Source organism: Anabrus simplex, chromosome 7, assembly GCF_040414725.1.
Source record: "Anabrus simplex isolate iqAnaSimp1 chromosome 7, ASM4041472v1, whole genome shotgun sequence".
Lineage (NCBI taxonomy): Eukaryota > Metazoa > Arthropoda > Insecta > Orthoptera > Tettigoniidae > Anabrus > Anabrus simplex.
In genome coordinates, this window is record NC_090271.1 from 197,571,698 (window position 1) to 198,148,413 (window position 576,716).

Sequence of the window (576,716 nt, forward strand, 5' to 3'; positions counted from 1 at the left end):
CACTCATTGTAGATATTAGTTTGAAATTACTAAAACCCACCTCTTACTTAAGCAAGTGACAAAGAACTTGTAAGCGTCCCAAGAGAAAGGTCTCATGCCGATTGCTGATAGGTAAGGAAGGTAGGTATCCTTCGAAGGGCCTTAAAGGGTTCAATATGTACCATAAATAAACCGAAATTCTCAATTAAAAAATTGGAGATAGTTTAACTACATCTTCATTATCGTATGAAAATTTCCGTAGAATATACAACCTTGTCTTGCCTGCCAAGACAACAACTGTCCAGCCAGGTTGTCTGCAGACATTGGAGTGCCATGTCGTGACCACGATGATGTCATCAGTCGTATTGCTTAGGTTCACTTCTTTCCTGTCAGACAGTTTGTCAGTTGGTCTCATGACGGTGAGTGTATCACGTTCCAGCCTTAATCCAGAATTAAATTTACAAGTTGCTTTACGTCGCACCGACACAGATAGGTCTTATGGCGACGATGGATCAGGAAAGAGCTAGGAATGGGAAGGAAGCGGCCGTGGCCTTAATTAAGGTACATTTGCCTGGTGTGAAAATGGGAAACCACGGAAAACCATCTTCAGGACTGCCGACAGTGGGGTTCGAACCCACTATCTCCCGAATACTGGATACTGGCCGCACTTAAGCGACTGCAGCTATCCAGCTCGGTAGTCCAGAATTAAAATATTGGGACCGGAAAGGAATGGAACTGAGGGTCTCCAGGTAAAAGACAGGATCTGTATCTTTTTTAATGGAGTTACAAACACTCTACTGTTGACACACAACAAACAATCAAACACTAACATCATTCCGATGTACCGCAATGAGTACCGTCACGAAATGTTCGTTAACATTATCGCAGTACACGTGCCGGTACTGCCAGTTGAGCTACATTCCCTCTGAATAGTTAAAACAGCAGGTAAGATGTAATTGATTGTTTTGGGTGTTTTGGGATTGATAGATTACGACACACTAGCATGTTCTCGATATGGATTAACTTACAGCATATTTCTTATTACGGAGGAATGTAAGAGCTAAGATATGGTCTACAGTTTGAGTTCTGTAGTGTCTAATAGGATGTGTGCCTGTGGAATGATTTGTATGTACACATGACACGCAGTACATTAGTGTCCCGTCCTTCGGTCACCGTTTTGAATTCCTCTATATGCAACATACCTTTATTGTACGCTTGGGTCGTTATTATGTAATATTTAAGTAACTAATTATTTCTGACAGCACCATTAACTACTCCAACTGTCATTATTGGCAAAAACGAAGAAGAAGCTTTAAGGTTAACGCACACAATCATTGCTGTGCCATTGATACTAGACCTTGAACTAATCCATCAACAGGAACTTTATTATTTTTAATCTTTTTTCAACCAGTCTTGCTTAAGAGCTCTTCTTGTAAGATGTCTAAGTGCTTATCTATGCACAGTATAAAGTCTTCGATTGTGTCGGTCTGTGTTTGTGTGGGCTTATGTCGGGAATCAGTGAACGTATTTTGATGCGGTTTTAACCGTTGTTAGAGATTTTCTCGGAAAAGATCGAGGTGGAAAAAACATGAATCTATTACAAAAGGGAGCCGGGCAGTGGCGATTTTAGTGAAGGAAGTCAGAGAAAAATTAGCCATCAAGGCGCTTTCTTACCTTACGTTGCATAAACCGTCAAGATAGACGTCAAGTATGTGTGGACGAATTGTTCAGCATTAAAAGATGTAAAAAAAAAAATGGTCCGGGATGGTATATTGTATACCTGTCTGTAAAAGGTAGCCTTCAATAAGCGTTTTATTTCCTACTTTGCAGTTAAAAGAACTTCAAAATTGAAACCATATTTTGTGATTAATCACGCAATCCTTATCAAAATAAATTATTAATTCACCTCAATCATTTTGTTGAGAAAAATATGTACACTATGTAATTTCCACGGCTATTTTAGGAGTAGTGATCGTTTCAGCGAAAGGGCAGGAATGGTTTAAATATCGCATGGGGAGAAAGGAGCGAGTCAACAGGCAGGCAGCCGAAAGGGGCTTGAAAAATCTCCGCAATGAGTACGTACAGGGTGGTCGGAAACAACGTGAACCGGGTACATAAGCGTTAGAGGGTTGGCCATACTGGTGAATAATTGGAAAAGAATAATTTGATATCTTGCACTGTTGTCATTTTATCAGCTGCTCGAGTAAGCCAATCACATCGCTTCGCGGGCGAATTCAATTGGGTTTTAGGAGGCGGTGTTGCTAAATCTGCATGCGGCTTATGACCGGCTTGAGAGCGCCAATAAAAAATAAACTACTTCAGGGGAGGGACTTGAACAAGGATCTCCCTAATGATAGGCTCGTCCCATAACGAGCACTCTACGGTGGCATTGGCTGAAACCCACGGTGTGTTAGTGTTTGATGCTCATTTCTCGGCTCAAGCCATGAGCAGATTTAGAAACACCGCCTCGTAAAGCCCATTTGAATTCGCCCGCGAAGTGATCTGATTGGCTAACTTCAACATCTGATAAAATAACAACGACGCGAGATATGGAAGTAATTTTTTTCAAATTACCTATCAGTGTGGCCAACGCTCAAACGCTCATATACCTGGTTCACGTTGTTTCCCACCACCCTGTATATACACCGGAAGGAAAAACATCTAACGTCGTCGACAAGTACCAGGCTATTAGCAGAAATACAAATCTACTCCTATGCGAATCCGGAACGGATCATTAGCGAAAATGTACACACATGTTCATACAAACCAGAAATCCTTCATTCAAGACTAGAGATAGGAAGTTCATATCCACAGGACATGTTCATTAGTATGTTTTGAAAAAATGGTTAGCATTTGAACCATGTCAGCCCTCACGTTCAAGGTCCACATCGATATCTTGGCGCACCACCACTGACTGGTAAAATGTGCCTGAGGCTCTCGTTGTCGCTATAAACCGAAGGTAATAGATCAGCGTGACTTGAGTAGACGTGCAGGATGCCTCGCAGATGTATGCGAGAACCGTACCGTCAAATGAGTGAGTTTGAAAGAGGGCGCATTATTGGCACGAGAGAACGTGATGCATCCATCGGGGAAATTGTTGCTCGTGTGGGATGAAGTGTGTCGGCAGTGCAACGGGTGTGTACAGAATGGTTCACAGATGGGCGTAGAACTGGATCTGGTCGTACCATCCAGAGAACACCTCCCGAGAAGATCGACAGCTCATCCGAATGGCATTGCAGGACAGATCTGCGTCCTCTTCGGCTCTGGCGCAGCAGTGGAACAGTGTACCACATCGTACACTATCGGGAGTGACAGTTCGTCGCCATTTATCGGTCTGGGTTACCGGCGCGTAGTCCACTTCTCCTCCTAGCTTTGACTAATGTGCATAAACATGCTAGTTGCAATGGTGTATGGAACGACGTCACTGGGGACAGGAATGGCAGCAGATAGTGTTTTCGGACGAATCCATGTTCTGCTCATTTGAAGATGATGGCCGCATTTTGGTTCGCCGCAGACAGGGGAAGTGGCATCACATTGACTACATTCGCACAAGACATACAGCGCCAACTCAAGGCCTTATGGTGAGGGGTGCTATTGGGTACAACCATAAATCGCAGTTGGTGCGTGTCTAGGGCACTGTGACCAGTTTGACCTACGTGAATGACATCCTGTGACCCATAGCCATACCCTTTCTGCACGACACCCCAGACGCCATATTTCAGCAGTACAATGCGCGACAACATGTTGCTGCACGACCACGTGTCTTCTTGTTGTCACAGGATGTCCGACTGTTGCCCTGACCTGTCCGATCACCGGACTTGTCTCCAATAGAAAATGTGTGGGATATGGTGAAACGACGGGTGCGGCGCTGTGACCCTGTGCCAACCACCAAAGATGAACTGTGCAACCAGGTGAATACAGAATGGACACCATTCGCGCCTTGTACGCGTGGATGCCATCACGCATGGAACAAGATATCAGTGCCCACGGAGGACCCAGCGTCTACAAGGCAACCTAGGGGACTGAAATGCTAATCGTTTCTGCAGAACATACTAATGAACATGCCCTGTGAATATGAACTTTCTATCTCTAGTCTCTCAAGGTGTTCTATTTTTTTAAAAAAAATTAGTGTAACTTACATTTACGTTCTGTGTCTATAGACTTTTTTTTAAATTAGCTCCAATAATTGTTGGAAATCAGGTATCCTCAGTGTGTACAAAAACCTTTTGGAAAGATGATTAAATACGTTAGTTTTTTACGTATTTTGTATGTTAAACCTGCTGTCAACAATATTGGTTTGTGTGGAGCCGTACTGGTCCAAGCAATCAAAAAAATATTGTTTTGTAAGTTATTTTCCCGTTTGAAATCAGATGAATCTTTTGACATTGTTAAGCTGAAATATTGTTTCGTACCAAGTTCTCTATCAAACTGACAAGTCCATCAATTTTTTATTGTTTACGTGAAGAATGGTTCATGGTGTGGGTTACTGTAGTCACGTCCTAGTTCGTGTACCTTGGGCAACGGCTGAGTGGCCTAATAAGTGGTCCTGAGATTTGGGATACCAGATGCTATGAAATGGGAGTGGGTATCTCGGGCATATTCTGAGTCATGGCCCTCCTTTTGCTCAGGCGGCTAGGACTATACAATCCACCGGTGGTCCATAACCCGTTAGAGGAGAGATCCTCACTTGGACTATGTGTAAGTAGGGTAGCATCCTGCTTCAAGAATTTACCGAGCTCAGAACATTTTAAGCAAGCTTAGGACCTGTGGGAGTAACGGAGTCCCACTCCTATTTGACAGGCGAGGGGCTCCTTGGAAACAACTTGGCGAACGAAATGGAATTCGATGGGGAGCTATCAATATTAATGGGGCTTATGGAAGGAAGAAAGTAGAACTGGCTGAGTCAGCAAAGAGGATGCATCTGGATGTGCTAGGAGTAAGAGATATTCGGGTAAGGCGAGATAACAAGGAAGAGATAGGACTTTATAAGTGTACTTGATGGATGTTAAAAAGGGAAGGGCAGAGCATGGGGTAAGACTGTTCATCAGGAAAACTATTGCACGCAATATAGTTTCTGTTAGGCACGTAAACGAGCGAATGATGTGAATAGGTTTTGGAAATTGGAAGAATTAGGACAAGAATCGTCTCAGTGCATTCACCATGTAAAGGTGCAGTTGAGGATGAAGTTGATAAGTTTTATGAAACATTGAGTGACATCGTGGTCAGGGTCAACAGCAAGGACAGAATAGTGCTAATGGGCGATTTCAGTGCGAGAGTTGGAAATAGAAATGAAAGATACGAAAGAGTGATTGGTAAATATGGGGAAGATATGGAAGCTAATGGAAATGGGAAGCGTTTGCTGGACTTCTGTGCTAGTATGGGTTTAGCAGTTACGAATACATTCTTCAAACATAAGGCTATTCACCGCTACACATGGGAGGCTAGGGGTACCAGATCCATAATAGACTATATTTTAACCGACTTCGAATTCAGGAAATCTGTTAGGAATGTACGAGTTTTCCGGGAATTTTTCGATGATACAGATCACTATCTGATCTGTAGTGAACTAAGTATCTCTAGGTCTAGGGTAGATAAAGTGAAATCTGTCTGCAAACGAATAAGGTTAGAAAAACTCCAGGACGAGGAAATTTGACGGAAGTACATGGATATGATTAGTGAAGTCGAAGAAGTCGAAGATCAGTCACTTATATATGGCAAGGCGCAAGTCCCTGAAGGGTAGCACAGCACACGCAATGCCCGGCACTGTGCATTAACATTTTTACGAGAAGAGGTGAACAGTTTATTGAACAAGCATGCAAACACTGCCGGGCGCGATGTCACAACACGATTTAATAAATTTGAAGTCCCAAAATTGTATGGAAGTCGAAGACAAGTCGCTTAAATAAAGTAAGGTGCTAGCTCCTGCAGATCAGCGCAACATACGCTATGTAAGGCACTGTGCTTTTAAATGCCGACGAAACTCGGTGAATAGCTTAAAGAACAAGCCTGCAAATGCTTCAGTCGCGAAAATATATAATACAAGTTAACATAATTGAAGTATATATCAATGTTAATAGGATCTTGTAGTTTCTTTAGAGATGCAGAACTGTTGACGTCATGCGACCAAGGGATGATCCAATTAGAACCATGAGACTACTTGTAATTAGTATCATCACGCAGGGAACACCATGGGTCGAATTTACTTGGGCGTAGTACCACTATGTTAGGTATGCAATAGGTTTCGTGTATAATTAGTAAACCAAACTCTTCATTTAATGTAACCTGCATCCACTAAGTTTTGTGGCCACCATTAGAAGTAGCTTTCCTTCTAAAGATGTATACTTTTTTTTTTGCTAGGGGCTTTACGTCGCACCGACACAGATAGGTCTTATGGCGACGATGGGATAGGAAAGGCCTAGGAGTTGGAAGGAAGCGGCCGTGGCCTTAATTAAGGTACAGCCCCAGCATTTGCCTGGTGTGAAAATGGGGAAACCACGGAAAACCATCTTCAGGGCTGCCGATAGTGGGATTCGAACCTACTATCTCCCGGATGCAAGCTCACAGCCGCGCGCCTCTACGCGCACGGCCAACTCGCCCGGTGTGTATATTATTTAACAAACCTCATACTGACATTAATACAAATGTACAATGAAACATCATCATTAGTCGACATGAAAGCCTATCACCAGAAACGGGTTTCGCAGTCAAGGTTTTCTTTTTTTCTCTTTTTTTTTGGTACGATGATAAAGACTTCTTTATAATTGGCCTTGTGTAAATTAAAATACATCTGACATGCAGTGCTATTCATTAAGAGTGGACACTAATGGATGCTGTTTCATAACATGGGTTTTCCTACATCATATTGGCGTCATATTCACACCTCACATATGTAATGTTTCTTTCGGAGGTAAAGGACTTCTACAAGTAACATGTATTGGGCGCGTTCACGATTTGCAGCGCAAAAAGCCTCAGCTCTATCTAACGTAAACAACGGAAACCCATGAAGAAGTACTCTGCGAATTCTTTAAGGGATATTTTAGACGACCTGACATTGCCGCAGTAAACCGGCGCAACGAAAAAAGCTGTTGTATTACACACAAGAATTTGCTTTGAAACGAATCAACATCATGCATCTGAAGTCGACCAGGAGAAGAGGTCCATCTACGAACCCTGTCTACCGTTCTTCTCTGATCGCTACCATGTTAGATTGACGAACTGTTGTGTTACAGGACTACTGTGTGGCAGTAGGTGTGCTGTGCCGCTGTTGACCTGGAAACATATGGAAAGCCCCGGATTTTCTGTAACTTGTCTACACGACATGCCTGAAACATTATTATTAAAGATTCACCACCGAGCTGAAGATCTGCAGTCGCTTAAGTGCGGCCAGTATCCAGTATTCGGGAGATAGTGGGTTTCGAACCCACTGTCGGCAGCCCTGAAGATGATTTTCCGTGGTTTCCTATTTTCACACCAGAAAAATGCAGGGGCTGTGTCCGGCTCCATGGCTAAATGGTTAGCGTGCTGGCCTTTGGTCACAGGGGTCCCGGGTTCGATTCCCGGTAGGAACGGAAATTGTAACGATCATTGGTTATTTTCGCTGGCACGAGGGCTGGGTGTAGGGTATGTCGTCTTCATCATCATTTCATCCTCATCATGACGCGGAGGTCGCCTACTTGTCCTCGGACACTCCCGGCACTAAAAGCCATACGCCATTTCATTTTGCTGGGGCTGTACCTTAATTAAGACCAAGGCTGTTTACTTCCCACTTCTAGCCCATTCCTGTCCCATCTTCGCCATAAGACCTATCTGTGTCGGTGCGACGTAAAGCCACTTGTAAAAGAAAAAATCACCATTTGTACCTCATGTGATAGGGAGTCAATTCTATTAGTAAACTCTCCATACTGATACTCAGCAATGTTTTTGTTTCAGGACCCTCGTGGTTACTTACTACTTGTAAGCTGATATCTGTCTTGGAGAATAAATAAAAATTTAGAAATTAGAGGAAATTCACATTTTAAGATGAGGCACTTTGTGAGAAGATCGTTTGAAAAATCTCTTGACACTTGTCGACTCAGTGGCTCAGTTGGTTAATCATTCTTCTCATTCTGTTCCCAAGGTAATGGATTCAATTCTGGCTGAGGTCGGTAGGAGTTACAGGTGTTGGAATGTGTCAACTTCATGATGTTGGCTTCTGATCGATTAAAGAGTTGCTGCGGGGGTAAACGACAACTGGTTACTGATGAGTAGTTTCAGCCCAGATAAGATCTGGTTTACTCTGTCATCTGGCAGAGTAAAATGGAACGTCGGAATTGACCTGCAGGCAGCCAGGATGGCGTCAAATCAAAATTCTTACACACATTGGCTGAGGCCTTACGATTATAATTATTATTTGTTGAATAGTGTAAGGGCAGTAGTCCGATTTTTTCCAAATGGTATTCCCTTTGTTAGCTCTGCAAATCCAATGCAATCCTCCCCTCTCCCGCCACATTTGCCATAGTATTATAATATAAAATCTCTGAAACAACTATATTTGATCGCCCTGTGTTGGGGCGAGGGTGCAGCGGAATACATTCACGGTATTCTCTACCTGTCGTAAGGAAAGAGGTGACTGTAAGGGGGACTGGGGCTCTCAACTTGGGAGCCTTGGGTGATAACCACGGTTCCCCTCGCTGAGTCCGGCATTACTTCCACTTATTTGTGTCCGGTTCCTCGGTTTTATATTTTCTGTCCGACTGCCCGTGGTCGACTCGTGTTTTCTTCCGACCCCGATGGAATTAGGTTGCGAGGCTTAGGGAGTCTTTCATTTCCACGCCGTTCTTGGTCCTTCACTTCCTTTATACTTTCAAAGTGTAAGAACTCTTCCGTATTTCTCTGATTAATAGGGCAAGGCATTTTTTTTTTGCTATTTGCTTTACGTCGTACCGACACTGGTAGGTCTTTTTCTTTGCTAGTCGCTTTACGTCGCACCGACACAGATAGGTCTTATGGCGACGATGGGACAAGAAAGGCCTAGGAATGGGAAGGAATCGGCCGTGGCCTTAATTAAGGTACAGCCCCAGCATTTGCCTGGTGTGGAAATGGGAAACCACGGAAAACCATTTTCAGGACTACCGACAGTGGGGTTTGAACCCATTATCTCCCGGATGCGAGCTCACAGCTGCGCGCTCCTAACCGTACGGCCAACTCGCCCGGTAAGGCAAGGCATTTAATGACCGAGAAATAGCAAGAAAATGCAAAATAAAAATGCATTTATGACCTAAAATGGTTTTAAAATGACACAAAATTTGAAACATATGACCAATAAATCATTCGTAAATCACTTATTTATTAATCCTTTAAGAAACAATTAGCTGATTTGAGAGAGAATTTTAATGGATGACAATGCATTAAGTTTAAATTATTTATGTTACTAACAAAGTAAATACCACTTTGCCACTTCTGGTGAAAAAATGAAATATTTTAGAACTGACATATTCTTCAAATACTGTCCTAGCAAATAGGTGTCATTTAATTAACAAAGAATCAGTGATTAATCTTAGAAGTGAAGCTTCCACGGTGTGAAGAGTTATTTAATTTAATTTCCGGGTTGAACCGTGTTGTACTTGTACGCATATCACGTACAGTTTGCCGACGTTTCGAATACATTGCAGTATTCTTTGTCAAGGCGACTGAAATACCCCTACTCGATCCGAGGTAATCAGTCTCCCAGGCAGAAATTTCAACCCGGAAATTAAATTAAATAATCAGTGATTAATGTTCATTCAGGATGGTTTTCCAGTTGTAGTTACAATAATCACCACCACTTATAATTGAGAATAATACCCGACCCCGCGAAGAAATGGGACAACGGTTTAACACAGAATAAATGAGAGGACCGAGCGAAGTGGCCGCGCTACGGCTACGGAACTAAGCTCTGAATTCGGGAGACGAATGGGTTCGAACCCCACTGTTTGCTGTCCTGAGAATTGTTTTCTTTGCTTTCCCATTTTCACTTCCAGAACAGATCATATTCACAGAGCGCAAACGATTCATTCCATTTTTATATTTAATTCCATGCAATATCATTCATTTCATTTTCATTTAGCTCCACAAATGACGGTGTCAGGATGGGCATCCGACCATGAAAACATGGCATGTAATTTGATCTCACCTCATCCCTCAGCCGTATCAGGAAACAGGACTAGGGGTAGATATACATATACATAGTTGTTTTACGTCGCACCGACACAGATAGGTCTTATGGCGACGATATGATAGGAAAGGGCTAGGAGTGGGAAGGAATCGGCCGTGGCCTTAATAAGGTACAGCCCTAGCATTTGTCTGGCGTAAAAGTGGGAAACCACGGAAAACCATCTTCAGGGCTGCCGACAGTGGGGTTCGAACCCATTATCTCCCGAATACTAGATACTGGCCGCACTTAAGCTACTGCAGCTATCGAGCTCGGTATACATAGTTTAAGTGAGAGGGTTTCAAAATTCACAATACTGTGGCAATTCTTCGTCGTTTAATCGTTTATCCTCCGCTTGACAAATCAAGGAATGCCATTTCCTACAATCGAAAACAGCATTGAGCTTAGGTCCAAAGCTCTCGTGCCGGCGTTGACGGCATCCTGCCATCGTTGTTTTGGTTTTCCAATTGGTCGAGTTCCAGTGACTTAAAGGTGGTGGGCAGTATTGGCGACGGTGTTAGGTTCTGCGCGTATGATATGGTGATACCAATGGAGATGTCTTTCACGCATTTTCTCATTTATTGGGGCGATGCCTGTCTTCCACCGAATAACGTCGCTTGTAATGTGGTCAAGACGAGAGATTTCCATCGACCAACGCAACATATATAACTCCATTACCGGAAGTTGGTGCTCTACTCATCTCGTAACTGGCCAACACTCAGCTTTATAGACAGCGACTGGGCGAACAATAGTATGGTATATTTTCGGCTTCAGGCATACCAGCATTCTCTTACCATAGAGCACTCCCGTTGCTTCCCTCAATCGCATTAATCTAGCATTCATCCTTACTCGTAATTATGCGTTAATATTGGCGTTACAACATAAATGAGATCTAAGCAACTGAAGTTATCGATCTTCGGTAGATATTCACCATTGACTTTAGTATCATCGTCACTCTGGCTTTGTTAGATATTCCGTCTCCTTGATATTAAGCAAAATCTGCTGAGGACATCATTCCAGGCTCGGACGTGTTGTTGCAGATCACCTCTGGAGGCGCTGGCAAGCATGACATCTTCCGTATAAGTTCCATGGAACTATTCGCTGAAGGTCTCTAGTGATGACATTCATTACACAAATGAAGAGTAGAGGTGACAAGGTTAAACCTTGATGAACATCAACTTTGATTGGAAAGCTGTGTGATATACCAGCGGCGCATCGTATTCTACTATTCGTATTAACATACAACATTTGAATCCAATTAATTATTTGATCGGGAACTCCATGATCTTGCAATACATGCGAGATTAAACGGTGTGGGGTGCGATCGAAAGTTTTATCAATCAAGAAAGGAAATGTGAAAGTGCTCTCCTTTTTTACACTGCTTCTCAATGAGTTGACGAGCTATAAAATCGCATCAGTGGTTCCAGATTCTTTCATGAAGTCACACTCATTTTGGCTGAGTTGAATAACATCACGCAATCATTTATCGAGAATCCATTCGAAAATGTTCAAGTTTGACCTGACAACTGGCGGATTCCACGATAATTAGAACACACAGATGCACAGCCGTCTCGATCCTCCTATACTGCCTGCTCTATGCGAGCCTTTTTGCGACTACGCTGCGACAAAATTTCTCCGCTAGATGGCAGACATAGACGCACAATGTTCTAAACTTATTCTAATGACGATAGCCTACACAACACTATGCAGTATGGTCATATGTTCACTTAAGCTCGTAAATTACATCAGTAATATTAAATATTGGCAATATTACCTGTATGAAGTCGCAGTTGGCCTCTTCATGCACAATTTAAGGATTTCCCGGACGAAGGCTTGGAGTGGTACCGTACTTTTTGTGTTCTTGCCAACGCAATATCAAATAATACAGGTCTTACGAACTTGATTAGTATAATATCACTAACAGTTTGCTGATGTTCTTTGACCTCACACTGTAACAAAACACATTCTGAAAGGATTTTTTCTTGCTATTTGTTTTATATCGCACCAACACAGATAGGTCTTATGGCGACGATGGGATAGGAAAGGCCTAGGAATGGGAAGGAGACGGCGTGTAAAAAAGGGAAACCACGGAAAACCATCTTGAGGGCTGCCGAAAGTGGGGGTTCGAACCCATCATCTCCCGTAGGCAAGCTCACAGCTGCGGACTCCTAACCGCACGGCCAACTCGCCCGGTATTCTGAAAGGGAAGACGTCGCAATTCTTCGTATTACGCTCGTACGTTTGAAGAACTTCGACAATAGGGCACAGCAGCTTAAACGAACTCCTGCAGATGTTTCACCAGAGCAACAAAACAAGGTTTTGGTATCGAACTCCTCTGTCCTGATGCATAATCAGCCATTTAGCGGTGTCGAAGCTCTCGGCAGTGAGATGTTGCTGACACAAATGTCACACTCCATCCTCTCTTCAACAGCACGAACCTAGTACCCGCAAATTAGGATTTGATTTCCTGTTTCTAGTTTGATTGGAATATCGTCTGGATATCTGAAGTTGTCCAAAATGTCTAAACATAAAGACGTTCGTTTTGTGATTGTCCGTCACAATTCTTATCACAAGGAATCCACTATCCTCCACGGCTTTAATCACCTTCTGAAAAAAATCCGCAGCCTGTTTCCAGTCATTCGACCGGGTCAGGAATGGAATGAATCAAGCCCCCATCTAGCAGCGAGGATAGGATTTGTGCCGGCTGCCGAAGCCTGTCGCACTACTCCGGGGCAATGATTAATGAATGCCAGATGAAATGAAATGATATTGGAGAGTGTTGCTGGAATGAAATATGACAGGAAAAACCGAAGTATCCGGAGAAAAACCTATCCCGCCTGCGCTTTGTCCAGCACAAATCTCACATGGAGTGACCCGGATTTGAACCACAGAACCCAGCGGTGAGAGGCGTGCTGCCGCCTGAGCCGCGGAGGCTCCGTCACATTCTATAATAAAGTGTAAAGCCACAGATGCGAGAGTAATCTGAGGATATCCAATTACTTCCTTTATTAGGTCCTTGCCTAGATAAAGCCGACAGACGCTTTTCTCTTAATTCCCTTCTAGACGGTATTTCATGGAGTCGTATCTTTTCTGGCTGCGAACCACCTTGCCGAGATTGGCAAAATAGTACACAGCAGTTGAATATTTCGGGGAAAGAATCCAAAGTTTAATTTCTACAAAAACTAAACCTTGCACAAACGGAAAGAAACAAGTACCAATTCCTTAAAATCACTTTTTAAATATCTATAAGCATAGCATGATTAATTCATTTCACAGTTCTATACAAAATATATCTTGTACGAACGGAAGTGACCACATACGTTTACTCATTGTACGAAATAACTCAGGTTTTCACACACATTCATGCACCAATAACACAGTGCTACACCCACACTGACAGCGAATATTGTGCGTCTACTGCTGCACTCTTACGGCGTCTTGGAGAAAGATTGGTAGTCGCGCCTTCCTGTGTTAAACTAGTGGCATAGAGCAGGCAGTATAAGAGGATCGAGACGGCGGTGCACAGATGGATCACTTTTGTTCTTAAAATTGGGATTATGAGACTAGTTGCCCAGTCTGCAGCTGACCAGACCTTCTGCAGTCTGGTGTGTACTGACAGCTAGAATTGATTGAGCAATTGAGTGACCTTCAGGAATTGGAGAATGTGAGGATTCAACATTCGAGATCAAATGCTCACGCCAGCTTTTCATGTTTATGCAATAGTCACCCTCCTTCATTTTCACACACATGTAATGGTCTGAGTCTTGGACTGCTCTCTTGCGTTCTCTAGCAAGTTTAAAAATCCATCCCTTGAGCTCAATTGCTCACATAAATTCTGATGTGAGCAGCTTTTGCAGTGTCTACAGCTTTCTTCGATTTTCGTCGTGCATTGATATGCTCCTCTCGGATTTCTCTCTGCCAGCCATTTTGTGTACCTCTTTCTTCTGCTGTAAATAATATTGCAGATCATCTCTGCTTATCTATAAACGAAAATCCATACTTTGTAACGCCAAGAGTTGACTTGACAGCACTGGTGATGGACCTGCATACATAAGCACAAATACTGTTAATTGAGGAAGTACTTGATTTTGAAGGAAACGAGATTTCCTTGGAGGGCAGATTTCTGGTCCCTTAATTTTTACTACTAGATTTTGTTTTCAGAACAACGAGTAGGAATGTATCTTCTCTCTTCCAATTTTTTTTCTGGTAAAAATTGGAAACTACGTTCAACAAAGAAAATTATGCTCTCCTCTTGACTCAAATCCTTAGAGGGATTTTGTTCGTTCTGCTGTGTTCTTTGCAATTTTTGGTTATTTTGGGGCGTTCCTCGTTGTGCTATCTATTGCTGACATTTTCCAATCCTAGGATTGCATTATTGTCAGTATTCAAGATAAAATTAATAGTTTGTATGAATGGGACAACCTACTGCGAAAGAGGCCATTAAATGACAGATACTGTAATTGCTATATATGGGTGAAATAAGCAAGCAAAGCAAAGCAAAGTCACCTCCGTACATGCCATGAAGGCCTTTGGAGGAGTAGAAGATAAAGGCTTCCACCATTGTTAACCTCGGCACGTGATGGGGTAGCGTGGTTAGCTTTACCGCCTCGGCCAGTGTTTTGAATTCATGTAACTTAAGATTAGTTAGGGAATACGATTATTGGCACGAGGAGACCAGTGCGGTGAAAGAGAGGCTTTTCATTGGCCGCGCACGCCAAACTATCTACCGCCCGAAACATATGCTGTGCACTAGACGCCTATAATATATATTTTATTAGTATATAGTAACGTAGCAGGCCAAAGCAGGAAATGGTAAATTTCTCCGGTAATATTACTTGCAACAAGAAACTGCAAATAATTAAAGGTTTCTTGTTTCGTGTGTTTTACCGTGCAAGAAATCTCCCTCAGAGGATCAGTGGTATTGAGGAAAAAAGTCCATTCCCCACTCCATATCGTTATCACTTCGGCATGTAAAAGATCTCTGGTCACACAATTGCTGTTTACCTCACAAAACCAATTAAAACTGTGCTAAAGATCACTCAACGAAGAACCAATTCTCTGCCATCTGGTAGAGTAAACTAAAACATCGAAATTGACGCATAGGCAAACTAAATAGAGTCATATCCAAATTCCTGCACACGGTAGTTGAGGCCATCCGATTATTTATTTACTGCACGAGGAATAATCACGGAGATGTTCGCGATTATTATACAGTCTCTTCTGCTGCCATTCATATCCACTAGATAATATTACTCATGAAAGGGTTGTGAATATATTTTTCCTGCAAATGTCGACGACTGGTACGATAGCTAGTCTATATAAATAAAATTGTAGGGGGTCCGCTGTCTGTAATTTCTTTTGTTTTGCCAATTTTTCAGATATTTATCCGTTTTAGGTCAACTCAAGACCGAATCGGTGGTTTTTACGTTTCGTGTCTGTTTGTTTGTCTGTTTGTCTGTTTGTCTGTTTGTCTGTCTGTTTGTTTGTCTGTTCAAACATCACGTCGAAACGGCTGGATAGATCTCAACCAAACTTCATATTTAGAGTATACTCATCCCGGGGAAGGTTTCGATATATATATCATTTTAAAATCTTTGAATAGACGGGCGGTTTATAGGAAAACCAGAATGGTTTTTCCACCATCACGTCGAAACGGCTGGATAGATCTCAACCAAACTTCATATTTAGGGTATACTCATCCCGGGGAAGGTTTTGATATGCATATCATTTCAAAATCTTTGAATATACGGGGGTTTTATGGGAAAACCAGAATGGTTTTTCCGCCATCACGTCGAAACGGCTGGATAGATCTCAACCAAACGTCATATCTGGAGTATACTCATACCGGGGAAGGTTTCAATATGCATATCATTTTAAAATCTTTGAATAGACGGGGGGTTTATAGGAAAACTAGAATGGTTTTCCTCCATTTTCTCTTATACTATTGATTTTCTGTAAACTTCATTTACCGTACGTGAAACGCCTCTTCATTATAAACAACTTTCGTTATGTTCATAATTTACCTTACTTTTCACATGACGGAGAAATTTACAATTTTCCGCTGGTATCATGCTCTGCATTGAGTGACCGACAGACCGACAACGAACCTACAGGTTACCATGGCAACGTCTCTGACTGCATGCCAGCAGCGAAGTAACGTATTGCCATTTTCCTCATCATGCTTTTAAATTCGTGGTTGTTCCTTGGGTAGAAGGAAACGGAGGCGACAATCGGCCTATCTGCGGGATATTGGCGGAATATCGTTGGATGTTATAACCGCCCTCGAATAGATTAAATAATAACACCATCAGTCATATTCTTATTATTTGTTTACCTAGGAATCACTGGACCTAAATTTCTCCTCTGTTACCACTTTATTATATCCATAACTCACACTAGCATAATTTATTGAGGGGCATTTGATTTTCCAATAAATTAACTTGGCATTTACATATTTGTCGTTATCCGGCTGTCCTCAGTTATAATCCATTTTCTATTACTTTCAACTTTCTTAACTGTATTATTTTCTTCCTTAATTACGCCGATGTACGCGAGTGCTACAAACTACTGGATGTATTTCCACCAGGACTCATATTTAGAATACACCTGTCCTTGATAGGTTTTAGGGCAAATATTGTTTCTAAATCCCTGAACTGACTGGGGGTTTATACGAAACCAAAAACAGTGATTTTGCACTTCCACAAAATATCCACAACCAAAGTTAATTTAAATCTACCTGCCTTGGTAGAAATTAATTTCTAAACCTTTTTTTCTCATGTGCATCATTTCGATACGAGGATTAATACGGGAGATATCAATAACGGACCGTTTTTCTGTACAAGTCCCATCGGACTTAACTCACGAGCGGGTGCGTGTAAAGCGTATTCCTTACAACTTGAAAACTACTGAAGACATTCGAACCAAAATTTATATTTAGCATCCACCTGTCCAAAGGTAGGTTTTAAACGTAAATAACATTTCATGTTCCGGAATGGACTGGCGGTTTATAGGGAACCGAAATGGTGATTTTACTCTTCCACAATATATACAGAACAAGATCAACCTGACTGGAAATCGAGCAAACGTGATGGAATTCCACCTCTAAAGCTTTTTTTCATGTGCATTTTTTCGTCAGGAGAATTAATAAGGGAGTATCATGAATGGTCACTTTTGCAGGTTAAGTCCAGCGGACATAGCCCAAAAGGTGTTTTACATGGAGCAGATTCCTTATCTATATAAATCAAATCGTAACGACTGTGTGCCTCTACACTGACTATTTTGGCGAAATTTTCGTCCAGCTTTCCGTTTAAGGGGTAATAATGACCATCTGCATAATTTTTGGCTTAGTTTCCTGAATGTCCTAATTATTACCCACCTCGCCCAAAATCCAGATTGCAGCATAATCTGCCAGAAGAAAAAGAAGATAATTGAAATTTGACAAAATTATACGTTTTAGCCTGTAACGAACGGAAAACATCCAAAATCATTAAATTTTTCATTTTTATCCCCGAAGAATATCGAAATGTGCAGGCAATTTTCATGATGGTGCAGACCTTCGGAAATTCCTATCACATAACGGATTGCACAATCTCCGTTCAATTTGGAATGATCTACAACCTTGGTCTTATGACTTTTAGCTGTATCTGTATCCCTTTTACGTTTGATTCTTCTCTATTAATCGATGTTAAGTCAATTTGGAATTTTCACATGCATAATTCATAATTTCGATTACTTATATGAAATACAGAGTCATCAAACTCTTCACGAAAATTGGCCCTCCCAGTAGCCATATGTGAGCCAAATGCTATGTATGTAGCTGTCACATAATTATCCGAAAAGTAATGTAATGTGAGATAATCTTACAAAAACGTTACCCTGTTCCACGTTTCTAACTCAATCTGACCCAAGAATAGATGACATATCATAGGACCAGCCATTTAGGCTACTAAATCCGGCGTGTCTTATGGTATAATCCTTTGTCGATATGACGTACGTTTAATAGCAGTTAATCTGTAAATGAAGGTCTTCAATATTGTAAACACGCATATACTTTCGTATGTCGATCTATATATATTCACTGATGTCGATTTGTAGCGATCGAGAAAGGGTGGGTCTGCTATTGTAATCATTACTCCCCACACCGACTTTGACTGGCAGTACGAAAGGGTTCCTTCTCCAACTCCTGTGTAACTGTCATTAGTAAGGAAGGCCTACAATTGTAATGAATAGTTCCCTTCTCGATTTGACTTGCAGAAGGCAAGTGAGCATGCAGTTTTGTTTAAAACTCCCCTACCCGATTGTGTTTGGCATTAGGCAAGGGTGCCCGCCATTATAAAGAAATGTCCTCATCTAAAATGTGACTGGCATTAGGCATAGTGGCCTGCTATTTTGATGGAAACTCACCAAATTGGTGTGACTGGCAGTAAGCTGGCTGGAAGTAGGAAAATGGGCCTGGCATTATAATGATAACTGCACAACTCAATTTCGAGTGATAGTAGGGTAATTGCCTGCTATTATAATAAAAACTCCTCAACTGTAATCTGTCTGGAAGTAGGAAAGGGGGCTGCCATTTTAACGAAAACTCCCCAAATCGATTCTGTCCGCGTAGTAGGCAATGGGGCCTGCAATTATAATGTAAACTTCCCAACTCGATTGTGAATGGCAGTAGGCAAGTGAGCCTGCCGTTATATCACAAATCCATAACAAACACATTACATTGGAAACAACGTACGGGGACCTCCCCATGCTCTTTCTCGGATAACGCTAAGAGACATGCAATTTTAAAACAATCTTATTTACTGCATGTACATTATTTACTTCGATATTCGAATACAATGTAGAATACCGTAGCGAAGCACGGGTACATTCGCTAGTATGAAATAATTCCTTAGCGACACTCCAGTAGGAGAGTACCTTGGCCTTGGTCAACATCTTTTATGAAAGGCAGCCTTGCGATTTTAAATAGTGTTATCTATATAAATAAAATTGTAGGGGGTCCGCTGTCTGTAATTTCTTTTGTTTTGCCAATTTTTCAGATATTTATCCGTTTTAGGTCAACTCAAGACCGAATCGATGGTTTTTACGTTTCGTGTCTGTTTGTTTGTCTGTTTGTCTGTTTGTCTGTTTGTCTGTTTGTCTGTCTGTTTGTTTGTCTGTTCCACCATCACGTCGAAACGGCTGGATAGATCTCAACCAAACTTCATATTTAGAGTAAACTCATCCCGGGGATGGTTTCGATATGCATATCATTTTAAAATCTTTCAATACTCGGGGGGTTTATAGGAAAACCAGAATGGTTTTTCCACCATCACGTTGAAACGGCTGGATAGATCTCAACTAAACTTCATATCTAGAGTATACTCATCTCGGGGAAGGTTTCGATATGCATATTATTTTAAAATCTTTGAATAGACCGGGGGTTTATAGGAAAACCAGAATGGTTTTTCCACCATCACTTCGAAACGGCTGGATAGATCTCAACCAAACTTCATATTTAGAGTATACTCATCCCGGGGAAGGTTTCGATATGCATATCATTTTAAAATCTTTCAATAGACGGGGGTTTATAGGAAAACCTGAATGGTTTTTCCACCATCACTTCGAAACGGCTGGATAGATCTCAACCAAACTTCATATTTAGAGAATACTCATCTCGGGGAAGGTTTCTATATGCATATTATTTTACAATCGTCGAATAGACGGGTGGTTTATAGGAAAACCAGAATGGGTTTCCTCCATTTTCTCTTATACTATTGATTTTCTGTAAACTTCGTTTACCGTACGTGAAACGTCTCTTCATTATAAACAACTTTCGTTATGTTCATAATTTACCTTACTCTTCACATGACGGAGAAATTTACAATTTTCCGCTGGTATCATGCTCTGCATTGAGTGACCGACAGACCGACAACGAAACTACAGGTTACCATGGCAACGTCTCTGACTGCATGCCAGCAGGGAAGTAACGTATTGCCATTTTCCTCATCATGCTTTTAAATTCGTGGTTGTTCCTTGGGTAGAAGGCAAGAGAGGCGTCAATCGGCCTATCTGCGGGATATTGGCGGAATATCGTTGGATATTATAACCGCCCTCGAATAGATTAAGTAATAACACCATTAGTCATCTTCTTATTATTTGTTTACCTAAGAATCACTGACCTAAATTTCTCCTCTGTTACCGCTTTATTATATCCATTACTCACACTAGCATAATTTATTGAGGGGCATTTGATTTTCCAATACATTCACTTGGCATTTACATATTTGTCGTTATCCGGCTGTCCGCAGTTATAATCCATTTTCTATTACTTTCAACTTTCTTAACTGTATTATTTCTTCCTTAATTACGCCGTATGTACGCGAGTGCTACAAACTACTGGATGTATTTCCACCAAGACTCATATTTAGAATACACCTGTCCTTGATAGGTTTTGGGCAAATATTGTTTCTAAATCCCTGAACTGACTGGGGGTTTATACGAAACCGAAACAGTGATTTTGCACTTCCACAAAATATACACAACCAACGTTAATTTAAATCTACCTACCTTGGTAGATAATAATTTCTAAACCTTTTTTTCTCAAGTGCATCATTTCGATACGAGGATTAATAAGGGAGATATCATTAACGGACCGTTTTTCTGTACAAGTCCCATCGGACTTAACTCCCGAGCGGGTGCGTGTAAAGCGTACTCCTTACAATTTGAAAACTACTGAAGACATTCGAACCAAAATTTATATTTAGCATCCACCTGTCCAAAGGTAGGTTTTAAACGTAAATAACATTTCATGTTCCGGAATGGACTGGCGGTTTATAGGGAACCGAAATGGTGATTTTACTCTTCCACAACATATACAGAACAAGACCAACCTGACTGGAAATCGACCAAACGTGATGGAATTCCACCTCTAAACCTTTTTTTCATGTGCATTCTTTCGTCAGGAGGATTACTAAGGGAGATATCATGAATGGTCACTTTTGCAGGTTAAGTCCAGCGGACATAGCCCAAAAGGTGTTTTACATGGAGCAGATTCCTTATCTATATAAATCAAATCGTAACGACTGTGTGCCTCTACACTGACTATTTTGGCGAAATTTTCGTACAGCTTTCCGTTTAAGGGGTAATAATGACCATCTCCATAATTTTTGGTTTAGTTTCCTGAAAGTACTAATTTTTACCCGCCTCGCCCAAAATCCAAATTGCGCCATAATCTGCCAGAAGAAAAAGAAGATAATTGAAATTTGACAAAATTATACGTTTAAGCCTGTAACGAACGGAAAACTTCCTAGATCATTAAATTTTTCACTTTGAATCCCCGAAGAATATCGAAATACGCAGGCAATTTTAATGATGGTGCAGACCTTCGGAAATTCCTATCCTATAACGGATTGCACAATCTCCGTTCAATTTGGAATGATCTACAACCGTGGTCTTATGACTTTTTGCCGTATCTGTATCCCTTTTACGTTTGATTTTTCTCTTTAATCGATGTTAAGTCAATTTGGAATTTTCACATGCATAATTCATACTTTCAATTACTTATATGAAATACAGAATCATTAAACTCTTCACGAAAATTGGCCCACCCAGTAGCCATATGTGAGCCAAATGCTATGTATGTATCCGAAAAGTAATGTAATGTGAGATAATCTTACAAAACCTTTACCCTGTTCCACGTTTCTAATTCAATCTGACCCAAGAATAGATGACATATCATAGGACCAGCCATTTAGGCCACTAAATCCGGCGTGTCTTATGGTATAATCCTTTGTCGATATGACGTACGTTTAGTAGCAGTTAATCTGTAAATGAAGGTCTTCAATATTGTAAACACGCATATACTTTCGTATGTCGATCTATATATATTCACTGATGTCGATTTTTAGCTATCGAGAAAGGGTTGGTCTGCTATTGTAATCAGTACTCCCCACACCAACTTTGACTGGCAGTAGGGAAGGGTTCCTTCTCCAACTCCTGTGTAAGGAAGGCCTACAATTGTAATGAATAGTTCCCTTCTCGATTTGACTTGCAGAAGGCAAGTGAGCATGCAGTTTTGTTTATAACTCCCCTACCCGATTGTGTTTGGCAGTAGGCAAGGGTGCCCGCCATTATAAAGAAATGTCCTCATCTAAAATGTGACTTTCATTAGGCATAGTGGCCCGCTATTTTGATGGAAACTCACCAACTTGGTGTGACTGGCAGTAAGGTAGCTGGAAGTAGGAAAATGGACCTGGCAATATAATGATAACTGCACAACTCAACTTCGAGTGATAGTAGGGTAATTGCCTGCCATTATAATAAAAACTTCTCAACTGAAATCTGTCTGGAAGTAGGAAGGGGGCTGCCATATTAACGAAAACTCCCCAAATCGATTTTGTCCGCGTAGTAGGCAATGGGGCCTGCAATTATTACGTAATCATCCCAACTCGATTGTGAATGGCAGTAGACAGTGAGTCTGCCGCTATATCACAAATCCGTAACAAACACTTTACATTGGAAACAACGTACGGGGAACTCCCCATGCTCTTTCTCGGATAACGCTAAGAGACATGCAATTTTAAAACAATCGTATTTACTGCATGTACACTATTTACTTCGATAACCGAATACAATGTAGAATACCGTAGCGAAGCACGGGTACATTCGCTAGTGAGGAATAGAGTTTCTTCATCAGAGTCTACAACAAACGCACGTGAGTTTCTTGGTGTTTTTACAGTCTTCTGGGAAAACTTAAGTGGGTTATAATAACCCCAATCTATATAAATAAAATTGTAGGGGGTCCGCTGTCTGTAATTTCTTTTGTTTTGCCAATTTTTCAGATATTTATCCGTTTTAGGTCAACTCAAGACCGAAACGGTGGTTTTTACGTTTCGTGTCTGTTTGTTTGTCTGTTTGTCTGTTTGTCTGTTTGTCTGTTTGTCTGTCTGTTTGTTTGTCTGTTCCACCATCACGTCGAAACGGCTGGATAGATCTCAACCAAACTTCATATTTAGAGTAAACTCATCCCGGGGATGGTTTCGATATGCATATCATTTTAAAATCCTTCAATACTCGGGGGGTTTATAGGAAAACCAGAATGGTTTTTCCACCATCACGTTGAAACGACTGGATAGATCTCAACTAAACTTCATATCTAGAGTATACTCATCTCGGGGAAGGTTTCGATATGCATATTATTTTAAAATCTTTGAACAGACCGGGGGTTTATAGGAAAACCAGAATGGTTTTTCCACCATCACTTCGAAACGGCTGGATAGATCTCAACCAAACTTCATACTTAGAGTATACTCATCCCGGGGAAGGCTTCCATATGCATAATATTTTAAAATCTTTGAATAGACGGGGGGTTTATAGAAAAACCTGAGTGGTTTTTCCACCATCACTTCGAAACGGCTGGATAGATCTCAACCAAACTTCATATTTGGAGTATACTCATCTTGGGGAAGGTTTCTATATGCATATTATTTTAAATTATTTGAATAGACGGGTGGTTTATAGGAAAACCAGAATGGTTTTCCTCCATTTTCTCTTATACTATTGATTTTCTGTAAACTTCGTTTACCGTACGTGAAACGTCTCTTCATTATAAACAACTTTTGTTATGTTCATAATTTACCTTACTCTTCACATGACGGAGAAATTTACAATTTTCCGCTGGTATCATGCTCTGCATTGAGTGACCGACAGACCGACAACGAACCTACAGGTTACCATGGCAACGTCTCTGACTGCATGCCAGCAGGGAAGTAACGTATTGCCATTTTCCTCATCATGCTTTTAAATTCGTGGTTGTTCCTTGGGTAGAAGGCAAGAGAGGCGTCAATCGGCCTATCTGCGGGATATTGGCGGAATATCGTTGGATGTTATAACCGCCTTCGAATAGATTGAGTAATAACACCATTAGTCATCTTCTTATTATTTGTTTACCTAAGAATCACTGACCTAAATTTCTCCTCTGTTACGCTTTATTATATCCATTACTCACACTAGCATAATTTATTGAGGGGCATTTGATTTTCCAATACATTCACTTGGCATTTACATATTTGTCGTTATCCGGCTGTCCTCAGTTATAATCCATTTTCTATTACTTTCAACTTTCTTAACTGTATTATTTCTTCCTTAATTACGCCGTATGTACGCGAGTGCTACAAACCACTGGATGTATTTCCACCAAGACTCATATTTAGAATACACCTGTCCTTGATAGGTTTTAGGGCAAATATTGTTTCTAAATCCCTGAATTGACTGGGGGTTTATACGAAACCGAAACAGTGATTTTGCACTTTCACAAAATATACACAACCAACGTTAATTAAAATCTACCTGCCTTGGTAGATAATAATTTCTAAACCTTTTTTCTCATGTGCATCATTTCGATACGAGGATTAATAAGGGAGATATCATTAACGGACCGTTTTTCTGTACAAGTCCCATCGGACTTAACTCCCGAGCGGGTGCGTGTAAAGCGTACTCCTTACAATTTGAAAACTACTGAAGACATTCGAACCAAAATTTATATTTAGCATCCACCTGTCCAAAGGTAGGTTTTAAACGTAAATAACATTTCATGTTCCGGAATGGACTGGCGGTTTATAGGGAACCGAAATGGTGATTTTACTCTTCCTCAATATATACAGAACAAGACCAACCTAACTGGAAATCGACCAAACGTGATGGAATTCCACCTCTAAACCTTTTTCTTCATGTGCATTTTTCATAAATGGTCACTTTTGCAGGTTACGTCCAGCGGACATAGCCCAAAAGGTGTTTTACATGGAGCAGATTCCTTATCTATATAAATCAAATCGTAACGACTGTGTGCCTCTACACTGACTATTTTGGCGAAATTTTCGTACAGCATTCCGTTATAAGGGGTAATAATGATCATCTCCATAATTTTTGGTTTAGTTTCCTGAAAGTCCTAATTTTTATCCGCCTCGCCCAAAATCCAGATTGCGGCATAATCTGCCAGAAGAAAAAGAAGATAATTGAAATTTGACAAAATTATACCTTTTCGCCTGTAACGAACGGAATACATCCCAGATCATTACATTTTTCACTTTTTATCCCCGAAGAATATCGAAATATGCAGGCAATTTTAATGATGGTGCAGACCTTCGGAAATTCCTATCACATAACGGATTGCACAATCTCCGTTCAATTTGGAATGATCTACAACCTTGGTCTTTTGACTTTTGCCGTATCTGTATCCCATTTACGTTTGATTTTTCTCTATTAATCGATGTTAAGTCAATTTGGAATTTTCACATGCATAATTCATACTTTCAGTTACAAATATGAAATACAGAATCATCATACTCTTCACGAAAATCGGCCCACCCAGTAGGCATATGTGAGCCAAATGCTATGTATGTAGCTGTCACATAATTATCCGAAAAGTAATGTAATGTGAGATAATCTTACCAAACCTTTACCCTGTTCCACGTTTCTAACTCAATCTGACCCAAGAATAGATGACATATCATAGGACCAGCCATTTAGGCCACTAAATCCGGCGTGTCTTATGGTATAATCCTTTGTCGATATGACGTACGTTTAGTAGCAGTTAATCTGTAAATGAAGGTCTTCAATATTGTAAACACGCATATACTTTCGTATGTCGATCTATATATATTCACTGATGTCGATTTTTAGCTATCGAGAAAGGGTGGGTCTGATATTGTAATCAGTACTCCCCACACCGACTTTGACTGGCAGTAGGAAAGGGTTCCTTCTCCAACTCCTGTGTAAGGAAGGCCTACAATTGTAATGAATAGTTCCCTTCTCGATTTGACTTGCAGAAGGCAAGTGAGCATGCAGTTTTGTTTAAAACTCCCCTACCCGATTGTGTTTGGCAGTAGGCAAGGGTGCCCGCCATTATAAAGAAATGTCCTCATCTAAAATGTGACTTTCATTAGGCATAGTGGCCCGCTATTTTGATGGAAACTCACCAACTTGGTGTGACTGGCAGTAAGGTAGCTGGAAGTAGGAAAATGGACCTGGCATTATAATGATAACTGCACAACTCAACTTCGAGTGATAGTAGGGTAATTGCCTGCCATTATAATAAAAACTCCTCTACTGTAATCTGTCTGGAAGTAGGAAAGGGGGCTGCCATTTTAACGATACTCCCCAAATCGATTCTGTCCGCGTAGTAGGCAATGGGGCCTGCAATTATAATGTAAACTTCCCAACTCGATTGTGAATGGCAGTAGACAAGTGAGCCTGCCGTTATATCACAAATACATAACAAACTTTTTACATTGGAAACAACGTACGGGGACCTCCCCATGCTCTTTCTCGGATAACGCTAAGAGACATGCAATTTTAAAACAATCTTATTTACTGCATGTACACTATTTACGTCGATATTCAAATACAATGTAGAATACCGTAGCGAAGCACGGGTACATTCGCTAGTATTATTCTATTTGTTAACGACTGCTGTTCATTAGTCATTTGTATGTCAGTACAGAATCTGTCTGTCTCAATGTGAATTCCCTACTGTTCCAGTTCCATGCTTTACAGCTGTTTATAACTTGGCCAATACATTTCTTACAGCCGAAAGTGTTAAATATAAGAAGCGGTAAATGTGACGTACACGATCCGATCAAAAGTTTCTGTACACCTACTTCACACTAAAGATAGAGGCTGCTGGTAACATGCTCTCTAATAGTCGATATTATATGATATTGGTCCACCTTTTGCGCTTATCACAGCCCCAAGGATATTTTCCACGAGGTGTCGGAAGGTTTTCATAGGAACTACATTCCAGTCTTCCCGAAAAGCCGTAACCTGAGAGCCTGTTGATGTCGGACGGTGGAGTCTGGACCGAAGTTGCCGTTCTAACTCATACCACAGGCGGTGTCCAATGGGGTTTGGGTTGGGACACTGGGCGGGCCAGTTCACTTGTAGAATAATATATAATGTTCCTATTGATGCTTTCACGGCCCGTACTTATAGAAAATAACCTTATTCCCTTGACACAGCATAAGCCCAAAAGCCTATACAGTATTATGTCTAGAATAATATCTATATATGAAATGAAATGGCGTATGGCTTTTAGTGCCGGGAGTGTCCGAGGACATGTTCGGCTCGCCAGGTGCAGGTCTTTTGATTTGACTCCCGTAGGTGACCTGCGCGTTGTGATGAGGATGAAATGATGATGAAGACGACACATACACCCAGCCCCCATGCCAGCAGTTAAGGTTAAAATTCCCGACCCTGCTGGGAATCGATCCCGAGACCCCTGTGACCAAAGACCAGCACGCTAACCATTTAGCCATGGAGCCGGATATATCTATATATTAAAAACGATTACTAAAAATAGCTTTGTCCAGTCCGTCCGTCCGTCCGTCCGTCCGTTCTACTGGACCGATTTACTTCATTTTGGTTTTATTCTCTCGGGAATTGTTTGCCGGTGAATCATGAGGCATTGATAGGTCTGTAAGTTCAGTCAACTTTGAGGCATCCTAAAAATAAATCACTAAATGACCACAATTATCACTTATTTGTATTATTTATTTGAAAGGATCGACTTCTTTCTAGACAATATGGATGCTGCAAGGACGAAATTCCGCATGAAACAAAATAATCCTAAACTAAAACTTTAAATTAAACACACAACAATAACGTTCAAGCTACAGTATATTTCGTAAAATACCAATCAACGTCACAATAAATAAAGCAAAGCAAAGCAAAGACATCTCCTTGCAGGCCATGAAGGCCCTTGGAGGGGTGGAAGGTAAAGGCTTCCACTATCCGTAACCTCGGCGCTTGATGGGGTTGAGTGGTTAGCTCTACGCCCGGCCGCCTTTGCTCCCAGGAATTAACCTGGTACTCATTTTGGTGTAGGCTGAGTGAATCTCAGGGCCATATGCATCTCCGGAAGTGGAAATCTCGTCTCTTAAATTTTACGACTTTCTGACGGAGATTCGAACCCACGTCCTTCCGGGCGAAACGAGTACGCATTTACCGCATCGCCCCCTTCACAATAAACAAATCTACAACAATTCGCTTGACATATAATTAACAGGTAATACAAATACTAAAAGTAAACATTGAAAAAAAAAAGGAAGAACCCGGCCAGCGCATGGAGCAACTACACATTAAGACGCGTATTTAACCTATTTATAAGAAATGCTGCGGATCAGCGTGGATTTTCTCGTTATCCTTAAAGGGGCAGATAGGCGTGCAATATTCTTCTTCTTCTTAATCTGTTTACCCTCCAGGGTCGGTTTTTCCCTCAGACTCAGCGAGGGATGCCACCTCTACCGCTTCAAGGGCAGTGTCCTGGAGCTTCAGACTCTGAATTGAGTGATACAACTGGGGAGGATGACCAGTACCTCACCTAGGCGGCCGCACCTGCTATGCTGAACAGGGCCTTTGTGGGGGATGGGAAGACTTGAAGGGATAGGCAAGGAAGAGGGAACGAAGCGGCCGTGGCCTTATTTTAGGTACCATCCCGGCATTTGCCTGGAGGAGAAGTGGGAAACCACGGAAAACCACTTTGAGGATAGCTAAGGCGGGAATCGAACCCACCTCTACTCAGTTGAGCTCCCGAGGCTGAGTGGACTCCGTTCCGGCCCTGGTACCACTTTTCAAATTTCGTGGCAGAGCCGGGAATCGAATCCGGGCCTCCGGGGATGGCAGCTAATCACACTAACTACTACACCACAGAGGGGGACGGCGTGCAATATTATTGGGCAATATTGGGATTTGTGCAATATATTGTACGAAATCAAAGAAGTTTGAAACACATTGCGCAAATCGCAAAATACTGCGCCGTGTGTTGGCAATGTTGTTGCAATATCCCGTCCTCCCGCAAGTTGGTATCAACAAGTCGGGGAGAACGTATCGTGATATCAGACAAACAGGAAGAGAAAAAGGTTATTTTGGAGTTTAACGATGTGTACCATAGCATTGCGGCTCTATTGGACGTTAAGAGCAAAGATTACAGTAATCGCGCTAAAGAAACGGTGAACAGTACGAGGTGCTTATTGAGAAATATCGCGAAAAATACCCGGGGGAGTAACCAAAGCGAGGAGTTCATCAAACAATTCACTCTTCATGCGCAGAAAGTTTAGAAAATCATTTGGCTCACATTTTCTCAGTTTATTGAGTACATTTTCATGAGAGTACTTTTCTCTGTCTAGAAACAACTGTTTGGCCCATGACCTTTTCCGTTTCTGCTTCTTTTCTGGCACTTACGCCCACGGCGATCAAAAGGCAGCAAAGATCAGTGTCACTAAACATGTTCACCAAACAAAATGCCGGCATGGTATTGCCACGCATTTTGTGCGTCTATGACCGCTTTGCACAATATACTATATTGCACAACCATCAATATTATCTCCACACGACTCTATTTATTGCACAAACCCGATTGTTGTGCAATAATATTCTACGTCTATGGCCAGCTTCGAGAATCATCATGTTGGTATAAACAATCGTCATTACTGAACCAATTTTCCACGATGGTCAGTACGAAAGCATTCAAAATGTCTTAATATCCTTTTGGGTTTTCAGTGTCATGCAGTCCTACAAGACGACCGAGTCCACGCCATGAGAAACATTCTCACACCATGGTGCCACCCCCTTCTAACTTCATTGTAGGTACTAAACATTCAGTCAGATAGCTTTCCCTGGGCATTCCCCATACTCAAATCCTTCCATCAGACTGCTACAAGTTATGAAGTGATTCATCACTCCAAATTACCTGTTTCCATTGTTCCAGTGACCATCAGTGTCGCTTTTAACAGCACGCCAGGCGGCACTTTTTGTTAAGAGGAGAAATACAGTATTTAGTTCATGGGCAGCTGCTCCACCATGAAACCGTATTCATTTTAATTCCCGACGGACAGGCATGAGACTGACTGTATTTTGCGTAGCACTTTGAAATTCCCCGGTGATTATTTCTGTAGACATCCGATGATTTTCTCGCACCACCAACTTTTAATTAATTAATTAATTAATTAATTAATTAATTTATAATCTTTCTGTACATGGCGGGGCTCAGGCTATGAATCCTGCTATTATGCCAAACCATATAGTTATGCACATGCATAAACACAATATACTGAACATTATAGCTACTTAAAATTAAAAATAAGTTTATTACAATTTAAAGTTAACGTGAAGTGTAATTGAACTGAAAATTAAAGCATCATAAAAATAATTTTGACATTATAAAATGAATTTATAGTATTTACTATTATTAAGACTATATCTCGAAAAATATATAAACTGTAATATTTCTAACCTTACATTTACATTTTATTCATTTAAATAATCTTACATTTAAGGGTGCTTCTAAGAGTAAATTAATCTGAATGTAGGTAAAATTTCCAGCACATTCTTCTGAATAGCTTTAGGTTTAATGTTCATTGGTCTCTGAACGTTAGTATATGTGGCCGACCGTATCGTGGTTGTGCTCTCGGTGTACTTTCACGTTTTCACTTTACATTTACATCATTTACAGTCGATTTGAGTATATTCTTCCCTTACAGATTTCTAGCTTATGTGGCAAACATTGATTACCGCACGTTGAAAGTCACTAAGCTCACTTGACCTACCGATATTGCCGTTCTGTAGTCGTACGCCTCCTTTTATACCAGTTCGATGCGTTATTCGTTTTTCTCTATTGGACTTCAGGGGTGTCGGGATACTTTTGATCAGATACTGTGTAATGCTGACAGATGACACTGTCGTTTACACTACATGCATGTGTATGTTTAGTCCTCAACAAATCCACTATTAGCTGTCATAGATGGCTTAGGCATCACTGAAGAGGCGTACTAGGGAAATGAGTGAGGTAGTTTCCCATTGCTTTCCTCACTGAGCCAGAACTTGCCATTGCATATCAGTCTGCCAAGCCCATTGAAATGAATTCACCAACCGACCCTACATGCAACATTTTCACACCATTCATAGCAGGGACGGGTGGCATAAGGAAAGGTATTACTAGCATCGCTCATACCTCAGTCACTTTCATATTGACAAAGCCAATAATAAGACTGAGACAAATCAATGAAAGTAACAAAATTGCTTTAGTCCATACCAAAAGATACAGTGCACTGTAAACACTAGGTCTCACCAGCAAAGGCATTTACACTGCGTACCACCCGCAAATTTCTCTTAAATGATGTCCTCACCGTCTTTCCCAGCAAGTGGATATTTCATACACTTTCTTATGAGTGGTTAAGAGTTTCTTGAGTCATTCCAGTGTTGTGAGTTAAGTCGTAAACTAAATTATTGCTGGCAGGCCGGGAATACCGTCTCTGCGGCCCATGACCTGCCCGTCACCCGTTCTTCTTGTAGCTCAGTACTTCTCAACCGCCGAGTCACGGCCCGCTACCGAGTAGCGAGATATTTTCCTGGAATTTGTCGTTTTACTTTTCTAAGCATTTTTTCACGAATACATATTTTACATATATCGAGCTTGATAGCTGCAGTCGATTGAGTGCAGCCAGTATCCAGTATTCGGGAGATAGTTGGTTCTGAAGATTGTTTTCCGTGTTTCCCATTTTCACACCAGGCAAATGCTGGGCCTGTACCTTAATTAAGGCCACGGCAACTTCCTTCCCACTCGTAGCCCTTTCCTATCCCATCGTCGCCATCAGACCTATCTGTGTCGGTGCGACGTAAAGCAACTAGCAAAAAAATAATATTTTCTTTAGTGGATATATTCTTAGGGGAATAATGTTCTGTTCGTGACTGTCTAGACAAGTGCGGTCCAATGTCGTCTCTAAACTCGTAACATCTGTGTAGCAAATATCGGTGACCTTGCCGCTTATTTTTTAATGATCGCGACTTTTCAGTCATAGACATTTTTCAACATTCCGGAAAGACCATATTGCTGTTTTTGACCGGTTATAAAAATTGCTTAGAAGCCGATAACAACAATAGGCGTTGAATTCTCTGTTCCCGAAACTGAAGGAAATAACATATTTGTTGGAAACGTATTTAGGAGTAAATACGTTGGGACCGGGCCGTCACCCCATAGATAAAGTATTCATCGGGCTGCAGACTCTCACATTTTGAGAACCGCTGTTCTATCTCATCAGCCTTCAGGTAGCGCCCTGATGTTTGTGCTCAATTGAAGGAAATGCAGAAACAGAGAGGAGTAGCATGCTGCAAACAGTGGCAAGCATAGTTTGGGGTCATTTTTGCGACAGTTTAAACTCGTTCTAATAGCACAGAATTTTATTGAAATATTATAAATAACCTACGTATCTTAACTAGCCAAGAAATCTCTATGATAATGTATTCCTTCCTTTCGGTGCCCTCACTCCAAGACTTAGAAAAGCGAGCAAGGGACAGTGCGGTTCGGGTCACGTAGCTATCAGTTTGCGTTCGGAAGATAGTGGGCTCGAACCGCACTGTCGGCAGCCCTCAAAATGGTTTTCTGTGGTTTCCCATTTTCAAAACAGGCTATACATTAATTAAGGCCACAGGTGCTTCCTTTCCACTCGTAGGCCTTTCCTAGCCCATCGTCGCCATAAGACGTAAAGTAGACTGTAAAAAAACCTTAGAAATTTTCTGTAGTAATATAACGAGAGTATATCTGGTCTGAAGCTCGAATTATATTTATTTTGACTATTCAGCGAATAACTAATGATAATGAAACTGAGAAAATATTTAAAACAAATCAAATACACATGTATTCATAATCTATACAGAGAACAAAACTTTCAGGTCCGAAGTATACTGTTTAATTTTAGCATTTAAACTCTCTGCGCCACAGTCTGCAAATATGTCGGCCGTCTGCTACAACAGTGTATCATTGGAGACAGGTAAAGCATGAAATCGGTGCAAAGAAACTGCAGAGTTACTTGAGTGCGCTATTATAATAAATTCATATAAAGACGAGGGCAAGTCCGACCTCTTGACTGAATGGTCAGCGAAGGTTCAGACGATCCTGAGTTCGATTCCCGACTGCGTCGGTGATTGATTCGCTTCTGATCAATTCTCCTGGCACTGGGTGTTTGTGTTTATCCAAACACTCAACTCTTCATATTCAGACAACATACCACACTACCAACCGCCACAGAATGCAATAGTGATTACATCCCTCCACATAGGGTTGACGTCAGGAAGGGCATCCGGTCGTAAAACAGGCCCCAATCCACATGTGCGACACAGTGTGCACTCACGACCTCATGGGTGGGGGAAAAGCTGTTGTAGAAGAAGAAGAAGAAGAAAAAGAAGGTGTAAAGATAAGTGCACGTAGATGCGACGATAGGCCTATGTAAGTGACAATACGAAAATGATGATACTGTCGAGATAGACAGCTATCGATTTGTTGAAGTACCTGATACTCTTATACCGGATTGATCATTGTATGCATGAGATAGTCAGCTAAATACTTCTTTGTGTCAGAAAATGTACTGTTGATCTTATTTCCCCTTAACTCTGCAATACTCTGCGTGACAAATATTTAATACGTATTATTAGAAGTTACTGGAACCCTGAGTCATGACTGATAACCTTTCCTCTTTCCATCAACTGAGTCTGGATCCGTGACTTCCGACCTCAGAGTTACGAGTTCGATTTCAAGCCGAGTCTTCGGATTTTAATCGTAAATGATTAATTCCCCTAGCTCGGAAAATGCGTGTTTGTGCTGCTCCCAACATTCATACAACTTACCACATTCAACACCACCCTGTGGGTGGGGGAGGTAGAATAGCACCCACGGTATCTCTTGCCTGTCGTAAGAGGTGATTAAAAGAGTCTACAGGGGCTCTCAAAACTTGCGAGCGTGGGTTGACGACCACGGGCCCCTTAGCTGAATCGCAGAATTGCTTCCACTTTTCTGTGCCAGGCTCCTCACTTCCATGTATCCTATCCGACCTCCCTTGGTCAAATCTTGTTCTTTACCTACCCCGGCAATATTAGAGCATTCGAGGCCTAGTGTGTCTTTCATTTTAACGCCTTGCATGGTCCTTATCTTTCTTTGGCGGATACCTTCATTTTTTGAAATGTGGGACCCCTTCCATTTTTCCCTCTGATTAATGTTAATAAAGGATTGTTGTCAAGTTGTACTTCCTCTTGAAACAATAACCAACACCACCACCCACTACCCTTGACCACATTAACATGCAATTTCGTATACACGGGCGACGCCCTCTACTCTCATTAGAGGTTGTACCTTACAAAGCTAATAATAGCCAAGCAAAGCAAAGTCATCTTCATACAGGCCATGAAGCCCCTTGGAGGGTGGAAAGTAAAGGTTGATGGGGTTGAGTGGTTATCTCTAAGCCCGGCCACCTTTGCCCGCAGGAATCACCCTGGTACTCATTTTTGGAGTAGGCTGAGTGAACCTCAGGGCCATGTGCACCTCAGGAAGTGGAAATCTCGTTTCTTAAATTTTACGACTTCCTGACGGGGATTCGAAGCCACGTCCTTCCGGCCGAACCGAACACGCCTTTACCGATCGAGCAGGCAGCCTCTACAAGGCTAATGATAGAAACACGAAATTTAATCTTTAAAAAGTATGAAGTTTGTCACATAATGTTAAGCAACCTTTTCAGTCTTAGAAAATTCTCGCCGACGTTTTTTATTAAACATTTGATGTATTTCTATGCTACAAGGAAAACTAACATTTTTTCTTAGGTTGTGCGTCTCCGTAGCGTAACGGGTAGCACTATTAGCTGCTGTCCTCGATGGTCCGGGTTCAATTCCCAGTACTGCCAGAGATTTAAGAATGGCAGGAAGGAGTGCTGGTATGTGGTGAAAATGGTACATGCAGGTCACCTCTTTTGCGCAAGGGGCGGGGGGTGGCGGGGGCGGGATGTGCCTGAAAAAGAGCTGCACCGCCTCGGGATGAGGGCACGAATTTACTTTACTCTTAGGTTTACATAGATAATTATGAAGTTTTAACACAGAGAAAGGAACTTTACAACTGTATTAGTGATATTCATGATAAAGTACAGTATTTATAAGCTTCACGTTAACCTCAATAACGTGGGGAATAAAGTTTAAATAATTACTCTTAGTCTCTGTGATGTATTTACTCTTATCACAAATTACCTGTTTCCTGTAACATCTGAAATTAAAGATTGAGTATGTTATAGAATATAAATTTGTTTCACATTGCACTTACCCACGAACGATAGACATGAGTTGGGGGTTACTACTTGAGTCACCAGTTTACAACCAAGGTTGTGAGCCCCGAAGGTTTCTTCCAGCCGCCCCTGACCTGGGGTACAAACGCTGACCTAAGGCCGCAAATCTGGGAACAGACGCCTGGGGAATTTTATGTTCTTTAACCAAGATTCGATACTTGGAGGTAGCTCATCCACCCTCTCTGCCGTTGGGATATTCTTCTATTCACCCGCCATTGAGACCGTTGATCAGTTTTCACCTAGTAACCCTAGGCAAGGTTTGCTCCTTCCGCCATCTCCACCGTACCGAAGGTCATCTTCTCTGCCGTAGTTGCCGTTAGAATTTTACCCATAACCCAGTCTGAACCCCTGGAGAGAGGGTATCCCAGGATTTCAAATCCCCCAGGAATTGCGTTACCCGTTGGTCCGTGGGTTGTATTGGGTATTCCAACAAGCCTTGCATACTGTAGGGGCACCCTATCCGCCACCTGGGGACGCGCTCTGTAGGGGTCGGATTACCCTGGTTACTTTCGGATGTTAACCTCACCCACAAAGGTTTCAGGACAGGGTGAAGCGCAAACGACTATACAAAATTTCTGAAGAAGAGAGGAAGGGAAGGCCTGAAAGGCTGAAAAAGTACTGCGAGGACAGGAAAACACGGCTCACTAACCATTGATTGATCTATCGTACACAGAAGTGGGTGAAGCGGACAAGAAGTAGAATATAAATTAATCATAAGAGAGTAATCAGTTGTTGTGGCGATTAGATTTACTGTAGATGATATACAGTAAATACATGACAATGGAAACCACATACTGAAATCGCACCTTTTATTTATATAGTACCGAGCTCGATAGCTGCAGTCCCTTAAGTGCGGCCAGTAGCCAGTATTCGGGAGATAATGGGTTCGAACCCCACTGTCGGCAGTCCTGAAGATGGTTTTCCGTGGTTTCCCATTTTCACACCAGGCAAATGCTAGGGCTGTACCTTAATTACGGCCACGGCTACTAGATCTGAAGCTGTCGAAAGATCCCAAGAAAATGGTAGTCTCAATGGGCGTATGAGTGAACTGAATATCCCAGATATGGAAGTTAAGGAAGGGGAGGAGATCTTCCCTATACCATCTGGAGAACCCTCTCATTGGCTGGAGGGATAAACTAAAAATCTCTGACACGGAAGTGAGAAAGAGAAGGAGATCTCCCTTACACATTCTGGAGAACCCTAACACACTTGGGACCGGCGTTTCGAGGTGCTGGACGAACCTCTAGATGTGGAGTGCTCCTTCCAGTAGCAAACGGTACTGACGACGAGTGCAAATCAGGAGACATCCAGAGCATCCAGACATCTTCTGGCCTGCAGGAGACTCAGCGAATTAAGGATCTCTTGGAGTCAAATGAAAAGACAGATTCAAGTGCCGAATTTTGGAATTAAGTAAATAAATGGCGTATGGTCTCCGGAGAGGCCTGGTGCGGGTCTTTTCCTCGTAGACGGTCTATCAGGCGACCTGCAGGTCTGTGAAGATGAGGGCCTACCTAAATGCTGAGTACCCCACACAAACCCAGCCTCCGAGCCAATGGAATTAACCAATTAAGTTTAAAATCCCCGTCCCGGCCGGGAATCGAACCCGGAACCCTCTGAACTGAAGGCCAGTAGGCTGACCATTCAGCCAACGAGTCGGAATTTTTTTTCAAATATTACATTTGAACCGCTCACGGAAAGTATGGCAAGAAATGCAGTCAGGCTGCGTATTGTAGGGTTACGTAGTATTACTATGAGATTCATCTAATATATGTCTTTTTCGTGAGACAATTCTGTGTTTTGGCTTCAAGTACGTTAAAGGCTTCGTATAGGAAAAAATCTGGTATCCCAATGTCTCTTTACAACCTATGGCAATTGAAGGGACATTAAAAAATGCATTAACATGCAAATGGCAACGTCCGACTTGTAGGTTGTTCACATCAGATTGGCGGAGCTGCTGGGCAAGGGAGGCGTGACGTCATCCTCTGTCCACTTCGATTATGGAGGTGAATGAACCGAACTTGTTCTTTCAAGTTCTGATTCTTCCTAGTCGAAGGAATGGAATGAAGAATGCAACGCTTACACCCCTGTAAGTAAACCTTCGTAACTGTCACACATACCGATTTTAATGAAACTATGCATATCGGTAGAGCTGTTGAAGATAATCGAAAAGGAAATTTTGTTCCTTCTTTTCTGTTTCTCTCTTTTCAAACAACAACAACAACAATAACAATCATCAACAACGGGAATAAATAATAAAATAACAAACGTTTACTAAATCAAGCTTCAGAGCTTCGTAAATAACTGGGGAGAAAGAACTCCCAATTCACTAGTCTTATTAGGCGAAGCGTTGGTATACAACACAACCATTTGACATAGTATAATTTAAATTACACTGTTTGAGAAGATCGAACTCCCAACCTTCCAGGTCATAAGGGCCTACCACCCACACCAATGTACCTCCTTTCACATATGCCCAGGGGGAAATGTTGAATCTCAAAGGCTTACCAGCTTTTACATCTTAACGCTCGCTGCCCTTATTTAATAGCGAAGCAACAGAACATCATTTGGATCAGAAGGATCTAAAAAAAATTAAACAGGAGCAGAAGCTCATCCTAAACAGCCACGAAGAAACAAATTTTTCAAAAGAAAGGCCAAAGCCAAATAGAATGGGATGCTGAACCCACTCAAGCAATTCCTTGACATGACTACAATGAAACTTAATGAGGCAGAAGGCCCGGTGACATGGAAGATGTCAAAATACATAGTAAGACCGGAAAGTTGAAGTTAAAGTTCAAAGCGAGAGGGAAAAAATTAAATGTTGAAAATCTTCGGCAAAGTAACACAAAATGAATAAGGAAAACGAGGGTCCACACTCGTACTCCCTGAAAACATTGCAACCCACTCGGGTTGTTATTATTATTGTAGCCAATCCTAGCACTTCCCTATCCTTTCGTCGCCAAAAAACCTTCGATGTGTTAGGGCGACGTTAAACACGTACTACTACTACTACTACTACTAATAATAATAATAATAATAATAATAATAATAATAATAACAGGATTTTAGGGATTGAGTGATCCTATCGAGTAAATCTAATGGAGCTACTTACAGTATTCTGTCTGAAGTTTACCAGTGGTGTAGGCGTGTAAGTGGACTTGTTCTAACTGCATTAGTACAGAATGAAGTATAATATTCTCTTCTCATAGTTTCAGATAACTAAAAACTGGGGGAAGATTGTTACCTCAAACATACATTTAGTACCAGGTCAAGGATCTACTGTTTGCTCTCTATTTCTTAATGTTTTCCCCTACATAGGACTATTTATCTTATGAAAAAATGCTACTAAGTCCTTTAGAACGTTCAGTTTGTTAAATTTTATCATTTGTGAGAAATGCATGCTCCTTTACGACCTTAATCTTGTATTCATCTTCCTGATACCTTATTATAAGTGATTCTCTCTCTCTTCTCACTCTTTCATTTTATTACTGTACGATCACCGTAACACGTTACGCCAGTCATTGCCCTCCGTTCCCAAGAGAACGGTTTCGATGTTTAAATGCGACATGTTCTTCCCATTTATTTTCGGTACGTTTTAGAAATCCTGTGGAACAAAATTCCAACATTGCCGCGTTTCTTAAAATCTGTAACAGCTGGACGTTAAAGCAATGATATTATTATTATTGTTATTATTATTATTATTATTATTATTATTATTATTATTATTATTATTATTATCTGGACTCTTGACTGAATGGTCAGCGTACTGGTTTTCGAGTCAGAGGCCCCCAGTTCGATTCCCGGCGTGGCCGTGTATATATATATATTGCTATTTGCTTTAAGTCGCACCGACACAGATATGTCTTACGGCGACGATGGGATAGGAAAGGGCTTGGAAGTGGAAGGAAGCGGCCGTGGCCTTAATTAAGGTACAGCCTCTGCATTTGCCTGGTGTGAAAATGGGAAACCACGGAAAACCATCTTCAGGGCTGCCGACAGTGGGGCTCGAACCCAATATCTCCCGATTACTGGATACTGGCCGCACTTAAGCGACTGCAGTTATCGAGCTCGGTGCCATGGATTATAACTTCATTTGGTTATTTTTTCTGTTTCGTGGACTAAGTGTTTATGTTCGTCTTAATACACTTCTCTTCATCTACACACAACACATCATACTACCAGCCACCACAGTAACACATGATAAATCCCTCCATATAGGGTTGGTGTAAGGAAGGACATCTGTTCGCAAAACCTGGCCAAATCCTCTTCAAGTGCCGACTCCAATAAATTGGAAAAAGCCCAATAATAATAATAATAATAATAATAATAATAATAATAATAATAATAATAATAATAATAATAATAATAATAATAATAATAATAATAATATGCAAATAAATGAAAATGATAATAATAATAATAATCATCATCATCATCATCATAATCATAATAATAATGAGAATACCAAGGGACCGTGATCATATTGGTCACCTTTACTTACTTACTTACTTACTTACTTACTTACTTACTTACTTACTTACTTACTTACTTACTTACTTACTTACTTACTTACTTACTTACTTACTTACTTACTTACTTAATCTGTTTACCCTCCAGGGTTGGCTTTTCCCTCGGACTCAGCGAGGGATCCCACCTCTACCGCCTCAGGGGCAGTGTCCTGGGTCGGGGGATAAAACTGGGGAGGATGACCAGTATCTCGCCAAGGCGGCCTCACCTGCTCTGCTGAACAGGGGCCTTGATGGGAGATGGGATGATTGGAAGGGATAGACAAGGAAGAGGGAAGGAAGTGGCCGTGGCCTTAAGTTAGGTACCATCCCGGCATTTGCCTGGCGGAGAAGTGGGAAACCACGGAAAACCACTTCCAGGATGGTTGAGGTGGGAATCGAATCCACTTCTACTCAGTTGACCTTCCGAGGCTGAGTGGACCCCGTTCCAGCCCTCGTTCCACTTTTCAAATTTCGTGGCAGAGCCGCGAATCGAACTCGGGCCTCCAGGGGTGGCAGGTAATCACGCTAACCACTACACCACAGAGGCGGACAGGTCACCTTTAATCTTTCATATTTTCTTCCTAGGTTCAGATTTTTATGTTACTATGGTATTAACAGTACTATAACCCGTCTTGAGGCCATGATCATTAAGGCGTTAAATCGATATTGTAGGAGACCAAGGTTATCCGATTCGAGTGCCGTTGGTTGAAACAAACTTCACCTTTAGAATGTTGGCCGGTAAGGTAGGAAAGGTGGTGATATACAATTTTTAATCACTAGATTGCGTGCCAAAAGCTTGTGTTTATAAGGAGTGAGGTCATATAATGCTATTTATGGGGATTCATCCGTCGGATGCGGAGGTAAATCCTTGAGCGGACCCTTTGCGCTTTTCGACTGGAGCAGGCTGTGTGCCGGCACCGACTTTCACCCTCTACCTGCCTGCTGTCACATATTACCTGATTCATTTCATCTCGTTATCTCAACTGATGAGGTTGACATCAGGAAGGGCATCCGGCCGTAAAATCTCGTTACGAAGATTCATGTCACTTCATCCCCGATCCTGTAGAGTATTCGGGAGATAGTGGGTTCGAACCCCACTGCTGGCAGCCTTGAAGATGGTTTTCCGTGGTTTCCCATTTTCACACCAGGCAAATGCTGGGCCTGTACCTTAATTAAGGCCACGGCTGCTTCCTTCCCACCCCTAACCTTCCCGTCCTATCGTCGCCATAAGACCTATCTGTGTCGGTGCGACGTAAAGCAACTTGTAAAAAAAAAAGAGAGATCCTGTAGAGAAACAGGACAAGAGTTGGATACCCACAGTGTATTAACACTACTGGTTAAGTGTAAGATAGGAATAAGTGCTCCTAACTTTGACAGATAATAGGTCTATAAACGATTGGAATGGTTAGGGTACGTTAGAATAAATCTAGATAAGTACAGTGGAGCCTCGATATCTCGAATCACCTCGGGAGCTAAATTTTATTTCGAGTTATCGAAATTTCGAGACATAGAGAATACCGTTTTTGAGCATTTTTAGCACATAATTGAATCGTATATATCTACGGGTTTATACATACATACATACATACATACATACATACATACATACATACATACATACATACATACATACATACATACATACATACATTATCATGATAGACTGTTATGCCTTTCAGCGTTCAGTCTGCAAGCCTCTGAGAATTTACTAAACGCCGCCACAATCCTCGATTTACAACTAGTGTTGTGGCCTCATTTAGTTCTATACCTCTTATCTTTAAATCGTTAGAAACTGAGTCTAACCATCGTCGTCTTGGTCTCCCTCTACTTCTCTTACCCTCCGTAGCAGAGTCCATTATTCTCCTAGGTAACCTACCCTCCTCCATTCGCCTCACATGACCCCACCACCGAAGCCGGTTTATGCGTACAGCTTCATCCATCGAGTTCATTCCTAAATTAGCCTTTATATCCTCATTCCGAGTAACCTCCTGCCATTGTTCCCACCTGTTTGTACCAGCAATCATTATTGCTACTTTCATGTCTGTTACTTCTAACTTGTGAATAAGATATCCTGAGTCCACCCAGCTTTCGCTCCCGTAAAGCAAAGTTGGTTTGAAAACAGACCGATGTAAAGATAGTTTCGTCTGGGAGCTGACTTCCTTCTTACAGAATACTGTTGATCGCAACTGCGAGCTCACTGCATTAGCTTTACTACACCTTGATTCAATCTCACGTACTATATTACCATCCTGGGAGAACACACAACCTAAATACTTCAAATTATCGACCTGTTCTAGCTGTCTATCACCAATCTGACATTCAGTTCTGTTGAATTTCTTACCTACTGACATCAATTTAGTCTTCGAGAGGCTAATTTTCATACCATACTCATTGCACCTACTTTCAAGTTCCACCGGGCGAGTTGGCCGTGCGCGTACAGGCGCGCGGCTGTGAGCTTGCATCCGGGAGATAGTAGGTTCGAATCCCACTATCGGCAGCCCTGAAAATGGTGTTCCGTGGTTTCCCATTTTCACACCAGGCAAATGCTGGGGCTGTACCTTAATTAAGGCCACGGCCGCTTCCTTCCAACTCTTAGGCCTTTCCTATCCCATCGTCGCCATAAGACCTATCTGTGTCGGCGCGACGTAAAGCCCCTAGCAAAAAAAAAAAAAAAATAATAATTTCAAGTTCCAAGATATTAGACTGCATGCTTTCAGCACAATCTGCCATTAAAACCAAGTTTATACTAAATACATTATTTTTAACAGTACGGTACTTAAAAATATACAAACTCTATTTTACGACATCACTTTAATCATAACACTTATTATAGTAACTTTTTAGAAGACAGTATACAGTACATACAGTAGGCTAGTGAAACAAGAAACATACCTCCGTTAGTCTCTTCTCTTTGTTACGTATAACCTTTCCTCCCTTCACGTTGGAACTTCTCGTCATTAGAACGCAGCCGAGATTCGTAAATGGAGCTTTGTCATCCGCGACTTGGGGGGTTGCATTTGTACGTGACCGCTTATTAATTCATGCCCGATAAACTGCAAGGCTTCGCCGAGTTTCCGATCACTAGAAGTTTTAGTTTTGCGGTTTCCGTATATTATTTATTTATTTATTTATTTATTTATTTATTTATTTATTTATTTATTTATTTATTTATTTATTTATTTATTTATTTATTTATTTATTTATTTATTTAGCGTATGGCGTCACTGTAACCATTTCTTTACTTGATTACTCCTCCTCACAAACCATAAATGCCGTATTGCAAAGTTTAATGTTGCACATAATTCGAGGTACAGAGTATTTTTTGTTTCAAGAGAGGAAATGTTTGCTTCGAGAAATCGAGAATTTCGTGTACCCCAATTTCGAGTAATAGAAAAATAAATAAGAGCCTCCGTGGCTCAGGCGGCACCGCGCCGGCCTCTCACCGCAGGGGTCCGTGGTTCAAATCTCGGTCAGTCCATGTGAGATTTGTGCCGGACAAAGTGGAGGCGGGACAGATTTTTCTCCGGGTACTCTGGTTTTCCCTGTCATCTTTCATTCCAGCAATACTTCTCACTATCATTTCATTTCATCTGTCTGTCATTAATCATTGCCCCAGAGGAGTGCGACAGTCTTCGGCAGGCGGCACAATTCCTATCCTCGCCGCCAGATGGGGGTTCTTTCATTCCATCCCTGACCCGGTTATTGACTGGTTTTTCATCTTTGTTAAGTATTTACAACATCGTTTTGAAAATAACAAGAACGTATTTTTTAATCATTTTTAGGCACTAAACTAAGACGTCGGTTGATTTTACTCTATATTCTATATATTGACAGAACCTTCACTAAAAGAAACATGTATGTTAATTATGAAATTCCAATACTGTATAATAAACAGGTGGGAGCTTTTATGTAAACCAATTTATTTTCAGTTGGCATGTAACTAAGGAAAACAAGTAGGTAAGGATGTTTCGAAATTTGAACAACATTATAACATACACTAAAGGCTAAGCATTGTCGCTGCAACCATTCTCCTGTCAATCCTGCTGTTCCTCTTCACTTCATTGCAGTCTCCCATCAAGTTTCTCACATCCTCGAAGTATGTCTTCCTTGGCCTTCCTGTCCCTTTCTTTCCCAGTATTTTTCCTTTAAAGACGTTTACTATGAAATCATTATGTCTCAGGATGTGACCTACAAGTTTTATCTTACTTCTTTTCATATTCTTTATCAGTCTTCGTTGTTCATTAACGTCCTTTAGAACATCTCGATTCGTCTTTTATTTTTCAGTCCAGCATGTCCTCGTCCTCCAAATCCCCATTTTAGTTGCTTCCAACGAATCTCTTTCCTTTTGCTTTTTTTTTTTTGCAGTAGCCCACCCCTCACAACCGTAAAGTAGAACACTCCAATACAATTTGTTTTACGTCGCACCGACACAGATAGGTCCTATAGCGACGATGGGATAGGAGAGGTCTAGGAGTGGGAAGGAAGCGGCCGTGGCCTTAATTAAGGTACAACCCCAGCATTTGCCTGGTGTAAAATGGGAAACCATGGGAAACAATCTTCAGGGTTGCCGACAGTGAAGTTCGAACCCACGATCTCCCGGATGCAAGCTCACAGCTGCGCGTCTCTAACCGCACTGCCAACTCGCCCGGTGTAGTACACTCCAGACGAAGGATTTTACAAAAGCCTTCCTTGTTTCTAAACCTATAGGTATTTGTTAAAAGACTTCTTTTATTTTGAAAAGCCTGCTTACCAACAGCTATTCTTCTCTTGATTTCCTTTGTGCATCTATTGTCTTCAGTGATAATGTTGCACTTGTTATATTTTGCAATTTCGTATTCTTATGTTTGTACACAAGAACCTCGTTTATCCGGATTAAGTTGGACCGGAACTGGTCCAGATTATCGAAAATCCGGATAATCCGGAAAAACTAAAAAAACAAGTACAGTACTTGCTATACAATCTATTATCATAAGTTGTACAATAATACCTTTTATCAATTGTACAAAAAATATAAGAACACTTTTCGTACATTTACGACTCTGTTTTATGCACTAAAATAATGTGTGAGTTTTTCTTTTTTGTTTTACATTTGTATAGCTTTATCGCGCAGCACGATCACTAGCAACAGTTCTGTCGGTGTGGTTTCAGTCAATGATTCTAAATAGGCCAACAGTTTGTCCAGCTGCATTGTTGCATCTCCATGAGTCATTTCTTCTGATGGAGCGCGGGTTTCATTTTCGAATTCACCATCGTGAATTAATAATGCGTTGCATTCAGAAGAGCGTGGGTTCAAATCCCACCTCAGCCATCCTGAGAATGGTTTACCACGGTTCCCCATTCTCAATTCCAGGCGAACGCCGAGACGGTACCTTTGATAGACCGTGGCGGAAAAAAAAAAACATTCAAGAAGAGTCGACGCAGGAAAAGAAATGCTGTTCAAGTAAAAATAAAATGTGCCCGTTCGCATCTCGTAGACCAATAACAAAATGGCGGCGTAGGAAGGTATGGCCCATGTGATCTACTAAGTCAACGAACTTCAAATCAATGCAGCATACAGAAGGCTATGTACGTCACGGAAAGGATAAATTTCGAAGACACTGCAGAACAGTAGAGGTTCATTTGAATTGTTTTAAAAAAATATAGCAGCGGGAGGATTGTTTAATGGGATTCTCTAAAAATTACTTACGGAAGTAAGACGCAAAATACGAGCGGAGCTACGAGTTGAAGGATATTCGGAGTAACTAAGAAGAATATTATCTATATATAACGGAGACATAGTGTGAATAAGTTATTCACAGGCGTATGCTACTGTAGAGCCGAGAGAAATAGATATAAAAATTAATTTTAGGTGAAATACGACGGACTTGGTTTACCCAACAGCAACTCAGCGATCGGAAGAAACGGAATTCACCATTTAATAATAATAAACATCTTCATTCGTGAAAATAGGAACTACCGTAGCAGTAAATCAAATAATTATTACGGAGAAATATTTTCACAGAAAGGAAAACTTCGACGATTGCCGTAGATAAAAAGAAATATGAATAATATCATGATTAATTACTGCGCATATGGAATTCTTTTCGTTGTCTTCAGATACAAGATGATGACTGTCTGCTAATTTGACAAGATGGACTAAACTGGGGAAATGTACTGTCGAGCCAGATGACCAGCTGTGGAGGATTGGATCGGCCAACCAGTGGACGTGATGACGTGGATGAACACCCACCAGCCAATAGACCGGACGAGAAGGAGAGATCCGACAAGCGATGTGACCAGCTGATGACCATGAACGTCCAACCAAACCAGAGATCCAGATCCGATCTGAGGGTCTAGCCACAGCCGAAGGATGGAACAACAACCAGATCAGATGTAGCAACTGACGAGCTAAGTCCATACATTTCTTTAGTAGAGTAGTTTCTCATAATCTGCACCCTCAATCTATTTGGCATGTGCTGAACATATGCTGATTTATGAAGTAATTAAGAACGCGTGTGTAATATAAGTAAAGTGTGAAATACTTAAGGAGTAAGATTAGATGGAAGTATGGAATTAGAATATTTATATGACATATACAGGTTACCGCACTAGCATATCAACTGTGAAATTATTATCGGATAAGAGAAATGTGTGATACTTGTGTAGACTTAGAAGTAATGAGTCTAATTTACAGTAAGATTTCGATTAATCTCGTTTACCTGAGTATAGATTACGTCACGAAATACCTGCGCGATACGATAATGATTGTCAAAATTAAGTATTCCTTTCATCCGTGAAAGAGGGTATTGAACTCGTAATACAGTTGTTAAGAGAGAGGTTATTGAATATGTAATTTTTGGAAGGCAATTCGTGTATATTTAGCACATAGTTTTGGTGTTATGGCTACGTGCATACGGCAATATGAAAGCCGATATTATGTTGAAGTGTCTATGGAATAGTGTTGAGAAGTGAGTATTTAATAAGCGTATTGATGAATGATTATAGTGAAGTGATTAGTTTATATTCGACGGGAAGTGTAAGAATTGCTATACGACGTATTAATGTTATATTGGTAATACGAGGTGAGTTTCTGTGCCAAGTTTGAGAATATATGACAAGGAGAAATTGTCGCGCAGATGACCATGTCAAGGTAAGATGAATATGTATTACGTAGAATTGAGTGTCGTGACAGTGATATTTATGTCTGTCTTTGATGAATAACAGGTACTGCGTATGAGAGAGTGATCTAATATACGATTCGTTAGACTCATGATTGAATATACATTTAATATTTCACGGTGCGGTGACGTAACATGATAATAAGAAATAATGTAATTCTATGCTAACCATACGAGTTCAGTAGCACATATAAATACGAAATATTGAGACAGTGCGGATTATGAGAGTACATTGAGCCAATTATAGAGGAGTGTGCCGATTAGAAACTACTTGAAGTAGCAGTTAGATGTTTATTTTTTTTTATTCATGCATATAAGATTTTGACTGAAATAATTTAAATAGGAAATATTTTACAAACGTTAGTTAGGAACCAAATGTCCTAGGTATGAGGGTGGTATTGCTTTAGCTCGTAAGTGGTTACCACTGCGTATTCGAAATACGTGACCAATGATTCAGAGTTCAAACTTATGAGAAACCATAACTTATAAATGGAAACTTGGAGGACACTTTCACAATTTAATACTCACAGAGAGTATATTTGGAACTTAATTATGCAAAGATATGAGATGATTTGCGTTCATAATTTAACCTTTTTTCCCATGTAATTTTATTTCGTTTTTCAAGTTAACGAATCATTCATTTTTGCTCAGTGATCTCGAATATTAAGAGAAAAATGTAATATTCTCGGAACATGGCTACGAATATTTAATTATGTATTATTTACAATTTAAACATTGGTTATGAGAATATGTTAACAGTTAATATCTTTAATTATTTTATTTTTATTTGAGGAAGCGCTGACTCAAGTCTTTTAAATGATTAAATATCAGAAAATCAAAACTACCCAGATTTCACTATATCCGACATCGTCATCATTTTAATCAATAAATATTCTTATATTTATTTTCTTTTATAAGTGACTGTGTTTTAATTTCTACTCAAGTAAGGTTTAGTTGTAAGTTAGTCTATAAGTTTTCTTGATGCAAGCGATTGATATGTCTTCAAACGTAATGCGAGATTTCTTTCAAGTTATCGGTCGTAGGTCTCTACTTTGGCGTATAGCTATTTCAATGAAGCGTATCCCAGCGTCTAATTTCTCTTCGAATCCACGTAAAACAATTACATATAAAATCTCAGATTTTATGGGCGGAAAAAGGACACCCTGAGAAGAAACCAAGAGCTACCGGGAAATCTTGTCACTGATCGCTACAAGAGCGGGTGCAAGTAATTAAATGGCGCTCCAACGTGTAGCATGAAGAGAAAGACACCGCGGGAACGTCAAATAAAGAACCGCCAAAGACAAGTAATTTAATGGCTGCACAACAGTGAGCAATTGAAGAGAAACACACCGCGGGAAAGTAATTAAATGACGCCACAACAGTGGAACGATTGAAGAGAAAGACACCGCGGGAACATCGAACTAGGGACCGCCAAATGTATAAAAATTTTCAACATGATAACTGAAGAGAAAGACATCGCGGGAGAATAAGAGATTGTCCGACACATCACACTATTCAATCGGCAGTCTTGTGTTGAAGCTCGAAATGTAGGTATCGGGCAGAGAAAACGAGTCACCGATGCATTGAGTAATTTATTTAATTATTACCACATTGCTGAACCTCTGAAGATATATTGATTAGGAATCATTGTTATTTATTTGATGATTGCTTTTCTTTAATAATAATAAGCTAGGATAAGGTGATTTTAAGTTAATATAAAATGAAACTTGCTTGATTTCAATTATGGTATAGGCTGATGGCCATGCATATAAATATTGGATGCCGCATAGCGGAATTTTAATTTCTTCATTTCGTAACATGTTCCGAAATGTGAACGAAATCATAGGTTTGAACTCTTGATCTGGTTGTTGATGGTCTATCTGGTGAGATGGTACCGATCTCCAGGAAGGTCCATCTGCATTATTATTCATTGAATAGAAAACTTGAAACTAGTGCATATAGTGCAAACTTTGAACTATTTCAAACCTTATAGACTAAGTTATTGTGGTGTGTGAGATCTTTTATGTGATATTCTGTGAACTTAGTGGATTGATAGGCAATCTAGAGTAATATTTTTAAAAAATAGAGAGTTTACTAGTAATTTTTAAAGAGTATAACGAATATATATATTGAATTCGACATAAAATGGCAACACAGGGCAGAGTACAGACAAGAAGGGAACAAGAAGAGGAAATGAGAAGAGCACAGGAGAAACAAGAAGGAGCTCCATTATGGTTTCTCGAATATTTGAAACAACAAGAAGAAAGAGAGAAGAAGCTTGATAAAGAAAGACAGAAAGAAAAGCAGGAACGTGAAGAGAAAGAGAAGAAGCAAGAAGAAAAAGAGAGGAAGCAGGAAGAAGAAAGACAGAAAGAAAAGCAGGAACGTGAAGAAAAAGAGAGGAAGCTGGAAGAAGAAAGACAGAGAGAAAAGCAGGAGCGTGAAGAAAAAGAGAGGAAGCTGGAAGAAGAAAGACAGAAAGAAAAACACGAGCGTGAAGAAAAAGAGAGGAAGCTGGAAGAAGAAAGACAGAAAGAAAAACACGAGCGTGAAGAAAAAGAGAGGAAGCTGGAAGAAGAGAAGGAAAGAAGACGGACGGAAAAAGAGCGAAAACAACAAGAATGGTTTAGAGAATTTCAAAAAGAACAAGAAAAGAAACAAGAAGAATGGCAACAAGAACAACGCGAAGAAAGAAAGAAAGAGCATTATGAATTGATGCAAGAATTGCATAAGAAACAAGAAGAATGGCAACAGGGACAGAAAGAATCTTTAGAAGAATTCATTAGGAAAATAGAAGACGAACATAAAGGGATGATTGATGAGCTACGCAAGAAACAAGAAGAAGCGACTGAAGAAACAGCGAAAACACGGTCGGAAGTATATGAGGTCAAGAACGAAATCCAAATCATGCAGACGAGGTTGACTGAAACCATGGAAAATAGAAACAGAGAAATGCATGAGGAAATAAATAAAATAAGTGAAATGGTAACAGAGAGCCAGGAAACAATCCGAAAATTGGAGGAAGAGAAAATAAACGAAATAACAGTTGGTATGCAAGGATTAAATCTAAGGCAACAAGACTTAGATGAAAAATATGATCAGGCTGCAAGCACAGTATCACAGAAAATTGATGAATTAAAACAGAAGATAGAAGATAATAAGGAAGAATCGGAACGAAAGATAGAAAAGACAGAAGAAGAAATGAAACAAATTAGAAGAGAAATCCAAGAGATGAAGCTGGAATCACATACGGCGAAATCGATGGCTTCAAGCTCTAATGATAGGCAAAGAGCAATAGAAGTACAGATTAACGATAGAGAGAATACACTTTCAGGGATGAGCGACCCAACTAGAAGAGATATAGAAATATTGAACGGTAGTAACCATAGTGAGGGAAGCACGATAATCAATATAATTAAAAATTATGACGACCGACCAAAACATTTTGACGGATCAGCTAAGACTTCACCCAAACAATTCCTTAGAGACATGGAGGAATATTTTAGGGAAGGAAAAATTCAGGAAGAAAAGAAATTGAGAATCATCGAAAAACATCTGGACGGGAACCCAAATATTTGGTTCCAGGCTTTTAAGTACACCTTCCATAATTATGACGAATTTAAGGTTGCTTTCTTGAGGAAGTTCTGGGATCCTGAGATCCAACAACAACTAAGATTAGAGCTGTACTCGAGAAAATTTTCGACCGCAGGCCAAACACGCTACAGTGATTTCTTCTCCCTACAATTTCATCGTTTTCAGGACTTAGATTCTCCACCTAGCGAACTGGAGGCGATCAAAACTATTCAGAGGCAATTACCTCTTGAAATACAAAGATTACTAGCGGCCTCTGACATACAAACTGCTATTGACATGGAGAGACGATTAAGACAGATCGACCTAACATCATCATGCTTAATAGAGAGGAATCCCAGGAATATAAGACAAATAGAAGCGGTTAATACGCTTAGTCCTGAAATCACTAACCACGGACTAAATAAGGGTGATGAAATTAGGACAGAAGATTGTATTAGGGCCCAAAGCAAAGAACCGAGAAAATGCTATTGCCAGTATAGTGGTCAACAGCACGGAAGATGTGGACAAGTTGGAAATAGAAATAGTTTCCAGTATAGGAATAATGCACGATATGGGAATAATAGAAGTCGACCATATCAGAGGAACAGGAGGCGATACGATGAGAGGAGAAGACCTGCACAATACAGTCAAAATGAAGAGAACAGGCGATATCTTCAGGAGCTGAGAGAAGAGAGACAGAATAAGAGCCGATGGGAGGAAGCTATTAAGAATAAAGACATAAATGGCGACCTCGAAGGCGCAGAGAGTCTCGAACTTCAGAATTATAAACGAAGAAGACAGGAAGAAGGCTGGAAAGAAAATGAAAACCAAGGGAACACGGACAATTCCCAAACATCGGAGCGAAAAAAAAAAACGCCGATGACGAATTAATGAGACATGAAATTGAAAATAGTAAACCGAATGTAAATATTGTCAAAATTCGCAGTTGGGTAGTTGCACAAATAGATCACTGGGACATTCAACCCGAAGATTTAGTTGAAGAAGATACCTGTCACGAAACCCAATCAAAATTTAAACTACCTGTAATAGTTGTGAGAGTGTTCGATACCCGGTTATACTGTTTAGTGGACTCTGGAGCTAGCATAAGCGTAATGTCACATACCTTGTTTCAAGAGCTAAACCAGAAAATAGAGATACCAACCATACCTGTATCTGGTGTAAAAATCCGTGGTATAATTCCTGACAAGGCAGTTGAATGTAAGATACAAGCCTACTTAAGTGTTAAGATTGGAAAATATGAATTTGAGCATCCATTCATGGTCATGAAGAAAATTAAATACAACATAATTTTTGGAATAGACTTCATGATAAGTTCTAGGATGACAATTGATATGGAAAAGGGTGAAATTCGATTCCCGGTAGTGGAAAATGATGGAAATAGAACTGTAGAAAGAGTACAAATTAGTAGCACACTTGAAGAGAACGAATGGTTAAAGATCGAGGGAAAAGAAGTGGATCTATTAGACGAAGAGAGCCATGAACTAGAAGAAAAAGATCTAAGTACAGAATTAGAGCCAGAATTAATTATGAGAATTGAAGAAATCGTTGCAATCGAAGAGGAAAGCTGCGAAAGAACTGAAATTTGGGAAGCAATTACTCAAGCCGCAGTATCTGCAGAAGAAAAACGAATATTGTACAACATCATCAATAAATATATTGAAGTTTTTAGTGATAAACCTGGGCAGATTCCTAATTACAAGTACAAACTGATAGTTACTGACTGGACGCCATACAAGGGAAAAATATACGACGTGCCGGAGAAGTATTTCACCGAAGTTAAACAAATTATCGAGGAAATGCTAGTTGATGGATTGATCGTAAAAACTACCACTCCATTCCTCAATCCTATAGTAATTGTAAAGAAAAATAACGGAAAACTGCGCCTGTGCCTCGACGCGCGAGTCCTAAATTCCAGACTAATTCCAGAGTATAGTCAGGCCCCTAAAATTAAAGATATTGTGAAGAGATTTCGAGGTCAGAGATATTTTACAAGCATGGACTGCACAGCTTCATTTCATCATATTGTCCTTGAAGAGAAGTCACGGTTATTAACAGGTTTTATGTTTAATAACCAGACATATGCCTATTGTCGGTTACCATTCGGGCTAAAAGTCAGTTCGGCCGTATTGATAAGGGCACTAGACAGAAGCCTAACAACCGAAGTAAAGGACTTTGTAAATTGTTATGTTGATGATCTGGTCTTCGCGAGCTCTACTTTCGAAGAACACTGTGAAAAATTGGAAAAGCTATTAAGTAATTTACAGAGAACTGGCTTCAAAATAAATCTATCAAAATCTAAATTTTGCCAAAGCCAAGTACTTTTTGTAGGCCACGTGATCGATGGAGAAGGGATAAGACCAAATCCCGTAAAAATAAAGGCAATATGTGATTTCCCGAGACCGAGTAAGGTAAAGCATATAAGGCAATTTCTTGGGATGACCGGATTCTTCTCAGACCATTGTGAAGGTTACACAGAGACGGCTGCACCATTACAGAACCTGTTAAAGGTCAACAATAAATGGAAGTGGAATGATGAGGCAGAACAAGCTTTCATCAACATGAAGGAGCTTATGAAGAAGAGTATTAAACTGGGATATCCTGATTATCAACAAAGATTTATAATTCAAGCTGATGCATCGCACGTTGGTGTAGGAGCTTGCTTATATCAAGAAGATGACGAAACCAAAAGACGAACTTATTTGGCATTTACCAGTAGAAAACTTAGAAAACATGAGCAACACTATACCACTACTGAGCTTGAACTACTAGCAATAGTGCATGCATTACAACAGTGGAGACGTATAATTTATGGCTATCCAGTAACAATACGGACAGACCACAAGGCGTTGACTTTTGGGTTAAAAGCTGTCATGATCAGTGAAAGGATAACGCGGTGGATGTTATTCACGCAACAGTTTGACCTAAAAATCGAACATTGCAGTGGAAAGGAAAACATCTTAGCTGATGCGTTAAGTAGAAACCCACATGAAGGTGAAGAACATGTGCTAGCAATCGAACTGGATACTCAAGATGAACAACTCCTAAGAAAGTTAGAAAATCTGAGGGAATATCAGGAATCTGATCAGAAATTGAAAATCATTATCGATAAATTGGTTAACAGGGAATCATCTCCAGAAGTCACAAAGAACTATGAAATCGTAGATGGAATACTTCTGAAAGTAATGGACAAGGTCAGTAACATCAAAAGAATTGTAATACCAGAAGAGCTACAAAAAGAATTAATCTGGCATACACATAAGATGACTGGTCATGCTGGTATAGACAAAGTCATTGGAACAATAATGGAAAAATTCACATGGAAAGGGTTACGAAGATCAGTAAGAAACATAACGAAAACATGCGATGTGTGTCAGAGAGTGAAGCATAACAATTACACGTGTGGACACAAACCGATTCCAATTATACCATCTAGAGCTCAGGAAATCTATGCAATAGATATTTTTGGAAAATTGCCAACTGCTAGGAAGGGAAAGAAATACATACTAGTGGTCATTGACATATTCTCAAAATATATATCATTGCAAGCAATTCAAAGAGCCAATACTAAACAGGTTTTACACGGCCTCATCAATAAAACATTTCCAGAAATGGGAAAACCCGAAAGGATCCTTACTGATAGAGGAACACAATTCACTTCAGTTATGTTCCGCGAACGGATAAGAAATGAGGGAATCAAACATACGTTATGTTCAGTTCGACACCCTGCAGCTAATCCCGTAGAAAGATATATGAAGGAGATCGCTAAATTCGGGAGAATATATTGTAGTCAACAACATTGGAAATGGATAGACATGCTAGATATCATTGCTGAAAGTTTAAACAACACCATAAATCAATCAATTGCCCAGATTCCTAGTGTAGCACATAAGAATGTCCACCCACAGAGGACATGGGACAGCATTTTTACTATGCAGCTAGAGAAAAAGCTAGATCCTTTAGAAATAAATTTAAAGATCCAGCAGAGACTCAAGGATCAGTCTCAAAAACGATTAAGAAGGGTACGGAATAAAAAGTTCCATCCGCATTTCAAACAAGGAGATCTAGTACTAGTTAAAACCGCACCCATATCAAATGCACCAGCAAAAATATGTGCTAAATTTCTGCCGTTATACAATGGTCCCTACAAAATAGAGCGCGTAATTGGGAACAATGCCTACGAAATAGCAAGTTTAAATGGCAAATATCATAACATACACAATGCATGCAATATCAAATTGTACTATCAAGAGAATCAGGATATGCAATAAGAACTTATGGACAAGAATGTCTAAAGCCAATAAACGACCTACCATCGTAAAATACGCCTGGAGGAAGGAATAAATATCTTTATTAGAACCATTAGAATGAAGAAAAATCAGCAGCCAAATACATGGTTACGGGACTTGTAAACAAACTAATGCGATGAGGACAGTATCGATACCAATCTGCTGATATTCGATAATCGAATAGAAACATCGCAATGGCAGAGAATATACGAGATGCTAAGTCACATTTGAGATTCAAGTCAACAATGAGAAAATATATCGTGACCAATATATTTTCTTTGTGCCGGGGGATAAAATGTGCCCGTTCGCATCTCGTAGACCAATAACAAAATGGCGGCGTAGGAAGGTATGGCCCATGTGATCTACTAAGTCAACGAACTTCAAATCAATGCAGCATACAGAAGGCTATGTACGTCACGGAAAGGATAAATTTCGAAGACACTGCAGAACAGTAGAGGTTCATTTGAATTGTTTTAAAAAAATATAGCAGCGGGAGGATTGTTTAATGGGATTCTCTAAAAATTACTTACGGAAGTAAGACGCAAAATACGAGCGGAGCTACGAGTTGAAGGATATTCGGAGTAACTAAGAAGAATATTATCTATATATAACGGAGACATAGTGTGAATAAGTTATTCACAGGCGTATGCTACTGTAGAGCCGAGAGAAATAGATATAAAAATTAATTTTAGGTGAAATACGACGGACTTGGTTTACCCAACAGCAACTCAGCGATCGGAAGAAACGGAATTCACCATTTAATAATAATAAACATCTTCATTCGTGAAAATAGGAACTACCGTAGCAGTAAATCAAATAATTATTACGGAGAAATATTTTCACAGAAAGGAAAACTTCGACGATTGCCGTAGATAAAAAGAAATATGAATAATATCATGATTAATTACTGCGCATATGGAATTCTTTTCGTTGTCTTCAGATACAAGATGATGACTGTCTGCTAATTTGACAAGATGGACTAAACTGGGGAAATGTACTGTCGAGCCAGATGACCAGCTGTGGAGGATTGGATCGGCCAACCAGTGGACGTGATGACGTGGATGAACACCCACCAGCCAATAGACCGGACGAGAAGGAGAGATCCGACAAGCGATGTGACCAGCTGATGACCATGAACGTCCAACCAAACCAGAGATCCAGATCCGATCTGAGGGTCTAGCCACAGCCGAAGGATGGAACAACAACCAGATCAGATGTAGCAACTGACGAGCTAAGTCCATACATTTCTTTAGTAGAGTAGTTTCTCATAATCTGCACCCTCAATCTATTTGGCATGTGCTGAACATATGCTGATTTATGAAGTAATTAAGAACGCGTGTGTAATATAAGTAAAGTGTGAAATACTTAAGGAGTAAGATTAGATGGAAGTATGGAATTAGAATATTTATATGACATATACAGGTTACCGCACTAGCATATCAACTGTGAAATTATTATCGGATAAGAGAAATGTGTGATACTTGTGTAGACTTAGAAGTAATGAGTCTAATTTACAGTAAGATTTCGATTAATCTCGTTTACCTGAGTATAGATTACGTCACGAAATACCTGCGCGATACGATAATGATTGTCAAAATTAAGTATTCCTTTCATCCGTGAAAGAGGGTATTGAACTCGTAATACAGTTGTTAAGAGAGAGGTTATTGAATATGTAATTTTTGGAAGGCAATTCGTGTATATTTAGCACATAGTTTTGGTGTTATGGCTACGTGCATACGGCAATATGAAAGCCGATATTATGTTGAAGTGTCTATGGAATAGTGTTGAGAAGTGAGTATTTAATAAGCGTATTGATGAATGATTATAGTGAAGTGATTAGTTTATATTCGACGGGAAGTGTAAGAATTGCTATACGACGTATTAATGTTATATTGGTAATACGAGGTGAGTTTCTGTGCCAAGTTTGAGAATATATGACAAGGAGAAATTGTCGCGCAGATGACCATGTCAAGGTAAGATGAATATGTATTACGTAGAATTGAGTGTCGTGACAGTGATATTTATGTCTGTCTTTGATGAATAACAGGTACTGCGTATGAGAGAGTGATCTAATATACGATTCGTTAGACTCATGATTGAATATACATTTAATATTTCACGGTGCGGTGACGTAACATGATAATAAGAAATAATGTAATTCTATGCTAACCATACGAGTTCAGTAGCACATATAAATACGAAATATTGAGACAGTGCGGATTATGAGAGTACATTGAGCCAATTATAGAGGAGTGTGCCGATTAGAAACTACTTGAAGTAGCAGTTAGATGTTTATTTTTTTTTATTCATGCATATAAGATTTTGACTGAAATAATTTAAATAGGAAATATTTTACAAACGTTAGTTAGGAACCAAATGTCCTAGGTATGAGGGTGGTATTGCTTTAGCTCGTAAGTGGTTACCACTGCGTATTCGAAATACGTGACCAATGATTCAGAGTTCAAACTTATGAGAAACCATAACTTATAAATGGAAACTTGGAGGACACTTTCACAATTTAATACTCACAGAGAGTATATTTGGAACTTAATTATGCAAAGATATGAGATGATTTGCGTTCATAATTTAACCTTTTTTCCCATGTAATTTTATTTCGTTTTTCAAGTTAACGAATCATTCATTTTTGCTCAGTGATCTCGAATATTAAGAGAAAAATGTAATATTCTCGGAACATGGCTACGAATATTTAATTATGTATTATTTACAATTTAAACATTGGTTATGAGAATATGTTAACAGTTAATATCTTTAATTATTTTATTTTTATTTGAGGAAGCGCTGACTCAAGTCTTTTAAATGATTAAATATCAGAAAATCAAAACTACCCAGATTTCACTATATCCGACATCGTCATCATTTTAATCAATAAATATTCTTATATTTATTTTCTTTTATAAGTGACTGTGTTTTAATTTCTACTCAAGTAAGGTTTAGTTGTAAGTTAGTCTATAAGTTTTCTTGATGCAAGCGATTGATATGTCTTCAAACGTAATGCGAGATTTCTTTCAAGTTATCGGTCGTAGGTCTCTACTTTGGCGTATAGCTATTTCAATGAAGCGTATCCCAGCGTCTAATTTCTCTTCGAATCCACGTAAAACAATTACATATAAAATCTCAGATTTTATGGGCGGAAAAAGGACACCCTGAGAAGAAACCAAGAGCTACCGGGAAATCTTGTCACTGATCGCTACATGAGCGGGTGCAAACTTTATTTTGTTTTTGATCCGGATAAACCGGAGATACGGATTAATGAGGACCGGATAAACGAGGTTCTTGTGTATTAACTTCCCTTTGCTCACAACTGAAATTTTGGTTTCCTTACTATTGATTTTAAGTTTTTAATGTTTCAATGTATCACACAGAACAGTCAACATTCTATTTAATTCCTTCTCAGAGTCTGCTACTATCGAAATGTCATCAGGAAATTTGAACACAACAGATTTATTCAACGTCATGGTTTCCCTCTCAATGCAATGATATTTACTCCAATACAAGCAAGTATATATAGTCCACCTCTGTGGTCTAGTGGTTAGTGTGATTATCTGCCATTCCCAGAGGCCCGGGCTCGATTCCCGGCTCTGCCACGAAATTTGAAAAGTGGTACGAGGGCTGGAACGGGGTCCATTCAGCCTTGGGAGGTCAACTGAGTCGAGAGGGGTTGGGTTCCCTCCTCAGCGATCCTGGAAGTGGTTTTCCACGGCTTCCCACTTCTACTTGAAGCAATTGCCGGGATGGTACCTAAGTTAGGGCCACGGCCGCTTTGTTCCCTCTTCCCTGTCTATCCCTTCCGATCTTCACATCCCCCACAAGGCTCTTGGTCCGTATAGCAGGTGAGGCCACCTGGCCCTCCAAACTCCAGGACACTGCCCTTGAGGTGGTAGAAGTGGGACCCCTCGCAGAATCCGAGGAAAAACCAACCCTCGAGGATAAATGAAAAAAGAAATAAAGACAAGCAAGTATAGTAATATTAAGAACAATAATTTTAATATTTCAAAAGAACGGAATAGTGGTTAGTAAAGGTAAAAAAAAATGGAAGCCGGGACTCACAAAGACTTGGAGCAACTCAAGGCCAATTCTGAGGAGGTCGAGTGTAGACAATGCTGGAGGGGAGCATCCCGGAAGACCGACCTTACTTCAGTAGGATTAAGGTCTGAAAAAAAGAAGAAGTTAGAGTTCGAAGTGCTACGGAGGGGTATAGCCTTGACGTTTGAAGCATTAATCACTGACTCGCTTTTCATTTCGAGTGACGAGTCAACAGCCTGTTCGCACCAAGCCGCTGCTTCACACCAGCACCAGCGACATTGTCACGTTGTATTAAGAAAGAAAGAAAGAAAGGCAAGCAAGTATAGTAACATTAAGGACAGCAACTTTAATATTTTAAAAATGGAACAGTGGTTAGTAAAGGTGAATAAATAGAAGCCGGGACTCACACAGACTTGGAGCAACTCAAGGCCAAACATACCCGTGTGTTGCTTATCATTTCGAATATTTCCTCAAGCTCATGTTACAGCGTTCGAGAACATCATTCTACACTTCACTTGTAGAATGTTCCCAATTCCTCCACATCTGATTCTCAAATGCACATCTAACAGTCACAACACGTACAAAAGACGCGTAACTGAGAGAGAGAGATGATTCCCTCCACTCTGCATGTGAAAGATACCAGCTTGGTCGAGTACCTGCTTGTGGACATACAATGTCGTTCTCAATAGAGCAGTGTTTATGTCGGTTTGATTTCGTGATAGAGGTTAACGCTATAAAACATGCGACTTCAACAGGAAGGGAGGAATGTAGGAAGACAGAAGCTTGAATTCAAAGTTGTCCTGAAGCGCAATTTGAACTGTAAAATGAGCTTGAGCACTTGTGAGGCGATTGGTCACATGGTGCAAAGCGAAAATTGGTTGAAAAGCTGCAGACGCTGGATGACGAGCGGAACACAATGCAGAATAGGTCGAAATGACAGATTACATACATCCAAAATTCTGACGATATGCTAAAATGCACGTTCTATCAGCGTCGGATACATCAAGAGTCTGAGATCAGGAAAGGATCAGGGTTAATAAAGCAGTACTCTCTATGGTCTGAAGCAACCAACACCATACATACTAAAACTCTGTTTGGATTTTCACAGTTATTTCTGAGGTATCCATGTCATTGAGTTTTCGCTACGTGGAAAGACCAGATGCCCTGCCTGACATCAATTCATTTTTCAGATCGAATTATGGGTGTATGTAATCTGTCCCTTGGGCATGTTTTGCCTAGTGTTCAGGATCCATCAGGACTCTACAACTACTAAAATGTTTCCATTTCTCTCCTGAAGGGGGACGCGGGTCTCTTAGATGACGACGCCGTCTCTCAGGCCAGGAGATTTGTGATGGTAATGGAGATGTGTGGTGAAGACGAGGGGGCTGGGGGCCGTGCTCTATACTAGGAACTGTCCTGGCATTCGCCTAAGTGCAGGAGAATGGACAATCACGGAAAACCATTCTTAGGACAGCGGACGGCGGGGACCAGCCCTACTCCGTCTAACGAATACAGAGACTTAGAGCCACGGCAGAGCCGTGGCACCCTTCCTCTGCTCGGTTGGCCGGTCGGAATGCAGAGCTGTCGGACCACGGACCAGCCATGGCCACTTGTAGGCCGAGACCCACCCTGCAACCGCCGACGCACCAGGATTCGAATCCTGCCTATTTTGGAGGAGGGTAAACATCTAATCTACTGAGCTAATCACACCTACAAATAATAATAATAATAATAATAATAATAATAATAATAATAAACATCATTTAGACTCTCAACAGGAAGGTGGGCACATCCTGAAGTGGTGCTATTTGTAGCCTCTGTTCCAACTTGACATTTCGATTGTGCTGCCATCTAATACTTACGCGGAGCTCTGCTGGACAGTTTTTTATGGTGGATCCAAGTTTGTCGCGGACAGGCCAAGATCGTTAGCAAGCCAACAATTATAACATGCAGTGTCACGATTTTTCACCACTCTGAAAAAAATTCATCTGCTGTACCTTGGTTGAGACCCTCTACTTCCAATCCAACGAGGGTCTTATAACGATAACAACAACAATGTTTATAGACTAAACATGATTACAATATGAGATAGGTTTCTTCCAATGAGCCTTTGACCATGACCGATATTTTATTGCTAACCTATCAAGATAATATGATTGAAACAAACAGGTCTTGATGGACAAGAACATAAAATTAGAAAATAAATAAGCCGTACCTTATCAGTTTCACTGCTGATATCGTAGAGAATAAATCAAAAGCTGAGAATCAAGCAGGTGGTCATGAGGCTGTGCTAAGATCGGTGATTGCGAAAACAAGTTCTTTTTTACAACAATCGCCCGTCACTCACCTTTCGACCTTGTACTGTGGGCGCGTTAGATTGATCGGTGTGCGTCATTTACATGACCGGGGGCCAAATCTAACTCAGCAGCAATAATGGAAATTGCCCCCAAGGACATGGGCTATAATTAGTGGTGAATTTCATTAATCGTATTCATAACTAGGGTACTATCTGTTTAGGTGACTTGTCTTGTAACTTTCAGCCAAGTCATTGTAAATAGTTGCAGGTCGTGGCCTATAAAAACTACGAAATAGGATTTGTCAGTAGAAACGTGCACGTTTACGTCATCATAATCATGATCATCAGGGATCAGTCCTGAGACTGGTCTGTTGCAATGATGTTCCGCCATGTTTAGTAGTTTTACGCAGTCGTCTTCATTGCTGGATAGCTGTTCGCTCGTATGTCATCCACATTTGTTTCATGACGCTGTATCTCGGCTGTCCATGGTGTCTTTCCTTCAATGAAACCTGCTACTGTTTTTTATAAATTCTGAGTGGTGTATCACATGTCTCCACGACAGAGACGTAACGAATATAATACGAGTCCGCACGCAGAAAGCAAAATCGGGCCCCTGAAGCAAACTGTATAAAATCCATCAATAAAAAACCCAAAGCAAAGTCATCTCCATACAGGCCATGAAGGCTTCCACTATCCGCAACCTCGGCACTTGATGGAGTAGAGTGGTTAGGTCTACGCCCGCCCGCCTTTGGCCCCAGGAATGAACCTGGTACTCATTTTTGGTGTAGGCTGAGTGAACCTCAGGGCCATGTGCACCTCCGGAAGTGGAAATCTCGTGTCTTAAATTTTACGACTTCCTGACGGGGATTCGAACTCACGTCCTTCCAGGTGAACCAAGCACGCCTTTACCGCCTCGGCCAGGCAGCCCGTATAAAATCTGTCAATAACACATATAAATTTAACTACAGCAGATACAAACAAATATAATTTTAACCCAGTCTATATGCATTTTCAATTACAAAATATTTACAGTAAGATTACAAAATATCTTAATGTACCAATAGACTTTTAAAAAGTAAATATTTCGCAGAGAATAAAATACAACATAAATACTGTTTCTGTCTCAGGCGTGATGATTTTGGGTAATTATTGGGGGGGGGGGGTAGGGGGCATGATTAACATGAAAAAGGGCGTATGGAATAACGAGCAACCATTAATGCCAATGTTCCTATATATATATATAAACACTATTCACAATCAAGCAGTAAAACAGAACAATAACATAGCTTGTTTCATTTTCTGAATGAATCTTACGTACAAAGTTTTCAAAGTTTTCAATAATATTCACAAATAAACAAAAATAGAACTTGATTAATAAATACATATTTTGATGGAATGTCTTATGTGTCCGCCTCTGTAGTGTGGTGGTTAGTGTGATTAGCTGCCACCCCCGGAGGCCGGGGTTCGATTCCCGGCTCTGCCACGAAATTTGAAAAGTGGTATGAAGGTTGGAACGGAGTCCACTCAGCCTCTGGAGGTCAAATGAGTAGAGGTGGGTTCGATTCCCATCTCAGCCATTTTGGAAGTGGCTTTCCGTGGTTTCCCACTTCTCCTCCAGGCAAATGCCGGAATGGTACCTAAGTTAAGACCACGGCCGCTTCCTTCCCTCGTCTTTGTCTATCCCTTCCAATCTTCCCATCTCCCACCAAGGCCCCTGTTCAGCATAGCAGGTGAGGCCGCCTGGGCGAGGTACTGGTCATCCTCCCCAGTTGTATCCCCCGACCAAGAGTCTGAAGCTCCAGGACACTGCCCTTGAGGCGGTAGAGGTGGGATACCTCGCTGAGTCCGAGGGAAAACCAACCCTGGAGGGAAAACAGATTAAGAAAGTGTCTTATGTACGGAGTTATAAAAAATAACTACAAGTAAACAGAAAAAGTAGAACTTTCTTCACAAATACATTTTCTGAATACATGCCCTATTACTGTATATTGTTCATATCATGATACGAAATGTGAAAAGCTCTACCCAGTCTCCATTTCAAAAGTAGTTCTCTGAAGGAATGTCCACTTTATAATCTCACTTCTTGGTATAAAATCATCTGCTACCGTCTCCAGATGTAACGCCTTAGCAGTCACCGTATGTATATCGGCACGTTTAAGTGTAAAGAAACTTAACATCCAGAAAGAGAATTTTTGGGGAGCAAAATTACACTCTAACCTCTAACATCAGGTTTTTTTTTTTTTTTTTTTTTTTTGGGCGGGGGGTTGTTAGAAAACAACTTGCTCCATAAAGTCGGCACTACTGTTCAGGCTTCTTTTTTTTAATTACAATTTTTAACCTTGACATTGGAGTCTGCGGTCTGCTTTCTAGGATGCAAAGGCACAGATGGTTTCAATTACATCAGTGAATGTCATATTTGATGCTGAGGTGACTGACTTCACTGACTCTGTCCTTGCCATACCATTTCATCATCATCATCATCATCATCATCATCTGTTTACCCTCCAGGTTCGGTTTTTCCCTCGGACTTTGCGAGGGATCCCACCTCTACCGCCTCAAGGGCAGTGTCCTGGAGCTTCAGACTCTTGGTCGGGGGATACAACTGGGGAGTATGATCGGTACCCTCACCCAGGCGGCCTCACCTGCTATGCTGAACAGGGCCCTTGTGGAGGGATGGGAAGATTGGAAGGGATAGGCAAGGAAGAGGGAAGGAAGCGGCCGTGGCCTTAAGTTAGGTACCATCCCGGCATTCGCCTGGAGGAGAAGTGGGAAACCACGGAACACTACTTCCAGGATGGCTGAGGTGGGAATCGAACCCACCTCTACTCAGTTGACCTCCCGAGGCTGAGTGGACCCCGTTCCAGCCCTCGTACCACTTTTCAAATTTCGTGGCAGAGCCGGGAATCGAACCCGGGCCTCCGGGGGTGGCAGCTAATCACGCTAACCACTACACCACAGAGGCGGACTATACCATTTCATAGGTGGTTATAAGTTTGAGTTTCGAAAATGATCGTTTTGCGGAAGAAACAGTAACAGTTATAATTAGGTCTACAATATGATATTTTGGTACCAATTTTCATTGTTGAAAAATGTCAGTATTCTTCCCACACAGTATTTTCCTGATGACAATCTCCCTTCCTTAAACTTGTCCCGTGCTGCATTAACCAGGTTCACCGGGCGAGTTGGCCGTGCGGTTAGAGGTGTGCGGCTGTGAGCTTGCATCCGGGAGATAGTGGGTTCGAATCCCACTGTCGGCAGCCCTGAAAATGGTTTTCCTTGGTTTCCCATTTTCACAGCCGGCAAATGCTGGGGCTGTACCTTAATTAAGGCCACGGCAGCTTCCTTCCAACTCCTAGGCCTTTCCTATCCCATCGTCGCCATAAGACCTATCTGTGTCGGTGCGACGTAAAACCACTAGCAAAAAAAGAAATTAACCAGGTTCCACACATACCCAACTGTGTTGGTACCAACGTGAAAAAAACTACCGCCTTCTCCTTACACTCATGCTTCTGTTCTACTTTCGTCAACATCTGCCTTAACCCAGTTCCTAGGTAACACTCTACCCCGGTTTCCATTCTTCCACACATTTCCCCTATATGCCTAGCAATGGAGGCCCCGATGACCAGAGCCTCAGCACCACCCTCATTATTTGTTCCCCTCCCCTTCTGGTCTCCGCTGTTTTCTTCTGACGGCTGCAAATCCTAATTCATATTTATCATCTCAAGCACAGTTGAATTATCAGTCTCATTCTTGCATGAAACGTGCATCATCCCACGGAACCACCACATTTCATTTTCTTCGAGGTGGTCTATTTCTGCTTTGTGTAGTGTCCAGTTCACAGAGGGATACAGTGCAAGTCCGTCCAAATCTGTGTAATAATCCCATTCGTGTGTGGAGATTGAATTCACTGGTGATTAATAATATGCATTTTTGTATATACTGTAGCTACAACTTTGGCTAGTACAATGCGGCACACAATTTCTCTAGCGCATTTTGCAATTCGTTTTACGTCACACCGACACGGACAGGTCTTATGGCGATGATGTAATAGGACAGGACAGAGCACAGCACAAGCAACTGCCCGATGTGAAAGTGGGAAACCGCGGAATACCATCTAACCCACTATCCCCCGAATATAAGGTCACAACTACGTGACCCAAACCGCATAGCCGTCTCACCCGGGGTGGAAAGTGGGGGTAGGGGAGGAAGCCACCGTAGTCTTAACTAAGACAGCCTCAGTAGTTGCCTGACATGAAAATGGGAAACTACGGAAAACCATCTTCAGAGCTACCGGCAGTGAGGTTTGAACCTACTATTTCCCAAATGCAAGCTCAGAGCTACATGAGGCAAGCCACGTAGCCAACTCGCTCCATGTAGCGCATTTACCATAATAAGTGAAATTTCATTCAAAAAGAAGTGAATGTTTTTAATTGTTCCATATTCTGACTGAAGCTCCAGATGTGAATGTGCAATCACCATGCACTGAGTTTTTCAAGCATTGATCTCCATCCTACATATCCTATATGCAGTAATTCTCCACAATCGCAAGAATCCAAAGCATGATTACTTTGAGCGAGGATGGGTTTCCAACAAGAACTGCTTGCTCATCAAGGAATTATATTACTGTGATCATTTTTTAATTTACTCGTACGTTTACAACGATCTCCTTTATAAATCTGCCAATGCTTCTGTCATCATGATGTTTTGCCAAGGCCTTAAAGAGGTTTGCTGAGAGAGGACATCCTTATGTCACAACTTTTCTTGTAGGTATCAGACTTGTTTTATTCTCATCGAGCGACACAATTACAGATTGCCCTCTGTGAAGGTCCCAGACGAGCGAGATGATGTGTTGTTTACTTAGAAGGAAATATTTTCATTGTCTCCTCCCGGAAGCTGGGAAATTTATGAACGAGTTGTCCACATCTGGAGAGATACATGACACTGAAGTTCATTCAGCCTACAACAGAAATGAGTACTAGATTATTTCCTTGTAGCAAAAGCAGGGGTGTAGCCAAGGAGGGGGGTTACTGGGAGTTAGGGCTCCTCCCCCATGACATTTTTACAAAAGAAAATAAACAGAATCTGACAAGTGAAAGTGGACTCAAGGTGTTGGCTCTTTTAATATTCACAGAGACAAAATTGTAAAACCAACAGATCTCTTGAATCTGTTTTCTAAGAAGCCTCGAAAGTTGGATTCTAGACTGTAATCTGAACATACCATTCGCCGTAAAACTATTTAGTTTGATCATATTTGTTTTGTTCCGTATTTTAATGTAAGGTTTTGTTGTGTACCAGTCCTGCAATTTGAATATCAACGTAATTTACTTGTAACAGTGTATTTTTTTCTTTTTTTTGCTAGTTGCTTTACGTCGCACCGACACAGATAGGTCTTATGGCGACGATAGAACAGGGAAGGGCTAGGAGTGGGAAGGAAGCGGCCGTGTCCTTAATTAAGGTACAGCCCCAGTATTTGCCTGGTGTCAAAATGGGAAGCCACAGAAAATCATTTTCAGGGCTGCCGACAGTGGGGTTCGAACCTACTATCTCCCGAATACTGGATACTGGCCGCACTTAAGTGACTGCAGCTATCGAGCTCGGTGTAACAGTGTCCTTATAATGACACTCATCCATACGTGCACAACACATGCACAAGCACCTTCATTATGTTCTATCATAATTTTGTAACTATATCCCCCCACCCCCAATCGGTTGATATTGGCTACGCTACTGAGCAAAAGTGTAGTGGAATTGAGCTAACCAAAGGAGTCTATCAACTTCGAGGTCAGGAAAGCACAATGTTGTTGATATCGTTCAAAGCGCCACACGATACTAAGTTCTCGTACGCAGTATTAAATGCTAACAGAAAACAGTTCAAGTTCCGGTCACTCCATGTGAGATTTGTGCTGGACAAAGCAGAGGCGGGACATGATTTTTTCTCCGGGTATTCTGGTTTAACCCTGTCACATTTCATTCCGTCCGCCACCGTACCGTAACAGTTAGCACCCTTAGATGCCGTTTTCGAAGGCCCGGGTTCGATACCCGTTACTGCCAGAAATTTAAGAATTGCAGTAGGACTGGTTTGTGGTTGAAATGGCACATGCATCTCACCTCCATTGGGGGTGTGTCTGAAAATAGCTGCACTACTTCGGAGGGAGGACACGAGTTTACTTCACATTACCTTTCAATCCAGGGACCATGTCCAATATTATCTCATTTCATGTGTCAGTCATTAATCATTAGGGCTAGGATGTTTAGGAAAAGTCATATTTTTTTCTTTGTCACTACTTTCTTGTCTGATTGGATTTTGGTCATATAAATATATTGTCATATAACGTCATATAAATTGTCATATAAATGCATATTTTGGCTATTTTTTGTAATAATGTCAAATTTGTGCTATTTTCGTAGAAACGTCATATTTTGTCATATTTCGGCGCTTTGACGACAGCTGTAGCTGTGCAAAATCACCTTCAACATACCGAATGCGAACAAGTGTTCACAAAACATGAATCTTGTCATACAATTCCATCCCAGCTGCGGAGAAGAATGAAAAACGTATGAGAGTTTACGCTGTAGGCCCTGCTGCCCTACCGTAATGTACTGAAAGACATCTACTTAATTCGTTTCGTGGTACTCTATTTAAACTTTAACGCATTTGAATAATATTAATGAAATCTGGGCTTAAAAGTTCCAATTTTTTTTTTTTTTTAAATAGATTACTTTCTAGTTTTCTCGTATTGTAAACCATCAATGCAAGGTGCAAACATGTTCTGACTTTCAAAATGTCGTTTGATCTGATAATCTTAGCAAAATTAGTACTTTATAGGTATGTATTCACAAATGCTTGATAAGTGAATCGAGGACATCGGCTGCGAATAACTGCTAAACATGTATTCTATATTCAGAAAATCAATGTGAAAGTAAGAATAAATAATAATGTGTATCAAAGGAATTGCCGTTTCGGTTGAGAATTTATTTTAAAATGACCATATTTAGATTAACCATTTTCGGGCCATATTCTGTCATTTTTGCGTCATATTTCGTCACATTTGAGGTCATATTTGCTTGCTTATTTGGGCTACTTTTAGGTCTTAAACATCCGAGCCCTATTAATCATTGCCCCAAAGGAGTGCGACAGGTTTCGGCAGCCGGCACAATTCCTATCCTCGCTGCTAGATGGAGCTTCATTCATTCCCTTCCTGACCCGGTCGAATGACTGGAAACAGGCCGAGGATAAAATAAAAATAAAGAAAACACTACCAAGCCCTACAGAAATACGTGACAGTGAATACATCTCTCCACATAGGAAGGGCATTCGACCGAAAAACTGCGCTTAATCGATATTAGTGTTGACCGTACATTGGTAATTGGGGAAAAGGTTAGGAAACCAAAATAAGAAAAATTACTTTTTGCAATCACAGCCGTGCCTCGTTTTTCAGTCATTGAACATGGTGAAAGTTGAAGAAAGCATGCTTTGTAGTTTTACATGACTTTACATAACTACGGAAGTTCGTGTTTTACGTAGAATCAGAACCACAGCGTCGTGACTTTGAATTTTAAAAAGTGTACACGCATTGGCCGTAGTACGAACTGCCTTGCTATGAAGCCGATGACAATGACACATGACTATAACGTTCCTGGCGGAAATTAGAAGTCTACCTTCTTCACTTTGTACCGAGCTCGATAGCTGCAGTCGCTTAAGTGTGGCCAGTATCCAGTAATCGGGAGATAGTGGGTTCGAGCCCCACTGTCGGCAGCCCTGCAGGTGGTTTTCCGTCGTTTCCCATTTTCACACCAGGCAAATGCCGGGGCTGTACCTTAATTTTTTTTTTGCTAGGGGCTTTACATCGCACCGACACAGATAGGTCTTATGGCGACGATGGGATGGGAAAGGCCTAGGAGTTGGAAGGAAGCGGTTGTGGCCTTAATTAAGGTACAGCCCCAGCATTTGCCTGGTGTGACAATGGGAAACCACGGAAAACCATCTTTAGGGCTGCTGATAGTGGGATTCGAACCTACTATCTCCCGGATGCAAGCTCACAGCCGCGCGCCTCTACGCGCACGGCCAACTCGCCCGGTGTGTACCTTAATTAAGGCCACGGCCGCTTCCTTCCAATTCCTAGGCCTTTCCTATCCCATCGTCACCATAAGACATATCTGCGTCGGTGCGACGTAAAGCAAATAGCAAAAAAAAAAAGTTCACTTTGTGAACTCCGACGATAACCTCCATGTTAACAGGTCCGCACCTCGGCGTCGGCAAGTGTAAAGGTAGATTTTACGTGGTCTCCGATCCTCACACCAGGAAGATGCCGTGGCATATCTAATTTAATGCTACTGGGGCTACCTGTCCACTGTCTTTGAAAACCTTTAGACGTTAGTGTGGCGTTAACAAAATCCGATAAATAATAATAATAATAATAATAATAATAATAATAATAATAATAATAATAATAATAATAATAATAATTCTTGTCCTCGTCCTGAGGTGGTGCAGCTCTTTTCAGACACACCCCCAATGGGGGAGGGGGATGAGCTGTGTGTACCATTTTAACCACATACCAGCCCTCCTGCCATTCTTAAATCTCTGGCAGGACGGGGAATCGAACACTGGCCTTTGAGGGTGGCAGTTAATTGTGCTAACCATTACGCTATGGACGCAGAAATAATAATAATAATAATAATAATAATAATAATAATAATAATAATAATAATAATAATAATAATAATACAGAATGGCTGTGCCTACTGGAGGATTGGTTAACCACTCACACTTAAGATTGCAGGATCGAATTGTGGCATTGTAAGTTGACATTTAAAAGTCTCCCGTGTCAGTAGATTTGTTCTTCTTTGACTTTTTTCCTATTATCTGTGACATTCTTCTCTATTCGAGGTAATCAGTCTCTCCGGAGGTAGGTAAAATCGATCTCGATGACCCGCCTTTAGTTGTCAGAGTGCTGATTACCTCATCTCGAGCAGAGCTTAATCAATCACCTTGATAAAGAATATACTTTTGAAAGTTTGACAACCTGTACACAAGGTACATGGAAAACCAACACGTTTCAACCCGAACGAAGAACGTTTAACAGACAACTCTGAGTAGCTGTTAAAGCCAGTACTGTACGTCCAGATTATTGTTTCATCACCCTTATAGCCTAACAGTGTCACTATTCGAATTCAGGTTGTACATGGCAATTTCAGTGCATCAGACATTTTGTGCTCTGCAGCTTACTATGTGTAATTCAGAAGCAGCAGCTCAGTAACAGTCTGGACATGATTCTGCATTTCACATCAACATTCGGTGATGGTATTTGCAGTTCTAGAGGGCGAAATGTCTGAGTACCAAACGAAATGGCTAAGTTGTTTGGACACACGTAGCTGTGAGCTTGCGATCGGGAGATAGTGGGCTGGAATCCCATCGCCAGCAGCTGGAAATTTTTCCGTGGTTTCCTATTTTCAGAGCGGGCAAATGCTCTGGAAGTACTTCAATTATGGCTGTCCCATTGTGGCCAAAAGAGCTGACTGAGTCGGTGCGACGTTAAAACACTTGTAAAAAGATGCCTGTATAAAAGAAACTGTCCGGCACATTATTGCGAAAATCACACGATACAGTCGAACATGTCAGGGTGACTTCTTGCACATCCCTAATAATCTGCACGATGGGTTCTCTGAAAAGTGCTAAGAACGGGACTTAAACCATTACAGGTCTAAAATTTCTGACGGCTGTCAAGTGTGCACCAAGTTCTCCACGGAGGAAATGCAGCAACTAATACAAGCCTGTTAAGGATGCTGGCTACTACGAGAGAGATGCAGCAAGCATGGCAAACGTACTGCGCCTTGAGGCAGTGTCTCTACAGCACAAAAACAACACCAACACCTTCGAATATATATGAATGAAAGTTCTGACGTTTAATTTGTATCGTAAGAAAATTGAAAATAATTATGTTCATTCGCGTTTAGTAGATTTGACAAAACAGAACTACGGTTAGTCTGTGATAATAAAATTCTTATTGTACACTTTTTAAAATAGATAATGTTCGTAGTATTGGGGAAGGGAGAACTTGTGTATAAGCGTACATATTTATTAACTGAAATGATATTGATTATGTGGTACCACAAATATTTTATCAAACGAATATTCACAAGTTAATATTTGACATTTCTCTAAAAAAGAAATATACATAAATATAAATTACAATTTTGTCTGTACAGCTCGCCTAGTGGTCATGATCTTTAAAGGCGTCAAGTCTATATGGTCTACCGACCGAGCTGGCTGTGCGTTAGGGGCGCGCTTGCGCAGCTGTGAGCTTGCCTTCGGGAGATAGTGGGTTTGAATTCCTTTGTCGGCAGCCCTGAAAATGGGTTTCCGTGGTTTTCCATTTTCACATCATGCATATGCTGGGGCTGTACCATAATTGAAGCTTGCGGCCGAATAATAATAGCGTATGGCTTTTAGTGCCGGGAGTGTCCGAGGACATTTTCTCCTCGCCAGGTGCAGGCCTTTTGATTTGACACCCGTAGGCGACCTGCGCGGCGTGATGAGGATGAAATGACGATGAAGACAACACTTACACCCAGCCCCCGTGCCAGCGAAATTAACCACTGATGGTTAAAATTCCCGACCCTGCCGGGAATCGAACCCGGGCCCCCTGTGACCACAGGCCAGCACGCTAACCACTTAGCCGTGGAGCCAGACTGCGGCCGAATAAGGGTCTATGTTACACCCGGCATGTTTCGAGTTAGGAGCTTGAAGAGGTCGGAGAGCTTCAGTTTACCTGGCTGTAGGCAAGTGTGCACGCAGACCCTTATTCCGCACAAGCTAATTCTCTAACATAACTTGTGGAATTTCCTTTGCTGGCAGGACCTAGTATTTACAGTGCACTATGTCTTCTGGTATGGGCTAGAGCAATTTTGTTACTTTCATTGATCTGTCTCAGCTTTACCCTTGGCTTTGACAAAATGAAAGTGACTGAGGTATGAGTGATGCTAGTAATGCCATTCCTTATGCAGCCAGTCCCTGCAATGAATGGTGTGAAAATGTTGCTCATAGGGTCAGTTGGTGCATCCATTTCAGTGGGCTTGGCAGACTGATATGTAATAGCAACTTCTGGCTCGGTGAGGAAAGCAACGGGAAACTACCTCACTCCTCATTTCCCTAGTACGCCTCTTCAGTGATGCCTAGGCCATCTATGACAGCTGATGGTGGAACTGTTGAGGATCCAACCAGCCTCCGGGCTGAGGACTAAACATACATACACAACTTGTGGAAATCCTATCCACAGACCTTACTCCGCCAAATAATCAATTTTTTTTTTTTTTTTTTTGCTAGTTGTTTTACGTCGCACCGACACAGATAGGTCTTAAGGCGACGATGGGACAGGAAAGGGCTAGGAGTGGGAAGGAAGCAGCCGTAGCCTTAATTAAGGTACAGCCCCAGCATTCGCCTGGTGTGAAAATGGGAAACCACGGAAAACCATTTTCAGGGCTGCCGACAGTGGGGTTCGAACCTACTATCTCCCGAATACTGGATACTGGCCGCACTTAAACGACTGCAGCTATCGAGCTCGGTCCAAATAATCAACATGGGTAAATATGTAACATAGACCCTTATTCGGGCGCACGCTTCAATAATAATAATAATAATAATAATAATAATAATAATAATAATAATAATAATAATAATAATAATAATAATAATAATAATAATAATAATAATAATAATAATAATAATAATACATACATACATACATACATACATACATACATACATACATACATACATTATCATTATAGACTGTTATGCCTTTCAGCGTTCAGTCTGCAAGCCTCTGAGAATTTATTAAACGTCGCCACAATCCTCGATTTGCAACTAGTGTTGTGGCCTCATTTAGTTCTATACCTCTTATCTGCAAATCGTTAGAAACAGAGTCGAACCATCGTCGTCTTGGTCTCCCTCTACTTCTCTTACCCTCCATAACAGAGTCCATTATTCTCCTAGGTAACCTATCCTCCTCCATTCGCCTCACATGACCCCACCACCGAAGCCGGTTTATGCGTACAGCTTCATCCATCGAGTTCATTCCTTAATTAGCCTTTATCTCCTAATTCCGACTACCCTCCTGCCATTGTTCCCACCTGTTTGTACCAGCAATCATTCTTGCTACTTTCATGTCTGTTACTTCTAACTTATGAATAAGATATCCTGAGTCCACCCAGCTTTCGCTCCCATAAAGCAAAGTTGGTCTGAAAACAGACCGATGTAAAGATAGTTTTGTCTGGGAGCTGACTTCCTTCTTACAGAATACTGCTGATCGCAACTGCGAGCTCACTGCATTAGCTTTACTACACCTTGATTCAATCTCACTTACTATATTACCATCCTGGGAAAACACACAACCTAAATACTTGAAATTATCGACCTGTTCTAGCTTTGTATCACCAATCTGACATTCAATTCTGTTGGATTTCTTACCTACTGACATCAATTTAGTCTTCGAGAGGCTAATTTTCATACCATACTCATTGCACCTATTTTCAAGTTCGGCACAGTCTGCCATTAAGACCAAGTCGTCAGCATAGGCCAGGCTGCTTACTACATTTCCACCTAACTGAATCCCTCCCTGCCATTTTATACCTTTCAGCAGATGATCCATGTAAACTACAAACAGCAGCCTTGTCTAACTCCTGTAAGTACCCTGAACCAAGAACTCATTCTACCATCAATTCTCACTGAAGCCCAATTGTCAACATAAATGCCTTTGATTGATTTTAATAATCTACCTTTAAATCCATAGTCCCCCAGTATAGCGAACATCTTTTCCCTCTGTACCCTGTCATATGCTTTCTCTAGATCTACGAAACATAAACACAACTGCCTATTCCTCTCGTAGCATTTTTCAATTACCTGGCGCATACTGAAAATCTGATCCTGACAGCCTCTCTGTGGTCTGAAACCACACTGGTTTTCATCCAACTTCCTCTCAACGACTGATCGCACCCTCCCTTCCAAGATGCCTGTGAATACTTTGCCTGGTATACTAATCAATGAGATACCTCGATAGTTGTTGCAATCCTTCCTGTTCCCTTGCTTATAGATAGGTGCAATTACTGCTTTTGTCCAGTTTGAAGGTACCTTACCAACACTCCACGCTAATTTGACTACTCTATGAAGCCATTTCATCCCTGCCTTCCCACTATACTTCACCATTTCAGGTCTAATTTCATCTATTCCTGCTGCCTTATGACAATGGAGTTTATTTACTATCCTTTCCACTTCCTCAAGCATAATTTCACCAACATCATTTTCCTCCTCCCCATGAGCTTGACTGTTTGCAACACCACCATGATGATTTCCTTTTACATTGAGAATTTGTTCAAAATATTCCCTCCACCTCGCCAGTGATTCCCTGGGATCTGTTACCGTGAGCTGGCGGCTTTCTACTACAGATCTGTTCGTCTGCGAATTCAAGCCTTTTTATCTTCGCATGTTGATTGTTAGTGTTGTGACTTTGTGCAGGACAGAATGTGGTGTCGTGTCTTTGTGCCTAACAGAGCGTGAAACTGACCTCCAACATTCATAAACATTTTACATGTTTTTTATGGCTGATGATGACCTAGACTAAGGTCGAAACCGGTCCCATTTAAATAGAAATGTGATTGCTACGTTTCTTTCTTTTTAGTATTGAATAGGTTGAACCTCCTTTCCAGTTATTTAATTTTTAACTTCACCTGAATTACTCAAAACACTGTTCATTTCCTTTTACTCTCCCTTCCTAAGATTCTTTATTACTGTCCAGAAAGGTTTCCCTGCTGCTTGACCTAGCCTTTCCAGGTTATTACCAAAATCTTCCCATGACTTCTTTTTGGATTCAACAACTATTTGTTTCGCTCTGTTTCTTTCATCTACGTACAAACCCCTGTCTGCCTCGGCCCTTGTTTGGAGCCATTTCTGATCAGCCTTCTTTTTTACGTTTACAGGCTGCTCTCACTTCATCATTCCACCAAGATGTTCGCCTTTTCCCATCTTTACACACAGTTGTTCCTAGGCATTCCCTTGCTGTTTCTACTACAGCATCCCTGGATGCCACCCATTCACTTTCTATATCCTGAACCTGCTTACTGTCTACTGTTCGAAACTTCTCACTAATCATATCCATGTACTTCTGTCTAATTTCCTCATCCTGGAGATTTTCTACCCTTATTCGTTTGCAGACAGATTTCACTTTCTCTACCCTAGGCCTAGAGATACTTAGTTCACTACAGATCAGATAATGGTCTGTATCATCAAAAAATCCCCGAAAAACTCGTACATTCCTAACAGATTTCCTGAATTCAAAGTCTGTTAAGATATAGTCTATAATGGATCTGGTACCCCTAGCCTCCCATGTGTAGCGGTGAATAGCCTTATGCTTGAAGAATGTATTCGTAACAGCTAAACCCATACTAGCACAGAAGTCCAGCAAACGCTTCCCATTCCCATTAGCTTCCATATCTTCCCCACATTTACCAATCACCCTTTCGTATCCTTCAGTTCTATTCCCAACTCTCGCATTGAAATCGCCCATTAGCACTATTCTATCCTTGCTGTTGACCCTGACCACAATGTCACTCAATGCTTCATAAAACTTGTCAACTTCATCCTCATCTGCACCCTTACATGGTGAATACACGGACACAATTCTTGTCCTAATTCCTCCCAATGACAAATCTACCCACATCATTTGCTCACTTACGTGCCTAACAGAAACTATGTTGCGTGCAATGGTATTCCTGATAAAGAGCCCCACCCCAGTCTCTGCCCTTCCCTTTCTAACACCCGTCAAGTACACTTTATAATCTCCTATCTCTTCCTCCTTATCTCCCCTTACCCGAATATCACTTACTCCTAGCACATCCAGATGCATCCTCTTTGCTGACTCAGCAAGTTCTACCTTCTTTCTTCCATAAGCCCCATTAATATTGATAGCTCCCCATCGAATTCCATTTCGTTCGCCAAGTTGTTTCCAAGGAGTCCCTCGCCTGTCAAATGGGAGTGGGACTCCATTACTCCCATAGGTCCGAGGCTTGCTTAAAGTGTTCTGAGCTCGGTAAATTCATGAAGCAGGATGCTGCCCTACTTGCACATAGTCCAAGTGAGGATCTCTCCTCTAACGGGTTATGGACCACCGGTGAATTGTGTAGTCCTGGCCGCCTGAGCACAAGGAGGGCCACGACTCAGAATATGTCCGAGATGCCCACTCCCATTCCATAGCAACTGGTATCCCGACTCTCAGGACCACTTACTAGGCCACTCAGCCGTTGCCCATGATTCACGAACTAGGACGTGACTACAGTAACCCACAAACATGAAGCATATAATAATAATAATAATAATAATAATAATAATAATAATAATAATAATAATAATAATAATAATAATAATAATAATAATAATAATAATAATGATAATAATAGTAATAATAATGCTATTTGTTTTACGTCCCACTAACTACTCTTTTACGGTTTTCGGAGACGCCGAGGTGCCGGAATTTAGTCCCGCAGGAGTTCTTTTACATGCCAGTAAATCTACCGACACGAGGCTGACGTATTTGAGCACCTTCAAATACCACCGGACTGAGCCAGGACCGAACCTGCCATGTTGGGGTCAGAAGGCCAGCGCCTCAACCGTCTGAACCACTCAGCCCGCCTGCGCACGCTTCAGTTAAGGTACTCTGACGATGATCACCTTCCTCTTGCCTTACGAACTAGAAGCTGTGTGCTGTTTTCGTCGTTATGAACAACAATGTGATATTTTCCAACTTCGATGTGGGATGGGTTCCCTGTTAGTGATCATTTCACCAGTCTCTGCATTTACGCTATAAAGTTCCTTCTTTTGACCTTTGTATGACTACTGCGCGATTTGGCATTGATTCAACAAGTTGTCAGTAATGTCTCAGGGTATTGCCAGCCAGGCTGTATTTCATGCGACCTTCAGTGTAGATACTGAAGTTAATCACGCTGATGCTGCTGACATGCATGCTAAGGATTTTAAATCTCTTAATGAGTGGAAAGGTAGATGGGAAGAAGCAACAGATGTGCGCCTGCATACCTTCTTCTCAGGTCCCAGATTTCCAAGCAGATCCCACTACCACGCAAGACCTGGACTGCCCTGAATAGAGTCAGAACAGGACATGGTCGGTGCAGAGTGGAAAAATATACTTAATCCAGACTGTAACTGCGAGCTCCACACCAGACTGTTCATCATATCGTCAGGGAATGTAAGATTCGAGTCTATCGCGCTGATGAAGATGACTTCCTGCTGGTAACTCCAGATGCTGTACGCTGGATTGAAAAACTTGATATTCAATTGTGAAGCACAAATTTCTTTGTATCTCATCTGTTAATATATATTATTGATTTTGTCTGTATAAGCCATACGATAAACAAATAAATAAAACTGAAGTGAATTGTGTATAAAGACGTCCGATGTACATTTCCACAAGGAATTATGTTGGGTAAATTCGGAGAATGGTCCGCCTCTGTGGTGTAGTGGTTAGCGTGATTAGCTGGCACCCCCGGAGGCCCGGGTTCGATTCCCGGCTCTGCCACGAAAATTTGAAAAGTGGTACGAGGGCTGGAACGGGGTCCACTCAGCCTCGGGAGGTCAACTGAGTAGAGGTGGGTTCGATTCCCACCTCAGCCATCCTGTAAGTAGTTTTCCGTGGTTTCCCACTTCTCCTCCAGGCGAATGCCGGGATGGTTCCTAACTTAAGGCCACGTCGCTTCCTTCCCTCTTCCTTGCCAATCCCTTCCAATCTTCCAATCCCTCCACAAGGCCCCTGTTCAGCTTAGCAGGTGAGGCCGCCTGGGCGAGGTACTGGTCATACTCCCCAGTTGTATCCCCCGACCAAGCGTCTGAAGCTCCAGGACACTGCCCTTGAAGCGGTAGAGGTGGGATCCCTCGCTAAGTCCGAGGGAAAAACCGAACCTGGAGGGTAAACAGATGATGATGAAATTCGGATAATGATCTATACACTGCAATTCCGAAGATATTACCTATTTTTCACCAATTTGTCGTCTTAGAGGACACATTCACAATTCACGAAATTATTATTATTATTATTATTATTATTATTATTATTATTATTATTATTATTATTATTATTATTATTATTATTATTATTATTATTATTATTGTCCGTCTCCATGGCTAAATTGTTAGCGTGCTGGCCTTTGGTCAGAGGGGTCCCAGGTTCGATTTCCGGCTGGGTCGGGAATTTTCACCATCGTTGGTTTATTCCGCTAGCACAGGGACTCGGTGTATGTGTCGTCTTCATCATCATTTCATCCTCATCACGACGTGAAAATCACCTACGGGCGTCAAATCAAAAGACCTGCACCTGGCTAGCTGAAGTCCTCAGACACCTCCCGGCACTAAAAGCCATACGCCATTTCATTTTTCATTATTATCGTTACCGAAATATTGTGGACCAGAGAGGTGTACGAGTGTGCTGGGGTGAATGGGTGGACAGTGAAAAGATCAGAGCATAAGTTAAAGCACTAAATTTTAAAATTGTATTTCTTTCCTTTAAAAAAAAAATTATTTGGTAGTTAGAAAATCAGGATAAACAACAATAATATAAAGATGAGCACGTCAGCTCCCACAATAACCATGACTTAAAGTCAAAAATCAGGTGCAGTACAGAAGATTATCTACACAATAATTTACGAGGAATGAGCATTGTAGCTCTAAAGGTACACTATTTTACTAGAGCATATTTTCTCCATTCGCTTACATTCTAGGAGACTGGGCTCCAAAGTTTACTACAATCCAGCCTCTCAGAGGCACAAGCTTCTTACAACAAAAACTGTGTTTACTGTCATTTCTGCTTACCGGGCGAGTTGGCCGTGCAGTTAGGAGCGCGCAGCTGTGAGCTAACATCCGGGAGATAGTGGGTTCGAACCCCACTGTCGGCAGCCCTGAAGATGGTTTTCCGTGGCTTCCCATTTTCACACAAGGCAAATGCTGGGGCTGTACCTGAATTAAGGCCACGGTCGTTTCCTTCCCATTCCTAGGGCTTTCCTCTCCCACTGTCGCCATAAGACCTGTCTGTGTCGGTGTGACGTAAAGCAAATAACAAAAAAAAAAAAAAATTAGCAAAAAATAGCATTTCTGCTCGACGGTCTGCTACACACTCGTCTATAAATAATGGCGATTTAGACAGGGGAATGACTGCCCATGGACAAGAGTCTAGGAGGCGAAACACTTGCACTCCCTTTTGGAAAAACACTTAAAATCCCTTTTAAGTGGGCTTATGGCCCGAAGTTGCAGAGGCTAAGCCTATACTACAGAGGGCTGACTACCATTCAGCATTCATTCTTAGTAAGGGAAGAAATGTATTTGTCCGCCTCTGTGGTGTAGTGTTTAGTGTGATTAGATGCCACCTCCGGAGGCCCGGGTTCGATTCCTGGCTCTGCCACGAAAATTTGAGAAGTGGTACGAGGGCTGGAACGGGGTCCACTCAGCCTTGGGAGGTCAACTGAGTAGAAGTGGGTTCGATTCCCACCTCAGCCATCCTGGAAGTGGCTTTCCGTGGTTTCCCACTTCTCCTCCAGGCAAATGCCGCGATGGTACCTAACTTAAGGCCATGGCCGCTTTCTTCCCCCTTCCTTGTCTATCCCTGCCAACCGTCCCATCCCGCCTGCAAGGCTCCTGTTCAGCATAGCAGGTGAGGCCGCCTGGGCGAGGTAGTGGTCATTCTCCCCAGTTGTACCCCCGACCAAGAGTCTGAAGCTCCAGGACACTGCCCTTGAGGCGGTAGAGGTGGGATCCCTCGCTGATTCCGAGGCAAAAACTAACCCAGGAGGGTAAACAGATTAAGAAGAAGAAGAAGAAGAAATGTATTTGCCAATTGTGAATATGATATAGATATGTGGTACTGGGTTCAAGGGGCAGTCGCATACATGTGAACACAAATGCAAGTCGAGGTATTCGAAGTACTGTTTATCTGACTTCTAAATAAGTACGATAATGGTGGCTCGAGATGGACTACCACAAATAGCGATTAATATTCCTGAAGATCACTACTCGCGCCCCGTTCATTACAGACAACGATACTTGATAATCTATCTATTCCACAACCTGAGCGTCATTATTCAACTCACTCGTCCCTGGCTAATATGAATAAGTTATCCGATAGTGTTTATAGCCTCTAATACCTTCACACGAGCTCACTATAGAACCATGATATTTTGTTCTCATAAATCACAGTATCAACGACACGCTGACGAGCACACCTAGCGTGATCCGGTCTGTAAATTAAGATAATTTGCTTAAACTGTCTAGAATATCACTTGTGATGAATTCTTGCACTCATTCCATCACAAGAAGAGTACTGATCACGCATAATACTGTCGATACCACACACACCTATCACACAATGACTGTAGATATGTGCACAAAGAAGCACTTAATCTGCACTGTGACGTGAGTCGCACGAACAATGACAAAGAATAAGCTGAAATGTGCAAGGTAAAACGCTTTATATAGCCGTCTAGTGGAGTTCGCTATGGAAAGGGTGCGCCCCTCCCACTTTTACGTATTCGCTCCGTTAATAGTCACCTTCGAAAGTCGAATGAATACTCAATTTGTAGCTATTTACACACTCTATCTACTGAACTATTTTCATTCTAATCGGATTATATGTTTCAGAGTAATTACAAATGCATCTTTTGGGATTTTAGGCGCGCGTGGTGGGGGTGATGAGGACTCCCAGCTTTGAGTTAAGAAACCCCCAACGGCCATCTGGTATTTATCACTGCAGTACTGCCCTAAGTGGCGTCATTAAAACTGCGTCGAGAAATAAACTACATTTTTACCTCATTGGGTACTGCAAAAAAAGCGAAGTTTATTGATCCTTCTTATGTAGTATTCGTGGGCTTGTGGCAAATTATCATTATTATTTTTACTATTATTATTATTATTATTATTATTATTATTATTATTATTATTATTATTATTATTATTATTATTATTGTACCGGGAGGTTCACCCGTACGCCGCACTAAATATTGCGCCAATAAAACCTCCTCTACAGGAGAAACTCGGAACTTGAAACTGGACCAAATTATAAATTTTCTCAGAAGATGTCACTACCTTAATTTTGTGATTATGAAGTTGCCAGTACTGTGCGAATTTCAACCTTTTTTTCTGTTCCTCAAGAAGTGTGGACATTCTCTCATAGATGTCTCTACTAAAAAACTACGATCATGCACCCTGGTGCGAAGTGAAGGAACTTTATTTGAAGAAATTTTGTATTCATAAGTTTGTTCTTTACTAAATTTCGTTCATTCAGTTGTGGGTTGGCAATATTTATCCTTCTTTCTGCCTGTTTTGATTTTAACCAATCAAGAATTTCTGTAATTAATTTCCTACCAATCACAGGTTTCTTCTTCGATTTGATGTGTAACCCTAAGCGACCCAATAAAAGAGAGAAGGTGTGGCTTAATTATTCATGAAAGGTCTCGAACTTTCCCCGAGGGTTAATAAACTGTTGATTTTCTCGTCTCTCGGCCACTTGATCAACATCTAACCTAGTGTGTGGACGTGTAGCAGGAGGCGGGAGGTGCCTCTTTCATCAGGCAGCTGGTCTTCAGTAAGGTAATGGCCGTTTAACATCTTTATTTCTTGCTAGCTCAGCAGTTTAACACGCGGGAAAGGTCCGAAACCTTTACAATGTAACCTTTCTTTCCAACATGTAATTTTCTGCCGTATGATGTAAAAACTTCATAAATTCTGTAAGTGTAATTCGGGGATAGAGAGTGATTTATCCTCTCGAGCTCCCCTTCATTTTGGTTTGAGGTGACTACGTTTTGGTAACTGGTTCTCTTCCTTAATGTTTTAAATTTCTTTCTTATACGGGTCACCTCCATAGTTTGGGAATAACCCCTGTTTCATCGGCCTAGTGCCTTTTAGGTTTTAAAATGAGTATTTAGGAGTGCAAGTACACGCCTCTATTCATTTTTTGTATTTCGGGCCATTTACTTAACCTGTTCTTTTTCTGCTAAGGCCCAGTAGATTGGGTACAAGATACCCCCGTGTCATTGTTGTAAGTGGTGTCTTAATGGCAAGTAATTGTAAAGTCTACTATTTACTTGAAGAGGCTTGAAAAACTGAGAGCGTGTGTGCTCTTCCAAGTATTGTAAAAGTGGCTTTAGGAGGCTTGACACGGTAAATTAAGGAGCAAGCGCTCCAGGTATTTGGGGATTTCTGCTCTTTGTAAAATTACGCTCCTCTGTAATGTTTGATCTGGAAGCTCAAAAATTGTAAAACTAAGGGCTTGTAGCCGAAGTGTGTTAAAGATTCGAAAATTTGGATTTCTTTTTCTACATCAAGTTTTTAAATTACTTTGTTATTGTTATCTCACTAAGTGAGAAATTGTTGCTTTTTTAAAAATATAACCTTCTATTTCAGTTTAAATTCTTTCTTGACAAAGTAGTTAGACCCGTTCACCCCGGCACCTTCTTTCACCTCTGCTGATCCACCAAATCACGATAACAATTATTATTATTATTATTATTATTATTATTATTATTATTATTATTATTATTATTATTATTATTATTATTATAGGTGAGCCCGCGAAATCTGTGGCTTGGTATCCAGGAAATCATCAGGGAAGTGATGGTAATATACAGTTCTTAGGTTGAAACCCTGTAAATTAGCCACGCCTTCTGACACAAGCGGCATCCTAATCCTCGCATCATATCGTCAACTCTCTTGCACGACAGAGAGGGTATTACCAAGGTCACGCTGTATCCAAAGCTTCTCTCTCTCTCTCTCCTTAAGCGTAATTAGGGCTCCATCCTCCGAACTCATTCAGCGTCCTTCGTATCCCGGACAGGGTATAAAATTCTATTCACAACCAAATATTTCACAAATTGATGCAGGAAACGGCACATTTAACCTACTAGGATTTCCGATATGTCTAGTAACATGACATACAACGGTCTCAATACATACCTTGAGGTGGAAACCGTGTATGGCGAATTGTGCCACTACGTGCCTTAGTTCTTGATTTTCCTTCCGCCATTTTCTTTCAGTTATAACACTTGTAGCGTAGAAATTTATTTCTGTCTCTCTACTCTTAGCCTCTCTTCTGTTCAGATGCGTGTTATACTACTCTGAAGATGGCAAGAACAATCGTATTCTGAGGTCTTCAGTGTAGAATGGCTCCTCAGCGAGTTCGTAAATCATCCTTGATGGCGCTCTTTTCCCAAATTTCAGAGCATATTATTTTGTGAGAGCCTCCGTGGCTCAGACGGCAGCGCGTCGGCCTCTCACCGCTGGTTACCGTGGTTCAAATCCCGGTCACTCCATGTGAGATTTGTGCTGGACAAAGCGGAGGCGGGACAGGTTTGTCTCCGGGTACTCCAGTTTTCCCTGTCATCTTTCATTCCAGCAACACTCTCCATTATCATTCCATAGCATCTATCAGTCATTAATAAATCACTTTGGGAGTGGCGACCCCATCGTACTACTAGCCTATATCTGCTTCATTCATTCCATCCCTGACCCGGTCAATGACTGGAAAACAGGTTGCAGGTTTTCATTTTCATTATTTTCTGAAAGCGAGCTTTTATATAAGGGGCGATCAAAAAGTTTCCGTCCAACGTTTGTACAGTCCTGAATCAGGATGCCAATCACGCAAAATCCTCGTGAGCATTGAGGTACTCATCCCACCGACGCACCAGGTTGAAGTTCCCCGTGTGGTAAAACACCGTGACCTGCTGCGTGAAGAAGTCCGTAACCGCCTGCTGCACATCCTCGTCTGACAGGAAGCGTCAACCCTGACCCTGATGTCGAGATCCATTGCTAGCGCACAAATGGTTATGCGCTGGTCTGCTCTAATCGCTTCATCCACCGTTGTCTGTAATGGATGAAGCTGGCCTCTCAGATCGACCGGCGTCTCGTGTCGAAACGCGTCCCGTGTGGAACTTGGTGCACTATTCCACAACGGTGGATTTCGGCAGTCATGCTGCCCCATACACAGTCCTCGTTCTCCGAAGGAGTGAGATGAATTTATCTGGCAAGTTTCTTTTATGGCCGGGTGCCCTTCCAGATACCAACCTCAGATGGGGTGCTAATGAAGATGGATGATGGTGAATAAAAATGGGAAAGGAGGGGTCGGCTGTGGTCTATGAATAGAACATGTCTCCATTGGTGTTAGTTTTTCGGCAGCCATGAAACGAATAACAGCACGTTGGTCCTGTTTGGACACATTAGGTAATAACGTCGCCATAGTTCACACGACCACATTTAACGCACACACCACGACACGACTGCCACATGAATCCCTTTGTCTACATATCCATGCTTGTATACCCACATCGGAGTCGCGCTACGTTGCATGTCCGCTGCAGCAGCGCCCTCAAACGAAAACGTTTTGATCACGCCTTAGAGGGCCTACTTTTGATTTTCTCAAAATCCTTGAGTTGTAGCTTCCTAAACCAGCTCCAGTCCGTAAGTTACTATGATAGGGATAGTGAAGACAAAAAGCATCATTGCTGTTGGAGATAGGACAGACAGATTCTTTATGGAGAAAATTGCTCTCATAGCTGCAGCTGTTTTTTTCTTGAATATGGCATCTAAACTACATTATGAGGGTGTTATGGGCTGTAATAAGGATGTAAAGAAGAGGGCATATAGGTCTCTGGTAAGATCCCAACTAGAGTATGGTTCCAGTGTATGGGACCCTCACCAGGAATACTTGATTCAAGAACTGGAAAAACCCCAAGAAAAGCAGCTCGATTTGTTCTGGGTGATTTCCGACAAGAGATTCTTCTTCTTCTTCTTCTTCTTCTTTACCTCAGCCTTTTCCCACATCACGTAGGACGGCATTGCTTTGGTGGATTCTTCTCTTCTATAAATGTCAGTCCAATGCTTCTTCCCTCTTCCAATCTTTTTCTCTTAGATCCCCTTCTATCTTGTCTCTCCATCTCATTTTTGGGCCATTTTCTTGAACCTTCTTTCCTATGGGTTCCACTTTCCCAAAGCAGCTCCAGTCCGTTACTATGATAGAGATAGTGAATACAAAAAGCATTATTGCTGTTGGAGATAGGGCTGACAGATTCTTTATGGAGAAAATTGCAAATTGAAAAATTACAAAATTTCCGACAAAAGAGTAGCGTTACAAAAATGTTGCAATGTTTGGGCTGGGAAGAACTGGGAGAAAGAAGACGAGCTGTTCAACTAAGTGGTATGTTCCGAGCTGTCAATGGAGAGATGGCGTGTAATGGCATTAGTAGACGAATAAGTTTGAGTTGCGTCTGTAAAAGTAGGAGAGATCACAATATGAAGATAAAGTTGGAATTCTGATGACAAATTGGGCCAAATATTCATTTATAGGAAGAGGAGTTAGGGATTGGAATAACTTACCAAGGGGGATGTTCAATATATTTCCAATTTCTTTGAAATCATTTAAGGAAAGGCTAGGAAAACAACAGATAGGGAATCTGCCACCTGGGCGAAGCCCTATATGCAGATCAGTATTGATTGATTGATGATTGACTTTGTCGTAGTTTGGAAGGTGATCCCTCGATATTTGAAATTGTTGACAGTTGTTAAGGGCTCGTCATTCAGATTGAGAATATCCCTCGGCAACATTTTTCTTGCTTCTCTAATGTTCAGTTGGACGGTGTTCTCTAAATTGATAGTGAGACTATATTTTTCACGCATTAGTCTAGTCCTAGTAAAGATGCTTGTAGATATTCTGTATTGTATGAATCCAGCTCCATCTCGTCTGCATAAAGGAGGAAATTAAATAATACAACAGTGTGAATTGATTTCAGTCCACAAGTAGGTTACAATAATATTGGTAGGTACAAAGCGAATATTCGTCTACATGCACTAATGGTCTGTGTATTAAACAAACAACAGTCATAAGAGCCTGTAGTGTTGAAAAGCCATATGTTGGATACAGAGCGTAATATTGATGTTTCCTAATTTGTGGAGTGTCTATTCAAAAGGTGCTATTTCTACTTTAAAAGAGCCAGTATTTCGTCCACATGTATTACTGTAGTTGAATATTATCGATTGTCACGACGGCCCGGATGTTTATGCAGTAATAGGTTAGAATGCAAACTTCCTGAAGCGAGTAACAAGTATAGTCTACCTTCACAACGACTATGCTACGGGGTTTGCATAAACAATAGGGGTACGGCCCATCAAAACCCCTACAATTTATGTTACTCTTGCTACACTACGGAAGAGCGGGTGGCCGACACTTCCTACTAACCAAATTAGTTTGCAATCTAAGCGGTTACTGCATAAAAATCCGGGCCCTAGATGAGCAATCCAGACCAGGAAGGTGTAATTCCGTAAATGTTGTGCGAAATCCGATCATGTGTATGTTCCATGTCCCCTTTATTTTATGTTTCTTGCGCATTAACCACAATTTTCTTAAGTTGGAAATAACACCTTCTGAACAGACACTCCTCATGTGTAGGCCTACACGACTCTTCAGGAATGAAGCAAAACAAGATGACTCAACAAAGAAATAAACTTTCCAGACTTGCAAAGCTCAATTTGCATGCTCGTAGCACCAAATGAAAAACGCTTGGTATCGTCAACATGAAAGTGACTGGGCTTTATGCAATCCTAGTAACGCCATTCCTATCGGAGACAGTTCTCGATATGAATGGTGTGAAAGCGTCGCTCACAAATTCGGTTGGTGCTTACATTTCAGTGGTCTTAGCAGACTGATATGTAATAGCAACTTCTGGCTCATTTCCCTAGCACGCCTCTTTAGTGACACCTGATTGTTGAGCTGTTGTTGATAACCTATTCAGAGAATAGAATATTCACTACGGACATATATTGTTATATTTTTTAATTTTAAATTCTTTGGGACGCAGTCTGCCAATATGTCGGCTATCCGCTTCGTCAGAGTAACAGAGTTACGTCCTGTTGATTGTGCGCTCTGTGGTCAAATGTACGCTACAAAGATGTTTCATTGCGCTGTTCTGATGAATACTACTACTACTACTACTACTACTACTACTACTACTACTACTATAACTACTAAATATTTTCATCCCTTCCCTAACGTGGGAGGCGGGCCTCCTGGACGGTGACGCCGTTTCTCAGGCCAGGAGATTTGTGTCGGAGTAGTAGATGTGTGGTGAAGGTGAGAGGGTCGGAGGCCGTGGCCTATACTAGGAACTGTCCCGACATTCACCTTAGTGGGGGAGAATGGAAAACCGCGAGAAACCATTCTCAGAACAGCCGACGGTGGGGAACAGACTCTTTCCGTCTCCCGAATGCAGAGCCACGGTAGAGCCGTGGTCACCTCTCCTCTGCTCCGTTGGCCGGTCAGCGTGCAGACCCGTCGGACCACGGATCAGCCGTGGCTGAGACTCACTCTGCATCCGCCGACGTATTCTGATGAATTTACATGAACATAGGAGCACTCAGGTGCGATAGAATGGAAGTGATAAAACGATAAAATTGTTGTGATAGGCAGTTGTGATCGGTTGAAATTCCTGATATTCTTACAGCAGATTGGTCACTTATTCACGAGCTAAATAGTCAGGTTTATATGAACTTTGCCAGTAAGAGGCTTCATTTATATGCCGCCCTACCGTCCCATCACCACCCACCTAGTCCACTCTTGCACAAGTCAAACCCCCAACCCCTCAAGTCGACTCAAGTCCAGAAACCGACTAACCTATTCCTAACACCTCAAACTGTGCCTCTCAGACCAAGACCAAATCTAAGAGCAGGAGTAAAAAAAACCTGCATCCAAACCTCCCCCCCCCCCACCTCCAAGACACTCACTCAGCCTCGATCCCGCACCCACCCACACCCCTCACTTGTAATCCAATGCTACAATTGCCTAAAGTTGAACCACACTGCTGCCACCTGCAAGGATGTCACCCGCTGCAACAGGTGTGGTGGTCCCCCTCGCCACTCCAACTGTACGGTACCTAGGGACCAGCGAAGTGCGCCAACTGCGACGGTAGCCACGCCGCTTCGTTTCCCGGCTGCCCATCCATCAAACATGCAATTATTATTATTATTATTATTATTAGCGTATGGTAACGTACACAAAACAATATAAAGATTAAATATACATAAACAGTAAGCACAAACTATTAAATACAAAATTACAAGATATATACAATATAACATTGAAAACAATCATGCAAGCAAAAGGGTTCAAGGAGTTAGATCTAAATTCTCAAGCCAATGTATGGCCTCAGCAGCAGCCACCACAAAGTCCTGGCTGGATACAGCAAATGCCCTTTCATTGCATTCGGTGACAATATGGTCGATAGTCTGCTTAACGGCACCACAGTCACAGGCTGGAGAAGATCTCATACCTCATGTAAACATCATCGATACACATCTCCCGTGGTTAGTACGGACTATGTTGAGGGCTACCCATGTCTTACGGGGCAAATCAAAGTCAGCTGGAAGATTCTTATAATTGAACAGGCAATTAGAGCCCATTACAAGAATGCCAAGCACCTCAACTCACGCAGTCAACCTCCCCTACTCCTAAATCTCAACATCCCACCTCCTACCAGTAAATTTCCCCTCAGTATAGACTCGTCCTCTCTTCTCGGACTAATAGCGAACCTGTTATCCCCCCAAGTCACCCTTTACCTCCTGCCATGCCAGATAAACGACTCATTATCCACTAATCCCCCCAAGAAATAAACCGTCAAGAAATCCACTCTCCCGGCATTTGCCCTGCCAGCTCATCCTCTTCACTATCCTCCCTTCTTTTTCTGAATGTCCATTACTCCACTGGTCTACGATAGTTAAGCAACATTGGACTTGGTCATCACCTGGATTGGTGACCCAATGTCCTATCCTTACTTCACCCACCACTGCCTCGAGCTATCATGAAATCAACATCACATATCCCTTAACGGAAAATTACGACACCCTTGGGCCCATCATAGTGACCCAAGGCCATTTTTCACACCTCGGGGTGCAGGTCATATTCTGACCAGCTCGATATCTCACAAGGTACCTCCACCCCCTACAACCATTCTGCCCATATCCTATTTGTCGAAAGCAGCACTCAAGACCGTAAGGTCGATGGGCTAAATTCGCTCAAAGGATCTGGGCTCCGCCCACATATCCTTTGAGACGCGTGGTCTGTCTGTCTGCTAGCAGGACCTAGTGTTTACAGTGCACTATGTCTTCTGGTATGGGGTACAACAACTTTGACGAAAAGAAAGTGACAGGTATGAGCGATGCTAGTAATGTCAGCCAGTCCCTGCAATGAATGGTGTGAATATTTGCTCATAGGGTCTGTTGGTGCATGTATTTCAATGAGCTTGGCAGACTGATATGTAATAGAAACTTGTGGCTCGGTGAGGAAAGCAACGGTAAACTACCACACTCCTCCTTTCCCTAGTACACCTCTTCAGTCATACCTAGGCTAATGATGGAGCTGTTGAGGGTCCAACCAGCCTTCGGGCAGAGAACTTCACATACATACAATGAATTTAAATGATAAAATTCCCTACAAATTAATCCAGACCCCGCTTGCCACTCTCGTAACCTTATAAAGTGCACAGATTCACTGAAAAGTGTGTGTTGGAAGAACTTAGGCCATAGGAGTCTGAAAGGTTTTATTAACATGGGACAAGATACACAACGTTTGATGCGGATTCAACCTCAAGTTTCGTATCAGGAAGTGCAAAAGGAGTGGTGTCCTCACTAAACATATGTACGGAAATTTACCGGCAGCATTCCAGTATGTTATGCCAGGATGTGTTCTGTTATTTGACTTTGACTGGGAATAACATCCATGATTGGGAAATTTTGTACTTGAAATCTCTGTTGAAACTACTGTCGTATTTGCTTATATATGTTGTCTTTCGACTATTCTGGGACTATCTGTAGTGTTTGCCAGTGTAGCGGTCACGATAAGCAATGTGGTGCTGTTACTTGGTGGTGTATGACACTGCGATTAAAGTGGCCTGGTTAGTTAGCATTGCACAAACAAGAAATCCTTTTGAATTCTTGAAGACACAGCAGAGTTCCAATAGAATAGCTGCTTGTCTTCAGGTTGTCTGTCGATGTTTAACCTGACAATTTCGATTACTTGAAGATAATGGATGGCAGGTTTAAACAAACGTAATTATCGAAAGCATTATTGTAAATGACGTCTCACTCACCAGCATGCACGGAAAGGTAACGTTACGACTACCAGGCAAAATTTAGCGCGATGGTAAAACCTCTCCCTGCGGGGGCCTCATGCCTTGAGCGCTAGATTACACGCACTCAATAGGCCTACACCTTGGAGCGTCGCAGCGTCTGAACGCGTCGGTCGATGAAAAGTATTCGCAGACAGGCTTAAAAAATATACGTGACATTAGAGCGAATAAAAATGTTCGGGGACTGGGTGTTTATGTTTGTCCCAACACTATCCTCTTCATATTCAGAAGCACACCACACTACCAACCACCATAGAAACACGCAATAGTGGTTATATTCCTCTGCATACGGTTAGCGTCAGAAAGGGCACCCGGCCATAAAACAGAGCCAAATCCACATATACCACACAGTTCGCACCCGCGACGCTACAGGTGCGAGAAAAGCGGTAGGAGAAAAAATAAGAAGAAGATAAAATAGTGAAACCAAGTAGGCCCTATGCTTTGTGAATCAGCAACTATGAACATGGAACATTTGCAAAAAAATATATATTGAAGAAAATTAAAAACACCCCTGGTAATTAGCTATCCGTGTCACAAGGTGACCAGCCAGAAAAATTAGCTCCTAATAAATAACGTCATTAACATAAAGTACGCAAAGGTAAAGTTAGTTAAGCGGTTTTTTTTTAAATGTATTCCAGTTATTATTGACGTAACAGTTGCTCATTACGATGTCATACGTCTCCCTATGTAGTTATCATCGGCTACTTGTAAATGATCTAGCGTGTCTTTTATTTCAGCCGAGGTCAGATTTGCGTAGAACGACGTTGTCACGAAAATCCAGAGGGACCGTCTCTTTGTTTATCACCAGCAAACTAAATATTGTAAATATCACCTGCAAATCATATATAGAGAACAACATAGCAGTTCCGTACTTTATCTTGGGTCCAGGTGATTTTGATTTGCAACTTGTAACTCCATTCTTAACGAAGAGTTTTAATAGATACGAAAACAAGGAGCATCCTTCCTTACTCAGTTTCATTTTAACATTTAAAATGTTTCTTAGATCACACAGTATAAGGCCCCACTATAGCAAAAACGCAAAGTTATGTTATTTCACTCAGTTGTGATGAAAGTATTGAAGGTAGTGAAATGGTGAAGGTGTCAAAACGCGTGTTTTGGAGTGCTCTATCAAATGGAGAAAGAACATTTTGGAAATTATATCCGATCCAAATATTCACGAAAAACCTGTAAAAAGGGCAATTTTTAAAAATAAACTTGTTCCACGATTATTATCCTATTTTTATTTTTAATATTTCAATAAATAGAGTGATCCTGTGCTTAAAAATGTTTGTGTGCCAGATTTTTTAATTTCGCAAAACTAAGGTCTCCAGGTCGATTTGAAGTGGGTCATATATGATATGACAATAGCGTCACTAGTGATACAGTTAGTCAACCAATGAGTCTCCGGTTTGAGGTTATGTTATCTAACAATGAATCACGTGATTATGTCGTGCACTATTATGCCGCCAATACGTAAACATTGTTTAGTTGCAAATAATAACTTTTTTTTTACAATTTGCTTTACGTTGCACCGACTCATATAGGTCTTATGGTGACGACGGGATAGGAAAGGCCTAGGAGAGGGAAGGGAGCGACCGTGGCCTTAATTAAGGTACAGCCCCAGCATTTTCCTGGTGTGAAAATGGGAAGCCATGGAAAACCATCTTCAGGGCTGCTGACAGTGGGGTTCGGACCCACTATCTCCCGGATGCAAATTACAGCCGCGCCCCACTATCCGCACGGCCAACTCGCCCGGTCAAATAATAACTTAGAAAGGTGTAAAAACTTTAATGTGGTGTTCTTTACGATCGATGTGATGTGTTCATCGAACGGGCGAAGCAAGAAGAAGTGTTGACGATCGCCTCCTTTAACGTTCAAAGTCTTCATGCTAATCGGGGAGATGTCAACGTTGATTCGCTCCTTCCATGATGTCTCTCTTGGTGTTGTCGGAAACTTGGATGAAGGGAGAAGGAGGTCTGACATGTCAAGATGATCCTCGTAATAATCCATGTAGAACGTATGCATAACAAGAGATCTGAAGAGAGGATATTCTGGTGATAATGGTGAAACTATATCTTTAGAAGGATATCGATCGTGAGGACTTCGAGAAGCAAGCTAAATCGTGTGAGAAGAAATAAACTCAAATACATCTGACAAAAGATTGATTTCTACTTCATATCCTAAAATTTCCCATTTTCACATTTTTTGAAGGAACATTTCCGACTCGTTGGCTGAATGGTCAGGGTACTGACCTTCGGTTCAGAGGGTCCCGGGTTCGATTCCCGGCCGGGTCGGGGATTTTATCCTTCATTGGTTAATTCCAATGGCCCGGGGGCTGGGTGTTTGTGCTGTCCCCAACATCCCTGCTACTCACACACTGCGCATAACACTATCCTCCACCACAATAACACGCAGTTACCTACACATGGCAGATGCCGCCTACCCTCATCGGAGGGTCTGCCTTACAAGGGTTGCACTCGGCTAGAAATAGTCACACGAAATTATTATTATTATTATTATTATTATTATTATTATTATTATCATTATTATTATTATTATTATTATTATTATTATTATTATTATTATTATTATTATTATTATTATTATTATTATTATTATTATTGAAGGAACATTTTCAATGTTCAGTTGCTTGTCAAATGGACTGTATCGCGATTGACCTGTCTAAAGCATTTGATAGGGTGGATCATGGGAGACTACTAGCAAAAATGAGTGCAATTGGACTAGACAAAAGAGTGACTGAATGGGTTGCTATATTTCTAGACAATAGATCTCAGAGAATTAGAGTAGGTGAAGCTTTATCTGACGCTGTAATTAATAAGAGGGGAATTCCTCAAGGCAGTATTATCGGACCTTTATATATAAATGATATGAGTAAAGGAGTGGAATCGGAGGTAAGGCTTTTTGCGGATTATGTTATTCTCTATAGAGTGATAAATAAGTTACAAGATTGTGAGCAACTGCAGCGTGACCTCGAAAATGTTGTGAGATGGACAGCAGGCAATGGTATGTTGATAAACGGGATCAAAAGTCGGGTTGTGAGTTTCACAAATAGGAAAAGTCCTCTCAGTTTTAATTACTGCGTTGATGGGGTGAAAGTTCCTTTTGGGGATCATTGTAAGTATCAAAGTGTTAATATAAGGAAAGATCTTCATTGGGGTAATCACATAAATGGGATTGTAAATAAAGGGTACAGATCTCTGCACATGGTTATGAGGGTGTTTAGGGGTTGTAGTAAGGATGTAAAGGAGAGGGCATATAAGTCTCTGGTAAGACCCCAACTAGAGTATGGTTCCAGTGTATGGGACCCTCACCAGGAATACCTGATTCAAGAACTGAAAAAATCCAAAGAAAAGCAGCTCGATTTGTTCTGGGTGATTTCCGACAAAAGGGTAGCGTTACAAAAATGTTGCAAAGTTTGGGTTGGGAAGAACTGGGAGAAAGGAGACAAGCTGCTCGACTAAGTGGTATGTTCCGAGCTGTCAGCGGTGAGAACGCGTGTAATGACATTAGTAGACGATTAAGTTTGAGTGGCGTTTATAAAAGTAGGAAAGATCACAATATGAAGATAAAGTTGGAATTCAAGAGGTCAAACTGGGGCAAATATTCATTTATAGGAAGGGGAGTTAGGGATTGGAATAACTTACCAAGGAAGACGTTCAATAAATTTCCAATTTCTTTGAAATCATTTAGGAAAAGGCTAGGAAAACAACAGATAGGGAATCTGCCACCTGGGCGACTGCCCTAAATGCGGATTAGTATTGATTGATTGATTGATTGATTGATTGAATATTGAAAAAAAAAGATTAGAACTGTGGATTTTTTATATTTTCCATTGGTCCCAGCATTTGCCTGGAATTGAAAATGGGAAACAACAGAAAACTGTTCTCAGAACGGCTGACGGTGGCGTTCGAACCCATGTGCCTCTCGAAAGCGTTAACACGCGCGGTCACTCGGCTTGGTCACCGAATACAAGATATATGAGTAGAAAAGGGAGATAGCTAAGGTTTTGTTAATGTTAGGGGCTGCTTGTCTGAGGCAGCGAAGACATGATAGGTTAAGCCTGAAGGGCATGGGTTTGATTCTCCATCAGGAAGCCGTAAACTTTTGAAAAAAAAGATTGCCACTTCTGGAGAGGCATACGGCCCTGGGTTACAATCAGCCTGCACCACAACTGAATATCGGGTTCATTCCTAGAGACAAAAGTGATACCGAGTAAGTGGCCGTGCGGGTAGGTTCGCCCAACTGTAATCTTGCATTTGGAAGGTAGTGGGTTTGAGCCCCACTGTCCGCAACCCTGAAGATGCGTTTCTGTGGTTTCCCATATTCACACCAGGCAAATTAAGGCCATGGCAGTTTCCTACTCACTCCTAGACTTTTCCTATCCCATCGTCGCCATAAGACCTATCTGTGTCGGTGGAACTTAAAGAAAATTGAAAAACAAAAAATATAAACACAAAGATTATCCAGGAAAGAGCTGACCACTTTCTCCCACTTATTGCCGAGGTTACAGATGGTAGAAGCTTTTAAATTCCACTCCACTAAAGGCCTTCTTGGCCCGAATACAGATGCTATTTTGTTAATTTTATTACAATTGGTCTGGTCTAATTCAAACATTTCCCTTGTAAATGTTGAGGTTACGAATATTGGAAGCCTTTACCTTCCACTCTTCCAGTGGCCTTCATGGCCTGTACGGAGTAGGATAACTTGTTAATATAGATTTGTCTAATACACACGTTTTCAAACTTCCGTAAGCATCTCCAAAAACCGTAAAATTAGTAAGTGGAACGTGAAACAAACAACATTATTATTTATTAAACTTCCGAAGTAGGCCTACTATTATATTAGGAAAATGCCACACAGAATTTAGGACAGTTTGTAGAGAATATTACCATTTCAAGTCGTTCAGAAACATATAAATGCACTCTTCCATTGATAAAGTGTATAAACCAGCTAAGAAATCTCGATGAATATTGAGCTCATGGCTCCAACGACCAATCCGGCATGAGAATATCCGTAACTTCAACCAAATACAGTAGAGACAATACGCGACGCTCAGCGAGATATCGAGGGACAGCTATTAGAGCTCTCTCTAGCGGGTAGACCTGAGAACTACTGATTCTGTCATAAGAGCACGTGTTTTTGTGTGTGAAGTTTTTGGTGTTATGCGTTTTCAGTGAGTTGACATAATTAAATAGTAGCGTGTGTCATTCCTTAATATCTCCTCTCAACATGAGGGGAAAGTATGTGCTGTGTTTGGCTGCAGTAACTATGAAGTAGAGAAGAATGCGCGGTCTTTCTTTCGCTACCCTCGTGACAAGAAAATGTAACTAATATTGTGTTTGCATGTATATTATTCCAGTGACAAAGAGATTTTTATAGTACTTCATAATCTTCTGACATGCTCGACCCATATTTTAACTGGCTTAAAATATAATACTCACATTTTATTGTATAGTGCAGAAGTTAACCTTCAATACCGATGTGTTGTTGTAGGTGTGATCTGTGGGTTTTGAAATGTCACACAATTGATTTGGATAAGGTGTACAAGAAAGAAGGGACATTACATTTATATAAGAATTATAAGATCTGTTCAAATCATTTCCAGGCCAGCAACTTTAAAAATCCTCGACTATACAGCCAAGGGTATGTTACATTTTTACTCTAATTGTACGTAAATATTCCTCAAAGCATCATTATCGACAACATTTTCATACTTTTCTTTCTTTTATCCCTCTTCTCAGATTAAAGCCGGGATTTTATAGATTTTCTTTCTGTTAGTAGGCTTCATGTTAAGAGGAAAATTGTCCAGGTTTTAAATGTTAATTCATTGCATCATGTGTGTAAGGAATGTGCCGATATTTTTATTGACAAGTGTCTTAATGTGATGATACAATGTTTCTAAATGAGAAAAAAGACCAATCTAACCGTAAAAGTTCAGGCAGGAATGCTAAAGCAAAAAAGTAATGCATAAATGAAAGATCAAGCCATTTCACAGCAGTCCATTTCACATCTTGTTTATATGTCTAATTTCAGTCTTTAAATAATAACCTTTTAAATAATTCTTTATTCATTTATCCAGAATTGCTTTAGCAACTTCGAAGTTAATATCTCAACAATACTTTCTTTCTAGACGTAATTTATTTATCCAATTTCGTATATGCATTTCCATTGATATTTGAATTTAGCGCGACTTTTCAGGTCAAGTCACTAGGAGCGCCACCGTCGAATTGTCTCCCATTTTAACAAGGCTAACAAGTGTCGCGTATTATTTCTACTGTATTTGCTTCACCCAATCAACAGCTGCCTAACGCTACTATTTTATCCTTTCCGTTTCATCACTTTCATTTCATCAGACCTTCGTGCACTTTTTTGTATAACACATCACAATAGCACAGTCAAACATCTCCAACAATAGATGTTATCACTTACTGCACAATCACCGGGTCATATCTGTATTATTTTGATGAAGCCGACGATCGACGTATTGGGAGACTGCGCTCCAAATGGTTTAAAGAAAAAAATAAAACAGTATACTTCCGTCCTTTAAGTTTTGTTCTCTGTATAGGTTATGAATAGCTGTGTATTTGACTTGTTTTTCGTTTACGCGTTTGCATTTACTTAGGCCTATTTAATGTACTAGTTATTCGCTGAAATGAAGACCTCCCCCCGATAAGGATGTCACCAACATATCAGTAATTTTTCAGGAGAGAGGAAAATTATTTTTGTGGTTTATTTCATGATATACACTAGTGGAACCAATTGAATATGCAAGTGTGCAAATGAGTTAAACTGTTAGAAACAATATTTCATTGTTATAACTGGACGTTTTAAAAGTAATGTATGAACTGAAAGTGATATAATGGAAAATAATCTGCAAGTATGTATTACATTTGTATATGACAGTAGAGAAATCTTGGACATACACTTGAACCAAAAATGATAACAAATAATATTAGTTAATAATAAAAGTAACAACAATAGTAAAAATGTCGAGAAAACATTTCAAAATATAGATATGAATTTGTCTATGATCTTTATTTAAATTATCTGTTACACCTGGTGATGTCCCAACACCTTAACTGATGTTCCATCCTTACACCACGGAGGACAAAGTTCTGCGGGCTTTAAGCCAGCTTGAAGTTCAAATGTAAGACATGAGATGATACGACGGCATAGAGGCATGATAATACACCCTATTTCCACTGATTTCTCGCTTTTAAAAATTTAGTTGGTTACATCCTTATTCCGGGGAGTCTTCATTTGTCAAAATATATACAACTCGAGATCCACATTCGTGCTAGATTAATGTTATAGAGCTCTTGTTATATCACAATAGTTGATATTGAGGATGTATTCTTTACCTGAAAACTACAATCACCACTACTGGCATTGTGTGACTTAAGTTAGTTGCTCTTAAGTTGATTGGACAGTCAATAACGGAAGTATTGTTATTGCAGTGCAGCCATGGAACAGTGATATTTTCACTAAGTGTCAAAATAATTAGTAAGTTATTAAGTGGGGCGCGCTGATAAAGTACATTAGCTACTCTACTCCCAGCCCGAATATCCTGGGTTCTAATCGCGGCTTATGATTCGCCGACTCTATATTTTTATTTTATTTTAAATTCTTCCTCCATCAACTGCAGGCTGTGATGGAGACAAAGACTACAGTAACAAAATATGATAATCATTAGTTAAATTCAGAATGCATGGGTTATTACTGAAACTCTGGCAGTTTTTTAGTACAACACTTTTACATTTTCGAAACCGTACCTTGAGCCGGTATCATCATCATGTGTTCTGCCCACAGGCAGGTTTTCATACGGCAGCTCTCCATGTTCTAATATCCTCTGCCATCCCCTTCAGGTCCTTGTAGGTTCCTCCATCTTTGATGCCATCCATGATCTTGTACCATCCCTTCCTGTTAGTTGCCTTCTGCGAACTAATCCTTCCAGTTCTTCCGGTAACAAACACTCCTGTCTTAGTAAGTGTCCCATCCACTTCTTCTTCCTTTTTCTTATAACTTGCAGCCATTTTCTCTTCTCGCCAACTCTTTCCAGTACTTGTTCATTTCTCACTCTTTCCATCCAGCTTATTATCTCAATTGCCCTCTACATCCACACCTCAAACGCTTCTAACCTTCTTTCATTTTCTCTTCTCAATGTGCACGTCACTGTCCCATATAATGCCACGCACCAAACAAAGCACTTACGGCTTCACTACCTGAAATTATTTTCAGCTCGTTTTGTAGGGTATTATAGTGGAAATGTCCGCCTCTGTGGTGTAGTAGTTAGTGTGATTAGCTGCCACCCCCAGAGGCCCGGGTTCGATTCCCGGCTCTGCCACGAAATTTGAAAAGTGGTATGAGAGCTGGAACGGGGTCCACTCAGCCTCGGGAGGTCAACTGAGTAGAGGTGGGTTCGGTTCCCACCTCAGCCATCCGGGAAGTGGTTTTCCGCGGTTTCCCACTTCTCCTTCAGGCAAATGCCGGGATGGTACCTAACTTAAGGCTACGGCCGCTTCCTTCACTCTTCTTTGTCTATCCCTTCCAATCATCCCATCCCCCACCAAGGCCCCTGTTCAGCATAGCAGGTGAGGCCGCCTGGGCGAGGTACTGGTCATCCTCCCCAGTTGTATCCTCCGACCCAATGTCGCACGCTCCAGGACACTGCCCTTGAGGCGGTAGAGGTGGGATCCCCCGCTGAGTCCGAGGGAAAAACCAACCCTGGAGGGTAAACAGATTAAGAAAGAAAGAAAGAATTATATTAGAATCCAAAACAAAATTTGTGTTTTGAAATCGTACTGACAGTTCCGAAGTTATAACAGTTGCCCTTGAGAGCGGTACCGACAAAATGGTGCCTTATTTGGTGATCATCTTGTTCTGACAAGTAACACCACAAAGATTGTATTTTAAGAGTTCTTCTTTGCAACGATATGATATAATTACAATTTCATTAATAGATACGGAGTTATGAGCGTTACAAAATAGCGTCACCGAGCAAGTGGCAGCGTGGTTTGGGGCACGTAGGTGTCAGCTTGTATTACGGAGATAGTGGGTTCGAATCCCACTGTCGGCAGCCCTGATGATGGCTTTCTCTTTTTCACATTTTTACACCAGGCAAATGCTGGGGCTGTACTTTAATGAAGGCCACGGCCGCTTCCTTTCCCCTCCTAGCCTTTTCCTATCAAATCGTCGCCATGAGACCTATGTGTGCCAGTGAGAAGTAAAGAAAATTTTAAAAGAAATAGTGTCTCATTTTGGGACGGGCGTTTCAGCGCTAGAACACGCTCACCGCAGGACCTAAAAGAAATATGTTTTCACGTTAAAACATGAAAGTTTTAAAAGTAAAATTATTTCTAGAAAATAAGTATAATGGCATTGTCTGATCTCTTTGTACCCACAAACTATGAGTGTTGCAATTGTGGCGCCATCTTGAGGTACTAAATTTGCCGTGCCACGCGGTTAACAGTTAGTGTAGCTCTGTAATCCGGCGAGGTAGCGCGTGAGGTGTCAATTATTAAGTAGCGGAACATTTGAGAAAACTGCGTTACGAATAATCGCGAAAATTTTCTTTCTCTTGCAAAATTCACACCATAGGGACAAAAATGGCTTTAAAATGATCGAAGACGCATTCGTGATAGAGCAGTTTGTCATAATTTCTAAAAGTCCAAAATCACCTTCAGAAGGCTTATCAAGAGCATCTCAAAGTTAAACAGATATGTCGTGAAGAGAGTTTCGCGCTACTTGATCCCCAGTGCTAGGAAATGGTTTGGAACTCATGACTGTGCATACTGATCAGCCATATCACATTGGTGATGATGAAGAGGGTAAGAAATAAAATTTCAAGCCCAAACTTACTAGGTACTCTTTTTTTGACAATACCTATCACGTGGGTCGTGTTCTACGCTAAAACTTGCTGACGTGATCCCGACACATAAGTTAATACCATTAGTGAGCCATAGGGGCTATGAATTCCAATAGAATATTTTATTTGTCTCATATTGTTTTGTGATACTGCTTTGACCCATTGTCGTTTTCTAGAATCGCTGATCTTCGCCAGGGTGCGTAGATGAGGAGAAAGGTGGCTGGAGCGTGCTGCATAGACCCTTCACTAGGTAAGAAGTAATCCATTTTACATTATATCAATATGCACTGTTCTTCATGAATATACGAACCCCATCAGGCATGATGATGATGATGATGATGATGATTATTATTATTATTATTATTATTATTATTATTATTATTATTATTATTGTCCGACTCCTTGGCTAAATTGTCAGCGTACTGTCTTTCTGTTCAGAGGGTCCCCGGTTTGATTCCCGGGCGGATCGGGGATTTGAATCATTTTTGATTAATTCTTTTGGCTCGGGCACTGGGTGTATGTGTCTGTATCAACATTCCCCTCTTCATATTCAGACAACACACTTCCAACCACCACAGAAACACGCAATAGTTATTACATCCCTCCATATAGTGTTAGCGTCAGACAGGTCATCCAGCCGTAAAACAGGACCAGATCCGCATGTGCGACACAGTTCATACCCGCGAACCCCCAGGTATAAGGAAAGAGGTGGAAGATTATTATTATTATTGTTACGGGGGTACCCGTGAATCAGCAGAGGTGAAAGAAGGTGACGGGATGAATGGGTCTAACTACAAAGTCAAAGTTAATTTAAAATTTTAACAAAGGTTATATTTTCGAAAAACAACAAAACTTTAACAACTTTTCACTTAGTGCGATAACAATGACATAGCAATTCAGAAACAAGACTTAGAAAGATCCAAGATTCCAGAACTTTAACATTTTTGGGCTACAAGCCCCTAGTGTTACAATTTTTGAGTTCCCAGCTCAATTTTTACCAAGAGTACAAATTTACAAAAGGGCAGAAATCACCTAATACCTGGAGCACTTGCTCCCGAAAATTACAATATCAGGCCTCCCAGAGGCACTTTTACAACACTTGAAAAGAGCTGACATGCTCTCAGTTTTTCGAGCCTATTCAAGGCAATATCAGAAAACTTACAATTACTTGCCACCAAGGCACAACTTATAAAAAATGAAACAGGGGCATCTTGTACCCAACCTAGTGGGCCTTCATGGAACACGAATAATGTTTAGGTAAATGGCCCTACACACAAATAGAATGGAGGCGAGTACTTGCACTCCTAGAGCAGATTTCTTAAAACCTAAGGGGCACTAGGCCGATGAAACAGGAGCTATTCCCAAACTATGGAGGTGACTCGTATAAGAAAGAAATTTAAGACACTACGGAAAGGAAGAAAACCAGTTGCCAGAACGTAGTCACCTCAAACCAACATGAAGGGGAGCTCGAGGTGCATCACTCTCTATCCCCGATTTACAGTTAAAGATTTATGAAACTTTTACATGAGCCGAAAAGAGATTTACATTTTAAAGAAGTTGGTTACATAGTTAGTTTCGAATCTTTCCCTCGGGTTAAACTGCGGAGCTAGCAAAAAGTGAAGATGTTACGTGGCCATACCTTGTCGGAGTACTGCTGCCTGATGAAAGAGGCACCTCCCGCCTCCTGCTTGACACACACACTTAGTTAGATGTTGATAAAATGGCCAAGAGGTGTGAAAATCCGCAGTTTATAAACCCTCGGGGAAAGTCGAGACCTTTCATGAATAATCAAGACACACCCACAGAATTTTATTGGTCAAATTTAAAAGTGGCCCTCAGAATCGAAGAAGAAATACAGGATCGGTTGAAAATTAATTACAAAATTAGGTGTAGGCTGGATTTTAAACTGGCGGAAAGAAAATATAAATATTGCTAACCCAAAAATAAATGAGCATCAATTAGTAAAAAAACTTACGACTACAAAACTTCTTCAAAAAAATTCCTTCACTTCGCACCAGGGTGCATGATCATAGTTTTCTAGCAGTGACATCTATGAGAAAATGTCCAAACTTCTTGATGAACGGAAAACAAAACAAGTTGAAATTCACACAGTACTGGAAACTTCACAATAACAAAATTACGTTGAATTACAGTAGTGACATCTTCTGAGAAAAGTTTAAGTAGGTATAGCTTTCAAGTTCACTGTTTCTCCTGTAGAGGAGTTCTTTTAGCCGCAAGATTTATATGTGCGGCGTAGAGGTGTACATCCCGGTATTATTATTATTATTATTATTATTATTATTATTATTATTATTATTATTATTATTATATTAATTTTGTAAAGGCATAAGAATTATTCGCCGGCTCCGCGGTGTAGGGGTGGAGTGCTTGCCTCTTACTCTGAGGCCTCGGGTTCGATTTCCGGCCAGGTTAGGGATTTTTACCTACATCTGAGGGCTGGTTCGAGGTCCACTCAGCCTACGTGATTACAATTGAGGAGCTATCTGACGGTGAGATAGCGACCCCGGTCTAGAAAGCCAAGAATAACGACCGAGAGGATCCGTCGTGCTGACCACAAGACACTTCGTAATCTGCAGGCCTTCGGGCTGTGCAACGGTCGCTTGGTAGGCCATGGCCTTTTGGGGTTGTTGCCCCGTGGTTTTTTACAGGAGTTATTCTCATGTAGAGGAAGAATAGAATATTTCTTCACTATAAAACTTGTTCTATCGTTCATTTTTATTTGTTACAACGCATTAATTTTACTAAAGATTCCCGAGAATGCGAAACTCATAGGGCATTATTCCGAACAAAGTGGTGTTCTTTGGAATGCCAGTTGATCGTCCGTAGGTGGCTGCGGAATCTAATAATTTCTTGTAGTCTACGTTAAAGAAGATGATCTCAAGCACGAAAGAGAATAGAGGCGTATTACGGAAACCTTAGTCCGCCTCTGTGGTGTAGTGGTTAGTGTGATTAGCTGCCACCCCCAGAGGTACGGGTTCGATTCCCGGCTCTGCCACGAAATTTGAAAAGTGGTACGTGGGCTGGAACGGGGTCCACTCAGCCTCGGGAGATCAACTGAGTAGAGGTGGGTTCGATTCCCATCTCAGCCATCCTAGAAGTGGTTTTCCGTGGTTTTCCACTTCTCCTCCAGGCAAATGCCAGGATGGTACCTAACTTAAGGCCACGGCCGCTTCCTTCCCTCTTCCTTGCCTGTCCCATCCAAACTACCCATCCCTCCGCCAGGTCCCTGTTCAGCATAGCAGGTGAGGCCGCCTAGGCGAGGTACTGGTCATTCTCCCCAGTTGTATCCTCCGACCCAAAGTCGGAATCTCCAGGACACTGCCCTTGAGGCGGTAGGGGTGGGATCCCTGGCTGTGTCCGAGGGAAAAACCGACCCTGGAGGGTAAACAGATTAAGAAGAAGATTACGGAAACCTTTCTGTGTCCTTCATACTCATGAAACTCAAATTCTCTTCGCCCCTGGCACATACTGAGATAAGAGACTAATTGAAGTTCTTACGAATACGTCAAGGACTTGGAGCAGTGGTCTGCGACCAGTTCTAGTGGAAAATAAAAGCTAAACGCTGTGTATTGTAATTATTGACTAGTTCCATTTATAGCGTAGTCTCAGTAACCCGAGATCGCAGTTTCAAACCACCAGAGGCTGCCAGCTTTTTGAAGATTTTTTGAAATCCATTTGGGAGGCTAAGGTCCGTAATGGACTGTATGTGACACAGAGGTCAGGGTTGTATAAATTTTCTCCCTAGCGTCTCACACCTTCTAAATGGGAAGGGATGCACGAAGGTAACTGAGATATGTTCCTTCATCTGCAGGTGAAACGTACAGTGATTACTTTCTATCACGTGTTTCAAACAGCTCATCCGATAAGTCATGGAAGTCTACAAAGGAAACTTCTGACCAAGAAGGTGCTTGTTTTCCAACGAAAATTTTTCAGAAGATATGAGCAGCGAAACTTGGAACAACTGTGTGATGAGCAGTATGACGGCCTATCATGATTGCATACTTTAATATCTACATTTGAGTCTTTTACAAATAGGTTGTGGAACACTGTCGAGTGCTTTATTGCGCTTCAAAGAGTATCTCTGTATACTGTTGTTTTAAAAACACGTGGAAGTAAATAACGTTTCATCATTATAACAGGGGTCCCAATTTAGAGCCTATTTACAATTTGAATCAAAATGCAAACTCCTAAACAAATGTTATACCAGGTGGCTCACGGACGCCGTACTTTCTACTTATAAATGTCCCGCATGCATAAGTGATGTGTGCGGTGTCTACCAACTGATTTTAACAGGGGAACTACTGCCAGCGGGCAGGTTACGTCAGAATATGAAGAGATAAGAAACAGAGTCACACTCGCAGCATGTTACTCAGCGTTGCCGGTCGAATGCACCCCTTGCATTAGTAAACATCGTTTTCGACCGCATAGCTCTAGGCTGGTGTATGCTACAGCCGCACTGCATTTGCTGTCTATATATCGGCAGTAGCTAGTGTGATCAGCAGCGGTGAGTACACAGACATTATTTTAATCTGGACAATCTGGTTGGAATGCAACAGAAGCTCCAAACAGACGTATGCCTTCTACATACGTACTTCACCGAACAGTATTAGTTTTTGTTTCATACATGCAACTCTTCCATCGAGTGGAATGTCCTCACTTGTATAAATAAATAAGTTATTAGATTTCCTTTTCTACACCTTTGGCGTGTCTACAAACAATAGCGGCGATTAGGAGGTGCGGCGAGGAGGGACAGTTGCTCCCCCCTCCACCACTTTGTGGAGTACACATTACATTTTCATTCTACTTTAGCCAGCTGGAACTAGGAATTATTTTTAAAAGCTGTTTGTACAAACCCTGTTATATTTTCTGCTAATTCCTTCGTTTATTTCTTTAATTATTAACATAATTATTGACGGCAATACGCACAAAATGCTGTTCGTCGCCGCTAACCAATCTGTATAGCACTACGGCAAGTATGATTAGCTGCCACCCCCGGAGGTCCGGGTTCGATTCCCGGCTTTGCCACGAAATTTGAAAAGTGGTACGAGGGCTGGAACGTGGTCCACTCAGCCTCGGGAGGTCAACTGAGTAGAGGTGGGTTCGATTCCCACCTCAGCCATCCTGGAAGTGGTTTTCCGTGGTTTCCCACTTCTCCTCCAGGTAAATGCCGGGATGGTACCTAACTTAAGGCCACGGCCAGTTCCTTCCCTCTTCCTTGCCTGTCCCATCCAAACTTCCCATCCCTCCACAAGGCCCCTGTTCAGCATAGCAGGCGAGGCCACCTGGGCGAGGTACTGGTCATTCTCCCCAGTTGTATCCCTGACCCAAAGTCTGCATCCCCAGGACACTGCCCTTGAGGCGGTAGACGTGGGATCCCTCGCTGAGTCCGAGGAAAAAGCCGAACCTGGAGGGTAAACAGATGATGATGATGATGATGATGATGATGATGTTGATGACTACGGCAAGTAATGGAGACTTTGCCTGTGTTGTGAGGAAGGGTGGAAGGGGTATATATTGTTTGCCGAGGTCGTGGCCACTGAGTTATAATTCACCCACCTGTCGCGCACATTCATCAGTCTGGCAGTTTCTTTAGTGTCTGTTAGTTTCTTAGTGAGTATTCAAATACTAAATTATTTTGAATTGCATAATCATGCCGTACTTCTATGTAATTATACCGGGCGAGGTGGCGGTGGGGTTGCGGGCATGCAGCTCTGAGTTTGCACTCAGGAGATAAGAATTTCGAATCCCACTGTCAGCAGCCCTGAAGTTGGTTGTCCGTGGTTTCCCATTTTCACACCAGGCAAGTGCTGGGGCTATACCTTATTTAAGGCCACTGTCGCTTCCTTTCCACGCGTAGCCCTTTTCTGTCTCATCGTCGCCATAAATCCTATCTATGTCGGTGCGACGTAAAGCCAATTGTAAAAAAAATAAATATATATATATTCAGTTGTAATCGTATTTCAACAGGAGCTAATACCAACGTTCCTAAGTTATTTCTTTGTGTTATGTTATTTATGAAGTAAATGCCCCGTAGTATGTTTGTGAGACCTGGTGAAAATTTTATTATACAGCATTGAATCAAAATATTTAAAAATCTATTATTACGAATAGGCCTAATCCAAGGGGCTGATTAATTACATATAAAAAAGCATAATACAAATGAAATAATTTAGTCCGGTGAATGTTCGTTCGTTCGTAATCTGTTTACCCTCCAGGGTCGGTTTTTCCCTCGGACTCAGCGAGGGATCCCACCTCTACCGCCTCAAGGGCAGTGTCCTGGAGATGCAGACTTTGGGTCAGGGATACAACTGGGGAGAATGACCAGTACCTCGCCCAGGCTGCCTCGCCTGCTATGCTGAACAGGGGCCTTGTGGAGGGATGGGAAGTTTGGATGGGACAGGCAAAGAAGAGGGAAGGAAGCGGCCGTGAACCTTAAGTTAGGTACCATTCCGGCATTTACCTGAAGGAGAAGTGGGAAACCACGGAAAACAACTTCCAGGATGACTGAGGTGGGAATCGAACCCACCTCTACTCAGTTGACCTCCCGAGGCTGAGTGGACCCCGTTCCAGCCCTCGTACCACTTTTCAAATTTCGTGGCAGAGCCGGGAATCGAACCCGGACCTCCGGGGGTGGCAGCTAATCATACTTGCCGTAGTGCTATACAAATTGGTTAGCGGCGACGAACAGCATTTTGTGCCTATTTCCGTCAATAATTATGTTAATAATTAAAGAAAATAAACGAAGGAATTAGCAGAAAAGATAACAGGGTTTGTACAAACAGCTTTTTAAAATAATTCCTAGTTCCAGCTGGCTAAAGTGGAATGAAAATGCAATGTGTACTCCACAAAGTAGCGGGGGGGGGGGGGGCGACTGTCCCTCCTCGCCGCACCTCCTAATCGCCGCTATTGTTTGTAGACACGCCAAAGGTGTAGAAAAGGAAATCTAATAACTTATTTATTTATACAAGTGAGGACATTCCACTCGATGGAAGAGTTGCATGTATGAAACAAAAACTAATACTGTTCGGTGAAGTACGTATGTAGAAGGCATACGTCTGTTTGGAGCTTCTGTTGCATTCCAACCAGATTGTCCAGATTAAAATAATGTCTGTTTACTCACCGCTGCTGATCACACTAGCTACGGCCGATATGCAGACAGCAAATGCAGTGCGGCTGTAGCATACACCAGCCTAGAGCTATGCGGTCGAAAACGATTTTTACTAATGCAAGGGGTCCATTCGACCGGCAACGCTGAGTAACATGCTGCGAGTGTGACTCTGTTTCTTATCTCTTCATATTCTGACGTAACCTGCCCGCTGGCAGTAGTTTCCCTGTTAAAATCAGTTGGTAGACACCCCACACATCAGTTATGCATGCGGGACATTTATATGTAGAAAGTACGGCGTCCGTGAGCCACCTGGTATATCACCCCTTTCAATGTAGTTTTACGCTTTTTTTCACAAGTTGCTTTACGACACACCGACACAAAAAGGTCTTATGGCGACGATGGCACAGGAAAGTGATAGGATCGGGAATGAAGCGACCATGGCCTTAATTAAAGTACAGCCGCAGCATTTGCCTGGTGTGGAAATAGGAAACCACGGAAAACCATCTCCAGGGCTGCCGACATTGGGGTTCGAACCCACTATCTCCCGAATACTGGATACTTGTCGCACTTAAGCTATCGAGCTCGGTAAAGTTTTATGCAACCCAACTAACGTGCGACATGATTATAAGGTGGCTATTCCCCTGCAAGCGTACTGAATAATACTAATGTCCAGTGAGCACATTTTGCATACGATTCTGAACCCTTCCGACAGGTTCTATCGTCCGCTTGCAAAAACATGACGCCTTTTGACGCCTTTAAATCATGTAGCGACTCTCTTTGACCATGTAACTGTGTTAATGTGTCACCCCTCGTGACCGGGTGTAACGTAGAGGGGAATCATTGCATAAACCTAGGTAAGAGTGCAGTAATTAATGTCGTAAACACCGAACCGGATGGTATATGTACTCTACTCTTGTCGTACTATGGCATATTCCCAGCATGTTCAAAGCGGTGTAGCGTAGCGGATATGGTTAGGCGTTAGCCCAGCAATCGACGGAATGTGGCATGGGCGGTTCGAGTCCTACATCGTCCAAATATTTTTGTATCAATATGATATTTAGTACGTAAATAAAGGCCCACGTTTGCCACATTCAAACAGTAGAACAACGCTGTTATTCATCTTGTGCATACTCCGCTGATTAAGACCTGAATGTAATCTCTGCTATCATTCGGCAAGTTTTCCATAGAGTAATAAGTTGAAATGCTCCTTAATTATGGGGAAGCAAGGAAAAACGCGTGCGAGGCACTAAGTCTGTACAGGAGCGTATCGCGACAGGAGACACTCGGCTGCTATGACATTCCACCGTGTTGAAAGACGGCTAAAGACAACAGGCGTGGTTTCCAACCAGCACCAATTCGTGACAGGCCCGTTACATCGGTTGAAACAGAAGAGGCCGTTCTGGAGGCAGCTCGTAATAATCCACTCATCAATACAAGGGCGATTGCGCGACAGGTGAACACCAGACAGCCGTCCGTCTGGCGAATACCGTATGAACATAAATTTCACCCATACCATCTTGAGCTACACCAAGAGTTCCATGGGCGAAATTTCGAAGCTCAAATGGAGTTCTGCCGGTAGCAGGCTGGACAATGGTGCAGCATTCTTATGGCACATATTGATCTCGGAGGAATCGCGCTTCCACAATAATGGGAACGTCAATCGCCACAACATGCACTATTGGAGTCCGGATAATCCCCACTGGGTGCGACAGGCGACCCATCAAGTACGATGGGAGTGAAATGTGCGGTGTGGAATCTTGGGGGATCACCTGATTGGACCTTATTTATTTGAGGGTCATTGGATGGGTCCGCACTACCTGCACTTTCTGCGTCAGGAACTCCCACTGCTGCTGGAGGATGTGCTCTTGCACGATCGTTCGACAGTGTGGTTGTAACAGGATGGAGCTCCGTCAGTAAAACACTTTGACATTATAGCAATCTGTTCAGAAATGATAAAACTAACTTTCACATGTAATTCGTCTTTAAGACTGTTGCCGTGTTTTCATGGAGCAGAAAGAGGTGAAAGAAGGTGCTGAGTGGAATGGGTCTATCTACTATATCTAAAACTTAAAAAAATGGAGGTTATATTTCTTTTCAAATCGCAAACTTAACAACAAGTTTCTTCACTAGGTGAAGGAAAAAATTCCAGGTACAATAACAATCTTGATACAAGAATTGGAAAACCCAAAGAATAGGGAATTTAACAGTTTCGGGCGTTAAGCCCCCAAATTTCCAACTCTACAATATCGCCAATTAGGATTTACATAGATAAGGAGAGAAATCTCCCAAAACAGAGCACCTTGCTCCAACCGATACAAATTTTACAGACTCCCAGAGGCACCTCTCAATGTTACAGAAAATTTAGCAATCTCAGGAAAGAGCTTACATACTCTCCAACTTTAACCAAGGAGACTGCGCTCCCAATTTCTTACAGCCTACTCAAGGCAACATTACACAAAACCTAACACCTTCTGGCTTCTCTAGGCCCAACCTAACATTTACAATTTGTACGCAGTGGTATCTAATACCCAAACTACTGGGCCTTCGTGGATAGAAAAACAGATTAAATTACTGGCCCAAACACAAAGTGTATGGAGGCGTACACTTGCGCTCCTAGAAAATTAAGTGTAAAACCCTAACTGGGCTCGCGGCCCGATGATACAGAGGCTAATCCCAAACTACTTAGGTGACTAGAATGAACAAGTTACTTGGAAATTTACAGGAGAAAAACGGTTACAAAATCGTAGTCACCTCAAGATAAATTGAAGGGGAACTCGAGAGGGCAAAGCACTCTCTATCCCCGATTTACAATTAAGATCTTTATGAAATTTTTACATTAGCCGAAAGAAGGTTTACATTTTAGAAAACCGGAGGTTACATAGTTCGAAATTAGAACCTTCCCCTCGTGTAAGTCTGCGGGAGTAGCTACAGAGAGATATGACTGGTGGCCATTACCTGGGCTGTTGAACTGCCTGGCGAAGAATGAGGCGCCTCTCCTCCTGTATTAACACGCACTCTCTCAGAAATACGCGAAGGTAGCCTGAGAGGCCGCAGCTTATATACCCGAGGGGACGGTTCTAGAGGGTTCTGGACTAAATCCGGACACACCCTCTCATTTTTAATGGGTAAACCGAAAACCTACAAGAAGCCAGTGATTGGCTGAAAAATATTTACAGAAAATTAGTGATTGGCCAGATTCGTAAACTGGAATGAGAAAGAAGTGTTGCAAATCTTGAAATAACAGAATGAATGAAAGTTAATTTAGTTGAGAAAACATAATGACACAAAATTTATTTAAATCATTACCTCAGTTTTTGTAACGAAATCTATGGAAAAAAGTTCAAACTTCTTGACGTAAACCACAACAAAACCAATAAATACAGACAGTTTAGGCAACTTCACAATAACACAATGGTCAATGTCCCAACTTCGTGTCGTAGCCCGTTTCAAGATTTGTATGAGAGATAGCGTTCTTTAAGGCGTTTCTTTTAAATGTGCGGCGTTGAGGTGTAAAATAAAATTGTCGTCGTTTTTGCACTTTTCTTGAAATTGGCCACTTAATTTAATCACAGTTGTCCTTCGATTGCGTCCATCTTCTAGGCGTGCTTAGTTTCATAATGTCTTTGGTGATTACATTTTTTTCTTTGTTGTAAATTAAACGGAATATAAACAGAAACACTACGAGTCTATCCATTTTACTTGGAACACTCGACATTCGTCGGCAATTCACTGTTTCATACTGGTACTCGCAGCCAGTATCATGTTGTAAGAGATAACTTAAGGAACACACTGTTCACATCGGTGACCCCGAAAACTATGGATTCGACACTACTAACGGTCGTTTTCGGTATTTCTTTAGATTTCACCCCGTCCTCCTAGGGTGCTAGGGGTATCTTGCCCCACAGTCGTTTTTGCAGGTAGTAAGTCATATGTGTACCATGTTTGGCTGAGACTATACTGGAAAATATACACATGAATCCGTAAACTCTGTCATTTGGGACATTTTCTTTTCACATCTTCTCACCCCCGTGCCGATGGGGCTGAACTTAGAATTAAACGACATGCGAGTGTCACTGTTCATCTCAGCGACCCCGAGAACTATGGACTCGACATTATTTTCGATTATTTTATATGCAACCCCCTCCCCACCTCTACCCCTAGGTGTGGCTAACCTCCACAGTGTTTTTTTTTATACAGTAACGTATATGTGTAGCAGAATCTCTTCTTGGCTTAGCCTATATTCATGCACGAGCCTACTTCGAAAACCAGGCCTGTATTCCACTCTAGAATCCTTGAGCTGACGCTGCCATGGTTACGGCCTGTAATTTCTTCATCCGATACTTAGAACAGGGGTACTGTGGTGCTAATATCTCAATAACGATTGGTTTTAGGGTATTTAAATATGTTTTCGGGGCCTAACGGAGTTTTATTCTTCACGTCATGAGGCTTAAAATGAGCTTTGTCTCGTCCTCGTACGACAAATTCGATATTTCGCCTATATTAGCCTATTTTAATGTGCCAAAGGGTCTAAATCTAAGGAATGGAGATGGCTATTAAAACAAACTATTGTAGACGGGGTTACCCACAAGATCTTATAAGGTATGTATACACAGTCTGGCTGAGATTGGTGGAACGGTATGGTTTCGTATAAGGAACAGACAGACGGACAGACATTCTGCTTTTTATAGATTCCTTGATGAGAGAACTGATATGGGAGAAAGAGCTAACTTAGCTATTCTTGTCAGAGGAACCGACAGTAAGTCTAATATTACCAATATTACCAAATAAATCATCCTCAGAGCACAGTGATATCATTAACGTTTTGACTTCAACTAAAGGATTTGAACTAAAACTGAACAATCTCGCTGTTGTTTTTAATGATGGTGCCCCTGCAATGCCAGGGCAAAACAATACAGTGTCGTTGCGCTAATTAAAAAGGAAAAAATGCTATCAATTTTGACAATAAACAATTGATACAGATCATTACATTCTCCACCAATAGGACATACGTACAGAAATTGTACCTTCCAAGGGCGTAATGAAACACTTAATACAAATTGTAATTTTTACCAGATTTGAACCAGAGGGAATTCCGAACGTTCCTTAACGATATGGAAGTATAATATGGAGATATTTTGTATTACACATGTGTGCGCTGGCTCAGTAGGGGAAGAGTTCTGAAAATATTTCTTGATCTGAAAGAAGTGTTCGGAATATTCATAGCAAATAAAGGAAAGGCTGCTTGTCAGTTCGAAAATTGTAATTAGGTGGCAGATTTTGGATACCTCACTGATATTTCATTGCACCTCAACGATTTGAACATTCGACTGCGGGGCAAGAAAGCTATGTCTCATAACCTTTTTGACCAAGAGAAGACATTTCAAACTGAACTTGCATGTGGGAGGTTCAGTTCACTAGAGGAGAATTTACACATTTCTCTACATTGTCCCGATGTGAAGTACATGACAATGATACAGTAAATACAGTGAAGCACTGTCGATTCTAAAATCTGATTTCAGCAACAGGTTCCAGGATTTTAGATTTAATGAAACCTACTGAAGCTGTCCTCTACACCACTTAGTATCAACGTAGAGGACTCTCCCAGCAACATGCAAACCCAAGTTATTGAACTGCTGTGCAATAGTGATTTAAGGGGAAATGTAATGATGTGGAACTTCTCTAAGTACGTTGAGGAAAACTTATTTCCAGAAAACCGATCACATATTTCTTCCATAGTCAGCAGTACTTATATCTGTGAGCAGCTCTTCTTCAGATCGTGAGGTCGAAACTCAGGAATATGGTTTCTGGCGCTCACATAAATAACTCTCTTCGAACTGCTTCATCGAACATTAAAGCCAATACCGACTTTTAGTGAAAAGGCAACAGTGTCAGGTTTCTTATTGAATTCAAGAACGCCCGACACCGTAGAGCAACATTCCAAGAAGATATTGGTAAATGAAAGGGGGCCACGACAGACGTGAAAGTGACAAACTCTCTTGACATCGGAAAGGAACAATATTTGACCATGGGAAGACAGACTGGAAAGATGAAACGAAGGAGACTGGCACAAGTAGTGGAATCATTGATGGACCTAGCTAGAGGCCATGTGGCTACCAACCAGTGGCGTCGCGTGCATCTTTGCGTGTGCACACAAAGCAGACAGCCCATCCTACTGAAGGGCTGTCAACATAGTGTATAATTAATATTTTCATCTACACAAGCTGAAAGTACGAATCTAGTTTGTAAGCTAGTAATTAGCTAAAGGCCTATTTGGTTCAAAAAATATGTATGTATATATTTCTCCTGCGACGGTGTAATAAAGGGAAGATTCCAGCGTTCCCCTTTAGCATGTAACGGCTAGGTCGACCTGCGCTCACTTAGACATTAATTTAATGTAGGGTTATCTTTTTATTTAAATCTAAAATATAGGTTTTTCGTCAGTCTTCGGAATCAATTTAATCACCCCTAATGGGGATTTTGTAAAATGTAAGGACGGACGAGTGTGTATTCTCGTTCCCTTTCTTCACTTGGTTTTCTGATGACTGTTTCGATTTTTCTAAATTTATCTACCCCCCTTTTGCACTTTAATTTCGTTTTTTAGTCACCAAATAGCATAGCTTATCCACTGCGTCTTTGGTCCTTATGCCCTGTTGTGTGCTTTCTTTTCTTTTACCTAGGAGTGCTTGAGAGTTTTCAGCCTCAACTGTTCAAATTTTGCTCTCGGCCTTTCTAGTGTACCTTCATCTCTTTTCATGGCCTTTTAATATGGGCTTTTGCTCCTGTAAAACTTTCTGGATTTGTCGATCCTTCCTTCGAATGTGGCTCGCCTTTTATATAAGGATAGCGAGTGTAACAGCTGCTTAAGCTTTTAAAGCAGGAATAATATTCTGCTTCAAGTATTAGAGGTTTGACGCTAAACATTAATGTAATTTTCTGGCCCATAAAGAGCGTTCGTAATATGTAAGTTGTGGTTCTGGGTTCAAGACCTATCCAAGGTTACCTTATTCTAAAAGCTTCGGCTCCCTTTTGAACTGTGTAAATTTCTATTTTCCCTCTGCTGGGGGACTTGGATTGTAAAGGCTCGCCTATATCCTAAATTTTGTAAATTTATAAGACCTATGGGTCCGAGTTTCATCCCCCTGTCGGTGGGGTGGTAGAATAGCAACCAAGCCTGTCATAAGAGGCGACTAAAAGGGGCCCAGGGGATCTTAACTTTGGAACGTGGGTTGGCGATCACGGGGCTCTTAGCTGAGTCCTTATATTGCTTCAACTTACTTGTGCCAGGCTCCTCACTTTGATCTCGAGGCCTAGGGAGTCTTTCATTTTATGCCCTTCTTAGTCCTTGTCTTTCTTGTGGCCGATACCTTCATTTATCAAATCGTCGGATCCCTTCCATTTTTCTCTCTGAGTAGTTTTATATACAGGATGGTTGCCTAGTTGTACTTCCTTTTGAAACAATAAACACACTACTCTGAGTTTCACGAACAGACGTGGTACGAAATAGGAGTCCTCCCCTGATTATAAATTAACCAAGCTTTTAAGCTTCCCTGTATTTCTTGTTAATTGTGGTTTCAAAAATATCTTCCAATAAGAAAAGAAATGTGTCAGTAGATACTGTTATCAAAACTTAAACTTTGGTTCATGCTTTGTACAGCCATTTACCCCTCATACTTCTTTTCCTCTGTACTCCGCGGAAATCTCCGTAACAATTATTATTATTATTATTATTATTATTATTATTATTATTATTATTATTATTATTATTATTATTATTATTATTATTATTATTATTATTATTATTATTATCGCCATAAGACCTATCTGTGTCATACGACGTAAAGAAAATTGTAAAAAAACAATATTGTTGTGTAGATGTAACGTTATGCTAAAATTTCCACTATAGAATTCTATAACGGAATTATTCGATAGTTTCCCTAAGACATGATTAGTCCTGAGCTTAAAGGCTGGTTGAATCCCCAGCCACTCCACCATCAGATTTCATAGATGGCCTAAGATTCACTGAAGAAGCGTGCTAAGGAAATGAGGAGTGGGGTAGTTTCCCGTTGCTTTCTTCAGTGGGTCAGATGTTGCTATTACATATCAGTCTGTCAAGTCCACTGAAACACACACCAACAGAACCTATGAAAGAAATTTACACACCATTCATAACAGAGATTCACTGCATAGAGTTTGGTATTACTAATACTTCACTTACTTCAACATCGTCAAAGCCAAGGATGAGACTGATATAGAACAACGAAAGTAACAAAGTAGTTCTTGCCCATACCAGAATACAATAAATTCCACGCCACTCTACTTTATTAGTTCATTAAATTGTTTGTGAATACTGTGTCTTTCCAGGAATAGACATTTTCTTCTTTGTCTAGCGTACATGTTATCTCGTGTAACAGGATCGGCTCTTCTGAACATTTGTCTTCATTCTACACGGTCTGCTGCGTCTTTATTGCCTACGTTGGCCGCTCGTATGTGAATCTAGCTTGATATATCTTAACGTACCATAGCGAGAATATTTTGAATACTGATTTGTATTTATTCTGACAAGATTAGGTATATGTAATTCAATTCTGGTTCATATTCATTTGTCGTAGCTATCATGTGATTGCGAGCGCTTTCTGTTCGGCACATAGAGTGAGAAACTGAACTCTGGTTGTGTTCCTTTCAAAAATATAAACACCATCTTACCAGAACCAGCTAGGATCATGGGTCAGCTTTTATGCAACATCAGCGGACTCGGAGGTTACAGATCATTATATCGCAAAATAATTCATAATTCTGCAAATCATTGTTGATCCTTGTGTATGTAGACACCTGTAAATTCAACGCTATTCCATTTTATTAGTTACCGAGCTCGATAGCTGCAGTCGCTTAAGTGCCTGTGGATGGGGGCATTAGAATAACATCCACGGTATCCTGTTGTAGGAGGCGACTAAAAGGGGACCCGGGGTAAGCAATGCCAGGACTCAGTTAGGGGTACCTTGATCGCACGTACTTGTGTCAGGCTTCTCACATTAACCTGTCCTATCCGACATCACTTGATCAAGTCTTGTTCTTTTCCGACCCCAACGGTATTAGGTTTCCGATGCGTAGGGAGTTTTTTTTTTATTTTCACGCCCTTCGTGGCCAATGGTTTTCTTTGGCCGATATCTTCTTTTTTCTAAGTGTCGGACCCCTTTCATTCTTTTCCCTCTGCATTCGTATTAATAGAGGATGGTTGCCCAGTTGTACTTCGTCTTAAAGCAACATTCACCACCACCACTCCTGACGGTAAAGCGAATCCATGTACTTTCGGACGAACCAAGTGTGATTTTACCATCTCGGTTTAGAAGCTGCCCCACAACAAAATGATGTAAAATAAATTCAAGTAAAGCATAGATCATGTGCGAATTGTCACTCCTTACTGTGATACTGTGATGAACATTGCAAACCATGGATTTAAATTGTAATATTACACTGTCAATGATGCCACTTTGTAGCCTCCGTGGCTCAGACGGCAGTGCGTCGGCCTCTCGCCGCTGGGTCCCGTGGTTCAAATTCCGGTCACTCCATGAGAGATTTGTGCCGGACAAAGCTGAAGCGGGACAGGTTTTTCTACGGGTACTCCAGTTTTCCCTGTCATCTTTCATTCCAGCAACACTCTTCACTATCATTTTATTTCATTTCATTTTTCAGCCATTAATCATTGCCCCAGAGGAGTGCGACAGACTTCGGCAGTCGGCACAATCCTATCCTCACCGCTAGATGGGAACTTCATTCATTCCATCCCTGACCCGGTCATTGACTGGAAAAAGGTTGTAGGTTTTCATTTTCAATCATGCCACTTTATTGAAAGATGCACATTTCTAATTTCTGTAATATCATGACTGTATGGAAATTTAGTAAGATGTTTGGTTTGGTCTGTACTGATGACGATGATTATATCTAAATGGCTGGCTGTGCTGAAAATCTGTAAGCTGATATCATTGTGCTTAGAAAGAAATATGGCGAGTATGAGATTTACGATTTCCCAGACTAACCTTTGATGTCAACTGGGAAGAATCCTAAAGTGCCGGGCTGAGTGGTTTACACGGTTGAGGCGCTGGCCTTCTGATCCCAACTTGGCAGGTTCGATCCTGGCTCCGTCCGGTGGTATTTGAAGGTGCTCAACTACGTCAGCCTCGTGTCGGTATTATTGGCACATAAAAGAACGTTTGCGGGACAAAATTCCGGCACCCCTGCATCTCCGGAAACCGTTAAAATTAGTTAGAGGGACGCAAAAATACGCTGGCCGAAAAAATATCCAAACACTATGCAATAAGGAAAGAATACGGAAATTTTGGCGATGTATCTGTCGAGGTAACATGTTTAATTGATCAAAGGTACACGACTACAGGTAATTTCCGCGCGATGAAAACCATCCCAGATGTGCCATGCTGGTCCATTAATAACCAGTGTAATCCCCTGACTGTTGAATGCAGGGATGCAAACGTTCATGCATGCAAAGAGTCGTACAGGTAAGATGGAGTTCGATGCCTGTTGCACTTGGTCGGTCAATACAAAGACGGTGAAAGCCGGTTGTGGATGACGCTAGAGTTGTCGTCCAATGATGTCTCACACATGCTCGATTGGGGACAGATCGGCGATCGTGAGCCAGGATCGGTAACATGTCGACACTCTGTGGAGCACGTTTCATGTTGGAAAACACCCCCGGGAATGCTGTTCATGAATGACAGCAAAACGGGTCGAATCACCAGGCGGACGTACACATTATAACCACGAGAGTGTTCCTGCTGTCATAGGAAATTGCTCCCCAGACCAGAACTCCGATGTAGGTCCAGTGTGTCGACGCCGAAGACAGTTGGAATGCAGGCGCTCACATTGCTTCCTTCTAACCAACACACGGCCATCACTGGCACCAAGCCAGAACCAGTTTCCATCGGAAAACACAATGGACCTCCACTGCATCCTCCAGTGAGCTCTCGCTTGACACTACTGAAGTCACAGACAGCGGTGGTTTGGGGTAAGTGGAATGTAAGCCGCAGGGCGTCTGGCTCGGAGCTGTCCTTCAAGTACCCGATTTCGAACAGTTCGTTTGCGTCACTGTGGTGCCAACTGCCGCTGGAATTGCTGCTGCAGACGCAGTCCACTGCGCCACAGCCATACGCCGAATACGGCAGTCTTCCCTCTCGGTGGTGCCACGGTCTTCTTGCGAACGTACCTTCTCGTGACCACTGCTGCCAGCACGCATTCACAGTGGAGACATTCCTGCCAAGTCGTTCTGCAATAGCGCGGAAGAAAATCCACCTTCACGTAGCCCTATTATACGGCCTCGTTCAACCGCAGCGAGCTGCTGATACTGGCCTCTTCGTCGTCGTCTTAAAGGCATTCTTGACCCACTCACAGTCACTCCGTCCAATCTCACAGGTAATTAACGTTTTCCACTAGCCACCGAGTTCTTTCGTCGACTTTGAGACGCGAGTTGCAAAGTCGCAATGTTTGTGGCCTGTCAACCGATACCGGTTTTGAGTGAATTCCCCTGCTTGCTTTAATTATTTGTGAAAATATGGGTTCGGTTCTTACGTGAGGTCATGGCTGGCCAGTGTATGGTCTAATGCGCTCTCGCACAGTACAGCCCGTATTTAAAGCAAACCTGGTGCGCAACGTCATGGGGCCGCTACTAGCGCCACGCTAATGCGATTTGCGGGAAATTTGAATCAACGCCATCTTTCAAATTTATAAACACGCCTACCAATGTTCATAATTCTAGCACAACCCCTTCTTGGTGTTTGGATATTTTTCCGGCCGTGTAATAACATTATTATTAATCCTAAAGTACTGTATTCAATGTCAGGCTGGAGATACAAAACTGAAACAGGTGAATTATTTCAAGTACTGAGGATGTGTATCCTTCCAGGATAGTAGTATTTTAAGAGAAATCTAATCTAGATACAGCAAAGCTATCGAAGAGAGCTCACAGTTGCGATCAACGGTATTCTGTAAAAAAGAGGAGAGCTCTTGGACAAAATCTTTACATCGATCTGTTTTCATACCCAACGTGGCTACACACGTGTGGAAGTTGGGTGGACTCAGGATACCTTATGCATAAGTTGGAAGTAATAGGTATGCAATTAACAAAATTAGTTGTTGGTACAAACAGATGGGAACTGTGGCAGGAGAGTACCTGGAATGAACTAGATGGCGAACTACCTCACTCCCCATCCTGCCTAATACGCCTCATTTTGGCGTCGCCATTGGCTTTTGCGGTTTTCATATAATCGCATAACCTTTGGTGGTGCCATCTAAGGATCCAACCAGCCGACGCGTCGGGATGATGACCTAACAAACGACAACAAAACACTATTATTATTATTATTATTATTATTATTATTATTATTATTATTATTATTATTATTATTATTATTATTATTATTATTATTATTATTATTATTATTATTATTTTTGCTAGGGGCTTTACGTCGCACCGACACAGATAGGTCTTATGGCGACGATGGGATAGGAAAGGCCTAGGAATTGGAAGGAAGCGGCCGTGGCCTTAATTAAGGTACAGCCCCAGCATTTGCCTGGTGTGAAAATGGGAAACCACGGAAAACCATCTTCAGGGCTGCCGATAGTGGGATTCGAACCTACTATCTCCCGGATGCAAGCTCACAGCCGCGCGCCTCAACGCGCACGGCCAACTCGCCCGGTATTATTATTATTATTATTATTATTATTATTATTATTATTATTATTATTATTATTATTATTATGAGCTCTTTGGCTCTTAGTCGCAGAATGCAACGATGGCAAACAAGATGGGAAGATGACTCTAGAGGGAAATGGACGAAAAGTCTGATACCTTCTCTGGGCGTATGGGTTGGCCGAAATCATGGTGAAGTGAACTACTATCTCACACAGTTCTTGACAGGTCATGGATACTTCCGAAAATTTCTTCATAGGCTAGGGCTAGCAACCAGTCCGGTATGCATAAATTGCGGTGATATCGATGACGTATTACATACTTTCTTTGTGTGTGTTCATTGGCTGCCACAAAGAAGATGCTTAGAAGTTATGCAGGGAGAATTAACGCCAGGAGGGATCGTGTCAGTAATGCTACGAAGTCAAGAACCTTGGGACCAGGTGGCAGTCTACGTAGAAAATATTCTGCGTCAGAAGAAGAAGGACCTGGACGTTTACGACAGACAGTAAAGTAGAAGAAGGAAGATGAAGCAGAAGATGCATTAAGCACGACATCCGTCCTGAAGTAATGCGAGAGCGGTTTCCGGGGCCGAGGTAAACGTCGTGGGAAAAGGGAGTGTGGTTTTTAATGGGTAAGAATCTCCACACACTTGGTGAGTGCGGACCGTCACAAGCGTATTATGAAAGATTTTCCACACTCCCTCGCAAAAATATATTATTATTATTACTTTTATTATTATTATTATTTTTATTATTATTATTATACATCTCACTAACTACATTTTTACAGATTTCGGAGAACCGATGTGCCACATTTTCATCGTGTGTGAGTTCTTTGATGTGCTGGTAAATCTACCGACACGAAGCTGTCGTATTTGATCATCTTCAAATATCACCGGACTCGGGATCAAATGCACCAACTTGGACCTCAGAACAACAATGCCAATTAGTCAATGAGCGTTATTACTGTTATTATATAATGTTGAAGTTTTTCGGTCTTGTACCGGGAGGTACACCTCTACGCCGCACATTTAAATCTTGCGCCTTAAAGAACTCCTCTACAGGAGAAACAGTGAACTTGAAACTGGACCAACTTATAAATTTTCTCTCAAGATGGCACCACTAAAATTTGGCGTAATTTTGTTATTGTGAAGTTTACAGTACTGTGTGAATTTCAACTTGTTTTTGTTTTCCGTTCATCAAGAAGTTTGGACATTCTCTCATAGATGTCACTGCTAGAAAACTATGATCATGCACCCTGGTGCGAAGTGAAAGAAGGTTTTTGAAGAAGTTTTGTATTCATAAGTTTTTTTACTAATTGGTTTTCATTTATTTTTGAGTTGGCAATATTTATCTTTTCTTTCCGCCGGTTTTGAATCCAACCAATCAAGAATTTCTGTAATTAATTTTCAACCAATCCCGTATTTCTTCTTCGACGTTGAGTGTAACTTTTGAATGTAACCAATAAAATTCTGTGGGTGTCTCTTGATTATTCATGAAAGGTCTCGAACCTTCCCCGAGGGTTTATAAACTGCGGATTTTCACGTCTCTTGGCCATTTTGATCGTCATCTAACTTAGTGTGTGTGTCAAGCAGGGGGCGGGGGGCGCCTCTTTCATCTGGCAGCAGTTCTTCAGCAAGGTAATGGCCAATTATCTTTATTTCTTTGCTAGCTCCGCAGTTTAACCTGAGGGAAAGGTCCGAAACCTTAACTATGTAACCAACTTCTCTAAAATGTAAGTTCTGCCGGCTAATGTAATATTTCATCTACCTTTAACTGTAAATCGGGGATAGAGAGTGAGGTACCCTTTCGAGCTCCCCCTTCATATTGCTTTGAGGTGACTACGTTTCTAACTGGTTTTCTTCCTTTCCGTAATGTCTTAAATTTTTTTCTTATACGAGTCACCTCCATAGTTTGGGAATAGCCCCTGTTTCATCGGCCTAGTGTCCTTAGAATTCTCATCTAGGAGAGCAAGTATTCGCCTCCTTTCATTTTGTATTCGAGCCATTTATTTAGCTGTTATTTCTTTTACACAATGGCCCTATAGGTTGGGTACGAGATACCCCTGTTTCAGTTTATAAGCTGGGCCATGGAAGGCCAAAAAGGTGTAAGATATTTTTGGTGTTGACTTGAATTGGTTTTTAAAACTGAGAGCCTATTAGCTCTTTTCAAAGTAAGATTACTGAATGCCTTTTGAAGGCTTGATATTGTGAGTTGGGAGCCAGCGCTCCACATATTAGGGGATTTCTGTCCTTGTGTAAAATTGTAATATTTTGTAAAGTTGAGCTGAGACCTCAGGAAATGTAAAGCGAGGGGCTGGAAGCCCTGGTTACTAAACAGTCACTAAAGTTTGGGTTTTCTTGCTTTGTCTAAACTTTGTCATGGTACCTGATATGTCATTGTTATCTCACTAAGTGAAAAGTTGTTAAAGTTTTGTTGTTTTTCGAAAATACAACCTTTGTTAAAATTTTAAATTAACTGTGACTTTGTAGTTAGAACCATTCATCCCGGCACCTTATTTCACCTCTGCTGGTCCACGGGTAACCCCGTAACAGGTCTGTCCAAACTAATACAAGATTAATAAATACTAGAAAATACCTGAAGAGTAAAACAAGTAATTATTAACAGAATATACTTGAAATATACCTCGACAGTGTTCTCGCTCCTCTGCCATCTAGTAGAGGAAAAAGAATCGTCAAATTTGGCACGCAGGCAAGCTAAATGTCGTCAAATGGCATGTGTGCTACTCTGTAACTGGTCATAAAATGATTATTATTATTATTGTCTATACATGGTGTACCAAAACTCGACGGCAAATATTTAGGAATGGATTTCTCACATAGAGAGAAGAAAAAAGTTTATGACAACATGGGTCCGGAGACGTATACTTACAGATTTATTCAAACATTTGTACATTTACACCGTACGTCTGTAACGGCAGCTGAAACACTTTGAGCATGTATCGGAGGAAATGCTCAAAGTGACGACCTTCAGCTTGAATACAAGCCTCCGCTCGTCGTCGCATGAAGTTAAGCACGCGATCAAAAATGACTGGTGTAGTGCGTACTGCCTGAAAGGTTGTCACAATGCACTCACATAAAGTTGCTGCTTCATTAGGAATTAGGAGTCGCATACACGAGAGACTTCACGTGTTCCCACAGATAAAAGTCCAGGGGGTTCAAGTCAGGAGAGCGTGGTGGTGGCCAAGCAATCGGTCCTCCTCTACCTATCCAGCGCTCAGGAAAATAGGTATTGAGGTACCTGCGGGCAGCAGACCGAAATGTGCGGGAGAACCATCATGCATGAAAAACATTTGTCGACGGGATGCAAGTGGCATGTCTTCCAAGTAATCAGGCAATGCACTACGCAAGAAATTCGTGTAGTTCTGTCCAGTAAGCCTATTGGGAAGAACGTAGAGTCCCAACAAGGAATCACCAATAATGCCTGCCCAGATGTTAATGGCGAGCCTCTGTCGATGAGACGATTGAATGATTGCATGAGGACATGTAAATATTACTAAAATTAATTTGTGTCACAAAGTTTGAATAAATCTGTAAGTATATGTTTCGGACCCATGTTGTCGTAAGCGTTTTTCTTCTTTCTATGTGATCAATCCATTCCTAAATTTTTGCTGTCGAGTTTTGGTACATTCTGTATATTAAGAGAGTTTACTAAAAAGCAGCTTTGGAAAATCCGTCCGTACGTTCTACTGGACCGATTTGCTTCATTTCTGTTTTATTCTCTCCGAAATGACCTGGCGGAAATCATGAGACGCTGATAGGTCTCTAAGTTCAGCCAACGTTTAGTAATCATAAAGCAAAATCATTAAATGGTCACTCCAATAATTGCAGGCGAAAGATTACCCTGCCCGCAATACATTCTGTACTTAGCATGTTACTAGGCGACTAGCACTTTAATTAATAATCTGATATGTATGATTTCCATCCTTAGTAATGTAATTTCATGCAGCCAAGCTTGATTAGTACCTGTGAAGGCAGAAAATATACACTCTCTCTAATGTTGGAGGAATACAATTCTCTGCTAGAATCTCTTTTATTTATCTGATATTCCCCAGCTTCTGACTATACCGAACAGATGGCAGAACGTTCCTAATAACTTGCATGCTGCTAAGAGAAAAAGTCGACGCACGCACATACGGGAAGGTATCAAGTCGACTAGCCTTCTGTATGCCGATTAATAAAGCGCAGGGACAAACTCTTGGAAAAGTGGGTATTCTAGTTACCCGAACCAGTATTCAACCACGACCAATTGTATATTGTACTATCTCGGGCAAGATCGTTTGAAAATGTTAAGATCCAGATACGGTCGAATGGTCGAAACACAGAGAATATTGTATGGAAAGAAGTGTTTTAAACTGCATTACCGGTATTAATTGTTCATGAAACTATTGAAAAGGGCGGGCAAAACAATAGGAGTGCGACAGGCGTCGTATTAATATCTGACCTATTTATAAGGAATACTGTCGAGCAGCACGGATCCTCCAGTTATTATTATTATTATTATTATTATTATTATTATTATTATTATTATTATTATTATTATTATTATTAGTAGTAGTAGTAGTAGTAGTAGTAGTATTTACAATTTGCTTTACGTCGCACCGACACAGATAGATCTTATGGCCTTTACTGAGGTACAGCCCCAGCATTTTCCTAGTATGAAAATGGGAAACCACGGAGAACCATCTTCAGGGCTGCCGACAGGGGAATTCTAAGCACTATCTCCCGAATACAAGCTCACAGCTGCGCGCCCCTAACCGCACGGCCAACTCGCTTGGCATTATTATTATTATTATTATTATTATTACTTTAGTGAGTGGAGTGGCAGCGCGTGTTAACGCGCTACGGCTATGGAGCCAAGCTCTGCATTCGGGAGGTGCGTGAGCCCGAACTCCACCGGCCGGCTGTCCTGAGAATGGTTTTCTGTATTTTCCCATTTTCACTCCCAGGCAAATGCCGGGACAGTTCCTATTCATAGGCCACGGGCAATTCCTTCCACCTCTGTATACAATTTCATTCACCATCATACTTTTCATCTTCATTGGTTGCTGAGCTGATGTTGGCGTCAGGAAGGGCATCCGGCCGTAAAAATAGGTCATAAATGTTTGATCACACCTCATCCTCTACCCCGTATCAACAAACGGGACTAAGGGGTAGACATATATGATGATTAATAATAATTAATAATAATAATAATAATAATAATAATAATAATAATAATAATAATTTCGTGTGGCTATTCCTAGCCGAGTGAAGCCCTTGTAAGGCAGACCCTCCGATGAGGGTGGGTGGCATCTGCCATATGTAGGTAACTGCGTGTAATTGTGGTGGAGGATAGTGTTATGTGTGGTGTGTGAGTTGCAGAGATGTTGGGGACAACACAAACACCCAGCCCGCGGGCCATTGGAATTAACCAATGATGGTTAAAATCCCCGACCCGGTCGGGAATCGAACCCGGGACCCTCTGAACCGAAGGCCAGTACTCTGGCCATTCAGCCAACGAGTCGGACATACTAATAATAATAATAATAATATTGATGAAAGTGTAACGTCAGTGATCTCCCACTAATACACTATGAATGCTCTAATTCATAGAATGAACTATTTTTCCCTACCTTTCAAACGTGGTATTTCAGATCCTTTCACTCCCGTTTCTTTCGTACTAAACATAACGTAAACATGTTTTTGGCTGGTGTTTTATCATAGGCTATTACACGTCGTTTTTATGACATTGTGTATTAATATATCGCACAAAGCCAGGGTATCCACTTGTAATTGGTTACATTGTCCATGTTGAGTAACACCACGACATTAAGACAGTTGACGCCTTTGCAAAGCCGAAAATAAAACCGACAAAACATCTCAGGACAGGTTCTCATTCAATATCTAGCAATTAATTTATTTTGAAGTGCTTCCTATTAGTATACACGTCGGCCTTGAGCCGCTTGTGACTGTGCGCAAAATGCCCAATGAAGCAAACTAACATTGGGAATGTGCCCCATGTAATATAGATGGCACATACACCCAGTCTTTATTGGTGTATTTTAGAACCAGACAACAAATAACACGCTACAGAACACGCGTAGCGATGCAAAATCTATATGGTATATTAAAAGAGTTTACCAAAAACCCATCCGTCCGTTCTACTGGACTGATTTGTTTCATTTTTCATTTATTCTCTCCGAAGTTGCTTGCCGGTGAATCATGAGACTTTGATAGGTCTTTAAGTTCAGCCAACATTGAGTAATCATTAAAATCAATTAATTGCAGGCGAAGGCTTACCCTAACCCGCAGTACATTAACAGGTTGCTAAGCGACTAACACTTTCATAATCTGCTAGATATGATTTTCTTCTTTAGTAACGTGATTGCATGCAGTCATGTTTGATTAAGGGAGGCTGGGACTGAGTTTTTGGTGGAAAAAGTAAAAATTATTGGTTTTTCAATTTATGCATATTATTGTACGCCGGACTCCTCCGGATCATTTGGCGGTGGTATTTTTCGGGTTCCGCCGTTTCTAAAATACTTTTTTTTTTTTTTTTTTGCTAGGGGCTTTACGTCGCACCGACACAGATAGGTCTTATGGCGACGATGGGATAGGAAAGGACAAGGAGTTGGAAGGAAGCGGCCGTGGCCTTAATTAAGGTACAGCCCCAGCATTTGCCTGGTGTGAAAATGGGAAACCACGGAAAACCATTTTCAGGGCTGCCGATAGTGGGATTCGAACCTACTATCTCCCGGATGCAAGCTCACAGCCGCGCGCCTCTACGCGCACGGCCAACTCGCCCGGTCTAAAATACTAGCATGACATTTAAATGTCCGGTTGAGTTCCCATCCACTAGCTTTTATTTACGAAAATGTGTTTTTTTCATATATACATTTTCAGGTATTTAAAATGTTCCAGCTGAACCAATTTGATTTCAAATTCCATGAGAATTTCATGGGTTGTTAACACCTGTATTGTCCTGATATTAACAGAAGGAATTTTTTATGAAGTTGATACTTTAAAAGATAGTAGCCTTCAAAGGGGTATTTTTTAGCGTAATTTGAGGAAAACAAAAAGCACATTTTTTCCTCACATTCATGGACTACATATGCAGACTTTCTCTCTGTTAAAATTATTTCCATTCCTTGAAGTGCCTGTACACCAGTTTTCAATGTGATATTTGAAGTAACTAATCAGCTGGAGCATTTTTTATGCTTTTCGATTTTTAAAAATTTTAAAGTGTAAGTGTTGATTTCTCAGAAAGTTCTGTTGCTATTTTTCTGAAACTTGGTATATGGCCTTTTTTCACCATTAGGAGACCATAAACCAAATTTCATTCAATTCTATCAATATTTACTATTTTTATAAATTCAGTTCTAACTTCCCTTAATACCTGTCAAACCAGAGAGTATACACTTCCTCTTTGATTCTCTAAACTTTCGCAGCTTCCAAATATATTCAACAGATTGCACAGCGTTTCTAATAATTTATAAGCTGCTAAGTTAGGTGCAAACAGACCTCATTATGACATACGCCTTAGACATTACCTGGGAACACTTATCGAAGGATAACATAGCCACTCTGCCTGGCAAAAAACGCTCCTTCAAAACTAACCTATGAGCTCTCAAGATAATCACCACCACCTCACAGCCATGACCCTACCAAGATGTAATTAAAGTGATCGAGAAGACGATGTTATTCATGTTCGTTACTGTATTGTCCAAAATATATTTCCCTTCAAAAAATAGCGATTGCGATTTTGAAATCTCGTCTGTTTGGCGTAACTGGATAATAATAATAATAATAATAATAATAATAATAATAATAATAATAATAATAATAATAATGCCGGCCCCGTGGTGTACGAGGCAGCGTGTCTGCTCTTACCCAGAGGCCCCGGGTTCGATTCTCGGTCAGGTCAGGGATTTTTACCTGGATCTGAGGGCTGGTTCGTGGTCCAATCAGCCTACGTGATTAGAATTGAGGAGTTAGCTGACGGTGAGATAGCACCCCCGGTCTAGAAAGAAAAGAATAACGGACGAGAGGACTCGTCGCGCTGACCACACGACACCTCGTAATCTGCAGGCCTTCGAGCTGAGCAGCGGTCGCTTGGAAGGCCAAGGCCCTGTAGTACCATTGGGTTAGGTTAATAATAATAATAATAATAATAATAATAATAATAATAATAATAATAATAATAATAATAATAATAATAATAATAATCGAATTCCACCGTCGACAGGCCTGAAGATGGTATTTCGCAGTTTCCCATTTTCACACCAGGCAAATACTGGGGCTGTTCCTTAATTAAGGCCATGGTATCTTCCTTCCCACTCCTAGCCCTTTCCTATCTCATCCACGCCATAAAACCTATCTGAACCGTTGCGACGTAAAGCAAAATTGTAACTTAAAAAAAAGAAGAATGGCGTCCACCTCTGTGGTGTAGTGGTTAGTGTGATTAGCTGCAACCCCCGGAGGTCCGGGTTCGATTCCCGGCTCTGCCACGAAATTTGAAAAGTGGTACGAGAGCTGGAACCGGGTGCACCCAGTCTCGGGAGGTCAACTGAGTAGAGGTGGCTTCGATTCCCACCTCAGCCATCCTAGAAGTGGTTTTCCGTGGTTTCTCACTTCTCCTCCAGGCAAATGCCGGGATGGTACCTAACTTAAAGCTACGGCCGCTTCCTTCCCCCTTCCTTGTCTATCCCTTCCAATCACCCCATCCCCTACCAAGGCCCCTGTTCAGCATTGCAGGTGAGGCCACCTGGGTGAGGTACTAGTCATCCTCCCGAGTTGTATCCCCCAAACCAGAGTCTGAAGCTCCAGGACACTGCCTATGAGGCGGTAGAGGTGTGATCCCTCGCTGAGTCCGAGGGAAAAGCCAACTCTGTAGGGAAAACCGATTAAGAAAGAAAGATAAAAAGAATGCGGTTTGGTTGATCGAGGTGAAGAAGGATTTACAAGAAGCGTGTATTACAAATACAGTAAGACATCCAGAAAGGCCGTCCTCTAGGGAAGAAACATTGAGAACCCTAAGCATCAAACAGGCCAGACGTGGGCTGAAGAAAGAAAAGAAGCCCCCCGAAGACGCATGCGGGAATACAGGGCAAACGTTAAAGCCCAAACAAGGAAGCAGATGAAATAACGTGGTCCATAGCTGACTGAAACGAATTTATATGTAACGTATTATGGTACCACTATTTCAATTGTAGCTTGTCTCACTACCGAGCTCGATAGCTGCAGTCGCTTAATGCGGCGAGTATCCAGTATGCGGGATATAGTGGGTTGGAACTCCTCTGTCGGCAGCCCTGAAGATGGTTTTCCGTGGTTTCCCCATATTTACACCAGGCAAATGCTGGGGCTGGACCTTAATTAAGCCCAAGGCCGCTTCTTTCCCATTCCTAGCCCTTTCCTCTCCCATCATTGCCATAAGACCTATCTGTGTCGGTGCGACGTAAAGCAACTTGCAAAAAAACTATTTACGTACTCAAACATCATACCGATACAAAAATACTTGGACGACGCAGGACTTGAACCGCCGATGGCACATTCCGTCGATTGCTAGGCTAATGCTTAACCATATCCGCTACGCTACACCGCTAGGAACGCGCTGGGAATATGCTGGTAGTAGGACAAGAGTATAGTACATATGCCATCCGGTTTGGTGTATACGACATTAATTATTGCACTGTTACCTAGTTTTATGCATTGATTCCCCTCTACGTTACACCCGGTCACGAGGGGTGACACATTAACATAGTTACATGGTCAAAGAGAGTCGCTACATGATTTAAAGGCGTAATGTTTTGCGATCGGATAATAGAACCTGTCGGTAGGGTTCAGAATCGTGTGCAAAATGTGCTCGCTGGACATTAGTATCATACAGCACGCCTGCAGGGGAATAGTCACCTTATAACTATGTCGCACATGAGTTGGGTTGCATAAATCTACTTACCGACATCGATACCTGCAGTCTTTTAAATGCGGCCAGTATTCAGGATTCGGGAGTTAGTGGGTTCGAACCCCACTGTCGGCAACCTGAAGATTGTTTTACATGGTTTCCCATTTTCACACCAGGCAAATGCTGGGGCGTTACCTTAATTAAGTCCACGTCCACTTTCTTCCCACTCCTAGCCTTTTCCTGTCCCATCGTCGCCATAAAACGTATCTGTGTCAGTGCGATTTAAGCAACTTGTAAAAAAACAGGTGGGGACTGCACATAGATTCTTCGGTAACGTCTCCACACTAACTTAAAAATAAATTCTATTCTGACATAACCATAATCCGTGCATGAGCATTTCATCGACTTAAATAAAAAATACAAACACACTCAATAAACAATAACAAATGTTGGAAGATTCTTCCTATCTACAACGAAACGGTCCTGTAATCAAAACAAGAAATGAATTACCATCTGTAGTGAGACCGATGATAGTTTATCATACGCATATAAGATGCCCTTACCGAGCAAAGTGGCCGCACGTGTTAACGCGCTACGAATATGGGCTCTGTGCGTTACAGGGATAAATGAACCGCCGCGCTGTGACTGACCAAAATTGTAAGTTAATGCGTTTTGCCGCGGGCCGCACAAATATCAGCTGTCATTTCACCACATGTTGCCATGGCAGACTTGATAATAACAGAGGGATCTCGGAGCATTTTGTCTGACAGTAGTAGCAGGGCAAAGCAGATTCTAAATCGCTGAGTCCTCACTTTTTTGTTGCGTCAGCACACGGGGTCTAGTAGTGTAGCAGTGCAGGTTCCAATGCAAGGTCATTGATCCCTAGTATAGTAGGTATGCAATGTCGATTTGTGGATTTTGCACAAGAGAGCGAGCCTAACCTCACAGTCGCAATTTTGAGGGGCCTAACCTTACTTTAACGACTAGTTCCCCTTCCCGACGCATAAGAGAGCAAGCCTAACCTCACAGCCGCTGTCTTGGAGACCCTAACTTTACAGGACGTAGTCTTACGGCTAGATGCCCTTCCCGACGCTATTTTAAATAGTAGGTCAATACTTAAGGGGACTCCCATGGGCGATTGCGCAAGATGGCGGCTATACACGGCTTCTTATGGAGAAAGATTCGGCCCATGGGCGATTGTACAAGATGGCGGCTGTACATGGGCTCTTATGGAGAAAGATGACGGCTATGGGCGGTTACGCAAGATGGCGGCTATACATAGGCTCGGCTATACATGGGCTCTTATCAGAACGCCTAGTACCATAAGAAATGCATTGGTTACATTTAAGCCCCTAGCAGTCGAACAAATTATCAGATAAAAATGTAACTTGAAAATTCGGTTCAGAAATATGCTATTTGAATCTGTTGACATGGGGTATAAGCATGTAGCTCATACGGAAGGTGAAATTAAACGGAAAGCCTAGTGCCATAAGAAATACATTGGTCTCATTTAAGCCCCTAGCAGTCGAACAAATTATCATATAAAAATGTAACTTGAAAATTCGATTCAGAAAGATACTATTTGAATCTGTTGGCATGGGTTATAAGCATGTAGCTCATGCGGAACGTGAAATTAAACAGGACGCCTAGTGCCATAAGAAATACATTGGTTACATTTAAGCCCCTAGCAGTCGAACAAATTATCGGATGAACATGTAATTTGAAATTTTGGTTCGGAAATATACCATTTGAATCTGTTGGCATGGGTTATAAGCATGTCGCTCATGCGGAAGGTGAAATAAGAAGTTCGCATAGCGCATAGAAATGCATTGGTTACATTTAAGCCCCTAGCAGTCGAACAAATTATCGGATGAACATGTAACTTGAAAATTTGGTTCGTAAATATACCAGTTAAATCTGCTGGCATGGGTTATAAGCATGTCGCTCATGCGGAAAGTGAAATAAACACTTCGCGTAGCGCTATAGAAATACATTGCTACATTTAAGCCCCTAGCAGTCGAACAAATTATCGCATGAACATTTAACATGAAATATCGGTTCGGAAACATATCATTTCAATCTCTTGGCATAGGTTATAAGCTTGTAGCTCATGCAGGAGCGTAATTAAACAGAACGCTTGTGCCTTGAGCCGACAAAAATTCGTGCTACCCACATGATAGGGAATGGAACTCAGGGGTCACATCTTATTAGAAGGGCAAATGAGAAAAATGACTCCTCCTCCTCCTCCTGTCCTCCTCCTTTTCCTACGGATAATGGGCTAAAGGGCTAATGGGTTAAAGGGCTAAAGCCATTAGAAAGGCAAAAGTGTAAAATGACTCCTCTTCCTTGGGATAAACGGCTAAAGAGATAATGCGCTAAAGGGCTAATGGGCTAAAAGGATAAAGGGATAATGGCCTAAGGGGCTAATAGGCTAATGTGATAAAGCACAAAGGGCAAAATGTCTAAAGAGCAACAGAGCTTACATGTTTTTGTAGTATTTAGGGTGCCTCTTTTCTCTTTATCCGGGCTTGAGACCGGCTGTACAGCTAGAGGCGGAGTTAACACACTAAGGAAGGGAGAATGTTGGAAAGGAGTCTGTACCAATATAGACAATCGATCTACTATTTGCTACAGAAGGATGACTTAGGTGAGAGTGAAGGTGAGGGCTGGGAATGTAGGAAGGTGTTTAAGCTGTTGTCCTAAGGTCTTTACTTTGAAGAGCTATTACTCAATAAAACCTGCGCAACGCAATTCTTGCTCTATTTCTAAAATATCCTTTTTATACTCTGTGAAACCAGCATTTTGGTAGTCTCTTACAAATTGCAAACGTTTTACGAGTAGGTTGGGGTCTTTACAGTATCTTACTACACGAGAGGGGGGAATCATCAGGAAGATGGATACTGAAATTCTACGAGTCGGAGTGGAATGTTAGAAGTTTGAATTGTTGTGGTAGGTTAGAGAATCTGAAAAGGGAGATGGATAGATTAAAGTTAGATGTAGTTGGTATAAGTGAAGTACTTTGGCTGGAAGAACAGGATTTTTGGTCAGGCAACTTCCGAATTATCACCACAAAATCAAACAGGGAAAATGCAGGAGTTGGTTTAATAATGAATAAGAAAATAGGATAGCGGGTAAACTACTATGACCAACATAGTGAAAGAATTATTGTCGTCAAGGTAGACACCAAATCAATTCCCACCACAATAGTGCAGGTCTATATGCCTACTAGTTCAGCGGATGATGAGAAAATCGAAAGAATATATGAATAGATAGGAGATTTAATACAATATGAAAAGGTGACGAGAACCTAATTGTGATGGGACTCTGGAATGCAGTGGTAGGCCAAGGAAGATAAGGTAATACAGTAGGAGACTTCAGATTGGGACAAAGGAATGAAAGAGGAAATCGGCTTGTTGAATTCTGCCCTGATAATAATTTAGTCCTTGCCAATACTTGGTTCGAACACCACAAACGACGGCTGTATACAAGGACGAGACCTGGATACACTGGAAGATATCAAATAGACTTCATTATGATTAGGCAGAGATTCATAAACAGGTGTTGGATTGCAAAACTTTCCCAGGAGCAGACGTGGACTCTGACCACAACTTATTGGTCATGAAATGCCATCTGAAGTTGAAGAAATTGAAGAAAGGAATGCAAGAAAATGGGATCTAGACAAGTTGAAGGAAAAGAGTGTGAGGGATTGTTTCAAGGAACATGCTACACAAGGACTGAATGAAAAGGCTGAAGGAAACATAATAGAGGAAGCGTGGGTAGTCATGAAAAATGAAGTCAGTAGGTCTGCTGAAGTAATGTTAGGAAGGAAGGAAAGATCAACTAAGAATCAGTGGATAACTCAGAAGATACTAGACCTGATTGATGAACGACGAAAATACAAGAATGCTAAAAATGAACAGGGCAGAAAAAACACAGGCAATTAAAGAATGAAGTGGACAGAAAGTGCAAGGTAGGTAAGGAAGAATGGCTGAAGGAGAAGTGCAGGGATGCCGAAGGTTGTATGGTCCTAGGAAAGATAGATGCTGCATACAGGAAAATCAAGGAAACCTTTGGAGAAAGGAAATCTAGGTACATGAATATTAAGAGCTCAGACGGAAAGCCACTTCTAGGGAAAGAAGATAAAGCAGAAAGTTGGCAGGAACATATCCAACAGTTGTATCAAGGTAACGATGTAGATGATTTGGTTCTGGAACAAGAAGAGGCTGTTGATGCTAATGAAATGGTTGACCCAATTTTGAGGTCAGAGTTCGACAGAGCTGTGAGAGACCTAAATAGGAACAAGGCATCTGGAATTGATGACATTACCTCTGAATTATTGGCTGTCTTAGGAAAAACCAGCATGGCAAAGTTATTCTACTAAGTGTGTAAGATGTATGACACGGGAAAAGTGCCATCCGATTTTCGGCAGAATGTTGTTATACCTATTCCCAAGAAAGCCGGTGCTGACAAGTGTGAAACCTACCGCACCATTAGTTTAGTATCTCATGCGTGCAAAATTTTAACACGTATTATTTACAGAAGAATGGAAAGACAAGCTGAAGTTGAGTTGGGAGAAGATCAATTTGTCTTCAGAAGAAATGTAGAAACACGTGAAGCCATCCTGACTTTACGTCTGATCTTAGAGGATGGAATTAAGAAGGGCAAGACCACGTACATGGCGTTCGTAGATCTAGAAAAGGCATTCGATGATGTTCAGTTATTTAAGATTCTGAAGGTGATTGGGATCAGATACCGAGAACGAAGAATTATCTACAATCTGTATAAAAATTAGTCCGAAGTCATAAGGGCTTTGAAAAAGAAGCAGTATTCCAGAAAGGAGTGAGGCAAGGCTGCAGTTTGTCCCCCTCCTTTTCAGTGTTTACATAGAACAGGCTGCAAAGGAAATCAAAGAGGAATTTGGAAAGGGAATCATAATCCAAGGAGAGGAATTCTCGACCTTGAGATTGGCCGTTGATATTGTTATTTTATCTGAGACTGCAGAAGATCTCGAGAAGCTGATGAATTGTATGGACGAAGTCTTGGGGTAAGGAGTACAAGGTGAAAATAAATAAGTCCAAAACAAAGGTAATGGAGCGCAGTCGAACGAATGCAGGTGATGCAGGAAAGATTAGATTAGGAAGTGACGTCTTAAAGGAAGTAGATAAATAGTGTTACTTTGTTAGTGAAATAACTAACGATGGAGAAGTAAGGAGGACATAAAATGCAGACTAGCTCATGCAAGGAAGAGCTTTCTTAAGAAAAGAAATTTGCTCACTTCAAACATTGATATCGGAATTAGAAAGATGTTTTTGAAGACTTTCGTGTGGAGCGTGGCATTGTATGGAAGTGAAACATGGACGATAACTAGCTCAGAAAGAAAGAGTATAGAAGCTTTTTAAATGTGGTGTTACAGAAGAATGCTGAATGAAGAGATACTGAATCGAATTGGTGAGAGGAGTTCGATTTGGCAAAATTTGACGAGAAGAAGAGATAGAATGGTAGGACACATCTTAAGACACCCAGGACTTGTTCGGTTGGTTTTTGAAGGAAGTGTAGGTGGTAAGAACGGTAGGGGTAGACCAAGGTATGAATATGAGAAGCGGATTACAGCAGATGTAGGATGCAATAATTACGTAGAACTGAAAAGGGTAGCACAGGACAGGGTGGCACGGAGTGCTGCATCAAACCAGTCTCTGGACTGATGACTCAAACAACATTTTCATGGGGTAACAGTGGCTTGTTGTGAACTTTGAACCTATATGCAGACTGTTGATGTGTAGGGACTTGTTTTAATGTAATACGTGCTTCAGCAGTAGTGTTTCCAGGTACAAACTTGTTTCGATTGAAACATTGAAATTTTCTTCTACTTAATATTGCATCTCTTCTTGAGATGTTTGCACGGTGACAGAACGTGTAGTAGATTTAGAAAATGAAGTAAATCGTAAACCTCCAATGGGAATGAAACATTGAGATCTTCTTTTCCTTCTCCTTCTCCTTTTCCTTTATTATCACTATTATTATCAGCATTGTTATCCTTAATATCATAATCATGATCTTGCCTCTCTTTATCTTGAAATATGTGCTTAGTAACAGAACTTGTAGCAGATCTAGGCAAAAAGGGTGAATTAAAAATCTCTCGCAGAGGTGTACCTTTAAAATATAGATCAGTGTTTGCTTGACTACGGTTGAGCTCTTTGTATTTTCTTCTCGATGAAGCTACATTACACGCGGCTTCGTGACGTTGAGCGTTGTATGCGTTCTTGAATTCTCTTCTACAATGTTTGCATTGAAAAACTGTCGTACATGATATCGCATGACGTTTCTTGTGACAGCCTCGGGAAAATGTTTTTCCTCACTCTTTGCAAATATAGCTAGAAATGGGTTTTTCCATGACGGACTACATCTTCTGCTAACAGATACTTCTTTAAAAGATACAAGTTTAATCTACTAGACACTTGTTACTTTCTACTTCGATGATGCGAACAGCTTAACGATTAACAGTAAACTAACACAAAATTGTATAACCAAGGTGGTAACATCGAGGTTTAGCCCCGTCAAGATGACAGCAGTGAGGTTAGCGATGTTCTGTTGTTTAAAATTCCGCGCCCACGTGGTTAAAGATGGCAGCTGTTTTCTTGAAGGGTGTCAAAAAAGCACGTGGATTTTAAATTCCGCGCCACGACGTGCACAAGGTGGCAGCAATGAGGTTTTGCGCAGTAAAGATGGCAGCAGTGAGGTTAGCGGTGCTCTATTGTCCTTAAAAGTGAGGTTAGGGTCCGTCAAGATGACAGCTGTCACCGTGACAGCTGTTACAAAAGCACGTGGCCAAGCACGTGACTTTGTTTGTATCATCGCCATTAGAGCTTTATGATTTACTTCATTTTATAAGTCTACTACACGTTCTGTCGCCATGCAAACATCTCAAGAAGAGATGAAAGATAAAGTAGAAGAAAATTTCAACGCTTCATTGCTATCGAAACAAGTTAAGTTTGTACCTGGAAACACTACTGCTGAAGCACGAATTACATTAAAATAAGTTCCTACACATCAACTGTCCGCATATAGGCTCACAACAAGCCCCTGTTAACCCATGTAGACGTAAGATACTCTAAAGACCCCAACTTACTCGTAAAACGTTTGCATCTTCTACGAGCCTATCATAATGCTGGTTACGGAGAGTATAAAAAAGATATTCTCGAAATGGAGCAAGAATTACGTTAGGCAGGTATTATTGAGTAATAGTTCTTCAAAGTAAAGACCTTAGGACAACAGCCTAAACACCTTCCTACATTCCCAGCCCTCACCTTCACTCTCACCTATCCTTCTGTAGCATATAGTAGATCGATTACTATAGTGGTGGAGACTCGTTTCCAACATTCTCCCTTCCTTAGGGTGTTAACTCCGCCTCTGGCTGTCAAGCCGGTCTCAAGCCCGCATAAGGAGAAGACAGGCACCCTAAATACTACAAAAATGTAAGCCTTTTTGCTCTTTAGACCTTTCGCCCGTTTGCCCTTTATCCCATTAGGCCATTAGCCCTTTAGGTCATTAGCCCTATACCTCATTAGCCCTTTAGCACCTTATCCCTAGGAGAAAGAGGAGGAGGAGGAGGAGGAGGAGGAGGAGAAGGAGGAGGAGGAGGAGGAAGAGTCATTTTACCCTTTTGCCATTCTAATAACATGTCTTTAGACCTTTAGCCCATTAGCCCTTAGCCCTTTATCCCTAGGAGAAGGGAGAGGAGGAGGAGGATGTGGAGGAAGAGTCATTTTAAACTTTTGCCCTTCTAATAAGATGTGAACCCTGAGTTCCATTCCCTATCATGTGTGTAGCACGATTTTTTTCGGCTCAAGACACTAGGCGTTGTGTTTAATTTCGCTCCTGCATGAGCTACAAGCTTATAACCTATGCCAACAGATTGAAATGATTTTTTTCCGAACCGATATTTCATGTTACATGTTTCTACGGTAATTTGTTCTGCTGCTAGGGTCTTAAATGTAACCAATGTATTTCTTATAGCGCTACGCGAACTGTTTATTTCACCTCCTGCATGAGCTACATGCTTATAACCCATGCCAACAGATTCAGATGTTATATTTCCGAACCGAAATTTCAAGTTACATGTTTATTCGATAATTTTTCGACCGCTGGAGCGTAAGACTTTGGGTCGGTGATAAAAGTGGGGCTGAGGACCAGTACCTCCCATGGCGGCCTCACATGCTATGTTGAACAGGGGCCCTGTTGTAGGATGTGGTAAGATTGGAACGGATAGACAAGGAAGAGTAAAGGAAGCGACCGTGGCCTTAAGTTAGGTACCATTCCGGCATTTGCCTGGAGGAGAAGTGGGAAACCACGAAAACTACCTCGAGGATTGCTGAGGTGAGAATCGAAACGACCTCTACTCATTTGACCTCCTGTGGCTATTGAACCCCGTTCCAGCCCTTGTACCACTTTTTAAATTTCGTAGCAGAGTCAGGAATCGAACTCGGGCATTATTATTATTATTATTATTATTATTATTATTATTATTATTATTATTATTATTATTATTATTATTATTATTATTATTATTACTATTTACAATCTGTACAAAAATCAGTCTGCAGTGATGAGAATTGAAGGCTATGAAAAGGAAGCGGCAATCAAGAAATGAGTTAGGCAAGGCTGCAGTTTGTCCCTCTCTCCTTTTCACTGTTTATACAGATCAAGCGGTAAAGGATATCAAAGAGGAATTTGGAAAAGGGATCACAATCTAAGGAGTGGAAACCATAACTTTGTGATACGCTGATGATATTGTTATTTTTCTGAGTCCGCAGAAGATTTGGAGAAATTGCTGAATGGTAAATACACAGTCTTGGAGGAGTACAAGATTAAAATAAGTACATCCAAAGCAAGAGTATTGGAGTGCAGTTGCATTAAGTCAGGTGATGCAGGAAATACGAGGGTGAGTCAATAAATAAGTCGCAAACATGTGTGTGCCTTATACCATTTGAAATTACGCGCGCAAGCTTTGCCAACAGATTGCAGCATATGTATGCTTGTCGTACGACATCTCGCAGGCAGTCAGCCAGTCAGAGGCTGTTAGTGCACGATGGCACATGTGTTGCATGACTGTACATGAGAAGAACAGCGTGCAGTTGTGCGTTTTTTCTGGGCCAAAGGACTGTCCACAGAAGAAGCGCATCGCGAAATGCATCCCGTCTATGGTGAAAACTGTTTTTCACGGAAAGCTGTATTCAATTGGATCCAGAAGTTTAACCATTTAAGGAAAAGCATCAGAGATAGGGAGCGCTTGGGACATCAGTCACACAGTCTTGACCTAGCCCCCAGAGATTTTCATCTGTTTGCGCCCCTAAAAATCATTTGGGTGGCCGTCATTTTGAAACAGATGATGCTGTAATCTATGAGGTTACACGTTGGCTGCGACAGCAACCAAAGGACTTCTTTGCTGCTGACTTTCAAGGACTTGTAAAGAGATGGGATAAGTGCCTAAATGTACAGGGTGAATATGTGGAAAAGTGAAATAAATGTCAGAAAGTGACTTAGATTATTTTTGCCTCAATTCAGTTTTGCGACCTATTTATTGATTCACCCTCGTATTAGATTAGTAAATGAAGTCCTAAAAGAAGTCGATGAAAATTGTTACTTGGGTGATAGAATAACTAAAGATGGCAGGAATGAGGAGGACATAAAAAGCAGACTAGCACAAGCAAGGAAGAGTTTTCTTAAAGAAAAGTTATGTCCTCGCATCGAACACTGATATAGGAATTAGAAAGAGTTTCTGAAGATTTTCGTCCGGAGTGTTGCATCGTATGGAAGTGAAACATGGACGACAATTAACTCAGAAAGAAAGAGAATAGTCCGCCTCTGTGGTGTAGTGGTTAGTGTGATTAGCCGCCACCCCTGGAGGCCCGGGTTCGATTCCCGTCTCTGCCAAGAAATTTGAAGAGTGGTACGAGGGCTCGAACGGGCTCAACTCAGCCTCGGGAGGTCAACTGAATAGAGGGAGGTTCGATTCCCTCCTCAGCCATCCTGGAAGTGGTTTTCCGTGGTTTCCCACTTCTCCTCCAGGCAAATGCCAGGATGGTACCTAACTTAAGGCCACAGCCGCTTCCTTCCCTCTTCCTGGTCTATCCCTTCCAATCTTCTCATCCCCCGCAAGGTCCCTGTTCAGCATAGCAGATGAGGCGGCCTGGGTGAGGTACTGGTTATCCTTCCCAGTTGTATCCCCCGACCGAGAGTCTGACGCTCCAGAACACTGCCCTTGATGCGGTAGAGGTGGGATCCCTCACTGAGTCCGAGGGAAAAACCAACCCTGGAAGGTAAACAGATTAAGAAAGAAAGAAAGAAAGAAAGAAAGAGAATAAAAGCTTTTGAAATGTGGTGTTACAGGAGTGAGAAGGGTAGATCGAACCATGAATGATGAGATATTTAATCGAATTGGTGAGGGGAGAACGATTTGACGAAATTTATCCAGTTAGTTTTCGAGGGAAGTGCAGGTGGTAAAAACGACAGGGGTAGACCAAGGCATGAATATTACAAACAGATTAGAGTAGCTGTAAGATGTAGTAGTTATGTAGACATGAAAAGGGTAGCACGGGATAGGGTGGCTTGGTAGCTGCATCAAACCAGTCTATGGACTATTGACCCAAACAACACCATTATTATTATTATTATTATTATTATTATTATTATTATTATTATTATTATTATTATTATTATTATTATTACTATTATTATATATTTTTGCTAGTTGCTTTACGTCGCACCGACACAGCTAGGTCTTATGGAGACGATGGGACAGGGAAGGGCTAGGAGTGGGAAGGAAGCGGCCGTGGCCTTAATTAAGGTACAGCCCCAGCATATGCCTGGTGTGAAAATGGGAAACCACGGAAAACCATTTTCAGGGCTGCCGGCAGTGGGGTTCGAACCTACTATCTCCCGAATACTGGATACTGGCCTCACTTAAGCGACTGCAGCTATCGAGCTCGGTATTATTATTATTATTATTATTATTATTATTATTATTATTATTATTATTATTATTATTGTTGTTGTTGTTGTTGTTGTTGTTGTTGTTGTTGTTGTTGTTGTTGTTGTTGTTGTTGTTTTGTGTGGGAAGTAACCTAAGCTGACAAAGGGTGAAGTTCGTACATACGATCACATGATGCCACCTGCCTTCAGTTTACAATCTGACGTACTGGTTCAAACTTCACTTGCCGTTTAGTCACTGAGGAATGTTGTTTGTCACGTCTAACTGCCTGTTTGCTCTTACTAATTTGTTTGGGAGTGCTGGGCATGATAGAAAATGACTTTCAGGCGAGGGGAAAGCTTAAAAAGTTAATTTGAGACATGTGATTTACTTTCTGATTGAGAACTCCGAAATAAAAAGACATACGGGAAGTTCGTGTAATTCGGACCAATTAACTTTAAACGTCCATAACTCTATTGACAGTGATGAAAATATTTTAAATTCAATCCGCGAAATTACTGTACTACAGTGTATCAAATGATTTGATGAAAATAAATATTAGTATTATCTTTATGGTTTGTTGTAAAGTGACATTTATTCTAAAATTTGCTATCGTGTAATTTGGACCGATAGCGTGTAACTTGGTCCAGGTGATCGTGTAATTTAAACTGCTAAATATGAACACCTGTCAGTTATTTAATGTATTTATTGTGAAATACCAAGCAATAAAATACGACACTATGAATTCTGGTCATCACTTTTGCCATGTAGGACAATGATAAAACAATTCATCCTGAATTTTGGTGCAGGTTTCATGAGCCCAATCTTTGCAACTATTGCACTGAATCCAATCGTCATCATAATACTTGTCGCATACAATGACGTCAGATAGCTCCTCAACTGTAATCACGTAGGCTGAGTGGACCTGAAACCAGCCATCAGGTCCGGATAAAAAACCCTGACCTGGCCGGGAATCGAACCCGGGCCTCCGGGTAAGAGGCAGGCATGCTACCCTACACCGCGAGGCCGGCACTACTACTACTACTACTACTACTACTACTACTACTCCTACTACAAAATTATTGTGTTCATTCCATAGCCTGAAGGAGACGGTGAGGGAATGGTGGCCGTGGCCTGTAAAAGGATCTGTCCCGCCATTTGCTTTAGTACAGGAGAATGAAAAACCTTTCTCAAGACCGCCGACGGTACGGACTACCCCCTCCGCGTCCCGAATGCAGAGCTGTAATACCACGGATTGCTAAGCGGTGGCCATTATGAAGACCTGGCAAGTTGGCCGTGCGGTTAGGAGCGCGCAGCTGTTTGCTCGCGTCCGGGAGATAGTGGGTTCGAATCCCACTGGCGGCAGCCCTGAATATGTTCTTCCGTGGTTTCCCATTTTCACACCAGGCAAATGCTGGGGCTGTACCTTAATTAAGGCCACGGCTGTTTCCTTCCCATTCCTAGGCTTTTCCTGTCCCATCGTCGCCGGACGAACGCATGACTTGGTCTCCACAAGTCTTATATGTCTGTCAAAAACTTACTCGGCTTTACATTCTTTATATAAATATAAACATATGTTTCCAATAAAGCTTAAAAAGAAATTAATTGAACCTCTTGTAATGCCACATTTTGACTATTGTGATGTTGTTTTCAATTACGTGAGGCCACAATTCTCCGTAAGGCTACAGCGCGCTCAAAATGCATGTGTGAGATATATTTTCAATTTAAGGAAATATGACCACGTGTCACCATCTTTCCTAAAATTAAGAGTGGTCGCGACTCCATGTTCGTCGTAACGATCATACTTTGTCTCTCCTCCATCGAGTTCTTACTACATCTTCCCTATCTTACCTTTCTTCGCGTTTCCATTACTTCTCAAATGTTTATGACAGACATACAAGGGCTCAAACATCCAACCTGCTCATCATCCCTCACCATTGAACTGCCGCATATAACAGCTCATTCTCGGTGTTTGCCGCACGAGAATGGAATCGTTTACCGGACGATAGAGGAATACCAACTACAGCGTCATTTAAAAGAGCGTTAAGAAGTACAGCAGGATGCGAGTGACCTGTGCACTTCTGGCCTTTCAGTGATCGTGCTACTACATCATTATTATTATTATTATTATTATTATTATTATTATTATTATTATTATTATTATCTGTTTACCCTCCAGGTTCGGTTTTTCCCTCGGACTCAGCGAGGGATCCCACCTCCACCGCCTCAAGGGCAGTGTCCTGGAGCTTCAGACTCTTGGTCGGGCGATACAAATGGGGAGAATGACCAGTACCTCGCCCAGGCGGCCTCACCTGCTATGCTGAACAGGGGCCTTGTGGAGGGATGGGAAGATTGGAAGGGATAGGCAAGGAAGAGGAAAGGAAGCGGCCGTGGCCTTAAGTCAGGTACCATCCCGGCATTCGCCTGGAGGAGAAGTGGGAAACCACGGAAAACCACTTCCAGGATGGCTGAGGTGAGAATCGAACCCACCTCTACTCAGTTGACCTCCCGAGGCTAAGTAGACCCCGTTCCAGCCCTCGTACCACTTTTCAAATTTCGTGGCAGAGCCGGGAATCGAACCCGGGCCTCCGGGGGTGGCAGCTAATCACGATAACCACTACACCACAGTGGCGGATATTATTATTATTATTATTATTATTATTATTATTATTATTATTATTATTATTATTATTATTATTATTATTATTATTATTATTATTATTGTTGTTGTTGTTGTTGTTGTATGTCTCACTGTGGTGGAATTTTATTTCAGTTATATTTTGATTGTGTTTAAATTGTGTCTTCTAGTATTAATTACGGTAGTTTTACTTATGACTTTAATGTATACTAATTGGTTTAGTAAGAGAAGGCCCAATGGCCTTAACTACGCCAATAAAGACATTTTTATGTCTGTCTATCTGTGTCGGTGCGACGCAAAAAAAAGTAGCCACCGAGCTCGATAGCTGCAGTCGCTTAAGTGCGGTCAGTATCCAGTATTCGAGAGATAGTAGGTTCGAACCCCACTGTCGGCAGCCCTGAAAATGGTTTTCCGTGGTTTCCCATTTTCACACCAGGCAAATGCTGGAGCTGTACCTTAATTAAGGCCACGGCCGCTTCCTTCCCACTCCTAGCCCTTTCCTGTCCCACCGTCACCATAAAACCTATCTGTGTCGGTGTGACGTAAAGCAACTAGGAAAAAAAAAGCCACTATTAATCTGAGACCTACTGTACACGGTCGCAGGGTGTAAGGTACCGTAGATGTATTGCATTACACCGCTCCTACCCATGAGTGGAATTCACACTATGCAGCCATATATGTTTGTTAAAAGTTCTAAAGAGTTATATGTAGGCCTATATGAGGAAACGTAATCACTGTATGGCTATTAGTTTATGTCACCTTGAAGTTGTTTTATTCCCTCATAGCGGAGGACGCATAGTGTGGAAGCCTAGAAAATGCTGGTTAAAAATATTATTGTAAAAAGAGACAGAATCATCACAACGAAGACGCAACATGCGATGGCGAAACTGGTTCATGCTGTGTACACTATGTTGCAATATTATACATTCCTCTCACATGAGAATAACAGAACTTCAAAATAACAACAAACCATGAGCCGTGGAATATACAAGGTGCTTCGAAATTCCCATCACAGAAAATACGAATGGGGACAGGTCAGGAATTGCCCCGCTGGGTTTTCGTGACAAGGAAGCGCGGCGCAAGTCCTACTTCGGGTGAAATGAAAGACACAGTTTTATTTTTAAGTAGCTAACGAAAACAACAGTACCGAGCAATTTGGCTACGCGGTTCGGACTACGTAGTTTTAAGCTTGCATTCGGGAGATAGTGAGTTGAAACTCCCACCGCCGAAAGAGCGGAAGGTGCTTTTCCGTGGTTTCCAATTTTCACACCAGGCAAATGCTGCGGTAGAACCTTAATCGAAGGCACAACCGCTTCCTACCCAGTCGTAGCCCTTTCTTATTCCACCGTTACCAAAACACCTAACTTGAGTAGGTGCGACGTTAAAACACTAGCAGATGTACACAGTATATATAAAACGGTAAGTAGGCCTATAGTACGCGCACCTTTTAGCGATACATGGACACCCTAGAGCTGAATCGCTCGACCTCAGGTATTTTCGAGATTCATTTTGGCAACCTTTGAAACACAAACTATGAATCGCTTATGCATCTCTGTGTGACATCTGGCGTACACTTTACGTACTAGTACTGTTGTTGTTTACACAGCAAATCCAACTATAAAATTCATCCTAGGAACAAGATTCGCATCGAGAAATGTTATATAATGTGTGTATGACACAGTTGTTGGCTTAAGATAATAAATGTTTAGAAAATTCATATCGATCGATCATATTATCAATTCATTTCAGATTTCATTTCCATACAGTTGGCAGTATTACCGGAACCGGGAGAGCTCCCTCCTTACACCTCAACACCGTAAAAAAATATCGCTAAATGGTGCGCGGACTATAGATAAAACTGATTATTAAGTTTTCTGGTTGGTCATTTAGCGACACAGATGGCTAACTATATAGCCCGATCATATGCGAATCGCATCACTCCGAATCATTTCGAAGAAGACGCGTGCGCTTGTGTAAGTCGTATGATTCTGTGCGGTTGTAATTTGCGAAGTTGAAGCCCAAGAAAAGTGATGATGGTTCGTTTAATTATTGTCGTATTCTTCTTTCCAATGATAATAATAATTTCGTGTGGCTATTTCTAGCCGAGTGCAGCCCTTGTAAGGCAGACCCTCCGATGAGGGTGGGCGGCATCTGCCATATGTAGGTAACTGCGTGTTATTGTGGTGGAGGATAGTGTTATGTGTGGTGTGTGAGTTGCAAGGATGTTGGGGACAGCACAAACACCCAGCCCCCGGGCAATTGGAATTAACCAACTAAGGTTAAAATCCCCGATCCGGCCGGGAATCGAACCCGGGACCCTCTGAACCGAAGGCCAGTACGCTGACCATTCAGCTAACGAGTCGAACTTTCCAATAATAAGAAACACACACACAGATCTTTCTTTCTTAATCTGCTTACCCTCCAGGGTTGGTTTTTCCCTCGGACTCAGCAAGGGATCCCACCTCTACCGCCTCAAGGGCAGTGTCCTGGAGCGTGAGATATTGGGTCGGGGGATACAACTGGGGGAATGACCAGTACCTCGCCCAGGCGTTCTCACCTGCTATGCTGAACGGGGGCCTTGGTGTGGGATGGGAAAATTGGAAGGGATAGACAAGGAAGAGGAAAGGAAGCAGCCGTGGCCTTAAGTTAGGTACCTTCCCGACATTTGCCTGGAGGAGAAGTGGGAAACCACGGAGAACCACTTCTAGGATGGCTGAGGTGGCAATCGAACCCCCCTCTACTCAGTTGACCTCCCGAGGTTGAGTGGACTCCGTTCCAGCCCTCGTACCACTTTTCAAATTTCGTGGCAGAGCAGGGAATCGAGCCCGGGCTTGCGGGGGTGGCAGCTAATCACACTAACCACTACACCACAGAGGCGGACACACACACAGATGATGTTCCAAAACATTTTTAACTTTGAAATTTTGTACACCATGTAACTTTTGCCCTGATTGTCCGTCTACCGCAATTGTACCTCAACGTCGGACGAAAGATTCTCTATTCAACGATACACATATTAGGGGTCGGAATTTGCATTCATAGTCGATATGAAGCAAATTAAGAAATTTTTGCCGAGCTGAGTGGCTCAGACGGTTGAGGCGTTGGCCTTATGACCCCAACTTGGCAGGTTCTATCCTGGCTCAGTCCGGTGGTATTTGAAGGTGTTCTAATAGGTCAGCCTCGTGTCTGTACATTTACTGGGCACGTAAAAGAACTCCAGCGGGACAAAACTCCGGCACATCGGCAACACCGAAAACCTTCAAAGTAGTTAGTGGGACGTAAAAACAATAACATTATCAAGAAATCCTCACATTTTTGACCTCAGCATCATTTTTCCTAATGATGATACCAATATTTCGGGCTCAGAGGGAACTTTGTGATGGTACTCACGTGAGCGGTCGGAATGTACATTTGGATGGTCAAATTACCAAATTTTCAACAGATTTTTCAACTTCAAATTTTGGCCTCTCCCTTATCGTGTTACTCTTTCGGATTCGGACCATTTTGTTATGCGAACGTAAGGCATCAAATTTTTAAACATCTTCGTAGGGGAAGTGCGTGTCATTTGGACCGATAATATTTTTGGTATGTACAAGTTCGGGCACCTCGTGTCTGAGGCAAGGTTAGCAAGACAGCCGAGGGTATCTTCCTTCCTGAGAGTTGTTTTGCTAATGGACTTAAGGTTGAAGGAGGAAGAGGAAAATTGATACATTCCTTGTAAGCTTATTCGGTGACAAGTGTACTGTGAAGTACCAGGTGAATGCATACTTTCTTCAGGTTTTATGCTAAAGAGAACACGCATTTTTCAAGGAAAATCCATTTTTAAATTCAAAATATTGGCCATCGGCTTCTACACACGTCGCCCATCTTTCGGGTAAGTTAGGAATACCATGCCAGAAAAACTGCTTGGCTTTTGCGGTAAACTATTCGTCGAGCCATTTTCCAACTTCCTCGAAATTGCTGAAGTGCTGCTCTGCGAGCGCGTGCCCCATTGATGCGAAGAAGTGATAGATGATGCCAGGTCGGGGCAGTACGGCGGGTGCGAAAGGATGTCCCGTCCAAGCGATTTCAAGGTGTCTTTCACTGGTTTTGCTATGTGTGATGGCGCATTGTCGTGTAACAAAATCACTTTGCCATGTCTTCTGGCCCATTCCGGTCGTCTTTCGATCAATGCGTGATTTAATTAATCATTTGTTGGCGATAGCGTTGTGCATTAACGGTTTCGCCGGGCTTCAAGAGTTCATAATACACAATACCGCTCTGGTCCCACAAGACACAAAGCGATTACGCCTCGGTGTTGAAGGACCGGCTTCGCCAGGTGACAGCTACGATTTTCTCCGCTTAGAGTTTTCAAAATATATCCATATCCATTTTTCATCCGTCACAATTCGGTGCTGAAATCATTTTCTTTCGTGGCGTTGAAGCAGCATTTCACAAGTGACTTTGCGATTTTCCATTTGCTGCGTATTCAAATCGTGTGCGACCCATTTAGCTAGTTTATTGATCTTCCCCGTTGCTCGTAAACGTCTGCTGATTGTTTCTTGTGACACATTTAATGCTTGTGCCAATTGCTGTTGAGTTTGAGTCCAGAGCGCACACTGCCTTTCACATTGAAATCACCACGTTTAAATAGTCGAAACCATGTCTCACATGTTCTAATCGATGGAGCGTGTTCAGCATACGTTTTTACCAGCAAACGATGACTTTCCACAGCGTTTTCCTTTTGATTAAATAAGAAAAGCAATGCGTGCAGCAAATGTTCTTTATCAGGCACAAACGTCGACATGATCACTGAACGATACAACACAGACGTTAGTGTTTGGCGGACTCTACTTGTGTGTGCTGATAGGTTAATGTGAAACGAACAAACTGACGTACCGGTATGTGTCAAATTCATACGGTGCGTACTGTTCGCTGGCGCCATCTCTTAGTGAAACAGGAAAAGACTTATGCATATACCTGGTAGTTATTTCAGCCAACAGAGTGCTGATGAAATATGTAGGTAAGTTTTAACATAGTTTCATTCATACATGTTAAACACTTTGCATATTATTTAGGTTATGATAAAATCTTTGCATGTCGTGTAATTTGGACTGCCCGAGTGTGTGTAAATTGGACCGTTGAAACAATTGTACGAGTAATAAATACGTTTCTTCGCAGTTTTACTGGCGATTCTGAAAGAACTTGTTTTATTATCTGAGGTGTAGGGGTAGAGTGCCTTCCTCTTACCCAGAAGCCCCAGGTTCGATTCCCAGCCAGCTCAAGGATTTTTATCCGCATCTGAGGGCTGGTTCGATGGCTAAATGGTTAGCGTGCTGGCCTTTGGTCACAGGGGTCCCGGGTTTGATTCCCGGCAGGCTCGGGAATTTTTACCATAATTGGTTGTTTCCTCTGGCACGGGGACTGAGTGTATGTGCCGTCTTCATCATCATTTCATCCTCATCACGACGCGAAGGTCGCCTACGGGTGTCAGATCAGGCCTCTCCGGAGGCCACACGCCATTATTAACTCCCTATTATTACAATATGTTTGCCAATAATATTAAACACCCTCAGGATGGTGTAACCATGTTGAAACACCATATCCGAAGAAAGCACTTTGGATGGAAGGCCCCGCTGGTGTATGCGGGCTAGATATGGAGCGGAAAGGAACTGGCCATTGCAAGATAACTCTGGCTCAGCTTACGTTATCTATGGCTCCAGGCCTAGCTGGGAGCACCGACTAAAATAGTTCGCCAACGTCCGAGTTTGGATGGAACCTTTAAAAGGTGAGAGTGGTGGTGGTGGTGGTGATGATGATTATTGTTGTAAGAACTACAGCTAGGCAACCATCCTCTATATAACAGCAATCAGAGAGAAGAAATGGAAGGGATCTGACACTTCGAAATATGAAGGCATCGGCCAAAGGGAGACAAGGGGCACGAAGGGCGTGAAAATGAAAGACTCCCTATGCCTCGAGTGCTCTCATACCATCGGGGTCGGAAAGGAACAAGAGTTGACCAAGGGATGTCGGATAGGGTAGATGAAAGTGAGGAGCCTTGCACTAGTAAGTGGAAGCAATGCCAGGACTTAGCTATGGGCCCCGTGGTCACCAACTCACGCTCGCAAGTTGAGAGCTCCTGGGGCCCTTTTAGTTGTCTTTTACGACAGGCAGGGGATACTGTGGATGTTATTCTACCACCCCCACCCACAGGGGGATTAAAAGACGAGACACGCAATGATACACAACACGCACACATTCATACTCTAGACGAGATTCGAGCTAGCTACCAGGTGCAAAGTCAGTTCCAAGGCCACCTTAGTATAGCTCGGGTACACCGAACGGTCGACACTTTTCGGCAGCCAAATCCAAGCAGGTTTTTTTTTTTTTACAATCTACTTTTCGTCGCACCGACACAGATAGGTCTTGCGGCGACGATGGGATAGGAAACGGCTAGGAGTGGGAAGAAAGCAGCCGTGGCCTTAACTAAGGTTTAACCTGGTTTGAAAATGGGGAACCACGGGAAACCTCTTCAGGACTGCCGACAGTGAGGTTCGAACCCTCCTCTGTCTTCCGAATGCAATCTCACAGCTGCGCGCCCCTAAACACACGGCCAACTCACCCGGTCCAAGCTGTTAATACCAGTATAACATTCCTACCAGAACCGGAAATCAATCCCTTACCACAAGTGCAACAGTATTGATATCGCGTGGCAATCGTTAGTTTGGTGCAGCCAGACAGATGGTGGATGTATAGGAAATGTCTGCCGTGTGTAGGGAAGTACGTGTTAATGTGGTGGATGATGTGTTCGGAATAGCTCAAAAACCCAGTCCCCGAGCCAAGAGAATTAACCATTTACGACTGAAGTTCCTCAATCCAGTCACGAATCTAACCGGGACCCCCGAGGACCTAAGGCCACGTAGCCGACCACTCAGCCATGGAGCTGGATACGTGGCCAGCATTCAGCTATCACGGCCACAGTAGGAGACAATCAGGAGAAAATAAACAAGAAACCTCCGAACTGCATAGCGGGAAATTTACAACCAGCTTTAGTCTCAAGAAGAAAGAGTGGGTAAACCTGCTTTGACCTTCATGTTACCTGTGATCATCGTAATGGAAATATACTCACCCTTTGTACACAGAACTCGGTTATAATGTTGCAGGGCTTAATATTTCCCGTCTTGCAACCATGAACCAATATTTAGGAACTCATCATACCTTTGTGCTGGGAGAGTGGGAGGAGCATGCGCGTATTGGAGCGGTCGCTGGTACTTCGCTGGCCGTGACTCGATTGTTAGTTCTCTGCTGGCCTCTCGTGTGTACGGTCGGGCGTAGCTTAGTGTGCTTCAGTGACAGCGGGACACGCTCGTTCTCAGCAAGATAAGAGACAGACGTCGAATTCATCTGCTCTACTTGGTGAGTACTAAGGTCCATTTAAAGAATTGCGTCTGTGTTTCTTAGTTATTTAGATAGGAATTTAATTTTTACTGCGTATGTTGTCCAATTCCTTGGCTCAATGGTCAGAATATTGACCTTCAATTCAGTGAGTCCCTAACCGGGGATTTTAGTCGCGTCTGGTTAATTCTTCTGTTTCGGGTACATAAGTATACGCGTTCAGTTGAACACATTTCTTCATTTATACACTAACAACCACCATAGGAACACGTAATAGACGACGGCTTGCGCTAGGAAGGGTATCCGACCAAGTCCACATGTGTTATACAGATCATATCCGCGACCCCATCAGGGCGTGGGAAAGACGGCGGACAACGAATTAGAACAAGATTATCGTAAGGGCGTTGTTGGGATTCTATGTAATCCTGTGGATCCCCATAGTTTATCACGAATGTCAGTCCCATAAAATTGCAAGTTGCCGGGCTGAGTGGCTCAGACGGTTAAGGCGCTGGCCTTCTGACCCCAACTTGGCAGGTTCGATCCTGGCTCAGTCCGGTGGTATTTGAAGGTGCTCAAATACGTCAGCCTCGTGTCGGTAGATTTACTGGCACGTAAAAAAACTCCTGCGGGACTAAATTCCGGCACCTCGGCGTCTCCGAAAACCGTAAAAGAGTAGTGGGACGTAAAACAAATAACATTATTATTATTAAAATTGCAAGTTTGCTCGCCTTTGATTTTAAGGACTGAAGGATTATGTTTGGTGGTTCAAATCCCAGGTAATACATGAAGGGTTTTGTTTTTCTTAAATTGAAAAGTCTTACGCTTGTAGTTCAGATTGCACGTAAAATTGTGATCCCGGAACTATGATGACTATATCAAAAACCAAGTACGAATAAAAAGGGTTTGTTCGATTGTTTTTGTGATTTTTTTTGTTTAAATTAGAAACAAATTCATTCTATTAACTCTTCTTTTTATTCATCATCATCATCATCATCATCTGTTTACCCTCCAGGTTCGGCTTTTCCCTCGGACTCAGCGAGGGATCCCACCTCTACCACCTCAAGGGCAGTGTCCTGGAGCTTCAGACTCTTGGTCGGGGATACAACTGGGGAGAATGATCAGTACCTCGCCCAGGCGGCCTCACCTGCTATGCTGAACAGGGGCCTTGTGGAGGGATGGAAAGATTGGAAGGGATAGACAAGGAAGAGGGAAGGAAGCGGCCGTAGCCTTAAGTTAGGTACCATCCCGGCATTTGCCTGGAGGAGAAGTGGGAAACCACGGAAAACCACTTCGAGGATGGCTGAGGTGGGAATCGAACCCACCTCTACTCAGTTGACCTCCCGAGGCTGAGTGGACCCCGTTCCAGCCCTCGTACCACTTTTCAAATTTTCGTGGCAGAGCCGGGAATCGAACCCGGACCTCCAGGGGTGGCAGCTAATCACGCTAACCACTACACCACAGAGGCGGACTTCTTTTTATTCACGTAAGGAAATCAAGTCCCTGTCATGGACGGTGTGAAAATATTGCTTATAGGGTCAGCTGGTGCCTTCATTTTAGTGGGCTTGACAGACTGATATGTAATAGCAACTTCTGGCTCAGTGAAGAAAGCAACGGGAAACTACATCACTTCTCATTTCCCTAGTACACTTCTTCAGTGATACCTAGGCCGTCTATGACAGCTGATGTTGGAACTGTTGAGGATCAAACCAGCCTCCGGGCTGAGCACTTAAGATACACACGAAAATAAAGACTTGCGAAAGGAGAAGGGGGATTTTCTTCTTCCTATTTTTATAATTCTGAGATGTAAATTAATGAATTTTCAATACTATTTCACTTGCACTTCTGTTTTCCTTTCCTCCATCTCTGACTGAGAGGCTCTATACCTCTTCGTAACAATTTTCTTCATTTCTAAACTTGTATTCTGCGCTTATTTCGACAAAAAGATAGTCTAGATATGACTTGAAAGCTCATAGTAGCACAACTTCGTTAATGATACTCACACAATAGTAGTCTGCATAATAGGGTTTGAAGTAAATAATATGAAATATTATTTAGGGTCTATAATGTCATATCAATCAATCAATCAATCAATAAAGCCCGTTGCATGGAAGAATACAACGGGTTCTAGAAAAAAAATGTATCTGGCGATCTTTTAAACTCAAAAGCGAAAATGTGTAAGTGGTTGTGTTTTTTTTTTTTTTAATGTATAGTATTTACACATGCTTCATGGGTTTTGGCATTTTGTTATAATAATTTCGTGTGATCCGCCATTGTAGTGTAGTGGTTAGCGTGATTAGCTGCCACCCCCGGAGGCCCGGGTTCGATTCCCGGCTCTGCCACGAAATTTGAAAAGTGGTACGAGGGCTGGAACGGGGTCCACTCAGCCTCGGGAGGTCAACTGAGTAGAGGTGGGTTCGATTCCCACCTCAGCCATCCTGGAAGTGGTTTTCCGTGGTTTCCCACTTCTCCTCCAGGCGAATACCGGGATGGTACCTAACTTAAGGCCACGGCCGCTTCCTTCCCTCTTCCTTGCCTATCCCTTCCAATCGTCCCATCCCTCCACAAGGCCCCTGTTCAGCATAGCAGGTGAGGCCGCCTGGGCGAGGTACTGGTCATACTCCCCAGTTGTATCCCCCGACCAAGAGTCTGAAGCTCCAGGACACTGCCCTTAAGGCGGTAGAGGTGGGATCCCTCGCTAAGTCCGAGGGAAAAACCGAACCTGGAGGGTAAACAGCTGATGATGATGAATTTCGTGTGACTACTGCTAGCCTGGTGCAGCCCTTGTAAGGCAGACCCTCCGACGAAGGTGGGCGGCATCTGCTGTATATGGCAGCCTGCGTGTTATTGTGGTGGAGGGTAATGTTATGTGTAGTGTAGTGTAGTGTAGTTAATGAGTTGCAGAGACGTTGGGGACAGCACAGACACCCAGTCCTCGAGCCAAGGAAATTAACCCTCGAACTGGCGTTCATTTAAATTATCCTGTAGTGACAGGGATATTCTACCGGCATTGCAGACTCGAAGTATAAATTCTGCCAAAAATCATTCACAAGTCATTTATCCACAAAACAGTACATCATTTGTCCGGCTCCATGGCTAAATGGTTAGCGTGCTGGCCTTTGGTCAGAGGGGTCCCGGGTTCGATTCCCGGCAGGGTCGGAAATTTTAACCATCGTTGGTTAATTCCCCTGGTACGGGGGCTGGGTGTATGTGTCGTCTTAATCATCATTTCATTCTCATCACGACGCGCAGGTCGCCTACGGGACTCAAATCAAAAGACCCGCACCTGGCGAGTTGAACATGTCCTCGGACACTCCCGGCACCAAAAGCCATACATCATTTCATTCAAAAAATTCCAAGGAATAAGTTGACGATGCTACTAAAACTGTTTTTTTTATCTTCCAAAAAACTATTGACTTTTTCTGAAGTATTTATGTTTGAAAAACTTTCACTGTATGTAACATGTTTAATTTTAGGCGAAATTTAAAAAATGAGATACCGGTATACGAAAGGAGCACCATTTGATAGCAAATACAAATATTCGTATGGTTTATTGAACTGTTCTCAATTAAAAGCTGTGTATACATAAAACAATTGTACACCCACGCAGGGGCGTAGCCAGGAGGTTACTGGAGCGTTAGAATCCCCCTCCCCCATGGACATTTTACAATAAAGAAAATAAACAAACTAACAATAAATTAAATAAACATTCAGAGACATAATTGTAGAACCAACAGATGTGTTGAATCTATTTTCTAAGAAGCCCCGAAAGTTGGATTTGAGATCGTAAACTGAACGTACCATCCGCAGTAAAACTGTAGACCTTGATCGTACTGTTCTTGTTCTGTATTTTAATGTAAGATTTTGTAGTGTACTGCCATCTGAATATCAACATAATTCACTTGTCAGTGTCCTTATAGGCGCAGTGATAAGCCATGCATGCGCGCACCACTCACGCACCTTCATTGTGTTCTATCATAATTTTGTAACTATAACCCCACCCCTCTGCCTGCTGTCATTTCTTGATGGATACAGTACTTTTGCATCCATCTCTTGGCACAGGCCAGAGTAAAGTGTAGCTTCCACCGAAGTCCCAGTCAACATCCATGCCTGTGACAACATGGAAGTTGCTGGGGTATGGGTAGTGCTGAGTAATGACATTCAGAGCATGACTAGTGCATCTGAGTGTTACGAAAGGTGCTACTCATAGGGTCAGTCGTGCTGCAATAGTACTTTCTGACCCAGTGAGGAAAGCAATGGCAAACTACATCACTCCTCATCTTGTCTAGTACGCCTCATTTTGGTGCTGCCATTGGTTTTTGGGGTTTCCTTATAGCCGCATAACCTTTGGTGGTGCTATTTGAGGATCCAACCAGCCTCTGGGCTGATGACCTAACAGACAGACAACCCCACCCCATCGGCAGATCCTGGCTACGCTACCGGCACCACAACTTGTGCGCTTCGATTGTCGGGCCTTAAGAAGTGTACTAGTTTATGATAACAGCCCTGGTGAATCCCACCATTACACCCTGGGTGCCAGTTTGTAGTCTTCCCCTTCGTCTTCTTTCCTTCCAAGCAGACAAGACACAGGCAATTGTTATTCTGTGGCAAGTTTTGGAGGACATGAGATGGGCATCCTCCATGATCTTCTGGTCCGACAAATGGTGTAGGAATTGGGATGGGTTCATTTACGAACCCTCTAACAATACTGGCCATGAAGTCTCGTCTTGGTAAAGGCTTATCGGAGTTCTTCAGATACAGCATGACGAGTATAAGTGAGGACTCAGCCATTATAGCATAGTAGTTTGTGGTCCCGCCACTGCAAGCACTGCAAGCGACTATATCCAACACGTGCTCCGGTAGTTCCGGTAAGACGGGTGTAGAAAAGTGCGGGAGACGTTACTGTGCGAGATATTTAAGTGAATAATTTGAATTTTCTTTGCATTCAGTTCCTAAACTCTGGTCACTTCGTGTTGTGAACTTCAAGCATGTATCTTATGTGGCTTGATTAATTTAATAGTTCAGCATGCCGTACTCTTTTGCGCCTGGCTGTAAGTCAGGCTATGGTAGAATAGTTAATGATATGCGATATTTTTCACCACGAAAGTATAGAAATCAATTTGAAAAATGGGCCAGAGCTATTCCATGAAAGAATACTGAATTAACGCGTAATAGCAGCATTTGTCATGTTCATATCCCTGATGATTTGATAGTAAACTCAGATAATTTTATAGTGAATGGTGAAAAAGGGAATATCTCTGGTGTGAGACAGAAGATACGTCCAGGAGCAGTGCCTCACATTTTCCTTAATTTGCCGCCAAATCTTTACGCAAGCTTTCGAAAGTCCAGTAACCGACAAATTGAGTTGGTACGTAGAGTATTACCTTTAAACAGTTCACGGGCGTGGGAGTTCTGTGCTATTTATCTGTAACCTGTGCTTTCCGTAACATGTAATGGAGGCCGTAGCTCTTATTCCCATGTATGGTTTTTTCCACTGTACACCGCCGTGGTATTTTAATTGTAATCTCTCATTGTTTTTTGAAAGACAGTGTATATGCTTATCAGTTACGGAGTAATACGCTTCCTCTGGTATGATTCCTAAGACCAGCTGATCGGTACTGTGGAGCTTGCCCACTCGAGCGCTGCCTGGCGAGGCGCGCTTGAACTCGAGGAGCCCTCACACTTGTTCTTATATTCGTCATGGTTACAGCATGTATCCATTAAATATTGCTATGTCTAGAAGATTGGAAAATATTTGCTTTCAGTACATTGTAGTCAGTCTGGAACAGGTGGCATGGTAAAGGCACTTCCCTAGAAATATTTTGATATTACCGGATATTACTTATATGAGTACCGGGCTAGTTGGCCATGCGATTAGGGGGGCGCAGCCGTGAGCTTGCATCCGGGTGATAGTGGGTTCGAACCCAACTGTCAGCAGGCCTGCGGGTGGTTTTCCGTGGTTTCCCATTTTCACACCAGGCAAATGCTGGGGCTGTACCTTAGTGAAGCCCACGGCCGCTTCCTTCCCATTCTTAGACCTTCCATATCCCTCGTCACCATAAGACCTATCTGTCGGTGCGACATAAAGCAAATAGCAATAAATAACTCATAAGAGTGCATATAAACACTTCGATCTATTAGAAGGAAAACTAGCGACTAAATGTGCCAGCGTGGGATTTCCCAGCTGATAGCACAAGACAGCAGATTGAGCTTATTTGATATCGTTTTACATATCATCAGTACAATATACGAATGTATGAACTATTTATCGATAAACGCTAATCGATTGACACGCAAGTAACAACCTTTCTGCTGGGCTGAATGGCTCAGTCGGTTGAGGCGCTGGTTTTCTGGCCCCAACCTGGCAGGTTCGATCCTGGCTCGGTTCGGTTATATTTGAAGGAGACCAATTACGTGAGCCTCGTGTCGGTAGATTTACTGACACTTAAAAGGACTCCTGTACGGCAAAAGTACGGCACCTCGGCGTCTCCGAAAACCGCCAAAGTAGTTAGCGGGACAAAATATTATTATTATTATTATTATTATTATTATTATTATTATTATTATTATTATTATTATTATTATTATTATTATTCGTTCGTAACCTGTTTACCCTCCAGGTCGGTTTTTCCCTCGGACTCAGTGAGGGAATCCCCACCTCTACCGCCTCAAGCGCAGTGTCCTGGAGCTTCAGACTCTGGGTCGGCGGATACAACTGGGGAGGATGACCAGTACCTCGCCCAGGTGGCCTCACCTGTTATGCTGAACAGGGGCCTTGTGGGGGATGGGAAGTTTGGAAGGGATAGACAAGGAAGAGGGAAGGAAGCGGCCGTGGCCTTAAGTTAGATACCATCCCGGCATTTGCCTGGAGGAGAGGTGGGAAACCACGGAAACCATTTCCAGGATGGCTGAGGAGGGAATCGAACCCCCCTCTACTCACTTGACCTCCCGAGGCTGAGTGGACCCCGTTCCAGCCCTCGTAGCACTTTTCAAATTTCGTGGCAGAGCCGGGAATCGAACCTGGGCCTCTGAGGATGGCAGCTAATCACACTAACAACTACACAACAGAGGCGGACTATTATTATTATTATTATTATTATTATTATTATTATTATTAGCATATTTCAATCACTAACAGTTAGATTAATGCGATAAAATAAAAAGCCTGTCCAAACGTCTGATATTAGGCGCTGCCACTGAAGGAACGGATGAATCGCCTGTTCAGGCGTTTGCCAGTTCGAGGGTTAAACAATTTAAATTACTCGACCCGCCCAGGAATCGAACACAGGGCCCTGTGAACCAAAGGTCACTACGCTGACCATTAGCTCTTTAAACTGAAACGCATGCAAATGATGTCCTCCTCTAAGCACAGCTAAAACCACACTTACTGCTTGATGTTCTAACACCTCATGTTGCGTCACTATCACGCAACACAAGCATTGATATTATGTTACTCGGCAAGGCCTTCTTTGGTAATGGCTCGGTTCTGCAGCCAACTGACAACAGAGGGAGTAGTTTTAGTAGCTTCCTTCAAATCAACCATTATTTATTCAAGATACATTTTAGAAAAGTTCGCTGTAAATTTCACGGGATTTGCGTATTAACAATATTTCTAGTGGGCCGAAGAACGAATTTAAAAAAATCTTCATATTTTCAGCGGTTAAGATGTTTTCCACTTTTCCGTTGGGGTTTCCGAGATAACTACTATTTTGATGCTTTAGAAAATCCTCTCTGCCAGACCTTTCGAATGACGAACATTGTTAACTATTGCCTGATAGAACTCTGTAAATGGACGTTAACGTGCAAAGCCTTGGTCTTTTACATACAGTATATCGATAAAATTTGGACCTTCTTCGGTATTCAGTCTTCCAAATTATTACTGTTGTGATATATTCTAGAACCGCAATCCAACTTCGTTTTCAGATGAAAGACATTTAAATAATGGATCTCTAAACTTCATCAAACAGACCATCAGAATCTAAATTTCGAAAAGAAACTAGACATTATCGTTGGACCCAGGCCACTATTTTACAGTTTTGAATTTGGAGGTACATTTCCTTTCTGCAAGAATTTCAAACGATGACGCTGTGTTATGTAAGCCACACTATCCGTCAATAAATCAGGCGGGAACGCCCATCTGTCCCTAGCATGTAAAATGCATATCATTCGTAAATATCAAAGTGCATCTCTGTATGTAGGTTATTGCTATTGAATTAGTATACAATACAGTAGTTTGACGCTGGTTTCCATGCCACTTCGTTCTCTTCATAACAACTTCAGCACCTTAAAATAGTAAAATTTACCATTAATTTATCGTGTTGCTTCCATGTTCTCTCATTACTCTTCTTACTTCTTCTAGATTTCCCCCAAAACAAAGTGAGTACCAGTACATTTTTGACATCTGGGGCTGTGCCCTGTCATCCAGTCTCTTTTTGTCAAGTTTTACTAACATTATTTATATTTATATTTTTCCTTACGGTTCCATATACATATCGGTCTTTCCCTACTCTAACCATTCTTCTGTCACGTTTCCTTCCCTAGACGCACAGTCATGTTCTTATTTGTATTTCATGAGTATGTTCAGATGGTATGTAAGTAACAGCAGCATTTAGAGTTTCATCATGCTGCCGCAATTAAGCACTATTATGTCATCAGACGAACCTAGGCCTTGAATTTTGAGGGGCAGTTCATTTCCTATATCAGCCGTTCCCAAACCGTCGTCTGCAGACGATAATCGAAGGTGTCCACGATAATGATGTGAGTTGTAAGTACTTAAAGAGCAAAATTATTTGTGAAAACGGGTTATATGGACGATCCCTGGAATTTTATGATTGTAACTTTTAACTTGGCCAATAGGTGGTACAAGTTATCAGAGGACTGAATTATTAGTAACTCTTAAAGTTGCCGATAGTCATTGATAGGAAATCTAGCAAAGGCGTCATTATCGATCCAACAGTCAGATCTGAGCGAGATGAAAAGCAGACCAAAGAGGTTGATACAGAAAAGAAAAGGCACCGTGAGCCTTGCTTTCGTGACTGGAGACACAGGTATAAAAAATAAGAACTGGGAAGTTATTGGTATGCTGCATGGGCGCGCGGTACAATCACAAATTTCTCTGTGAATATTCTCAAAAGATTTCGAATACCTACTACTGTTCTTCAAGAAATGTCAACTGCGATTTTCAGAGACTCACTCCAAATGATACAAAATTATCTGTAGCCTCTTACTTAAAAGTTATTTGAATTTATAGAACCCCATCAGGGGGGTAGCTGCTCGAAAATTAATAAATATTGCAACATTTAAAAAATTCCAATGAAAATTTATTAAATGCTTTTCTCTATTATCCTTACGGAATAATCAGAATGCTGACCCTTTGTGGTTTCTCTAGTATTAGGGCAGCTATCCTAAGTGGGTTCTCTCTCTCTCTCTCTTATTCTTATATCCTCAGTAGGAAAATGTATCTTACGCTTTTTAATGTATTATTTTATTAGATTTGGTATGTTAGGTGATACATTTAAGTTAAAGTGGCAGTTAGTTACAGCCAAAGGGACCTCTGGTCCTACTTCTTTAAGTAAATATATTTCTATTTCTCTCTCTCTCTTAGGTCTACGTTATACGAATAAAATGTACTATGATAAAATTACAAAATTCTGTCTTCTATGTACTGAATTAAATATTATGTTCGGAGGCAAGGGGATTTTTGGACATGCTGAGGGGGGGCTCACGCACATAAATTTTGTTGAAGCCTGTCCTATACCATGTAACTAATAGACAAATTCGAGTGGTGAAAGCAGCGAGAATCTACTCCATTTCTTCTAGCTAATCCCGAAAGAAAAACGGATGATTTCGCTTTTCTATTCTGGTACAGATATTCGTAGAAGTTGGTTGTTTTAAAGATTTTTCCCAAAATCTAAACAACTTTGCAGGTGGCTATGATTCGTTGGGGTGATCTTTTAACGGTGTTATAAATAAAGGTTACAGGTTATGAGAGTATGTAGGGGTTGTAGTAATGATGTAACGTGAGGGCGTATTCTATATGTCGCTGGTAAGAACCGAACTGGTTGGAACCCCACTGCCCAACGTCGTTTCTCCGTAGATTGCTGGTTTGTCAACGCACGTGGGCTCAACATGATGTGTGCATTCGGGAGATAGTGATTTCGAACTTCACTGCCGGCAGCCCTGAAGATGGATTTTCGTGGTTACTCACTTTCACACCAGGCTAATGCTGAGACTGTACCTTAATTAAAGCCACTGACGTTTCCTTCGCGCTCCTAGCCATTTCCTATTCCATCATCGCCATAAGACCAATCTGTCGGTGCGACTTAGGCCTAGAGCATTTTTTTAAAAACAGATTATAGTATGATTCCAATGTATGGGACCCACACCATGATTACTCGATTATAACTGGGAGAGATCCTAAGGAAAGCAACGTGATTTGTTCTTTCCGACGAAAAAGTAGTGTTACGAAAATGTTGCGAAGTTTGAGATGGGAAGTCTTGGGAGTAAGGAGACGAGCTGCTCGACTAAGCAGTATGTTTCGAGCTTTCAGTGGAGAGATGGGGTGCAATGACATTAGTAGACGAATAAGCTTCAGTGGAATTTTTTAAAGTAGGAAAGATCACAACATGCAGATAAAGTTGGAATTCAAGAGAAAACAATGGGATAAACATTTGTTTTGAAGGAAGGGGATTTAGGGACTAGAAATATTTACCAAGAGGGATGTTCGATAAATTTCCATCTTCTTTGAAACAATTCAGGATTTTTTTTTTTTTTTTTTTTTTTTTTTTTTTTGCTACTTGCTTTACGTCGCACCGACACAGATAGGTCTTATGGCGACGATGGGACAGAAAGGCCTAGGAATGGGTAGGAAGCGGCCGTGGCCTTAAGTAAGGTACAGTCCCGGCATTTGCCTGGTGTGAAAATGGGAAACAGGACTGCCGACAGTGGGATTCGAACCTACTATCTCCCGGATGCGAGCTCACAGCTGCGCGCCCTTAACCGCACGGCCAACTCGCCCGGTCCATTCAGGAAAAGACTAGCTAAAGAACTCATAGGGAATCTACCACCTGGGCGATAGCCCTAATTGCAGGTCAGTGGTGAATATAAACAAAATCGATCAATGTAGAATTTCAAATGTTAACGTTCTTCACAATAATGAGAATTGGAACTTTGACACTGTAATTGCTTACCGCACTCAGCTTCTACCAGCATAAAAACGTACCAACAGATACATTTTTCAATGCGCGTAAAAACAGTTACTTAGGTACTTACCAAATGGCTACACTGCGTTATGTAGTTGAGTCAATACACCTATCGACTGATTGTTGAATCATATAGATTCTTTCATTGATGGCGTCTGTTTGACTGGTGAGCTCTGAACTGAACATAATGTGTTAATCTTGATATTATTTAAAAAAAAAAAAACATTTCAAAGTGAACATAGTGTGAAATAAAATACTGTACGTTACGGGGGCGAAAATGTTTCAGGTATTCGTTTCGAAATCCACACAGGGTATTTCGTGATGATGACAGACTTTGAGGAAGGGTGGACAAGGGTACATGTATCACTTTGAGATAGAGACTCCGGCTGGGAAACGTCTCAGTCGCTGAGTATAAACCAAGTTTGTTTTGGGATACTTTTGAACGTGGGATATAAAAAAATAATTTTTATGTGGAGATGTAATACATTTCATTAGCTCTGCTGCATGCACAATCTACGAAGACACGTACACACATGCACAGAAATGGTGTCCCGACATAAACAATCAACACTGCCCCACTCCAGTACTGGAAAGGAGGGGTGGGAGTGAAGGGTTAGTGTTGAAGCCACTCTAGCACCGACAAGCAGGGGAAGGTAGTGAAGGGGTAGTGCTGAAGGCACAGTGTGTGTATTGCTATACATCCGCCACTGTGGCCATTTCAGTCACAACCGCCTTGTAGCAAGCTGTCTACCTGCAGCAATGCGTTAAGCGAGGAGGTGGGGGACGCCTTGCTTAGTTTATAACGCGACACCATTTCTGTGTATGCGTGTACAGCAACTGTTCAAAATAGCGTCCCATCATCGGGACAACATCGCAGTAAGTTTTGACGTATCAGGTCGCAACATCTCTGGCGTTGTTCTAACATGTCACCAAGGCCGGCCATACACGTTACGGCGTACCGGAGAGATTTACCTGTACAGTTGACCTGCGTAGGTAAACCGGAGCGTGGATGGCACCTACGTTCGATGAACCTGCACAGGTGGCCAGACCTATACAGGCGATCCAGGAAGAATCGAAAAACAATTCCGCTACCTGCGCAATTGAACATAACTGCACGTCTGTGTGATTCACCCAAGACCTGCACAGGTTTCAGCTCAGTTGAAGCAGGGCAAGAGTAGGAAGAGGGTCATGCGTTCTGTTTTTTTTTTTTTTTTTTTTTTTTACAAAACCACTCGGTTTGTTTTGTTTTGTAATTTCTTTTTGGTTACCGGTGATTTTTTGTTTTGTTTTGATAGAATACTATACGAAACATGTCAAACCGTAAGCGAACTCAAGTTTTAGAGCAGTTTATCGAGTTGTACAAATTTGAACCTTGTCTATGGCGTGTGAAGAGCAAGGAATATCATAATCGTGTACTGAGAGACGCCGCTTATATAAAATTATTGACAAAGTTGAAGAAATCTGGGGAATCGTCGTGTCGATGCCATAAGTTCAACTGATGGGCAAACCGTACCGTGTATGAGGTCGTCGCCTGTACAGGTTTACTGTGCAGGTCAACTGTACAGGTAAACCTCTCCGGTACGCCGCAACGTGTATGGCCGGCCTAACAGCGAGGCTTCTTGCCAGGAGCTCGCTCTCTGTCCCTACAAGCATCTTGCAGACAAGATTCCCTGAACTCAACAACAAATCAAGTGAGATCAAGCGGACGAGGTTTCGACGCACCAGGATCTGTTGTTTCTATCCACGTTTCCGGGAACATATGATTAAAATGTTATCGATTAGCATGTACAAAGTGGGTTGGAGCCTTATGATGTTTACAACCTGCTTTACGTCGCACCGACGATGAAGTGGGAGTGGGAAGTTAGGGGCCATATTCTTAATGAAGGCACAGCCCCAGCATCTGCCTGGTGTTAAAATGAGAATCCACGGAAAACGATCTTCAGGGCTGCCGGCAGTGGAGTTCGAAATCACTACCTCCCGAATGAACACTTCGTGTCGAGCCCACGTGCGAAGACAAACCAGCAGTCTACGGAGAAACGACGTTGGATTGTAAGATGCGACTCAGGCATTTCCGGACCGGTGTTCTCTACCTCGCATTGATACATGTACTCTTCTCTAGCATCCCTGAAAATCTCTATCGTCACGGAAACACTCCGTATACGGTCCGACTCGTTGGCTGATTGGTCAGCGTACCGGCTTTCGGCTCATTGAGTCCCGGGTTCGATTCCTGGCCGGGTCGGGGATTTTAACCTTAATTGGTTAATTCCAATGGCTCGGGGGCTGGGTGTGTGTGGCGTAGTCAGCATTAGAAATCATCCTAGGGAGGGCCCACATCTTCACAGACATGCAGGTCGCCTAATAGGCTGTCTACGAAAACAAGACCCGCACCAGGCCTCTCCGGAGGCCATACGCCAATAATAATAATAATAATAATAATAATAATAATAATAATAATAATAATAATAATAGTAATAATAATGTCCGCCTCTGTGGTGCAGTGGTTAGTGTTATAATTTACCACCTCCGGAGGCTCGGGTTCGATTCCCAGCTCTGTCTCGACATTTGGAAAGTGGTACGAGGGCTGGAACGAGATCCAATCAGCCTCGGGAGGTCAACTGAATAGAGGGGGTTCGATTGCCTCTTCAACTATTCTCGAAGTTGTATTCCATGGTTTCCCACTTCTCCTCCAGGCAAATGCCGGGATGATATCTAAATTAAGGCCACGGCTGCTTGTTTCCCGCTACCTTGTCCATCCGTTCCACTCTTCCCATCACCCCCCCCCCCCCACCACACACACACAAGGCCCCTGTTCAGCATAGCAGGTGAGACAGCCTGGGTGAGATACTGGTCCTCCTACCCACTTGTGCCCCCTGACCCAAAGTCTAGTGGGAAACCACGGAAAACCATCCTCAGGGCTGCCGACAGTTGGATTCGAATCCACTATCTCCCGAATACAAGCTGACAGCTACGTGCCCCAAACTGTCTTCTAGGTCAGAGGTACTTTCCACTCACACATATCGGTAAAAACAATCTACTACGTAAATATACTATCGTCAGCGATAATATCTTATCACGTAAGATATACTACTCCACTTCGTATCCCATTTTAGATTTGAGGTGGGAAGAATATACCAAGCTACTTGTCGCGGTAAGCACGTGTCCACTCTTGTGAGCGCAGAATGTTAAGCCACGTGAAATTTCGATTGTATTGTACGCATACTTTTCCCACGATCAACATATCATTAGGGCACTTGTTCCTTTCGTATGTATGGGCCTGCTCTTTTGACTTGCTTGCTCAAATAGCCTCATAATAACGATTTTGCAATGTGCAATGTGCTAATTCCAGATGCAGTTCTGGAAAGTTAACCGCAGCAATGAAAGCCTCATAAAATGGCCAAGCCCGTAAGGTTGACCAGACTTGTTCTCTTGAGTCATATTTTAGTTCTAGCCTCCTCGTCTTCTTTCTTTAAATGGTGTCTTTTTTTTTTACATATTTTAATACTTACATACATACATACATACATACATACATACGCACATACATAATAGGCCTATTCTGCCGTCCTAATTCAAAAGATTTTTAAATGTTTGGCAACTGACCAATTTTGTAAATTACAGATTGCATCTCCTTTTTTTAAAAAAACATACTGTTTTCGTGTTATGTATTGAAACTAATTGCACTTGCTTAGTTATATCTGAGAGTTAATATTACAATATTAAGGAAAAGATGACACTGTTAATTCGCACAATATTTCAGTAACGTTTGAGATACAGCATAATTTATTAGTGTTTTTCATCTTTCTGAATAAGACACGGCTACTTTGCTGAGGAAGTAGGTAGAGTGACCCATAAACATTACTATAGTCGAAAGAAACGGACCATTGAAATACACTTAAATACTCCCTTTAGGCTTAATGTGACGGCATATATCTTTATTATAGACTCTTATACCCTTCAGTGTTTAACTTGCAAGCCTCTGAGTTAACTGACCGCCTCTATTTGAAAATGACTCGGTATTGCATCCCTCTCATCATTAAATACTGGGTGCAATCATCGTCACCTTGGTCTCTCCCCTCTTCTCATACCCTCCATGGCTGAGTCGGTTAATCTCCCAATTTCATCTATACTCCTCCATTCCCCTCACACGACTTCTGCGTACAGTTTAGTCCATTGAGTTCGTTCCTAACTTAGCCTTTACCACCTCATTTCGAGTAACCTCTGACATACTTCCATATATTCGTACCAGCAATAGTTCTCGCAACTTTTATGACTGTTATTTCCAACTTAGAGATATCCTGAGTTCACACAGTGTTCATTCCCGAACTGCAAAGTCTGTCTGAAAACAGACCAATATAAAGACAGGCCTTATTTCCTCCGACAGTTGACTTTTCCTACAGGATACCGTTGATCGCATCTGCGAGCGCAACTTCATTAGCTTTGCTGTACTTTGATTAATTTTCACTTAGTATGCTACCATCCTGGGATAATACACATCCTAAGTATTTGAAATGATCCGCCTGTTGAAACTTTGTATTCCCTATCTATTATTCAGTCATCTTAGGTTTCTTCTCTACCGACATCTCTATAGCCTTGGAAATGTTAATTTTCGTATCATAGTCTCTGCATACCTTTGTCAAGCTCTCACATACTGGAGTGAAGCTTTTCAGTACGGTCTGCCGTTAAGACAAAGTCTGTGGCAAAGGCCAAACTGCTTACTACATTTCAAACCAATTGAACTCATCCCTTCCACGTCATTCCTTTCAGTAAATGATCCGTGTATACAATGAGCATTAAGAGAGACAGATTTCAGTCTTGTCCAACCCCTTTAACTACTATGAACCAAAAGCTCATTCTGCCATCATTATTTTCCTTTAATTTGCTTTACCGGGTGACTTGGCTGTGCGCGTAGATGCGCGCGGCTGTGAGCTTGCATCCGGGAGATAGTAGGTTCGAATGCCACTATCGGCAGCCCTGAAGATGGTTTTCCGTGGTTTCCCATTTTCACACCAGGCAAATGCTGGGGCTGTACCTTAATTAAGGCCACGGCCGATTCCTTCCAACTCCTAGGCCTTTCCTATCCCATCGTCGCCATAAGACCTATCTGTGTCGGTGCGACGTAAAGCCCCTAGCAAAAAAAAAAAATGCTTTACGTTGCACCGACACAGATGGGTCATATGGCAACGATGGGATAGGAAAGGCCTAGGAGTTGGAAGGAATCGGCCGTGGCCGTAGCCCTTTCCTATCTTCTCGTCGCCATAAGAATTATCTGTATCACTGCGACGAAAGGCAAATTGTAAAAAATAAAAATGAACTGGACAGGTGGCGAAATATTGAAAATTCTGTGCATCTTGGGACATGTCTATTTGAGGTCCTTATTTTTACTTAATACAAAAGAAAAGCATGAAAGTTAATTTACCACTTGGTAGGGAAAATCGTACCTCAACAGAAAACTTCACAATGTGCTGAGTGGCTCAGACCGTTGAGCACTGTCCTTGCCATCCTAAACTAGCGTGTTGGGTCCCGACTTAGTCGAGTGGTATTTCATGTTGCTCAAATACGCCAGCCTCTTGTCGTCGGTAGTCTATATATACGACCGCGTAAAATAAATCCGGCAGGACAAATCTTCCTACGTCGACTTTTCCGAAAGCCATAAAAGTAGTCAAAAAGCAAAGGTAAAACAAAGTAATCTCAGTACAGGCCATGAAGATCCTGGATGGCTGGTGGGACGGAGGGGGGGGGCGGGGGAGTGGAAGGTAAAGGCTTCCACAATCCGTAACATCGGCGCCTGGTGGGGCAGAGTGGTTAGATCTACGCCCGACCGCCTTTATTCCCAGGAATTAACCTGGTACTCATTTTTGGTGTAGGCTGAGTGATCCTCAGGACCATCTGCACCTCCGGAAGTGGAAGTCTCGTTTCTTAACATTTTAAACTCCTGACTAGGAATAGAACCAACGTCCTTCAGAGTGAACAGAGCTCGCCTTTACAGCCTCGGCCAGGCAGTCCCTATAAAAGTAGGCCTAGTAGAGGTACGTAAAAGTGAAAACATTATTATTAAGCCACTTTCTTTAATAATCGAAAAACTTTATAATATATTGTGTTATGATCTATGTTCAAAACCATAAATATAATATAATTTATGTACAACATAATTAAAGCAGATAGTAAGTCTTATTTTATACAGCGAAATCGGAAATATGTCTTCACCCTTCTCTCATGTCGTGTGAGCTAAAGGAGAACTCTTTAGCCGCACACACTGGGCCATGTTTGCACCAAAAACCTTCAGCTGTTGCAGATTGAACAATTGTAACGATAGACAAAAGATGAAATAAAATCTTAAGAGGAGGACTGAGTTTTCTGCCCGAACAACACACTTATACTTAAAATAAGAATTTTATGATCCTTTTTGATAATCGTCATGTCCTCAGTTACTGTCTTGCAGACATTTTGAGTTGACACATTTAGGTTGCCTTTTTGCCAATTTCGATGTTCCGTTTTGTTTCATTGGACAGTAGATAAACTGAAATTCGATGACCGAGTTTGAATTCATTCTGTCTTCGAAATTCAGACTACCTCTGCCCATGGTCTTGTGATACAGAGGCAGCCACTATGCTTCTGATCTTATTAACGTACATTTATAAATATGTGTTGAATGAAATGTCGTATGGCTTTTAGTGCCGGGATATCCCAGGACGGGTTCTGATCGCCAGGTGCAGGTCTTTCTATTTGACACCTGTAGGTGACCTGCGCGTCGTGGTGAGGATGAAATGATGATGAAGACAACACATACACCCAGCCCCCGTGACATTGGAATTAACCAATTAAGGTTAAAATCCCCGACCCGGCCGGGAATCGAACCCGGGACCATCTGAACCGAAGGCCAGTACGCTGACCGTTCAGCCAACGAGTCGGACATAAATATGCGTTATTAAAGGCGAAAGGGTTGACGGAGTTATTTTTTAGGGGGTATTGTCAGGGCGTGTTTAACACTTGAAACGACCGAGCTCGATAGCTGCAGTTGCTTAAGTGCGGCCAGTGTCCGGTATTCGGGAGATAGTGGGTTCGAACCCCACTGTCGGCAGCCCTGAAGATGGTTTTCCGTGATTTCCCATTTTCACACCAGGCTGTACCTTAATTAAGGCCACGGCCGCTTCCTTCCCACTCCTAGCCCCTTCCTGTCCCATCGTCGCCTTAAGACCTATCTGTGTCAATGCGACGTTAAAGCTACTTGCAAAAAAAAAAAAAAAACACTTGTAACGTAACGCATGAACATGGTGCTACACGTGCTGTGCTGAGGAAATCATTATTCATGCCTGCCACAGGCGACTTCCGTTCTTCTCTATACTTGTCCGTGAACTTGGAAAATCTCTACAAGTACATGAGCTTTCTATTAATAATTCTTTCAAGTGCAAAGACTCATTAAATGAATCAAATGATGGATATTAAGCCTGGAAACTTCCTGAAACGAATCTTTCTTGCTTTCACTCGTCAGACATTGGTATAATAGTAGACGATTTTCTTCTGTTCTTACTTATAAATCTATCCGTAACATAATATATCCTAATATCTGCGCAGCTTAAGTCCACTTATCTATAATAATAATAATAATAATAATAATAATAATAATAATAATAATAATAATAATAATAATGGAATCATGATTTCATTGAAATTCTAAACATTTACGATTTCACTCATTTCCTGCAATCTAACTTATTATACTTCACGCATAAGAACTTTTCAAGGCCTACGGCTCCTGATGAAATTATTATACAGATTATAATGTAGCAGGTGTTATTGTCTAGAAATATTACACCTGAACTCGGGTCAGTAATCATTATCTTTTACACGTTTCTAGCATTCAGCCTTCAGCAAATGACTCCAACAGCGTGTCGCCATTAAGCATGTTCGTAATTGACTTTGAATTTGTATTTGTATGAATACTTCTGCCATATTTCGAACTGTTGTCGTTTGTGGAAGCTTAAGTTCAGCTCGAGAAACCGAATAATGAACATATTTACAAAACATACTCTATGCTCTTTGCGTCCGTCTTTTCGGCTGAATAGTCCACTCATTTGTCGAGGTCCTGCCTGCTGTCATTTCTTGATGGATGCAGTACTTTTGCATCCATCTCTTGGCACAGGCCAGAGTAAAGTGTAGCTTCCACCAAAGTCCCAGTCAACATCCATGGCTGTGACAATATGGAAGTTGCTGGGGTATGGGTAGTGCTGAGTAATGACATTCAGAGCACGACTAGTGCATCTAAGTGTTATGAAAGGTGCTGCTCATGGGGTCAGTTGTGCTGCAATAGTACTTTCTGACCCAGTGAGGAAAGCAATGGCAAACTACCTCACTCCTCATCTTGCCTAGTAAGCCTCGTTTTGGTGCTGCCATTGGTTTTGGGGGTTTCCTTATAACCGCATAACCTTTAGTGGTGCTATTTGAGGATCCAACCAGCCTCTGGTCTGATGACCTAATAGACAGATGTCTTGCTCTCTACTTCGAAATCGGATGTCGGGTTTTCGAAAACTCGAACGTCGAGCCATTTCGACATATGCCTATGCAGAAAGGTACTGCACGGAAGATCTACGAGTAATCTTTCTCCCAATGTTTGTTTATCCAACTCTTGTCTCGTTTCTCTACGGGTTCTGGTATGCGAGGATATGGCGTTGAGGGTTTTTATGACCGGATGCTCTTTCTGGCGTCAAACTCATCAGAGAAGTTAATGAGATTAAATGAATGACGTGATATTTGGTAGTAGGAAGGAAGAGGGCGAAACCCGGCGCTCAAGGCTTAACGTCCCCATCCGATGGACGAATCTACATCAACAGCGTCGTATGCTCTTACTCCATATGAGCACTGCGGAGAGGTTTGAAATATAATCGAGGCTTTTTGCATGCAATTTAGTGATTAGAAATGGTATACCACCACTTCTCCTGCCCTGCCGGCCAACATTCTGATGGTGAAATTTTGTACACCAACGGGACTCGAACCGGCTAACCATGGTCTCAGACCGTGTACACTTCAACGCCTTAACGATCACGGCCATCAACTCCAGCTACATATTCCATGGAGTGCGGCCTAGCTGTCATGGTAACAAGTAGATTGTGTCAGTTGTTGAAGTATAAAAGTGCTCATATTATTCCCGATAGCAGTATTGAGAATACGGTACTAAATAGCGACAGTGATTTATCAGAGTTTAGTGCTGGTGAATCAAGCGTTGAACAATCCTCAGAGAATGAAAGCGATGCCGATAAAAGCGTTGCAACATGTGCTATGTTATAGAAGAATCTTTCAGTGACGATGGTAGGCCAATTGAATATCCTTTCGCTAAACGAACTAGGGTATGAGACATTAGTTTTTGGTGTTATTCTCAACATGGGACTTGTCAGTTTGCTTCATTTATGAGACTACTTCTCACAACAATGGGTAGCACAGCCCACGTGCCATTTTTTCGCGATCTTTTTACGCAAGATAGATTTGTACAGATTTTCTTGATGTTGCATATGAGTTCAAATCTAGGAGATATTCAAAGTGACTATACCGTCAGTAGGACACATAAAATCAGATACCTCTTGAAATATGTAGAATCACGATTCCACAAAATTTTCGTACCTGACTAAATCTCCGACATGGCTGGGAATCGAATCCGGGGCCCTTTGATCCGAAGGCGTCTATGCTGACCATTTATCCAAGAAGCCGGAATATACAGTATTAATTATAACAACAACAATAATAATAATAATAATAATAATAATAATAATAATAATAATAATAATAATAATAATAATAATAATAATAATAGTCCGACTCGTTAGCTGAATAGTCAGCGTACTGGCCTTCGGTTCAGAGGGTCCCGAGTTCTATTCCCGGCCGGGTAGTGGATTTTAATCGCTTCTGATTAATTCTGCTGGCTCGGGGACTGGGTGTATGTGTCCGTCCCAACAGTCTTCTCATCATATTCAGACAACATACCACACTAACAACCACCACAGAAACACGCAAAATGATTACATCCCTCCATATAGAGTTGGCGTTGGAAGGGCATCCGGCCGTTAAACAGGGCTAAATACACATGTGCGACGCAGTTCGCACCCGCGACCCCACAGGTGGGGGAAAAGCGGTAGGATAATAATAATAATAATAATAATAATAATAATAATAATAATAATAATAATAATTCGCACCGACACAGATGGGTCTCATGGCGACGATGGGACGGGAAAAAGCTAGGAGTACGAAGGAAATAGCCGTGGCCTTAATTAAGGTACAGCTCCAGCTCATAAGTAATTGAACCTATGGGTATAATTGTTGTAGGGTATCCATAGAGTTTGTATCTATATAGGAGTCGAATTATATTTTGAAAATAATAAAAATAAAATCTAATGAAATAATGAATGCGAGGAACATACCGTCGTTGCGCCTGCAAAAACCGCTATGTGATAATATTTTGGAGAAATACTGACCCGCAGCACAGTCTTCAAGTATGTCGGCTTCATTAGAATAACGGTTACATGCTGTTGATTGTGCGGTCTCTGGTCAAATGTGTTACTGAAGATGTTCCACTGCGCTCTTCTGACAAATTTTAATAAAAACAAATGCACGTAGGTGGGATAAAATGAAAACTATAAAATTGTGGTGATATAGATAGCTGTTGATTGGTAAAGTTCCTGATATTCTTATACCGAATTGGTCATTGGAGTCATGAGCATGTCATTAAAAGACTGCCCCTGCAATAGTAGCCTATTAATGATTTTCTAGCAACGACATTTCCGCATCAAATTTTAATTTTAGTGTTGAATTTCTTTTTTACGAAAAATCACTTATCTGTATATTATCTTATATACTTACAAATGGTTACCTCTACCCACCAGGGTTCATTTTCCCCTCGGACTCAGCGAGGGATCACACCTCCACCGCCTCAAGGGCAGTGTCCTGGTGCGGGAGACTTTGGGTCTGGGGATACAGCTGGAGAGGAGGACCAGTACCTCGCCCAGGTGGCCTCACCTGCTGTGCTGAACAGGGGTCCTGTGGGGATGGAAAGACTGGAAGGGATAGACAAAAAAGAGGGAAGGAATTGGCCGTGGTCTTAAGTTAGGTATCATACCGGTATTTGCCTGGAGAAGTGGGAAACCACGGAAAACCACTTAGAGGTTGACTGAGGAGGGAATCGAACCCCCATCTACTCAATTGACCTCCCGAGGCTGAGTGGACCCCGTCCCGGCCCTCGTATCACTTTTCAAATTTATTGACAGAGCCAGGAATCGAACCCGGGCTTCCGGGGTGGCAGCTAATCACACTAACCATTACACCACAGAGGCGGACAAGGATAATTTCACTGATAATAATTGCTTGTGGGTAGACCGAAGCGGCCTTTCTAAAGCAGACTTCCGAAGAGACTGGGCAACCTCTGCCATAGCACGCAGTTACCTACACATGGCAGATGCCGCCCACCCTCATTGGAGGGTCTGCCTTACAAGGGCTGCACCCGGCTAGAAATAGCCACACGAAATATTTATAATTATTACTTTATTCTAAACTTGTAGAAGCTTTGTTCGATTGTATGGTTTTAGGAGACGGGCCAAAATTTTGTCCGTCAGGGTTAGTCTTAAAGTCTCGTTACTGAATAAACCTTAATCCGGGACTTTATTATGGATTTACGTGCAAATAACGGATACAATTGCTTTTGTACATAGTGTTCGTGTTAATTTCCATGCTGATGATGTTGATGTATTCGTGTTTGGTGTCTATTAAATGGTCGACAAATGCAGACTATATTTTATATGTTAATGCTATAATATGTACCCTAATTAGAAATTTTGATCAGCTTATCCAGTTTGTGTAAACCAGCTAAGTTATGTAGCCTATACTGTGAGTTCGATGTTGTTTTTAGAAAAATGTCATTGGACCGGTATAAGGTACATAACAAATTCTTAGTGATAGAATCTCAAGGAAAAGAATATGGGATCAAGAGATAAAGAATGTGCTCTTACACGAGAAAACTAGACTATTGAGATTCATCGATAGAAGATTGTCTCTATAGGTAACATTATAGGATTCCCCGTCCGGTGAAGATAAATTACAGCCAATTTGTTTGCTGAACCGTACCCTCTTCCCAAATCGCACTTTCACCACTTATTGCTCTTTCTTGCAGGGGCTGATAATCACCAGCACTACAATTATCGTAGCAGTAACGTTGTACTGTATTTGTGTGATAAGTTTCCTTTTTTTTTTACATTTGCTTTACGTCGCACAGACACAGATAGGTCTTATGGCGACGATGGGGTAGGAAAGTGATAGGAGTTGGAAGAAATCGTCCGTTGCCTCAAGTAAAGTTCAGCCCCAGCATTTGCTTGGTGTGAAAATAGGAAACCACGGAAAAATCTTCAGGGCTGCCGACAGTGGGGCTCGAACCCACCATCTCCCGAATGCACGCTCACAGCTAGTTTAATTTTCTACAAGTTATTGTTTCCCAATTCTTGTGGCCCTTCTTCTACACCTCAGTGGGATCGCGAGTGCGAACTGTCGCACATGTGGAATTGGCCTTGTTTTACGGCTTGCTCTTCATAATGTGAACTCTGTAGAGAGATAGTCCGACTCGTTGGCTGAACGGTCAGCGTACTGGCCTTCGGTTCAGAGGATGCCGGCTTTGATTCCCGGCCGGGTTGGGGATTTTAACCTTAATTGGTTAATTCCAATGGCACGGGGGCTGGGTGTATGTGTTGTCTTCATCATCATTTCATCCTCATCACGACACGCAGGTCACATACAGGTGTCAAATAGAAAGATCTGCACAGTGTTGCCAACTTATATTTTCAAGATCCGCTAAATACTACTAAAAATCCGCTAAAATTCCGCCAAGAAATCCGATCTCAAATAATGATCAATAAAAATGAATAACAACAACAACAACAACAATAAAAGTAAATATCAGCACACACCTGATCTGTGAGTTTCACTGGGATTAATCTCCTGCCGGCGATCTAAAACTTGTAGGCGTTTTAGTGTCGGGTGCAAAGTAGGTGAATCCCCTACCTCAAGGGCCACACACAGAAGAGGCCAGTTCATTAGACGGTCTTCCTTCGTAGCATAAATATAAATGCTACTCTGCCAGTTCATTAGGCGGTCTTCCTTCGTAGCATAAATTCTCTCACAGTTTCATTATCTGTTGTCATTCGTAAACTAAGATATAAGTGCCCTTTCCCCACGCATTACAAATTTATGATACCATGATCTCATAACATCAAATCCAAATAACATTTTTTGCTCATGCGACTGCTAGCTCCTGACAAGAAATACGGAATAGCTCGGAGACAGACTGGAGTACAAATTTTTAAAAATACGTAAAATGGATAAACCATAAATTTTGCTATAATAAATCTAGAATTCCGCCAAAAATCCGCTATCCGCTAAATTATAAATTTCTCCGCCGACAGTCTTCTAATTCCGCCAAATTTAGCAGAAAATCCACTAAGTTGGCAACACTGGACCTACACCTGGCGAGCCGAACCCGTCCTGGGATATCCCGGCACTAAAAGCCATACGACATTTCATTTTGTGGAGAGATGTTTTCACTATTGCGTGTTTCTGTGCTGGTCGGTAGCGTAGTATGTTTATATGGGAAGGTACGTACTGAGACAAACATAAACACTTAGCTCCCGAGCTAGAGACATTTCAGACGTGGATAAAATCGACGATCGGGGCGAAAATCGATCCGAAAATCGCGACACTGACTGTTTAGCCAAGGAGACGAATATTGGCGCAATGCCCATTTTATGTGAATCAGAGGCAAGATTAATTAACCACGTGTAATAGTGACGCACACATCACAAGGTCTGCGAACATGAACTCTGTTCTTTTCGGCGTTCTGCACACATGTAGACTTCGCACGAACTTTATGTGACTTCATCGTCATGTGATTGCAGATAATGGTTTCCGCACGCACACATTAGTCACTGGCGTATCTGTGTGTGTCGGTCTGTTTTCTTTATCACTGGCGTCTGTGGCACTGAGTAGGAGGTTATTCGATATCGCTGAATTGAATACGTCGATTAGAAGTTTCATAGGGGACGTGGGGATATTTCCGAACTACCACAGAAGTGCTAATAATCGGCAACTTCTGAACTTCATTGGGCTATGTGGTACTTGATCTATACCAGGAGACATGATAGCTCAGAGACATCGTCACTACCCCGTGCAGTTCCCATCGTTTACGAATACAAAATTCGACGTTCACGTAAAACCCCAAGATTGCGTTTTATTTGATTTGCGAGTAAAAGTACCGTCAAGAACGTTTGCGAAGTGTGTGGTCGTCATAAAAGGACAAAGATGAAGAAAATGTTCAAAGATTATTTATAGGCCTATGTTATCTGAGCTACTGAAATATTACCGGAGAATGAATAGAAGATGATATGGAATGGAACATTAATCGTAAGGAGAGTCTCAGTTGGATATCTTTGAGAACTGAAAAGTGAAGATATCTCAGAGTAGACTATAGAAGGCTCATAAGAATGAATATGGAATATTGTGGTTTATTTCAAAATATAGATGGTGAGCTTGCATTGGGAGATAGTGTGTTCGAACCCCACTGTCGTCAGCCCTGAAGGTGATTTTCCATGGTTTCCCATTTTCACTCCAGGCAAAAGCTGGGGCTGTACCTCAATTAAGGCCACGGCCGCTTCCTTCTCACTCCCAGGCTTTTCATGTCGCATTGTCACTATAAGACCTATTTGTGTCGGTGCGACGTAAGGCCAATAAAAAATAAACAAAAAATGAAAAGAAAAAAAAAACCCAAAACATAGATGATAAAATTCAACGGGCAGACTCTGTTATGAGAGAAGTGAGAGGAGTGTACTAAACACATGCAACATTTTGCATACGTACCAGTCACTCAACAGTTCAGACAGGCCGAATACACAAACGAGGTTACTGCTACAAGTGCTTAGCTAATCACTACAATCGATTTGGTTCAGTGTCTCGACCGATTACTTTTCGGATGTAAACTAGATTTTAGCTGCAGGTTTGCCATTCGGACGTTCGACGTGAATCCCGCGTTAGAAATTTTAGGTATCTTTTGGCATCAAGAATGGCATTCAGCCATAATCCCCTGCCAAAACGCAAATTTTGAGTTCCGGTCATTACATGAAGGATTATTTATTAGAGAATTCACGTCCCCGTGGTTTAAATTCTACGTAACAGCTATTTATAACAGAATAAACGTGAATTTGGTTTCAGAACCAAATATGAACCAAAAGGCACCAGAAATACCTGACATAAGCTATGGAAAGTGTTAATGCCATAATAAGTTCAAGAGTCTCTTGATTTGCTGTCGCTGAATTTAACATATGAGGAGGGTATCTTCATAGGAGGCGGAAGACAGTACAGTAGGCCTACACGAGACTTTTCGCGTACCATAACTCTGTGCCTAGTACAGTCTACCACGTTTTCTGAACGGGAAGTCTGTCATGATAATAGTAATAATGGATGTAGCACCTGTGCCTCTTAGTGGTGGATGAACATGATTAAAGGAAACGCTTGCAATACCTAGCTCTGTACAAGCATCAGAACTCTAATTCCTTTTCATGGGTAGGTCTTTTAACTTTCCACCCGGTATGTATGAAATGGCTACATCCATGTGGTTCGGATTAGCTATACGTAAAACTTTGGTCCTGTTCTTATGGTCGCGATATTACCACCACCCAAACGACCTCATGTTTATTCCTTCCTCTACCACGAATTTAAGGCTGCTTTCAGGTTTTGGAGCCCTGCAGCAATAATAATAATAATAATAATAATAATAATAATAATAATAATAATAATAATAATAATAATAATAATAATAATAATAATAATAATAATAATATGGCAGATGTATCCACATCAAAAACGGTTTACAATTAAGTAAATAAAACACATGGTGCTTTATCTCTGATAGGCCTTGGCCTACCAGTTGATCGCTGCTTAGTCCGAAGGCCTGCAGAATACGAGGTGACGTGCAGTCAGCGCGACGAATGCTCTCTGCCATTATTCTTAGCTTTCTAGACCGGTGCCGCAATCTCACCGTCAGATGTCTTCTTAATTGTTCTCACGTAGGCTGAGTGGACCTCGAATCAGCTCTCAGATCCAGGTTAATGTCCCTGACCTTGGCCGGAAATTAAACACTGTGCCTCCGGGTCTTCAAGAGACAGGCGCGCTAACTCTAAACCGCAGGCCCGGCAATAAAGAATACAAATATAGCATATATAACAGTTCATAAATTAACATGTAAGTTCCCTATACGGTCCATAGTAACAGAGTCAGGAAGATGAAATCGGCAGACACTCATTCACCACATAAGTTATTTGACAGTCTGTATTTGACGCCACCCCTATTTAAAAGATGAAAACGTGTTCATCTGTAGATCACTTCCACTAGGGTAGAGCGAATCCAGGAACCTTGGTGAAAATGAATGGCATGTTACGAAATTTCTAGGACAGTAAAAGAGTTCCACTCAAGTTACCACCGTGTGGTATCCGCCTCCGTAGCGTAACGGTTAGCGCTATTAGCTGCCGTCCTCGGGAGCCTGGGTTTGATTCCCAGTACTGCCAGAAATTTAAGAATGGCATGTATGGTATGTGGTCAAAATGGTACAAACAGTTCACCTCCATTCCATTGGCGGTGTGCTAAAAAGAGCTGCACTACATCGAGTTTACTTTCCCACCGTGTGGTAAAATATAAAGTACTGGGTTGTGCGCAGTAGTGATGCGCGATTCCGTGATTTGTGAGTCGCAGTATGATTTGATACCGTGATTTTTAACCGTGACGTAATCACAATCACTGGACCGCCCCTGCTACTTATTTGTAGCTTGCGATCACGAGATGGCCTTGTTATTGTGACTACCTCTATAAGGAAATATTTATAAGAAAATCAGTTATCTAAGGTCGTATATACAAACAGCCTGCATTTTGGTTGCAGTACAGAACACGGCCGTTGCCGATTTACGTGTAGGTGTACAAACATAATTTTTCCATCTAAGTTTGTTTTTGGGGTTGCTGTAATCCAGCGAGTGTCAACAACAACAAGTCAGGACCAAAATTGGCAGCGGTCGTGTTCTGCAGCGTAATCGATTATTTGGTATGTGCTATACAACGAAAATAAACACGTTTTTCTGTCACAAGTGAAAATATAATGATGTATAACTCTGTTCTCGGCCACCTATAGGTAAGGTTGGGGTTGTCACTGTACCTTTCCTTAGATACAAAATTATTAATGGTCCGCCTCCGTGGTGTAGTGGTTAGCCTGATTAGCAGCCACCCCCGGAGGTCCGGGTTCGATTCCCGGCTCTGCCACGAAATTTGAAAAGTGGTACGAGGGCTGGAACGGGGTCCACTCAGCCTCGGGAGGTCAACTGAGTAGAGGTGGGTTCGATTCCAACCTCAGCCATCCTGGAAGTGGTTTTCCGTGGTTTCCCACTTCTCCTCCAGGCAAATGCCGGGATGGTACCTAACTTAAGGACACGGCCGCTTCCTTCCCTCTTCCTTGCCTGTCGCATCCAATCGCCCCATCCCTCCACAAGGCCCCTGTTCAGCATAGCAGGTGAGGCCGCCTGGGCGAGGTACTGGTCATTCTCCCCAGTTGTATCCCCGACCCAAAGTCTAAAACTCCAGGACACTGCCCTTGAGTCGGTAGAGGTGGGATCCCTCGCTTAGTCCGAGGGAAAAACAGACCCTGGAGGATAAACAGATTAAGAAGAAGAAGAAGAAGTATCGAAGAATCATATGATCCAAACGTAAAAAGATTTTTTAATGCTATTTGTTCGGGGCGTCTACCTAGAAAGATCTTTTGCCCCTACTTGCACCATATGTTAGGAACCTGCGTGTATTTGGAAATTGCGGAAGTGTAAAGTGTTGAATGTGAGGAAAGGAACGTTAAGGACGAGACAAACACCCAGTCCCCAGGCCAGGGATATTAAAAATTTACAATTAAAAACCCCCTGACCCGGCCCGTCAATCGAACCCGGTGTCGCCGGGTGACAGGCGGACGCGTTGCCCCATACACCTTGGGGCCGGACAACGTAAAGAGTTATTTGTTAAAAGAAACTTAATTAATCCGAAACAGAACAAATAAAACACACAAATGACCACTAAATATACAAATGAAACATTATTATTTACACATATTTGTTAGTATTCTAGCCGCCTCTGTGGTGTAGTGGTTAGCGTGAGTAGCTGCCACCCCCGGAGGCCCGGGTTCGATTCCCGGCTCTGCCACGAAATTTGAAAAGTGGTACGAGGGCTGGAACGGGGTCCACTCAGCCTCGGGAGGTCAACTGAGTAGAGGTGGGTTCGATTCCCACCTCAGCCATCCTGGAAGTGGTTTTCCGTGGTTTCCCACTTCTCCTCCAGGCGAATGCCGGGATGGTACCTAACTTAAGGCCACGGCCGCTTCCTTCCCTCTTCCTTGCCTATCCCTTCCAATCTTCCCATCCCTCCACAAGGCCCCTGTTCAGCATAGCAGGTGAGGCCGCCTGGGCGAGGTACTGGTCATACTCCCCAGTTGTATCCCCCGACCAAGAGTCTGAAGCTCCAGGACACTGCCCTTGAGGCGGTAGAGGTGGGATCCCTCGCTACGTCCGAGGGAAAAACCGAACCTGGAGGGTAAACAGATGATGATGATGATGATGATGTTAGTATTCTAGGCGAGTCCCGTGAACCACGATGCAATTTGAACGCGCGCTTTAAAATAATACCACACTAACGAGTCAACGTGGCAATTTCCTAAAATTGATATTACTAGCGATGACGAGTACTACCAAAGTTTTACGTTATTTTTATATTCGGAAGAAATGTGCTCACCGAGCTCGATAGCTGCAGTCGCTTAAGTGCGGCCAGTATCCAGTATTCGGGAGATAGTGGGTTCGAACCCCACTGTCGGCAGCCCTGAAGATGGTTTTCCGTGGTTTCCCATTTTCACACCAGGCAAATGCTGGGGCTGTACCTTAATTAAGGCCACGGCCGCTTCCTTCCCACTCTTAAACCTTTCCTGTCCCATCGTCGCGATAAGACCTATCTGTGTCGGTGCGACGTAAAACAACCAGCAAAAAAAAAAAAAAAGTGCTCATTTTTATTTATAAATACTTTATACTTACAATAAGTTTACTTTATTTGAAAACAAATTACAAATATCCATAGGTAGGCAATTATGGTGATGTTCCTCCCTTGATCACATCGCTTCGCGAGGATACCGTTCCGGCAGCACATCCTGTGATATCAGGACTGATCACAATCGCAGTTTATACAGTAACATTCACTAGTTCAGAACATGAGGACGGTTGATCACGGTGACGGCGTAGGAAGTAACAGTAGTTACTTATGATTTTTAGATATCAGTGAAAAAAATCACAGTTCTTGAAATATCGCCCATCAGTAGTTCACAGTGGCGTCCTCAACTGTATGTATCCCCTGGGAACGGGCAACTACCCTGCGCTGGTAGCCAGGCTATCCTTCTGATTTCGTGGGTAAATCACATCAATAATGTAACTCAGTTATATTGAATGAGTACGCACAGTTCCGGTCACTCAAACGTCTAAATATTTTGCCAGCGCCGAGACTCGAAACCACTCTGCAGCGGATGGAATAAAACCATTTATCACAGAATACAGATTTCTTAGTGACATCCTGACCCGAACTATTGGGAAGACGTTACAGTTATCTGTTTATCACCATACAACTGTTTACTACAGATAATATTTAGTGCAGAGATGCAGAGATCGGTATGTGAAGGTCGCGTAAGCACGTTTCCACGAGTTATGGATAATTGTCTATCAGTATGGAGTAAGACTAGTTTCCTATATCCAGGCCAAGGTCCAGCCTCAAGGCGAAGTTCATGACACATTAACAGACTGTTGTTTATGCGGCCGCACAACTTACAGTATCTTACTGTACTAATATGTTGAACGAAATTCGACCCTTGAAAAAATAACACACTAGAAATAACCTTCAAATAATGCACTTTACTTAGGATATGTACAAAACTAGATATTACTTAATTTCTGAAATGAAATGACCGAACTCGATTAAGTGCGGCCAGTATCCAGTATTCGGATGATAGTGGGTTCGAGCCCCACTGTCGGCAGCCCTGAAGATGGTTTTCCGTGGTTTCCCATTTTCACACCAGGTAAATGGTGCGACTGTACCGCATCTCAATAGTATTGCTTGGCATTCTTGACCGGGTCCGCTGCCTTTCCTATCAATGGCTCCTCAGTTGGCCTCGCGAAGCTCAGTGAAGTCCTTTCCAGCCATCAATCCTGTATTTAAATCTCTGAACTGGTTGGAACCGAAACCAGCTCCTCCAAGTGAGAGGCAGGGATGTTACCCCTACATTACGGAACTCTCAAGACAAAAATAAAGCTGCACCGAAAATACACGTTTTATTATTTTTTTACATTATTTACTTTTCATAAGTAATGCATTTCATTGGGGTCCGTATTGACGAATGATCACTAACAAAGAGGAGGAAAGGAAGGTCCACCTATTCAATACCGGTTAAATAAAGTCTAATTATCTTTATTAAATGTTGGGACTAGTTTCGACCCTGTGTATTTGAGTCATATTCAGCCTTAATCACAAGTTGGAAAAAAATGTTACATGCAATACAATCACAAACAGGGGGAGGGGGGGGCGCGTCTGTGAGCTTGCATCTGAGAGACAGTGGGTTCGAGCCTTCGAGCCTCACTGTCAGCAGCTCTGAAGATGATTTTCTGTGGTTTCCCATTTTCACACCAGGCAAATGCTGGGGCTGTACTTTAATTAATGCCACGGCCGATTCCTTCCCACTCCTAGACTTTTCCTATCCCATCGTCGCCATAAGACCTTCCTGTGTCGGTGCGACGTAAAGCAAATTATAAAAAATATAATAATAATACACTGAAATTGGCCTGTCTTAGACTTGTTTATATAATATGCTTATGAGCAGATGTGAGTCGTAGTTGAGTTGTAGTTGTTTACGTGTACATCTGGAATTAAACGGGGGTAACCCTTCGTCGTAGGGAAGAAAGTCTTGAAGTAAAACAGTACTTTAGAATTTAAACACAATCACAATTAAAAAATCAAATTAAAATGACACATTGAAAGCTTTTTCCAGCACTACGTACTGTACGAATCCACCATTTATATGTCAAACGCCTAATATCAACACTAATGCATGGCTTATAAACACATCAAAAGACATTATAACCATTTTCTTTCTTTCAGAAACTAGTACGTTTTTGACAAGGTTTTCGTACTTTGATCCTTCCCTTTGGCAACGCTGCTACGCTGAGTTTTGAAAAGTGTAAAATAGATTATAGAGACTCTGTCCCCTTCTATGGGTTCTGTGTGACAAGTCTCTGGCGACATTTTCGGCGTTTACCCAACAAAATTAAAGCAATAGTTCACCTCATAGAATAACACAGAACGTCTAAATTGACATGCAAGTAACCTAAATCCCGTCAAATCAAAATGCCCTCACACCTTCGCTGAGACCAATAATAATAATAATAATAATAATAATAATAATAATAATAATAATAATAATAATAATAATCTTTCTTCATCTTTTCGGGGAAAGACAACCAACGTGAAGAAATTCCTCGCAGAATAGGTATGAGTTGGACTGCATTCCGAAAACTAAAATTCATCCTCACTAATAAGGATGTCCCAATTAACCTGAAGACCAAGGTTTATGATACGTGCGTGCTGCCAGTTACTACTTACGGTCTGGAAACGATGACTCTGACGAAGGAAAGTGCTCGCAAGCTTCAGCGAACACAACGAGCCATGGAGCGACAGATGCTAGGGATCAGCCTTAGGGATAAGATCCGTTCAGAGGACATCTGGAGAAGAACTAATGTAAGAGACATCCTAGAGAGAGTAGCAAGACTGAAATGGCAATGGGTAGGATACGTAGCTCGACAAGACTACAACAGGTGGACCTCTAGGATTGTTCACTGGAGACTATGGGAACACAAGAGAGGCATTGGAAGACCCCAGAAAAGATGGCTCGACGACATAAAGCTGTTGGCTGGAACACGCTGGTTCTAAGTGGCTCAAGTCTGAAGACGATGGAAGCACATGGAAGAGGCCTATATCCAGCAGTGGATTGAAATAGACTAGAAAAGAAGAGAAGAAGATGATTTGATGTAGATTTGGTCCAATTTCACGATCAGATGTCCTTCCTGATGCTAACTCCATGTGGAGGGATGTTTTCACCATTTAACGTTTCTATGGTAGTGTGCTGTGGTGTGTGTAGGGCAGTAGGCCTAGATGAAGAGAAAATTATTTAAGCAAATACAAACACTCAGTCCCCGAGCCAGAGACATTAACAGTACACATTTAAAACAAACTCCTTTGCTAAATGGCCAGTGTTGAGGCATATGGTTCACAGGATCCCGGGTTCGAATCCCGGTTGGGTCGGGGATATTAACCACATCTGATTAATTTTTCTGGCTCGGGGACTGGGTATTTTTATTTGGCCCAACCCTCATCTCTTCAATTCCAGACACCAACTACCATAGAAACACGCAATAGTAATTACATCCTCTCCACATAGGGTTGGCGTCAGGAAGGTCATCCAGACGTAAAACAGGGCCACATCCTCAGGTGCGAAACAGTTCGCACCCGTGATCCTACAGATGTAAGAAAAAATGTTTCTTTGAAGGCTGAGAGTTGCTGCTGATGCTGCTACTAATACTACTACTATGTCTTGGCCAGGAATCGAACCCGGGGCTCTATAAACCGAAGACCAGTACGGTGACCATTCAGCCATTGAGTTGGACCAGTAGTAGTACATTCTGTCTTCAAAGAAATATTTAATTTTTCTAGTTTTTAAACCATGTTTTATTTATGGTTTTGATGCATTTTCTATAAACGGAAGGCGGTATTTCAGCCAACTCCAGGAATATACCTAACTGCCTTACAGTTAGATAAAAATCATGTTTCTAATCAATTATCTGCGTCACGGAGTTGAAGGGGTCCTTACAATTCTGTGTTTTATGTACAAACCTCCTACATTAGTACTGTACTGGACCATCTGTTAGTTAAACATTCCATCACGTGTATCAAGTTCAGGAGGCGGGATGTTCAGATATAGACAAGCTATCAAACTACTGCAAGCCTTTGCAGCTAGTACGTGCTCGAAGTACTGAGGAAACTTTTGAACCCGTTATTGATTCGCGGTGAGCAGCTACAAAATGAGCTTCTGTTCAGAATTACAGTACATACGCTGATGTGCAGTGTGCCTATCTTAACGGTCCGAAGAGGCCTTCGAGCTAGATTATTGTTGGTTTCAGTTTTGGATAAAAGTATTTTCTGTCTAAGTTAGCAGAGTGACACGGAATTCCCATTAAGGCGGCTTGTAAATGAGAGGTTCTTTAAATGAAAAGCTATGCACCTGTGGTTCGGTTTCACGTTAAACTAGAAGACCTGCTCCTATGTTCACAATGTATGTATGTATGTATGTATGTATGTATGTATGTATGTATGTATGTATGTATGTATGTATGTATGTATGTATGTATGTATGTATGTATGTATGTAATGTATGTATGTATGTATGTATGTATGTATGTTCAGTCCGTCAGTGCTAACTCTGGTTGGATCCGCTGTCATCAGCTGTCATAGATGGCCTAGGCATCACTGAAGAGGCGTACTAGGGAAATGAGGGGTGAGGTAGTTTCCCGTTGCTTTCCTCACCGAGCCAGAAGTTGCTATTACATATCAGTCCGCCAAGCCCACTGAAATTCATGCACCAACTGACCCTATGAGCAACATTTTCACACCATTCATAGCAGGGACTGGCTGCAGAAGGAATGGCATTACTAGCATCGCTCACTTTCATATTGTCAAATCCAAGAATAAGACAGAGACGGATCAATGAAAGTAACAAAATTGCTTTAGCCCATACCAGAAGACATAGTGCACTGTAAACACTAGGTCCTGCCAGCAAAGGCATATGTTCACAATATCAGTCAGATACAATTGTTACCCTTTTCATAAAATTAATTTTCGATGCTTTCATTAGTTAAAGTTATATTGAAAGCCTGGAATGATGATGATGATGATGATGATGATGATGATGATGATGATGATGCAACTAAGGATTATCCAACATCAATTTATCCGGTTTGTGGACTTGTGAACAGTAAGTTATTTTATAAAAGGAAAGAAAGAAATACCAAAGTGGATGGAAAGGAGAAAAACCGAGCAAGAAAACGTTACTTTTAGCCTTTTGTTGAAGATGTTGATTGTAACTGTTGAAAGTTTTAGACCTAGAGTAAAACGGAACGTCGAAATTGACGAGCAAGCAGCCAGATGACGTCAAATTAAATTACCTGCACACGGTAGCTGAGGCAGAGCGATTATCATTGGAACGGGGTTCACTCAGCCTCGGGAGGTCAACTGAGTAGAGGAAGTTCGATTCCCAATTCAGTCATTCTCGGAAGTGGTTTTCCGTGGTTTCCACTACTTCTCCAGGAAAATGCCGAGATGTTGCTTCCTAGCTTAGCCTTGCATTGCCTAGCTTCCATCCCTCTCCCTTGCATATCCCTTCCAATCTTCCCATCCCCTACAAGGCCCCTGTTCAGCATAGTGGGTAAGGCCGCCTGGACGTCCACCCCAGTTGTATCACCAGCTACTGTAAATGTCTCACATTCAAGGGCACTGCCCGTGAGGTGATTGAGGTGGGATCTCTCGCTGAGTCCAGGGCAAAAACCAACCCTGGAGGATAAACGGATTAAAATAAAGAATATTTTCTTGAGAGAGCTCTCGAAACCAGCTGCGCAATCTTAGCTCCTCTTAATTTGATGACCACCACAGAAACATATAGTGAATAAGTCCACCGCATGGGATTGGCGTCAGGAATGGCATCTGGTCGTAAAACTGGTGTAGGCCTTAAAATAACAACATATAGTTTAGATTTAGATGTGTGAGTGGATGATCTGTTTACGCAATTATACAGCACTGAGACAGAAACAACTAGCTAAATAAATTGCCGAGGAAGTCTTTGCCAGATGAGCATAATTCAAACGCACGAGTTTCAGGGATTGTCTTCCTAAAACTTGCCTTTGTCTTCTTTGGTCGGTTTGAGCGAAAGTACGTCTGATCTACTCAGGTAGTCACTTGAGAATCGAAAGAGCAGCTATGATTATTTTGTCTCTAAAGGATGAGTAACGACTTTGAGTCATGGAAGCTGCTGAAATTAAAAGAGAAAGGAAACTGCATGTCTTGACGGAAACTGGACGTCTGATAACTGTATCATAATAGTCATGTTCATGCACATACGTGAAACATCTCGTATCGTGAATTAATCATCAGGCAGCGCCAAGCTGTGTAAATCAGTCCACACTGAAGAATTACAGGTAATTCACTGGAATGTCCTAGCATCCAGATTTTATCTTCACTTAATATTACTGTCCAATCATATGCCCTGGTGGAGTATAATGATAATAATAATAATAATAATAATAATAATAATAATAATAATAATGTGTTTAACGTCATCTTAATAAAATGAAATGAAATGGCGTATGGCCTTTAGTGCCGGGAGTGTCGGAGGACAAGTTCGGCTCGCGAGATGCAGGTCTTTTGATTTGATGCCCGTAGGCGACCTGCGCTGCGTGATGAGGATGAAATGATGATGAAGATGACACATACATCCAGTCCCCGTGCCAGTGGAATTAACCAATTATGGTTAAAATTCCCAACCATGCCGGGAATCGAACCCGGGACCCCTGTTGTCCAAAGGCCAGTACTCTGACCATTTAGCCATGGAGCCGGACGTCCTTTTAATTATCGGTGTTAACAGACGTCGGAATGCCTAAATTATGCACTGAGAATGAGTTCCTTAATGTGTTCGTAAATTTACTGACATCGGTGCACTGCTACACATATGCGTAGAGTGTGTGCGTAGCAATGATTTGCTTTTAATGTTTTAGCAGCACTTTCAAACCTTTCCACAAACCCACCCTCCTCCATTGCCGACGGTGGAAAATGATAGACTACCATTTGGAGATACATTATTCGAATTCCAATCATGACAGCAGTTACTCAATGAGATTCGATTAGTTTATCATCCTCCTTCCAATAGAGGCTTACGCTTTGAGAAAGTTGTACCGCACTTAGTGGCACAGATGGTAGAACACAGGGGTTTTCATCATAATGTGGTGGGTTTGATGTCGGCTCAATGTGGTGATATTTAAAGGTGCTGGAAGTCGCCATTCATTGTTGCAGTGGTGGCATTTTGGTGAAGAGAACGAGCTAAGGGTTGGTCTTCCTTAGATAACAACGTTCTGTGAATTACGCTCAGTGGCGAGAATGTCGCGGAGAGACACGCTACTGAATAAAAGATTTCTCTACATTGGTTACCATGGCAGCAGTGATGTATTTATGGCACCACTAAATGAGAAAACATGCGAAGTGAAGAGTCTTTCACTTTCTTTGCGCTATTCCTTGAAGAGAAATTAACTCACCTCGGAAGTGTGAACCTTCCTATGCATGTACCTACGCCCAAGAGAGAGACCACTTAGCGGCCACTAGTTAGCCAGATAATAGCTGGAAACTAAGGCGAAGTCCAAGGTGACTGTTTTTTCTTAATTATACTTCTACTTGAAAATTTGCATTTCCAAGCCCGAAGTGATGTCATTTGGGAAGAAACATAAGAATAATAACTAATGTTATTGGTTTTACGTCCCAGTAACTACTTTTACGATCTTCGGAGACGCTGAGGTACCGGAATTTAGTCCCGCACCAGTTCTTTTACGTGCCAGTAGTGCTACCAACACGAGGCTGACGTATTTGAACACCTTCAAATACCACCAAAGTGAGCCAGGATCGAAACTGCCGAGTGGGAGTCAGAAGGTATGCGCCTCAACCGTCTGAGCTGCTCAGAACGTAAGAGAATTGAGTTTTAGGTAGTCAATACAAAACTCGAACAGGTGTATTATTTCAAGTATTTAAGATGTATGTATATTCTCCCAAGATTATACAATAGTAAGTGAAATCGGAGACCGCCTCTGTGGTGTAGTGGTTAGCGTGATTAGCTGGCACCCTCGGAGGCCCGGGTTCGATTCCCGGCTCTGCCACGAAATTTGAAAAGTGGTACGAGGGCTGGAACGGGGTCCACTCAGCCTCGGGAGGTCAACTGAGTAGAGGTGGGTTCGATTCCCACCTCAGCCATCCTGAAAGTGGTTTTCCGTGGTTTCCCACTTCTCCTCCAGGCGAATGCCGGGATGGTACCTAACTTAAGGCCACGGCCGCTTCCTTCCCTCTTCCTTGCCTATCCCTTCCAATCTTCCCATCCCTCCACAAGGCCCCTGTTCAGCATGGCAGGTGAGGCCAACTGGGCGAGGTACTTGTCATACTCCCCAGTTGTATCCCCCGACCAAGAGTCTGAAGCTCCAGGACACTGCCCTTGAGGCGGTAGAGGTGGGATCCCTCGCTCTGTCAGAGGGAAAAACCGAACCTGGAGGGTAAACAGATGATGATGATGATGAAGTGAAATCGGATCAAGGTGTAACGAAGCTAAAGCAATGAGTTCATTGACTATCAACGGTATTCTGCAGGAAAGAAGTGAGTTTTGAGACTGTACTACTTTTAGATCGATCCGTTTTCAGACAGACTTCGCTGTACGGGGATTCAGGATACCTTATTCGGAGGTTGGAAGTAAGACATGAAGTAAAAAAAAATAATGAAATGGCGTATGGCTTTAGTGTCGGGAGTGTCCGAGGATGCAGGTCTTTTGAATTGACTGCTGTAGGCGACCTGCGCGTTGTGATGGGGATGAAATGATAATGAAGACGACACATACATACAGCTCCTGTGTCAGCGAAATTAACCAATTATGGTTAAAATTTACGACCCTACCGGGAATCGAACCCGGGACCCCTGTGACCAAAGGCCACCACGCTAACCATTTAGCTATAGAGCCTGACATGAAATGATGATGAAGACGACACATACACCCAGACCCCGTGCGAGCGAAATTAACTAATTAAGGTCTAAATTCCCGACCCTGCCGGGAATCGAACCCGGGCCCCCTGTGGCCAAAGGCCAGCACGCTAACCATTTAGCCATGGAGCCGGACAAGACATGAAGTTAGCGAGAATGATAACTGGTACAAACAGGCGACCATAATGACAAGTGGGTACTTGAATGAAGAATAAAGGCTATGAAGCTGTGTGTATAAGCAGGTGGGCAGTAGGGTAAATACGACTTTTCCTCGGAGGGGACATGGATAATAATAGTACAAATATAATAATAATTAACACATTTCAAATGCACAGGTAAGTAAGGTAAGGGTGTATTCTGCCCGAAGGCAGGTCCGAACCTCCGCAGAGGTGTGCCTGAGCCGGAGTTTTTACGTACGGTAGAGTGGCCAGTTCCTTTCCGCTCCTCCATTCCCTTACCCCCCCCCCCCACCAACAGCGCGTGGTGGCAACCCATCCAAATCTTGACCACGCCCACTGTTGCTTAACTTCGGAGATCTCACGGGATCTGGTGTTTTAACACGACTACGGCGGTTGAGATGCACAGGGGTCCATTTAAGTACAATTTACGGGCTTGGGGGGTGGGGGTGGATTAACAATTAAAATCCACTGCCTGATTCCAAATTCAACCAGGTTAGGAATGGAATGAATCAAACCCCCATCTAAGAGTTGTGCTGGCTTCCGAAGCCTGTCGCACTCTTCTAGGGCAACGATTAATAACTGATAGATGAAATGATATGATATTGGAGTGTGTTACTGGAATGAAAGATGACTGGGAAAACCGAAGTATGCGGAGAACAGTCTGGCTCGTTTCCGGTTTGTCCAGTAAAATTTCACTTGGAGTGACCGGGATTTGAACCACGGAACCCGGTGGTAAGAGGCCGACGCACTATCGCCTGAGTCCGACAGGCTTTTACCGGGGAGGGGGGATATGAATAGTAATAAAAATACAATACAATACAAATAATAAAACACATTTAAAACGGATGTTTTCATTATCTTATTTTGTTTTAGTATCTGTTGATAATAAGGAACACAGGCGCCTCATGGGGGGAATATATCCCCTTATCCCCGCACATACCAATGGGAGTTAGATTCCCTAGGGGTATAATGGACGGTAAAGAGTAGCAGACCAAGACGACGATGGTTGGACTCACTTGTTAATGATAATTGATAAGATATAGAGAGCGAAGTGATACCACGAGGCTAGTTGCAAACAGAAGATTGCGAAAGTGCATAGTTAATGCTTGTAGACTGAACAATCAAGGACATAACAGTCTATAGCGAAGATGTGTACTTGTACGGTATTATTTTCAGTCTGAGTGGAATTCGCCGAAGGTTGCATAACCAGCATTTCAGTGACGAATGTGCAATTTTAAACCATCATTTAAATAACCTGGCGGAGGTTAGGTTTTGTTGCGAAAGATGTGAACAAAAGGAAATGCAGTTTAGCTGCATAAATTTCTTTTCTCTTTTCCGTCCCTTGTTCCCTTTGTCTTATTATTATCTGGGTATTTGCAAAGCCATTTTCGTTTTATTGCTGATGAGCATTAACCACGAGTAAGCACAATTCGACGGGATGAAAGTTTTCTCTAGCACTCTCTTTACTTTTAACAGAAGCAGGCTTCAACATACTATTATGGCAGTAAATAAAATTATATCTCCTGATCATATAACATTTTAAATAATCGTTCCAGATAACGTATAACTGCATACTTCATCATCATCATCATCCGTTTACCCTCCAGGTTCGGGTTTTCCCTCGGACTTAGCGAGGGATCCCACCTCTACCGTCTCAAGGGCAGTGTCCTGGAGCTTCAGACTCTTGGTCGGGGGATACAACTGGGGAGTATGACCAGTACCTCGCCCAGGCGGCCTCACCTGCTATGCTGAACAGGGGCCTTGTGGAGGGATGGGAAGATTGGATGGGACAGGCAAGGAAGAGGGAAGGAAGCGGCCGTGGCCTTAAGTTAGGTACCATCCCGGCATTCGCCTGGAGGAGAAGTGGGAAACCACGGAAAACCACTTCCAGGATGGCTGAGGTGGGAATCGAACCCACCTCTACTCAGTTGACCTCCCGAGGCTGAGTGGATCCCGTTCCAGCCCTCGTACCACTTTTCAAATTTCGTGGCAGAGCCGGGAATCGAACCCGGACCTCCGGGGGTGGCAGCTAATCACGCTAACCACTACACCACAGAGGCGGTCATAACTGCATACTTCCTCATTTTAATTCATGTTATTTTTCAGAATTATTATTATTATTATTATTATTATTATTATTATTATTATTATTATTATTATTATTATTATTATTATTATTTGCTAGTGGCTTTACGTCGCACCGATACAGATAGGTCTTATGGCGATGATGGGATAGGAAAGGCCTAGGATTTGGAAGGAAGTGGCCGTGGCCTTAATTAAGGTACAGCCCCAGCATTTGCCTGGTGTGAAAATCGGAAACCACGAACAACCATCTTCAGGCCTGCCGACAGTGGGATTCGAACCCACTATCTCCCGGATGCAAGCTCACAGCCACGCGCCCCTAACTGCACGGCCAACTCGCCCGGATTATTATTATTATTATTATTATTATTATTATTATTATTATTATTATTATTATTATAAATACAAAAAGTCATTCCAGATAACTTAATATCTCGTAACTCAACAACCATTTGGTGGTCCCTTCCATGTAGAGTGAGTCAAGAAGTCATTTGCGTTGTTTTATTGTTCAGAACAAAAGGAACAGAGCTTGCTCCAATAGTTTGTAGGCACACCGATAGATTGTGCACAGATACACAAATCTTGAACGAGTGGTTGCGAGAGGTGATGTGTATAGTGATCAATTTTGTGCAGGCAAATACACTGAACCTGTCAACATTCACTCGAGAATTGTCTGTATACAGAGAGAAAGTGGCGTGTGGCCAACAAGTGCGGAAGTCGTGCTGTGAATTTAGAGGCTCGAGTGACTGTAAAAGACAGAAAAGCCTTGTGGCCGTCCATCAGTATCAGAAGCATTTGTTTAATACCATTGATGAACTGGTACGAGAGAACAGATGTGGAATATTGAATCAGTTAGGTGTTCAACAAACACAATGCCACATTCGCACATTGTATCGTCAAAGGAAGTAGACACTCGTTTTACGTTAAGACTAACGGTGGAATAACATATGTTGCAAAGTAAAGGAGTGATGTCGAAATTAACCAGTATTATTTTGGTCCGTATTTACCTCGTCGCCTACAAAACATTAGAAAAACTCACTTTTTGATTTTCCTTTGAACATGCATTCATACGTGGAATGTTAGAAACTGCTTTCGGAGTTAGCTTCGTTGTACGTTATGTGGTGAAAAAGTTGAACGTATAGTCATACTCAAATCCGAGTTCAGAAAAGAACAACAATTGATCAAGGGAATTCGGATAAGAAAGAAACCTATCGCATATCCCTTTTTTTCATTTTCCTTGTGACTATATTGAAGGTACTAAATCGTAAAAGTATACAGCAGATGATGAAATCCGAAGCCTCTATCATAGAAATAGCTTTAGGGAATATCTTAAAATGTTGGTTGTTTACGGTGAGTTGAAAATGTAACCCTAGACGAACTCGAACATAATTAGTTCGCTTAGAAATGACATACGGAGGTATTCATCAAAGAAGTCTACCCGAAATAACTCATGAACCCTTAAAGATACTGTATAAGCATTCTGTTTTCACTTTCAGGTTTGTTACCCAAGGGCTCATAATTTAACTTGCAGTAATTTTCCAGGGTGATAATTACTGCTGAGATAACAGTACTGACTTCGTATTCTACGCTTAGCCGTAAACTTACGGTCACTTACGCATTCAAAGCTGGTGATTATTTTCAAAATCGGACTAGTACTTCTCGAGAAAATTAAATGTATTCATTTGCCAACCGTGAGCCGCTCTGTTGGATTGCCACCAACAAAGCAGCCAAAAGACGCACCAAGTATAAAACATCTGTTAACATGCAGAGTTCCATCACCTTCTTCTGGCCGCTACGTAATCGCTCGGTGTCCATAAGTACTTAGATCAATTTTATGATTTAGTACCTTCAATATAGTCATAGGGAAAACTGGATATGCGATAGGTTTCTTTCTTATCCGAATTTACTTGGTCAACACTTCTTCTTTTCTGGCCCTCCGTTGTTGGGTTTTCACTCCCTTTGAAGCCTTTCTTCCTCTTGTTCATTCCTCAAAGGATCGAATCTCTCCCTTTTTCTCTTCTGATAAGCGTTAAGAAAGGGTGTGGTTGGAGAGCTGTACTTTCTATTAAAACAATAATTTCCACTTTCACTCTGTCAGTAAAGTTAGCTACGGCCCCCCTTACAAAGCCTTATTAATGTTTCTTCTGTCCGACTCGTTGGCTGAATGGTCAGCGTACTGGCCTTCGGTTCAGAGGGTCCCTGGTTCGATTCCCGGCCGGGTCGGCGATTTTAACCTTCATTGGTTAATTCCAATGGCCCGGGGGCTGGGTGTTTGTGCTGTCTCCAACATCCCTGCAACTCATTCACCACACATAACACGCAGTTACCTACACATGGCAGATGCCGCCCACTCTCATCGGAGGGTCTGCGTTACAAGAGCCGCACTCGGCTAGAAACAGCCACACGAAAGTTTTAAAAATGTTTCTTCTCCATTCTCTGTCACTTTTCTCAAACTCTGAAGGGGACGGTTGGTGCGGACTGAGGCATACGTGTGAACTTGGCCCAGTTTTACGACCAAATGTCCTTCCTGATGCCAACCCTGTGTATGTGGCTGTGTTTAAAATTTATTTTGCTAGTGTTCTATCACCGCACTAAGTTAGGTAGGTTTCCGGTACCGGGCAAGTTAGCCGGGCGTGCAGCTGTGAGCTTGTTCCGGGAGATAGTAGGTTCGAGCACCACTGCCGGCAGTCCTGAAGATGGTTTTCAGTGGTTTCCCATTTTCGCACTAGACAAATGCTGGGGCTGTACCTTAATTAAGGCCATGGCTGCTTTCTTCCTACTCCTAGCCTTTCCTGTCCCATTGTCGCCATAAGACCTATCTGTGTCGGTGCGAAGTAAAGTAAAAAAAAAAAAAAGGTCCGGTGACAGTAGGAGGGGGAAGGGCTATGACCTATGACTGGGAAGAAAGCGACCATGGCCTTGATTCCCTACAGCCCCAGAATTTGCCTGGTGTGAAAATGAGAAATCACGAGAGAACATCTTCAGAGCTGCCGACAGTGGAGGTTCGAACCCACTATCTCCTGAATGCAAGCTCACAGCGACGTGCCTCAAACCGCACAGCCACTCGCTCGGTATTACTATTATTTTTATTAAAATACTCCACTCCTCATTTCCCTAGTACCCCTCTTCAGTGATGCCTCGGCCATCTATGACAGCTAATGGTAGAGTTGTTGAGAACCGGGTGAATTAACCGTGCGGTTAATTAAGGCCACGACTGCTTCCTTCCAACTCCTATCGCATCGTCGTCATAAGACCTATCTGTGTCTTTGTAACGTTAAGCTAACTGAAAAAAAGGAGCTGTTGAGGATAAAACCAGTCTTTGGGCTGAAGACTTTTTTTTTTTTTTTTTTTGCTAGTTGTTTTACGTCGCACCGACACAGATAGGTCTTACGGCGACGATGGGACAGGAAAGGGCTAGGAGTGGGAAGGAAGCGGCCGTGGCCTTAATTAAGGTACAGCCCCAGCATTTGCCTGGTGTGAAAATGGGAAACCACGGAAAACCATTTTCAGGGCTGCCGACAGTGGGGTTCGAACCTACTATCTCCCGAATACTGGATACTGGCCGCACTTAAGCGACTGCAGCTATCGAGCTCGGTGGCTGAAGACTTAACATGCACACATTATTATTATTATTATTATTATTATTATTATTATTATTATTATTATTATTATTATTATTATTATTATTATTATTATTAAATATAAGTTCTCAGGTATAGAATTCTGTATTTCGAACAGTAAGAAACTCTAAAGTAATTATATATTGGCTGTGTAAAATATAGCCGTTCCTTAGGTCTATGAGTAGAGCAGTGTTTTGCTGTTTGGTACCTTCATTTGCAAGGCACTCTTATAAAAGTGCAGCTCTATTTGGAGATCTAGCAGCATTCCGCTGAAAAAATAAAATACGTTTGTTCGTATCAACCAGATATTTGAATATCAGAAAGAGATGTGGACTGAGGCACTGTATGGAAGACAAGCTGGGACAATAACTAGTGCCGTGAGATAAGACAATAATGTTAATTTACTACTTCTACGGTTTTCGGAGACGCCGAGATGCCGAAATTTAGGACGAATAAGTTTGAGTGGCGTTTATAAAAGTAGGAAAGATCACAATATGAAGATAAAGTTGGAATTCAAGAGGACAAACTGGGGCAAATATCCATTTATAGGAAGGGGAGTTAGGGATTGGAATAACTTACCAAGGGAGGTGTTCAATAAATTTCCAATTTCTTTGAAATCATTTAGGTAAAGGCTAGGAAAACAACAGATAGGGAATCTGCCACCTGGGCGACTGCCCTAAATGCAGATCAGTATTGATTGATTGATAGTCACGTAGGAATTCTTTTACGTGCCAGTAAATCTACCGACACGAGGCCGACGTATTTGAGCAACTTCAAATACCACCGGGCTGAGCCAGGATCGAACCTGCCAAGTTGGAATCAGAAGGGCAGTGCCTCAACCGTCTGAGCCACTCAGCCCGGCGCAAGGTAAGACAAGTTACGGTTTGAGATCACAGCAGGTTTGTAGTATTAGTACGATGATTTCATGACTAGATCGTCGGTACTGCGAAAATTGTCCTACAGTATTTGGCAGTATTTATTTTTAAATTATTGTTGGTACAATGAGGACGTGACATTTCAAAAATCCCAGATATCTTGGTCAGGAATCGAACCACGATTGCCTTGATGGGAAATCAGTGACTTATGTCAACTCAACTTAAACGTATTTCGACAGCGATTAATGGCGTATCATAAAATAACACCTGCGAGCTATCATGGAAATATCCTTGGCTTCATCTTTCAAAGCAGACTAGCGTTGCGAAATCTTGCACTAAAAAAAGCATCTCAATAAATTATGCTGGTTTAAGATGACCACTAAAACCGGTTGACTTGACCTAGGCGAGCGAAAGCTGTTCGTGTAGTTCAGGAAGGGGTAATGACTTTGCTAGACATCTGTTATGTACTTTCATAAAGTAGTGCGCAATACACGGTATAATCTTCTTCATGCATATACTGTATTCAGCTATTAAGTCTATACTGCGTGGAGCCTCCGTGGCTCAGACGGCAGCGTGTCGGCCTCTCACCGCTGGATACCGTGGTTCAAATCCCGGTCGCTCCATGTGAGATTTGTGCTGGACAAAGCGGAGGCGGGACAGGTTTTTCTCCGGGTACTCCGGTTTTCCCTGTCATCTTTCATTCCAGCAACACTCTCCATTCTCATTTCATAGCATCTATCACTCATTAATAAATCACCTTGGGAGTGGCGATCCCATCGTACTAACAGCCTATATCTGCTTCATTCATTCCATCCCTGACCCGGTCAATGACTGGAAAACAGGTTGTAGGTTTTCATTTTCATTTTTCAAGTCTATACTGCATGTTATAGTATTCCACCGCCCCCTCTACCACGAATGAGGATCCAGTCAGCTCAACATAAAATCCCACTCTTGGACATCTAGATGCAAATTGTAGTCTTTCACCTAGCTGCATTATGCACTTTGAAGAGTGATTTACTACAGTGGCGAAAAAACAAAAAACCAACACCATGAAATAAGGAATGAAGAATACGGAAATTTCGGCAGTGTATTTGTCGACGTAACATATGTAATTGATTAAAGGTACAAGACCCGCCTCTATGGTGTAGTGGTTAGCGTGATTAGCTGCCACCCCCGGCTCTGCCACAAAATTTGAAAAAGTGGTATGAGGGCTGGAACGGGGTCCACTCAGCCTCGGGAGGTCAACTGAGTAGAGGTGGGTTCGATTCCCACCTCAGCCATCCTCGAAGTGGTTTTCCGCGGTTTCCCACGTCTCCTCCAGGCAAATGCCGGGATGACACCTAACTTAAGGTCACGGCCGCTTCCTTCCCTCTTCCTTGTTTATCCCTTCCAATCTTCCCATTCCCCCACAACGCCCCTGTTGCGCATAGCAGATGAGGCCGCCTGGGCGAGGTACTGGTCCTCCTCCCCAAAGTTTCACGCTCCAGGACATTGCCCTTGAGGCGGTAGAGGTGAGATCCCTCGCTGAGTCCGAGGGGAAACTAACCCTGGAGGGTAAACAGATTAAGAAAGAAAGAAAAGGTACAAGACTACAGGCGAGAAAAGTCTTCGCAAATGTGCCATGCTGGTCCATTAACAACCGGTGCAATCGCCTGACTGTTGAATGAAGGCATGCAAAACATGCATGCATTGTGTCGTACAGGTGACGGATGTCAGCTTGTGTGATGGATTTTCATGCCTGTTGCACTTGGTCGGTTAATGCCGGTTTTGTATGACGCTGGAGTTGTCGTCCAATGGTGTCCCATACGTGGTCGATTATCCTGTTGGAAAACACTCTAGGGAATGTTGTTCATGCACGACAGGTTGAATCACCAAATGGAGGTACACATCTGAAGTCAGGGCGTGTGGGATAACCACGAGAGTGCCCCTGCTGTCGTAGGAAATTTTTTCCCAGAGCAGAACTCCCGGTGTAGGTCCAGTGTGTCGACACCGCAGACAGGTAGAATGCAGACGCTCGCCCGGCCTCTTTCTAACCATCATATGACCATCACTGGCACCAAGGCAGAACCGGCTATTATGGGAAAACTCAACATACCTCCACTCCATCCTCCAATGACTATCGCTTGACACCACTCAAATCGCAGACAGCGGTGGTTTGGGGTAAGTGAAATGCACGCCGCAGGGCGTCTGGCTCGGAGCTGTCCTTCAAGTACCCGACTGCCACTCGAATTGCTGCTGCAGACGCAGTCCGCTGCGCCACTGACATACACCGAATACAGCGGTCCTCCCTCTCGGTGGTGCCTCGGGGACGTCCGGAGCCTTGTCGTCTTGCGAGCGTACCATCTCGTGACCAGCGCTGCAAGCACGCATGCACAGTGGTGACATTCCTGCCAAGTCGTTCTGCAGTAGCGCGGAAGAAAAATCCACTTTCACGTAGTCCTATTATACGGCCTCGTTCAACCGAAGTGAGCTGTTGATACTGGCCTCTTCGTCGTCGTAAAGGCATTCTTGACCCACTCTGTCACTCCGTCCAATCTCACAGGTAACTAACGCTCTCGCACAGTACACTACTACTACTACTACTACTACTACTAAACGTTTTCATTCCTCCCCTGAAGGGGGAGGCGGGCCTCTTAGACGGTGACGCCGTCTCTCAGGCCGGGAGATTTGTTACGGTGAAGGAGATGTGCGGAGAAGGTGAGGGGGTAGGCAGCCGTGGCCTATATTACGAACTGTCCCGGCATTCGCCTTAGTGCAGGAGAATGGAAAACCACGGAAAACCATTCTCAGGACAGCCGATGGGTGGGACCAGGCGTGAAGTACAGCACTGTGCCCCAGACCCGTCTCCCGAATGAAGAGGCGTAGAGCCACGGTAGAGCCGTGGCCAACTTTCCTCTGCTCGGTTGGCCGGTCAGAGTACAGAGCATATGGGACAACAACCCACTCCGCATCTACCGACCTCGCACAGTACAGCTCGCATTTAATGCAAACCTGATGTGCAACCTCATGCGTTCGCTACTAGCGCCACACTAATGCGATTTGCGGGAAATTTGAATCATCGTCATCTTTCAGATGTATAAACACGCCTGCCAACGTTCGTTAATCTAGCACAACCTTCTTGGTGTTTGGATGTATTTTTTTTTTTTTTTTTTTTGCTATTTGCTTTACGTCGCACCGACACATATAGGTCTTATGGCGACGATGGGATAGGAAAGGCCTAGGAATGTGAAGGAAGCGGCCGTGGCCTTAAGTAAGGTACAGCCCCAGCATTTGCCTGGTGTGAAAATGGGAAAACACGGGAAACCATCTTCAGGGCTGCCGACAGTGGGGTTCGAACCCACTATCTCCCGGATGCGAGCTCACAGCTGCGCGGCTCCAAACCGCACGGCCAACTCGCTCGGTTGGATATTTTTTCCGCCAGTGTAGATGATTGTTGTTTTAAGGAGCCCAACATATAGGCCATTGACCACTTGATGAAATTTTGGAGATATTTGCTTATTGTCGTAGAATACGTCTATAGTTTCGGAACCGTAACTTACTTGGGCGCGTGAGCGTTGCAAAACCATGGCAATTTTAAAATTAAAACAATTTATGGACTAAATGTGTAACGACAGAGTCAATTTCTCAATGTATGTATGTAAGTGTATGTATGTATGTATGTATGTATGTATGTATGTATGTATGTATGTATGTATGTATGTATGTATGTATGTATGTATGTATGTACAACCTGTGACAATAAAGTTCGGTGAATGAAGTCAGAACGGTCGATCCGGCAACACTGGCGACACACAACGCTGCACCTGCGTAGCAACAGGTTTTGACCATCTGCTCCCAATGTTGTTCAGGTGAGCATCGTGTGTGTGCCGTGTAAGACCTGTTTGGCACAGTGCGTGTTTAGTGCGTTGGTTCTGAACTGCGAACAGGAACATGAACGACCAAAAGATCAATTTACAGTTTTTTTGTAAGCTTGGCAAGACACCGAAAGAAACGCATGCGATGCTGGTACGTGTTTATAAAGATGAAGCACTGTCCTTGAAGTGTGTGTACGAGTGGTTTGTCTGTTTTCGAGAAGGCCGGGAAAGTGTTTCTGACAACCCCCGTAGCGGAAGATCGGTGACCGCCGTCACCGACGAAAATATTGAGAAGGTGAGGACATTAATCACGAACGATCGGCGATAACTGTGCGCATGATAGCGGATGAACTGAAAATTAACAGTGAATCCGTGCGACAAATCGTTACCCAGAAGTTAGGGAAGAGGAAAACGTGTTCTCGTCTTGTGCCACATCACTTGACTGACGATCAGAAGTAGGCACGTTTAGAGGCTTCACAGGAATTTGTCGAATCGGCGGATGCGACACCAAATTTCTTGAACTGTATCGTCACTGAGGATGACACCTAGTGTCTCAGGTACGACCCTGAAACGAAACGGCAAAGCCTGGAATGGTGTTCTCCGGGATCCCCTCGTCCGAAAAAGGTCAGAGCCAAAAAGTCACGCATCGAAACGAATGCTCATCACCTTTCTCGGTAGTCAAGGCATTATCCACAACGAATTTCTACCTGAGGGAACGACGTTGAATGCTGCACGGTACATTGAAATTTTGACCCTTTTCATGAAACGTCTACGGGCAATCACCTTCATAATCAATCAGAAAGAGACGTTTTGTTCTTTGAACACACCTGATTCAGTGTTACATTTAGATGAACAGACACTCCTGCTCCAGCTCTCTGCAAATGCATGGCACTGATTCTGCATCCATTCGACAGGCATCGCTTTCCTTCCATGTAAAGAGACAGTTATCCCATAAATACCGACAAATTCCGTATTTTCACCTCTGATAACGGATTGGTATGCGGACCTCCTCTCGACATCATTCGCTCGATACCTTCACCATTTTGCAACTGTTGCAGTGCTAATGTTGTGGTTTACCGGCTTGTGCACCTGTGCGCATTCTGCCGGTGTGACTACAAACTGTTGAATACCTAAGGCGAATGGAACTCAATTCCTTTGTTTCTGAGCAATAAAACGGGAAACTTAATTTCTGAATGCGCCCAGTGAAATGTAAAATCATGGGTTTTCCATTCCGATATTCGGCTGGAGTGGAGGTAGCTGTTGAAAACTTAACACCCGTTAACCTTTGTGACTCAGGACACGAATACAGCCATACGTCCTCGAAGGCTCCCTGGTCGGTAGAATGCAGAGTGGGTCTCGGCCCAGGCTGGTCCAACAGCTCTGCACTCGGACCGGCCAACCAAGCAGAGGAGGGGTGGCCACACGGCTCTATCGTGGCTCTACGCCTCTGCATTCGGGAGACGGGACAGGGTTAGGCCTCACGGCTGGCCCCAACCGTCGGCTGTCCTGAGAATGGTTTTCCGTGGTTTTCCATTCTCCTGTACTAAGGCGAATGCCGGGACAGTTCCTAGTATAGGCCACGGCAGCCAACCCCTTTACCTTCTCCGTGAATCTCCTTCACTAACAAATATCCCGGCCTGAGAGACGGCGTCACCGTCTAAGAGGTCCGCCTCCCCCATCAGGGGACGAATGAAAACATTTTGTAGTAGTAGTAGTAGTAGTAGTAGTAGTAGTAGTAGTAGAAAGCCCCTTTCAGATTTTTATTAATGGGTTCATTGTAATCAAGCTTTTACTCTCCAAACACTGGAATACTGAACAGTTAATGCCAATTACATACGTTAGCATTCTTCAATTAGTACGTGTGAGTGGAGCTTATGCTGTTGTTCTCATTAACTTGTAAACATGTTCGATTGATCTGTACACTCGGAAGTACATCCCACTGAAGAGAACAAAGCCCTTTAGAGGTTGGCTAATGAGATAGCCTCTTGAAAGGTCTAGTCATGACATCAATACAAGCGGAAGAGAGGAAACCGATAAGTGTCTTGGGAGCATCCTACAAAAAGGTGTGTTTCTTAGTGGTCGGTGGATGATGGTTACTCGATGCAACAGCAAGCAACAGTCTTCCCATATCGCGGATAAACCCCTCGTGTGTTTAATATGTGATAAGTCTTATCTGTGTAACTACGATCAATGTTTGTAATTAATTGATGATAGGGGTTGAAAGGAAGCAGCTCTGGTTTACCAATGAGGTGCCAATCTGACAATCCTGAAATAGAAAGGAAACCACAGAAATTCGTTTTATGGGATGTGAAAGCTGAGTGATGTAGTCGCTGGCTTCTCACCAAGGTGGCCGTGGATTGGATCCTTGCCTCAGGATGTAGGATTTAAAAAATAAAAAGTCATGTTCCAGGTGTTCAGCTTCCAAAAAAAATTGGAAATCCTGTGCTTTGATCACGATATCAGCAGTCGCGTAGAATACAAGCTAGATTCCTTTGTAATGAAAGTCAGTTTCAGGTGACTGCGTCTGGTCCTTTTGTTCTCAGATCCGAGGCTGGCAGCATGTCCTTCCTAGCTCTCAAACCAGCTTGCATTTTGTACCAGAAACGGGAATCAAACCTGGCTCAAACGGTCGGGGAGCCACTGTGTTATTTTCTAACGTAACTACCACTTAGCATGTGCATGATAAAATTTTATCTGCCATTTATTGATTATTGTGCACCGATCGCAGTTAAATCAAATTACAACAAAAACAGTCTTAGGCTATACATATGTACTTATCTAACGGTACTTACGCGCTGTAGGCCTAATATTTATGACTGTAGTAGTTAGCTTGTGATGACTTCTGTGTGTCCTTATTCCCTTCTGATGACCACAAAACAGACTTTACATCTACTGTAATGTTAAACGTATTTCAGAAATGTGGATTTGTCCAATTTTTTTGAGATTCGGCACCAAATAGGCCTAAATTGTAATAATAATAATAATAATAATAATAATAATAATAATAATAATAATAATGGCTTTTTACCGAGCTCGATAGCTGCAGACGCTTAAGTGCGGCCAGTATCCAGTATTCGGGAGATAGTGGGTTCGAGCCCCACTGTCGGCAGCCTGAAGACGGTTTTCCGTGGTTTCCCATTTCCACACCAGGCAAATGCTGGGGCTGTACCTTAATTAAGGCCACGGACTCTTCCTTCCCACTCCTAGCCCTTTCCTGTACCATCGTCGCCATAAGACTTATCTGTGCCGCTGCGACATAAAGCAAATAGCAAAAAAAATAATGGCTTTACGTTCCACTAACTATTTGTACGGTTCCCGGAGACGCCGATATGCTGGATTTTAGTCCCGCAGGAGGTATTTTTACGTGCCAGTAAATCTACCGACACGTGGCTGTCGTATTTGAGCATCTTCAAATACCGCCGGACTGAGCCAGGATCGAACCTGCCAAGTTAGGGTCAGAAGGCCAGCGCCTTAACCGTCTGAACCACTCAGCCCGGGTGTAATGATATTATAAACGGAGATATTAGCGCTTTTGGCTTTCTTTTTGTTCAGGCTTTCATCTCTGCCCTCCTTCCCTTTCAGATGGATCACAATATTCCACTATAAAAACCAAGTATCTGTGGTGTAGTGGTTAGCGTGATTAGCTGCCACCCCCGGAGGTCCGGGTTCGATTCCCGGCTCTGCCACGAAAATTTGAAAAGTGGTACGAGGGCTGGAACGGGGTCCACTCAGCCTCGGGAGGTCAACTGAGTAGAGGTGGGTTCGATTCCCACCTCAGCCATCCTGGAAGTGGTTTTCCGTGGTTTCCCACTTCTCCTCCAGGCGAATGCCGGGATGGTACCTAACTTAAGGCCACGGCCGCCTCCTTCCCTCTTGTCTATCCCTTCCAATCTTCCCATCCCCCCACAAGGCCCCTGTTCAGCATAGCAGGTGAGGCCGCCTGGGCGAGGTACTGGTCATTCTCCCCAGTTGTATCCCCCGACCAAAAGTCTGAAGCTCCAGGACACTGCCCTTGAGGCGGTAGAGGTGGGATCCTTCGCTGAGTCCGAGGGACAAGCCGAACCTGGAGGGTAAACAGATGATGATGATGATGATGATGATAGAATTGCAAAGCCTTCAAAATGTCGGCGGGATGAACTCCACATAGCTAATTACCAGGTCTTGGATTGAAAGGTTCACAAGACCGCCACTGATATTTCCCTCATTTTTTACTGTATCAAAAATGTGTAAAACATAAACGTTGTACATTATTCTTATCTTTAGCAGTTTTCCTGTAACACCAACCGTAAGACAGGTGCAAACAGTTTTATATTTCAGGCCCGCTCGGGAGCCTTCTCGTCGACCCTAATAGTTCCCATATTTTTCCCTGTATTTGAAAAACGTATAGAAAAAAATCGATTCTAAATGCATCATGGACCACCATGGGCGTGCGTTACCTGTGATAGTGCCTTTATGTGAAGAAGAACACAATGGGTGTCTGTTACCTGTGAGTGGTACCATAATGTGTGATACACCGTGGTTCTACTTTGCCTATGATTAATACCCATATGTGAGCAAGACCATAAGTATACATGGCCTGTGATTAGTCCCACTAACAAGGGGGCATTCTCTACTCAACACCACCACCACCACCACCACCACCGATTTCGCTCAAATTTATAGAATATGCAGGGCTTGGCTAGAAATGAAAGTACCCAAAGTGGGAACTCCAGATGGGCAAGAGTATAGGGAATAAAAATATAAATATAAATTTTGACGCGGCTCTCGCACCGTATAAGCCACTTACGTTAGTACCCACGCTGAGCGGTTGTTGGAGTAGCGGTAAGAGCGCGGGACTGGTAATTCGATGGTCGTGGATTCGACTCCCCGTGTGGAGACTGTTTTTCCTGTCATCTTTTGTATTATTCATTTTCCAGTTAAGCAAATAGGTGAATAATTCATTTTATTTAATTTATTTATACGCAAAAGGCATAGAAAATGTAAAAAATTGGGATTTAATTGTCAGACTTTTTTTTCTACCTGCACCAAGAATCTATTGTTTGTGAACAGCCAGCAGGAGCGACCTTCACTTGTTAGGTGAAAACTAATCTTACAGCGAAACGACTATTCACGTTTATGGCACATTCCCCAAGGAGGGGAGATAACCAATAATGGAGAAAAACAACAACAACAACAACAACAACAACAAGAATTTCTGTTTGAACACGTCGGGAAAGTTCGCAACTGCAAATTTTCTACAATTGTGCGCTCATTAAAAAAATGACGTCCTATATGCATTTTGCATACAAATAAATAAAATAAATGAAAATACATGAATAATATAAAAAATGAAAAAAATATTCTCCACACGGGGAGTCGAACCCACGACCATGGAATTACTAGTCCGAGCTCTTACCGCTACGCCAACTACTGGTCGGCGTGCGCACTCACGTAAGTAACATTATTATTTTTATTTTTGTTTTTATTTTTATTTTTAATTTTATTTTTATTTTTTTATTTTTATTTTTATTTTTATTTTTATTTTTATTTTTATTTTTATTTTCCACACGCTTAACCATCTGGAGTTCTCACCTTGGGTACTTTCATTTCCAGCCAAGCCCTGCATGTTCTATAAATTTGAGCGAAATCGGTTGTGACGGGTAGGGAATGCCCCCTTGTAAGTGAGGAAGACCATGAATCTGCATTGCTTGTGTGTACTTATGCGAGGAAAACTATGGGTCTACATTATGTGATTAGTACCACTGAAGAAGGAACACAAGGGTTCCGTTTTACGAGTAATTAGTACAAATATGAGGAGCTGGTGACCTGGATTCGGTCCGTTAGGACAACAAGCATCACCTCAGAATGAGACATTGTGAATTGGATCCACTGATTGTTTTGGATTCATTTTAGTCAGTGGATACATTTTGAAGTTTAAATTATCGTTTCATTTCTTTGCATCTCCGACCATTAGGGGCTTCGCATCCGATCCTTGTGTTCTTATTGGAATAACAGTAGGACCGGATGCGAAGCGTACTTGGTTAGGCCGTTTATACTTGAGAGCATGAGTTCTTATTCGGGATTTGGTTGGTTGGTTGGTTGGTTGGTTGGTTGGTTGGTTGGTTGGTTGGTTGGTTGGTTGGTATTTAGTAGTACTCAAAGACCTTACGTCAGTAGATTTACGGATACCGTACGCAAAGCAGGCCATGGCACCAGTGTCCCTTTCTTAGATACCCATAACATTTGAAGATACAGAGGCATAGAGCCATAGTAGAGCCATGGCCACTTGTGGGCGACACGCACTCTGCGTCCGTCGACGACAGTTTTACTCCGGATACCAGTACAGTATGTTTCACCCGCCGAAACTGATGCGAGTGTTGTATGTGGACTCAGTACTGAATTTTGGAAACATTTCATGAAAGATATTGTAGGAATCTTGTTCTTAAGCGCCTTCCTTTCTTCGGAAAAACGAAGTGCTCAAATTTGTCTGGACAAATTGACAGTCACTACTCCATTAAACTTTCCTCACTGATATTCAAAACCAGTTTCGCCCTGGCGATTAGGAAATTGGCGCGGCATTCATTACATAAACACACCATTCAAATTGACTGGTTCGGCATTTTTTGATGACCTAGTCCCTGCATATGTAGTAGGTCAAGTCTGAGAGGAATGTCAAGAGTATGTTGACTGGTGTAGAAATCTCGTGTTATATCTCTCCCTCGTCCATCAGGAACACTTTCTCCAGTCAGAGTCAAATGCCGGTGTATTGGAAACTGATTTATGATGTCTTGCCGCTTATTCTGAAATTTGTGGACGGCAAGCCTTTACAGATCCAGGTGTGCAATCACCCTTTAAATAATAATAATAATAATAATAATAATAATAATAATAATAATAATAATAATAATAATACATATTTTATCACAGATTTGGTTATCTTTTCATCAGTGTGGCTACGGTTCGAAGCCTGGCCAATACTTCTGAGATTTTGAAATGTATTCACATCCCTGTGGCATGGATTCCTTATTTTATTATTATTATTATTATTATTATTATTATTATTATTATTATTATTATTATTATTATTATTATTGTTATTGTTTTATTGGTTTTACGTCCTAACCACTTATTTTAAGTCTTGGTGTTGCCGAGTGCCGGAATTTTGTCACACAGAAGATTTTACGTGCCGAAAAATCTACCGGCACGAGCGTAGCTTATTTTAGCACTTTCAGATACCACCGGACTGAATCGTGTTCAAACCCATCAAGTTGAGCTTATCAGAGACGTGGGTGTGTTGAAACTTCCATTTTAACCACTCCTTATTGGCAAGCGACTGTGCGGAGATTCGACCCCACAAACCTACAGTTCGGGAAGCAAGCGGCTAACCAAATGTACTGCGTTCTCACAGACTGTTAAATATTAAATATAATCGGAGGGTCCATGTAGACGACTGTTATAAATATTGTTGATTAGTACCAATGTCTGTCGATACATTCAAGAGGTGAAGACGTCTATTCTTTAATTGATAAAATTATATCGATTCGATTGCTGGGTTATTGAAAACAATTCTGTTTTCCATCCCCACTTCGTCAACCGTTTTGAACGTAGATAATGGACCGCGATATCGAAATAGAATTTCAATCAGTTTCATTCTTTACCACAGTTCTATTACGGTCGCCTCCTAGAAACCAATTCAGTTCTCTTTTAATGGATTTCCTTTATCTTGACTCCTACTGTGTGAGAGCGATAACGGAGTTCCTCTCCTTTCTCTTTCTTTCTTTCTTTCTTTCTTTCTTTACCCTCCACGGTTGGTTTTCCCTCGGACTCAGCGAGGGATCCCACCTCTACCGCCACAAGGGCAGTGTCCTGGAGCGTGAGACATTGGGTCGGGGATACAACTGGGAGGATGACCAGTACGTCGCCCAGGCGACCTCAGCTGCTATGCTGAACAGGGGCTTTGGTGGGGGATGGGACGATTGGATGGGATAGATAAGGAAGAGGGAAAGAAGGAAGCGGCCGTAGCCTTAGGTTAGGTACCATCTCGTCATTTGCCTGGAGGAGAAGTGGGGAAATCACGGAAAACCACTTCCAGGATGGCAGAGGTGGGAATCAAACCCACCTCTATTCAGTTGACTTCCCGAGGCTGAGTGGACCCCGTTCCAGCCCTCGTACCACTTTTCAAATGTCGTGGTAGAGCCGAGAATCGAACCCGGGCCTCCGGGGGTGGCAGCTAATCACACTAACTACTACACCACAGAGGCGGACTCCTCTCCTTTCTCACAGAGGGAAATTGTGCGTGCCGTCAGTTCCGCAATGTTGTGCAAAAACATTAATCTGTTCCTCAGATAGCAGGGAAACCACACAAAGCAATGATGGCGCCTAAGATATGAGGAGGAGCAATGTAGTGTTCTTTTCCTCTCCTCACTGGGCCAGAAAGTGCTACTGCATCGCTAACATTCAGATGAGTTAGTCGTTCTCAAAGTGTCGTTACTCTGTCACTCATCCCTCACCAATTTCCACAAGTTCACAGCTGCACTTGAGACTGGGACTTCGGTGGAAACTACATTTGATCTGGGCTATACAAAGATATGGATGCAGAAATACTGCGCCCGTGATGATGATGATGATGAGGATGATGATGATGATGATGATTTAATTATATATTTAATTATTCGTTTATTCAGTTGGTTATTTGGGAAAAGGCTTAGAAGAATACGAAGCAACTTTCGACTGACGCTATTATCCAAGACATGAAGCCCGCAAGCCGGACGAAATGGGACAGTTAATGAAGAAGAGCACATCCTCCATTGTGATGGTGGTTACCGATTAGGAAGAAAATACCTTCCTCGAATGAAGAGACCACTCGATATCCTGTTACATGTAACACCACTTATTTATGAGAGAATTATATTGAACGGATTAAAAATAACAGGAATTTCCCCCAATAGATTAATTCATTTGCGTTTCTATAGGTTTTTCTTTTTCTGTTTGCTGTCAGGTCAGTAGCTCCAACCATTTCTGCAATACAGGAGTAGCCAACCTAAAACACACGTGCCACTAGGGGCACGCAAGAACGTTTTTAGTGGCACGCGCAAAGTAAAAACGTGGGTATGTCTATTTTAAAACTCTGCACTCGAAACATAAAGCACTGTGTTTCGTGCTGCCGCCACTATTATAGCTTTCTACTAAAAGTTATGTGAAGCTAAAAATGTTCAAATATCACTGCAAAGTGAATCAGGAAACCCTGTGGCCAAGAAGGTGAAACTGTCTTCTGTAGTAGATAGAGCGTCTTCTTCCCTGTCAGTTTCCAACCCCGCAGGATACGTGATATGATCCTTCGATACTGCTGTGGGTCTGGATCGACATACATATGTAAAACATCTTATTGACATAAATATGTCTTATGGCTGAGGTCATCTGAAATTATCGATCCAACCGTGCAGACTGTGATATGAAGTATTGATGCACCGTCCACTATCATATCGCCGACCGCGCCCCTGCCAAGTGAACTATTGCGAGGCTAGACATGCAGCTGACAGTTCCCAGCCTATACAGTGCCTGCTCCTAGTCTGTGTGTCCACCTCCTGTTGTAAGGTACGTGTTCTTTTGTACCTATGTTCGTTTTATGGGTTCATGCAGGGTATCCATAATGAATTATTAGTAGCTCTCAAGATTCCTACTGTAGAATAGCCCGTAACTGCACATCTGGTTGCATTACCCCGGTTTAGAGAGATGGACCAATGTATTTCAGAATTGTAGTAAACTCGATGTGTAGCATAAAATTAGATCAGAAGGGGCGGGTCGATTACGCGGTATCAAGTGGCACTCTGTGTACTTCAGGTTGGCCATCCCTGGTGTAATACAACGTAACCGGAAAGTTTCTGACACACCAGTGATTTCCCATAGCCTTCCAGCAGTTCACGTGTAGTTATAAAAATTCCCGCAGTACTTTATTTACAGAAGTATATTATAATTTTCTCTGGAGGTATGTTACGGAAGAGGTTGACTGCGTAATACCTTCCTACGCAAGATCATTCCACTAAGAGTTGTTAAAGTTCAGATAAACACGTTACTGTAATAATTTAATGAAATATAGATTTTACGTGATAGGCGCTGAAGTAAACTTTACTATAATTCCTATAATGTAATAAGGTTTATTTCCCTCAGCAAAGGAATTTAAGGTAGACTGTGTTATTAATTCCCGCCAGTACCCATTTATAGAGTGATGCTGTAGTTTTTACATCTGTTCTCTGACAGTCTAACTGCTAACTGCTTCGAGCGGTCCAGCTATTTTTCAGCAATTAATTATAACACTATTGTTCACTTCACGGCAAAATGGTCATCACCATTAAATTTAGGATATGTTAATTGATTATACTTCCAAGTTTAATTGAAATCTGTCTTGTCCTTATGAGTGTAACAACACACGAAGAAGGACGTTGTACTGTACTTCTACGAAACCATTTCAATGAAACAAGGCTTTCATCGTGGCGTTTGTTTGCAGGCGTGTTGTACAGAAAGTTTTCAATAAGAGAATCATATCTATAAATTCTGGATTAAAGATGTAAATAATTTCAGTATTAAATCAGGATAAAAACGTTTTAGCCTTAAAAATAAATCTCAATTCACCCATGTTTTTCCAGAAAATTAAATATGAAGTTACGTAAACAGATTCGACTGCTAAAGATTAAAAATCCCACATGCATTGATCATTATTTGATTAATTGGCGTCGTGGTGAGAAGCTAGTGACAATGTCGCTCGGCCATAACATCCCAAGACTTATCAACATCTTAAGAAATAAATACATATCATGATACCCTGACCTAGAATCGAGCCAATCATCTACTCACCCAGTCCTCCCATGGAACGAGTGTTACAGCAGAGGGTTGTGAAAGAAGGTTTATGTCAGAATCCGAGGACGAATCACACAACGTTCACTTTCAATTACGATATTGTTTTAGGCCAGCGGCTTTCAGTTAAGACGTCCATCACATCTCGAAAACAGCACGTAATTATATACCACAGTAATGGATGTAACTTCAAAAATAATCTGGAACCTATTACGCTGCCGGAGCTATAAAAACACCACTCGAACAGTCCCAGTCAAGATAAACAGATGGTGAAGTAATTTAGTCACTCGAGGTTATTATTAGAGTTGTCGCACTGTACACTATTATCTTGTTCCTGTAAATGGCAAACAAATTATTCGTTTCGAAAGATTGCAACGAGTAGTAGAGATTTCACGTAACGACATCATACGTTCAGAAATTTCTATACGAATCCAAACCAAGGGATGTTAACTCACTTTATCCAAAAGTCTGAGAACCTGAATTCTAACGGAGAGAACTATACCCGTGAATAATTCATCTCACGAAGGCGTGTCTGTCGATCACCTCGCTTCTCTCCCTCCGGTTGATATAACATGTCTTCCTTTTCCTCCACGCTGTCTAGTTCTCCAATCGTCCTACTCCTCCTATTTACTGCATCAGGCTCCCCTTGAACTACTTCTGTACATCCTTCTCTCCAACCAATCGCACTTTAATCAGCTAACAATACTGTTCTATGCTGAGCTCGGTACCTCTGAGAGGAAAGCAGGAAATGCCGCGAGGAAGAATTAACAGCCCGGAGTGACAGACAGGTGACAGTTCAGTGGCTATTAATACTATACAGTTAAGAAACATTCTGCTTACTTAAGCTCTTCAGTACAAACCTAAGTAAACCATTCAATCAATCAATCAATCAATCAATCAATCAATCAATCAATCAATCAATCAATCAATCAATCAATCAATCAATCAATCAATCAATCAATCAATCAATCAATCGATCAATCAATCAATCAATCAATCAATCAATCAATCAATCAATCAATCAATCAATCAATCAATCAATCAATCAATCAATCAATCAATCAATCAATCAATCAATCAATCAATCAATCGCCACTGCCCTGCATTTAGTCGCCCAGGTGCCAGATTCCCTATCTGTTCTTTACCCAGTCTTTTCTTAACTAGCAAATGTACCCGTGCTTCCCTACGGTATTCTACATTGTATTCGAATATCGAAGTAAATACTGTACATGCAGTACATAAGATTGTTTTAAAATTGCATGTCTCTTAGCGTTAATCGAGAAACAGCATGGGGAGGTCTCCATACGCTCTTTCCAATGTAAAGTGTTTGTTACGGATTTGTGATATAATGGCAGGCTCACTTGCCTACTGCCATTCACAATCGAGTTGGGAAGTTTAAATTATAATTGCAGGCCCCATTGCTTACTGCGCGGTCACAATCGATTTGGGGAGTTTTCGTTACAATGGCAGCCCCCCTCTCCTACTTCCAGACAGATACCAGTTAAGGAGTTTCTATTATAATGGCAGGCAACTACCGTACTATCAGTCGAAATTGAGTTATGCAGTTATCATTATAATGTCAGGCCCATTTTCCTACTGCCAGTCACACCAAGTTGGCGAGTTTCCATCAAAATAGCAGGCCACAATGCCTAATGCCAGTCATATTTTAGATGATGACATTTGTTTATAATTGCGGGCACTCTTGCCTACTGCCAAACACAATCGGTTAGGGGAGTTTAAAAAAAACTACATGCTCCCTTGCCTTCTGCAAGTCAAATCGAGAAGTGATTTATTCATTACAATGGTATGCCTTCCTTACTAATGCCAGTTACACAGGAGTTGGAGAAGGACCCCATTCCTACTTCCAGTCAAAGTCGGTGTGGGGAGTACTGATTACAATAGCAGACACACCCTTTCTCGATCGCTACAAATCGACATCCGTGAATATATATAGATCGACATACGCAAGTATATGCGTGTTTACAATACTGCAGACCTTCATTTACAGATTAACTGCTGCTAAACGTACGTCATATCGACAGGGGATTGTACCATAAGACACCCGATTTAGGGGCCTAAATGGCTGGTCCTATGATATCTATTCTTGGGTCAGATTGAAAAACGTTGAACGGGGCCAATTTTCGTGTAGACTTTGATGATTCTATCTTTCCTATAAGTGATGGAAGGTATGAATTATGTATGTGAAAAGTCCAAATTTACTTAACATCGAGAAATAGAGAAAAATCAAACGTAAAAGGGATAGAAATACGACAAAATGTCGTAAGACCAAGGTTGTAGATCACTCCAAATTGAACGGGGATTGTGCCATCCGTTATGTGATAATACTCCCCGAAGGTCTGCACCATCATTAAAATTGCCTCCATATTTCCATATTCTTCGGGATAAAAAGGGAAAAATTTAAAGATCTTGGAAGTTTTCCGTCCGTTACAGGCTAAAACGTATAATTTTGCCAAATTTAAATATCCTTCTTCGACTGGCAGATTATGCCGCAATCTGGGTTTTCGGTGAGGAGTGTAAAAATTAGGACTTTCAAGAAACTAAACCAAAAAATATGCAGATGGTCATTATTACCCCTCAAACGTGTAGCTGTACGAAAATTTCGCCAAAATAGTCAATGCACAGGCACACAGTCGTTACGATTTTATTTACATAGATAGATAAGGAACCTGTTCCACGTACAACACCTTTTGGGCTATATCCGCTGGACTTAACCTGAAAAACGGACCGTTTATGATATCTCCCTTATTAATCCTCGTATCGAAACGATGCACATGAAAAAAAAGGTTTAGAAATTAGATTTCCATTAAGGCAGGTAGATTTCCATTAAGTTTGGTTGTGTACATTTTATGGGAGTGCAAAATCACAGTTTCGGTTTCGTATAAACCCCCAGTCAGTTCAGGGATTTAGAAACAATATTTGCCCTAAAACCTACCCAAGGACAGGTGGATTCTTAATATGAAGTTTGGTGGAAATATATCCAGTAAATTCTAGCACTCGCGTATATACGGAGTAATTAAGAAAGAAAGTAATACAGTTAATAAAGTTGAAATTAATAGAAAATGGATTGTAACCTAGGACAGCCGGATAACGACAAATATGTAAATGCCAAGTGAATGTATTGGAAAATCAAATGCCCCTCAATAAATTATGCTGGTGTGAGTTATGGATATAATAAAGTGATAACAGAGGAGAAATTTAGGCTCAGTGATTCTTAGGTAAACAGATAAGAAGATGACTAATGGTGTTATTACTTAATCTATTCGAGGGCAGTTATAACCTCCAACGATATTCCGCCAATATCCCGCAGATAGCCCGGTTGACGCCCGTTTTGCCTTCTACCCAAGGAACAACCACGAATTTAAAAGCATGATGAGGAAAATTGCTATACGTTACCTCCCTGCTGGCAAGCAGTCAAAGACGTTGCCATGGTAACCTGTAGGTTCGTTGTCGGTCTGTTGGTCACTCAATGCAGAACATGATACCCACAGAAAATAGTAAATTTCTCCGTCATGTGAAGAGTAAGGTAAATTATGAACATAACGAAAGTTGTTTATAATGAAGAGACGTTTCATGTACGGTCCACGGAGTTTACAAAAAATCAATAGTATAAGAGAAAATGGAGGAAAACCGTTCTGGTTTTCCTATAAACCCCTCGTCTCTTCAAAGATTTTAAAATGATATGCATATCAAAACCTTCCCCGGGATGAGTATACTCTAAATATGAAGTTTGGTTGAGGTCTGTCCAGCCGTTTCGACGTGATGGTGGAACCGACAAACTGACAAACTGACAAACAAACAGACACGAAAAGTAAAAACCACCGATTCGGTCTTGAGTTGACCTAAAACGGAAAAATATCTGAAAAATTGGTAAAACAAAAGAAATTACAGACAGCGGACCCCCTACAACTTTATTTATATAGATTGCAATGAATTTGGAAAAGTATTGAACATCTCCCTTGGTAAATTTTTCCAATCCCTAATTCCTCTTCCCATAACCGAATACGTGCCCCAGTTGTTCCTCTTGAATTCCATCTTTATCTTCATATTGTGATCTTTCCCACTTTTAAAAACATCACTCAAACGTATTTGTCTACTAATGTCATTCGACGCCCTCTCTCCACTGCCAGCTCAGAACATACCACTTAGTCGAGTGGCTCATCTCCTTTCTCCCAAGCCTTCCCAGACCAAACTTTGCAACATTTTCGTAATGCTAGTCTTTTGTCGGAAATCGCCCAGAACAAATCGAGCTGTATCAACTTGTAATCCTGAATTGCCACTTAAAATATACTTACCTCGCGAGTTCCACTCTATTCCCATCTATCCACGCTTTCTCGTCTCGCAACGGTCAAGAGCTGGAAGTCTGATAGTAGTGTGTCCATTTTTGTACACTTCAAGTGTTCCATTCCCTGCTCTTCCTGATATCATTCGTCACAATTATATACTGTAATGGGAATCATATATTTAGTAACTTCAGATCTATACAATAATTTGTAGACTATACAGTAGCGGCACTAGGAAGCTCGGCCCCCTCTCCCAGCCGCAATAATTGAAAATGGGCCCCTTGTTTCCTGATAAGGAAAGTTACCAGTTTATTTCTTAGTACAAGGTTGTATATTACTACAATGACCAGCAACGACAATAATAATAATAATAATAATAATAATAATAATAATAATAACTACACTATTTAGTTTTCAAATCCGAAGGAATAAAAATACGTATACGATGGTACGAACACACACACATGCACATTCCAATTATAGTAACCAAAACACGCTGACCTTCACAATATTAAGGAATAATCTCGTTCCTAGGACCAAATAATTTACTACTGTTTACAACTCGATCGTCCATCGTAGGCCTACTTAGCTACACTGACTGCCGAGAGTTATAAACAGGCTCGAAACTTCAGTATTTAGAGTTTAGATAAGGAGGATGTCTGTTATCGCATCTTCGCTGACTACTGGGTTCTCAGTACCGGCTGATTATTTCAAAAGCCGTGTTGATTGTCGTGAGTGGCAGCAAGGGATCGTTATTATTGGAACAGGTTGGGAAACCCACATTCTTTCAGAAATAACTACCGTATTCCTATTGACGATAGAAGCTCTGCACTACGACGGCGTAAGTTTGGAATAACCCACTGTAATACAAATAATACTGTGTTGTGTGCTGTAGCTTTATCAACATGTAAAATCACTCTTCAGCTACTGAATTAAGAAACAGTCATGGGTCGCCCGCCCCGCGGGGTCTGGTAATATGCTGTGGCCGGGCTGAGTGGCTCAGTCGGTTGAGGCGCTGGCCTTTTGACCCCAACTTGGCAGATTCGATCCTGGCTCAGTCCGGTGGTATTTGAAGGTGCTCAAATACGTCAGCCTCGTGTCAGTAGATTTACTGGCACGTAAAAGAATTCCTGCGGGAAAAAATTCCGGCACCTCGGCGTCTCCGAAAACCGTAAAAGAGTAGTTAGTTGGACGTAAAGCAAATAGCACTATATTATTATTATTATTAATATGCTGTGGTATATTTTGAATTAGTTAACCTTTATCGATTAGCGAAGCGAAGAAGATTGTTTTGTCAAATAGCAAAGATGATGATAGTTGTGGATGTTTTAAAAAGACCAAATATCGAGGACATTGGTCACTGTTTTTTCAAATGAATGTTGTGGAGTATTGAATTTATGTTACATTAGGGAAGGTAGAAAAGGCTGTGTGTTGGATACCATACCGGGTTGCACAGAGTTCATGGAGGACACCACAGAAAATCATTTCTAGGGCAGTTAAAGGTGCAATTTTAACAAGCCTGACAGGGTATCTCTCCTTTATTGCCTCTGTTAGGTAGCTCCTGGATAAAGTTAGTGAATTATATTTCTCATAACTCGATTAAGATTTTATCAAAACAATTGGTTGACAAAAATATAAATGACGAAGAGACCTACAAGTACAGAATGTGAAAGCTCGTGTAGGATGTGAATATTAAAAAATATCAAACTTCTAAATTTATTATCTTCGTGATGTATAATCGAATCTCCTAAGAGAAAAATGCACGCCTTTACCACATTGGCTTGGCAGCCCATCTCTGCCGAAGATATGGGGAGTAATATGAAAGGGGTGTGAGAAGGCAGAATTTTTAGACGTGCAGTAACTTCCTAACTATTAAGTAGTAGAGCCTCTGGATACAGCAAGATAGAGCTACAGCCCGCACCGTAAGAAATAGCTCTTTTGCAACGGCATTTTGGAGATCGCCTATTTCTCGTGGAACTCTATTCCTGTATCCTTCGTATCTCACGGCTCACGGTCCCAGATGTCTGCATATGGGTTATGTTGAATCAGCTTACAGGATAGTTGACCCACATGCACATATTCCCGAATTACGGGATAAGGTAGTCATTTTTTGTGTACTGAAAACTACTTCTGTTCTCCAACATGTTCACTAATCTTCATAAATATTGTGTGGGGGGTACACATTTTCAACACTTACTGTACCAACGCACTTAATAAACATTTAAGTGTCGTATGTTTTGCCGCATACGGTATATTAACTATTGCAGGGGTTTTCAAACTTCATGTAACTTATCATGGCTTTCCCCAGCTGACAAAATACAAAATTGAATATATTAACACATAAATGAAAGTGACCCTGAGAGAAAATCAACCATAAAGTATCTTTCATGTTTATATTTACTATTGATACATATAAAATACAAATATGTGCGATTAACAGCAGCAATATACAATGTTGAATGTTAGCTGGAGTAAATTCAGTCAATGATACGTGATACGATATTCATGTGAAAATGTATTTTGGATCTATATTTAGTGCATCTGATACCGATATACTTACATAAGCAGCTCGCCGCAGCACGAGTACGTAATGTGATGAAAGATATATCATGTTTCTCTTCTTCCTGTGTGTCCAGTAGTGTTGGCTACTGAGTGTATGATTCGAAGCAGTGTATCGTTTCATTCATGTGTCCGAGTGAATCGATTCACCGGAACGGCGAGCTCACGGCACACGATTCAGCTAACTCGCAGCAGACAGTGCGAACTCACGGATCAGTGAGACACAATACATACATGGTTCAATAGCGGGACAGTGGACATTGGCGGGCAGCCGAACTTCCACTGCAGCGAGATATACAGAGCCATGGCACACTGAAACAATCGTACGCAGTCACAGATCAACGAGACACAACACACACACGGTTCATTATCAGTACTCTGGACATTGGCGGGGAGCCTAACTTCCGCTGCAGAGATACATACGGAGCCATAGCACACTCAAGGAATCGCTCGCTATAACGGATCCTCCCGCTCAGCTCATTTGAAAATACCCACTAAATAATAGACGGATTTATTTGCAGTGTTAAAAAGGTAGTCAAAACATAACTCCAAAGTATCTAGCTTGTAAGTAGGTAGGCTATGAGGTTATTCTATTTACCGTGTTAGTTTAATCAATCAGTATTTTTATAACCAGTTGACATTCGACAATTAATTAAACTCGGCTCTCTACTGTCCAGTTTTTGTAAAGTTTATGCGAAAAAGAAATACTTATTGCTAACTACTAATTTTTACATAACTACTTCGAGATACAAATGGGTGTGAGACAGAGATATGTCCCCTCTCCAATCCTTTTTTTAACTTATCCTCTTGAATATGTTTTTTTATTCATTTTCATAAATGAACCAAAAATGAACAGATGGCACCGTAATACTTCTGATTTTGTATCCTTTTTAACTTATCCTCATGAATCTATCTTTCGATTCGTTTTATAAAGGAACCAAAGATGAACTGGAAGCGAATAAACACCATTTGCTATGGAGATGCCACCGTAATACTCCTGATTCACGATTCGCACCAGATAACAAATAACGGCGAACGAAATAAGTTCAAGAATCCATACTCTTGTATTAATATAGAATAATTTATTATATAATCATTAGAAACAACTTTCTTTGCTTAGAAATTGCTGCAAGGATACTGTAGATAACTTTCTAATATACACCATTCATAAAATATGGTAACGTCCTTAGATGTTCCTAACTACATTATACGAATGCATAGTGGGATGAGGATGCGACTGTTACAGAAATAACATATCCTATTTAAATAACCGGCGGCTTTGTCATCCGGAAGCTTTGAGAGATGTCAGTGTGGTATGAAAGGTACGAATGTCTAAATTAATGTGTGTGCGAATGTTGGTCTGTGTGGAGTGTATTTATTCAAAACCGATTCACTTAGCAATACGTATATAAGAATATTTACAAGTCGCGACAGGTCGTGCGGCCTGCGGTACGTATTTTCTCCTTGCGTTAAGAATATTTACAAGTCGTGACTGGTCGTGCGGACTGAGGTAAGGAGAAAATACGTATTGCTAAGTGAATCATTTTTGAATAACTACATCGAGGTACAAGGGGGGTGTGAGACAGATGGGTCTCCACTCCAATCCTTTTTAACTTATCCTCTTGAATATGTTTTTCGATTCATTTTCATAAAGGAACCAAAAATGAACGGGAAGGGAATAAACACCATGCGCTATGGAGATGGCACCGTAATACTTCTGATTTTTTTTTTCAGTTGCTAATTTTAACAAAGGAGAGGTTTTTGTTTTCATTGCGTATCTGCTTTTCATTTCAGTACGTATGTGTATTATGGATGAATGAGTAGATATGAAAGTGCGAAGTTTCTTTTCACAGCAGCTTAGGACGCACCGAGATTTAGTGTCTAGTGGTTTGTAACGATCGATGATGCACAGTTATGGCTTTACGAGGAGCCGTTAGTATTTTTGATACCCATCCTTCCAGTGATCCCGATCTTTTTCCGTCTCTTCGCTCGTCAGTCATCACAATATATCACAAAGTTTCACTGCTTTGAATTTAGGGTCATCTGATTGCCCAGTCGAACTCACAAATTAAAAGAGGTGTAACAGTGTCAACGCATTCTCTTATGCAGTGTTATTAATCGAAATACATTCAAAAAGTAGACTTAAATGTTCATATACTAATATTATAAAGGACCGAGCGAGTTGGGCGTGCGGTTAAGAGCGCGCAGCTGTGACCTCGCATCCGGGAGATAGTGGGTTCGAACTCCACTGTCGGCAGCCCTGAAGATGGTTTTCCGTGGTTTCCCATTTTCACACCAGGCAAATGCTGGGGCTGTACCTTAATTAAGGAGAGAAGGAAGGTTTACTCCCTTCTACTTGCGCGGTATTCCAGGTACGCTCACAATGACAAGCCTCACATACTGTTCTCGTGGAGCGCTGAAGCACTGCGGATATTTCCCGGGAAACCTGAGAAATCCCATACGTGCGAACCCGGCGGTAAATGATAGTCTAAATACTCATAATGCCGTAGTCGGTCGTCGTTGTCCTGCTCCCGAGGAAACTTCATCTCAGCGGAATTTGAGGATTCTTGAAGGCAGTATAATACATGTCGTTGGCTTCCACTGCCTTGAGGAACTCTCACGGGACAAAATTCAAACACCCCGACGCCTCTTTAAATCCGTATCAGTTGAAGGGATGATCACGTACTCCATTTCAACAATAATTATTTAATCTGATGTGAAATTTTTAAATGCTTTTCGGCCTCTGGGAATAATCAGTGGCACTTTGTCAATTTTTAAAAAATAGCTTACTATAAATCGCGTCTTACAGGTTTCTTTTCTAGTTGCTTTACGTCGCACCGACACAGATAGGTCTTATTGCGACGATTGGACAGGAAAGGACTATGAGTGGGAAGGAAGCGGCCGTGGCCTTAATTAAGGTACAGCCCCAGCATTTGCCTGGTGTGAAAATGGGAAACCACGGAAAAACATTTTCAGGGCTGCCGACAATGGGGTTCGAACCTACTATCTCCCGAATACTGGATACTGGCCGCACTTAAGCGGCTGCAGCTATCGAGCTCGGTCTCTTACAGGTTTACCCCGAAGGTTACCAAAAATAGATTGTATAGATTGTGAGGGTTTAACTTGATATTATCTCCACTTCGGTGACAAATGCATGTAGGTAATTATAGTTAATTGAGAATAAATTACACCAAACTATCTAAATTACACTTACATTGCAGATGTTAATGTTCTTAATTTTATGGCTAACCTTGAGAAACCAATGTTTACTAGACTATGTTTCCGTCTGCTGACCATAATAAGCGTTATTATATTTAGTTTAGTTTAGATTGATTGATTTATATCATATACGTTTCTCTCTATAATTATTATAATATCTGTATAAATTTCATTCACTCGAAGGACATGAAACTGTGTGAACTCAGCGCACGTAATCAACGGGTCTCAAACACCTAATACGAAGGTTTTTTTTTTACCACTTTACGTCGTACCGACACAGATAGGTCTTATCGCGACGACGGCACAGGGAAGGGCTAGGAGTGGGTAGGAAGCGGCGGTGGCCTTAATTAAGGTACAGCTCCAGCATTTGCCTGGAAACCACGGAAACAATCTTCAGGGCTGCCGACAGTGGAGTTCGAACCCACTATCTCCCGGATGGAAGCTCACAGCTGCGCGCCTAACCGCAAGGTCAACTCTCCCGGTAATGTGAAGGTTGCGAGTGTGTTCACTATCAAGAACAATTATTGAAAACAATATTAGTTGGGTAATCGTAATTAAGGAATACAGGCTATGATTGAAATAAACAAACCGAAGGAACCAGCTACGATCACGAGGCCATCCGAAATGAACTGTGGCGTAATATCGTCTTTCGTTAATATATTAACTAGCTGACGTGCCCGTGCTTCGCTACGGAATTCTACTTTGTATACGGAATTATATATTAAGAAGCATATGCGTCGTAAAATTTAATCAAATTCCAAGGCTGTTTGCCTTACCCGAGAAACATCACGGGGAGAATTTTAATTATATTGGCAACCTCCCTTGCCTACTGCCGGTCACGATTACAAAGCCTCCAAATTTTCTGAAGGCCTTCGCCTTATAAAATAGCACATTTCTTGTCAAATTATATTGCATGTACTTCAAAATGATATTTCATATGGTGGACTGATTTAAGAAAGAGAAAATCGAAACAGTCTGAGGCAATGGACTGCGACAACACAGAAGATAACTCCTTTTCAAAAATTAATTTGTATGACGAATGAATGTTTAGTTAAAAGAGCAGTATGAAGCTGTGATAGAACACAGAAACACCTTTGATCGTATTGCTGTAAATGAGACACCTCTACAATACGTAGAAACATGTCTAATCGTATTACTGTGAGTGAGTCAACTGCCTGCTTCTTCTATAAAGGCAATGAATTACGACAACATACAATAAAGCTCTTATACGTACATTAATGTGAATTTCTTCTACAGAAGGAATTTATAAATTTTACGCAATTTCTTTGTATGTGTTGTTTGATATTACATGAAAAGGGCCATCGCATTGGCTACGGCCATATTTTGTTGAGGATATTCCTTCTATTTCTCGGCCTTGTAAATAGCGAAAGCAACACATTGGTGCTATTCTCAACCATTATCATGATAAGAATATGGAAATATGGATCCAGTAACCATAAGAGTATCTCGGCAGATTAGCTCTGTCTATGAGCTTGTATCTCTTGTAAATACTAATAAGAGTACGGCAATGGGGATCTAAGAACCATAAGTATCTCGCAGATTAACGCTGGCTATGAGTTTAACATGTTTGAGAAGAATCTCTCCGTGACCTTGCCCACACTCACGCACGTGCCTACTTCGGACACCAGGCCTATATTCTGGAAGCTCTGGCACAGCACTTACGGCCAGTTCGTCAGTTTGAATCCCGCGCCAGGAAGTAATAAAAGTAAGCCTCATTTTCTCCAAGCAAAACATTTTTTCCGTCTATTCGCTTGAGCCATCGTTCTTTACATGACACGAAGAGTATCCCTGATTTTGTTTTCGGCATAATTCAGATACACCCTGTATACACAGAACAGCACACTACCAACCACCCCAGAAACTCGGAATACTGAATACATCCCTCCACATGGGGTTGACGTCAGGGCATCTGGCAGTAATGCAGGGCCAAGACTACATGTGCATCAGAGTTTGCGGCCGCGACGCTACCAAGGCGTGGGAAAAGCGGAAAATAATAATTAAAAGTTTGTACAAATTTTAATAGTGCCTATTTCAATTTTTCGTATGTATTTTTAGGCTGTCTAAAACAGTTATTTTATTACTTAAATGTCCTCAGCATGGTGATTACAATTTTCGTCTCGACCCGAATGGCCCTAGAAATCCTGTGTGACAATATTTAAGGGCCAAACGGATCTTACTATCCAGGGACACGTGTAACGAACATCGGGTAAATGTGAACTTGCAATGGGTGATTGTTGAGATCAAATGACTGCTTGACAGTAGAGCTTAGGCTTTCATGGCTATCTCGATTAATGAACTGCAGACCTGAAAATGAAAATCCACAGCCTGTTTCCAGTCATTCGACCAGGCCAGGAATGGAATGAATGAAGCCCCATCTAGCGGCGAGGATGGGAATTGTGCCGGCTGCCGAAGCCTGTCGCACTCCTGGGACAATGATTAATGAAATGAAATGATATTGGGAGTGTTGATGGAATGAATGATGACAGGGAAAACCGGAGTACCCGGAGAAAAACCTATCCCGCCTCCTCTTTGTCCAGCACAAATCTCACATGGAGTGACCGGGATTTGAACCACGGAATCCAGCTGTGAGGGGCCGCCGCGCAGCCGCTTGAGCCACAGAGGCTCGAACTGCATACCTACCAACCCAATTTAACCACGTTTTATATTCATGGAAGAATTTCCTTTTATGTTGTTCAATAGGATGTTGATAGGGTTATGTAATCCAGTCGTTGACCTTGTGATGGTGAACATTTAAAATGGAATATTTCAGAAGAATGCCTATACTTAGAGTAGGCTACTCTGTACGCACCTTCAAGGAAGTTTTCCACAACATCACAACTTTACTATGGCCCGCCAAAGCCCTATTGAACATGTGTGGTTTATGAAGGGTAGACGACTAAACAAACGCCCTCACTCATACCGAATTCTGAAAATACTGATGCTCATAGTCCAACAAGCATGAGCTGTATTTCCGCAGGGAGTGATCCACGGGTCTTCTTGAATTCAGCTATGTCTTTTAGCACGATGCTGTCGAACCCAGTTCTGACTCTCTTTCTTCAAACTTGTACACGGAGGAACTCGTGTTATCACTAAATTACCGGCCTACACCTGGCCTGTATGCTTAACTGCATCTTAACAGTTCCATTCTTTTATGGTGTCCGCTCAATGGCTATATGGTTAGCGTGCTGACCTTTGGTCAAAGGGGTCCCGGGTTCGATTCCCGACAGGGTTGGGAATTTTAACCATGATTGGTTAATTTCGCTGGTACGGGGACTGGATTTTTGTGTCGTCTTCATCATTTCATCCTCATCACGACGCGCAAGTCGCCTTCAGGATTAAAATCAAAAGACCTGCATCTGACGAGCCGAACATGTCCTTGGACACTCCCGGCACTAAAAGCCATACGCCATTTCATTTCATTTCATTTTTTCTTTTATGGTGATGCAACTTCCCCTTTGACTATTTTATTAAGGTACTTCCAAGTTCATACATCTTCTCGAGATGAATTGCTCCTACCTCTGGCATATCCATAAAACTTACCGAACTTGGGAGAGTAGTAACATATAATGTTTAACGGTGTACAATTGTTATTTCCCTACAGTTCGCTCAATCTTCATGAAGGTAGTTGGGTAAGGTGTGGAATATATTAACTTGTGATCTTTGAAACTGCTCTTAAGTTTGAAATTCTGATGAACTTTCATTATGAACTTGATTCAGTCGTGTGCTAGTACCTGTGACGGGCGCGTTTAATAACTTTCAAAACTATTTGTTTCAATTCAAGGTATATCGATTTCATTGAAACTTTATGTTAGGAATCGATACTGGCAGATAATTTTCTTACTCAATTCTTTCATGGGACTTGATAACCGAATGGCATCGTCACTGGCTTCTCACCTAAGGGCTACGGTATTTTTTTAAATGTTATTTGTTCGGGCCTTCGACCCATGTGGATCTTTTGCTCCTGCTGGCACCATATTGTATGAACCTGCATGTAATTTGATTGGCGGTAGTGTGGAATGTTGTTTGTGAGGAAAGGAAGATTAAGGACATCACAAACACCCTGTCCGGCCGGGAATCGAACCCGGGGCCGCCGGGAGACAGGCGGACGCGTTGCCTCCTACACCGCGAGGCCGGACAGGGGCTACGGTTAGAATCGCGGCCAATGCATGTAGGATTTTAAAAGGACAAGTCACGTCTCTGTGATTCAAATTTCTAGTAAAATCAGATATGACTATGATCACGGTATCAGCTGTTTCAGAAACCTGAAGGATTGTTTTTTTCTGCTCATTTAATACGAGAACGGCTTAGCTCAAAATCAGCCTGTTTTGGATTATGTATACCATTTTATTGGTTCTTGCATGCACTTTTAACTGGTATACGTAACTCCAGCTTTTGAGTTATGGAGTTGTTGTTAATAAGCGATGTATCAAATTCTCGGACTTTAGCAGCGCAATAGCGCACAAGTCTTGGCGACCGCTGTCATAAACTATCCTAACATTGCTAAATCTATAAGTGAGCGGTAGTGTGTCAGCTTTTTGATCTCAAAATTGCGGGTTCGAACAGAAAGAAGTCCATTTGTCACTTCGCTTCGTATGTTGTACGATCTTGAAGCATAAAAGATCTGTGGTGTTACATCAATAAAACTCAGCAGTAGGCTATGCCGCCAAATAATGTTCTAGCTTCTATACTATCTGGTAGAGTGGAACAGAATATCAAAATTGACACTCACCAATCTACCAGATTAAAGAGCCTCCTCAGGATAACTGAGTCCATATTTTTATTATTATTATTATTATTATTATTATTATTATTATTATTATTATTATTATCATTTCGTATAGGCCAGCTAAGGACCACGACATTCAACTATTACATTTTGGAATGGGCTATGATGTTTGCCCAGTAGTTGCGCATCCTCAGGCTGTGCTGCTCCTTCCTCTCCTTTGTCCAAAGGGCGCCAGTCTTCTTCGTTGGTAGTCTGTCCTGTAACTCCTTATGTTTAAGTATCTTCCTGAGTGTCGTCCGATCCTTTAAGTTTCCTTCTGTTATTCCCAGTTCCTGTAGATCTGTATCCACTTCCATCAACCATGGTGACGTGGTCTTCCTCTTTTGCTAGTAGCTGAGAATCCGGTTGGTCAACCTGGTCGGATGCCTCCTATAGACGTGCCCATAGAATGCTAGGCGTCTCTTCCTTGCTACATTCGTTATTCTTTCACAGTACTTGTAGAGCTCTTGGTTAGGCCGTCTTCTATAACTGTCACCTTCCTTGACTGGCCCCAGTATCTTCCTCATTATCTTTCTTTCCCGGATTTCAAGTTTTTCCGTAAGTCCCTTCCTGTTGAGTGTTAAACATTCTGAAGCATATAAGGCTTCAGGGCGGATGACTGTCCGGTAGTGCTTCATCTTAGTATTACGAGAGAGACACTTTTTATTATAGGTATTCTTCGTCAGTTGGTAGGCCATTTCAAGCCTGTTAACTCGAGTTGACATAACTGTTCCTTCAGTGAGATTAGATTCCAACCATTCTCCCAAGTACTTAAACCTGTTGGTTTTCCTGATCTCTCCCTGTTCCAGATGCAACGTACAAGGAGATTCACCGATGTTCGTGATGAATTGTGTTTTTTCAAGAGACACATGTAGCCCAACCTTTGCTGCTTGTTGTCTGAGAACATTTAGTTGTTTCAAGGAAGTTTCTATTGAATTTGATATAATGGCCAGGTCATCGGCAAACGCCAGACAGTCAACATTGAGCTCATTGCGCTTATGTCCCAGATAAATAAATTATTTCTGGCTCCTTGGCTGAATGATTAGCATAATGCTCTTCGGTTCAGAGGGACCCGGGTTCGATTCCCGAGGGGGTCGGAGGTTTTAACCTTAAATGGTTAATTTTCTTGGCTCGGAGACTGGGTATTTGTACTGCCCCCAATATTCTTGCAACTCACACACCCCAGACAATAGGCTACTATCCTGTCCTATGCACGACAGATACCACACACCCTTTTCGGAAGGTCTGCTTTAGAAGGGCCGCACCAGGCTAGAAATAGCCACACGAAATTATTATTATTACTATTATTATTATTATTATTATTATTATTATTATTCTGTCAGTATCTCAGTTACTGTTCATTTTAGATAAGTACTATATCTAAACGCCGGCCCCGCGGTGTAGGGCCTCTTACCCGGAGGCCCCGGATTCGATTCCCGGCAAAATCAGGGATTTTTACCTGGATCTGAGGGCTGGTTCGAGGTCCACTCAGCCTACGTGACTGCAGTTGAGGAGCCATCTGCCGGTGAGATAGCGGCCCCGGTCTACAAAACCAAGAATAACGGCCGAGAGGATTCGTAGTGCTGACTACACGACATCTGATCTGCAGGCCTTCGGGCTGAGCAGCGGTCGTTTGGTAGGCCATGGCTCTTCGGCGCTGTTCGCCCCTGGGGTTTCTTGTTACTATTTCTGAACTGTTGATGCTTAACAGTAAAATCTTATTCTTATGATGTAGTCTATATGCTCTATAGAAACACTAGTTTAATGTTTTCAATTGCAGTTGTAGAGTTTCTGCAATCGGTATTAGTATGAAAGCTATCTCCGATAAGTAACTGCCAAAATTTACCTTAATACAGAATATAATTGACTTCCTGTATTATCGCACTTCCTGTAACGCCCGAAATAGCCTCACGTACTCTTGTAAACAGGCCTCGTAGACGTCATATTGTATTTCCATTTTACCTTGTGATAAGTGGTATTAATGGCTCTTTAATAGCAGTCGTGAGTAGCAGCGAGTGATACTGAAGCAACAAATACGGGAGCATAAGACGAAGCCGATCTAGAGCAGATAGCTTGATCATTATCTCTCCGACCTTCTAAGTTTAGAATCTTTAACAATACTGTAGTAGCCGGACTGAGTGGCTCAGACGGTTGAGGCGCTGGCCATCTGGCACCAACTTGGCAGGTTCGAACCTAGCTCAGTCCGGTGGTATTTGAAGGTGCTCAAATTCGTCATTCTCATGTCAGTAAATTTACTGCACGTAAAAGAACTCCTGCGGGACCAAATTGTGGCACCTTGGTGGCTCCGAAAACCGTAAAAGGTAGAGGGACGTACAGCAATTATTATTATTATTATTATTATTATTATTATTATTATTATTATGCGTGAATGGTCCCTTTCGGAACACACGAAGCTTTATTTGTGATTTCGTTTGCGGAGGATCCAGGATGCTTTCATCTTTTGACTAAAGAGCCTCTTCCTTTCTTCCGTCCACTTGGTATCTGCTCCTTTTGGTACTTCATTCTCTGGAGTAACTTCCCACTTGTCAATTTTATTTCTATATATATTTCGATTCAAAATTTCTTCAGGTTGACTTTGTGCGTTCTTCATGTCCGCTGTTGTTTGTTGTATCCAAGAGAAATTTTTCAGTTTATCAAATCCTTCAAGAACTTGATGGGTTAGTCTGGTTTCTGGAAGTTTCTTTACATGTCCATAAAACTTAAGCTTCCTTTTCCTGAGGTCTGCCGCAATATTAGATAATTTTTCTGTGGATTTCCGGGTTTGGAGGCGGTACTCTTCTTCCGTGTGTCTTGGTCCTAAAATTTTTCTCATGATTTTTCGCACTTCTTTTAGGATATTTTCCAGCTTGCCCTTTTTATGAAGCGTTAGTTTCCCGTGCATATGAAGCCGCAGGATTGATTACAGTATTGTAATGTTTAATCTCAACGTGGAGAGACATACATTTTTTGTTGTTGTAGATTTCTCTTGTTCTCCCATATGCTCTTCGGAGTTATTATTATTATTATTATTATTATTATTATTATTATTATTATTATTATTATTAATAATAATACTGTAGTAATATTTCCAAAATTATTACAGAAAATTCCAACCTATGAGGTTTGTTTAAACAATTTTCTTTTCTTAGAAATCATCACTGACAAGTTATTTTCATATTTTTCAAATTTTAATTTGCAGCCAATTTAGTCTTTAAAAATAAGTAACCTCTTCAGTTCTATAATATCCTTTGTGACGTTTTTTTCACAGAAATGTAAGAGAAATTCATGACTATTTCCCCATTATAATACACGTGAAACACTGAAATAAGAATATTGAAGTACATGACCAACTAATGAAAATTGTAACGAATGCCAGCAAGTCAATCTTAGAGTACCTCTGTTTATAATAAATTATATTCGTACACCTATGAAATAATAATAATAATAATAATAATAATAATAATAATAATAATAATAATAATAATAATAATAATAATGTTACTGGTTTTACGTTCCATTAACTACTTTTACTGTTTGCGAAGACGTCGAAGTACCGGAATGTCGTTCCGTAGGAGTTCTTTCATGAGCCACTAAATCTAGACATGAGACTGACTTATTTGAGCACCTTCAAATACCACTGGACTGAGCCACGATCGAACCTACCAATTTGAGGTCAGAAGACCAGCGCTCTACCGTCTGAGCTACTCAGCCCAGCCTGATTTTTCGTAGTTTCAAATTCCTTTGCTTTTAGATTTGATATTTCCTCAAGTTCCTTACTTAAGAAGCACGAACTAAGGAAATCTACTTAATAAAAAAAAAAAAAAAAAGGTACAGTAGGAATGAGGGAGAAGTAACATTTATGAAGGAACTAAACATCCCCATGAATCTCAAATCACTAGTTACTTCGTTCTCACTTCTGTATCCACATTGCAATTCCTAAACATAGCTGAACCATCATCCTTCAGGTATCTCTAAAGGTGCGTCCACACCAAGATGTTTCCGTTAACTTTGTTAATAAACACTGTTACCCAACAATGTTCATGAACATTTTTGACTGTTAATAAGCAAAATAGCGCGTTCGTTAACTTTTAGAGCATATTTATAAACAAAATATCTTTAACTTTCGTGAATGAAACTTTTAATTAACTTTTCGTTTTTTCGTTAACATTTCGGTTCGCACATGCGCAAGGATGCAATTATACCTTGCAAATTCGTAGCACAGAACACGATGCTTCCTTATTTCTTCTAAAAATTGACTATCAAATCGCAAGCGAAAGTTCTTATATACAGTACTTTTAATTCTGTATGATATTCTTTTAGCTGTGTTCTGATGTAGTTTCATTTCCAACTTCGCTCTTTGCTGAATAACCTAACCTTCCTTAATCACTTGTATGTCAACAAAATAATACTATTTCAACTAGGTTGAATGAAGATTTTCTTTATTTCGTACCTTACCGATTCCTTGATATTGTTGGAAAAATCTTCAAGCACCTCAGGCACAATAATTGAAATTGCTTTCTTGTTAATCTAGACAAATATGTAAGTGAAATGTCCGAGTCACCGATTGCTAGGAATCTTAAAGTTTTACCTATAAAAAATAGCCTATCATTAGCGGAGCCGGCTTTTCGATAATTTGTAACATTTCTTGCAATTTCAGGCCTAATTATTGTCAACACGAACTGAAAGTCATTTGGGAACATTCTCAAGAAAATTTTGTAAGCCTGCTGAATCATGAATTAAAAGTTCTGACATAAGGGTTCTTTCCAAACTTAATTTAATTCTAAACGCCTTTCCAATATTTTTCTTTTGCCACACTTTGCGTCTATTTTCTTCTTCCTGACCTTATGCATCGTAACCTTACAAACAACTTTTCTGGTGTGGACATAATGTTGAAGAAGTCTGTTAACAAAAGTTTATTAACTGTGTTGAGAAATATTTTCAAAAACATTATTATTTAACTTTGGTGTGGACCAGCCATTACACTCTTACCTACAGTACTTCAGTTCCCTCTACATGTAAGCTGATTATTTATTTGGTAATTGAAAATGTTACAGTATGAAGCTTTTATCACCAACAACCATCAGCTGATATTCGTAAATTGTTTTTGTAGCACAATATTATAAATTGTTAGGTTACCCGTGACACATTTAAAAGGTTATATAAAATACATTGTTACGAGTGAAATTTAAATTACAGTACATGGAAATCACACTCCTTCATCCAACGTCCTCGTTAAAACATATTTAAATGTGGGCTTTATCAGTTCCTTCGCTCTTCCCACACACTGATGGGATTGTAGGTACGAATTATCGCGCTCATGTGGACTAGGACCTGTTTCACGACTAGATGCCCTTTCCGAAGCGAACACTGTGCGAAGGAATGTGTTCATTGTTGCGTGTTTCTGTGGTGGTTTGTTGTCTGGTGTGCTGTTTGTATTATGAAGAGGTGTATATTGAGACAAACACAAATACCCACCGAGTTCGATAGCTGCAGTCGTTTAAGTGCGGGCAGTGTCCAGTATTCGGGAGATAGTAGGTTCGAACCCCACTGTCGGCAGCCCTGAAAATGGTTTTCCGTGGTTTCCCATTTTCACACCAGGCAAATGCTGGGGCTGTACCTTAATTAAGGCCACGGCCGCTTCCTTCCCACTCCTAGTCCATTCCTGTCCTATCGTCGCCATAAGACCTATCTGTGTCGGTGCGACGTAAAGCAACTAGCAAAAAAAACCACAAATACCCCGTCCCAGCGGCAGAGAAATTAACCAGATGCGGATAAAAGGGCATGAATTGAAGTGAGGATCCTATAAACCGAAGGCCCTGACATTGACCATCCGTCCAAGGAACCGGACCGCCTTTAGTAGTTAATGATCAAAGTTAAAGTGAGAAAAGTGAAAGCCTATGTTAAAGTTAAATAAGTGTAGGTAAATACACCGGGTGAAGTTTCACAAAGCACTTCGTTTGGCCTACAAATCTCGCCAATGAAGGGTACAGTAATGTTACCCCGTTGTCCCCTCCAGACACTGTTCGACACGCCGTTACGAAGGAAGACTGGTAAACGTTCCAAGAGATGGGAGCCAGTCTAGGTAAAAAAGCATGCGAGGTCCTTAACGCTTGCTTTCATGAATCAAAACATCGGGTACTCACCAGAGCCTAACTATCACAGATCATTAACCCTTAATATTTTCCATCCCACGCCCAAGTTAACTCGGAACTCATCACATTTTCCACCGTCCCAGCTACAAGTTAAGCAGGATTTCAAATGTCACACTCTATCCCAGTCCCGAGTTTAGTCTGACGCTGCAGTTGCGTTGTTCAACAAGACGTGTTATCATTTGACAGTGCCCTGTGATTATTATTATTATTATTATTATTATTATTAATTAATAATAATAATATTACCGTATGGCCTCCGAAGAGGCCTGATTCAGGTCTTTCGAGTTTTCGTTCATAGATGACCTGAGCGTCTGTGAGGATAGGGGGCCTTAATTACGATGAAATCTAATACTAAAGAAGGCACAAACACCCAGTCCTCAAGTCGGAAGAATTAACTAATGAAGATTAAAATCTCCGCCACGGCCGGGATAGAACCTGGGATTCCTTGTGCAAAGGCCAGCATGCTAACCATTTAGCCACGGAGCTGGGTAGTGCCCTGTGAAAGCGATAGTCGATTCTACGGGTATTCATTACTTTAAAATATTTTTACCATAATTCTCTGCCTTGTGTTTAACGTTGACTGCTGTCTTGTCTTCCTACACGTCTCTCTACCCAGACGTAATGAAAGCATAATGGAGGATGATATTTTGGATATTGTCACGAATGATAAGTATGATTTAAAAAAGTCTTATTGCAGCCAATGGCCATATATATAAAGTGTTTAGTGACACAATGAACCATACAGATTTACAGGTACTTGTGCACATATTCAATCTGTGCTTAGTTCAGTCAGAGAGCATGGTATCTGTCACACTGCCGATAACACCATATAGGCTTACATATACACTGTGTATCCGGTAGATGATTCTTCTTGAGTTGGCAAACCTTGTGATGAAATCCATGTATGGCCAAACGAGTTACAGTTACTGCGTGTCTCAGTTTGTATCCACTATTTGTCCACTCGGTCATTGTTAGAGCATCAGTGACATAGAAGTCGTCCCGTATTTCTTCCGCTTCATTTCATTTAAGACTTCCCCATAGCCCGTTGTGTAGGGAAGCTTTACTTGAGATAGTAGGTCTTGAATAAAGAATGTCTCTTTTGCCATTTCATATATCGAACTTGACGGAGCGAATTTGGACACACCCAACACTCGTTTCAAGCGAGTTGTCTTGTCCAGTTCCTTCAAGTCCATAAGTAACTACAAGAGTTATTTTTATCTTGAATAAAGTCATAGCTGGTTTTAGAGAAATCTGGTTTATGTATCTAATGTCGTTAATTGCCATTAATCCAACAATGCTTCTATCTTTAATATGAGCTGCAAATACCGTTGCATGTGACTGTAAGGCAACTCCCAAATACTTACATTTGTTGACTATGTTTATGTTTGAGTAATCACATGTTTAAGATTTTTTTTTAAACCTGAGAGTCTACCTCCTCTTCTGAATACCATAGCTACAGTCTTGTTTTCGTTGATGTTTAGTTGATTCCTTGGATCATTTCGTTATCCTTTCCAATGGTTCTTTCAGTTAGTCTTGGTTCTGAGAAAATAACACCATGTCATCTGCATAAATTATCTTGACTTGGTCTGTGACACAGGCCTTCACTACATCATAGGTTCCAATACTGAATAATAGTGGACTGATGGGGTCACCTTGGAGTACTCCTACAGTTTGCAGAACAGGTTTCAAAGTTGACAAGTTATCGTATGTACATACATAATTGTCTGATAAGGTATTTCTAAGTAGTCTTAAGATGTAATGTTCTCCGACGATATTTTCTATTTTAGTCAATATGATGCTCCTACTGAGTCAAATGCTTTTGTGAAGTCTATAAATACAGCACACAGCTTTCTCTTTTGTTTTTATGACGATGGAAATGATTTTTCAGTTAATTAATCCGTGGAAACTGATTACACAGTTGTTCAGTTCCGGCGAAAAAGGGAAGAAGTAACAAGTATTACTCTTTTCCTTCCGTGATTGTTCAGAAACTTTGAAAATATTGGTAATATTTTTTCAACTACTTAGCCCATTTCAGCCATTGCTAAAGCATTCAGAAAAACCCGGAATGTGTATTCATAAGGATGAACAAAACGTGCTACTGGAAAGGTTAAATGCATTATATTTTATTCTGACAATTTGATAATATTTTTTTGAATTCTTCAATGGATCATAGCAAGGGAAATATGATTTATGTCGGTTGGTTAAAGAGCGTACGGAAATGTTTGTATGTTGCATATATCTATTTTTTTATAACCGTTAAGTTCTTCAGTCTCGGGAGTGGATAAAAATTCGTTTCACAATCGGCATTTTATTCTATACAATAAATACACGGACAAGTACCTTCTCTTTCCTTTCCACTTTTTGGCTGCAAATAAATTCGACACATGGTTTGTGTTTATTCACTGATGAAACCGACCTACATGAACCCATAATTAGGCCTAATCCTGTTATTTCAATGGTTCTCTCATTTAAGAACACTGTGGAAATCTTTGTAACACCTTTTTTTGCTAGAAACCAATGTGAACCTACTGCACCCAGCAAACATGCATCGGATTCATTTGGTATTCCAATTAGGCTTGCGACTGGTTGAGTCTGGAGCCTTCAAGAAATGCCATTTAGCGAACGAAACGAATTCCAAACTTCAAGTCAAAGTAGTGTTGGTAGATAAAACTGAAAATCCACAGTGCAGACAATCGCTGAATACTTCATAAAGTACACTGACTGACAGAGCAAATGCAACACCAAGAAGGAGTGGTCAGAACTTTATGCCAATTGCAGGGTAGACTGACGTCACTGAGGTATGCTCATGATGTGAAATGCGCCGCTGTGCTGCGCACGTGGCGAACGATAAATGGGACACGGCGTTGGCGAATGGCCCACTTCGTACCGTGATTTCTCAGCCGACAGTCATTGTAGAACATGTTGTCGTGTGCCACAGGACACGTGTATAGCTAAGAATGCCAGGCCGCCGTCAACGGAGGCATTTCCAGCAGACAGACGACTTTACGAGGGGTATGGTGATCGGGCTGAGAAGGGCAGGTTGGTCGCTTCGTCAAATCGCAGCCGATACCCATAGGGATGTGTCCACGGTGCAGCGCCTGTGGCGAAGATGGTTGGCGCAGGGACATGTGGCACGTGCGAGGGGTCCAGGCGCAGCCCGAGTGACGTCAGCACGCGAGGATCGGCGCATCCACCGCCAAGCGGTGGCAGCCCCGCACGCCACGTCAACCGCCATTCTTCAGCATGTGCAAGACACCCTGGCTGTTCCAATATCGACCAGAACAATTTCCCGTCGATTGGTTGAAGGAGGCCTGCACTGCCGGCGTCCGCTCAGAAGACTACCATTGACTCCACAGCATAGACGTGCACGCCTGGCATGGTGCCGGGCTAGAGCGACTTGGATGAGGGAATGGCGGAACGTCGTGTTCTCCGATGAGTCACGCTTCTGTTCTGTCAGTGATAGTCACCGCAGACGAGTGTGGCGTCGGCGTGGAGAAAGGTCAAATCCGGCAGTAACTGTGGAGCGCCCTACCGCTAGACAACGCGGCATCATGGTTTGGGGCGCTATTGCGTATGATTCCACGTCACCTCTAGTGCGTATTCAAGGCACGTTAAATGCCCACCGCTACGTGCAGCATGTGCTGCGGCCGGTGGCACTCCCGTACCTTCAGGGGCTGCCCAATGCTCTGTTTCAGCAGGATAATGCCCGCCCACACACTGCTCGCATCTCCCAACAGGCTCTACGAGGTGTACAGATGCTTCCGTGGCCAGCGTACTCTCCGGATCTCTCACCAATCGAACACGTGTGGGATCTCATTGGACGCCGTTTGCAAACTCTGCCCCAGCCTCGTACGGACGACCAACTGTGGCAAATGGTTGACAGAGAATGGAGAACCATCCCTCAGGACACCATCCGCACTCTTATTGACTCTGTACCTCGACGTGTTTCTGCGTGCATCGCCGCTCGCTGTGGTCCTACATCCTACTAAGTCGATGCCGTGCGCATTGTGTAACTTGCATATCGGTTTGAAATAAACATCAATTATTCTTCCGTGCCGACTGTTTTTCCCCAACTTTCATCCCTTTCGAACCACTCCTCCTTGGTGTTGCATTTGCTCTGTCAGTCAGTGTATAATGATCGCTCATAATTATTCACGAGAATACTGTCAAAGAATCGGACTAAGCTCATCGGACAAAAATTAATCATACCTGGATAAATCATTACAAGCATGATTTAATACCCTGTAACTTCGCCCCTGGACTTGATAACCGCGTGGATTCGGTTAAGAAGTGAGTCCACAAGGTTGTGCAGGTATGTCGCATTCAGGTTAAGCCACTCGCTGAGGAATTGATCGCGCAATTCTACCAAAATGCAGGCATGCTGATGTCTGCGTTTTATCCGCTGTTCCAACCTATTCCAGCGATTTTCAATGGGCTTGAAGTCAGGTGATTCTGCAGGCCATTCGAGATGTACTAGGGTGGGGGAGTGTTCATAAAATCAGTCACATATGTGTCCAATCCGAGGAACTTTGCTGTTGTCATCTTGAAAAATCAATTTAACAATAGCATACCCATCATGCAGATATTGACTGAAAGGCAACACCTTACCATCCAGAATGTTTAAATAAACATGCTGGTTCCTGTTGGTGGTCACTCAAAGTGAACGGGCCCAATCCATAATACAAAAAACACCCCCGAAACAGCACAGACTCGTCTCCGGCTTGAACCTGACCTTGCACACTTCCAGGGTGAAATGATTCATTTGGCCTTCGGTGTACTCGACTACGTGCGCCATTGGAATATAGGCAAAACGTGAATCGGCAGACCAAATTTCGTTCCGCCAGTCAGCTACTGTCCACGTTCGATGATTTCTAGCTCATTGTGCCTGAAAAATCACCTCTCAGTCAGGATCTTTATGTGCCTGTGTGAGCAAGAGCCTCTTGCAAGGTGATCGACTTCAAATGTTTATTGTATGCAGTTCCCGTCGCAGTGTTCTCTGGCTAACAGGTTGGGGTGGACCTTCATTCAATGACTGCAGCAATTTCTGTCGGGTTTGAAAGTGATTTTGGTTCACAGGCCGTAAAACATGTCTCCGGTCCCTCTCAGTCAGGATCTTTTTTCCGACCACAATTCTGACGTGTTTCGTGGCCATGTGTAGTAAGTACACCGCTGCTTCTAGACACGTTGAAAAGCCGCTGCGAAACACCAACAAATGCAATAACTTCACACACCGTATGGCCATAGGCACGGCCAAGCACGATTGCCCCTTTTTACCACTCTGTCACATCCTTACACCTACCCATGTTGACATACACCGTCCGCTTGAAACACCGATTTCTCACTGATCGCTAGTGGTGGGATCGAGCCGACCCGATACGCGCCGAGGTTCGAGCCTGTTCGAAGCAAGCTCGAGCAGTCACGTGACCGAAGGCGAAGTCTAACTCGGGCTACAGGGCGAACATGCAGATAAGCAAATAACATATGAAGTGAAGCACCGTTCACCGTTCTCCTATGATACTGATAACGAAGGTGCGTGCTGTCATATATTATTACATTCAGTCATTGACGTATATCTTATAGCAAAGCAAAGTCACCTCCGTACAGGCCATGAAGGCCCTTGGAAGAGTGGAAGGTAAAGGCTTCCACCATTGTTAACCTCGGCACGTGATGCGGTAGAGTGGTTAGCTCTACGCCCGGCCGCCTTTGCCCCCAGGAATTAACCTGGTACTCATTTTTGGTGTAGGCTGAGTGAAACTCAGGGCCATATGCACCTCCGGAAGTGGAAATCTCTTTTCTTAAATTTTACGACTTCCTGGCGGGGATTCAAACCCACGTCCTTCCGGGCGAACCGAGCACGCCTTTACCGCCTCGGCCAGGCAGCCCCTGACGTATATCTTATGGGCAATTGCCCATAAAATTAGAAGGCTTAGCCTATGATAATATGCTATGAAAAGGACAAAGCATGTACCGGTATCCGTAATTCCGTAATATTCTCCGCATATTACAGGAAGTGTTTCCTCCCAAGGCAGTGTTTGTGAATCTTGTAACAACCGCACGTTTGACGCAAAATTGTGAATACGGTAATATTATTCTTACAATGTCATGCTTTGGACGGCTAAGACAGCTGTGTAACGCCGCAGGCGAGGATCTGCTTCGTCCTCAATGTTGGGGGGTTTGAATACACTCCTTGGGAAGAATGACCTTTTTGCTCGTAAGGAAGAATTTGAGTAAGAAACGATTGACATCTCATCAATCGTGTACACAAATAGATTTATAAATATTATTATGGAGCAATGTTACTGTCTAATTGCATGAAATATATACGAAAATCAAAAGTGACTCGAGATTTCAAGCTGTATCTTTCACCAAAGTTCAGGTCAATCCGTCCAGTAGTTTTCGAGCCCATCCGGAACAGATAAAACAGGTGTTAAAAATTCTGACCCTGCCGGCAATCGAAGCCGGGAGCCTTGTGATCAAAGACCTACACGCTAACAATTTAGCCATGGAACCAACCGGCAAATGCGCCAACAGCCGAAGACAAAATATCATACATTTTAGTCTTATATATAACCATTCAAATATGTAACTAGATCTATTTCGACACGTGTAATCGTTTCCTTTTTCTGCATTTATTATACGGCCCAGGCAACACATTTTAGTAGACAATTGGTTTATTCTGATGGAGGCATTTGTAACGAATCATCGCACAAACACAAATTTTGACTGTCTCCAATATACAGATATGGGTCGAAGTTATATTATGTATAAAAGACACGGACGTAACAGTAAACTAAAGACGAACCCATACTGTCAAGCATAATACTCTTATACATTCTTCTCAAGTTTTCTGGGTATTCGTAAGAGCAAGGCGCTAGGTGGCGGTGCGCACAAAAGCTCGAACGCTGACGTCATCTGTTCGAGCAGCTCGAGCCGGGCTCAAGCTCATCACTACTGATCGCTACTGCCTTATGCTCACGCAGAGGCATTGTGCGTGCGGTTGAACACGAGACTACATAGAGTCACTGTATACGATACTCGTTCGCTGCGCCATCTGTGCAGGCTTAACGATGAATCTGTGCGTGCGCACCGGGGTGACTAACTTTTTGTCCGACGAGCTTACTTACTTTTCGTCAGTAGCACTTTGAGTTATTTTACATTCTACGGAATCTTCGCTGCCACGTCGAAGTGGTATCTAAAAAAGTAACCCGTTCTTTTGCTTCTATTTTTCAGTACTGTATCTGGCGAGATCAACATGGCCGACTCGCCCATCCCCGACCGACTGCCCTTGGGTATTCAACCTGCGTCTCTGCCCATGGGGAAATACGAACTACGCTTTGAGTGCATCGAGATGGGTGATGAATTCAGAGAAACGGCCAGCCGGGAACTAAGAGAAATACCCGATGTCGTCAAAGATGCTATGGATGAGTTCAGAGATCTTCTCAAAGGTAAGAATAGGACTTACATACTTTCATTTACGAGCAATTACAGTGAATCTTAAGTTTCTATTACAACCACTTGAACAAGTTCGCCTCCGTAGCGTAACGGTTAGCGTTGTTAGTTGCCGTCCTCGGAGGTCTGGGTTCATTTCTGAGTACTGTCAGAGATTTAAGAATGACAGGAAGACTGGTATGTGGTTAAAAATGTACAAGCAGCTCCCTCCATTGGGAGTGTGACTGAATAGCACAACATCGGAACGAGGGCACGAGTTTGCTTGAACAAGAAGTAAACGAAGTTTAAGTTTAAAAAAAGTCTAGCGGGACTGTCAGGGCTACGATCGCTAGTTTCGACGTAGAGTACTTACCGCGTATAGGTGTTGTCGAAATAAGTATCTAGTCAGTGTGGGTTTGATTTTATATTGACGGCATTTTCTTTGTAAATTTTAAGCAACTTTACACATCTGCAAGACAGTCGATATACAGCAAATCTGTGATATGAGAAGCAAGATGCGTTTAGTAAGAGATAATAATCTTGTTGGTTTTGCGTCCCACTAACTACTTTTGACGGGTTTCGGAGAGGCCGAGGTGCCGGAATTTTGTGCCGCAGGAGTTCCTTTACGTGCCAGTAAATCTACCAACATGAGACTGACGTATTTGAGCATCTCCAAATACTATCGCAGTAAGCCAGAATGGAACCTGCCAAGTTGGGGTCAGAACATTGCCTGAACCGTTTTGAACCACTGAGTCTGCCGTATAGTAAAACATTATTAAGCGCGAAAGTTAAATCTAAGCTTTCAGAGTCACGGGGGCTTCGATGGGTAGATCGAAATATGTTACAATGAAGTTCGTAAGTTCAGATTTCATGAATGGGGCAATAAACGTGCTTGGCTGGGGCTTCAGAAGCGCAGAACTCCTTAAGTAGCCTCGGCCGCCTTAGCTATGAGACGTCGGCGTTAAACCTTTCGACACTCCACGTTGGTATTCTGACAATTCTCTATCCTCTCCTGCCTTTGAAACCAATTATAACCGAGCGAATTGGCCGTGCGGTTAGAGTCGCGCAGCTGTGGGCTTGCATTCGAGAGATAGTGAGTTCGAACCCCACTGTCGGCAGCCCTGAAGTACAACGTACGGAAACAATTTATTAGCTGGCGGTTAGAGTCGACTGGATAAGGTATCCTGGTCTAAACAGTCATGAATCGAAGTAAATGACTAAACCAAGAGATGAAACTGGATCTCCTGCTTAGTCTACATTTTTTTCATTCTACAAAATGAATAATGCAGTATAAGTCTATACTGAATAAAAATCCACAGCCTGTTTCCAGTCAATCGAGCAGGTCAGGAATGGAATGAATGAAGCCCCCATCCAGCGGCTGTGCCGACTGCCGAAGCCTGTCGTACTCGTCTGGGGGCAATGATTAATGACTGACAGATGAAATGAAATGATACTGGAGTGTTGCTGAATGAAAGATGGCAGGTAAAACCAGAGTACCCGCAGAACATTCTGTCCCGCCTTCTCTTTGTCCAGCACAAATCTGGCATGGAGTGACCGGGAGTTGAATCACGGAACCTAGCGGTGAAAGGCCGGCGCGTAGCCGTCTGACGCACGAAGGTTCATAGGTCTATTCTGAATAGTTATATTATTTGAATGCTCTCCATGCTTGAGTGGAATGTCATCTGACCCACGGACCTTAATTTGGACGATCATAAGGTATCCTGGTCTAGCCCGCCTGGTGGCCATGATCGTTAAGGCGCTGAAGTCTAAAAACGGTCTAACACCGAGGTTAGCCGGTTCGAGTCCCGTTGGTCGAAAAAATTTTCACCATCAGAATGTTGGCCGGCAGGGTAGGGGAGGTGGTGGTATACAATTTCTAATCACTAGATTGCGTGCCAAAAGCCTGGATTAAATTCCAAACCTCTCCGCAGTGCTCATATGGAGTGAGGGCATATGACGCTGTTGATGGTGATTCGTCCGTCGGATGGGGACGTTAAGCCTTGAGCAGACCCCTTGGTGCTATTCGACAGGAGTAGGCTATGTGCCGGCACCGGGTTTCACCCTCTCCCTACTATCATATATCACGTCATTCATTTCATCTCCCATTAACTCCTCTGATGAGGTTGACGTCAGGAAGGGCATCCGGTCATATAAAAAAAACCGCCACGACAAATTCATCTCACCTCATACCCGACCCCGTAGGGAAACGGGACAAGGGTTGGACAAACACATAAGGTATCCTGGTCTAAACAGTCATGAATTCAATTCCGTTCTTGCGAATAAGGGTGCTATAATATCCTGAAATGGAACCCTTGGACGAATCACCTAACACACCGACTCAGATTAACACCGATGAAGTTGTTAACACCAAAGCCTGTCCACATTGTGGTAAACTCTATAAAAGGGAAGCTAGGAGAGAGCATCCGCATTAGGCGACCTCATCCACAAGGACATAGACCTGCATTGTTAGCTAAGCAGCCCGAATGGAAATCAGCGAGAAGTGGTCGTGCACCCCTTTCATATGATACTAATATCTTGCTTCCAGGTAATATTAACGAAAATATTAACACGCCAGACATAACGAATCACAGTACGTTGTTCCAAAATCAAAACACACAGACATACAAAGAACGATGCAAAAATTTAAGTTGGAATTCCAGAATATCGGTGATTACGATGACTTCTGTAATCACGTCAAAGAATTCATGGAATTCTTATCCAAAGCCGTGCGTCAGCTTCCCGGTCCAAAACACCCTGCATTTAAATTTTATGAGATACGGCAGAGAAAAAGTTACTTAACAATCAACGTAAATTTACGCAATCTAGGAAGGGCGACCAACAGAGATAGAATAAACCAGAGACGAAAAGCAGTACATTCAGCTAATTTCTCCTTGTGTACATCATGTGGTTGAGTGGATGATGCCTCGGTTCTAATTTTGGGGTCTATTAAGAACAGGAGCAGGAGGCACCATTTCTCACACGTTTCACAACTTTTGTAAGAAATTTAATTTGGATAGCCAATTTATTAAGGACATTGAGTTAGCATCCCTGAAAGGATCGTTAGCAATAGTAAAACATAATGTATACTCTTAGCTGTATATTTGTCCTATAAGGAATTCCTCGTGGATTTCAAAATTGACTGATACGATTTTTATTAAGTAATAAGTAGGCTTTAATATGGTATTCCAATCATTTATAGAATATTTTATACGAGCCTTGTAGTTATTAATCAACTTTTCATGTAAACTTTGCCTCTTTGGCAGCCTCCAAATAGGGGAGCAGAAATAAATGTATTTCTCTCTTTCTAGGCCTAGAATGCTAAGGATTGGAGGGGTGGGTTGGGCTTCGAAGTATAAAATTTCAAGTCCTTGGCTGTAAACAAAGAAGTTACAACATGTCCGTTTCTACGAGAACTTCGAAGATGTCTCATCATGGTTACGGGAGTATAATTTTGAATAATAGTGATGAAACAATTTGACAGGACTATGACCGTCATGCCTTTCACGTCTGTCCGGTACGGAGTTAGTGGATGGTAGAGTAAATCTAAGCCAATAGCCAAGCGAGCTTAGTGCATGCCACTGTCTATAGTAGGGCCCACGAGAGTTGAAGTCTGACAGGTGAGCGGCGAAAGCTGTAACTACGAAGTACGCTGCGTTGTCATAGTTACCTCCATTTGCAGCCTACCACCCTTTCAGACAGGCTGAGTGTTTAATAAAACATGTAGGCCTAGGCCTAATACAATTCATTTACCTTAACCGGTTCCTAAGCTCGTGTTAATAATTCCAGAATTTAAGACAGAACACGACATTATCGATATATATAAAAGATTTCATAATCACTAACAAAATCAACAGTTTCTGACAATAACCTCAACAAATGCACATGTTAATCACAGAAGAGAACAACACTACCCACACTGATAGTTTTTTATTATTTAACTCCGATTGTTAACGGTAGCTGTACAATTCAAAAATAATCTACGGTATAATAAACACAATAGGAAGACGATACTTCATCGAGAAAAGAAATCAGTCAGAATATGAATGACAAAAGTGACTGAGAGCAAGCCAACCCACGTGGTGATAGCGTCCTAAAATGTTGCAACTCTGTTATCATTGCCATAGCAACAGGCCATTTTCGAGCAGCGTTAGTCAACTTTTTCTCGCCGGTGGCGCTAAACGTCAGACTTCAACTCTCGTGGGCCCTACTTTACTAAGGTACATCCTTGACATGTTGTGGAGCAGGAGGACGGTCCCCACTTAGTGGAACAATAGGCAGTTGCCTTAATAATTTTTCTGTTTGGATGGGTGAGGGATCAGTCCTGTTAAAGTTATTTTTATTTGCCTGAATTTCCAAGAATTTTCTCAAACTTCAGCCACCATAACTAACGTTAAATTACTCCTTAAATTGCTGCTAAATATGAAGCCAGTCCATTTACAGTTTATTTCTGATTCGTCACTCATAGCATGCCGGAAGCTCCGGACTTAATTGTCGATATAGAAACGACAAACGACTTCGAGTTAGTTGCCTACAGAATAACTTTCAACGCAAAATTCGATCAGTACAAAGCGACTTTGATTTAGCTGGCAAGAAAGAAAAAAGTTCTAAAGTGAGATTTTGTTACAATTAATTTTGTAAGATTTAAAAAAAACATTAATAATTAACAGTCCACCTCCGTGATTTAGTGGTTAGAGTGGTTAGTGTGATTAGTTGCCACCCCCGGAGCCCCGAGTTCGATTCCCGGTATGCCACTAAATTTGAAAATTGGTACGAGGGCTTGAACGGGGTCCACTCAGCCTCGGGAGGTCAGCTGAGTAGAGGGGGTTCGATTCCCACCTCAGCTATCCTCGATGTGGTTTTTCCGTGGTTCCCCACTTTTTCTCCAGGCAAATGCCGGGTTGGTACCTAACTTAAGGCCACGCCCCCTTTCTTCCCTCTTCTTTGTCTATCCCTTTCAATCTTCTCATCCCTCTGTAATGCCCATGTTCAGCATAGCAAGTAAGGCCAGCTGGGTCAGGTACTGGTCCTCCTTCCTTTTATCACCAACCCAAAGTCTCACTGTCCAGGACACTGCCCTTGAGGCGATATAGGTGGGATCCCTCGCTGCTGAGTCCGAGAGATAAACCAACCCTGGACCGATAACGGATTAAGAAAGGAAGAAGATGATATGATATGATATATGATATGATATGATATGAGGAAGCAACGGGAAACTATCTCACTCCTCACTTCCCTAGTATGCCTCTTCAGTGGCACCTAGGCTTCTATGACAGCTGTTGGTGGAGCTGTAGAGGATCAAACCAGCCTTCGGGCTGAATACCCAACATACATACATACATAGGATAGGATACGATAGGATAGGATAGGATACGATAGGATAGGATAGGATATTATTAGTTTGGATCAGGATGTTCAGACCCCCTAATCTCCCACATACCTGCACCTTAGGCAATCGAATCTGCAATTCTGTGCATGCATGCGTACGTACATTTCCTGCTTGACAAGAAAATCTATATGTGTGAAAAATCTTGTTTGTCTTGCCTAAGATCAAACGCCTGCACTTACATTCCTGATCAGTTTAATGGCAGTGATCAGTCTATTATTATTATTATTATTATTATTATTATTATTATTATTATTATTATTATTATTATTATTATTATTATTATTATTCCCTCAGTTGATGCTAGGTTCGTGTAAGCGATGCTACAGTATTATTAATGACCTTGTAGGAAAATACAAGATGATAGTTAATGTAGTAACATTAAGCCAGCGTAATGTCTTGTGTATGTTATCCAGTTTTGCTGCTGTTACTAAGATAGGAGGTTTGTCTTGTAAGGAAAATGGAATACCGTTGTCTACTTCCTTTCCTGAATGACTAGCAGCATTTAGACGTATTTTAATCTACTCGATAAAGGACTGAAAACAAATGTTTGTTCATTCCCTCTATTCAATGCAAATTAATTCTGTATTGGAGATCCAGGCCAGTAATTTACATAGCCTTCTTAACATATAGTACACGAGTGAAGTACATTGTCACTCAAGAAATGTACCACAAGAGAAGGTATTGTGTGCTAACCTTATCCTGAACAATAAACGGTTACCGAAATAGTGGTTTTATTACTATTATTCAATATTTTGTGATATTTGACCACTGTTAACAAGAGAGGAAAAACAAACATCAGACAAAAATGTTGTTACTTGTACATACGAACACAAGGCAAAAGCAGTTGCTTACTGATGACGCGATTTGAAGTCTATATCCTATAGGTCCTTCTGTAACTATACAAGTGAGTAGTTTTCTAATAAAAAAAAGAGCTGAAACAGAGAGACACACACATTAAAAAACAATTGTTCACAAACCCTGCAATATTTGTTATACTGAATGCTTTATTAAGAATTAAATTGGGAACTGGTTAAGAGAAGAAATGCGCAAAAGCACACGAGTTGAAATTAATAAACTACCGGGCGAGTTGGCCGTGCGGTTAGGGGCACGCAGCTGTGAGCTTGCATCCGGGAGATGGTGGGTTCGAGCCCCACTGTCGGCAGCCCTGAAGATGGATTTCCATGGTTTCCCATTTTCGCACCAGGCAAATGCAGGGGCTGTACCTCAATTACGGCTACGGCCGTTTCCTTCCCACTCCTAGGCATTTCCTGTCCTGTCCTCGCCATAAGACCTGTGTCGGTGCGACGTAAAACAAATTGTAATATGGAATTAATAAACTTATTAACACGAACACTCATTGATCATGTTCAGATTCTTCTCTTGGTGAAAGAGAAATATCTCGAGGAAGTTGACTTTTAATCCAACGTGGAAGTGTTGACCGTTTTCCAAGGGCGAAGAACGCTGCACGAGACACTTTTTGTCTATAATCATTAAAATGATCATCTCTCAATCAAGACGTGTAGTCAGCCTGAATTTTCTCGGGGGAAAAGTAGAGGATGAAACACGCTACAAAAAAAAAAAAAAAAAAAAAAAAAAGAAATCATTAAGAGGTGTTATGTCCATTGTCGAGATTTGCGTAATAAGCGTAAATTCATGTGCTCGTCCCAAGGTGGTGCAGCTCCTTTTTAGCCGCACTGCCAGTGAAGGTGAGCTGAGCTGCATGTTTCTTTTTAACCACATACCAGCACTACTGCCAATCTTAAATTTCTGGCGGTACCAGAAATCGAACCGGGCCCTCTGAGTATGACAGCTAATAGTGCTAACCGTTACACTACGCAGATAGACAGGTGCACAATAAAATTCTTGAAATATAGGAATGGCGATGATATTTCCTGGATTTTGCCCCGTTTTACGACCGGATACCCGTCCTAGCGCCAACCCTATATGGAGGGATGTATTCAATATTGCGAGTTTCTTTGGTAGCTGGTAGTGTAATGGGAACGTATTAATATGAAAAAATATCCAGTCCCCAAGCCAAAAAAATTAACCATAATCCTTTAGAACCGAAGGCTAGCACATTGACCATTGAGCTAACGAGCGGGATAATAATAATAATGATACTACTACTACTACTACTACTACTACTACTACTACTACTACTAATAATAATAATAATAATAATAATAATAATAATAATAATATAAAACTTGTTCAACATTCGTTCTGTTAACGGTCTGAACGGATGTGAAGTGACGCATTTCTGTCCTTCTGGAGTTCTTTAACGTGTCAGAAACCACTGACGTGGAGTTATTGCATTTAAACATCCTCAGATATCGCCATTGATGCTTTCACGGCCCGAACTTATAGACATGATGTAGGCTTTTGAGCGTATGCCGTGTCAAGAATATAAGGTGAAATTCTTTACGTTTCGCAGAGAACTTGCTCTGTATCTTCTGAAGAAAATCTCACTGTTCACGAAAAAGGCTTCTCAAACGGATGTTATATCAAATACAGTAGGGACAATACGCGACACTTCCGGATTTAGCCTTTTTTTAAATGGGAGACAAGTCGCAAGTGGCGCTCCTAGTTGCTTGACCTGCACATTCGCGCTAAATTCAAATATCAATGGAAATGTATGTACGGAAATGGATAAATAAATTACGTCTAGAAAGAAAATGTTACTAAGATATTAACTTCAAAGTTGCTAAAGCAATTCTGTATAAATGAATGAAGAATTATTTAACAGGTTATTATTTAAAGACTGAAATTAGACATATAATCAAGATGTGAAAGGGCTTGATCTTTCATTTATGCATTACATTTTTAGCTTTAGAATTCCTGCCTGAACGTTCACGGCTAGATTTTTCTTTTTTCTGATTTAAAAGCATTGTATCATCACATTAAAACACTTGTCAACAAAAATATCGGCACATTCCTTACACCCATGATTCAATGAATTTACATTTAAGAGCTAGACAATTTTCCTTTTAACTTGAAACCTACTAACAGAAAGAAAATCTATAAATTTAGCCTCAAAAACATTCAAACTTTCCCTGTAAGCAATACTTGCCATAATGCTATTACATTAGTGTAAAACAAATTTGCATCATCATATTGTTTCAACAAAATATGTACATTTCTTAAATCACCCATATTTTCTTCATTCCATTCCAAATGGGGTAACTTGGAACACAACCAGCCACACTCATATGCATATTTTCCTGAATTAAATCAAACCCACAGATCAGACCTACAACAAGACCGACCGACCGACCGACCGACCGACCGACCGACCGACCGACCGACCAACCAACCAACCAACCAACCAACCATGCTGCTACATCTTGGCTGCCCGGAAGTTATTTGCAATGTTTCCATGGGACCCTTTTACATGTAGTGGACGAGTTCGTCTATCTTGGGTCAAAAATCATATACCGGGCTGAGTGGCTCGGACGGTTGAAGCACTGGCCTTCTGACCCCAACTTGGCAGGTTCGATCCTGGCTCAGTCCGGTGGTATTTGAAGGTGCTCAAATACGACAGCCTCGTGTCGGTAAATTTACTGGCAACGTTAAAGAACTCCTGCGGGACTGAAAGTAGTTAGTGCGACGTAAAGTCAATAACATTGTTATATTAAAATCATATGTACGGGAAATTTTGAGAAAGAAGGGGAAAACTAGTTTTAGGGCGAGTCGCTATGAGTGGTGGTGGTGGTGGTGGTGGTTTTAAGAGGAAGAACAACTGGGCAACCATCCTCTAGTCGCTATGATGAGGTTAGCCAAAATCTGGCAGTAGCAGTTTATACCGCGAAGATACATATGCTTGAAACTGCCTGCGCTATCTTCTCCTACGGATGTGTGTGATAAAGGACGCCTTCAGAATGTAGTGCTGGCGGAGGATGTTAGGTGTGTCTTGGTCCTTAAAACGTACCAACGAGTTTTTTTTAAGTATCTGAAGATTTCTGATTGACTTTATTTCCGTATGAAAGTTAGAATACTCCACATCTTGGACTCATTATGAGGTGAGTTGGACATAATCAAGAGAAATTTAACATTTAAGGGAAAATTGTAGGCAGTAGACCACGGGTAAAATCCCCAACAATCATCGGTGACACAAGGCATAGCCAGTTAGGTCACGATATTCAGACACGAGTAAACAGGATGATGATGATTATGATGATGATGCTGATGATTATTTGGATCCAGATGTGGCAAGTAAATGAGAATTAAACGTGGCCATTATTGAAATAATTTCCCGTTTCAACTTCACGAAATGCTGAGATGCCCTTCTCAAAGCCACCGCCACTTATTTTTCGACTCCAGTCCCATTAATAGGTATAACCTCGTGAAGAGATACCGTAATATTTCAAGTTACCGGAGATTCGCAAACATGAACATCGGGCCGACGACGATTTCTTAACTCTTGAAATGAAATGCGCTAGTGTTTAGTGACCACGTTGAGTGCATTTTTGAAGAACCAGCAATCAAATTATATACCGTACTCTTGAATTTAGTGGCGTAACATGCCTCCCTGAAACTCATAACAGTCGTTTCTAAAAGTTATTTATTGATATCTATGCCGATGACCTTGCACTTACTACTCAAACTGATACCTTTGATGAAGCAGAGATCTCTTTAACTGCTGCATTAGAAGAGCTAGGTACCTATTATGAGAAAAACCAACTCAAACCAAATCCAGCTAAGACTCAAATTTGTGCGTTCCATCTGCGGCATGCACAAGCCTCTCAGAAACTCAAAGTACTATGGAAGGGGAACTTACTGGAACACTGCTTTACACCAAAGTACCTGGGAGTTATGCTGGATCGCACATTAACATATAAGAAACATTGCCAAAACCTGAAACAAAAGATAGCCGCGAGAAACAACATTCTACGAAAGTTATCAGGAACAAGTTGGGGAACACAACCACAAACAATTAGAACATCAGCTCTAGCTCTATGCTACTCTGCAGGAGAATATGCCTCCCCGGTTTGGTACAGGTCTGCTCATACGAAGCAGGTCGACATCGCTTTAAACGAAAGCTGCAGGATCATTACTGGATGCTTGAAACCTACACCCATTGAGAAGGTCCAACTTTTAACTGGTATTGCTCCCGGTGAGATTCGTAGGGAGGTAGCAGCTAACAAAGAAAGGCTCCAGTCATCTTCTTCAGAAGCACATCCTCTCTATGGATACCACCCAGCCACACAGAGGCTAAAATCTAGAAAAAGTTTTCTCCGCACATCAGTTAACCTTGAGGGGAAAGCAGAGAATGCTAGAGTCACAATGTGGAAAGAATCCACCACCTTTCCAACTGGATAGAGCCGAAGGAAAGTCTTCCATGTGGACACCAGGAGAAGTGGACAGTATGGAAAGCCCTTAACAGACTTCGTACAGAAGTCGGCAGAACAAAGTAAATTTGCGGAAGTGGGGCTTCTCAAGTGATTCATCATTTTGTGATTGCGGAGAGCAGCAGACGATCCAACATCTATGTCAGTGTGTTTTATGTCCTTCAATGTGCACTATGAAAGACTTGATTGCAGCCTCCCCCAACGCTATTGACGTCGCCCAATACTGGGCAAGCATCATCTAGCTCTCGAATATTGTTGCTCTATCTGTGATTGTATAATAGACTTGTATATTTGTATAGTAGGAATGTAGATATCATGTTTTTGTTTAATATCTGTAAATAAAGTTGATACTTCTGACACGAATAAAGTAAAGGAATTGATATCATTGCGTCTAACTAACTACTTTTACTACTTTACGAAAGGCCAAGGTGCCAGAATTTTGTCCCGTAGGAATTATTTTACATTCCAGTAAATCTACCTATTTGAGGCTGGAGTATTTGAGCATTTGAGCATCTTCAAATACCACCAGATTGTATCGGGATGGAACTCGCCAGTTTGAGCTCAGAAGGCCAGCGCTCTACTGTCTGAGCTACTGAGCCCAACTGTTCAGTTTCTAACATTAGCTTGGGGATGAACACTGCGAGTGTGTGAGAACAGATGTCCAGTCGATCTAATAGTTTATAATTCAAGATGAACGCACGAAAGCTGAATCAAAATTGTTATTAACGAATCACACTACCCGTAAAATCACTTGAAATAAACATACAACTACTATTAGGCTCTATCCAGGTGTATTTACGAATTGTTAAATAGATCACGGAAGTGGAAAGGATAAGCGCATTTAATGGTAAGCTAAACATTGTCGCATGGCATAACACATTTCCAACTGAGCGTTTTGGCTGCGTGATTCGAACCGCTTGTGTTTGTAAGTTAGTGGATTCGAACCCCACTGCCGGCAGCCTTGAATGTGGCTTTCCGTGTGGTTTCTCATTTTCGTATCAGGCATATGCTGGGGCTGTCACGGTCTCTTTCTCTCTGTCCTGTCCCATCGTCGTCATAGGAATTGTCTGAGTTGGTGTGACGTAAAATAAAAAAACAAAAAAGAAAGAAGAAAAGAAAAAAAAAGGAAACATACATTTTCTTCCTGGTTACATACACACCTTTATAATACAGATCTAGATGTTACTTGACATCATGTTAATTTCGGGCTAGTTTCATGGCCAGATACCATTTCTGACTCCTGAGCTGAGGTAAGTATTCAACAATTACGTGTTTCTCTGGTGGTTACCCGTGCGGGTACAGTGGTTGATGATGAGGTGTGTATTAAGACAAACAAAAATATCCAGTCCCTGAGGGAGAGCAATTGAAAAAATGAAATGGCGTATGGCTTTTAGTGACGGGAGTGTCCGAGGACAAGTTCGGCTCACCAGATGCAGGTCTTTCGATTTGACCTCCGAAGGCGACCTGCGCGTCATGATGAGGATGAAATGATGATGAAGACGACACATAATATACCCAGCTCCCGAGCCAGCGGAATTAACCAATTATGGTTAAATTTCCCAACCTTGCCAGGAGTCGAACCCGGGACCCCTGTGACCAAAGGCCAGCACGCTAACCATTTAGCCATGGAGCCGGACAGTGAGAGCAATAAATTAGATGCGTCTACAAGCTCTGTTGACTATTAAGCTACGGAGCGGGACGCGTGTCATGTTATTAACTTTACTGTGGTCTTAAATGGTCATTTCTTTTATGAGCATATATTTTTCGCTTATAGTCCTGTTATCTGAAAATGAAAACCTACAACCTGTTTTCCAGTCATTGACCGGGTCAGGGATGTAATGAATGAAACGTATATAGGCTGTTATTACAATGGGGTCGCCACTCCCAAGGTGATTTTTATTAATGAGTGATAAATGCGATGAAATGATAATGGAGAGTGTTGCTGGAATGAAAATATGACAGGGAAAACCGGAGTACCCGGAGAAAAACCTGTCCCACCTCCGCTTTGTCCAGCACAAATCTCACATGGTGTCACCGGGATTTGAACCACGGTATCCAGCGGTCAGAGGCCGACGCGCTACCGTCTGAGCCACGGAGGCTAGTCCCGTTATCTAAAGTTCATAAAATCCTGAATTGCACAGGAACACGAATGAACTAGCCTTGCTCATACCTTCACGATTTTTATATAGATTTGTTTGAGTGCATTGTGGAAATGTTATCTAGAAATGATATCGCGTACGGCATAGCTCATACAGTGTCTAGAACATTTATATTAAGTTTCCTGGACATGTGGTTGGGATTATCCAGGTAATATTATCCAGGTGAAAGATGGAATATCCTAGACACGTCTGACTCTTCAACAGGAATTTTTATTGGTTTCCCTTCTGACGTATTTGAAGGTATACTTTCCACATAAATGCTGCTTTGTTGCAAGAAGCAGCCTACGTCATTGCTGAAACGAAGTTCAAGACTGTAATCGAACGCTTGAAATCACCACCTAATGACGTTGTGGCTTGGTCGAGTTGTTATAGCGCTCGTTTGAATGAGAGGCTCTTGTACACGAGGTCAGCGACTCGTATACCAGTTTTAGCAACGGTGTCCCTTTAAACCAAAGACCAGACTAATTAAAATACAAGGTTTTTTCTTTCCTAACACACAGTGACCTAAATAACACAAATTTAACATTAGAAAAGGGTATTTGGTTTACAGCACCATTATGATGCAGGCTATATTAAAGATATTTGAAACCTAATCATTTTTTCTTTTTTCTTTTTTCTGGTTGCTTTATATCGCACCGACACAGATAGGTCTTTTTTTTCGTAAGTTGCTTCACGTCGCACCGACACAGATAGGTCTTATGGCGACGATGAGACAGGAAAGGGCTAGGAGTGGGAAGGAAGCGTCCGTGGCCTTAATTAAGGTACAGCCCCAGCATTTTCTTGGTGTGAGAATGGGAAACCACGGAAAACCATCTTCAGGCCTGCCGACAATGGGGTTCGAACTCACTATCTCCCGAATACTGGCTACTGGCCGCACTTAAGCGACTGCAGCTATCGAGCTCGGTACAGATAGGTCTTATGGCGACGTTGGAACAGGAGAGGTCTAGGAATGGGAAGGAAGCGGCCGTGGCCTTAATTAAGGTACAGCCCCAGCATTTTCCTGGTGTGAAAATGGGAAACCACGGAAAACCATCTTCAGGGCTTCCGACAGTGGGGTTCGAGCTCACTATCTACCGGATGCGAGCTCACAGCTGCGCGCCCCTAACCGCACGGCCAACTGGCCCGGCACTGTAATATTTTGGAATGAATTGAATCAACTGTGTAATAAACGACACCAAAATGCAGGAAAATTTATCTGAAAGTCACCACAACCGAAAAGCATTAAAATATACTGTACACTCATCCGAAGGCATTTTGTGTCTGTCTGTCTGTCTGTCTGCCTGCATCATGTTATCTGTGGTAACATAACGAGAGCTCTCGAATTTATCTAGAAAGAATCTGGAGCTCGAGTTATATTTTTTATTTTGCCATTTAGTGAGTAACAAAAACTTAAATAAGCAATGATCGTGAAAGTGAATAAATAGAAAGTAGAAAAATCAAATACACAGGGATCCATAACCTATACAAAGAATAACACCCTCAGTACAGAAATATGTTTCATTTTTCAATTTAAAACTTGGGGGCGCAGTCTCAGAACAGGTCTGCTTTGTTAGAATAATACTGTTACGTTCTGTTGATTGTGCGGACTGTGGTCAAATGGATTACTGAAGGTGTTTCAGTGCGGTACGTCATTGATGTTGACAATTTCTTCTATGGAATGTATATTATTACTGTTTCTATATTCTATTCGAGGGCGATTTGTATTTCAAACAAATAGCCAGTATTTTAACAATAAGCTTTTACCTTGACAGTATAGTAATTACAGTTTCCTACATGATGCAAGGAGTACTTTCGTAAACATTATCTTCTGCCAGTTTGTCGTACACAGATAGATTCTTAGTTTTATGTTCACATATATTTTTATTTTTTCAGAATTTCCAGCTCGAGGTATATTTCTTCGTAACTTCTGCCTCTAATTGAAATACCATTTTAGGAGAAACAAGACTTTTAACATCAATTTCAGAGAATACGAGGCAATATTAAAATAATAATAAAAATGTCGTATGGCCTCTGGAGAGACCTGGTGCGAGTCTTTTTCTCGTAGACGGCCTATTAGGCGACCTGCATGTCTGTGAAGACGAGGGCCTTACCTAGGATGATTCTCAATCCTGAATACGTCACACACACCCAGCCCCCGAGCCATTGGAATTAAGGTTAAAATCCCCGACCCGGCCGAGAATCGAACGCGGGACCCTCTGGACCAAAGGCCAGCACGCTAACCGTTTAGCCATGGAGCCGAACTATTAAAGTGATTACACAATTTAAGGGAAGATAAAGGATGTGTGTGAAATAACACACCTCACTTGTGTAAAACCAAAGTGATTAAAATAATGTATTTAATACGCTTTATGTGACCCCTGTCTCCTCATTACAAAGAAGGAGTGATGCTGATAATGTACATTATTATAAAATATTGACTTTTTCAAAAATTATGATTATGTGTAACTACAGTACTTTCGATGTAAAGAGGCGTCGGGTTACCGAAACTGTGTCTGAAGGAGTTTCTTCTGTACGTCTACCGGCTCGGTTCTCTAGAATTCATCTACTCGTAATTTCGTGTGGCTATTTCTAGCCGAGTGCAGCCCTTGTAAGGCAGACCCTCCGATGAGGGTGGGCGGCATCTGCCATGCGTAGGTAACTGCGTGTTATTGTGGTGGAGGATAGTGTTATGTGTGGTGTGTGAGTTGCAGGGATGTTGGGGACAGCACAGACACCCAGCCCCCGAGCCAATGGAATTAACCAATGAAGGTTAAAATCCCCGACCAGGCCGGGAATCGAACCCGGCACCCTCTGAACCGAAGGTCAGTAAGCTGACCATTCAGCCAACGAGTCGGACATCCACTCGTGAAGAACCAAGAGACTGTGCGGGAATTCGGCCTTGAACACAGTCTCGTAACAAACTGTGCAACTGTGCCGACCTTCAAGTACCGAAGAAATTCACAAACTTAGAAGTTACGTTTTGTAAAGTGTTGAATGTATCTAATGATAACACGCAACCTATTTCAATCACTTTAAATGAGAAGTAATTGCCTTGAAAGTAATCTGTGGAATGATCAAGTGGGGAACTCATTACCATAGATTTGTCTGAAGTGTGACTAACGTTGAGAAAATCAAAGTAAAAGAATATCAGAAACTTGTAGCTGTAGAAGTTGTTGCAAATCAATCACAAAACACTGTAACTCTGATCACATGTTCACTACACATATACACGCTCGTTTTCAATAGTTATATGGCAACAGTTAAAAATGACATTTTTGTAAAACGCAAACTATTTGTGTAAAATTAATAGTTGTCTGAACTTTTGAGTTCCGTAGGAGTTTGTCCTACCGTAGTAAGCTTACTAATCTAAACCGTGCTTAATTAAAATAATTCTCATTCTTTAAGGTTAATTTCAAATACAAATTTGACTGTTTCCTATCCACGAACATTGAAATTGTTCTTGGAAGATGATGAGCAGTAACTTTTTAAGTTTACTTTTCAAGAGTTTGAATCATTTGTTATGAATAACGGGCCTATTTCGCGTTACCATCTTTTTCCTGTGCTGGTTTTCCCGTACACCGAATGGGTCGCAGGAGTGAACTCTGTAGTACTTGTGGCCTTGACCTAGTTTTACGGTTAGATGCTCTACCTGAAGTTAACCCTTTGTGGAGAGATATATTCACTTTTGCATGTTTCTGTGGTTGTTCATGGTGTGATGTGTTGTATGTCAAGAACAGGTACGTATTAATGCAAACACAACAACCAAGTGCCGAGTTAGAGAAAATAACCTGCCGGAGATCGAACCTGGAAGAGCCTCTGGATTATTAATTAATTAATTAATTTATTTATTTATTTATTTATTTATTTATTTATTTATTTATTTATTTATTTATTCGCCGTTCTGGTCTTTCATTTCTTATTTAATGTTAAAAACTTCGTTTCTTCATTTCTTCATTTCTTCTCCGTGGGCTCTCTTCTTTTCTTCAGTCTACTTGGTTTCTGGTCTCCTTGGAACTTCATTCTCTGTCTGTACTAGCATCTGTTTATTTTATTAAGGAACAGATTTCGGCCTAATATTTCTGATATTTCTGATGTATCTATCGTGGTTTCTTACGAATAATAGGCCTATTTTGCAATACCATCTTCTTCCTGCACTACTGGTTTGTTTGTTTGTTTGTTTGTTTGTTTGTTTGTTTTTTCATAGGCCCGAAGGCCGGTTGAATCTTCATATAGCACCACCAAAGATTAGCTGTTACAGGGAAACCGCAAGAAACTGATAGTGGCGCTAAAATAAGGCGTACTAGGCAGGGTGAGGAATGAGGTAGTTTGCCATTGCTTCCCTTACTGGGCCAGAAAATGCTATTGCAGCATGACCGGCCCTATGAGTAGCACCTTTCATAACACTCATACACACTAGTTATTATTATTATTATTATTATTATTATTATTATTATTATTATTATTATTATTATTATTATTATTATTATTTCAAAATTTTGATATGGTCACAATATCGACTGATGATTGTTGGATCACATTATCCAAAATATTGCTTACCTCTGAATAAATGTAATTGCTTAAAAGTGAATTCTTGCTGTTCTCTTGATCTGTGGAAGAAGTATGGACCCTCCGCCATCATTTGACTTATTTCAGCACACGACAACTTTATCATTTTAGTAATTATTTCTTTTCGGTATTTATATTGATGACGTAACATCGTACTAAACTCCGCAGAAACTCAGGCAATCATAATTGGATCAGGAAAATTACTGAGCTGTCCAAACAATGGAGCAATCCCACCTGAAAATGAAATACTACAACCTGTTTTCCAGTCATTGACCAGGTCAGGGATGGAATGAATGAAGCAGATATAGTCTATTAGTACGATGGGGTCGCCACTCCCAAAGTGATGTATTAATGACTGATAGATGCTATGAAATGAGAATGGAGAGTGTTGCTGGAATGAACGATGACAGGGAAAACCAGAGTACCCGGAGAAAAACCTGTCCCGCCTCCGCTTTGTCCAGCACAAATCTCACATGGAGTGACCGGGATGTGAACCACGGTATCCAGCGGTGAGAGGGTGACGCGCTGCCGTCTGAGCCATGGAGGTTCTCAGCAATCCCACCTATCCTACTAAATGGTAACATTATTCCGTACAGTAAAAGGTTAAAAATCTCTGCGTAATTATGATTGAAACGCTTGATTGGTCTGATCACACGAAATAAATCCGTAACAAGATTTTTGGAGCGCTTCACCCTCTTAAATGGCAGAGTGATGTATTTCCATTTGAGATAAGGCCGAACTAATACAGACACTGGTTCTCCCTATTCTTGATTAATTGTGACGTTGTTTTAGTTGACATGACAAGGGAAGAAACGCTTGCACTTCAACGAGCACTGAATTCCTGCCTGCGATTTATTTACAGTATCGGGTAGGAATGGCCTAGGAATTGGAAGGAAGCGGCCGTGGCCTTAATTAAGGTACATTTGCCTGGTGTGAAAATGGGAAACCACGGAAAACCATCTTCAGGGCTGCCGACAGTGGCGTTCGAACCCACTATTGCCGGGCTGAGTGGCTCAGACGGTTGAGGCACTGGCCTTCTGACCCCAGCTTGGCAGGTTCGATCCTGGCTCAGTCCGGTGATATTTGAAGGTGCTCAAATATGTCAGCCTCGTGTCGGTAGATTTACTGGCACGTAAAAGATCTCCTGCGTGACAAAATTCCGGCACCTCGGCGTCTCCGAAAACCGTAAACGTAGTTAGTGGGACGTAAAGCAAGTAGCATTATTATTATTAACCCACTATCTCCCGGATGCAAGCTCACAGCTGCGCGCTCCTAACCTCACGGCCAACTCGCCCGGTATATCGGGTATGATGATTATATCACCCCCATACTATCAGGCTCTCTCATGACTGACGCCTGATAAACGTCGGCAGCTACATATTTTAATTATGGTGTTTAGAGTTTTAGCTGAAAATCAGCCACTGTATATTTCTTCTAAATTCACCTTCTTATCATCATTCCACAATTTGAATACACGTTCGAGACCCTTTCTTTCTTTTCCAGTGCGCCGCACAAATAAATTCTATAGTTTATTTCTGGTGACTGGCGCCAGATTATGTAATTCCCTGCCAGCTCAGGTCAGAGAAACTAGCTCTTTATCAAGATTTAAGGTCGCGTGCCGAGACTATCAGCTGAGGACAGTTGACTGAATGGATAAAGTATGAATGTGTGCGTGCCTGAGGATTAGTCAGTTTTAAGAGTTTTCAGTATTAATTTTTTAATATTAATTTAGTAATTAATTTAAATTAATTTTTATTTTATTTATGTAGTTGTAACTATTTTAAGTATATTAGCATTTCATTTAAGATTTTAATTAGAATGTGGTTAAGTGTAAGAATGTGCCTCGAGCCCTAACTTCTCCACTGTAAAAAGGCACTAATAAAAAAGTCATGTTATCAACACATTCAATATTTCTCATGTCCTAAGAAACTCCTACTGTGGATCAGTGGTCGAGTGTCGTCCTATGGATCCCAAGATCGCGGGTTCAAACTCGGCAAATCGATATTTGAACGAATATACAGTATGCCGTACAGTGTTGGTTTGTGAATTATCTCTCGTGACATATTGAGATTATCCTTTAAAATCAATTATAACTTTGCATTCCTCCTCTATCTACTAACATAACAAGGATCGTCAAAATTGACGTGCAGGGAGCGTAAGGGGCATCATATAAAATACTCGCACGCGGTATCTGAGGCTACATGTCTATTATCGTTATTATCTCCTAAGCATCAGGTTAATCCATTTTCGAGATACAGTGCTCCACATCTTAGTTGCAGATAATTTCTACGAAGTGAACAGATTTGTTAGAGATTTCGCAAGCCTGTCTCTATCAACCCAGCATCTAATTATCTTCCTTATACTCGTCCTGCTATGTGGTGATTATCAAAAAAGGGAATGACGTTTAGCTGGCTCATTGCCAGTATGGAAGTACGTCAATTCTAATTTCTCGTCAAGCAGGTTCTGCTTGCATTTCGCGTCATTATTTTGGATTGTTCAGATAGTTCAGTAACCCTTTCTCACAAATTACGTAAAGACTTTTAGGCCTGTTACTTCTAAATATTATTTTTATACCAGTTTAGATGACTGTAGAGGAAGTAAGTTGCGCATTCTGTTAGAATCGAGCTTAACATGTGTTGGTGGTTTTCATAGAAACCGGAACATTGTAATTATCAGTCCCAGGTACGTACTACACGAGTGAATTGTATTTCATAAACTTTGTTGTTGTGGTGTATGTTATGTTTTCGATGATAATTCGGTCTGGCGAAGAAACTATCTCCTGAAAGGTCGGAAAAATCTCACGACCTAGGACCTAGGGAAGGTTTTCATTCGCCTCCCCGAAAGGGAGGTGCGGGCCACCTAGGAGGTAACGCCTTCTCTCTGGCCAGGAGATTCGGCGGGTTTGGAGGATTGTTGGAGTTTGTGTGAGGGGGGGATGGGGTCTTGATACGATGAAGAAGAGGGGATGGGTTCTCGACCGCTTGGCAAGGTGTTTTATTGATCATTTGAGTTTGTACAGTTGGGTTAAAATTTACATATTTTGTGGTTTTACAATGTGATTTTGCAGTGTTACAATAACTGTTTCACGCTTTTCATTTTCTTGCTGGGTTGTTTGTGATCTCATACATGTGATATTACTTGTTACAATATAATATTTTTACAGTTTGTGTTTTAAAATATATCCCTTACCCCCGGTATTTTACAGTGTTTATAGTTGGTTACAAAGATATTTACACTATTTACAGTGTTTACAGTTGGTCACAAAATGATTTACATGGTTGTTAAGGCTGAACATCGAAGTTTTGCTGGAAACAGATTTTTCTTATAGGTCATTTGCTACTTAGGATGCTATGCAATGCTTCTGAAACTTAAGTGAGATACGTTAATACAAAGGCTTTTACTTTGAAATTGAAATCTGATGGAGAGGAGGAGTTCGACGAGGGCTCACTGGGTATTATTTGGGTGTTTTGCTGGGGGGTGGGTTGGGAGTGGGGTTTTTCAAGGGGTTAGAGTGATGGGCTTTTTGCGTACGATGTTTTTATAAGCACCACGCGATGTCTAGTTCGCTTGCAGAATGTTACCTGCTAATGCATCACGGGAGAGCGATGGACAGTTTACCTTTGAAAGGGGCGCAAAGTATCTGCCTATAAATAGGAAGATGACCTATAAGAGACGGGAGTTAATTTCACAAAATTATCCAAGTTTATCTATACACGATGGGTAATGAACGAACGAGTCACTGCAGTGATCACAGCAGTTCAGTCCTAAATCAACAGTGAACTCTTTCGACGTGGTAAAACATACAGAACGATCGGCCACTTGGCTGGAGGGTCAGTGGAGTGTCCTTTGGTTCAGAAGACCCCAGGTTCGATTCTCGGTCGGGTTGGGTTTTTAACCGCTTCTGGTTAATTCCTATCACTCTGGGACTGATGTTTTTCCGTCTCGATACACATCTTCATTTACATAAAACACTAGAAACCACTACAGGAATACGCACTAAATATATCCCTCATCCTTCCACATGGGGTTTGCAAAAGGCATCCGGATGTAAAAATGGACTAAATCCATTCAAAGTGCCGACCCCCGAGAAGAATAAGAATAATAAGGCATGGAGAAACTACAGTACAAAGATACACAGTAATAGGACACTGATAGGTGTTCCAACGGTGTACCTAGTTAGTTAGTTAGTTAGTTAGTTAGTTAGTTAGTTAGTTAGTTAGTTAGTTAGTTAGTTAGTTAGTTAGTTAGTTAGTTAGTTTGCATAAAGCACAAAACAATGATGAATAAACAAGGAAAAGAAAAATAAGTTCATGATGAACAATTTCCAGCAGTCCTTATGAATGATAGTCCATGTTCTTGAGCCACTAAACTACATCGGGTGTTGTTTCAATGAAATCTTGTCTCTCGACTGGGTAACACCTGACAGGACACTCAAGTACGACGTGGTAGATTATCTGCCATTCCCACAGTCAGGCAGCTGATGGTTCCCAACCCTATTTATATGCCAAGATAGCACAGCGTCCATGATTAGTGCATATCCGGTTTAATCAGACTCATAACTGACGGGGTAGCTGGAATCCCTGGGGTTTTATTATGCTGTTCGACTCGTTGCCATTGTGGAGGTGCCATGGTGGACCATTCTTTATTCCATTTCTGTTTTAGCCTAAAGTACTTTACTGAGTGAAACAATCCTGCTGATATTGGTGGGTTTCTTGAAGTTATTCGGTGATGTAATATCATACGATCTGAAATATCAATGACGGCGTAGAAGAAATCTGCGTCCAATCCCTTAAGCCACGTCATGACGGCATGCTGAACGGTCGTAACATCTTGAATTGCTTAACACCCAGGTGCTCTTCAACTCTCCAAAGAGATGGAAATCCCTTTTTACATTTTAAAATTATGCTTTTACTATAATTACTACATTATTATCGCTCTTCATCTCGAAATATTCCGTCATTGAGACTAAATTACCTGCTCGTAGGTACCGATAATTTGTCTTCTCCATAACATTTTGCACGTTCTGCATGTAAATCACTTTTTAAACATTATTGAAGTAAAACTATAACAAAGTTAGGACACACAATAATATGAAGTTATGGATTATGGAGACCTTTACCTTCCTCTACTCCAAGGGCCTTGATGGCCTATACGGAGATGGCTTTTTTTCTTATCATAAATTATCACACCGGGCGAGTTGGCCGTGCCGTTAGAGGCGCGCAGCTATGAGCTTGCATCCGGGAGATAGTGGGTTCGAATCCCACTGTCCGCACCCCTGAAGATGGTTTTCCGTGGTTTCCCATTTTCACACCAGGCAAATTCTCGGGCTGTACCTTAATTAAGGCCATGGCCACTTCCTTCCAACTCCTAGGCCTTTCCTATCCCATCGTCGCCATAAGACCTATCTGTGTCGGTGCGACGTAAAGCCACTAAGAAAATAAATAAGTAAATAAGTAAATAAATAAATACATAAATAAATGAATAAATAAATAAATTATCACTTCATATCTTTTTCTTTCTTTCTTAATCCGTTTACTCTCAAGGGTTGGTTTTTCTTTCGGATTCAGCGAGGGATCCCACCTCAACCACCTCAATGGGCAGTGTCCTGGAGCGTGAGACTTTTGGGTTGGGGGATACAAGTGGGAAGGAGGACCAGTACCTCGCCCGGGCGACCTCACCTACATTGCTGAACATGGACCTTGTAGGGGATGAGAAGATTGGAAGGGATAGACAAGGAAGAGGGAAGGAAGCGACCCTTTCCTTATGTTAGGTATCATCCCGGAATTTGCCTGGAGGAGAAGTGGAAAACCACGGAAAACCACTTCGAGGATGGCTGAGGTGAGAATCGAACTCGCCGTCTACTCAGTTGACCTCCCTAGAATGAGTGGATCCCGTTCCAGCCCTCGCACCACTTTTCAAATTTCGTGGCAGAGCCGTGAATCGAACCCGGGCCTCTGGGGGTGGCAGCTAATGACACTAACCACTACACCACAGAGGCGGGCAACTTCATATCTACATAGACTAAATAAACTGGAATAGTCTGTCTGTCCATGGGTTAGTTTGACAAAAAAAAAAAAAAAAAAAACACAAGCTCTCGTTTTAGGTCATTTAATGCCACCTGGAGAAAGACTGTGGTCCTATAGGAAGCAGATGGCTGTCATTTAACGCCGTGAGACGGACTGTTTTTGAAATACGGAGCTCGCTCTATGTTAGCACAGCGCAACACGATAGTTTCGTGCATCTTTCTCTATCACTGCCACCTGCACGGTGGTCGAATTAGATTGCAGAGGACAAGGTGTGTAATTTGTCTATGATGATGATGATAATAATAATAATAATAATAATAATAATAATAATAATAATAATAATAATAATGTTACGGGGTTACCGTGGCTCACAGAGGATTAGGAGGCTCCTGATTTGAATGGGTGGACAAGGAATTAAGTAGAGCATAACTTAACACAACAAATTTTGAAATGTTATTTCTTTCCATTTCTTACTCTGATTTGAAATGTATAAATAGAAAATCTGAATGAATAACAGCAGTATTAATGAGCTCGTCAGTTCTAGCAATAACATTTACTTAAAGTCCGAAAATCAGGTACAAAATTTAAAATTGTGAATAGCTTGGTTGATTTACATACATAGAAAGAGCAACATTGCTCTTGATAAGAACAGTATTTTACAAATAGCATGTTTTGCTCTGATCATTTGTACGACATAGGTGTCTGAGCTCAAAAAGGTACTTAGTCCCCCCTCGCAGGGGCATACATTTCTTATTGCGCACTAAGTTAAACCTGGTAATCCATCGGTTGTACTCAATTAAAGTATTTATACAAAGTAGCCCCGAGGTGGGCTTATCTATTGCTCGACAGTTTATAACTTTCTGTTCCTCAAGGGAACTTCACATCAGAAACAATTCTACACACAACAATAAATTTACAAGGACATAATTGCCCATCCTAAGTGGCCTTAGTGTAAGAAGGAAAGGTTCAATATGACTGGCCATAAACAAAAGGGCAGGAGGCGAAACACTTGCCCTCCTTATAGAAATAGGTAAAACACTAAGTGGGCTTATGGCCCAATGACACAGAGGCTAAGCCTAATCTACAGCGGGGTGACTAAGAAATAAATATTAAAGCCAAATGTGAATAAAGGTATTCAGAGGTTTCGGAAACTATAGTTGCCCCATGCCAAGCTGAATGGGAACCAACAGAGGGTAATCCCTCACATTACATAGTTCCCAGTAGGGACTAGAATAGAGTCCTCAGACTGGATGAAAATTCTACACTTAAACCATCAAATTTAGAATTTTACATAAATAAGAGGTTGAAACCTTCCCCTCGAGCTATCCGCAGGAGCTATCACATGTTTATGAAAATTCTGTTATTTCCTTGAGTTGCTGTCCCTATCGACCGCCGCCCGCGCCCCTGCCTCCTTATGGACACGCCGCACTCACAATAACTGGAGCAATCCAATCAATACGGCCCTAAAGCGCCCAGCGTTTAGAGTATTTTTGAGAGGAACTTTCCAGAACTCTTTACTGATAGGCTGGATTCTTCTACGTACCCCCGATTCTATTTGGCTAGACAAAATATTTACAAGTTTCTGATAGGTTGATTGCTATTGAAGAAGGAACCAGCAGAAGTGTTGACAGCTTTGATACATGAAAAACTCAATCCTCAAAATCTAAGGTTTGCCAACGGCAAAGGTAAACTCGGAAAATTAAACTCTCCTTCAAAAATTAATTATAGTTGATCACGCTAGAGGGGGCACTTAAACCGATGATAGAGAGACATCTAACAGTTGAAAACCAAAGTATCTTTGTCATACACCAGTGCAAGTTTGTTTACTTAGATGGCCTTATAGAAGGCGCGCAGTTTAACTGGCCGGCCGGAGAAGGTGTACCCCGATATAATAATAATAATTAATAATAATAATAATCATAATCATAATCTACTTCAGTTCCTGTTTCCAGTACTCTGCTGGGTCGGGCTATGAATCAAGAACCCTCATCGTTGCCTGCCCCTCCCCCAGTCTTTTCCTGCTTTCAGTATTTCATCTGCCTTTCCTCCGCTTCTCTGTACCACTGTACCATTCTCCCTTTTCGAGGCGTTCCTTGTGGTCTTTTTTTCCCCCGTTGGTTTATCAGTAAATAATTTCTTTGGAACTAGGTCTTCTCCCATTCGCTTCATGTGTCTATACGATTTCAGCTTCCTTGTTTGTATCCCATCCTGTCATTTGAAACTCCAATCCTCTTTCTTAGCTTCATTTATTCTTCTTCTTTGTTCTTGTCTTCCCTACGATATCTCGAACGAATTTATCTCGGCCGACTGAACTGCATTCACAGCTCTTTTTGTTGTCGTCCATTCATAATCGACAATACAAAAAACTGGTCGTCGCAGAAAATGACTTTCTTTAAAAATCCTCTTGTTTGAAATATGATGAACATATTGTGTAGGTGGTAGGATTAGAAGTACGATTTCTTCGGCCACTGACTGTTCACAGTTCATACATTATCCTCGCTTTTCGAGAATGTATTGAATTAAATATTTCTTTGCTGACCAATTTTTGTGCGATTGAGTGTACCTGCTTCATATGACAATATCTAATAGATAATCTTGTGCAACACCAGGTATCCTTGCTAATCTATATAAATAACGTTGTAGGGGGTCCGCTGTCTGTAATTTTGTTTGTTTTGCCATTTTCTTTCCAGATATTTATCCGACTTAGGTCAACTCCAGACCGTATCAGTTGTTTTTAGCTTTCGTTTCTGTTTGTCCATCTCTTCCACAATCACGGTGAAACGGCTGGGTAACTCGCGACCAAACTTCATATTTAGATTATACTCATCCAGGGGAATGTTTAGATATGCATACGATTTAAAAATCACTGAAAAGATTGGGGGTTTATAGGAAAACCACAACCGTTTTCTTCCATTTTCTCTTATTCTATTGTTCTGTAAAATCTGTGGACTATATATGAAGTGTCCATTTTAAACAGTTTTTGTTATGAGCATAATTTCGCTTACTCTTCAAAATGACGGAGAAAATTACTACTTTATGCGGGTTTCATGCTCTGCATTGAGTGACCGACAGATCGACAACGAACCTACATCTTACCAGTGCAACGTTTCTGGCTGCTTGCCAGCAGGGAAGTAACGTAATGCCATTTTCGTCAACATTCCTGTAATTTCGTGGTTGATCTTTGAGTAGAAGCCGAGAGAGACGGCAAGCTGCCATTCTGAGGGATATTTGCGGAATACTGTTAGAGATTACAATCATCTTCGAATAGCACTACGGGGGACTGGTTAATATTTGAATAGTACCGCGGAGTGTAGCCGGTTATTTCGCACCGAAAGGTGTTTTCTGGCATTCGCAATAATTTTTACTGTATTTCTCTTCTACTTCTGTTTTCCGCTTTAATTTCTTGCCTCCTTAGGCTTAGGTAATAACACCATAAGTCATGTCCGGCTCCATGGCTAAATGGTTAGCGTGCTGGCCTTTGGTCACAGGGGTCCCGGGTTCAATTCTCGGTGGGATCGGGAACTTTAACTATAATTGTTTAATTTCGCTGGCACGGGGGCTAGTTGTATGTGTCGTCTCCATCATCATTTCATCCTCATCACGGCGCGCAGGTCGCCTCAATCAACAGACCTGCATCTGGCGAACCGAACTTCTCCTCGGACACTCCTGGCACTAAAAGCCATACGCCACCTCTTTTTTGTTACCGTAAGTCATCTTATTATCTGTTTACCTAAGAATCCCTACGCCTAAATTCCTCCTCTGTTACCGCGTTCTTATATCCGTAACTCATATCATCATAATTTAGTGAGGGACATTTTATTTTCCAATACATCCGTATGATATTTACACATTTGCCCAATCCGGCTGCCCTCAGTTATAATCCCATGTAACTCTCCATAGACAAAACAATGGGGCCACGACACTCAGTAATGAGGAATACGACTGATGATAACTGTATTACTTTTTTCCTTAATTACTCCGTATGTATGCGAATACTAATCCCAAAACATGGACACTCTTTCTTTTGAGAAAAAAACCAAGCTGTTCAAATGTATAACTTTTTGTTCCCGGAAAATATCGAAATATATAGAAAATTTCAATGACGGTGCAGTCCGTCTTTTCGGGACAATTGGTGGCTAAACGGTAAGTCGTATCACAAAACAGATAGCACAATCAGCGTTCAATTTGAAGAGATCTACAACTTTGGTCCTATGACATTTCGTCGTATCTAGATCCCTTATACGTTAGATAGAGCTGCATTTCTCAGTTTTACACGTATATGTTATCGTTTGACACACTTATAGGAAAGATAGAATCATCAAATTCGGGTACGCACCTTGACACGACCAGTGGTCATATGTTAGCCATAATTTATTATTCCAGCTGCCACATACGTAATGCGTGAAAACTGTACCCATATTTCATCCTATTCAATGTTTCTAACTCAACCTAACCCATAAATATAGCAGATACGAGAAAATGTCACAGAACCAACCACGTAGAACACTAAAAGAGGAGTCACCGGGCGAGTTGGCCGTGCGCGTAGAGGCGCGCGGCTGTGAGCTTGCATCCGGGAGATAGTAGGTTCGAATCCCACTATCGGCAGCCCTGAAGATGGTTTTCCGTGGTTTCCCATTTTCACACCAGGCAAATGCTGGGGCTGTACCTTAATTGAGGCCACGGCCGCTTCCTTCCAGCTCCTAGGCCTTTCCTATCCCATCGTCGTCATAAGACCTATCTGTGTCGGTGGGACGTAAAGCCCCTAGCAAAAAAAAAAAAAAAGAGGCGTCTGATGGCAAAATCCCTTTGTCGATATGATGGCCTTTTTAAAAGCAGTAAATCTCCAAATGAAAGTCTGTTCTTATAAACGTGCCCATGATTATCTATATAGATAAAGTTGTAGGGGTTTTTCTGTCTGTAATTTCGTTTGTTTTGTAAATTTCTCAGATATTTAACCGATTTAGGTCAACTCAAGACTGTATAAGCGCTTTTTAGCTTTCGCGTCTGTTTGTCCGTCTGTTCCACCATCACGGCGAAACGGCTGGATAGCTTTCGACCAAACTTCATATTTAGAGTATACTCATCCAGGGGAAGTTTTAGATATGCACATGATTTAAAAATCACTGAACAGACTGGAGTTTTATAGGAAAACCACAAGAGTTTTCTTCCATTTCTTCTTATTCTATTGACTTTCTGTAAAATCAGTGGACTATATGTTAATCTTCCCATCATATTAAACAACTTTTGTTATGTTCATAATTTCGCTTGGTCACTGGATACTCTTTCCTTTGAGGAAAATTTCAAGCTGTTCAAATATATAACTTTTTGGCTCAGGATAATATCGAAATATGGAGGCAGTTTCAATGACGGTGCAGACCTTCGTTTCGGGGTAACTGCTTTCTAAACGGTAAATTATTTTACAAAGCAGATTACACAATCGCTTTTCAATTTGGAGAGCTCTTCAACTTTGGTCATATGACTTACTGTCGTATCTCGATTCTTTATATGTTAGATAGCGCTATCAAATCTCTTCAACTGGATGGTTACTGGAATTGGGAAAAGGGGCCTGTCATTATAATGAAAACTCTCCGTCTCTATTATGAATGGCAGTTGTTAAGTGAACCTGACGTTATAGTAGAATCTTCCTAATTCGATTGTGAATGGCAGTAGGAAATGTGGCCTGCTATTATTATCGAAATTCCCCAACATGCACCTTACATCGGAAACAACGTATGTTCCTCGTTTGTTTCTCGTACAGCGCTGAGAGGCATGCAATTTAATATAATCTTACTCATTTCGTGTACAGTAATTTACGTAGAAATTATACAACGTAGATTACCATAGCGAAGCACGGGTACAATTGAAAAATTCCACACCCTGTTTCCAGTCATTTGACCGAGTCAGGGATGGAATGAATGAAGCCCCCATCTAGCGGCGAGGACAGGAATTGTTCCGGCTGCCGAAGCCTGTCGCACTCCTCTGTGGCAATGATTAATGAATGCCAGATGAAATGAAATGATACTGGAGAGTGTTGCTGGACTGAAATATGACATGGCAAACCGGAACGGATACAATTGCTAGTGTTTAGGGAAAAGGGTCTCTTCGTGCAGTCGTGTCAAATCGGAAGAGAATATGAAAAATTGAACACACTGGATACTGTAGATACAGAGTTTCCTGGTGAAGCGATGTGTAAGGGCACTGCAGCCATCTAAAGAGCTGAGTGCCAGTATCCAGTATTCGGGGGATAGTGGGTTCGAACCCCACTGTCGGCAGCCCTGAAGATGGTTTTCCGTGGTTTCCCATTTTCACTCCAGGCAAATGCTGGGGCTGTACCTTAACTAAGGCCACGGACGCTTCCTTCCCACTCCTAGCCCTTTCCTGTCCATCGTCGCCGTAAGACCTATCTGAGTCGGTGCGACGTAAACCAACTTGCAAAAAAAAAAAAAGAGCTGAGTTTGTGATTAAAGTTCCAATATGTTATTTTTTCAAATTATATTTTTGTTTTTGTGCTGTTCAGCTAATAATCAAGAACATTTTTAAATATAGATTTGTACTCTCGAAGTTCTTTGTGAAATGGTCTCGGGCGATGGTTCGCTAATGAGTTCCAGATTGTTAAAACTCCTTACCGCAACAGAAGTCCTTGGTTTAGTCTCCAGTTCTGAGACAGTCAAGGAAAACATGACTTCTTTTCACAGAAAAAAACGAAGTCTAAGTAATGCATCACGGTACATGTCAAGACGCGTACGAGGTAAAAGCTAAAATTCCAAGGTCGTATAGTTCGATCCCAAGTCACGACCATCGGCTAAGTTGGAAATGTCACTGGAAATATTTGTTTCTAAATAGGCATGAGCCAAAAATGGATGCCTTCGAGATTGTACCAAATTCTTTCCAATTTCGCATGACGGCTGCTTTAGGGTAATGACCATCGTACCCTCGCAGAAAAATGGAGACATCTTATCGAGTTAGTCTATTGGAGTCTATAACATTCAGTACTATTTTATTAATAACACACCAAATGTGATTCGTAACCTGATTTTCAGTTTTCGGGACAATATTTTGCGATAGTAAGTACGAAGAACTCTTCGTAAATTACAAGTGACAAGCTTTAACAGCTTTATTTTTGTTAAAAATACGTATTGGCTTTAAAATCAAGTAGCAAATATTTAAGTTACTTCTTGTCTGATTCGGTTAGGAACATACAGTACCTCGGCAGAGGTGAGTCCTCTTCGTCATGTCGGGGCCAATAACAAGGAAGCAAGGAGCGCAATTAGATCATATATATTAATCCATCTTCCATCTCTCTTCACTTACACTCATTTTTCTATTAATCTCGGACTCAAAATATTCGATTCTAAAAACCAACTTTACCACTTTGGGCCCGTTTTGTTCTAGAATCCGGAATCACTGTTTCTTCCATGTAATTTGAAGGGACTCCTCCCAAAGATCATAAGGATCCTTTGTCATGAAATGTTGTAATAGGGATTTTATTCAACATCAATGATCATTTTACGATGTTTTTATTACTGCACCTGTTAGGTTTTACGCACTTCTTTATCATTCGACAACATATTTGTCGCAAGCGGTCTACGGAATGGAAAACGTGTCAGCTTCACAAAGGCAGAGCTTATCGATATCATTGACAGCATGACTTGGAACTTTAGTCAAGTTTGCAGTTATATTATTTTAAATGTCTTCGTGTATGATAGCGTATTTCTACTTATGTCTAACCAATCTGTTAATGTGATTTTGTATCTGTTTTTGTGAAATATTTTAGCTGATGATGTCCCTTAGGGGAAGAAACATGTTCTAGATCAAAATAAACATATATGTATTGAATAGGCGGACAACTTAAATGCAATAGTTAAGTTCATTATTAAATATTTGCTACCTGATCTTCGTAAATTTGCGTATATTTTAGCTATACCCATTGGTTGATACCGTGCATACGGCATTTCCTCACACTTAGTGACACAAGTGTCATATTGCTGAAAATGTCGACAGCGAAAATTCTGTGCTCATAACTCCTGGGAAACTTTAAATTCCTATACTGAACTTTTCACACGTTTTTACTTTAGCCCAGTAGCATAGGCCTATCTGGTGGGATACCGTGTCTCCTTTTATGGGCTGGGCTGGATCGTGTTCTTTATTTTCATTTTTATATTCTAGTCTCATTCACGGCATGTGTCTAGATATGATAGGTAAGTCATTTCTGTTATAGCGTTCGGCTGTTTCACAGTATTCCCTTATTTCTGCATTGCAACGATTGGCCGACTACCCTCGGGATACAGGCCGCACCTTCTGTTACGCTTTCACAACGAACTGAAGACTTTTCTCCTATTAACTGTCAAAACACGAAGTATGGCCGGTTTAGAAGTCAATTTCCAGTGTTCTACACATAGTATGCCTTTATACTATCTATCTAGCTTACTGAATAAGGATGCTCATACACAGAACTACATTCCGGATCTGATTCGTTCCATGTGGCCTAAACGTAATTATACCTATTCGGATGTTTCCAAATTCGATGATCCGCTGAGATATGCATATAACTGTCAACAGTCGGAGAAGGGTCTGAAACATCTATTTATAACGCCAGCAATTGAATCTATACGTGCTACAATTGAATTTTGTCAACGCAAGCGATTCAACTCCGCTTTCATCATTACGGATCACAAAGTGTCTGCAGAAATTACAAAATCTTCAGTGAGGGTTTCCGAACGCATGATTATTTGTGAGACATTGTGGAATGGGCTCTAAATATTTACTCTTCTGGTTGCCCTCATAGCATTTCTCTGGATTAAAGGATATTATGGATTATTTTGGCAATTACGAAGGCTGATTTACTCGCCATATGTGGTGCATCTGACGGTATGTTTACAACGCTGCAACTCCCATGGATGGATTTGATCCCCATCATTCGACAACATATTTGTCGCAAGTAGTCTACGGAATGGAAAACGTGTCAGCTTCACAAAGGTAGAGGTTGTGCTATGATACATCCCAGTATCCTTTCGAAACAATGATTTTCCGAGCTTCATCGTTCACGAGGTCTAATTGTTTCACACATTCGTTTAAGTTTACATCAAGGTTCATACCCTTCACATCTTTGTCGTATAGGAGTTATAGATTCACCGCGTAGTCTGTTAGTATGCGGACGACGGCGATTTATACCATATCCTATATAAGTGTACTCTCCACGATGCTTCTAAATACGTCTCTTTGTCTGAACTGCAAAATCTACTGGTACCATTCCCGACCAGGGTTACCTTAGTGTTACAAAGACAAAACAATCCATTGCTTAATGTTGTGGTTAAGATTTTGAATACTGCTGATTTGAGAATGCGACTTTGTTCACTGCTTTGTTACCAGCAGGTGGTTCATTCTCTCTTTCTCCTCCAAAAACTGTTAATCCAATTATACTTGCTATTTAACTTGTTGAACGCAGGAGTTTTAAGTGCTTTGTGCGGCCAATATGTTTAAATATCGGTTATTACATTTTGTATCAATTATACAATGCGCAAAGGTCAAGAAATAAAAAAACCAAGGGTAGATAAGTGCCCCAATATGAATTACATAACCGCCGAGCTGAGTGGTTCAGACGGTTGAGGCGCTGGCCTTCTGATCCCAGTTTGGCAGGTTCGATCCTGGCTCAGACCGGTGGTATTTGAAGGTGCTCAAATATGTCATCCCCGTGTCGGTAGATTTAGTGGCACGTAAAAGAACTCCTGCGGGACTAAATTCCGGCACCCAGGCGTCTCCGAAAACCGTAGAAGTAGTTTGTGGGACATAAAGCCAATAACACTATTATTATTATTATTATTATTATTATTATTATTATTATTATTATTATTATTATTATTATTATTATTATTATTATTATTATTATTATTATTGAATTACATAAACTGTTAAGATGAATTTCAATCACCCTTAGTTTTCGTTAGTACTACTGAAATTCATAAAATTAAGTAAATTAGAGTTTGCTGAGAAACCAAACTGTGTACCCTCTACTTCGAAAGTTTAGCACTATCCATCACCAAGAAAAGAGGGGTAGGTTATATAACTTCTCACCTTCTGAAACGGTTATTTTCAGGAAGAGAAGATGCGATAACATCCGCCTGTAAGTATGTTTCAGCGTGACTCTCGTTATTGAATACTACCCCTCTAATGTCCGATGGACTACATTCAGACCGTCATAGTGGTAGTGACAGTGGTTTTATGCGGGTTCATTAGTCCCACTTAAAGTTAATCATAGTATATAATGGGGTAGATAGGAAGAGGAAGGGAAAGATGAGGCGACAAAATAAATCTCTGTAGAACTCTATTCATTGACGGACAGGCAGATACGAAGAAAATTGAGAGCTTTGCGATCTGTCGGACTGAACATCGATCCTGTGTGTGTGTGTGTGTGTGTGTGTGTGTGTGTGTGTGTGTGTGTGTGTGTACTGGATGCAATGGACATCTGAACGAAATTCTCTAGAGGATCTCTCAGACCGTGGTGCCATAGATAAGATTGTGGTAGGGGGGCAAGATTAACGGCAAGAGAACAGGAGAGAGGCATCCATTTCGATGGGTGGACCAGTTTCAGCCCCTGATAGGAATATCTCTCCATAACGCTACCCAAATTTCGCGCTATATCGCCAGACCTAGCGTGATCATATTAGACGCGTTAATATTTTAGGTGCATCCGGGAGATAGCGAGTTCGAACCCCTCTGTCGGCAGCCCTGGAGAGGGTTTTCCATGGTTTCCCATTTTCACACCAGGCAAATGCTGGGGCTGTACCTTAATTAAGGCCACGGCCGCTTCCTTCCAATTCCTAAGCCTTTCCTCTCCCATCGTCACCATAAGACCTATCTGTGTCGGTGCGACGTAAAGCAAATAGCAAAAAAAGAAAAAAAAAAGTATAGGTGACAGCATCCTCTGTCAAGGGCTAAGGGTTGAGCTGAGAACAACTCGTAAGCCTACTACCGCCGGAGACGGAAGATAACGGAAACGGATAACAGAGGAGCCGACCCAGCGGTTTAGGGGGGTAGCGTGCCTGCCTCTTACCCGGAGGCCCCGGGTTCGATTCCCGGCCAGGTCAGGGACTTTTACCTGAATCTGAGGGCTGGTTCGAGGTCCACTCAGTGTGCGTGATTACAATTGAGGAGCTATCTGACGGTGAGATGGTGGTCCCGGTCTAGAAAGCCAAGAATTAACCGTCGTGAGGATTCGTCGTGCTGACCACATGGCACCTGTTACTCTGCAGGCCTTCGACCTGAGCAGCAGTCGCTTGGTAGACCAAGACCCTTCGGGCCTGTGGCACCATGGGGTTTGGTTTTTGTCACCAGAGGAAGCAATGCAGACGCAGCTTGATCGCCGCACCACGCGCCTCTCTGAGTCCCTGTTTGGATCCTTCGCAGCATGTTGTCCTCAGGATGGTTGAGGTGGTGCCATAAATGACATATCGTATTGTTCGACCGTGATACCATGGAAGTTGTAAGAGAGCGGATGTTGTTCCTGCGTCGTCTCGTGGTATATTCCACGTGATCTTGGACGTTAGATTGATGTCAAAGAGCACTGCAGGTTATTCCACCGGAGGAAGAAGTTCTTGTGGTGAAACGCGCATGATTCATATCAACATGAGTAGAGATGAGCCCGAAATATGACGTATCAACTTCTCTCCTGGACCCGTGGTAAAGTATAGAGGTGCCGTAAACATGAGACGTTCCCAGAGTTCATCCGCTTTTTTCCAATGATCCTTAAGGTTTACGTATACCCTGCACTTGTCAGTGAAGACAAAGTCTAGGTTCCCCCTTCAGTTCCTCACTTTCCTAGCGAGTTGACCATGCGGTTAGGGTCGTGTAGCTGTGAGCTTGTGTTCGGGAGATGGTGGGTTCGAATATCATCGTCGGCAGCCATGAAGATTGTTTTCCGTGGTTTCCCCATTTTCACACCAGGCAAATTTACCTTAACTAAGGCACGGCCGCTACCTTCCCAATCCTATCCCTTCTCCATCCTACCGTCGCCGAAAACCTTCGATGTGTTAGTACACATTAAACCAGTAGCAAACAAAAAATAAACAAAAAGTTCCTCACTTGCTCTAATTAGAAGCTGCCAAGTAGACAAAGCAATCGGAACATACAGTACCCGTCTTTATATCCGAGATGGTGAGAGAGAGAGAGAGTGTGTGTGTTCTAGTAGACACACGCCAGCTGTTCTGCATATCACTCGTAACTAAGCCCTAGGTTTGTAGGTTTGAAAACACTGACGTTAGCTTTTTTCAACCCGTGTTTTAGAAGGTTTGTTTTAGGATTTAAAATCTTCTGTTCAGGAATTTGTAAGTTTCACGGGAACAAGTCAAAAATATCCATCAGTACTGTTAATATGTTGTAATAACTATCAGACTTGTATTAAGACATTATTTAACATTATAAGTCTAAAAAGTAGCAATATTATTTCAATCACAGATACTATTGATCTGCATTTAGGTCTGTCGCCTATGTGGCGGATTCCTTATCAGTTCTTTACCTAGTCTGTTTTTGAAGGGCGGAAAAAAAGTCCATTCGACACTCCATGCCGTACGATGTCGGCATGTAAAAGATCTCTGGTGATACATTTGGTGTTTACCCGACAAAATTAATTAAATCTCAACCATAGACGCCCAAGAGAGTTTCGGTTTACTCGGTCTGCCATTTAGTGGGCCTAGAGTAAAACGGAACGTCGAAATTGATGAGCAGACAGCCAGATGGCGTCAACTTGAAATGTCTGCACCCGGTAGCTGAGGCCATACGATTATTATTATTATTATTATTATTATTATTATTATTATTATGATTATTATTATGATTATTATTATTATTATTATTATTATTATTATTATTATTATTATTATTATTGTCATTATTATTATTACCTAGTCTGTTCTTTAATGATTTCAAAGAAGTTGGAAATGTATCAAAATATCCCTTGATAAATAATTTCAATTCTTAATTCTTCTTGCTGTAAACGGATATTTCCCCCCATTTGACCTATTGATTTCACGCAGTGATTATGGAATACCTTATGGAACTATTTACTAACATAAATAGTCTATTTTGTTTTCAAAACTTTACTTTTATTACCGAGCGAGTTGGCCGTTCGGATAGGGGCGCGTAGCTGTGAGCTTGCATTCGGGAGACAGTGGGTTCGAACCGCACTATCGGCAGCCCTGAAGAGGGTCTTCCGTGGTTTCACATTTTCACATCTTGCAAATGTTTGGGCTGTACCTTAATCAAGGCTACGGCCGCTTCCATCCCACTCCTAATCCTTTCTCATCCCGTCGTCGCCATAAGACCTATCTGTGTCGGTGTGACGTAAAGCCAATATTGTATAATAACAAAAAACTTTCTTAAGTTACTACGCACACAATACACTCAGTTAGTGCTCTTGTTATGACACTGTACAGTGAAATGTTTTACAGAATTTCAGGAGTAAAACTTATTTTGTCGTCTGTTAAAATCTGCTTCAATAACACACACAAAAAATTGGCGGTAGGCTGTCACTGTTGTAACGACCGCAGGGTTTCGAAGGTTTCGTAGACTTACTGTCCGCACACTTTATCTTGATGCATTTGTGTACGGGGTGAGGAGTAAGGAGGGAGCTGTCCCGGTATCGATAGTGCTGCCTGGTGCTGCCAACTGAATGAAAATGAAATCTGAATTGAATCGAGAATATGATCGATCGATATGAAATTTCTAAACCGTTATCATCTTAAGCCAACAACTATGTCACATACACATTATATAACATTATAAAACATATCTCTCGATGCGAATCTTGTTCCTAGCATGAATTCTATACTTTGACTTTGATGTGTAAACAACAACAGTACCAGTACGTAAAGTTTACGCCAGATGTCGCACAACGATGCTTAAGCGATTCATAGTTTGTGTTTCAAAGGTTGCCAGTATGAATCTCGAAGATCGCCGAGGTCGACCGATTCAGCACTAGGATGTAAATGCACCAAGATAAAGTGTGCGGATAGTACTTATTCGAGAGCTGCGCGAGTCAACACAGCGCCATCTTATAACAGAGTATGCGTGTGACGTCACAAATTTTGCCTTACTTTGAAGCCCTATTTCATGTAAACTACGTTTCAGATTTTCATTTCTTTTCTTTTTTGCAGCTTATGGATTCCTCTTTTATCTGTCAATTCAGACATTAAACATAATCATGAGTGAAATTAAGGTAATTCCGGTAGAGTTATATCTCGGTGTATTTACTTTAAAAATTGTTGCAAATTCGTCGAGCATAATTCAGAAACATGTACATTTGATCAGAGAGGAACAAAATATTGGTAATTGAAAGTAAATGGGAGAAAGGAGAGAACAAAGGAATTGTTGCATCGGCGGCATCTCTCCCAACTATCAGGTAGAGACGCCGCACCCACCTGTTGTCGTACCTCAAGGCTATCGTGGCCAAAAATTAGCTTACTGTCAATTACAGTTATGGTTCTGACTTCTACTGTACTAAAAACGTCTGATTTGAAACCAACTTAATATACGATAAATTAACACACGGAAAATCTTTGTCAGGAGAAAACATGTACTCGCCTCTAGATATCGGCTATAATTGCCGTAATATACGAGCGAATTTCGTCGCACTCGCAGACAGTAGTTCTTCCTTAGAAACTGAAAAACCACACATAATGCCATCTAGCTGTAACGATGGAAACCTTTAGCTACAGTGTATGCGGCATCTCTACCGGAGCGGCATCTGTCCCGGATTTACCTTAAGCGATACACGCGTTCTACCCAAACACTGACAGCGTCTTAACATTTTTCTTTCCATGTACCTATTGCCAAGGAACGTAAGTCTACGTTAAAACTGAGCTTCAAGAGGTAATAGCTGGGAACTTCATAGTGACGAGTTTCCTTAGGATGCCAAGCCAGTGTTTCTATAGTAGCTTCTCTCCACAAAGAACACGAGCCACTGAAGAAATTATCTCGTTCACTGCGAAGTGCTGTTCTCGAATTTCCTTAGCTACCCTGAGGTCCTTCCTCTCTCTATACATTACGCCACAGTTCAGAGCTTTCTTTTCGAAGAACATCGCTTTAGGATAAGTTATATTTCCTGAAATAAACAGCAGTACTATTTCCGAGAGTTCCACAGTTACTTTAAGATAAACAGAATGCAGATACATACATGCATACATATACACTGACTGACAGAGCAAATGCAACACCAAGAAGGAGTGGTCAGAACTTTATGCCAATTGCAGGGTAGACTGACGTCACTGAGGTATGCTCATGATGTGAAATGCGCCGCTGTGCTGCGCACGTAGCGAACGATAAATGGGACACGGCGTTGGCGAATGGCCCACTTCGTACCGTGATTTCTCAGCCGACAGTCATTGTAGAACGTGTTGTCGTGTGCCACAGGACACGTGTATAGGTAAGAATGCCAGGCCGCCGTCAACGGAGGCATTTCCAGCAGACAGACGACTTTACGAGGGGTATGGTGATCGGGCTGAGAAGGGCAGGTTGGTCGCTTCGTCAAATCGCAGCCGATACCCATAGGGATGTGTCCACGGTTGGCGCAGGGACATGTGGCACGTGCGAGGGGTCCAGGCGCAGCCCGAGTGACGTCAGCACGCGAGGATCGGCGTATCCGCCGCCAAGCGGTGGCAGCCCCGCACGCCACGTCAACCGCCATTCTTCAGCATGTGCAAGACACCCTGGCTGTTCCAATATCGACCAGAACAATTTCCCGTCGATTGGTTGAAGGAGGCCTGCACTCCCGGCGGCCGCTCAGAAGACTACCATTGACTCCACAGCATAGACGTGCACGCCTGGCATGGTGCCGGGCTAGAGCGACTTGGATGAGGGAATGGCGGAACGTCGTGTTCTCCGATGAGTCACGCTTCTGTTCTGTCAGTGATAGTCACCGCAGACGAGTGTGGCGTCGGCGTGGAGGCAGGTTAAATCCGGCAGTAACTGTGGAGCGCCCTACCGCTAGACAACGCGGCATCATGGTTTGGGGCGCTATTGCGTATGATTCCACGTCACCTCTAGTGCGTATTCAAGGCACGTTAAATGCCCACCGCTACGTGCAGCATGTGCTGCGGCCGGTGGCACTCCCGTACCTTCAGGGGCTGCCCAATGCTCTGTTTCAGCAGGATAATGCCCGCCCACACACTGCTCGCATCTCCCAACAGGCTCTACGAGGTGTACAGATGATTCCGTGGCCAGCGTACTCTCCGGATCTTTCACCAATCGAACACGTGTGGGATCTCATTGGACGCCGTTTGCAAACTCTGCCCCAGCCTCGTACGGACGACCAACTGTGGCAAATGGTTGACAGAGAATGGAGAACCATCCCTCAGGACACCATCCGCACTCTTATTGACTCTGTACCTCGACGTGTCTCTGCGTGCATCGCCGCTCGCGGTGGTCCTACATCCTACTGAGTCGATGCCGTGCGCACTGTGTAACCTGCATATCGGTTTGAAATAAACATCAATTATTCGTCCGTGCCGTCTCTGTTTTCTCCCCAACTTTCATCCCTTTCGAACTACTCCTTCTTGGTGTTGCATTTGCTCTGTCAGTCAGTGTACATTATCATTAAAGACTGTTATGCCTTTCAGCGTTCAGTCTGCAAGCCTCTGTGAATTTACTAAACGTCGCCACAATCCTCGATTTGCAACTAGTGTTGTGGCCTCATTGAATTCTATACCTCTTATCTTTAAATCGTTAGAAACCGAGTCTAACCATCTTCGTCTAGGTCTCCCTCTACTTCTCTTACCCTCCATAGCAGAATCCATTATTTTCCTAGGTAACCTATCCTTCTCCATTCACCTCACATGACCCCACCACCGAAGCCGGTTTATGCGTACAGTTTCATTCATCGAGTTCATTCCTAAATTACCCTTTATCTCCTCATTCCGAGTACCCTCCTTCCATTGTTCCCACATTTTAACCAGCAATCATTCTTGCTACTTTCATGTCTGTTACTTCTAACTATGAATAAGATATCCTTAGTCCACCCAGCTTTCGCTCCCGTAAAGCAAAGTTGGTCTGAAAACAGACCGATGTAAAGATACTTTCGTCTGGGAGCTGACTTCCTTCTTACAGAATACTGCTGATCGCAACTGAGAGCTCACTGCATTAGCTTTATGACACCTTGATTCTATCTCACTTACTATATTACCATCCTGGGAGAACACACTACCTAAATACTTGAAATTATCGACCTGTCCTAGCTTTGTATCACCAATCTGACATTCAGTTCTGTTGAGTTTCTTACCTACTGACATCAATTTAGTCTTCGAGAGGCTAATTTTCATACCATACTCATTCCACCCATTTTCAAGTTCCAAGATATTAGAATGCAGGCTTTTGGCACAGCCTGCCTTTAAGACCAAGTCGTCAGCATAGGCCAGACTGCTTACTACATTTTCACCTAACTGAATCCCTCCCTGCTATTTTATACCTTTCAGCAGATGATCCATATAAACTACAAACAGCAAAGGTGAAGGATTACAGCCTTGTCTAACTCCTGTAAGTACCCTGAACCAAGAACTCATTCTGCCATCAATTCTCACTGAAGCCCAATTGTCAACATAAATGCCTTTGATTGATTTGAATAATCTACCTAAACAGAATGCAGATGTATGGATTAAATACAACAAATTGGATCTTATGTTCTGAGAAGCAAAGTAGATCATTGTAGTCCTAACTTAGGAATTAGGACTTTGTAGGCCCTTTAAAAATTTAAGTTCGTTGGTACATAAAACGGAAAAGAAAATGATATTTAGAGTGTAACAAGATAGCAACAAAACATGTTTGAAGACTGAAGGCTACTCGTAACTGTTATACAAATGGTTCCTTAGAAGTAAACATTTATAGCCACAAAATCCACTTTGTTTATAAATGTGTTATCCAAACTGAACAGCTTAACAGAATTGTGCCTCTAGCTTCAACTACAAGGCCCACTGATTCTATAGATTTTGATTTATTTATCTTAATAATCGTTATCAAAATCCGCCGTTTCAGTTTCAGAAGCTTCGTTTCTAACGATAAGGGCCATTTATCAATCCACGAGCTCAGCGTGTCGGAATGACCATCGTATCAATCTGCTTGGAGGATCCGTTAAAGTCCACGTACTTCCTCAGATAGTTTGTTAATATTTCTGCAAGGTCCCAGAGATCATGGTTCGAATACGGTAACTGTAACCATTTCATTTCTTAAGACTTCGACAGATTTGCAGGCACCCAACGGCGACAGTGGTTTCCATCTTGGGACCTCCCTGCTGTTTCCCGGACGGGATAGGTACTGGCAATGATTTCGAGTGAATCCCTCCATCCGCATTGTCATGGGTGCTTGGCAGTCAACTTTGTCATTTCGAGACTTTCCTGTTGCCCACGCAAGGCGTCATTCAAGTTTATCCCATTGTCTTTTTGGTTTCAGAGAGACATCATTTACAGGCAGCGTTCGTCAGCAGGAGGTATTGACCGCACGTGACCACTCAGAGACAGGTCTTCATGATAGCAGGTTCTTGTTCTAATGACGTCACTGTAATAGGTAATGAGAAACCTTGACCCAGGTACACAAGCGCAGTTCGATTCGTCTTGGCTGCTGTAACTGCGGTCGAAAAAGTTGGCGACCCCTACTTCTTCGTATAATTAACTTCCAGGTCTATTTCGATCAGACCTGGCGAGTTGGCCGTGCGGTTAGGGGCGCGCAGCTGAATCTTGCATCCGGGAGGTAGTGGGTTTCAGCCCACTGTGCGCATCCTTGAAGAGGGTTTTCCGTGGTTTTCCATTTTCACGCCAGGCAAATGCTGGGGCTGTACCTTAATTAAGGCCATGGCCGCTTCCTTCCCACTTTTAGGCCTTTCCTATCCCATCGTTACCATAAGAATCTTTCTCGGTGCGACGCAAAGCAAAACGTAAAAGAAAAAGAAAATCGATCAGGGTATTGTTGAAAAAATGACCATTAAGAGAAACGGGTCGGGTGGTTTGGGTAGGTAGAGAAGTGTCCTGAGGTATATACATTTCAAAACGTCTTGATTATCAAAAATGCTGGAGATCATTTCAGTAAAATTCTGTAGAACTGATTACAGGGAATAATTCTTTCAACATTACACATCTGTGCAGATTTTGATAGTCTCCACACCAGAATGCTATTATTATTATTATTATTAAAATGAAATGTCGTATGGCTGTTAGTGCCGAGATATCCCAGGACGGGTTCGGCTCGCCAGGTGCAGGTCTTCCTATTTGACTCCCGTAGGCGACCTGCGTGTCGTGATGAGGATGAAATGATGATGAAGACAGCACATACACCCAGCCCCCGTGCCATTGGAATTAACCAATTAAGGTTAAAATCCCCGACCCGGCCGGGAATCGAACCCGGGACCCTCTGAACCGAAGGCCAGTACGCTGACCGTTCAGCCAACGAGTCGGACTTTATTATTATTATTTTAAAAGTAAGGTTGTAGATTTATGTGATTGTAATTATTGTGATCATAGCCATCACCTGGCAGTTTCGTGTGGAATCCGAACCATAGGGCCGTGACTTCTCATTTAATCAAACATGGACTATTGTTTTAAGGGAAAGTACGACTAGATAGACATCCCTTCTCAGGGTAGCTTTTACATACAAAAACCATACCGTGTCCAAACATGGTTGAATAATTCTGAACTGTAGGCACCTCTAGCTCTCACCGAGGTAAATGTACACATCCGCGTACATTCATCCTCCATTGTTTTGGAATTGATACTTCGCAACGTGTTTTGAACATTATTTACTGTTACTTTCGGAATTAGAGGAACAATGATGTAAAGTATTTAATCTTTGTGTTGGCAACTTATAGGGAATGAAAGAGAATGCGAAACTTCGTCTTCTCGAATAGCTGAGATAAGAGTAAGATCAGAGCCATCGCCGTGACTTCTCATTTCATTCCTGTCATTTGCATGCGACGGTACTGTCTAGTTCAGTACGCTGTATCTAACAGTTGATACGTCCCAGATTCAATTAAAATTGTCGAGAATTCTCAGTATAATCGTATGCCTATATGAATAGAAATTTAGGACATTCATGATTCTATGTTTCTATGATTTATCCTGGGTATGTTTCTCTCCGTCCGCCTCTGTGGTGTAGTGGTTAGCGTGATTAGCTGCCACCCCCGGAGGTCCGGGTTCGATTCCCGGCTCTGCCACGAAATTTGAAAAGTGGTACGAGGGCTGGAACGGGGTCCACTCAGCCTCGGGAGGTCAACTGAGTAGAGGTGGGTTCGATTCCCACCTCAGCCATCCTGGAAGTGGTTTTCCGTGGTTTCCCACTTCTCCTCCAGGCAAATGCCGGGATGGTACCTAACTTAAGGCCACGGCCGCTTCCTTCCCTCTTCCTTGTCTATCCCTTCCAGACTTCCCATCCCTCCACCAGGCCCCTGTTCAGCATAGCAGGTGAGGCCGCCTGGTTGAGGTACTGGTCATTCTCCCCAGTTGTATCCCCGACCAAGAGTCTGAAGCTCCAGGACACTGCCCTGGCGGTAGAGGTGGTATCCCTCGCTGAGTCCGAGGGAAAAACCGAACCTGGACGGTAAAGAGATGATGATGATGATGATGATGATGATGATGTTTCTCTCCTTATAACAACATTCACTGAACGTTTGTGGAACATGTCAGTTATACGTTGTCCATCAAATCATGGAAGTCTCAACAATGTCCTTAGTTGGATGCAATCTACTGTAAGAAGGCAATTTGTATGTAAATCCACAATGATTTTTAGAAAATTTGAATTTCGAGTGCATATAACAACTTTGGAACTCCATATGTCCCATTTGTAAATGTCGGTGCTCTGGAATGAAACAAACTTGAAAATATTTCATCCATATTTATTCATAAAACATATCTGACATTTTAAATTTCTATCTAAAGTATTTAGAGAACCCATTCCTTTCCGAGCAAGTCAAACTATTGACATCGAAGTGAAGTGTACCTACCTTTCATCATGTGGTCGAAATCTATCATGATGTGAATGTGATAGCTTAAACACCAGTAAAAGTGCTTATGCAGTTTTCGAATTTCCAGCCTTGTGCTAAGAGAACTATTACGGTTGCTTTTTGTCAGAATGATTCGAAATTTGTAAACAAACGGCATTAGCGATCTGACATACATATTCTCGCTTAAGTGAATTTGTTCCTTGACAACAAATACAGAAATATGTGATACAATAATACGAATAATAATAAGAAGAAGAATCGCATGGCCTCGGTTACCGTGGTGCAGATCTTCTCAAGTTGTGCCTCCCAGGCGGCCTGCTTACCAATTTCACCATTCTGATTGTACTGATCTCTATCAATGAAAGCGGAATTCTGCTGGAAGATCTCTAACATGTCAACAAACAAGGACATGGAGGGCCAAGATTTTTCTTTTACCGACCTTCAAAAATCGACTCTCAGCTGGGAACGAACCCCCGAACTTGTGATCATGAGACTGATATTTACCACTGATCCACCGAAGCAGTTATTTCATGTTGTTAGGTTAATAATACGAAGGAGGCTGGAAGAGAGGTGGGGGGGGGGAAGGAAATGAGAGCTAAGGCAGAAAGGCCACCGGGCGAGTTGGCCGTGCGGTTAGGGGCGCGCAGCTGTGAGTTTGCATCCGGGAGATAGTGGTTCGAACCCCACTGTCGGCAGCCCCTAACATGGTTTTCGGTGGTTTCCCATTTTCACACCAAGCAAATGCTGGGGCTGTACCTTAATTAAAACCACAGCCGCTTCCTTCCCATTCCTAGGCCTTCCCTATTCCATCGTCGCCATAAGACCTATCTGTGTCGGTGCGACGTAAAGCGAATAGAAATAAAAGGCAGAGAGGCTGCTTACGTAGGGTGAGAAAACGATCTATTTTGATTGAAATATTTGCTTTTTCATTGGTTCAAAGTGTACAAAACCGATGAAAATCTTTATATCCTTAAAAAGAACCTCAACCATCCTCGAAGTGGTTTTCCATGGTTTCCTACTTCTCCTCCAGGGAAATGCCGGGATGGTACCTAACTTAAGGCCACGGCCGCTTCCTTCCCTCTTCCTTGTGTATCCCTTACAATCTTCCCTACCCCCCTACAAGGCCCCTGTTCAGCATAGCAGGTGAGGCCGCCTGGGCGACGTACTGGTCCTCCTCCCCGGTTGTATCCCCCCGGACTCAAAGTCTAACGCTCCAGGACACTGCCCTAGAGGCGGTAGAGGTAGGAGCCTTCTCCGAGTCCGAGGGAAAGCCAACCCTGGAGGGTAAATGGATTATGAAAGAAAGAAAGAAAGAAAGAAAGAAAGAAAGAAAGAAAGAAAGAATAAGAAACTGTGGGAGTAAGGCTTTTCCCGATCAATCCCAGATATTCTGAAAATGTAGTGAAAACCAAAGCGCATTCGGAAAATGGGTGGGTTCGAATCCCACCGTCGGCAGCCCTGAATATGGCTTTTCGTGGTTTCCTATTTTCACACCAAGCAAATTCTGGAGCTGTGCCTTAGTTCAGGCCACTGCTGTTACCTTCTCATCATTCGGTTACCGAAAACCTTCGATGTGTTAATGAGAAGTTAAACTACTAAGAAGAAAAAAAGCTGTCTCCGTACAGTTCATGATGAACGCAGGAGGAGTGGAAGGTGGAAAACGGCTGGCGCTATCCGTAACCTCAGCACTGAGTTGGATAGACTGGTTAGCTCTATTCCTGGCCATCTTTTCACCCAAGAATTAACCTGGTACTCTTTTTTTGGCGTAGGCCGAGTGAACCTCAGGGTCATAAACCTTACCGAAGTGGAAATCTCGTTTTTAAAATCTTTTATCTTCCTGCTGTTTAGTCTGTACTATGAGCAGATTTTTCGAGCTGCTCTTCAAGAAGCGAAAGATGGAATAACAGTAGGCTGATCAACAATCTGAGATGACACTGTCGTCTTGGCTGACAGTACTGAATGTCTTCAGCGTCTGGTAAAGAGAATCGTAGCAGAAGGGGAAACACTTGGTCTCAAAGTTAACACCGACAAGACCACGGTGATGGCCATTCCCAGAACTCGTAACACGCACATTCGTATGACCATTTATGGGGAATCAGTTGAACAAGTGCAGAAGTTTAAGTACCTTGGCAGGTCGATTACTGGGGAACTTAAACCCGGATTTAGAGATCCGTGTACGAATGGAAATGGCTCGTACTAGTTTTCTGAAAATGAGGATTCTACTGGGACTCTGAAATTCACACCATTAAGAGAATAAATGCTTTAGAGATGTGGATGTTCCGACGGATCTCGTGGACTGACCACGTCTCCAATGCTGCCACACTCAAACGCATGAGGAGGGAACAAATGTTGATGTGTACAATCAAGAAGAGAAAGCCAGCCTACCTTGGGCATATTATGAGGACTGAAAAGTACGGCCTGTTTAAATTGACCTTGCTGGGTAAAATTGATGGACGTAGGGGTCGCGGTCGAAGGAGACACTCTTGGCTGAGGAACTTAACGGGATTGGACAGGACTAGATTCTAGTAGACTGATGAGGACAGCTGAACACCTTACAGACTTCGCTGTAATTGTGGCCATCCTTCAGTAATGAAGAAGGCACTACAAGAGAGGAAACTTCCTGGCGGTTAATGGAACCCACGTCCTTTCGGGTGAACTGAACACTTCTTATACGGCTTCGGCTTGGCAGAACCTTTACTATATATTTATTTTATTACAATATTTTAAAACATATTCCTTATCATGGGGTGCCTTGTAATGCCTATTTTACTCTCTTTCAGCGGAGAAGGGACTGAATGTACCTCTTGACGAAGACTGGTTCCTGCTTCAATTCCTACGACCTTGCAAGTTCTATCCTCAGAGTGCACTGGAGAGGGTGAGTACAAGCCTAATAGTGTAATTTAATTCCTAAATGGTGTGGGAATTTGATTTATATTCTTAATGCTTGTTTCGGTATAGATTGTATTGCATTCATAGCAAACGAACTATAGGCTACAAATAGATTCTTAGCTTACTATAAATATAAAAATGGATGTATGTTGTGTGTAAATGACAACTCTCCTCCTAAACCACTGGAGCAATTTCAACTAAACTTGGTGCACTTATGAATTGCTATCTGGAAACGAGCACTGTGGGGGTAAGCCATCCGTAGCACCATTAGGGGGGGGGGGGGTCGAATCCACAGTTTTCGGGGTCGCTGAGATGAAGACTAACACTCCCGATTTTTAAAAACACGAAGTTTAGCCTCCCTTAGGGTGAGGAAGGGGGAGTGAGATATAAAAATACTCGAGAATAGTGTCGAATCCATAGTTTTCTGGGTCGCGTAGATGAATGGTAACATTCCGGATTTTTTAAAGTCGCAAGTTCAGTTCCCTTTTGGCATAGGGGGTGAGAAAGGGTAAAAATATAAATTGTCCAAAATGACCTAGATAATGGACGTATGTATTTTCCAGTGTGGCTATCAACCAAAATTGTTCGAAGTATGACTTACTACCTGGAAAATATACTGTCGTAGTACGACGCCCCTAGAACCACTCGGGAAGGGGGTGAAATATAATCCATATTAATAAATGGAAGGCAGTCTGGAGCGATCTATATATACTGTACTGTATGTATATATTGATAAATTAAGGTATAAAAATGAAAACAGGCGTGAATTAATGAGACACTTCCAGGCATCTTAGAAACTTAAAACTTGGTACCAGACAAGCTGATGACTTCAGGATCCCTTGAAAAAATGAAAATTCTCAAAATTATCTGAGGGAGATACGCTGGGAGTTTCAAATTTGCATAAGAACGCAGTCGGATATATTTATCCAAAACGATAACCTATAAATTTCATGAGTTTCAAATTTTCCTGAAAGTCCTCATTTTTATCCCCCTCCCAATATCAAGATGGCTGCACAATCTGCCAGACGAGCTAGAAAATTGAAATTTGGCAAAATTATAGCTTTTACGCTGTAGCCGACGGAAAAATTACGAGATGTTTAATATTTTTTATTTTTACCCCCGAAGAATATCGAAATATGGAGGCAATTTTAATGACGGTGCAGATTTTCATTTCGAGGTATTTGGTGCCTAAACGGGTTGTCGTATCACAAAACGTATAGCACAACCTCGGTTCAATATGGAGTGATCTACAACATTGGTCCTATGACTTCTTGTCGTATCTCTATCCCTTATACATTAAATTCGGCTCTATTTCTGGATTGTACCTAACTTTTGCACTTTGTATACCTATAATTGGTAGTTTGAATCACGTATAGGAAAGATCGGATCATAAAATTCTATACGAATATTGGCCCATCCAGCAGCCATATGTGAGTCAAATTCTATGTTTGAAGCTGTCGCATAAGTATCTAAAAAAATGTTCACTGCGTGAAAACCTTACACAGATTTCACCCTATTCAACGTTTCTAAAATAATCTTACATTTAAATAGATCAGAGACGAGAAAATATCATAGGACCAGCCACTTAGGTCTCTAAATGAGGCAAAAGGCGTCTTGTCGTACAATCCGTTTTTCGATATGATGCACCTGTTAGCAGCAGTTATTCAATAAATGAAGGTGAAGATGCATATACTTCCGTATGTCGATCTATATATATTCATTGAAGTCGATTTGTAGCGATCTAGAAAGGGTGTGTCTGCCATTGTAATTAATAGTTTACAAATCGATAGTTACTGTCAGCTACATCGACTTTGACTGGCAGTAGGAATGGGGTCCTCCTCCAAGTCCTGTGTACCATTGTAATGAAAAATTCCCTTCTCGATTTGACTAGCAGAAGGCAAGGGAGCGTGCAATTTATTTCTAAACTACTTTACCCGATTCTGTTTGCCAGTAGGCAAGGGTGCCGCCCATTATAAACAAATTTACCCATCTAAAATGTGACTGACGTTACGCATAGTGGCCTGCTATTATAATGGACACACACCAACTCGGTGTGACTGGCAGTAAGCTGACTGGCATTGAGAAAATTAGTCTGTCATTATAATGATAACAACACAACTCAGTTTTGACTGGTAGTACGGAAGGTGCCTGCCATTATAATAAAAATTTCTCAACTGTAATCTGTCTGAAAGTAGGAAATTGGGTCTGCCATTGTAATGAAAACTCCCCAAATCGATTGTAGCCGCACAGTAGGCAATGGGGCCTGCCGTTAAGTGAAAATTCCCAACTCCTTTGTGAATTGCAGTAGACAAGTGGACCTGCCGTTATCATCACAACTCCCCAACTCACACTTAACATTGGAAACAACGTCTGTGGACCTCCCAATGCTGTTTCTCGGATAACGTCAAAAGATATGCAATTTAAAAAATCTTATTCACTGCATGTACAGTAATTTACTTCGATATCCGTATACAATGTAGAATACCGTAGCGAAGCACGGGTACATTTGCTAGTAAAAAGTACTTATCGTCAGTAAAAGTAGTTTGACTCGGGAAAGTGCTGTTCATAAGTAAGTTTGCATTGTACAGAGGTTACGCACGACGAAGAAGATGATGTAGTTATAAGTTGTTTTACACCGCAGCGGCACAGATAGGTCTTAATTATGCACGGTGTGAAAATGGGAAACCACGGAAAACCATCTTCATGGCTGCCGACAGTGGGGTTTGAACCCACTATCTCCCGAATACTGACTACTGGCACTTTCTTCTTATTATTATTCACCGAGCTCGATAGCTGCAGTTCTTTTACTTTAGAGTGCATACGCATTAAATTCAATAATTTCAAAAAAAACGGTGGACCGACTTATTTTTAATGCAAAATCTGTTGTTCAAATGATTTAATAGACTAATCTTTAGTATGCAGTATTAATGAGAAACTTAAGCTGGGCTGACTGCTTGTATGGTAGAGAAATGGTCTTTTCAGCTCAAGATGCCGGATTCGATCCCGGACCAGTCCGGTGGTACATGAGGATGCTCAAATACGTCAGCCTCATGCCGGTAGATTTACCGTCACGCAAAAGAACTTCTGCACGAGAAAATTCGGCACACCGGCGTCTCTAAAAGCCGTAATATTAGACAATTGGACGTTAAATAATTATCATATTTTGCTGTTTATTTTACGTCGCACCGACGCAGACAGGTCTTATGGCGACGATGCGATAGGAAAGAGCAAGGAGTGGGAAGGAAGCGGCCGTGGCCTTTTACGGTACAGCCCCTGCATTTGCCTGATCTGAAAAATGGGAAACCATCTTCAGGGCTGCCGGCGGAGGGGTTCGAACCCACTATTATTATTATTATTATTATTATTATTATTATTATTATTATTATTATTATTATCTATAAACACTTTTTACAACTTTTGCTTTACGTCGCACTGACACAAATAGGTCTTATGGTGACGATGAGATAGAAAAGGGCTAGGAATGGGAAGGAAGCGGCCGTGGCCTTAGTTAAGGTACAGCCCTAGAATTTACCTGGTGTGAAATTGGGAAACCACGGAAAACTAACTTCATGGCTGCCGAGAGTGGAGTTCGAACCCACTACCTCCAGAATGCAAACTGACAGCTACGTGGCCGAAACAGCGCAGCTACTCACTCGGTTAAAAACATATTACTCGATCTGCAATACCTATTGTAAAAAACACGAAGTTACAAATCATTACCGTCGACGCAAGTAGAGGCCATTATACCTTGTAATCTTTGAATCTAGGAACTGAAGCTCACGGTGTATTTCGTTCAAATGGCATGGCTTAATTACAAGCCCAGTTGTGTTTATTTCGAAAGATCCCTACTCACATTCAGACAGACGAAGCATTCAATCTCTTATCTGATAGAAGATAAAGCAGCCATAAAACTCTATTGATGTCAGACCACTGGGTTTCTGAAAAGCGTTCCTGAAACGCTACATTTTACCAGTGCGCGCATTTAATTAAACTGAATGCCTTCATGTAGCTAATTAGCTGTTTGTAATACTAAATGCTTTTTGCATAATTGTGCGTGTTCATACTGTATCGCCATACACTGGAAGGAAAGTACAGTCTCTGTCGTCGATTTCTAGCTCCACACAAGCATTAATATACTGTACCTACGATGGTCGAACGAAAACCACTTATATCAAGTTGTCTGTAACAAATTTGGAAATCGATGTTTTCGTCATACTTTGAAGGGAAAATCATTTTCCCGGTTAAGCTTATGGTTAGTTACATCCAGTCCTTTATCGTTTTCAAACTTTTAACGTGCACTTAAGTTCCTTGAAAATGGGTACATGGAAAGAAGAATGTTAAAGATACTTTTAGTGTTTGAGTAGAACGCGTATATCGCCAAGACTATTTAAGTTACGATTATGTTTAATGTCTCCATTTACAGATAAAAGACGAGGATACGTGTTACAAAAAGAAAATTGAAAATATAGAACGTAGTTTTCCTGAAGTAGTGCTTCAAAGTAAAGCAGAATTTGTGCTAAATATCTGACGTCATACACATACTTTGTTATAAGATGGCGTTGTGTTGACTCGGGCGCTCAGGTGGAGGTCAGTTGTAACAGCGAAAACAATTTAATAAGTAAGTCTACGAAACCCTCAAAACTCTGCAGCCATTACAATACTGACAGCCTACCGCTATTTTTTTTCTAACGCCTTTTTTGTGTTTCTGCATTAGAGTTACCTTTTCGTCGACGTTCAACTACTGCCGATGGTTCCGCGCCAAGGATAATCATCTTCGCGAACGACCACGTTTTCCTTCTGTCTCTCCTTCTACGGCTGTATTTGTCACTTCTAAATATGTGAGAGAAGTAGGCTGCTTTTTTGTTTTGTGAGAGGTAAGACTTCGCATGATTTCCCGGCATGACGGAATACCTTCTCGTTGATGACGAGGTCCACCCTTGGGACTTTCAACATTCTGCGATACACCTAAATTTCAAGGGCCTGTAGTCTTTATCTATCCTTCAATACCATAAAGCAGCAGCAGTAACACCAACACTTCATTACACGCCAACGAGTTTCGAATTGGAGATCACGGTCGCACAAAAGAGATTTTAATTTTAGAAAAACATTCTTGCAGTACAGACTCTGGTTTTGATTCTTACATTTGGATCGTATTCTTGTGTTGGCCATCATCCCCAAGTGTTTGAAATGTGACCCCTATCAGTGGTAACAGCATTGATGTTTTTCCGTTTCCTGATGTTAATGAATTTTATTTCCTGGGTGTTAATTTTAAGCCTGAACCTTAATTAAGGCCACGCCGTTTCCTTCCTACTCCAAGCCCTTTACATCTATCTGTATGGGTGCGAGGTAAAGCAAATTGTAAAAAAAAAAAAAAAAAAATTAAGACCAAAATCCTTTCTTGCTTATTTCGTTTACACTGCTCAAGAGAAATTGAAGTTCTTCTAAATTGCCATCAAGTACCATGGTGTCCCTTTAAAGGTATTTTAATTATTCTGAAGACTGAACTCAGATGTCAAGAACGTCCAGATTGTTGAAGGAAGTTAACAAAACCTTGTACGATTAAGATAAATATCTGTATTAATCAAAGTACCTTCAGTTTGTTCTTGAATTTAGTCTGTTTTACGAAGTTATTTAAATTTTAACTATCTGGAATTGGGCTGTGTAGAACATTTTCGCACCTTCCAAAATTGTTCAGAATAAGACACAATCCATGGCACTACAGCCCTGAAGGTCTGCAGATTACGAGATGTCGTGTGGTCAGCACGATGAGCTCTCGGCCGTTATTCTTGGCTTTCTAGACCGGGGCCGCCATCTCACCGTCAGATAGCTCCTCAACTCTAGTCATTAGGCTGAGTGGACCTCGAATCAGCCCTCAGATCCAGGTAAAAATTCCTGACCTGGCCGGGAATCGAACCCGGTGCCTCCGAGGCACGCTACCCCTACACCACGAGGCCGGATAAAGGCACAGCCTATATTGTATTAATCTTGATTTACGAATTAGATGCTGCACCATTCACTGGAATGAAGATCCTCCGTTCTTGCCTATTAAAACATTAGGAAGAATAAAATAAAGGATATATCGCAACCTGTTTTGATAAGGTGCGTGATAGAAAGGTTAAAAGTGAAAGATGACAAAAATATTTTTATATGGATGGGAGTGATAATTATGATATTTCGCAACTTGTTTTGATGAGAAGCGTGATAGAAAGGTTAAAAGTGAAATATGACAAACAGTGTTCTTGTATGGATAGTGGTGGTGATTATGATATACCGTAACTTGTATTCATAAGGAGTGTGATAGAAACATAAAAGTGAAAGATGATAACAGTACTTTTATATGAATGGTGGTGGTGATTATAGTTCGGAGAAGGTGAAAAAATGAAGATATCGAGAAACGAAAGTGAAGGGCCACGAAACGCGAGAAAATGAGAGGCTGCCTCGGCCTCGGAAACTTCATACCGTCGGGGTCGGAAGAGAACAAGAGTTGACCAGGGGAGTGGTGGTGGTGATTGTTGTATTAAGAGGAAGTACAACTAGGCAACAATCCTCTATACTGACCAAGGGAGGTTGAATAGGAAAGTGGACAGCGAAGTGCCTGGCACAGGTAAGAGATAGTGTAACGTTCCAGACGTTACAGTGTAATTATGTTAATTTTATTATGTGTAATTAATTGAGGAATTTAACGTCATGATATTTATTTGGTATGTAATTGTATTATAATTCATGTTTAATCATTTGCTCACTATCATTTCATTACTTTGTAACTACGACTTATAAACGAGGGCTGAATATCCTAATATTCACTTAGATTCTTGCGACAGTTGGTTAAAATTAACTTGCAGTAGATTTCCGCTATCTTGCCACATCACCGAGGAGGAAGGAAGGACAAATTTAAACATCAAGTTCTGAGAAAAGCGAGCACGTGTTCACGCGTCCTAACGTAAGCTACCGTATTTCGACCAGAATTATTCGAACTGATCAACGCCTATATTTTCAAAGGAGCGTCATGTTGCCATGGATACTGAGTGAAAGGACGAATAGAAGAACAGTTGATATCATGGATATGGCCCGTCAACTCTAATTTCTGGAGTGGGGAGAGAAGTGTCATCTGATTGGACCACGTGGTAGCGGCCTGTAATTAGCGCGAGAGAAGGTTATAAAAGGACGTGTTGGAGCTCCTGGAGGCTCTCTCTACAACGTCTTATTCGCTTCTGCGAGTCTCTCTACATTATTCTACGATCTTCTACGAGACTTCTACATTATGTTCTACTTGATTCTGCGTCTCGATACTTAGAAATTCTGAATGAGGTGTGTATAGCCACTCTCATGAGGAAGTACGTACAGCACGGCTATAAGACCGGTTTGAACCAGTCTAAGTCAATAGATAGTTTTAATCTAGATAGAAATGAAACTTCCTAGAACATTTTCAGTAAAGTTGGAAGGATTCTTAATTGAGTATCCTCTCCATATAACCCAAGGTGGTTCTTCTAACTGTGACATAGGGCTTATCTCCAATCTATGGGATAAAGCATAATAGGGAGTGTTAGTTTTGAAGTCATCTTCCAATTAGTGGTGGGTGCAATTGGCAAGGCAGGAATGGTACTGAGCTGCAGATGAAGAGATATCAAAGACGACCGGTGATGTTCCAGCTGCAAGGATGGAAGCTTTCCAAGGACCAGCAGAACAAGACGACATGGTGAGCAAGCGAGTTAAAGATATTGCAAGTTTTCGCGAAGTAGAGTCATTCAATTTTTTATTAAATTCATTTTCTAATTTAAATTCAGTTCTCGTTAAACCGTCGTCATTCATATTAAATATAATAAATAGTATTTTTCTAGTTTACTTTAATCTGCCTTAATTAGCCTTTTGATTTCTAATTCTCCTGCTTAATGATTAGTGTACTATCACCTCACCCCTGTGATAAGAGTCTGTCCAAGCTTGATTATAAATTTTATCTTTAAGTCCTCAACTTAAAGATTGGCGCCCTTTACTTGCTTGGTTGCATTTCTCATTTGATGATTGTTCTCCGAGAAGGGAAGTCACAATAGCAGTGTCAGGTTTAGCTAGGGCCTCGTGGTCGCCAAACTACGTTTCTTGGGGGTTACCTCTTTTAGTTGCTTGTTACGACAGTCAGGAGAGGGACTTCTCTTATAAAGAGAACGTCTTCTAGTAAGAGCACGTGCTATACGATTGATACTGTCACTTCTTTTCAATAAGATGGCCATGGTTTGAATCCTACTCAGTGCACGTGGAAGTTTTGAAATGTTGAGTTACATCCCGTGGTTGGGATTCCACGTAAAACTGAACGCCCCTATATATTAATAGTCATGTAAAGCCACCGGTTTCTTTTAGACATGATATAGGCTTTGCTCCACACACTATCTTTCCATTCTTCTGCACTGTTCTGTTCTATCCTGGGTGTCTTTCGTTGCACTTTATTTTATTATTTTCTATTTATTTCTTCTGCCACTTTTGTTCCCGATCCGTCTTATACCCTCTCTGTTACTACTCACGCACGCACGCACGCACGCACGCACGCACGCACGTACGGTGTGATGGAACATCGTAATTGGAGCTTTCACTGCCTGCTCGATCTGCATCCAATGGCTGCTGATACCGCCTGCTCATTACAACATTTTAACTTGGCACTAAATGAAACACGGCCGACTCGATGCGTCGCTCTGGCTAGCTCGTTACCGGCCTTGACAATCGGGTCTACGCACTGTAATCGGAGTAGTTACACAGCGCGACACGTGGCGCTGGCGGCCTGACTATTTGCGGTAGAAATGCATACTTCTTTATGGAAAAGATATTGACTTCGATTGCCGATTTATCGTAATTGAGTGTTATGGAGAATGTTACATAGGTTAATACTGTTAAAATGATTAATCCTAAAGGTTGCCATCGTTGATATTTACCAAAATAATGCCGTGAAGTGAAACTGCGGAGAGATGGAGTAGTCCAGCTGACGTTCCGATATTGACTCTGACTGCCGATTTATCTTAATTTATGGAATAAAGAAGTATGTTACAATGACTAATACTGTTAAAATGATTAATCCTAAAGGCTACTTTCATTGATATGTGCCAAAATAACGTCGTGAAATGAAACTGTGGAGAGATGGAGTAGTTCAACTGACGTTCCTTAATTGTGAGGAATAATAGTAATCGCTTTTATTATCATCGCATTTACAGTAGATACATAGCTGAACTTACCACAATACTTTTGTCTTCTAATGTTAATCTTGAGATTAAGAGTCATTGCTCAATTTGTTTTAAAATTCTTAAAGTGCTGCTCTCAGGAAAGGGGCTGGACAAAACATAAGTCTTACCTTTTTTCTATATTCGTTGTATGGATAACAGAAATATTTTGACGCAAACATGTTTAAATTTTAATTTCTATATATGTAGTTTCAGATTACATTTCGGGCGAGTTGGCCGTGTGGTTAGGGGCGCGCAGCTGTGATCAAGCATCCGGGAGATAGTGGGTTCGAACCTCACTGTCGACTGCCCTGAAGATGGTTTTCCGTGGTTTCCCATTTTCACATCAGGCTGTACCTCAGTTAAGGCCACGGCCGATGCCTTCCCACTCCTAGCCCTTTCCTATCCCACCGTCGCCATAAAACCTATCTGTGTCGGTGCGACGTAAAGCAAATAGCAAGAAAACGAAGAACGTTAAATAAAAATTCAATCAGAGAAAAGTCTTGAGTAAATACACTGACTGACAGAGCAAATGCAACACCAAGAAGGAGTGGTCAGAACTTTATGCCAATTGCAGGGTAGACTGACGTCACTGAGGAATGCTCATGATGTGAAATGCGCCGCTGTGCTGCGCACGTAGCGAACGATAAATGGGACACGGCGTTGGCGAATGGCCCACTTCGTACCGTGATTTCTCAGCCGACAGTCATTGTAGAACGTGTTGTCGTGTGCCACAGGACACGTGTATAGCTAGGAATGCCAGGCCGCCGTCAACGGAGGCATTTCCAGCAGACAGACGACTTTACGAGGGGTATGGTGATCGGGCTGAGAAGGGCAGGTTGGTCGCTTCGTCAAATCGCAGCCGATACCCACAGGGATGTGTCCACGGTGCAGCGCCTGTTGCGAAGATGGTTGGCGCAGGGACATGTGGCACGTGCGAGGGGTCCAGGCGCAGCCCGAGTGACGTCAGCACGCGAGGATCGGCGCATCCGCCGCCAAGCGGTGGCAGCCCCGCACGCCACGTCAACCGCCATTCTTCAGCATGTGCAAGACACTCTGGCTGTTCCAATATCGACCAGAACAATTTCCCGTCGATTGGTTGAAGGAGGCCTGCACTCCCGGCCGGCGTCCGCTCAGAAGACTACCATTGACTCCACAGCATAGACGTGCACGCCTGGCATGGTGCCGGGCTAGAGCGACTTGGATGAGGGAATGGCGGAACGTCGTGTTCTCCGATGAGTCACGCTTCTGTTCTGTCAGTGATAGTCACCGCAGACGAGTGTGGCGTCGGCGTGGAGAAAGGTCAAATCCGGCAGTAACTGTGGAGCGCCCTACCGCTAGACAACGCGGCATCATGGTTTGGGGCGCTATTGCGTATGATTCCACGTCACCTCTAGTGCGTATTCAAGGTACGTTAAATGCCCACCGCTACGTGCAGCATGTGCTGCGGCCGGTGGCACTCCCGTACCTTCAGGGGCTGCCCAATGCTCTGTTTCAGCAGGATAATGCCCGCCCACACACTGCTCGCATCTCCCAACAGGCTCTACGAGATGTACAGATGCTTCCGTGGCCAGCGTACTCTCCGGATCTCTCACCAATCGAACACGTGTGGGATCTCATTGGACGCCGTTTGCAAACTCTGCCCCAGCCTCGTACGGACGACCAACTGTGGCAAATGGTTGACAGAGAATGGAGAACCATCCCTCAGGACACCATCCGCACTCTTATTGACTCTGTACCTCGACGTGTTTCTGCGTGCATCGCCGCTCGCGGTGGTCCTACATCCTACTGAGTCGATGCCGTGCGCATTGTGTAACCTGCATATCGGTTTGAAATAAACATCAATTATCCGTGCCGTCTCTGTTTTTTCCCCAACTTTCATCCCTTTCGAACCACTCCTCCTTGGTGTTGCATTGTCACTTTCAGTCAGTGTAAATTGTAAACTGTTCATTGCTCAGGTAACAACACTTCATAGGCCTACGTTGGCTTTATCGTCATAAGAGTAATGGTTCTTACTTGTCAGTGTTTAATTCAGATTATCTTGGATAAAAAATGTGTTGTGTTGCTGTCATATGGCAAATACGACTCCGCCTAAAGGATTATTCAACGAAAGAAAATTTAGGGGTAAAAAATATCCGATTAGCGTGATCAGTTGCCACCCCTGGAGGCCCGGGTTCGATTCCTAGCCCTGCCACGAAATTTCAAAAGTGGTACGAGGGCTGGAACGGGGTCCACTCAGCCTTGGGAGGTCAGCTGAGTAGTGGGGGGGGGGGGGAATTCCCACCTCAGCCATCCTCGAAGTGGTTTTCCATAGTTTCCCACTTCTCCTCCAGGCAAATGCGGGGATGGTTCCTAACTTACAGGCCGCTTCCTTCCCTCCTCCTTGTCTATCCCTTCCAATCTTCCCATCCCCAACGCAAGGCCCTTGTTCAGCATAGCAGTTGCGGCCGCCTGGGCGAGGTACTGGTCATCCTTCCCAGTTGTATCCCCAGACCCGAAGTCTCATGCTCCAGGACACTACCCTTGAGGTGGTGAGGTGGGATCCCTCGGTGAGTCCGAGGCAAAAGTCAACCCTGGAGGGGTAAACAAATAAAGAAAGAAAGAAAGAAAGAAAGAAAGAAAGAAATATCCGGAAAAGAAACGGAAAACTAAGGTGAAAGTGCTAACTGCTTTGAGCCACTCCGTAGTTTTGTCCTGGTCTACAGAGAATTCGTGAAATGATAGTGTGCCTTTGCTCTTTTTTTTTTCTGTTCGAAATACAAAAAGGTACACAGCAATACATATTCGAATATTTCCTAACACAGTTAAAGAAAAGCAAATCACTACACCATTAAAAAAAACGAATTAGTGCATAAACTAAAATTCTTGTTTAGGACGAAGTTACAGCGAGAAATCACTTTGAGCCACTCATTACATTCGTTCTTGTTTGCAGAAAATTTCTGCTCTAAGTAGCCTACAAAAGGGCGCACAATAATGTCACAAATTCCAAGATTTGTAAACACAATTTAAAAAATATAATCACCACACTACACAATAAAAAAATAAACTCACTAGAGCATAACTATCAATTCTCAATATCAAGCCAACAAGCACCTCACAGCGAACACACTGCCAACATTTACGACAGCAAAACGATACAAAAAAACTGGAAATGTGGCAATTTGCGATATATAGCTTCCTGTCGGTGACTAGGAGGCCAGCGCTCCAGCGGCATTATGGTGAAGCTTTCCAATTACAGCTTTATGTTGGGCTTCACAAGCGTCAAGTCCGATATAAGGGACCAACTATAAAAAGGATTCTTAAATTCAAACTCTCATTTCTGTAGAAGTCTTCCTCGTGAACAGTCGATATTTTCTTCTGATGACGCAGAGCAAAGTTATCTGCGAAACATAGAGTTTCACCTTGTTTTCTTGACATGGCATAAGTCTAAAAGCCTATATCGTGTCTACAAGTACGGGCCGTGAAAGCATCAATGTTAACACCGGCTTCCTTGCTTCGAATAGGACTCCAAGAACATATTTTTAACCAACTGTTACAGACAAAAGACATGGAGGATGGCCTCGTGATGTTTGGGAGAAATAAATTTGCATATTGCTGAAGAAAAAATGAGAACAATGACAATATAATGGATCAGCAGCTGGAGATAGACCTGACGAATCAGAATTGGTTTATGTGCAGAGTAATTCGGAATGAATGCGACAGCGGCTAGTATGTTGTGTGGGAGGGCACACTGGTCATTTTTTAAGAAACGGTCCATGTTCGATAATGCATGGTTTGGATACTGTAGAGCAGGGCCTCTCAAACGCCCAAAATCTCACGCGTGCAAACTGAGGTGCAGAGTTCCTGTGCATAGTGCATCGGGCCCACTCGGCTCGGCTCGGACCAACTCTTTGTCTCTGGGCTACTCGGCTAAGCTCGGCTCAACTCGGCTCGGAAATGGTGTGCTACGGAGCAAGTGAGGAAGAGGGAGACAGGCGGAGCGAGCGAGACAAGCGTGGGGAAAGAGAGAGACAGCGCTATTGCTCCAAATCGAGGAGTGGGGGTCTGCACTTTGGTCAAGCAAGCGAAGTCATCTTTTGCACCGTGCACGGTGCATGCACCCTGAGAGGCCCTGCTGTAGAGCATCAAAATTTGACAACACTTCAGATATGACGATCGGTGTACATTGTACATTTTGTCAAGAAACCTGCACCAGCCTAACAAGAGAATACTTGCTGTTTTTTTTAATTAGTAATACTATGGCAGTAAAAACTGAAATAAATATTAACGAAAAGAGAAATGATGGGGATATTTTGAAGGCTGATGGGAGTATATGAGAATAAAGCTATAACACAGTAAATGAAGAAAATAGATTAATTTTATGGAAAAAAGATATGGAAGTGGCATACTACTAAAAGACTATGGTGAAACAAACTCCAGAGAGAAAAATGTAGATGGAAAGGGGATAGGAAAAATCGAAAATGAGCTTGAACTTTACACTCTTGTTAAGCTATTAACAAGGAATGGAAGACACCAGGGAGATCAGAAAAACTACGTAATGATATAAAAGCAATATGAGAAAAGATATGTAAAGGGGATGAAAACAGAGGAGATGCATGTAGCTAGTAGTAACCATATGCATGTGGAGGTATCCTACACTCCATGACTTAGTCTAGGAAGTATCTCAAATGCTAAGTTCACAGGATATAATCATTAATTCAAGATACGTCCAAGTATTCATGGAATATGCCGTATACCTAAATAATTTTGTAACTTTTTCTTAGTTGGATCATCTTTAATATTGTGTATTATAAAAAACGAACATCTGTTTAGAAAATAAATTTGCTCATTTCGAACATTGATATAGAAATTAGGAATATGTTTTTGAAGACTTTCGTCTGGAGCATGGCATTGTATGGAAGTTAAACATGGACGATAAATAGCTAAGAAAGAAAGAAAGAAAGAAAGAAAGAAAGAAAGAAAGAAAGAAAGAAAGAAAAATAGAAGCTTTTGAAATGAGGTGTTACAGAAGAATGCTGAAGGTGAGGTTGACAGATCGAATCATGAATGAAAATATACAGAATCGAATTGTTGAGAGGAGATAGAATGACAGAACACATCTTAAGACGCTCAGGACTTGTTCTGTTGAATTTTGAGGGAAGTGTAGACGGTAAGAATGCTAGGGGTAGACCAAGGTATGAATATGGCAAGCAGATTCGAGCAGATGTAGGATGTAGTAGTTAAATAGAAATGAAAACTTTAGCACAGGATAGGGTGGCATGTAGGGCTGCATCAAACCAGTATATGCACTGATGACTCAAACAACAACACATCTATTAATAATGATTACACTGATTAGAATAAATGAATACGTTGTCCCCAGTTGGTCATTCGTGACTGAGAGAGAAGAGAATTCATTAATTCATAACAAGAGCATAACAACGTGCATTGAATTACACAAGGGGTTCGATGTTTCTATCTGCTCAACATGCTAATAGTGTCCGACTCGTTGGCTGAACGGTCAGCGTACTGGCTTTCGGTTCAGAGGGTCCCGGGTTCGATTCCCGGCCGGGTCGGGGATTTTGACCTTACTTGGTTAATTACTACGGCACGGGTGCTGGGTGTATGTGTTGTCTTCATCACCATTTCATCCTCATCACGACGCGCAGGTCGCCTACGGGGGTCAAATAGAAAGACATGCTCGAATCCGTCCTGGGATATCCCGGCACTAAAAGCCGTACGACTTTTCATTTCATGATAATAGTTCCAGCACTCGTTCTAAATCAATCTGTGTAGCCGTAACCACCTTGCAGTGATGATGATGATGATGATGATGATGATGATGATGATGATGACAACGGTAACTTTGCTGTCTAGGAGGCAAATAAATTATCCAAGTATTTTACGATATTGAAATCTCTTGCTCTTTCCATTCGAAGTATTCCACTGTGATCAGAAGAAATGGAAGTCGGATGACGCAGTGATCGGATATGATGTGGATGTCGTAAAATTTTCGAATCAGTCATGTGCAAGTTTCTGGAGCTGGACAGACATATATATATTATGATAGAACACGGCAACCTTTGTGTTTCTAGTTCTGGCTTGTCTCTTAGATATTGTTCAGTTACCCCACATGACTGCAGTATACATCCGAATAGTTAGATTATGTAGTAGTTCAATTACAGAATTAATTCGAAACTTCGCTAGAACGGAGGACGCTGGCCGCACGGTTCGGGTCGCGTAGCTGTGAGGTTGCATTCGGGAGATGGTGGGTGCGAATCCCACCGTCGGCAGCCCTGAAGATGGTTTTCTATGATTTCCCACTTTTTTTTACTACTACTAAACAAACAAAACAAACCCCATGGCGCTACAGCCCTTGAATGGCCTTAGCCTATCAAGCGACCGCTGCTCAGCCCGAAGGCCTGCAGATCACAAGGTGTCGTGTGGTCAGCACGACGAATCCTCTCGGCCGTTATTCTTGGCTTCCTACACCGGGGCTATCTCACCTTCAGATAGCTCCTCAATTCCAATCACGTAGGCTGAGTGGACCTCGAACCATCCCTCAGGTCCAGGTTAAATTCCCTGACCTGGCCGGGTATCGAACCCGGGGCCTCCGGGTAAGAGGCAGGCACGTTACCCGTACACCACCGGGCCGGCACTACTACTACTTTTAAATATACCGGTATGGTGTGTTGTGTAGCTCACACGGTAAAGCGCCAGTCTGCTGAGCTGAAGTTGGCGGATTCGATCCCGGCTCAGTCCGGTGGTATTCGAATGTGCTTAAATATGTCATCCTCGTGTCGGTAGATCTATCGGCAGCATGTAAAAGAACTGCTGTGGGACAAAATGCCGGCACTTCGGATTCTCCGAAAACCGTAAAAGGAGTTAGTGGGACGTAAAGCCAATAACATTATTAAAGTAGTTGGTGGGACATAAACTTATTATTACTATTTATTATTATTATTATTATTATTATTATTATTATTATTATTATTATTATTATCATTATCATTATTATCTATCTTAATCTGTTTACCCTCCAGGGTTGGATTTTCCCTCGGACTCGGCGAGGGATCCCACCTCTACCGCCTCAAGGGCAGTGTCCTGGAGTTTCAGACTTTGGGTCGGGGATACAACTGGGGAGAATGACCAGTACCTCGCCAAGGCAACCTCACCTGCTATGCTGAACAGGGGCCTTGTGGAGGGATGGGAAGATTGGAAGGGATAGACAAGGAAGAGGGAAGGAAACGGCCGTGACCTTAAGTGAGGTACCATCCCGGCATTTGCCTGGAGGAGAAGTGGGAAACAACGGAAAACCACTTCCAGGATGGCTGAGTGGGCCCCGTTCCAGCCCTCGTACCACTTTTCAAATTTCGTGGCAGAGCCGGGAATCGAACCCGGACCTCCGGGGGGTGGCAGCTAATCATGCTAACCACTACACCACAGAGGCGTACATTATTATTATTATTATTATTATTATTATTATTATTATTATTATTATTATTATTATTATTCTTGATACCGGGATTTCGTGGTGGACAGAGGTTAAAGAAGGTGCGGGCATGGATGGGTCGATATAAGACAATCAGAAGATTAATTTAAAACTTTGAAATTAGAGCTATATGTCTTTTTTCCTGCTATTTTTGGCTTCTTTTCCTATGTAAAATTCTAATAAATAATTCGCTAAGCAGAAACAGTTACAGAACTAGCTCGTTAGTTAAGGTACAATGTAGGAAAAATCAACAAATTGTCAATTAACAATCTAAGCTTAAAGCCCCCAATTTACAAGAGTAACTTGAGCACTACCACTCCATTCACTCAGTAATCAAGGGGACGGATCTCCCAATTTCTTTTACACCATAGTAAAAGCATCTTTACCGAGCTCGATAGCTGCAGTCGCTTAAGTGCGGTCAGTATCCAGTATTCGGGAGATAGTAGGTTCGAACCCCACTGTCGGCAGCCCTGAAAATGGTTTTTCCGTGGTTTCCCATTTTCACACCAGGCAAATGCTGGGGCTATACCTTAATCAAGGCCACGGCCGCTTCCTTCCCACTCCTAGCTCTTTCCTGTCCCATCGTCGCCATAAGACCTATCTGTGTCGGTGCGACGTAAAGCAACTAGCAAACAAACAAAAAAAAAAAAAAAAAAAAAAAAACCTCTTTGCTCTTCAAATTTATCTAGGAGACTACTCTCCAAACCTTATAACATTACAGCCTTCCAAAGGCACCATTCAACAGAGCGTCTTTGCTCTATAAAATGTATGCTAGGAACCTATTTCCAGAAATTTCCAGGCTTATCAAAGGCACAACCAACATTCAAGCAATGTGCTCAACAGTCTACCATCTTTACATAAAGAGAATGAAATATAATTTCACAGGGGTATCGAATACCCATTCTATCAGGTCCTTTGTGAAAGAAAAAACAACAGGTTAAAGTTACTGGCCCAAAAATCAAAAATGATGAGAAGGCGGACACTTGCACTCCTTGAAAATTGAAATGAAAAGTTTAAAAACCTATTTTGGCTTATGGCCCGAAGTTACAGAGGCTAAGTCTATACTACTGAGGTGACTAAATAGAGAAAATATTTAAGTTACAAAGATTACAAACTGGAAAAGGTTACAAAATCATAGTCAGCTCGAAATTAAGTTGATAGAGAACACGACAGGGTCGCTCACTCCCTACTCCCTGATTGCGGTTAAGTTCCTTTGGCTTGTTTGAAATTTACATTAGAATTTGGAATTCACATTTTAGAAAATTAAAGTTACATTGTTAAAGATTGGAAACCTTCCCCTTGAGCTAGCTTTCAAGGACTATCACTTATTTAAACCATGACTGCATTGTTACAGATTGGAAACCTCCCCCTCGAGCTAGCTTTCAAAGACTATCACTTAGTTAAACGATGACTGCATTGTTAAAGATTGGAAACCTTCCCCTTGAGCTAGCTTTCATGGACTATCACTTACTTAAACCATGACTGCATTGTTAAAGATTGGAAACCTTCCCCTTGAACTTGCTTTCAAGGACTATCACTTGGTTAAACCAAGACTGCCATTACCTTGAGCTGATGGACTACTCGAAGATGGACGAGGCACCTCCGCATTCCTTTACACACACACAGGGACACACTAGACTGGAGCGATGAATAAGACAATCTGGTCCGAAAATGTGTCGGCTTTTATACCCGAGAGGAAGGTTCCAGAAAACTCTGGGCTAAGGCCCGACACACCGTCAATTTTGATTGGGTAATTACATAAATACAAGACACCATCGATTGGCTGAAAAATAAATATACAACATTTCCTATTGGGAACATCTTAAGTTGGCGGGAAGAGATGGAAGTGTTGTAACCTTTAACCACGGCCGACTGCTTTAATACACCAAAGACAAAGAATAATCAGTTCAGTTTAGAAAGCCTAGGAATACAAAATTACTTAATAATTTTAGTAGTCATTCTTCACATCAGAGGATATAACGCAAATTTATAGTAGAGACATATGTAGGAAAATGTCCAAACTTCTTGTATTAGTTGTTGCGACTTTTAGATGGTAGATAGTGTTCTCTCAGGCGCCTTATTTAAATTAACGGGGCGGGTGTACCTTCCGGTACAATTATTATTATTATTATTATTATTATTATTATTATTATTATTATTATTATTATTATTATTATTATTATTATTATTAATGCGTTGTATTTTTCAGGTGCGGAATTTCTTCCAGTTCGAGAGAGAACATCCGAAGCTGTGCGCTGGTCTGGTGCCTTCCAAAAACAAGAACATCTTCCTCCAAGGAATCCTAACCATCCTACCTACCAGAGATCAATATGGTCGTCGCATGCTCCTTCTGGAATGTGGACGTAAGAATTTATTGAGTCAATGGTTACTGTTGTAGCCCAGTCTTTGTATTCAGTATTTTAGTTAGGGTGGAACTTAGGAAGAGATTACATTCCAGAGATACAGTCTATATGTTTCAATCTGTAGAACAATAATTTTCTAGTTGTCATTCTAATACAAATTTTTAAGTATAATTTTATTTTTACAACTGATTGGGAAGGTATCTGTCGTGGCCTTATTTGAGGTACATCTGCAGCATTTATCTAATGTGATTCATTAATCATTGCCCCAGAGGAGTGCGACAGGCTTCGGCAGCCGACACAATTCCTATCCTCGCCGCTAGATGGGGGCTTCATTCATTCCATTCCTGACCCGGTGAAATGACTAGAAACAGGCTGTGGATTTTCATTCATTTTCATTTTTCAGAATATATACCAAATTAAATTATATTGTATTTGTTGTACACCATCAAATATGCTACCTTACAGACCAACTAAAGCATTAAATAACCAACTAATTAATTTAATATCTATTCACGCTACATTACATAATATTTATATCTGTTTAAGTAGACTCAAGTTCATAGAGGTGTTTGTACTTGGACTAACGTACTAGGTGGACTTACTAATTGTCGAAAAGTGCATAAATTTTGTTCCAATGAGTAGTACTTGATACTTGCTATTTTTATTTGTCGTAATACTGGAAATAGTAGTGTCACTTCCTTCGTGATGCACAGGCCGTACTGTAGCCCCGATGATATCACGCAAGGAGGCGAACTCTTTGCTCCTTCCGACCCGCGTAATGCGAGCACATGTACAGGATACGACTGTGCCTTGTAGTTAAGAAATAATCTCAAACGCTGTGTTAATATAAAAAGTGAGATCATTAACATAGGTAATTGTCTGATGTGTCGGAAGTTAGATCTGTGTAATTTTAGGAGGAGTATATTTAAAATTTGATCAAAGCGGTCAAATCATAACGAATATTTACTCTTCCATGTACCCAATAAATCATAATTATCGTGCATTCATAAAAATATGCAGATAACGAACGTTCAACAATAAAAATGGTAATAAGTCTTTGCCACGATATCCCTAGACAGTCATAAATACAGTGGAGCTATCGTGGGCTTCTTTGCTTGGAACTTCAATCAATCACTACTGATCTGCATTTAGGGCAGTCAACCTGGTGGCAGACTTCCTATCTGTTGTTTTCCTAGCCTTCTCTTAAATTATTTCAGTGACATTGGAAATTTATTGAACAACTGCCTTGGTAAGTTATTCCTAACTCCTCTTCCTATAAAATAATGAATATTTGACCCAATTTGTCCTCTTGAATTCCAACTTTATCTTCATATTGTGATCTTTCCTACTTTTAAAGACGCCACTCAAACTTATTCGTCTACTGATCTCATTCCACGCCATCTCTCCACTGACAGCTCGGAACTTAGTCGAGCAGCTCGTCTCCTTTCTCCGAAGTGTTCCCAGCCCAAACTTTACAACATTTTTGTAACGCTACTCTTTTGTCGGACATCACTCAGAACAAATTGAGCTGCTTTTCTTTGGATTTTTTCCACTTCTTGAATCAAGTAATCCTGGTGAAGGTCCCACACGCTGGACCCATACACTAGTTGGGGTCTTACCAGAGACTTATATGCCGTCTCCTTTACATCCTTACTACAGCCCCTTAATATCCTCATAACCATGTGCAGAGATCTGTACCCTTTATTTACAATCATATTTACGTGATTACTGCAACGAAGATCTTTCCTTATACTAACACCTAGGTAGTTACGATGATCCCCAAAAGGAACTTTCCCCCCATCAACGCAGTAATTAAAACTGAGAGGACTTTTCCTATTTGTGAAACTCACAACCTGACTTTTAACCCCGTTTATCATCATACCATTGCGTAATGTCCATCTCACACCATTATTGAGGTCATTTTGTAGTTGCTCACAATCTTGTAACTTATTTATTTACTCTGTATAGAATAACATCACCTGCAAACGGCCTTATCTCTGATTCCACTTCTTTACACATATCATTGATTAAAAAAAAGAAAATATAAAGGTCCAATAATACTGCCTTGAGGAATTCGCCTCTCAATTTTTACAGGGACAGATAAAGCTTCGCGTACTGTAATTCTCTGAGTTCTATTTTCTAGAAATATATCCACCAATTCAGTCACTCTTTTGTCTAGTCCAATTGCACTCTGGCACTATCCTCGACGAAACTAAATTGCATTGCTTGTAATACGTGAATATTGTCTACTAGCATAAGTTTACTGTGAATAGTTTAAAGTGTATGTATAATAGTGTCAAAATCATTTAATAGAAAGTTGAGTTTTGTAAACTGCATTTAGTTCAGGGTGTCCACCAAATCCAGATTTTAAAATTCCCTGACATTTCTCTGTTTTCCAGACATAAAAACTAGTTTTTTCCCTGACACAAAATGACAAAACACAAAATTATAAAGGAAGTATCAGTAATATTAAAATACATTTTAAAAAAGCAATTAATGTGCATATTAAATTTCAAAACTTGGAAGTTTAATTTAGTTGAACCATTTGGACCATCCATTGAAATTTGTAAGTTTTTTTTTTTTAGATAGAATCCTTGCTGTGCTTGCAAAAAAAACCATTAACAAATCTGAGGAGGTAGAGTGACCAAGAAACATGGAATCAAAATAAGAAGTGCATACTTCATTAGTATCAGGATTGAAACAATGAACTACAAGATCCATTTGGTCCATCTGAGAAACTTTATTCAGTGACTCGTCAAACCCAACGGTGAAATGTGTGCACTTACTCAAGAACTTGTTTATGGAAATAGAGAACTAAACCATGAATGATTCTATACGCAACTTTTGTTCTGTGCAGTTGAACTTTCGAAGTTATTTCAGAGTCTGGAAACAAACGTACACTAGCTTCACTGGCACGTAAAGAATGGTGTTGCATGAGAGTATGCATGCACCATATAATCTCAGCTTTGGTTACTTGCTCTCTTGAAAGATAATTCTGTAGACATTATTTAATTTATTTTCCGGGTTGAACCGTGTTGTACTTGTACGCATATCACGTACAGTTTGCCGGCGTTTCGAATACATTGCAGTATTCTTTGTCAAGGCGACTGAAATACCCCTACTCGATCCGAGGTAATCAGTCTCCCAGGCAGAAATTACAACACGGTTCAACCCGGAAAATAAATTAAATAATTCTTCACACCGTGGAAGCTTCACTTCTAAGATTCTGTAGACATCTCGTCTCTGGTGAACCTTCTTTAATGGAAGAAGAAGAAGAAGTGGAGTCATATGTGATAAAGTTCGTTGTGGTAGCTGTGGCAGGCAGAGGGCAACTTGTGCGCGGCCAGGTATTATCTACTGAGTTTAAGTCTCTTGTTACTTCACTATTCGAATGTTCCTTTTCAAAATAACTTGAAAGGGATGACGAGAACTGGCTGAACTTGACACTACTGGCATGCATCTTTCCTCCCATGTGACTTTTTTAATGCCTGCTTCCCCACGTTGCTAACAGTAAATGATGTTTTACATATTATGCAGATAATAATAATAATTTCGTGTGGCTATTTCTAGCCGAGTGCAGCCCTTGTAAGGCAGACCCTCCGATGAGGGTGGGCGGCATCTGCCGTGTAGGTAACTGCGTATTATTGTGGTGGAGGATAGTGTTATGTGTGGTGTGCGAGTTGCAGGAATGTTGGGGACAGTACAAACACCCAGCCCCCGGGCCATTGGAATTAACCAATGAAGGTTAAAATCCCCGACCCGGCCGGGAATCGAACCCGGGACCCTCTGAACCGAAGGCCAGTACGCTGACCATTCAGCCAACGAGTCGGACATTATGCAGATTACAATATTATGCAATATGCTGAAAATTTGTCTTGAGGCATGGGTTTCAACCATGTTCTGAAAGTACCATCAAGCAGCCACCTTTCATTAAACAAAGTTTTCCTTGGCTTTGATGAAGATATTGTTAGCTGAAAAAAGAAGATAAGGACATTGTAAAAATATTTTAAATAGTCCTAATTCCGCACAGCTTTCTTCTAAATTGACAGTTCGTAAAACCTGTGAGCATTGCCTTATCTAAGCTGCCAGCACTCTACTGCTTCAATAACAGCTGATGCAATATAACTGCGGCACAAAGCCCTCGTAAAATGTAATACCGTACTACAAAAATCACACGCGAATCACAGGTGAAAACAAATTCGCAAATCCTAACAATATCCGATACAAACAAGAATAGGTACATTATTAATACGAATAAAAGAAATAAATTATTTGCGACTAATGACTGGCATAGGAAGGATGTTACATGGCTGATTGAGACCACGGTGCCAATTTTTGCTGAGTCACATTCTTGCCACTTGTCTTTCATGAACTATACTGAGGTATGATACACAGACTAACTATATACTAACCAACACATGGATGTAAATACAATTCCATCTACACTGAACACTATTAAACCTATACCACACACAGAGTGAGGTAGTTTAACCACATGGTGATGTAGACAATACAATTGTCAGCCAGGTTTCGAAATTGCACTCAACCGATATTAATCGATATGAATGGCAGCTTGGGATTGGCTGGATCAAGACCGAATACATCCAAACATACTTCACAAACTCAAAACCTCTTAACCAACAAATAACCTGCATCCTTACGTCGCACCGACACAGATAGGTCTTATGGCGACGATGAGACAGGAAAGTCCTAGGAATGGGAAGGAAGCGGCTGTGGTCTTAATTAAGGTACAGCCCCAGCATTTGCCTGGAGTGAAAATGAGAAACCACAGAAAACCATCTTCAGGGCTGCCGACAGTGGGATTCGAATCCACTATCTCCTGAATGCGAGCTCACAGCTGTGCGCTCCTAACCGCACGGCCAACTCGCCCGGTAACCTTCATCTTACAATGCGATGTCACTATTTTAAATCTTGTTCTGTATTCACAAAATTACACATGATATTACAAGCTACTAGTCGTGCCTCAAAACTTCCGAACCCCTCACACGAAAGATAGGTTGGAAACTCAACGTGGCGCAGCCCAAATGGTGTTACGATGCACTACACATTTACACAAGGCTTACCTACGTCAGCGCATTTAATAATAATAATAATAATAATAATAATAATAATAATAATAATAATAATAATAATAATGATTATGAGCACTCGAATGAGTATTAAGCTTAAGAGAATTTCACACTTTTCTGCATTCAGTCAGTGTTTTGTGTCTGTTTTTACATTTTACGAGGCAGTAACTATTGCACAAGTCATTACACAGTAAACAAACACAGTCATCCGTTGGGTTGTGGAATTTTGTCTATATGCATATATTGTTGTGGAAGCCATGCATTTAAGCGATTAGAAAAACTGAGAACGCAATATAGGCCAAATTCATCAAGCTCGCCATTCCTCAACAACACAGAATATTCAATAGTAAGCAGATCAAAACATTGAAAATTCGATCAATCTATCATATAGCTATTGATATTATTGGTTACTTCACATTCGAGATCACACCTTATTAACTTTTCATTACGATTTATTCCTGGCATAAAAGACATGCCCTAGAGTAATGTTATAAGAACTGAAAAATGTGTTCATATTACATGGATAAATACAGTATGTCAATTTTATCTGGCAGAAGAATGAATTTCCAGAATTTTTCCTGAATTCCCTGACATTTCCAGGTTTTCCCGTTATTTATCGAATTCCCTGACATTTCCCTGTTTCCCAGGTTTTCCATACGGGTGGACACCCTGTTAGTTTTACAATTTAGACTGTTTTTTTCTTTTACTTCGCACGTTCTCATTATTACCCAATCCAAGAAAGAACACATATCTGGGTTCACTTTGTTACCGATCATCTGTTACTTTTAGGATTGTTCAGTATCAACAATAAAACGCACTGCTATAAATCTACATAACAATAAGAAAGTCGAAAGCAGAACTCATCATCAGCTCGGGAAAATGAGAAACATATTCTTGTATTCTTCGTAATAAAGTTATGTTTTCGATTAGGGTTTTCGTCTTCCATAAAAGTTTCCTGTCCTCATTCGAAGGAAATGAGAATACTGGTGTATAGTTACTTGTGTAGTTGGATATTCGTTGTGATGCGCATAACCGTTTTGGCATTGTGGCAGTTTATTTCAAATTGCTACACATATTTCGACGAAAAAGTGCTATACGGTAACAATTCAATTAATAAATTCCACTAGATGCATTACGTCCCTACAATTTACAACACTCACCACATGAAAGTAACATACGTAACCTAAACTATGAGTTATTATCTCAATAATAACCCTTTATGTAAATCCTGATTTGATAAGTTCAGAGAACAAGCATGTAGTATACTTAAAAATAAAGGTCTGTCTTTCAACAGTTACAATTATCCAAAGAATGCTCCCAATGAATATGTATTACATACATAAACACAATTCATAACATTCATTTAGGGCCGCCCTAATCGATCAGCTGACGGGCTTGGCGCTCTTCGTACAGTACGGCCTGTACATCACGAAGGCAGTGGTAGTGTGAAGGGATGGCAACGATATATCGGTTTTTAGGAAATACCGATATTTTCCTTTCGATTTATCGATATATCGATACCGAAATTTTGATTCAATTTATCACACAATATATCGGTTTTTCCATAAATATATCGTTTTTCTTTGAATCAACACCTCCTAGATAATAAGGCCTAACAACAGCGTGGTGACGTCACGCTATAGAGGCGATGGCAATGCAGAGAAACGCGGAACATGGTTAAACACAGACATGATTTTAATATTTTTTGCCAATGGAATAATTTATTTACTAACAAATAGCGTTTCAAATTTAAAGGATATTGAATTATACTGTCGTTATTACCGTATTTTAGTGACTCTGCCATTAAAGATAAACAGCAAACAGTTGTAAAACACGACAGCATTTTGCAATGTTAACTTACTTAGGCCGAATTGCTACAGCACAACAGGATGTTAAAAATATATTTCATTTTAAATAGGCATTACATAATCTTAAAAGAAAACTAGCACGTATAATATTAGCATAGGTCTAACATCTAAGCTGATGTAGCATCACTGGCAGTGTTTGCACATGAGCCTACAATGTTTCCTCCCTTGAAGTTCATGCATGGTTTAATGAGAATTTCACCTATCATCGATGTTACCAATATGTCATTCTTTTCGAAACCATAAACTTTATGTTTTATGTATTCCAGAAAGTATGTAAGTTTCTATCCCTTCACCACGGGGTTGGCCATAAATTTTTAAACATAGGAGATATCAGACAGAAGGTTGAACAAATAACAAGAAAATCATACACATACTCCTTTATGAACTAAGAAATGTTTTAACTGTGACTATTAAATTAACTGTGGGGACATCACCCTCGGTGTTCAATTCACCAACTAGGACTAGAATGAACTTATTTCTTGAATCTTTCTACACATTGTTACACTCATTCCTTGTGATGCAGCTATGATGTTTTGTAACTAAAGTATATACCGCATTTGTATTAGTAATTTTGTCCACATACACATTATAAATATTTTATACTTTAATAAAACCCGTTTAGAATAAAAGCCATGTCCTATAAGATGATTACATATGCTATGCAGTATGGTTGCCTTGATGTATCGATGTACAGAAAAATTACTTATGTTCCCTTGATCACATTATAACAACCATAAGGTAACAACATGTTTATTGTACTTTTCAGCTGTGTAAGATTGTGGATTGAAATTCTGTGTATGAGACATATACTATCTTCAATCGCTCTGTTTATTGGTCCTCTTTCTATTCTACATCTTTGCCTGGTTCTTCTCTTCATCTGCCAGAATGTGACTATAAATATGATGGGCAGTTGGGAAATATATAAGCCACTGCAGTCTCTGGCAGTCATGGTCTTGGAAGATGGTGATTGTGGTGATTATTGTTTTAAGAGGAAGAACAACTAGGCAACCATCCTCTATATAACACTAATCAGAGAGAATAAAATAGAAGGGGTCCGACACTTCGAAAAATGAAGGTATCGGCCAAAGGAAGACAAGGGCCACGAAGGGCAGGAAAATGAAAGACTCCCTAGGCCTCCATACGTAATACCGTCGGGGTCTGAAAAGAACAAGAGTTGACCAAGGAAGTCGGATAGGATAGATGAAAGTGAAAAGCCTGGTACAAGTAAGTGGAAGCAATGCCAGGACTCAGCTGAGGGCCCCGTGGTCGCCAACCCACGCTCCAAAGTTCAGAGCCCCTGAGGCCCCTTTTAGTCACCTCTTACGACAGGCAGGGAATACCGTGGGTGTTATTCTACCGCCCCCACCCATAGGGGGTAGGTCTTGGAAAACGAGTAGTTAAAAGTTTTTCCTGAGGATCAGTACCAGTTACTTTCCATAAAATATTGTATCACCGACTTTGAAATATCTGTGGCATACCTGTAAAATAATGTATCACCGTGAGCGAAATTCGTGCATTTACAGAGTGAATCGGTCTACACCAGCAGCTCTTGTAGGTGGTATGTTTTAATGCGTATAATAATAATAACAATAATAATACCGTTGAAATAATGTATCCCATGATTGTGAGCTAACATAACCTTATATCATTGAAGAGTAAATATGCCTACATATCACCAGCTGTTGCGTGTAGTTAAATACGCCATAGGCCTATGCTCATTATGATTATGTGAGAATGTAATAATAAGTTACTCACCATTGAGTTATTAGCAAATCTGTAGTGTTGTCTTGGAATTGCACGTAAACATAGTAAACATATCTGCCGCATAACCTCGTCTTTCGTAAACCTAATGCATGCACTTCGTTATCACTTTCAGAATTCTCCTTACAGTTGAGTACGCAACACATCAGTACCATTGCGTACAACAGTATTAGCAATTAGCACCATTAAACGAATTAAAATTCTTCTAATTTCAGCGTTACATGGCCAAACTCACTGCTGTGTTATTACTGAAAAGGTTCAAGCTTGCCTCGCAATGCTGACGTCACAGTATATTCCCAGAACGGTTGTGAGGCCTTATATATCTAGGAGGTTTTGTTTGAATTATTATTTTCATTAACAACATCCGCACTAGAGAACGCCGATAATTCTCTAAGAGATAGTGCTAGTGAAGGTGGAATTGCAGCCTGGAAATATCCAATCTAATCAATACCTTGCTCTGAGCCACTGATAGACTGGACTATAGTTCGAATACAAAGGTGGAATATGTACCACCGTTGGCTACATGATTAGTAGTAAGGCCTCCGCATGGCAGTTTACACAGCGTGAAATACGTTCTAGTTCCAGAGTCGCCGCTAGACTTCGTTTTAGTCCTCCGCTATGTAACAACACAGACGTATGTGGAAACTGTGAAGCAAAAGGTAAGTTAGTGAGTTTTTAGGTGAGATAAGCCTTAAAAATAATTATAAGAGGCGTGGATTTGCGTATTCAGCTTGTGGTGAGTAGGTTGTATGGTTTATATATAAATGTAAGATTAAGAAAATAGAAGCCTTCGTGGCACAGGTGGCAGCGCGCCAGGCTCTCACCGCTGGACTTCGTGGTTCAAATCCCCGTCACTCCATGTGATATTTGTGCTGGCCAAAGTGCAGGCAGGACAGGTTTTTCTCCGGAGTTTCCCTGCCATCATTCATTCCAGCAGCATTCTCCAATATCATTTCATTTCATCTGTCAGTCGTTAATCATTGCCCCAGAGGAGTGCGACAGGCTTCGGCAGCCGGCACAGTTCCCATCCTCGCCGCCGGATGGGGCTTCATTCGTTTCATTCCTGACCCGGTCAAATGACTAAACAAGCTGTGGATTTACATTATGAAAATGTTTTGTGCATATTGATAAATATACGAGAGCTGAGAGAGTATTTATTTTAAACATTCTGTTTCAGGGTGTTTATTGCGCGTGGTAAACAATGGTTTATTGTTGTGTACCATTTTGCCAAAGTAAACTTCAGAAATGTAGTGGCATTTCTTTCCACGAGCAAATGTAGAACTACGAGAAAAATCGGTCAAAATTACATCATGTCGGAGTTGCCTGTGGCAACCTTCCTCGAAGTCTGCGGTATGTAGTAAACATTTTGAAAGCACATGCTTTAGATTTCTACTAAAACTAGCCGCAATCAATGCCATCACCTTTTTCAGGGTTTTCATCGTATTTGCGTGGGAAGACAGGCTGCGTACTACTACTAAAATATTTGCATTCCTCCCCTGAAGGAGGAGGTGGGCCTCGTAGACGGTGACGCCGTCTCTGATGATGATGATGATGATGATGATGATGATGATGCTTGTTTTAAGGGGCCCAACATCTAGGTCATCGGTCCATAATGGTACGAAATGAGACAAAATGTAATGACAAATTAAAAGTCCAAAATCCTCCACTGACCAGAATTCAAAACGTGAGGACCAAGAATGAATGGATACATATGCTTTTATAGCATACTACTGAATCGATGATGCTTGTAGGCTAAAGGAGTCCAAAATCCAAGTCATCGGCCCCTCATAATGGTACTTATCGCTAGGAAAGTAGAACCATGGTATCTGTCATCTTGCGGTACTAATCAAAAGTAGCGTAGACTCACGGTATTCCACGCATTATGGTACTACTCACAGGTAAAGGAAATTCGCACATGTAATACAGACCTATGGTGTTTCGCACATTGTGGCGCCATTTACAGGCAACGCAAACCTATGATGTCCATCACATACGTGCACTAACCACAGGGACGCGCACTATCCCATGGTGTTCCTCATGTAGTGGGTACTAATCATAGGCAAGCCAGAACCATGTGTCGCTCCTAAAGTGTACTAATCACAGGTATTGTAAAAGCCGGCAACGCACTCTGTTGTTACTAATCACAAACCTATTTTGTACCTAACATAGTGGTACTATGCGCAAGTAAAAGCGACCCATGGTGTTTCCCGCGTGGTGGTACTAATCACACGTAATTTCATGGTTCTAATACAATCATCCCTTAGTCGCCCCTTTTAGTCGCCTCTTACGACAGGCAGGGGATACCGTGGGTGTGTTCTTTGTCTGCTTTCCCCACTCACAGAGGGTTGTGCGTTTGGTCCGCGAGAGGTATTTTATTTCCCTGAAGTCCGCCAGCAAGCCGATTAGGACCCCCACTATCCGCCACCTGGGACGCGCCACGTGGGAGAATCACCTCTCCCCCTGCTACGCCAGCGTAGTAGTTCGTGGGACGCCGTCTCTCAGGCCGGGAGATTTGTTACGGTGAAGGAGATGTTCTGAGAAGGTGAGGGGGTTGGCGGCCGTGGCCTATACTAAGAATTGCCCCGGCATTCGCCTTAATGCAGGAGAGTGGAAAACCACGGAAAACCGTTCTCAGGACAGTCGACAGTGGGGACCATCCGTGAGGTCCAGCCCTGTCCCGTCTTCCGAATACAGAGGCTTAGAGCCACGGTAGAGCCGTGGCCAGCCCTCCTCTGCTCGGTTGGCCGGTCGGAGTGCAGAGATGTTGGACCACGGACCATCCGTGGCCACTTGTGGGCCGAGACCCACTCTGCATTCATCGACGAAGGCTCTGTGAATACTGCAGTGTTTTAAAACATGCTATGGAGTATTTTCATTTTTATTAGGACGTGAACTTTCCGGTTGCAATTATACTACCTGATTCATATGAGCTCATCTTGAATTACTGGGTGATGCATTTATTTTTCTTCATTAAGCGTCATAGAAATATCACTTTCCTACTCAAAATGCAACGTTTTATATGTTTAATGTGCTTTTATGTGCAAGTTATTCTCGTAATGCCATTATTATTATTATTATTATTATTATTATTATTATTATTATTATTATTATTATTATTATTATTATTATTATTATTATTATTATTGAATAGGACTTTGTGGAGTTCATTATTCTGCATATCACGTTAGGTTCTTTCTGAAAGAAATGTTACTCTCTCATATAATTCATTGTAATGTAAATTTAGATATTTTCTGTTTAGAAACCGTTCATTAAGCCCAACAGTTGCCTGTAATAGACCTGGCGGTTCAGTGTTTCTCATTAGTTATTAATATATTAAATTAATAATGGGATAAAATATATATTTATAAAAATTATAAGTAATTCCAGGAACGAACGGTAGTCTGAACTATCTTAGAATAGAAGCTGTAAGCAGGAAGCAATTCTTTAACCACAGTGGTCATATTCACGATAAGATCCTACATTATTTTCAAGTGGTTCATTCTAGATCTGTTTATACAGATATTTACAGGGCATGAATTCCTTTGGAGAAGTGTAAAGTAAAGGCTTCCACTATCTGTAACCTCAGTACTTGGTGGGGTGGAGTGGTTAGCTCTACGATCCCGGCCGCCTTGGCTCCCAGGAATTAACCTAGTACTGATTTTTTGTTTTGGCTGAGTTAACCTTAGGGCTTTGTGCACCTCCGGAAGTGGAAATCTCGGTTCTTAAGTTTCGACTTCCTGACGGGGAATCGAACCCACGTCCTTCCGGGTGAAGCGAGCATGCCTTTACAACTTTGATCAGACAGCCCTTATAAAGAATTTGAGTGCCAGTTATAAACATTTTCTTTAATTTAATGTGTTCTGTTTTGCAGGGAAATGGAAGCCCAGTTTATGTACAACGGATGAAATTATGCGAGGTGTGATGCTGTTATTGAAGGGAGCCATGTTGGAGCCACGAACACAGATCTCGGGTGCTGTGATCCTCTGGGATTTCGACGGTCTCTCAATGGAGCATGCTCTACATTTAAGCGCTTCCTTCGCTAAGATGTTACTTCACTGGGTCCAAGTAAGGAATTCTCTTCTCAGTTGTATAATTCTCTCTTACATAGGCTAGTAAAACGACTAACGGTAAGAGTTGTTGTTACCTGGGTTATTCACACTCCCTCAGGCATAATGTATTCAGCTGTTTTTACCGCGTAGACTAGTGTATCGTAAGCAGGAAATCATTGCCGTATTCGTGTGGCTATTTTCAAGGTTGAAGACTGGTACTTGGGAGAATTTCACGGCCATCACAATGTCGAACATGTTAATAACGGATACCACTTTTTGATTCAAGGTTGTATCTTTCCATACTAAGAACTGCTTAATAGATTCACATTGCAATGTAATGGTTGTTACTCACATTCAGAGAAATCAACAGAATCTTCAGAAAGGAGTAGTTCTCAGAATAGGCAGTGTGAAATATCCGTTTAGGCTCTCGTTTCTTAAACGGGTTACGATCCCGGCTCTGCTGGCCGGTATTGAAGAGTGCATAAATGCAGAACACTTGCCGTTCTTGGCATGTTACTGACTCAGTGTCATCCGACAAAATTAAATGAACTTAGCCATAGGGGACGTCCAATGGAATTCTGCTCTCTATGCTAGAAAGCAGAACAAACACCTAGATCAGTGCTTCTCAACGGCTTGGCCCTGGCATCAGTTATACTAAGCCGTGAGATGTGTTCCTGAAATGTGTCAGTTTAAGTTTCCAAGCATTCTTCAGAATACATATTTTAAAAGAATAATGTTCGTGGTTGTGACGAAAAGCACAGACTGAGGTTGTCTCTAAACTCCAAATTATAAAATCTAACTAAACATCTGTGTAAATCAAAGAGGAATTTGGAATGGGAATCACAATCCAAGGAGAGGAAATCAAAACCTTTAGATTTGCCGATGATATTGTTATTTTATCTGAGACTGCAGAAGATCTCGAGAAGCTGCTGAATGGTATGGACGAAGTCTTGGGTGAGGAGTACAAGATGAAAATAAAGTCCAAAACAAATGTAATGGAGTGCAGTCGAACGAAGGTAGGTGATGCAGGAAATATCAGATTAGGAAATGAAGTCTTAAAGGAAATAGATGAATATTGTTACTTGAGTAGTAAAATAACTAACGATGGCAGAAGTAAGGAGGACATAAAATGCAGACTAGCACAAGCAAGGAAGAGCTTTCTTAAGAAAAGAAATTTGCTCACTTCAAACATTGATATAGGAACTAGAAAGATGTTTTTGAAGACTTTCGTGTGGAGCGTGGCATTGAATGGAAGTGAAACATGGACGATAACTAGTTCAGAAAGAAAGAGAATAGAAGCTTTTTTTTTTCTAGGGGCTTTACGTCGCACCGACACAGATAGGTCTTATGGCGACGATGGGATGGGAAAGGCCTAGGAGTTGGAAGGAAGCGGCCATGGCCTTAATTAAGGTACAGCCCCAGCATTTGCCTGGTGTGAAAATGGGAAACCACGGAAAACCATCTTCAGGGCTGCCGATAGTGGGATTCGAACCTACTATCTCCCGGATGCAAGCTCACAGCCGCGCGCCTCTACACGCACGGCAATAGAAGCTTTTGAAATGTGGTGTTACAGAAGAATGCTGAAGGTGAGATGGACAGATCGAATCACGAATGAAAAGATACTGAATCGAATTGGTGAGGGGAGATCGATTTGGCTAAATTTGACGAGAAGAAGAGATAGAATGATAGGACACATTTTAAAACACCCAGGACTTGTTCAGTTGGTTTTTGAAGGAAGTGTAGGTGGTACGAATGGTAGGGGTCGACCAAGGTATGAATATGACAAGCAGATTAGAGCAGATGCAACAGTTACGTAGAAATTAAAAGGTTAGCACAGGATAGGGTGTCATGAAAGCTGCATCAAACCAGTCTTCTATTATTATTATTATTATTATTATTATTATTATTATTATTATTATTATTATTATTATTATTATTATTATTATTATTCCAGACACCCTATAGGTGACCTGTGCGTCTGTGAAGCTGGGAGCCTACCTAAGATGTAATTCTAATGTTCAGTACGGCGCAATCAACCATTCCCCCAGCCAAACGAATTAACCAGTAAAGGTTAAAAATCATCGTCCCAACCATAAATTGAACCTGGGATCCCTTGATCCCAAGAGCACAGTGCTATTCAGCCATGATGACGGACGAAGTAAACTCGTATCCTCGTTCCGGGGTGATGCGGCTTTTTTTAAGAGACACGCCAGATGGAGATGATCTTCGTGTACCATTTTAACCACATACCATCCGCCTCCGTAGCGCAACAGTTAGCACTATTAGCTGCCGTCCTCGAGAGCCCGGGTTCGCTTCCCGTTACTGTAAGAAACTTAATGAAGGCAAGAAGGCTGGTATGTGGTTAGAATGGTACATGCAGTTCACCCCCATTGGGGGTGTGCCTAAAAATAGCTGCACCACCTGAGGGGCGAGGATATGAGTTTACTTTACCACATACCAGCCCTCCTGCCATTCTTACATTTTTTGCAGTACCGGGAATCGAACCCGGGCCTCCGAAAATGGCAGCTAATAGCGCTAACCTTGACGCCACGGAAGTGGACTATTTTTAAATGAAAGCATTTTTGACGTAGAAATCTTTCAATATTCGAGGAAGGGAATACTAGTTTTTATGATCGATCATAAATAATGGCCCCAGACCGACTGCAACAATGGATGGCGAATCTTCACTTCTCGGAAAAAAAGAAGGGGAGAACATCGGCGTTACAGATGTCAGTGAACAATTAGCTGGAAGGTACAAAATAAAGTTTTTGGAGATTAAGGTAATCGTGTATTCAGTTCTCGATACTGAATACTCATAGTGAACACTGTCTTTTCACAAATGCACATTACAATGTGCAAGTGTTTATTTCAAAACCCAACAATCGTGATTGTTTGAGAGTAATTGGTGTACAGATGAAAATGTTAATATGACAAAAAGACAACGGACTTTATTTAATTTTGGTATTAAGAAATGTCTTACTGAAGACGTTTGAGACGTAACAAATTGGAAACATCTTTATGAGTAAATTTGCTGGGACCGCGTCTTATAAAAAAAGAATTTACCTGGCTGCGGTCCCTCACAGGTTGAGCACTGCTAGTGTAGATGCCACTAACCCAAAAGAATAATTTACTGGGCCCCGGTCCTGAAAGTTGCAGCACCGTCGGGCAAGATGATACTAATCCAGAAAAAGAATTTACTAAACTACGGTCCCTGAAAAGTTGAGAACCACTGACCTAGAAGGTGCCAGTCCAGAATAATTTACCGAACTACTTTCCAAAGTTTGAGCATTACTGGTCTAGATGACACCAATCCAGAAAAATAATTTACCTGCTGCAGTCACTCCCAGGTTGAACACCACTGGTCTAGATGACACAAATCCATATAAATAATTTACCTGCTTCAGTCACTCACAGGTTGAACACCACTGGTCTAGATGACACCAATCCAGAAAAATAATTTACCTGCTGCAGTCACTCCCAGGTTGAACACCACTGGTCTAGATGACACCAATCCAGAAAAATAATTTACCTGCTTCAGTCACTCCCAGGTTGAACACCACTGGTCTAGATGACACCAATCCAGAAAAATAATTTACCTGCTGCAGTCACTCACAGGTTGAACACCACTGGTCTAGATGACACCAATCCAGAAAAATAATTTACCTGCTGCAGTCACTCACAGGTTGAACACCACTGGTCTAGATGACACCAATCCAGAAAAATAATTTACCTGCTGCAGTCACTCACAGGTTGAACACCACTGGTCTAGATGACACCAATCCAAAAAAATAATTTACCTGCTGCAGTCACTCACAGGTTGAACACCACTGGTCTAGATGACACCAATCCAGAAAAATAATTTACCTGCTGCAGTCACTCACAGATTGAGAACCACTGGACTAGACGACACAAATCCAGAAAAATAATTTACTAGGCCGCGGTCCCTCACAGGTTGAGAACTACTGGTCTAGATGACACCAACCCACAAGGCCCACAATTTGGTAGCCGAGGCCTTACACGATGATACAAATACATACACGGCAAATGAGTAAAATAAGCAAAAGAAAAAATAAAGTAGTTCGGAATATCAAGGAGGCAATGCAGTAATCAAGTTGCAGATTGCTGTTTATTGTAATACAATCTGGAGATGAAAACTTTTAGAAAGTCAAATGTTTTTCTTCCATTGTCTAAAACAAATAAACTGTAATGGTGAAAAGGTTACAATTATTTGTGTTTTCTCTTTTAATTAAGGTTGTCCCTTCTTCACTGTTCCTTAGTACCGTGATCGGCCTCCTCTGGCATAGTTCAGGTCTCTGACACGCTGTGGCATGCTTACGATCAGTAACTTGACGCCATCTTGAGTAAGAAAGTTCCATTTCATATGGACATCTCTAATGAGGTTTGGGAGTGTCTGTGGAGGTTGTAGATAAATAACAGCTATTTTCAACCTGTCCCATGCATGCTCAATTCAGTTCATGTCCGGTGAATTAGCTGGCCAGCTCATGTGATTGATACCCGCCTCCCTCATGGAGTTCCTAACTGATGAGGGCGAGCATTGTCGTCGACGAAAATGATTTCGGCACCACATTCTTCGGTAAAGGGTTGTGCAAATGGTTGAAGAATTTCATCGGTATACCGCTGCGCAGTTAACTCCTTTCGAATTGGTGACATGACAAGCTGAAATAGAATACTCCCATCCCCTAGTTCCAGATCGCCTGAAACTGGACATGCATTACATTCTCCTCTTACAATTATTTGACTATTACTACACTAAATATAATTTATTTTATCCTAGACGTTAACAATGTTACACAGTCTAGGGCAACTTGCATCTTCCTCTTCCTTAGCTTATTCAGTGCTGAATTCGGTGTCACAAATCTTATGGAGTTTTCCTGCCATTATAACATACATAATGCCTGAATTGAATGAGTGGATGACTGCATGAATTGGTAAATTGATGATTTCATGGTTGAATTGTGGTCATGAATGAATGAATGAATGAATGAATGAATGAATGAATGACACACTCCTTATCTGGTCACGGATAGCCACTAACTGGGGAGAGAGCATCCATTGATGAATGAGTGAGTGCATGACTTGACGGACTGAATTGAACTTGATATAGATGTAGATTCCCATAGGGAACCTGGAATATTTTTCCCGAATGAGTAAATTTATGATACGAATATTGTTTTTTTGTTTTTGTTTTTTGCTAGGGGCTTTACGTCGCACCGACACAGATAGGTCTTATGGCGACGATGGGATAGGAAAGGCCTAGGAGTTGGAAGGAAGCGGCCGTGGCCTTAATTAAGGTACAGCCCCAGCATTTGCCTGGTGTGAAAATGGGAAACCACGGAAAACCATTTTCAGGGCTGCCGATAGTGGGATTCGAACCTACTATCTCCCGGATGCAAGCTCACAGCCGCGCGCCTCTACGCGCACGGCCAACTCGCCCGGTACGAATATTATTGGTCCGTAATTGGACATTATACATTTTCCAGCTAACTCATTCCTGGTTGCCGGACCAATAATATTGGTATTATGAATTGAACATTCCATTAAGAATGAAATACCGAATGCTTAAATGAATGAAAGAATGGAAGAATGACTGAGTGATGAATGAATGAATGGACTGGATTCAAAGTCCACTCTCCCAGTCGCGGATAGCCACCAACTGTGGAGAGAGTTTCATGAATTATGAATTGATGAATGGATGGAAAAACTGAAATACATAACTGTCTTAACGATGATTATCATCAATATTCTGTTAGGTAAGTTTCAGGAACATTTTTTCTAGAATGAACAGTGATTTCAAAAGAAAGTATGCCCTGGTTTCCAAGTCTTGCTTCTCCAATTCCGCCAGACTAAGATATCCAGAGCTCCCGAACATGCTGTGTACCCGTCGTTATAATTGCAAATGTAATGACATCTATCGGAGGTGAATGGCATCAGAAGAGAGAAAACACACCTGAATTAACAACTATAGTCAGTCAATGTAATGTTCTTATTGACTAGTTTTAAAGACTATATGTAGGCCACCACATTTTGTTTCTTCCAGGTCGGCAATATTAGGGCATTCGAGGCGTAGGCTTTTATCCCCTCTTTTACGAATATCCTTTCCATGGCGTACGCTGCGATCAAGGCGTGGGCTACCACTGGACTTAGGTTATTCCTTTTCGATAGTTGGTTTATCGAACGTCAAGCCTCAAGTGTTTTGAGCCACCGGAGTAGCTTGATGTGCTGCTGATGCTGTTTCAAAACTTACTGACCTGGCCTCTGCCACTGCCAATACTCAACACCTGATTAGTGGAAATGGTAGCTGCGGGTTTAACAAATTAAAGTCTTTCTTTATGGCTAAATGGGTAGAAAGTTTGCCTTTTTTCCGATGGCTCCGGTTCAATTCTCGAAACCAACCTCCTTGTAAGCCTACTCTAATTCCCCTTGCTTCAGAACTGGGTGTTTGTGACATCTTCATTAGGCCACCACCAAGCCTTTCCAGAGGCTATGCACCGCAGTATTATTATTATTATTATTATTATCATCATCATCATCATCATCATCATCATCATCAAATGAACAGCGTTACAAGCGGACCTACACGTCTTTCACTGGTTTATTAGCTTTCTCAGTAGGTCAGTGTCCGACCCACGATCACGGGTTCGATTCCAAACAAGAAAAGAATACTGAATCTGAAAGATTACATTTCATTTTGCCAGATCTACGTATAAAAATTAAATGTAATTACTCCTATAACACCAGACATTGCAGTGTCTTCCTACAAGGATGTAGGAGTAGACGGGAGTGAAATACTAGCACTCTGTTATCTATATAATTAAGTCAGAAATATGAGGTGAGGAAGTATGTGTGATAAGGAACGCATGTTTGCTCTCTCTCCCTGGTTAGCAGTGGTGATCTGATGGACCGAAGCTTTGCGTACCTATCTCCCAGGTCCCCTCACCTATCTGATGTAAGTTGACCTTTTATAGATTCCCAAAAGACCCAACTCTGCACAAACAGTAGGTATATTTTTGTAAAAGAAAATACGTCTTTAATAAAATCGCATGTATATGCTCCGAACATTTTCTGCCCTCTCATTTTGAAAGAGATTTACAATCTGAACTGTTAGGCCTTCCCCCTAAGCGCTTATTGAAAAAAGAAACGGCTCCTTCCCAAAACATTCCTACGATTTCTGCATCAACAGACAATTCAGAGAGAAATGCACGAGCCGAAGGGCAGGATTGTAAAAATGTTCTACAATCGCTAATAAACAAATATGTAGAGAAATCAAGTGAGCTTGATGACCTTTCACAGGCAGGACAAATTAACGGACAGTTACGCCGAAATAAATACAAATACATCTGGTGTGATGGTCGAAAATTAAACATTAAAGGAATCAAATTACTTAAGATCTAAAAAGAGCCCAACACAAAATAACAAAATTGGAGGGAATTTTAAAAGCTATGAGGATTTTTTTCTAAATGTCTAAAACAATGTTTACCAAAGGGAAAGTGTACAAACTGGTCATCCGACGATTTAGCCAAAACAGTTACAATTTGGCGTATCTTCAAAAAAGCTTTTTCATATGTTACGGAAAGTCTAAAACACTCTCTCCCTAGTGAAACAACAAGAACACGGCGGTTGTCACAATTTTCAACTCCACTTGGGTTTTTGGATATCTGTTTTAACCTACTAAAAGGTCAAGCAAATATTATGAATGATAATTTTAAAAGAGATGTAGTAACGAGTTTTGACTAGATGAAAGTTAAATCCGATATATGCTACGATAGTGCCGAAGATGTATTTAGAGGGCCCAATGTAAATGTGCAGGGTATTATAGTACGAAGTCTAACTGGTAAAAGGAAACAGTCGGTTTACTATAAGTTCGACCAGACCGTAAGTACTGATTTATTGTATGAAACGGTAAAACTTGTTGAGGAAACGGGATTTCACCTAAGGGCGTTTGTGAGTGATATGGGCGGTTTGAAGTTAAAACAAACAACGATGTACTTACTGTTTTCAGAAAAGGTAACAACATGCGGTATTTAATCTTGTGTATTTTATTTAGACTTTATCGGTTAATATTATTTCTTGATTGTTAAGTTTTGATTTATTTAATCTGTACGTGTATAGGGTACTTATTTTAAATTATTTCAAGTAATTGGGAACTGTAAATACTAAATTTTACGGTATATTGGAACATTTAAAAATGACTTTTAATGATATTAGCAAAAGGTCTCACAATTCTGGTTTTCAAAGTAGGTCTGCAATATTTATTTAGGTTATTTTCCGGGTTGAACCGTGTTGTTGTAGTCTGAACATCATGTACAGTTTACCGACGTTTCGAATACATTGCAGTATTCTTTGTCAAGGCGACTGAAATACCCCTACTCGATCCGAGGTAATCAGTCTTCCAGGCAGCCTTTTTTCCGATGGCCCCGGTTCAATTCTCGGAACCAACCTCCTCGTAGGCCTACGCTAATTCCCCTCGTTTCAGAACTGGGTGTTTGACATCTTCATTGCGGTTTGGTCTAACTTATAGTAAACGGGCTGTTTCCATTTACCAGTTGTACTTCGTACTATAATACCCTTCACATTTATTGGGCCCTCTAAATACATCTTCGGCACTATCGTAGCATATACACTGACTGACAGTGACAATGCAACACCAAGGAGGAGTGGTTCGAAAGGGATGAAAGTTGGGGAAAAAACAGAGACGGCACGGATGAATAATTGATGTTTATTTCAAACCGATATGCAGGTTACACAATGCGCACGGCATCGACTCAGTAGGATGTAGGACCACCGCGAGCGGCGATGCACGCAGAAACACGTCGAGGTACAGAGTCAATAAGAGTGCGGATGGTGTCCTGAAGGATGGTTCTCCATTCTCTGTCAACCATTTGCCACAGTTGGTCGTCCGTACGAGGCTGGGGCACAGTTTGCAAACGGCGTCCAATGAGATCCCACACGTGTTCGATTGGTGAGAGATCCGGAGAGTACGCTGGCCACGGAAGCATCTGTACACCTCGAACCTCGTAGAGCCTGTTGGGAGATGCGAGCAGTGTGTGGGCGGGCATTATCCTGCTGAAACACAGCATTGGGCAGCCCCTGAAGGTACGGGAGTGCCACCGGCCGCAGCACATGCTGCACGTAGCGGTGGGCATTTAACGTGCCTTGAATACGCACTAGAGGTGACGTGGAATCATACGCAATAGCGCCCCAAACCATGATGCCGCGTTGTCTAGCGGTAGGGCGCTCCACAGTTACTGCCGGATTTGACCTTCCTCCACGCCGACGCCACACTCGTCTGCGGTGACTATCACTGACAGAACAGAAGCGTGACTCATCGGAGAACACGACGTTCCGCCATTCCCTCATCCAAGTCGCTCTAGCCCGGCACCATGCCAGGCGTGCACGTCTATGCTGTGTCAATGGTAGTCTTCTGAGCGGACGCCGGGAGTGCAGGCCTCCTTCAACCAATCGGCGGGAAATTGTTCTGGTCGATATTGGAACAGCCAGGGTGTCTTGCACATGCTGAAGAATGGCGGTTGACGTGGCGTGCGGGGCTGCCACCGCTTGGCGGCGGATGCGCCGATCCTCGCGTGCTGACGTCACTCGGGCTGCGCCTGGACCCCTCGCACGTGCCACATGTCCCTGCGCCAACCATCTTCGCCACAGGCGCTGCACCGTGGACACATCCCTATGGGTATCGGCTGCGATTTGACGAAGCGACCAACCTGCCCTTCTCAGCCCGATCACCATACCCCTCGTAAAGTCGTCTGTCTGCTGGAAATGCCTCCGTTGACGGCGGCCTGGCATTCTTAGCTATACACGTGTCCTGTGGCACACGACAACACGTTCTATAATGACTGTCGGCTGAGAAATCACGGTACGAAGTGGGCCATTCGCCAACGCCGTGTCCCATTTATCGTTCGCTACGTGCGCAGCACAGCGGCGCATTTCACATCATGAGCATACCTCAGTGACGTCAGTCTACCCTGCAATTGGCATCAAGTTCTGACCACTCCTTCTTGGTGTTGCATTTGCTCTGTCAGTCAGTGTATCAGGCAGCCTGGGAGAGTGATTACCTCGGATCGAGTAGGGGTATTTCAGTCGCCTTGACAAAGAATACTGCAATGTATTCGAAACGTCGGCAAACTGTACGTGATGTTCAGACTACAACAACACGGTTCAACGCGGAAAATAAACTAAATGATTCTTCACACCGTGGAAGCTTCGCCTCTAAGGTGGGTCTGCAATATTTACGAAAGCATACGAACAAAATATTAAAAAGAATAGTTTTATGCAGTATCTTAGTGGTTTTCATGTGAAAATATTATGTTACAAGTTAAACGTGTTTGTGATAAGAAAGATAAGTGGTGGAGGGGCGCGGGTGCTCAGTACACTGATTTGCAGTAAGTTACAGAGTTACAGCGCCTGGCAGACTAGAGTCCGCTGACGTCACATGCTACTGGCCTGCGCGTGACACCTACCGTCTCTCTTTAGCTACCGTGCTCAAAACTATGTTAGGTTAGGTTAGGTTAGTTTTAGTGATTAAGTAATCATAAATGATTTTTAAACCTTAATTCATGTTTATAAAAAGACGTTTTCAATATGTTAATATGGTAATCATTAAGTGGGGATTTAATAATTTCAATAACTGTCTTTAATTGATACTAAAATGTAATTGTTAACATTAATAAGGACATTCAAATAACAACAAATGGATAAACCTACCCCACTGAACAGGGGCACAAGTAGACCTCGACCTTTCAAGGATCGACGGTAATCCAACTCGAACGTGTCCCCATCATGCACCTTCTTCTCTAATTGAAATTGCCTTTTCATTAATGGAACACATTGCACATAATATTTATCATCACACTTTCTGAAGAAGGAATGTTAATATGCTTACACCCTGAAATTGTGTGTTCCAGGATTGCATACCCATCAGATTGAAGGCGTTACACATAATAAACCAATCACTGGTCTTCAAAATGGTGTTCTCAATCTTCAAGCCATTCATCGGATCGAAACTCCGCAATCGGGTAAGTGCCGCTATGATCCATTATTCTTGAGATACTGTCACATGTCAACTATGTATTTTTGTCACATTTCATTGTAAATTGTAAACGAACATAATTTAGACACGATGTAATAATAAGGACGTACGCCATCCTTATGATCATTACAGGGGATCGAGATGGGAATCGCCCTTCTGTCGAGTAATCCAACTGACGTTGTAAGTCATGATTTATAGAACTTTCATTTTCTCTCCCACGAACCTACTACGCTGGCGTAGCAGGGGGAGAGGTGATACTCCCAGGTGGCGCGTCCCAGGTGGCGGATAGGAGGGTCCTAATCGGCTTGCCGGCGGACTTGAGGGAAATAAAATACCTTTCGCGGACCAAACACACTACCCCTGTGGGTGGGGGAGGCAGACGAAGAATTCACCCACGGTATCCCCTGCCTGTCGTAAGAGGCAACTAAAAGGGGCGACCAAGGGATGATCCAATTAGAACCATGAAACTACTTGTAATTAGTACCATCACGTAGGGAACACCATGGGTTGCATTTACTTGCGCGTAATACCACTATGTTAGGTACGCAATAGGTTTGTGATTAGCAGCGACAGTGTATGAATCAGGAGGTAGGTCCTACAGTACCTGTGATTCGTACCCCTATATGAGCGACACCATGGTTCTGCCTTACCTATGCTCACTTCCTACTATGTGAGGAATTCCACGGGATAGTACTAGTCCCTGTGGTTAGTCCACTTATGTGAGAAACGCCATAGGTTTGCGTTGCCTGCAAATAGTACAAAGTTATATATTATTACAATGAACAGCATTGGCAATAATAATAATAATAATAATAATAATAATAATAATAATAATAATAATAATAATAATAATAATAATAATAATAATGTTACACAATTTCGTTTTCAAATCCGAAGGGAGTAAAATAACACACTTATATGGTACGAAAACGCACACGCACACACACACACACACACACACACACACAAGAAAACCGGGCGAGTTGGCCGTGCTGTGGGCTTGCATCCGGGAGATAGTGGGTTCGAATCCCACTATCGGCAGGCCTGAAGATGGTTTTCCGTGATTTCCCCATTTTCACACCATGTAAATGCTGGGGCTGTACCTTAATTAAGGCCACAGCCGCTTCCTTCCCGACCTAGCCCTTTCCTATCCCATCGTCGCCATAAGACCTATATCTGTCGGTGGGACGTAAAGCCACTAGCAAAAAAAACACACACACACAAGAAATGCATATTTGAATTACAGTAACCAAAACATGTTGACTGTCACAATATTAAGAAATAATCTCGTTCCTAGGACCAAATAATTTACTACGATTTACAACTCGATCGTCCAACGTAGGCCTACTTACTTACATTGACTGCTGAGTTATAAACAGTCTCGAGACTTCAGTATTTAAAGTTTATATAAGGGGGATGCCTTTGTTATCGCATCTTCGCTGACTACTGGGTTCTCAGAACTGGCTAATTACTTCAAGAGCCTTGTTGATTGTTGTGAGTGGCAGCAAGTGATCGTTATTATTGGGACAGGTTGGGAAACTCACATTCTTTCAAAAATAACTACCGTATTCCTATTGATGAAAGAAGCTCTGCACGACGACGGTCTAAGTTTGGAATAACCCTCTGTAATAAAACTAATACTGTGTGGTGTGGTGTAGCTTTAACAATATGTAAAATTACTCTTCAGCTACTGAATTAAGAAACAGTCATGGGCCCCTCACGAGCCATGGGCTCTGCAGGGTCATTATCGCCGCCACTGATCGGTGTAATCTCACCGCTCATTTATACGATGCGCTTCCACTCTTCGGTTGTATATTCATTCTTTTGTCTGGCTTAAAATGTAATCATTTCACTCGCTTCTATGGCACAGTGTAGCAAAAATGCACTGTTAACGACGGGACGAACGTGACTCTCACAAATTAGCTCTCACAACTCCGAACCTCCCAGAATCAGTAAGTGATAGGACTTGTCCGTAGGAGAAAAACGATTAACAGTCACATACTGTAAGCTGGAAATTTCACTACAAAATAGTATCGGTATTCTTCAGCGTTCGACAGCGCCATCTGACAATTTACGAACATTTTGACCAGAGTGTTGTGCCACGAAGATGGCACAATCGCAGCACCGTTGACTTTGATGGTCACAGAATGGGCGTGCGACAGTTGAGTTTGTTAGCATGGGAACATTTACGAAAGACTAAATCTAAATCGATGTGCTTGGAAGTGGAATTGTATTTTCTGCGATAGCGAGGTAAAGGCGCACACACACTCGCGGAAACCTAGTTAGGTCCGCCTCGTCAGACCGCAGCACGTAAAGACTGACACATCAGGCTTAAAAAAAAAAGAAAAATGTTAATCGCCCTGTCACTGTCACGGCGACTAAGTGGACTAAGGTTAGAACTCTAATATCTGTTCGGAGTCATCCTCTATGAGTTGACCATTACTCATCTCAGCCTACAACAGAGCATGTCTGCAGCAGAGTCGACTGTGACGAGGCCTGAGTTATTTATGACGATCGACGTATTCAGTTATGTATTTTCGCGATGGTAGTAATGGTGGTGGTGGTGGTGGTGGTGGTGATTATTGTTTCAAGAGGAAGTATAACTAGGCAACCATCCTCTATATAACACTAATCAGAGAGAAAAATGGAAGGGAACCGACACTTCGAGGTATCGGCCAAAGGAAGAGAAGGGCCAAGAAAGGTGTAAAAATGAAAGACTCCCTACGCCTCCATACGTAATACCGTCGGGGTCGGAAAAGAATAAGAGTTGACCAAGGGAGGTCGGATAGATGAAAGTGAGAAGTCTGGTAAAAGTGGAAGCAATGCTATGACTCAGCTTAGGGCCCCGTAGTCGCTAACCCACGCTCCCAAGTTAAGATGCCCTGGGCCACTTTCAGTCGCCTCTTACGACAGGCAGGTGATATTGTTAGTGTTATTCTACCGTCCCCACCCAAACGGAGGTGGGAACATACGCGAGCCTAACGTAGACTAAGATAGAGGCATTTGATTCGTCTGAGTCACACAGGTCGCACTCCAGGAATCAGTGTGTCTGTGTGGCGAGTTATCATCAACGATACACTAATAGCCGCAACATACCCAGTAGGTAATACAACCCGTCCTACCCTACGTGACTTGCCATAGTGACCTACTACTCTGTACTCATACTCTGTAAGTAGCACCACGTTTCCTGAAGAGTATAAATTAGCTGTTCTGGCCTACGCAATCCCCAGATCTTTCCCTGATTAAGAGGGTGGGGCTGAATCAGCATCTGGTCGGCATCTGCGACGAATCTCGCTCAGTTGGGTATGCAGCTTGAACAGGCATGGGTTGCTGCACCTCAGCATTACGTTCAGCACGTCTACAACACTACGCTTGACAGAATCCAGGCGTGGATGACAGCACAAGGTTTTTTTTCTAGAGTCACAAACCCAGCTCGCTCATTCCATTTAAGTATTGATTTCTTGATTCAGTCCGGTTTACAAAATACTGTACATTCAGTTGAAAACTATCCTCTTTTCTGTGTATAATGTAATGAGCACAATATTTTGAACATTAACATCACACGATGTACATGCTTCTGCCATACAAATGATAGCACTTGCGTCATGGTTACGTGACTGCCGGCGATGTGTCACGAATAGTGAAGGAGAGAATGTGCTGTCATCCGCAGTCCAATTCACAGAGAAGACAACTAAATATGAACAATAGATGTGATCGTTACAGCCGCTCAGTGCACAGAAATGCCAACACTGAAATGTTTTCCAAAGGGGCCATCTTAGATAATAACGCCTGTCCTCGTAAGGTTGGAGTGGTGCGGGAAATATTCGAGATTTTTTTTATTTTTTACAAGTTGCTTTACGTCGCACCGACACAGATGAGTCTTATGGAGACGATGGGACAGGAAAAAGCTAGGAGTAGGAAGGAAGCGACCATGGTCGCCATACAGCCACAGCATTTGCTTGGTGTGAAAATGAGTAACCACGAAAAGCCATCTTTAGGGCTGCCGACAGTGGGGTTCGAACCCACTATCTCCCGAGTAATGGATACTGGCCGCATTTAAGCGACTGCAGCTATCGAGCTCGGTATTCGATAAGTTAAAACAAGAGACATTGACTTATACTTCGTACACATGGATATGGTGTCTCGTGTTTGTTATAGCACTAGGGGGGATGAATATATTATGCGGAGATGATTCCCCCCGGATGAACCTAAAAAGGATACGTTGAGAGAATGTTCAAGGGACACCTGGTGATTATCTACCGTATGTAGACTGACCAGTTGGAGTCCTAGTGTTACAAGTGCTCAAACTCTCTGAACAAGTTGAGAGCAGTTTGTCACCTAATCTCATCATGTAAGGACTCAAGATTTCATTTACTGACGATGTCAGATATTGTTTAGGAAAACAATGGTTTAAGGCGTCAGGAGTAAGAAATATGTAGCTTGGCTTCGGTGTCGGCTGTGTGAGTAAATGACTAACATTATTTGGCTATAAGCCTAATTTCTATCTCGGGAAATGACTGCGTCGATACAACAGGAACACAGAACGCTTATCACTAGACTCTTACAAAGATTGCTATGGTTCGAATTCCGGCCATTATTTGTGGGGTTTTTCACATGAAAATTTACGTCCCTGTGATTCGGGTTTCATATATAACTGAATAACCGGATTCCTCTTTGGAAAGTAAAATACCTAAATTAAAGCCTAAGTACTTTGACGTTAATTAGGAGAGACGATTCACTGGAAAAGGCTATGATGCTCGGAAAGGTCGAGTTTGGAGAGGATGTAAGAAGTGGTGCAAGACCGATCGGAACGGTGAATTTTAGTGTATGAGTTGACCAAGAGTCTGAAACTACTGAATGATTGAAGAATATGAGCACGGTATCAACAACCACGTAGAACTTTGAACTTATTCTTTTCCGTTACGCTAATGGTCTGATTTTGACAACTAAATGATTGAAAATTAACAATAAATAAGTCTAAACATTCTTTTATCTTCTTTGAACTAAAAGAGAACAGATATATTAATGTCTATAGAGATCTTTAAACTGTAAGAGTAGCAGTCTTTACGTAATTCTCTTTCACTGTGGACTGTGTGAATTTTATTTGCGAGAATGCACGGTGAAGTTCGTATCACACAATCGTCTGTGTCCTTGAAACACTTGCCTCCATTTAAAGAAGCCAGCTATCCCTTTCTCTTCCACCGTGCTCTGAATAATCTAGGTCGATCAAGCACAGAAACTGGATCACAACGCGTTGTTTACTTTCACTGATATTGAAAGCGAAAGTAAAGACGGGTCTACGGGTCTTCACATGCACTCCACTCCTACGGCGAGGTTCTTAGCCTGTGGGTAACAAACGAAGGTTACGTAGTTGTGGTTTTAGGGATTATTTGCTGTATCTTCCCGAAAACAGAAAAGTAACTTTCAGTCATTATTTCATATGGCAAAATAAGAATACATCGGAAATTTAAGTATTACAATAAGCTATATCCAGTTCACAACTTCATCGGTGGCACTGTGTATATCTTGAATAGTTCCTTCAAATCTTCTTCTTAGGCACTCCGTAGCAACGTGTTGGATGGTCTGAAGGGACATTGTCATAGTCGCAGTATGAGTTTTCAGCTTTTCCCCACTTGTAAAACCAGAATTTGCATCTTCCGTGCTTAATCCTAATTATGTTTAAAGATTACGGGCTGCCTGGCCGAGGTGGTAAAGGCGTGCTCGGTTCGCCCGGAAGGATGTGGATTCGAATCCCCGTCAGGAAGCTGTAAAATTTAAGAATGAGATTTCCACTTTCGGAGGTACACATGGCCCTGAGGTTCACTCAGCCTGCACAAAAATTGAGTACCAGGTTAATTCCTGGGGGCAAAAGGCGGCCCGGGCGTAGAGCTAACCACTCTACCCCTATTAAGTGCCGAGGATAAAGGAAAAGAAGAGCTAGAGAAAATAAATTGTCTGCTCAAACCAAATTGAAAGAAAAATATTTTAACACCGGCAACATTGTCCCATACAACAGTGTCACCGCTCACCGCAGTGCACGGGCGCATGCACCCTGAGAGGCCCTGGTCTAGAGATAAGATAGTTACACCTCAAATGGAATTCAAATGTCAACGATTAAAATATTATCCATTCAGTACTACTGTATATATATATATATATATATATTTACTAACAGTAATGAACGCACGGTAATTTCCGTAGATTGAACAGTAGTGATAATAATAATAATAATAATAATAATAATAATAATAATAATAATAATAATAATAATTTCGTGTGGCTATTTCTAGCCGAGTGCAGCCTTTGTAAGGCAGACCCTCCGATGAGGGTGGGCGGCATCTGTCATGTGTAGGTAGCTGCGTGTTATTGTGGTGGAGGATAATGTTATGTGTGGTGTGTGAATTGCAAGGATGTTGGAGACAGCACAAACACCTAGCCCCGAGCCTTTGGAATTACGCAATGAAGATTAAAATCCCCGACGTGGTCGGGAATCGAACTAGGGACCCTCTGAACCGAAGGCCAGTATGCTGATCATTCAGCCAACGAGTCGGACAACGCACGGTAATATCCGTGGATTGAACAATACTTATGAATGGGAATGAAAGACGCCAATGCGCACCTTTGGAATGTGTTATGCATCATATGGGTAGATCATGTTACCAAGAGGGAGATACTCCTTAGGGCCGCGGAATCATACGAAGTCTCAACCCTCACAAAACGCAGGAAAGCAACCTCAGTCACATCTTCGAAAATGACAAATACAGCCCGATACGACTGATCATAAAGGCAAGTTAGAAGGCGGAAGAGGACGTTAGTGGAGAATATCCTGGATGTGCGAAGTCCGACAGTGGTTCAGCATCCACGATAAGATGACTCTTATGATTTTCCGTGGTTTCCCATTTTCACACCAGGCAAATGCTGGGGCTGTACCTTAATTAAGGCCACGGCCGCTTCCTTCCCACTCCTAGCCCTTCCCTGTCTCATCGTCGCCATAAGACCTATCTGTGTCGGCGCGACGTAAAGCAACTAGCAAAAAAAAAAAAAAAAAAAAAAAAAAAAGACGACTCTTCTTCTTCTTCTTCTTGTACAGTTTTTCTATATCTTGCGGAGTCGCAGCACGAGTGGATTTTGCACTGTTTTACGGCGGGATGCCCTTCCTGACGCCAACCCTATATGGAGGGACGTAATCACTATTGCTTGTTTCTGAGAGATTGGTAGTGTGATGTGTTGTCTGAGTATGAAGAGGAGAGTGTTGGGACAAACAAAAACACCCAGTTCCTGAGCCAGAAAAAATAATCACAAACGTTTCAAATCACCGACCCGGTGGGGATCGAACCGTGCACCCTCTGAAGCGAAGGCCTCAACAACGCTCATTCAGCTAAGGAGTCGGACTTCCATGAGAAAACGACTCTGATATGAAGAACGCAAAATGTGAAAAGGAAAACTTGCTACGTGATGATGATGATGATGATGATGATGATGAAGGAAAAGGAAAAGAAGAAGAAAATGAAAGAGATCCGATCCTTGAAAGAATGAAGGTAACCGCAAAAGAAAGGAAAGTGCTCGAATGACGTGAAAATGAGACTTCCAAGGGCTAATACCATCGAGGTTGGAAGAGAACATCGTCGCCATAAGACCTATCTGCGTCGGTGCGACGTACAGCCCATAGGGAAAAAAAAAAATTACCAAGGCAAATCAGGTAGCAATGTTGACATTGAGGAACCTGTCACAATTAAGTGGAAATAATATCAGACTCTGCTGAAGGACGCGTGGTTGCCAACCTACGCTCCTTACTTGAGAACCACTGGGATTTAGCCCTTTTAATCGCCTATTGCGACAAATAGCGGATACCATAGATGTAAACCCAACGTGCCCAACCACTGGGGTCTGCTTCGTGCAACTTCCGTTCTTGGCTAGAAGAAAGGTACAGAACCCCTGTTGTAGAAAAAAATCGCAAGAATAAATTCACATTCCGATAATAATAATAATAATAATAATAATAATAATAATAATAATAATAATAATAATAATAATCATAATAATAATGATATTTGCTTTACGTCCCACTAACTACTTTTACGGTCTTCGGAGACGCCGAGGTGCCGGAATTTAGTACCGCAGGAGTTCTTTTACGTGCCAGTAAATCTACCGACACGAGGCTGTCGTATTTGAGCACCTTCAAATACCACCGGACTGAGCCAGGATCGAACCTGCCAAGTTGGGGTTAGAAGGCCAGCGCCTCAACCGTCTGAGCCACCCAGCCCGGCTCATTACAAACGATGTCACAATAAACGGTTTTGACTGTATATAATTAAAATAGTAATATATTTAATAGATACGGAGATATCTACGCTACAAAATAGCGTTAATTTTTCTTTTTACGTCGCACTGACACAGATGGGTCTTACGGCGACGCGACGACGGGTCAGGAAAGAGCTAGGAGTAGAAAGGAAGCGGCTGTGGCCTTAGTTCAGGTACAGCCCCAGCATTTGCGTGGTGTGAAAATGGAGAAAAGCTAAGTGGCCCGAACTGCAGAGCCAGCTCGTTCCATCAGAATTCAAGAACCGAAATTCTATGTACTATACTCTAATAATAAATGGTTTAGTTTCCTTGTAATGGTTCCAGCCCCATTTACTGAAACTTGTTGATTTATGAAAAGTTGAACATTTTGGCAAGAATAGAGCTGATAATATTTGCCATTCACTGTTTCTGAAAACTGTACTCTGCTTTCAATGCACTTGATGCCATTACCCATTGTCTGCGTCTGGGGTCAGAAGCCAAGTGAGACCATGAATCAGCTGCTGCATGTCTTCATAAGTGTATGGGAAGACTAATTTGACCTGCATTTAACCCCCAAGTGGTCCGGTTGTCTGCCGGTGACCTGGTTTGTGAATTAACAATGCGCCTGTGTTGTCACTGGCACGCTGTTTTCTTTTCTTTTCTTTTCTTTTCTTTTCTTTTCTTTTCTTTTCTTTTCTTTTCTTTTCTTTTCTTTTCTTTTCTCTACCTATTATCGATTTCCACAAAGATTAACAGCAGAAAGGTGCAAGAAGAGTAACCTCCGCGCCGTGGCCCATATTACTGATAAGCACAAAAATGATGTAGATCCTTTGTTTCACAGTTATTTTCCCCACCCCTTTTATCTTTAGCTGATTCTTCTTCTTCTTTTTCTTCTTCCGTCTCTTTACAGGAGGTTGGTAACTATCGTAATTTTTTTCGTATTTTGTAGTTTCTGTATCAGAGATGCCATGGCGTGTATATCGAACCACTATCGGAGGTTGTGCGGCCAGGACAATCTTCTCCACCCACTACCATTTTTCTTCCTGTCTTGCCTTCTACCAACAGCTGTATAAGGCTATATTTGTCATTTCGGAAGATGTGACTGAAGAGGGCTGCTTTTCTGTGTTCTGCAAGGATTCTACTGACGAACAGTGGGCCAACTCCCGAAAAACGCGTACATAAATCAAAAAAGTTTGAGTGAAACAAATAATGGTATGGAAGAGTTTTCAAGACTACTGATTATGAATTTGATATTATTACTTTTTGAAAATTCAAAATGGCTGGTCCAAAATGGCAGACAAAAGTAAAAATTAGTTTTATTGAAAAAAATTGTATATAAAGGTTTTTAAGGTCGCTGATTATGAATGACATATTTTGAAAATTCAAAATGGCTGATCCAAAATGGCGGACGAAAGTAAAATTAGTTTTATTGAAATAAAAAGTTGTATATAAAGGTTTTCAAGGTAGCTGATTATCATTTATGAATGTTACATGAATATGTATTGTTCCCTTAAGCCATTCACTATTCTTATAAAATCGTGAGGCAGTTCGGTTGCACTCGAACCACTTTGTCTTGAAAGTGTGGAAGAGGTTTTTTCAGTGCCACCTTGTCGTCTGCGTGGCATTCAAAAGGTATCCCTATGTTCTCCGATATATACAATTCTAATTGCTTTAATTTTTCGCCAAACTGTTATGAGAGCAGCGTTTTAACGGCATAAAAAATTTCCTACCGGTTAAGGAAGAAATGACTGTCATTTGCTATAATAAAATAATAATAATATTAATAGACATGTAATTACATTAAATATAGAAATTCGTAACTAACACTGAGCCAAAAATATGATAATTCTGTTTCAAATTGAGTTAAATGGAATCATTACCGTGTTTTAAAGTGAGACAGCAAAAACGGAAATTGGTGTGAAAAACGAATGGGCACATTTGGGCAAGAATTATGTTTCTTAAAATAATCTACATACTTCATACCTTGTTACAAGAAACGCAAACTATCAAACTCGGTCAAACTCATAACTATTTTTTATAAACAAATACATTAACAACACAATATTTCTTTGTAATAAGTATTAATACACCCTACAGAAATATTAAATTACAATTTACCACATATGCATAATGATTACTCACCTTCATTTTCACCTTCCATCACATTCGATTTCACACACACACACACACACACACACACACACACACACACACGTGCACACAAGCGTTATTAATGAACCACGAGAATATGCGGGCGAGAACGGTGCTCAGCTGGCTGTGTTTGACCTTCTCTTATATGGTAATGCAGACGGTATAATTGACTGTCGGTTTGCAGGTTTGCTCGGAGGTGCAGTGGTGTCCCGTCTACGGTATTACGGGGTACTACGTTCAATATGGCAAACTTCACTTTTCTTATTTTTGTCCGCATGGTTTGGAAATTGACCCACTGTGTGAATGAAATACTGGCAAGGCCAAAAGTGGGAATTCACGTACCTAGATTTTACACGAACTGAATAAGTTCAATATTTATATTCTTTACCCTGTTTATTGAATGGCTTTTAGTGCCGGAAGTGTCCGAGGACGTGTTCGGCTATTTGACGCCCAGGGGCGACCTAAGATGATGATGATGAGGACGATGATGAGTAAAAAGTAACCTCGATTCCTCGTCCCGAAGTGATGCATCTCTTTTCAAGCACACCTCCTATGAAGGTGAGCTGCATGTACCATTTTAACCACATACCAGCCCTCCTGTCATTCTTAAATTTCTGGCAGTACCGGGAATCGAACCCAGGCTAACCATTACGCTACTGCTGTGTACATGATGATAATGATGATGATGATGATGTAGTATTAGTATGGAGAAGGCCACGGCCGCTACCTTCCCAGTCCTAGACTTTTCTATCCTTATTTCGCCGAAGTCCGCCTCTGTGATGTAGTGGTTAGCGTGATTAGCTGCCACCCCCGGAGGTCCGGGTTCGATTCCCGGCTCTGCCACGAAATTTTAAAAGTGGTACGAGGGCTGGAACGGGGTCCGCTCAGCCTCGGGAGGTCAACTGAGTAGAGGAGGGTTCAATTCCCACCTCAGCCGTCCTGGAAGTGGTTTTCCGTGGTATCCCACTTCTCCTCCAGGCAAATGCCGGGATGGTACCTAACTTAAAGCCACGGCCGCTTCCTTCCCTCTTTCTTGTCTATCCCTTCCAATCTTCCCCATCCCCCGCAAGGCCCCTGTTCAGCATAGCAGGTGAGGCCGCCTGGGCGAGGTACTGGTCATTCTCCCCAGTTGTATCCCCCGACTAAGAGTCTGAAGCTCCAGGACACTGCTCTTGAGGCGGTAGAGATGGGATCCCTCGCTGGGTCCGAGGGAAAAACCGAACCTGGAGGGTAAACAGATGATGACGATGATGATGATGATTTCGCCGAAAATGAGTAGTGCGATGTTAAACCACTAAAACAATAAAGGAAAAAAAAAGAGAGGTATGGAGAGGGCAAAACCCGGTGTCGGCACATAGGCGAGTCCCCAGAGCGTCTGATCAGTCTTGATACCGCCATCCGACAACAGCGTCACATGCCCTCATTCTATATGAACACTATAGAGAGATTTTCTTTTTGTAACTGTTAGGTTCTTCAGACTGTCGAACCTAATTTATGAATACGTTGGAAATGAGTACAGGCTTTTGGCAGGTAATCTAGTGCTTAGAACTTGTATGCCATCACATCTCCTACCCTGTCGGCCAGCATTCAGATGGTGAAAATTTCTTCTACCAACGGGTCTCGAACCGGTTAATCGCGATGTCAGACTATACAGACTTCACGCCTTAACGATCATGGTCACCAGGCGTTCATCCTTTACGTTGAAATGATGAGTTGGAATATGCAATTGTTTATAGCTCTTAAGCCTCAGGCAAATCGCATAAACACTGAGGGTATTCCTGTTAGTTTAACTAAGGTTACCATATTCCCCTGTTTTGTACAGACATATCTTATTTTGACTTGCGTGTCCGTCCCTTACTTACTAAAAATCTGGAAATGACTTGAATGGTACGGTAGCCTACACTTTATTGTTTGCGCGGCCGTAGGTGTTTGTACGTGACAGCGTCTATAAAGCAGTAGCGTATGGCCTCCGAAGAGGCCTGGCTCAGGTCTTCCGAGTTGGCGCCGTACAGGCGACCTTCACGTCTATGAGGATGGGGCCCTACCTATGATGAATTCTAATGGTGAAGGCGACACACACACCCAGTCCCCGAGCCATCGGAATTAACTACACAAACGTGAAAATTCTCGACCTGTCCGGGAATCGAACCCGGGACTCCTGGACAAATGCCAGCACGATAACCATTCAGCCATGGAGCCAGACGTGCAAAAAATGAGTATCAGGCGATGGTAAGATAAGTAGGATACAGCAGCATACAGTTGTACAAAAACTGTAGAAAAATGGAATGTACCTCTTCCCTTTATCTTCCTTTCCACCTCCACGACACCATCTTTTCTTGCTGTAGAGAAGATGTGATGGGCAGGTCCTTACTCCACAAAATGTAAACAGAAGAAATTACTTCCTTTCAGTATGAATTCCCCAGGGAATTTTATCCAGTCTGCTTCTATACAAATTCAAGTGTAGTTAAACTACTTTTCGTAATATGTACAAAGAAAATGCCAAACATGATTATTTTTTGATCCATGTGTTAACTAGGGCGTTTAGCCTTCAGTCTTCTTGCTTTCTGGTGGACAGTGTAAATCAGTCATTTTGTACCTTTCTAAGAATCATAATAAATGGAAACTGGACAACTGCATTTCTACTGCTTACAAAGACTGCCTCAAGGAATTGTCGTGGCAAATAGTGATTTTCAATAACAAGTAGACAACATTTCTGCTTCTTAGGTCCTGAATGTTGAAGCTTCATCATGGACGTCGATCACCAAGTTAGATTAATTCACATTACATTAGTTGCAATGTTAATAAAACTGTATATCTTCAAAATATTCTAGGAAAAAATGTTGTTGTGTTATTTCCTTCATAATTTTATTCATTTCTTTACAGTTATATTTCCATGGTCGTGATAGAGAATCTCTCATGAAGCACGTCGACTCTAAGTACCTTCCTACAAAATATGGTGGCACCATGGAATTGGAAGAGCTGCCCGGAGAAGATGTATACAATTTCTTCTGTAACTTTGAAGAACAATTTGAAGGTAAAATTTCAACAAAATATTTATGGCATAAAACAATGTAGTTCAAAATATTTTTTTGTCTTTTTTCCTTCCACCACGTTATATATTTCACATTTTCTTTTTTCTTTCTTTCTTTCTTTCTTTCTTTCTTTCTTTCTTTCTTTATATCCCTTCATTCTCGTTCTTTCTTTCTTCCCCTCTTTTTTCCCATTTGAAAATCTTCACCTTTCATCCTTGTATTTCTTGTCCTTTTGTCATTTCTGTTTTGCTGAATGTTACGTGTCTGTGAGAACTTAATGTGCACCAATGTACCCATCATACATTTTTCATCACTAACAATTAAATAGTTGTTATAATGATATGCTCTGAGAAGGAGAGGTATGATAGAGTAAATTTTTAATAATTGCATTGAGATAAAGTAGTGCATTTTTTTTCCTTTTTTCACATGTGAAGTCAAATTTCACTACATTTTCTCTTGCATGTTATCTCGGTTCCATAGTAATTTAAATCATACAGAATTAGACTGACTGTACTACACTTTTCATACAAAACAAATTGACCATTGGAAATCTTTCTACCAGATGAGACGGCTGTGCAGTTAGGAGCACGTGGCTGTGAGCTTGCATCCGGGAGCTAGTGGGTTCGAATCTCACTGTCGGCAGCCCTGAAGATGGTTTTCCATGGTTTCCCATTTTCACACCAGATAAATGCTGGGCCTGTACCTTAATTAAGGCCACAACCTCTTCCTTCCAACTCCTAGGCCTTTCCTATCGCATCGTCGCCATAAGACCTACCTGTGTCGGTACAACGTAAAGCCACTAGATAAAAAAAAAGACAGAAAATCTTTCTACCATATATAGTGCCTCTTGGTGAAAATGGTACACTTGGTAGATACAATAACAGGTAGAAAATGCATATCCCCTCTAAATACCAATTATTGATAACCTAATTTCTTTCTCTGCCCGCTGTCATTTCTTGATGGATACAGTACTTTTGCATCCATCTCTTGGCACTGGCCAGAGTAAAGTGTAGCTTCCACCGAAGTCCCAGTCAACATCCATGGCTGTGACAATATGAAAGTTGCTGGGGTATGGGTAGTGCTGAGTAATGACATTCAGAGCATGACTACTGCATCTGAGTGTTATGAAAGGTGCTGCTCATAGGGTCAGTCGTGCTGCAATAGTACTTTCTGACCCAGTGAGGAAAACAATGACAAACTACCTCACTCCTCATCTTGCCTAGTACGCCTCATTTTGGTGCTGCCATTGGTTTTTGGGGTTTCCTTATAACCGCATAACCTTTGGTGGTGCTATTTGAGGATCCAACCAGCCTCTGGGCTGATGACCTAACAGACAGAATTTATTTCCTTCAAACTCAATCCAGCGTTGAGAATTTAGAGAAATCTACATTATTTCTTTCATATCCCCATAAAATCAGAAACAACAAAATAATTGTAAAATTAACATCAAACTGAAAGTGATAAACTATAATACATCTTTTGTACCCTCCATTTGAACCCTACATACCCTTCTGGCACAGTTGTTTCAAATCTTCGTTCTATTCACGTTGGATCATATTTGTATCTGAACAACCCATTGTAGATCAACATGGTATGTGAACAAAGTTAAATGTCCCAAGCACTTAGAAAACTATTGATTTTTCCATCACCAATTGAGCAGATCTTCGCGTGACATTGACAAAATAGTGAATCACAGTTATTCTACTGTCCAAAATATTGTTAAAATCGCCTTTTAGTAAAAGGTCTGCCCAGAAACTGTTTGGAGATTTGTACAGAAGACTTCAAGTAGTGAGAAACAAACCATACATCAGCATGAAGGATAAGCATCTTTGTATTTACAGCAGTTTGACACAGAACATTACTGGAAACCAATAATATTTGCAGTGTAAGTAAATTTTATAGACATCAGAATGAGATCAGTGTCTGGTATAAACCTAATTTGACCGGGCGAGTTGGCCGTGCGCGTAGAGGTGTGCGGCTGTGAGCTTGCATCCGGGAGATAGTAGGTTCGAATCCCACTATCGGCAGCCCTGAAGATGGTTTTCTGTGGTTTCCCATTTTCACACCAGGCAAATGCTGGGGATGTACCTTAATTAAGCCAACGGCCACTTCCTTCCAACTCCTAGGCCTTTCCTATCCCATCGTTGCCATAAGACCTATCTGTGTCGGTGCGACGTAAAGCCCGTAGCAAAAAAAAAAAAACAAAAAACAAATTTGTAACATAAACAAAAGAATCTGACAACAATTGAGGATCTGAAACATGGTGGTGGGCCCCTGATGATGATACGGGGGTGTATGGTAACTTCTGCTCAGGAAACTGCATTTTATATATGGTACATATCTATGCATTTCTCGGCATATATCTCTGTGTCTTACATCACTACATGCATTGCCATTGCATCGCTGTCACTTTTCAGCTCCACACTAGCTATTCCAGGCCCACTCCATACAAGAATATATACTGTATTTGGACTAGGGTTGCCTGGTTGTAAGTGTTTTCCCCTATTGTCATGTTTCCTTACTGTCAGTTTAGCCTTACATTTTTTATTTTTCCATAAGTACTTTCTTCCTTTTTTAAATATTTGATGCTGGCTTATAGTAGAACCCATAACAGTTCTTCTTCTTAATATAACAAAAGTACTGGTTCACATTGTTTTGATTATTATCTTTGATATTATTACCTCAGTTATGCGAGTTTGGGATGCGGCAATAAATTGATGTCGTGTATATTCACAGGTTCAGAAACAGCTGTAAAACTTTCCTGTGGTCAGACGAAGGCTAAAATATTAGTGAAAAATACATTAGCATCTAAAGGTTTCAGTGATTTTGTTACTATCCTGAAATCCCCTGAAAGTATCAAGTAGACTGACGTTAGAGGCACGTGTTCCTTTGAACTCATAAAAGCAGAGCTTCAAATTGTAATAAATTTTGGCATGCCCTGCAAAGATTTTTTTACTTACTGAAGAATAACAGAAGATTGCTACATAAATAAAACAATAGGATTTAAAACATAAATGTGTGTGAGTATTGATCGAAAATGACATTTAATACAAATTATGGAGACATGAGTTATTAAAAAATATGTCAGCATAATGTCTTTTTTATTTTTTAAAATGTGGCAACCCTAATTTGGATATTATGAGAAAGAATCAGAAACCAAGTGCAGAAAAGATAGTGTAAAGGACTGTTTCTCATTTTAGCAAGATAATGATCCAGAACAATAGATCATAAGGGACTATGCGATTGTCTTTGTATACCGTACTAAATATCACTGCATAGTTCCCAGACACCAATATGATTGGAAATTTGTTGGATGATAAAAGGAAACAGTCTACCAACAATCCATATCCAACTTTTGGAATATATTTCAAGAAGAGTGGGATAAAATGGAACCCTCCTATTATTCTTATTGTTAAAAGTTAGTTTGTTCAGTGCCAGACAGGCAGTGGGAAATGGTGGAAGTCATCACACAAAGTACTGATATTTTAGTTGCATGTTCTTCAAGGACAAAACTATTACTACTTTTGCTGTGATATCTAAAGTGATGTTGTCTGTGTATTCATTTTCAGAATATTTCCTGAGTTATAGGTTACTTTAGGCATATTTTATCTACAGTAATTGTTAACTTCATTTGCAAAACATCAGTTTTTATGTTAATACATGTTTAAGGATAGGTGTAGTGTACCAGACTCACTGCGAGTCACTGTAGATTCAGTCATCCTCAGAAATTATTTCTGAGTCAGACACATTTGAGGGGATGCATGCAAAAACAGACCAAACTTCAATTTCTTAAATTGGAGAAGGAGGCTTTCTCACTGATGGAAAAAGTACATTTTTGGAGGATAAAATTAATAATTTATTCATTTTCATCTGAAAGAAGGGATGCATGCAAAAACAGACCAACCATCAGGTTCTTAAATTGGAGAAGGAAGCTTTCTCACTGATGGAAAAAATACATTTTTGGAGGGTAAAATTAATAATTTATTCGTTTTCATCTGAAAGAAGTACAGTAGCTTTATTTTTAACATTGGCATATAACTTTAATAATTTTTTTGATAACTACAACAGGGATATCTTGTGGCCATTACCAACACTGATGCTAGAATGACATTTCTGTACTATGTATACATTTTCTCATTCTCTGTTTGTGAACTACAAGAAATTGCCTATCCCAAAACAGTCTGGAAACTTTTAACACTTCTTCTGTACACTTGTGGTTTATTTTAATTTAGTTTCAGTTAGGATTTTATGAGCTGTAATGGATAATCTTCTGACTTCCATTGTATTTTATTATGAACATCTTTCCCGTCATGCATATAGGTTGCAATTAGAGCTTGACGAGTTGACTAAAAGTTTTCATTATGTGAAGTTCTGTTCTGTTAATCTGCTGGATATTTGCATGTTCATTCACCTGCAGTTCATATTTTCTCAAAAGTAATACAAAGATAGTAGGAGATAAGGCACATTTATTACAGAATAGGATATTTTAGAGCAACATGATTTACTGTTAGGGGGCATGAGAACCAAATAATATAGTCACTGGCTACTCACCAAGGTAGCCATGGTTCATGCAGTCAGTGCATGTGGGATTTTTGTAATCAAAATCATCCCAGTGGTTCAGATTCTTTGTAAAACAGAAGATCCCATGGCTATGATCATAATTTTAACAATGATTTTAAATTATGGGCTAGCTTGCTTGAATTACTGCTACCAGATTCAGGCATATTTTTAGAAACTTGTCTCAGGATCATATATCATCGAGTTGATATTTCTTTCTTTCTTCATTTATTTATTTCTTTATTTCTTTATTTATTTATTTATTTATTTAAACTTCTTTGACATTAGAAACTTATTAACTTAGACTTGCTCATTTTCTTTCATTTGTAGGTAATGAATTTTGAGAATAATTTCATTTGTTTGGCTGTGATTTAGACATACTCCAGAAACTGATGGTACTGTTGGTTATAGTACAGAAGTAAACATGGTATAAGATAGAGCAACAGATTTTAGTAGGCACCAAGACAGGCCAGTGTTCCCAACAAGTACAACATTTATTAAATTTATTAAAAAACGCGTAGCTGGTGTAGTCTATAATGTGTAGTTGAAGTCGTGTAAAGTTGGTTCCTTAAAGGCAAATAAGATCCATAATTTCTGCCAACTTGAATAGTTACTTATGAATACCAAACTTTACCATAAAAGACAGTATCTCAAAGCAAATGCCTAGTAGTAATGAAAATTCATTTATCTGAATACAGTACATTATTCATGAAACTTGAAGACATACCTACACCAATTAATTTATTAAGTACTAACTTTTACATGCCACTGTTCTACTTGCCTGATATTCTAATAACCTTACAGTACTTGAGGAATATAATATACCAGTTAAGCCTATTTTTGTCAGCCAAAATTATTATGCGAAAAAAGAATTCTAAATTTGAAATGAATTTAATGTATTGTATCTTATGATAAAACTTATACAGGGTCAACAACTATAGTTACTACAGTAGATAATGTTATTGTTGCTACTTGCACCAAAATGACTGTCTCGCCTCGCTGAATGAGACATTTTATCGAGAAAGAACTAAGCATGTGGAATTCCTTCACTTCTCTACCATGCAAATATCTACAACAAAGCATCTATGATCAAAATTTGTTAGATGTCACAACCAAATTCCTTAGTGATGGTTTTATCCCATGGTTGTAGATGAGGTAATGTCATTGGAGAGATGGATGTAGTTTGGGCTCGTAACAATAAATGGAGCTATGCCCAACAACATGGTGAACATGATACAATCACTTTTGATGTTATTTTTTAATTCTTCTTAAACAGTTCATAACATCTAGTTACCAGTGGTGGCTCATGGCTGTAAAGTATGGTGAAGAGCTATTACGCATTTGGATTCGAGCGACAGATTTAGGAACTTCTTTCTTTCTTTCTTTCTTTCTTAATCTGCTTACCCTCCAGGGTTGGTTTTTTCCTTGGACTCAGCGAGGGATTCCACCTCTACCGCCTCAAGAACAGTGTCCTAGAGCTTCAGACTCTGGGTCGGGGATACAACTGGGGAGGATGACCAGTACCTCTCCCAGGCGGCCTCACCTGGTATGCTGAACAGGTGCCATGGTGGGGGATGGGAAGATTGGAAGGGATAAACAAGGAAGAGGGAAGGAAGTGGCCATGGCCTTAAGTTAGGTACCATCCCGGCATTTGCCTGGAGGAGAAGTAGGAAACCACGGATAAACACTTCCAGTATGGCTGAGGTGGGAATCGAGCCCACCTCTACTCAGTTGATTTCCCGAGGCTGAGTGGACCCCGTTCCAGCCCTCATACCACTTTTCAAATTTCGTGGCAGAGCTGGGAACCGAACCCGGGCCTCTGGGGTGGCAGCTAATCACACTAACCACTACACCACAGAGGGGGACAAGATTTAGGCACTACATTTTGTTTTTGGTTGTTTTGTACTCGTACCTCGTACCTGTGACTGGCGGAGGGTCCAGCACATGACCACGATTTATTGAATTTAATGTTTCGTCATGACCACGAAAAGCTAGTTCTTGCTTACTTAAATAGAGCACTGCATCAGTTACCAACTGAAGGAAAAGCCTATTTAAATGTACATTTTCATTGAACTGTACAATTACAATGTACAGTATGGTATTTTCCTTCAGAACATCAGCGTATTTTGGTTTGTTTCCAATGTCTTGAAATCTAGCTGTCGTATTTTGTGTTCTGCAGAGTCTGAGTGCTTATGTAAAGAATGTGTTATGTTCAAAAGGGCTGAAAATCCTTCTTTATTCCAAACATTATTTTTATTGATAAAACGCAAGCAGGAACAAAACAACTTCTGTAGAGCTGAAGAGGAGCACAACCATGGAAATTCCTTAAACCACGATCATTTGAAACTAAGATTGTAAGATTTACCGGAATGTTTCACTTCTTTTGTAGCACAAATTTGCAGTGATTCAGTAAGGCGATCAAAACGTAGAACTTCATTCTGATCTTCGTTTCTCCAATGTGAAAATGGTGTGTATAATAAAATGCACACTATGTCATAAATAGGATACATATTTAAATAAAACAGCACAACACTACGAATGAACCACAATGCGTAAGTACTCGTACTTCACACATGATGACGCAGGGAAGACGAAACATTCCACTCTTCCGACAACTTCACCAGCACATTCCGCTATATGGAAAGTGCACGGGTGATATCACGGTTGTCATGGCAACCTCCAAGGCCAAGCGCTAGCAGGAAGCACTTGGGAGGTAGAGGCAGCTGCGGAATCTCTCGTCTTCACTCAGTTTCACGCACCGTACTGTGGCCGACAGCCGGCGCTTTCGTGAGTTCCCCTGGTTCTCATCAGGTGACGAGATGCTCCAAACGCCATACAATAAAACATTTTCTTTCCGTAAAACCAACAAATGTCATAAGAAAAATAAATTTAAGTAATTCATTATGGTAAAAATAAGTGGAGAAGTGGCACTTCACCTACTTCACCTGAAAAGCCGCCCCTGCTAGTCACAAAAAGAAATATCTCAGCAATGTTTAAGGTGTCAAATAGTTTTTTCTACCCATAATGTTTGTGAACCATTCATCACATAAAATTGACGGTGAAGACTTGTATGAGTATAATGTATGGGACAAAGAAACGTGTATGCATCTGTCTTCTTCTTCCTAACCCTTTCCTGCAGGTGCAGGGTCCATTTTTTTGTATCAGAATTTCAGTCCAATCTATCAAAATATCAGCTTGGTGTAAGTTGACACATTTTAGATCAGACTTAACATACAACTATCATTGTTTAGGTCTTCCTTGCGGACATCAACCACTGAAAATTTAATCTTGTACTGGCAACAGTTTCATGCGCAGAATGTCTGATATGGCCATACCACTGGAAGCGTCTCTCTTGCATCTTTTCTTAAATAGACGAGTACTCATTTGCTGCTTGATTGTGTCTTTCTAAACATAGTCTAACCATGTCATTTCTATACTCCATCAAAGGCTTTGCATCTCTATGATGTGGAGTTGGTGCTCCACACTCTTCTGTGCTTGTCAACATTCTGATCTACATAGGACAACAGGGTGGACCATAGTGAGAATTTAAGATGGATTGTCATGTGATGGTTGCAAAGCACACTGGTGACTTCTTTCCACCATATCGAAGTCCTATTTATTCTCACCCATACCTTATTATTCAGATTACCAGACTGCAATGGGATCCCAGGCATCTGAAAGGAGGAAGATTTTACAAGCTTCTCATTATTAACTTGAAGGGTACCATTGCTCATATTGGCAAAGATTGGATGACTGGACTTGATGTCATAGATCCAACCCGCTGGAACTTGAGAGTAGAATTCTGTCAGACTAAAGGAGGGTCCATGGAAGTTCATTGTGTAAGTCATCTGTAATTGTATCAATCATGGGAATAAAGAGTAGTGGGTAAAGTGCCTATCTTTGATTTACTCCCAACAGTTATGGGAAAGCTGTTGGAGATAACAGCTGAACGACTGACATGGATGCTATATTTACATAGAACATTTGAATCCATCTAATAAGCTCCTCAGGCACTCCACATTCATATAATGCATACCAGATTAGCTGGTATGGGACACTATCGAAGGCCTTTTCTAAATCTAGAAAGACTGTATGATGGGTTACATTTCTCCAGGTGATATTCGATGAGCGTCCATGAAAATCATGTCTGTTGTTCCTGAACCTTGAACGAAGCCACACTAATTGCTGTTAATTTGGACAATTTTATGCATGCATTGGTTGAGGATTGGTTCAAAAATTTTCAGTGTATATGATAAGAGAAGGATTGGGCAGTAATTAGTGCATTCTGTTCTTGGTAAAGTAATGCTTTGAGTCCAATCATTTTGCACACGATTTGAATCCACAATGGCATCGAAGAATGTTGTCGGCCAGTCGATAGCAGTGTGCTAACATTTTTGTTAGCTCCCAGAAATCTACTACCTCTTGTGGGTGGGGGTCACAGATGAAGAATACACCCACGGTATCCCCTGCCTGTTATAAGAGGCAACTAAAAGGGGTGACCAAGGGATGATTGAATTAAAACAGTGAGAATACTTGTAATTAGTACCATCATGCGAGGAACACCATGGGCTACCTTTACTTGCGAGTAGTACCACTATGTTAGGTACACAATAGGTTTCTGATTAGTAGCAGCAGAGGGCAAATCAGTATGGGTTTTACAGTGCCCGTGATTAGTACCACTATGTGCGGAACACCACGGGCTTACATTGCCTGTGATTAGTAAGTACCATTGTGAGAAACACAACGGGTCTGGGCGTTGCCTGTGATTAGTACCCACTATATGAAGAACACCACGGGATGGTATGAGGCCCTGTGATTTGTACACCTTTGTGAAGAACACCATGGGTTTCCGTTGTCTATGAGTGGTGCCGTAATGTGAGAAACACCATAGTTCTGCATTACCTGTGCATATTACATTACCTGTGAGTAGTACCACAATGTGTGGAACACCGTTAAGTCTACGTTACTTATGATTAGTACTGCTACATGAGAAATACTATGGTTCTTACTTTCCTCGTTATAAGTACCATTGTGAGAGGCCATTGACCTGGACTTTGAAACCATTTAGACAACAAGCATCATCGATTTTAGGATTGTGCTTTGGAAGCACCCCTTGGTCAGTGTATACTATTGTTTTAAGATAGTTTCTGGGAAGGTGGGGCATTGCGGGTCAAATTCACTGATTGTTTTAAGTTCATAATCATGGTTTGTCTCTTTTTTTAAAATTCTAGTCAGTGAATTAATTTTGGAATTATTCTTAACTTTCAATATCATGAGCTGGAGCTGCTGATTATTTTAAATTCATATTCATCCATTCCAGTGATGTGCACTGTAACAAATAGTTAGTCCCAATATATTAAGATTTTCTAATTATTCCTTAGAACGCTTTTTATAATGTTTAAAAAATTGCGAACATCCAAGCCAAGTACAGCTGTCTCGACAATCTGCTCGCACTACCACAGTTCATCTTCTCCAGCGAGCTGGGTTTCCTTGGTGGCACGATAGAGAGCTACCCCTAACAAAATTTAAAATCGCTTGGGTGACTCATGCACTTGAAGCTTCCTCAAGGTGGAGCTGTGCCCCTTTCCCCAACAGCAATTTACGGCGTCAGGCCAGCTAGCTTGGGTAAGGGGTGTTTGTTTTAAGACTTGACACTTAAAGTCTTCAGCGCCACACACTAGAGACTGCAAGAAAAATATCAACATCTTAAGAGTATAGCCACTTGCACATCATCTTACTAATAAAAATTGAGCCAGTATATGAAATCAAAGAAGAATAAATTTTAGTCTTTGGTTTCGGCATGTATACATTTTTCCTGGGCAATTCATTGATGGCACGTGTAGAGAACCTATGTGTTCCGATAGCCACAGGAAAATATTTAGGTTGCCCAGCATGAACACACAGTGAATTTTTGTAGTGTTCCTTTTGGATTATAGATGCTCGTTTCATGCATTCTGTGGCATTCTTTATGAATATAACGTGTATTATATGTTGTGACAAATATTTTCCCTCATTTGTCATTGATGCACGTACACTCAGTATGTGAGTGAAACTATAAAACTTCAACGACGGTAAAATACAAGTAAAATTTTGCTGATTAGTTTAGATTAGGATTTTTAAGTAAAAAATAAATAGTTAGTCCCAATGTATTTTTGTGAAAACCATGACTCTACTATCATGAAGCATCACCGGATGAAACTGTAAGTACATTGTTTAAAATCTGCTATAGATTAAGTTGTCATGGTGTTGTCACTGCCGTGAATATCATTGGAAGTATGTGCGAGCGTGTGGTTGAAAATATTCTTGAAAGATCTATCTCAGGTAGACCTTTCCATGAAGAATGCAACCTTATAAAATGGCAATGTTGACTTTAGAGAGTGTAGTAGGGCTACGATTGTTTATATTTAAAACACAGTTTTGCAGCTGGGGTAATGAATATGTTCACCGCACGCCACTGATCCATTCATTTTTCATTATCACGTTTTGAATTCTGGTCAGTGAATGAGTTTTGGACTTTAAATTGTCATTACATTTTGTCTCATTTCGTACCATTAGAGGCTGATGACCTAGATGTTAGGCCCCTTTAAACAACAAGCATTATCATCATCAGAAATCTACTGGCAAGCAGTCATTGGGATCTGATATTTTCTGTTCTTCATGCTGTTCACAGCCTTTGAGACTTCATCAGTTGTGATGCAAGTAACTAGTCCAGCAGTTGGTATTCCATCTGGAATATTGTATGTGGATGTGAGAATTCCATATTTAAAATTTCCTTCAAATGCTGTTGCCAATGTTCCAGTATTGTTTGCCTATTGTGTAGTCAATGGCCATTTTTGTGCTTGACACACATGTATTGCTCAATTTCTTGTGTTGCTGGGTCCAGGCTTTCATCAGGCAGAAGATGCCATTCTGATAGTGTTCTCCTTTAGCTTTGGCAAATCCAAATCCAATCTAATCTATCTAATCTAATCTAGTCTTTGCAAATAAGGTGTCTATCTCGGTGGCAAATGGTACACAAAAGTACGTTATCAAGCAGTAAATTTTAAATTACCAAGAGGACAAGACATTTTCCTAAAATACAGTATTATACAATTTACACTATTAAACACACAGCTCATCCTTTATAAATTTATATTATTTACAAAATTCTACTCATAATATCTTCTGTACTAACAAACATAATCAACTCGTATACTGTATGTAGAATACATCTATAAGATTAATATTTACATTGCATTTATTTATTTATTTATTTATTTATTTATTTATTTATTTATTTATTTATTTATTTATTTATTTATTTATTTATTTATTTATTTATTTTTCCATTTTGGAACCTAACAAGCATTGCGTCTTAACCAGAGCCCCTCTTGCCACCGCTTTTCAGAGTTCCTGAAGGGCCTTCACAGCTACCGTAGCAGTTCCAGGGCCCTCGAAGTCCCCACTGTACTTCACCCCTACAGGCTGTCCCCTACTTCGGCTGTCCAATCTCCATAGACCAGGGGATGGAATTAATTTATTCACAAAAATTCTTTATTTACGATAACCTGCACCGGTCGAATGACCTCTAACATTTCTTTTCTCTGTTGCTGTTTATTCTTTTCTTGAATATCCGTACAGATTTTGGAAAAGGATCAAACACTACCCCTGGTAAACTGTTCCACTCCTTCACGCCCTTCCCAATGAATGAAAATTTACCCCAATCACTTCTGCTAAAATCCCTTCTAATTTTGTACTTGTGGTCAGCCCTGCCGATATAATTATTTTCCAGCTGAAAAACCTCCCATGGATTTCCCCCCATGCTTTCTCTCCTGTATAGGCTCCAAATCCTATAAAGTTTCCCACACAAGTTCCTCTAACATTTCTGATACACTACGTTTTCTCCTGAAATCCCCTGTAACAAATCTTGCTGTTTTCCTCTGCTCACCATCTATTTCTTTTATTAGGTATTCCTGGTGAGGATCCCAAACACTGTTTACATATTCCAATAATGGGCAAACCATGCTTAAGTAACTTTTCTCTTTTAATTCTTTGTTGCATTCTTTAAGTAGCCTCATTATGACATGTAACAATCTATATGCTTTCGCAGCAACATCAACATGATCCTTCCAGTGCAGATTACTTTCAAATCTCCCACTTAAGTATTTGCACTTATCATCTTTTGGGACAATTACCTCAACAAAAGTACCTATACCATATTTAAATTCAGTTTTGAAGCTCCTGTTTGTAAATATTATAACAGTTGCTTTGCCTCCATTAACCTTCTTATTGTTCTCTTCAATCCATTGTTAGATACTGTCAAGGCCCCTTTGTAATATTCTGAGCAATCCTCAATGTTTTTTTACTTCCTTATAAACAATTGTCATATTATGCATACAACCTTATTTTTTATGTTATTCCCTCAATTGTTTGCATATATTAAGAAAAGTAATGGACCAATTATACTACCCTGCACAATTCCATTCCAAACTTTCTCTTCCTGTGATACACGATTTCCTACTTTGACTTTCTGAACTCTTGAATTTAGAAATGTTCTTATCCAACATATAACCCTTATGAATTGTATTTTATTTCATCCAACTGATCATACAGTGATATGTCCAATTCTTTTTTTTCCTCCAGTATCTTTAATAATATTCCATGTTCCACTCTGTCAAATGCTTTGGAAAGGTCTATAGCTAAACAATCCAACTGGTCTCCTGAATCCAACTGATCTGATATTATGTCCTGCTGAAATCCTACCAGTTGTGCCTCGGAAGAAAATTTCTTTCTAAATCCATACTGGCTTCTCATCAACCAATTGTTATCATCACATACCCGTCTGATGTACTTTGCTATTAAACTCTCCAGTATTTTACAAACTACACTGATCAGGCTGACTGGTCTGTAGATCTCAGGTTTCTTTTTTATCACCCTTTCCTTTATAAATTGGTATTATTATAGATTCCTTACATTCCTTTGGTATTACACTATTATTTATGACATAGTCACAGATAAATTTTAAATAAGGCACTATGTACCACCCCATTGTCTTTAATACCTCCCTAGTAATTTTATCACTCCCTGCTGCTTTTCCTTGCTGAAGCGGTTCGATTTCTCTGAAAATGTCCTCATTCGTGAATGAGAAGCTTCCTGTTTCCTTATATGTCTCACCCTCTCTATCTTCTGTTTCGGTTTCCAACTCCTGCTGAATCTCCGAATTCCCTGCTAAATACATTTGCTTTCTCAATATCTGTTAAAAAGTGTTCACCCCCTTCTCCCACCATTGTGGAAATTTGGATTCCTTTTCCCTTTTGATTCCTAATATGTGAATACAGCTTTTACCATTTCTCTTCATGGTCATTACTCTCTGGAAGCATGCCATTTATGTAATTCTCTTTTGCTTGCTTTTTCAGTCTATTAAGTTTCCTCATTAGCTGTTTTTTAGTTTCTCTACTCTCCTTACCATATTTGATTTTCCTCTTTACTATTCTACAGTGGCTTTCTTGGCCTCTGTTTTTGCAACAGCGTATCTTTCCTGATTTTCGTTGGTCTTTTGTGCATACCTGGTCTTGTATGTTGACTTTATTCATTATTTTTTAATTTTTTAATAGCTTGCTGCATTTCAACTGTTGATAGCCATGATTGCTTATCAATGTAACATTGGCCAGATTTTGTGGAGTCCTAAGTTGATATTTTGGCAATTTAGGTAGAGTTTTGGAAAGCAGTCCATGTAGCGTCAACTCATGTGATAGTAGGAAATATGTCACTGTCCATGATTATCATGGTTTGATCACAGAGTTTCCACCATTTGATCATCTCTGGACCAGACACATTAATCTATTCCTTTTTTTTTTTGCTAGTAGTTTAAAGTCACAGTAATACATCAAAGGTTTTCGGTGATTCAAAAATGGAGAAAGGGCTAAGATACAGAGGTAATGGCCATAGCCTTACTGTGTGAAAATGGGAAATCACAAAATCACCATCTCCCGAATACAAGCTCACAGCTATGCTACCCTAACCGCATGGCCAAATTTCTCAGTATTCTATTCCTTTGTGTCGTACATTTCCATATATTTGTGTCAGTAACAAGTGATTTCTGCTGTGGTGCCAAGCATTATGGCATTTTTGATGAGGGTAATATCTTGTCATTGCATTAATATGAAGTCAATTTGGCTTTTATGGTTGCCACTAGCATAGGTAACAAGATGGTTTTCTTGTTTCTAGAAGAGTGTGTTGCTGATAGCCAGATCATTAGCTTCACCAAAATCTTTTTTTTTTTTTGCTATTTGCTTTACGTCGCACTGACACAGATAGGTATTATGGTGGCGATGGAGCAGGAAAGGGCTAGGAGTGGGAAGGAAGTGGCCGTGGCCTTAATTAAGGTACAGCCCCAGCATTTGCCTGGTGTGTAAATGGGAAACTACGGAAAGCCATTTTCAGGGCTGCCGACAGTGGGGTTCAAACCTACTATCTCCCGAATACTGGATACTGGCCGCACTTAAGCGACTTCAGCTATCGAGCTCGGTGTCAGCAAAATCTAAGTCACCAGTCATCAGCATTCATCTTCATTACCTGTACCAAATCTGTTGTTTCCATGGAATCTGTAACCATCCTGAGTCCTCCCAATATGGCTATTTAGATCACCACATAATAACAAAAATTCTTCTTGTACAAAGCGGTTCATGACGTCAATGCTGGCAGATGTAAGCCAATCTGAATGACGTTGGACATTTCCGGACGTCAGTGACATTTCACTGACTTTACAGAAGAGCAGAAAGAAGCTGCTGAGGCACATGTTCCTGCCTTTAAGGCAAATTGAATCAACAGTTCTGACCATGGTAAACTATCACAAGAGCCAGTACAGTAAGGAATGTGGAAGATGGCATAAGGTTGAACTGTTGTATGATTTTGTTGCCATTAATGCTTTCACGGCCCGTACTTATAGACATGATATTGTATACCTATGGATGAGGCTGAGGAGTTAAGACAGAAATGTGTGAGACTCATAAGGTCCGCTGTTGTACCCACGCCCAATTTAACAAGAGGTGTAAGGAGAGCTCTGAAGGTACTCAGAGATGATTCTGAGCTGACCATTCTCTCAGCTGATAAGGGTAACGCGACAGTGGTTATGGACACTGACGAGTATAAGAATAAGATATCGGCTATATTGTCAGAGCCTGTCTACAGACTGAGCTCGCGTGACCCCACCACTCTTGTGTCCAGTGCCACCGCGAAGCTCTTAAGGCAATCTTCCAAAAGAGGAGGCTAAACATCTGTCCCCGGGGGATGCAGTGCCGCCTAGATTATATGGACTGCCTAAGATCCATAAAAAAGATGTTCCCCTCAGACCTATTGTTAGTGCAATAGGTTCTCCTACGTATGCTCTGGCTAAATACCTAAGCAAATTATTTCAGCCACACATAGGACATACTGAATCATACATCAGGTACTCTCGGTATTTCGTCAACAAGCTGACAACCATAACCCTTCAACCTAATGCACTTTTGCTGAGTTTCGATGTGGAGTCCTTGTTCACTAAAGTGCCGATTGACTCGGTCATGTCTCTCATTGAACACCTGTTCCCTGAGGACATTACTAAGCTATTTTACTACTGCATGACGTCCAGCTATTTCTTGTGGGATGGGAATTTTTATGAACAGATGGACGGAGTGGCTATTGGAAGTCAGCTTTCACCCGTAGTGGCTAATTTCTTTATGGAGCATTTTGAGGAGGAGGCTATTGCTTCGGCGCCCGTCAAGCCTATGATATGGTGGAGGTATGTTGATGATGCATTTGTGATCTGGACAGAAGGTCCTGAGAAATTTCATCTATTTCTAGACCACCTAAATCAGCAACATCTGTCAATAAAATTCACTATGGAGATGGAGTCGGACAGATGCCTTCCTTTCTTGGATGTTCTTGTAAGAAATAAACCAGATGGCTCCTTAGGACATACCGTCTATCATAAGCCTACCCACACAAATCGCTATCTTCATGCAGATTCTCACCACCATCCAGCACATAAACTCGCCAAGAGGGCGGGATGAATTTGTGAGCCATCACATATCCAGATGGAGATGGACACACTCAAAGTTGCGTTTAAGGGCAATGGTTACAATGATTTGCAGATTCATAGAGCCCTGCATCCCAGAGAAACGACCAAGCAAATCTCACAGAAGGAAGAAGTGAAGGGAACTGCCTATTTGCCTTACATTCACAACACCACAGATCGAATTGCCAAGGTCCACCGCAAACACAACATAAAAACAACAAATATATAAAATATATAATAATATATAAAAAGAACATGAATGTAATATTCGTCTCAACCAACCTGAGACAAATCGGCAATAGCTGAGCACGCTCTATCATCGGGTCATGATGTCATGTTCCAAGATGCTCAAGCTCTTACCCACACTAGACACTACAGGTCCAGGATTATACGGGAAGCTGTGGAAATACGTAGTAATCCTAACAATTTCAACAGGGACACCAGCTATCAATTAAGTAATACCTGGTTGCCAGTCATTAAGATTTTACGTTGGTAGTTCCCTTCCCTACCCCTTCACTATTGTTATTTCGTCTTGGTGTTTTCCAAATTCGTACGTTCCTCGTCGCCAGATGTTTCATTCCAAGCGTATGTCTATGTCTTACACCTGTCATATGTTACGCAAACACGTTATGTGAACCGCTTAGTCTGATCACGGTGACTGGATCCCTTGCTGCTAGCTAGAGCGACACATCAAGTCGGCCATGGTCTGATTGTGATGGTTCGGTCAGCTTCCGCTTTGAATGCTAGCGTTGTGCCACATCCTAGGGGCCATCTGGTGGTGAATGAACGTACCATTTCCACTTCTACTTCTATTATAACGTTCCAAATTCAAAAGTGACATTGTTTAAGAGGCCTTTCTCATGGACAGTCGAGAATTCTTCTAAGGACGCAGAGCACAGTTTTCTGCAAAACGTTAAGAATTTCACCTTATTTTCTTGACACGGCACAAGCTCAAAAGCCTATACAGTATCATGTTGTATGATTGTTCATCACTGGTTTCTCCTTGCACATATGGTAGTATCACATAGCTTATCTTCGTTCCTGCAAGACATACAATAGTTTATGATAAGAAGTTACAACCAAAACAAGTCACAAAATTCTCAGAATCATAGTTTTTGCAGTTACAATAGTTTACCTCTGATGTTCAGATTTGCAACACTATTTCGTTACTCAGCGATAATGACTTTGCCCACATCTTTGCTGCTTTTGGTTCCTTGGTAGATGAGCTTGTAGCAGTCACCTATATCTCATGATCTTTGGCCTGTCCAACAGTTCTCCTGTATGCATGCACTGACTGAGCTAATTGAGCATTTCAGCCAGTTCACTACTGTGTGCAGTAAGCGTGCTAATACTCATTGTGGCTACACATAACTTTCTTGGTTTGCTTTGAGCTAGTTTTTTTAGCCAGATTTGCTCTTGTACTGGTAGCCCTTGCCCATTTCATAATGCTTATTAGATGAGGCTGTTGCGCATCACCTCCAGGGCCATAGCATTATCAATAAAATTAATGTTGTATTCCATAGTTGCGACTAACATAACCAACCAACCTGTTGCTAGCATAGGATGGTGAGTATTTAATACATACTGCCAGGTTTCAATTAGACAACCCCTAACATGGAAACAGATGCCTTTTGCAGCCACCCCTAACCTAGAGAACAGACCTAACACGGCTTTTAGTGGTATTTCCTTCTTTGAGGGACCTTCTCTGCTCGAAACCAGTTGCACCCCTTTAGAGAGTAGTTACTTATTGCTGCCAAACACTTTATCTTCAGTTACTGGCTGTACAGTCTACTCTGTTACCTAGAATGGTGTATTGCACCCCAGCTAGTACACATCTACACTGCAAAAAAAAAAAAAAAGCAATGCAATAAGCAATAAGAAAGTTACAGAATGTTGTTTATTGTATCACAGGGACACAACCTGGAGGTGTAAACTTTTACAAACTTGAATTTTTTCCTTCTGATATCTGATGTAAATAAACAGCAATAAGAAGAATACAGTGATTGTCCCCTCTTCACTCTGCCTTAACACCATGTATGGCATTAAAAAGCAGCTGTTTTCAAACTATCCCATGCAGTCACAATTCAGTTCATATCCGGTGAATTAGCTGGCCAATTCATATGGTTAATACTGTACCCACCTCTCTCGTTAAATTCCTCACTAATGAGGGCAAACATTGTCGTCAATGAAAATGAATTCAGCACCAGGGTTGTATAAATGATCTAAGAACTTTATCAGTATATCACTGGGCAGTTAACGTCCCTCGAATTAGTATTGAAGACTTATGACTGCCATACATAATTCCAGCCCAAAACATTACACCACCACCTCCAAATGCATCCATCTCTTGAACATGCTGGTACTATCCACCATGTCCTTCATGTCTAACACACCCTTTGTCATTGTGTATCTGGTCTAAGTGATACCCACGGTTTCATCTGCAAAATGACATAACACCATTCAACCAACCCCCAGTTAAGATATTGGACGGCCCATCTTTGCCTCTCAACATTATGATGATTCACTTGCGAAACATGCCGAATTGGTCAAAATAACTCTGATCGGGCATTATGCAACCGATGATTTTGTACAGTTTGTACAGATACATGAACCCCGCTTGTACTCAAGATTCATCTTGTAATTGTTGAGCAGTCTCAGTTGGTCTCCTCTGTGCTTTTATGTGGATATACCAATCTTGACATGGCTTTGTCACTCTTGTTCGACCTTCCCTCGGTCTGTCACTCGCATCATTACTCTCACAGTACCTTATACACGTTTCTGACACAACACTTTGGGTAACCTCTATGATACATGATGATGTTGCTCCTTATTTGCGTGAAGAAGAAAATTTTGCTTTAAACTTGCTTGTTTTTGATGTACAGTCTCTAAAAAAGAATTATTGAAAAAAAAATTAGTGCATGATTGAACTTCTATGGACATGTCATGAGAATGGACAATCACGAAAATCTACCAGTCTAGCATATTTTAACATTAGGCTTAAATATCTCATAATTAATTCTATGGCCATATTTATTACACAGTTTATTAGGTTAAAGCAAAAAATATATCCTGTTCCTAACATTTACCTGTTTTTCAAAATGTAATTTTCAGTAATGTTCGCAAAATAATATCATGAAACATTCAGTTACATGGATTTATATGTAATACAATCTAATACCAAAATGAAGTCAAATGAGGGGCTTTCATGATTATTTTAAAGGAAAATAACCAGTGGCACACAAGACAGTAAAATTCAATAAACAATACCTTAATTGACATGGTAGTCGGAAAAGGTTTGCCATCCCTGGCATAGGGTATGCACAGTGTGAGGGATTTTTAGTTGGGGCCAAGATAGGTGGATATACGAAGGAGTTACATGGTCATAGCACCGTAGGTTACAGACTTATCTCATACATGCATTTTGACCATGTTGTAATGTGTTCAATAACTTGCACCCAGCGTCTCTATAAATCATGTCACAGTAGTCGAAATGAGGGAAAACCAAAGCTTCTACCAGTATTTTCTTGAGTTTTTCAGGTAATAAGTATTCATACCCATGCAGCATGTGCAAAGCAGAGAATGTTTTCCAGGTGATGTTCGTAATATGCATTTTCCATTACATCTCATCATCGAAAGTAATGCCTAGGACTTTTACTGATGACATGAACGGTATGTTAGTATTACATAACCTTATTAATGTTATGAAAAAAAGCTTCCCTAAGTCGTCTTATGTCGGCAAACTTCTGTGTCCTTGGATGGGTCTAGCAGTAACTGATGTTGCTTTCTGTCAAGTGAAACAATGATGTGTATATTCTGAAGCATTTTTAAATTAGTAGTGTTATGAACATAACAAAGGTACTATTTTTGAGATGATGTTTTCAAAAGAAGAAAATTCTCTGTAATTCCACCTAAGAAATGTTACGTAGTTGAAGATGTTCCTAGGGAATAATACAAGTTCTATAAATAATTAATTTGCTTATGAAAATGAAAATCCACAGCGTGTTTCCAGTCACTCGACCAGGTCAGGAATGGAATGAATTAAGCCCAATCTAGCGGCAAGGTTATGAACTATGCTGGCTGTTGAAGCCTGTCACACTCCTCCACTCCTCTGGGACAATGATTAATGAATGATGGATGAAATGAAATGATAACGGAGAGTGTTGCTGGAATGAAAAATGACAGGGAAACCGGAGTACCGGGAGAAAAACCTGTCCCGCCTCCACTTTGTCCAGCACAAATCTCACATGGAGTGGTTGCTTAAAACAAATATATAGTATCAAACAGGTAGAAATTTACTTTTATTGATTTAATGTAAATAAGATTTGATACGGGAAATGAAGCTGATTTGTTGCAATGCCTGATCTCCTGCGAGCGTCTGGAATACATTGCCCCTACTTCATTTACAGACCCAGTACTTTGACAATAATTAAGTCTGATCAAGTATTAGATGTGAGGAACATAGAATACAATGTGCTTATTCTTCTCTGAGCCACTGTACAATCTTGGGATCTAAAGCTATTATTGTGCTTTATAACATGGTATGAAAATCTTTCTTTTTCTGCTAAGTTTAATTCTCCTCTGCACTGACTGTTTCAAAGTAAGTCCATTAGCTTTGTTGTAGGAGCATAGCCTTCAGTAACTCCACTACAATATTTTGTAGGGGTTAAAAGTCAGGTTGTGTGTTTCACAAATAGGAAAAGTCCTCTCAGTTTTAATTACTGCGTTGATGGTGTGAAAGTTCCTTTTGGGAATCATTGTAAGTACCTAGGTGTTAATATAAGAAAAGACCTTCATTGGGGTAATCACATAAATATGATTGTTAATAAAGGGTACAGATCTCTGCAGTTGGTTATGAGGGTATTTAGGGGTTGTAATAAGAATGTAAAGGAGAGGGCATATAAGTCTCTGGTAAGACCCAAACTAGAGTATGGTTCCAGTGTATGGGACCCACACCAGGATTACTTGATTCAAGAACTGGCAAAAATCCAAAGAAAAGCAGCGCGATTTGTTCTGGGTGATTTCCGACAAAAGAGTAGGGTTACAAAAATGTTGCACAGTTTGGGCTGGGAAGACTTGGGAGAAAGGAGACAAGCTGCTCAATTAAGTGGTATGATCCAAGCTATCAGTGGAGAGATGGTGTGGGAGGACATCAGTAGACGAATAAGTTTGAGTGGTGTCTTTAAAAGTAGGAAAGATCACAATATGAAGATAAAGTTGGAATTCAAGAGGTCAAATTGGGGCAAATATTATTTTATAGGAAGGGAGTTAGGGATTGGAATAACTTAACAAGGGAAATGTTCAATAATTTTCCAGTTTCTTTGCGATCATTTAAGAAAAGGCTAGGAAAACAACAGATAGGGAATCTGCCACCTGGGGGGCTGCCCTAAATGCAGATCTGTAGTGATTAATAGTGATTGATTGAATGTCCCAAATTATCAGTTTTTCAACTTTGTCTCATGTACAGATCACTGTCATAAAATTTAAAACATTGTATATTCCATCTTCCTAAAAAAATTTTTTTTAAAAATCCTTTCAGAATTTTTCATTAAATGGACACTTAGGTTTCAGCATACTCTATTCAAATTCAAAATCTACAAATGCTAATGCAGTATCATTATTGTAAATCGGGAAACTGGTCATTTCCATTGATTACTTGATTTTTTTTTTATGAATGGATGTTGAAAAACTGTTGATGTTACATTTTTGTGTACCTTACAAAATTAAGAATGAATATAAAATGTTTAATTTGTTTGTTTAAAAACTGGAATGAATGCTGATGTTGCAATGACACCAGGACAAAATAAAAAAACACTGCAACATGTCCTTGGTTAAGTGGGATAAATAGTTACCTTAAATACATATAAGCATTAACAATAATTAGCTTTCTTGACATCTGAACAGAAATAATCATAGAAAAAGATCTGTGCTTGATTAGGGATGTGTTTTTTGTGTTTAAATATGGTGGTAGTGTTGGTGGTGGCGGTGGTGGTGGTGGTGGTGGTGGTGGTTGTGTGAAATATGGTAATTTATTTATAAAACTTTCTCCTAGAAATAAAAACAAGGAAACACTTTTTGATACAATCTCCTGTTCTTCTAGTTCTTGTCTTCTTCTTTTTGCTGATATTTATTTGTAGGGGGATGAACCTAAAATATTAGAGAAAGTGCATGCTGTTCAGTCCATAGCACTGGCAAATGTAAAGAATTGACTAATGAGTCAACAGACTACAATGTCTTGTCATAAAGTTCTACTGATCTTTGCATTTCAGACATCTCTTGATCTATGTACCGCAAATTTTCTGATAAGTATAGTATTGTAGGCCTAACTAGGCCTATCATCATGTACAAAACTAATCTATCATTAACTATAATAAACATAGAGGTTAGCTGGAATGACTCTGTAGGCCTAACCCTTTATATTAATTTAAGATTTCTGGCACATGAACTTTAATAAATTAATCATTTATACTTGATATACGGTAGCCTACTTCGTACATAATATTTTTGAATATTCATAAAAAATATCAGCTCCTTTACATACCAAAATGCATTTGAAAATTGTGTTATGGAAATAAAGCATGGGATCTCCATCTGATAACTAAATGAAGTCTAATTTCTTGCTATGCATTGTTGTCTGCTGTACATCAAATTCTAATTTAGTGGAATATTTACTTGTTCATTAGAATGAAACTTGTTCAAAGAAAACAGTGACTGTAGCACATACTTCTAATTCATATTACAATCTGTCACTACACTGTCTCCATGGCTTATCGGTTAGTATGCTGGCTTTTGGTCACAGGGGTCCCGGGTTCAACTTCCAGCAGGCTCAGGAATTTTAACCATCATTGGTTAATTTTGCAGGCACAGGGCTGGGTGTATGTGCCAGGTCCATCGACATTTCATCCTCATCACAACGCGCAAGTCACCTACAGACATCAAATCAAAAGACCAACACCTGGCGAGCCAAACTTGTCCTCAGACTCTCCCAACACTAAACGCCATATGCCACTCCATTTCGTTTCTGTCACTGCAAGAACCCTATTTAGTACTTCCTAATGCAAAATCGGCATTTCTTAGTGAAGCATCATTGGAGAGTTACTAAATTGTTTCTGGATTACTTTCATTATTTGTCTCATTGTCTATCCTGTGTTTTGTCATTTGTGCACATATGCACTCGTTGCTAAATTCCTCTCATTGTTGTAACTATGACTGCTTATGTCCATTGTGAACAATACACTGGAATCTAACTAGAGTACCATATTCTAAATGTGTGAATTTTAGCTGATTCTTCTGGTAACTGTGATCAAACAAGAAACAGGTTTTGGGAACACTTCTTTAAGCTGAAGCAGTGGCATAGCTCGGACTGACTGATTGGGATGTATAGTTACAAGATGATGACAGAACATAATGAAGGTGTTTTCCAAATTTGTATGTTCCTCATCGCCAGATGTTTTATTCCAGGCTTGTGTCAATGTCATACACCTGTCAATGTCATATGTTATGTACACATGTTTTGTGACCCTCTTAGGCTGATTTTGATGGTTCGGTCAGCTTCCGCTTTGAACGCTAGCACTGTGCCACATCTGGGGAGCCATCTGGTGATGAATGAATGTACCATTTCCACTTATATTATAAAGTCTACATTTTAAAAGTCATTGTTTAAGAAGCCTTTCTCGTGGACAGTCGAGATTTTCTTCTGATGACGCAGAGCATAGTTCTCTGCAAAATGTAAAGAATTTCACTTTTTTTTTTTTTGACACAGCATAAGCCCAAAAGCCTATACAGTATCATGTTTATAAGTACGGACCGTGAAAGCATCAATGGCAACATAATGAAGGTGCTTGTGCAGGTGTGGTTCGTGCATGCATGAGTGTCGTTATAAGGACACTGATAGAAGTGAATTATGTTGATATTCAGATAGCAGTACCGGTACACTACAAAATTTTACATTAAAATACAGAAGTAGAACAATATGATCAAGGTCAACAGTTTTACAGTGAATGGTATATTCACTTTACAATCTAAAATCCAACTTTCGAGACTTCTTGGGAAATAGATTCAAGAGATTTGTTGGTTTTACAGTTATTTCTCTGTGAATGTTCAAATGAGCCGAACTCTTTGAGTTGACTTTCACTTGTTCATTGTCCATTTCTGTTTATTTTCTTTCTTTTCTAATTACATGGGGTGGAGAGTAGGGATCTAAACCCCAGTATTCACCCCTTGGCTGTACCCGTCATATGAAGAGACTAATTTCTTTCAAAAATTCAAGAAGAGGACACTGATTGTGACCTTCATGTTAACTCCTATTTGGCTGGATGGTACATTTACTGTGTAATCAGACATTATTGAGAATGTTTTTGGGGTTAATCAAATGTTCCAACATGGTTTATCTATTTCCTTTGATGCAAATTCACTGTTAAAAATACTGATGATTCTCTGGACCACAGCACGAACTATAAACGCATTCATATCACACATCATGCACATACTGGTTTGAATGACTAACCTCTGCTTCTCATAGAAATATCCTATCCTCATCTCATTTTTGCAAGAGCTAAAGGAATTTATGAGGCAATACAATGTTACCTACTGAAAGGCCTTTCAGTGCCTATGGTTGCAATGACTTTATTTGGCAAGGCCCAATTAGGCAATAGAAGACTACTCATACTTGAGATGCAAAATAATTTACGTAGTTATATCTGCAGTACCACTGACTGCACTGAAATGTTATTTTTAAGCACAAGGTAGATACCGTGTTGGTTTTGTAAGAACTGTGGGCTACTCTTAGGGCTCTAAAAACCATACACTGTTCCAATTGAGCCACAGAAGCAACTCCTCTGGGAGTTACAACTGTAGTAAAGTAACTGTACTACTTAAAAGCCAGAAGAGTGAAAAAAAATCTGTCAATTTTTTTTTTGCATAATTAATTATTCTGTATATCTAGACCACTACTATGGTATATCTCGATCAATTAATCAAGGTTCAGTTCCTGCTCTCATGCCAATATAAGACTAGCTAGGTGTTCTGGTCTGACCACACCTAACGTCAGAAATACAATGCAAAAGAGCTGGGCTGAGTGGCTCAGATGGTTGAGACTCTGGCCTTCTGACCCCAATTTGGCAGGTTCAATCCTGGCTCAGTCTGGTGGCATTTGAAGGTGTTAAAATACAACAGACTAGTACCAGTAATTTTACTGACATGTAAAAGAACTCTTTCAGGTCAAAATTCCAGCACCTCAGCATCTCTGAAAACCATAAAAGTAGTTGGTGCAACATAAAGCCAATGACATTATTATTATTATTATTATTATTATTATTATTATTATTATTATTATTATTATTATTATTATTATTATTATTATTATTATTATTATTATTATTATTATTATTATTATTATTATTATTATTATCCAAAAGAGAAGTGAGTTAATGTTCCACTCTGTCATACTGGAAGTTGTTTACTACATAGATTCAAAACTTCACTCTGCCGAAATGCTCACCAGTAGAGCTACAAAAATATCAGATTTCACATGCACAGTATATGACTGTTCTTAGCCTGTTTTCCAATAAATATTGCAGAGTGCATATTATTTCTATTAAAACTGAGCCAGAGGCTGTGCAGTTTCGATTGTGTGGCTGTCAGCTTGCTTTCTGGAACTAGTGAGTTCGAACCCCACTGTTGGCAGTCCCAAAGATGGTCTTCAGTGGTTTCCCATTTTCACACCAGACAAATGCTTGGGCTGTACTTTAATTACACCAAGGCTGTTTCCTGTCCACTCTTATCCCATTATGGCCATTAGATCTTTCTGTGTCTGTGTGACTTAAATCAAATAGTGCCAATGCACTATGAGAGGAAATGAGACAAAGTCCCTCAAGTGCATTGGCACTGCCGGTGGCTCCAAGTAGCCTATTCAGTGGCCTCCACATTATGCACTCGTCATGCGTCTGGGTAGGTGTGCTATTTACCAACTGATGGGCCCAACTTAGCACACTGGGGCGAAATGCTGGCAACTAGGAATGAGTTAGCTGGAAATTTTTTAAGGTATAATAAGTGTACACATTAAGGACAAATATTTCAGGTTCTCTATGGGAATCTATATCTATTCTATTACAGTGGCCTTACATATTTTATCAGTGGCAGCTCATGACAAAATTTTCAGGGGGTTCACAATATACCAAAGTAGAATGCAAATCAGTACAAAATAACTTGCTTAAATTATGTTACTAAAAGTTCCTTGTACAGTTCCTTCTCTTCTCATAATATGGTACAACCCCTACAACCGAGGATGCATTTTTATGATATTAATCTGAGTGTACAACAAAACTAAAATTAAGACTGCTGGACTGAGTAGCTCAGATGGTTGAAGCGCTGGCCTTCTGACCCCAACTTGGCAGGTTCAATACTGGCTCAGTCCGGTGGTATTTGAATGTGCTCAAATACATCGGCCTCGTTTGCTAGATTAACTGGCATGTAAAAGAACTCCTGCGGGACTAAATTCAGAAAACTCGGCTTCTCCAAAAACTGTAAAAGTAGTTACTGGGATGTAAAAACAATATTATTATTATTATTATTATTATTATTATTATTATTATTATTAAAATTACGACTATTACTAAAATGTTTTCATTTGCTGCGGTGATTTGAGGTGAGATGAACATGAGAGAGGGGTGACCATGGCCAATAAAAGGAACTGTCGATGTATTTCATCATTCACTTAAGACAGGAGAATTGAAAACCACGGAAAACTATTCTCAGGTCAGCAGACAGGAGGAGGAGACCAACCCCACTGCCTCCCGAATGTAGATCTGAAATGCCACAGTAAAGCCGTGACCGCTGTTAGCCGAAGCTACTCAACAATTTTTAATTATTCATGAATGCATGAATATGCATTAGAATTGGGTGTTTACATGTTCGTGTACTCCTGAGAGCCCACTGCCACTGCATTTTATACAAGTGAGCCCTACCGGTACCACAAACGTCTTCTTAGCATGAATTTGACCTAAAATATGTTGTTTTTTTTTTGCTAGGAGCTTTACGTCGCACCGACACAGATAGGTCTTATGGCGACGATAAAATATGTTATAGTGGAGTGACTTTCTTGCTTGTTTCTTATCAAACAGTGGCAGATCCAGAACATATTTAAGAGAGGGAGACATTATGAAAGTAAAATTCACAAGTACTTTGCTACAATGCTGTAGGCTACTGTAGCAAATATTAAAAGATGTAAACACTATTCTTTGTTTTACATAGCCCAAAGTTCACCTAGGTATGACAACAAGCATAAAAATAATGCATACTGGTACAACATTTACCAGTACTCAAATTAATTTCACTGGAAATGATTCTCCACCCATAATGTGAACAAACTTCTTCCCACGATTACGAATACCCGTTCAGAATTATCTACTGGCAAAATCTTTTGGTGATGTAATGTAATAGTAACTTCTGGGAGCTGTGGCCATCAGTAACAGGGGAGGTGGCAGACCCTTGTGGTTAACTGTAATACTATCTCTGGTTTGAGGGTGGTTTAGATGGAAGGGCACATCATACCTTACTATGCTCCTCACTCATGGGGTTTATCTGTGCGTAAAGTATGAAGTCACTGGCATGCGCATGCATGTAGTCTTCAGGCTCATAGCACAAGCACCAGTGTGCTTCCTGCATTGTCAGTCGAAACAAACAACTGTCAGTGTAATGGAGTTTCGATATAAGTCGAATGCTTGTAATCGATTGATGAATTCAGGTTGAAACAAAGGAAACAATTTTGAATTATCCATGAATGCGTGAATATGCATTAGAATTGGGTGTTCACATGTTCGTGTACTCCTGAGAGCCCACCACCACTGCATTTTATACTAGTGAGCCCTACCGGTACCACAAACGTCTTCTTAGCATGAATTTGACCTAAAATATGTTATAGTGGAGCAACTTTCTTGCTTGTTTATTATCAAGCAGGGGCAGATCCAGAACATATTTAAGGGAGGGAGACATTATACTTCAGTTATTTTCACAAATTTGTCCACTATAAGGATTGTACCTTTCCTTTAAAAAAGACTAAATGATTTTACATAGTATGAAGTTCAGAAGATTTAGTTGGTCTGTCTTTAGTAAGTATCTTTTTCCAAAGTAGCAGTTCCCCTTTGAATGTATAAAACCTACCAAATCATTTTCATAAATGGACATAGCTTTGAGAACACATTACATGTGTTTATCAAGTCTAAACAATTCATATAAAGTCTCATTTAAAATATCTACAGTATATTTAAATAGATTTTCTCTGCTTACAACATATGTCATGTGGGATTGCAATATGCAGACGATGCTGCTACACCTGCTCTCAGTCAGTCAGTAGTTTCAAGAGTGCTTGTGATCGTTGTGGTCTCTCCAGGAATATTCAGAAAAGCAAAGTACTCGCACAGCCTGCACCTGGGTGAAACCTCCCAGCTTTCAATATCTCCACTGCAGATACTGTCGACCACTTTTTGTATCTAGGAAGTATCCTCTCAACAAATTTTAACTGCTTACAAGATGTGGATAGGGGAATTGGTGCTGCACACTCAGCATTTGGACGTTTATCCCGTCATGTCTTCATGAATAAGGACCGTATAATGCATACCAAGATCATAGTTTACCATGCTATTGTCATATCAACACTTCTTTATGTTTCTGAAACTTGGAACCTCTACCATCAGGGTATCCCTCTGCAAAAATGTAGATCAATCTTGAACATCTAATGGAAGGACCATGTCACCAATCTTGCAGTTCTTGAGAAAACGCATGCTGTAAGAATTGAGGCTACCATCATTGGTCACCGTCTCAGATGGATAGGGCACGTCCGTTGCACGAGTGAAACCAGGTTTCCTCGTCAACTCCTGTATGGCAAACTCTGCTCTGGCACAAGACTTCATGGAACCCCTTTGAGGATTTGAAGGATCAGTTAAAGCATATTATGAAAAGAGCTGGAATTAACACTCCATCCTGGGATATGCTTGCTGAGAATCGTACACTTTGGCGGCACACTGTTTCTACATCTGTTACGGTGTTTGAAGAGGAATAACAATGACTTGAAGAGGATAAACGACAAGCACGGAAGCTCTGTCAACTCAGCCCTGCTCTCCTCCAGCCATTCTATGTGACCTGTGTAGACGTATGTTTCTTGTAAAGATTGGGCATATGAAACACATTCACAATGCATTGTGAGTGGGAAAATATAAATTGCTGAAGAATATGTTTACTTGGATAAGAGTTTCAGCTGACTATGATGTACGATAAAAGGTGGGGGTTGGGACAGCTTAATAGTCTTGTACAGTCCTAAGCAAGCATGCAGTTTAAGATGACACAACACCCAGATAATTCTTTAGCACCGTTCAAAAAGTGAGAGTGCAAATTGCAGAGGTTTATGGACTGAACTCTGAAAATAATTAAGAGGGGGATGGTGGTTGTGGTTGTGGTTGTGGTGGTTGTGGTGGTGGTTGAACTGGATCTACGTGGTCAATGGATTATATTTTCCTTGTCTATGAAAAACTGGATCTGTGTGAAACTTTTGTTTCCAAGGCAGATTAGAACTTCTCATAATAAAAGTTGTCTTCAATTTGCTTTCCAGAATATGAGACGTTTGGATACAACAAAGTGGAGAGAACAAAATAGTCTGAACTATTAAATCCAAATTTAAGGTCTTCGCTCACTTCAAGGTGACATTGTTGTATAATATTTGGTTATAATATTTGGTACAAATATTTCTTTTAAATTAGGTACTGTTCCAAGGTGCCATTTTAGAATTCCTTTAACAGTTAGCCAAATAAAATTTGGCTACTCAGTAAACAAAAAAGAAATTTATCGGACAAAGTACAAAAAAAGAAAAAACTTATTATAGTACATAAAGATAATTATGGCTTTTTCAGGTTATCTTTACACTTTTTTAAATATTTATTTTTAACATTTTAAAAATGTATTTTTCAGTGATCGCTGTTGTTCCTAGACAAAAAATTTTCTTCCCTTGATTTATAGCTTTATAACTATTGAATTTCTCTTTCTGATTTACATAAATGACAGTTCGGTACTGTACTTTAAAAGTACTTGAAGCTATTCAGTCCCAGTTATACATTGCATTTTACAGTACATCAATTTTAGTAGATGCTAATGCCTGGTATATTTGTTAATTATGAAAACTTCAACTTCCATACTTTATGTATTTGAACCAGTATACTGTCCGTTATGTGTGGTAGTAAACTGATAAGTTATTTGTATACAATATTCATGCTAATTGTTATACTTTGCTGCAAACTTGTTTGATTTTAACTCTAGTTCAGGAGAGTAAATTAAAAAAATAAAAACAATTAAAAACTACTATATTTCTTCTTTCTCATTTCTTAACTTTCCCATTACCTCAATATGAATGCATTACTGATAGACTTGAAAGTATAGCTTACATGGTGTAGGCCTGATTTGTAGAACAAAGAAGCAGAATATATCAATATACTATTTCCTTACTTTTTGAAGAACTTAATTATGTGCAAGTAATTAGAGGACAATCAGAATTATATATGGCACCCTCTAACTCAATTCAACAAGTCTTCAGAACATGCTGGTTGTAAATAATTTTCAGAGATGGTCAAAATTCTGTAAAAAAGACTTTCTGTTATTTTGTAAATATTTTAAAGTGGCAAACCTTATGTACCAAAAACTATGAATAATTGTGATTTCAAATCCTGGCAGTATTTGTTCTTTGTATTAAGCCCATTTTAATATTTTGAGTAGAAAAGTAGGCAATAAAAAGTGCACTGATTCAATTTTAATTAATTATGGGATTTCGATAACAAAATAGAAAATTGATAAGCTTAGAAGAAGACATTGTTCTTAAAAGTAATTTTACAACTATAAGGGTCACAAAGCCAAGTTTTATTCTATACCTTTGTTGTTGTTATTGCAGTATATCGGTATATCCTTTAGACTCACAATACCATTTTCTTAAATTATCTTTTACCCTTTCACCTATCTTGCGCCACTTCGAACGAGCACATATATGCCTGCATGGTTAAAATGTCTGACTCGGCAAACCTAAGCCACTGTGTAGCAGCCATGATGAGGAAGTAGATATCTTCAAACTTCTTTCCCTTTCTGTCGAATCCTTCAATTTACCAAACAGGCCGCAATCAAAAGCTGCCAAATCAAGGTTGTAAGGTGGGTGTGGCAATGCTATCCAACTCAGGTTTTGGATAGCATCGTTAATTTCTGACTGATGTGTGGTTGAGCGTTGTTGTTCAAGAGTAGAGCATCCTGCCAAGGTCGATTCGGTCGAGCATAATTCATGTGAGCGCGAAGTCCCTTTTGTTCAATCAATCAATCAATCAATCAATCAATCAATCAATCAATCAATCAATCAATCAATCAATCAATCAATCAATCAATCAATCACCACTGATCTGCATTTAGGGCAGTCGTCCAGCTGGCAGATTCCCTATCTGTTGTTTACCTAGACTTTTCTGAAATAATTTCATAGAATTTGGAAGGTTTTTTTTTTCTGGCTATTTGCTTTATGTCGCACCGACACAGATAGGCCTTATGGCGACGATGGGACAGGAAGGGGCTAGGAGTGGGAAGGAAGTTGCTGTGACCTTAATTAAGGTACAGCTCCAGCATTTGCCTGGTGTGAAAATGGGAAACCATGGAAAACCATCTTCAGGGCTGCCGACAGTGGATTTAGAAATTTATTGAACATCTCCCTTGGTAAATTATTCCAGTGCCTAACACCCCCTCCTATAAAATAATATTCGCCCCAATTTGTCCTCTTGAATTCCAACTTTATCTTCATATTGTGATCTTCCCTACTTTTAAAAACGCCATTAAAACTTATTCGTCTACTAATGTCATTCTACGCCATCTCTCCTCTGAAAACTCGGAACATACCACTTAGTCCAGCAGATTGTCTCCTTTCTCACAAGTCTTCCGAGCCCAACCTTTGCAACATTTTTCAATGCTAATCTTTTGTCGGAAATCACCCAAAACTAATCGAGCTACTTTTCTTTGGAGTTTTTCCAGTTCTCGAATGAAGTAATTCTGGTGAGGGTCCCATACACTGGAACCATACTCTAGTTTGGGTCTTTCCAGAGACTTATATGCACTCTCCTTTACATCCTTACTGTCTGTCTGTCTGTTAGGTCATCAGCCCAGAGGCTGGTTGGATCCTCAAATAGCACCACCAAAGGTTATGCGGTTATAAGGAAACCCCAAAAACCAATGGCAGCACCAAAATGAGGCGTACTAGGCAAGATGAGGAGTGAGGTAGTTTGCCATTGCTTTCCTCACTGGGTCAGAAAGTACTATTGCAGCACGACTGACCCTATGAGCAGCACCTTTCTTAACACTCAGATGCACTAGTCATGCTCTGAATGTCATTACTCAGCACTACCCATACCCCAGCAACTTCCATATTGTCACAGCCATGGATGCTGACTGGGACTTCGGTGAAAGCTACACTTTACTCTGGCCTGTGCCAAGAGATGGATGCAAAAGTACTGTATCCATCAAGAAATGACAGCAGGCAGACATCCTTACTACTACCTCTAAATACCGTACCCTTATAACCGTGTGCAGAGATCTGTACCCTTTATTTACAATACCGTTAATGGAATTACCCCAGTAAAGATATTTCCTTATATTAACACCTAGGTACCGTACTGACAATGATCCCCATAAGAAGTTTTCACCCCATCAATTCAGTAATTAAAACTGAGAAGACTTTTCCTATTAGTGAAACTCACAACCTGACTTTTAACCCCAATTATCATCATACCATTGTCCGGCTCCATGGCTAAATGGTTAGCGTGCTGGCCTTTGGTCAGAGGAGTCCCGGGTTCGATCCCCGGGAGGGTCAGGAATTTTAACCATTAATTTCGCTGGCACGGGGGCTGGGTGTATGTGTCGTCTTCATCGTCATTTCAACCTCATCACGACGCGCAGGTCGCCTACGGTAGTCAAATCAAAAGAACTGCACATGGCGAGCCGAACTTGTCCTCGGACACTCCCGACATTTCATTTCATCATACCATTGCCTGCTGTCCATCTCACAACATTGTACAGTCTTGTAACATATTTATTACTCTATATAGTATAACGTCATCTGCAAAAAGCCTTATGTTGAGAATTTAAATTGTTTTGAGTTGTGTAGTATTTTGACTCTTTTTTGTTTCGTGGAGTATCATAGCGACTCTTTGACCAGTGAAGTGAATTGTTGTTGACCAAGTCTGTATTCTAACACGATTATGTGTTGTTATTGAGTTTAAACACTAAATATGTTGAATGTATGGAATCAGATCGAGTTTATTACAACATACTGGTGACCCCCGACGAGATAGACACTGTGTGTTTATTCCTGCCCTAGAAGAGAAGGAATTTGAAGTACAATAGCACGTGGTTCCGAGTTAATATTTCTTCCAAGTCGAGAAGGACTAAATATGGAGAAACTGAAGAAAGGTAGGATACCTGTGAGAAAATGCTTCACAAGCAAGTAAACGACGCTTTAGGAAGGAATATCTGTCCCAGCTGATCCAGCGCCCCAAAGGAAAAGGAACATCAACTTTGAACGAAGGTGATGTGGTTCTGGTTGGTTGCTAGCAACAAAAGAGAGTGGAGTGGCCACTAGCAAGAATAGTGTGTCTCTTTCCTGGCAAGGACGGTGTATCTCGGGTAGCCAAGTTAAGGCTGAAAGATGGAACACTGATAAGACCTATTGAACGACTGCACCCTCTGGAGGACACTCGTGAGGACCCCTTAGTTTCCAAAGCCTCTTCACCTGATAACCTTCCCCGTGGGTAAAGAAGCCGTAGTGGTCGCAGAGTGGTCCCCAATCCAAAGTACTCCTCTTGTGTTACAGACTATGGAACTGTGCTGAAGAAAGGGTCCTGTGATATTTGTAGGCATACCTAAGTTATTTGTGATATCAAAGTGACTGAAATTATGCTCACAATTTCAGGGTGGGAGAAATGTTGAGAATTTGAATTGTTTTGAATTGCGTAGTATTTTTGACTCTTTTTTTTTTTTTTTGTTTGGTGGAGTATCATGGCGACTCTTGGACCAGTGAAGTGAATTGTTGTTGACCAAATCTGTATTCTATCACGATTATGTGTTGTTATTGAGTTTAAACAGTAAATATGTTGAATGTATGGAGTCAGATCGACTTTTTTACAACACCTTATCTCTGATTCCAATTCTTTACTCAACTCATTTATATGTATAAGAAAACATAGATATAAGGCCCCTTTAAATAACAAGCATCATAAACATCAAACATAAAAGTCCAATAATACCTTTCGGAATTCCCCTCTTAATAGTTACAGAATCAGATAATGCTTCATCTACTCTAATTCTCTGAGTTCTATTATCTAGAAATAGAGCTACCATTCAGTCTCTCTTTTGTCTAGTCCACTTGCATTCGTTTTTGCCAGTAGTCTCCCATGATCTGCCCTGCCGAATGGCTTGGATAGGTCAATCGCGACACAGTCCATTTGACCTTCCGAATCTACTATATCTGCTATATCTTGCTGGAATCTTACAAATTGAGCTTCAGTGGAATAACCTTCCCTAAAACTGAACTGGCTTCAATTGAACCAGCTATTAATTTTGGAAACATGTCTTAATATAATTAGAAATAATACTTTTCCAAAGCTTACATGCACGGTAACACATGTCAAACTGACTGGCCTGAAATTTTCAGCTGTATGTTTATCAACCTTTCCTTTATACACAGGGGCTAATATAGAAACTCTCCATTCATTTGGTATACGGTAGTTCCTTCATGCAAACAGTAATCAAATATACTTCAGATATGGTACTGTATCTCAACCATTGTCCTTAGTATATCAAAATTCCAGCTGCTTTTCCTTTTCAACTTTTGTATTTAATTGTAAACTGAGAGTCTCAGTCTGCTCCAGGTTTTAGCGACGATTAGTTCAGTTTGATAGTGAACTCAAAATGAGTACCGGTACAAAAAGAGGAAAGTCCGATTTTCTCAAAAAGAAATAGGAGAAACCCACAAGCTGCCGGGATATTTGTAAATCCTCACATGCATTTGGAATTTATGGTGGTTCCTTAAGTTATGATAACTAACTACAAGCCTGAGTCCCTCCGAATCCAAGAAAATGGTAGCCATCAGTTTGCCTGCTGAAGACCCCTCTTAGAATTTCGTTTTTATGGGCGAATTCACTTCATGCCACTCCGTTAATTGTTTTTTCGTCTCTGGTTCAAAATAATGAAGCCATGTTTCATCTCCCAACACATTTCTTGAACAGAAGTTATCCCTCTTATCAGTGGTGTAGGTAGGAGTTTAAGATGGGGAGGGCTCACCCCCTAACCTCATATGCAAGATGTTTGACATTTAAACTTGGAAGAGACATTATGCTGCCATTATGCTAAATATTTGCGGAATGCCGTTGAGCGTTACAATCGTCCTCGGATAGGACTAACGGTGGCTGTTAAATATCAACAGTATCGCGGAATGTAGCCCATTATTTCACATCGTAAGGTGTTTCCTGGCATATGCTATAATTTTTACTGTATTTCTACTTATGTTTTCTGCTTTAATTTCTTGCCTCTGCCGTGGCTCTTTAGGCTTAAGTGGTAACACCATTAGTCAACTTCTTATCTGTTTACCTAAGAATCCCTGCGCCTAAATTTCTCCTCTGTTACCGCTTTCTTAAATCCATAATTGATATCATCACAATTTAGTGAGGGACATTTCATTCTCCCAATACATCCACTTGGTATTTACATATATGTCCTATTCGGATATCCTGAGTTATTATCCTATTTTCAATTAATGTCGTCTTTCTTAACTGTATTATTTCCTTCCTTAATATCTCCGTACGTATGTGAGTGTTAATCCCGAAACCTGGACACTTCCTTTGAGGAAAAGTTCCAAGCTGTTCAAATGTGTAACTTTTGGTCCCGAAAAGTATCGAAAGATGGAGGCAATTTTAATGACGGTGCAGATATTCGTTTCGAGGTAATTGGTGGCAAAACGGTAAGTCGTATCATAAAACAAACTAATTTCGAGAGATCTACAATTTTGGCCCTATGACATTTTGTCATATCTCGATAGCTTATACGTTAGATAGAGGTGCATTTCTCGATTATAATCAAATCTCTCGAACTCGATTGTGCATGTCATTAGGAAAAGGGGCCTGTAATTATAATGAAAACTCCAGATCTCGATTGTGAATGACAGTGGGAAACGTGGCCTGCCATTATCACCAAAGTCCCCAACGCACACCTTACTTCGGAAACAATTTCTGGGCTCCTGCCGTGGTGTTTCTCGGATAGCGCTATGAGACATGCAATAAATATAATCTTACTTCGTGTACAGTTCTTTTGCGTAGAGATGCATATACAAGGTAGAATACCGTAGCGAATGACGGGTACATTTTCTAGCATTATAAAATAATGTAGCCTCCGTGGCTCAGGCGGCAGCGCGTCGGCCTCTCACCGCTGGATTCCGTGGTTCAAATCCCGGTCATTCCATGTGAGATTTGTGCTGGACAAAGCGGAGGCGGAACAGGTTTTTCTCCTGGTCTACAGTTTTCTCCGTCATCTTTCATTCCAGCAACACACTCCACTATCATTTCATTTCATCTGACAGTCATTAATCATTGCCCCAGAGGAGTGCGACAGGCTTCGGCAGCCAGCACATTTCCTATCCTAGCCGCAAGATGGGGGCTTCATTCATTCCATCCCTGACCCGGCCATTGACTGGAAAACAGGTTTTAGGTTGTTTTATAAAATAATGTAAACCATATCGATGATGCACTTTAACATGTATGGATGGGTCCAAGTTGGCTGTTTCTATCCCGGTTCATTCCAGTGGCATTTTAAAGTGCTCAAATACGTCAGCTGCGTACTCTCAAATCTGCACACGCCATTATCCGACTATTTTGAAGTATTTGCTGGGAGGTGTTGACACTGATCCTAAAAATGTCATGGAAAATATTCGATCATACAACAGCTCTCTTTCCTTTGCTTCGCTTAGGATCAATATATCGATACCAAGGGGAAATACCTACAATGGAGCATCCACGATCAAAATGTATTAGGTGCCACTTCTCAAAGTCAACGCTTTCCGATGGAGATAATATACCTGCATCCGCCAGAATGGTGAAGTGAATAGAAAGAAAACATTTTCCATGTAACATTTCAAATATAATCCTCATCGTTGCAGTGTCAAGCCTATATCTGGTGCCAGTTTCAGCCTTCCAAACGTTCCCATTTTCTCAGTAGTACTGTTGAAGGCAGCAGAACTCAGGGATGCACACATCATGCCGATAGATGGAGTTCTGTGACAACTTGGCGAATATGATTCTGCGCCCTCTTGAGCACCGGGAGACCTCTCGACACTCAGGGTCTTGACGGGTTTTCCTCGTATTGGGGCTATTTCAGAGAGTCGCAGTACCTCGGCTAGCTAAAGTGTCTGAATCGATGCGTAACTTGGGTTGGATCAGGTGTCTACGCTGTAGTAGAAGCGAATCGCGCCTGTCGTGGGAGGTCGAATTTGGAATCCTATCGGGCTATCTGGTTCCCGAATTTAATTCGCAGAGTATCTCTATAATTTGTGACATGTCTTTGCATTAAGGTTTCCAGTTCGTCGCCGTTTTTTTTTTTTTGATTTCCTATTTCGTGTAGCAACATTGACCTTGTTATTTTTCTTTGAGGTTAGAGTTTCTGAACATTCATTGTAACCATGAGGTTAGTTCTTGGTTTGGTTTACAGGTAAGGTTATTTACAACTAATTATTAATGAAAGGATGGAGATATTCTGGGAAGGATTCCGTTTATTCATTGAAATAGACCCTAGCTAATTAAGACGAAACCAAAGTGTAATCTAACTTTTAACTTATGAAATCATTTCCATCGAAACCAATTAATTGACTTGGCCCTATCTCAACATAATGCAGTGATATTGGTTGAAGCAATTCATATTATCCAAGAGCTAGTCGTGAACACGAACACAAGTTTACAATTATTTATTAACTTACATTAACCTTGAAATTGATGACCAGTTTTGAGATTTCATTTAATCTGTTCCATCTGGATAAATCAACCTATCTGATAATATTCTTTGCGTAATTTCATTGACATGGGTACCTTCATGTCGTATACTGTGCAAGGCATACATTATAGGAAGTTTGCTCTTATTTGCGTCGAATGAGTCCAGCCAGTAATACTTTTTCATGTGTTAATTACCCTAACTGAAATCAATGATCATTACTCTATCCTAAATAAATTATATTGTCCTGAGGATGCTCGTCTTAACGCAACAATAATCGCATGATCATCCTCACACATACCTTCGAGGATCACCTTGACTTAACACTACTGCATGAAATGAATGATAAGAAAGCAACACATGAAACAACAAGAAATATTTACACACGTATATCAATCAACATCACATGATATCTCTACTACTTAAAATTAATTCATATGCCCATGAAGTTCTGCATTTACTCTAACTGATATCATGGTACCGGTACGTATCCTCGTAGCCATGTATGCGGTAAGCTCCCTACGCCGCAAGCGTAACGCTATAGTACCGGCCGACAATCGTAAAAACAGAACGTGAATCCAAATACCGGTACGGCATCCGTAGTGTCGTGGTAATAGAAAGAATCACAGTAATCAACATCGCATCGCAATTAGTAATCATCAACATCACCACCTTGGCATACACTTACATATGAACATTACAATCTTAGCATACACTTACATATGAGCATTACGATCTTAGCATACACTTACATATAAGCATTACAATCTTAGCATTTACATTATCTAATTCCATAATAACCATAACATGATTGAATGGCACGCTCTTCGTGACGAACTTGCACGGTGAATTTTCACTATCACCCCTCAAATTATTTCACAGCACATTTCACTACATGAATCACTTAAATACACGTGAGCTCACCCACGCCTCATTAGCATACCTCGATATCACACTGCATTGAATTATATATCACCACAATAACTATCACCATTACAGACACTTAATACACGATTGGCACATCATCATTACTATATTGACTTCACGTCGACTCATATTCTTATTATCACTCGTAGATTCACTATTTATTGTATTTCTTACCTGTACAGTACCTTTTTTATGCCACGATATGCCATAGCCTTCTTCTCATTATCATAATCATAGTAAACATGCTGCATTTAATCATTCGAAGAATAATTCGCCCTTGAATTCACGAAGTTCACCATCTCGCTGCTCGAAACAAATCACATCTCCATTATCCATGCGTTATCGGTATTTACTTCATAATAAATATGCTCAAATTCTGCTCTAACATATGTTACATATGCACGCATAAGCTCGTACCTTTCAGTAATTACGATACAATACAGTGTAAACAATGCTGACGCCGACTCCTACGTAAACAGTCATACACTCACAAGATACCGTAAAATTTCTAACACCGTGTCACAAACGCGTATATAAATTACTACAGGCCAACTAATTCAGTATCACATTGCTCATTGTGCGCTTATCCTTGCCTCTTAACGAACTACTTCAGGACATGTATTTACACTACTATCTGCATCATGATTACTAAGTAAAGCAATCGAAAACAACATGAAAAGGTATTATTATTAAGATAAAGATTACTGACTTGGAGACCAGGGCAAAGGAAGCGCATGGTCTATGTGATCCTTCCCCGTAACCACGCCATCGTCTCAGCTGGACCCGCTTTTACAACTTAGCTTTCCATATTTTCGTATTTGTTACCTGGGCACATCATTATAATTTTTATCTCACTCTCATGTAGATCACACCTGAAAAAGGCTAACATTAGATTATCAAGTACACACAAATTCATTATTAAGTTCAACAATGCATATACTTCCAGCTATATGTAGTTATTCATAAGATACCGACATTTTTTTCCAATTACCACGCTGATTTTCCTATAATGGCTTGGCCTTGCGTTACTTCTAATATTTCGTTGCCATTTATCACTACTTATACTCTTTTACTGCGTACGTTGTATAATACAACTCCCTTTATACACTCAACTTGTATACGCTTCGACTTCTATGAATACATCCCAATAATTTGCTTGTTTAACAACAACCTTCTTTGAACTTCACATACATCGACTGCACACTACCATTACATCAAAAACAATGGCCAAGATTCATACTCCGCCTTTTTCCTCATCCAAACAAAGATATGGAACAGAAGTGTATCATACTAGATGTGGAAGTTAATCTTAAGTACGGTACATACTTATGTCTATTACAATAATTATTCGGTGATAGTGAGCTTTACTTGTTCATATAGATTCTTGGATTTGGCTTTAAAATTGATAGCAAGGAATATAGATACATTTAGTAAACAACTATTAAAATAATTATTCAGTGACAGTCCCGCTATAACTGCTTGAATTGCCACAACACAGTTCGGTATAACATTCGTCTTTGCGTCAAGACATTACACCAAACAGTTACAGCGGGGCCTCTCAAACGCCCAAAATCTCACGCGTGCAGAGCGAGGCGCAAGAGCTCCGTGCACTGTGCATCGCTGCCGCTCGGCATGGCTCGGATCAACGCTTCGTCTCTGGGCTACTCGGCTAAGCTCGGCTCAACTCGCCTATACTCGGCTCAAGTCAGCCCGGATTTGGAGCGCTACGGGGCAAGTGGGGCAGAGGGAGACAGGCGGAGCGAGCGAGACAGGCGTGAGGAAAGAGAGAGTAAGCGCTATTGCTCCAAATCGAGGAGTGGGGGTCTGCACTCTGGTCAACCAAGCCAAGTCGTCTCTTGCACCGTGCACAGTGCATGCACCACGCGCATGCACCCTGAGAGGCCCTGAGTTACAGCATAGAAGCGGCAAAATGTTCAAAATGTAACGTCCCTTTCACAAAGGACGACAACGCCGTGGGCTGTGATGGATGCCCCCTTTGGTTTCATAGTACCTGTAACCCATTGGGAGTAACAGAAACCAAGGCATTGAATTCCAAAAAAAGGTAATCTCCTCTGGATGTGTGACACTTGCAGCTACAGACTGCACAACTATGGGCTGTGTAAAACATCACCGGAAAATGGCGAAGCCATCACAGAAAGCATAAAGTCCTGTAAGGAGCTGAAAGAAAAAATGGATGATGTCGCTGAGACTTTGATGCAGAAAATGTCCCTTATTCTAGAAGTTCAGTTACAACAAACGGAGCTACTGACGACAGTGAAGGAAACTGCGAAGTTATATGATGAATCCATAATCCTAGAGCAGAGAAGCCTTGAAGCTCACAATTCTCACTCCTCAATCATTAGAGAAAGGCGGGAAAATACGTTAAGCAAGGAGCAGAACAATCCAGGAAAATTTGAGATTGAAGAATGTAGTGTAAATTCGTCAATAGAGCAAGTTCATGACAAATATAAAATGGAATTTAGAGAGGGATACCAAGAGGTAACTAGAAGGCAACAAGGAGTCAGAAAGAACAGTATTGCCGTTGTGAGCACAATGGGCCCTTCAAGTACAGAATTACAAGCTGGAGAAAGACGTGCCTGGCTTTACATGGGAAAGTTACATCGGGATACCACAACTGATAAACTTAAAAGGCATATGCAGAAACAAGGTATAACAGGTGAAGTACAGTGTGATGAGCTGCAGAGTAAAGGCTACTTTAAAGTTTTTAAAATTGGAATACGGTTCGATGAGCTAGAACGAACAAGCTCACCCGCATTCTGGCCTAAAGGTGTGCTCGTAAGACAGTATCGGTTTCGGAGTAGGAGAACTGAGGGAATCAAACTTTACTAGCAGTAATTATGTTGCAAATATTGGAAGCCAATGCACAGGATGCACCACACAGATACAAATTAGGACATTACTTTGGAATATAGAAGGCCTGACAAATGCAAGCAATATGCTCCCTGATAACTTCTTCATGACTTACGATATTGCTAACTGAGACAATGCTAACACATGAATGGTCCACAAAAGGCACGTATATAATCCATAATTTCGCCTCCCAGGAGCATGTAGGCAGACCAAAAGGTGGAATCACGTGCCTATTAAAATGCGATTTCTCACCTTTTCAAGTAATACACTCTTCAGAGCACATCTTGTTTATAAGAACTAAAATATGTTCCATAGCATGCCTATACTACCAACCACACTCTCCAGTGAATGACATAATAGAAGGATTACGTACTATCTTAAACAAGATGGACCCAGATGAACCATTGTTACTTGCTGATGATATGAATTGTAGAATTGACAAGCCAGATTTTAAAACTACGTGTGTGATGGAATATTTGGAAGAAGAAGGCTTAAAATTAATCAACCAGCGAAATCAATTTACATACGTAGCATATAACGGGAGGAGTACAATAGATCTTGTATTTACTAACATGCAAAACATCCATCCAACGCACCAACAGGTAACCCCTATTGCCATTAGTAAACATTTGCAAGTAATAACAAACTTTAATCCTTTATAGCAAGATGGAAAAAAGAAAATGCCAACACTTTACCCCACAAGGACACTTGACTTTGCAAAAATACAAGAAGCAAATTTTGAAATAGTACAGGAACTGATCAGGGACGAAGCTGTTCTAGAATTAGACTGCCAGATGCAGAAGGTTATACAGTATACAGATCCATACAAACGGAAAGCAAAGCCCTGGTTAGACTCGGACTGCTATGTTGCTAGGAAAGAAACGCTGAATAAATTACACATTACCTTGAATTCTCCGTCTCCAGAAAACCTTGAAATATACACACTTTCTCGTAGGCTCTATAAGCAGCTAATAAAACAAAAGAAGACAGAGTACCAAGAAATGCTAGATATAAAGAAGATAGAAGTTGCTGAACGACATACTTATAAAATACTGAACCCAAGAAAACCAAAATTCCCTAGGGACATACCAATAGAAACCTGGTAAAAACATATGTGTCAAGTGCTTCAGGTTAAAGATACTCGACCACTACAGACACAATCAGAAGATGTAACTGAGTTTTTGCCTATAACAGCAATGAATATCAAAGACGCTATACACAGCATAGGAAATGGAAAGGCTTGTGGACCTGATCAGATTTACTACGAACATTTGAAAACGGTGACTCCAATTTTGAAGGAAACGTGGTCTTATTTGATGAACGAATGTCTTAGGAGAGGTAGAATACCATATAATTGGAGAAGATCCTACATCAAAATGGTATACAAGGGCAAAGGGTACATGGGAGATCCAGACTCGTACAGAGGTATCGCACTCGAATGCACTCTTTTTAAGGTAATGACCAAAATTCTCACTGATAGGCTAACAGCACTTGTGGATCAATATATACCAGAGCAACAGTTTGGTTTCAGAAGAGATAGATCTACCCTGCAAGCAGTGGAGTGTTTAAAACAAGAAATCGAGGAAGCACTAAGAGTACCAGGTGGGAAGCTCCACGCAATCTTTGTTGACTTCTCTAAAGCTTTCGATATGTTCAATAGGAACATACTCCTGGCAAAGTTGGAACAATTAATTGGTAAGAGTCACTACTTGACGGTCATAATCAAAGACATTCTCTCCAACAATACAGTATTTATACAGGATAACATATCAATATCAGATGCAATAGCACAGACCAATGGTGTACTACAAGGAGATCCTCTAAGTCCTTTTCTGTTCTCAATAATCACTTCGGATGTGACACGATGCATCAAAGATGGTGTAAAGTTGTATGTATATGCAGATGATATGGTTCTCGCTTCAGAACGGCTGGAGGACCTGAAAGAGTCTTTTGATCTTCTGGCAGCATGGGCACATGAAACTGATCTCAGCATAAATGACCAAAAGACTGTCTACATGATTTTCAGAAAAGGGGGAAGGCCAGCAGTGACTGACAGTGTCCATTACAATGGTAAAGAACTAACAAGGGTTAGTCACTTCAAATATCTGGGAGTCATATTCCAAACCAGAGGTGATGTTTTCACAAAACATATAGAGAATAGGACAATCTTGGCATTTACTGCAGTGAACGAAATCAAAGATTGGCGTAAGATGTCAGTTAAAGCAGCGATACAGCTCTTTAATATTAAAGTTGTGCCTATAATCACCTATGGTCTACAACTCGTCTGGGAATACCTAAACATTAATAGTCTACGACGAATAGAGAAAGCCAAAGCCGCATACTTAAAGAGAGCTCAGGGGCTTTCGAAGTATATATCTCGATTTGTGTATGTTCTGACGAGGAATCTTTCCTGATCGAAGAGCTACGCTTCAAGATGTCACTACCATCCACGACAAATTACGATCGACTACTTACGGAACTGAAGCAGAAAAGAGAAGACATTTAGTTAGATTTCTATACAACGGATGCTATGACAACGCGGGGATGGATGGAAGCGAACTACGAATTAAGACATATTGTAATTAGATTGGCTGTTCATGGTTTTCACTTTAAGCTTTGTAAAACCAAAACATTTCATGAACCTGAATTCGGATGCATGTGTAAATTGTGCGATCGTGAATGTGATAGATACCACGTCTTAACATGTCCTAATAGAGGGAAATCGTTGATTAAGTTCTGTTCAGGAGAATGAGAGCTATGTGGCTTGGAAATGTTAAAATTAATGTACTATACTTACTTACATGGCCATTTGGCTTTAATAAAACTATTATTTATGTCTATCGATACCTAGATGTCGCCACCATTACTCTTACCAACTACCGCTGTTTTACATTACATAACATTACCCAGTTTGTATGATCTTTGGTTTCGTCTTATTTAATACATTCTGTATTCTACATTGAGCTTAAATTTAACATTATATAAATGATTTTACACATATTTCCGCTTAAAAATGAACGTAAAGTCTCTCTCTTCACTCTCACTTTTTGCGTTTTCGTCATATATAGTTGAGTTCATGTCCAAACTGTTCCTGCGCCATGTTTCCGGACCTCGTGTTCGTTGTCACTCGCGCTGTGGCGCTCGTTCCAAATGGAAACGGCACAATACAACCATTTCGCTGAAAGGTATTTTTTAAACAAAAAAATTTGTCACAAAAGCTTTGTTGTAATTCTTTTAAAAGAGAGGTAATGACCTATATCGGGTGCCAGTTTATTCTCAATTTGTCAATATCCCTGTGAAAGAAAGGCGAACATCTAGAATTAATATACTGTGTGTGTATGTATGTATGTATGTATGTAATTTAAGTGACTTAATTACTATAAGTAGTAAATAAGTTTTTCCACCCAAAGCAATTTCAACATGCCGATAGACTTTTAAAACTTCATTTTAAATACAGTATTTACGTTAAGTAACATAAAAATGTGTCTAGTAAGCATTTTAATTTTGGCTGCTGATCATGACTCCTATTCCCGCAAAAGTGTCTGCATAGAACTTCTTTCCAGGTAAGTGACATGTCAACCCTGATACTTTGGAACCTTCCAAAATAGGTTTCATTCGCATCTATCATTACATTATTTCGATTTTGAAGAATCTAATGAAAATGAAAGGAGCTTTTGACTTATTGTCCAGATCTCTCCAAATGTTATTCTTTTTCTTCTCCTTCTTGCCCTTTTTCTTAATTGGTTGGGGTAGGCAATTCATGTGGATTTGGCTTAGTTTTACAGACGGATGCCCTTCTTGACTATTGAGTGTCTTTCTCGTGGTTGAAGATGGATGCGTTGAAATAAACACTAATCACCAGTCCCCGAGTCAGAGGAATTCACCAGCTGCGATTAAAATCCCCGACCCGGACAGGAATTGAGCCCAGGACCATCTGAATCAGAGCCAAAGAACCGGATATCTCTCCAAATTGCTTGAAAATTTAGTCTAACTTTCACCTGAAATATTGACGTCAATCTCTTTCTATATGGGGGCTGCCAGGATCACGGCCGCAAGTTTTCATGTAGGAAACGCACGTGATAGGTATTGACGAAATAAAATATCTAGTGAGTGTGGGTCTGAAATTTTGTTAGAATTTATTTCCTGAGCGTAACGGTTAGCACTATTAGCTGCCGTCCTCTTAGATAGGTACATGCAGCTCACCTCCATTGTGGGTGTGCAGATACGAATATACTTTTTATTTCCTAATTTTAAATAAAGTTATAAATTTTCAAGACAAGACAAAATCGACGTACAGTGTTTCTGTGATGTGAGTAGTAACACGCATATAGAAAGAGATCGACGTCAATATTACGGGTGAAAGTTTGACTAAATTTTCAATGGTAAAACGCAGAGTTGTTGGAGTTTCGATGAGAGCACTGGAAGCCCTTCTTGGCCAGAGAGAGGGCATTGTCCTCTGGGTGGCCCGCCTCACCCCTTCAGGTGGGGGAATGAAAGCAATTTAAGAAATTTAAAACAAACGCTTCATCATCTCCAGGTTGATCAGTATCCACGAGGACTTCCATATCATTTTCCACTTCTGGAGCAGTACCGGGTGTATGCATAAGTTTTGTAGTAAATATAACACGTAATTTTCAAGATAAATTCATTTTTTGTATACTCAAAATATTCAAAATATTGGCTATCGGCTTCTACACACTTTCCAAATGCATATCTTAGATTTCCCGTGTTGTCTCCTGTTCGCGAGAAAAAAAAAATAGTTGCCATGACTTATGACTTGACCTACGTATGTTAATTGAGCATTCACCCAACTTCCACTGAAGTCTGGTCCAACTCACAGTTTCTACAGTATGTGAGCGCCGCAAACACATCGTCTCTGAGCATCCTTCGTCATAAAGAGGAAAAGGAGTGATATTTTCTAAGCTATATATTTTCATCTTTTATTTCGAGGAGATTTGTTAATGCCCATGAAGGGGTGTGCCAAATAGTGCCAGGAGAAGACTTTATCTTCCATGATATCGGAAGGGTTTAGGAGAATAGGACAGGAATTATCCACCTTTCAATACAGAAGGTTTTAGGTATTGAAATATTTACCATGAGTTTAAAATATCTTTATTTGAGAATATCAGGAAAACATAATTCTTCTGAGTGTTTATTGTTACTTTGCTGCGATAAAACGAACTGTCACTTACCAAGGCCAATGTCTACACTTCACAACGTTCTGACAGTGACATTTGTTCAGTCATGATCTGTTTCATTTATTTCCTTCGTCTCTGTATGGATAACCACTAACGTAGTTTATATGTGTGCTTCACAATTCTATGGTAGCTGATCTATCTACGTCATTTGATAAAATATATCGCATGAATATTCTAATACTTCCGCTTCGACATGAATGTCGCAATTGTCGAAGAGATTATGCCACTCATTCTTGCATTTCAATTGTATATACAGGGTGTATCAGCATAACTATTCGTAATTTTCCTATGTTGTAAGAGGACTTGAAAATAAACGCGTTTTCTTTAGCGTCCGGAAATGCTTTGTAAAAAAAAAGACAGACCTCATCACTCACATTATGGTTGCATTTATAATTCATCTCCTTCGTTATCAAGGAAATGATAAAACAGTTGTAGGCGAGTTAGGTTGTTGCTGTGTCACAAAATATCTCTTCATTTAATTTAAGATATTAAAATGCATTCGTGTACAAATATTGAATTAGCAGACAAGCATAAGGCATACGGAGCAGCTTGCAGCAATGCTAATTTGGCAAGGGGAATTTACAAGGAGCAACACTCTCAGTGTCTTATTCCTTGCCATACAACGAAATATTTTCGGGTATTACTTTATTTAGAAACATATTTATATCCATGTCCTCTATCACATCAGAAAATGCGGAATGGTTTTTCTGATATATCCTGTAGACAGCGTGATCCATATAAACTTTTAAAATCCTTAATTACTTATCACTTTTGAACCAATAATAGCAAAGGTGGGCAGTCTGCTCTGAATTGCAGAGCAACTGTGGGAGATTCCTAGGGTAAAATTGAAAATGTTAGAGGGAGGGGGGGGGGGAGCACAGTTTCTTTTTAAAATTAGGCGATCATCGAAGAAGCTAGGCTGCAGAATTCATGGAGTCTGTAGACGTATGAGATGTTGCGCCATCTTGCTGCAAATGTATTCTGTAAGTACCTGTCTCCTGGTTCAATCGACGCAATGATTTCTTTGGTAAACTCAGTGAGCGTCAAAAACATCAATGTAATCTTGACTCATTCTACGTCTGTTTTTTCCACTCTCGCTGAGGAGTGAGCCACTTGTCTCCAGCTTTCTTATCTATATTTATAAAGTTGTAGGAAATACACTGTCTGTAATTTCGTTTATTTTTCCATAATTTAGATGAACTCAATACCGTATCAGTGTTGTTTAGTTTTCGTGTTTGTTTGTTTATTGCACCATCACGAGTAAACGGCTGAATAGATCTCGACCAAACTTCATATTTAGAGTCTACTCATCCAGGATAAAGTTTTGGTATGCATATGATTTTTAAAATCACTGAATAGACAGGGGGTTTATAGGAAAACCAGAAGAGATTTATTTTTCAATTTTCTCTCACTATCGATTTTCTGTTGAAATCTGTAGACTATTATATGAAATGTCCCTTCATTTTAAATGTTTTTTCATGTACAAAATTTCGCTTACTCTTCAAACGACTGAGAAAATTCATGTTCTCGAACCAGTGACGGACACCTTCGCAGATCGACAGCGAAATTGCTGGTTACCATGGCAACGTCTCAGTCTGCATACTAGCAGGGATATAACGCGATGCCATTTTTGTCATAATTCCTGTAAACTCGTGGTTGTTCGTTGGGTAGAAGACGAGAGAGGCGTCAAGCTGCCAGTCTGAGGGATATTTTCAGAACCGTTGGAGGTTACAATCGTCTTCGAATAGTGCTAAGCGTGGCTGTTAACATTAGAACAATGCCGCGGAATATAGCTCATTATTTCACACTGTAAGGTGTTTTGTGGCATTTGCTATAATTGGTGCGGTATTTTTCCTCTACTTCCGTTTCCTGCTTTAATTTCTTAGCTCTGCCTTGCCTCTTTAGGCTTAAGAATAACACCATAAGTCATTTTCTTATCTGAATACTTCACATTACTTCTTTGTTGAAAATGGAAACCTACAACCTGTTTTCCAATCATTGACCGGGTCAGGGATGTAATGAATGAAGCAGATACAGGCTGTTAGTACGATGGGGTCGCCACTCCCAAAGTGATTTATTAATGAATGATAGATGCAATTAAATGAGAATGGAGAGTGTTGCTGGAATGAAAGGTGACAGGGAAAACCGGAGTACCCGGTGAAAAACCTGTCCCGCCTCCGCTTTGTCCAGCACAAATCTCACATGAAGTGACCGGAATTTGAACCACGGTATCCAGCGGTGAGAGGCCGATGCGCTGCCGTCTGAGCCACGGAGGCTCTTACTTCTTTGTTACCGCTTTCAAATATCCGTAACAAATGTGAACAGAATTTGGTGAGGGACACCCCATTTTTCCAATTCATCCACATAGTATTTACATATTTGTCCTATCCGGCTGTCCTCCGATATTATCCGCAGTTATTGTCAACTTTCTTAACTGCCTTAATTTATCTCCGTATGTATGGGAGTGCTAATCCCGAAATCTGGACTCTCCTTTCTTTGAGTGATATTATACACTACTTCTTTTGTGCATATTTTCCTTCACTGTCTATAATTTAACTGATTGAGTCAAATAAAGTACCATTAACTGGAACCTATGTAGAGGCATTGGGTAGGTTGTGACACTTGTGAGAATTTTACTATGGCCACTAAAAATAAGCTGCCCTAGGAAAATCATCGTTCAAAGCTGGAGAACACCGATACACGTCTAGAGCGTCTGAAAATTCTTCTGAACGTGAAGCCAGTTTGAATACGGACAGTTTGTAATATTATTTATTGTATAAGGATAAGTAATTGAAATAAATTAATAAAAATAATTAATCGAAATGTCCGTAAGATGGGCGTCAGAGTTCACCTGGATGGATCCCTCAAATTTTAATAGAGCATGAGAATTCTCTCTCTCCCAGGGAGTGTACGTAAAACTGCGTACTGGTACATCTGCTTCAGACCTTACCTAACCTTCTGAAAACGACTAAATGGGTAGGAACGGCACCTACGTTCCTCAATAACTTCACTGATTGTAAAATAACTAACTATATTCTGAATAATATCCGTGCATGAGCACCTCAACGCACCAAAATATACATTGAATACACTCAAATAATACTGCTGGAGGACTCCATATGTACACAATTATCGATCAACAACTACTACAAAAACGGTGGGAAACCAAAAGCGAGGACCAGGCTACCATTTGTAGTCAGTCCGATGAACAGTAATTACAAAGCATATATATGTAGATAAATACTCTTCACTGTCTCTATGTATCAACACAACTTGCATATTCCAATTATTGGCACTTGTTATATCACATTGATACTGTACCTTTATAATTCTGTATTCACTGATTCTAACACTTGGTTTAAAGATGCTTTCACTTGTGCAACACACAGTTGTTGTTCCAGAACATAAATTATGGAAAGTCTGAGATACAGTACACCATAGCTTTCACCAACATATAAGACACCAAGCCGCCACAAGTGATATAATATCAAGTGCCTAAGCACTCCACAGTTTGTAAGTCAGTACCACACACTCAGACTCACTTCACTCATGTGTTATCTCGGTGAGTCTCGACGTGGTGTCTCTGTTTAAGAGATTACCTGTTGATCGTGTTATGTCTATCATTAATGATATTTTTACCGAAGAGATCGCAAGGCTTTTCTATCACTGCATGATCTCCTCTTTTCTATGGAATGGGAAATATTATGAACAGAGAGATGGTGTGGACATGGGAAGTCCTCTTTCTCCTGTAGTGGCTAATTTCTTCGTGGAAAACTTCGAAGAGAAAGCCTTGTCGTCGGCAAGGTGTGATGAACTACGGTAATTTTACCAAGATAAAGGCTGTATGGTCAGTAAAAGGGTAGAGGGATACATTCACCTTAACGATATCATAAGTCACTACAAGAAAGCTCTCTTTTAAGGTAGTTTCACTGGACGACCTTGATACATACGAGTAGATGAATGAAGTTACTATGTTGCATGTGTAAATATTTTTGATCCGACCTTTCTGACACAAGTAACATGAATTAACTCAACATGTTAGATGAGTAAATATTCCTTATTTGACCTTCCTATTACAAGTACGATGAACCCTAAGTGGGAAGAAATGTCATTTAATAAGATCAGTCACCCAGTGATCGTCACAACGTTTCATTTGAAATTGAAAACTCCCATGGACTTATTAACGAAAGTCAAATATTTGAACGAACTCTTTGTTTTATGTCCTGGGTTGAGTGCCAGATGCGAGCTTTGCCTATACTGTTACGAACCGAATTTAAGATACTAACTGCCAACATTGTTAAGGTAATTAGTGTTGAAATGTCAGAAAAAATGGCATGTGCTTTCCAGCTTTTTAAAAAGTCACATAGTATAGTGCATGGTCTACGGGGTCTCTATAGTGGCGCTCACCATATATGAAAGAAAAGCGATGATCAGAATGCTATTCATGAGTTTTGATTAACTGAACACACATGAGGGCGATGGTTAGTATTCTGATCGGTGTTAAGTGTCCATCAACAAGGGGACCTCAGTGAGCCTGATAATTCCCCACGTCAGCATCTATATGTCGTGTTCTAAATGTCTATCTATTTGAGCTATGTTGTGTGGGAAGCTATGCCTTCCAATCGATGATATGTATTTATGCTGGTAATAATCACTAAAATAGGAAGGAATAATAATTTTTGATTTAAATTTTGTGCCCCAGTCGGAAGTTGTCCAGCAATTTCAAAAATTTTTCTGATGATGAACTACAGTAATTCCTTCAAATCTCTGATTATTTTGAAATTACATTCGAAGGAGGAGAACAAGGGGACGTCAAGAAGCATTTACCCCCTCGATATACAATAGAACGATAGAACCAATACAATTCACTAGTTCAACGACTTTCGAGGACTAGTAACCTTTCCGAATGATAGTATAATCGCCAACAAATTGTTGTGGGACGCCATCATATAAGTCCTTATTAGTTCTTTTCCGACCTACAAAAGGAACACGCACACACTGAAGCAATACTAAACCAACTACAACTTGCTCAAACAGTAAGGAAATTGCGATGCTGCCGTCAAGAAATTACGGAGTCCCACATTTTAAACATTGTTTCCCAAATTCCAACAATATAGTGTGTACTTAAGGGCTAAATATAACATTTTATTGAATTTGGAACATGTGTGTTTGCAAATGTTTTACACGGGATTCCACATTACTTGGGCACAACAGTTTCAAGAACTAAATTTATTGTGAAGAATGAACTGGGAAAAGTGTCTGCTTGTCAGATATATCTTGTCGTAAACATAGTCGTACGAGAACTGAGACAACTTCACCATCAGCCCCATTATTCATGTCATCACTTAAACCTCTTGTAGAACATTACGTTGAACTGCAGAAGATAGTGGTTTTTGAAACCTGCAGCATTTTGAGGAAAGTGACGAATAGTGTTTCAAAGAATCCATAACTAGAGAAAATCAGAGGATGCATAATATTTCGATCGGCTTAGGTATGAATCCCACCTACTGTAACTGAACACCGAGGAAAACCTGAGAATACCTAGATGATGGTGGTATAATAAATAATAATAATAATCATCGTCATCTACATACATAGAATTGTGAGACTCACGTGCCTGTAATTCATAATACTAGAAAGATTTCCTCATAATTATTTATTTCATGCGTAATACTGATGATCTAAAGGAATTTTACCTTTGATATCAGTCTGTCGGTCAGGTTATGTTAGTGTTCCTAGAATTGCAAAACTGCTGGACATATTTCAGTCGAACTACGTACTTGGAATCTACTCATTCTATATTGTGTTATTAGGCGCATATAGAGTTAGGGCTTATAGGAAGATTATTCACAAATATCTTCGTTAATATTTGATCTATCAAAAGCCTGTATAAGGCAATCGTTTAAGAATATGTTATTTTCGTTCGTTTATGCCATATACGTATTTAACGTACGACGGATAGTACCGGAGATGCTTATGAAAAATTATACTTTTAGTCCCAGTCCCGTGGGATACTTGGTGCATGTCCCTTGAAGATGTGTTAACGGGAAGAATAAAAGAGCCCTTTTACGCATTAACATACAGCAGACTAAAAGGGAGGTATCAACTATGGATTTTGTGAGTCTTCAGACACAATGCCGCGCCACAAACAATATGAAACTGAGAAGGAGGGGGAATTTCGCGCAACTTCGGTGCAGGAACTGAATTGTATAATATATTCCGAAATCGTCCTCATTTCGTCTTGAATTTGTTCAGCTTTATCATACTCTGCGTTATTGCCACGTCATTTAGGTGAAAAATATCAGTTAACATGTGAATAGATCCATGTTACTTCGCATACATTTTTACGAAAGAAACATGTTAATCCATTGCAAATTCCTGTGCAAAGAATGGGTACAAATGCTTGTCATCGATAAAATTGTTGACCTTGTTGGAACATCGAGCACACCGAATTCTCTTCGAAATGGCCGTTGTTTCAATCAACATGCTGCCGCTGTCAGTGTTATGACTGCAACAATTAGAGACTATAAGCTAATTAATAATAAATTATTCAAGCCAATTCAATTACTAGCGTTTCGCCCCAGTGTGATAGGGGCCTCGTCAGTTTGATTGCCACATGTTTCCAAGATGTTGGCGGCTAGTGCACCGTTTTGACACCACTACAACCAACCTATGTAGAACAATGCAGTGACGGAACACTCAACCGTACAAAACTTTGCAGCCGCAGAAGATTACTTTCTTTCAAAATTCTCTTGTTTGAAACAGGATGATCATATCGTTAGGTGGTAGGACTCCAAGCATCATATCTTCGGTCACCGGGCTTCCGCAGTTTTCGAATAAGCTTGCGTTTCGAGAGTGTATATAATTAATTAATTACAGTTAAACTTCTGAAACTCGAACTTTCTATATCTCGAAAGACTTTGTTTCCCGACGGAACCCTATATAATTAATGAAAATCCATAGCCTGTTTCCAGTCATTCGACCGGGTCAGGAATGGAATGAATGAAGCCCTATCTAGTGGCAAGGATAGGAATTGTGCTGGCTGTCGAAACCTGTCACACTCCTCTGGGGCAGTGATTAATGAATGACAGATCAAATGTAATGACATTTGGAGAGTGTTGCTGGAATGAAAGATGACAGGGAAAACCGGAGTACCCGTAGAAAAACCTGTCCGGCCTCCGCTTTGTCCAGCACAAATCTCACATGGAAAGACCGGGATTTGAACCACGGAACCCAGCGGTGAAAGGCCGGCGCTCTGCCGCCTGAGCCACGGAGGCTACAATCCTATATAATTAATGCGTTACAGATAACTCGAAGTTCTGTTGAATTCTTTGACATCTCGAAGAATATTCGAAACCCAGGTAGAAAATGTTGTAGAGAGCGCACGCTTAGAGGAAAATTTCAGATATTTTCCAAAATTTGAAATTGTAAGTATTATAAAATGAGTGTTACTTCTTATGGTAAAATGAAGCTTTTTTTTAATTGCTATTTGCTTTACGTCGCACCAACACAGATAGGTCTTATGGCGACTTTGGTACAGGAAAGGCCTAGGAGTGGAAAGGAAGTGGCCGTGGCCTTAATTAAGGTTCAGCCCCAGGATTTGCCTGGAGTGAAAATGGGAAACTACGGAAAACCATCTTCAGAGCTGCCGACAGTGGGGTTCGAACCCCTATCTCCCAGATGCAAGCTCATAGTTGCGCGACCCTAACCGCACGGTCAACTCGCCGGTAAATAAAGCTTTTAATACAATATCGAATGATATTAAAATTGTAGGCATTGAAAAAAAGAACAGTGTCATAAATTAGGAAGTAAATAACAGTACAGCTGATATATTTTTTGTGGACACTCAGTAGCATATACGTTTTTCTATATCTTGAATTTTCGATAACCGGAAGTATTCTGTCTCCGCAGGCGCTTCAAGATATGGAAGTTCCACTGTATTCGTTGCCCGGCCAAGTTTTATGCGGTTGAATATATCTCCATTTGTATAGACGCCTGCCTTGAATATTTTCATATTGGCAATCGATGGAATTTAATAATGGTTCTTTAGTGGGAAGTTAACTTTTGATCATTATTAATAGTTAACAATAGTAATAATAGTCAACAATGAGTGGGAAGGGTATCGAGGTTCTCCTAGGGCCACTGAAATCATCAAACTAAATTTCAAATTTACAGTATCTTCCAGAGGGAAATTATAATTCATTAAAATTAGAAAGGTGTATGTGAATCTCCCTGAACTGCAATATCCGAACGCCAGATTTCGAAACTAACGTGACACAGCCACTGCTGTCTTAACAAATATCACTTCAAGAATCTTGAAATTGTGGGACTTGGCGGTCGGAGCCAGTGGCATATACACTGAGTGGCCAAAAGTCTTGCGAAGACACTGAATGTGACGTTAATAACGAGTTGCTTCTCCGCGAGCCATGCAAACGGCAGCAGTACGGCGAGGTATCGACTTTGCAAGTTGTTGGAATCTTTCTGGAGGGATCTGGACTCCACGCATCTTGCACTGCTACCCACAATAAATTAGTTTTGTGTAGTTGGTGCGGGGTTCATGGAGTGTACACTAGCATCGACAGCATCCCATAAATGCTCAACTGGATTAAGATCGGGGGATCTTTAGGGTCAATCCATGATCGTAACTTCACTGGAGTGCTCCTCCAGCCACCTGCGTGCCACTACAGAGCGGTGACATGGCGCATTGTCCTGTTTAAAAATGACACCTTCATCAGGGTACTCTATGGCCAGAAAGGGATGCAGGTGGTCTGAAAGAATGTTCACATAACGTTCACCTGGCAGCGCTCCCTGCAGCCGGACAATGGGGCCTAATTGCGAGCATGAGAACGCCGCCCAGGCCAGAACTGAGCTACCTCCCGCCTGGACACAACCTTGTTGACACGCAGGATCCATAGCTTCATTGGGCATACGCCACACTCTCACGCGCCCATCAGCTCGATACAACTGGAACCAGGATTCATCGAACCATACCACACGCCACCACTGTTTCATGGTCCACTGCCGATGTTCGCGGGCCCATGCACGTCGTTGAGCTCTGTGTCGAGATGTCAGCAAAGGGACACGAGTTGGTCGTCCGCTGGTGAAGCCTAAGCGATGCAGAAGTCTCGTTAGTCCTGGTAAAAATGTGTTGCTGACTTCCAACATTCAACTGGGCGGTCGAGCGTCCGGTATGGTTCTGCAGAGGTGACGTGATGTCTGTTCGTTAAACACCTGTGGTCCTCCCGTGGGCGGTTTACGCGGGTGGTAACATTATCTCTGCGACATTGAAGATCCACCTTCGACACTGTTGACCTCGGAAACTCGAATTCGCATGTAATCTCCTCAATGCTCTGACCCATGCGCCGTACGCCGATGCTCATCCCACGTTCAAAGTCGTTAACTCGCGACGTGTTGCCATCTCCACGGCACTGGTGTCTGTGACAGAGTGCTCATCTACGCCGCAGCTAGCTGCAACGCTCAGGAGTCATGCACTGCATACTTTCTAAGGGGGCACCTCTTCCCGTGACTTTTGGCCACTCAGTTTATATATTTTCACAAGGACATCAGCATACGTACTGTGTGTGACCACAAGGATCCTGAATTTTACAAAAACGCCTGTAGACGTAATGTTACAACTTGGAAAAAATAAACTATTCGTATGCACAATTAAAAAAAAGTTGCTTGGACTCATACTTTACGGAATGCAACACCTTCATAGGGGATTATCACACAAAGTGGAAAAGATTAACAATTATAAAATGAAGGTGGTGGTGCAGAATGCTTAATAGCTGCAGATACCACATGTACGCTGAAGATATACAATTATATTTGCACTGTGAACCGGAAAGACTAACCGTTGAAATTAAAAATTTCAATAGAGTCTTACAAGAAAACTGTAACTGGACTGACCTGCATGGACTTAGATTAAATAACGTAAAATCTCAAGCTTATTACTTTCACATCCTCGGCTTTGTTCAAAAACCATAAGCATCTTCACTTTACCAAAACTCTACCTACAAAATTCACTCATTGATTTCAGTGAATCTGTCAAAGATCTCGGTGTTATTATAGACGAACATCTTTCCTGGAAACAGCAGGTTACCAGCATCTCCAGGAAAGTATTTGCGACACTGAACTCTCTTAGAAGATTCCGCAATATATTTTCTCGAGTATTAAAAGAAGGCCTCATTTGCACTCTTGTATTGCCTCATTTCGACTAGTGTGACACCGTGTACAACGACCTGACTGCTACTCTTAACGACAAACTTCAACGCGCGCAAAATGCCTGTTTTCGCTACATATGTGACCTACGTTACTTTGACCATGTTACACCTGCCTACGATGAACTCGGTTGGCTAAAACTCAAACAGCGCCGTAATCTTCATGCTTTATGCCTTCTTCATCGAATACTCTCCTCATGCTCACCTCCCGACTTATACAGTCAATTTCACCACCTCTCATCCAATCACAGTTTCGGCACTCGGTCAAAATCTGATACACTCTTCTCTATTCCATCTTACTGCACCACACGATACACAAACTCATTTGTTATTTCTTGGACACGACAGTGGAATACACTACCCGTCTCTGTCAGAGGAGCCTGCTAGTTTTAGGCAACTTTGTCACCGACACCTACTGAGTAATAGATGAAGTCCTAAATTGTTATTCTATGTTGTGGAAATATTGTAGATTTAGCCTTCCTCAAACTATAGACTTTATATAATCTCACTGTTATTATTAAGGTTAAATGAAATTAGGTAATCATGTCATAATTGTGTAAATTATCATCATCATCATCATCAATTTTCCTATTTATTCCCTATTTTTTATTTTTGCTTTTCATCATGATATTGTATTGTTTAGTAGTTGCAAGATGTTTCAATTGTAAGTATATTTATTTTAATTTTACACATGTAGATACTGTATTTTCTGGTTAGATGGAAGAGAGGGCCTAATGGCCTTAATTATAATGCTGTTAAGTGTGGGGATATCTAACACTTTCAAAATGTTCCAGGTGTATTGTGCATTACCTCCCATGCTACCAAATAACAATCCTTTAACTGATCAATGCTCAAGCCCGATGTAGTAATATAGGCTTAAACATTGGAGTCATGGTTCATAAATCTCTTTTCTGTGTAAACCTCAATCGCCGGCTCAATGTATCTTTCGAAACGATTAGAGGGATCCAAAACTAAAGCATGTAGCTTTCTTGGGTGAATGGCAAAATTGTCGGCTCCTTTATTCCATCTTGTAGGACACACGCCGTGAACTTCTTCGTAAACTTGTTGACTTCTGCAAAAAACTCAGCAAAGATGTCATCCACGCTGTTTCCCTTCACAGTACTGAAGGGATAAATTAGTATATTGAGACACTTCTTCTTCATCAATTTACTCTCCAGGGTTGGTTTTTCCCTCGGAATCAGCGGGGGATTCCACCTCTACCCCTTCAAGGGCAGTGTCGTGGAGCGTGAGGCATTAGGTCTGAGGATACAACTGGGGAGAATGACTAGTACCTCGAAGGCGGCCTCACCTGCTATGTTGAACAGGGGCCTTGTGGGGGGATGGGAAGATTGGAAGGGAGAGACAAGGAAGTGGGAAGGACACGGCCGTGGCCTTAAGTTAGGTACCATCCCGGCATTTGCCTGGAGGAGAAGTGGGAAACCACGGAAAACCACTTCCAGGATGGCATCTATCTTTTGATATTTATATTGTATTTGTTTATAACTGCTCTAAGCTATTAATATATACGTTTGTTGTAATATTCTAAATCCTTGTGGTTCCTTGTAACTTCAGGCAGATTAATAAAGTACTAAATCTGTGTATGTACAAGAAAAAACAGAAAGCCTCCGTGGCTTAGGCGGCAGCACGCCGGCCTCTCCCCGTTGGGTTCCGTGGTTAAAATCCCGGTCACTCCATGTGAGATTTGTGCCGGACAAAGCGGAGGCGGGACAGGTTTTTCTCCGGGTACTCCGGTTTTCCCTGTCATCTTTCATTCCACAACACTCTCCAATATCATTTTATTTTATTGCCCCAGAGGAGTGCGACAGGCTTCGGCATCCGGCACAATTTCCTGTCCTCGTCGATAGATGAGGGCTTCATTCATTTCACTCCTAACCCGCTCGAACGACTGGAAACAGGCTGTGGATTTTTATTTTCAGAAGAAAAACAGATCAGACTCCATGGTTCTTTTCTACGCTGACCTTTTGTTTGAATAAAGATTAGCAATGCCAAAGTAAACCTCTGCACTACTGTAAAATATCCTCATAATTTACTTAGTCATAAAGTTTTGTAAAACATACTGTTTTTTCATCAATTATATACCGTACTGAACTTTCTTTTCAGAATCACTGAAGTTCGGCTACACCAGTCTACAAGAAGAAACGTAGTACGGAATGATCCTAGCATATTATCAGGTGCAGCCTTCGCACAACTTCCTTCACATCAAGATGTCATGTGTTTACACATTATTTTATTATATTTATATTTTGATACAAATATTTATTTAGTGGTAAGAATAAAACTTGCATTTAATGATTTAGCCAAGGAACAGACTGCACATCGCAGTAATAATGGGAGACTATATATTTGTACCGTTTACAGCCCATTTTAAGATGCCAATGATTTTCCATTGTATTATTCTCTCTAAAGCTTGCCCGAAATGTTATGTATATTAGGCAATGATATCAGATTAAACCATTCCTCTTGGTTAAATTTTTAAAACGTCCCTATTGAGAAAAGTATTCATGTTCTTGATGCAAGTAAATGATATTTCAATTTACAGGCAGTCATTAATATTAATACCTACGATATTTTAAGTAATCCATTGCTTCCACATCATATTATTTATAAATAATCAAAAATAGCCTACAATTATCATTCACATAAAGAAATACAAATCTCCAAACATTCCATGATTCACATAATTCATGTATATTTTATTGATTTTAACGTGGGATAAATGTTCCAAGTGTTTTGTAAACATAATTGTAGAGATTTTATTAGTACTAGCTTATGCAATAAGATTTGTAAATAATTGTTGTTTCTTAAAAAATAAAGAATATGTGATAATTTCTCTCTTTGATTTCGTCCCTTCTCTAGATATTTGTTTTACAACAGCTTTCACCCTGTGTGTTAAAACCGTGATGAATATAATATAAACTTTATAAAATCGAGTGAGTTAAATTCACCTTCAGAGAATCAAGCTACTTACAGCCTACAATATACCCATATACACGGTTTCTTCATTACAAAACAATGTCACGTAATAAACTAAAACATATTTTATTTCGTGCAGATACCACTGTTGAGTTTAATTTGAATTTCATCAAAGAATACCATAAATTGAGCCACAAAGTTTCGCGAATACATGTATGTTTGTACACAAATAACTGAAAATCTATACGGTGAACATATATTATATATTGTTCACTTTTTCTCGTGGAAACGTTTCGAGCTAATTGACTCAGGCGGTTGAGGCGCTGGTCCTCTGATTCCAACTTAGCAGGTTCGTTCCTGACTCAGTCCATTGGTAATTGGAGGTGCTCAAATACATCAGTCTCGTGTCAGTAGATTTACTGTCAAGTAAACGAAAACTGTCCAAGTAGTTAGTGGGACGTAACATTTTTTTAAAAATATTAAACAATTATGTTAAGGTTAAATTAATTAGAACTAGGTCCATTATTATTACGGAGAAGATTTTAATGTTATTTGATCATTTGAGATGGTATAACCGAAGTATCAGACACTGAAGAGGTTTTGTTTTCTCGGGTTCATCTTCATCGTCATTATTATCAATCCCTCTCTCACCTCTAAGCCCCGTTTCAAGCCAGGTCCCGTTGCCATATATTGCTCTTAATGACGTCATACATCTACTATGGAACTTACTCTGGCTCCTTTCTTTAAATAAAAGTCTGATATCCCATTTCGAATTATCCATTTAATATGATCAAACCGGCTACGTGTGTTCATTTTATCACACTGCCTGACAAAATCATTGAAGCGTTCAGAAGAAATTGCCGGATGACAATGTAACTTCGTACACGAAACACTATCGGTGGATATGAAAATGATTAGAGTTGCAGTTCTCTTTGACTGGTAGAACTGCCACCAGAGTGTAATGGTGTTCTTCGTGTTTAGTATTGTTGCCAGACTTGGTAGGAAATATAAAGGGCGTCAATAGCGTCAGATGTTGAGTGATCACTGAAGGACATTGAGATGCCGCGTATTCGAGTGGGGCAGCGTTATCAGCACTTGCCAAAGATTGAAAGGCGCCTCATTGTGGGACTCCATTTGGCCGGCTGGTTTAATTGTGCAATATTTGAATTTGTGGGACATTCGGATGTGACAGTGACCCGATATTAGACTGCATGGGAACGTGGAGGCAGGCATACTCATCGTGAAGTTTCCAGTCGACCATGTCTGGCAACCACAAGGGTGGATCGCCGTATTGTGCACGAAGCACATCATGACCCCTTAACATCTGCGCCTTCCATCTTAGAACAAGTAATGGACTTCCTGCAACATTATTTGTCATCTCGCACCATTGGTCGTAGACTAACAGCAGCCGGACAAGGGACTTACGTCCCATGCATAGGTTGCCGTTAACACCACAACACATACGGCTGCGATTGGTGAGTTGCCGTGACCGGGAAGCGTGGATTGCTGCTGAATGGCGTCGCATTGTATTTACCGCTGAATCGTGGTGCTGCACTACCGCGGATGACCATCGTCTGCGATTAGGACGGCGACCTGGGGAGAGGTTCCATTCTTCCAATCTTCTGTAGAGGCTCCTGGCGTCATAGTGTTGGGAACCATCGCGTATGACTTCAGGTCGCGACTTGTAGTGATTGAGGGAAGTCCGACGGCTCAACGGTACGTCACGGACATCCTGCATCACTCTCATGCTACAGTATCGTGGTACAATTCTTCAACAGGACAATGTTCGTCCGCACACGGCACTTGTCTCTACGAACTGTCTGCATGATGTTGAGGTTACTTCCGTGGCCGGGAAGATCCCCAGATATGTCCATGATAGATCATGTGTGGGGCCAGCTCGGACGTCAACTCCGTCCCTGTACCAGTATCCAGGACAAGTTACAACAATTGTGGGCCAGCTTGTTCCGGAAAAGATACAACGGATTTGTTATACCCTTCCCAACTGAATCGCACTGATCCAGGCCAGAAGGGGTGCAACGTCATACTGATAAATGTGTTCGTACTGCCAAATTCTTTGTAAAATTGACTCGCATTTGTAATCACTGAGATAGCATCAAATACCCTCTCAACATGTGACGTTCCATTTCGTTTCCTCCTCCACTTCTAAATGTTTAAATTTTTGTCAGGCAGTGTATATTGAATGGTAGACAGTGCTTGAAGCTTGCAATGTAATATCTTGTAGACTGAAAAGGACTGCGGCGAGTATGAAACGGATCTTTCTAACAAGGGGAGGCTACGGCGCATGGGTGACTGATTCGATCCATCTTTGGTACACGTGTAGGGCATGACCAGGAGGATAACAGGTGCAAGTAGTAGGGCGCAATTCTCAGCCGTTTCCGAGAAATTAATTAATGAACAATTCCAGTTAGCCGACGTGCTTTTATCTTAGAGGAGCCTAAAGACCCTAGTTTTAAGGCTAGCTGCCCTTCTCGACATGTCCCTTCCGAACACCATCTTAGAGGGGGCGTAACCTCAGAGGATCCTATTTTTAAGGCTAGCTGCTCTTCTCGACATGACCCTTTCTCTGACACCATCTAGGCGGGGTCTAACCTGACAGTACATACAGTAGTTTTATAACGAGATGCCCCTTCCCGACGTCATCTTGCGAGATACCCCTTCCGAACGTCATCTTATTTGTCTGATATGAAAATAGAAAACCATGAAATGCTCTGTATCCGACAGTGTGGCGTCGCGGAGGTCAACTCAATCCCTCCTCCTTCTTGCAGTTTTACCGCTATCTGACACAATTATACAGACAGATGCCCTCCTGCGCTAGATGGCCCCTCTACTATTTTGAAGGAAGCCTAACTACACCGTCGCTAAGGCTTTGTGTCTCCATCCGTCGCGTGACCTCCTCTCCTGAACAACTTAAAACATGTTGTTAAAAAATCCTGTTACAGAAGATCGTAAAAATGCATTGTGCTGTGCCCTCTACCAAGAACGACAATTTGTTTTTGTATTTAGAACATATATAGTCTGTTGTTATTTTACAGTAAAGATGTGAATAGTCAGCATACATTCCCATCGTGTTCTGAACAGAAAAACTTACCTTGATTATAATAACATATCATTGGAGGAGGGCGTGGTGTCTTGTTGATAAAAACAATAGAAATTGTCATGCAGGCAGATGATGATTGCATGGAATAAAACTACCCCTCTCTCCTCATTTCGCGACTAAAACATCAACTTTATTACGCTAATAGAATTTTTAAAAATCGGATTTGAACTCTGATCTCTCTGTTCAAATGAAAAATCATTTACATGCAACAAAAAATCTGTATTACAGATATATATTCGAACCCTGATTTACTCACAGTAACAGAATAAAAAGTATGGATTTAAACACTGTTCTCTTAGTTCTTCGTCAGTTTAAAAAATAATCTCTAATACAGGCAACACATGGAATCGAACCGTGTTCTTACTGAGTAATGCTAGAACAAATATACCTCACTCCTTTTTTCAGGTAACACAAACACATAACCACTATAAATAAAAATCTCTCTCTCTCTCTATTACTGTAATGGATTCGAACACTAATCTGTCTATTGAATGACAGATTGAAAAAAGAACATCTCTAACACGTGCAACAGGAAAAACCTGTATTACAGATATATATTCCAACTCTGATTTAGTCACCGTTCGAAATCTGATTTAGACACCGTGACAGATTAAAAAATCATAGATTAAAACCCTGTTCTCTCAGTTCATCGCCTGTATAAAAACTAACACATGGAATCGAACCTTGTTCTCACTGGATTAATGCAAGAATAAAAGTACCTCACTCCTTAATTTCGTATGCCGTCTACACATGATTCATAACACAGTTACCGTAAAAAATTACATGCATGGAATCGAACACAGAAACTCTCTGATGTGTAAGATAACAACAGACTACACATGATAACAAACTCCAAACCAAACCAAACCAAACCAAACCAAACCCCATGGCACTACAGCCTTTGAAGGGCCTTGGACTACCAAGCGACCGCTTTGCACCCCGTAGGCCTGCAGATTACGAGGTGTCGTGTGGTCAGCACGACGCCTCTCCACCGTTTTTCTTGTCTTTCTAGACCGGGGCCGCTATCTCACTGTCAGATAGCTCCTCAATTCTAATCACGTAGGCTGAGTGGACCTCGAACCAGCCCTCAGGTTCAGGTAAGAATCCATGACCTGGCCGGGAATCGAACCCGGGACCTCCGGGTAAGGGGAAGGCACGCTAAAAAGCTCACTACTTCTTATTTTCGTTTGTACACTTCTTTGATGTTATACACACAACACTATCTATCGTAAAACCGAACACACGCAAAATACGGAATTAATTGAAGAACAAGCAAATGCTGTGAGCTTGCCCTTACACACGTTCATTTTATTACCACGCCCAAAAACACACGAGTCTTTAATCTCTGCACACTTTATTTACAGATATAGCAATTACATTTTTCTTAGTATTTAATTTTCATTACCTGAGATACTTACATGTGTAAAAGGGGGTGCGAAAGTTTAAATCATATATTAAAATATATGTATGTAGATGTGTACTCTCCATCAAGTCATAGAAAGGAATGGGCGACACCTGTGTCTGGCTGCACATCGCTAGAGGCTAGACCGGATGTATGACACAGCAACACGCAAGCAAGTACAGCACACTTTTAACTTACCTACAGCAGTATTGAGAATTATATATTAAATTAATTATCACATTTGCGTCGTGGTGTTATCAAAAAATATGAAAACAATATATGACTATCTGTTGTATTGTTATTCGATTCTGACACTGTTTAATTTCGATGACCTCTCTATCGGATATCCTGACCTGTCTAGGGAATCAAAACCCGAGACCTGACCGGGGTCGCTATCTTGCGATCGGTGGATAAATCTATAGCTGTGTAGTCACTGTTATGTACTCCTGCGCGACAACATTCCGACACCTCGGATAATAATAATAATAATAATAATAATAATAATAATAATAATAATAATAATAATAATAATAATAATAATAATAATAATAATAATAATACCATGTGGCCTCTGCAGATCGAACCCGGGATCCTCTAAACCGGAGACCTTAACGCAACTGCATGACCAAATCAATTATTATTATTATTATTATTTTGCATGTAACGATAATCATGACACTCTGAAGGCATTCAGATTACGAGGTGTCGTGTAGTTAGTATGACAAATCCTCTCGCCCCATAGCACATAGTCACTGCACAGCCCAAACCTACTATCTCCCAGCTCACAGCTGTGTGCCCCTAAACGCACGGCTAACTCACCCGGTACCACAAAATTAATTGTCATTCTAGACCTCTCAAATATAATACTGTTATCATAATTATTAACATTGTGTGCCTCTTACCCGGTGACTCCGGGTTCGATTTCCGGCGAGGACAGGAATGTTTTCGGGTTCGATTCGCGGTATGGTCAGGGGTTTTTACCTAAGGGCACTGTATGGACTACTTTCATTGCTGACAAGGAGGCGGCCGTATCCTTAATTAAGATACAATCCAAGCATTTGCCTGATGTAAAATAGGAAACTACGGACAACGGATAGCTGAGGTGGGGATCGATCCACGCCGACACAGATAGATCATATAGGGACGATAATATAGGAGATAAAAGAAGCGACCGTGACCTTATTTAAGGTACAGCCTAGAGGAAATTACGGAAAACTATCTTTTTACGCTGTCGACAGTGGGATTCGAGGCTACTTTCTTCCGAATGGAAGCTTAAAGCCGTGAGCCCCCGAACCGCACGGCCAACTCGCCAGGTACCACGAAATTAATAGCCATTCTAGACCTCGCAAATATATTATTATTATTATTATTATTATTATTATTATTATTATTATTATTATTATTATTATTATTATTATTATTATTGCGGGGCTCTTACCCGAAGACCCCGGGTTCGATTCCCGGCGAGTTCAGGGATATTTTGTTTACAAGCGACCGTGTCCTTAATTAGGGTCAGCCCCAGAATTTGCCTGGAGGGTAACTATCTTTTTGCGCTGTCAACAGTAGGATTCGACCTACTATCTTCCGAATGCAAGCTTAAAGCCGTAAGCCCCTAACCGCACGGGTAACTCGCCCCACTATTACGAAAATTAATAGTCATTCTAGACCTCGCAAATGTAATAATGTTATACATACATGCATTATCATTATAGACTGTTATGCCTTTCAGCGTTCAGTCTGCAAGCACCTGTGAATGTACTAAACGTCACCACAATCCTCTATTTGCAACTAGTGTTGTGGCCTCATTTAGTACCATACCTCTTATCTTTAAATCGTTAGAAACTGAGTCTAACCATCGTCGTCTTGGTCTACCTCTACTTCTCTTACCCTCCATAACAGAGTCCGTTATTCTCCTGGGTAAGCAACCTATCCTCCTCCATTCGCCCCACATGACTCCATCACCGAAGCCGGTTTATGCGTACAGCTTCATTCATCGTGTTCATTCATAAAGTAGCATTTGTCTCCTCATTTCGAGTACCTTCCTGCCATTGTTTCCACCAGTTTGTACCAGCAATAAGTCTCGCTACTTTCATGTCTGTTACTTCTAACTTATGAATAAGATACCCTGAGTCAACCCAGCTTTCGCTCCCGTAAAGCAAAGTTGGTCTGAAAACAGACCGATGTAAAAATAGTTTCGTCTGGGAGCTGACTTCCTTCTTACAGAATACTGTTGATTGCAACTGCGAGCTCACTGCATTAGCTTTACTACACCTTGATTCAATCTCACTTACTATATTACCATACTTGGAGAACACATAACCTAAATACCTGAAATTATCGACCTGTTCTAGCTTTGCATCACCAATCTGACATTCAATTCTGTTGCATTTCTTACCTACTGACATCAGTTTAGTCTTCGAAAGGATAATTTTCATACCATACTCATTGTACCTATTTTCAAGTCTCAAGATATTAGACTGCAGGCTTTCGGCACAATCTGCCATTAAGACCAAGTCGTCAGCATAAGCCAGAGTACTACACTTCCACCTAACTAAATCCCTCCCTGCCATTTTATACCTTTCAGCAGATGATCCATATTACAGCCTTGTCTAACGCCTGTAAGTACCCTGAACCTCATTCTACCATCAATTCTCACTGAAGCCCAATTGTCAACATAAATGCCTTTGATTGATTTTAATAATCTACATTTAATTTCGTAGCCCCCCAGTATGGCGAACATCATTTCCCTCGGTACCCTGTCATATGCTTTCTCTCGATCTACGAAACATAAACACTGCCTATTCCTCTCGTAGCGTTTTTCGATTACTCGAACCAGGCGCATACTGAAAATTTGATCCTGACAGCCTCTCTGTGATCTGAAACCACACTGGTTTTCATCCAACTTCCTCTCAACGACTGATCACACTCTCCCTTCTAAGGTGCCAGTAAATACTTTGCATGGTACACTTATCAATGAGATACCTGGATAGATGTTACAATCCTTCCTGTTCACTTGTTTATAGTTAGGTGAAATTACTTCTTTTGTCCAATCTGAAGGTACCATATCAATACTACATGCTAATTTTAGTACTCTATGAAGCCATTTTATCCCTGCCTTCCCACTATATTTCATTATTTCAGGCCTAATTTCATCTATTCCTGCTGCTTTATGACAATGGAGTTTATTCACCATCCTTTCCACTTCCTCAAGCGTAATTTCACCAACATCATTTTCCTCCTCCGCATGAGCTTGGCTGTTCGCAACACCAGCAGGAAGTTTTTCTTTTACGTTGAGAAGATGTTCAAAATATTCCCTTGACCTCTCCAATGGTTCCCTAGGATCTATTATGAGTTACCTGAATTACTCAAAGCACTGTTCATTTCCTTTTTCCCTCCCTTCCTAAGATTATTACTGTCCAGAAAGGTTTCCCTGCTGCTTGAGCTTGCCTTTCCAGGTTATCACCAAAATCTTCCCACGATTTCTTTTGGTTTCTACAACTATTTGTTTCGCTCTGTTTCTTTCATCTACGTACAAATGCCTGTCTGCCTCGGCCCTTGTTTGGATCCATTTCTGATAAGTCTTCTTTTTACATTTACGAGCTGCTCTCACTTCATCATTCCACCAAGATGTTCACCTTTTCCCATCTTTACACACAGGTATTCCTAGGCATTCCCTTGCTGTTTCTTCTACAGCATCCCTGTATGCCACCCATTCTATATCCTGAACATGCTTACTGTCTACTGTTCGAAACTTCTCACTTATATCCATGTACTTCTGTCTAATTTCCTCGTCCTGGAGATTTTCTACCCTTATTCGTTTGCAGACAGATTTTCACTTTCTCTACCCTAGGCCTAGAGATACTTAGTTCACTACAGATCAGATAGTGATCTGTATAATCGAAAAATCCCCGGAAAACTAGTACATTCCTAACAGATTTCCTGAATTCGAAGTCGGATTAAGATATGGTCTATTATTGATCTGGTACCTCTAGTCTCCCATGTGTAGCAGTGAATAGCCTTATGCTTGAAGAATTTATTCGTAACTGTTAAATCCATACTAGCACAGAAGTGCAGCAAACGCTTCCCATTCCCATCAGCTTCCATATCTTCTATTCCCAACTCTCGCATTGAAATCGCCCATTAGCACTATTCTATCCTTGCTGTTGACTCTGACCACTATGACAATGTTTCAGAAAACTTGTCAACTTTATCCTCATATGCACCCTCACATTGTGAATACACTGAGACAATTCTCGTCCTAATTCCTCCAACTGCCAAATTTACACACATCATTCGCTCATTTACGTGCCTAACATAAACTATGTTGCGTGCAATGGTATTCCTGATAAACAGCCCTGCCCTATACTCTTCTCTTCCCTTTCTAACACCCGTCAAGTACACTTCATAATCTCTTCCTCGTTATCTCCCTTTACCCGAATATCACTTAATCCTAGCACATCCGAGCATCCTCTTAGCTGACTCAGTCTGTTCTACTTTATTTGTTCCACAAGCCCCATTACTATTGATAACCACCCATCGAATGCCATTTCGGTCGCCAAGTTGTTTCCAAGGAGTCCCTCGCCTGTCAAGTGGGATTGGGACTCCGTTACTCCCATAGGTCCGAGGCTTGCTTCATGAGGCAGGATGCTACTCTCCTTGCACATAGTCCAAGTGAGGATCTCTCCTCTAACGGGTTATGGACCAACGGTGGATTTTATAGTCCTAGCCGCCTGTGCACAAGGAGGGCCATGATTCAGAATATGTCTTAGTTGCCTACTCCCATTCCATAGCAACTGGTATCCCGACTCTCAGGACCACTTGCTAGGCCACTCAACCGTTGCCCATCGTTCACGAACTACGACGTGACTACAGTAACCTACACCATGAACCATCCACACAATGAACCACCATGAACTATAATAATAATAATAATAATAATAATAATAATAATAATAATAATAATAATAATAATAATAATAATAATAATAATAATAATAATAATAATTATTATTATTATTATTATTATTATTATTATTATTATTATTATTAATATTATTACGGATATTGCGTGCCTCTTACCCGGAGACCCCGGGTTCGATTCCCGGTGAGGTCGCCGCAATAGCATGTACCCCATAGCGTGTAAAGAGCACTAAATATAGAGAAAAATATATAACAATACCTCGGCCTAACCGGGAATCAAAACCAGAGGAGGAGATGTGTGGGAATCGTACCTACCTCAGGCTGCGAACTAGTGGCCGTAGCCTTAAGTTAGGTACTATCCTGGCATTTGCCTAGAAGCCACGATGACAAAGGTGGGAATCGAACACACCTCTACTCTACAGAGGCGGACAAGGTACATATTTTTAGTTGTTCCCCTCTTAGTAGCCTCTTACGACATTGCAGGCCGTAGTCTTATGTTAGATACTATCGCCCATCATTTGCCTAGAAGAGAAGACTACTCAGAGAAATCCGTAACCTGTCCGGGGATCGAACTCTCGGCTACAAACAATCCGTTAAATGCAAATTTAAAAAAATCCTAACCTGGCCGAGAACCGACTCCCGAGCCCTCTAGGTAATAATCTCAACCCCCTACATTACACGGCTGGTGCAACATTTTTATTTGATTAATTTTATAATTCCCCTATGTACTGTATGTTAGAGACTATTACACGGCGAACAAGCAGCGGACTGCCGGTAAGCGCTGTCTCCGCAGAAAATTGAAACGTCGTTACCAGTTGTGACTGGTACATACCTTTGATGAGCTCGACAGGATGTGTGCTCTGTACAAGACTACCGTACATTAAACTGACTTCGGGCTCACGACTGAAATGGCAGAACCTATACAAATAAATATTGTTCTATCTTGACGCGCGTTGGTACTGTCGCCAGCCGCTGAAGATATCGCGACTCTTGCATGCGGGAGATAGTAGTTTCAAATTCTACTGTCGCCAGTCGTAGAAGATATCGCAACTATCAATAGATAGCGTTACTTATGCTGTTAGGAGCGTGTGGCTGTAAGCTTGCATCCGAAAGATAGTAGGTTCGATTCCCACTGACGTCAGCCAGTGAAGATAGTTTTCCGTAGGCTATTATTATTATTATTATTATTATTATTATTATTATTATTATTGTTGTTGTTGTTGTTGTTGTTTTTGTTGTTGTTACGGAGTTATCCGTGGAAGGCAGAGGTGAAAGAAGGTGCGGGCTGGAATGGGTCTCACTACAAAGCCGAAAGATGCATTAAAATTTCATTAAAGGTTATATTTTCACAAAAATACCAAAACTTTAACAAGATTTAACAAGGAGTTTTAGACTTTAACCAATAACAATAACCAACAATCAGGTCCAAGACCAGGAAGCCAAGATTTAAAGAAAATCTAACATATTTTCACTAGGTGAAATAACATTGAACAAATCAGGTACAAGAATAAATTTACAAGTTTCGGGACCTTAACAAGTTCTGGGTTTCGAGCACAAAGTTTATACTTTCTGAGTCCAAGCTCACAACCACAAAATACCAAAGGGAAGAACGCCCCTAATTACATGGAGCACTAGCCCCCAGCAATCAAAATGTCATGCCTCCCAGAGGCACCTTTCAAAATACCAGAAAGAGTTGACCCGCTCTCAGTCTTTCAAGCCTATTAAGAGGCCATACACGAACTTTACTACAAACTGCCCTCAAGGCGCACTTATAAATAAACAGGGGTAACTAGTACCCAACCTACAGGGCCTTACAAAGAAAAATATGTGATAAATTATAAATGGCCCTAAAACAAGGTGAAAGGAGGCGAAACTTGCACTCCTACATGAACGCTTGTAAAATACCTAAGTGGCGCTAGGCCAATTACACAGGGGCTAATCTCAAGCTATTGAGGTGACTCGTACAGGGAAAACTTTAACACTTTAAGAAAGAGAAGAAACGGTTATGAAAACGTAGTCACCTCAACTTCAAAATGAAGAGGAGCTCGAGAGGGTAAAGCACTCTCTATCCCAGCTATACATTAAAAGAGATTTGTAGTTTTTACATATACTGAAAAGGAATTTACATTTTAAAGAGATGGGTTACATATTAAAGGTTTCGAACCCTCCCCGAGAGTTAGACTGCTGAGCTAGCAAGAGATGTTGTATTGTATTGTATTGTATTGTATTGTATTGGATTTCGTCCAACTGATCATACAGTGATATGGGACACGTCAATAATCATATTTACAGTAACAAAAGATAAAACAGTAATATACATGCCATGATAAATAAAGAGAAATATACAATGTGGTAAAGAGGCACAGATTTAAGAAAAAAGTGATACATTAGTGAATTTTCAAGAGCTAAGTATTCTTCAATAGAATAAAAACAATGGTTAGAAACAAATTTGAATAATTCTTTCTTAAATTTTGAACATGGTTTTATCTGCTTAATGTAGTCTGGTAATTTATTAAATAAATGTACTCCTGCATAACTCAAACTTGATTCATATAGCTTAGTTTTGTGTGGCTCTATGTGCAGACTGTGTCTATTTCTAGTATTATACCTATGTACATCAGAGTTTATGGTGTAGCTGTTTACATTCTCCTTCATATATACAAGTGTATGGAAGATATAAAGGCTAGGCAATGGTAAAATAAAATAAAGTTTAAAGTATTTCTTGCAGCTTGTCCTCCTGCCGACAACGGCCATTCCTCTAATTATTTTATTTTGTAACTTAAAGATGACTTCGCTATATCGTGAATTCCCCCAGTAAATGATTCCATAGGTTAGTATGGGATGGACATATGCAAAATACATAATTTGGCAAGCCTTTAAATTAAAACTATTTTTCAAAGATATTATCATGAAATAAATTCTACTAAGCTTTTTCCCTATAAACTCTGTATGTTTTTCCCAGGTTAATGATTCATCCATCCACAAGCCAAGAAACTTTGTTGATGATGAGTACTCAATTATGGTCTCTCCAAATGATATTGGACTAATTTCCATATTTAAATTAATCTTATGGTGAAATCTAATCACAGAAGTTTTCTGTTTACTTAAAATTAATTTATTATCTTCAAGCCAGCTCAGGATATTACTCACTATATTGACTGCCTTCAATTCTAACCCTTCAGAACTTTCATCAGCTACAAAAACAGTAATATCATCTGCAAACAAAGTTAATTGCGCTCCTTGAATATCATCGACAATTTGGACGATATCATTAATAAATACTAAAAATAATAATGGTCCTAAAACTGACCCCTGTGGAACACCATGATCTATGTTTCTGGCACAGGAATACACATTCTTAATTACATTTTTGCTCAAATCAGTACCGGTATATGATATTTCAACAATCTGTCTTCTATCCCCTAAAAATGATCTGAACCAGTCATAGGCCATTCCCCGAACTCCATACATGTATAACTTTTCTAAAAGCAAGCTGTGGTCAATTATATCAAAAGCTTTTGTTAAGCCCAGGAAAATACCTAAACATGCACCCTTCCCATCTAGTGTGTCATATATCCGTTCAATAAAGTTAATGAATGCTGTGGTAGTTGATCTATTTTTACGAAAGCCATTCTGGCAACCAGCTAATATATTATGCTTCTCTAAGAATGATAACAGTCTATCGTACATAATTCTTTCCAGTATTTTGGAGAATACAGAGGGGAGGCAGACAGGCCTATAGTTACCAGCATCTTCTTCACTACCCTTTTTATGTATCGGAACAACTTTGGTTACCTTGAATTTGATGATATATATGTTGATTCCCATAGGGAATCTGAAACATTTCTCCCGAATGAGTAAATTTATAATACCAATATAAATGGTCCGTTATTGGACATTATAAATTTTCCAGCTAACTCACGCTGGCAACCAAGAATGAGTTAGCTGGAAAATTTATAATGTCCAATAACGGACCATTTATATTGGTATTACCTTGAATTTGTCTGGAAATTTACCAGTGGTTAGTGACAAATTTATCAAGTAACAGAGAGGCTTGATTATGTATTGGTAACAGCATTTAATAAGGTAGTTTGAATAACCATCTAAACCAGAAGACTTCTTTTTACCCATCTGTTTTATTATCTTATCTATCTCTTGCTCAGTCACAGGAGTAAGAAACATGGATGATACATTCCTGTGAACTGTATTCAAGTTTGTTCTTGTCACTGATGTTTGAAAATTTCCGTTAACCTCAAAACTGCTTCTAGAAAATAGTTACTAAATATTTCTGCAACTTCTTCTGGATCACTGACTTCTTTCCCTGCATTTGTAAGAGTAATATTATTTTTTAATGGAACTAGAGTACCTTTCTCCCTTTTTATAATGTTCCACATACATTTAGACCTGTTTTTAGAATTTTTTAGTTCATTCTCATTATGCAATACTTTGGCAGCCTTCAAAACTTCTTCATATATGTTCTTATATTTCTTATAATAATCCTTCAATTCAGATGAGGTGTTACTCCCTTTCACACATTTGCTTAAAACCTTAATCGTCTACTTGAATTTCTAATTCCTGTTGTAATCCACCCATTCCTATAATTCTTTACAATTACCCTTTTGACTGGTATTGCCACTTGATAATAATAATAATCGAACAAACCCAAAAACTCACTGAAGGCCTCATTAGTTGAGTTATTTCTATATACACTCTCCCTTCCCTCTCTTCCTTGGCCAATAACTGGTTAAAATATGAAATATTTTCCTTGTTGCACATTCTAGTTTCCCTGTAAATTACATTGTTATTTTTTAAATTATGGTTTCCTTTTAGCCTAAAATTTAGATGCACAATTTGAGCAAAATGATCTGAAAAACCTGTATCATAAATTTCTATTTCATAGTTCCACATTTCCTCATTCAATACAACTTGATCTACTGCTGACTTTGTATCCCCAGATATTCTAGTTGGTTGATTTACAACTGCCTTTAGACCGTACAAGGAAAACAACATTTCTAGCCTTTGCTTATCTCGCCCACCATTATTCCCTAAAACATCTACATTGGAGTCACCCATGATTATTACATTTTTGTTCTTATTCTGTAGGTCATCTAAGATAATTTCAATATTATTATAAAAAAGTTTCAACATTACTAGAAGGATTTCTATAAATGCATATAAGTATTAACTTATAATCCACTAGTTCAACAAAGCTAGCCTCGAAATGCTCCTCTACATTCAGATATTCAAATTTATCCAACTGCTTACATTTGATATTATTATTCACATATATACATGAACCTCCACACTTCATTTTCTTTCTACAAAACTTACTTGCAAGAGCATAACCTTCTAATACAAAGTTTGAAATCTCATCCTCTATCAACCAATGTTCAGTTAAGCATAAAACATCATACCCTTGTAGGTTATCTGCCAACAGAACCTCCATACTTAGAATTTTATTTCTTAAAGATTGACCATTCTGGTGGAACAAATTTAGCTCTCCATTTAGATTATAACTATTGCTACCTTTTACCTTAAAAAATCCTGCTCTAGTAATACTGGTCGTTTCCTTGTCCTACTTGACGTTCTTATTTCTGGTTGTTTAGCTTGCCCTCCTTGAGTTCGTCCTGATGGTGCTCCAACATCCAACTTCTCCAGTAACTCCTCTCCTCGTTCATCCAACTGACTGCTACTGACGATCTCAAAGGTTTCCTCACAAGTTTTCCCTGAGTACTCCGTGCGTTCTGGTGTTGCTGTCTCTGATGATTGTGGTAGAATCACATTAATCCCTTTCAGCTGATTTTCTTCTCCTAGGCATCCTTCTTCAGTGGTAGCACTCACCTCAACTACTTCCTCAACTCTTCTTACTTTCATTACCTGCAAATGTTCTGCAACTTCCTCATCTTTATCGAACAGCAGTGGTATGGCATTAGTCGTGATAGTTGTTCCTGGAGTCTGTTGTATTTTCTTTCTTATCATATTACATAGCTGCTTTTTCCCTCTTCTGCTAAGATGCATGCCATAATTTGTGAAATATCCTCGATCCATATTGCTCATATCAATTATTTCTGTATTTTGAAAGCATTAGACAATTTTCTGTAGCCGCCTGTTTGTATCATCAACTAACTTATTTACACAAGACCATTCAATTAAGTTATGTCGATGTGGAATATTACATAATATTACATTGGTGGTCTTTAATTTGCAAAGTGCTTTCTCCACCCCAGAAGTCACATTTGATGCTTCATTTCTAGCAATATCATTCGTCCCTGCCATAATAACCACGTAGTCATTCTCATTAAGTGTTCCCATCTCTTCTATATCTGACTGAAGAATCTCTTTGAACAGAGCACCTGGCTTGACAAAACCTACAACTTCAGTCTCCGGTAGCATATCACCAAGTTCGACAGCAATACCCCGACCATGGCTATCCCCGTACACAACTACCTTACATTCTTTCTTCTTCAACCCCAGTGCAGGCTTCCTTGTAATGGCTGGAATGTTATTAGTCTTTACACATTCTTCTTCACTAGAGGTAATTGATTCAAGGACCTGGAACTTATTCCTTACTTCAATACCCAGGCCTACGCCCCGATCATGATTAGTTTTAGGCCTACTGTTACAACACCTCGTACTTACTTCCGACCATGTCTCAGTTTGAACTTCAGTCACACCATTTAAACTAAGTCTATTACGTTTAATACTTTCAATGTCTTCCCTTAACATTCGAATAATTTCATCCCTTGAGGCCAATTCGGATAATAAATTAACACAGTCAACACACTTTCCCGCTTCCGCATGCACGATGCGTGCGTCACATACACAAACACTTCGCGAATTATTTTTCCTTTGGCCTATGACCTGATCCACACTTTCACTGGTATTTGACACCTTCTTCTTCCCGTCGTTAAATTCTATGCACTCACTACTTTCCATTAAACTATTACATTTCTGAAAATTCTCAACAGCTTGAGGAGCAACACGACCAGCAGGCGCCATGTTAAAAGGCCATTACCTTGTTGAAGAACTGCTGTCTGAAGAACGAGGCGCTTCCCGCCCCCTGCTACATATTCACACACTGAGCAAGATGTTATTCGAGTGGCCCGGAGACCAGAAAATGAGCAGTTTTTATACCTTCGTGGAAAATTCGAGACCTTTCAGGAATGAGTAGACACACCCACTCAATTTTTCTTGGTTGTCCGCAAAAGTTACACACAACTCGAGGAAGAAACACCTTATTGGTGGAAAATTAATTACAGAAATTCCTGATTGGCTACATTCAAAACAGGCGGAAAGAAAGAATTAATATTGCCAACCCACAAATGACAGAACAAAATTTAGTAAAGACAAAACTTATGAATACAAAATTTCTTCAAGAAAGTTCATTCCATTGCACCAGAGTGCATTACCATAGTTTTTTAGTGGAGACATCTGTTAGAGAATGTCCACACTTCTTGATCAAAGAAAAACAAAAGCAAATCAAAAACAAACAGTGACATCTTCTGATAAACAGTAGAGTTAGTTCAGTTTTTAAAGTTCGGGGTTTCTCCAGTAGAGAAGTACTTTAAGGCGGAAAATTCAAATGTGCGGCATATAGGTGTACCAACCGGTACAATTATTATTATTATTATTATTATTATTATTTAAATTGATTTATGTTGCACTGTCGTTGGTTAGCGTTGAGGCCACCGGTTCAGAGGATCCCGGGATCGATGGTCGGAAGGCATGTGCCTCAACCATGAGTGGCGTCCAGTTCGGCGTCCAGGTCAGCGTTAAGGCCTTATTTTTAAAAACATTGGTTTACGTCGTACTGTCGTAGCCAATGTTCGATCCCCGGTCAGGTTAGAATATTTTTCTAATGTAAGCTTACAGCAACACGTGCATAACCGCACGGACAACTTGCTTGTCGAAATGAAGCTTGTTAACAAGGAACGTAGTCTATACAGCCACGAGTAGTTAAGTGAGTAGAGGAAGGTTCGATCCAAACATCAGCCATCCGTTTTCCATAGTTTCCTATTATACATCAGGCAAATGTTGGGGTTGTATCTTAATTAAGGATACGGCCGCTTCCTTGTTAGCAAGAAAAGTAGTCCACATAGTGTCCTTAGGTAAAAACCCCTGACCTTACTGCGAATCGAACCCGAAATTATCCCTGACCTCGCCGGGAATCGAACACGGGGTCTCCAGCTAAGAGGCACGCAATATTAATAATAATGATAATAATAATATTAATAATAACAGTATTATATTTGCGGGGTCTAGAATGACTATTAATTTTCGTAGTAGCGGGGCGAGTTAGCTGTGCGGTCAGGGGCTTACGGCTGTAAGCTTGCATTCGGAAGATAGTAGGTTCGAAACCTACTGTTGACAGCGCAAGAAAGGTACTTTTCCTCCTGGCAAATGCTGGGGCTGAAACTTCATTAGGGACACGATCGCTTGTACAAAAATCCCTAACCTCGCCGGGAATAGAACCCGGGGTCTCCGGGTAAGAGGCACACAATATTGATAATAATAATAACAGTATTATATTTGCATTGTCTAGTATGGCAATTAATTTTGTGGTACCGGGCGAGTTAGCCGTGCGTTTAGGGGCACACAGCTGTGAGCTGGGAGATAGTAGGTTTGGGCTGTGCAGTGACTACGTGCTATGGGGCGAGAGGATTTGTCATACTAACTACACGACACCTCGTAATATGAATGCCTTCGGAGTGTCATGATTAGCGTTACATGCAAAATAATAATAATAATAATAATAATAATAATAATAATAATAATAATAATAATAATAATAATAATAATAATAGTAATAATAATTGATTTGGTCATGCAGTTGCGTTAAGGTCTCCGGTTTAGAGGATCCCGGGTTCGATCTGCAGAGGCCACATGGTATTATTATTATTATTATTATTATTATTATTATTATTATTATTATTATTATTATTATTATTATTATTATTATTATTATTATTATCCGAGGTGTCGGAATGTTGTCGCGCAGGAGTACATAACAGTGACTACACAGCTATAGATTTATCCACCGATCGCAAGATAGCGACCCCGGTCAGGTCTCGGGTTTTGATTCCCTAGACAGGTCAGGATATCCGATAGAGAGGTCATCGAAATTAAACAGTGTCAGAATCGAATAACAATACAACAGATAGTCATATATTGTTTTCATATTTTTTGATAACACCACGACGCAAATGTGATAATTAATTTAATATATAATTCTCAATACTGCTGTAGGTAAGTTAAAAGTGTGCTGTACTTGCTTGCGTGTTGCTGTGTCATACATCCGGTCTAGCCTCTAGCGATGTGGAGCCAGACACAGGTGTCGCCCATTCCTTTCTATGACTTGATGGAGAGCACACATCTACATACATATATTTTAATACACTGACTGACAGAGCAAATGCAACACCAAGAAGGAGTGGTCAGAACTTTATGCCAATTGCAGGGTAGACTGACGTCACTGAGGTATGCTCATGATGTGAAATGCGCCGCTGTGCTGCGCACGTAGCTAACGATAAATGGGACACGGCGTTGGCGAATGGCCCACTTCGTACCGTGATTTCTCAGCCCACAGTCATTGTAGAACGTGTTGTCGTGTGCCACAGGACACGTGTATAGCTAAGAATGCCAGGCCGCCGTCAACGGAGGCATTTCCAGCAGACAGACGACTTTACGAGGGGTATGGTGATCGGGCTGAGAAGGGCAGGTTGGTCGCTTCGTCAAATCGCAGCCGACACCCATAGGGATGTGTCCACGGTGCAGCGCCTGTGGCGAAGATGGTTGGCGCAGGGACATGTGGCACGTGCGAGGGGTCCAGGCGCAGCCCGAGTGACGTCAGCACGCGAGGATCGGCGCATCCGCCGCCAAGCGGTGGCAGCCCCGCACGCCACGTCAACCGCCATTCTTCAGCATGTGCAAGACACCCTGGCTGTTCCAATATCGACCAGAACAATTTCCCGTCGATTGGTTGAAGGAGGCCTGCACTCCCGGCGTCCGCTCAGAAGACTACCATTGACTCCACAGCATAGACGTGCACGCCTGGCATGGTGCCGGGCTAGAGCGACTTGGATGAGGGAATGGCGGAACGTCGTGTTCTCCGATGAGTCACGCTTCTGTTCTGTCAGTGATAGTCACCGCAGACGAGTGTGGCGTCGGCGTGGAGAAAGGTCAAATCCGGCAGTAACTGTGGAGCGCCCTACCGCTAGACAACGCGGCATCATGGTTTGGGGCGCTATTGCGTATGATTCCACGTCACTTCTAGTGCGTATTCAAGGCACGTTAAATGCCGACCGCTACGTGCAGCATGTGCTGCGGCCGGTGGCACTCCCGTACCTTCAGGGGCTGCCCAATGCTCTGTTTCAGCAGGATAATGCCCGCCCACACACTGCTCGCATCTCCCAACAGGCTCTACGAGGTGTACAGATGCTTCCGTGGCCAGCATACTCTCCGGATCTCTCACCAATCGAACACGTGTGGTATCTCATTGGACGCCGTTTGCAAACTCTGCCCCAGCCTCGTACGGACGACCAACTGTGGCAAATGGTTGACAGAGAATGGAGAACCATCCCTCAGGACACCATCCGCACTCTTATTGACTCTGTACCTCGACGTGTTTCTGCGTGCATTGCCGCTCGCGGTGGTCCTACATCCTACTGAGTCGATGCCGTGCGCATTGTGTAACCTGCATATCGGTTTGAAATAAACATCAATTATTCGTCCGTGCCGTCTCTGTTTTTTCCCCAACTTTCATCCCTTTCGAACCACTCCTTCTTGGTGTTGCATTTGCTCTGTCAGTCAGTGTATATGATTTAACTTTTCGCACCCCCTTTTACACATGTAAGTATCTCAGGTAATGAAAATTAAATACTAAGAAAAATGTAATTGCTATATCTGTGAATGAAGTGTGCAGAGATTTAAAACTCGTGTGTGTTTGCGCGTAGTAATAAAATGTACGTGTATAAGAGCAAGCTCACTGCATTTGCTTGTTCTTCAATCAATTCCGTATTTTGCGTGTGTTCGGTTTTACGATAGATAGTGTTGTGTGTATAACATAAAAGAAGTGTACAATCGAAAATAAGAAGCAGTGCGTTTGTTATCATGTGTAGACTGTTGTTATCTTACACATCAGAGAGTTTCAGTGTTCTATTCCATGCATGTAATTTTTTACGGTAACTCTGTTATGAATCATGTGTAGACAGCATACGAAATTAAGGAGTGAGGTACTTTTATTCTTGCATTAATCCAGTGAGAACAGGGTTCGATTCCATGTGTTAGATTTTTTATACACGGTGACTAAATCAGAGTTCGAACGGCGACTAAATTAGAGTTCGAATCTATATCTGTAATACAGATTTTTTCTGTTGCATGTAATTGGTTTTTTATTTGAAGAAAGAGATCAGAGTTAGAGTCCATAATTTTTTATTCTGTTTGCGTCATGAAGTTGATGTTTTATTCGCGAAATAAGGAGAGAGAGGTAGTTTTATTTCATTCAATCATCATCTGCCTGCGTGTCAAATTCTATTGTTTTTATGAACAAGATGCTGCGCCCTCCTCCTATGATATATCTTTAATCAAGGTAAGATTTTTCTGTTCAGAACACGATGGAAATATATGTTTACTATTCAAATATTTACTACAATATAACAACTGACTGTGTTGTAAATATACAAAAGAATCGATGCTCTTCGTGGAGGGCACAGCACAATGCATTTTTTAAGATCTTCAGTAACAGGATTTATTAACAACATGTTTTATCTTCTTCAGGAGGGGAGGTCACGCGACGGATGGAGACACAAAGCCTTAGCGACGGTGTCGTTAGGCTTCCTCCAAAATAGTAGCGGGGGGGGGGGGATCTAGCGCAGGAGGGCTTTTGTCCATAAAACTGTGTCAGATAACGGTAAAACTGTAAGGAGGAGGAGGAATTGATCTGACCTCCGCGACGTCACGCTGTCGGATACAGAGCATTTCATGGTTTTCTATTTTCACATCAGATAAATAAGATGACGTTTGTAAGGAGCATCTCGCAAGGTGACGTCGGGAAGGGGCATCTCGTTATAAAACTATGTACTGTCAGGTTAGACCCCTCCAAGATTGTGTCAGGGAAAGGATCATGTCGAGAAGGGCAGCCAGCGTTAAAACTAGGTTCTTCTGAGGTTAGGGCCCCCGTCTAAGACGGTGTTGGGAAGGGACATGTCGAGTAGGGCAGTTATCCTTAAAACTAGCGTTCTGAGGCTCCTCTAAGTTGGTGACGAGAAGGGGCATGTCGAGAAGGGCAGCTTGCCTTGAGAAACTGCGGTCCTTAGATCCCTCCAAGATGGTGTCGGGAAAGGGGGATGTCGAGAGAGGCAGCTAGTCTTAAATGTATTGTCCTTGCGCCTTTCCAAGGTAGTGTCGTGAAAGGGTATCCGGCAAGATGGGGCAGGTAGTCTAAAACTACTGTCCTTAGGCGCCCTCTAAGATGGTGTCAGGAAGGGCATCTTGCCTTAAACTTGGGTCATTAGACTCCTTTAAGATGGTGTCGGGAAGGGGCATGTCGAGAAGGGAACTTAGCCTTAAAAATAGGGTCCTTAGGCCTCTCTAAGATGGTGACGGGAATGGCGCATGAGACCTGTCAAGATAACAGCAGTGAGGTTAGGGTCGTTAAAAATTCCGCTTCTGCACGTGGCTACGTCCCGTCAAGATGACAGCAGTGAGGTTAGGGATCGTTCACTTTTTCAAAATTCCGCGGCACATACCTGTTAAATAGCACGTGATGTGTAGGTAAGTCCCGTCAAGATGCACGCGCATCGACATTCGAAAAAATTACGAGATGAGCTTACATTCTCTTTTACCAGAGAGCGCAACTATCGCCAGGCGATGTGCACGCATCGACAATCGAAAAAATTCGGGATGTGTTTATACTTTCTTTTACCAGACTGCGCAACAATCGCCTCTCAATGCGCGCGTGTTACCCTTTCTACTGCATGCGGATCTGCGCACCCCCACCCTCAAAACGATGGTATAAATACAAATGCTAGTCGCAGTTACACTCGGTCTCCTCGTGGGTGTGGCAGCATGTCGCAGATCTCTACACAACACAGGAGGGCAAGAGGCGAGGAGACACACAGCACAGCACGCATCGCTTCTTCGTCTCATCCTTTACTTTTGATCGGTCGAGGGGACGCCACATCTATACTTCGTCCTTCGGCGAGCCAGTTAGCATATCGGCTGTCGCCAAGTTGGGTTGACGGCCTTCCTCAGCCATCTCTACTCTCCTAGTCAGTGATGTTGACCCAGCTCTATCAGTTGAAGAGATTGTTAATGAACTTCGCCCGCTCGATGTCTTCAGTGTCACTCGTCTTTATTACGGCTCTGTTCCGGCACCGGAAATACTTCTTCACTTTCACTCTGCCAGTACATGCAACTCTGTCCAAGCTACCGGCGTGGTTATCCAGAGCAGACGTTATCGAGTATCACCTACCCCAGCAAACATCAGCGCTCAAGTACCTGCTCCGCCCGCTCTCGCCCACCTCCTCCATATAATCCACCCCCACTTCCATCGCCTTCTTGTTGCCCCACCAATACCATCGCCACCACTACCATTTCTCCCAACATTTCGCCTACCGTACCTGTCCCTACCACGACAACTCCCACTATCACTACTACTTCTACGCAACTTGATCCCATCATTTCTATTACTACTACTATCTCGTCCCACCCATCTCCCCTCTTTACCTCTCTTCCTCTCCCTCCCAACTCTGAGCAGACAGGTCACCAGGAAACGTCTCAACCACCACCTACCGAGGGAACTTCTATCGAGCCTTCTGAAAATGTGGCACGTCCATCTTCGCCACTATCGCCATCTGATCGTATCTCAACTTACAGCTGTGTTCTGCGTGGTATGGACCCCAACGTAGCGCCTGCTGCCATCACACGTGACCTTCGCCAGGCAGGTGTACCTGTCAGACAAGCATCCCGTATTTATAATTTCTGGTGAGACTCCAGCTGCCGACGCACGCCGACGTTCAGCGCCTCATCGATCAAGGCATCCACATATATGGCCGCTATCATAGGGTTGAACCCTCCCATTCTTCTCCACTTCCATCGCACCGTATCCCCACACCACGCAGCCGTCCCCGGCCCGTCCCATCACCCCAATCTCCTCGTCCTCTCACCGCTCCACCACCCCCCCCCCAACTACTTTATGCCTCCCTTACCCAACCCGGACCTTTTCAACCTTATCCTCTCTTCCCTTGTTATTACTTCTCCTCATTTTACCATCTCCTAGCCCTCCATCTTTTCCGTCACACCATCATGTAAAGCTCTGTATCTAATGTATTGTATCTCAGCTCAATAAAGACTCATCTCTCTTTCGTCGAAAGAAAAAAAAAAAGAAGGCCCCTTTGCTCAACACTCCTTAATATTACACGTCTCCTTTCCCATCTCCTTCTCTCAAACCTCCTCAACCCCGCCCAAGCTCCCGGCCAGAGGAAGGGCGTTACTCTCCAGGTGGCCCGCCCCACCCCTTCAGGGTGGGGAATGAAAGCATTCTTAGTTAGTTCTCATCGTAAGAGGCGGCCGTGCCCTGGCATCTTATCCAAGGCAATATTTTTTGTAGAGGACCCATCGCCAAGGCGGTGGACCTGTAGGGAGACAGAGAGCACATCCCTCACTCACCCATCCCCTATTTTGGTAAGAGGAGCTGGGAAAAGGGGACTACCCCTCTACCCTCTCCCCCGAATTCAGCAAAGCAAAAAAAAATCTCTGAGGTTAGCCTTGCAGTCTTGCGCGCCTCAGCACGCGGATAAGTCCCGTCTATGAGGTTAGCCTCGCCCACTTTTTCAAATTCCGCGTCAAGAGCGTGGTTAGGTCCTGTCAAGATGACGGTTGTGAGCTTAGGATCATCCACTTAATTTGTACATATATATTATATAAATAATAGGATAAGTTTACAAGCAAATCATATTATTTAAGCTCAAAAGCATCAACCAAATACACAACCATGACAAAAGACTCAAATACAGAAGTCAATTGATGAACTGAGCAACATGCAAGATACGAACGTTTATGTGCATGAAGTGTTCTTATATAGGTATGTTGTTTTTAGTCTTATAATTTAGCTTTAAGATAATGTTGTACGAACCAATTTTAAGTTTAAAGAATTTTATTATAGACATATACTTGCATAAGATAATGTTGTACAAACCAATGTTAAGTTTAAAGTATGTTATTATAGACATATACTTGCAGTGTCACACATAGTGGCACACATGTCGGTTCCCGATTTGACATGCTCCATTTGGACGTATTTAAACATTTGTTACCGTATGGCATTCCCCAGACAAAATAATATCAATCATTGCTTGATGTACTATATGTGAATGTATTGTTCAGCTGAGGATGACCCAAAACTAAGGGTCGAAACCGGTATTGTAGTATAATAACTATAATAAACAAGTATTGATAAGGTGGAATTCCTTTTCTATTTATAATTGTGTAATTCGTCAAGATGGATATGAAGATTATAGACTACGATCATCCACTTATTAAAAATCCGCGCCATAACAATTGAACGAGGTTAGGACTTGTCAAGATGGCAGCAGTGAGGTTAGGGTCTGTCAAGATGACAGCTGTCAAGAGCACGTGGCCATGTTTGTAATCAATGTGACGTCACGGTCACGTGGTCATGATGTCATAGGGTCAATGACCTTGGCTGGGGTCAATAACCTCGGGTGCTGACTCAGCACAATAAGTGCCTACGAGGTGTTTTATAAACCGCCCAGCCCCTCTACTGGCATGGTGGAGGTGGAGTTATGGTCTGGAGATGTATGACAACGTCTGTTGTCGGGGAATTAATTTTCACTGAGGGAGCTATGGACAGATTTTGTCACCGGTCGGTGGGACGGAGAATTGGAACTACAGTGTGTTTAGAAATATAAATTTTAAAGGTTTTTGTGTGGCTTATCTGAAGGATTTTATTTTTGTTTGTAATATTTTGAGGAATGAAGAAATAAGAACTCTGGACTCTGCTGGAATATTTTTTTTATGTAACTGAAATATGTTTGTAAATTTTTAAAAAATATGGAAACATCACGATAATATGGAACTGTAAATGAACATGGCAAGATGCGAGAATTGTTTTCGAAGTGATTTTTTGTATGTAAATTTTATGTAATTTATAATTTAAATTAATGTCTGCAAGGGTGTAACTTGTCCAAAAGTTGATTTGATGTTTGTAATGTGATTTAAAAAATGTAAAAGGTTATTTAAATTGAGTAACCCTGTACCACACGTGTGGTTTCCAATGATGAAATTTTGGTGTTGTAATCGTAATGTTCCAGAACTTGTGCAATTGCTAACGATGTTAAAATGACCATATATGGTCACGAGATTTCCTATTGGCAAAAAGGTCCAGGAATCTAGGGTAAGTTTGATCCTATTGGTTAATTGTAATCGGGCCATTTCCGGCCTTGTGGCCGGCTTCGAAAAATGATGCGTGAGCTCGGCGTCAATTTCCATCCGACCGCCCAAGCGAGCGTTCGCGCTCGAGGGCTACTACCCTCGGGAGCTCCATCTTTCCGCGATAAGTGTTATTTCAGTGTTTTTTCAATGTTATTCTCAATGTTTTATGGTTTCGTTTCATTTAGTTTAATTGCTTTTGTGTTTCATTATTTCTTTGCTTAATGTCATTTTGAAAGTTTAATTTAATGTGTCCGAGTTTTCCCTAGGTTCCAATTGCCGTAGTTTCAATTCGTTCATCCATTAAATACTTTCGCTTTAAACTGTACCCTTAATGTAGCATCCCCTTCTTTGTTAAATCAAATTTTATGTTAAGTTACTTAAGTATGTCTTGTTTCCGTGTCGTGGAACTGTATTTTGTAAAACTTTTTTGTCATTTTTAATATAGTTGAGCTAGAGGGTGTTTCTTGTAAGTCTTTTCTCCCCCATAACGTCATACGTTCCCATGGACCTCATAGATAGGGCTTCCCAGCACGTTCCACTATCCTGTCTTAGTTGTCATTTTTAGGCCTGTAAGTGTTCCCTGTATTTGGTTTATATGAATTCTCCGCCACTGCGTCATTTTCCTATCTCATTATCATTATTATTTTTATATTATTATTATTATTTATGTGTAACTGTAGTTGTCCGACTAGCGGTTACATTTGGGAACTACAGTGTGTTTAGAAATATAAATTTTAAAGTTTTTTGTGTGGCTTATCTGAAGCAAATGTAACCGCTAGTCGGACAACTACAGTTACACATAAATAATAATATAAAAATAATAATGATAATGAGATAGGAAAATGACGCAGAGGCGGAGAATTCATATAAACCAAATACAGGGAACACTTACAGGCCTAAAAATGACAACTAAGACAGGATAGTGGAACGTGCTGGGAAGCCCTATCTATGAGGTCCATGGGAACGTATGACGTTATGGGGGAGAAAAGACTTACAAGAAACACCCTCTAGCTCAACTATAAAAAAAAAAAAAAAGTTTTACAAAATACAGTTCCACGACACGGAAACAAGACATACTTAAGTAACTTAACATAAAATTTGATTTAACAAAGACCGGGCGAGTTGGCCGTGCGCGTAGAGGCGCGCGGCTGTGAGCTTGCATCCGGGAGATAGTAGGTTCGAATCCCACTATCGGCAGCCCTGAAAATGGTTTTCCGTGGTTTCCCATTTTCACACCAGGCAAATGCTGGGGCTGTACCTTAATTAAGGCCACGGCCGCTTCCTTCCAACTCTTAGGCCTTTCCTATCCCATCGTCGCCATAAGACCTATCTGTGTCGGTGCGACGTAAAGCCCCTAGCAAAAAAAGATGATTTAACAAAGAAGGGGATGCTACATTAAAGGTACAGTTTAAAGCGAAAGTATTTAATGGATGAAAGAATTGAAACTACGGCAATTGGAACCTAGGGTAAACTCTGACACATTAAATTAAACTTTCAAAATTACATTAAGCAAAGAAATAATGAAACACAAAAGCAATTAAACTAAATGAAACGAAACCAGAAAACATTGAGAATAACATTGCAAAAACACTGAAATAACACTTACCGCGGAAAGATGGAGCTCCCGAGGGTAGTAGCCCTCGAGCGCGAACGCTCGCTTGGGCGGTCGGATGGAAATTGACGCCGAGCTCACGCATCATTTTTCGTAGCCGGCCACAAGGCCGGAAATGGCCCGATTACAATTAACCAATAGGATCAAACTTACCCTAGATTCCTGGACCTTTTGGCCAATAGGAAATCTCGTGACCATATATGGTCATTTTAACATCGTTAGCAATTGCACAAGTTCTGGAACATTACGATTACAACACCAAAATTTCATCATTGGAAACCACACGTGTGGTACAGGGTGACTCAATTTAAATAACCTTTTACATTTTTTAAATCACATTACAAACATCAAATCAACCTTTGGACAAGTTATACCCTTGCAGACATTAATTTAAATTATAAATTACATAAAATCTACATACAAAAAAATCACTTCGAAAACAATTCTCGCATCTTGCCATGTTCATTTACAGTTCCATATTATCGTGATGTTTCCATATTTTAAAAAAAATTTACAAACATATTTCAGTTACATAAAAAAATATTCCAGCAGAGGCCAGAGTTCTTATTTCTTCATTCCTCAAAATATTACAAACAAAAATAAAATCCTTCAGATAAGCCACACAAAAAACTTTAAAATTTATATTTCTAAACACACTGTAGTTCCAATTCTCCGTCCCACCGACCGGTGACAGATTTATTCATTTAAATATTATCAAAGAAAATTTGAAGAAGATTGTGGAATACTGTGTCTGGGACACGCTTACTAATTCCAGAACAACTATTCCAAGCACACAGCAGAGATTGTCCGACTATGGGTGTTTTATAATATGCTCCACACCCTGTAAACCCCCGCACAATCCGTCGATCTCAATACTATTGAGCACCTCTGGAGTGAGCTGGAAAGAAGAGCACGAAAACGCCACATCTATAAAAAATCTCAGCTAAAAGAATTGATTCTGTTGCAATAACATATTATTGGAGCAGAGACAACCAAAAATTTGGTGCACAGTATGAGCAAGAGACTGAGGAAAGTGATTCACCGACGAGGTAGACACACCAAGTACTGAGAGACAGAATTCACCGTTGTTTCTCCTTCGAGAAGATTAATGTTACGCGAGTGTACGAATACTTTTGTCCGGCTTAAAACTCGTGCTGAGAGAAGAACACATTAGTTTTTGTTTGAAGAACGTTAAAATTGTGTCATTACTGTATCCATACTTTCAAGTGATAAGTTGTCTTCATGTACATAAGATGTATTTATGATTGTACTGAGAGTTCGACAAATGATTTTTTTTTTTTTTTGCTATTTGCTTTACGTCGCACCGACACAGATAGGTCTTATGGCGACGATGGGACAAGGAAGGGCTAGGAGTGGGAAGGAAGCGGCCGTGGCCTTAATTAAGGTACAGCCCCAGCATTTGCCTGGTGTGAAAATGGGAAACCACGGAAAACCATTTTCAGGGTTGCTGACAGTGGGGTTCGAACCTACTATCTCCTGAATACTGGATACTGGCCGCACTTAAGCGACTGCAGCTATCGAGCTCGGTTTCGATAAATGAAAACTTTGGTTGTTTCTTAGTGGCTGTACGAATAAAGTCAATGTCTGTACATCAATAGATTTTAGCCAATCCTTTAAGGATTAATAACATTGCTGTGCTCTTACCTCATGTCATCCGGAAAACTCTACATTTGATATAGGCTTCCGTGATGTCTACACTTATAGGGGTATTCTATCGTTTCGGATAAGATGTGAAACCTGCGAAATCATTGCGAGCACTTATTGAATATTTTAACACACACATGAGCAGGTAATGGTGATTCTTTTTATCATAACGTGATTTCTTTCTGCGTTCAGAAACTAATACTTTAATTACTACTACTATATTGACTTAATAATAATAATAATAATAATAATAATAATAATAATAATAATAAGTAGTGAAACAAAATCATAAAATGTAAAATTAGGTCTGATAACGCAAGTCGCTTAGCCATCACAAAGTAGTGTCGTCAGCACGAAAAATTACGGAATGAAAAACAACACATACAGGAACTCAAACAAGAAATATAATGAAAGTAGTCTACTAGCGAAAAAATACATCCATGTTTTTATCAGCGAAAATAGAAATGACTGATGGTTCTAAAGAACAATAGCAAGTCCCAATATACTTTAGTGCAAATGTGCGAATATGTGATCGCTTACAACCAATCAGTAACCAGAATCAAATCGTCGATTTGTAGTCTGTTGATAAATGTAGAGCCAAGGGCGGGCTAGCGGTTGGGAACACGCCGCAGGTAGTGGTCTGCCAACTCCAGAGGGAAATTGGAGCCATTACCCCAGCTGTCTAAAGCACAGAGAGGACTCTACGTCGGTTTGTTTAAAAGTAAATCGGTGACCCCCTTATGTGCGTGTTGCATCCCTCATAGGCGCTATCCCCATTTTCATTTCAGCCCTGTAACTCATTACCTTACTCTTATCGTATTTCTTCTCAACCATTTCCTGGACATTGTCATTTTAAAGAATTCCTTACTTCATATATTCTCATCCGCCATATCTCAGATACTTGCTTCTAAGTTTCTGAAGCTGTCCATGTCTCGGCCATGGCACCTTCTACTCAGCTGTTCCTATTGGCTGCTTTGGACCTCTCACTTCTTTGGTAGTCTACAGTATTATTCAAAGATATATTAATTTATTGTTCAGTAAAATTATCAGGCCAACCGGGAATCGAACTCCAAGTGTTTTGCATTTGCACTCCAGTGCTTTACCCCGAGGCCACATTTCACTGTCGAGCGTTTGTCCTGAAATCATGGGTAATGAAGTGCAATAAATAAAAGGGTTAATAAAATCCATTTCTGCAAGTAAAGTTATCATGGCCCGCCTTTGAGTGTAGTGGTTAGTGTGATTAGCTATCACCCCCACCCCCGGAGATCAAGTTAAATTCCGGACTGCCACGAAATTTGAAAAGGGGTACGAGGGCAGGAACGAGGTCCAATCAGCCTCGGGAGGTCAACTGAGCAGAGGTGGTACGATTCCCACCTCAGCCATCCTCGAAGTGGTTTCCCGTGCTTTCTCACTTTTCCTACAGGCATGTGCCGGGATGGTACTGAACTTAAGGACACGGCAGCTGCCTTCCTTGTCTACCCCTTCCATTCTTCCTATCCCCCTACAAAGGCCCCTGTTCTGTATAGCAGGTAAAGCAGCCTGGGCGAAGTACTGATCCTCTTCCTCAGCGTTATCCTCCGACCCCAAGTTTTACGCTCGAGGACACGCATTTGAGGCGGTAGAGGTGGGATCTCTCGCTGAGTCCGTGGGAAAAACCAACCCTGGCGGTTAAACTGATTAAAAAAGAAAAAAATATTGAGTAGGTTAGTATGTACCCTACTATAACAAAGTGACCTAAATAAGACATAATTGTTTTAAATCTAGTATGAAAGTCAGTAGTAGGCCTAATTTTTTTCTTAATCCGTTTACCAAGCATGATACTATAGAAGTCAGTAGCGTAGCCAGGATCGACTGATTGATGGGGTGGGGGGATGATAGTTACAAAATGATAGAACATAATGAAGGTGTTTGTGAGTGTGTGGTGTGCGCATCCATGAATGTCTTAATAAGGACACTGATACAATTGAATTGTTTTGATATTCAGACTGCAGCACACTACAAAAGCTTACATTAAAATGCAGAACGAGGACAATAAGTACAAGGTCAACAGTTTTACGACGAATCGTATGTTCAGATTACAGTCTAAAATCCAACTTTTGAGGCTTCTTGGAAGATAGATACGAGAGATCTATTGGTTTTACAAATGCGTCTCTGAATGTTCAAAAGAGCCAACCCACTGAGCCGACTTTCACTTGTTTACTGTCAGTTTTCGTTTAATTTCTATTTAAAACTTCCATGGGGGCAGGGGGTCTGAACCCTAGTAACCCCCCATCCCCCGCGGCTACGCCTATGATTATTAGTTCAAACAAGTTTCAAAGCTTTATTCCGGAACTGTTCAATCAACCAAGAAACTAGTACTTTATTCAATTAATTGTATTTTTTTTTTACTTATAAAATGAAATATTTTTCTTAAACTAAATTTAAGACCTGGCATTGGACTAGTAAAAATTTACGGTAACTAGATATCAGGCAACAATATTAAAATCCTACATACTCAGATTCAGAAGCAAGTGGTTGACAACATGTGTGGTCCTTGACGCTGGCTGAAGACAACCAGTATCATAGTTTCATTTTAATATTAATATTGGGTTATCTTCAGATGACACGACTATTATAATGTATTGAATTAAATTCCAATGTTTATGTCTTCGATTGGCACAGGGGGAAGGAAATAAATGAATAAGTAGAAAGTTTACAGGACATATAAAATTTTATTACAGCAAATGTATAACAATAAAATTTATAAACATCAAATTTAACATTTATTTATACTCCTACAATTTAATGTACATAATCTTAAGTACATAGATTGTTCATATTCACCAAAAATCACATCCTTCTCGATATTTGTTAGTACCTTAAAACTACTATGTACAATATAGATAGACATGACCTTTTTCTATTGCAAGCAGTGATGGAAATAGTGTTTAATCCCTATAGCTAGCAACAGGTACATATTAATGTTAGTTCATTTAACAATTTTCATATATTACCATTAAGATCAACTTAATGTATGCGAGTACTACATTTGTTACATCATCGAGTTTCATCACAATATTTCCCCATCAAGAGGAGGAGTTTAAAAATGTATGTACATAAGCTTAATTATCACTGTAAATAGCCATTATTATAGTGATAAATATTTTTTGGAGTATCTTTTATCCTCAGGAAGTGGTGAACGAATGTCAAACCTTCATTATTCATGAGTAGATTACTTTGTATGATTAGTCATGCTGAAGTTTAGCAGGCTAATTTCAAAGTTACGATTTCAAAATATGGCCGAGGTATTCTGTAGAAATATTTCATACCTTCACCTCTGATATGTTACATTAATTATTTAAGGAAATATCTAGGAGTTTTATATCACAATCGTACCGTAAATGTTTACTGTTGTTCAAAGAGGCCTAACGTTCAGGTTGTCGACCCCCAGTTTTAAAATTCTCATAAATATTATCAGATTTGTTCAAATAATATACAGTACTTCGAAACGAGTGATGGGTTTTATACATGTCTACGTACATAAAAGGTGAAGATAATTTTTTTCTGAAAAATACTTAATTTATCATTGACTTAATTTCGTTTTAGGTGCAGTTTAACAAGAAGTATAGGATGCCTTTCTTCAAAAAGATATAATGAAAATATGCCGAACATATCTGAGGTAATACCTATTTACTCATATTTTACTTCATAAAGAAGCTTCCTCATATCTATTCAATTATGTATTTTAAGGCTAGGATTGTAAAGTTTCCAAGAGGTACTAAAAATCAGATCGGTGTTGTTCTACAAGTTTGTGTGTTCTAAGTTAATTTTATGTAATATTATTTTATAATAATATTTAATATGACTTCATACTCGCACGTACGGTAATTCAAGGAATCGTAGAAATGGAGAATGCCATTACAATTTGCTTGTATTTTTTATTTAAATAACGAACTTCATTCTTTGCGCGAACGATTATAATTTACAGCTGTTTAGTTTTTTGCTTTCTCTAGTTCAGAAACAACCTGTTCTCTCTTCACTTTAATTTTACCGATAAATTAAGTTTTTCTCCGTTTGGAATACTTATTAAAATGCCTGTACTATTTCCCAAATATGGTACAGTGATTTTTCCACTCTTGAGTGCAAAACGAAACAAAAATACGATAATTTTCCCTCACAAAAATATAAAATCCTTTATGTATTCCTCAAAATAAGAGCCAGGTATGTGGAGGCTGAGCATAGAACGCTGCACATAGAAGGGATATTCCTATCCTGGCGTACTTACACTCAACATATTGTATTCTGCACTTTATTTGCGCTTCAGCATAAATATTCATTTTTATCAGAATTGGCAGTCACTTTATAAAAAGACATAATTCACTCTACTTTACTACCCATTCCGTATTTTGGAATGTATCACATATTTACATCACTCATAGAGAGCCTGGAACATAGTATTAAAATAAGTACTAAAGGCACGATAACGTAGACAGTACATAGAGCAGGACCACTTAGTTTTATGGAATGTTGAGCAGTTTTCATAGCTCCGGATTATCAAGCACCTCCGAGGGTCGTAGATATCCGTTACTTTTTTCCCTCGAGATGTTTCTTGATACCATAAGAGTTAATAACTGGAGGAAAAATAAAAACAAAAATAAATTAATATATACTATAAAATATTTTCTACACATTTAACATAAAGGTACATAGATTTATTGGTTTCAGAGAATAAGAATATGAAAACCGTTATCAACATATATATTTCGTCGTTGCCGGGACAAAACCTCCTATGTGATAATATTTTTGGAGATATACTGACCCGCAGCACATACATTATGAAAAGCGAAAATGCCTTGGCAACATTCACACAATATTGCACCTTAGAGGACAGAACGTTACCGGCCAAAGTTCTAAGCTAAAATATTTCACATAGGAGGTTTTGTCCCGGCAGCGAAGATTTGGAAAATGGCACTCACCACAGTATGTTAGGAGCTACAAACCGGTCAGAGTGGAATTTGACACAGGTCCTTCTTAGGTTATAAATAACAGAAATGAAATCTTTTTCAAAAATGTAAACCCTGATGACCACCTGTTGGCATTTATCTGTCTCTCGTAACTGGTCACAGCAGGAATGAAAACATTTAGTAGCAGTAGTAATAATAATAATTTTGTGTGGCTATATCTAGCCGGGCGCAGCCCTTGTAAGGCAGACCCTCCGATGAGGGTGGGTGCCATCTGCCATGTGTAGGTAACTGCGTGTTATTGTTGTAGTAGTAGTAGTAGTAGTAGTAGTAGTAGTAGTAGTAGTAGATTTCAGAATTTGTTTCTCATAACATCTAGTTCTTTTCTATCAACTTCAATACTGCATATTGATGCGCCCATACAGTGCTCCTGATATCCCAAGTGCATTAAAAATATTTTTATGTAGCTAGTACTCATTATTTGGCATCTTTCTCCCCATACATATCGTGGTGAAAAAGCGGCCATCCCTTACATTTTCATACGTCGTATTTGTGCATTCCACATCCCGTTCGACGCTGTTATAATTCCTAAATATTCTATTATATTGACCACTTCAAGTTCTACACCTTCTAATCACCAACTTGCTTTTTACAAAATTATAACATTGCAAAATTATAACATTTCCCTGAAAACTCTATAATTTTTCAAAGATTTACGCTTTTTTCCTTATTTTCTTTTTTTCCCCACATACCATTACTTATGTTTTCTTAATATAAATTTTTAAGTTCCATTTTCTGAAATAGCAGTTTTCTTGAGACTGCTTTGCATACCGACTGATGGTAGAGAGAACCAGACCAGAAATGTATTTTGTTCAAACATGTTTTCCACATGTCCAAGTATACCAGTCTCAGTTTTGTTCATTTTCCTTGAATCTTTACCCCTGGTAACCCCTTCATACACACTACACACTCCTCCTCACTTACAATACCTATTTAATAATTGCACTTCTTTGGCCTGAAAGTTTGTTCTATTTTCACTCATTAAATCTTTTTTAATCCTTCCTCTTTCTTCTATCTATCCTTATATCCTGAGACCTACATAATGTAATTTTTTAAAACTAGTTTTTCAACAATTATTATATCATTGATAATCTAGTATAGATTTCCATCAAAAATTTAAGAAATGTGCTGTGAAGGGTTAAGCTTAAATTTACTAGTGATACGTACCCTTATACTCCTCTTCAAAAGTAGACAGCAAATCGTACCATTGGTTGCCTGTGACCCGTGGTAAATCAAGAGTTCCACCATAACACTCAGGCAAGCACTTGGGGCTGATGTAATTGTGTAGTGAATCACGGTCAGTGCCATGGAAAACAATCTGCAAGATGACAAAAGACATAATATCAGTGTAAATCCAACATTACAAAATGATAATACTTCCCTCAAATCTCTCCGAAATTCCGTAATAAGCAGTATAAAGTATTTAAATATTTGTTCTCGAAGTCGTCATAAATGTTTTTTAAATTTTCAAACTTGACATTCTCCCTACAATAATTTTTCCAATTATATGTTGCATTGTATAAGAGATTGAAGAGAGCTTAAATAATTGAAATTTCGCTTAAAATTATCACAAGTAGCATTTACAACGCTACTGTAATAGTTAAAGTTGATAATAAACGTAGATAAAGTATGCGATAGTTTCAATAATAATAATAATAATAATAATAATAATAATAATAATAATAATAATAACTTTGTTATCGCGTGCAGGTATTTTGATTTGACACCATTTTGGCTGCCTGCGTGTCTATTTCGACATTCCGTTTTACTCCACCATATGGAAGAGAAACTGATCAATGGTGGGTGATATGGGGTGAGTTGTGATTAATATTATCGTCTAAAAACCAAATGTATCACCACAGATCTTTTACATTCCAACATCATATGACAAAGGATGCTGAATGAACTTTTCCCTGCCCTTTGAAAACCAGGCCTACCTCTACTAGGTTTGAACGCTCTATCTACTCTACCACTGATTCGTAGAGGGAGCTTAAGTTGTCAAAGATTCCTTTAGTACTTTCCTGCAGTTCACAATTCGTGGTGCACTCTGCCTACTAGACAGTCGACGAGTTTTAGAAATGTCTAGATCTTAGGGTGAAAATAATGCCGTCTGTGATCTACACTGTATCATTGGTACTTTATTTAAATGTATTCCATGGGTCGTCTCTATACCCAATAACATCTTTCAGTTTCATGAGCGCTTAATTCTTTAGATCGTTTTTTTTTTCTTCACAGAATGGTCCACGAGCACCTAATAATTCTTGAGGATATGCAATTCTTCCAACACTTAATTATTTACGGTCGATATTGCTCTGCATGCAAATCTATATATCTACAACGGAAAATGAGTCTACCCTGCAAAGGAAAAGCTAATATATGCAATCGTCGAGCCAAAGAGTCCTTTCCACAAACATGCTGTTTATTGTGTGCAATTACAATACATGTACCGATAATAGAACCACGTTAATAGGTTATGAGAAGTGATTTGTTGTGGTAGATGCAAAGTGATATGTTGTGGTAGAAAGCTAAATAAACGGTGTCATTCCTGGATCAGTGATGGAAACTAAATATCAAAGTGGACGAGATATGCCTTAGTACTGCTCATTCTGGAACCAACGTTGGTTCTATTTAAGAAGATGAATCGATAAGGCATCAGTCATCTCTGAGACCAGGAATATTGTTGATTGGATCGAATTTTATCCTTCATGCTTTTCAAACAGATATTCACAGCTTCATTGTACCTATGCGCGGGAAAGCGTGTCCCATTGGAACCAAGAGACTACTGTAATGTCATATCTATGCTGTCTTATCTCCTCACATTTGAATAAAGGTCAAAACACAAAGCTTATTCATTCTTTCATATAGTAGAGGCCAAGATATATCTTCAGAAATGAGTAGTTATGTGACCATACCACGAATACAGTAACAAGCGTTAGCAAGAACTTATAACTGCCCTACATTTGAACCTGAACTTACACGGAATCATGTCGTACACATAATACATGCATGCTGTTTCCACATTAGTTAGGCGAGAGGGTATAAGTACACAAGTTCACTGTCTATACGAGCGAGCGAGTTGGCTGTGCGGTTAGAGTCACGCAGCTTTGAGCTTGAATTTGGGAGATAGTGGGTTCGATCCCCATTGTCGGAAGGCCTGAAGATGTTTTTGCGTCGTTTACCATTTTCGCACTGGGCAAATATCAGAGATGTACCTTAATTAAGGCCACTTTCTTTCCACATCTAACCCTTTCCCGTCCCATCGTCGCAATAAGACCTATCTGTGTCTGCGACGTAAAGCAAATTTCAAAAAAAAGTTGCTGTCAATACGGTATCTGCTTATGAGCTTAACGCACATTTTCTGCATTATTATAAGTGTCATTCGCAGCGACAGATTTAAACATTATATAATTAGAGTTTCTCTCATTGAATAACAATCAGTGTTAATAATTCCGTCAGTATTCTGGAGCCTAAGCCCAAACGTGTGTTTGTACTAATCCCGTATAGGGATAGAGACGAATATGTTTAGGGTGTCTATAAACTACGGGTTGCACAAAACGTACAGGGGGTTGGGCCTCTCTATATAACATCAGACCTAATACTATACAGTGTCTCCTGAGCATTGCTACATTTCATAATGCTTGTTTAAAGGGGACTAACATCTAGGTCATCTGCCCCTAATGGTACGAAATGAGACGAAATGAAATTAAAAATTAAAAACCCAAAAGCCTCCACTAACCCCAATTCAAAACTTGAGGACGAAGAATGAATGGATGGATAGGTATGAATTTAAAACGATCGGTGAAACCGACCCACAGTGCCTCGCATGCACAGAAACTGGCAGAAAACAATAGTAGTACTGACCAAGGGACTGCTTCTAGAGCACGATGATTGAGTGATTCTTTTAGTCGAAAGGAGTCAAAAATCTAAGTCATCGGCCTCTCATAATGGTACTTATCGCTAGAAAAGTAGAACCATGGTATCTGTCATGTTGCGGTACTAACAGACTCGCGGTATTCCACACATTATGGTACTACTCACAGGTAGCGAAATTCGCATATGTATTACAGACCCAGGGTGTTTCGCACACTGCGGCGCCATTGACAGGCAACGCAAACCTATGGTGTTCATCACCTAAGCGTACTAACCACAGGGACTCTTACTATCTCGTGGCGTTCCTCATACAGTGGGTACTAATCATAGGCAAGCCAGAACCATGTGTTCCGCCATCCCATGGTGTCGCTCATATAGTGTTACTAATCACAGGTACTGTAAAAGCCGTCGCGTTCTCGTTTGCTACTAATCACAGACCTAAGTGGTACCTAACATAGTAGTACTACGCGCAAGGAAAAGCGACCCATGGTGTTCCCGCGTGGTGGTACTAATCACAAGGAGTTTCATGGTTCTAATATAATCATCCCTTGGTCGCCCCTTTTAGTCGCCTCTTACTACAGGCATGGGCTACCGTGGGTGTATTCTTCGTCTGCGTCCCCCACCCACAGGGGGTAGTGTGTTTGGTCCGCGAGAGGTATTTTATTTCCCTCAAGTCCGCCAGCAAGGCGGTTAGGATCCCTCTATCCGCCACCTGGGACGCGCCACCTCTCCCCCCGCTACGCCAACGTAGTGGGTTCGTGGCAATGGTACATTTAACTCGCAAAGAAATAAAGAGGAAGTGAGGAGCAAATCAAATATTATAAAATCAATTAAGTGATATAAGGAACTAGGGCTGGTTAATTTATTCTGCTGATATCATGTGCTCAACAGGATAAATACAAACTATATAAATACAAAACATATAGGTGGTAGAACTAACTTCTCTGCTCCACAGGGAGTTCCTACCGGCTCCGCTGTAGAGAGCTGCAGTTTTTCAGAAACTCTATATTCTTCCGTTGCTGCGATTATCAGCCAAGATGCTATCAACGAGATGTCTCTTAGAGAATTGGTTTAGAGAGACCTGGCTGGTAGAGAGTAATCGTCAGGGGCGCATAGTTCAGAGCCTGCCCAACAATGGAGAGCGTGGCGCTTGCTCCGCGTCATTTAAACAAGTGCCTTGACACTTTAGGTCGCATTTAGTGACCACATTTTTCTGTGGTGAATTCTTTGAGTGACGCCATATTTTATACATTTCAGCCAATGGCAGTAGCTCTTCCAGTGAGTGGAATGGGAAATGTTGAAAGATTTATGTTATTTAGTTATGAAAGTAATATTTGTAGGGGCGGGTCGGTGGGTTCCTTAGCCTGTCATGAAAGTTATAAAAGGTTAAGATTTATATGACGTTTCTAAATAAAGAAACTTTTGCTGCGGGGCAGAGAAGCAAGTTTTACCTTTGGTCAAGACAATGTTTGTACAATATTAAGAAAATACATTTTGGTTCTAATACAATACTATAAGAACAAAAGGAAAATGACCAAGTCAACTTACTCTGCTCCTTAGCTTATCCTTGAGGAAAGGCTTGAAGAGAGCGAACACCATGTTGAAGATGTATGGCTGGTTAACAATGTGGAAACCCTTCAGTCGAATTGGAATGGCTTCCTGAAGAACAAGAACAAGACACAATTGTATTATTTAGTAACAGAATATTGCATCATACATTTGTAGTAATAAGCAGTTGTAATGATTGAATACTCTAAATAGTTTAAAGGTAAAACAAGGAACGCTAGGCGTTATTTTGTAGCAGGCTAGGACAATTTTAACGTGCCAAATACTCCATTGACCATCTATATGGAAGAGCGCTTTATGCTATTGGCCTTCAAAATTCGCCAATATGAATAGTGCTGAGAAGGAGCAGACTTTTTCATACTACTGCGTAGTCCATTTGCCGAGAAAGTCTCCCATGGTTAAAACAAAGAACAATAGGATAATGTTATCTATTTGTCAATGCCTTATGAATTATCTTTTGTTATTTAGTACTGTAAACAAAACCTTGGCAGCAATGTATTACACGGCCCAAGTGACAATTTAAAACGGAGTAGGTGCTGGCGTGTATTTTATCTTTATTGCAAAAAAAAAAAAAAAAAAAAAAAAAAAGAAATGAAATGGCGTATGGCTTTTAGTGCCGGGAGTGTCCGAGGACAAGTTCGGCTCGCCAGACGCAGGTCTTTTGAATTGACTCCCGTAGGCGACCTGCGCGTCGTGATGAGGATGAAATGATGATGAAGAATACACATACACCCAGCCCCCGTGCCAGCGAAATTAACCAATTAAGGTTAAAATTCCCGACCCTGCCGAGAATCGAACCCGGGACTCCTGTGACCAAAGACCAGCACGCTAACCACTTAGCCATGGAGCCGGACATCTTTATTGTATAATCTGTGAAATACACTATTTCATGTTATAACCCCTGCTGTTTATGCAACTCTCCATTCACGACCGTTAAGTGGGCAAGGGTATACTGTATAATTGTTTCCATTCTAACCTAGTAGGCTACTGCATGAAGTTCTTGGCCCTGGCCATGATACAAACCACATCTACTGAGCAGCGGGCTTGTCGATTAGCCGGGCGGATGCTTGCCCACTACAGCTGCCAAGTGAACTAAGCTCTGTTTCAAGCGAGTAATTTTCCTTTCAGTTTGTTTCAAAGTTTAAGAAATCTCGTTTCTTTAGACCCTAACTGATAAACTTTCCTGTTACAATTACTTCTCTAAACAAAGTGAACGAATTTGCCCTTCAAAGGAAACGATAAAGTAACTTGAGTTAATATCTCTTATCAGGGAAGGGAGTACAGAAACCTGCATTCCGATCAGACTTTTCCTTCTCGTGTTTCTTTTTATTACTAAATGCTGAAACGTTATAACAGCATTTCATTCTCCAGCCCCTTGCGAACCAGTTTTATGCATTCCTTCACGTTTACTACAATTCTGAAAGATATTGGTCCATCTCCCTAAACCGGGGCAATATAACGAGATACGCGTTTACGGGCTAGAACAGAGCTGGAATCGTGAGCGCAAATATTAATTCATTATGGGTACTTCGAATGAACCCGTAAAACGAGTACATATACGCAGACCACGTACTTTAAAACAGGAGGTGGACGCACAGACCGGGAGCACGGTAGGCCTACTCTGTAGGCTGGGATTTTGGTGCCGTAGGTCAAGTATCGCAGTAGCTCACATGGCTAGCAAGCGGTAGGATGTGCTCGAGGGTTAGAAGGTTCAAGTCCCATACAATTATTCTTTTTAATCCAGTTGCCTGGGATGTGGTAAGGTTGTATACTTAATACCGGTATTTTTCAGACTGATTTGTATATTTGGCCCTGAAAAGGGCCGTAGGTATGAGCTGGGTTGATGGAGGCTAGGAAATATGCGACAGGATTTCAGTTACCCACGTCGTTTAATGTAGCACCTTCTAGAACTGACGACCTCCGTGGTCGATACAGAGCTGCGCGTGATGTTGTAAGGACCGTCTGGCCCGTTGGATCGGCATGCCTCGGTGATGAGATCTCTAAAGTGACAAGGACTGGCCGGCTCCTGTGCATACACCAGTTGTTTTACGTGGTCTCACAGAAAACAATTCAGGGGTGTAAGATAGGGCGATCTGCCGGGTCAGGAGACAAGTCCTCCCCTTCCTATCCATTTATCAGGATACGTCGCATGGTGATGGTTCCGGACGATCACCGCCAAGTGCGGTGGAGCTCCGTCATGTTGAGAATACATCCTGCAGCGGTCAAGGAGTGGCACATGTTCCAAAAATGGTGGTAGTTCATTTTGGAGAAACCGCAGATAGCATTGGCGGGTCAGATGACCCTCAAAGAAATGGGAACCGATGAGGTGATCACCCATGATTCCACACTATACATTCACGCCCCACTGTACCTGAAAAGCTGTCTGTCGCACCCAATGGGGATTATCCACACTCTAGTCATGCATATTGTGACGATTAACAGTTCCATTGTTGTGGAATCGTGCTTCGTCCGTAAATAAGAGAATCAATAGAAAAGCAGGATCAGTGTCCACATGCTGTAGGATCCATTGACAAAACGCCACCCGGGCATCGAAATCATGACCATGGAGGTCCTGGTGTAAGTGCAGATGGTACGGGTGAAACCAGTGGGTATGCAATATCCGCATAACAGACGCTCGGCTGATGCTCGTCTCCTGTGCAGAGACCCGTGTGCTAGTATGAGGTTACGCCAGATAGCGTCAAACACGACCTATTCACTGTCCTGCAGACCTCACGGGATGATCTCGAACAGACAGCTTCCTTCCCAGGGATGCAGTATCGCGCAGGCGTCTTTCCATACTCCGAAATGTCATACTCGTCGGTTGTCGTCTATCCGGATAGCGTTCTTGGCACAGGCGTTGTGCCTGGTATGCATTCTATCTAGCTTCTCGATAGATAAGCAACATATCCACATACTCGTCGCTGGAATACATCTCGAGGCAGTGAATAAACTTTTGTGTTGTGAATTGCTTCGAAGGAGGGGAGTTCGCGCAGCTACTTACCTGCCATCGCATGTTGTTATCATTCCAATGGGGCATACTTTGCCCTACTGTGATCTACGAAGCTTGGAACATGTACGACGTAGTTAACTGGTTACAGACCATCTCCTTATCCTCGTCCAACCCAGCACCATACCCAATGCAACAATACATACGGTCCTTTACAGGGTCAAATAAACGAATCAGCCCTTAGAAGCTATCAAGTATGCAACCCAACCACATCCCAGACAAATGGTTGTTAAATTCGTATGCGGGGTTCGAACCTCCAACCTCGAGCACCGTCCACTATCACATATCTCCCCGTCCGCTTGCCATGTGAGCTACTACGACACTTGACCTACGGCGCTCACTTCCAAGCCTACAGGGTAGGCCTACCGTGCTTCCGGTCTGTGCGTCCACCTCGTGTTTTAAAGTACGTGTTCTGCGTATCTGTACTCGTTTCACGGGTTCATTCGAGGTACCCATAATGAATTAATAGTGGCGCTCACGATTCCTGCTGTCTTCTAGCCAGTACACACACATCTCGTTATATTACACCGGTTTAGTGAGTGGGACCGATGTCTTTCAGAATTGTAGTAAATGTGAAGGGATGCATAAAACTGGATCGCAAGGGGCTGGTGGACCAACTGGTATATGAAACTGCAGACATCCTACAGTGATCCGTAAGTATTTACATTCATAGTAATATTTAAGAAGAAAATTGTATCTGGATGTCAAAAGTGATGTGTAACCTTAATTTAAGATTACAGTGGCTACTCCCTCTTCCTCTGCCCTTCCACAGGAGTGTTCATCCTTCAGATAGCCTTCCTTTCACTTTTCCTTTTATCAGCGGTTTCCTTATTACTCCTGTCCGTCTGAGAATGATTTAAAGTATCTTACGAAGGACTGGCTAATCTCCAACATTAGCTTATGACGCGTTGGTGCAGTGTTCTGTTCAAAACATTCGTAGGACACCTATATTTCTAATGCTTCTATCCTCTTCCTGTCAGCTGAATGTCGAAGTGCAATATCAATTTAATATAAGTGTGACTACTATATCTTGTAATTCCTTTAAATTATCCTGTAGTACTGGGCGAAAAGTTCTGTGAAACGAGAATGTGACATAGCTAGAAATAGTACACTACTCAAAAATGAAATTTGGTCACGTCTTTAGCTGTACCCGACGACAATGTACAAAAGCATAATGGGATCACACTTGGGCTATTACGGCAATAACACGTCCTCTTTACAAAACACAGGGCTCCATTGTCATCCTGATGTCTGGGAGGTGCATGTCTGTTAAGAGGCACGAGTGCCTGAATTCGAAGTGTGTGCTAAGGTTGGTCTGTGTGGAGTGGATTGTAGCGTTTACAAATCATAGCTGAACGTGCGGACCGACTTCGGAAACAGAGGAAGCACTTTTCGTCAAATGAAGCCACTCGCCTGCGCTTACACTGCTTCAAGCAGGCTTCTTGCAGAACGGTTCGGGTTGCCCAGAATACTACTTAGTACGTATCTGTGGAAAAGTTTCTAGGAGACTGGAAGTGTTGCCAGGTGCCCTGGCATGGCCCATTAAAGGAAAATAACCCCTGGGGTAGCTTATTGATAGAGCCCTGCACGGATACGGATATCCGGGAAGTAAGAGTCTTGGCGGATGCAAACTGTATGGCAGAGCGGATAATTTTGCTGATGATTTCTAAATAATGAAATTTGTTAATTTTCACTGAGGTGTACTCCTATTTTTGCTTGTGGTTAGGCGACCCTTGACACATATGGGAGAATGGTGACGTAAAGAGTCTTGAGACCACAAAGCCTTAAATCTGACCTAAGCCTAATAGGCTCCTATCCGCAATGAATGGAAGGAAGGAACAAAGTCCAATATGTCGGTAGTTGTCGCAAGAGAAAATTCCCCATAAACATGTGACTGTGGGTGGGGGGTGCCTGGTTCTTGGTATCACGCCCATTGTGTTATGTTAACAGATCGATCCGTTTCAATACCTTTTTTTTTTTGCTAGGGGCTTTACGTCGCACCGACACAGATAGGTCTTATGGCTACGATGGGATAGGAAAGGGCTAGGAGTTGGAAGAAAGCGGCCGTGGCCTTAATTAAGGTACAGCCCCAGCATTTGCCTGGTGTGAACATGGGAAACCACGGAAAACCATCTTCAGGGCTGCCGATAGTGGGATTCGAACCTACTATCTCCCGGATGCAAGCTCACAGCCTTTCAATACCTTGGGTGAAATATAATGTAGTTAAATATTTACAGTATCCGCGGATGAGCATTCGGGGATGCGATTGAGGATAATATTTTGTATATCCGCGCAGGGCTCTACTTTTATTGCATTTACAAGCTCTCTGAAATCAAGTTACAGCATGAATACCACAGGCGGACCTACATCAGGCTTCTGGAGTTCGAGTTCGTGACCACACAGTCAGAAACACGCTTCGAGAGGGCAATTATAGATCCCGACGATCCGCTGAAGTACCTGCACTGAACAGACGACATCGTGGCAGGAGATCACCTGCACTGGCTGCTAAGACACTGGCCTTCCGTGCTGTTCTCGGATGAATGCCGTTTCGAGTTACATAATTCAAATGGTCGTCTAAGAGTCTGGAGAACTCGTGGGGAGCAATTTCATCCAACAACCATACAATTTACCATTGCTTATTGATATGGACGTTTTATGGTACGGGCAGGCAGAAGTCTTCATAAGAATATCGTTCTTCTGAACATTATCAATGGATCCTTAACTGCTCGATGGTACCTCGACGATATCTTTGTGTCACACATAATTTCTCACGTGCGGGTAATTTTAAGAAAACGCAGTATTCATGCATGAAGCAAACATAGAGCATCATGCGCATCCAATAGAGTGACCATCCAGAAGTCTCGAATTAAATCCCATCGAACAAGCCTGGAACCAGTTGAAGGAACGCATCCATGAGAGAAATCAACCACCCTGAAGTCGACAAGTCCTTGAAGACTCCCGTTTGGAAGAGCGGGGACGTCTTCCTCAACTGTACGTGCGACGCCTTGTCAGAAGCATGAAAAGGCGTTGTGAGGGTTGACAACACTACTTACTGAGACACCATTAGTACGTAGAGCCATTTTGGTGTATGACCAACGACTAATTTGTTTATTTCATTTGCATGTTGTCTAATGACGTCGTGCACCGAGTGTCCAAAAAACGCTTTACATTTTAAATAATTGTTGCAAATAAGGTTTGTTTTCATTGCGTACCTGTTTTAATTTCAACGGTATGCATATCGTGGAGATGTGAACATAATATAAAGTGACCAAATTTATTTTACGAGCAGCGTATTTTGTATCAGACAGTCACTCAAAAGTGACTTTACGTTGTCATCTGACTCGGAAGATACGCTCCACATCCTATAATCTTCCCTTGTCTTGCTATAGGTAATTCACTTAACCTATAAATCTCATTATTTCCTTGTTATCAAGACATCAGAGTAATGAGTATTGTCTGAATTTGGATTACATGCAAGATTACGTACCTGCAACAAGTCTATTATCCTCTTGGCGAAGGGAGGGGTGAACTGCCACACCTGCTGGAGAGAGAGACCATCCATGTCGAATATCACCTGTACTCCACAGATTTGCGTTTCGGGTTCGTAGAGAGCAGCTTCCATAAAGAGTACGGCACCTTTGTACACCTCATCCAGGGATACTTTGTTGTGTTTCCACTTTTCTGCAAAAGGACAGTAATTCAAATTATTTGAGATTCAATAACTTAACAAAGTGGATGGAAGAGGCGACAGAAACCTACCTCAACATTAGTAAAGAAGCTACATAAGCAGGCTTTACAACTGATCATTTTAGGAAGTTTTGCCGAAGGATTCTGAACCAAGTTAAAGAGAAAGCTAAGGGCATTCATTTTCAATTGGGGAAAAGTTTGATCATATAGGTTTTACACTTTTAAAATTATCACCACCTATATTTCAAGTCATTCTAGTACTAATAACATGCCATAAACAGATTTTAAACAGTTTAGATTATTTTTCCGAAAATGATATCAGATTTTTAAAAAATTACATTAACTTGTATAATTGAAAATGGCTCTTTTAAGACAATTGTTCATACAGTAATACGTAGTAAATTTATACGTAAATATCAAAACCCAGAATAAACCGAAATTCTTGAACATTTCATGTCGTAATTTATTAATGAATCTTGATAAAATTTTCATCGTATCCCTATTTTGTAATTAGGAAAATATTCAAAAAATACAGATCCAAAATATATGCACTATACCCTTATACACAGTGATCTTCCTTTAAAATTACTACCATGAACTTAGTACATGGTGAAGTGACTTAAGGTAATATTTATTTTTTAAAATAGACAATTTTTATGGTACTGTACCAAGTAAGAAATAGCGTTTTTTTTCGGACCAACTACATAGCTCTAGTTCAGCCATAACTCTCAGTAATGTCAATTATGACACACACATAACATTAAGTTTATAAGCCTCTAGTAATGAACTATCCGAGCCTGGCACAGTGGCCTCTGCTGCTTCGAAGTATCTCGCCTTGAAAGTCATAAATATAGAGTACAATAATGGTCTCCTAATCACCACCGTTAGTTCCAGTACCCACTATGGACGATTTATTTGCGACTTCCAGAATAACTTAATCTCTTCTATTCACATTAATGAGGCATTCCCATTTGAGATTATACAAACGTGTAACTCTGTCCAACGTGGTCATCGTTAACTTGGATTTCATGTCGTCTGTACCAATACCCTGTACACAACTATTTTTATAACAATAATCTTAATGCCAGTTACCTTCAGACTTTAAAAGAGATATCCTTCAGGTCATCCAAGAAATGTGTTAGAAGCCAGGCACAAATTACGGGGAAGTAATGGAAGACTCATCTCAACAGATCTGGGGGGAGAGAGTTCCTTAGTTCGGAGACTTAAGTTGTTTCAGTCAAATAGAGAATCTGCATTACGATCAGCCTTCTAATTCTGGAATTTTCATCGATTCCGAAGTTCGCAGATCTCACGTGCTTGAAATTTGATGTAATAAGCACAACCCGGTCAGACTCCTTTGCTGAGTAGTCAGGGTTGAGGCCTTCAGTTCATAGAGTCTCCGGTTCGACTCCCGGCCGGGTCGGGGATTTTGATCGCGTCTCATGAATTCTGGTTCGGGGACTGGGCGTTTCTGTATTTCCTACTCTTCTCTTCATATTCATACAACACACCTCACTACAAACCACCACAGAAACACGTAATGGTGAACACATCCCTCCACATAGGGTTGGCGTCAGGGAGGGCGTCTGGCCGTAAAACAGGGTAAAATCTACATGTGAGAGACAGTTCATACCCGCAACCCCACAGTTGTGGGAAAAAGCGGTTGTAGAAGATGAAGAAAAGAAGCAAAATCCACCCGGTCCAATAATAGTTCTTAACAATCTGTTAGACAACTATTAATTAAAGCTCAGGAGTCATCATTTTATTCAACAGAATTTACAAAATTGATTAGCTTATTACTTGGTGTGAATCTCTAGTCTTAGGTACCTCCGAAAACCGTAAAAGTAGTTAGTAGGAGGTAAAGCAAATAGTCTTAGGTACTCTATAGAGAATGACGCAAGACTGCTACTTCTGTCACTTTTCCAACACCCTGGTGGGATTGCGGGTGTGAACTGTGTCGCACATGTGGAGTTCGCCCTGCTTTTACGGTCAGGTGCTCCACCTGGGTGCATTCACTCTTGCGTATATCTGTGGTAGTTTCTATTGTGATGTTCTGTATTGTGTGTATATGAAGCGGAGTGTGTTGGGACAAAGACACCCAGGCTCCACGTCAGAGGAATTAAACAGGAGTGGTTAAAACACCCAAACCGCCCGAAAATCGAACCCGGGACCCTTTGAATCAATGATTCGACATTTTTGAAGTGTGTTTATTCTTTATCAGTGCTTTAATTTTGACCCTGGATATAAACGAGTTTACTTTTGTTTAGTCGATATTATTATTATTATTATTATTATTATTATTATTATTATTATTATTATTATTATTATTATTATTGTACCGGATGTACACCTTCTGTGGCCAATTAAATTGCGCGCTTTTTATAAGGCCATCTATGTAATCGATCTTGAACTGATGTTACGCAATATACTTGGGTTTTCAACCTTAGATGTCTATCATCGGTTTAATTGCTCCGTCTAGCAGGTCGGACTCTAAGGTTAGCCAACTGTAAAAATACATATTTCTTAATAAAACTAATTAGTTTTTCAAGATTGTTTTGTTCATATATCAAAGTTGTCAACACTTCTGCTGGTTCCTTGTCCAATATCAATCAACCTACCAGAATCTTGTAAATATTTTCTCTAGCCAATTAAAATAGGGGGTGTGTAGAAGAACCCAGCCTATCAGTTCCGGAATCTTCTTCTCAAAAATACTACAAAAGCCGGGCGCTTTAGGGCCGTATTCTCTTCTTCATTGCTCCAGTTATTTGAGTGCGGCGTGCACTAAAGGGGCAGGGGCCGCGGGCGGCGTTCAGGAGGCCCAGCAACTCAAGGTAATGGCAGAATTTTCATAAACAGATAGCTTGAGGGGAAGGTTTCAACCTCTTTATTTCATGAAATTTCTAAATCTCGTGGTTTAAATGTAGTATTTTCGGCCAGTCTGAGGACTCTGTTCTATTCCCTACTGGGAAGTCTGTAATGTAAGGAAAAAAAGAGTGACTACCCTCTGTTGATTCCCATTCAGCTTGGTATGGGGTGACGAAAGTTTCTAAACCTCAAATTGTTAACACTCTTTCGGTATGTAACGTTTCTCATTTAGTCATCCCATAGGCTTAGCCTCTGTATCTTTTGTTTCAAAAGCCCACTTAGGGTTTTAAATATTTCTAGAAGAAGTGCAAATGATTACCCTCCTTTGCATTTTGTTTATGGCCGATTACAACGAACCTCAAGGCTACCTTGTGTAGATTCTTTAATTAAGAGCAACCGATAGGTTGGAAATGCGGAATTATAAACTGATGCCTCTGAGAGGCTGGACGATGATATCATTGGAGCGTAGACTCCTACAAAGGGTATTTTCCTGGAGCCTTCTAGCTTTTATAAAAAGTCTTGTACCTGCCAAGAGCAATCCAGCTCCTTTCTGTGGAAATTAGTATTTGTAATTCTCTCAAATTTTGTACCTAATTTTTTGGACTAAGTCATTTTTGTTGGAGCTGACGAGCTTAAATTGTTATGGTTCCTTCAGATCTTCTACTTGTCAATTTTAAATTAGAAAGAAAAAGAAAGAAATAACATTTCCAAATTTGGTGTGTTAAGTTTTGCTATAGTTGATTTCTTGTTCACCCATTCAACCCAGCCGCTTCTTACACCTCTGTAAACTACGGAAATCCCGTAACAATTATTATTATTATTATTATTATTATTATTATTATTATTATTATTATTATTATTATTATTAGTGTCCATATACCGAGTACGCTGAGATCACATTATCTAATATTTGGGATAGCAGTAACTTAAATGCGTAATTCACCTGTAGATGACACATACGTCCTAATTTTCCGTATATAAATTAAATAATAACATTTCCTCAATTTAGAGCTTGCCTAAAAGACAAATTATACTTAGTACCAGCTAAAAGTTTGTAATGGACAAAAGAAAAAAGTCTTACATTTTAAAAAATTCACCAAACATTGTTAAAATGCTTATTGATGATCTTAACGCAGAAAAGCGCAATGTCACTTATCAAAGAGTTTGGTAGGTGGAATGTATTGTAGAACTCAAACTGTTTCGTTATTTTTTCTCTACTCTCAATCATCAAGCCTATAACTTCGATCATTTTGAGGTTGTATGCTTGCTTGTAAAATGGAATTGTGGGCTCATATAGGGCTATTCCCTTCTTCTCAGGATTATTATCGTCAGGTTAAGTCGCGGAAGATTCGAAGCGGACGGTTGGATCAACCACACGTTCTCTACTGGTCTCTTTGCTGGCAATCAATCCATCCTTCCAGTGCTTCCGTTCTCTGCCAAACCATGGATCGATTCACTGAAGGTGAATCCGGTTGTTCTGAGGGCCTGGACGATGGAGGTTCTTATTTCATTATGCCTAGGGATGCGCAGAGTTTCGCTGCTGGCAGGAACCAAGGACGTGTACAAGTGTTCCAATCTCATCGAGGCAGCGCCTATATGGTAGCTACCCATAGTCCTATCGGTCACAGTACGAACTGGTGCTTCATTCCCAGTCTTCTTAAGGTAGTTTCTCCACTCACTGTGTGATAATCCATTGTGATGAAATGAAATGGCGTATGGCTTTTAGTGCCGGAAGTATCCGAGGACATGTTCGGCTCGCCAGGTGTAGGTCTTTTGATTCGACTCCCGTAGGCGACCTGCGCGTCATGATGATGATGATGATGATGATGAAGGCGACACATACAGCCAGCCCCCGTGCCAGCGATATTAACCATCCATTGTGATGGCTGACCTATTTGTTGGAACCTGGATGTTCGATCTCCAAAATCTGGAAAAGGCACCAAAATGTCTTTCATAAAAAATGTTCATATAGATAGAAAAGAAACAACTTTCTAATTAGACACGTGAAGGAAATAGATCTTTTTAAACTATGTCAAGTTTTGGGTAGTATTCTGAATTCCTGAAGATTGCAGAGTATCCATTTTCAGCATGAGGACTTAATTATAATGGGGAAAGCTTATTTTCTTTAATGTCTGGCCAATGGATCGATATTCGCTATCATTTAAACAGTGAATGAGTGAAAGCTCTTATTTGTGAAGTACAATTTGAAATTAGTTTCACATCTCGTAAACTATTTTTACAGTTTTCAGAAGAAATAATTTGAAAGTACACAATTTTATAGTTGTGTATTGATCAAGAATGATTTATTGTCAAAACTCATATCAGCAGATCAGTATGACTAACAATGTTACATAATGATAGGAAAATCAATGTTTTTAATAGTATGACGTGTTTCTTGTGTTTCTTCTTAAAATCCATGCTACAACAAACCAGTAACTCATTTAATGATCTGTAATATGACAACAGGTAGTGTACAAGATAACATTTTGCTGCTGGATAAAGTGTCCTAAATTTTAGTGAAATGTGTCGAACATTTTGACGAAATGTCAGCGTCCTACATCTGGTCACCCTACGCACGTACCGTTAGTGGCAGTAATCTTTGGCAGAAAATATCGGCCCTGGGCTAAGCAGGAGTGCAATGACCCAGCTAGGTCAATGTAAGATAAAGATGTCAGTTTTGTTCTCATTTTTTAGTACCGAAGCTTCCTCTGCGGTTCAGTGGCAGAGTGCCGGCCTCTGAATTCAGAGACCGAGGATTCAAACTCAACAGAGGTATTCGGATTTTTGAAGGACGCAAAGGAAAGTCCATTCGGCACCACATGCCGTAGGACGTAGGCATGTAAAGATCTCTGGTGGCAATTGTGTTTACTCGACACAATTAGTTAAAACTCGGCGACAGATAACCCAGGTTTCCCTGCCATCTGGCAAGAGTAAAATGGAATTTTGAAATTCACACGCAAGCTGCCTAAAATGGTGTTAAATTAAAATGCCTGCAACATGGTAGTCAAGATATAAGATTATTATTATTATTATTATTATTATTAATTAATTATAATTAATAATATTATTTCGGAAGAACATTTTGAAAACGGGTAACAAAATGCAAGGTTTTGATTGATGTGGGTTAGATTATCAATGGGAATACTATTTTTAACCCTAACAATCTTCAATATGAATTTGTTTGTTTCCCATTAGTAAGCAAATATTCACAAAATACTTTCCTTTACAGGTTAGTAGCATGCTCTAAAATGTAGTTCCTTCCGACTGCATACCGGCTTATAGCACAGTTGGTACCAACCGCTATACATTTACAAGTCTTATTGAAACTTTGAATAAACAGCCTTGGGAACAAAGATTGCGACTGTTGTATCATAGTCATTACTACAATACAAATGAACTTTATAGGACAATCATGTCAATTATATGGAAATTTTGTAGGAATAATTTAGCAAACTATCGAGTCCGATTCATTGGCTGAATGGTCAGCCAGAAGATCCCGGGTTCTATTCACGGCCGGGTCGGGGATTTTAATCGCCTCTGATTAATTCTTCTGGCCCGGGAACTGGGTGTTTGTGTTTGTCCTAACACTTTCCTCTTCTTATTCAGACAACACACTACACTACCAACCACCACAGACACACGCAATAGCGATTACATCCCTCCATACAGGGTTGGCGTCAGGAAGGGCATCCGGCCGTAAACAGGGCCAAATCAACATGTGCGACACAGTTCGCACCAGCTAACTCACGGTATTGAAAATGCGTATAAAAAAAGAAGAATATTTTAGCAAACTATCGATTTCTTACCATTTCACGGAATTCACCACGTATTATATTCATATATGGTAGAACAGAGTTTATATGTGTAAGAGTCCCTACATTGTTCCTTAAAAAGGTATGTCATTCTCTTTCATTATTTAGACACATTTTTCAGTTTTTACAGCATATTTTTGCAGTGAATGAGATGAAATTTCACATACCTACGCTTCTTTTATCGAAGTAAACATATCTGGGGGAAAGATAACTGAGTTTAAAGAATTCTCATAACAATTTAAAACGCATATTCAAACCGAAAGTGTTCATTTTAAAATACGAATATACAGTACTATGTGGCAATCAAAAAGTTTTCATTAATTCCACTGTGTTTAATCTAGACGAAAAGTATAGAGAGTTAGAATATTTCAAATAATTATTTTTGGCAATTAATTAATAACGCATGATGGAATAATTTGCACGAATTAATTGTAGAAGTAGTTTGATGATGATGCTTGTTGTTTTAAGGGGCCTAACATCAAAGGTCATCGGCCCCTAATGGTACGAAATGAAAGAACAAAAATTGCAAAGGCATCCACTGACCAAAATAAAAATAAAATATGGCATGAAGAATGAATGGATGGATAGGAACTCGACAAAACACAAAACAAACAAACAAAAACCAGTGGATCGGACTCAATACAGATCGAAAATAACATTATTACCGAACAAGGAACCACTTATAAAGCACAATGATGCTTGGTGTCTAAAGGGGGTGCAAAATCCACGTCTAAGGCCCCACAGAATGGTACATGTCGCGAGTAAAATAGAACCATGGTATGGGTTATGTTGGGTATTAATCAGAAGTAGCGAAGACTCACGGTGTTCCACAAAAGATGGTACTACTCACAAGTATTGCAATACGTACAAGTAACGCAGACCTATGGTGTGTCTCACACAATGGCCCAACTCAGAGTCAACGCAAACCGAGAAGGTTCCCCACCTAGGTGTACTAAACACGGGCGCCGGTATTCCCGTGGTGTTCCTCACATAGTGGGTACTAATCACAGGCAACGCAGACCCACGGTGCTGCTCATATAGTGGTACAACTCGCAGGCTACGCCCAGACCCGCGGTGTTGCTCACATGGGTACGACGCACGGGTACTGGAATCCACCAGGCCAGGCTTTTACTGCTACTAATCACAAACCTATTTCGTACCAAATTTAGTGGTACTACTCACAAGTACAGGCAACCTATGGTGTTCCCCGCGTGATGGTACGATTCAAAATTAGTTGCATGGTTCTAATTCAGTCAGCCCTTGGTCGCCCCTTTTAGTCGCCTCTTACGACAGGCAGGGGATACTGCGGGTGTATTCTACATGTGCGTCCCCCACCCGCAGGGGGTAGAAGGTAGTTTAATTCAAACTATGATTATCCAAGCAAACATTACGTATACTGTACTGCTGTGCTTTCCAGCGAGTGTAAGCTACATAGAATTACAGCGGCTAGCAGAGGAAATTGAAAACCGGGGAATGAAGTAACATTCTCGATGCCCTTAACCTCCTGCGGCTAAGCGCTTAAAAAGCCTATGGCTTAAAAATTCGAGCCCCCCCCCCCATCCCAACATTAAGAACACATTGAACATATGTTTGCGTTTCGAGTTTCGGGAAATTTATCTTTGAATGGTTTGACTGTCATTTTGTTGTCTCCAGCCAAAACAGAATGTGACAGGAACATTGAGCTACCAGAGATTACATACTTCAGTGTCAACGCTCAGGTAAGTTTATTTTTCCGCTAATCAAAAGGGTTTTCCTTATGGTTAAATGACTGAAACAGAATTGTTAGTTAAAAACTAAATATAGTCACTTGTTTAATGTAAGTTCAGGAATCGTCAATACATTCTGGTAATTAAGCATGTAATTAAAAAAATGTATCTGTATGGTGTAAGCGAAATTCAGGACATTTTCAACATTTTTCATGAAGAATAATGTCTTATCGTCCGGCTCCATTGCTAAATGGCTAGCGTGCTGGCGTTTGGTCACAGGGGTCCCGGGTTCAATTCCCGGCAGAGTTGGCAATTTTAACCATGATTGGTTAATTCCGCTGACACAGGGGCTGGATGCATGTGTCGTCATCATTTCATCATGACGCACAGGTCGCCTATGGGTGTCAAATAAAAAGACCTGCATCTGGCGAGCCAAACTTGTCCTCCGACACTCCCGGCACTAAAAGCCATACGCCATTTCATTTAGACATTTTTCAGTTTGTTTTTACAACATATTTTTGAGTAAATGAATTGAAGTTTCATATACGTACGCTTCTTTCTTATCGATGTAAACTTATCTGTGAGGAAGATAACCGAGTTTGAAGGATTTTCGAAACACAATTTAAACTATAATGCATATGTAAACTGGAAGTATTCGTTTTAACACTCGAATAAACAAACAAAACAAGAAGGGATGTAACTCCAATAAACTATTCTAGCCCTCAGGATGTTAACCAGCGAGATCATCTGTAGATGGGGCCCTTAGATTTATGTTTCCTCCTCGCACGCATGGAAACATAAAATTATTACGTACATTGAAATTTCATAAAAAGAAAATAGGCCAGTACGAGAAATTATAAACGACGCTATTTGAGGCTTTCACGGCGGGAGATCAAATAATTACAACAGTGAAACCAGGCTTTCGGGTTATTAAGCCGTCTGTGTGTGTGTGTGTGTGTGGGGGGGGGGGGGTTGACCAGAGCATGTCATACAGGCGATATTAGACTCACTCGTTATTAGTGTGGTCAGTGAGAGATTGCCTATTATTCTGCTCTAGGGCAAACATGTCACAAAGGTAATGTGAAACCTCCCCATCCCTAACTATGTGTCAGACAGCCACAAACTATGGCGTAGAATAAACCATTCGGACAGAAATGTAGCCGATCGAATCAGACAATATCAATATTTATTGAATAAAATATTATTACAATGAATGTAGATTAATCTGTCATTGGGTGGATGGTAATTTGGTAAACAATAAAGAGGAACGTTGCAGAACAGACTTACCGACGACAGGCCGATGGTGTGAGAATTAAGGGATAAGTTCGATCGACACGTTACAAGCGAAGGTGAGACATAAGATACAACAGTTTTTGATCTGTGTTGAAATAGATTATTGCAGCAGGTTGCAGCTTATCAAACTCAGCCGCCTGACTCACTCCTCCAGGAGCTGCTTGTGGTCAGATGGTCTGCGAGGTCCCTAGTGACTGTTTCGTTATCTACAGCAGACTCACAGTTCACAACTCAACAGTCGCGGTAGAAGTTCTGAAATATACGTCCTGCTGCGAAGACGTTTCCACCTTCTTGCGCTGAATGTAGGCTACTCTTCGGTACGTTTAGGTGCATATTTCTTGAGCTTACTCGATTCCTCAAAATTTCCCGCTATACTCCTGAACTAGTTTACGCTAGTTTCTGCAGATTTTTAGACACTTCGCAAATTTAACACCATTTTCAACTTTTCAACTGTGGTCACGAAATTGGGAAGTTAGCTATAGTCTAAATACTTAGTAAACGTCCTGCGCGGGAATATGTCGCTCATGTGGGGAGAAGCAATCGATGGGAGGGGGGTTGCCTGGTCTCCCATTCCTCTCACTGCCCAATCTTCTTTTCCACACTGTCTAAGCACTGTACGCAGTGGGTGAACACAACGTGTCAACAAGCAAGTTAAGAGATAACGAACCGAGAAGAGAGCTCGCGCGCGCGCGCGCGCGCGCAAGGAAACCTCCCACACTACCGTTGGGAGCTCAGAAGAACGCAAGCATGAGGAATGTAGATGTAAGCAGGAAGTTCACGTTCTACCCAGACCGATCGCCTCCTATCTGCTACACGAAAACATTGACTCGCATTATTCAGAGTTCAGTGTCTCGCCTGATCAAACATCTGAACACTAAGATGAATTGTGGACGAATATGTCTCAATTTTTCTCTAAGGTGATTCATATATTGCTGTGCTACAACTAGTAAGCATATATCAAAACTGTCCATACTGCATCTACTAACACCCCTTCCTTCTCGCAGAACTCGTTTTCCAGTCTGATGACATGTTGACCGAATTGTTCCCAGTCGGCGGGTGTCACAGATTCAATAGCATTCACCGTCACTTCCTGCAGTTTCGTTACCGAAATGTTACCCGTAATGTTTTGCTATCGTACAGTTCTTTTGATTTTGGCCCCGGCCAGCTCGAAGGTACTTATTTCAAACATGTAAGGGGGCAAGCGTAGAATCGCGTGTCCATGCATTCTCAGTAATTCAGTGCCAAGGGCTGCTACTTTAGGGTAAAGTTAAGTCACCTGGATAGTAGCAGGATTGCTATGGCAACGATTACATCACAGGTCTGGCTAGCGACAACCCCTTCCCCCGTGCCTCACCGGGCATATGCATTCTTTTAATCTCCCAACAGTACATGACCAAGCCCTGCCGGTCACTGAGATGGACGTTTACGAAATATTTGGACTATAACATGACAGTCCTATGAGACCAATGTACAGTAACTATACTACGTGCAACACCAACACCGCGGAGTGACGAGTTATAATAATTTTACTGCATTAAGAAAAATCCCAATTTCAACATAAAATGGCGGACGCTCCCAGCACTTACCATGGCGTTACTGGTTATTGAAACCAACTTCAAAGAGTACTTTCGTACTTCACCTTTTTAACTGTTATCAACCATTTAGATATCATGTAAAGTTGCTAGTTACGAAGCTGAACTCACTATACATTCTCACGTGATTGTAAAATGTCTACGCGGGGAACAGTAGGCCTACATGAACGAATCGAAAGACATATCAAAATCCTCAGCATGTTTCTAGTCATTCGATCAGGTTAGGAATGGAATGAATCTAACGGCGAGGATAGGAATTGTGCCGACTGCCGAAGCCTGTCGCACTCCCCTGGCGCAACGATTAATAACTGGCAGGTGAAATGAAATGATATTGGAGAGGTTGCTGGAATGAATGATGACAGGGAAAATCGGAATACCGGTAGAAAAACCTGTTCCACCTCCGCTTTGAATTGAAAGACAATTATGCTGTGTCAATATACTTACTGCCCAGTTCGAGGATGAGAATACGGCGACCAGCCTGATCTCTGTTTGGCAACACGGTGAGGATGTTATGAGAGAAGATGTTCTTCTCTTTTGATGGTAACAGTCCGTCATACACGCCAGAGTGCTTCACCTTGAAGTCGTAGTACCGCTTGATCTGTAACAATAATTGTGAAAATAAACGAAGAGTCTACAGAAGAACTGATCAGCTTTACATGGTGAAGTATATGCATTATTAAGGAAACTAAGCCTTCAATTATCAAGTTCAAGAAGCCTCAAAGTAACTAACAAACGTGTATTAATTAGTGGGATGGAAAACTTTAAATGTAATCGAACCTTCAGGGTACAAACTACTTAGAGATCTTTAATATAACTTGTTTGATATTCAGAAGCGAAGCCGTAGAAGCTCTGAAGAATACAATTTTTAAAGGTAGGGGCTTACCGGAAGTACGTAGGAATAAGGTTATACGTCAGAAATAAATGAATTGCACTTCACGCAATAAAGATATGGAGATAACACACCTTAAAATATTTAAAAGAAATGAGAGCAATATATAAATGGCAAAGAGATGTAAAATTAAATATAAACTTAACATTTATACTCTTGTTAATTTATTAAACAGAATGGAAGAAGCCAGGAAGAACAAAGCTGTAATATCATCAGAAGATTGTGTGGAAAGGAAATCCACGGAAAATGAAAGCAAAATATGCATGGAGCTAGTAGTATGAATATGTATAAGAAGGTGTCCTACACTCCATAACTTCATAGAAGTCAGGAAATGGCTCATAAGTCTTATGTCCAAGAAGAACTTATGGGATATATATAATGCTAGCAAATGTACCCGTGCTTCGCTACGGTATTCTACAGTGTATACAAATATCAAGTAAATTACTGAACATGCAGTTAATAATATATTTTTAAATTGCATGTCACTTAGCGTTCCCATACATTGTTTCCAATGTAAAGTGCGAGTTGCGGAGTTGTGATGATAATGGCAGGCTCACTTGTCTACTACCATTCACAATGGAGTAGGAAAATTTTCATTATAATGGGAGCCCCAACTACCTAATGCGCGGCCACAATCGATTTTGGGTAGTTTTCATTAAATGGCAGACGCCAGTTCCTACTTCCAGACAGATTACAGATGAGGTGATTTTTATTATAATAGCAGGCACCTTCCCTACTGCCAGTCAAAACTGAGTTGTGCTGTTATCATTACAATGAGAGGCCCCTTTTCTTAATGACTGTCACACCGAGTTGGTGAGTTTGCATTATAATAGCAAGGTCACTATGCCTAATGCCAGTCACATTTTAGATGGGTAAATTTGTTTATAATGGCGGTCACATATACCTACTCCCAAACACAATCGGTTAGGAGAGTTCTTAACAAAATTGCATGCTACCTTGACTTCTGCCTCATTTAGCGGTCTAGATGGCTGGTCTTGATATATTTTCTCCTGTCTCATCTATTTATGGGGAAAATGAGTTACACACGCTGAATAGGATGAAATATGGGTAAGTTTTTCTCACAGTTTATTACTCTCTGGTACTAGTATGACAGCTACAAACGTAGTATTCGGCTCACGTATGGATACTGGCTGGGCCGATGTTCGAGTAGAATTAGATGTTTCTATATTTCCTATAAGTGGTTCGAACTAAGAATTATACGTATACAAAGAGAAAAATGTAGTTATAATTGAGAAAAGAGACAAATCTAACATATAATGAGTAGTGATACAACGAAATCTCATAGGACCAAAGTTGTAGATCACTATTAATTGAATGGAGATTGTGCCATCCGTTTTGTGATACGACTTACCGTTTAGTCAACAAATACCTCAAGAAGAACGTCTGCACAGTCATTAAAATTGCGTCCATATTTCATAATTTTTCGGGATTAAATGGTGAAAAATTAGAACATCTTTGAAATTTCCGTCGGTTACAGGCTAAAAGCTATAATTTTGCAACATTTCAATTTTCTAGCTCGTCTGGCAGACTGTCCCTCAATCTTGCTCTGAGGGAGGGGTTAGAAATGAGGACCTTCAGGAAACTAACAAATATGCAAATGTCATCATTACACTTGAAACGGGTAACTGTACGGAACATTCGCCAAAGTAGTAAATGTACAAACACACGGTCGTTACGATTTTATTTATATATATATATATATATATAGAAAATCTGCTCTACCTTATGGGCTATGTCCACTGTATATAGCCTGCAAAACGAACACAGTTCATGATATCTCTTATTAATCCTCTTATCGAAAAAATGCATATGAGAAAAAGGATTTTTTTAAACGATTATCCATCAAGGTTGGTCAATTTTCAGTCAGGTTAGTCTTGTATATATTGGGGGAGAGTAAAAATCACTATTTCTGTTCCAAATAAACCCCCAGTCCATTCCGGGAATTTGAAATGTTATGGACCTCAAAACCTACCTTTGGAAAGGTGGATGCTAAATATGAAGTTTGGTTGACATATCTCCAGTAGTTTTCAAGTTATAAGAAATAGGCTTTACACGCACCCGCTCTTGAGTTAAGACCGGTGGGACTTGTACCGAAAAACGGTCCATTAATGTTATCTCTTTTATTAATCATCGTATCGAAGTGATGCATATTAGAAAAAAGGTTTAGAAATTGATTTGCATTAAGGCAGGTAGATTTCCATTAAGTTTAGTTGTGTATATTTTGTGGGAGTGCAAAATCACGGTTTCGGCTTCGTATAAACCATCAGTGATTTCAGTGATTTAGAAACAATACTGACCCTAAAACCTACCCAAGGATAGGTGGATTCAAAGTGTGAAGTTTGGTAGAAACATATCCAGCAGTTTTCAAGTTATAGACAAACAGACACCAAAGGTAAAAAATATTCAGATTGTCATTATTACACCTGAAAAGGATAACTGTACGGAAATTTCGCCAAAACAGTCAATGTACAGGCACACGGTAGTTACGATTTTATTTACATAGAAGACATTTGCAAAAGCACGTTTATTAGTGCAGATCTCCACTTCGAGATTCACTACTCCCATAAGGTACATCATATTAACAAACGGTTTGCGACATCAGACGCCCCTTTTATTGGTCTACATGTTTCTTTCTAAACCATTTCCTGGTATCTTCCATATTTAGGCGGTAAGGTGAGTTCGAAGATTTGTATAGGGTGAAATTTGAGTACATTCTTAAGGCTTTACATTATTTTTGCATACTTATGTATAAGCTAGAATCATGGAATTTGGTCCATATATGGCCCTTGATTATGCCAATGTGCGGGCCAAACTTGATGATCCTGTCTTCCCCATAAGTGTGTCAAACAATGAAATATAATTGTAAAAAACACCAAATTTACGAACAATCCAGAAAAAACGGCCAAACCTGACGTATAAGGGAGAGAGATACGACAAAAAGTTATAGGACTTGTAGATCACTCCAAATTAAACAGAGATTGTGGCATTCGTTTTGTGATACGACTTACCGTTTAGCCAACAAATATCTCAAAAGAAATGTGCTGCACAGTCATTAAAATTGCCTCCACTGTGGCATCCGTTTTGTGATACGACTTACCGTTTAGCCAACAAATACCTCAAAAGGAATGTCTGCACAGTCATTAAAATTACCTCCATATTTCGATATATTTGGGGGTAAAAAGTGAAAAATTTGAATATCTTTGAAATTTTCCGTCGGTTAGAGGCTAAAAGTTATAATTTTGCCAAATTTCAATTTTCTACCTCGTCTGGCAAGTTGTGCCACCATCTTGATTTGGCGGGACGGGGGATAAAAATTAGAAAATTCTTGAACATTCTTTAAGCCTACGAAACCTATAGGTTTCCGCTTTGGATAAATTATACGACTGAGTTCTTATGTTGAGCCCAAAATATGAGGCCACGCAGCGTGCCCCCTTCAGGGAATTTTGAGAATTTTCGATTTTTCTAGGGATCCTAGGGTCATCAAGTTCTCCGGTACCAAGTTTCAAATTTCTTAGATTTATGGAGGTGCCTCATTAATTCACGTCTTTTTTCATTTTTAAATATTTATATATACATCGCATCCAGACCGACTTGCTTTTATATGTAAAGAAACACCTCAAAAGAAGTTCTGCACCAGATGTATTTTGGGTGCTCCTGAAGGAAGGCCCGTGACGCTAAAGTCAAGCAGCACGGCTAAGGACATTATCAAGCCCGTAGCTTCCACCTCGTAGAACATGGCCTAAATAAACTGTTTTCCTGGCTTTGATGATGTGTGTCGGCTCACGTTCTTCTCTAGGTCTCCTTGACACTTCATTATTGGCTACAAAATCTGTCCAGGCTATTCTGAGCATTCTCTTTCGTAACGAAATTTCAAAAGCTTCTAATCTGTTCATGAAGGAAATTTTGACAGTCCAGGTCTCTACTCCATAAAGTAATGTCGACCAAAACGTAACGTCTCAAGAGCTTTTGCCTGAGTTTGAGATTTAAATTATCATCACAAAAGAATGACCTCAACTTTGGGAATGATGATCCGGAAATCTCAATGCGGCATCTGATCTCTTTTTCAGGGTCCAGATTGTCTGTTATGGTGCTCCGAAGGTATGTGAACTTACGTATTCGTTCAACGTTTTGATTATTTAATGAAATGGAGACACGTTCATGGTTGTTTCTGCTAAATACCATGAACTTGTTTTTTTTGTGGTACTGAATTGACGAATTGAAAACTAACATCCGTTAAGAGATTAACTTAATTACTCAAAGGAAACTAAGAGGGGTACTGGGTTATTATGAAGCAGATGCCAGAAAAGTGTACAGAATAAATACGAGAAATGTGGTATGGGTGAGTCCTTTATGTCCCACTAACTACTTATACGAGTGCCGGAATTGTATTCCGTAAGAGCTCTCTTACGTGCCAGTAAATTTATAGACATGAAGCTAGCATATTTGAGCAATTGTAAATACCTTCGGACGTAGCTGGATTATAAACCACGGACCTGATTTCGGAAACACGAGTGTACAAGTGTAAATAATATTTTATTAGACCGTGCAGTTGTTTGCAGTAGTGTGCCAGCCTCTTACCCAGAGGCTCAGGTTTCGATTTCCGATTGAAAAATGTCATTGTAGATTGTAGATAAAGCACTCTGCCCTGTGAGATAATTTGAAGAACTTTCTGATATCAGAAGCAGCAGATCCAGTTGCAGAAGCCACAGGAATATGGGTGAGGTGGTCACCACGCCAACCACATGACACTCCAATATCTGCAGGCCATTTGGCTGGAGAGCAGTCATTTTGGCAGACCAGTGGCCCTTATGCACCATGGCTGTCTTTTGTTCATGGTGATAGTGACAAGTACAACTAAGCAACACTCTACTTTTATCCCTCTAGTATCGTGAGTGTGAATGCCCGCAGCAACTACCAACAGACCGAGAACTCTCCTCTGTACGGTATCACTACGTCGTCTGGTGGTGGTGGTGGTGGTGGTGGTGATTATTGTTTTAAGAGGAAGTACAACTAGGCAACCATCCTCTGTATAACACTAATCAGAAGGAAATATGGAAGGGATCCGACACTTCGAAAAATCAAGATTTCGGCCAAAGGAAGACAAGGGCCACGAAGGGCGTGAAAATGAAAGACTACCTAGCCCTCGCAAACCTAATAGCGTCGGGGTCGGAAAAGAACAAGAGTTGAGCAAGGGAGGTCGGACAGGATAGATGAAAGTGAGGAGCCTGGCACAAGTAAGTGGAAGCAATGCCAGGACTCAGCTGAGGGCCCCGTGGTCGCCAACCCACGCTCCAAAGTTCAGAGCCCCTGGGGCTACGTCGTCTGGTATATTGCTGGTTGTAGAGTCTACTTGTGAACAAAAGACAACAACATAAAGGAAAAAAATAGTTAGGGATTAATGTACACTTACCAGTTCGTAAGCACTCTGTGGGTAGAACTTGCACGGCCTCAAGAAACGGATCAGCCACGGCTCATTCTCAAAAGGAACTTTCAAATCTTCGTCATCTGAAAGAAGCAAAGTCTTCATCACTCTTCAGAACATACAAAAATTCTACAAAAGAGCTATTTTTTAAATATAATTTCAAAATGAAATATCGTTTCAGTGGAAAGGCAATGACGTTCTATTTTCGGGTAAAGTTCTAAAGCATTCCAATTTACTACCACCATCATTAGTTTTACGCCTCACTAACTGTTTTTACTGTCTTTGGAGACGCTGCGATGTCAGAAGTTTGTCCCATACGAACCCATTTCCGGTGCTGGTACATCTACCTGCACGAGAATGGTGTATTTCAGCACCCACAAAAACCACCGGACTGAACTGGAACCGAACCCGTTAACTTGGGCTCAGAAGGCCAACGCTTCTACCGTCTGAGCCACTAAAGCCCGGCAATTCCAAGTTTAAAATGTACTCAACACTAAATTACGTGAAATAACAGAGACTCGTTTAATACACTTCAACTAGCATTATCGAACAGGTTAGCTCCGTGTGTTGCGGCTTCTAGCTCTGAACTCAGGAGAGAGGTAGATTCGAATCCCCCATCGGCCATCCTCGAAATGGTTTTTCGTGGTTTCCCACTTCAACTCCAAGCAAATACCGGTATGGTACCATTTTTTTAAAGGTCACGGAAGCTACGTTTTCATTCCTAGCCCGTAAAATTATACCTAGACCCACTGGTCGCCCCTATGAAGAGTACTGGGGAAAGCAGCTACAACACTGGAGAATCATGTTCTCGGATTCTTGTGGCACTAAACGCCATACGCTTTTACCATTGACTTTTATATACATATCCAGAGTGTCCCAGGAAGAATGGTCAATACTGAAATGGGTACACATTTTCCGCACATAATGTTCGCCACACACGTGTTCGTGGGACATTGAAAATGAAAATAAAAATCCACAGCCTGCTTCCAGTCATTTGACCGGGTCAGGAATGGAATGAGTGAAAACCCCAACTAGCGGCGAGGATAGGAAATGTGCCGGCTGCCGAAGCCTGTCGCACTCCTCAGACTGACAGATGAAATGAAAATTCATTGGAGAGTGCTGCTGGAATGAAAGATGACAACGAAAACGGAAATCCCGCCTCCACTTTGTTCAGTGCAAATCTCACATTGACTGACCGGGATTTGAACCACGGAACCCAACGGTGAGAGGTCGGCACGTTGCCGCCTGAGCCACGGAGGCTCGCTGTTCGTGGGACATTGATACATGCTAAAAGTCGCCATGTGCTGGTAGTAGGACTACGCTGTATCATTTCAACAGTGTGTTGCTGTTCATGCGCAGGTTGTTGAACTGCACGTTCAGAAGGAAAATGGGAACTTTGGAAGAATACCTGTTTCACGCAATATGCTGAAAACTCTGGTAAACACTCTACGATCAGGAATTCGACGTGTCGGAAAGCGCCGACGGTATTTCTCGACAGCAGCAGGAGCACTACCACTGCTGGAACCGTAAACATACACCATATCTACATATTCTTCATGAGTGTAGATGTGTGGCATTTTAGCCAGCGCGTGTACAAACACCGTTAACCGATCCTTCTCTCTGATACACTCTCAATCCCTCGCACCACTTCATTCACAACACACCATGGACAACAGCACGTTCAATCAGCTAGTTTAATGGCAGAAAGACTTCCCAACATTGAAAGCAATGAGGTAGGTTTGGCTAGAATCAAACCTCAAAGAGGCTGGATGGATAAGACACATACATGTGTGCCACAAGCCCCCCCCCCCAAAAAAAAATGTACATTAAATGTGTTCTATCTCTGAAAACATTCGGAACAGGGCATATGTCCATATGAAGTTTTTTGCTTCAAATGATCGTTCCTGTCATATCCATGAATACTGACCATTACTTCCGAGACATCCCGTATACAGGGTGTTCCCAAACACAGAAAGTTATCGGGAATGGATCGTACACCACAAAACATTAAAAAAAGTGTTATGAACATATGCCCTACGACCGATCGTTTAAGAGTTACAGACTTTCCAACTTTGTACGAGAAGTATTGGTAAAAGCCTTACTGGCACAACCCACGTCCAATAGTTGACACCACATACTTTCGGGTGAAATGAGCAGGTCTTAGAGCTTTCATCTTAACGTATTTTATGTAATGATTTTCAGTACTGAAGATATAAGTTAAAACCAAGCATATGTATAACTTACCTTTGAGAAGGTCTCGCAAGGCTTCCATTGATTCCCGGACTAAATCCGGCGTTTCTCGCAGCTCTTGGCGGGCGATATCTCTCAACTCCGAGGATGGTGGATCTGTTTCCAGGCGAATAGTTACCTGGCCGAGATCCAGTGAGGGGATCTTCTTCAGCCCAGAGAGCGTCACCGAGCCTGAAATAATAAGTTTAACTGAGTTTCAATTGTATAACAAACATTAACATCAAAGTGACAAGAGCTGGAACATGATGAGAGAGAGAGAATATTACTATCCAGCTTTACTGACATTTAGCCTACTTTTAGTCTATTAAAGGTTTAGTTCACCTGTAAGAGTTGTAATACTGTATTGGGAGAAAAAATGTTATTAAAATTATACTGTAACTGAAAAAATACTACGAAAAAATTATTCGTTCTACGGAAGGTAAACAGGTGAACGATGAGAAAAGATTTTTGCCATTCTGAGGAATTATGGGAACAGAGGTAGGCTATTACAGGATATAAGAAGCATTTGAGTCTTACTCCTAGGCTGACCTTTTCAGAGGGTCCTGAGTTCGATTCCCGGCCGGGTCGGGGATTTTAATCGTGACTGATCAATTCACCCGAGGACTGAGTATTTTTATTTTCCCCAACACATTCTTATTCTCTCCACCCCCCCCCCCTCTCTCTCTCCCTCCACTACCAACCACCCAGAAACACGCAAAAGTGAATATATTTCTCCACACAGGGTTGGCGCCAGGAAGGGCATCCGCCTGTAAAAGTCCATATACGTAACAGTTTGCATACGCGACTCTACTAAGCTGTGGAAAGAGCTTATTAATAATAATAATAATAATAATAATAATAATAATAATAATAATAATAATAATAATAATAATAATAATGTTTGTCCCAGTAATCACTTTTACAGTTTTATTCCAAGATGCTGGAATGTTGTCCTTTAGGAGCCCTTTCGCGTGTCTGTAAATGTACCGGTGCAAGGGTGGCGTATTTATTCAAATACCATCGAACTGAGCCGGGATAGAACTAGCCAAGTTAGAAGGCAACACTCTACCTTGCCCACCTTGGGAACAGAAGGACAATGACCTACAGACTATACCACTGAGATCACCCCAGTGTCAACTACATTAAAGGAGCGTTGCTGGAACCTAAGATTACATGAATTATTTGTTGCTACGTATTCTGATGAAAAATGAACAAATGTATAATTTTGTTTTTTAGGAGAATATAAGAATCTGTCTTTGAGAACGTTGTGTTGTGCAAGAAGCTTAAAACTCTGTATTGTTTATTCCATTCACTGCGAGTTTTGAGTAGATAATACTGTAACTTGAGACAGGTTTGATTACAGGAAGACGAAGACTTAAGAACCTTATGTAAGCACCCATTCTGTTTAGTTCAGGGTAATCAGGCAGCGTGTAATAGATTATATCCCAGCAAAGGAAGAACTGCTCATCAAATATACATAAGAATGTTGAAGGAAATCTGTTATTAGAACCGCAGAGTTGCTGCAAATAATGTCGCACAGTGTTCGAAGCCTTGACAGAAAATATAGATATTTGTAAACTACATTCATCGGAGTCCCATGGAACAAGCTCTTTGTGGACGATATTGTGATTGAAAAAAAAAAGCATGGAATTTCAGTTACCCTGATGTTTTTGACAAGATTAATTAAAATTGCATTTATACAAAGGTAGTAGTAAAATAAAAAAAAGCATCGAGTATAATGAAATTGAACATTAATTTTAAATCAATACAGCCTAAAGCACGACAGTATAATAATATAGTTGGGGACAAAACATGACGGCCTCAGTTCCTAGAAGCGAGCTGGAATCCAGTAGTTAATCACACCCTGCTGAGTTTTTTTTTTTTTTTTGCTATTTGTTTTACGTCCCACCGACACATATGTCTTATGGCGACCATGGGATAGGAAGAGTCTAGGAAGTGGAAGGAAGCAGCCGTGGCCTTAAGGTACAGTCCCGGCATTTTCCTGGTGTGAAAATGGGAAACCACGGAAAACCATCTTCAGGGCTGCCGACAGTGGGGCTCGAACACACTATCTCCCGATTACTGGATACTGGCTGCACTTAAACGACTTCAGCTATCGAGCTCGGTGCCCTGCTGAGTTAACGAGTTCTAAGCGATCCTTATTTGTTTTGGAGAGGCTGCCAAACCACTTTCTTCCTCACTGTCTGTAGTAATTACCCTTTCTTCGTGTAGAGTGCAGTAGCCGATTTGGCAACTCTGGCTGCAGTAGATGTAGTAAATCCTGTAAGTCGCTAATAAATACCGAGCTGCCGCTGGAAAGTAGTGGTGTGAGGCGAGGTCGTCATGATTTGTCCCCAACTATATAATTACGAGGGCATCTGCCATGTGTAGGTAACTGCGTGTTACTGTGGTGGAGGATAGTGTTTTGTGTGGTGTGTGAATTGCAGGGATGTTGGGGACAGCACAAACACCCAGCCCCCGGGCCATTGGAATTAACCAATGAAGGGTAAAATCCCCGACCCGGCCGGGAATCGAACCCGGGACCCTCTGAACCGAAGGCCAGTACGCTGACCAACGAGTCTGACAAGCACGACAGTAAAAAATGTATATTGATGCAAGACCAGAAGAATAAAAATATTATTACGAAATTATGTGTATAACATTATCTGAATATGTTTTTGTGTCTCCTGGTCTCTTCACATACAATATTAAATTGTATTTATTAAACTATCTGCATTCTTGTCAGATCCCAAATAGCTTGTGTAAAGCCTGAGCTTAACATCCAACATCATTTACAGGCAGCCCAAGGCTACACAAACACTTCGAGAAGAAGAATAAAAACCAAAGTGTTATTTTAAGAACATCGTCGGTTTCACATTTATATCGAATTTTACTATAAATTTCTTATTGTATCAAGTTTTCAAAACACATTAAAAGTGGTTTACTGGTCGTGAAATATGAACATTTATAAGTACAAGCCTTTATAATCATTTCCTGTAATATTATTGTAAAAAATCACCACCGATAATCATGAGATAAGCAGTGGGATCAATAGCAGAGTGCAGGTATCAAGAAGGTTCATTAAGAGTGGAAGATGACTGGTATGAAATAATGATGTGCCACTAGAATGCAAAGAAATCAACTACAAAAGCTACGTTGTACCAATCCTGACATAGACAGCGGAATAATAGGTGACCACCAAGGCCTAGGAAAGCAAACCTCATGCAAGTGAAATTAAGTCCCCGTGACGTATGCTGAGAAAAATTAAGAAGGAATCATGTGCGGAATGCAGATGTAAGAGAGATGATTAGAATAAACAGTCTTCGTGAAAGGATACAACGGCCAGATTTGAGGTGATCTGGGCACCTGTAGAGAATGAAGGAAAGGGAAACGGCAAGACAAGTGTTTGAAATGGAAGTAAAAAGCACAAGACCAAGGGGAGACCCATAAAAAGATGGTTGAAGCAGGGTGAAGCAGGTTAAAGCAGATCTGGGGAGAAAACAAGAGATGCAGAAGGGGTGTTTGAACGAGAGTGGTGGAAGGAGAGTCAATGATTCACAACACGACCCAAACGTAAGTGAAGAAGGGAAAGAAGCAGTCAGTTAATACGCATGTTCCAGTGTGAAAATGACTTAAGACAATTAAAGAGAACAGAGGTGAACACAGGTGAAACGAATATAGGCCTAACTTAAAAAATATTCTTCCTAATGCCATTTCTTTATTGTGAACATTGACGGTAGAGACTGTTCACCAATCACCTATCACTCTGACGAAGGAACCCCTTTAGCCATCATTCTGTGTATAGCGGGTAGTAATCAAAATACGTCATTAGTCAAATTTGTGATGTTTCACAACCATTGATGTAGGAGCAAAAATAAAGGCTTCAACACGTGGCAGGACGTGTAAGGAAGAAATTCGTGCTTAATATTAATAGAAACAACGAGCGAAGCGCGTGTGGAAGGTGAATATTGACACACAGTTTCCCATACTTCCTGGAAAACAAAAATCAGTTCAATAGCATTCCTAAGTTCCTTCGGACCACGTAAGTAGTGAAGGATCTGCAGTTCGATCGTCGGTTTCAAGGCATGAATCAAACGAGTGTTAGCCGTTCTACCGGAATGGTAACTAGAAAAATTTATATTTCCACGGTCATTTTAACATTGAAATATTCCTTTGGAGGAATATGAAAAGCTTTCTTTAGGACACCGATGTTTTAAATATATATCTGTAAATACAAAAGTTGAGACTATTGCCATAACAAAACAAGTTTTCTTTTTTTAGTTATCACGTTGGTACAGGACACTGCTTCGCAAACGTGACCGCATATCTCGTGTCTAGAGAAGCTTTTACCTGTAAATGTCATGTAATATTAACTGGGTCTGAAACAAGTTCAATTCCGTAGTATGTTGACCTTCGATTGCTTGCCAACAGAATAACAATACAAGTTATGTTATACACAATTAGTGTCATATTGTATTTACTTTGTTCTGCGCAATTTAGTATTTCTATCCATTGTTCGTTGCAAAAGTGCTCAAGAAAGGCCTGCTTTGCTAGAAGGGTGCATTTCACACTAAAAAACATCCTAAACAACGCACGTGAAATCTTAAGACAAGAGACCCACACGGCTGTTAGGAATTTTTTATTGGAGATGGTGTGGAGAGAATGCTGTGTCATGCTGGTAGGAGACTTCATTTTTAATATAAAGTGGAGATTTTAAGATATTCTCAGTTTAATGAAAGCAAGAAATAGGTCTCACCATGGGGTATAAGAGAGAGTAGCTTACAGAGTGGCTGGCCTGGGTTCGATTTCGGGTTTTGTTTCACATTTATGAATAGTTTGAGGGAGGGACAGACAGGAGGTATACTCCACCTATGGTAAGGTTGTGATGTTGAAATACCTTACCCAATAATTTGTTCGTTCAGAATACGTTATAGCCGCGATACAAAGAAATGAAATGATGATTGAAATGGATGATAAAAACCCTATATATATATATTAATTTTAAAATGACCTATCAGTGATTAAATATATACATCTTATCAATTAAATATATAGTTCAATAATTAAAAATATACAGTGATGTCCCAAACATCACAAGGTAATTGAGTAGATGAGTTAAAATCTCATTCTAGACCATACTAAGAAGTGATTTTCCAGAATTTCTTCCCCACTTCACCTCCAACCAAATATTATAGTCCTGCATAACTACGTATGAAGACCATAGATTACAATGAACTGGACTGACGCCCGGCTACATCGACATACTACTAAACATTTCTAGGGCCGGGCGAGTTGGCCGTGCGATTAGGGGGGGGGGTCGGCTGTGATCTTGCATCCGGGAGATAGTGGGTTCGAATCCCACTGTCGGCAGCCCTGAAGATGATTTTCCGTGGTTTCCCATTTTCACACCAGGCAAATGCTGGGTCTGTACCTTAATTAAGGCCACGGCCGCTTCCTTCCCCACTCCTAGGCCTTTCCTACCCCATCGTCGCCACAAGACCTATCTGTGTCGGTGCAATGTAAAGCCATAGCAAAAAAGGTTTCTAGGAAACAATATTTTATATTACAAACGAATATGAAAGATCTGGTCGAGTCTATTTATGTTTTGACCGAGAAAGTGGTCACGTAGCTAGTTTGCATTCGGGAGATAGTGGGTTCGAACCCCACTGTCTGGCAGCCCTCAATATTGTTTTCCGTGGTTTCCCATTTTTACACCAGGCAAATTCTGGAGCTGTACTTTAAGGCCACGGATGCTTCCTTCCTACTCCTAGCCATCCCATCGTCGCCACAAGACCTATCTGTTCAGTGCGACGTAAAACCATTGTAAAAGTAATAAAAAGTAAAAAAGAAAAAAACACATTTTTAAATTATTAAATTAAATGTCTAATGTATCTGGAACATACAGTACTGTATATTGTGAAAGAGATCGCCAATTTTTCTTTCTACGAGCCACACAAGTCTAACAACTGATTAATTATATTATTACGTGCGTTGGTAGCTAAATGTGTTTACTACACAGTACATCAATATTAATTCACACTCACAGCAGATGTGAAGCACATACAGCGAGACTTCATAACAATTTAGACATTTTTTCAAGAAGTAGACCGGTACGAACTTGTGCCGAGATTCAATAAGTAGAAGGGCAATGGTAGATTAACATTTTAAAAAATGCCGAAATCACATGGCACAAGGCACAAGGTGATGCATTTCAATTTGAGAATAATCACGTGGGTCGCGCATCTGTGAGCTTGAATATTCAAGTTCAGGATTAATCTTACAGATACTGATTCTAAATCACACATGCTCCTACACAGTGCTGTCACCTAGCGTTGTATTCAAGAACAAGACTTTGAGTGGATACTTAAAAGTCTACTTTGATAGGAAAGTCTATCTTTACTCTAAGTCCGTTTGATAGACTTTCTCCAAAGTCGACTTTGGCTGAAGTAGACTTTGCGAAGTCGAGATTTTATGAACAGTACTTGAGGTTGCTAGTGATAATGTCTGTAATAATAATAATAATAATAATAATAATAATAATAATAATAATAATAATAATAATAGAACACAAGAGAAGAGCGGCTTCCATCAAGCACTTTTAGTTATTTCTGATCAGGCCTAGCATATCGTAATTGTTCATGTTTTCATTTTCTCATCCATAGAAGAAAATGAACATTTTCGGCTTGTGAAAACTTGAAAAGCTGAGGTCTTTTCTTGGCACTCAGTATAGATACCCTTCTTCTAATTATTCTGCTGACGGTTGGTTGACTTCATAAGTCAGCAGAAACTAGTTGAAAATTGCCTATAACAAAACAATAAACAAGGCCTATAACGAGAACATCGCGCTTATTCATTTAACATAACCTCAATAAGCTACGTGTAAAAGCTTTACAGTAAATAATAAAATGCGAAGTCTAGGGGTCTTACTAATAAAAAGTCCTTATACCGTTGTTTAACTCTTGTTTAGTTATACAGTGAATAAACCCTGTATAAGCGTTTTACATTTTTCTTACTAATAAACGAGGTATACGCACTGTATTACTACACAGCACGTATACAGTCGTTCCAAGGAGTAGGAATCTCTTCCTGTAGTTCACTGACGTATTTCGCACGTTCACCGCCTTTATGATTGCTTCTGTTGGTTATCTACGAGCAAAACTTTCCGGAAAGTCGCACAGTAGCACGGCATATCGAAAAGGCAGTGGCAGCACTAAGTGAGACAGCTGGAAATTCGCTTATATTGATATCAACATTTCTTCAGCTTGCTTGTGTAATGATCGCCAAAAAAAGAAATGGAATGGCTTAAGAAAAGATCAATAGCTCTTAACTGGGATAGTACGGAAAACGTAAGCAATTGTAATTCAATCGGCGGGTTGAAAAGGGCACACATTCCAAAATCCTTCCTTTTCAGGAGAAAGGAAAACCTGTTTTGTAGCTAAACGAAAGGTTAGATCAAAAAAGTTTCTATTAGGCATTTATACATCACATTTCTACGTATTCAACTACAAAGTATGGAAATCACATTACGTACGGTTTTCAAGTTATACCATTTTTTATGTCAAGGAATATGTCCCTTTTTATACTCAAATTTGAGAAAGATCTAAGATCTTTGTAGAGGCAGATAATGTATAATACACTCGCAATTTAAAGTCTATTAAGCAGTAACACCTTATTACACAAACATACGCCCAACCATAATTTCTTTTATAGTTATTCATTGTCATTCCGTGAGACAGCTGGAAATTGACTTATATTGATATCAACATTTCTTCAGCTTGCTTGTGTAATGGACGCTAAAAAAGAAATGGAAAAGCTTAAGAAAATATCAAAAGCTCCTAACTGGGGTAGTTCGGAAAACGTAAGCAACTGCAATTGAATCGGCGAGTTGAAAAGGGTACACATTCCAAAATCCTTACTTTTCAGGAGAAAGGAAAACCTGTTTTGTAGCTAAACGAAAGGTTAGATCAAAAAAGTTTCTATTAGGCATTTATACATCACATTTTTACGTATTCAACTACAAAGTATGGAAATCATATTACGTACGGTTTTCAAGTTATACCATTTTTTATGTCAAGGAATATGTCCCTTTTTATACTCAACTTTGAGAAAGATCTAAGATCTTTGTAGGGGCAGATAATGTATAATAAACTCGCAATTTAAAGTCTATTAAGCAGTAACACCTTATTACACAAACATACGCCCAACCATAATTTCTTTTATAGTTACCGTATTCATTGTCATTCCGTGAGACAGCTGGAAATTGACTTATATTGATATCAACATTTCTTCAGCTTGCTTGTGTAATGGACGCTAAAAAAGAAATGGAAAAGCTTAAGAAAATATCAAAAGCTCCTAACTGGGGTAGTTCGGAAAACGTAAGCAATTGTAATTGAACCGGCGAGTTGAAAAGGGTACACATTCCAAAATCCTTACTTTTCAGGAGAAAGGAAAACCTGTTTTGTAGCTAAACGAAAGGTTAGATCAAAAAAGTTTCTATTAGGCATTTATACATCACATTTCTACGTATTCAACTACAAAGTATGGAAATCATATTACGTATGGTTTTCAAGTTATGCCACTTTTTATCTCGAGGAATATGTCCCCTTGTATACGGTAGGTACTCAATTAAGAAAGATCTTTGTAGGGGCAGATAGTGTATAATAAACTCGCAATATCAAAGGTCTATTAAGCTGTAACATATTTTTAAACAAAAATACGCCCAACCATCATTTCTTTTATAGTTATTCATTGTCATTCCGTCTCTTTAAAGTGTTTTACTTTACGAAGATGTCTAGCTTCCATAACCTCTGAATGGTGTACGGTACCGTATGTCTTCTATGTTTAAAATATCGTGAAGATCATCAACGTTATCGTCATTCTTTCAACGTGTGTTCAATGTTAAATGGATAAGTCGAATATTTTACAACGATTATATTACTGTCGACAATAAATACCACGAAAATAAACTGCTCGCTCGTTTCTTTTTTTCCGCTACACGCTGCTATACAACGCTTATACTCGGGTCCTGGACTGTATAAGCAATTCAGTGAATAACTATAACAGATGTATACACAGGAGGCTTATACACGGTTTATTAGTAACGAATTTCGCGTAAACGGTGTATAAACCTTGTATAAAAGTTATACACCGTTTATTAGTAAGACGGTAGTAATTCAATTTACCCGTGGAATAATATCTTAATGCAATTAACAGTTTTAGGCCTACTGGAGGAATAGGTAGTCGTCATCGATTTTCCGCCATTAATACACCTTCATACATAGCGAGTTCGTTTATCGAATCTCTACCTAATTTTGAATTCGTTATCCCTGTAGAACTCGATAGTGTTTTGCATGTCTCGTAAAACTCGACGAGTAGTATGTGGAGCTTGGATAATCTCCTGGACGCATTCAATATCTTCCATTATGTTTAGAATGTCCGCTATTGTATTATTCTCTACAGTCGACTTTGTGAAGTCAAAGTACGGGCCATTGGCAACCTTGAAGCAAAGTCTCGACTATGAATGGGAAAATGGTGACTTTGGTGGGTACAAAGTCGACTTTGCCTCAAAGTCTTGTTTTCTGAATTTGACCCTTAGGTCAGTAGCGTATACCGAGGGCTACCAAGGCTATCAGTGAAGCCCAAACCTCAATTGATAATGTCAGAAGTCTAAAGCACATTATAATGTAAGCATCTGAAATATTGTTCCATTCACAAAACTTGAAATCAGTGATAAAAAAACTTCGCACATATTTCTGAGAGAAAAGCATCCGAGACCGATATTGCAGCCCAGACTCTTGTCCCTCTCCCCTCAACTCTGCACACGCGGCTTGCTGCTGTATATCGGTTAGGAGCGGGGACTGGCGGAGGATAGGTGTGCTAGGCTTCGGTCCGTCAAATCGCCCCTGCTGTCAGTCATGCGTTACTCATCGTATATACTTCCTTACCTCATACTTCAGACTTAATGACATAGATAAGAGAGTGCGGGTATTTCACTCCCGTTTACTTCTACATCCTTGTAGGGAGAGAATGCAGGGCTGCTGTTATAGGAGTAATAGTTTTATTTCTATTGGTAGATCTGCTAAAATGAAATGCCATCTTTCAGGTTTAACGTTTTCTTTTGTTGGATGGAATCGAACCCGTGATTATGGGTCGGACACCACCACTGATATCCCGAGGAAGCTAATTAACCAGTGAACGATGGGTACGACCGCTGTAAAATTCAATAATAATAATAATAAGGCATGGCATCTGTATAGGCTTGGTGTTGACCTAATGAGGATAAAATGAATGGCGAATACGTCATAAACACCCAGTCCCCAAGCCACGGGAATTAACAGTATGAGGGAGTTGATTCTGAAAACTGAACCGGAGCCATCGGACCGAAGGCAAACGTTGTATCCATTTAGCAACAAAGCCGGACATTCATTTGCTAAACCTTAGGCTACCATCTCCACTGATCAGGGGTTGAGCAATGGCAGTAGCAGAGGCCAGGGCAGTAGCTTGTGAAGCAGCTTAACAGCCTTGAGAACACAGCAGGCTTCTCCGTCGGCTACCGGCTGCAGCTCAAAACGCTTAAGGTTTGTTCACTAAACCAACCATCGAAAAGAGGTAACCTATGTCCAGTCTTAATCCCAGCATACGCCACTGCCTTAGGTATGGATATTCCTGGGAATAAGACCGGTCGGCTATGAAAAATTTGGCCGAGAACTACCGTCGCATTATGTTCGAAATTAAATAGTCTAAACCAGTTTATGCAGGACTGTTAATCTCCATGTGGGCAATTTTGTTTAACCTGTCCAATCTCTAGTTAGTTCTAAATACACATTAGCACAGAAATCAGACGGACACATTACTAAACGGGATGTTTTGAACTTAACCAAGTTTTTATGTAGGCGTTGTGAGTGACAAACACGTAGTGGAGTAAATGAAGACTGCCATGCCGAAACGCTGTAAGTACCAAAAGGGCGTAAAACACGTATGCTTATGGTAGTGGATTGTAAGTGCCTCGCTTTACAACATGCAAAAACCTGATGTAGACTGCGCTTCCCCAAGTGAGCGAAAAGAGAAGCTCTGTAGTGGCGTAGGCCCCAGCGTTGTATGCATCATGCTACGATATTGTAACCTCTATGATTTTTTGCCATTGCGTTGTTCTCGCTCCGCGTTTTGGATAGTATAGTTAAGTATTTTATCTGTCTGTAGTGCTGAAAACAGTTTACTATTAATTCTGGATAATGATACGCGTAATTGTGAGAAACTTAACTGGTTACGAAAAGGAATAACTTACGTATTAGATAACCTTAATGAAGGACAGTCCGAAGTCGCGCAAGGAATGTCGCCCTAATACATGGAAGGTTTTCGTCGATGCCAAGGATGGGAAAAGGGTAGGATTAGGAAGATAGCAGCCATGGCCTTAATTAAGGTTCAGTCCCAACATTTGCCTGGTGCAAAAATGAGAAGCCACAGACAACCATATTTAGGGCTGCCGGCGGTGGGATTCGAATATATCATCTCCCGAATACAAGCTCGCAAGTATGCGACTCTAACCGCACAGCCAACTCGCTTGATCGTTTGTAAGTTTTTATCATAGGCACTAGTTTGACAAACAAAAATAATTATGACTAAGTAATATCTTTCGTTTAAATTGTACCTGAAGTTGCGGCAGAAATCAGTGTGATTTGTTGATATCTGCATCCCTGTTGATGAAAAAATATATGCTGTTAGTCTATTTCTTACTCCTGTTTCTGCATACCGGATCTGAGATGAAGCGAGATAAATTTATATGGCGTGCTTTTACGACCGGATGACCTTTCTGACGCCAACCTCACTTGAGGGACTAATATAGATGAAATGAATGGTGGTGAATTAAATTGGATAAGGAGATTGAGGCCTATGAATAGGTAATGTCCCAGCATTTTTCTGAAAGTAAAAATTGAAAACCATCCAAAACCATCTTCAGGACAGTCAACGGTGGGGTTCGAACCCACTCTTCTCCCGAATGGCCACTCTGTTCGGTTGATGAATATATATACTTTATATTACACATGTATTTTGTCCTAGTTTATGATGAATCAATCAATCAATCAATCAAGTGGCGGCGATTAGAGGGGGTCAAGGGAGAGCAGTCGTCCTCCGACTATGGAGAAAAAATATTTTTAAATTATATTTTAGTCATCTAAACTACGAATTAAAAAAACACTGTATGTAAATCCTTAAACCCTGTTGTCTATTACATAATTCTTTCTTTAATTTCTTTAAATATTAAAGAAAATCTAGCGGAAATACGCACAAAATGTCATTCGATGTTACTAACCAATTTTTCAGCGCTACAGCAGGTAGTGGAGACTCTCACAGTAGCATATACTCGTAGAAGCGCGATTAGTATCTGATGGCACAAAGCCTTAGTAGCGCACATGTGTCATTGTTCCTTTGGCGAAAGATTTATTGTATAGTATTGAATCAAAATCACACAAAATTTATTATTACCGCAGTCAAGGTGGTAAACTGTCAACCTTTACCTTTCTGTCGAAATTCGCTCAAAAGAGCAATCAAAAATTTAAAATTTGTAGCTATTTTCTTTCAATTTTGTTGTCTACTCCGCACTGTATTACACAGATTCCTGGTACTTTCTGTTGTATATACATTATTTTAACCTCGCACTTCTAATTCCCAATCGCCCCTACTCAATCAATCAATCAATCAATCAATCAATCAATCAATCAATCAATCAATCAATCAATCAATCAATCAGCGAAGTTTGGTAGTCTGTGAATAATTAGTTTCTTATATGTGAACCTACACAAAGTGATGTAAAACATGCATATTCCACGTCCAAGTACTCTCAATGACAAAAGATCAGCATCGACATCATTCTCTCGCCTTCTCTTTTACTGACGTGGGCTTCCTGGTCTTATGACATGTTACAAGCGTTATCTCCCAGTACCTGAGGAAAAAACGTGAGAAGTGAATCAATTGGTGCGATGTGTCAATGTATTACTTCGAAGATCGTTCTTTACGCATGCTGCTATTGGGAAATACTGTGCGTAGAATACAAATAAGAGTAGCGGAATGCAAGGCCCATCTACGGAATATCTAATGCAGTTGACAGCACATCTCAGGCATACTGAAGCTTATTACTTTTCCACCCAAGGAAGACAGCACAACAAGGGAACAGCGAATCATAATCATACTTTGATATAAGCAGTACACACTGTAGAACAACTATCTCTTATGTAGTGGTACATAAGAAATTCAACATTTGGAGTGAGGGAAGGGGAGAGAGAATATCAGATAAACGGTAATAATGAAAGGTGAAAATTTAGATATAAATTTGAGAAAATTGAACTGAACTGCTTTGTATATAAAAGGTGAGTCTCTCCTCAATGGTAAAAATTAAGACGATGAATCGGGAGATGATAAGGATTAACAAGACCAAGACGTATAGTCTTAATACACTATACTATTTTATTACAACTGTATGCTGCTTAGATAGAAATTAAGCATCTACTGGCACTAGAATAACCGTCAATGCATAGCAACACTCAAAACATATTCAGTGTATACGTAAGTGTGAATAGTGGTTGTATACAGGACCTTTGCGCACTGCAATATAAGGGCAGATTGTTGATTAGTGCGCCTTGTGTACCAGCAACAATGTCAGCAGTTGCTCGAAGTGATATCCGCCTGCACGCACGAAAACTTGTTAGAGGCAACGTAACTCGATACGCGTCCTCCTCCAGCTTGGATAAAATGTAATTAAAAATAATAATAGTGGATTAGACAATAATTCTTGACTTACTATCCTCCTTATCATCGCTCCCGTCACCTCATTGAGTTTTGGCATAGAGGAGACACTTCTCCACCCTGTGTATTGAACGGATGAATGGAGGTAAGATGCCTAATCAAACTATGAAATTACAAATGAATTGAAAGAAACTAAGGATGGATTCTGATTACAGTAGAACAGTACGAAGCAAAGGTCCTAGACTGGAACGTGGCAGTATATGAGAAGTGGTGAAAAAGAATACAGTAAAATGAAGAGAAATATTATCTCGATTGCATCTAGATACGAGACAAAACGGCGATGGAATGAAGCAATGTTATTTATATCGACCTATTCACCTTCATAGCGTAAGGGTTAACGCTATTAGCCGTCATCCTCAGAGGTCCAGGTTCTATTCCAGCTACTGAAGTAATTTAGGAATGGCAGGAGGGCTGATATGTGGTTAAAACGATACATGCAGCTCACCTCCATTGGGGATGTGCCCGAAAAGACCTACTCTAACTAGCAAGGATGAGAGTTTACTTCACCTACAAAGCTTTAGAGGAGAATTTTTTTACTTACTTTAGTATATATACTTCAATTTCCGTCGTGCGAAATGTTGCTCCTAATATTTGTTGCAGTCGTGGCAAATACAAGTTTCAAAATTCGTGAAAAAAACTGATCAACTGACGGAGCAATTTAAATTATAAATGTAATGCACAATATTACTTTCCAGTCATACAACAGCTGAGTTCAGAGATTGAAACTGTAATTTGACTTCATGGTGACGCGGTTCCCTAAACCCTGGCGCTTCTCTTGCATTGCGACATCCTTTGAGAATTACTGTAAAAAGATATTGGATCACGCAGCTATCAGCTTGCATTAGGGAGATAGTGTGTTCGAACCCCACTGTCGGCAGCCCTGCAGATAGTTTTCCGTGGTTTCCCATTTTCACACCAGGCAAGTGCTGGGGATGTACCTTAATTAAGACCACGTTCGCTTCCTTCCCAGTCCTAACCATTTCCTATCCAACGTCGCCATAAAACCTATCTGTGTGTGCGACGTAAAGCAAATTGTACTAATAAATAAATAAATAAATAAATAAATAAATAAATCTACAGCTGAAAACGTAATCACGACGGAAGGCAACACCAAAGTGTAGATAAGAGAATTATCGCTGAAGAAGGTAATTTAGGAGGTGAATTCCTGTAGCACTCTTGTCATCAAATGGCTGGCTGACGTATAATCTCGTCTGTCACGCTTCAAGGTTCCGTATCCGAAGATTCTCTTATTAACAACTAATTTTAAATCTTCAAGATGCAGAACATTGGCATATCAATAACATTCGTTCAGAGCACAGAAATAGCCTACGGCTGTGAAGAGCTCATCAATTTACCATTTCGAGGCCAGTGATGCAACAAGGCATCGTGGCTTTTCTTCATTACATTGAAAATATCGAAGGCAATCATCGCAGAAATTGACCGTGATATTAGAAGATGATTAGTCTCTCTTTCAACTGACCCTGTGTGAACACTGACTGCTAAATTAAACGAGCACGTCTTTCATCATAATACCTTATCGACTAATTTCGAGGGAAAAATCATGGAAGGTGGAAGTCCGAGGATCAAGTACCTACAAGATATGATACAAAATGTTCAGTTTGTTACCTATGAAGAAATAAAATTTGAAGGACTCGTGGCAGTGGCTGCATAGATAAGGTATTGCATTTAGGATATAAAGCAGCAATGAAGCTTTTAGTTCTACGCGACTACTGATAGTGTTTTATGGGTTTACGAAGCACAAGAACGTGACTTCCCATTTTAAAACTTCAACGTGCCGGGATTAGAACCTTGGTGACCATGCCATTCTGCTATCACGCCCCTTAATCTTTCGAGGAACTGACCGACTTAGTAGATTAACAGTGCCAAATATGTATACCCATTCGAAAACCTATACTTCAATATCAGTTGAAATGGGGAGAAAGGTGTACTACCATACGTATACACACTTTTCGCCTCCTAATTACAGAGAAGAATGGTTATATACCACTTGGAGTAGAATGAGGCAAGGCACTGTTTTTGCTTTTGGTCGTTTCAAATATCTATCTCCTCAGTTCTTATATTTGTCTTTGTCCCACTTCATGCACCACTGACCACTTGCAGGTGTACTCTAATGTAAGGATTATTATACTACATGCATGTTGTTAGCAGTCGAACAGAGCGCCACTGCATTGGCGCGGAACCATTTCCTTGGACAGCTAGGCAAGGGGATGGTCGCGCTGTCTCGGGGGTGGTCGAATTCCTTCGTGTCATCTTGTGACAGAGACAGGTGGTGAACAAGCAGCATGGCTGCCTGGAAAGAGGTATCGAATATGTTGTGAGGAAACGTTCAGGAAATATCTAAACAATCCTGCTAGCATTTGTTATGCGGATGTACCAGTATGTATATGTGTGTGTGTAAATAAACCAATATATGTACAGTCAAATACTTTTCATTCTTCTATGTTTATGAACCGGTGTGTGGTTTGGAGTCAGAATTTCAGGGCTCTGAAGTACTCAGCCCGGCAGCTAAGAACGTAAGCATTTATGAAAGTTCTCATCTAGTAGTTACTAACAAAAAGCAGAAGTTCGGCTTCGTCACATTTCCTGGCACCAAACTTATGTATAGGGAAGTATACCCTGCAGCGTGTTCCTGCGGTGATCGTATTCCGCGAATAGCTGCCAATAATATTTGAAAATACCAAAAATCATGCCTCGTAGGAGTAAATCTATAAAGAATCCACAAGAAAGTACTTGAAAAAACAACCACTATACCGAGATTCAATACCGCATCCTTCTGAAAAAAGACTTTAAAGCCGATTCAACAGCGCTACTCATCAGGTCTGAAACAAGTATTCGATTTATTTTCTGGAGAAAGTCTTTCTACATTAATAATTCGGTTTAATACAAGTTGAACGTCACCTCTTTCTTCGTCACATGCCCTCTCCTTGGTTCCCATATTATAATTCCTTTCATTTTACTACTCCTCACACCGGGCGAGTTGGCCGTGCGCGTAGAGGCGCGCGGCTGTGAGCTTGCATCCGGGAGATAGTAGGTTCGAATCCCACTATCGGCAGCCCTGAAAATGGTTTTCACACCAGGCAAATGCCGGGCTGTACCTTAATTAAGGCCACGGCCGCTTCCTTCCAATTCCTAGGCCTTTTCTATCCCATCGTCGCCATAAGACATATCTATGTTGGTGCGACATAAAGCAAATATAGCATAGTAATGTCTAACCATTTAAACAATGTGGCATTAGTAGAAGTTAGTACCAGTTGTGTTTCGAATAGCCAAGTGGAGGTGCTAATTAAACACACAGAACACGCAGTTTAAGAAAGAACTGGGCCTTGGCAGCGATCAGCCGTACAAAATTTGGAGAGTACTGAATTGCATGTAAGGAGTGCCGAAATGGAAAACAAAGTTGCAGACATGGGGCTTGTGGCCAGCTGAACTAGACGCCCTATGTGAAAGTGACATTACCCAGGATGTGGAGTAGCTGATGTAACCTCTAGCTGAACCTCCTTATCAACCGGATATTGTAACTAAAGTGTAAGTGTTCATTTAATCAAGATGTGCGCGTTTCCTTTTGATGTGCAAGCTTTTGTTTTGGACTTCGATTTTATATTTCACGTTTTCTTTTATTAAACATCTTCTTCTTAGTCTGTTTGCCCTCCAGGGTAGGTTTTTCCCTCGGACTCAGCGAGGGATCCCACCTCTACCGGCTCAAGGGCAGTGTTCTGGAGCTTCAGACTCTGGGTCGGGAGATACAACTGGGGAGGATGACCAGTACCTCGCCCAGGCTGCCTCACCTGCTATGCTGAATAGGGGCGTTGCAGGGGAATGGGAAGATTGGAAGCGATAGACAAGGAAGAGGGAAGGAAGCGGCCGTGGCCTTAAGTCAGGTACCATCCCGGCATTTGCCTGGAGGAGAAGTGGGAAACCACGGAAAACCACTTCCAGGATGGCTGGGGTGAGAATCGAACCCACCGCTACTCAGTTGACCTCCCGAGGCTGAGTGGACCCCGTTCCAGCCCTCATACCACTTTTCAAATTTCGTGGCAGAGCCGGGAATCGAATCCAGGCCTCCGGAGGTGGCAGCTAATCACACTAACCACTACACCACGGAGGCGGGTCTTTATTAAACATGAAAATTAAAAATTTAAATTCGCCGTTTGGTTAGGATCGCTTAGCTGTGAGCTTGCATTCTGGAGATGGTGGGTTCGAATCCCACCGTCGGCAGCCCTGAAGATGGTATTTCGCTGTTGCAGGAATGTTGGGGACTGCACAAGCACAGAGTCTCCCAGCTTCGGGAATCTGCGGCCCGATCGAGAATCGAGCCCCGGGCCATTTGAACCGACGCCTACTACGCTGACCATTCAGCCAAAGAGAAGGACTACTGGGTAATACAGTATGTACAGACCAACAACGGTCTTGATTAATATTGCAACAAGGTGCTGAAAAGTTTTGGCACCACTTGTATCTTTCCAAATTGCACTCTTGCAGAAAGTTGTTAGCTTCCTAACAAAGTACAGAGACAATAGTTGTCAGGTATCATTTTATTATGATTGTCCTGTTCTAAAATTTCCTATCACAGAAATCGTAGTCTAAAACTTTTAGGCTTGTCTATCTCGTAAACTTTCAGACTTCGTACTAAGGGGATCTTTTGTTCTTAGTATTTGTCCCAAGCAGTGCGGTCTGATGTTCTGCACAGGCACGATCTACCATATCACTGGAGGACACTCCAACTTAAGCTGCGTCAGTGGATCAGTGGTAGAGTATCCGACTCATCATCTCAAAGTTCCAGAATTCGATCCCGGCTACGGTAGTATTTTTTTTTTTTTTGCTAGTTGCTTTACGTCGCACCGACTCAGATAGGTCTTATGGCGACGATGGGACAGGAAATGGCTAGGAGTGGGAAGGAATCGGCCGTGGCCTTAATTAAGGTACAGCCCCAGCATTTGCCTGGTGTGAAAATGGGAAACCACGGAAAACCATTTTCAGGGCTGCCGATAGTGGGGTTCGAACCTACTATCTCCCGAATACTGGACACTGGCCGCAATTAAGCGACTGCAGCTATCGAGCTCGGTTGGGTAGTATTTTTAAAGGACGATCAAACGTCTTGCCTCTCTGTCATTGTTGTTGGCACATTCAAAATAACCCAACAACATTAAAGTACCACAGCCACGGTATCTATTGTAGTAGAATTCCGCTTTTTGTTGCTAGGTAGCAGCATGGTCGGAATGTCAAAACTGGGTGGCAGGCTGCCTAGATGGCACCATTTAAGAAGGTATACACATCACGGTGTAAGTAGCTCCCGGTGTGTATCAGTGGCAGGGTGTCTGCCTACTGATCCCAAGATAGCGGGTTCAAATTTGGCAGAGGTAGGATTTTTGAAGTGTGGAAACGAGTCTATGTGACAGTCCATGTCGTTCGAAGTTGGCATGTAAAAGATTTCTGGTGACATTTCGTGTTCACCTAACAAAATCAATACAATTCAGCCACAGACACCCAAGAGACATTTAGTTTAATCTGCTATCTTGTAGACCTAGAGCAGGCACGATGCACGGTGCAAAAGAAGACTTCGCTTGGTTGACCAGAGTGCAGACCCCCACTCCTCGATTTGGAGCAATAGCGCTGTCTCTCTCTTTCCCCACGCCTGTCTCGCTCACTTCCGTTGTCTCCCTCTTCCTCACTTGCTCCGTAGTGCTCCAAATCCGTGCCGAGTTGAGCCGAGCTTAGTCGAGTAGCCCAGAGACGAAGCGTTGGTCCGAGCCGAGCCGAGCCGAGCGGGACCAATGCACTGTGCACAGGAAATCTGCGCACCAGTTTGCACGCGTGAGATTTTGGGCGTTTGAGAGGCCCTGACTTAGAGTAAAGCTTAACGTCGAAACTGACGAACAAGCAGCCACATGGCGTCAATTTAATTTACTTGCACACGGTACCTAAGGTCATACTATTATTATTTTCTCAGACTTTCTTCATTTTTTCTCTCATGTCTATCCACCACTTCTTCGGCCACCCGCTCGGTCTCGGTCCTCGAGGGCCAGTGTTGAGCGCAGTTCTTGCTGTGAAATTAATCGCATTGCGAAGAACATGGTCATATCATCGTAGACGGGTTTAGCGCCTTTTATGTGGGGTGGAAATCACAGCAGATCTCGTTCATTTCTTACGTGGTCAAATCTTATACATCCACTGACCAGTGTAAGATTTCTTCCATATGAACCTTCTCTTCTTGTCTTTCATGTAGTATGAGTCGCTAGTTTCGAAACCGTACTTGGGCCGGTGAGCGGAACAAAAACTTGAAAGTTTTAAAAGTAAAATGACATCTATAACAACACGTGCGGCGACTGCGTTCAATATTACATCTTGAGTCTGACCTCAGTACGAAGTCATCGGGTGATGCAACAGTGCTGCCATCTCAAGGTACTAAAACGCAGTACCGTGCGGCTAACAAAATGACCAGAGAGAGAGAGCGTTACGCATCAGGGGAATGAAAACATTGATAGATAGGCTAACAATTAGTGTAGCTCTGGACTCCGGCGTGGTAGCACGTCGTGTGAGGAGTCATTTGATTCGTCTCTGTATATTTTGTTATGTTCACCGCAACAATCAAATCAAATAATGACCATTTGACGAAATTGTGATACGAAAAATTGTGAAAAATTTGCTTTCGTAGAATGTCGCAACATGGGGCCAATAAATAGCTTTAAAATGATAGAGAACGTATTTGAGAAAATACAGCGGCTTGTTAGAATTATAAAATAAGTCCAAAATCACCAATATCGGGTTACAAAATGTTGGCGAGTTCCGCACTGCTGTTGCCCCAGCCAAACACATCTACTGCTCCAGTGGTGGAAATATAGTTTTGAAGAAATGTAAATTTGTTTAGCATTAAGAAACAAAATGACAACAGTCAAATCTATACTGTCCAGGTAGTTTTTTTCGACAATACCTATCACGCAGAACGTATTCTACATCAAAACTTGCGGCCATGACCCCGACACAGCTTCGTTCGAATATTGTTGCAATGGGTCAAGCACTCTGTCCTATAAAATGGCAGGTCTCATTACCGTTTTGTTGATCTGCGAGTTTCGATAAAACTTAGGGATAATTTACTATCACAAAAAATGTCTAGTCTGCCTCTGTGGTGTAGTTAATGTGATTAGCTGCCACCCCCGGAAGGCAGGTTCGATTCCCGCCTCTGCCACGAAATTTGAACAGGTGGTCAACTGATTACAGTGGGTTCGATTCCCACCTTAGCCTCCTTCGGAAGTCGTTATCAACAGTTTTCCACTTCTCCAGGCAAATACTGGGATGGTACCTAACTCAAGACCACGGCCGCTTCCTTTCCTCTTCCTTGCATCTTTTCGTCCCCCACAAGGCTCCTGTTCAGCATGGCAGTTGAGGCCACCTGGGAGATGTTCTGGTCCTCCTCCCCAGTTTCACCCCAAACTAAATGTCTCAGGCTCCAAGACACTGCCCTTGAGACAGTTCGGGAGCGAAATGTGCCCTGGACGGTAAAGTGATTAAACGTTGTTTTTTTTTTTTGTTTTTTTTTTTTAAAGAAAAGGACATTTCTACCGAGGTATGTTTCTTCTTTTCCTTCTACTGCTTTCCCACACTTGTGGGGTCACGGATGCGACTGTGTCATGCAGCTCTGGCCATGTTTTACGGCCAGATATCCTTCCTGACGCCAACCCTATTGGAGGGATGTAATCACCAAATGCGTGTTTCTGTGATGGTTGGTAATGTAGTATGTTGTCTGAATGTGAAGAGGAAAGTGTTGGGTTAAACACAAACACCCAGTCATCGAGCCAGAAGAATTAATCAGACGCGTTTAAAATCCCGACCCGGCCGGGAATCGAACCTGGGAGCCTCTGAACCGAAGGCCTCAACACTGACCATTCAATCAAGGAGTATGTTTGGTGATAGCAAGCATATTTGACAAAATCACTGCATGACATATCGAAATTAATGACTGACAAAAATCCAGCTCCGACTACTTAAAGCCCTCTTCTGTTAGTACTATGTCCTTAAAATGAAGCACGTTAATTTACGACCATTCATTAAAGTGGCAAACAAATTCCCACTGGGAGTGAAATTACCATTGACCTACAGTACTGACATTACTCCAGAGAGACTGGGTCAAGGTGCAGCAAGACCAGTTGCTCCGGTACCGGCCACTGGGTCATCACACTTGTCCACCTCGGAGCTTGAAACAGCATGAGCGGATTTCTTTTGCAGGTAGGCAAAGAGTACGAGGTCACGTGATTACCATGACTCATTATTTGGGTCATGAAGACCTGTCCACCCTTCTCAGTAAAACTTTCACGAAAATATCCTTTCTTTTAGGGGGACTGTGACAGAACACAATCTGTATAAATACAATTATAATCTTGTCGGAATGCTCAATTCTTTATATTCTCTTACTTTTTAACACTGGGTAGTTATAAAAAAGTTGAAAGCAGGTTCAGCTCACTTTTTGTCCCTCTGGTTTTTATGATGATGATGATGATGATGCTTGTTGTTTTAAGGGGTCTTACATCGAAGGTCATCAGCCCCCTCCAGGTTTTATATCACGGGAAAATAGCTTAACATAATTTAAGGAAAAATACAAATAGACTGGCTGAATGGTAACAAAAACTGAAAGCCAAAATAAAAGCAATAATGTGTTTGAAATACGTTCGTGGAACAGAAGACTTAATGTGTTAATAATTTAACCGTTGTTATTCAATTCTCTGGCAAGTAAAATTTAACAAAGCTGAAGAAACCGGGGCTTTGCGCTGAGGTTACAGGTAGAGGAAGCCGTCACCTTCCACGCCTTCATGACTTGTTCGTAGAAGATTTCTCAACAAAAAAGCATATTTTATATGGTTACAAACTCCAAAATTTAAACAATTATTAATATTGGTGAGCCTCCGTGGCTCAGACGGCAGCGCGTCGGCCTCTCACCGCTGGATACCGTGGTTCAAATCCCGGTCACTCCATCTGAGATTTGTGCTGGACAAAGCGGAGGCAGGACAGGTTTTTCTCCGGGTACTCCGGTTTTCCCTATCATCTTTCATTCCAGCAACACTCTCCATTCTCATTTCATATCACCTGTCAGTCATTAATAAATCACTTTTGGAGTGGCGACCCCATCGTACTAATAGCCTATATATGATTCATTCATTACATCCCTGACCCGGTCAATGACTGGAAAACAAATTGTAGGTTTTCATTTTCATTAATATTGGTATTGCATCCCACTAACAACTTTTATGGTTTTCGGAGACGCCGAGGTGCCGGAATGTTGTCCCGCAGGAGTTCAGTTACGTGCCGGTAAATACCTACAGGAGATAGGCGTATTTGTGCACCTTCAAATACCACCAGACTGAGCCAGGATCGAACCTGTCAAGTTGGGGTCAGAAGGCCAGAGCTCTACCGTCTACCGAGGGCGGGAGGAATCTGTCGTGTATAGAAAACTGCGTGTTATTGTAGTGGAGAATAGCGTTTTGTCTCGTGTGTGAGTTGCAGGGATATTGAGAATAGCACAAACATCGAGTCCCTGAGCCAGGGGAATGAACCATTTAAGGTTAAAATCTCCGGCCCGGTCTGGAATCGAACTCGGGGCCCTCTAAACCTAAGATCACTACACTGACCATTCAGTCAAGGAACCGGAAATGATATGAAGATACAAAGTAATACAGTGTATTCCTGAACATTTCTCTCTGATATTATTTTAACAAATTCAAATAAATATTAATAGATAATATTGAAAGAATGATACCTGCAGTGTTGCAGAATTTTACGACGCCTTCACTTTGAGGAAATATGAACTTCCCTCAGAATTATGGGGCGGTTTATTTGAAAAAAAAATCACTGCATATGTCGAAATTAATGACTGTCCAAAGTTCATTTCTGACTAATTCAGAGTGGTAGAGCCCTTGATTTGTGATTTCTAAGAGAATCACTGCAGAGTTGTACATCATATTTATCGGAAATAATTCGCATAAATTAAGGGGTCTACCACCAATGTACGGTGTACCTATTGTTTTTTGAACTGTCCTGGAGTTGTTCTGTTTAGGAATTAGCTGGGCTGAGTAGCTCAGACGGTAGAGCGCTGGCCATTTGTATCTAAGTTGGCAGGTTCGATCCTGGCCCAGTCCAGTGGTATTTGAAGGTGCTCAAATACGTCAGATACGTGTGGGTAGATTTAACGGCACGTAAAAGAACTCCTGTGGGACAAAACTCTGGCACCTCTGTGTCTCCGAAAACGGACGTAGTTAGCGGGACGTAAAAGCAATAAAATTATTATTCGTTTAGGACAGGGCCTCTCAGGGTGCATGCGCGTGGTGCATGCACTGTGCACGGTGCAAAAGACAACTTGGCTTGGTTGACCAGAGCGCAGACCCCCCACTCCTCGATTTGGAGCAATAGCGCTTACTCTCTTTTTCCTCACGCCTCTCTCGCTCGCTCCGCCTGTCTCCCTCTGCCCCACTTGCGCCGTAGCGCTCCAAATCCGGGCTGAGTTGAGCCGAGTATAGCCGAGTAGTCCAGAGACGAAGCGTTGATCCGAGCCATACCGAGCGGCACCGATGCACAGTGCACGGAGCTCTTGCGCCTCGCTCTCCACGCGTGAGATTTTGGGCGTTTGAGAGGCCCTGATTTAGGAGTTAGCCGAAGAGCCCGAGCACGAGAGCACTTGTATTTGACATCACTGAGCATTTGGGTGATAAAACCTGCCGTAACATCCTGTACACAAATTTCATCTCATATTAGAAAAAAAATCTCGCCATACTCTGAGATTTGGTATCAGATTTAAAGCTGTAATCTGGGACTGGACAACTGTCCAAAACACAGGAATTTTCGTTTCAAACCGGGAAAGTTGGCAATCCTAATATTTTACCACTTTAGTTGCGATATAATGAGCACCTACTCGAGTTTAAATGCAATGAGATAGTTTTCCTCTAATTTGGAAACTTAACTAAATACGTCACATCCGAGTTTCCTTCGGAGAAACTGTGTGTTAAACTGGCCGACAAGTAATGAATGTCTACTAAAATTTGTTCTTACGCTACAGGCGAAGGCTAATGACCTTGATGCATATGATTGATTACAAATGGTAATGTTATGAAGACCATTGGATGTAAGAAAGAGATCATGCTTTGGATAACAAAAAGAAGAAATGCACTTGTTAGACACCTACTAAGACGAGATAGCCTCATTGCTAATTGTATTGGAAGGACAGACGGAAGGGAAAAGAGGAAACACAAAACATTTTGACAGAATTAGGAAGGAGACCAAATGCAACTCTTAAGGAGACTAGCTTAGGAAACAGAAATGGAAAGTTGCTACCAACCAATCGAAAGACTGGGAACTTGGGAGAGACTGAAGTTTGTATCGGATTAATTGGCACTGAATTGAGACCGATATATCGGAATTCGAACCAAGCTATTCCATCATTTGATTGGAGCGAAGTCCGACTCGTTGGCTGAACGGTCAGCGTACTGGCCTTCGGTTCAGAGGGTCCCGGGTTCGATTCCCGGCCGGGTCGGGGATTTTAACCTTAATTGGTTAATTCCAATGGCACGGGGGCTGGGTGTATGTGTTGTCTTCATCATCATTTCATCCTCATCATGACGCGCAGGTCGCCTACGGGTGTCAAATAGAAAGACCTGCACCTGGCGAGCCGAACCCGTTCTGGGATATCCCGGCACTAAAAGCCATACGACATTTCATTTCATTGGAGCGAATATGCGAAATACATTTTCAAAATATCACACAGTTCTGTCGTCCATGGCCGACTCGTCAACTTCGGAAGCTGTTGTATTCAGCTACATAATCAAAATGTTGAGAAAGACTAGTGTTGTATTGCTGACTGCAAATGAGCTGGCAGTTTTTATCAGGCAAGCAGACCACCGTACGCATGGGAACGTGTTATGACGCACACAATATTGCCAACCATGATTCTTAGTAAACGAATGGCTTTGCAGTAAGGTAATAATTACCATATAATAATTGTCTTTAAGCCAAGCCTAGGGATTTCCATCGCCTGTACGAAGAAAGGACAGAAAAACTTTGCGCTTTAACGTGTGTTGGAGGCAGCTTAAGGGAAAAACACAGCATGTTTAAAATTATGTGCTATTACGAAACTATCCTTCCTATTCAAGGTAATGTAACAGGTTTATAATGGGACCGTGATTACAGTTATTAAACACGAACCGTGTGTGCGAAATAATGTACAGGAACGTCTACGACATTGAGGTTTCGAAGTATGTGAATACCAGGATCAGCGTTAAGTGTTAACAGTTCATCTAATTTTACTTGATAAAGCTGGGGCGTCTTAAATGTTAGATATTCCGAGGCGCTGGTTGAATGACAATACCGTAGCCATTGCCCGTCATTATGTAAAGTTAATGAGTGGTGAATAACCAAACCCCATGACGCAACAGCCCCGAAGGACCATTGGCTACCAAGCGACCGCTGCTCAGCCCGAAGGCCTGCAGGTTACTAGGTGTCGTGTGATCGGCACGCCCTCGGTCGTTATTCTTCGCTTTCTAGACCGGAGTCGCTATCTCACCGTCAGACAGCTCCTTAATTGTAGACTGAGTGGACCTTGAACCAGACCTCGGATCCAGATAAAAATCCCTGACCTGGTCGGGAATCGAACCCCGGTGAGACTCAGGCACGCTACCCCTACATCGCGGGACCGGTGAGTGGTGAACAAATACAAATTTCGGATAGACTTATTCTGTACTTCAGAGTTTTATTTTATTGTTGTTCCGGTTTCATTGCAACGTTATGGGACATCGAGATCAATATCCCTATATACTTAGTGGTAGCAAATTACATGCAACAACTTCAAGGACCCGCTCTTGTGATCTAAGATCTATAGCAATTGAGAGGACGCTAAACTGTTTACTTATTGTCATTTTAAATAGAAGTTGTGCTGTCGAAGTTCATTCCCACAAGACTTCCTTAAATTTTCCATCACCGAGCGAGTTGCCCGTGCGGTCAGGAGCGCGCAGCTGTGAATTTACATTCGGGAGATAGTGGGTTCGAACCCCACTGTCGTCAGCCCTGAAGATGTTTTTTCCGTAGTTTACCATTTTCACATCAGGCAAACTGTGGGGCTGTACCTTAAGGCCACGGCCGCTTCCTTCCAACTCCTACCTCTTTCCTATCCAATTGTCACCGTAAGACCTGTGACGGTGACATAAAGCCCATTGTAAAATAAAAAGTCCATTTCCTTGAGTGAATGGTCACTATTGGGGCCTTAAGTTCAGGGGCTCCTGGGATCAAATCCCGGCCGGATCAGGCATTGTGACCGCGCCTGGTAAATTCCCATAGTTCGGTTACTGGGTGTTCGTGTTAGTTTTAAATCACTCCTCTTCACGCACACGCAGCACACTACTCTATCGACCAACACTAACACGCACGTAGGGTTGGTGTCAGGAGGAGCATCCGGGTTTAAAACTGGACCAGTTCCACATGTTCGACACACATCGAATCCGCAAATCACTAGGGAATGGTAAAGAAGTGAAGAATTAGAACTTTGAAGTGTTGAAATCAAATGATACAAATCTGTCGCATTTGAATATCCTAAAATGCCATCGACCTTTGTTCGGACAGAACTAATTTCCAGAATAATATTTAGTGGGATTGTGTTTGTAGTCTACTCTATGTTCCGGTATGACTAGAATGAGTTATTTTACACTTCCATTAACCTGTCTCGGTCTGATCTTTGACAAACTTACGAAAGCGATTGAGGTATGAGCGATACCATTCCTTCTGCAGCCAGTCTCTGAGATGAAAAGTGTGGAAGTAAGGCTTGTAGGGGCTGTTGCTGTGTTGTTTTAATGGGATTTCTACTGAAGCTTATTGAGAATAGCAACACTAGAACACCACAAACACCTCATTTCCCTTACACGCCCATTCAGGTGCACCCAATGATGGAACTGTTATGGATCACTACCCGACGTCCATATTTTGGAAACTAAAAGGACATCGGCCAATCAACTGCGCCACTGAACGCAGCAATGCACTGTATTTGTGTGGCTGTGTTGTCAAATAAATAAATAAATAAATAAATAAATAAATAAATAAATAAATAAATAAATAAATAAATAATCGTATGAACTCAGCTATTGCGTGCAGTAATTTTAATTTGATGGCATCTAGGCTGCTTGCGTGTCAATTTTGACGTTTAGTTTCATCTACCAGATTGCACAGTAAACTGGATCTCTCTTGGGAGTAAACCCAAATGTGTCACCAGAGATCTTTTACGTGCCGATATCATACGACATTGAGTGTCGAAACTCGAATTTATTCCACCCTTCCAAATTTGACTACCTTTGCAGGGTTTCAATATCAGTGATCTTAGGAATCGGAGACCGACACTCCTGATCTTTTAGGATGGCTGCGAATTGTATTCAGAACCTGTTTCTCTTCTGAGTTCTCCCTAAGATGTAGTGTGTACTTTAATTCCGGGTCCTCAAATCTCACTAAAATTTCGTGGCCTTTCCGAGAATAGAATCCAGGTCAGATAGCCTATTTGGGAAGGCAGAGAGCTCGACCTGCAGACTACGACGACAGGTTGTGGAGTGCTGACAAAATAAGAACACGAGATACCTCAGGGCACATAAGGCAGTCGCTACACTAAAGGCCATTCCATGCCGTCCAGTTTAGTGTTGAAGGGGTCAGTTCGAAACGTACCGGTACGCACTTTCTCCTAGTACTTACACACTGGCATTTCACAATGGCATACAGTATGTTTATAAATATGCTTACAAAGTCTACATCAGTTTCCATTCTGGATTTAGGTGCTTCGGCGTTCAGTCTGCAATACTCGGAATTAAGTTAAGTAATGACGTGTGGCCTCCGAAGAGGCCTGGTGCAGGTCTCTCGAGCTGACACCGTATAGGCGACCTGCGTGTCTATGAAAATGGGGCCCTACCTGTGATGAATTCTAATGCTGAAGACGGCACACACACACACACACCCAGCCCCTGAGCCATTGGAATTAACCAATGAAGGTTAAAATCCCCGACCCGGCCGGGAATCGAACCCGGGACCCTCTGGACCAAAAGCCAGCACGCTTACCATTTAGCCATGTAGCCGGACTCTGAATTAAGTAAGAGGTGCTATGATCCTTTCTTTACAACTAACACTGCGTTTTCTTCTGCTTACTTGTTTTACTTGAAATAAATAAATAAATAATAATAATAATAATAATAATAATAATAATAATAATAATAATGTCACAGCAACAGGTTGCAGCCTTTCTGAAATGATGCCATCTAGGCGGCCTGCCCACCAATTTCGACATTCCGATTGTGCTGCCATCTTGCAACGAAAACCGAATTCTACTGTACAATTCTTTATGGCTGAGTTAATTTACTGTAATTCCTTCGAATGACACTAAGCACAACATTAGAGATCTTTAACATGCCAACAAGGACAGGTAGAACGTAGGTTTTTGACCACCTTTTAGAAATATTGTGTGTCTGAATCTGCATCGAACCCGCGAACTTGAGATCATGAATCGGATCTGATCCACTGAGACAGCTCTTGTGATCATAAAAAATAGAGTTGAAAGATCTCTTATGTCTCCTGCACCATACTGCATGCTTTAAACTATTCGTTGGTAGGTCACCTACCCTGCTCTCACAAGCTATCAGAAGCTAAGACAATACACAGCTTCATCAAACGGGATTGTTTCTACCTTGCATTCTATGACATTACAAATATGTATTTGCCGTTATTTATAGTTCCGTGAGAGCACTCAATCTCACATCTTACATACAACCTCTCTACTGGGACGAGCGTGACATGACGGAGTTCGTTGGTTGATTGCAAACAAGAACTCCAGGAACTCGAGCTGGTTCTCGTCAATTTAGAGCTTGAATTTTACATTAGTCTATTTGGTCCCCGTAATTTTTGAACCCTGAATTATAGTTCTATCGAGAAATAATAATAATAATAATAATAATAATAATAATAATAATAATAATAATAATAATAATAATAATAATAATAATAATAATAATTTTAGTGATATTTCGCTATATTTTCGGAAGATTTTGGAACTGAGTGAATTCAGATTTATACTATGAGGATTCCTAAATAGAAGCACAATAAGATACAGTATTGTCATATTAGCTCTGTCTGTCTGTTCGTCTGTCCGTCCGTCCGGTCATCAACCCGAAGGGTGGTGGATCCTCAAATGTAACCACAAAGGTTATGCGGTTACAGCGGTCATTAATTTCCTTACTGGGCCAGAAAGTGCTCTTTCAGCAAAACCAGCTCGATGAGTAGCACCCTTCGTAAAGCTCAGATTCACTATTCGTGATCCAAATGTCATTACTCGATACCACCCATACCCCGGCAGCTTCCGTACTGTCACAGTCATGAATGAGACACACTTCGGTGGTAGCTACAGTTTGCTCTGGTCTGTGTCACGAGACAGATACAAAAGTAGTAGGTTCGTCAAAATGTACAACTAATCACTAAGAATCCTTTCAGAGGAAATTAAAAGAACAGTTTTACGCTTCACACCCCAATATATTCTAATTGACAGATGCTCTGAAATCCAGTGCGATACTCGCATCAAATTTAAAAGCAAGGAAACAAACATGCCTAAAAGAATAATTGCTAAAGAAGAATGTAGGCTATACAGAAGTGGATTGAGAGATAAAGAAAGGGTGCATAATTAATGCAACACACCTGCTTTAAATGTTTAGCATTCACGACTTCAACATAATTGTAAACTTCGGTTGTTTTTAATGCATAATTCATTTATTCTACCTCGAAACTGAAGAATTGTTTTTAGTATCGCATTAACAACACTGTTAACGATATCTACTGCAGTAGCAGTAGACAGTCCTCAGTATGTTAAAAATTAATAATCATCGACTGGTTTTCGCACCGTAAACAATGTTGTACTTATACAGTAAGCGCGAGATTTAAAGTGATTTGATATAATCCGAGGATGTTCTTGTAAAACTAAACATGTCATTCTTTGTTTAATATTGTGTATTATACAGAGTGGTCGGAAACGATGTGAACCGGGTGTATGAGTGTTAGAGAGTTGGTCTTGCTGATTTTATCAGCTGCTAAAGTTAGTCAATCATGTCACTTCGCGGGCGATTTCAAATGGGCTTTGCTAGCTGGTGTTGCTAAATCGGAATGTGGCTTAAGACCGGCTTGAGAGCACGAATCGGAGAAAAGGAACTTCGCCAGGGTAAAGATTTGAACACGGAGCTCCGAGCTGACGGGATCTCTCCATAGCAAGTGCGCTACAGCTGAAACCCACAGTGTGTGTGTGTTTGATGTTGATTTATCGGCACACGGAGCTCCGAGCTGACAGGATCGCTCCATAACAAGTTCGCTTACAGCGACACCGGCTGAAACCCACAGTGTGTCTGTGTTTGATGCTGATTTATCGGCACGGCTCTTAGTCCGGTCTTAAGCCACGTGCAGATTTAAAACACCACCTCGCAAAGGCCATTTAAATTCCCTAGCGATCTGATTGGTTAACTTTAGCAGCTAATAAAATGACAACGGCGCGAGATATCGAATTACATTTTTCAATTTATTTATCAGTATGAGAACAACTCTAGTGCTCATATGCATGGCTCACATTTTTTTTGCTAATTGCTTTACGTCGCACCGACACAGATAGGTCTTATAGCGACGATGGGATAGGAAAGGCCTAGGAGTTGGAAGGAAGCCGTGGCCTTAAGGCACAACCCCAACATTTGTCTGGAGTGAAAATGGGAAGCCACGGATAACCATCTTCAGGGCTGCCGACAGTGGGATTCGAACCCACTATCTCTCGGATGCAAACTTACAGACGCGCACCTCTAACCGCACGGCCAACTCGCCTGGTTCTCACGTTGTTTCCGACCATCCTGTATATTACGTTTTGAACTAGAGTGTTCGACAGACTGAGAAGCGTGTAAGTTACAGTTTTGAGAAAGACAGTTCACAGCATTGTGTGCGGGCTGTCTAACGCTCTCTACAAATTAATCACACTTTTCTCGTATACGTCAACGCTTTCCGCCATCAGATAGATGGCTGAAGAACAATGAACGGAGCCTAAAGGACACTAGTATCAGGCATAGTGAGGAAAGCAATGGGAAACTACCTCACTAATCCTTTCCCTAGAACACCTCTAACGAAACTATAGAAACAACAGCAGATGCATATACGTAATGTCATAGAATGCAAGTTAGATACAATTCCGTTTGATGAAGCTGTGTTTTGTGTTGGCTTGTGAGAACTTGGGTAGGGGTATTCCAGATAGAGCAGGGTAGATTACCCACCTTTGATGTGGATTAATATTTTTCAGACAAACACTTTTCCAGTTAAAAATGAAGTCTTGAGAAGAGGCCAGTTGTCAGGTGAAAATAACCGGTTGAGACTAGAAAACAGCACATTGTGTGTGCATGAGACTCATGACAGCCATGTGACAAGATCCGCTACGTGGCTCATTTGTTATTTATGAACACAGCTCACACTTCACCGAGTTCCAACTTCCATGACCGTGTGATTGAAGCCACGTAACACCCAGCGGCTGAGATGATAGAATTGACCGTTTCAATCCCTAGTCACGTTACTTGCGGTGACTATCCTAGGCGATTTCTTTTTAAAGATTTACCACATTCACTCGTGGTACAGATCCCGGCATTTTAATGTGCGCTTGCTTATTCCATTCCACCTGTATACTACTTTAGCGTAAAACATAAGCCACCATACGTGGGACTGGGGTAGAAATATACAATTGAACATACTAGTCTGAGTGCGAGGCATTGTGTTTCTCGAGGTCCTAAAATTTGAGAAAAAGTTGCTCAGCTAACTTCAGGAAAGCTATTGGTTTTCAACGGTACAGCTATTTTTTTCATAAACCACTTCAAAAGTTTAATATAAAAACAAAAGTAAAGAGGCTAAAAAAATTACAGAATAAAATCAAGCGAGTGGGGAAATTTATGTACCTCGACGCCTGGATTGCACCCAACTTTTGAGAGAAAGCAGCCCTCTCCGTGAGAGTTAACAAGGTGGAGTTAGCCTATCGGCTGGCTGTCAACAACTACAACAAGCGATGCCTGTCACGAAATCTTAGAGTTGAAACACTAAACAACAGTCATCCGCCCGGAAGATCTGTATGCCAGAGTGTGTCTGCCACTTGAGAGAAAGTGTTTGATTGAATAACTGGAAGTTGGAGAGAGAACAATTCTCAGGAAGACCCCGGGCTCGGTACTAAAAGATGGGGAATACCGGAAATGGTCACAATTCAGAGCTCTACTCGAAGACAGACACTCTGACTGTACTAGGAAAAGGAGGGTAGTTTTCCACGGTCACGCGTTTCCCACCATACTGATCAAACGTCTGTTCAACTTTTGGTGAAACAAGAACGGTCCATGGCCGACGAAGACTTGAGGATATAATAGAACTGTAGCTTACAGACTTACAAAACAGAGAGGCTGTGAGACAGACCCTGCAGGAGAAGAAAAAAGTACCCCTTGGTCGGCGGAAAGAAAGGAGCTAGAGCGCGAGAAGGTCCGACAATAGTGGGCATAGATCAAGGCCCAACGGTTAAATGACCGTGGTCCCAACTAGGCCTATTCGAAAGGAGGTAGAAACAAGTAAAGAAATAAGAAAGTTGTTTATTGAAATTTTCAGTAAGAGTTTAAGTTGTTTGCCAGAGAAAAAGTCTAGAAAAATACAGAAAATCATCTAAATATTATTTCTGAAATATTTTAAATAGTTTACCCCAAAACTGATTAGCTACATTTCACTAACTGAAATAGTTCACGCCAGGATATGGCACTGTATTTTTTGTTTCCATCAATCTGTGTCGTTTAAAAAAAATATTATTATGATGTCCATTTTCTAAGTGCCTAAACAGCGAGGTCATAATAATATAGGAAGTGAAGAATCTATCTGCAGACACCGGGATGGTACCTAACTTAAGGCCACGGCCGCCTCCTTCCCTCTTCCTTGTCTATCCCTTCCAAACTTCCCATCCCCCCACAAGGCCTCTTTTCAGCATAGCAGGTGAGGCTGCCTGGGCGAGGTACTGGTCATCCTCCCCAGTTGTATCCCCAGACGCAGAGTCTGAAGCTCCAGGACACTGTCTTTGAGGCGGCAGAGGTGGGATCCCTCGCTGAGTCCGAGGGAAAAACCGATCCTGGAGGGAAAACAGATTACGAACGAATGAACGATTATTTCACAAATCTTGGGTCAAAATGATAGGTCTGTATACGGTACGTCCTATCATACAACCTGTATACTTAAGTATGGAGTGTCTCGGCCCCTCCAACGCCTCTTTTTTCAATGTAATTGTACCGGGCGGTACACCTCCACGCCGCGAATTCAAATATTGCGCCAGTTGAAACCTCTACAGGAGAAACTCTGAACTTTAAAAACTGTATTAACTCAAAGGTTTCTCGGAAGATGTCTCTACTGTAAATTTTGAAGTGTTCTGAACGATGTCTATTTCGATTTGTATTTGTTTACTCCGTAGCAAGAAGTGTGGACATTCTCTTCTAGATGGCACCGCACCCTAGTGCGAAGTGAAGGAACTGTTTTTTTTTTTTTTTTTTTTTTGAAGAAATTTGGTATTCATAAGTTTGTTCTTTGTTAAATTTCTTTGTCATTTTTTGGGTTGGCAGTATAACCCTCCTCTTTCCGCTTGTTTTGAATTTAGCCAATCCCGAATTTCTCTCATTTTTAACCAATAACGTATGTCTTCTCCGATATGGAGATGTTGCTTTAAGCTATCCAATAAAGTTGAGGGGGGTGTGGGTCCTCATTCTTGAAAGGTCTCGAATGTTCCACGAGGGTATTTAAACTGCCGATTTTCTTGTCTCGGTGCCACTTCATCGACATTGCTTAGTGTGTCATTCTGTAGCAGGGGGCGGGTAGCGCCTCTTTCTTCGGGCAGCAGTTCATCCACAAGGTAATGGCCGTTTAATAACTTTATTTCTTGCTAGCTCAGCAGTTTAACCCTCGGGGCAGGTTCGAAACATTTCCCATGTAACCTACCTTTAAAATGTAATAGACACTTGGTAAAATTTCGTCTCTTTAACTATAAATTGGGATAGAGAGTGCCTAACCCTCTCGAGCGCCCACTCATATTGGTTTGAGGTGACTACGTTTTCATAACCGTTTTTCTTCTCTTCGTAATGTAATCAAGTTTTCTTATCGTGTCACCTCCTTAGTATGGGATTAGCCCTTGCGTAAGCGGCCTAGTGCCAAGTAGGTTTCAAGAGTGTATTAGGAGTGCAAGCTTCGCCTCCATTCTATTTTGTATTATGGGCCAGTAACTTAACCTGATGTGTTATTTTCCTCATGTAAAGGCCCTGTAGGTTGGGTATCAAATACCCCTGTTTCTTGGTGTGCCTTAAGGGCAGATAGAAATGAAGTTTGTTGTAGCCTTTGATAGGCTTGTCAAATTGAGAGCGGGTCTGCTCTTTTTCTTAACGTTGTAATTAGGAGCAAGTGCTCCTTGTACTTAGGGGTTTTCTGCCCTTTAGCTATTGTGGTGGTGAGCTGAGAGCTCAGAAATTAATCTTGGGGCTCGAAGCCCAAGTCTTGTAAGTATTGTAATTTCTTAAATTGTTTTCCTGCTACTTGGTACCTGTTATTCTATTGTTGTTATCTGTTGATTTTGAAAAGAAAATATAACCTTGGTTAAAGTTTTAAATTAACTTTAATTTCGTAAGTTGAGACCTATTCCACCCAGCACCTTCTTTCACCTCTGCAAATCCACAAAAGATCGTAACAGTAATGATGAACAATCTGCTGATCATATTTTATTGGGAAATTTAATTATTTGACTGATTGTTATATCAGTTCTATGTGCAATTCTAAGAAGTTTACAATTATACCTAGTCGAGAAACATGGGGAGTTATTTGACCGGATGTAGGAAGCACTCTCACCTGTCCTTGATGGTATTACCTCCAAGCAAGCCCTGCTCTTGACGAAATACCACAGAACTTTCCATTTCAGCAGATGAAACTTGAATACTCATCGAAGTGCTGTCGGCTGTTTACCACAAGGTCAATTAGGCCTACGTTACCGTAGCTCTTAATGAAGGACAAACAGCACGCGCCCGCACACAACCTGAATAAGCCCGGGTGAACATTAGAACAGTTAGCCTACTATGGTACAATCAGAGTTACGAAAATGGGGACAAATTGGAGGCTGCCACTTGGTGTCTTACTCTCTTGAGCTACGGGAGAAAACGTGAGCTGATGTATGAAGAGGGTCTTCAGTTTGGGTCGGCTTGAGGAGCTCATACGGTGGAGCACTGGCCTCGTGAGCCGAAACTCCTGTAGGTGGCGGTGGTACATTAATATCCACGGTATCCCCTGCCTGTCGTAATAGGCGAATGAAAAGGGCCCCAGAGGCACTTAAATTTGGAGCGCGTGTTGCCCATCACGGCCAACAGAGCCTCGTTCTAATTTTTCAGGAAAAAAACAAAAGGGCTTAATCTATCAGCAAACGATCAAGTTGCAGAGAGAGCAGCGCCGTTCGGCAAATCTAATTAATTGTCACTCCCCCTCTAATCCAATAAGGTTACCTTCCACTGAAACAAACAAACAAACAAACAAACGATCTTTCTCCGAAAATCCATCTCTGCCAATATTGCTATTGATCTCTTACACCGGGCGAGTTGGCCGTGCGCGTAGAGGCGCGCGGCTGTGAGCTTGCATCCGGGAGATAGTAGGTTCGAATCCCACTATCGGCAGCCCTGAAAATGGTTTTCCGTCGTTTCACATTTTCATACCAGGCAAATGCTGGGGCTGTACCTTAATTAAGGCCACGGCCGCTTCCTTCCAACTCCTAGGCCTTTCCTATCCCATCGTCGCCATAAGACCTATCTGTGTCGGTGCGACGTAAAGCCCCCTAGCAAAAATGATCTCTTACACCGTAGATAAAGAGTTACTCATTTTTCGCCTTCCGTCTGTATGTCTGCCTCCCAGAAGGGGTTTTATAGGCTCACCGCAAACCCATGGAACTCTGTCAAGAACGTGCCTCTTCCGATAGCATAAGGATTTACCCTTTTTCCCGCCTTCCGTCCGTACCTCTGCCTACCAGAAGAGTTTTTTAATTGGTGTTTCGTAAAAATCAATCAATCACTACTGATCTGCATTTAGGGCAGTCGCCCAGGTGGCAGATTCCATATCTGTTGTTTTCCTAGCCTTTTCTTAAATGTTTTCAAAGAAATTGGTAACTTATTGAACATCCCCCTTGGTAAGTTATTCCAATCCCTAACTCCCCTTCCTATAAATGAATATTTGCCCCAATTTGTCCTCTTGAATTCCAACTTCATCTTCATATTGTGATCTTTCCTACTTTTAAAGACGCTACTCAAATTTATTCGTCTACTAATGGCATTCCACGCCATCTCTCCGCAGACAGCTCGGAACATACCACTTAGTCGAGCAGCTCGTCTCCTTTCTCTCAGTTCTTCCCAGCCTAAACTTCGCAACATTTATGTAACGCTACTCGTTTGGCGGAAATCACCCAGAACAAATTGAGCTACTTTTCTTTGGATTTTTTCCAGCTCTTGAATCAAGAAATCCTGGCGAGGGTCCCATACACTTTTTTTGCTAGTTGCTTTACGTCGCACCGACACAGATAGGTCTTATAGTGACGATGGGACAGGGAAGGGCTAGGAGTGGGAAGGAAGCGGCCGTGGCCTTAATTAAGGTACAGCCCCAGCATTTTCCTGGTGTGAAAATGGGAAACCACGGAAAACCATTTTCAGGGCTGCCGACAGTGGGGTTCGAACCTACTATCTCCCGAATACTGGATACTGGCCGCATTTAAGCGACTGCAGATATCGAGCTCGGTGGTCCCATACACTGGAACCATACTCTAGTTGGGGTCTTACCAGAGCCTTATATGCCCTCTCCTTTACATCCTTACTACAAGTCCTGAACACCCTCATAACCATGTGCACAGATCTGTACCCTTTATTTACAATCCCATTTATGTGATTATCCCAATGAAGATCATTCCTTATATTAACACCTAGATACTTACAATGATCCCCAAAAGGAACTTTCAACCCATCAACGCAGTAATTAAAACTCAGAGGACTTTTCCTATTTGTGAAACTCACAACCTGACTTTTAACCCCGTTTATCAACATACCATTGCCTGCTGTCCATCTCAACATTATCGAGGTCACGTTGCAGTTGCTCACAATCTTGTAAGTTATTTATTACTCTATACAGAATAACATCATCCGCAAAAAGCCTTACCTCTGATTCCACTTCTTTACTCTTATATATATATAAGAAAACAAAGGTTCAATAATACTGCCGTGAGGAATTCCCCTCTTAATTATTACAGGGTCAGATAAAGCTTCGCCTACTCTAATTCTCTGAGATCTATTTTCTAGAAATATAGCAACCCATTCAGTCACTCTTTTGTCTAGTCCGATTGCACCCATTTTTGCCAGTAGTCTCCCACGATCCACCCTATCAAATGCTTTAGACAGGTCAATCGCTATACAGTCCATTTGACCTCCTGAATCCAAGGTATCTGCTATATCTTGCTGGAATCCTACAAGTTGAGCTTCAGTGGAATAACCTCTCCTAAACCCAAACTGCCGTCTATCAAACCAGTTATTAATTTCGCAAACATGTCTAATATAATCAGAAAGAATGCCTTCCCAAAGCTTATATACAATGCATGTCAAACTTACTGGCCTGTAATTTTCGGCTTTATGTCAATCACCCCTTCCTTTATACACAGGGGCTACTATAGCAACTCACCATCCATTTGGTATTGCTCCTTCAACCAAACAATAATGAAATAAGTACTTCAGATATGATACTATATCCCAACCCATTGTCTTTAGTATATCCCCAGAAATCTGATCAATTCCAGCCGCTTTTCTAGTTTTCAACTTTTGTATCTTATTGTAAACCAGCTGATGTACCCGTGCTTTGCTACGGGATTCTCAGAAAGACTGACTGTGATTTTCCTAACTTAAGTTAATATGGGTCATTAAAAAAAACGCCAGTAGGAAATGTAGCGATTAAAAGCAATATTATCATATAAAATACTCTTAAAGCCATGGTACTTGCTGTTAGAGGATGTCGAGAACTTGCCTCTTCCAAAATTTCAGTTGCTCATAAAGAAAAAATGGCATTTCAAGGAACTGCTTGATGTGTATCCAAGTGTGTGAGGAAATGACAGAGTGAAATGAGCGAATGAGTGAATAATAAATGAGTAAATGAATGCATTGTTTATTAGCTAACAGTGGGTGAGAGAATGAATGAATGAATGAAATGGCGTATGGTTTTTAATGCCGCGAGTGTCCGAGGACAAGTTCGGCTCGCCAGATGCAGGTCTTTTGATTTGACACCCTCAGGCGAACCGCGTGTCGTGATGAGGATGAAATGATGATGAAGACGACAGAGACACCCAGCTCCCGTGCTAGCGGAATTAACCAATTATGATTAAAGTTCCCGACCTCCCGGGAATCGAACCCGGGACCCCTGTGACCAAAGGACAGCACGCTAACCATTTAGCCATGGAGCCGGACAATGAATGAATGAATGAATAAATGAATGAATAAGTGAGTGGTGAGAAAGAATGCATGCATTATTTTGTACAGCATTTCGTAAATCATGTTAATATTTAAGCAAAATCTACTTTTTAAGCATAGGTCTAAGAAGCACTTTATGTGTAAATGGGGCTCGCCCTTTTCACTAGACCTGTACTGATTTATGGTAAATAAAATACTAATACTCTACCACTGGAATTCTATTATAAACACGTAAGTATATCCTGAAGGTAAATTGTATTAGCTGTTAAAAGAAATCCGGGCTGAGCAGCGGTCGCTTGGTAGGCTAAGGCCCTTCAGGGCTGTATTGCCATGGGGTTAGGTTATTAAAAGAAATCGTTAGAACGTGCAGAATTCAGAGACAAAATAAAGACAAAATCCCTTAATCATAACTTCCCCAACAATTCTTAATTTGCAAAAGCAAGCTTACAGGTTTACGTGATTGGTGACACCGTGATAAGCCAGCGACTGCTCCACTCTCCTACCACTCACCCTACTGCATTGGGGATCCGAATAGTTAATGTGTTATTCTAAAGTAAAGTCGCGTGTCCTCATCCCGAGGTGGTGCAGCTCTTTTCAGGCACACCCGCAATGGAGGTGAGCTGCATGTAGCATTTCAACCACATACCATCCCTCCTGCCATTCTTGAATCTCTGGCAGTAACGGGAATCGAACCCGGACCCCCGAGGATGGTGCTAATCGTTACGCTACGGAGGCGAACAATGTGTTCTACTTAATAGGAACTCAATTGTCGTCGAGCAGAAGCTCACAAAAAGAGTTTCGTGCGATTACATCACTTTCTTGCTGCATTCTCTTGACGCGTTTCATGTCCACACCACATATGATGAAACAATTGTGGAGATCATAGAGCTGAATAAACACTGAACTGCTGTGTCTTTAATTCTACTCATGAACTGTCAGATGATGCAACAAGGTGGTTGTGTCTACCAAGAGCCATGACCTACAAACTTGAGAGCGGTAAGGTACAGGTGGTACGGCCATTAAGCAACTTTATATTGCTAATAGCCTGCCATATCCACACAGAAACACACGCTCCATTCACTCTCTCACGGGATTAAAAACCTGTCAAGTTCCCTCCGTTGTTGTAGAGTGTCGGCCTTCGGACCCCAAGATTGCGAACTCGAACGTCGTAGAGGTAGTTAAATTTTTGAATGGCAGAAATAAGTACATTCGATATACTGTGGCGCACAATGTCGGGATGTAAAATAATCTGGCGACAAAATTAGTTAAAATCAGCCATAGATCACCCAACAGAGTTCCGGTTTCTCTGGTAGAGTAAAACGGATTATCGAAACTGATAACGCAGGAAGCTTAAATGGCGTTAAATGATAACTTCTCCAACATGATAGCTGAGGCAATACGAATATTATTATTATTATTATTATTATTATTATTATTATTATTATTATTCAATGATCAAATCGTACGTGAATATTTTATAACATTTTCTAACAGAAGTGTAACTTAACTCTGAGTTCGTGAATGTTTTCACAAAAGTAATATACCAACGTGGTTTGTGTTGATTTCTTGTTTACTAGTGGTTTCATAATAATGTTATTGGCTTTACGTCCCATTAACCACATTTACGATTTTCGAAGACGCCGAGGTGCCGGAATTTAGTCCCGCGGGAGTTCTTTTACGTGCCAGTAAATCTACCGACACGAGGCTGACGTATTTGAGCACCTTGAGTCAGGATCGAACCTGCCAAGTTTGGGTCAGAAGGCCAGCGACTCAATCGTCTGAGCAACTCAGCCCGGCACTGACACATCGAAGGTTTCCGACGACAGTAGTACTGAAAAGAGCTAGGAATGGAAAGGTAGCGGCCGTTGTTTTAATGTACAGCCCCAGCATTTGCAGGTGCCAAAATGGGAAACCACAAAAAAAATCTTAAGGGCTGCCTACGGTGAGATTCGAACCCAGCAACTCCCGAATGCAAGCTCACAGCTACGCAACCCTGATCACACAGCCGGCTCACTCGGTGGTTTGTATTGAGTCTCAAGATCTCTGAGATAGACATAGTATCGTAGTTGCTTTTAATGAGGAGAACAGCAAGATTTCACTTCCCATACAAGCTGTTGATTAATAAGGCTATATAGTTCCAGCCAGCGGCTATGTTGTAACATCACGTAGGCTACACTAGAAATGCTGTGGGCAATGACACCAGTTTTCGAGCCCATTTGCCGGAGACTTCGCATAATAATTCCATTACTTAGGGTTTAATATACAAGGAAGAATTTCACTAAAACAAGTACCGTAAATGAGAGACAGGGTGTGTGTAAATAGGTCCAAAATTCGCACAAGGAAAGCAATTTCATTTCTATAGTAAACAGTAATATCTTTCAACCCATTAGGCAAGTTTGTTCCCTTGCCTTTAGTTGTAGACGGTGGTTTCAATATTTGTCAAGTGTAAAATATACGGCCCCAAACTAAGAAGGTAGAAATTATGACTATCATGCAAAATGCACCTTTGGAAGTTTCTTCCATGAAAATCGAACAGACTTTCAGTGGAAGATTGCATAACTTCTGGTACCGGTAGGTGGTAAACAATGTTGGTACTAGTCTGCCTGTGCTCGGGACAGATTGCATTCTATTCCGACAACTTTAAGTTGCATAATTATAGCTGGATAGTGCTAACGATATTGTATAATAATAATAATAATAATAATAATAATGTTATTGGCTTTACGTTCCACTAACAACTTTTACGGTTTTCGGAGACACCGAGGTGCTGATATTTAGTCTGCATGAGTTTTTTACGTGCCAGTAAATCTACCGACACGCCCACTGGACCATGCGCACGCGGAGGTACAAGACCATCTTCACTGTGGTCTGCCCGTCGCTCTCTGCCAGTCGTTTACCATGCCGCGACATCTAGTCCGTCACTACACCATCTTCCTTGGTCTGCCCGATCGTCTCTTAAAAACAGGGGACACAATCGACTTCACAAACCATTCGCGTTGACATATCCTTTCCACGCGGGACGGTTTCTCTTCAAGTAACTTACAAGATGTGGATGGTTTTACATTAAGCTTAATGGAGGAATATTTAGCTCTTTCAATGCCTGAAACTGTGCCTTCAACTTCTAAAAATTTTGCTGAATTATAAAAATACCTTAACTCGTTTACCATCTCAATCAACACTTCTAGTTTTTTGGAAACATCTCCACAGATATCAACTCGTTTTCTGAACAATCCCTACTATTCAGGGAACGTACCGGTACCGTTCTGCAAGTAACCTACTTGAAGCAATGGTAAGTGCACGAGTGGCTTCATTCAACAACTGCTTCCCCCGTTGCCTACGTCAGTTCGCACGTTAAACCGACATACACCTCCCAAACACCCAGTTGACAAAGGAACCCTCCGTTATGCAAACAGAACATATTATTTGCCTTAATACGCCAATCACCATCCTACAATGCATTCGTACAATATACACTTACTCGCATTAATAATCGGCCAGGGCGACTCTTTTATTAATACCGCCTGTATTTTACGCTGAAAAGAAATATAAGGATGTTCGATAGACAGACGTGTTGAAGTGTTCCACATGCATGTATTAGAAACTAATATGTGGTCTTCTATAGTTTCAAAATGAATACCATGTATGTGTCACTCGAGTGCGCCACTTTAATATTCAGCCACCCCGTGTTGACCACTACCACGGCTGTTTACTTCAGCGCAGTACTCCGTAATCACTGTACTGCTGGAGAACGTCACTAAAATGGGTCGAAAAGGAAAGAATACCACGTATGAGCAACGTCAACTGTAATCCATCATGCTAAGGGGATGTCTCAGATACAAACAAGCTAGCTTTTGAGCATACCAAGGAGCACAGTAGGAGACATAATAAGAAGATTTGATAAGGAAGACAGGGTTGCATCACTTCCTCAGCAAGGCCAGCCTAGGAAACTCACTGAGCGAGAAGAACGGATATGGATTAGAAAGATTTAGAAACAAGCCGGGCTTAATGCTCCTATACTGCTAATAATGAGAGTTGACGTCTGAAATTTCTTAGAGGGAAGTCCGTTTACTGCCTGCCGAGGCGGGATAAAGGGAGTGACTGTGTGGTTACCATGGAAACGAGGGTGGGGTGACTGCGGTTGCCATGGAGATAAAACTTCAGGGCAGCTCGTCTTTCTGGGAGTTGCCAAACCTCTAACTGTCACTGATAAGAACCTGATTGTTTGTATAAGAGTGATCGCAAATGGGACGACACCGCCTGGCCAGGTAGTCTACAACAGATCAAAGCGGTCAGAATGAAGGAGGGAACAAGTGAGCCGGAAGCGAGGGGTAAGAGCATGTAGAAAGGAATGCTGGAATGTGGCAACATAGTGAAATGGCACGTGCAGTGCTCCTCCCTCCAACCTTACCTGTCAGTCGCCAACTTTAGTTAAGTCTAGTATAGTTTAGCAGTGGAACTGTTCCAGGAGTGCGGTAAGAAAGTCCATCCTGAAACAGTACGTCAAGTCATGAGGAAACAAGGATACAACGGTAGAGCTGCGAGGAAGAAGCCCTTCATTGGCGAACCAAACAGGAAGAAGAGATTGCTGTTTGCAAAAGACTGCGTCAAGTCGTCAAGAAAGATGATTCTTGGTGGAACGATGTCATTTTTTGCCGACGAAAGAAAATTCAATGTCTTTGACTCGAATGGCAAGGTAAGTGTGTGGCGAAGCATCCAGGCTGGCGATATCAAAAGGGTGATTTCCAACATGTCACGTCGTTTACGAGAGGTCATACGCAGAAAGGGAGGTGCTACAAAATACTAATAGCTGACTGTAATATATTATTCAAAGGTGATATATGGGTGACCGAATATTAAAGTGACTGTCATATTTAGTACTTCTCATAAAGTGATTTTTCTCTGAGTACGGTATTCTAAAAGTGAAATTGTATTTGTAGTATTATGTCTTGAAAACATTATATTCGTCCATTAGTATAAATTATTATTGTTTGTTTATTATATTATTAATAAATTAATGTACAGTATCAAAATATAACAAATGGCCGAATATTAATGCGAGTAAGTGTAGTTAGTAGTGATGGGTTGCGACTGGAATCGCGAAGAGTCGATTCCATATGCCTGGGAAAGCGGGTACCCGATTCCGGAATCGATTCCGAGGAACTAATAGCACCATCTATGATGCAGATGCGTAAACACGTGCAGCAGAATGTGTTCCGTAATGCGAATTCGTTTTGGTTTATAACCAGATCACTGGACAAGCCATGCCCGCTCTCAGTGTCCTGGAGTTATGTACTCGAATGCGATTGCAATTGATCAGAAAATATGATTCTCTTTTTGAAGGTAACCAAATTGTATGGATTGTCAACAAATCAAAACTTGTACGGGGATTATGACGTAATATAATATTACTTTTGCTAGTTGTTTTACGTCGCACCGACACAGATAGGTCTTACGGCAACGATGGGACAGGAAAGGGCTAGAAGTGGGAAGGAAGCGGCCGTGGGCTTAATTAAGGTACAGCCCCAGCATTTGCCTGGTGTGAAAATGGGAAACCACGGAAAACCATCTTCAGGGCTGCCGACAGTGGGGTTCGAACCTACTATCTCCCGAATACTGGATACTGGCCGCACTTAAGCGACTGCAGCTATCGAGCTCGGTATATATATATATATATATATATATATATATATATATAATATTACTATTTCAACAAAATACAACTCTACTAAAGAGAGAACCTTAAATAATGTTAAGCAGGGATTAAAACAAAAGTATTAATTGCAACAGTTACTCATAATAATATTTAGCAGTAGTATGAAATGTTCTTTTTCTACAACTTTTTCCACACCTGTGCGGTCGCGGGTGCGAACTGTAAAGTACATGGGGATTTTCCCTTGTTTTACGATCGGATACCCTTCCTGACGCATGCCCTATATGGAGGGATGTAATCGCTATTGCGTGTTCCTGTGGTGGTTGGTCGTGTACTGTGTTTGTTTTCTGAATATGAAGAGGAACGTGTTGGGACAAACACTAACACCCAGTCCCCGGGCCAAAAGAACTAATCAGAGGCGATTAAAATCGCTCACCCGGCCGGGAATTGAACCCAGGACTCTCTGAACCGAAGGTCTCAACGCTGTCCATTCAGCCACTGAGTCGGACAGTAGTACGAAATGTTCATTACAAATTAAATGTAACGGAAAACAAGACAGGTATGCTACGAAACAAGTTGTGTACTTACTAAAAGTGTGACTTAATTTCACAGACTTTATACGTTTATACTAGCGACATTTGAAAACCACATCAGACAAATACAGTGCAAGCACAAAGAACAATGTTGATTGCTACAATCAGTGTCGAAATATATAATGTGATTTCCATACTAGGTAGGTAAGGGGTATTCTGCCCGGAGGCAGGTCCGAACCTCCGCAGAGGTGTTCTTGAGCCGGAGTTTACGTACGGTAGGGTGGCCAGTTCCTTTCCGCTCCTCCATTCCCTTACCCCCCACCAACAGCGCGTGGCAACCCATCCAACTCCTGACCACGCCCAATGTTGCTTAACTTCGGAGATCTCACGGGATCCGGTGTTTCAACACGGCTACGGCCGTTGGCGATTTCCATACTACCAGGTTAAATTATTGTTTCATTATTATGTGGCATAATTCATTCGTGACAACCAATAACACATTTCGTGTAAATGGGTGTTATATCATATTATACTGTATACAAAAGAAATAGTAAATGTTGCACGTTCGAATTTGCCCCACTTATATATGGACGACTCACTCTAGTGTTTGCGCCCAGCACTCTCTGTTGACGTAATCGGGGAACCGATTCCTCGCATGCGACAAAGAGTGCGACCAAATACAGTAGAGACAATACGCGACACACTGCGAGATATCGAGGGACAGCGATTAGAGCTCTGTCTAGCGGAGTGACCTGGAGTTAATGATTCTGTCATAAGAGCTCGTGTATTTGTTTGTGAAGTGTTTGGCGATGTTTATGCGTTTGCAGTAAGTTGACATAAGTAAATAGTACCGTGTGTTATTCCTTTTATATCTCCTCTCAACATGAGTGGAAAGATATGTGCTGTGTGTGGCTGCAGTAATTATGAAGTGCAGAAGGATTCGCGGTCTTTCTTCCGTTTCCCTCGTGACACGAAAATTTAAGTAAATATTGTGTTTGCATATGTGTTCTTCCAGTTACAAAGATATTTTTATAGTACTTCCCAAACTTCTGACCTGCGCGACTCATATTTAATAATGTTATTTGCTTTACGTCCCACTAACTACTTTTTACGGTCTTCGGAGATGCCAAGGTGCCGGCATTTAGTCCCGCAGGAGTTCTTTTACGTGCCAGTAAATCTACCGACACGGGGCTGTCGTATTTGAGCACCTTCAAATACCACCGGACTGAGCCAGGATCGAACCTGCCAAGTTGGGGTTAGAAGGCCAGCGCCTTAACCGTCTGAGCCACTCAGCCCGGCGACTCATATTTTAACTGGCTTAAAATAGAATAAACTTATTTTATTGTATTGTGCAGCAGTTAACCTTCAATACCGATGCGCTGTGGGTGCGATCTGTGGATTTTGAATTAATTCAGGAAAATGCACATGCATATGTGTGTGGCTGCTTGTGTTCCAAGTTACCCCATTGGAATGCCGTAATGCGTTGTCAAGCACTGAAGAAAATAAGGGTGACTTAAGAAATGTACAGTATATATATTGTTGAAACAAAATTATGATGCAAATTTGCTTTACCCTAGTGTAATTGCAAGTGTTGCTTATAGGAAAATTTCTAATGTTTTTAAGGCTAAATTTATAAGTTTTCTTTCTGTTGGTAGGCTTCAAATTAAAAGGAAAATTGTCCAGCTCTTAAATGTTCATTCATTGCATCATGTGTATAAGGAATGTGCCGATATTTTCATTGACGAGTGTCTTAATGTGACGAGACAATGCTTTTTAAATGAAAAAAAGACAAATCTAGCCGTAAAAGTTCAGGAAGGAATGCTAAAGCTGAAAAGTAATGCATACATGAAAGATCAAACCCTTTCACAGCAGTCCGTTTCAGATCTTGATTATATGTCTTTTCGTCTATTCAGAATTGCTTTACCAACTTTGTAGTTAATATCTTAATAACACTTTCTTTCTAGACGTAATTTATCCGTTTCCGTATATGCATTTCCACTGATATTTGATTTTAGCGCGAATTTCCAGGTCACGCCACTAGGAGCGCCACTTGCGAATTGTCTCCCATTTTAACAAGGATAAATCCGGAAGTGTCGCGTATTGTCTCTACTGTATTTGGTGCGACCTCTGAGTCGTAGGAACCGATTCTCGCGATTCCAGGCGTCATTCGCGCACATCACTAGTAGTTTGTGACATGTAAGTACGTGACTTTTTTTTCAAGCTGTGTGGTTTTAGCGATTCTATTCGTACGAGAACTGATTAATATAACCAAATTAAGTCGGATAAATTTTGTAAGACTTTGATTTATAATATTGTAAGTACTATGCTGTGTACTTAAGAGATCAATGAACATGAAGAAGGAAATAAAAATGGCTACACCTAATTTAGTTGTGCTTTCTGAAGACCGAAGTCTGGCACGGTCGACTGAAACTTTCAGCGGTTTGATTGTGAGTGAACCATACCAGTATTAGCTCAAATGCATTATGGTGAGACAGTGTCTTCTGGTACGGGCTAGAAGAAATTAGTTATTTTCATAGATCAATCTAAGTCTAATCCTTGGCTTTGACAGTATGGAATAACCGAGTACGAGCCATGCAAACAGCAGCATTCCTTATACAGCCAGTCCCTGAGACGAATGGTGTGACAGTGTAACTCTTAGGGTTATTTGGTGGTGTGTTTCAGTTGGCTTGGCAGACTGATACGTAATAACACTTTCTGGCTCAAGTGAGGAAAGCAAGAGAAAACTACGTGACTCATCTCTCTAGTTCGCCTCTTCGGTGGTGCCTAGACTATGGTGGATCTGTTGAGGATCCAGCCAGCTTTTGGACCGAATATGCCTACTAAAACGATACAGTACATAGGCTACAATACAAACATACCAGCATATTTACTAGGTTAGGATACTGATTATTATTATTATTATTATTATTATTATTATTATTATTATTATTATTATTATTATTATTATTATTATTATTATTAAGTCATTCTAACATAGCATATCTATCGACATACTAAGGAGTCCTCCAAGGATTTGATATGCTTAAAATTTGTATAAATTCCTATGGATGGCAGAAAGTAGCACTCTTGAGCGGTTGAAATTGAGAATCACGGAAGCCTGTTTCAAGGATGACCTTAGAACCAATTTGAATGTATCGTCTTTCAGTAGAGAACTCTTTTGAAGTGCTAACTCAGAGTAAGACAGGAAGTCTAAGTGTTCTTGAACTATAGAGTATCATAACGGAAGTTCAAAGCTTATGACTCAGATTTATCTCCCGAATCAAAACAGAACATAGTGTTGTTACAGCAGCAGAGAGGCGAGAGTCTAAGAAGTACAAGAAGCAAGTTCATTTAATTATACCTATATTCATAATAAAAAATGTGCCTGGCAAATCCAGTCAGTTGGCCAAGTGCTACGGTTCGTTTATCTATAAGCTTATATTCGTGAGATGGTGGGCTCAAACCCCATCCTCGCCAGTTTGAAGAAAGTTTTATGTGATTTCCTATCACGCAAATGCCGGTGCTTTATCTTAAGCTATTTCCTATTAAGTCACCGAAAACCTTCCAACGCAAGTACAATGTTAATCAGCTGACGAAATAAAAGGGCGTGCTAAACACCACTTCGTCAGAATTCACATAAAAATAGAATAGATTATTAATAAGTGATTTTACGTCTTATTATTATCTATTTTTACTGGTTTTAGAGTCACAGAGATGCGGGAATTTTTTTCCTGCAAGAGTTCTTTTACGTGGCAGTAAATCTATCTACACGAGGTTGGTGTATTTTAGCTACTTCAAATACCACCTCTCGCAAGAAATAACTCTACTTAAATTTAAATGGAACTCTTTCGGCGCGGTAAATCATCTGTACAGCGGGTGACAAAGTAAGTATTCTTCAAGAGAGCGTTCACATCCAATTATCATTAATGATTTATCACACTGAACGAATTCTCTTTCATTTAGGCGGAAGTGAACTTTTGTAATCTGTGCATGGACTCTTCTTCATTCGCTGTTCATGCGGTAAGTTCAGAGTCTACTCGATTTTTTTAGAACTCTGGAAAAGACCAATTTTTGAAACTCAACCCCTGTCTCCTATACAGAGCGATTCATGACATCGTCGACGCTTAGTGTGTTGTGTGAGACGGCAAACTTACCATACTTAAAGAGGGAACCGATGTCCAGAAATGCGTGGTTTAGGTGCTGTGGGGTGTTAAGTTTGAGAACACTTCGGGTATGTGTATGCGTTCTTAATTTTGAGAATAAACTGCAACCATCTCAACAAGAATATTAAATTACAAAAGTGGGTTCGAACTGTCGACCTCCAATTTTTTTTTTACAGAGCCTACATAGGTGATTCAGAGATTGGTTCTTATGGTATAAAAAAGATTGGGTTACTATGAAGGGCGTGATGTACAAGATTCCCGCTTTATTAAAAGAGGACCATATCACACAAATCCACACACGACAAATACTGTGCCTGTGCTCACAACTGCAAGTTTTTAAACATGTACTTCATTCCCAGCACCACCTTCGTAGGCTCTCTAATCAAGTTAGAATTAGACAGTTTGAACCCCTTTTATAACTTAATGCACGATCTGATGTTCTCGTTGCGTTGGTAGAGATTTCTTGACAAAATATGTAATGCACGCCCATCGCTTTATCGTAAGTGTAGTTAAACTTTAATGCCCCACAGCACCCAAACCATGCATTTCCGAATATGCTGTGGGTTCCCCCTTGAAATGATCGATTTCCCGTCCCTTACAACGCACTAAGTTTTGTCGGTGTGGATTTGAACCACTCTGTAGGTCATATTCCTATTGAGAAGCGCATGCTTTTCACATCACCTACAGGTAAGCTGCCTGTCTTTCTCCTGTATAAGAAATTTCCATCAGCAGCCAACATTGCGGATACAAACTAGAAGTTGTGTGGTGTTTAAACTATATCATTAACAATACCTTCCTGGCCTCGAAGTGGTTATCAGATTACTACAGGCCACGGCTGCATATCGTATTCGTATCTCTGCGACTTCATGAGAAATTTGAGCTGAGCAAAGTAAAGACATGGTAGGTTTTCTTCTAGGTCAACAGTTTCAGTAATATTGCATGATCATTATTTCCTTACTCTCCTAGAGGCGTGAGAATAGCTGGTAAAACTTCCTTTACCTTGACGCTAGCTGAATGGACCAATATTTCAGTAGAATAAAACAACATAGGTGTCATAGTTATTTATAATTAAATTGCGTAGGTAAATAATAGTCTACAGAATCTTACCTCAGTCATTAATAAGAAATACGAGTATTTAATTATACATTGAGTGAATTCATTTTTCTTAATTACACTTGTCGGTTACAATTTACTTTATTCGTTATTAATTTTTACAAATGCTGATATTAAGTGGCCTCAGCTACTGTGCACGTGCATTTTGATTTGACTGCCTCTGCGTCAATTTTGACATTCCGTTTTAATCTACCAGATGACAAAAATGGATTTCTGTTGGGCGCTCTATGACGTGAGTTTTAATTAATTTCTTCGAGTAGACATCAAGTGTGTCAGAGATACATCTTGATATCGTACGGCATGGGTTACCGAATGGACTTTATTCCGCCCTTCTAAAGCTCTACTGGGTTTGAACCCGTGATATTGAGATCCAAAGGCATCACCCATCCAAAGAGGGAACTAATCCTGGAAATGCTGTTATATGCTAACTTGAGTTTTTCCATTTCTTGATATTTTTCACCACTTTTTGGGGTCAGCACTTGTGAATCTGGTCTAATTTTACAGCCAGATGCCCTTCTTAATACGAACCCTACGCGGAGGGATGTATTCACTATTGCGGATATCACTGGTGATTTGTTGTATGCAGATGAAGGAAAGTGCAATGAGACGAACACAAGCACCCTGTCTCCGAGCCAGAAGAATTAGGATTTTTAAGTTTATAATTCCCGGCGCGGCCGGATATGAAATCCCGGCCCCTCTGACAGTACAAGCAAGGAGTTGGGCACTACTTCGTTTTTTTTGTTTTGTTTTTTGCTAGGGGCTTTACGTCGCACCGACACAGATAGGTCTTATGGCGACGATGGGATAGGAAAGGCCTAGGAGTTGGAAGGAAGCGGCCGTGGCCTTAATTAAGGTACAGCCCCAGCATTTACCTGGTGTGAAAATGGGAAACCACGGAAAACCATTTTCAGGGCTGCCGATAGTGGGATTCGAACCTACTATCTCCCGGATGCAAGCTCACAGCCGCACGCCTCTACGCGCACGGCCAACTCGCCCGGTTTCTTAGTTTTTCACTACCGTGCACTTCTTTTTCTTCTACCACTTTTTCCCTCCCACATCTGTGGTGCCGCGGGTGCGAACTGTGCCGAACATGTGGATTTGGCCCTGTTTTACTGCCGGATGCCCTTCCTGACACCAACCCCACGGAGGGATTTAATCCCTATTGCGTATATCTGTGGTGGTTTGTCTGAATATGAAAAGAAGTGTGTTGAGACAAACACAAACACAAACACCCAGTGTCCGAGTCAGAAGAATCAGACGCGATTAAAATTCCAGAACCGACCGGGAATCAAACCCGAGACCCTCTGAACGGAAGGTTTCACCGCTGACCATTCGGCCAAGGAGTCGGACTTTCCACTACCGTACACTAATTACCATTAATTTACTCAAGAACAATGGTAATCAGGATTATAATATGTGTTCATTGACTGTCAAATGAATCGTATTCAAAATATTTTCAGTCAACAATGAGAGAATAGCTCGTTATTGTTATTAACATGGAACTATAGCCGAGTGACCAAGCATGTCAACGCATGAGGGATATTTGAGGTCCAAAGCAAAGAAAAGTAATGTCACTTCCATACAGGCCACCAAGGTCCCTGGAGGAGTGGAAGGTAAAGGCTTTCATTATCCGCAACCTCGGCAATGAGGGGGGGGGGGGGAATAGAGTGGACAGCGCAATCACCTTTGCCCCCAGGAATTAACCCGGTTTAAGTACGCTGAATTGATCTAATGGCCATGTGACATCCAGACGTGGAAGCCTCGCCTCAAATGTTTTCCAGCTTCTTGACGGGGAATTGCACCCACGCCTTTCCGGGTGAACCGAGCACACCATTACAAAGTCAGAAACACAGCCCCTATTTGAAGTCGTAAGTCACCTAAGAATAAGTCCTGTGCTTAAGATTAACAGACAAGTCACGTAAGGCTGTGGAATATCTTGATTGAGCTAGACGTATCTGCAAAAAGGACGCGATGTTTCGAATGTTATTAGTTCTAAATCCCATTACTACTTTTGCGGTTTTCGAGATATCGAGGTATCTGAATACTGTCCCGTAGCAGTTATTTTACTTGCCGGTAAATCTATCGGAATGACGCTGTCATATTTCAAATAACACTGTGCTGACCCGGGAACGAACTCACCAGCTTGGGCTGTCTACCGCCTCAGCTACTCAGCCCGGCAATCACAATACAGACAACTGACCAACTTGTAAATTCATCAGGTTCATAAGGTTGGTAAACATCTTGCTTCTGAACCAAGAATAAAAGAAGTATCTTGTAACATTGTTATTATTTTTTATTTTTTACAGGTTGCTTTACGTTGCACCAACACAGATAGGTTTTATGGCAACGGAAGAAAGCGGCGTGGCCTTAAGGTACAGCCCCAGCATTTTGCCTGGTGTGAAAGTGGGAAACCACGGGAAACCATCTTCAGGTCTACCGACAGTGGGGTTCAAACCCACTATCTTCCGAATACTGAATACTGGCCGCACTTAAGCGACTGCAGTTATCGAGCTCGGTAAATCTTTATTCAGCTTATCCCACTTATTTCTAGAGTTGCTGGATCCACCTAGGCTTATTTAGATTTTGCGAAGGGTTTGAGGTGGGAATCCCCTCCCCACCCTGAGACGCCACGTGATGTTCAGGTGAAAATTCCTTGCAGATTCCGAAGTAAGGAGGTAAGTCACTGCGTTGATTACCCCATCCCATCAAGATAAACATATGTACAGAACTATTAACATAACTTTCCTGTAAAAGAATAGAAATAAAAAGGCGTTTGATCCCATTGAATGAAGGACCGCATCTAGACACTGAGGCCATTTGATACTTCATTGACAGGAGTATTAATACATGGCGTCCCATTGTAAATACCTAATCTTTGAAACGACAAATATAACCGCTGTAAATTTCTTTTTCTTTCAACATTATCGATCACTGTAACAAATTGAGTAGGTCTATCAAGTCTGCCTCGAGGACGAGGAATTAAATTTCTGTCTACCATCGGTCAGCTAGTGAAGATACAGATATTCGAATTTATTACCCCTACACTAGAAAAAATAAATTTGCGGCCTGAAAATCAGCAAGACTTTCTATGACAAGTTATTAAATTAGATTACTTTCAACAGACAGTTGTTTGCGGGTGATATAATTCACCATTACGTCTGAAGAACAAAACCATCATAAAGAGGAATTCAGCTGGTTTTATAAAATATAGCTTGGGAAGCAGTTAATTTAGATTTCAGAAAATGTTCTTCATTGATACGGAGGAGCGATTAGTCCCTAACGGGTGCAGTTTAACGAGAGAGTTTTCGTAATATGAACATCCAAAAATCACTGTTAATCATAATTTGAAGATATCCTCAGAAGTTTTGACTTATCTGAATAAAATTAAGCAAACGTTTGAAATCGCGAAACTAGGGATAGTACTCTCAGTTTCATTTGACAAGTCAGAAAGTGGGATATCAAACATATAGAAAGAATAATTTTCATATATATATATAGGCCTATAGTTCTTAATGAATATGTCCAAAGATGTAAAAAAAAAAAAAATCTTCAAATTTCTATAAACCAAATTGAATGTCATGAATGCCAAAATGTACGTAACTTTAATATTTTCAAATCCGGCTAAAAACCGTGTGAAGTATTGTTTTGCATTGCCCTCAATATCATAAATATTGTGAGCCATACCATGTTTCAGTAACAAAGCTACTGTATTTTTTTTTAAACCGAACTAGATAGCTGCAGTCGCTTAAGTGCGACCAGTATCCAGTATTCGGGAGATAGTGGGTTGAAGATGGTTTTCCGTGGTTTCCCATTTTCAAACCTTAATTAAGACAGGGCCGCTTCCTTCACACTCCTAGCTCGTTTCTGTCCCCATAAGACCTACCTGTGTCGGTACGACGCGAAACAACTTGTAAAAAAAAAAAAAAATCTTACCATAGTTGAATTTCATTACTAAGAGGCAGGAGATAAACAGAATATCCAATGTCACCTACGGCTTCCAAATATCATTTAGTTGTCACCGATATTGAAAGAAAGACTGCCAGATGACAAGCGCACATCTCACACCCATTTGACAGACAGAAAGAGAATGACATTTCAACATTTTACTAAGTATTAGCTACAGATCTAATTAAAATCCTGAACTTATAGCTAATTATAATTTAGCCTATAGAAGTGCACAGGACAACAGCCCCTTGATGCCGCCATACCTGATGACACCGACATGATTGGGCGCGGAGGCGAGGTTTCTTGGAGAACAGTTGAAGTTTCACGGCACACGCTTCACCGCCAGTCGACAGCTCACTACTAGCTGTACATGCATTCGGCTGACTGCTATACTTGAAACTCAGCGACCTTGAGAAAAGGAAAAAGTAGACACATCACAGTTCCACTCCATTCCGACAGCGACCGTGGCGCGCGTAGTGTGCGAGTGATAATTTACCAACAAACGCACAATGGAACGTCTACTCCACTGAGGAGAGGGTCTATTGCTCCCTCTTCATTGCTTAATGATTTTCGCCCCCTTTCCCGGGTTCATCTCAGTCTGTCTCCTTGGCTGAGTGATCAGCTTACTAACCTTCGGACCAGAGGGCCCCTTGTACGATTCCCGGCCAGGTCAGGCAGTTCAACTACGCACGGTTAAATCCTCTGGCAGAGAAACTGGGTGTTTTTGTTAATATGAATACAATACTCTTCTTGTATATACAACACACAACACTACCGACTACCACAGAAATTCACAATAATGAAAACATTCCGTCCGCATAGGGTTAGCGTCAGGAAGGACATCCTGCCGCAAAATAGGAACAAATCCACATCGGGTGCCGACCCCAAGAAATGAGGAAAATTGCCAGATAGATGAAGAAGAAAAAGAGGAAGACGAAAATAATGTTATTGGCTTTACGCCCCACTAACTACTTTTACGGTTTTCGGAAAATGCGAGGTGCCGGAATTTAGTCCTGCAGGAGTTATTTTGCGTGTCAGTAAATCTACCGACACGAGACTGACGTATTTGAGCACCTTCAAATACCACCGGACTGAGCCAAGATCGATCCTGCCAAGTTGGTGTCAGAAGGCCAGCGCCTCAACCGTCTGAGCCACTCAGCCCGGCAGAATGGAAGAAGGCCCATTTTTTTTTTTTTTTTTTTTTTGCTAGTTGTTTTACGTCGCACCGACACAGATAGGTCTTACGGCGACGATGGGACAGGAAAAGGCTAGGAGTGGGAAGGAAGCGGCCGTGGCCTTAATTAAGGTACAGCCCCAGCATTTGCCTGGTGTGAAAATGGGAAACCACGGAAAACCATTTTCAGGGCTGCCGACAGTGGGGTTCGAACCTACTATCTCCCGAATACTGGATACTGGCCGCACTTAAGCGACTGCAGCTATCGAGCTCGGTGGGGCCCATATTCATCCCAACAGTTATTTAATAGCCTATTTCACTATCCAGACAAAAATATCTCAAATACTAAAAGGCGAAGGCTGCTAGTTTGCAAGCAGGTAGTCTGCAACCTGGAAGGTTGGAATAAGCTTCAACAGAGGCAAGATTGTGATGCATATTCACATAGAACCAAACCCCATGGCACAATAGCTGCGATGGGCAATGGCCTAACAAGCAACCGCTGCTCAACCCGAAGGCCTGCAGATTACGACGTGTCGCGTGGTCAACACGACGAATCCTCTCCGCCGTTATCCTTGGCTTTCTAGACCGGGGTCACCATCTCACCGTCAGATCCTCAATTGTAATCATATAGGCTCAGTGGACCTTGAACCAACCCTCAGATCCAGGTAAAAAATCCCTGATCTGCCCGGGAAACAACCCGGTGCCTTCGGGTAAGAGGCAGGCTCTTTACCCCTACACCGTGGGGCCGGCTGCATACTCACATGGTATTTCAAAAAAAGAAAAGAACGGGGATTCATTGTACTGTAGAGAATCCACTTTTTAAAAAGGATGGAAATATGCGAGTGAGCATGTGTAAGACGTTAAAAAAAGTTATCGAAAGAAATATCAGGAATGTGAGACGAGTATAAATCAACTACCTTAGGCTGTTAAAATCAAAGTAAGTAAAATTTATCATCGATTGAAAAGCGAAAGCAAATTTACATTCATAATTAAGTCATATTTTGTCCGCCTCTGTGGTGTAGTGGTTAACGTGATTAGCTGCCACCCCCGGATGCCCGGATTCGATTCCCGGCTCTGCCACGAAATTTGAAAAGTGGTACGTGGTCCACTCAGCCTCGGGAGGTCAACTGAGTAAAGGTGGGTTCGATTCCCACCTCAACCATCCTGGAAGTTGTTTTCTGTGGTTTCCGACTTCTCCTCCAGGCAAATGCCGGGATGGTACCTAACTCAAGGCTACGGCCGCTTCCTTCCATCTTCATTGCCTATCCCTTCCAATCTTCCCATCCCTCAAAAAGGCCGCTGTTCAGCATAGGAGGTGAGGCCACCTGGGCGAGGTACTGGTCATTCTCCCCTGTTGTATCCCCCGACCCAAAGTCTGGTGCTCTAGGACAGTGCCCTTGAGGCGGTAGAGGTGGGATCCATCGCTGAGTCCGAGGGAAAACCGAACTTGGAGGGTAAACAGATTAAGAAAGAAAGAAAGAAAGAAAGAAAGAAAGAAAGAAAGAAAGAAAGAAAGAAAGAAAGAAAGAAAGAAAGAAAGAATAAGTCATATTTTATGTCGTTATTTTCTAATGTAAGTCCGGCTCAATGGGTAAATGGTTAGCGAGCTGGCCTTTGGTCACAGGGGCCCCGGGTTCGATTCCCGCCAAGGTCGGAATTTTAACCATAATTGGTTAATTTCGCTGGCACGGGGGCTGGGTTATGTGTCATCTTCATCATCATTTCATCCTCATCACGACCCGCAGGTCGCCTACGGGAGTCAAATCAAAAGACCTGCATCTGGCGAGCCGAACTTGTCCTCGGACAGTCCCGGCACTAAAAGCCATACGCCATTTCATTTCCCAATGTAAGAGGTTAGGGGAAACACTTATTAACCGGTGTACTTAACAAGAATGGATGGTGGTAATGTGTGCTGTAGTTTGGGCCTTCAGTCCATACACTGGTTTAATGCAGCTCTCCATGCCACCCTATCCTGTACTAAACTTTTAATTTCTACGTAATTACTATATCCTACATCTACTCGAATCTGTTTGTCATATTCATGTCTCGTCTACGTTTATCTTTCTTACCACCTACACTTCCTTCAGGAACTAACTGAACAAGACCTGAGTATCTTCAGATTTTTCTTATCTTCTGGTCAAATTTTGCCAAACAGTTCATTCTCCTCTCACCAGTCCGATTCAGTCTCTCTTCTTTCGTGATTCGATCTACTCATCTCACCTTCAGCATTCTTCTGTAACAGCACATATGAATCTGTAATTAACTGAGGATAGAATGGGACTGGGAGGTATTCGACATTCGAGTTCATCTTAAAGAAAATGTCAGCTGGTCTTCTTTACAGCGCATACTGTAGAGTATCGTACATAAGTGAATAATTTGGGGATAATGGTATGTAGATTACAGTAATAATATACAGTAAATGTCCACCTGCGTGGTGTAGTAGTTAGTGTGATTAGCTGCCGCCTCCTCCCCCACCACGAAGGTCCGGGTTCGATTCCCGGCTCTGCCACAAAGTTTTAAAAGCGATACGAGGACTGGAACGAGGTCTACTAAACCTCGAGAGATTAAATGAGTATAGGGGGTTCGATTCCCGCCTCAGCCATCCTCGAAGTGGTATTCCGTGGTTTCCCCACTTCTTTTCCAGGCAAATGCCGGATTGGTACCTAACTTAGGGCCACGGCCGCTTCATTCCCTCTTCCTTGCCTATACCTTCTAATCGTCCCATCCCCCACAAGTGACCCTCTTCAGCATAGCAGATGAGGCAACCTTGGTGAGGTACTGGTCTTCTTTCCCAGTTGTATCCCCGACCAGACGCCTCACGCTCTAGGTCACTGCCGTTGAAGCGGTAGAGGTGGGATCCCTCGCTGAGTCTGGGGGAAAACCAAACCTTCGAGGGTAAACGGATTAAATAATAATAATAATTATTATAATAATAATTGTTGATGACTTATTTGTGGTGTCCTGTCTTGGGCTATCAGGATTTCTTGTAGGCGTGGCATTTTCAAAGTGATGACTGCAATTCATGTCGGAGACCATGATTTCCATCAACAGTAATGCTCTTCAGAGCTCTGATCCAAGATTCTCTTCCAAGACTGTATTGTAATATAGCCACAAACATAAAAGACTTTATTTCATGTGGTCTGTTTTGATAAGTGTAATTAGACCTAATCACAAAATCTATTCGCAAGCACTCTATATTTGACGAACGAAAATTCCCGCCAATATTAAAAAAAAATAATGTTATTTGATTTACGTCCCACTAACTACGTTTAAGGTTTTTGGAGCCGTCGAGATGCCGGAATTTAGTCCCGCAGGAGTTCTTTTACGTGTCAGTAAATCTACCGACACGAGGCTGGCGTATTTGAGCACCTCCAAATACCACCGGCCTGAGCCAGGATCGAACTTGCCAAGTTGGGGTCGGAAGACCAGCGCCTCAACACTCTGAGCCACTCAGCCCGGCGCCAATATTTCAACAAAGGGTTTTTCTGAGTAAAATCTGAAATTGCAAAATAAGCCTTTTCCATTCTTGCTCTGACTGACCTTCCTTGATCCAAGACGACAGTTCCCCGTTAACTTGGCTTTAATAAAAATATATTGGTCTTACGTCCCACTCTTTGCTTTTACCGTTTTTGGAGACGGCGAGGTACCGGAATTTTGTCTTGCAGGATTTGCCTTACCTGCACATAAATCTGCTGACAACGTCAAATACTACTGGACTGAGCCAGGATCGAACCCAACAACTGGAGTAAAAGGGTGCTCTTCCGTCTGAGCTGCTCAGCATGGTAACCTGACTTTTGTTATCCTTAAAACACTGCAATTTACCTTAGAGAGCTCGTATTTTTAAATTGATAGTTATCATTATGTTACGTTCACCAAAGAAAATTTTAAAATTTTCATTCAAGACAGTGAAGAATAATGTTATATACGTAGGTCCAGTCATACGTCATGGCAATTATTTTTTCTCGTGAACAGGAGACAAAACGGAAAATCTAAGATATGCATTTGCAAACGTACGGTATGTACTTGCGTATGATGCCACTAGATGGTATATGTAGACAACAGTGTGGATCTAAGCATGCCCCCAAGTTCAGTGTGTGAGTGAGAGCGTCATAAAATGGAAGTCAACAAGCAGGAGCAACGATCGCATAATAAAATAGCAGTTCTCCGCGGCAAAAATGTACGCCAATGCCATGCAGAGCTGCGGAAAGCATTAGGTGTGCATGCCATGCCATAATACATAATCCATAACGCCATTATCCTACACGATAACGCACAGCTCACACAGCAGCCATCGTTCAGCGTCGCTTACAACGGTGGGGATGGGAGGTTCTTCCACACCCGCCTTATTCGCCTGATCTGAGCACATGTGACTATGATCTAATCCCCAAAGTCAAGAAGCCATTACGTGGACAACGGTTTGCTAACAAAGAGGACATCGTAACAGCATTTCGGAGAGAGGTGTCACACGTTAGCGATACACATGCAGTGAACGGTATTCAGTGCCTGCCCCACAGCTGGCAACGCACAGTGGAAACCTTGGTTGATTATTTCGAAGGTCTGTAACCAGTGTAAACCTGTCCTTTGTACGTAGTCTTGTGTATTTGCTGTCTATACCATAATAAAACAATGTACTGTGTTCTCTCACTTTCGTACGAGAATCTCCTGAAGTCAGAATTTGCCTTCAGGCACTGTGCATAAGTACATGCTCTGTATTTCCAAATGTATATCTTAGTTGTCATGACTTATGACTCGACCCTCGTTGTAAGAAATGAAAAATGTATTTACAAAAAGCAAATCGAACGAACTGAGTCGGGGTCACGGTCACAAGTTTTGACGTAAAGAAATGTGGATCGTCTCGTGTGGTAGGTATTGTCCAGACTAAAGTACATATTCCCATCTGTTCATCCCGATAATCATTCTCACAGCTTTGTATCTGTCGTACCAGTACTCACTACCTCAGGAGCATTCTCTGGCTGAAATATTCCAGGCCTTTTAATCACTATACATAAAGCACCTGGAAATGAGAAAGTAATTAATGTGTACGTTCGATTTGCTAGTTAATTGCCTCGCAGACACAGTCCTTGATTCGAGACAGCTCATTATTCCTTATTCGAAAATTCTCCCGAAGCATTTATTAGATTGCCATAATGACAACGATTATTTATTATATAAAATTACATATCGGCATTTAGAAATAGTAACTAAAAATCATTATGGAAACAACTTACAATGACATAATATATTACGGCTCATGAGCATGTTTCCTAAATATACAAATGACGTTTGAGTACTCGTACGGTAAGTGTTTTTATGAAGTACTAGCAAGATACCCGTGCTTCGCTACGGTATTATACTGACATTTATAATTGAATGCTTAACGTTTTATATATAATCCGCCAAAATTCGCGATCTGACTCGTTTTCTGAGAGATTGCGGCACAGTTCCTTACATTTTTCAATCTTTCTTTCCAGCAATCGATTTCGTACTTCCCGGGCTAGGTCCAGGTATTTCACGCGGTCAATTGGGTCCCTAAATCTTTGCCATCTTGTCCTATAAGCATTTTTAGTATGGATCAAATCCTGAAGGAGACCCGGTGTGGTGTCTTCTTGGGTGCCTTGGCAGTACTGAACCCGCGGCCGGACTGTATTCGTAGTCATTACCAGGCCAGGACCCGTTTCCAGCGCGGTCCACACAATTTGACGACGGTCCAGAACATTATTATTATTATTATTATTATTATTATTATTATTATTATTATTATTATTATTATTATTAGATGTTCAGGACCCCACAGCAAGATGCAAGACCGCTAGTTGGCGGTAAATTATATCTGCTGCCATTGTCATTGTTGACCAGCACCATTGTCGCGCGTAGGCAAGTGTGGGGGATTTCTGGCGATACGAATGACATACTTCCGTGCATTATTGACCTTATTATAGAGGTGAAGAATTTGACGGTCAATCTCATTCCTATCATTTTTTTTTTTTTTTTTTTTTTTTGCTAGTTGCTTTACGTCGCACCGACACAGATAGGTCTTATGGCGACGATGGGACAAGGAAGGGCTAGGAGTGGGAAGGAAACGGCCGTGGCCTTAATTAAGGTACAGCCCCAGCATTTGCCTGGTCTGAAAATGGGAAACCACGGAAAACCATTTTCAGGACTGCCGATAGTGGGATTCGAACCTACTATCTCCCGAATACTGGATACTGGCCGCACTTAAGCGACTGCAGCTATTTATTTATATACCAGGAGAGTCTACTGTAATCTAAGAACGCTCTCCGAAGGAAAAGATGGCTGTTGAAAACGAACCCAGGAAAGATTAAAAATGATCGGTTTGTGATCAGAATAAGTACATCGAAAATCTACAGCCTGTTTCCAGTCATTCGACAGGGTCAGGAATGGAATGAATGAGGCCCCATCTAGCGGCGACAATAGAAATTGTGCCGGCTGCCGAAGCACTCCTCTGGGGCAATGATCGATGAATGACAAATTAAATGAAATATTGGACAGTGTTGCTGGAATGAATGATGACAGGGAAAACCGGAGTATCCGGAGAAAAACCTGTCCCGCCTCCGTTTTGTCCAGCACGAATGTCACATGGAGTGACCGGGATTTGAACCACGGAACGCAGCTGTGAGATGCCGGCGCGCTGCCGCCTGAGCAACGGAGGCTCCTTATAAGTACATTATGAACAGTAAAATCAATTGGTCTCACCTCCTTTTCCACCCCACCGCCGTTAAGTTTATTTAACCGCCCCCCCCCCTCAAAAAATTAAAAGAAGGTGTGTTTCTTTATGTTTAAAGGGGATTCCAAACACCAATGTTCACGTCTATTATCTTCACTTTAGAGATATAAGTATCCCCAAAAAATAATTCACTTCTTTTCACTTCCTTTCACACTCCTTCCCACCCCCCAAGTGAATTTTCCGGGAAAAAATGCTTGTTTCTTTAATAGTAAAGGATCTTCTAAATACCAATTATCACGACTCTAGCTTCTTCATTTTTTGATTTATGTGTCCTCATGAAAGGAATTCAATTCCCACTCCCGCCCCCCAAGATGGTTTCCCCTACAAAACGCGTTTTTCTTTGTTTTTAAAGGAGATTCAAATACCAATTTCAACGTCTGTAACAACTTTACTTTTTATTAGATGTATGTATTCTCATACAATTCAATTAATTTTTCAATTCTTTCACCCCCCACCCCCTTAATTGGATTTTCCGCGAATACGTGTTTCTTTACTTTTAAAGCAGATTCTAAATATCAAATTTCACGTCTGTAATATCTTCATTTTTGAGATATCAGTAGCCTAATTAAAAGAATTCAACACAATTTTCAGTCACTTTTACCCCCCCCCCCCCCCTCCACCCAAGTGGTATTTCCGAAAACTAAAAATACACGTTTCTTTATTTTTAATAGAGATAACAAACATTTTTTACTTCTGTAACATGTTAAGTTTTTTGAGATAGAGTGTAGAAATTCTCGTTTTAAAATTTCACCCCTTTTTAGTTCCACTTAAGTGGAGTTTCCAAAAACAAATCACCTATTTTTCTTTACATTTACAGGAGATTCCAAATACCCACTTTTTACGTCTGTAACATTTTACGTTTCTCAGATATTCTGTAGATATAGTCTTTCAAAAAATTCACCCTAATTTGTCACTCCTGTTTAACCGCCTTTAATTGGATTTTCCAAAAAACAAAAAATACGTGTTCCTTTATTTTTAAAGGAGATCCCATATACAAATTTTCAGTTATGTAATATCTTCAGTTTCTGAGATGTATGTATCCTCATTAAAGGCATTCAACCCATTATCCACCCTTTTACACCCCTCCTATTGGGATTTACAGAAAACAAAAAGTGCGTGTTCCTTTAGTTTTAAAGAAGATTAAAATGCCAATTTTTACATCGGTAAACTTTTAAAGTTTTAAGATGTAGACACACTCATTTTAAAAATTCACCCCCCTTTTCACCCCCCATTATTTGGATTTTCCAAAAACGAAAAAATACCTATTTCTTCATTTTTAAAGTAGATCCCAACTACCAATTTTCAGGTCTGTAATATCTTCAGGTTCTGATATATAAGTAGCCTCATTAAAGGCATTCAACCCCTTTTTCACCCTTTTCCACCCTTCCTATTGGGATTTTCCGAATACAAGAAATACGCGTTTCTTTATTTTTAAAGGAGATTCTAAATACCAATTTTTACATCTATAAACTTTAAAAGTTTCGATATATAGATACACTCATTTTAAAATTTCACCCCCTTTTCACCCCCCCATTAATTGGATTTTCCAAAAACAAAAAATACGTGTGTCTTTATTTTTAAAGGAGATCCCAAACACCAATTGTTAGGTCTGTAATATCTTCAGTTTCTGAGATATAAGAATCCTCATTAAAGGCATTCAACCCATTTTTCACCCCTTTTCACCCCACCTATCGGCATTTTCCGAAAACAAAAAAATGCGTGTTTCTTTGTTTTTAATGAAGATTCTAAATACCAATTTTTACATCTGTAAACTTTTAAAGTTTTGAGATATAGATGCACTCATTTTAAAAATTAACCCCCCTTTTCACCTTCCCATTAATTGGATTTTCCAAAAACAAAAAATTGCGTGTTTCTTTATTTTTAAAAGAGTTAAAAAGTACCAATTTTCAGGTCTGTAATATCTTCAGTTTCTGAGATGTAAGTACCGGTATCCTGATTAAGGGCATTCAACCCCTTTTTCACCCCTCCTATTGGGATTTTATGAAAACAAAAAAATACGTGTTTCCTTATTTTAAAAAAAGATTCTAAATACCAATTTTTACATCTGTAAACTTTTAAAATTTTGAGATATAGATACACTAATTTTAAAATTTCACCCCCCCCTTTTCACCCCCCCCTTAGCGATGGAATATCCAAAAATCCTCTCTTAGCAAGCACCTACCTCTTAATATGAATATATCCCCAAAATTTCATTTCTTTATGTCAGGTAGTTTTGGCTCGGCGATGATGAGTCAGTCAGTCAGTCAGTCAGTCAGTCAGTCAGTCAGTCAGTCAGTCAGGACAAGTTATTTTATATATATATAGATTTTGAGAGTTCGGACCGATGGGAAGATAAATAAATAAGGAAAATTATGAGGATATTTCCTCCTGCTCCCATCATGAAACTAATCACATTTATTGATTCAAGTGGTATCTTTCTCGAAAGGATTCGATAGCTCGCAGACGAGCTTCTTGGCAGCTTCAACGTTTTTAGAAAGACTGCAGTAGGTCTCATACTTGATGACTGGATCAAGCATGTGTTCATAAGGAGAATTTGGACGGAATGCGATGATGTCTGCCCGTCGATTGATGCCACCATTGCAGAACCCGTACACCTCTTCGTAGACGTCGAATTCCTTTGTTTGTTTATAGTTCGTTTAATATTTGTTTTACGTCGCACTGAGTCGGACAGGTCTTATGTTGACGATGGGATAGGACAGGGTTAGGACCGGGAAGGAAGCGACCGTGGCCTTAATAAAGGTACAGTGCCAGGCTGAGTAGCTCAGACGAGACATTGACTTTATGACCCCAGCTTGGCAGGTTCGATCCTGGCTCAGTCCGGTGGTATTTAAAGGTGTTCAAATGCGTCAGCCTTATGTCGGCAGATTTCCTAGCATGTAAAAGAACTCCTGCTGGACAAAATTCCGGCATCTCGACGTCTCCAAAAACCGTAAAAATAGTTAATGGGACGTAAAAGCAATAACATTATTATTATTATTATTATTATTACAAAGGTGCCTGGTGTGAAAACCAAAAATTCGTGGGCAGCTGGCAGTGGAGTTCGAATTCTCGAATATAAGCTACCAACTACACACCTCAAACGCGTAGCTAATTCGTTCGGTACGTCGAATTCCTTCTTCTGAAAGCGAAGGGCTGATCTAGTAGTGATGACACGAGAGTGCACCATGAGCGGATCTTGTGCAAGGGTTTCCAACTCCCTGTGCAATGCGCCATCAGGGGTGGTTGACCTAACAACGAGATTTTCCTGGTATAATACGACCAGCTGACACATTCGCGGTCATTTTAAATTAATTAATGTGATTGGGTTTACGTCCCAGTAACTATATTTTTTGGTTTTAGGAGACGCTGAGGTGTTGAAATTTTGTTCCGCGGGAATTCTTTCACGTGCCCATAAATCTACCGACACGAGACTGACGTATTTCAGTACCTTCAAACAGGTCTACCACCGGACTGAGCTAGGATTGAACCTGCCAAGTTAGGCTCAGAAGGCCAGCGCTGTGCCACTGAGCTACTCATCCCCGCGTGGGTATTTTAATAACGTCTCGCCATTCACTGCATTATACTCCCTAGTGTTCTCGGACCAAGCAAGAAAACCATTTCCATTTTTGCAATTATCTCGAATACGTATTTTCACAGAATCCCGATGGAAACTTAGGCATAGGCACGTCATCGCTCTGCCAGATTGTTGATAGCTGAGCGATACTTCAAATTCATGTCATTGTGAACGGTACTTTTAATGTGATTCCTCTCTCTGAGGGCGAGATTACATACAAAACTTGAGGTTCAGTGCAATATCACGACATACACATTCATATAGTATTACACTGCACCAGTCTGAGTAGTTCGAACGGTAGAACGCTGATCATTGAGCCTCATGTCCGGCTCCATGGCTAAACGGTTAGCGTGCTGGCCTTTGGTCATAGATATCCCGGGTTCGATTCTCGGCAGGATTGGGAATTTTAACGATCAAGGGGGCTCGGTGTAGGACTCGTCTTGATCACCATTTCATCCTCATCACGACGCGCAGGCCGCCTGCGGGGGTCAAATCAAAAGACCTGGCGAGCCGAATGTGTCCTCAGACATTCCCGTCAATAAAAAGACATAAGCTATTTCCTTTTAACCTGAGCTCATGTACATGGATTTTGAGCCCGGCTCAATCTAGTGGTGTCTGAAGGTTCGGAGTCTCTGAAAACCGTGAAAATTCGGTAGTTGGCGTGGCGTCGCTCGTATCTCAGCACTTCTTCTTCTTCTTCTTTCGCCACTTTTCTCACGCCCTCTTAGGGTCTCGGGAGGAAACTGTATTGCTCATGCGGACGTAAAGTGAATAACATTATACACCCATAGATAAAAACTAAATGTTTGAAGTATGAGACAAAGTGAAAAATTTGCGGGACCAGCGGGACAAAATAAAATACTGGAATTGTCCAGCGAAAACGGGACGTAATATCGGCCTGGCTATATGCGTACCGGTGTATAAAAAGGTATGCTAGAATCAGTATAGTTTCTTTGTAAAATCGAGGAAATTTTAAATCCTACTGCTATGTGAATGTTATAATCATTTTCCAAATTTCATCAAATTGAATGTACTTCCTTCTTTCTTCTACCGAGCTCGATAGCTGCAGTCGCTTAAGTGCGGCCAGTATCCAGTATTCGGGAGATAGTAGGTTCGAACCCCACTGTCGGCAGCCCTGAAAATGTTTTTCCATGGTTTCCCATATTCACACCAGGCAAATGCTGGGGCTGTACCTTAATTAAGGCCACGGCCGCTTCCTTCCCACTCCTAGCCTTTCCTATCCCATCGTCGCCATAAGACCTATCTGTGTCGGTGCGACGTAAAGCAACTAGCATAAAAAAAACTTCTTTCTTCTTCTTTCTTAATCCGTTTACACTCCGAGGTTGGTTCTTCCCTTGAACTCAGCGAGGGATCCCATCTGTACCACCTCAAGGGCAGTGTCCGGGAGAGTGAGATTTTGGGTTGGGAATACAACTGGGAAGGAGGACCAGTACCTTGACCAGGCCGCCTCACCTGCTATGCTGAACAGGGGCCTTGTGGGGGGATGGGAAGACTGGAAGGGATAGGCAAGGAAGCGGGAAAGAAGCGGCCGTAGCCTTAAGGTAGGTACCATCCCGACATTTGCCTGGAGGAAAAGTGGAAACCGAAAAAAATCACTTCGAGGATGGCTGAGGAGGGATTCAAACCCCCTCTACTCAGTTTACCTCCAGAGGCAGCCCTCGTATCACATTTCAAATTTCGTGGCAGAGCCGGGAATTGAACCCGTACCTCCGGGGATGGCAGCTAATCACGCTAACCATACACCACAGAGACGTACAAGTTTAATGTACTATGGTTCGAATTTCAATTTCCTATTGTGTTTTAAAATGTATGTAGGCCTATGTACACAAGTGTCCGAAAGTTAAGCATAATCACTAAACGAGGCCATGCCGCCTGATAGGAATGTCAGACAGACTGTTAAAACGGAAGCTGACTCACACAACATATGTCACACAACTTGTCCAAAGAAACAGTGTCAGAAAGGTTCTGATAGCTAAGGTACGCCTTTGACAACAGCTAACAAAACTTGGCAATGTCTTCCACAACAAAATATGTGTTAATAGGATGTATGGTTACCCCTAACGGCCACACATGCTTCGCAGCGACGTGGCATGCTTTCTATCAGATGGTCCAAGAGCTCTTGCGGCAGTCGATCCAATTCCTCCGAAAGGGCAATGCGAAGGTCTTGGAGGGTCCTTGGTGGAGGCTGACGGGGTGAAATTCGCATCCCCATGCATCCCAGGCATGTTCTATAGGATTCAGATCCGCAGACCTCGCTGGCCAGTCCATGCGAGGAATATTTTGCCCAGCCAGAAATTCATCCAACAGAGCAGCGCAGTGCGGTCGGGCATTATCGTCCATTAAGAGGAAGTCTGGACCAACCGCACCTCTGAAGAGTCGAACATGTGGTCTCATTACCTCATCGCTGTATCTCCGAGCGTTAACAGTGTTCCTCGGACCACCCATGAAGATGTGTAGGTTCGTTCGGCCGTTCAACATGATGCCCATCCACACCATGACGCCACCACCACCATACTGGTCCCGTTCCAGGATGTTTCTTGGTTGTATCGGCTACCCGGTTCTCTCCAGATTAATATGCGACTGGAATCGTTCTGCAAACTGAAGCGGGATTCATCTGTGAAGAGCATATGCCTCCATTCAATCATGGTCCAGTGCTGGAGTGAGCGGGACGCACACTGCTGGACGTCGGGCGAACAGCCCTGCTGTTCTGAGCGGTCCGGTACACAGTTTGCCGCGGAACGGCAACTCCTCAGACGGCTGCAAGCTCCACTGGCAATTGTCTTGCAGGTGCACTCCGATTTCGTTGGACGGTTAAGGCCAGATATCGGTCCTGCTGTGGGATGGTTATCCTTGGTCGACCTGGACTAACATCTCCTGTGTCACGAAATCGTCTCCAAAGCCTGGAAATGACACTTTGTGGCACATTCGAGGATACGGCGACTTCGGTCTGTGTCTGGCCTGCTTCCAGGCGGCCGAGTATTCTACCATGCAAAACGGGGTGCAAATGGCGTCGTTGTGCTATTATGTTGTCACGTTCACCACGAGGCTACACTCCGCACACTATAACAGGGCAAACTCGACTGAGGGAATATCGGGCGCTGGCACTGGCTGTGTTTACCTTGCGGTTACGTCGCTAGTGAAAGCAGGGAACACTCCTTTCCTATACAGAGCGAACACGTAAGGTTGGTAGGTGCATATGTCATGCGATTTGCGGTCCATTTCCTGTTGCCCTGCTTACTCGTAACTTATGCTTAACGTTTGGACACTAGTGTATGTTGGGTATTCGGCCCGAAGTCAGGTTTCATCATCAACAATTCTGAAATTACCTGTAGTAAATGGCCTAGGTGTCACTGAAGAGGAATACTATGGAAATGAGGAGTGAGGTAGTTCTCCGTTGCTTTCGTCACCGAAATAGATGTTGCTACTTCATATCAGTTTGCCAGCCCACTGAAATGCACGCACCAACCGACCCTCTGAGCGACATTTTCACACCATTAATTACTACAGGGAGCTGAGAAACTGAGATTATTCTTCTCACCTCCCTGTATTACTAGCATCGCCCATACTTCAAGTCACTTTCATATCGTCAAAGCCAAGGACGGGACTTAGACAGGCGAGTGAAAGTAACACATTTGATCTAGCCTTTACCAGAAGACACAATGCACTCTAAATGCAATGTAAACAAGAGGTCTCGTCAGCAAATGCTAAACTAGTAATATAACGGAAGTCATACATTTTAATTTCACTTCTCTCAGACATTTGAGAAGCTTTGGAGCTTCTAATGCTCTTGAAGCTGTCCTGTTAAAAATTTGACAGCAATTAGGAAATATAATTTACTGAGGAAACTTTTTGTTGTAGGATACCTCTACGCAGGCTGGCATACTTTCACCTCGCTCGACAAATTACAGACTGTCAATATGGCAGCTATTGCCTTCACATGAATAAAACTATGCCCTTACTATGTTCACGTCAATATGATACCTTGCCTGGGAGTACTCTATTAAGCAATTTCTCGCAAACAATCTATGTTCTTAGTTCTCTCTGACAATGTCTGTGCAATATTTGATGAAATTCTGCTCAGCAGTTTAGACGTGATGCCGTTTCGGAAGACAGACAGACAGATGTATTTTAATTCTTACACAGAGATATTAATTTAGCCCGTCGTTAAGGCACCAAGTCTGTATGGTCTGACACAGTGGTTAGCCGTTTCGAGTCCCGTCGGAGGAAAAAGTTTTCACTGTCACAGTGTTGGCCGGCAGGGTAGGAGAGATGGTGGTATATAATTTCTAATCATTAGATTGCGTGCCAAAAGCCTGGGTTTAATTCCAAACCTCTCCGCAGTCTTAATATGGAGCGAGGGCGCATGACGCTGTTGAAGGTGATTCGTCCGTCGGATGGAGACGTTAAGACCTGAGCAGATCCCATGCCAGAAGTAGGCTATGTGTTGGCACCCAGATTCACCCCCTCTTTTCCTACTATCGCCGGCACCGAGCTCGATAGCTGCAGTCACTTAAGTGCGGCCAGTATCCAGTAAGCATGAGATAGTGGGTTCGAGCCCCACTGTCGACAGCCCTGAAGATGGTTTTCCGTGGTTTCCCATTTTCACACCAGGTAAATGCCGGGGCTGCACCTTAATTAAGGCCACGGCCGATTCCTTTCACTTCCTAGGCCTTTCCTATCCCATCGTCGCCATAAGACCCATCTGTGTCGGTGCGACGTAAAGCAAAAAAAAACTATCGCCGGCCTCGTGGTGTAGGGATAGCGTGTCTGCCTCTTATCCGGAGGCCCCGGGTTCGATTCCTGGCCAGGTCAGGGATTTTTACCTGGACCTGAGGGCTGATTCGAGGTCCACTCAGTCTACGTGATTAGAATTGAGGAGCTATCTGACGGTGAGATAGCGGCCCCGTTCTATAAAACGAAGAATAACAGCCGAGTGGATTCGTCGTGCTGACCACATGACACCTCGTAATCTGCAGGCCTTCGGGCTGAGCAGCGGTCGCTTGGTAGGCCAAGGCCCTTCAAGGGATGTAGTGCCATGGGGTTTGGTTTTGGTTTCCTACTATCATATATCACGTGATTCATTTCATCCTATGATGGGGTTGACGTCAGGAAGGACATCTGGTCGTAAAAGCTCCCTACGAATATTCATCACTTCTCACCCGACCCCGTAGAGGAACGAGACAAGTGTTCAACGTACATACATACAGACAGAGATATTTATTTATTTATTTATTTAATTATTTATTTATTTGTTTAATTTATTTATTTATTTATTTATTTATTTATTTAGAGTAAAATAGAATACCTTCCTAATACACTCATACTGTAATGCATATGTAAGTAAAAATGAAAACAAAATAAAAACAAAAATACAAATTAAGAAGAAGAAGTTAATAACCGAGCGTAGCGGCCGCGAGTGTTAATACGCTAAAAGGCCATGGAGCGAAGCCCTGCATTTGGGAGACACCGTCCGCTGTCCTGAGAATAGTTTCCTGTTGTTTCCCATTTTCACTTCCAGGCAAATATCGGGATAATTCCTATTCATAGGCCACCTCCTTAGCCAATTTCATTCACTATCAATCATTTCATCTTCATTAGCTGCTCAGCTGAGGTTTACGTAAGGAAGGTCACCCGGCTGTAAAAACATACCATATAGTCTACATTCATATATGCAAGAAGAAGTCAACAAATATACGAAGAAAATAATGATCTAAAGTGCGTCCAGGACTTTTCTATTCTGGAATATACACCAATTAAAACAAAAATTGATTAGTTATGAAACGACTATAATTAAGAGCTTAATGAAGCACAGATGACGATAGAACAAGAAAATAGTGCATTAATTTATAAACTGGGAAGACTGATCTTTAATCGTTTATTAATCGCAGTGTTTGATCATGAAAAATGCGTGGATTTCTTCAACAAATGTGTTACTTATAAAACTGTACCGGGCGGTACACCTCCACGCCGCTTGTTCAAATATTGCGCCAGTTGAAACTCCTCTACAGGAGAAAGCCTGAACTTTAACAAACGGTATTAACTCAACGGTTTCTCGGAAGATGTCACTACTGTATATTTGGCAATTTTGAAGTGTTCTGAACTGTGTCTATTTCGATTTGTGTTTGTTTGCCCCGTATCAAGAAGTTGGGACATTCTCTAACAGATGTCTCTACCAAAAACTATGATAACGCACTCTGGTGTAAAGGAATGTACTCTCCTGAAGAAATATTGTATTCCTAAGTTTTGTTTTTACGAAATTTTGTTCTGTGGTTTGTGGGTTGGCAACAGTTATCCTTTCTTTCCGCTTGTTTTGAATTTAGCCAATCCCAAATTTCTTTAATTTATTTCCAACCAATCATGTACGCCTTCTTCGACATAGATATGTTGCACTAAGATATCCAATAAAAGCGAAAGGGTGTGTCTACTCATTCCTGAAAGGTCTCGAATGTTCCACGAGAGTATAAAAACTGCTGATTTTCTTGTCTCGGGGCCACTTCAGTAACATCTAACTTAGTGTGTGTATGGAAATGTAGCAGGGGGCGGGAAGCGCCTCTTTCTTCAAGCAGCAGTTCTTCTACAAGGTAATGGCCTGTTAACATCTTCATTTCTTGCTAGCTCAGCAGTTTAACTCTCGGGGAGGGTTCGAAACCTTTAGTATGTAACCCACCCTTTTAAAATGTAATTACTTTTCTGTCTATGTAAAATCTATAAATTTCTTTTACTGTAAAGCGGGGATAGAGAGTGCTTTACCCTCTCGAACTCCCCTTCATTTGGAAATTTAGGTGACTACGTTTTCATAACCGTTTTTTCTCTTCCTTAAAATATTAAAGTTTCTCATGCGGGTCACCTCCTTAGCTTGGGATTAGCCCCTGTGTTTCGACCTAGAGCCACTTAGGTTTTAAAAATGTATTTAGGAGTGCAAGTTCACGCCTCCAATCCCTTCTATACTTTGGGCCAGTAACTTAACCTGATGTTTTGTTTTCTTCAGGCGAAGGCCCCGTAGGGTGGGTATTAATTACCCCTGTTTCCTTGTGTGCCTCAAGGGCAGATAGAAGTGAATTTTGTTGTAGCCTTCGATAGGCTTGTAAAATTGAGAGCGGGTCTGCTTTTTTCCTTAACATTGTAATTAGGAGCAAGTGCTCCTTGTACTTAGGGGTTTTCTGCCCTTTTGCAATTGTGGTTGTGAGCTGAGAGCTCAGAAATTAAACTTGGGGCTCGAAGCCCAAATCTTGTAACAAACTGTAATTTGTTAATTTGTTGATCTGCTACTTGGTACCTGTTATACTCTGTTATTTGTTGATTTTGAAAAGAAAATATAACCTTTGTTAAAGTTTTAAATTAACTTTAATTTTGTAGTTGAGACCTATTCCAGCCCGCACCTCTAACTACCATGGATATCTCCGTAACAAAAACAATACTGCATTTTAATATAAAGGTAAATTCAAGTGAAGAGATGTTTTGTATCTTTGAACGTGAAATAATTTATACTTGTGAGCTGTAGCTTGTCCACCTCTGTGGTGTAGTGGTTAGTGTGAATAGCTGCCCGGGTTCGATGTCCACGTCTGCCACGAAATTTGAAAAGTAGTACGAGGGCTGGAACGGGTTCCACTCATCATCGGGAGGCCAACTGAATAGAGGAGGATTGGAATTCCTTCTAAGCCATCCTTAAAATGGTTTTCCGCAGTTTCCCACTTCTCCTTCAGGCAAATACCGGGATGGTACCTAACTGAAGACCACGACCACTTCCTTTCCCGTTCCTTATCTATCCGTTGCAATCTTCCCATCCCCCCACAAGGCCCCTGTTGAGCACAGCAGGTGAGGCGGCCTGGGCGAGGTATTGGCCCTCCTCCCCAGTTGTACCCTCCCGACTCAAAGTTGCACACTTCGGCATACTGCCCTTGAGGCGGTGGGGGGGGGGGTACCTCGCTGAGTCCGAGGGAAAAGTCAAACCTGGACGCTAAACGGATGATTAAAGAAAGGAAGAAAGAAAGAAAGGAAAGAGCTGTAACTTTACTTGTTGAAAATAAAATAAGATAAAGTTCACTTGTCCTGGGGAATCAAATGTATTGATTACTGGCTGTAGTGACTGTCTTTGACGGGGCAATCATTTAGCATGTGCATGGTCACATTGTTGTCCACCCCTTATGTTGTTCCCCAGATTCTGAAGGATATAAGTGGGTTTTTCGTAACGTAGGCTACTTGCTTACTTGCTGTCTGTGTCCCTTTGCAGTTTCATTTATTTTGTGGTACTGCTGATCTTGATTAGTGGCTGCCTGGCCGAGGCAGTAAAGGCGTTCTTGTTTCGCCCGGAAGGACGTGGATTCGAATCCCCGTCAGGAAGTCGTAAAATTTAAGAAACGAGATTTCCACTTCCGGAGGTGCATATGGCCCTGAGGTTCACTCACCCTACACCAAAAATGAGTACCACGTTAATTCCTGGGGACAAAGGCGGCCGGGCGTAAAGCTAGCCACTCCACCCCATCACGTGCCGTGGTTAACAATGGTGGAAGCCTTTACCTTCCACTCCTCCAAAGGCCTTCCAGGCCTGTACGGAGGTGATCTTGATTTGGTCTCTTCCTGCCGGTATACAATAAAGGTAAGTACCGAGTCAATACTGGCAAGGTACAATTTCCATGACAACTCTCTCTACAGTCTATAGAGTTAGTTACCGACCCTTGGATTGGGCGGGTGGATTACTTGATTCACACTTGGCTCAGGTAAATACATACCAGAACTCCATACTGAAAGTCATGTACAAAAAGCCACTGATGTTTCCAACATATGAACTGTTCCAGCAAAGCATGGTACTTAACATACGGCAACTATTTGTTCAGCCAGTGACCTTGTACATGCATACAAATTTAAAGCTCTTCTGCAAAGAACTGTCATGTTTTCCTAACTCCTTTACTGAATTTACAAACATATAAAACTGCATTTAAACTGAAAAAATGCAATATTTGCATTTGAAATGGAAAATCTGAAAGTCTACATTTAAAATGGAAATTATGAGAATTAACATTCATTAAATACACAATCGTCGAATCCTGGACTCACACTTACTTCTTACCTGCTTACTTACACATACGTTATTTGAAGGGCGCCAGTTACCACTCAGTGCAGCAACAATAGAATGAGAATCTTGACTATCTCTAGGGTGTGGGGTAATAAGCTTACTTTTGACAACATACCATATAAGTTCTGGGAAAAGGAGATTGGCGTCCGGTTTCCCCATTAAATTTGAGGTTATCTAATTCTGTCATTGAAATAATACTATTAATTAATTTGATAGAACAAAATATATTCTTTAAATAATATATAAAACATAGTGAGTCTTGTTGCGATTAAAACAGATGAGAATATGAAATTATGACATTGCAACTTAAAGAAACTAGGCATGAATTTGAATACTTCTCGACCGGACATTTAGCAATTTATACAAAATATATCCCTCACTGTTTCACTTGACTGTACCTTCAACACTTTGAGTGGAATTACGACGTATTCCTTAAATCTGGCGTTTACTGTAGATGTGCCACGCCTAATTTGGTAATGTATCCATGTGACTGCTTCTTCTCCATACCATATGACCTCTTTGTAAGTCTGTATGGTATCACTTCTTTGCAAGTGTGTCCATCAGTTCACCATCCACTTCTTCTCTCTTCACCTTCCGTTTAACTATTGACTCCCGTTGACTGACTGAGGCCACTCCATCTTCGTTCACTCTCCGACCAACTGTGGTCTCTGCTTCCAATTGAATAATGACTGTTCACTTATCCATTTTGGCTTCTTCACTGTACTGCTTCCGTTTAAATATTGACTGACGCTACAAGATGCAGCCACCTTTTATAGACGTTGGTTGACGCAGCTACGTAACCTCCAGAAATAAGAATGATCTACTCCCACAACGCGACAGATATTACATGTAATGGTGAAATTCCCTGGGGCTCCCTAAGAAACTCTAAGGAACTGAGCTCAGTGCTAAGTGAGCACGATGACGTAGCCATGACGTGGCGATGACTTGACAGAAATGCCAGCAGTATTGCACAATATAGCAATGTCATATCCAACATCTGATATATAACAATTCTCACTGTACATGTCTTGAGTGTTAACCTACACATACGTATATATGCATACATTTAACTCCAATTATGCAAGCGACAAGCGTTGCAGAATTGAATTGAATAAGAATGATAATTACAATAATAGTAATAATATCACAGATAAAATAATAATACTGATATAATAACAACAGTAATAATGATAATAATAATGATAATAATAATAATAAAAATACAGATATCATCTTGTAACGGGATTTGAACCGTTTCAATTCGCCTCCCTCATAAATAAATCGAAGAACAAAGAATCGATTGATTTGTGAACAAAATCTATATATATAAAATAAGAGATTTGTCTGTACATTGCTCAGAATTTGAAAAGAATGGTATTTCTCTATCGGTCATGTCCACAGTAACAAGAAAATGCATTTTTTACTTTTCCGTAATTTCTGTCTGTCTGTCTGTCTGTCTGTCTGTCTGTATGTACACTGACTGACAGAGCAAATGCAACACCAAGAAGGAGTGGTTCAAAAGGGATGAAAGTTGGGGAAAAAACAGAGACGGCACGGACGAATAACTGATGTTTATTTCAAACCGATATGCAGGTTACACAATGCGCACGGCATCGACTCAGTAGGATGTAGGACCACCGCGAGCGGCGATGCACGCAGAAACACGTCGAAGTACAGAGTCAATAAGAGTGCGGATGGTGTCCTGAGGGATGGTTCTCCATTCTCTGTCAACCATTTGCCACAGTTGGTCGTCCGTACGAGGCTGGGGCAGAGTTTGCAAACGGCGTCCAATGAGATCCCACACGTGTTCGATTGGTGAGAGATCCAGAGAGTACGCTGGCCACGGAAGCATCTGTACACCTCGTAGAGCCTGTTGGGAGATGCGAGCAGTGTGTGGGCGGGGATTATCCTGCTGAAACAGAGCATTGGGCAGCCCCTGAAGGTACGGGAGTGCCACCGGCCGCAGCACATGCTGCACGTAGCGGTGGGCATTTAACGTGCCTTGAATACGCACTAGAGGTGACGTGGAATCATACGCAATAGCGCCCCAAACCATGATGCCGCGTTGTCTAGCGGTAGGGCGCTCCACAGTTACTGCCGGATTTGACCTTTCTCCACGCCGACGCCACACTCGTCTGCGGTGACTATCACTGACAGAACAGAAGCGTGACTCATCGGAGAACACGACGTTCCGCCATTCCCTCATCCAAGTCGCTCTAGCCCGGCACCATGCCAGGCGTGCACGTCTATGCTGTGGAGTCAATGGTAGTCTTCTGAGCGGACGCCGGGAGTGCAGGCCTCCTTCAACCAATCGACGGGAAATTGTTCTGGTCGATATTGGAACAGCCAGGCTGTCTTGAACATGCTGAAGAATGGCGGTTAACGTGGCGTGCGGGGCTGCCACCGCTTGGCGGCGGATGCGCCGATCCTCGCGTGCTGACGTCACTCGGGCTGCGCCTGGACCCCTCGCACGTGCCACATGTCCCTGCGCCAACCATCTTCGCCACAGGCGCTGCACCGTGGACACATCCCTATGGGTATCGGCTGCGATTTGACGAAGCGACCAACCTGCCCTTTTCAGCCCGATCACCATACCCCTCGTAAAGTCGTCTGTCTGCTGGAAATGCCTCCGTTGACGGCGGCCTGGCATTCTTAGCTATACACGTGTCCTGTGGCACACGACAGCACGTTCTACAATGACTGTGGGCTGAGAAATCACGGTACGAAGTGGGCCATTCGCCAACGCCGTGTCCCATTTATCGTTCGCTACGTGCGCAGCACAGCGGCGCATTTCACATCATGAGCATACCTCAGTGACGTCAGTCTACCCTGCAATTGGCATAAAGTTCTGACCACTCCTTCTTGGTGTTGCATTTGCTCTGTCAGTCAGTGTATGTACACGCATCACGAGAAAAGGGCTGAAGAGAATTTAATGAAAATCGATATACAAAGTCGGTTAATTAGCCGCTACAATCTAGGCCGTAAATAATTTTATTCACGCTGACTGAAATGGTAGTTTAGGGGAAGGCTTAACATTTAAATCTCAAATATTTATGTTATTAGTGGTCATATCTTAATGAAAATCGGTATACAAAGTCGGGTAATAAGCCGCTACAATCTAGGCCATAAATAATTTTACTCACGCTGAGTAAAATGGTAGTTTAGGGGAAGGCCTAAAATTTAATTCTCAAATATTTGTTGTTAATGGTCTTATCTTAACAAAAATCGGTAGGGGAAATCGAGGAATAAGTTGCTACAATCTAGGTCATAAATAATTGTATTCACGCTGAGAAAAATGGTAGTTTAGTGGAAGGCCTACAATGTAATTCTCAGATATTTATGTTATTAGCTGTCCTATGTTAATGAAAATCAGTATGCAAAGTTGGAGAATAAGTCGCTATAATTTAGGTCATAAATAATTTTATTCACACTGAATGAAATGGTAGTTTAAGGGTAGGCCTACAATTTAATTCCCAAATAATTGTTATTAGTGGTCGTATCGATAAATACTACATAACTCAAGTTATATAGTATTATATTTCTGATCATTTAAAGTTATATAGTATTATATTTCCGATCATTTATGTCTTATACATTGTTATCCTACCGGCTATGATCAGAGATATTCATGAATTTGGATGTTTGTTATTAAGTCCTTATCAGCGCTGAGTCACGAGAAAATAGGTAGACAGGATTTAATGAAATTCGGTATATAAAGTCGGAGAATAAGGAACTACAGTCGACGCTATAATTAATTTTATAAGACGCCCTAAGATCTCTGAGTCGAAAGAAAACTAAATGTGAAGGCCTACTATATTAGAAAGCTCATAAAATTGATTAACAATAACATTACATTGACCATTGTTTTTGTGATGTGCTTTATCTTTTGTTGCCACTCATCTCCGATATAGAGAATTACTGCTGCGTACCGAGCATTTTTTAAAAATTTGCCTTACGTCGCACCGACACAGTTAGGTCTTATGGCGACGATGGGATAGGAAAGGGCTATGAGTGTGAAGGAAGCGGCCTTGGCTTTAATTAAGGTACAGCCCCAACATTTGCCTGGAGTGAAAATGGGAATCCATGGAATAACATCTTCAAGGCTGCCGACAGTGGAGTTCGAATCCACTATCTCCTGGATGTAAGCTCACTGCTGCGCGCCCTTAACCACACGGCCAACTCGCCCAGTCGTACGAGTATTGGCAGGAAGTGGCTGGGGAGTTAGGTAACTTTCTTCTTTAGCATGCCATTCCTCTGTTTTATAAATTTTCCGATACTACTGGTATGTTACACACTGGTTCATCATAGCATTCGAGCTATTCAATCCCTAATCTGAGGCACTGATTGGAATGAGACGTGTGCATATTTAACGAAATAATGGCAGAGAAGTGTTCACGGCTGTCCGCGCCCTGGTCATTCCAGCTCTGGAACTTGCGACTATTACATCGGCACCGTAGTATTGTTCGTTAAATGTGAGAAAATGTGCAGTTTTTCATTTGTTCGAGTATTTTATATGATAACATTGCTTTTAATTGCTACATTTCTACTGACGTTTTTGTAATTACCTATCTTGACTTTAGTTAGGAAAACCACAAAGTCAGTCTTTCTGAGAATCCCGTAGCGAAGCACGGGTACATCAGCTAGTTATATATATAACACTGACACAGATAAACACTTAAAATGAGTATACAACAATAATTTTCTTTTTCAACATCCATACATTTTATAAAATATTAAAGGTATGAGAGTTTTTCTCGCACATTGTCATCCTAGATAACTGTCCAGTGTCCCATTCTCTGTCTCTCTTATACAATTCACAAGAGTATAGCACTTGATTAAACACATACAAATAATTTTAATTTATTATATTATATTCTATTTTTTAACATATCAAAACATTTTGTGAAAATTCACTTATGTGAGAACTTTTCTCGCATATTGTTATCGCAGATAACTGTCCAATGTCTTGTTCTTCGCTTTGCCATACAAAACATGACAATGTAGCACTTATTCTTCCAATACACCAATACGACACTTGGTTCACACGCAAATTCGCAGATGTTAGTTTTAATCTGCCAGTTTCTCACAAAAATTAATCATCTTATTTTTATCTCAACAAATCTCACGTGAAGTACTTCTTTACATATATAATACTATAAATACCGACAATATCCCCTTCCTGAATTTATAAGAATATGCACACTCCCCGATAAGGTTCACAATTGTGAAATACCCCTGATACAAAAGAATAACTTCAACATATTTCCCGCCTCTGCAGATGATGAAATGAAACTCTGAGTAGCACTCTTGTCACTCAAACTGAATCAATTTTGCCCTTATTAGCTTACATATCTCAATAGATCACCTCCTCCTTGGCAACAATAATAAAAGGATCAATTCTATGACTACAAGATGGTTCAATTATTCCATAATCCAGCATAATGTTTATTTGTTCTTCGAAGTCAACTAGCATATTTAAGTTGAATAGGGTACTTACCTCCCACAAATGATGAATGGTCATTTACTACAAATTTATGTTCATATACGTGTTCTTCCTCACTTACCACTAAATACATCTCGATGCTTACCTAACATCGAACACAATTACTCCTCCTGTAATTCACTCAAATTACCTCACGTCACTGCCTCATACCGACGATCCCTCAGATCCTGGTCATACAGACACGTAACACACCTCACAACATTTCCTCTCACTAGGAACACCTTCACTTACCTCTCATATATCTCTATAGAACACACGTTACCATACATTTACCTCAGACCATCATAATTAACACGTACTTCTTTGCTAGTTTCCTCATAGAACAAACACACACTGCCTAAATCAAAGTCTATTCTACCCTTATGATTTGCAACCAAGTCAGCTCCCAAAATAACTGAATGCACAAATTTTGGAACAACAAGGCATGGCTCAAAACTTACAGCTATCATCTTATTGACTCACTGTGACTTACCCAACAGCTGTTATAATATCCAATATTACCTTCACATTCTTCTCAATATCATAATTTCTATCATCGGAGTTACTACCTCAGTACTTACAGTATATTCTCAGTATTATAAGTACGTACATCACTTAATAGAACACTTCTTACGTTGAACTTACTACTACCATTAATTACTTCATTATCTACGACTACGTCATTACTTAAATATCTCACTTAACATTACTTAGGTCACAATCACACTACTCTTACATCTACTTTCACTACATAACTACTTATACTACATACCTGTTCATCTTCTACCTTCAGCCTGTCCACTTAACTTACCCGATTCCCTGTGAATCTGAAATACTCTGGCTCGATAGCGACACCTGGATAACCTTCATATTCGGCTTATCATAATCCCTCTGATAACTCAAATCCGTACGCCTCCCATCTTCCGATTCTCTCTGGTTACTCGTCTGACCCCTATCACCATCGACAAAACTATTAATCCTCTGTAGGTCATGATCACTACCTCTCCTCTGATATGCGGCTAACATGTTTTCCCCTCTCTCTACTATACTACTTTCCACAGACAACATGCTCTCTCTCTCTCTCACACACACATTTGTACACATTCCTCCCAAACCTGCCAATGAATTTTTCTTTAAATTCTCCCAAATTAGACATATTATCCCAGTACACTCGAAACCATATTCTACTTTCACCGATAAAAACATTAGACAAGATTTCCAGCACGTATACCCTTTCAATAACATTATTCCTCAACTTACTTGCAAATCTTTTCTCAACTCCTTCTACAAATTATATAGGACTGAACTGTTTTCCAGAAAACTTGGTTAAATCACGATACCTATTGAACAAACCACTCGCTACTATCACCTCTACCGCTGTCTTACCTGTAAATTCCTGCCGTATCACTTCCTGGCAACTCAAAATTTCTTCTTCCACAACTCTCTCAGCATGCTCTTCCTCTATTCTAACTTCTTCCTGCAATTCTTCCTCTCTCTCCCTCACCTGCTGTGATAGCGTTTCCTGTTCGTTCCGTAGTTCAGTGACCTCCACAAGTTTGCTTTCAATTTGTTCATTTCTACTAATCTGTTCCCTCGTATCTTCCCCAACTGCATTGTAAATCTTGTCCAATCTTTTTCCGACTACCTCATGAATTTCTTCCCAATTACTAGATATTTTTGACAACTTAATACTTACCGGTACGATCTTATAATTAGTAGTAACGAAAATAGTAAGGAAGAGATGATAGAATTAATTTGAACTAATAATGAAAATTATAATAAACAGATTAACTCTATAAGTAGCAAAATCGAAGAATTAGTTGATATTTCTTTGACTTGCTCGGTCTGAATATGAGGACTGCTCAGATTCAACTTCATTTCACCTTCAATTTCAACACACTCTTCATGTGACTTACTTTCTAACTTACATGTTTGCTCTGTTACCTCTATTATCTTAGAATCTATATTACTAATGATCCCACTGTTACTATCAATTAATTCTTCGATTTTGCTACTTATAGAGTTAATCTGTTTATTACAATTTTCATTATTAGTACAAATTCATTCTATCATCTCTTCCTTACTATTTTCGTTACTGCTAATTATTTGTTCCATTCGTTTATTACTATTTTCGCTACTAATATCAATCTTTTCCTCCATTCGTTTCTGACTTTTTTCACTACTACTACTAATCATTTCTTCCATCTGTTTCTTATTAAACATTTGTTTCCTGAGCTCGGTCATTTCGGCCATGAACAAATTTAAAAAATCTTGGTTCATTTCCCCCGCGATTTCCTTTCGAGTTTCAGTGTGCTTCTTAATTTCTGCACTTTCCTGAATTACCTCAGAAGCTTCCATCGTATTCACCTGTTCCCTATTCTGAATTTCACCTTGGATGTCCGCGGAAGCAATGACCTCGTCGTCACATGAATCGTTATTGTCTTCCTTGTCCATCTTTGGTTCACTAGTGATAGTACGCGATTTCAAATTAATTTCCCTCTTCAAATCCCTTGATATATCCCTAAAATACAAATATATATCACAAACTTACACTCCTGACCTTTACCAGTAATAATTCCGTTGGCTTAAATGTGCATACTCCTCCCAAAATGAACCTATGATATGCTGTCATTCAGAACAAATTCTGAATTTATTCGAGTCCCACGTTGCGTTGAAACTTTGAAATTTTTTCCTAACTCCTTTACTAAATTTACAAACATATAAAACTGCATTTAAATTGAAAAAATGCAATATTTGCATTTGAAGTGGAAAATCTGAAATTCTGCATTTAAAATGGAAATTATGAGAATTAACATTCATTAAATAAAATACACAATCGTCGAACCCTGGACTCACACTTACTTCTTAACTGCTTACTTACACATACGTTACTTGAAGGGCGCCAGCTACCACTCAGTGCAGCAACAATAGAATGAGAATCTTGACTATCTCTAGGGTGTGGAGTAATAAGCTTACTTTTGACAACATACCATATAAGTTCTGGGAAAAGGAGATTGGCGTTCGGTTTCCCCATTAAATTTGGGGTTATCTAATTCTGTCATTGAAATAATACTATTAATTAATTTGATAGAACAAAATATATTCTTTAAATAATATATAAAACATAGTGAGTCTTGTTGCGATTAAAACAGATGAGAATATGAAATTATGACATTGCAACTGAAAGAAACTAGGCATGAATTTGAATTCTTCTCGACCGGACATTTAGCAATTTATACAAAATATATCCCTCACTGTTTCACTTGACTGTACCTTCAACACTTTGAGTGGAATTACGACGTATTCCTTAAATCTGGTGTTTACTGTAGATGTGCCACGCCTAATTTGGTAATGTATCCATGTGACTGCTTCTTCTCCATACCATATGACTTCTTTGTAAGTCTGTATGGTATCACTTCTTTGCAAGTTCACCATCCACTTCTTCTCTCTTCACCTTCCGTTTAACTATTGACTCCCGTTGACTGACTGAGGCCATTCCATCTTCGTTCACTCTCCGACCAACTGTGGTCTCTGCTTCCAATTGAATAATGACTGTTCACTTATCCATTTTGGCTTCTTCACTGTACTGCTTCCGTTTAAATATTGACTGACGCTACAAGATGCAGCCACCTTTTATAGACGTTGGTTGACGCAGCTACGTAACCTCCAGAAATAAGAATGATCTACTCCCACAACGCGACAGATATTACATGTAATGGTGAAATTCCCTGGGGCTCCCTAAGAAACTCTAAGGAACTGAGCTCAGTGCTAAGTGAGCACGATGACGTAGCCATGACGTGGCGATGACTTGACAGAAATGCCAGCAGTATTGCACAATATAGCAATGTCATATCCAACATCTGATATATAACAATTCTCACTGTACATGTCTTGAGTGTTATCCTACACATACGTATATATGCATACATTTAACTCCAATTATGCAAGCGACAAGCGTTGCAGAATTGAATTGAATAAGAATGATAATTACAATAATAGTAATAATATCACAGATAAAATAATAATACTGATATAATAACATTAGTAATAATGATGATAATAATAATAATAATAATAATAATAATAATAATAATAATAATAATAACATAATAAAAATACAGATATCATCTTGTAACGGAATTTGAACCGTTTCAGAACACAAGTCAATGAGTGGCAATCAGAATACCCTGAAGAAAAGGCTATTCACATGGCTCATTAACAAAGTAGATCAACTTATACATTTCCATTATAATATTTAAATCAACTAGCACACTATTCCTCTCTACTAAGAAACCAACCTTCTGTTTAACCCATGTCCCTCCTTTCCAGCTTCCTGTTTATTACACCAAATGCAGAAAAACGGTTCATAAAATTACCGTAGTAAAATATCACCAAAATGATAACGGAGTAAATGATATTCGCTAGATGTCATGATGTATATAATCTAGCATTGTATTTTTGAAGCCCACACACAAGTGGGATTCACACTGTATCTTTTATTACCTCTCTATGTATATGTAAGATATTTATTGTGAATAAAAATGTTTAAAATAAAAAGAACTTTCACACGACTGCCAATGATATGTCCCCTATTTTTCACTGTATCGGAAAAATGTATAGAACAAACATTCTAAGTAAATGTTGGTGACGAGTTTCTTCGCGTAAAATTAACCGTAAGTGAGATACATCGAATTTTATGGTATAGGTCTCTTCTGAAGCACCCCATTCTACTGAAAAATTTTCAGCAACTTGATTGCAGTTGATTGACCTTGTTACACCATTCCTCCATTTCTTTTACGATACTACTATCCTGAGAGAACGCACATCCTAAATACTTTTATAACAGTTTATTTCATATTCCCTACCTGTGAAACAGACTGTAGAATTTTCAGAAATGGGATTAGGAGGAAAGTATACATACACACTGACTGTGTAGAGGTTTGATCCCGGAACCTTGAGTGTTAGGGTTGAACGCCTAAGCAATGACGTTAAGCAGCCGTGTCGGCAACTCTACAACCTTCTTTATTTCTATTTTCTTTTTGCATGGATAACCTTTAACCTCGTGAATTTGACGTCAGGTAAGTATGTGGATGTCAATGTATGCATCAGGTCCATGCGGTCATTCATCCTTCTGACCTTGGTTTAGCCTAAGGCGAGCCTCTCTGGCATGTAATACTTACAAGGGGATATGTCAGAAGACAGTAACATATGATGCATAAGATGTATGATTTTTGTCATTGTCTTAACCTAAGAATTATTTTGGCAAAGGAGAGAACCATCAATTACTGCTAATTTCTCCTGTCTTTCTTCATTTCTTTAATATTTTATCAGTCAACACTTAGCTTTTATGACCATTTCCACTCTGCGAGGCATATTTTCAATACAAGATGACCGAGCTCGATAGCTGCAGTCGCTTAATTGCGGCCAGTATCCAGTATTCGGGAGATCGTGGGTTCGAGCCCCACTGTCGGCAGCCCTGAAGATGGTTTTCCGTGGTTTCCCATTTTCACACCAGGCAAATGCTGGGGCTGTACCTTAATTAAGGCCACGGCTGCTTCCTTCCCACTCCTAGCCCTTCCCTGTCCCATCGTCGCCATAAGACCTATCTGTGTCGGTGCGACGTAAAGCAAATAACAACAAAAAAAATACAAGATGAGGCTGCTTCAGCATATCTTTCATTATGGTTCCGATGAAATATTAACCTTTCAGGTGTTTGGAGTTTGTTATTACATGGAAAAGCACACAATGTGTAAGAATACAAACTTATTCGCTACAGAGTTTAGTCAGAGAACAAGGCCTCTTCGGGCACTCCAGGGCGTGGTAACGACCACAACATTGTTCACACCATCGGCACACACAATCATGGTTTGGTTCGTGTAAACTAGGTACAGCACATGCCTTATGATGGAAACCATGGACCGCTGCACGAGTTACTGTACGTCAGAGATCGAAGCGGCTTTGGCACCAATTGTCTGTTGCCACTGCGTCCGTTAAATAAAAGTCACTCCAGATTTCTGTCTTCTTCAATTTTAATTCATGTAACAGCTCTTGGTATTATTTTATAGGTTATAGAGCCATAGTATGTCGTAGGACCTCAATGAAGAAAAGTTCTCGGGTTATCTGAAGTTTATTAGTTGTACATTCTTAACCACTTTCCCGTTCAGACATCGCCACGCATTTTTAGAGTCATTAAAATCGGGTAAATTACCAGCCCAGTCCAAAATAAGCAATATATCTTTTCTTAAGAAATTACATCCATCTGACACACATGCTGGCCATGCTTGTAATTTCTTCTCTTTTATTTGTTTCTGTTGTAATAATTGATGAGGGTACAGAATTTACTTGGTGTAAGGGTAGCTATTCTAACCCTCACCCGCAGATCTCATGTTCGATTGCCGAATAATCCTAGGATTTTAAACCTTGTCTGGGAGCCGGAATGGAAGTTACTCAAACTATTGAGTTCAGTGGAGGAACTGTCTTCTACGATAAGCAATAGACCCGGTCAAGATAGCTAATCAACATTACAGAAATAATATTTGTCAAGTTGGTCACATCATCTCCAATATCTGCTGGATATTTGGATTTAGATGTGCAGCAGGCATCTTAGCAGGTCAAGGCCCTGGGCTGGGTTAGCTACACGTTTTGCTTTGATTGACAGAAATTTTGAAATAATTACTTCTATTAAGAATAATATTTTAGAAATATGTCAAAGATTCATATTAGAATAATTTTCGTCCTTTTCCCTCGTATAATTGTGGGACAAAATTTTGTAATTAACAGCAGTCTTTCAGAATCTATTGCTACTTTAAGTTCTAAAATTTTGATAACATTCTTCTTAAATCCAAACCTAACTTAATTCCATGCTACTACAGCCTCGACTGGTCTTGGCCTTCCAAGTGATCGCTGCTCAGCCGGAAGGCCTACAGATTACGAAGTGACACGTGGTCAGCTATATAAATCCTTTACTTTCTAAACCGGAGCCACTGCCTCACCGGTGATATTTCCTCCATTGTTCTCATGCAGGCTGAGAGGACCCTGAACTAGCCCTCTGATCCAGGTAACAATGACTGACCTGATCGGGAAATAATAAAATTCGGGCCCACCCACTACCCACTTTCTAGCCCTAGACTGCAGAAGTTATCTTAAAGCCACCGAGCGAGTTGGCTACGGGGTTTGAAGCGGGTAGCTGTTAGCTTGCATTCGGGAGAAATAGTGTGTCCCACTGTCGACAGGCTTGGAGATGGTTTTCCGTGGTTTCCCAAGTAGCAGAAATGAGAGAGTTCTGCGGCCTCATCACTCCTCACGCTGAGAAGGAGGCCTCCTCATCATCAATATGCTGGCTAAGGGTGCGTGCTTAAAGTCACATGATGTCATAACCTAGCGCTCGATATACGTGCAAGCTTAATCTAACAGGCTTGGATCCGACTCCAGGCTTCATCTCACAGGGTCACTAACCTTACAGGCCCAAGTTCGATGTCTAAGACTGCAAACTTAATCTAACAGCCGTCATCACGGAACCTTACAGACTCAAAGTTCGACACCCGGGGTAACCACATAAGATTGCAAGCTTAACCTCACAGGCTCGGATTCGACCCCATGGTTAACATCACAGAGGTGTTAAACTCACGGACCCAAGTTCGACGCCCAGGCTAACCGTGCAAGCTTGACCTTAAAGGCATGGGTACGATTTTAGAGTTAAGCTAACTGTCATAGCAGTCAAGATGGCTTACATAACACTTATGAGACCAGGTACAGGGTAACCTTGGGGTCTCGGAGATGAGCTAGGACATCTGAACAAGATGGCGGCTATGCATTGCTCCTATGAGACTAACTCTAGGAAACTGGCGGAAGGGCCAATTCGAAATGCACTTCTCTTATAGGGCTTACTCTAAGGACATGGAAGAGAGATACCTCAGGGACTCGGAGCTGAGCTAGCACTACTCAACAAGATGGCGGCTATACATTGATCTTATGAGAATAACCCTTGAGTGCTGATGCAAATACTATTGAAGAAGATGGCTGCTGTACATTGCTCTTATAGGGCTAAATCTGGAGAGCTACCTGAGGGACTCCTTGGCAAACCCTGACTTTACAGGCCCCTCTTATCTAATCTCGCAGACTACAGTTCGACTCTTGTTAACCTTACATTTACAAGTTCGAGTTCGACACAGGCTGACGTAGTTTAGTGCTTAGCGCTTTCTGAGATTGAGTTCAAGGGTGAAATTACTGTAGGATTCAGTTAATTCTGCAACTGGGAGAAGCTCTATTTTCCTCCTCCGCCTTCTACCCCTTCGCAATTCAAACACCCAACCTGCGAGCCAAAGGAATTAAAATCCCGATCCAGCCGAGAATCGAACTCAGGACTCCCTAGGACTGAAGACTAGCATGCGGGCTATTTAAAAGTGCACTGAGAGCTTGGATGCAATTCAAACACCAAACCCCCGAGCCAATAGGAATTAAAAGTTAAAATCCTGACCCAACTGAGAATCGAACTCCTGACTCCCTAGAACTGAACACTAACTGCTTAATTGTGCACTAAGAGCTTGGGTGCAATTCAAACACCCAATCCCCCCGCCCCCCCCCCCCGACCAATAGGGATTAACAGTGGCATGCTAACTACTTAATTGGACTAGACAAAAGAGTAACTGAATGGGTCGCTATAAATCTAGAAAATAGATCTCAGAAAATTAGAGTAGGGGAAGCTTAATCTGACCCCGTAATAATTAAGAGAGGAATTTCTCAAGGGAGTATTTTTGGACCTTTATGTTTTCTTATATATATAGTGCTAGGGGCTTTACGTCGCACCGACACAGATAGGTCTTATGGCGACGATGGGACAGGAAATGCCTAGGAGTTGGAAGGAAGTGACCGTGGCCTTAAGTAAGGTACAGCCCCAGCATTTGCCTGGTGTGAAAATGGGAAACCACGGAAAACCATTTTCAGGACTGCCGATAGTGGGATTCGAACCTACTATCTCCCGGATGCAAGCTCACAGCCGCGTGCCTCTACGCGCACGGCCAACTCGCCCGGTCTTATATATATAAATGACATGAGTAAAGAAATGGAATTAGAGATAAGGCTTTTTGAAGATGATGTTTTCCTGTATAGAGTAACAAATAAGTTACAAGATTGTGAAGAACTGAAAAATGACGTCGATAATGTTGTGAGATGGACAGCAGGCAATGGTATGATGATAAACGGGGTTTAAAGTCAGGTTGTGAGTTTCACAAATAGGAAAAGTCCTCTCAGTTTTAATTACTGCGTTGATGGGGGTAAAAGTTATTTATGGGGATCACTGTAAGTACCTAGGTGTTAATATAAGGAAAGATCTTCTTTGGGATAATCACATAAATGGGATTGTAAATAAAGGGTACAAATCTCTGCACGTGGTTATGAGGGTGTTCAGGGGTTGTAGTAAGGATGTAAAGGAGAGGGCATATAAGTCTCTGGTAATCCCCAACTAGAGAATGGTTCCAGTGTATGGCACCCTCACCAGGATTACTTGATTCAAGAACTGGGAAAAAAAATCCAAAGAAAAGCAGCTCGATTTGTTCTGGGTGATTTCCGATAAAAGAGTACCGTAACAAAAATGTTGCAAAGTTTGGGCTGGGAAGACTTGGGAGAAAAAAGACGAACTGCTTTTCTAAGTGGTATGTTCCGAACTGTCAGTGGAAAGATGGCGTGGAATGACATTAGTAGACGAATAAGTTTGAGTGGTGTCTTTAATAGTGGGAAAGATCACAGTATGAGGATAAAGTTGGGATTCAAGAGGACAAATTGGGGCAAATAATCGTTTATAGGAAGGGGGAGTACGGGATTGGAAAAACTCACCAAGGGAAGTGTTCAATAAATATCCAATTTCTTTGAAATCATTTAAGAAAAGTCTAGGAAAATAACAGATAAGGAATCTGCCACCTGGGCGACTGTCCTAAATGCAGATCAATATTGTTGAGTGATATGCGCCAAGAGCTTGGATTAAATTCAAACATCTATCCACCGAGCGAAAGGAAATAAAAGTAAAGTTCCCCTACCCGACCGCAATCAAATCCGAGACTCACTTGGACTGAAGACTAGCCTGGTAACTAATTAAATGTGCGCCAAGTGGTTGGGTTCAATTCAAACACCCAACCCCCGAGCCATACGCATTAACTAATAAAAGTTAAAATTCGTGACCCGATTGAGGATCGACCCGGGAAACATTTGTACTGAAGACTAGCCTGGTAACTACTTAATTGTGCGCTAAAGCTTTGGTTAAATTCAAACACCCAACCCCCGAGCCATAGGACTTTTTTTTTTTGCTATTGGCTTTACGTCGCACCGACACAGATATGTCTTATGGCGACGATGGGACAGGGAGGGGCTAAGACTGGGAAAGAAGCGGCCGTGGCCTTAATTAAGGTACATCCCCAACATTTTCCTGGTATGAAAATGGGAAAACATGGAAAACCATCTTCATGGCTGCCGTCAGTGGGGTTCGAACCTACTATCTTCCGAATACTGGATACTGGCCGCACTTAAGCGACTGCAGCTATCGAGCTCGGTGCCATAGGAATTAACTGATTAAAGTTAAAATGACCGACCCGACTGAGAATCGAACCTGAGACTTCTTTGGACTGACTACTTAAGTGTCCGCTAAAAGCTTTAGCTCAATTCAAACACCCAAGTTATAGGAATTAACTAATTAAACTTAAAATCCCCGACCCGACCGGGAATGGAACCGGGGGCTCCCTTAGACTGAAGACTAGGATGATAACCACTTAAGTAAGCGCCAAAAGCTTAGCTTCAATTTAACTGATCTTTTTTCTCTTTCGAAATGTGATGTGAGTTGCGATAGCTTTGCAAGAAATTGCTGAGAGAGGAAATGTGAAGTAACGGGATTTTGTTGAGAAGTAATGCATACTGTCACCACCTTGCAAGAATACACTTCACTCTGTAAGACTTGAGCCTTAACTTGAAGTTCACAACTTTTTTTAAAAAAAGTATAAATATTATGTGCGGGCTCATTGAACTGTAAACTAGAGTCAGACACACGTCTACTGTACATACAGAAGTTACTGTCGAACAAAGGTCTACAGTAAAATGATTGAATAAAATTCTACACGGCTTTCTCAGCTTAAGTTTAAGGTTCAATTCTCGTATGCTTATTTTTTAATTTCCTGTTTTTACGATTGGCTTTACGTTGCACCGACCCAGTATGTCTTATGGCGACGATGGGATAGAAAAAGCCTAGGAGTGGCCTTAATTAAGGTCCAGCCCTAGCATTTGCTTTGTTTGAAAATGGGGAAACAACGAAAAACCATCTCCAGGGCTACCGGCGTGAGGTTTTAACCCACAACCTCCCAGGTGTAGGCTAAGCTCACATCTGCACTCCCCTTACCGCACGGCTTGAAGTGGGAAAGGGCTCTACTTCGATCTCCAGCTTGAGTTTAAGGGTTCGATTATTTAGCGTTTCAGCTAATTCTGTTACTGGAAGGGGTTCTAGTTTGATCCTCAGCTTGATAAGGATACATCCTGGACTATTTTCAACTCTTCTTTAGGTCTGCTGAAGAAGTAAACCAGTGTGCTTCTTAATTTGGTCAATCGATCTGCACGCTGCGCTTCTGCGTCTTATATGTTCCGCCTTCTTTTACATTATGCATTTCCCAAGACTGCCTTCATCTCTTCTTGTGATATGACGGAAGAACTGAAGATAAAGGGCCCCATAGACGGTCCGTCTTACTGTCCGTCTTGCCTGCGCAGTTCTAAGATGAGAGGTAAGACGGAACATGGAAGAGGACACAGACGCTCCGTTTTGCTGTCAAACTTGCGATCAGTTTTCGCTAGTCGTGCACGGATAACATGCTAGAGCAGGGTCAGCCAACTGCGTGTACGTGTGATGTCAGGTAACACGTCACACACTCTGCTCGGGCAGCGAAACGAAGTACTTAGTACTGTAACTGAGAAGTGAAGGCTAGAGGGGCGAGGGGAATCACAACGTCATACCTAGGGGGAAGCCCAATGGCTGCAGGTAGTACAATGCGGTTATGTGTAGTACATATTTCTCTCCACATAATTTATTGTAACGTAACTTTGTTATGAATTAACATAAAAGTTATAAAGCAACTTTATTTCTACATATACAAACTAAACTAGCTTTTTCCGGTGAATCTTCGGAACTGATATTGAACACAAAATTGCTGTGTTTTACAATATCACCCACTGTAAGAAATAGTGCTAATAGTGATAAACAGCACAGTTTTACAACAAAAATAGTACAGAGAGTAATCTGTAAACTAAAAACATACGTTTTATCTCATGATATCGATACTCAGTTGCCACTCGTGGGTTTCCTTGATTTTTGTAGTCTTGTTTCGTTTACTAGTTTTGCAATATTTGGAGTTAATGTTTGAGGAAACACTAAGTTTAAGAGCACAATTCAAATCGTGATCTGACAACTGGCTTCAATGTTTTGGTTTTGTTGATTTAGAAAAGATTCGTTCACAGGCATACGTGGAACCGAAAATACTCAACATTCTCGCTGCAAACCTATGCAATCGGGGAAACTTTTTTTAAATATTATGAGCCCAACTACTCCAAAATTGCGCCCTAACATACAAGGTACACCATCTGTTGCTATTGAAACTAGTTTGTTCCATGGCAAAGAAGCATTTTCAACAACACTTACAATGCAGTTGAAAATGTCGATGCCTTTCGTGGTATTCATCAAAGGCACTAAATCCAGTATTTCCTCCCAAATTGTAAAGTTTTTTGCCAACCCCTCGTATGAAAACGGCTAGCTGGGCCGTGTCAGAAATATCTGTGCCCTGGTCAATTGCTAAGGTGTATGCCCGGAAACTTTTTGTCAGTTCTAATAATTGTAGGTGGATATCATCAGATAGGTCTTGAATTTTTGTCGACACTGTGTGCGCGGACAAGCTGGTAGCTTCGAACTCTTGAATGATATTTAGACAAAACTCCTCACCTGCTAGAATCAAACATTCCTTTACGAATTCACCACCACTGAACGGTTTAAGTTTGCAATTAAATATGAAATTTTATAACTCAGTCGAACTGCTGATTCACTGATCGAATGCTCGACATGGTTATTTAATTTACCTTTTAGTTATGTAATTACACGTACCCTTCCTTCGCCTTGATACTGATCATAATCTGCAGCGTGATAAATTATATATATTTTACATACTGTAGCTGTTTTCTACAAACGAAACATTTAGCTGTAGCAATCCCATAATTTTCAACAAATAAATATAGATCTTCCCATAAAGATAAAAAGATCGGAGGCGTAGATAGCTTCTCGCATCGTGATGTGCCCGGTTCGTCCATACTTATGTACTGTATGTACTGTACCACTGACACCATACGGCTGAGGATATTGATAGGTATGTAAAAAATCATTAAAAAGAACTTTTTTCGGAAGTTGATCCTAGATTTAACAATTTGGGGTGTCTGGGAACGTATATTCAACTTTTAACCACGCCATTTTCAGTTGTTGCAGATAACGTTGATCTAGATCTACAGTTAGAGTTATTAGATTTACAGTGTGATAGAGAACTAAGAGATAAATTTTTAAATAAGAAGGATACGTGTGGCTTTTTGTGAAAAGTGTCTATAAAAGCCGTAGCCATCAGCATGTATGGCACTGCACGTGTTTAGTACAAAGCGAGGCTGTCTCTTCGTCTCCAGTCTACGACAGCGACTCCCCACCTTCCGCGCTCTTACGTCACATGGTCTCTCCGACGTCACACGGTCTGTCTTACATCACACGCCAGCCAGTTGGCCGATCCTGTGCTAGAGGAACTTCTAATTTACACCGCTCTAGCATTAGCTTTGAGATCAAAAGCTAAAAAGAAAACGGCTTGATCAAAATGGGCAAAAGCTTGGTTAGTTAAACGAGATACACTGTCGCATTTAAATTTAATGAAAGATTTAACTATTGAACCAGGTGGCTGGTACAATTATTTGAGGATGGACAGTGAAACGTATTTATACCTTCTTCACCTGGTAGCGCCCCATATCAGGAAGAGTGACAATGCAATGAGACGGGCAGTAACACCGCATGAACGACTCAACGTCACACTTCGTTTCCTAGCAACCGGTAGAAGTTACGAAGATCTGAAATTTTCCGCTGCAATTTCAGTCCAGTCTTTGGGAGTAATAATTCCGAGACTTGCTCTGCAATATATAAGGTGCGCAAGAATCAGTATCTCAAAGTAAGTAAAATTTATTTATAAGTTTCTTGCACAAGGTAAAAGGAAATGTATTTTATGTTAATTTAATATAAAACAAGGTATAATGTATGCTTAGAGTACAATAAGAAACAATTATATAACGGAGTGTGAAAATTAACAGTCTTCGTCCAACCAACCTAAAAACAAAAAAATATAATTAATTACATTGGGTTAAATTATATTTTAGTTGCATGATTTAATAATAATAACAATAATGATAATTTTATTTTGTTTCAGTTTCCAACAAAAGAAGATGAATGGATATGTATTGGACAGCAGTTTGAAAGAAAATGGAATTTTCCAAACTGTCTGGGTGTTGTTGATGGAAAACATGTAAAAAAAACCTGTACCGTGTACTCTTTACTTTTGATTTTCCACAGGCACGGATTACAACGGTATAGCTGTATGAATTCCTTTAGAAACGCTCGAGGCATGATTCTTAAATCCGACATTATGTCCTACGAGCGAACTGCACTGTAGGAGCAATTGGTTAAAACTGGCGCTAAGTCTGAAGACCCCACACACGCTCCAACTTGCTCGCCGACTTACCTGTACACGCACAGAAAAATCAGGCGCTGCCAGATTCACTTCGAGCCAAGCCTAAGACGGTATAGGGATGAAATTTCTACCACACACGGTCCGTAAGGATGTATTCTGCCCGAAGGCAGGTCCGAACCTCCGCAGAGGTGTGCCTGAGCCAGAGTTTACGTGCGGTCGGTAGGGTGGCCAGTTCCTTTCCGCTCCTCCATTCCCTTACACCCCACCAACAGCGCGTGGCAACCCATCCAAATCTTTACCACGCCCAATGTTGCTTATCTTCGGAGGTCTCACGGGATCCGGTGTTTCAACACGGCTACGGCCGTTGGCGAAGAACTGAAGCATCTTCTTGTAAACGTGGTAAGAGAAACGTTTGGAGATGCTGAGTTGCTCAACGATGGACATATTCATTCTCTACTATACACGCAGCATTCTGTGCCAACACCACATCTCGAACATCGATACATTATTTCTGGCCTTTAAAGTCCATATTTGACAACCATACAGAATGACAAAGAAAACAAGAGCTTCAACAAGGCGCATCTTTGTGTTGTTTGTTATTGCTCTATTCTTCCAGATCCTGGTGAGTTTAATAATAATGTTGTTGGTTTTACGTCGCACTAACTACTTTTATGGCTTTCGGAGACGCCGATGTGTCGGAATTTTGTCCCGCAGGAGTTCGTTTACGTGTCAGTAAATCTACAGACACGAAGCTGTCGTATATGAGCACCTTAAAATACCATTGGACTGAGCCGGCATCGAACTCGCCGACTTGAGCTCAGAAGGCCAGCGCTCTTCCGCCTGAGCTACTCAGCCCGATCCTTGTGAGTTTTTCATGGCAATTCTCCATAAGCTGACAAATTCTTATTTCTGCCTCACAACTCTCGTGTCGCAGGTAGTTGACCCAAGACAGACAAAATCGTGTATTATCTCCAGTCCCCTTAATTACCTGGGAACTGAATCTGTGCTCCTCTGTCAGTTGTCATTACTTTGGACTTCCTAAGAAGAATGCTAAGTCCACGCATTGTGCTCACATTTTTCACTCTTGCTTGTAAGTCAGCAAGTTCGTCTTCACTGCTGGCAAGGAGAGTGGTGACGTCAACAAATCTTAAATTATTAATAGCTTCTTCCACCGAATGAGATGCCTGCTGTCCATCCATCAAGATTATTGCTGATGACATGCTGGACAGATGCTAAATGGTTCAGAAAAAAAGAAAAATAATAACAGTATACCTAATGATAAGAATAATAATGAGAGGAAGAAATGAATTGAGTTTTTTGTTGGAATTTGCCACCGAGGATGAGCCCCTTCATGTATCATCTACACCAGGGCCTCTCAAACGCCCAAAATATCACGCGTGCAGAGCGAGGCGCAAGAGCTCCGTGCACTGTGCATCGGTGCCGCTCGGTATGGTTCGGATCAACGCTTCGTCTCTGGGCTACTCGGCTAAGCTCGGCCCTACTCGGCTATACTCGGCTCAACTCAGCCCGAATTTGGAGCGTTACTGCGCAAGTGGGGCAGAGGGAGACAGGCGGAGCGAGCGAGAGAGGCGTGAGGAGAGAGAGAGTAAGCGCTATTGCTCCAAATCGAGGAGTGGGGGGTCTGCACTCTGGTCAACCAAGCCAAGTCGTCTTTTGCACCGTGCACGGTGCATGCACCACGCGCATGCACCCTGAGTGGCCCTGATCTACACTGAAGACAACACACGTAACAATTATTACAGAAAAAAATAGGAAGACAATTACTAAAACTAAAGTAAAAACGGAATATCATATATGAAAATAAACTGCATAAAATTAATGTAGGCGTACAATGGTTAATCTTAAGTATTACAAACAATGATATCGGATAACTTTGTCACGAGTCTAATATGATGACGAAAAGGGGAAAGAAGAAGGAAAAGTCGAATATCATTAGGTTGTACGTTTTTGTTCGTACATACCGATGAGAAGATAACAAGACCATTTCCATTGGGGCTGTGTCAGGGTCACGGTCCCAAACTTTTATGTAGAATACGTACCATGTGATTGAGTGTCGAAACACCTACTTAGAATGGTTTGAAATATTAATTAACTGCAAACACATTTACACATCTCCAAGACCAAGATTCAAATTAATTTGTCACCACTGGGGCAATAAATGTGCTCGGCTAGGCCACCAGTATCACAGAACTCGCCTCACGGTGCTAAACTTTGAGACCCTCCACCGCATCGCAGTGACTACCTCGAAAGTTTGCCCACATGACATGATGATGCAGATCTGAATTATATAGTATTTTCTTGTTCCAGGTATGAGGAACAACGAACAAAGTTACTCGCACAGTTTCGGTCACTGCATATCCCATTCCAAACAAATGTCAACATTATTCTTCAAGACCACGATAACAAGATCTACAGAGCACTGATCCAGTTTCTACAAGACACCAATCTAATTATATAAACCCTGATGCAAAAGCCACCAACTGAAACAGTTACACCCCATTAACTACCAACTTTGTACCATAGCCTTCCCACCCTGTAGCAATGCCATGTCAGGCCTCATGGCCTCATGGCTGGCCAAATGGTGTATAACCAAAGGCCATTACTGTAAAAAGAAAAAAAAAAAACATTTTCAATACTTACTGTGATGGAAAATTTTAGTTTTCCTCTATATGATTTTCAGTTCATTTATCGGAGTTGGTGGGTTTTCTACGGGCGTACATGAACTATGTGACGGTGACCCCGCTCTCCTTTACCGACATGCGACATGCAGGAAAGACGGCAACCGTTGAGGGATTCGTCCTGTATGTTGGGAGGTCGCACAAATGGACGGAATGTGTCACTTGGGTCACGTAAGTTATTAAGAAGTGGAGAAAGAGAGAGAGGTTTACCTCCCATAATTACAATGGACAGAATTGTGTACGAATGTGATATTCCAGATGCTGATTTCACTCCAACAATCGTGTCTCTTTCACCGATGCTAGACACTGTGCGGTCTCTCTGAATTTCATGTTTGAATCCAGATTGGTCGGTATCCAGAATTTCATCTGACGTATAATTAGGAATTCAATACCAAATATAATCATAGAATTCTCAACCTCTTCCTTCTATTGGACATGTTTGTAAGTTACAAAGCAAACTTTGTGGCTAATAATCTTTGTGAATTGCCTTGAAGTTCCAAACACATATAGACCCAGCTCTGAAATCGTTCAATCCAAGTGCTCTAGATTAGCCCATGCCTCTTGAAAATTAAACCACACGTACTTCGATATGACCTTGAGTTTCTCACATTTTGCTCCTTGTTGTTGATAATATCTTTGATAACGAGACAGACAGCTGGCGGCATTCACCCTCCTGAAGTGATGCTTGATTGTTTTAAATTACCGTCCTCCGTTTTTAGCGTTAATTACCTTGTTGTCATAATCGAAAGAAACACACTCTTCATGTACATTGTCATTCAAAGGCTCATAAACAGGCTCGACATCAGTAATTTTCTTCTTCTTAATCTGTTTACCCTCCAGGGTCCGTTTTTCCCTTGGACTCAGCGAGGGATCCCACCTCTACCACTTCAAGGGCAGTGTCCTGGAGCTTCAGACTCTGGGTCGGGCATACAACTGGGAAGGATGACCAGTACCTCGCCCAGGCGGCCTATGCTGAACAGGGTCCTTGCGGGGGGAAGGGAAAATTGGAAGGGATAGACGAGGAAGAGGGAAGGAAGCGGCCGCGGCGTTCAGTTAGGTACCATCCTGGCATTTGCTTGGAGGAGAAGTGGGAAACCACGGAAAACCACTTCCAGGATGGCTGAGGTACGAATCGAACCCACATCTACTCTCGAGGATGAGTGGACCCCGTTCCAGCCCTCGTACCACTTTTCCAATTTCGTGGCAGAGCCGGGAATCGAACCCGGGCCTCCGGGGTTGGCAGCTAATCACACTAACCACTACACCACAGAGGCGGACGTAAAAATAAATAAATACAAAAATATCTTTCGTTTATAAACATTTCTAGTGTTTATAGTACCAGTTTCTAAGCTGTAATGTTAGGTAGCTTTTAATAAAATAGGGATTTTTTTTTTTGCTATTTGCTTTACATCGCACCGACACAGATATATCTTATGGCGACGATGGGATAGGAAAGGCCTAGGAATTGGAAGGAAGCGGCCGTGGTTTTAATTAAGGTACAGCCCCGGCATTTGCCTGGTGTGAAAATGGGAAACCACGGAAAACCATCTTCAGGGCTGCCGACAGTGGGGCTCGAACACACTATATCCCGATTACTGGATACTGGCCGCACTTAACCGACTGCAGCTATTGAGTTCGGTAAATAGGGAGATTTAACAAGTCTGGATATTAGAGGAACATGTTGCTTTATCACAGACATGACATAGCGTCTTATTTTCGTGGCATTGTACAGAAATTACATGGTAGACAGCTATTACTTTCATGTGTTGTGATAGGACTTTTTCTTAGGTCATTGCAACAGGTTTCAGACGTTCAGAACCGGTTCTTACATGACCAAGGAGCATACAACCACTTTTAAGAATTAATTTCATAATCATCCAAACGTCCAATACAAGCTGTTTGAACCAATGACTGATCGGACACATCCAAGTTGGGCACACGGCCAAAACAATTCCCTGAGGATTACCGTCGATCTCCGAAGGGTCGAGGTCTAGTTGCACCACTGTTCAGTGGAGTAGGTTTCTCCATTTGTTAATCTTCCGCTGATCGTTTTTATTTGAGTGTCCTTCTCAGTATTAACAAGTAACAAAATTACATTTTAAAACCAATTAAATACAGTTATTGAAATTATCATTAAATCCCCACTTTCAGGGTGGCAGGGATGGGAATCGAACCCACCTCTACTCAGTTGACATCCCGAGGCTGAGTGGACCCCGTTCCAGCCCTCATACCTTTTCGAATTTCGTGGCAGAGCCGGGAATCGAACCCGGGCCTCCGGGGGTGGCAGTTAATCACGCTAACAACAACACAACAGAGGCGGACCTAAAATACATTACTTCACAATATTCAGTTTTCTTTTTTTCCTGAATGTTAAGTGTTACGGAGTTATCCGTGGTAGTTAGATGTGAAAGAAGGTGCTGGGATGAATAGGTCTCAACTTACGAAACTAAAGTTAATTTAAAAATTTAACAAAGGTTATATTTTCTTTTCAAGATCAAGAAATAACAAGAATAACAGGTACTCAGTAGCATATCAACAAGTTAAGGATGTACAATTACAGTTTATTAACGGATTTTGGGCTTCGAGCCCCAGATTCACAATCCCTGAGCAATGAGCTCAACTTTACTTATGATTATGAACAAGGTTCAACAAAGGGGCAGAAAACCCCAATCATGCCAAGGAGCACTAGCTCCCAATTACCAGTTAAGCCTGCTCGAGGCACACAAAAACCAAATTTAAGAAAGAGCAGCCCGCTCTCAAAGTTCAAGCCTATTCAAAGGCCACACCAAACTCCACCTTTAAGCTGCCCTCCAGGCACATAAGAACAGGGGTAATAATACCCAACCTACTGAGGCCTATTAAGTAAGGAAACAGGTTAATTACATGGCCCCGAAATACCAACTTGAGTGGAGGCGTAACTTGCACTCCTAATACACCATTTTAAAACCTATTTGGCACTAGGCCGCTTATGCAAGGGCTAATCCCATATTACGGAGGTGACAAGATAGGAAAACTTTATTACATTACAAAAGAAGGGAAACTGTTATGAAAACGTAGTCACCTCAAAACACCATGAGTGGGAGCTCGAGAGGGTTAGGCACTCTCTATCCCAATTTGTAGTTAAAAAGATAGAACTTTATACCAAGTGTCTTTTACATTTTAAAGGAAGGTTACATGATAAAAGTTTCGAACCTGCCCCGAGGGTTAAACTACTGAGCTAGCAAGCAAAGAAGTTATTAAAAGGCCATTACCTGATGGATGAACTGCCTCCTGAAGAAAGAGGCGCTTCCCGCCCCCTGCTACATAAGCACACTAAGAAAGATGTTACTGAAGTGGCCCGGAGACCAGAAAATCAGCAGTTTATATACCCTCGTGGAAAATTCGAGACGTTTTATGAATGATTACAACCCGCCCACAAAATTTTATTGGATAACAGCAAAAACTAATACACCAGACGAAGAAGAAACACCTTATTGGTGAAAAATTAATTGCAGAAATTCCTGATTGGCTACATTCAAAACAAGCGGAAGGAGAAGGGTTATACTGCCAACCCAAATAATGACTGAAACAAAGAAACAAAGAACAAACTTATGAACACAAAATTTCTCAAAAAAACAAACAAAAAAAACCAGTTCCTTCACTTCGCACCAGGGTGCACAATTGTAGTTCTTCAGTAGTGCCATCTAGAAGAGAATGTTCACACTTCTCACTACAGAGAAAACAAATATAAATAAAAAAAGACACAGTTCAGAACTCTTCAAAATTTACAATAGCGACATCTTCTGAGAAACTTTAGAATTAACATGGTTGTTAAAGTTCAGGCTTCCTCCAGTAGAGGAGTTTCAACTGGCGCAATGTTTGAATTAGCGGCGCGGAGGAGTACCGCCCGGTACATTAAGAACGAACGATATGAAGCTAGTATAATTGTAAAAATAAGCGTTAATTGCAATACAGTTTAATAAGAGATATGGATATTGAATTGTTAATAATGAAGGTATTTTTTAATTTATACAGTATATCAACTGTTGAGTATGTTTCTAACGTAACTGGTATTTTAGCAGTTCAATTTATTTTACATACCATGCGTTTACTTAAAAATTTCCCATCTTGAATAAGTTTCATGATTATTTTAGTTTTTTTGTTTTTCTTGAGGAAAAACACGTCAATCTAGTTTTCCAGTAGGAAGTTCAAACCCACTGTTGATTGAGTTTTGTGTACCACCCCGAAAGTGAAGTGTTTTTCTTCAAAGGGCCAACGGCCGTAGCCGTGTTGAAACACCGCATCCCGTGAGATCTCCGAAGTTAAGCAACATTAGGCGTGGTCAGGAGTTGGATGGGTTGCCACGCGCTGTTGGTGGGGGTAAGGGAATGGAGGAGCGGAAAGGAACTGGGCACCCTACCGTACGTAAACTCCGGCTCAGGAACACTTCTGCGGAGATTCGGACCTGCCTTTGGGCAGAATACACCCTTACCTCACCTCTTCAAAGGGAACCAAAAACTTTAATCAAGGTGGGAAGTTAACAGTAGTGTATGGTTACAATCTGCTTTACGTCGCATCGACACAGACAGGTCTTATGGTGACGATGGGATAGGAAAATGCTAGGAGTGGGAGGGAAGCAGCCGTGAACTTAATTAAGATACAGCTCCAGCATTTGCCTGGTGTGAAAATTGGAAACTATGGAAAACCATCTTCAGGATGCCGATAGTGGGGTTCGAATGCAAGCTCACAGCTGCGCTCCCCTGACCGCACGGCCAACTCGCTCGGTTAGTGTAAGGTTACAGTACAGTGCACTATGTCTTCTAGTATGGGCTAGAATAAATTTCTTACATTTATTGACCTCGCTCAGTCTTATTCTTGGTCTTGACAATATGAAAGCGCCGGGCTGAGTGGCGCAGACGGTTGAGGCGCTGGCCTTCTGACCCCCAACTTGGCAGTTTCGATCCTGGTTCAGTCCGGTAGTATTTGAAGGTGCTCAAGTACGTCAGCCTCGTGACGCGAGATTTACTGGCACGTAAAATAACTCCCGCGGGACAAAATTCTGGCACCTCGGCCTCTCCGAAAACCGTCAATAAAGTAGATAGTGGGACGTGAAAACAATAACATACCGGTAATTATTACAATGTGAAAGTGACTGAGGTATGAGCAATGCTAGTCAGCAGCCAGTCCCTGCTATGAATTGCGTGGAAATGTTGCTCATAGGGTTGGTTGGTACATGCATTTCAGTGGGTTTGGCAGACTGATATGTAATAGGAACTTCTGGCTCCGTGAGGAAAGTAACGTGAAGCTACTTCACTCCCAATTTCACTGCCTCTTCAGTGACACCTAGGTCATCTATGGCAGTTAATGGCAGAGATATTGAGGTTCTGACCAACCTTCGGGCTGAGTAATCAACATACGTAGGCTACATACATACCGGCATTGCTAACGTTATCTTGAGCACAGTGCCTGCTCCTGAATATTGGACGGCAGGGCGCTCTGTTGTGACATCACAGGGCACTTAGTTGAGGCTGCCTGCTTGAAACGATCAACACACCACTTTTTGGGACGACAGCGTGGTCGATTTCCTTCTTAGTTGTACTGGGCAGCTGTCTTAATAACTGATCGAGCGTCTATTCTCATGACATGTTCATACATTCTGAGCCGAGCTGCGCTGCCAGTATATTATTGTTATTGTTATTATTATTATCTATATATATAAAAGCAAGTCGGGCTGGAGCGATGTATATATAAATATTTAAAAATGAAAAAAGACGTGAATTAATGAGGCACTTCCAGAAATCTCAGAAATTTGAAACTTGGTACGAGGGAAACTGATGACCCCAGGATCCCTAGAAAAATCGGAAATTCTCAAAATTCCCTGAAGGGGGCACGCTGGGGGTGCTCAAATTTTGGGCTCAGTATAAGAACACAGTCGTATAGTATATCCAAAACGATAACCTATAGGTTTCGTGGGCTTAAAAATTTTCGGGAATTTCCTCATTTTTATCCCCCATCCCCCAAATCAAGATGGCGGCACAACCTGCGAGACGAGGTAGACAATTGAAATTTGGTGAAATTATAGCTTTTGAACCCTAACCGACGGGAAAATTCCAAGATGTTCAAATTTTTCACTTTTTACCCCCAAGGATATCGAAATATGGAGGCAATTTTAATGACTGTGCAGACATTCTTTCTGAGCTATTTTTTGGCTAAACGGTAAGTCGTATCACAAAACGGATGGCACAACGTCCCTTCAACTCGGAGTGATCTACAACTTTGGTCCTGTGACATTTTGTCGTATCTCTCTCCCTTATACGTTAAATTTGGCCGTATTTCTGGATTGTTCGTAAATTTGGTGATTTTTACAAGTATATTTTATTCTTTGACACACTTATAACAATGATAGGATCATCACGTTGTGTGCGCACATTGGCACGATTAAGGGACATATGTGTACCAAATTTCATGATTCTAGCTTATACATAAGTAGGCAAAATGTAATGTAAAATGTTAAAAATGCACCCAAATTTCGCCCTATTCAAAATTTTAACCCAATTACCCCCTTAATATGGGAGATACGAGGAAATGGTTTAGAAACAGACATGTAGAGCGATAAATGAGGCGTCTGATGGCGCAAACCGTTTCTTAATATCATAAACCGTTTAGGAGATATGAATCTCGAAGTGGAAGTCTGCACTTTTCAACGTGCTCATGCTTATCCGTCATCTATATAAATAAAATCGTAACGACCGTGTGTCTGTACATTGATTATTTTGGCGAAATTTCGGTACAGTTATCCGTTTCAGGTGTAATAATGACCATCTGCATCATTTTTAGCTTTGGTGTCTGTTTGTCTGTTTGTTTGTCTGTTTGTCTGTTTGTCTGTCCTTCTATAACTTGAAAACTACTGGATATATTTCCACCAAACTTCATATTTAGAATCCACCTGTCCTTGGGTAGGTTTTAGCGCAAATATCGTTTCTAAATCCCTGAACTGAGTGGGGATATTTACGAAACCGAAACCGTGATTTTGCACTCCCTCAAAGTATACACAACCGAACTTAATGGAAATCAACCTGCCTTAATGAAAATTAATTTTTAAACCTTTTTTTCTCATGTGCTTCATTTCGATAACAGGATTTAGTAAGGGAGATATCATTAACGGACCGGTTTTCGGTACAAATCCCAGCGGACTTAACGCAAGAGCGGGTGTGTGTAAAGCGTACTTCTTACAACTTGAAAACTAACAAGATATTTGAACCAAATTTTATATATAGCATCCATCTGTCCAAGGGTAGGTTTCCTTGGTGTCTGTTAGTTAGTTTGTTTGTTTGTTTGGTCTGTTTGCCTTTCTCTAACTTGAAAACTACTGGATATATTTCCACCAAACTTCATATTTAGAATCCACCTATCCTTTGGGGAGGTTTTAGGGCAAATATTGTTTCTAAATCCCTGAACTAATTGGGGGTTTATACGAAACCAAACCGTGATTTTGCACTCCCTCAAAATACACACAACCAAACTTAATGGAAATCTACCTGCCTTAATGGAAATTAATTTCTAAACCTTTTCTTCTCATGTGCATCATTTCAATCACTTACAGGAAAGATAGTATGATCAAACTCTACACGAACATTGGCCCGCCCAGTACCCATATGTGAGCCAAATGCTATGTCACATAATTATCCGAAAAGTAATGCAATGTAAGATAATCTTACACAAATTTCAACCTATTCAACGTTTCTGATTCAATCTGACCCATGAATAGATTAGATGCGAGAAAATATCATAGGACCAGCCATTTAGATCGCTAAATACTGCGCCTTACGGTACAATCCTTTGTCGATATGACGTACCGTTTAGCAGCAGTTAATCTGTAAATGAAGGTCTGCAATATTGTAGACATTCATATACTTTCGTATGTCCATCTGTATATATTCA

General features: G+C 41.3%; 2 protein-coding genes across 3 annotated transcripts; one reads left to right on the forward strand and one right to left on the reverse strand.

Annotated features, from left to right (window-relative positions):
* Positions 1-150,831: 150,831 nt before the first annotated feature.
* On the forward strand, positions 150,832-404,309 carry LOC137496880 (alpha-tocopherol transfer protein-like). 2 transcript variants are annotated; one of them, XM_068228656.1, is made up of 8 exons: positions 150,832-150,980; positions 239,802-240,016; positions 287,212-287,306; positions 306,201-306,354; positions 318,945-319,138; positions 330,060-330,170; positions 343,499-343,649; positions 403,605-404,309. In XM_068228656.1, the coding sequence occupies exons 2-8, from the start codon at positions 239,824-239,826 to the stop codon at positions 403,646-403,648; spliced, it is 942 nt and encodes a 313-aa protein (XP_068084757.1). In that variant the 5' UTR covers positions 150,832-150,980; positions 239,802-239,823; the 3' UTR covers positions 403,649-404,309. The 2 variants fall into 2 exon arrangements, with proteins under 2 accessions (XP_068084757.1, XP_067007614.1); XM_067151513.2 differs by lacking the exon at positions 403,605-404,309 and adding an exon at positions 373,839-374,581.
* Positions 404,310-436,277: 31,968 nt separating this feature from the next.
* Positions 436,278-525,698, reverse strand: LOC136877458 (alpha-tocopherol transfer protein-like). The gene is made up of 8 exons (XM_067151514.2): positions 525,566-525,698; positions 470,561-470,737; positions 468,305-468,399; positions 462,429-462,582; positions 450,517-450,710; positions 444,005-444,115; positions 439,754-439,904; positions 436,278-438,196 (listed from the first exon to the last, which is right to left on the reverse strand). Exons 1-8 carry the CDS (start codon positions 525,579-525,581, stop codon positions 438,150-438,152), a joined length of 945 nt encoding a protein of 314 aa, XP_067007615.1. The 5' UTR covers positions 525,582-525,698; the 3' UTR covers positions 436,278-438,149.
* Between the last annotated feature and the right edge of the window lie 51,018 nt (positions 525,699-576,716).

Coding starts and splice junctions, on each gene's coding strand:
- LOC136877458 (XM_067151514.2), bottom strand. Junction 462,583..468,304: donor CACAGAGTGCTTACGAACTG/GTAAGTGTACAT, acceptor TTATTGTTACAG/ATCAAGCGGTACTACGACTT. Junction 438,197..439,753: donor TTTTGAAGAGGAGTATAAGG/GTACGTATCACT, acceptor TTTTTCCTCCAG/TTATTAACTCTTATGGTATC.
- LOC137496880 (XM_068228656.1), top strand. CDS start 239,824: ATGGCCGACTCGCCCATCCCCGACCGACTGCCCTTGGGTATTCAACCT. Junction 240,017..287,211: donor GTTCAGAGATCTTCTCAAAG/GTAAGAATAGGA, acceptor ACTCTCTTTCAG/CGGAGAAGGGACTGAATGTA. Junction 319,139..330,059: donor TGTTACTTCACTGGGTCCAA/GTAAGGAATTCT, acceptor TGTGTGTTCCAG/GATTGCATACCCATCAGATT.